Source organism: Diabrotica virgifera, chromosome 4 (genome assembly GCF_917563875.1).
Source record: "Diabrotica virgifera virgifera chromosome 4, PGI_DIABVI_V3a".
Lineage (NCBI taxonomy): Eukaryota > Metazoa > Arthropoda > Insecta > Coleoptera > Chrysomelidae > Diabrotica > Diabrotica virgifera.
The window spans coordinates 2,754,497-3,331,212 of NC_065446.1; the positions used below are offsets into that span (position 1 = coordinate 2,754,497).

The following is a 576,716-nucleotide window of genomic DNA, read 5'->3' on the forward strand; positions in this document are numbered from 1 at the left end:
GTACCACTCCCGACATGAGTTATTACGCCGCGGTATGTAATGTATTAGAGCGGCCGATAAAAGAAATGTAAATGTATTGTGTCTATTTAAACTTCGGTATAATTATATCTACATAAGTATATAACTTATGGTGCCTTCCTATATTCTCTTGCCTTTTAAATAATTGTATTTCAGCATTCATGTTCTTATTCCACAGTACCGAGTTCAATTTTCGTATGCAGTCTCTTGTTTGTCCTAGTCTATTTTTTATCTCTTCTTCCGATGTTCCTTTTCATCTTCGTCTTGTGCGATCACTACCCACATAACAATGATGTTCGCATCATGGTCTAAGCATATCATACCAACATTCGTCGAAGTATATCCTTTTTAGTATATGCGTAGTACAAGCATAGCATGTACCATTAAAAACATTCTAAATTTCATGTTCTTTGCATGTGCTTCAAAGAATATTCTTGCACCTAATATACTATAAGCACATTCGTGTACATAGTATCTCGGAATGTTCGTAAAAGTTTATTCTTAGAATATACCTTAAGCGAATATTCTTAGTATATGCGTAAGTATATGCAAAAGTATATGCTTAACACATACTTGTATATACTTTTAAAATATCTTAAAAATAATATACTGTATGTACGTATAGGAAGAAGAATAATGTTAGCCTATAGATTATCAACTTCGCGTTAAGAATAATTAATAAAATTTAGGTATTTTGGTAGGAACTATACTGAACTATCTAATTCATTTTTTTTTAAACCGTTTTAATTGTATGGTAAAAAAGTTTAAAACTTAATTCTATTGAAGAAAAATGAGAAATTCTCGTTTCGTTTTCAATTGAAATGAATATATCGTCGGCTTACTGCCAAAACCAACTAACTCCACTTTTTGTCGATTCTGAGTTAAGTACGCCTTTGTACTTAATAATTATCAAAGAATGTACTGATGAAACCAGACACTTCAAAAGCAGATTTTAAATGTGGGAAACAGAAGGGTCTCAAAACAACTAATTCCAATGATGAAACTTTTATTCAGCCAAAAACAGATATGTGCAGTTGTCTGCACATCTCTGTTTAAATAAAATAGTATTTTATCATTTACAGTATTCTAGTTCTGCCAAAACAAAACAAGTGCCTGATATGGAGGGCAGTGATGTTCAAAGTTACCTAGAAGTTGACTAACTTTGTACAGTCAAAACCCGACAAGTGCCGAAAAAAAATATTTTTTATACTTTTTTTTAACTTTCACTTCATTTTAATAAGTTTTTAACAACATTTTTCGTTTATAATGTTATTTACTTTAATATTTTTCAGTCATTAAATCATTTTTAAATTCAAACGATTTTTCATTTCAAATTAAAGTTTAAAACGTCGATTCCTCAAAACTTTAAAAAGTGGAGTTAGTTGGTTTTGGCAGTAAGCCGACGATATATGATTTGAGTTTATACCATAAGTAATTTAACCTATAATTTTCGGGAATCCGGAAACGGCCATTCATGGTCATTCTGACCTTGCATTGCATATTTTATACCTGCACAAGGGAAGGGGTAGATAACAAAAGGGCAAAATATGAAAATAGTTTAGTTTACAGTACAGTTCTACAGATAGGTTAGGCATTTATATCTACGCTGTTAGAAGGAAGCGAAGACGAAGTATTTCCACCGAACGTATTTCTAGCTGCAAGGACTAAAACATTTTTAAGAACATAAAAAGCAGCTTGAAAATAATAAATTCATATTGGTACTTCAATATTTCCTAAATACCTAGTAAGTAAAATATGTATAAAAGTATGTATAATGTATATAGATACATACCTATAAATTTTAGTAATTTACATACATATTATATATATTTGGCTATTATATAATATATAAGCAGCATTTTTATTTTGATGTGCACATAATAACTAAATATATTACTTATATTTTATATATAGGCTTACCCATATAATATTTATTATACATAGGTACCTATATAACTAACTAAAGTTTATATATTTTATACTTACTTTTTACGTAATATTGTAGAATGTAATAATTACATTCTCGTATGCAATTAGAATATGTAAATATAATATATTAGTAGAACCTAGGATGAGATTGGGTGATGTTGAAAACATACTTCTGAGAAATATAGCACATCCTTGGAATATTCTTCCCATATAATAAAAATATGTGCGATAGTACATTCTAAGTATATAACTAGAAGGTATATAGCACTTCCTTGAAATATTCTTGCCATATACTAAAAATATGTGCGATAGTACATTCTAAGTATATAACTAGAAGGTATATAGCACTTCCTTGGAATATTTTTCCCATATACTAAAAATATGTGCGACAGTACATTCTAAGTATATAAATAGAAGGTTTATAGCACCTCCTTAGAACCTTCTAAAAAGTATATTCTTGGTATATACTGAAAAGAAGTGCGGTAGTACATTATAAGTATATACATAGAACGTTTAAGTACTGTAATGTAGTATATACTCAGTATATGCTCTGCACATTCGCAATGATAATTACGCATATTCTAAGTATATACTTTTTCTAAAAAGTATGTTTTATGAATCTACTAAGAACATGAAATTGTTATGTGGGTATTTGGTCGTCAGCAAAACTAAGGTATATAGATATTCGTTCCTTACTGGTATACCCATTCCTTCGCATTTTTTTCCATGGTTTCAGGGTTTTTCCAAGAATATTTTGAACAAGGTAGGGTATGTGGCGTAATATCGCCAAAGCTTTTCAACCAAGCCATAGAAGATGTCTTCAAAACTACAAATTGGTCAACCAATGGCAGGGCCGTGCCGTGCTATGATGCGGCGAGGCAGTCGCATCAGGCGGCATCACAAGGGGGGCAGCATAATCAGTAAAATAAAAAAAATTTCAGATTGTGTAAAAATGTCAGAAACTATGGAAAAAATGAAAAGTTACAGACAATATGGCTAATGATCAAATAAAAATTTAAAGAAATTGGAGAAAATCTTAATATGTATCTATAAGTTCCGAATTTCCAGGTGAAAATGAAATTCGAGCCAGGAGAACAAAGCGTTTATTTGATTACGAAAAATCTGTGGACGAACTCTTTTGTTCATCTATATTTTAGACATTGCCGTTAATTCTTTGATTGATCGATTTTCGCTTCTAGAAAATCACAATAAAGATTTTAAATTTTTATATATTTCCAAATTGAGGGAAATTGACGATAAAACACTAGAAAAATATAGTATGAATCTTTATTCAATACTTTCAACAGACCAGGAAAAGGAATCTGATATAGAGACAATCTTCTAGAAGAATTGCGTGATATATCCCAAATGGTACCTTTAGAGGTTTTGAACTATATCTTCTAAAATGACCTAATTTCTTTATAGCCGAATGTAGTTGTATCATTAAGAATTTTATTAACACTCCCTGTCTGGGTAGTTAGGGACGTGAGAAATTTTTCAAAATTAAAAATTATTAAAAACTATTTGCGAAGCTCTATAAGACAAACAAAACCAAACAATTTAGCACTTATTTCAATAGAGTTCTCACTAGCTGCTACACCTATCTTACCTGTCTATGACCACTAGACTACACCAATCTGATTGACCAGTTTGTCAAAATTAAAGTCAGAAGGGTACATACTATGTATTTCATTTAATTTAAAGTATGTTTTGTTTTTAAAATAAAAGTTTTCGTTCATTTTGTGTAGTTTCATTTAAGGGGGTAGGTGTAAAATCTTGGTCTAATGTTATTTAAATTGATTAATTTTTTTCGAATCCTGAGAAAACTAATAACTATTTTTGCAAAATTTAAACGCAGAATGAAAGATTACATCAATACCGAGGGCCGATAGCTACAGAGGTGAAAAAAAAGAGAAAATTTAGTGTGATTTTTAATTTCAAATATTTCATAAAAAAAACTTTTTATTTATTCTAAGGGACTTTCGGCCCTCGGTAGTAATGTTTTCTTTTATTCTGCATTAAAATTTTTTTTTAAATATTAATTATTTTTCTCAGGATTCGAAAAAAAATGAATGCATTTAAATAGCATTGAATTCCCTTAGACCCCCTTAGGCGCAAAAAAGATTTTGCGTCTACCCCCTTACTAAAAATAAAAGTTAAGTTTCAATAATATTTAAGGGGTGGCATTTTGAAGACTTGCATCATATTGAAAAGATGTACCGCACGGCTCTGACCTATGGCCTTAATAACGTTAATGACAACAAGCTAAACCTAAACCACCTTAGATTCGCTGAAGACATTATAATTACAGCGAGCTCATTCGAGGAACTGCAAATTATTATGGAGGAACTCGCAGGCAGCACCCAATACGTCGGCCTAAAAATGAATATGAGAAAAACAAAAATAATGACAAACACAGGTAAGCCCAGACGTATAAGTATAAATGGTAGTGAGATAGAAAAAGTCCAGGAATATATCTACCTAGGCCAAATCCTGAAACTTGACAAAGAGAACCAAAGTGCAGAAATTACTAGGAGAGCAAGACTAGCATGAGCAGAATTTGGAAAACTTAGTTGGATACTTAAGAACCGCAAAATACCCCAATACTTGAGGAGCGAAGTGTTCAGCAAGTGCATCTTTCCTATCATGACATGTGGATGTTAAATCTGGACCCTAACCAAGGTAAATATGAATAAACTGGCCACAACAGAAAGAGCAATGTTCTTTCAATGTTACTGGATAAGATAAAAAAAAAAGAATGTATGTGTACTTTCTACGCACGTAAGAAGTTATACTTCTATTATATGATTATATGATTATAAACGAAATTAATATACTTTTTATTTATATTTTATTTAAGGTGAAACAGTAGCGATCAACAGGTAGCGAAAACGCGTTCCAAGATTGCGGCTGTAATTTTAAATATTTTTTAGAGATATTTGGCACACTTATTCGTAATATAATAAAGAATGGCGGTACAGAGCCCAATTTGAAAATTATATTAATATGTGGAAATTACTCTGTAATGAAATACAATATTAAAAAAGCGAGCCTGTACCGCCATTAAGAAGAACAAAAAAATACACTTTCTTCAAATAAACTTTTTTATCCGATGTCTAGATTTTGTGTCATTTTGGAACTACTAATGAAATAAAAAATTTTAGTAGTTCCAAAATAACACAAAATCTACGCATCGGATAAAAAAGTTTATTTGAAGAAAGTGTATTTTTTTGTTATTCTTAATGGCGGTACAGGCTCGTTTTTTTAACATTGTATTTAATTACAGAGTAATTTCCACATATTAATATATTTTTCAAATTGGGCTCTGTACCGCCATTCTTTATTATATTACCAATATGTGTGCCAAATATCTCGAAAAAATATTCAAAATTACAGCCGCAATCTTGGAACGCGTTTTTGCTACCTGTTGATCGCTACTGTTTCCTCACTTACTACTTCTCAAACATTTTTATTAAAACAGTGCCAAAAATTAAAATAATAAAAGAATAAAACACACAAAACACATTAAAAATGCCACAAATGATTTCTGAACATTAATTGTCGGAAATTTTTTTAACTAAATACATATTTTCTGAAAATAAAATTATATAATAAATATACTTACAATCATAAAATGTATATAAAAAAAAAGAATGTGTGTGTACTTTGTACGCACGTAAGAAGTTATACTCCTACTACATATTATGTGATTTTTAAGACGATACCAAAAATTTAAAAAAATAAAAGAATAAAACGCACACAAACACATTGAAAAATGCCACAAAGAAAAAATGATTTCTGAACGATAATAAATGTTGGCAAAAATGTTAAATAAGCATTTTCTGAAAAAAAAATTATATAACAAATATACTTACAATCATAAAATGCATAAAATGCATAAAAAAATAAAAAAATAAAAACTTGCATCGGGAATCGAACCCGTGAATTTCGGGGCGCTTTGATTCGTAATCGAAGCCTAGACTCACTCGTCCAATTCCACATTATTTGTCATGTGGAAAAATAGGGTAACTGAAGGTTTTACTGTTTGACAGTTGTTTTGAATATAATTAAATTATGTAGTTTAAATTTTGTGGAAGAAAATACTAAAATATAACAAAACAGTAAGAAAACAATATATCAGATGAAGATTGGTAGAACTTTTGTTGGTAATCAAATTAAGTATGTAAATCAAAGCATTACATACCTACTAGATAAATAAATCTACGCCAAAAAATCATAATTTAAAAATAAAAATCGGACCTAATTTGGGATTTCTCTCTAAAATCCCCATTCTTGAGAAAATAAATGTACAGTAGAGCGTCGATTATCCGAACGTCGATCAACCGAACGACCGCTTATTCGAACTATCGACTCCCGCGTCCCGCACTCGAATACCGAGCAAGCGTTAGTAATTGACGCTTAAAATATCTTCAATTTTCTTCAATATTGTATCCAAAAATAATTATGTTGTTGCAAAGACTGCACTTTTTTGTTTAGTTGCTAGTTGTCATTATCAAGATATAAATAAATATGTAGGTATATAAATATGGCTTTTATTCACTTGTGGATAAATATGTATGACTATAAATATGTATATTTATCAATATATTGTAGTTAGATTATCCGAACAAATCGGTTTTCCGAACACCTATGTCCCCCAATTAGTTCGGATAATCGACGCTCTACTGTATTTCAACCTAATCCAAATGTATAATTACAATATGTTTATAATAAAAACTACTTACCAAATTAGAATGAGTTTTCCTTGTCCAAAAGAGTCCAAAACTCCAAAAATATAGGTATATGAAAACTATTTAAAAAGGCAGTATAACTATTAACTAACTTTTGTTTGTTGTTTCTTTTCACACAAATTTTAAAACGCAACAACCATAAATAATCTAACTACAGCTGTGCCACAACCGCCATATTGAATAATTTTTGACATGTCATTTGAACATCCAATCAGAACAAAGTTATAATGCGCATGCGCCGGGATCCTAGGTTTTAACATATAAAAATTCACCCTCATATCGCCGGTAAAGAAGTATAACTTCAAAAAATAAAAAAATAAAAGTTTCTATTGTAACACATATAACACAATATAAATACAACAAAACATAGAGTAAGAAAACAATATATTAGGAGAATATTGATAGAAATTTTGATGGTAATCAAATTATGTAAATAAAATATTACATACTATGTATTTTGGTAGGTTCAAATGATAGTTCAAATGATATTACATACTATGTATTTTGGTAGGTACCTATGATACATTTACAATTATTACGTACCTGTTGCTTTAAAAACTATTTAAAAATCACTACAACTATAAACTTTTTTGTTTTGCCATATTGGATAATTTTTGTCATGTCATTTGAACATCCAATCAGAACAAAGTTGTAATGTGACTGCGCCGGGATCAAAGGTTTTAATCCTATTAAAATTCACCCTCATATCGCGCGTAAAGAAGTATAACTTTAAAAAAGTCAAGGACATATCAACAAAAGTTGCCAAACTTAAATGGAGCTTCGCAGCCCACACTGCTAGACAAAAAGACCAACGTTGGAATTCAACAATACAACACTGGAGACCTTACGACAGTAAACGACCGAGAGGAAGACCACATACGAGATGGGTTGATGATATTAAAAGAGTAGCCGGAACGAATTGGAAATATGTTGCTCAGGATAGATACCGATGGAAGGAGTTTAGGGAGGCCTATGTCCAAACGTGGACGATAGAAGGCTAAGAAGAGGGGATATGGAGCAGGCCTGTAGTAATCCCTTTGTCGTCTTAAATGGACTGCATATTCTATTGCCCGTTTTGATAGCTACCTACTTTGTTATTCTTGTAGAGTGCTTTTACTGCTTTTATTAATATTCGTGGAACTTCGATGTGTTCCATTGCTTCCCATTGCTTGGTTCTAGGTATCGACTCATATGCCTTCTTAAGATCTACAAAAGCCAGATGGACGGATCCATTTTTGGCCATTATTTTTTCTATTCGCTATTCGGATAGTTTTAGCAGGTTTTTCTATGTCCTCTGTTATATTTATATTGCTGTCATAAAATATATGCTTGAGTCCATTCTGCCTGTAAGTCTTCTCTATTCAGTGCTCTCTCAAACATTTTGTGTATCATGCGGAATAGCTTTTCCGGTCCGTTGTTTATAAATTCGTTTGGTATTCCGTCGTGACCTTCTGCTTTTTTGTTCTTTATGGTTTTGATCGTTCTTTTTACCTCAGCTAGGCTTAATTCGATTTCATCATGTGTATAAATTTCTATTCTATTTGACTGATCTTGATTTTCTCTGTCTTATTTCTTTGGAGCGACTTTAAGATTCGCCATCACTCTAAATTTCTCGTTCCTCCTATGTGTTATTCTCTCTCTGTGCATGTTTTTCTCATCTGTCTGTTTTTTTAATTGCCACTTATCTTTTTTATTTCTTTATTTTTTCCTGTATAGTTATAACGCATCATAGTTTTTGTGTTCAGGTATTTATATGGAGTTTTTTCTTCTCTTTTATGCATTTCAATGTGTCTTCGTTTAATTTCGTATTTTGGTGTGTGATCCAGGTTTTTATTTATTTTGATCTACTTTTTATAAATAAACAATTTTTTCACCTACCTCTATCCAAGATATACATTTCCTGGCCTTATTGTAGGAAATAAAGTGGTACTTTTTCTCCCTAGGAAGAAAAAGTACTTTTACTCCCTAGGCAGTAAAAGTAAAAGTGACGTCATGGTATGTCATTGATGAAATAACTTATTGACGCCTTATATTGTATTATATTCTATTTTGTATTACAGTATTATTATAATCTATACATTTATTTAGGTATTTATTTATAGAACACCTCATCGTATTTTGCAAAATGGTAAAAAACAGTTAGGGGAGTGCATATGGACTTTCACTTCGAAAAAAATCAAACAAGATAGAACTTTTTGTAATTTCATTAAGAAATGTTTAATAAACAACATATCAAAAAGCTCTACTCGAGAAGTGGGTGCTTCATTTTTTATTAAACAAATGAACTGCGAAAATAGATGTTTTTTTAAATAACTCAGAAAATATCAATTTTTGAGAAAAACTGATTTTTCCATTGAAAAATTCAGAACATTTTACAAAAAAAATCTCATATAAAGATTTTTCTAAAATTAAATCTGTAGCTTCTATCATTTTTTATTTATAACGCTAAAGTCACCCTTCTCACAAACATTGGCGTACTGTAAACTAGCGTACGGCGAAGTGCACGGTTGAGTTATTTTAATGTAATTCTTTAACTAATCGATCAAATGAAATTTTACAAATTGAACATGAAAGAAGAATAATTAAGCTATCTTAGAGTTATAATAAAAAGAAACAAAATGTATGGGCATAAGTACGGTGTAGGCTGAAAGTGAGACTACATGAATTTTGTTTAAAAATGATTTAAAAATGTGTAACTAATACAATTTTTCTTATAAAACTCTCAATTTTGCACAACTTACCTTTCAATCATCTTACACTAAACGATGTTTCATTAAAAAACAAAAATTAATTCAAATGATACGACGCCTCAAAAAATGTAATTTTTGAAAACTTCATAGTTTTACAGAATTAACACCACTTTAAGACGGTATTACTCAATTTTTAACAGATCTATTACAGTTTTATAGGTGTTTTTTTAAAGCTCAGGATGTAGTCTTTAAAATGCACTAAATTATTTTACTTTAGAAATGAAATAAACTATTTTTTTTTTGAGAAAATTAAGAAAGATAACAAAAATGTAATACAAAAACCGAAAATTACCAGCTAAAAAAATGTTTATAAAAAGTGCTGAAAACTTTTTTCTGTAAAACTTATCTAAAATAAATTTAATAATAAGCTTCAACAATAATAAATGTTCAACAAAAAAATTTTTTTTAGCTCTTATACAGTATGTCTGCGTAACTTGGAACCTATTGATAAATTTTTTATTATCAGTCTCACGAAAAAAAGTTATTCTTTATAAAATACTCTGCATCGTATATAATATAAGAAGCAACCATCAAATATAAAATTTTAGTAAAGTACCTTTTATATTTCACAATCTCAAAAATTGTTATAAAAAAAAGTTGTTTGGAATTAAAAAGTATATTTCAGTGTTCAACTAAATCCTTCTAATTAAAATATTGTGAATAATAAAGGCACTTTACTCTTAAGAAAAATTCATATTTTTTACATACCTCGTATAAAACTGAAAAAGTTTGATATCCGATGGTTCTACCATAGATTTTAGACCAGGTAGAGCATTTTATGAAGAATAACTTTTTTTTCGTAAAATTGATAATAAAATAGTTACAATAATTGTAATAAAATGATGATGGGTATCCGTAATTTGAGAAAAAATTGATTTTTTTTTCGATTTGAATAGTGTAATTGTATATTAAAACATAGTTTTTAATTTCAAACAAATTTTCATAATAGCATTTTTTGATATTCTGGAATAAAAAGGTACTTTACTCTTTAAATAAATTCATATTTTTGACATAACTCGTATAAAATTGATAAAATTTGATATCTGGTAGTTGAGTTTTAGATTTTTGACTATCCAGAGTATTTTATGAAGATAACTTTTTTCCGTAAAATTGATAATAAAAAAGTTTTCCATGTGGTTCCTAGCTACGCAAACATACTGTATAAGAGCTTCTGTATAATAATTTTCAAATTGTAATGCCATATTCGGATTCAGCATAACCAAAAACAAAATAGAAACATATATGATCAAAGTAAAATGATGAATTCATCGATATTTTTAAAATTATTTATACAAAACAATTGTTATTGTTTAAACAATTAATAAACAATTAGCGGCCAAATCTGAGAGTAGAACTTTTTACTTTAACATGTATATAAACTAACAAAACAAGAATGTGTCTGTACTTTGTAGGCACGTAAGAAGTTATACTTCTACTACATATTATGTGATTTTTAAGACTATACCAAAAATTTAAAAAAATAAAAGAATAAAACGCACACAAACACATTGAAAAATGCCACAAAGAAAAAATGATTTCTGGACGATAATAATTGTAGGCAAAAATTTTAAATACGCATTTGCTGAAAAAAAAAATTATATAACAAATATACTTACAATCATAATATGCATAAAAAAATAAAACTTGCATCGGGAATTGAACCCTTGAATTTCGTGCCGCTTTGACTCGTAATCGAAGCGTAGACTCACTCGTCCAATCGCACATTATTTATCATGTGGAAGAATACGGTAACTAAACGTTTTACTGTTTGACAACTGTTTTGAAAATTATGTAGTTTAAATTTTGTGGAAGAAAATATAAAAATATAACAAAACAGTAAGAAAACAATATATTAGATGAAGATTGGTAGAACTTTTGTTGGTAATCAAATTGAGTATGTAAATCAAAGCATTACATACCTACTAGATAAATAAATCCACGCCAAAAAATCATAATTTAAAAATAAAAATCGAACCTAATTTGAGATTTCTCTCTAAAATCCGCATTCTTGAGAAAATAAATGTATGTATTTCAACCTAATCCAAATGTATAATTACAATATGATTATAATAAAAACTAGGTACTTACCAAATTAGAATGAGTTTTCCTTGTCCAAAATAGTCCAAAAGTCCAAAAATATAGGTATAGGAAAACTATTTAAAAAGGCAGTATAACTATTAACTAACTTTTGTTTGTTGTTTCTTTTCACACAAATTTTAAAACGCAACAACCATAAATAATCTAACTACAGCTGTGCCACAGCCACCATATTGAATAATTTTTGACATGTCATTTGAACATCCAATCAGAACAAAGTTATAATGCGCATGCGCCCGGTCGCTAGGTTTTCCCGTATAAAAATTTACCCTCTATCGCCGGTAAAGAAGTATAACTTCAAAAAGTTTTAGAAAAATATAAGCTTGTTTGAATTATTCCGAAACAATACATGTTTTCGTTCTAATTGCACTCCCCTAGGTAATTGTTATTTTGATTTGACAATTTTTACATTAATAATGTTACGTATATTTGACAGTTATATAATTTGATAGTTATAGTGTACCTACGTACCAAGTGCATGGGAGTAAAGTAAAGTGCTTTTTTCTCACTTGAATGAAACTTCATTCCCGGGAGGAAAAGTAGCACTTTCCTCCCTTGTTATACAAATAACTATATTAGTAAACACTCGCTTTGGTTTATTATTAAGTCAAATATTACAAATAATATTTATTCTAATAAGGCGGTAAACATTCGGTAAAAGTAGCGGAGAAATTGTTGGCATTGGCAGACGAGTTCATTGGCAGCGTACTGTGGTCGTTCGACTAATTTGATATTTTGCTCCAGGCCAAATATTCTTATTTGACAATCACTTTCGCTGGGTCATAGTTTCCAGGTGTAATGAGATCTGTAGATAAAAAGCGATTTAATTTCATATAATTTTCTTATTCAAACAGAGCATAAACATTCTTGCGGTTGAATAACTTGACTAGGATATTATATACAAAGAGCCACTTGTATTGTTTCATTATTGTAGTTGTTTTTTTAGAGGATAAAATAAATTAAAAACGTCATAGGCTATTAATTTAATAAATTTTTCATATTTCCTTTTTTAATAAGTTTGTGGTTTGATATTAAAGAACCAACACTAACATAACACCAGACGTGACGACAACCGACAAACAAAGAAATAAACTTTGAGGATAAGTAAAGGAGGCATTAGGATAATTAAAAAAAAAAAAGAAAATCACCAGGAGAAAACAAAATACCGAATGTCACAAGAATGGCATTCGGCATCGGCAAGAGGACAAACATCCTAATACCTCTTTTCAAAAGTGCAAGAGAAAAAATCATTAAAATACAACAAACCGGCATATTTGTTTCGCGAACCTTAAGAAAACATTATAGAGGATCAAATGAAAGAACGTTATCCACTTCTTGTATACAAGAGACATACCTACCTCTACGAATAATCAAAATGATCGAAAATATCTAGCAAAACAACACATTAAAAGTAAAAGTAGAAGAAGAAATAAATGACCCAATTGAAGCTGGTAATGAGATCCGAGAGGTGGATTTCATGAGTCCTCTATTGTTCAACCTGATCATAAATGAAATATATCTAAAAAAAGGATAATAAATGGAAGAAAAACAACTTAAAATAACTTGCTATACAGACGACGCATTACTAACTAGTCCAGGGTAATAAAGATTTTCTCGGGACACTCAAAGATCAAGGTAGCTGACTACTTTTTTAGTTATTGTAGACCTATAGGAAGAAAACTTACCTGTTTCCTGCCTAGAGTTCGCGTCCGTTTTTTAATTATTAACAATATATATATATATATATATATATATATATATATATATATATATATATATATATATATAGTCTTTTAAGTCCCTTTTACTTTTCAGTGTCGGGACTAATGTCTATTCACGTGTGCACAAACTTTCACCATTGTTTTCTATCCTGCGCCAGTCTGCTTGCTTCTGCTACGGTTTTCCCTTTCTTTTGGATAATCTTCGCAATGGTTGTATCCCAGTTTTCTGATGGTCTTCCTCTGTTTCTTTTTTTCTGAATTCTTGCTTCCCATACTTTCCTTACTGGTATGTTTCTTCTCATTCTTTTCATGTGGCCCCACCAACTCAGCTGTTTTTCTTCGATGTATTCTAGGAGTGGTTTAGTTTTGAGCTCCGCTCGTATATCTATATTTCTTAGTCTGTCTCTTTTTGATACTCCTTTTACTCGTCTTAGGTATTTCATTTCCAGTGCCTGGATCTTACTCTTCATACTTCTTGTTAATACCCAAGACTCGCACCCGTATGTAAGTACTGGTCTGTATATCGTGTTGAAGACAGTTATTTTGGTTTTTCTGGATATTTCTTTTTTGTTTAAAAACTTGTTGTTAATTGCGTGGAATATTTTAGACGTTTTGTTAATCCTTTCTTCTATATCTTTGTGTTGTTTTCCGTTGTTTTCCACTGTTACTCCCAGGTATTGAAAGTAGTTTACCTGTTCTATTGTTTCTCCATTGATTTGTATGTTTAATACGGGTTGTTCTTGGGCTACTACCATAATCTTTGTTTTGCGTGTGTTTATTTTCATCCCATGCCTATTTAATACCTCATTCCATGTTTGTAGATTATTTCTTAGATCTTCCTCTTTATCTGCCATGACAATTACATCATCAGCAAATGCACATTCTGATATTCCTATTCTTTCTAGGTTTCGGTAACCTACATGTAGCTTTTTTAATTGTGGTATACATTCTTTGATTATTTCGTCCATGAAGATGTTAAAGAGTGTAGGGCTCATGACTCCTCCTTGTCTTAAGCCTTCAGATGTTTTAAATTGTTGCGATTTCATATTTTTATGCATTATGTAATTCGTGTTTCTTTTATATAGACTTTTGATGACTTCTATTAGTTTTCTATCAATTAGTTATTAACAATTTAGTGCAAAAATCGCGATTTTTTCGATTTTTTGCACTCCATTCAAAAACTAAATAGTTGACATAAAATTACAAAATTCAGTTTTTTAGAACATTGAAAAACCTTCAAAATGCCGATTTTTGAAAGTTAAAAAGTTAATTTGTTGCTACGCAAACTACAAAATAAGTGAAAATCGTTATTTGTTAATAACTTTTACTAAAACTACCTTAGAACTTTAGTGTTTCACCCAAAGTTGGATATTGGGTTACTTAACAAACCCTCGAAATTTGAGTATAGGTAATCCAGTAATTAGTTTAAGAGTTATTCTATTTGTTTATCCCAGAGACCTTTACTTTGCAATAAGATAAGACAGAAAATAATGAAGATAGAGCAATTCTGAGTATGCCAAATGAAAGTAGAAGAGTGATAGTATCAAAATGTATTAAAAAAAGATAAAAAAATGATTAACATAGTCAAAAATCCTAATGCCAAATTTTTAAAATTTTGTAGTTTATAAACATTTAGAATAACTTTAAAAATGTTGTCCGTACAAAACAATATTTTTATATATTCGAAAAGATAGTATTTTAACACGAATTTTCAAATAAAAAAATTTAGCCTGGGCCCATTTGGGACAAAGTTAGCCAAATGTTTTTTTTGAAGTTATACTTCTCTACCGGCGATATGAGGGTGAATTTTTATATGTTAAAACCTATGATCCTGGCGCATGCGCATTATAACTTTGTTCTGATTGGATGTTCAAATGACATGTCAAAAATTATTCAATATGGCGGCTGTGGTACAGCTGTAGTTTGATTATTTATGGTTGTTGCGTTTTAAAATTTGTGTGAAAAGAAACAACAAACAAAAGTTAGTTAATAGTTATACTGCCTTTTTAAATAGTTTTCATATACCTATATTTTTGGACTTTTGGACTATTTTGGACAAGGAAAACTCATTCTAATTTGGTAAGTAGTTTTTATTATAATCATATTGTAATTATACATTTGGATTAGGTTGAAATACAGTAGAGCGTCGATTATCCGAACTAATTAATTGGGGGACATAGGTGTTCGGAAAACCGATTTGTTCGGATAATCGAACTACAATATATTGATACATATTTATAGTCATACATATTTATCCAAAAGTGAATAAAAGCCATATTTATATACCTACATACAGTACAACCTGTCATATCCGGACCTCCCGATATTCGGACGGTTCTGCGCCGTCCAGATCTACCGAAATCTACCGAGAAAGGCAGTCCTGCTGTTGGACAACGCATTAAAAGAAGAACTAAAAGATGGCGAAATAATGTATTATAGAATCTATAAAACGTGTCTATCGACGAAAGTTATTGACGGCGTTGATTACTGGAATGTATGAAGGAGAAAACATTTCAGAGGCTATAAAAGAAGTAGTGGTCTTGATATCCGGATTTTTTCATATCCGAATCGGTCTGTCGCCACATTGATCCGGATATGGCAGGTTTTACTGTACTTATTTATATCTTGATAATGACAACTAGCAACTAAACAAAAAAGTGCAGTCTTTGCAACAACATAATTATTTTTGGATACAATATTGAAGAAATTTTAAGCGTCAATTACTAACGCTTGCTCGGTATTCGAGTGCGGGACGCGGGAGTCGATAGTTCGAATAAGCGGTCGTTCGGTTGATCGACGTTCGGATAATCGACGCTCTACTGTACATTTATTTTCTCCAGAATGGGGATTTTAGAGAGAAATCCCAAATTAGGTCCGATTTTTATTTTTAAATTATGTTTTTTTGGCGTAGATTTATTTATCTAGTAGGTATGTAATATTTTGATTTACATACTTAATTTGATTACCAACAAAACTTCTACCAATCTTCATCTAATATATTGTTTTCTTACTGTTTTGTTATATTTTAATATTTTCTTCCACAAAATTTAAACTACATAATTTAATTATATTCAAAACAAGTGTCAAAACAGTAAAACGTTCAGTTACCCTATTTTTCCACATGACAAATAATGTGGAATTGGACGAGTGAGTCTAGGCTTCGATTACGAATCAAAGCGCCGCGAAATTCACGGGTTCGATTCCCGATGCAAGTTTTTATTTTTTTATTTTTTTATGCATTTTATGATTGTAAGTATATTTGTTATATAATTTTTTTTTCAGAAAATGCGTATTTAAAATTTTTGCTAACAATTATTATCGTTCAGAAATCATTTTTTCTTTGTGGCATTTTTCAATGTGTTTGTGTTTGTTTTATTCTTTTATTTTTTTAAATTTTTGGTATTGTCTTAAAAATCACATAATATGTAGTAGAAGTATAACTTCTTACGTGCGTACAAAGTACACACACATTCTTTTTTTTTAATTCACAGCTAATTTGTTTATAATAATTAAGGAATCTCATTAATGCCATTTTAAAGAAGGGAATTGGTATTTTTTCTTAAAAAATTTGCACAAACGTTATACATTCACAGCACCCTCTAAGATTTTTTCAAAAATGTAGTGCAAACGATTACTAGGGGGACTACTACAAATCCAGCGAGTTAAAATACCGAAAAAGCAATTTCAAACGAATATAATTTGCTGTATCTCCGGATCAACTCAATGGATTTTGATCTTTCTTTTTTTAATTGGCATGTAATTTTTACGGACATTACAAATATGCAATTTGTTTATAAATTTATTAATTAATAAACAGTCTTATTTGTTTGAACAATTCTTGAAAAAATATTTTTTTTACAAAAATATATTTTTTTAATCATAGTATCATTAATGATCACAGAAAAAGTTAAAGTTCACTTTAATAAATAAATGATTTTTATTAGATAATTATTTATTGAAGATAATTCATTTATTAAAGTATACCTTAACTTTTTCTATGATTAATAGGAAAAGTATGATTAAAATCATGGATTTTTAGGAAAAAATTATTTTTTCAAAAATTGTTTAAACAAATTAGACTGTTTATTAATTAATAAATGTCTAGACAAATTACATATTTGTAATGTACAGAAAAATTACATACATATTAAAAAAAGAACAATCAAAATATATTCAGTAGATCCCGAGATAAAGAAAATGATAGTAGTTAAGTTGCTTTTTTTAGTTTTTGAACTCGTGCATTTGTCGGTTCCCAGCTCCCCCTTCACTTGCCACGACTAGTCACCAGTTAAACTACTACACGAATTTTTAAAAAATTGTGTAAAATACCAGCTTTTGTAATATGTAAAATGATATTTTCTACAGACAATATTTTTAAAGTTATTCTAAATGTTTTTAATCTACAAAATTTCACAAATTTGGCATAAGGATTTTTGACTATATTAGATAATCTTTTTATCGTTTTTTAGTACATTTTGATAGTATCAGTTTTCTACTGTCATTTGGCATACTCAGAATTGCCCTATCTTCATTATTTTCTGTCTTATGTTATTGCAAAATAAAGGTCTCTGGGATAAACAATTAGAATAACTCTTAAACTAATTAATGGATCGGTCTCAAATTTTGAGAGTTTGTTAAACACCCCAATACCCAACTTTGGGTGAAACACTAAAGTTCTAAGGTAGTTTTAGTAAAAGTTATTAACAAATAACGATTTTCACTTATTTTGCAGTTTGCGTAGCAACAAATTAACTTTTTAACTTTAAAAAATCGGCATTTTGAAGGTTTTTTAATGTTCTAAAAAAACTAAATTTTTTTATTTTATGTCAACTATTAAGCTTTTGAAAGGGGTGCAAAAAATCAAAAAACAAGAATGTGTGTGTACTTTGTACGCACGTAAGAAGTTATACTTCTACTACATATTATGTGATTTTTAAGACTATACCAAAAATTTAAAAAAATAAAAGAATAAAACGCACACAAACACATTGAAAAATGCCACAAAGAAAAAATGATTTCTGGACGATAATAATTGTTGGCAAAAATTTTAAATACGCATTTGCTGAAAAAAAAATTATATAACAAATATACTTACAATCATAATATGCATAAAAAAATAAAAAAATAAAACTTGCATCGGGAATTGAACCCTTGAATTTCGTGCCGCTTTGACTCGTAATCGAAGCGTAGACTCACTCGTCCAATCGCACATTTTTTATCATGTGGAAAAATACGGTAACTGAACGTTTTACTGTTTGACAATTGTTTTGAAAATTATGTAGTTTAAATTTTGTGGAAGAAAATATAAAAATATAACAAAACAGTAAGAAAACAATATATTAGATGAAGATTGGTAGAACTTTTGTTGGTAATCAAATTAAGTATGTAAATCAAAGCATTACATACCTACTAGATAAATAAATCTACGCCAAAAAATCATAATTTAAAAATAAAAATCGAACCTAATTTGGGATTTCTCTCTAAAATCCGCATTCTTGAGAAAATAAATGTATGTATTTCAGCCTAATCCAAATGTATAATTACAATATGATTATAATAAAAACTAGGTACTTACCAAATTAGAATGAGTTTTCCTTGTCCAAAATAGTCCAAAAGTCCAAAAATATAGGTATATAAAAACTATTTAAAAAGGCAGTATAACTATTAACTAACTTTTGTTTGTTGTTTTTTTCACACAAATTTTAAAACGCAACAACCATAAATAATCTAACTACAGCTGTGCCACAGCCACCATATTGAATAATTTTTGACATGTCATTTGAACATCCAATCAGAACAAAGTTATAATGCGCATGCGCCCGGTCGCTAGGTTTTCCCATATAAAAATTTACCCTCTATCGCCGGTAAAGAAGTATAACTTCAAAAATCGCGATTTTTGCACTAAATTGTTAATAATTAAAAAACGGACGCGAACTCTAGGCAGGAAACAGGTATGTTTTCTTTCTATAGGTCTACAATAACTAAAAAAGTAGTCAGCTACCTGGATCTTTGAGTGTCCCGAACATGGTCTATTTCTATCTTATTACCCTGGTCTAAACCTCTCAAAGTAAAGATGATTTACAACGTACGCTGCACCAATTTAATATAATCGCCAGAAAATTTAACATTTTAATTTCCCCAAAAATAGTTATAACAACAAATCTACTAAGATCTAAATTGCAGCTGGAGGGTCAGAAAATAGAACAAATAATTAGTTTAAATATCTAGCCATCACACTATCTAACAGCAGAAACATCTAAAGAGAAGTGTAAAATCAAGTGAATAGAGCAAACAGAGCCGTAGGATGCCTGAATGAAAACAGTCATTACACCAATAATGACATATGCGGCAGAAACACGAACTAACACAAAGAGACCAAAAGAATGCCAGAAACAGCAGGGATCAAAAGTGTTCGAGGCATTTTAAATATCATATTAAGTGTTGCTTGTTTTGTGTGCACCCTAGGTAGGTAGTTAATATTTTCGTAATATGGGCACAGCAACCTGCTTCCACTTATCGGTTTGTTGTGATAATAATCACGTCAGATACATATCATATTGTTTTGTTGAATCAGCAGAATCGCTTATATTATTATGATGGGAAGAATTTACCCTTGAAATGTGTAACGAGAAGGCTTGCCATGTCTAGGGATTTTCTCCGAATCCAGCGATTTTTGAAGCTTTTGGAGCTCTGGAGGGATTTTTTTTTGAAATCGAGGGATTTATTAAACTGTGCTAGCGCCATTTTTTGTTGTTATTAAATATCTTTTTGTTCAATAATTATTATTATTGTCATTATTTATTGTTCCCTGACATAAATATTCCTAAGTAAACATTAAAACATTACCTAAAGTGAATTAAACATAGTGTTTAATAGGTTATAAATTAAATTGACAGCTGTCATCTGTCAATTTCTTCTTTTTTAAAGGCAAAATTAATACTTGGAAACTAATTTAGGGATTTCTAGGGGAAATTGAAGCTCCCATCTAGGGATATTCTGAAATTTCACCTGGCAACCCTGGTAACGAGTATTCAGAATCAGAGTGTCGTATGAGTATGTGAACAGACAAGACAAGATATGGGTGATCGGATTTTCCGAGCCGCGTAAATAAGAACACATATTTTTAAGAGAACTTTTCAAGATACCGAACGAAGAGCATCGGAAAAATTTCCGCGTCGGCCGGTAAATAAAGAGTTAAGTTCCGAAGATACTGTAATGCACGTCGAAATTCCGGATTACGGTACAAACACTTTAATTATACGCGGTGTGTTATAATTATCCATTTGAGAGATATACTGTTCATTTTTCGTTTTAATATTTTGCAAGCTGTTAACTCTTTTGCCTTAAAGCTAATTATAGAAGATAGAAGTACAAAGGCTTTTATTTAATTTCGAATCTCGGGAGTTTGTCTTAAGATCGGGTAGATTTTTAGAGGCCCCCACAGTAAGATACTATGGGACAGAGCTAGAAGTACAGGGGCAACTGTACAGGGGACTGGACAAGAAGGAAAAGAGAATAACTGAACGATCATATAAACCAAATGACAACAAATAGAATAATAAAGATAGCGAGAGACGGTTTCCTGATAGGAGGACGATTAGTGGAGAGACCACGAAAACGATGGAATGACAACTTACTGGAGGCACATGAAAAATGGACAGCTAAGTTATCACAAAAAGAAGTATATTACAGAACAATATGTCTGCAGTTTAAGTTCCGAAAATTGATGCACGTATATTTCCATACTGATTTATGGGACAAAAACATGGACGACAAAATATTTACCTATGCTTAAAATAGCAGCTTTCGAGATGTGGTACTTTTAAATATGATTTTTTAAAGCATTTTGATCTCTTTATTTTATAAATAGAGACTAACATCAAAGGCGAAATATATACAAGGAATAAAAAATGAAGAGCGATATGAAAACGGGAAAACCCAAATAAATTGAGGGGGTTAGAAGTAAAAGGGTTTAAATGCACTTTTTTAAAATTGTACCTCTAAGTACATATTCGCTTAATTAAGTGGTATTAGAATTAGAGCTTAATGGTAAAACGATTTAAGCATATTTCGCCCTACAGCGTCGTCATCCATCGCCATTACATTTAGTTAACTGAAAACAATTGCAGTTTGCTTTGGTAGAAAACAGGTTTAACCATGCGCTTGCACCGTTTTACCACAAAACTATTTTTAGTATTCTGTAAACAAAAGTAGTAATAAACGGGTTTAAGTGCGCTTGAACAATTTTACCACAAATCTATTTTTAGTATTCTATAATATGTAAACACATGTTAATACAGGATTAATTTCAAGTAAATAAATATTAGATTTGTGACAAATTTTGAAGACTAATTAAGTATTATGCAACGTGCCAGTTGTAGTTACACTGTGGATAACAACTGGGACAAAAATGATTAGTAATATGTAGTTAATATCTGCACTTGAACCGTTTTATCAGTAACATTTATCGACACCATGTACCGATTCAAGTACATTTTTTTAATAATTGAAAAAAAGGAAGGATATACACAGGGTGATTGATTAGTAGGGTAAAGCTCAATAGCTCCGCTATAGTAATAGATAGCAATGAAAGTTAATAACAAAAATTTTAGCCACCTTTGAGCTTCACATTACAAAATTAGTTAGAATGTTACAGGGTGTTCGATAACACAGTGGCAGACCTAACTTATGTTTTTTTAAATGGAACACCCTATATTTTATTTTATATTCAAAATCCTATTAACTTCTCCATCACAAAAATATAAAGGTTTGTAATGTTATACAGGGTATTTACAAAGTTATAACCAATTTTGTATGAAAATCGTAACAAGTTCAACTCCCTGTATAAATAAAAATAAGCACAACAGCAATGGTTTAATATTGCCATATTTTTTTATTTATTGTCAAAATTTTTAAGAATTATTGATATTGCTAATTTTCTTTATCTCAAATACAGGGTGAGTCAAAACGCAAGTACATTATTTTCTCAGTAATGTTAAATGGAACACCCTGTATTTTATATCATTATTGAAAAGTAACATCAACGTACTTTAATTTTTATATAACATTCCCTATGCCCAAATTTATTAGTTTTCGAGATATTTTCATTTTTCATATCAAATTATTTTAGGTGTTTAAATTTATCTAAATTTTAAGTAAGCCATGACTGAATTGACAATTATTGAAGATTACCGATTATCAATCCGGTAATCAATGTAACACTGTAGCAAATAAAGAAATAAAAATAATTTATTAGTAATACATTTTACAAACAAAAACACAACCACTACATGCAACATTTTTGAAACAATTAAAAACTATCTTTTTATGTAAATGCAACAAATAAACAAAGAAAATTAGTAATAAATTTTACATAAAAAACACACAAACACATAATACAATATTTTGTGAAGATAATTAAACACTACTTTTGTATGTAAATGTAACAAATAAAGAACGAAACATAATTTATCAGTAATACATTTTGCAAAAAAACATGTTTAAAAAAAATTAGAAGCTATTTTTAATAAAATATTTTTAATATTTAATTACATAAGGTGTTCAAAATTATCTCCTAACACATTTATGTACGCCTAAAAACGATCATTGAATGAGCTACTTACTCTACGGAGCATTTGTAAATTAACACATCGAAATACACTTTGTATTCTATTTTTCATCTCATCCCTTGTTGTTGGAGGTATTTTATAAACTTCATTATTAACGTAACCCCAAAAAAAATCAGTCCAGTTTATTAAATTCTGGTGATTTGGGTGGCCACGCTACTGGTCCATTGAAAAATGAAAATATCTCGAAAACTAATAAATTTAAGACATAGGGAATGTTATCTAAAAAATAAAGTACGGTAATGGTACTTTTCAATAGTGATATAAAATACAGGGTGTTCCATTTAAAATTACTGAGAAAATAACGTACTTGCGTTTTGACTCACCCTGTATTTGATATAAAGAAAATTAGCAATATCGACCATTCTTGAAAATTTTGACAATACGTTAAAAAATATGGCATTAATAAACCATTGTTGTTTTGCTTATTTTTATTTATACAGGGAGTTGAAATTGTTACGATTTTCATATAAAATTGGTTATAACTTTGTAAATACCCTGTATAACATAACAAACCTTTATATTTTTGTGATGGAGAAAACAGGATTTCGAATTTAAAATAAAATATAGGGTGTTCCATTTAAAAAAAGATAAGTTTGGTCTGCCACTGTGTTATCGAACACCCTGTAACATTTTAACTAATTTTGTAATGTGGAGCTCAAAGGTGGCTAAACTTTTTGTTATAACTTTTTATGCTATCTATTACTATAGCGGAGCTATTGAGCTTTACCCTACTAATCAATCACCCTGTAGTATGAGTATTATTAATATACCCTTATATTTTTATCATTTTTTAGTACAATGTACACTAGACATATTTTAGTTTAATGACTCCTAGAATTTATAAACCTCAAACAACTTTGAAGCTGATTATCTCAGAACTATCAAAACTGCACTTCAAATCTTTTACGTCTGGTCCCCTCAATTATAAAAACAAAAATCTATATTGGTGCACAACCAAGGTAGAAAACCAAATAAAAGAAAAGAAGAAAGCTTACCAAATGTTTGTTCTTTAGTTTCTTTTTAAATTTTGACTAGAATTTCTTTGGCTACTTCTCAGGCTACTTGCCAAATGTTTTCTGTTGATATTTTTACTTCTTCATTGTACAGTGGAACAGAGAGATTAATTTTTTGCTTCTAGGTTTAGTTTAATCCCATAGTAGTAAAGTTTAAAATATTTATATAAAACCATCATACGACCAATAGCAACATATGGTGTAGAAACATGGACCATGACAGAAAATACTTTGAATGATTGAAAATGACAGAAATTAATACTTTTGAAATAAATATATTAAGGAGGATACTGCGACCCATTTTCGACAACGGTATGGAGAACAAGGTTCAACCACGAATTATAGCAATATTACAAAGAACCCTTATAGTCTATAGCAAATTATGCGAAAATACAAATATTGCGGTGGACAGGTCACCTTATAAGAATGGATGACACAGAACGTTTAGCGGAACTATAGTGGGACGTCGACCATTAAAAGACCAAGGAAGAGGATAGATGACATGAGAGCCGATCCTAAATAGCTATTGAGCGTGGATAACTGGAAGAGAGCAGCCAGGGAGAGAGATACTTGGAGACGGATGCTGGGAGAGCTGTAGCGCCATAGGAGCGAGAGAGAGAGAGAGAGAGAGAGAGAGAGAGAGAGAGAGAGAGAGAGAGAGAGAGAGAGAGAGAGATTAATTTTTCCTTCTCGGTTTAGTTTAAAGCTACTAAAATCGGTAAATTTTTGTCTTGAAAGATTTGGCATAATTAAAACAAAGATATTTAACAAAAATGTATATATTTATATCGTTTAATTACATAACATAAAAATGACTAAGCTTTAAAGTGTTAGATCAATACATTTATGCTAAAATACAAAGCAAGTCGTTTGTTATACAAAGTTTAATATCTCATTTGGTGCTAATAATTATTATAAATATTATAAATACAAGGAAATAGCTTCAGAAATAAAATTATTATAAAGTATCAAACCGAATATGATTTTTGTCTTTTTTGAAAGACAATATAAGAAAAACACGTTGTTAAAACAAATATTTTACAAGATTTGTGTGCATTTTTTAAATAAATCTTATTAATCACACAGTGTTATTCATACAAATTAATAAATTCAAAGATATGCCAATATGTTTTGGAGTAAAACATTAAGAAAATAAGATAAAATGTATCCCAAATTGCACAAGTAGTTCAATTTTAGAAACTCCTTTAAGAGTTAGTTTAACTAATAAAGATATACATAAAACATAATGTAATAATAAAAAAGAAAAAAATCCTTCAAACTTACATCTGGAAGACGTTTAAACTTGGAAGATAGTACATCATACGTTGATGGCTACAATATATAGTAGAAACGAAATTCGGCCAGAATGCGCAAAAAAGTGGAGGTATTATTTTTCTCATGATCATCTTTCAGTGCGTCACAGTTTTTTGATTTCTTTCTAACGCATTAAATTGTAAGTGACAGAAAAAAAGGCACGTCCGTGATTACAGACATTTACTACATTTATTCTAGTTATTCTAGTTGTCGATAGATGGCGCCATAATAAAAAAAAAGAATGTGTGTGTACTTTGTACGCACGCAAGAAGTTATACTTCTATTATATGATTTAAACGAAATTAATATACTTTTTATTTATATTTTGTTTAAATATTAAACTAATTTATACTTACTACTTCTCAAACATTTTTATTAGAACAGTGCCAAAAATTAAAATAATAAAAGAATAAAACACACACAAACACATTAAACAAGCCACAAATGATGTCTGAACATAAATTGTCGAAAATTTTTTTAACTAAATACGTATTTTCTGAAAATACAATTATATAATAAATATACTTACAATCATAAAATGTATTAAAAAAAAAACAAAAAAGAAAGTTTCTATTGGGACTCGAACCAGCGCTGATAAGAGCGGTTGGTATTGGAATTCATTTGCCTTCTCCGCTTAGCCACGGACACTATGTGTCATTATTTACGAAGATCGACTAACTAAACGGATTAAACTTGTGATATTTTGATATTTTGAAAATTGATCAAATTATTTTAATTTTGAATTGAAATGATTTAGAATTGAAAAAATACAACAAAACATAGAGTAAATAAAACAATATATTAGGTGAATATTGATAGAAATTTTGATGGTAATCAAATTATATAAATAAAAGTATTACATACTATGTATTTTGGCAGATCAAATAGGTAGGTTTATACCCATGATACATTAACAATTATTACGTACCTGTTGTTTTTAAAAACTATTTAAAAGTCACTACAATATTATAAACTTTTTTGTTTCTGTCCTCACAACAATAAAACTAATATATTATACATTTGTTTACCTTTACCTTTACCTCCAAACCACAGCTGCCCTCCAAACCACAGCTGCCATATCGGATAATTTTTAACATGTCATTTGAACATCCAATCAGAACAAAGTTATAATGCGCATGCGCCGGGCTGATAGGTTTTAACATATAAAAAAATCACCCTCTATCGCCGGTAAAGAAGTATAACTTCAAAAATATTTTTTTTTAATTAGATAATAATGTTACAAATATAATCTGTATAATTTATAAGACTATACAAATCAAAGAAAATACCATTTTATAAATGCAAGAAACACATTTGATTTGTTTTTACCCCAAATTGAAAATAAAATGTGACAACTGTCAGATTTAACTAAAATGTCATGTTAGAATAAATGTCATAAATGTGTATTATCACGACTTACCCTTTTTCCTATCATTTGTTACGCACTGAAAAATGCTCATGAAAAGGACAATATCAATGTTAGGTATACACGTATAAGAAATTCGAGTAGCCGCTTTAAAGATAAGCACTTGCCGGTATTTTAATACCCCATTAATCTTTGTAAATGTCATTTTATAACTTACAGTAAACACTTTAATATTAGTACAGTTAAAATAATTAGACGATAAAAAATATTAAGCAAGAGAAACTAAACTTTTTTTAAAAGATGTAGTAGTTTTCAATCCTTATAGCAATATTAATAATATTTAAAAATATTAAAATATTACTAAAAGATTTTTAAATTGAAAACTTCTTGGTCCATTTTCTTGGTAACACCTCCATGGCTTATAAAATTTGCAAGCCAGATGGATGCTGAAGCGAAGAAGACAAGAGGGAATTCGAAAACTTACAATTCACGACCCGTCTGTTCAGCTGGTAAATTCCAACAGAAAATGGACCTAGTTACTCAAAGAAGTAACGACCAATATAAAAATAAAATAAAAATTCAATTTTTATTCAGTTGCAATGCGAAGGCAAAACAATCTTATTTTTCAATACTGTTGGAATTTACCAGCTGAACAGACGGGGTCGTGAATTGTAAGTTTTTGAATTCCCTCTTGTCTCCTTCGCTTCAGCATCCATCTGGCTTGCAAATTTTAGAAGCCATGGAGGTGCTACCAAGAAAATGGACCAATAAGTTTTCAATTTAAAAATCTTTTAGTAATATTTTAATATTTTTAAATATTATTAATATTGCTATTAGGATTGAAAACTACTTCATCTAGTCCATTCACGTCAGTTGCGATGTGGCGGATAAACTCTCAGTGTTAGTCAATTGAAGTATGGAGTAGCAGATCTAGGTTCTCTCCGATGAGACTCCAACAAGAGTCGAAAATCGTCGATTCAGAGGTCTGGACTGCGCTCCGTATTCTAATTGAAAAATAAGATTGTTTTGCCTTCGCATTGCAACTAAATAAAAATGGAATTTTTATTTTATTTTTAAACTTTTTTACTTTTAAGGACAAAAAAGCAAGTTAATTAGAGGAACCGAATTAAAAATTTTTTGCACATTATATTTGAAACATTATTTGGTTAAAACATATCATTTTTGTTGATAAAAAAATATATTAATTTGTCTGGACCATTGATATCCGGAAGACGTGGTCTTCACACAATGTCGCCAAAATGAATTTTGTTATGTTCGGTTTAAATTTTCTAGTCGATTTCCGAGTCTGCTATAACTGTAATCATCCTCCGATTTGAAAAAAAAATCCACCACCATAACTTTCAAAAATTATTTAGCCTCTTGTAGTTGGCCAATTTCATTTTCTCAAGTGTATTTTCTCATATGTAAAAAAATCGACTATTTAATGTCTTTATTTTGAGCACAGCATAATTTTGAAAATTTGCAATTTTTCTGCGTTCCTTCTGGATTGCAAAATTGTTATGCAAAAACTATTAAACCGATCCTAATGCAATTTAGCACAATTATCAGTCGTGTTATAGATTTTTTCTATGCCGAATATGAAGGTAGTAAGTTATGCTTAAAGAGCCGAACATTTTTAAGGAAGAAACTCAATTTTTAGCACTTTTTCCCAACTATTGCTAGGTTCTAGTAAAATTGAAAAACGAACTTTGTCGTTTATCGAGTTATAGACGAAATATGGGCACAAAAGGCAATAATTTTGTGTTTGTGTATCCCGAAGCGAACTGAATCCAAGCTGTCGAAGTATCTTCTTCTTCTTTAGGTGCCGTGTCTGTATTCAGACGTTGGCCGTCATCATGTTTACAATTTCCTGAAATCTCTCTCTATCGGCTGCTGTGCGAAATAATTCTTCTACTGCGCAGCCAAACAATTGTCTAATATTACGCAGCCATGAAAGTTTCTTTCGACTAATCCATCTCTTTCCCTTGTATTATAAGGCGAAGCAGATATTACTTAGGTCCTCTAATTATATGGCCGAAGTATTCTGTTTTTCTCCTCTTTATGATGCTTATGAGCAGACGTTCTGAATTCAGCATTTGAAGAACATATTCATTGGAAGTGTGCGAAACCAACGATATCTTTAGCATTCGTCGATAGCAACACAATTCGAATGCTTCTATTTTGTTTAGCATTGTGGTTTTTAACGTTCATGTCTCACAACCATACAATAGGATAAACCACACATAACATTTCAGCACCTTCTTTCGAATATTCATCGACAGGTTTCTGTTACATAAAACTGGTTTCCAGGTCATAAAAGCCTTCCGTGATATTTCGATCCTAGTTATTATCTCTTCATCAGAGTCACAATTTACATTTAACCAGCTGCCAAGGTACTTGAAATTATTTATCCGTTCTAACTCCTCTCCATCAAGAGAAAGCTGACCTTGATCTATAAGTATTAATCTTTCCAACTGCTATCCACTTCGTTTTTGAAATGTTGATTTTAAGGCCTCTCCGATAACGTGCTTCACTGACTAGATTTAGTAAAGTTTGAAGATCTTGTAAATTTTCTGCAAGAATGGCTGTATCGTCAGCGTATCTAATATTATTGATCACTTCTCCGCCTAGCCTTACTCCCTCTTGTCTCTCATCCAAAGCCTCCCTAAAGATTTCTGCGGAGTAGATTAAAAAGGGTGGGTGATAAAACACAACCTTGTCGTACTCCACGTTTTATCGGCAGTTTTTCAGTACGACTGTCTCCAATTTGGATAGAGGCTACTTGATTGTAATATAAGTATTTCAGCAGACTTATATCGTAGCGGTAAGTCCTGCTGCCTGCAGGCAATCGAAAAGTGTATCATGTTGTACTCGGTCGAATGCCTTCTCGAAGTCGATGAAACAAACATAAACGTTCTTTCGGAATTCACAATTTTTTTGTAATAGAACGCGCATACAAAATAGTGCTTCTCTAGTTCCTAGACCATTTCTAAATCCAAATTGCTTATTACCCATTCTAGTTTCGCACAGAAGGAATACTCGGTTTTGTATAATACGTAAAAGTATCTTAAGTGTGTGACTCATCAAACTGATTAGTCTAAAATCGCTGCATTTGGTGGGCCTGCTTTTCTTTGGTAATGTTATAAACAGTGACTCCAACCAATCATCTGGTATTTTTCCTTCGTTGTAAATTTTGCTAAAGAAAGTAGTCAAGTATTTGACCTGGTCCGATTTGATCTGGTCCAGGTGCTTTATTGTTTTTGGCTTTTTGTATTGCTTTTATGACTTCTGACTTCAGTATACTGGGACCTCTGTCTAATTGGTTGTCACAGGTAGTATTTGGAGCATTTTCTCGAGAAGCATCGTCAAAAAGGTCACTGATGTGTCTCTCCCATTTTTTGCACTGTTGTTCGTGATCACACATTTTTCCGTCGAAGTATGCATATCAATAAAATATTAAATGCGTGTACGAACGCGTTAGCGACAATTTTCATTTTATTCATATTTTTTCAGATTTTGCTAAAAAAAATTAAACACTAGTTTTGCGAGTGGCGCATATAGTGATTATTGATACAAGGTACATACTGAAGTGATTATAGCAAAAAAGTAGATTCATATGGAAAATGTATATTATCGTCTGCTTTTCGACAGATCCTTACACCTACAAAAGATTCAAATCTTTTAGAGATATTTAACTTTGTTACAAAGTGTTACAGCTGTACCAGCCATATATTTTTATTTAAACAATATTAAACTTAAAATTGTTTAAGCCAATAATTTGATGTAGTAGTACTAATATAAAACACATATAATTTATGTTGACAAAATATTTATGATGATAAGGATTAGAAAAAAAATTATACATTAGAAAAAATTTAAACTGCCATAAAATATTTGTTTGCAAAGGGAATATTACATACTCACGAATGTAGTTAGTGTAATTACACTGAAAACGTTACGAGTTAATTAAGCAATAGGCCACAAATATTTATTCTCTTAAACTTGCAAATCTGCAAGAGTTTGCAAAACACATTGCAAATATTCCATTTAAAATTGTCTACCAGTTGGCTTTCTGTTTGGTGTCTACTGTTGTATGTATTTATCTATTTCTTCCTCAAATCAGAGAATAAATATTTTGTAGCTTACAGCAAAAATAACGTACCAAATGAGATCACACAACTAATACAATAATTGAAACAATTCAGTAGTTCAAAATATACACAAAATTAAAGTGCAATACTATTTCTCATTTTTAATCCGCGATAAAGATATTAAATGCAGCATTAAAAAATTGAAATAGTTTTTGTCGTTTTTTCATTACTCAGAAAATTGGCGCTTACCTCTTTAGCCTTAATTTCACAGAAATACATTCTTAAATATATAAAGTAAACGTTTCATGTATGTTACGGAAATAAGCCCTCTACTCACAATCCTTTAAATTAATTTTATTACATGAAAAGTAAGATAGGGTGACCAGTTTCGCTATTTACACGTTAAACAGTATCGTCAGGCCCACAAGAAACTAAGGCTAAAAATCATATAGTGTGTGTAAAACACGATGACAATGAAACGTGTTAATAATTCCATTGTCTTCATACACACAGTCCAAAAACTGGTCTACTGAAACTATAGTCATAGTCAATACTTGGTTATTCTTTACAAAATTTTAACTGATTGAAAATGTTCTTGGGATTACAAATATTTTGGAGAACATGAAACATTTACTTAGTCCAGAAAGCCACTGCGCATCCGCTAGGAAAAATATTCTATTGTTTTTTAATTGCTAATCAAGCGTGCGCGACACTATTTTCCACCGACAGTATGGTGCAAATGAAAGGAATAAATTTGTTATTTCGTAAACCGGCAACTTTAAGGAAAAATCACGAAACAGGTCGATTTTTATTTTTAAGTTATGATATTGTGGCATATATGGTATACTAGTGACGTCATCCATCTGGACGTGATGACGTAGTCGATGATTTTTTAAATGAGAATAGGGGTCGTGTGCTAGCTCATTTGAAAGGTTCTTCAATTCTCTATTCAGTAATATAAACATTTACATAATTATTTATACAGATTGTCCAAAAATTTTTATTAAATTAAATTATTTGACAAAAAAAGAAGTAGAAGGACACCCTGTATAAATAATGATGTAAATGTTTACATTACTGAATAGAGAATTGAAGGTCCTTTCAAATGAGCTACCACACGACCCCTATTCTCGTTTATAAAAATCATCGATTACGTCACCACGCCCAGACGGATGACGTCACTAGTATACCATATATGCCACAATATCATAACATAAAAATAAAAATCTACCTGTTTCGGGACTTTTCCTTAAATTGGCCGGTTTACGAAATAACGAATTTATTCCTTTCATTTGCACCATACTGTTGGTGGAAAATAGTGTCGCGCACGCTTGATTAGCAGTTAAAAAACAAAGGAGTTTTGAATATTGTATTGCAAAAAACTCTTCGGGATTTCATCAATCGATGATTAAAGAATATCTACCTACCTTGGCAACATTCAAATTTTAAGTATTTCACTAGTTTTTGAGGGTTAAAAATGGCCGATTTCGCAATTTTTCAATTTTTAATCGCTTATATGTCAAAAACTATCATTTTTAGAGAAAAGTCACTAAAGATCTTTTCTGTTTGGAATGATCCAAAAAACCTAAAAAAACTTTTTTCCATGCAAAAAAAATAATTTTAGAAAAAAAACAAAAAAAAAAACGTTTAAAAAATTTTTGACCACCTTCTGGTCCTGGCAACATGCAAATTTGTTAAAAGGAGTCCTTTTTGAGTAAGATTGTGCAAAAAATCCGAATTAGAATATTTTTTCTAGCAGATGCGCAGTGGCTTTTTGGACTAACTATATATATCAAGTTGGAAGATTTACTTTTTATATTAAAATATTTTTGTCATGAGAAAACGTTTATAATCAACTTCATTATTTTTCTGAATAAACTTAAACGTACTGGCCGTATGTATACAATGATTCTGGCTGATCGTAAAGTGAAGGTATGTGAATTGGCAGAGGCAACCAGAATTAGTCGGATCGAAAAGCCTAGTTGATTATTATTCTTGGAGCGATGATCGAATAATAATAGACAACAGCGACCTATAAGAGGCGAGTTTATGTAGGTAGTATTTCCCGACCATTTTCCGCTGTCGTTTTGGCGAGCTGAGCGAATCCGACAGTTTTCCCGCTTACCTATCCTTTTACTTATACTTATACTAGAGGTGATCGTATATCCCTTCATCTGGCGAACTGAGCGAGATTCCCTTTCTTCCCTTTCCTTATACATTCATGTCGGATTAATAAAAGCAATTCCTATTTCGCGCGATCATCAAAATCATTCGTTCATGTACAAAATATCGTCACATCGGCCCGAACAGAAAGCTCGATGCGTAGATTATAAATATATTTTATTAACGAAATTAACGAGTAATTAAGGCTAATTATCTTATCTTTTGTATGCTTCTTAAAAAGCGAACTCTTTTCTTCGACTGATTTAGTTACCTGCAGCAACAACGCAACAACCTCGTTACAAAGCAATGGGTTGTAAAAATCATGGCCACTGTATTTTGGGATTGCAAATGCATAGTTTTAATTGCATATCTTGAAAACCGTAAAACTCATTAAGAAACGGCCCCATATGCGGAAGAAAAAAGTGTTTCTCCAAGACAATTCACCTACTCAGAAGAACGTTATGACAATGGCAAAAAATTCATGAGTTTGCTTTTTCATCCGGCTTATTCTCCCGATTTGGCCCTATCCGATTATTATGTGTTCCTAAATCGTAAGGGAAGGCTAGTAAATAAAAAATTCAGTTCGAACTGGTAATTTATGAAACAAACACCTAAGCTGCCAGAATAGAATTCTTCTTCTTAAAGTGCCTATCCGTTCCGGATGTTGGTGATCATCATGGCTATCTTGACTTTGTTTACCGCAGCGAAGAACAGCTTAGTGGTAGTCGTGTTATATCACTTCCCGGTCCTCTTTTACCATTTACCTTCCCTTGGAGAATCAGTTGGAGAAGGCCGTAACGTTCTTGATTTCTCATTACATATCCTAGATATTATAATTTTTTTTTGTTTTGATGGTTATGAGAATTTCACACTCTTTCCCCATTCGACGCAGGACTTCCACATTAGTAATTCGGTCAACCCAGGATATACGTAAGATGCGCCTATAAAACCACATTTCGAAAGCTTCGAGCCGATTCATAGATGCAACAGTTAGTGTCCACGCTTCCATTCCGCAGAATAGTATTATTCAGCATAAAGCAGTTGAAAAATCGCTTGAATCGTTGTATTGAACTAAAACGAGACTGTATCTAATAAAATACGAGAATTTTCTGGAAATACGTGTTTTTTATTTCAAAGTAGGTTACTTAAGAGACCATCTAGTAACAAAGGAACCCCAAGATCATAGGGCTATAGGGCAAAGGACCATAACAAATATTTTTTTGTTAACCATATTCGTTTTCTCATAACTTCCATTCCATTGCCCTTACTGTAATACGTTTCACACTTGTTACAACACACAAGGTTTCAAACCACTCATTATAAAACAAATTAAAGACAAGTTCTTAATTATTTTAATTAAAATATCAAGATGAATATAGTACCTAATATAACGAAATATAAGTTGTAAAAGTTAATTACAAAATAATTGCTGCTCAATTATTGCAAAATATACAAATTGCATTAGCGTGATATTGTTTCTGGAGTATATAGTACAATTTAAAAATAAATCAATTGAAGGAATTCGACCACATCAAAGTTCAGTGCGAGTTTAAAAAGGCGAGTCTTTGAAGTACTGTGTAGTACATACAAGAAAAGATACAATAGCCTCCACTCTACCCAACAAATTGGGTACTTCTTTTTATCACGAGAACTACGATTGGGTACTTCTTATTAATGCATGCGCACTGTATATTTTGCCAGCAAATAGTCCTGGATCCCGCTTACCAAAAAAAGTTTATCTTATATATAAAAATCAATTGCTGTTCGTGTGTCTCGCTAAAACTCGAGAATGGCTGGACCGATTTGGCTAATTTTGATGTTAAATTATTTGTAGAAGTTCAGGGAAGGTTTATACGGTTTTATGTAGTCATTTTAGTAGCCACCAAAATTTTTACATCTATATGATAAAATGCTCTTTTCACAGTATTGTTGCCATACTCCCCCGAAAAGGTTTGACCGATTTTCATGAAATTTTACACGTATATTCGGCAGGTCTAAGACTAGGTTATTATGTATTTTTTATATCAGTAGGTCACAAGGGTGGTTGCCCCCCTGATATTTTTTTCTATTTCTTCGGACAAACTCTTTTTTTTATTTTATATGATGTTGAACGTGAAGATAAATACAACCCTAATTTTTCACTTTTCTATCTCCAACCGTTATTTTTTAATAGTTATTTAAACATTTTACATCTATATAAACATAAGAAAGTCGTGTTAGTTACCAACACTTATAACTCGAGAACGACTGAATAGATTTTTTCGAAATTTTATACGTATATTCGACAGGACTGAGTATAGGTTGTTATTTTATTTTTCATATCCGTACGTCATAACGGGGGCTGCCCCTAATATATTTTGTTTATGTTTTTGGACAGACTGTTTTTTCTTAATTTTGTATGATGTGGAAGGTAAAGATAAATACAATCCTAAATTTTCACTTTTCTATCTCCAACCGTTATTTTTTAATAGCCATCTAAATTATTTTTTTGGACAATTTTTTTTTCTTAATTTTGTAGGCTGTAGAACACAAAGATAAATACATCTATAATTTTTTACTGTTCTGTCGCTAACCATTATTTTTTAATAGCCATCTAAATATCTTCATCTTATATATAAAAATCAATTGCTGTTCGTGTGTCTCGCTCGAGAATGGCTGGACAGATTTGGCTAATTTTGATATTGAATTATTTGTAGAAGTTCAGGAAAGGTTTATACGGTTTTATATAGTCATTTTAGTAGCCACCAAAATTTTTACATCTATATGTATAGAATTCTCTTTTCACAGTACATATTTGTTGTCATACTCCTCCGAAACGGTTTGACCCATTTTTATGAAATTTTACAACTATATTCGGCAGAACTGAGAATAGGTTGTTAAGGTTGATAAGGGTATAAACATTTTAGATACATCCCGTATGCACACAATAGTGAATATAAAATTCTTAATTGGATTTCAAAAAATGCGCAATAACTTCCTCTTAAAACCTACCAAATCTCATTTGCATATCTCAACCAGTTTTAGAGCAATAAATAAATCGTCAATTTGTAATAAAAAATTCAACATCCCTTATCTCGAAAACGAAGCATTTGTGGACATATGTTTATAAAGCAAACGGTCATTATTTTTTCATGCAGAATTACCCCTTAAAGTTTGTCGCACTTATTTAGAAACACCCTGTATTGATTAATAACATGGCAAGTTGTTAAAGCACCTAACTTTTTTATGATCCCACATAAGCGAATGAATCCAAAAGCAAAATGTTAAGAAAGCCTAAGGCTACAGTTAAGTTTTAATTTCAATATCTTTTATATACTAGAATATTCCACAGGGTGTTCCAAATTTTGAGGAAAAAACACACTATCATTGTGACATCCGGTATACAATGACACTTACCTGTTTAGCAATAATATTATTAAATCGATATTCTTGAAGAATAAAGCTATAATATACTGAAAAAATCAGTAAAATCGGACAACAGGTTTAGGAAATACGAGACATCAAAAATGTCTCATTTTTAATGTGGTGCGTTAATTTTGAAGCTTAGTGTATAATATGAACGTAAAAGCTCTGAAATTTAATATTCTAGGAACACAAAGCGAAACTTACAGACAAGGAATAAGTTGGAATATATGTATTTTAAATATTTAAACAATGAGCGAATATTGCACAAAGATTCGATATCTACCTCAGAATTTTATCACAGTGGACAGTGTACATTGGAACAATAAAACACAGTAAAAAAATCATACCATCACACAGAACAACCAACAAATATATTTGAGAAATCATAGGTGCAAATTAGAAATACAACACACCTTCAAAGTCAAATAAGTAAAGACACAAGGTCATAGCGCTACGAAATACAAAACCTCTGCACATACAAACAGTGGACAATATATTTCCAATAACGTGGACGGTTAGAACCGCACATAAAGAATATAAATGCGTAGATACCCGAAAAGCAATCTTAGTCAGCCCGCAAGCTCACTATGACCATTTCCTTGTCATTTTTGATAATTTCTAACAGCTGCCAAAACGTAGGGAAGAAATAATTTTAAAGGCTCTAAAAGCATGATAATCAATGTAACATTACAAGACATCAGTCTTAAAGTCTATACTCCTTAATAATTATTTTTAAGTTGTACTATAAACCAATGTTGTTTAATTTTAATTGTTCTTAGAATTAGATTTGGTGGTATGAATGTACTATGACGAGTAGAAATTTTCCATGATGCAGATATTACGAAACACTGTAGTATTTATTTTATCCTTAGCACCAATATATTACACTAAACCATATAAAATTCCAAAATTAAACTTTGATGAACCTTGTATAGCAAGTATAAAAAATTTGCCCGTTTGGCAGGTAAACAGTCTTAAGCCACTTTGGCAGAACGTACTTTCAATAATAAGAATCTACATCAAAAATTGTTTTGGAATATGTATATCCCGAGTTTCACATGAAAAACTCCTGTGTGGAGTGGGATAATGTAAGTCATGCGTTTGGCGGACGATCTAAACAGCTGATTTCTAGTACTCTCAAACCTCGCAGGCTGGGGTCTGTCAGTTTAAGTCCTCTGGGTTCATATACCCTCTCGTTTTGTTCTGCTATGTACTTAGATACCTTCTTTAAACACTAAAAAGATATGTTTATTGTTAAAAACTGAAAATATTTCAAGAGTTTTAAAAATAGTCTTATGATATTAATGGGAAATGCTATCATAAAAGAACTAAAACGTAAAATTTTAAAAATACAGACCCTGGGCAAGAAAATAAGAATCAGTAAAAGAAAACGACAGAAGCTTAAAAATAACCATATACAAAACCCTTATATAGTCAGTGTTGATATATGGATCGGAGACATGGACCATCTCCAAGGCAGATGAAAACGTTCTGCTTATATTGGAACGAAGGATCCTGAGAGGAATATTCGGTGAAAATGGTGTTTGAAGGAGGAGGTACAACTACGAGGCATACCACAGATATAAACATATATTTGGTGGTAAACACATAGCATTACTTTTGTTACTTTTGTATTTGAGCACCGGTAATCATATCGAGAATCGTATTTCTCAGTAGGTAGGTATTATGTATAGGTATTCCGATATAACAACTACAATAGTCGTAGTCGTTACTCGCTCTGATAGGATTGGTACGAAGTAATCAGAGCAATCAAAGTAATCAAAGTATATACAATAGTCGTTACTCGCTCTGATACGATTGGTAAGAAGTAATGAAGTAATCAAAGTAGATACAATAGTCGTTACTCGCTCTAATACGATTGGTACGAAGTAATCAGAGTAATCAAAGTAACGATTTGCCTCTCTGTACAGTAATCGATACTTTCGGTATTCGTATGTAACAAATACTTTGTAACGAATAGTTACTTTTTCAACATCACTAATGCGCAGGACATCTAGCAAGATCACAGCAGAACAACCTTCTTGGAAGAATCCTTATGTCACAACCTGTGGGAAATACAAATAGGGGTAGGCCAAAACTCAGATTGAAGGATGGTGTAGATTAGGATTGTATAAAAATAGGCACAACAAACTGGTAACAGTTGGCAATGGATAGAACTGACTGGCGTAATAGACATGGAAAGGTCGAGGCTCTTTTATAGGGATGTAGCACCATTGATCACGATGAAAAGAAAACGGCAATGAAAAGAAGAGATTAAACTAAAAAAAGGGCAACTTTATTTGAAAAGATTGGTGGGTATTTTGAAGGTGTTGATTTACGATTCTACTTCTACTTCCAGATATACCTAGCTGAAGAACAATGCAGATTCGTGCCATGGAAAGCAACACATGGGCAGATATTAAACACCAGACAGATAATATAAAAAGCGAGGAAACAATATACCAATGCTGCTCTGTTTCATAGATTACACAAAAGCCTTCGATAACGTAAAACGGGATCAACTCTAAATGATTAAGACTATGCAAAAAATTTTTGGGAGATACTCAGACATACCAAGACACTTAGAATTTGACAACACAGAAAGAGTCTCAAAAGAGCTTAATTCTTTTGATACCTTAGATATTTGGAGTGAGTGAATTTTCCCCTTAGAGCAAGTGCGAGCCGTATGGCTAAATCTAGATAATAATAACGAGACAAACAATACATTGATGTGGTTATACCTAACAACAATAACTTGCTTTCATAACCTGCAACAATAACTAGAGTCATTCCAAAGAACCTCCTAGAACACAAAAACCCAGATCTCAATGAACACTCTACCATAGATACCTGGGATGAATTTTCCTATTAGAAGGAGTAAGAGCAGTATGGCTAAATCTGAATAATAATAATATGGTACATTATGTGCAAGTTCACATACTGTCATACATGAACATGTGTGACCTTATTAATAGACTGTATTAATGTACCTTAGATTATAGTTAATTGAATATAAACATACATACCTTTTCATAATGGGTTTCTTTACAAATATATATTAAATATGCAGTTAAACATGCTAAGCATCCTTCGCAGTATGTGGTACAGGTAGCCTTCTCAGCTTCCGCAAAAAATGCATTCAGTCTATTAACAGTAGTCTCAAAAGCTTGCCTCTCCAGCTAAAAATAAAGTCACAACATTAATATGATAATATATTAATAAGAATATGTGTCAAAATACCATACAAGTCCTATTTCAATGATGTAGAGATGGGAATTTTGATATATAAACATCGTCTATACAAATACAGAGACAGGAGAATCAGGTGATAATAAAATTAAATGTGGGGTCTGACAGAGACGTATACTATCACCTCTGCTTTTCAATACACTAAGGAAATCTTTCAAGAAACAAAAGAAGATGTTAAAGCCGGAATTCTAATTAAGGCGGCAAATGCTTTTTAAATGCATTCATGTTCTTCAAATCCTGAGAAAAGTAATAAGAATCTTTGAAAAATTTAAAAGCAGAATGAAATATTACATTATTACTAAGGGCTGAAAGCCAATGAAAATTTCTATAATGTTTATTTTAATAAGTTACAGGCGTAAAAAAATAGAAAATTTAGTGTGATTTTAATTTCAAATATCTCATTAAAAAGAAACTCTTTGTTTATTCAAAGGGACTTTTGGTCCTCGGTAATAATGTAATATTTCATTCTGCGCTTAAATTTTTCAAAAATATTTATTAGTTTTCTTAGGATTCGAAAAAAAATTATTGAGTTTAAAAAGCACAGAGAATATATCAATAACATCAGATATGCAGATGAAACAGTGGTATTTGCTGACCTGACAGCTATGAAGATCTCCAGGAATTAACAGTTATTAACTGTTGACAGTTATGAAAGAAGATCACAGAAGTAGTGATGTTAGAAGAGAATATTCTCGGCAAAAATTTTCTATATTTTCATAAACCGAAAGAAAAATAAAAACTAGCCACGGGTCAAATTATTATGATTTAAAAAATATGTAGGTATATTGTTTTTGCCAATCCCATGAACCACTAGCAAGGGTGATAACGTCAATATTTATTGTTTTGGTGCAATATTTACGTGCAAATATTTAGAATGGTGTTCATTTAAGCAGAGAAGAACGAGTTGAGGAAACTAAGTTTGTAGATAATTTAGCAACTTTAAAATATGGTGATGAGTCGGCTGAAATAATGGCAGATTTGGCACTTTATCGGTATAAGGAGGGTTTTTTTTGGAAAACCATACGTTATAAAATCAATTTAAAAACTAGACTTAATCATATGGTGAAAAGGTACATGTTTCGAAACAAAAATTAACTAAAACAGTAGTTGATATATTAAGCATGCCCTCATCCAGTGCAGCGACTGAAAGAAATTTCAGTACTTATGATTTTTTTATCCACTCCTCTAAAAGAAACCGGCTCACTGCTGAACGAGCTCGTAAGGTAACTTTTATTGCTCACAATTTAAAATTGTTAGACGTAGACCAATCCATGACTGAGCTGGCCACTCGTGAAAAACAAAATCCCACAACTCATCAGTACATTGAAATGCAGATTCTAGATGACTAGGATGAGCTAATGATAGAAATAGATTCTTAATCTGAGGTCTCATATTTTATCATACCACATCGATTTTATTTACTGTTAAGAAAAAAATTTCATTTTTTATCAAAGAAATTTTGTGTTTTCTGTTGTTTTTGTATTTTTTATATACAAAGAATACTGTTGTTTCGCCTCATAATTTTGGATATAAGATCATGATTTTTAAAACCCTATTTTTCATTTCAACAATATTCTTAAGTGCGTCATATTATGGTTCATTCTCAGAAAATTCTCCATTTCTCCGATTTTTCATTCTCGAGAATTTTTCAACACTACACAGAAGTAAGTCAGGGATATGAACTTTCACTAAACATTAAGAAAACAAAAGTATGAGTATTTATACAAAAAAAGCTGTTTATCATAACAAAATAGTCAAAATTAAATATCCTGGTCACATTATAAGGAAGAGCAAAAGATGTGGATTGCTGCCACTAATTTTATGGGGAAAAGTAGAAGGAAAAGCAACTACCTTCATCTTAGACTATCAATATTGTGTGGTCTCTGTTGACAGGTAAGTAGGTGAACAATTTCCGGGCTGAAAAAGCTATATATGTGGTTCAACACAACAACCACAAATCTTTTCAGAGCAGTACAGTAAAAATAAGAATTTTTTTAGTATCAGTGTTAGAAGATCTTAAATAAATTAAAATAAACATTAGGTACATACAGATATCAAAAAAATAAACATGATGACATTTTTTTGTTTTCCATCACCAACACGTTGTTGAGCTAGGCAACCAACAGTTTTAGTTTTATTATGTGAAGTTATGTAATATAAATAAAACATACCCAGCCTTCAGCCCGATCAAAGAACAATCTGACCCCAAAAAAAAAATAAAGGAAGGATGAAAATTTGGGAATAGGTAGTTGAAATTGTCTATTATTAAGAAAAAGTTTACAATTCTACATCCCCTCCATTTTAAAAAATGGAGGGGAATACCCCCCCTCACGAAGATGAAAAAAATACATTCAAAATAAGACCGGAATTGGATAAAATGACTAATTCTAAACAACTTTTCTTCTATAGAGTTTTTTCACTAAGTCAATACTTTTCGAGTTATCTGCGAGTGAATATGTTCATGATTAATAACATGTTTACATTAATAACACAAAAATAAAACATGTTTTTGGACGGTTTTTCGGAGATAACTCAAAAAGTAAGTATTTTAGCGAAAAAAATATTCTTAGCAAAAATATAGCCCATAAAAAATTAAAAAAAAAATGGTGTATACATGAGGTCTGTAGACCCAGTAGTAGCAGAGTTGCAGCTAATGAAAAGTAGGTTCTTCTTCGTCAAATTCCAAATCAAATATTTCAATGTAAAATAACCCAAAAACGGAGCACTTTTAGGGGAAAATTCATTTTAACTTTTTTAAAGTGTTTAAAAAAAGGTTTAAATATGTTTTTTAACAAAACTTGTAATATTAAAAGTAAGTGAATTACGCTGAAAATATTGTTGGTCCCTTTTATTGTTGGATAAAAAAAATCGCGAAAATCACCCCCTAATTAGCATTACATATAAATTTTAACATTACCACTTCACAAGTTACTTTGTCTATGTATTATTTATATGATCTGTAAGTTTCATCGGTTCAAAGTGCTTCGTTTTGAAAAAGCTGTAGTTAAAATGGCTTGAACGAGTAACTAATCACGAGTTTAGGCAAATTTTGAACAGCCATAGCATAACCAATTTTTGTCTAACAAGAAAACAAAAAATCAAAAATATTCAGAAAAGCAAAACGTACATTTTATTACTCTTTGAGATTTTTGGTATTCCTAATTGTTTTTAAGTTAATTCCATTAACAACCCCATTTTTTTTTCAAAATTAAAAAAAAAAATTTTATTTTAAACCCAATTTTTTTCAAAACTGAGCACTTTGAACCAATGAAACATGGATAATATAAACAATACATAAGTAAAGTAACTTGTAAAGAGGTAACGATTAATTTTATTTGAGAAGCTAATAATTTTCGCCATTTTTTTACCAAAAAATAGAAGGGACCAACAATATTTTGAGCGTAACTCACTTACTTTTAATGTTAGAAGTTTTTTTAAAAACAAAAATAAACCTTTTTTTAAACACTTTAAAAAATTTGTAATTAATTTTCCCCGAAAAGTGCTCCGTTTTTTGGTTATTTCGCATTGAAATATTCGATTTGGAATTTGACGAAGAAGATCCTACATTTCATTAGCTGTAACTCTGCTTCTACTGGGTCTGCAGATGTCACGCATGCATACACCATTTTTTTCAATTTTTTATAAGCTATATTTTTACTAAGAATATTTTTTTCGCTAAAATATTTACTTTTTGAGTTATCTCCGAAAAACCGTCCAAAAACATTTTTTTTGTTAAAAATGAACACATTCACTCGTAAATAACTCGAAAAGTATTTAGTCCTGTCGCCAGGGGGGGTACAACGGCCTCGTTAATTCAGATGGACTTACTCAAGTTTTTTTTATGTATTTTGACCCGTAGAACACGAATTTTTTGGGTAACAGTTGATCCGGATGTCGATAAGATTGTTATAGACCAAGAACTTGAGGAATCAAATAACAGCGATTTTTGGCAAAACAAAACAATATTTTGTATTTTTTGGGCCATTTTAAGTAAAAAATATTTCTACAAGTTTTTTCGTAGGATGCACAGTTTTTGAGATAAACGCGGTTGAACTTTAAAAAAATCGAAAAATTGCAATTTTTGAACCCGAATAACTTTTGATTAAAAAATAAAATAGCAAGTCTGCTTACCGCATTTGAAAGTTTAAGTCAAATTATATCGGTTTTGATTATTTGCATTGGTAAAAATTTGCTTTTTTATTGTTTAACAAAGCTATAAACACGTAGGGTTTCCCGTGCTTTTACATGCGTTTTAACGCATGTAACGTAGAAATAGACTTGATTGCACTAGTACCTATTCTACCAACTCGTTCGATTTTAAATGAGAAATCATAGAAACATCACTCACGCACTAGTTGCTTGTAGCTTTGTTTAACAATAACACAATAAATTTTTAGCAATGCAAATAATCAAAACCGACATAATTTGACTTGAACTTTCAAAGGCGCTAAGCAGAATTGCTATTTTATTTTTTAATCAAAAGTTATTCGGGTTTAAAAATTGCAGTTTTTCGATTTTTTGAAAGTTCAACCGCGTTTATCTCGAAAACTGTGCATCCTACTAAAAAACTTGTAGAAATATTTTTTGCTTAAAATGACCCAAAAAATACAAAATATTGTTTTGTTTTGCCAAAAATCGCTGTTATTTGATTCCTCAAGTTCTTGGTCTATAACAATCTTATCGACATCCGGATCAACTGTTACCCAAAAAATTCGTGTTCTACGGGTCAAAATACATAAAAAAAACTTGGGTAAGTCCATCTGAATTAACGAGGCCGTTGTACCCCCCCTGGCGACAGGACTAATTGACTTAGTAAAAAAACTCTATAGAACAAAAGTTACTTAGAATTAGTAATTTTATCCAATTCCGGACTTATTTTGAACGTATATTTTTTCACCATTGAGAAAAAATTTTTCACCCCCTATTTTCCAATTTTTGTAAAATGGAGGGAATGTAGAATTGTAAACTTTTTCTTATATAATAATAGACAATTTCAACTAAGTACCTATTCCCAAATTTTCATCATTCCTTTATTTTTTTTTGAGGTTTTCGTAAAATTTTGCGTTCCCTGATCGGGCTACTTACTATCTTAATATAAATAGATAATTATAGAGTCCAAGGAAGTATATAAAAACTAATTGATTAGAAATGCAAATTTATTTCAGCTTATTATAATTTAACCTTTAAACAACTAGATAACGGGTAAATAAAGTGTTGTTGTGTTTTCATATAAATAGATACAGATTTACACCTGAACATGTAAAAAGGATTTTCAATTTCTGCTTTATTTATTTATTTATTTTACGGGCAAGCCTAATTCTGTAAAAATAAAGAAATTACATTTTTCAATAGAATATAAAATATTGCATAAATACATACTATACAGGTGAAAACAATAACATAAAAACAAATTAACAAATTGCACATGTTTCACTCAAATATTAAGCCCTTGTAAATTACTTTTAAAACTACTGATGGAGTTGTCAAACAGTTGTAAATCGTAAAGGGAGTTAGCTAGATTCAAGACTCTGGGTATGAATGAAACAAGTGAATAAATGTTCGCACTTGTCTAGTGGAGCGAGACGGTACAAAACAGTCCAATCTTATTAAGAAGTTGAGAACAAATGCATGCATATACCATTTAAGATATTGAATAGTAGTAAAAGGTCTCTTTGTTTTCTCCGGCTCGCAAGAGAAGTTGATGTTCCTATAGAGTGTAATCCTGATATGTGTAAAGATTAAAAGCAATGTAAAGGAAGAAATTATTTTGAACTTGTTCAAGTTTCCTAATGTAGACCAAGTAGTGTGGGGACCACACTGACGAGCAATACTCGAGGTGAGACCTGACCAAGGAGAAGTACAGAACTCTAATACTAGATACGTTTGTAAAGTCACAAGCTGTTCTTTTTACGAAACCCAACATTTTCATAGATGTTTGAATAATATTGATGATATGATTATTGAAACAAAGAGAATTATCCAGTGTAATCCCCAAGTTCTTGATTATATTTACAGTATTGAGCAATTGGCTATCAATGTAATAGTGTGATAATATAGGGTGGTGAGTACAGTTAAAGTTAATTGCATGATCTTTGCTGGAATTATGGTTCATACTGTTAAGTGAACAACATACAGGGAGGTTAATCAGTGCTAATTGCAATATGGCAGCAACATAATGATTGTTTTTATAATTTTAAAGCACTTTAAATCACCAGCAAATGGTAAGGCGGCACAATTGTGAAAACAGTTTGGTAATATCATTAATAAATAGATTAAAGAGTAATGGACCCAAGTGGTACCCCTGTGGTACATTTGACCTAAGCGAAAATGTGAGTAGAAGTGGTTCCTCTACAGTGATGAGCGCACTAATAACCGGCAAAAAAACACAAAAGATGGAAAGCATATTAACCGCTTAACGTGCTTACCCGAGTTAACTCGGTGTTCAACTACGTTTCTATTTTCGCTTAACAGAGTAAACTCATGTTTAAAATATTTGTACGATATATGAGACACCTACGCGTTTTAATTCCTCTAGCGCTAAATAACGGTATCCACACTGCATGGGCGCCCACACCTATGAGGAGGGGGTGTCGTGGCCCCCCTAGCTTTTCGGGTGCTTTAAACTATATATGGTTATCCAAAGTATACGAAATGTAATCTGCAACATCTTCACGTCTGCCCCCCACCCCTAAGAATTTTTATATGGGCGCCCATGTCCACTTGTTTTCTCGTTTCTAATTTTAAACTTTCTACGATCGACGGCCGACTAGGATGGGATCACGATGAGTAGAATTATATTTTGCTGATGTCACGTTCTGCCCTGACTGTGACGTACCTCTGTGTGTAACCCCTTGTTTTAGAGTGTATCACACTGTTAGCAATATTTAACATTATTATACTTGAATAATTGCGATTTTTTCTTCTCTTACTTGTAGTATTTTGTATGTAAAAAGTTACGACCGAGTTAACTCAGGTGAGCGCATGAGGGTATTTGTTATTTTATATATTTCTAATAAAATATGCCATTTTTTACTTTAGATTATATCTAGTGACAATAGTCTTGTTTGTAGTTTATTTTACTGTAATAAAATAAATACATAATATTTTGACGTATTTTTGCAAATAAATGTGTGCGTTAAGCGGTTAAGTTGTGAGATAAAATGAAATAACACTAGTGGAGGTGAGATATTTAGAGATAAAAACCTATAAACTTACATTCTATATTTATTGTTTCCCACCTTTAGACGTATCAGATTAGTATGTCAACTAAAACTGTCACTGTCACAGTGGCAGTTTCCAAACTCATCCGATATATCTAAAGGTGGGAAACAATAAATAGAATGTAAGGTTATAGGTTTTTAATGCTAAATCTCCCACCTCCACTAGTTTCATTTCTTTTTATCTCATACCTTAAGAGGATCGGTACGTATTTTCGGCTGCAATGCTATTCAAATGGGGATTCATTTTTTTTCGAATCCTGAGAAAACTAATAAGTATTTTTGAAAAATTTAAACGCAGAATGAAAGATTACGTTATTAGCGAGGGCCGAAAGTCCCTGAGAACTTCTATAATGTTTATTTTAATAAGTTACAGGGGTGAAAAAACTAAGAGAAAATTTAGTGTGATTTTTAATTTCAAATATCTCATTCAAAATAAACTTTTTATTTATTCTAAGGGACTTTCGGCCCTCGGTAATAATTTAGTCTTTCATTCTGCGTTTAAATTTTTCAAAAATATTTATTGGTTTTTTCAGGATTTGAAAAAAATGAACACAATGCCGTGGTAATATTTTCCAAATCTGTCTTTGTCTTACAACGCACTCAACCGAATATAATATTGTCAGCATATATTATCAGTCAGACACTGACAATCAGTGACAATTTTAAATATTTGACATTGCATCGGGAATATTTTGAGAAATTGATTAAATATTATTGATATATAGTGTATTTGATAAATAATTGATTTAAGACGTGAACTTAATAAAAAGTTATTTATTGTGTATTATTTGTGGAAGATCCAAGCAGAGAATACATCAGATATATCCTGTGATCCAAGTATTTTGTTGTTAGAGATGTTCAAAATTGTAAGCGTTCCAAAATAACAACATATTATTAAAAAATCACTTTAACACTTTTCCTCTTTTCTCGATTGATTATTAGTTTTTGTTGTACAAATAAATTATTACAATCACTGAAAACATAGTTAGTGAAAAAATTATCACATTTATTAACTGAATTAATAATTTGCAATTATAAAAATAACAGTTATCCAAGAACATTCAAAAGCCATCTCTTTAAATTAATTATGACATTTTCAAGTAGAATGACATTCTAGTAATGTTTACATATCCACACCAGTGTGAATTTTACTACACATAATTTGCCGTGTAAAGACAGAAAAAGTAGGGATACACGTAAAATATTTGCGAATTATGTACCCAAAGCCTTAATGTGTTTTCCACTTTTTGTTTTATTCTGTGGGTTATTAGTACGCTCATCACTGTATAACTAAGTAGGAGTTCACTATAGTAGGAGTTATACCAGGTGGTGAATTGGAAAACGGGCCATAGGAAACTCAATGTAAAGTTTTAAACTATTGAATTTCTGCTTCCCTAATTATTTTACATCAAAAGACATGAGAAACTATTTGTAGAGGATTGAAATCTGTATTGAAAGCAACTGTTAAAATTGTTCTACAAATTAAAAATATTCCAAAATTTTGTAAAAATGTCATACATTTGTCAGTTTTTCAGCCCAAAATTAAGCCACACACAGTGGAATAATGTGTCACAATGAAGTTATTATTTTCACATTTTTGAACTGTCAATATTTTTATTTTATCATTTATTGTTTAAAAACAATAAAGTTGATGAGATACCCTCAGTTGTGGAGAATGTATTGATAATAAAGATGGTTTATTTAGTCAATAGGGTGCACACTGTCAGTTAAATAGTAATGTGTGGCCTAACTTTTGCACACATAGCTACTGTGGTAAATGTATTATATTTTTCAAAATTTTTGGAATGTGTTTAAATCGTAAAACAATTTTAACTTTTGATTTTAATACAGATTTCAATCCTCTACAAATATTCACTCATGACTTTTGATGTAAAATAATTAGGGAAGCAGGAATTCAACAGTTTAGAATTTTGCATTGAGTTTGCTATGGCCCGTTTTACGATTCACCACCCAGTATACAATAGAGGGTTCAACAGTTAGTAGGAGTTCACTATAGTAGGAGTTATATACAATTAAGGGCTCAACATTTACTGATATGATGTTTCCTCTGACATACATTTCAAGTTATTTATTACATCAGGTGGATATTGTAATTTATGTCACCTAAAATATATTTCCTCATTTAATAAATGCATTACATTGCCAAATCTAGCTCTCAAAAGAATGGTAGAGTTAAATGTAAGTTATGACCACCTTGCAAAAAGAATCAAAATGATATGGGAACATTTCAAAGAAAATACTGTTTTTGTAACTTTAGTTTTAGAGGTATCTAAACTAAGCTAAGATGCCACCATCCAAAGGAGGAGCAGATCTGCTAGAGAGTTTAGTGACTAATACATAAATAATGTTAGTAATGTTCTAAAGAATCTAAAGTAGCACACATGAGGGAAAAGTTGAAACAAGCACAATTAAACTCGTAATTAAAAATATACACAATCAATTATGCGTGACTATTTAACTTACCCTTCCCTCAAGTTCTTGTGGAAATCTATTTTGGAATTTTACAAGAGTCCCTTCACTGTAATCCCTTTGGATGAACACTTTCAAGCATTGCGATTGGGCCATTTGTTCAGTTTCACCAGCTCTAGCACCATTATGGTGATTACTCATCTTTATTTGACCTATTATGTATAAAATTAATATTAAAATTAGAAGAATTAATCTAGTTGTAATAAAAAATGTAGATCAACAAATTACATTAGACATTTTTGATTGTCAGATTGTCTGTCATTGTCAATAATAAGATCTGTCAAACGTTGACGTTGTCACATGTCATAGTTAAAATATCAGTGTCAGTGCCGTTTTTTAATGGGCCAAACAGCTCCAAGAATTCGTCCTATATCACCTTCTGGTTAGACAACACAAATCATCTCCACTGTACACTGTACATTAGGGAAACGAAGTTCATTGATTTTGTAAACTTTCTAATCATTAACCCTTTACCGCTTTGGGGCTACATAAGTAGTTACCTGAAAAGTACCTACTTGAATGGCCAAATTTATATTAAGTATGGCAACTAAGGTGCCGCAGGGGGCTGGCGTCTATGCTGAGTATTATAGTCGGTGTATGACAGAGAAAGTATTGGAATTAATGAAATAACAAATTTTGTAAAATTACCTTATTACCTACTCTTTTCTTAGGCTTAGCCTTGGATTCACTCTGTATAGGTACTTCATCTTTAACTCCTTCATCAGGTTTAGAGTTTAGAACCGTCAGCATAATATCAGCATTGATCTGCCATTATGAGATTCATTTTATTCGACTCCCATTCGGCCATTTCTGGTACAATTTCCAACTCTGGGTGATTTTTAATTGTCTCTCCAAATATGATTTCGGTATACCTTTGCCCTACTTTCTGGCATCATATCCTCCTTTTGTATGCTCCTACCTTCACCTTATTCTCCATCCATATATGTAATGGAGAGAGATCAAGCATGACCTCCATGAAGGGTTTTGGAGTAATCGATATCGCTCCTGTTATGATTAAGCATGCTTGTGATTGAAGCGTGTTGAGCTTCTCTTTATTGGTCTTTGATGGTATGTAGACCACCATATTAGTGCGCTATAGGTAATCATGGGTCTGACTACAGTCAGTCATATACAGGGTGTTTGGTAAAGAATGGGAAATAGCTTAACCTTATATTCCTGAGCTTAAAATAGGTCGATTTAAGCTAACTAACCTTAGTACGAAAGTTGATAATAATGGAAATACTGGGTGTCAAAGTTAAACTTTTATTTTATTTATTTTTGAATATTTCCTGACAGGCATGGGATAACAACACCAAATTTGGTAAGCGGGGGTTTTGGGATGAGAAATCTAAATTCGCCACCAAAAATGATGTATTATCCAGAGGGCACCACATACGTCTCTCAGCGCTCATTTAATACGTTCAACTTTTTTATCCCCCACTCTACATACTTTTTGAAGCAACATTTTTATTCTGGTAATATTTTTACTTAATAAAGGTATACTACATTTATCTCACTAAACTCAACTGTTTTCTAGATAAACGCATTTTAAATCTGCGATACAACATAATTTTTTGCATATCATTGTAGTTAGACCCGAAAAATAAACTTGAAACCATAATAATTGTGCCAGTTCTCATATTTATGTCATTGCATTGCAAATTCCATTTTAAGAAGTTTGCGATACATTTTTGTAAATTTTTATGGTTTTAAGTTATTTTTCGGGTCTAACTACAATGATATGCAAAAAATTATGTTGCGTCGCAGATTTAAAATGCGTTTACCTCGAAAACCGTTGAGTTTAGCGAGATGAATGTAGTATACCTTTTTTAAGTAAAAATATTAAGAGAATAAAAGTTTTGATTCAAAAAGTATACAGAATGGGTAATAAAAAAAAATTGAACCTATTAAATGAGCGTTGAAAGGCGTATGAAAACATCATTTTTGGTGGCGAATTTAGATTTATCGTCCCAAAAAACCCGCGCTTACCAAATTTCGTGGTATTGTGGTATTATCGCATGTCTGTTAAGAAATATTTAAAAATAAATAAAATAAAAGTTTAACTTTGTCACCCTGTATTTCGGTTATTATCAACTTTCGTAATAAGGAAAGTTAGCTTAATTCGACCTATTTTAACCTCAGGAATCTAAGGTTGAGCTATGGCCCATTCTTTACTAAACACCCTGTATAGCCAGTACATCTCTTAGGGTTTCATAGCCAATCAGAAATCATATTTTCATACGTATCCTGCTACATGTCCCAATGGAAAGCTTTGCTTTGCTGGTTATTCTTTCCAAATGGGCTTTTCATGCTAGCCGCTTATCTAGAATTGCTCCTAGATATTTCACCGTATCCGCCTCTTTGACAGTTAATCCGTACTGAGCGAATATCCAGATGTTATTTAGGATTCGTCTCCTTGTAAAACTGACTACAAGTGTTTTACTAGGATTGGCAGAGTGTTTTTCACTATCGCACCACCTACTAGGGATATTTATTGTTCTTTGGAGTGTGCTGGATAGATTATCATATTTTCCTCTTACGATAATTACTAGATCTTCCGTATAAGTGTGCACTTCTACCCTCTGTGCACCAAGCAACGAGATCAAGTCAACCACCAACAGTGACCAGAGAAGGAGGGAAAGCACTTCTCCTGTGGGGGGCCCCTTACTTGCTTTGGTCAAAATATCCTCTCCTTGCAGGACTTTTAGAATCAGCCTATTCACCACCATTCAAAACAATGTCAACTTTTTTTTTAAAGGAAGAAAGGAATAAAATAATTAAATCTTTAATTTTTATGCTCATAAAAAACATCGACAAAAAATGTAAAACATTACCTACTATTAAATTTTATATTTATTTACACAGTGTGTAACAAAGAGTTAGGTCTTAGATTAAATCACATATTCTTAGACCAAAAATAGTGCGTTTGCACCTACCTAACTTACCTTAGTACATATGTGCACATAAAAAAAGTTACAGCCCTTTGAAGTTACAAAATGAAAATCAATTTTTTCCAATATATCGAAAACTATTAGAGATTTTTTATCGAAAATTAACATGTGGCATTCTTATGACAGGAACATCTTAAAAAAGTAACACGTTAAAGTGTTTCTACACGTTATAAAAATTTTAGGGGAGTTTTGTTCCCGTAATCCACCGCCCCGGCCCAAATTAATTTTTGTCCGTTCCAATTAAATTAGATATTATTACGGAACCATTAGTTAAACACAATGTGTTTAAAACTTTATTGCCTTTTAGTACTTTTTCGACAAGCCAGTTTTTATCGAGATACTTTGAACATTTGTAAAATCCACCACGTATTTTTAAATGGTAAAGTAAGAATATAGAGACCTGCTAACAATATGAAAATAATATTCTATAATCATACTTTACCATTTAAAAATACGTGGTGGATTTTACAAATGTTCAAAATATCTCAATAAAAATTGGCTTATCGAAAAAGTACTAGAAGGCAAAAAGTTTTAAAATCATTGTGTTTAACTAATGTTACCACAATAATAATTTAATTGGAACGTACACAAAAATTTGAGGGGGTTTAAGGGAACAAAACCCCCATAAAATTTTTGTGGGGTGCACAAGTTTCACTGTTATTTTTTTTAAGATATTCCTGCCATAAGAATGCCACATGTCCATTTTCAATAAAAAATCTCCAATAGTTTTCGATATTTATTATTGCAAAAAATATTTTGTAATTTCAAAGGGCTGTAACTTTTATATGTGCACATTTGTACCAAGTTAAGTTAGGCAGAATTCAATTGAACTATTTTTGGTCCCAGAATATGCCGTGATTTAATTTATAACCTGCCTTTTTCTTACACGCTGTATATCTAATGTAACTGACAAATTTTTACAACGATTGAGTAGTCTTAGTATAATTACAGATACGGCTTAAAGAAAAAAAAAAATAAAATTTAACATCCATACAATTCAAAGTTAAAAAATATATTTATATCACAAGATTAAAGCTCATACATACTATTATAATATGTAAACACATAATAGGCCTGGATCTCGCGTACCAAAAAAAAGTATTAATAGCAAGCTGAAAATTTGTTAATAGTTTAACGGTGCCTAGTCGGACAAACTTTGATGTGCAGTAATGAAAATATGTATCAAGTAATTTTTAAATTAAAATAAATAAAATCATTTTTTAATCAGTTTTAGCTCTACATATTAATAAGAAATTATTTACTGTGAATCCTTTTGATATAATTCATGAGCATTGCACATTTTTCGCGGAAATGTTTGTGTGCCTAGCAGTTTTACTTTTTTTGCTTAATTTGCTCATGTTAACAAGGTTACGGAATTAAATATTTGACTATATTATACCTATACCATAGTCACCTTTACTTTACAAGCCATGAAGAGAAAAAGGCAACGTCGCAATTGATGACGTCCGTAGTCCGACTTTCGGACTACCGCTTTCGAAACTACGATTTTAAAGTACAAATTCTGGTAAAATTTATAGTATTTTTTGAGTCGAATAAGAAAATATTATTAAGTAGAAGTTTGTACAAAATAATATTAAAAGTAATTTTTTGTAAGTAACGTTTATTATACAAAAAAAAAGCAATAACAAGAATATAAACGGAATTAATTTTTTTCGAATCCTAAGAAAACTAATAAGTATTTTTGAAAAATTTAAACGCAGAATGAAAGATTACGTTAGGACCGAGGGCCGAAAGTCCCTGAAAACTTCTATGTTTATTTTAATAAGTTACAGGGGTGAAAAATTAAGAAAATTTAATGTGATTTTTAGTTTCAAATATGTCATTAAAAAAACATTTTATTCATTCTAAGGGACTTTCTGCCCTCGGCAATAAAGTAATCTTTCATTCTGCGTTTAAATTTTTCAAAAATACTTATTAGTTTTCTCAGGATTCGAAAAAAATGATTACATTTAAAATACAGGCGTCAAAATTTTACATTTTGTTCCTTTCCACTTAAAGTTTGTCGCACTTATTTAGAAACACCCTGAATTGATAAAGAACAAATCTAGTTGTTAAACATAAGCGAATTAATCAAAAAAATAGAATGTTAAGAAAGCCGGAGTCTATAGTTGGGTTTTAATTTCAGTATTTTATAAATGCCCGGTACACCATAAAAATTTAACTGGTTAGCAACAATATTATTACAGCGGTATTGTAAAATAATTAGGCTATAACATATTAAAAAATCACTTAAATCTGCCAACAGATTTCGGAAATATAAGACATTAAAAATGACAAAATTTTTAAGTGGACGGATTTCTATATGCACGCAAGTTTATATAAAAATATATTATATTGAACTAAAATCATCTTAATAACATACCTTTAAATGTTCTTTATAATTTAGAGCACGAAATATTGTAAAATATTTCAGTTTCTCTGTAAATACAGTGAAAATTATTTAAAAACAAATGAGAACTGTCAGAATTAATCGGTCTACCAATAGATGTTGCCAAATTTCAACTTCATGGCTTGTTAAGTAAAGGTAGCTATGCCTATACTAAGGATTTTCACAGTTTTCACTGTATTCTTTCACTCAACCGTTCTCTCCAGTTCTTTCTGTTTTGCTAGTCCCCGTCCTGTAGATTCCTTCTTTATTGCTTCGTCCACTTCATCTCTGAAACATTTTCGGGGTCTACCTCTCTTCCTATCGTGCTCCACTCTGTTCGTCTATTTATCCAACGATCTTGGTCTGCTCTTCTTTCGTCCGTACCAGGTTAATCTCTACTGTTCGATGTAGTCTATTATATGTGAGTTCATTTCCATTTTTTTCTTAATATATATCTTATTTATCCTTGTTACTCTACACCCAGGCAACATTGTGACGTCAATAACGTCGAGGAAACGTCAGTTTTTGGTTGAATATATACACGTGTTTGAACATTACGTCGTATAAACGTCTTTTGTAGGTGATTTTAAATACGTAAGATTAATGACGTTAAAATACGTTTAAAAACACGTTTTCATTTCAGGCAGCCCAAGTCTGACGTCACAAAAATGGGAGGAGCTTAAAGAGTTAATGCTGATTCAGGATTATCAGGTATACTGATTTTTCAGAAGACCTACTGATTTTAACTCCTGAAAAATGATAACCTACTGAAAAACTACTGAAATCTATCAACATATATTGGCCGTTATTAACAGGTAAATTTCTATGAAATGGGCTTTAAAAATACGAGATTATTTGGCTGCGTTCGTATTATAAAGATGGCCGTAAATACCAGGTCATAATGATGATTATGACCTGGTATTGGATTATTTAAATAAGGAAATCTTCATAATATGAAGATTTTTAAACTGGTTGTTAGTACAGGTGGCCGATTTTGACAGGTGACCGATGACATAAAATATGTTTTCCTGTATTTAAATGGCCTAAAAAGAATACTGATTTCTACTGATTTTTTAAAGGAAAACTACTGAAAAAGTAAAAACTTACCTAGCAACCCTGATATAGTTCGTCTGCTATAACTTTTCCCATGCGTCAGGATTTATTTTCAAACAAATTAAGTCAAAACATAAAGTGAAACGAACGTCGATGTGTATATACATTTTGTATACTGTATACTATATATTACACACATCGGCGTACGTTTCACTTTATGTTTTGACTTAATTTGTTTGAAAATGAATCGTGACGCATGGGAAAAGTTATAGCGGACGAACAATAATGTTGTATTATGTTTGCACATGACTCCAAACTTCATTTATTGTTTTCGTGCTTTGAATGGTAAAATAAGACTTTTGGTGTTTTGGTGTTTATTTTCTGTTATTGAACTAATTATTATGTTTGTTCACGATTTTTTTTTGATTTAATGGACAGCGTTACGTTAAATTAAGTTATTATGCTGGATAATTTGTTAATAAATTATTTATTAGTTTATATGTTGTTTCAGTTTTGACACAGTAAGTATACCTATATAAAAAGTGAAAATTCTATGCATTTTTTTATAAAGTCTTCCATTTGGTTTTACTTTTAGCCCATAAGCTAAATTTAAAACAGTTAAATGAAAGATTGCAATACAAACAATGCCCATACGAATAATTATTATTGTGTATTTTTAAAACCATAAAATGAAAAATAATCTAAAAACGACATAAAAACTACGTTTTTAATATCACGTATCTAAAACGTGATAAAAATGACGTCAGTTATGGTGGTACATATTCACGTGACTTTCGACGTCGAAAAAACGTGATAAACTGACGTGGTTTGGTGATAATTATGACGTGTTTTCAACGTTTTGTAAATGTTATTTGGTTACCTGGGCAGCTACTCCTTAGGAATTCTATCTCTGTGGCGTGGCTCTTATTTTGTTTTTGGTCTTCTAATTTATTGTCCAATTTTTACACCCATAAGTGAAGATACTTCTTGTCATGGTATTATATATTCTTCTTTTTGTTTTTATGCTGATGTTCTTATCCCACAGTATCGGCTTCAATTTTCGTATGCAGTCTCTTGTTTGTCCTAGTCTATTTTTTATATCTTCTTCTTTTTCCTTTGATATTATGAAACCTAAATACTTATACTTGCCTCTTCCTTTGATTTGTTCACCTTCGTCTATTTCCAGCTGGTTTATTACTGTATTCTCCGTTGTTGGGTATTCGGTATTCTTTTCTTTAGGTTTATTTCCATCCCATTCTTCGTATATTCCTGTTCGAGTTTTGTCACCATAAAGCTGAGGTCATCTTCGTCTTGTGCGATCACTATTTCTTCTTCTTCTTCTTCTTTGAGTGCCTCTCCTATCGGAGATTGGATATCATTAGGGCGATTCTAATTTTATTTACTGCTGTTTTGAACAATTCGCTAGTGGTACAGCCAAACCACTCTCTTAAATTTCTCATCCAGGACATTCTTCTACGGCCTGGATTTCTTCGTCCTTGGATTTTTCCTTGCATTATATTTTGTAGGAATGTGTACTTTTGTCCCCTCATCAGGTGGCCTATGTATTCAAGTTTTCTCTTTTTTATATTCAGTAGAACTTCTGGCTCGTTATTTATTCTGCGTATTACTTCTTCATTTGTAATTTTATCCACCCAACTTATTCTTAGTATACGGCGGTAGCACCACATCTCAAAGCTTTCAAGATTTTTAATTTTCCTCTGTTTAAGAGTCCATGACTCAACACTTTAGAGCAAAGTACTGAATACATAGCATTTTAACATTCTAGTTCGTAGATGAATACTAATATCACGATTACAAAATAATTTTTTCATTTTTATAAAAGTAGACCTGGCAATTTCAATACGTCTTTTTATCTCGTGATTTTGGTCACCTGTTTCATTGATAAGGGTTCCCAAGTATTTGCATTCGTTTACTTTTTCAAGTAAAGATCACCATTTGGTCGTCAGCAAAACTTAGGGTATATAGATATTCGATCCTTACTGGTATACCCATTCCTTCGCATTGTCTTTTCCATGGTTTCAGGGTTTTTTTCCAGGAATATTTTGAACAGGTTAGGGGATATGGAGCAGCCATGTAGTAATCCCTTTGTAGTCTTATATTGACTGCATATTATATTGCACATTTTGATAGATCTTTGAAACGATGGTATATTGATAGCTATGAAAAAATTGTTCTGGTAACTCTATCGGCAATATTGGCAATTTTTGGTCCCTGGTTATTTTTGCAATGTTGTGAAAAATTTCTACAGACTAAAAATGAAAAAGCGATAGAAAAAACACAAGGCTTTTCACAAAAATTTTACAATTAATAAAACCCAAAATTAAACCCAACAGGGGGTTTTGAAATAGACAAGACAAAATTTTTAAAAATATCGTGAATTGAAATCTGACTAGAATCGTTTCTACAGTATATTGATAAGTTTGTTAACAGTTATTCAAAAAGGTTTGCTACGATTTATTCAAAATAGTCTAAAAGTGTATAACTTGTTGCTTAAACAAGATTTGGTTTTATATTTATGGATATGTTGAGTCACAACAATGAAGTAATTGATTTGTTTTTTTTTTTGTCGAAGAACAACATTTTTGTTCTGTTGTTATTTTGTTGAAATAACAAAAATGTATGTTTCTATTGTAACATTTCTAATAAGATATTTTGGGCTGAACAATGAACAATAAGCAACGAGATTCTGAGACACCAATTCGGCATTTCCAATATCTTTTCACTTCAATATTTAATTTATTATTCATCATTATTTGTTTATTTTTGTTGTAGTATAATTTAGCAGATATAAAATTATACTACAACGAAAATATTATTGCGGTTACCTATGTGCAACTGACTTAATTACCCGCCAAACATTTAAATTTCACAGCCTACTTTAATTTTTTTCTCGGTGGTTTCGTACTTTAAAATGTTTATTTATTTTTACTGCCTGCAATTTACTGACATACCTGCAATGAAAACACTATTGTACAGTGCACAGTTACTAAAAAGGCATGAGGAACTTATAATCTTTATTCGAAAAATAATGGTATAATAATTATAAAAATTCGGCGATTATATTTAAATATTATATAGTGTGACAAAGCCAAATGGAATAAATTTATTATTTCGTGAATGAGAGATTTTGGGAATAAATCCCGAAACAAGTCGATTTTTATTTTTAAATGATGATTTTTTGGCATATATATCTTACTAGTAGGTAATGTCATCCGTCTAGGCGTGATGACGTAATCGATGATTCTTTTAAATGCGAATAGGGATCGTATGCTAGCTTATTGGAAACGTTATTTAATTCTCTACTCAGTAATATAAACATTAACATAATTATTTATACAGGTTATCCAAACATTTTTTTTTAATTAAATAAATTTAAAATCAATGGGAAAATCCCAATAGTTGGCTGTATACCATAGTTTAAAAAAACCTATACAGAAGTAAACACTTCAAATTGTATTTTGGTATAAAATCGTTTATTTAAAAACTATCTAAAAGTCATCCACATGGATTGCAAAACGTTTTCGTTCTGAACAGAACATCTTCAGTGCATTCCGCAAAGTAGTTGTAACTAGCACACCAATGAAGGTGGTAACCTCATAATATATGGCTTACATTATAAATTTTGATAAAATATTGTGACTACAAGTCGATGTTACAAGATTAAATTATGTATGTGCCTAAAGAGCAACATGCTCCCCTGCTCGAAAAAACTAGGTACTTGCCATTTCAATTAGCACAGACCAACTTTTCGAGCAGGGAAGCATGTTGCTCTTTAGGCACATACATAATTTAATCTTGTAACATCGACTTGTAGTCACAATATTTTATCAAAATTTATAATGTAAGCCATATATTATGAAGTTACCACCTTCATTGGTGTGCTAGTTACAACTACTTTGCGGAATGCACTGAAGATGTTCTGTTCAGAACGAAAACGTTTTGCAATCCATGTGGATGACTTTTAGATAGTTTTTAAATAAACGATTTTATACCAAAATACAATTTGAAGTTTTTACTTCTGTGTAGGTTTTTTTTTAAATAAATTTACAGGAAAAGAAAAATATATGTAATTTATTTAATTCAAAATTCATTTTACTTCTGTCAAATAACAGAAAAAATTAATTATTTGAGAAATAAACATTGCTTTTCGCTCTAATTCAATTCAATGTTCAAGCTACCTAGTCCAGGGCGCATCTGTTTTGAGATGGAAGTTGAGAGGTGACTCATATTTTTTTGCAGAAATTGCTTGAAAATAACTTAAATAACAATATTTGATTTATACTCAAACTCAAAATGGTCCGGAACATTGTTTAAATAATCAAAATGTCAAAATATGAAGGAAAAATTCGATTTTTTTATTGGATTTTTGATTATAACTTTAAAACTATTCATTTCTGAGAAAAGTTTTACTGACATAAAAGTTGCGTAATTAAATTTGCTACAATATAGAATTGGTTAAAAATTTAAAAAATAGTCACCCTTGTTGCAAAATAACAATAATTGCGAAAAAAAACATACAAAAACAAGTATTCGCATTTTACGTTTTTCAACCATTTCTGCTACACTTAGGACCTTCATATTTTACCCAGAAAAACTTTATGGGTACATAGGAAAACAAAGCTGTAAATTTTATTAAGATCGGTTTAATAGATTTTGCAAAATAAATTTTGCAATCCAGCTTTCGCAAAAAAAATGCATTTTTTTTTAAATGTTGCCGAGTGAAAATGAAGCAGATAGGCAAATTGAATTTTTTTTGCTTATAGAAGTGTACTTTACCTTTCATTTGCAATTTGCAAAATTAAAATCGATTAATTACCACGGCATCAGGAAATTTTTTAAATAAACATTAATTTTTGGTGCTACGCGCAGGACAGCGGTGTTCGATTCACACAAGTTGATTTCCACCAAAATTTCTTCCAATCTATATCTAATATATTATTTTCTTACTCTATATTTTGTTGTATTTTAATATCTTAATTCCACAAAAATCAAACTAATTTTATTATTGTTTGTGAAATATTGTTTAAACAATTGCATATGTTCAAAAATAATAAACTTTTATTCTCTAAGTTAAAATATATGAACAAAGAAAGTTTTTGCTAAAAAAAGTGTTATTTCAATGGATAGAGTATGTGTTTTTATTTTGCAATAAACAAATTTATTTATGTATATCGAAATGTAATAAAAATTAAAATGTATCAATCAATATCAAAGGTCATTGGAATGCCCAATCCGAGCAAACTATCTGCTGTCCTGCGCGTAGCACCAATAATTAATGTTTATTTAAAAAAATTCCTGACGCCGTGGTAGTTAATCGATTTTAGTTTCGCAAATTGCAAAGGAAAGGTACAGTACACTTCTATAAGTAAAAAATTTCAACTTGCTATCTGCTTTATTTTCAGTCCTGTAACATTTTGAAAAATGAATTTTTTTTGCGAAAGCTGAATTGCAAAATATATTAAACAGATCTTAATGAAATTTGCAGCATTGTTTTACTGTATCATAAAGTTTTTCTTAGTGAAATATGAAGGTCCTAAGTGTAGCATAAATGGTTGAAAAACGTAAAATGCTAATACTTGTTTCTGTATGTTTTTTTTCGCAATTAATGCTATTTTGCAACAAGGGTAACTACTTTTTAAATTATTGACTAATTCTATTTTGTAGGAAATTTAATTACGCAACTTTTATGTCAGTACAACTTTTCTCAGAAATGAATAGTTTTAAAGTTATAATCAAAAAACCAATAAAAAAATCTAATTTTTCCTTCATATTTTGACATTTTGATTATTTAAACAATGTTCCGGACCATTTTGAGTGTGAGGATAACTCAAATATTATTATTTGAGTTATATTCAAGAAATTTCTGCAAAAAAAATTGAGTCACCTCTCAACGTCCAAATCTACTAATATTTTTACAGATGCGCCCTGGTCTAACCACCCACCAGCCTCTTATTAATTTAAACATTTAATTTATGCGAAAATCAATGTTTATTTGTAAAATAAACATTTTTTCTGATTTCTGAGTGCAGTAAAATGTATTTTGAATTAAATAAATTACATACCTACATGCTTTCTGTGTCAATTAATTTAATTAAAAAAAAAGAATGTGTGTACTTTGTACGCACGTAAGAAGTTATACTTCTATTATATGATTTCTTAAAAATAAATATACTTTAAACAGTTTGCTTTAATTTTTTTAAACACCAAACAAATTTTGTGCTTACTGCTTTCAAAAAAATTAAAAAAAAAGTATAGGATTGCTCCGGATTCGAACTCAAGACCTCTCGATCTGAGGCCGAATGCTATACCAAATACGCTATGAGGACTGTGTCTGTATCGGTTCGGACGTACCTAATGACTCATTGTAACAAACAGACAAAGTGAAGTAAAATAAATATACAACAAAATGTTTTAATAATACTCATCTTACTCCTGAGGAAGACAAATCTAAAGACACAAAAATTATAATAAACATATTTACTAAAAACAGTAATATATTCTTTTCACAACTTTTCTTGCACTGATATATTTATACATAACTTGAAAGATTTAGCAACTAAACGCCATACTGTCCAGGGACGCGCCGTCCATATGGTCAAGGTCGTGCGGCGCACGACGGCGCCAAGGCGTTAAAGGCGCCCTTTGACTCGGCAAAGTTAAATAAATATCCAATTCAAAACTAAATATTTGTTGAAGCAAAAAAAAAACATTGCAAAAAATAACTTAGTCCACTCCTCATTTCCAAATATTACTATTTCGTTACATATATTATTAACTATAGGTACCGATTTCTGTAGCTTCAGCCGTTCTAGCTAAGCGTTTATTTGAAAAACAACACATGTCCATTTTTCGAAAATTCGACTTTATTTGTTGTTCTTATAGAATAGTAGTTTATTTCTCCAGTTCACACATTTGGTTCACATTGCATAGAAAATTTTGAAAGTTTTAGAAAAACAACAGATGTCCATGCGTTTTTTTGTAAAAACAACACTTGTCCCATCCTAGTCAACGGTAGTTGTAAGTGTGTATGATCTTATCCTTAAATTTATCAGTTGTGTGCATTCTTTGATAGTAATAATGTGATGTTTGTTTCTTTTGTATTAGAAATAGTTCAGCATAACAGAAACTATATGTACAACACAATACCTCTCTATTTTCGAATATATTTTGGTAAGTTTGTACAATTATTTTGATATCCACATTCCTTCCAATGAATGTCTTAATAAAAGTAAGATTTGAAATAAATTAAAGCTGGGCAGTTTTACTTGATTTTCCAAAATTTTCATTTTTGGACAAGTGTTGTGTTTCAAATAAACGCTTCAATTACTTAAGATCTAGAATGGGTCAGGAACGGCTAGAAAATCTTACTATTATTTCTACAGAATCGTGAGTTTTTAAAGGACCTGAATAATGAAAATCTAATTAATGAATTTGTCAAAGGTAAACAAGAAAAGTTCAATTTCTATAAGAAGTATCCGCTGGTTTTCATCATAATAAGTACATTTGTTTAAAAAATCGCAATATAAATGTTTCGTTTTTTGATCTTCAATCTTTTTTAATAATTTTAAGTAATGCTGTATAACTTTAACATAGTTTTTATTCTGTTCTCTTTTATTATGCAATATAGTTTAAAAAAATTATTTTTAACAACTACTAGACTACTAGAAACAACAGAGACGAAAATACTTCGACGAATATCAGGCAAAAGTCTGTTGGATAGGGAGAGAAGCGAAAACATAAGAAGATCATGCAATGTAGAAGACATAAATGGATGGGTGACAAAACGGAAACAGGAGTGGAACGAACACATTAGTAGAATGGCAGAGGATAGGATAGTACGAATAGCACGAGATAAGTCACCAAATTGACGAAGAATTATTTGCAGACCAAGAAAAATATGGTGCGATAATCTAAACAATTTAGGAGGCAAATATTGAAGAATAAACATGCTTTAAAGTCTCCATACAAGAAGAAGAAGAATATATTATTTTTTATAACAGTACTGTGTACTTATTATTTCCTTCAAAAAAAATCTGGGTAGACGTAGAAAAATTTCATAGTTTTCCACGTTGAAATGTGAAGGAGTGATTGATATTTCTACCCTGGTAATTTTGATCAAGGCGCTTATCAATATTTTGCACGACGGCGCCGAAGTTACTTGGCGCGTCCCTGATACTGTCTGTATGCGCATGCGCGAAGTATTATGAAATTTTACTCTCAATCGCGCCTAAAGAAGTATAACGGCAAAAATTTCTGGACAGCCTGTATAAATAATTATGTTAATGTTTATGCTACTGAATAGAAAATTGAATAACCTTTTAAATGAGCTAGCAGACGATCCCTATTCACATTTAAAAAAATAATCGATTACGTCTTTACGCCGAGATGAATGATCGACCGGTTTCGGGATTTTTCCTTAAAGTCGCCAGTTTACGAAATAATGAATTTATTCCATTTGGCTTTGTCACACTCTACGATTCTACCTATTTTATGACTTCTGCATAAACTTTATTTGCCCATGATTCCTGTAAAATTTGCAAAAAGTGGTGGTATACATGCTATCACTTGTTTTGGTAATCTTTTTGTGACATAGGTTTTACATGTCCATCCCTTATCAATTGTTGTTTTTGGATATCTGCTATAATTGTGTGTGTGTGTGTGAAAAAATGGCTTGGATGCAGGTCCGTTAGCCACAAATTTGATTCGTTTACTTCAATTATTTGTCTTTATCTTTTACATGTTTTAATCTAGACTTTTACTCTGATCTCATCCAAAAATCCGTTTTAATTGCCAATAGGTTATATTTAAGTATTCGTGTTAACTTGTTAACTGCTAGAGTTCTGATTCTTATTTCGATACCTCAGAAGCCAATCGGTGTAAGTCAATAAGTATTTAAAAACATTGATTTTTTCGATATAAAACTAATTTTCGATAGCGAATAAATCGAACAAACTAAAATAAATCGAAAATTTTCAAACAAATCGATCCAATCTGTAAAAATTACGAGGTTTTGTCCTATTTTAAGCTTCATTACTTGGACTATATATGAGGCGCTCAGAGCAACAGTGGCCTAACCCACATCCCACAATTTTACCAAAACGCTTTTATTACATTAAAGTTATGCATTACTTAATTATTTTCAAATGCAGATTGGCTCAAGCAACCATTGCTTGAGCTACTCTGCGTCTGAAAACACTTAAATAAGGGATAAATTTAATGTAATATAATCGTTTTGGTAAAATTGTGGGATGTGGGTTAGGCCACTGTTGCTCTGAGCGTCTCATATGGAAATATCACTTATAACCTTCGATATAAGATGGAAAGACTAATTATTAGTTTTTTGACATATGTATTTTATTATTAATTCCTGAAAGTTGTTATCGATTGGCATCTAATGGTCTCAAATAATTAGACAGGTTTTTATTTGATTTAATTGTTAATTATTAATAATTAAAACATTACAGGAATCACGGGAGAGAGTAAATTACAAAAATTTGCTATTTAGTTCTTTAAGTACGACTTTGTTACTATTTATTTTAAAAATCTAGCAGGTATATAAGATTGGTGTTTCTCCCTATTATAGATACAAACATTGGAAGTACATATATTTAACTTATAACTTATTTCTTAACACTTATCTCACTATTGAAATGTTTGTAATAATAATAATAATTTATAAATTGCATTGGAATTACCCTTTTTGTATATATTTTAAAAATATAACATGTACAACAGAGAAGCTACAATTTATTTTAACACAACCTACAATATTTCTTCATCATATTGCTGGTCAATAGGTCAATGTACACAATTTGATATTAACAACACAGAGGCTAGCAATGTAGATTTTTATATGGATCTACTAATATTTTTACGATGATTTACCATTCGATTGAAATATAATTATACTTACAAAATGTCATTAACTTCTCATGACAGACAAATAAAAACAGCAATAGTAAAAGCAGGAAGGAAAAGACTATCGTGGCTCAGAAACATCCAACAATGGACAAGGCTAAATTTTGAACAGCTAATAAGAACAGCTGAAGACAGAGAAGAGTTTGCAATTGTAGTAGCCAAACCTCCATTGACGGGAGATCATTTTCAGAAGAAGAAGGTAAAAAGAGGAAAAAAAATAAAGAATATAATATATATGACAAGGAGAAATGGCGATTAGGACGTGGTAAACAGCAAACAGAATATGTTGTGTAAAACGACATACAAATAAGTAAGAAAATTTCTTGAATTCATTTCCGAGGCAATTTTTCAAAAAATTATAGCTCCTCAAAAAAGTATTTCACTAATTTTGTAGTGCACTGTATATAAAAAGCAATGACCCAAAATACTTACCATTATGTAGCATCGTAAATTTTTTAGAAAATTGACTAGCAGGCAATAATTCTAATTAATTTAATTTAATCCTCTTTTAATCTTCACATAATGAGACAGACATTCCAGTTAAGGTTTCGAATCCAGGTATAAATAGATTAAAAACCTTTTACATATCATAAAGTTTTTTATTAAACAAACATAACATTCACGATTTTAATAAATATTTGATTATTTCAATTAAATACAAATCACAAAATATATTTATAAAGTAAAATAAAGTTCTGCAAGCAAACTAAGAGAGTCACTAATATCCAGCTCAGCGGGATGCTATTCTTCAAGGTGTGAAATTCTATAAACAAGGGATCTACCTGTTTTATGGATTGAACCCTTGTTTATTTATGTACATATTTCCATCAATAGTAGGTACCCCGATTAGCTGAATATTATTGACTCTCTTAGTTTGCTTGCAGAACTATACTATTTAATATTTAAGTTTTTAATATCAGATCTGTGCGCCTTTACTTTTAGTGATATATTTCAAAAATAAATGTCTCTTATACATGGCATAAATCGATATCAATAAGAACAGAATATTACAGAATTTTAAGTATATCTAGCGTAAATATAAATACCTATACATTAGAGATTCAAGTAAAATATTTTATCCATATAAAACATGATTCTTTTGCTGTTTTCAATTTAGTAGAATTTATTCGTGAATTTAGAGACATAAGGAGGCATGCAACTGCGTATATCTTAAGATAGTACAAGCGAGAGGAAATGTGCTGTTAAATGGAGAATTCAGATATGTACAATGTTATCATAGTTACATGGCGATCCATGTAATGCAATATTACATGGCGATCCTGCCAGTCCAGCCGCTCTAGGGATAGCTCCTAGAAGAATGGGGATACCACATGGCGAACCTGTCGGCCTATGTAATGTAACATTACAATAACCTATTAGAACTTTTAACTACGCAAAAGAAAAAGATCAAGAAGAACTTTTAAAAATATATATTTTTTTTATTTAATTTTCGAAGTATTCAGTCCTTTTGAATGGTCTTCAGTTCATTTCACAGAGCGAAACATTTAAATGGCAGTTAAGGGTATGCGCGGTATACAAGAAACATCATGCGTTTTATCGAACATCGCACTTTGATAAATTAAATGAAGGATGTATGTAAAAATAACGAATTTTGCTGTAAACACGAAGACGCAAGTTACAAAGAACATGCCTCCTTTGCCTCGTAATTAAACAATACAGCATACACCACTCACCAAGAGAGATAATTAAAATCATCACATCAAGAAAAATGGAAATGGTACCAGATGCAATGCAATCTGGATATAATTTCGAAAAGCCTTTAACCGTGCTTTTTCCATAAAGGGACGAATGACAGTCGAAAAAAACGAATTTCATAATGGCAGATCAATGCTGGTATACTGGCGGCTCTAAAACTGATCCAGGAGATAGAGCTGGAGTATACGGAGGGAAACCAAGGCTAAACTAGTGAAAGCTACCACTCTATTATCTTCGAAGTGGAAATTTATGCTATAGAGATGTGAATCATAAAGAGGAAATTCAGCACAGACTTAGAAAATTCTATTTGATGGCACGATTAAAGGCACTTGAATTGAATCGGACTGACAGCAAGTTTGTTTGGAAATGTCTTTAGAATCTGAGTCGGTTCTGAAAAAGCAACAATTTAAGTTTACTCTGGATGCCTGGACATACTGGCGTTTAAAGGAATGAAAAAGTAGTAGTTGCCAGAGGAGGGACAAAAGAAACATTTATAGACCCAGAACCTGTCGTTGGCATAGCAAGAAGCACAGCCAAAAGAACAATATAGGACTGAGTGGAATGGATGAAACGTAACCACTGGTACAAATAAATGGTTCTCAAATATTCAAAGGCTTTCACCATTCAAAGTTGATTTTAAAACCATAAAACCAATATTTTATCAAAAGCTTGGAAATCGAGTTCATAGATATGGAAGGACGAAGGAATTCAGGTCCTTTCATGTTCAGGATGAGAAACTTGAGAAAGTGTTTCGGCTTTACAAGAAAAGAACTATTTAAACTAGGAATAAATCAAATTAGGATGGCTTTGATGATATACAATCTCGAGATAGGAGAGAAAGCATTTTCAACCATTATTCAAGATGATTCAACACAGATATGGCAATGATAATTTACTGGTTACATTTTTAAAGTTGGATATTGTTTTTATGATGTTGATCATTGTTGTACATTGATCAACGTTATAAATATGAGAAAGGTTAAATACTTCGGTCATATAATGAGAGGACCTAAATATCGCTTACTCCGGTTGATCATACAGGACAAAATCGAAGGAAAACACTGGGTTCGAATAAAATAACTGTCCTGGCTGCGTAACATTAGACAATGGAAAAATCGAATGCTCCAGGAATTGAAAAAGACTAAGTTTTCACTCTAATGGCATATAAAACAACATAATGCTACTTTACATCCCACCATACTGAAAACAATGGGAACCTTCTCTGGTTACACCTCCGAGGCTTCTACAATTTGCAAGCCATACGGATGCTGAGATTAAGGAAGATGAGGGAATTTTACAATTTATAATTCACGTCCCATCTGCTCAGCGCGGTAAAGTTCCAACGAGAATGGTTCCATTCGTACTCCAATCAGAGTAAACATGTAAATCAAAAATGAACAACCATTTTCAATTTCGTTGCAAAACGAAAATACAGCCGCACCATATTCTAGTCCAATCAGAGAGTGCAGCAAGCACCTCTACCGGTTTCGAAACTTATTAGGCACATATGTTGCTCTCCCTGATCCAACCAAAACAAACCCCGGCGTGCAGTCCCGGATTTCAACGAACGAAATGGCATAGATGCCCTAGCGGCAACTGCTAGCAAAAGACTAAGTTTTCACTCTAATGGCATATAAAACAACATAATGTTACTTTACATCCCACCATACTGAAAACAATGGGAACCTTCTCTGGTTACACCTCCGAGGCTTCTACAATTTGCAAGCCATACGGATGCTGAGATTAGGGAAGATGAGGGAATTTTACAATTTATAATTCACGTCCCATCTGCTCAGCGCGGTAAAGTTCCAACGAGAATGGTTCCCTCCGTACTCCAATCAGAGTAAACATGTAAATATATAGCTGCCGACCGAGAAACATTTCATCAGCTACGATAGCCAACGCTTGAAAACAAGCACGGCACACAAAGAAGAAGATTGTTTTTATTTGGGATACACTAATGGACATAGAAAACTAAATGCTTATTGGTAATTTAAGCAGTATCCTTAACGTGTGTACAATTTAGTTATTCTCTTTTTATACTGAAGAGATATTTGAGACATATATTTTGCTACATGTAATAAATGAAAATAACTAAAATCTTTTATATGGACAAAATTTGTTTATAATAAACTTTAAACGTTTAATAAATGGTAATATAAACTTAACCGCAAAAGTTTTGCACCACCAAAAATTATGCTCATTTTCATTTATAGTTGATTTTCTTGTGAACGGGTTAACGGTTTTCCTAACGCTAGTTTCTTTTTTATTTTTTAGATTTTTCTTTGGTATTTATACTGTTGGGCAAATGTTTACTAAAACTTATTTTTTGAGCTTATACCGGGTGGAAGTAAAGAAATGTTTTCTTATGTTAAGTTTGTAACACTCTGTAGGACGAACAAGGTGCAAGGGTGGATATACATCAAAATCGTGTTGTAGTCTTATGTTGTGTGAAAATTGTGTTTTTTAAATTTCCCTGATATCTTTAAAAACAAAGACAGTAGACCGTTTTATACTTTAACATCTGTTTTAACTGAAACAATACTAAATTAACAAAAAAAATTACAATAATAGTTAACAAATCTTTACAGAAAGTGTTGTCCCTCTAATTCTAATAACAGCTTCACATCGTCTAGGCATGCTGGTTATTAAGCAGGCTGTTAGATTTTGGCCTGTAGAGTTTCAGGCCATATTTTCTATATTTTGCTGGAAAGCAGGAAGGAACTGACGAAGACTTTTTCTCCGACAATATCCCATCCATATGTGATCAATAGGATTAATTTCGGGACTGTGAGGGGACCACTTCAATATCTGAATATTTACCACACCTAAATATTGACCAACAACACCAAATCCTTTCTTGCTGCCAAGAAAATTCCACCCCAAAATAGGGAAATACCTACCGGTTATAACTAAAACCGGTTTTTTTACTCGACAATAATAAGTTTTTTCCGGCTGTTTTTTGTCCCGGTTATAACAGGTTTTTGTTCATAAAGTAATAACCGGTGAAAAACCGGATAAATTACCTCCGGAAAAAATAATGAATTCAGAGAAAAAATGGGGAAATTTTTCGTCACCTCACGCACTAAGAAGAAATTTTAAGCAGACCAAAACACTGATGATTAATTTCTATTTTCGATCCCAATTGGCTAGTTTCAACTTACAGTTGCCCCTGTCTCCTCTAACAAGATTGATTATCTTGGTATCGATATATCCTTTCGACAGTGTCGATATCGACAATATTGATATCGATTCGAATCGAGTATCGCAAACTAAAGTACAATGTAAATGTAACATTTTAAAATATGAAAAAGCGAACATCGATTTTTGACAGGTTATAACCGCCAGGTTAAAACGTAAGTAAAAAAAACCGGTATAACCAAAAGCCGGTGTTTTGTCAACAACCGCCATCCCTACCCCAAAACATCACAGAGCCTCCATTGAACAACCTCGTCTCTCTTATGTTGCGCTTACTTGAACTGAATGAAGATGTCGATCAGAACTAGAGCTTCACGATACGATACAATATCGATACTTTGTAAGTATTGAGTATTGTATTGGTTATGCCAATGAAGTATCGTATCGTGTATCGATATCGGCAATACTTTCTTACAAAGATATCGTATTGATATTGATTTCGATACGATATCGATACAATACTCGATAAAATATCGACATAAAAAGGATTAACTTAATAAAAAAACAATTCTTTATTAATTTCTCACAGTCTTCATTAAAAAAATCTCTACAAAAAAATATACAAGAAATAGGAGAAATTACATTGTAACCTCACAAAAAATGTAATCCTTTAAAGAGCTTTTCATCCATTTGTTCACACAAATGAGTTGTTTGATACTTTTATATTTTAATTATCCTTTTATTCGTTAGAACCAGCGCTAGTTATGAAAAGAGCCGCTCGACTGGTACGGACGTCATTTGGACAAACAAAATATCCCTAGCTAACCGAGATAAAACTAGAAAAACACTACTGTATGATTTCCATCATAATAAAATATTTGTGTCTTGTCCAGGTCTTGGAGATTGCAAGTAGTTTTCAATTTCCTTTTCAAAAACATCGATATTATCTGAATATTTGTCATCCTTCCCTTTTATCATCTGATGAGTTATTGGCCTCATCTTCCTTCTCTCTTGTACTAATGGAGAGCATACGCGCTTGTGCGTTTTATAACTCCTATAATATTTTAACTGTATAATAGGCCTTATGCAGCACTCACGTGGTGTTTTATTTTTTTTCCTCGATATCGATATTCTCAATAATATCGAGGCAGGCGTATCGACAATACAAGAATGATGAATACAATACAAGAAGATATTGTATTGATTTCAAATAATGAGTATCGTATCGACATTAATATTGCTAAGGTATGTATTGTATCGGTATCGTATTGATTTTCGATACGATATCAATACAATATCGATATTTTTATCGAATATCATGAAGCTCTAATCAGAACTGTTTACGTTATGTGCCCTTCTGTTTTTAAAGTTTCTTTTAAATGTTTTTAAAGATGTCAGGGCAGTTCAAAAAACAAAGTGTGCGCAAAACATAAGATCACAACACGATTTTAATGTATACCCACCCTCGTAGGTACCTTGTCATTCCTACAGGGTGTCTCAAACTTAACATAATAAAAACATTTGTTTTCTTCCACCTGGTATAAGCTCAAAGAAGAAGTTTGTGTAAACATTTGCTCAGTGTAAATACCAAAGAAAGAATCTAAAATAATAAAAAAAAGTAGCGGAATCCGTTAATTCGTTTACTAGAAAATCAACTAGAAAAATGAGCATAATTTTTGGTGGTGCAAAACTTTGCTGTTAAGTTTACATAGAATAGTCATAACTTTAAAATAGAAATAGCTTTAATTCAACGTCAGATAAATAGATTAATACATATAATAATATTAGCTAATATTGTTTCCATTTAATTGAATTCGGAATCTTCAGTTGTTTTTAACACCATCTACCAATTTACAAAATCACTAGCTACTGATGACTAATAATGTAAATGCTAATCAGACTTTTCATGGATTTTTTCGAAGCGCACTTTCCACTTGTCTTTGACACTGGTTAGTGACCACTAGGAAGTCTTTTGCTTCTTTTTCGGTTCCCGGCGTCTATCGGCTGGTTCGTTGTTCATCAGAAGCTTGAGGTCCTTGTAGTCCAGCTGCAAGTACCATCGAATAACTGTCAATCGGCCCAGATGCGTCGAGAGGCCGGAGGCCAGTAATTTAATGTAGGTCTGCAGGTGTCATTTTTGACAGAATTTAGATCGATAATCAAATATCTATTCTAGATCAAGAGATTTTAAGCTTTTAAACTACGTGAAGACACTATAGTTAGATACCGAATCTATATCACTACATCCCAAGTAAATAATGAATCTAAATGCATGTTGCAAGTATAAGCTTGTTACATAGGTCTTGCGGGTAAAAAAAGGAGTTTAAAAAAATAATATCTCGAAAACTAAAAATTATTTTTATTTATAATTGGAACATGTAAAAGTATAGTACTTAAGGTACTCTCAAAAAATTTTCAGCCAAAAATATTCATTTTTGTAGAGTTGGCTGCAATTTTTCGACAACAGCCCTTTTTTTGCGGTGGGCAGCATAACTAAGTCCAGTCTCAACTGAAATCAAAAAATCAAAAAGTTTCTTGTAGTTTATGCCTCTGGCTACTGAATGAACGAAGGAATTAAAAAAATGAAATTCTAAGATTTTACATAAGTTTAAAAACATTTTCGACCCAATTTTTCTCATTTTTTCAAAAATGACCATTTTTAAAGTGGTTTTTTTTATCAAACAAAAACAACTTCACCTATAAAAATTCCTTCGTTCATTCACTAGCCAGAGGTATAAAGTATAAGAATTTTTTTGATTTTTTGATTTCAGATGAGACTGGACTTGTTATGCTGCTCACCGCAAAAAAGGGCTGTTGTAGAAAAATTGCAGTCAACTCTACAAAAATGAATATTTTTGGCTGAAATTTTTTTTGAGAGTACCTTAAGTACTATAATTTTACATGTTCCAATTATAAATAAAAATAATTTTTAGTTTTCGAGATATAATTTATTTAAAAAGTCACTTGTTTTTACCCGCAAGACCTATGTGACTCCTTAATTGAAACATATCTTTGGTCAGGTTAGCCTTGGAAACCCTCAACTGACGTTCTGAAATGTTAGTTATGTTTGTACATGGCACACATTTGTATTTGACTACTATTTTAAGTATAGAGATTTCAAAATGACGTGTGTTGTTAACAATCTCTCCAAATATAATTAGAAAGTAGCTTATATTTCTTCCATTCATAAAAAAGGAAATAAGTTGGATTGCTCAAATTACAGAGGAATATCGGTAACTAGTACACTAAGCCGGGTGTACGGGCACATTCTTAGAAATATCATTGAGATGGAGTATAGCGAACAAGAAGAAGAAGAACAGGCTGGTTTCCGCGCTGGAAGGACTTGCACAGATAATGTCTTCTGCCTAAAACAATTGTTTGTTGACCTCCGTAAAGCATACGACAGCATTCCTGTGATTAAATTGTGGAAATCACTACAAGAAACTAACATCAGCTACACTCTAATCAAAGCCTTAAAAAATCTATATGAAAATTCTACATCACAAGTAAAAATTAGCAACACACTATCTAAAAAGTTCATCGTTAATTAGGGTCCGCGCCAGGGCTGCTGTATTTCACCAAATTTGTTCAAGATATACCTATGTTGCAAAAGCACTAAATCAGTGGAAACGTAAATGCCACGGTATGGATGGGTATAGACCTCGGAGAGGTTTGTTTATATACCTTACAATTTGCAGATGACCAAGTCATCATAGCTAATGATAAAGACGATCTACAGTATATGGCAAGAAAACTAAAGGAGGAATATGAACAGTGGGGCTTGGAAATTAATGTGGAAAAAACTAAATACCTACCCATAGGAGCTGAGTTATCCAATATCGAACTAGAGGATAATGAAGAAATCACATCCTGTAGTGAATACACGTACCTGGGGTTAATCTTCGATAAAACGGGAAAAGACGATGAGGAAATAAAGAAAAGGGTAACACAAGCTAGAAGAACAATTGGCTGCCTAAATGGAATACTTTGGACCTCCGAAATAGGAATACAGCGAAAATACAATATCTATGAAACACTTATTAAAAGCAGCCTACTTTACGGAGCAGAAACTTGGAGAATGACCGAGAACAACAGGAAAAAATTAGATGCTGTAGAAATGGATGTGTTTAGAACATCGTTAGGTATATTCCGTAGGGAAAGAGTTCGAAATGAGGAAGTAAGACGACGAATTGGAATAGACGGTTACTTAACAACAGACATTGAGAGGAAACAGTTGATTTGGTATGGTCATGTTCAAAGAATGGAAGACAAAAGATTGCCCAAAAAGATTATGCAGTGGGTACCACCAAACCGCAAAAAACGAGGAAGGCCCAAAAAGACATGGAAAGAAGGGGTAGCCAAAGCAATGAATACAAGGGATCTTAGAGATGGCCAATGGGATGATAGAAGGACGTGGAAGTTAGGCATCAGACAACGTTGAAAGACGTTCTAAAACCGATACATACATACCAAATATAATTAGCGTGCGGCCATACTAATTGTAATCTTCTGCGGGCAATATGATGTTAACATGTTATTTTAATGATAAAGGACCCTTGCTCGTGGAGTTTTCGGTACCTAGAGGCCATGTTAACGAAAACCTTTATAGGAAAACTTTAAGCGAGATTTATCAAGCAATATGACCAAAATGTCCAGAAAATCTTGTCATTTTTCTGCACGACAATGCTTTGCTTTATGTCGCCGAAGAAGTGAAAAAATCTACAACGAAAGAAATAGAAATAGAGAATATTAGAGTATCCACGCTATAGTTCCGATTTATCGCTCCACGATTTTCACATCTTTGCGTCACTGAAAATGGCGTTAAAAAGTAATCGTTTTCAGATGGACGAAGAAATATAATATGCCGTAAAGAATTCTTCGACCTACAGCTACAGCCACAAAAATTATTTCAACAAGGTATGCATCGGTTGGTGGAACAGTGAAATATGTGCCTTAAATATAATAGTAATTAATTATAGATATAATTGATGGATTCGACCGTTACTTGATGGAAGTTCATTTTATCTCACAATAAAACACTGAAAAACATTTGTTTTCTATACTTCCACAAAATTTATTACAACTATGTTATTACTACAGATGTTTCGGCAAAGTGCCTTTCTCAAGTGATATATTTTACAATGTGTTTGCCTTTTTAAGTCTTTAACTGAAGAGGTTGAGGAGTGGGGAGCTGTTTGTCTCGAGTTGGTCATTCAGAATTATATCTGTATTTTTCAATTTATTAATTTCCATTGATTCTAAAAGTGATAGCTTAAAGCCTTTATTGTGAATATGTAGAATTTGAAACTCTTCATTGAAAGAATGATTATGTTTTTCTCTTGTTGAAAGCCCTTTTGTGTTCTGCTATCCGTTTGTCAAAAGTTCTGCCAGTTTGACCGATGTAAGTTTTCGGACAGTCACCACAAGTTAGTTTGTACACACCACTCTGTAGTTGCTTTCTCTTTCGGCTTTTAATGTTTTTAATATGTTTGCTTAAGTTGTTGTTAGTTCTGAAAGCTGGTGTTATTCCTTTCTTTTTTATGGATCTGGCTATTTTTGTTGTTATTTTGCCAGTATATGTGAGAGAGCAGAAGGTACTGGGTTCTTTCTGTGGTGGTGGATACACTAATTTCAAGGCTTTCTTATGGAGTTTTTGGTTTACAGTTAACAACATTTTAAACCAAAAACTCCATAAGAAAGCCTTGAAATTAGTGTATCCACCACCACAGAAAGAACCCAGTACCTTCTGCTCTTTCACATATACTGGCAAAATAACAACAAAAATAGCCAGATACATAAAAAAGAAAGGAATAACACCAGCTTTCAGAACTAACAACAACTTAAGCAAACATATTAAAAACAATAAAAGCCGAAAGAGAAAGCAACTACAGAGTGGTGTGTACAAACTAACTTGTGGTGACTGTCCGAAAACTTACATCGGTCAAACTGGCAGAACTTTTGACAAACGGATAGCAGAACACAAAAGGGCTTTCAACAAGAGAAAAACAGACACTTCTACATACGCACTTCACATTCTAATCATAATCATTCTTTCAATGAAGAGTTTCAAATTCTACATATTCAAAATAAAGGCCTTAAGCTATCACTTTTAGAATCAATGGAAATTAATAAATTAAAAAATACAGATATAATTCTAAATGACCAACTCGAGACAAACAGCTCCCCACTCCTCAACCTCTTCAGTTAAAGACTTAAAAAGGCAAACACATTGTAAAATATATCACTTGAGAAAGGCACTTTGCCGAAACAGCTCTAGTAATAACATAGTTGTAATAAATTTTGTGGAAGTATAGAAAACAAATGTTTTTCAGTGTTTTATTGTGAGAAGTATAGATATGTTTACCGATAAATTTTTTCTGGATCAAAGATACGTTTCAATTGAACAAGCCTAAGTAAAAATGAAGGATAAAATATATACGGAGAGCGACAAAAGTTTGGAAAATGTTGCTGTTACTCACGACTCTCAAAATGATGATGTAAGTTAGAGCTAAAGTATACGGAGGGAAACCAAGGCTAAGCCTTAGTGAAGATCTAGAGAGTTACTGTACTATCTTCCAAGTGGAAATTTATGCGATAGAGATGTGCATGCAGTAAGTAGTAAGGAAGAACTGCAGGGCAGATAATATATAAAAATTATATCTATATCCAGATACAAATTTAGTTTGGAACTGTCTTTAGAATTAGAATATCGATAATATTAGCTTTGACCCTAATATTGTCAAGTCAAAAAATAACTATAAGCTACAGAATAACTAAATGAAATTAATGAATTAATTTGAAAATGATGAAGTAAAAACTAGGCAAATATTTCTTCCTTATTGTATTAAAATATTTTATGAAATAATAATAAACAATCTTTCTTGCAACAAACATTTACTAATTAAGGATGATTAGGTGCAATACAAATATTTAGATGTAACCATTACCAAATAATATGTACCCCTTTAAACCGTTCCAATAAAAAATTAACAATTTGAAATGATTTGTTATAGTTTTTAAATGTTACAGTACTAAATGTAGATTTTTGGGAAGCAAAAATAAAGCTGACATTTTTTTAAAAGTAAAAATGATTTCTTCTTCTTTTGTATAGGCATGACTCTGTCTGTTCCTTCAATGTGCCTCTAATAAGTTATCGTTCCATCGTTTTCGTGGTCTTCCCACTGATCGTCTTCCTATTGGGGAACCGTCTCTCGCTGTCCTGACTACCCTATTTGCTGTCATTCGGCTTATGTAGTCATTCCATTCCATTCTTCTGTTTCTTACCCAGTTATTCATGTTATTCACCTTGCATCTCCTTCGTATATCTGTACTTCTAGCTCTGTCCCATAGAGTCTTACCATCGATTTTTCGAAGGGTTTTCATCTCCGCTGTTTCGAGCAATCTTTTTGTCTTCTCTGTGTCGGGTCGTGTTTCTGCCGCGTATGTCATTAGTGGTCTGATGACTGTTTTGTAAATTCTGCCTTTCATTTCTTTTCCGATATTTTTATTTCTCCATATTGTATCATTCAGGCAACCTGCGGCTCAGTTTGCTCTATTCACTTGATCTTCCACTTCTGTTTCGAGCCTTCCGCAGCTAGAGAGTGTGATGCCTAGATATTTAAACTCCATCACTTGTTCTATTATCTGACACTCCAGCTCCAATTTAAATCTTATTGGATTTGCTATTATAACCATGCATTTTTGTCTTTTTTGGGGAAATTAACTTGTTAAATTTTCTGGCGATTATGTTAAATTGGTGCAGTATACGTTGTAAATCATCTTCACTTTGAGAGATTAGTATTGCATCGTCTGCATAGCAGATTATTTTAAGTTGTTTTTCTCCCATTTGGTATCAATTTTTAGTTCTTACCTTTTTTATTATTTTATCCATGATCAGGTTGAACAATAAAGAACTCAAAGAATCCCCCTGTCTTATCCCATTGCCGGTTTCAATTGGGTCAGTTAGTTCATCTTCTACTTTTTCTTTTATTGTGTTGTTCTGGTAGATATTTTCGATCGTTTTAATTATTCCTAGCACTTATTATGACTTAATGGTAATTACCAAAGCCTTACTAATGAAAAAACGTGACATCGTTTAGGTGTATCTCATATATACCTATTACATACAATATGAAAATTCTGATTTAGCCTTCTTCTTAAGCCATCTTCTCTTCTTTTTTTTCACGTGCCATATCAGAATTATCCGACGTTGGCGATCACCATTACGAAAGCTTCTCGATCTTCCGCAATACGGAATCATTGTCCTGCTTGATATTTGAGTCCATTCATGAATGTTTTTTTAACCAAGGAACTAGTTCTTTTCTTTGTTTTTTTTTTGACCGGATTTTTTTATGTCAAACACTATGTACCTACATGTAAAACCGTAACATTAAAAATAAAAAAGTATTTGTTTTCTAAACAATTTGAACTGTCAATGAATGAAGGAATTGTATAAATTACTAACTAAATACCTACTTTAGTAATTTATCATGCAGTTTGATCATACCTTATGCTAAAATGTAGTTCAACCATAGCCCACCACAGTTAATAGTGTTAGACCATCTTCCATAAGACACCAGCAGACCTAAATTAATTGCAACCGAAGAAACACCACAAATATGTTAAGAAACTACCTATCACATTTTATTGTGACAAAAATAACATTTTTACGTACAAAAAATTAATAAACTTTTATTAAAAAATTATAAGTATGTGGTTTTCAATAAATAAATGACAAAAATAGTTATTTATGATATAAGTGTTAAAAGTACACGTTTAAGGCACGCATGTGAAAGTTTGCAGAATGAGCGATAGCGAGTTCTGCAATTCACATGAGTGCCTTAAAAATGTACTTTTTAACACGCATATCATACAATATTTTTTCTACAAACGTAATTACAGGACAATATCTACAAAAACTTTTACTTGAACCTGACTGACATTCCATTTTTATATTTGTTTGACATTACATCAAAATTGTCTATACGGTCAATACGAACTGCAGTGCCTTAAAAATATTTTAAAGCACTAGTGCCTTAAAGTAGCATTTTTAACGCTCGTATGGAGTGCTAAAAAAATTTAACTTGCTTTAAGTGCTAAATTTTTAACACGGTTGTAGAAAAAATAGATTTTTTTAATAAAAATTTTTTATTGAAAAATCCTTTATAAAATTGTTTGTGATTGTGATGATTTTGTGATGGTATACCTAAGGCCAGCTACAGGAAAATTTTTTCTTCGTGTAATTATTTTAATCACCTTCACTTCGAATGCTAAATTTGAGTCAAACATTATACATGCCATCAATTTTTTAAGCTTACGTTTGCTGATTTTTTCGGTAAGATAGGCAAAATGCCTTCACTCCCAGAATTTTTTTATTTTTGTTACATTCCATGTGATTTAAAAATACGATTCGTAATTTTTTCGTTTTTATTTTCTTTCGGTGGGTTACAAACAAATTAAAAATTTCAAAAAAGTTGAAGCTTTTATAAAACTTGTCTATCCATTATCTTCTATCTAAGTGCATTTATTTTCGTTTCGAGAAAAGCGTATAATTTTTTTCTTGTACATGGCTGCAGGTTTATTTTAATTTTGTATAGGTATGTTATCAAAAAATATGCATGCCCGAAGGCCGCTGGAGGTGGAATGGCGTGATCAGATGCTGGAACACAACGAGACGCCAAAATACCTTGGCGTCCATCTGGATAGAACTCTGTCTTACCGATACCACTGTCAAGATGTCAATAAGAAAGTAAGTGCCAGAAATAATATCATCTGCAAGCTAACTAATACAAAATGGGGAGCACAACCACACACTCTCCGCACTTTTGCCTTAGCATTATGTTTTTCGGCCGCGGAGTTTGGAGCACCAGTATGGGCAAACTCTGCTCACTCAAATATCGTCGACGTGGCTCTAAATGAAACGGTTTGTATAATATCGGGTTGCCTGAAACCGACACCTAACGAAGAGGTATACCCCATAGCTGGGATTGCTCCACCACCTATCAGGAGGAAGGTCACGTCAGAAGTAGAACGAAAAAAGCAGGAGACGGACCGAAGACACCCCTTATATGACCGCCAAACTCAGCAACGCAGACTAAGATCTCGGAAAAGCTTCCTGAGAACATCAAGATTCATCCCCGAAGCGCCAGAGACGCGCCGAATACACCTATGGCAAGCGTCAGCTACCGCGACACATTTTCCTCCGTCAGAGGAAATGGCTGCTGGACACAATTTACCGTATCCGACTTGGAAAGCGCTAAACAGACTAAGAACCGGCGTTTCACGTTTTGCTAGTAACCTGAAAAAATGGGGATACCAGGAGGACGATACCTGCAATTGTGGCGCGGTTCAGACCAGCCGGCATCTGCTATCATGCACAGAGATGAGAGAGACCTGCACAGAAGAAGACTTAATTATAGCAAATGACAGGGCCATCTATGTGGTCAACCATTGGAAATACAGAATTTAAAATTGTTAGTGTTCCGGTCACGGAAAATAAGTAAGTATCAAAAAATATATTTTTGATTTTTCCAGATTTTTCAATAATGGCTGCCTTCAAAAACCCGAAAAACTGTTTTTGGTAGTTTTGGAGAATTTTGGGGGAGTCGGAGAATAGATACAATATGAATCAATTTCTTAATATTTTTACGTTTTATGTGTTTAACAAATAAAACTCATCGCAATTTTTTCGTTTTTATTTTTTTTTTCGGTGGATTGCAATGAATTTTAAATTTTTAAAAATTTACACGATAATTGAGGATTTTACAAAACTTGCTAATTTTTTAAATACCCGTAGGTTGAGTGTACCTCACCTAAAAATGCATTTTCTTGAGTTTCGAAAAAAGAGTACAACTTTTTTTTTGTAGATAGCTGCAGGTCAATTTTTCTACTTTGTGTTTTTATCAAAAAATATATTTCTGATTTTTTTCAAATTTTTTTGTAGCGCCCCTTCGAAACCGGAACAACTGGATTTTTAGGGGTTTTTGAGGATTTTTCCTAGTTTAAAGATTTCAAATACTTATATTAAATCAAGGTTTTTGTAGGTTATATAATTTGAAGTAACTGAGTTCTTTAGGACATACAAAAATGTAAGTAACACCTTTAAACCCCCATAAAAACCCCAAAAAGGTTTTTGAGGATTTTTGGGAGTTTTTGGGGAGCTGGTAATATTTTTGTCAATGCATTTCCAATTCATATTAAAAAAATATGAAAGGGAATAGTTTCGGCTATAAAAAATAAAGACAATATAACTATGGTTTATTCGAAAAATCAGATTTTCAATGGATATTTGGGGTTTTTACTGTATTTACTCAATTTTTGCCATTCAAAAATTAAAAAAAATATGGCACAACATTAAAAAACCACTTGAAAACCAGTTTTTTTGCACATTTCAAGAAATCTCTGAAATATCTAAGCTTTATTTTTAAACCAAGAGGAGTAAACTAAAAAGACAGATACACACCCAAGAAAGTCACTAGAAATAACACCAAATACATCTTATTTTTTGGATGATCATATCGGCCTTTGATGGTAATCCATAAATATTATATTATACTAATACGTTGCTATAGAGTTCTAAAAACAAATGTTTTTTTTTATTTTTTATATAAAAACTAAAAATCTAAACATTAAAGCAATAACGCAAAAAATACAAAAAAAATCGCTGATATAACTTAATTAACCTATGAAATGCCAATAGTGTCAAGATTTTATAAATTTCATTAGTGTCAAAATTTGATAACAGTGGAGTAAACTTGCTTGAGGTTGGACCAATTACAAACAAACTTTACGGTGCGGGAAATTTGAATTACTCCTCTTGGTTTAAAAACAGACTATAGCCTCATTAGGTAAATATAAGAAATAGGTACATAGTCTCATTTTATAAAATTTTTGAAAACACGCTATTTAATGATGTAGAAAGGTAAAAATATTAAGTAAATCCAGTAAAAACCCCGAATAAGCATTGGAATATTAGTTGTATGGATTGTAGTAGTTGCTTCTTTGGGCGTTGAAACTATTCTTTTTTCATATTTTTTTAATATGAATTTAAGACGCATTGATTCCGGTTATATCGATTTCAAATAATATTATTATTCCTGCAAAGACTCGAAAACATCCTTAAAACCTTTAAAAATTGGTATTTCCCCAATTTTTCAATGACCAAAAGGATATTATTATGTTATTTTTATTGTTTTTATTAAATACGACTTCTTCCATTGCAACGCAAAATCTCTTATGTATTAATAAAATTTGTAAACAAAAATTTTATTTAAAATTTCTCTCGAATACAAAATACATGTTTATTACAAAATGCCTTATTTTAGCTCTGAACATATTTGTGGTTATTTTAAATATTTAAAAACACTCACCAACATCTCATCGTCTGGAATCCTCGACAAAAGGTCGAGAATTTCATTATTGGGCACTGAATGAGGTCTCAATATCCTTCTAAAGAACTTGTTAACACCCCACAACATTAGTAAGTACCTAATTGGTAAGATGTATAAGACTACAGTTGCTACAGCCAGCAGGAATATGGCGATGCAAGATAAATAAGGAACTGTGAAGTTGAACATACTGAAAACGAAAAAAAAGTTATTCTATATAAATTATAATTTTTTTCCTTATTAGCTTTGGATTGCTTGATCCATTCAGCCACGATAGATAATAAATTACTGTTTGGTACAATATTCCAAATATAATAAAACTACGTACATGTGCGCACATAATACTTATGCACGCAAATACCATACATAGGTAGATACTGAAATCAATAAAAAGCAAAAAAATACAAAAAAGGAGTTGGAAAAATTAAATTGACCGGCAGGTATATCCATCATTCATGGCCCTAACCAACTTAAATTAATTTACAAATAATGAAATTGACAAAAAAACTAAATGCTAATACTAAATACTAATACTAAATATTAATAAATATATGTTTTTTTTAAACAGCGCTAAGGCTTCAACCCGGTTCGACACCTCGGAGGTTTAGTCCTTCTTTGTGTTTTTAATCTTCTCCTCTTTTTTATTTTATAATTTATTTTTTTATTTTATATTTTTTTAATTTGATTAAATTTTTCCTTTTTTGTTTTGGTTTCTTTTTTGTTTTTTAATATTTTCTGTTATTTTTTTTTTTTTTTTGTTTTATTTTTAAATTTTTTGTATACATCTTTTTTTTATTTATTTTTCAATTTTTTCAATATAAATTTTTATACAATTTTATTCTTATTACCTCCCTGTAAAATTTACTTAATAAAATTTCACGGTGAGATAATATTACATAAGTATAAACATAAAACAAACAATAATTGCAAGTTAAATTTTCCTATTAGTTCTTTTTAAAAACTCCCAGATGATTTGTTTAATCTTAGAATTTCAGTTTAAAATTTGTTTAAATTATAAATGAAAATAAGCAATATTTTAGAATAAGATGGGTAAGCATCATTGGAGGAAAACAATTGAAGAAGGTATGGGCAGTCCAGACTCTGTCCAAAAATGGATAGAATATGCACTCTATGTAACTTTTTATTTATTAATGTGATTTTTTTTAAAGTATAACATAATTATTAACTTACTTTTTAATACCTTCCAACAACGATGCAATCCGTCCTATCGCATTCTGAACACCCTGCGTTACTTCTTGAATCGCTTGCAAACGTTCTTTCAGACTTTTCTTTTCTTCTTTCTCTTTGTCTTCCTCATCGTCGTCTTCTCCGTCTGAATCCTGCGATTCATCCCATGGAACTTGTAAAGGTCCTGATAAAGATCTTACTATATACTGTTTTAAAAACACCAAGAGAACTAATATCGGGAACATCCATGGCTGGAAATAGTAGCAAAGTGTAACCCAAACTACTAAGGCCGCAAAGCTTTGCAGTTTTGATTCCCATTCAAAACAATTTCTGAAAGATTAAATAATATTTACTACACATTTATAAGTAACTAAAGGAATAGGGAATTGTAGTATTTTTTAGTCTTTTTACTTTATCGTACTACATACGTAGTATGAGTATAATAGATATTACTTTATCGTACTACATACGTAGTATGAGTATAATAGATAAAGTTATAGGATCGTGCAAAAAAATTTTTTCAGATTTCACTTTTTTTCGACGTTTTGAGTCCCCCTGAGTCTAAAAAGCAAATAAAAAAAACATGTCGGAAGTATGTATGTACGTACGTACGTACGTATGTACGTACGTACGTATGTCGCCACCGCCCAGCAAAAACTACTGGGCCGATTTTGATGAAATTCGGTATGAGTAAGTTTAAGAGAATTTTGTCGAGAAACTAAGCTTTTAAAAAAACCTCTCAAAGGGGGGCCGAAATAGGGGGGTTATTTAGGGCCCATTTTTGCAAATTTTGACCGAAATGAATGAAATTCAACTCAAAGTAAGCTCATCGATAGGTAAATAAAAATACGTAATTTGACATTTCCAAATTCAAAATGGCGGCCAACATGGCCGACCGCCCACCCGACACATTTCCCTATCTATCTAAAAACTTGTTTAAGATAAGTTTAATTTGAAAAAGTCGTTATATAGCCTAAAGATAGGGCTATAACAACGATGTTATCGTTTTTCAGAAAAAGTTACAGGTTGCCTAAATTTAAGAGGTCAAATTTTGACATAAATTTGAACTAGATTTTCTGAAAAATGGCTCCAAGGAATTTTTTTATTTTTTGACATATTTTTGATATCCTGTCAGTAAATTGAACGACATTAGTCATATATCTTAACTCCCCATAGGAGGGGAGTTATGAATTTTTTATAAAAAAATATTCGAGTGCCCGTAACTTCCTTCTTAATAGAAACTAAAATTTGAAATTTTGCAGACATATATCTTTATTATCTATTATCACAATAAATTTTACCAAAAATATGGCTTCCGGTTGAACCGGAAATGAATAAAAAATCTTAATTTTTTTAGATACTCCCTATATATTTTAACATATTTTGAAATAATGCAAAATTACCTTTCCAATGACATAAAATTCATTGCAGTTACGGTAAATAGAAATTTTGCTATAATCTTATGTGTCCTCTCTCACGCGTTCATAGCAGAGCATTATTGTAGGGCAGTCAATGAGGGTATTTGGCTCCGAATTCCATTAATAGTATTAAAATAGAAATATGTTTTGTCGGTATGTTACAAAGGCTGCAACAACTTTATTCAATGGAGGATCTGTAACTGTTTGGAGAGAAATATCTCTTACAGCGCGAACGAATCTTGTTGCTTTATAAACACGTTCCTTAGCAAGTGAAAGGTGTATTACAGACATTTTTTTGGGCGGAGGTAAATTCCTGACCAACCAGTAAAAACATATAATCCGACAGGTATTTTCCTCACCAAAGCTAAAGGTTCCTATTAATCCGGTAGGTATTTTCCTCACCAACTCACTCAGGTAATAAAATAAAAATATAGATTTATTTAAGAATGTCTATTATGAAAGCATCCGAAATCCGAATATAAAACATTAATTTCCTTACATTATAATAATAGTTTATACTTAATATAGATAATATGCAAGACGTATAAATTATTATTTAATATTTACTATAATAAGACAGACACTTTACAAAATCCATTCTAGTCATTTGATTAGACTAATATCTTATTCATAAATTTACTACATTTTTCAATTTCAGTTTAACTTGTTTATCTTTGATAGGTTTTGCAATATGCAAACTTTAAATTTTAACATACGTATCTACCTGAAATTCTTTAATTTTTTTAAAGAAAATATATATGGATGGATGCGTATTACAAAACGATAAATTAAAATGCGAATGAAAAGATTCGCAAGCATTCGTAATAAGAATAACAGAAGAATTTGCCTCTGTCCACAAATATGGGGAGAATATGGCATTTTCGTCTATATAAGTTTCAACTAAATAATTAACATATCTATCTTAAATTTCATTTCCTGGTTTGCATGACATTAAATCAAACACAAAACAATCTGATACGTCTTCTGGTTTTATATGTAAGGCCAAAAGTATGTTTGAGCCACTTGCCTCTTTCAGAATAATTTTTATATTCTGATATTAAATCAAGAGACCAAGATATTTCTATACCAAGCTTAGTGTAGGTGAAATTTACAACCATGTATTTTAGTGTTCGGACACATTTCAATGATTGCATTCCTTTTCAAAATCTTCAAAAATTTTACTAACATTAAACTCAATTTTGAGAGCTTTAAAAATTTCTGATTTTAACAAATAAAAAATATTGTTGTAAATTTCTGTTTTTTTTTGTTTGGCAGTAAACAGTATAATAAATAAATATAATGCTCATTAATTAGCCCATGAATAATGAATAATTGCAATGTGCCATCCATATAATAAAATTCAATGTGGCTAAAAGCCTTAATTTGTTATAAAGAGAAAAAAGTTTATAAAGAGAAAATTTTCCCTCTTGTTTGTTTTTTCAGCACACCCCGTCACAAGTTCTTGAACCTCATCAATATTGGAAGGAAGTCGACCAGGCATCATTTTTCGTCGATAATTATATATTTTTTCTTATGTAATTGACAACAATCTTAGTAATTGTTTCAGACAAATTAGCTGCAAGTGCATGGCGTATAATTTTTGCTGGTTTTTCAATTCTCTTCTGCTTTACGTTTACAATAGTTAGAAACAATTTTTCGATCTAACTTCTGACAATCTGGTTCATGATTATGTTGTCGGCTACTTCTAGATATTGTAAAAGTTGCACCAATAGTAAAAAAGAATGTGTGTGTACTTTGTACGCACGTAAGAAGTTATACTTCTATTATATGATTTAAACGAAATTAATATACTTTTTATTTATATTTTGTTTAAATATTAAACTAATTTATACTTACTACTTCTCAAACATTTTTATTAGAACAGTGCCAAAAATTAAAATAATAAAAGAATAAAACACACACAAACACATTAAACAAGCCACAAATGATGTCTGAACATTAATTGTCGAAAATTTTTTTAACTAAATACGTATTTTCTGAAAATACAATTATATAATAAATATACTTACAATCATAAAATGTATTAAAAAAAACAAAAAAGAAAGTTTCTATTGGGACTCGAACCAGCGCTGATAAGAGCGGTTGGTATTGGAATTCATTCGCCTTCTCCGCTTAGCCACGGACACTATGTGTCATTATTTACGAAGATCGACTAACTAAACGGATTAAACTTGTGATATTTTGAAAATTGATCAAATTATTTTAATTTTGAATTGATCACTTTCTATTAAACATGCCATTTTTGTCAAAATTCTAATTGTGACTAAAAATAAAATACTATAATTAATTAATTAATTATTATAACTATAGGTACCTACTGTAATTTAATAGTAGATCAATAATTCAATTGAATGCCTTTTAGTAAAAACTACCTGAAATAACTGAAATAACCATTTTGGGATTATGACATACCCTTATAAACTCAGGCAAAAGATTATTTTGGTGAGGAAATTACACCCTCCTTTTTTTTAACCTTAGAAAAAATTTGTTAATTTGTAGGGAAATACTAGTAAGAAGGATCTTATTACTTACTGGAAAAGCTTGCCGAATTCTAAGAAATACATCACAAATACCTTAAGCCTTAGAACATTTTTCACAAAAACTTGCCGCTTGAATTTTACTTCAGTCTGCATGTATTTTTCCTCCCTTGGATTTAAAGTTCTTATACATGCTCTAATCGGATTCCACTGAATTATCATTTCCAGAAGAATTTGTGGCCCATTTCCTTTCGCCCTCGTTCGTAGTTTTTTATCTTTTAGAGCGAACCACCTTTTTTCCCCATTTCGTATTCGTAGAAGGGGAATTGCGATTTTACCTGAAAATAAGTGTTTATTATTAATATGTATATAATATTATCAGGGCCTCGTATATACAGGAATAATTAAAGAAGCAGCTGGCTTACAAGAAATAGGTTTTGGAGACACAATTTTTTTTAAGTGCAGTTGTTTTGATAAATGAATAATTTTTGAGTTATTAGCAGAAAACTGATTAAAAACATTGACTTTTTATGGGCCAATGGCAGTCTCGTGCGTGAAAATATCGCTTTCCACACCAGTTACGAAAATAACTATTTATGCTACATGTGTCTTTTTCTGAAAAACATTTAAAGACCATGGTAGGTACCCTCAAAATACTATATTTATCAGATTATTTTAATTAACCATCTAATCTTAATAAAATATAACACCCATTTAGTCCATTCTTTCACGGTTTTTGCTCTAAATTTTAAAGAACCGCTTGGTTTGACATGAAATTTGGCATACGTATAGCTTACATGTCAAAGAAAAAAAGTGATATTGTGCCGATGTGTGCTTTTGCCCTGGGGGTGACTTTCACCCCCTCTTGGGGGTGAAAAAATATGTCCAAAATAAGTCCGGAAATGAGTAAACTGACTAATTTTAAGTAACTTTTGTTCTATAGAGCTTTTTCGCCAAGTCAACACTTTTCGAGTTATTTGCGAGTGAATATGTTCATTTTTCAACAAAATAACCACATTTTTGGACGGTTTTTCGCAAATAACTCAAAAAGTAAGTATTTTGTCGAAAAAAACGTTCTTAGCCAAAATATAGCACATAAAAAAGTAAAAAAATGGTGTACGCGTTATTTCTCTGGATCTCGTAGAACCAGAGTTATAGCCAATGAAAAATGTATTCATATTCACCAAATTTCAAATAGAATAATTCGACGTGAAATATCCAAAAAATTAAGCACTTTTTGGGGAAAACTTATTATAACTTTTTTAAAGTGTTTAAAAAAACCTTTATTTCTGTTTTTCCAAAAAGTTCCTAGCATTAAATTTAAGCAAGTTACGCTCAAAAAAAAACTTGGTCCCTTTTGTTTTTGCAAAAAAAATCGGGAAGACCACCCCCTAATTATCAACTTAAATAAAATTAATCATTACCGCTCCACAAACTATTTTACTTATGTTGTGTTTATATGATCTGTAAGTTTGATCGAGTCAAAGTGCTTATTTTGAAACAATTTGGTGTCAAATTAAAATTTTTAAAAATTTAAATTTTTAAAAATATGCTTTTTTTCAAAATAACTTAAAAATTATTAGAGCTACCAAAAATCTGGAAAAACAAAAAAAGTCAGATATGCTTTTCTGAATATCATGTATTTTTTTGGTTTTTCTGTTAGACAAAAATTGATTAAGATTTGGTGTTTTTAAATTTGCATACAATCGTGATCAGTGACTCGTTCAACCCCTTTTAACTACAGACCTTTCAATAATAAGGACTTTGAACCGAGGGAACTTACAGATCATATAAACAATATATACACGAGTCAAGAAACTTGTGAAGTCGTAACGATTAAGTTCATTTAAGATACTAATTAGGGGGTGATTTTCTCGATGTTTTTTCCAAAACCAAAAGGGACTAACTTTATTTTGAGCGTAGCTTGTTTAATTTTGATGTTAGAAATTTTTTTTATAAAACAAAATGAAGCTTTTTTTAAACACTTTAAATAAGTTTTAATGAATTTTCCCCGAAATGTGCTTAATTTTTGGGTATTTCATGTTAAAGTATTTCATTTGGAATTTGACGAATATGAACCTATTTTTCATTAGCTATCACTCTGATCATTTTTTTAAATTTTTTACAGGCTATATTTTTGCTAAAAATGTTTATTCGACAAAATACTTACTATTTGAGTTATTTATGAAAAACCGTCTAAAAGCGTGGTTATTTTGTTGAAAAAATGAACATATTCACTGTCAAATAACTCGAAAAGTATTGACTTAGTGAAAAAACTCTATAGAAGAAAAGTTACTTAAAATTAGCCAGTTTATCCATTTCCTGACTTTCTTTGGACGAATATTTTTTCACCCTCAAGAGGTGGTGAAAATCACTCACAGGGCAAAAGCACATATCGGCACAATATCACTTTTTTTCTTTGACTTATTAGCTATTTGTATGCCAAATTTCATGTCAATCCAAGCGGTTCTTTAAAATTTAGAGGTTTTGCAATATTTTAACGTTAAAGAACGGACTAATTTAAGAAATTTTTTAGTATCGCGAAATGTAAGTATTTCAAATAAAAACGTAATAGACCTGTATCCCGTGTATCAAAAAAAGTTGATTACATAATAGCAAGCTGAAAATTTGTTAGTAACTTAACGGTGTCTAGTTGGACAAATTTTGGTGTATGGGAACACTGGAACAGGGAAAGTTTTAATTGTGGAACAGGTCAAAAACTTGGAATGTCAGACTACGAAAACGTTCCATGTATTTTGTCGGACAGAATTTCCAATTGATCTGTTACCATTTCCTTGAACTCTCATGCAAAAATCAGACTGGTGTTTATCACCAACTAGGCATTTTAATGAGTGGAACACAAAGAACATGTCAAATGACAGGAATCATGTTGGTTAGTAATAGCAGTCTGGTTTTTGCATGAGAGTTTAATGAAAGGGTAACAAATCAATTGGATGTTCTGTCGGACAAAATACATGGGACGTTTTCGTAATCTCACGTTCCAAATTTTTAAACTGATCCACAATTAAAACTTCCCCTGTTCCAGTGTTCCCGTACGTCAAAGTTTGTCCGACTAGACACCGTTAAGCTATTAACAAATTTCCAGCTTGCTATTAATCAACTTTTTTTTTGGTACGCGGGATCCAGGTCTATAAACTGCACTGCTTTATAAGATCCTTTTTTATTACTCCTTAACTTTTGCCGTAAAATTCAGTTCACCCATAATGTAACCGAATTTTCCATTAACGTTGTTTAATCTGTCAAAAAAGATTCCAACTTTATGATTTATCAAGACGCATCAAATCTTTATGGGTCGTTCTGTAACGTCCAAGATTAACTCTGTAACGAATAAATAAAGAAAAAGAGTATAGCAAGAAGAACTTATTGTTTACAAGGTGAAACGAACTTCTGGTATAGAAAAATAGTGTATACAGGGTGTCCAGAAACTCTACCGACAAACGAAGACAGGAGATTTCTCATATAATTTGAAGACATTTTAACCCAATTCATCCAGTCCGAAAATGCTTCCTAAGAGATCTAGAGCTCTTTGAAGATGGCGTATTTTAATTAGTTTTTCTTAAATATGTACCTCCAAAACGCTCTATTTAGAAAAACAAAAATTGGTACACGTATTTATCTTCCAGAAATAAATCGATTTCATCCATTGTGAATTTCTAGTACCGGTCATAGGCGTCCGTTTTGGGTAGGGTAGCGGGTATTTTATCGCATAACTTTTTTGTCTTTAACTTTTAAGTTTGATACTGGATTATTATATTGTGAGATATTCTAGTACTAAAAGGTAGGTACTCTTGATTTAAGTCTGTAGGACACACCGTTTTCTAGAAAAATCGATTTGAAAATTTTTCTTTTTTTGAATTTAAAAAAAATTGAAAATATTTAAAAAACGGTGTATTTTACCAAATTATAGCAAGAGTATTTTTAGTACTAGAATACCTCACAATTTAATAATCTAAAGTCAAAAATTCTTAAAAATTAAAGACAAAAAAGTTAACCGAATGCGATAAAATAACCTTTGACCTACCCAAAACGGACGCATATGACCGGTACTAGAAATTCTCAATTAATGAAATCTATTGGTCTCTAGAATATAAATAAACGTACCAATTTTTGTTCTCCTAAATGGTGTTTTTTTTTTATTTTTTTTTGGAAATTTAAAAAACAAAAAATTTTCAAATCGATTTTTCTAGAAAACGGTGTGTTCTACCGACTTAAAGCAAGAGTACCTTTTAGTACTAGCATACCTCCTTATTTAATAATCAAATGTCAAAACTGCTTAAAAGTTAAAGACATAAAAGTTATGTCATAAAATAACCGTTGCTCTACCCAAAACGGACGCCTATGACCGGTACTAGAAATTCACAATAAATGTAATCGATTTATCTCTAGAAGATAAATATGCGCACCAATTTTCATTTTTCTAAATAAACGCGTTCTGGAGTTATTTAAGAAAAACTAATTACAAGACGTCATCTTCAAAGAGCTCTAGCTCCCTTAGGAAGCATTTTCGGACTAGAAGAATTGGGTTAAAATGTCTTAAATTTATCTGAGGAATCTCGTGTCTTCGTTTGTCGGCAGAGTTTCTGGACACCCTGTATAGCGCAGTGTAGTCAATCGTAAGACTCATCATTGAATAATGTTTTCCAAAGACTAAGATATTTTACTATCGTGGTCAAGTAATGTGCTCTCCTGATTTATACTCATTATTGTCGAATATAAAAATATTTATTGAAGAAAGAAGACTGAAAATGGTTACTCATTTTTGATTTATGGAAGACTTTGAAACTGAAACATTTTATTTCTAAACATTTAAAACACACAGTTTTTTTGAGTGTTTCTATTTTTTAAAAAAGCGTGATGAGATTAATGAGAAATGAGATTATTGGATTTCATATTTCTTACCTAAAAATTCTACTTTGTGGTCTCGGTCTTCGTCGTATACAGTAATCTCCAGAACATTATTGATATCCTTGACGTTGAACGTGAAGATTTTATTCCATGAAGGTGTCAGCGTTTTATATTCAGTTTGGGTTTGAAGTCGGGCGTTTCCCAGTTCTAGTACACAGAAAGGATCGCTTTTTCCACCAAGATCCGCGGAAGCCAGACCTTGTGCTTTGAATACTTTTACGGTGAGGTGGCCGACGTCCTTGATGTTGTGAAAAGTCCTGTGCCATGCCTAGATATTGGAATAATATAAAAGAATTGTTGAAATCTTTTATGAATTATACTACACTAGTATAAAAGGTTCACAAATATAGTGCTTTTATTATCCCAATGGCCTCTTAAAAATTATGGTACAGTAATAAAAATAATCTCTCTTTTTCCCTAACTCCCTACCCTAATATCCCTCATTCTGGATATGTTTAAGGTTTTTAATTATAAGAATTTGAACTTGGTAAAATACTTAAAATTTATAATATTGACTACGTTATTAGATACTAGGGCTAATTTTGGGGTTTTCAGGGAATTAGTGTTTATACAGTTGAATCCAGGAATCTTTACCCGTGCGTCATTAATACCTGGCGAGATAAAACACATATTTGATAACTCAAATTTAAACCCGTGATAGGAGCAGTAGCTACCCACTGTCACTTTCCCTGTGCAACAAAAGCATCTTCCAATAAAGGAAGGCCCGTATGCCCGTAACGATATTCCATAATATCGTGCAGTAGGGGAGTGCATATAGATTTTCACTTCGGAAAAAATCAAACAAGATAGAACTTTTTGTAATTTCATTAAGAAATGATTAATAAACAACATATCAAAAAGTTCTACTCGAGAAGTGGGTGCTTCATTTTTTATTAAACAAATGAACTACGAAATTAGATGTTTTTTTAAATATCTCCGAAAATATAAATTTTAGAAAACAACTGACGACCATTGAACAATTCAGAAAATTTTACAAAAAAAACCTTATATAAAGAATTTGCTAAAATTAAATCTGTATCTTCTATAAATTTTTATTTATAACGCTAAAGTCACCCTTCTCACAAACATTGGCGCACTGTAAAGTAACGTACAGCGAAGTGCACGGTCGAGTTATTTTAATGTAATTCTTTAACTAATTAATCAAATAAAATTTTACCAAATGAAAATGAAAGAAGAATAATCAAGCTATCTTATGGTTATAATAGAAAAAAATAAAATGTATGGGCATAAGTACGGTGTGGGCGACAAAAGAGCCTTACATGAATTTTGTTTAAAAACGATTTAAAAATGTGTAACTAATACAATTTTTCTTATAAAACTTTCAATTTTGCACAACTTACCTCTCAAGCATCTGACTAAATGCTGTTTCATTCAAAAAAGACTTAAAAGTTTAATTCAAATGATATAACGTCTCAAAAATTATAATTTTTGAAATCTTCGTAGTTTTATTGAATTACCACCACTTTAAGACGGTATTAATTAAAATTATTTTACTGTAGAAATGAAATAAACTATTTATTTTTAAGGAAATTAAGAAAGATAACAAAAATGTAATACAAAAAACGAAAATTACCAGCTAAAAAATGTTTATACAAAGTGATCAAAACTTTCTTCTGTAAAACTTACCTAAAATACATTTAATAATAAGTTTCAGTAAAAAAATGTTTTTTAGCTCTTATACAGCATGTCTGCGTAATTTGGGACCTCTTGATTACTTTTTTATTATCAGTTTTACGAAAAAAGTTATTCCTTATAAAATACTCTGCATCGTATATAATCTAAGATGCAATCAATAAATATCAAATTTAATTAATGTTATACGACGTATTTCAAAAATATGAATTTCACTCGAGAGTAAAGTACCTTTACATTTCACAATATCGAAAATGGTTATTAAGAAAAGTTGTTTGGAATTAAAAAAAATTGTTTTAGTGTTCAATTACATCGTTCTAATTAAAATATTGTGAATAATAAAGGCACTTTCTTAAGAAAAATTCATATTTTTTACATACCTCGTATAAAATTAAAAAAGTTTGATTTTTGATGATTGTATCTTAGATTTTAGACCAGGGAGAGCATTTTATAAAGAATAACTTTTTTTCGTAAAAGTGATAATAAAATAGTTATCATAATTGGAATAAAATGATGATGAGTATCCGTAATTTGAGAAAAAATTTAAATTTTTTTTCGATTAGAATGATGTAATTGTATATTTAGACATACTTTCTAATGTCAAACAACTTTTCATAATAGCGTTTTTAGATATTCTGAAATATAAAGGTACTTTACTCTTTAACGAAATTCATATTTTTGACATACTCGTATAAATTGATAAAATTTGATATCTGATGGTTGAGTTTTAGATTTTTGACTATCCAGAGCATTTTATTAAGAAAATTTTTTTCGTAAAATTGATAATAAAAAAATTTTCCATGTGGTTCCTAGCTGCGCAGACATACTGTATAAGAGCTTCTGTATAAGAATTTTCAAATTGCAATGCCATATTCGGATTCAGCATAATCAAAAATAAAATAGAAACATATTTGATCAAAGTAAAATAATGAATTTATTGATATTTTTAAAATTATTTATACAAAAAAATTGTTATTGTTTAAACAATTAATAAACAATTAGCGGCCAAATCTGCGAGTAGAACTTTTTACTTTAACATGTATATAAACTAACAAAAAAAGTTTTAGAAAAATATAAGCTTGTTATAAACAATGCATATTTTCGTTCTAATTGCACTCCCCTACAGTAGGCAGATTAAAAATGTCTGTCTTTATTTGCTAAAAACATTAGCGAATCTTGCGTTGATTGAAGACGTCTATTTGAAGACTGGTTCAAAAATAAATGAATAAGAAATATACCACCAAACAGGTGGCATGAGTTTCCGCTAATACCACAATTAATAAATCTATTAATTGTGGTATATACTAATCACTAATATACTAATCACTATAATCGTGAACCTTGTGTACAAAAATTACTTACGTATCTATCGACTAGATTTTGCTTTTCTCTAGGATTATCTTCATAAGTGGTTAGGTCAGATATTGTCTCGGATGCGGTAGTACCACTGATTGTAAGAAGTAAATGTAAGGAACCAGCTCCCTCCTCTAATTCTTGCCAAATACTGTGCGTCTTTTCTCGTTCAAAATTGGTTAAATCAATTACGCATCTGAAATATGAAAAATTATTGCATATACATAATACAAGAAATTGAAATATAAACTAAAATGAAACATGAAATATATACAATAGAAAATTAAAGGCATGAGTATGAAAATTTTGGTAATTTAAATTATTAAGTTAATATTATGTAGTATAGCACTAGCGGTTTGAATAATCTGAGGAAGTCCAAAAATCTATTTGGTTTTTAATAATCCGTCAATCATAAAGTCAGGCAATCAGTCAATAAATTCTTCTTCTTCTTCAAGTACCATCTCCGCGACGGAAATGGGCAATCATCATAGCTATTCGGACTTTAGAGACGGCTGCGCTGAAAAGTTTATTTGATTTACATCCGTACCATTCTCTCAAGTTGAGCAGCCACGATATTCTGCTTCTTCCTATGCTTTTTTTCCTTGAATCTTTCCCTGCATAATCAATTGGAGCAAATTGTATCTCTCTTCACTTCCAAGATACGCCAATTTTTTGGTTTTGATTGTATATAGTCAGTAAATTAGTTTTCTACAATTATTTTTGAGAAAAATTTGTTTGGTTTATATAAGTAGCTTCCTTCGAATAAAATAGTGTGAGTAATTTAATAGACGACTGGCCAAACATACAAAGCAATGTTAATCAAGAAGGATCTGAAATTTTAAAATCCGAAGATCCTCATGCAATAAACTCATATCAGCCAAAGCCAAGAAAGCAACTGGACCAAAAGACATCCCATCTGAACTTTAATTATGATACAAGAAGACCACATCAGTGTCCTAGTTTAACTTTTTAAAGACGTGTATACTACTGGTGAAACACCTGAGGACTCACATAAGTTGGCTTTTAAAAAATTTATGAAGAAATAGTGGGCCAAAAATGCAACGAATATAGATTAATTAGTCTGGTATGCCACATATTAAAAACTGTCCTTGGAAGAATAAGAAGTCATCGAAAAAAAAACCTAGAAAGAGACCTAGATGAAACCCAGTTTGGATTTAAAAATGCAATGGGTACCCATGAGTAAATGTACTTCTCTAAAAGGAGTACCTTGTCCAACCTAAAGATATTTAAAAACATAAGATGTAGATCCTTGAAACACACTCAGTGGTCAAAAGATCTAAGGTTAATGGTTTGACGACCACTCGTACGAAATCAAACAGATGAAATAGAGAATGTGGAAAAATCCCCTTACGAACAATTCACACATCCACCATTTCGGGCTGGGAAAAATTTTTCGAATAGAATCAAGAGGGCGAAACACATTTCTAAGAACTGGTGTTTGGATCTTTGATTCTATTCGAAAAATTTTTCCCAGCCCGAAATGGTGGATGTGTGAATTGTTCGTAAGGGGATTTTTCCACATTCTCTATTTCATCTGTTTGATTTCGTACGAGTGGTCGTCAAACCATTAACCTTAGATCTTTTGACCACTAAGTGTGTTTCAAGGATCTACATCTTATGTTTTTAAACATATATTTTACTTACTTTAAGTAATTAGGGAATTAAAACTTGAGACTGTCATTGTTGGACTTGCCGTAGATTTACGCACCTTCTATGTCTAGGTCTCGAATGTTGTTTTTTGATTGGAATGTGTCTAAAGATATTCAACCTCTCATCTTTACTGATGAGCCCAGAGAGGTTGAAGAGGGCGAAACACATTTCTAAGAACTGGTGTTTGGATCTTTGATTCTATTCGAAAAATTTTTCCTAGCCCGAAATGGTGGATGTGTGAATTGTTCGTAAGGGGATTTTTCCACATTCTCTATTTCATCTATTTGGTAAAGATATTTATGTGGCTTTTATCAATAATTACAAAAAGGCTTTCGATATGGTACAGCATACAGCATGAAACGCTTTTGAACATATTAAGAACCAAAGGCGTTGGTGATAGAGACCTACATATCATAGAAACTTGTCTTGCAAGCAGAAAGCAATTGTACGAGACAATGGGAGATTAACCGAGGAATGTTACACAAAGAGGCGTCTGACAGGAATACATTACATGCCAACTGTTATTTAAAATCTACTCAGATATAATTTTCATCGATTTTTGCAAGATAAAGATGTTGGAGCCAAAATCAATAGTAAACTGAAGAATAATCTTAGATGCGCTGACAATGTGATCTTATGCGAAAGTTGTTGTTTAAGTTGTTATTTGTCGTAAAAGCTGGTATTATTAAACAAATATATATAACAAGAGCCAAAAGAAAAAGCACTTACATAGTGGTGTAAACAAACTTACATGTGGTGACTCTCCCATAACTTACATCGGCCAAACGGGTAGAACCTTTAATAAACGTATAGCTGAACACAAAAAGGCTTTCAATAATAGAAAAACATATTCTACGTACACACTTCGCCTTATAAATCATAATCATTCTTTTAATAACCAATTTCAAAATTTTCCATATTCGAAATAAATGCCTTAAACTATATGTATTAGAATCAATGGAAATTAATAAATTAAAAGATGCAGATCTAATTCTGAATGACCATTGACACAAACAGCTCATCCCTCCTAAACCTATTCAATTAAAGATTATAATATAGTGTAGAGTGTAAACGCATAGTAAAAATACATCACTTGAGAAAAAGGCACTGCAAAACAGCTGTTGTGACAGTAATTTGTGGAAGTATCGAAAACAAAAGTTCCGATTCTGAGCAACGGACCTGTGTTAATCCCGTATGTGTTGGCAACTTTTTCTTCTTCTTTCATTTTGATTGCTGCAATCCTACTTTTTCAATTAGTTAATTTATCATACTAGACAGAACAGTTTCTAATCAAATGTTATTGACGATACTTAGGCCAAAAACGGAGTTTGTTTTATTAATTTTGTGTTTGTTGTTATTATATTAGAAAAATTCTTTTCATTTTGTCATACTAATTTTTAAAAAAACTGTAATAAATTAAAACGTAAAAATTAATAGTTTATTACACTACCTTCCTATAAAGTCATCTCTAGCCCTGTCCTTATCCCATACCGTGATTTCTAACTGTTGGTCTCCATCATCGTATAAATGCAGATCTAGCTGTTCTAACCATCTCGGATTTAATGATCTCCATACGACTCGAGATTTGTACTTTTCGTTTCCCAATCTGAAAATAAATAAAATTACAAATTGATTTATACTGTGACAAGAAATACTTTGAGAAATCCCAGATATGCAAACATAATATAATAGTCTCCCGTTTTATACCGCTCACGTGGTTTTGGGAGTATAGCAGGGTAGTCTGCTATATCTAGGGCCTAAGGTATACAAGGAAGGTAATAGGGCCAGTGCTACGCTTCAACCGCCTATTATTACCCCTGGTTTTACCCAAGGTACTTATTTTATTCAGGCTGAGTCGACATGGGGCCTATAAACATTTTTAAAAATGTCTAGTTGTTCATGCCGGCGGTAGGATTTGAACTCCGGACCACCAGCACGCGAGCCAAGCACACTACCACTTGGCTACGCCGGCCCGTATGCAAACATGCCTGGGAAAAAACAGAATATATAAAGGATCTAACAATAAAACACTGAAAACGTTTGTTTTCTATACTTCCACAAAATTTATTACAACTATGTGACTACAGCTGTTTCGGCAGAGTGCGTTTCTCAAGTGATATAGTTTACAATGTGTTTGCCTTTTTAAGTCTTTAACTGAAGACGTTGAGGAGTGGGAAGCTGTTTGTCTCGTGTTGGTCATTCAGAATTATATCTGTATTTTTCAGTTTATTAATTTCCATAGATTCTAAAAAAGATAGCTTAAGGCCTTTATTTTGGATATGCAGAATTTGAAACTCTTCATTGAAAGAATGATTATGATCTAGAAGGTGAGGTGCGTATGTAGAAGTGTCTGTTTTTCTATTGTTGAAAGCCCTGTTGTGTTCTGCTATATGTTTGTCAAAAGTTCTGCCAGTTTGACCGATGTACGTTTTCGGACAGTCACCACAAGTTAGTTTGTACACACCACTCTGTAGTTGCTTTCTCTTTCGGCTTTTATTGTTCTTAATATATTTGCTTAAGTTGTTGTTAGTTCTAAAAGCTGGTGTTATTCCTTTCTTTTTTATGTATCTGGCTATTTTTGTTGTTATCTTGCCAGTATATGTGAGAGAGCAGACGGTACTGGGTTCTTTCTATCTGGGATCTAGTGGTGGATACACTAATTTCAGGGCTTTCTTATGGAGTTTTTGGTTTAAAAATTTGTTAACTGTTTGTTCGTTTAAAATTTTTTTTTTTGGAGTTTTTGGTTTAAGATTTTGTTAACTGTTTGTTCGTTATAGCTGTTGTTTACTGCTATTTGTTTAATGATGTTTAGTTCTATCTCGAAGTTATTTTTTGTCATGGGAATTTCTGTCTATGTATCATGCTATGGTAGGCTGCTAATTTGTGTTGTGTAGCATGATACATAGACTGACAGAAATTTCCATGACAAAAAATAACTTCGAGATAGAACTAAACATTAAGTATTTTGGGAACTAAACATCATTAAACAAATAGCAGTAAACAAGGGCTATAACGAACAAACAGTTAACAAAATTTTAAACCAAAGCTCCATAAAAAAGCCCTGAAATTAGTGTATCTAACACCACAGAAAGAACCCAGTACCTTCTGTTCTCTCACATATACTGACAAGATAACAACAAAAATAGCCAGATACATAAAAAAGAAAGGAATAACACCAGATTTCAGAACTAACAACAACTTAAGCAAATATATTAAGAACAATAAAAGCCGAAAGAGAAAGCAACTACAGAGTGGTGTGTACAAACTAACTTGTGGTGACTGTCCGAAAACGTACATCGGCCAAACTGGCAGAACTTTTGACAAACGGATAGCAGAACACAGCAGGGCTTTCAACAATGGAAAAACAGACACTTCTACATACGCACTTTACCTTCTAGATCATAATCATTCTTTCAATAAAGAGTTTCAAATTCTGCATATCCAAAATAAAGGCCTTAAGCTATCTTTTTTAGAATCTATGGAAATTAATAAACTGAAAAATACAGATATAATTCTGAATGACCAACTCGAGACAAACAGCTCCCCACTCCTCAACCTCTTCAGTTAAAGACTTAAAAAGGCAAACACATTGTAAACTATATCACTTGAGAAAGGCACTCTGCCGAAACAGCTGTAGTCACATAGTTGTAACAGATTTTGTGGAAGTATAGAAAACAAACGTTTTCAGTATTTTATTGTTAGATAAAATGAACTTCCATCAAGTAACGGTCGAATCCATCAATTATATAAAGGATCCATCAATAGTCATGAAAGAAACAGGGATGAAACAGAGAAAAGTCAAGGAAGCAGTTTTCATCCTACTTAACGAAGAAAAATATGTAGCAAACCCATCAGCAGAATGTAGTAAGCTTTAGTTACCAATTTTAAAAGAAGAAGTCAATAACAAGAACATACCAACAGTAGCGAAGTATATCTTCTTATCTACTCTACAATCTTATACACAATATATATGCATCACGCAATACACAAACACAAAATCTACATTACACAACTTCATTACAAAATCGTAATTACGATACAGGTTACACAAACATAGAATACAAAAAAAAATACATAAATCAGTCATTTAATATTCCTAAAGGAAATCGCCACCCTTAAATTCTTTTCAGCAACAGAAAATGTCTGTCAGCTGGTGCGACTCCGGGTCTTTTAGGCAAGAAAAAATAATATGAAAGTAGATGGAAAAAAACCCTAGAACTTATGTGTCAAACATTTATCTTCATGTCTCACCTCCATATGGCCCAGTCTCTAGGATACCTGGCTCTCACCCAGGAGTCAGCAGGCTCGGCTTCGATTCTCGGCATCGGAAATCCTTTTGTTTTTAAAATTGACATTTTGAGTTGAAAAATAAAATCAAGAATGAATAACCATTTTCAACTTCGTTGCAACACGAAACTACAGCCGCATCATTATTCCAGTTCAATCAGAGAGTGCAGCAAACACCTCTACCGATTTGTTGTTATTAAGTACTAAAGGTTGCATCATACTGTTGTAAGGTAGGACTTTGCTTTTAGAAACGTTAAATAACAGGAGATTCGAATCGCACCACGATTTAATGGTGACTAGGCCTGTAGCTATGGTATTGGGAAGATCCATAATATTTGTGTTACTTCAAGTAATACTAGTATCATCTGCAAAGGGACATATTTTACCTTTAATGTTCAGACTAGAGATGTCATTAATGTATATCAGAAACAATAAAGGGCCTAGAACTGAACCCTGAGGTACCCCACATTCTAATGGCATGCAAGAAGACGTCTTCGTGTCAACCCTTACAAACTGACTTCTTTTATTAAGATGTGATTTAAGCCATTTAAGAGCCTTTCCCCTAAATCCATAGTGCTGTAATTTGTCAGTCAAGATGTTATGGTTTACATAATCGAATGCTTTAGAGAAATCACAGAAAATTGTTGCTGTAGAGTGATGGTTGTTTAGACTGGAGTAAACATGATCGAAAAGGAAGAACATAGCATCATTCGTGCATGTGTCACTCAGGAATCCAAATTGATGTGGAGTAAGCAATTTGTATTTCAACAGAAAAGATAAGATTCTTTTTTTACCAGACTTTCAATTATCTTCGACAACGTGGGCAGGAGTGCAATAGGGCGATAATTCGAAGCAAGATCTTTATCGCCTCCTTTGTGTATAGGAATAATTATCGCTGTCTTAAGGCAGCTTGGAAAAACTCCAGTTTCGAATGACCTGTTTATTAAGGTAGTAAGATGGTTTAAAGTGCAATCAGGTAGAGCAGAAAACATTTTAAGAGTGAGGCCATCAGTTCCAGATGACGATTTGTTTTTAATGTCATTTATTGTAGAGCGTAGTTCACCTAATACTATGGGTGTAAAAAAGAAACTATTTACATTCTTATGAGAAAGATATGAAATCGGATCCTGAGAAGGAGGTATAGTATTTGTTAAATTTTTTGCCACATTTACAAAGTAATTGTTCAGGGTCCCAGGAGAAGTCAGGATTGTGGTGGGAGAAGAAGTCTTATCTCTCAGTTCATTTACGATAGACCATGTTTCCTTAGCAACATTACCTGATTTAGCCAGCCTTGCATTGTAATAAATTTCCTTGGCGGCCTTTATGGCTTTATGGTAAATTTTCTTGTAAAGCCTAACGTAATCATGGAAGGATATGTTGTCCGAGAATTTTTTTAGGTACGATAATGAGCGCATGTTCTTTGCAGATATACGTAGACCTCTAGTTGACCAGGGTTTACGATGTTTAGTTTTGATGGGCCTAAGAGGAAAGGATTCGTATGCCAGACCAGACAATAACTTTATGAATCTAGATAACTCGATGTCGACATCAACAGAGCGGAAGTCCCAGTCAGTTGTTTGACATAGGTGTTTAAATGTTAGAAAATTTTGTTCTCCAAAAACACGGAACAATTTTCGCTGCGTGTTTTCACTATTATTTTTTGATTTTAACCAAAATGTAGTCAATACTGCTTCATGATCAGAGAAACCTGAGTTGAAAACAGTGCAGTCAGTAGAATTTGGAGCCAAAGACGATACGACGATACGACCAATAGGAGGCATGTAAAGTGAGTGGAGGGTACCCACACAGATTTAATTACTCTCTTTGTCTAATGCAACGTCAGTGTTTGTCTACTTGTTTTATTAGCTATTAACTTTTAATACTAACTATTTGCATAGTTTTTTTTTTAAATAAGTAGTATTACAGTCATATTTTTCTTCTATTCGTAATAGATGTTCAAGTGACTCCTGTAGGACCTGATAAAAAGGCAAGGAAAAGAACACGGATGCAAAATGAATGGGCAAAAACTAAGAAGAAAAAACCTGTAAGTTGAGAAAATTACGGATTTTAGGCGTGATCTTCCAAGAACTATACTGTCATTGGAACCGATAAGATCTGTTGTACCACTATCAAGCTAATTACTTTTATTTTATTTAAATAGGCAAAAAAAGTAAAATTCCATCTCCAAATAGGAAATTGTTTCAAAACTTGCTTTCTCCAAAGGTTTGCTTCAAAACTCGCTTTCTCCAAACAAAAATGCCAATTATTTAATTACTGATGAAAATTGAATTTCACTCATTATGTAATATCAATTTCTATGGTTAAGTTTTATAATGTGAAACTTAAATACATGTGATAACTGTAATGGCTTGTTTTTTACAAGTTTTTAGCGATTTGTGACAAACAAAAATTTTGGAGAAAGCGAGTTTTGATTCTATACCCCTCAATTATCACAACAAAAATAAAATTATAAAATAAATGTGCTTATTCTTACCTAAATTTACAATAAGGATCTGAAGTTGCCGTTTCTGGATCACAAGGTAAAAGATTCTTTCCTTCCACTAAAACTATCGTAACTACTGAACTCCATATTTGCGATTTAAGTCTTTTATTTACATCTTGTGTTCTACTGGTTTTTTGGAAGTACTGTAACAAAACATATCTGTTCAATATTCGTTATAAATTAATAAAATATGCAAGTTTATAAATTTTTTTAAATATTTTTAAAAATTGGTGTAGTGAAAGTGGAAATATTCAACAAAAAAAAAGAGGATTAAAACTGAAAGTGTAGCCATCGATACTATATAGTCGAACAATAAAGCACTGAATCTCCGAAAAAAAAACACGACAAGACGGATTTTAATAATTCTTTTTGCATTCGATTCTTGAATGCGCCAGGGAAGTTTGTGACCCAGAGCCATGATATAATATTGAAAAATTGCATACAAAAAATGCATTCTTAAAGTGCATCTCAAACAGACAATAAAAAAATTCAGAACTCGTCAATTATCGGCGGAAATGAGTTCAATTTTGTTACTCAGGGGTTTTTGGGGTCGCTGAAAACGACAATAACGTCAAAAGTGATCTCTGGAGTACCTGGTGCCCATGGTACTTACTGTTTACCTCGTCTTGTGAAGTTTTTGGAAAATGCATTAAAAATTAGCCAAAAATCATTACTCGGGGGTTTTTGGGGCCGCTAACGACGAATATGACATCGGAAGTAATTTCTGGAGTACCTGGTTCCCAGGGTACCTACGGTGTAACTCGTCTTATTTAGTTTTCGGCAAAAAAATTATTAAAAAATTAGTAAAAAATAATTACTCGGGGGTTTTTGGGGTCGCTAACGACGAATATGACATTAGAACCGATCTCCGGAATACCTGGTGCCCTGGGTACCTACTTCTTATGGAGTTTTCGGCAAATTCATTAAAAAATTAGCCAAAAATCATTACTCGGGGGTTTTTAGGGTCTCTGACGACGAATATGACATTGGAAATGATCTCCGGTGTACCTGGTGCCCAGGATACCTACTGTTTATCTCGTTACTAATGATTTTTCATTAATGTTTTAATGAAGTTACCGAAAACTCCAGAAAACGAGGTAAACAGTAGGTACCCTGGGTACCAGGTACTCCGTAGAGCACTTCCGATGTCATATTCGTCGTCAGCGACCCAAAAAACCCCCCGAGTAATGATTTTTGGCTAATTTTTTAATGAATTTGCCGAAAACTCCATAAGAAGTAGGTACCCAGGGCACCAGGTATTCCGGAGATCGGTTCTAATGTCATATTCGTCGTTAGCGACCCCAAAAACCCCCGAGTAATTATTTTTTACTAATTTTTTAATAATTTTTTTGCCGAAAACTAAATAAGACGAGGTACACCGTAGGTACCCTGGGAACCAGGTACTCCAGAAATTACTTCCGATGTCATATTCGTCGTTAGCGGCCCCAAAAACCCCCCGAGTAATGATTTTTGGCTAATTTTTAATGCATTTTCCAAAAACTTCACAAGACGAGGTAAACAGTAAGTACCATGGGCACCAGGTACTCCAGAGATCACTTTTGACGTTATTGTCGTTTTCAGCGACCCCAAAAACCCCTGAGTAACAAAATTGAACTCATTTCCGCCGATAATTGACGAGTTCTGAATTTTTTTATTGTCTGTTTGAGGCGCACTTTAAGAATCCTTTTTTTTTGTATGCAGTTTTCCAATATTATATCTTGGCTCCGGGTCATAAAGTTTCCTGGAGCATTCACGAATCGAATACAAAAAGAATTATTAAGATCTGTCATGTCCTTTTTTTTTCGGAGATAAGGCCGATTTTAGTGCTTTATTGCTTCGTCTAATAGTGTACGATTGGTTTTGTAAAGTGAGAAATCAGAACAGTCCATTATTAGACCAGGGCGCATCTGTAAAAATATTAGTACATTTGGACGTTGAGAGGTGACTCAAATTTTTTTGCAGAAATTGCTTGGAAATAACTCAAATAATAATATTTGAGTTATCCTTCCTCTCAAAAAGGTCCGGAACATTGTTTAAATAATCAAAATGTCAAAAAATTAAGGAAAAGTTCGATTTTTTTCTTCGTATTTTGATTATAACTTTAAAAGTATTTATTTCCGAGAAAAGTTGTGCTGATATAAAAGTTGTGTAATTAAATTTCCTACAATATAGAATTGGCTGAAAATTTAAAAAATAGTCACCCTTGTTGCAAAATAGCATAAATTGCGAAAAAACCATACAAAAACAAGTATTCGCATTTTACGTTTTTTAACCATTTATGCTACACATAGAACCTTCATATTTCACCCAGAAAAAATTTATGATACTGTTAAACAATACTGTAAATTTCATTACGATAGGTTTAATAGAATTTGCAAAATAAATTTTGCAATCCAGCTTTCGCAAAAAAAATTCATGTTTTCAAAATGTTACAGGACTAAAAATAAAGCAGATAGCATGTTGAAATTTTTTTTGCAAATAGAAGTGTATACTGTACCTTTCATTTGAAATTTTGCAAAATTAAAATCGATTAACTACCACGGCGTCAGGATTTTTTTAAATAAACATTAATTATTGGTGCTACGCGCAGGACAGCGGATAGTTTGCTCTGATTGCTCATTCCAATGACCTTTGATAATGATTGATACATTTTAAATTTTATTACATTTCGATATAAATAAATAAATTTGTTTATTGCAAAATAAAAACACATTCTCTATCCTTTGAAATAACACTTTTATTAGCAAAAACTTTCTTTGTTCATATATTTTAACTTAGAGAATAAAAGTTTATTATTTTTAAACATATGCAATTGTTTAAACAATATTTCACAAACAATAATAAAATTAGTTTGGTTTTGTGGAATTAAAATATTAAAATACAAGATATAGAGTAAGAAAATAATATATTAGATAAAGATTGGAAGAAATTTTGGTGGAAATCAACTTGTGTGAATCGAACACCGCTGTCCTGCGCGTATCACCAAAAATTAATGTTTACTTAAAAAAAAATCCTGCCGCCGTGGTAATTAATCGATTTTAATTTTGAAAATTGAAAATGAAAGGTACAGTACACTTCTATAAGCAAAAAAAATTCAACTTGCTATCTGCTTTATTTTCAGTCCTGTAATATTTTGAAAAAATGATTTTTTTTTGCGAAAGCTGGATTTCAAAATTTATTTTGCAAAATATATTGAACCGATCTTAATGAAATTTACAGTATTGTTTTACTGTATCATAAAGTTTGTTTGGGTGAAATATGAAGGTCCTTAGTGTAGCATAAATGGTTGAAAAACGTAAAATGTGAATACTTGTTCTTGTATGGTTTTTTCGCAATTATTGATATTTTGCAACTAGAGTGACTATTTTTTTAAATTTTTAGCCAAATCTATATTGTAGGAAATTTAATTATGCAACTTTTAAGTTGGTACAACTTTTCTCGGAAATGAATACATTTAAAGTTATAATCAAAAAACAAACAAAAAAATAAAATTTTTCCTTCATTTTTTGACATTTTGATTATTTAAACAATGTTCCGGACATTTTTGAGAGGGAGGATAACTCAAATATTATTATTTGATTTATTTTCAAGCAATTTCTGCTAAAACATTTGAGTCACCTCTCAACGTCGATCTCAAAACAGATGCACCCTGGACTATATCTGGACCGATAATAAAAGAAAGAGCGTTAGAGGCGGCGAAAGAACTCAATTTGAATTTTAAAGCTTCCAATGGTTTGCTCGACAAGTTTTGCTTAAGACATAACATTAAATTTAGAGCAATTTCTGGAGAAGCTGCAAATGTTAACCTTGACGAAGTTTAACAAAACTGCCAAATTTAGTAATTGGCTATTTACCTGTTATCATGTACCATATTTATATCGCTGACGACACGGCTTTTACATTTCGTAATGAAAAGTCCACTGGGGGTAAATCTGCTAAAGAAAGGCTGACCGTATTATTGTGTGCAAATTTAAATGGGAAAAAATAAAAACCGTTGGTGATCGGTAAAAGTAAAAATCCTCGATGTTTTAAAAAATTCATGTTGATAAACTCCAAGTCGACTGGTACTACAACAAGAAGGCCAGGATGGCCAGAGATACCATGACAGATTGGCTGCACAAATTGGACAGGAAAATGCAACGTCAAAAAAGAAAAATTTTTCTTATTCCTAGACAACACAACATCCCATCTGGATATTCAGTTATCTAACATATCGATAATAATTTTGCCATCTAATACTACAGCACATTGTCAACCGTTAGACCAAAGAATAATTAAAAACTTTAAATCGCTGTATAGAAAGTTTTTGATGAGAATAATGTTATCATCTATAGAATGTTCTTTATCAACGGCTGAACTGGAGAAGTCCATAACGATTGCTGACGCCTTAATTTGGATTGTGGCAGCATGGAGAGACGTTTCAACCAAAACAATTGAAAAGTGTTTCATTAGGTGCGGTTTTTTGAAAAACGACATTAATGGAGAGGAAATTGTGGAAAATCTGGAACTAAAAGACCTGGAAGATGATTTGCCATTGTCAACCTTTTGCGAAAGTCGTGGAGTTGAAATATTTTTTAAATTCCTAGAGATTGATGCAGCCCTATTGACAAAAAATGCTGAAGTAAATTTGGTTAGTTGTGTTAGTGAGTTTAAACGTTGTTTAAAGAAAACAAACAGGTGTCCAATGTTTCCGACAATGGGAGTGACGATGAACTAGAACTTGCTACAACTGTTTAATTTAAATGATGCTTACCTAAAATTAAGCGAATTATTTTTTATATACAGTGAGCACGTAAAGGTTGGAATAAATTCATTTTCTCGAGAATGGACGATTTTGGAAAAAAATCCCAAAACCGGTTAATTTTTATTTTTAAATTACGACTTTTTGATATATACATCATACTAGTGACGTCACCCATCTGCGCGTGATGACGTCATCAATGATTTTTTTAAATGAGAATAGGGGTCGTGTGATAGCTCATTTGAAAGGTAAGTCAATTCTCTATTCAGTAATATAAACATTAACATAATTATTTATACAGGGTGTCCTTTTTTTGGATTAAATTTATTGACATAAAAAGAAAAATGTATGTATTTATTTAATTCAAAATACATTTTGCTGCTCTGCAGAGAATGCAGAGAACAGAAAAAAATGTTTATTTGAAAAATGTTTCGCTTTTAGCTTAAATTAAATGTTTAAATTGTCGCGAGGCTGGTGGGTGGCTGCTTTAATATTGAATTTAAGCAAAAAAACAATATTTATCTGCCAAATAAACATTTTTCCTATTTTCTGATAGCAGTAAAATGAATTTTGAATTAAATAAATTACACACATTCTTCTTTTTATTTTAATAAATTTAATTAAGAAAAATTTTTTTGGACGCCCTGTATAAATAATTATGTTAATGTTTATATTGCTAAATAGAAAATTGAATTACATTTCGAATGAGCTATCACACGATCCCTATTTTCATTTAAAAAAATCATCGATGACGTCATCACGCCCAGATGGATGACGTCACTAGCATAATATATATGCCAAAAAGTCGTAATTTAAAAATAAAAATTGACCTGTTTCAGGATTTTTTCCAAAATCGTCCGTTCTCGAGAAAATTAATTTATTCCAACCTTTACGTGCTCGCTGTATAATGGTGATGCAAGGGTAAGTAAAAAAATATGTGATTCAAAACAAAAAGCAAACCAAAATTAATAATTTTTTTAAGAAGTGATACCTACCTTTTTTTTATTAGTATTTTATTTGTTTTATTTGTGTATATGCTTATGCAAATACGAGAATGTATAATTAAAGATCAACCAAATCGAGACCTCTTTCTATTTCAATTGATTAAGCGATAACTCTACACAACGGACAACTCTACACAACGGCCAATTATTTTCCCCGTTGGTGTCCGTTATGGAGAAATTTCACTGTATCAAAATTTTACATCTGATTCCGATATCCCTGAGGATATGTCAATAAATTAAATTATGCAGAGGCGATCAACTGACAAATTACCCCGAAAATCAATACCGACAGGAAGTGTGTCGTGAGTAGATATAAAATCAATTGACTAAAACAAGACTATCATTTTTCAATAAAAACTACTTGTTAATTACATCCTTATATTTCTATACTAATAGCATAATAAAAGGACAAAATAATAAAGTCTAAAACAAATAGTTTGCAGACCAACAAAAAATTCCCAGTTTTAAGCAAGCTATATTTTACAAAATTTCAAAATTTTGTTTTTTAACATTTTCAGTTAATAAAATATAAACTAAACATTGTTTGTCGTATATTTTTATTAAACTTTCGTACAATTTTCACAGTAGAAAGCCATTTTACCTTACAATAAGTGTGTGTTCAAAACAAAGATTGGTTTCAGGAATCTTTTTTATTAGAAAATGTTTCAATATATTATTCTTTTAAAACTTGCAACAGAATTGTTTTTAGTCTTTGGGTCTTAGTAATAAAGTTTATTAGGTCTTTTTCGTCTTATTACTCTATATAAACAATTTTGCGAAGGGCTCGTAGTCATACAACTCCAAAGAAAAAAAAAAAGTCATACGGTTTAAAACTTAAAATTCACTCATCCCAGATACCTACGACAATATCAGATAATAATATACGAATAGGAACATTCTGGTTATGTCTAGCAATAAGGCATTATTTAGCCCTATTAGCCCTAGCTATTGAACACCACTGACTCAGCTTTTAGCATTAAAAATAGTAATACTGTAGTGGTGAAAATTAACCATCTATTGCATTTTTTTATGTTTAAAATATGAATGAAAAATCAATAACATACCTCAAATAAATGTTTATATTTACCCTTTATAAAGAACATAAACAGTAAAACTACAAAGGGCATTCTGAAAAATATAAAATGCTTAGTAAATTGCGTGTACAATAACCACCTCTTTCATGCCATATAATTTTCTCAGTATAACCGTTACTTGTTTGCTAAATAATTTATGAATGTGTTACAAACGTCCCACAAATCAGAGATGATCAATACATTTTTACTTTTTATTTGAAGTCCTCTGTTCTTACTTGATCCATGTGTTTTCAAATAAGAGGAGTTACAATCATACATTGTATTTATGTATACATACATTTGATATGACCTTATAAAAAATATTTAAAAAACACACATCACCTTTCTTCCACTGCCTTTTAACTGACCACCAGATCCAGGCATTTTTTTCTGATTTTCAAAACAATACTTTTCGGGGGTAATTATACAAGTGCGTCAAAATTATCGATAATTTTGCTTGAAAGCGTATTGCCTAAGAGCTACTATAGTCCAGGAACCAAAGCTTTTCAGCTCGCAATTTTTACAGAATGGATCGATTTGCTTGAAAATAGTAGTGAGAATAAGTAGTGGATAGTCCAAGGATCAAAATCTATATGATGTCGAAAGGCGCTTTTACCATGGGGGTTGTTGCCACCCCACCTTGGGGGTCGAAATTTCTTATTATATTTTGACCGCAAAAGTTGATAAAAACTTTCATTTTAAGCAAAAAATGTTCCATACATTTTTTTGATCAAATTAATATTTTTCGATTTATTCGCTATCGAAAGTGTTAGTTTTATAGAATAGAATAGAATAGAAATATGCTTTATTGTCATGAAAAATTTAACAATTTTATAGACAAAGCTTACAAGAATCATAAATAAAAACAATAACAAATACAATTTACTAAAATTATACAAATCGTCAATATAAATAAAACATAATAAAGTCAAATAAAAATCAGTAACAATCTATTGCAAAATTAAAAAAAAATTGCAAATTGCGTAATCTACCTTAAGAAATTTAATAAGAAATTTAATAAGTTATGCTGCTGCATATGACACTCATACATAGATTAAGATTCTACTTATACATAACAATACTGTAATTTCTTAGTTATTGGTTAAGAAACTCTGCTATTGAATAATATGGTTTTTCAGATAAATAGGCTTTAGTCATTTTACGGAACTTGGGGAAAGATGTTGCAGATTTAAGTTGTAGAGGGAGATGGTTGTATAGTTTTTTTGCAGAATATAATATAGATTTCTTTATTAACTCACTGGACGGGATCGGTAAATAGATGTCAAAAGTAGAATTTCTGGTGGAATAGTCATGTCTAGGTCTTTCTGGAAAAACATGTAGATGTTTACGAATTAAGCAAACAGTTTCTAAAATATATAAAGAAGGTAATGTTAGAATTCTGTGATCTTTGAAGTAGCTTCTGCAATGTGTTGTTCTTCTGAGACCAAACAGATATCTGATTGCTCTTTTTTGCAATTTAAAAATAACATCGGATTGGGCAGCTGTACCAAAACCCCAAAAAGGCAGACCATATCGAAGATGGGACTCGAACAATGAAAAGTATGTTATTTTGGAAGAGGCTAAATCCATTTCCTTAGAGACAGATCTTATTGCAAAGCAAGCTGAGGATAGTTTCTTGCTTAACACATCGATATGATTGCTATCTAAAAAAATACCAAGAATCTTTACAGAATCAACGATACTGATCTGGCTGTTATGAAGAGGTAAGGGTTGAAGAGTTCCTTTATAGGGTAATGCTACTGTTTTATCTACGTTAAAAGAGAGTAAATTAGAATCTGACCAGGATTTTATTGTGAGTAGATCAGAAGTTATAGTAGCATGAAGAGTTGCGATGTTTGAGTTGCTCCAAGTGATACTGGTATCGTCAGCAAAAAGAAAAACTTTTCCATCGATTTTTAAACTAGTGATGTCATTAATAAAGATAAGGAAAAGTAGAGGACCCAATACTGAACCTTGCGGTACCCCACATACAACATTTTTGAGACTAGAGTCTGTATCATTTGCTCTAACCAGTTGTTTCCTATTTTCCAAGTAAGATTGAAACCAGTTCAAAGAAATACCTCGAATTCCATAGAAATCTAGTTTTTTTATCAAAATGTCGAAATGTTTTATATCGAAAAAATCAATGTTTTTCGATAGTTTGCGCATTTACGATTTACTCAATTTTTGCCGTAGAAAAATTTTTTGCAAACCAAGCTTTTGGGATTTAAATAATCTACAATTTCATATTTAAACATTTTTTCGTATCTCTGATGCTAATCTTTCTATTCTGAAGAAAATGGCATTTTTTACCAAACTACAAAAATTCGTTATTCGCTTTTATCTCCAGTTTTTTTAAAACTAATCATTCTAAGCCAGTCAAGCTTCTGGAATCTATTACTGATACATAAATAAAGAAGTATGAATAAGACCAATGATCAAAAGTACCGCTAACTTATTAAGCTTCCAATTTAATTTTTCCTTTTTTTTTTAAATATATTGATTTTTTAACCGTCACTTTTTTATTTTTCATCCTAGAAAGTTTGTTAAAAAGGAATTTTGTAGGTCTCTATAAGATCTATAAGGCTATTAATATTAAATCCTTTTAAAATCCTAAGTCGCAAAAAGAGGTGACTGTAAAAGGGTTGGTAAAGGTGGTTTTTGCATGTTATTGCAAGATTTAATTGTCAATAGCTCACTCAGTTTTTGCCATAGAAAAAATTTTTGCTAACCATGTCCTTGGGAATTAAATAAGCTACAATTTTCTATTTACATATTTTTTGGTATCTCTGATGCTAATCTTTATATTTTGAAGAAAAAAGCATTTTTTACCAAACTACAAAAATTCGTTATTCGCTTTTATCTCCATTTTTAAACCAATTATTCTAAGTCGCTCAAACCTCTAGAACCTATTAACAATACATAAATATAGAAGACTAAATAAGGTCAATGACTAATTTTAATTAGAGTGGTAAGTAGGGGGAAGTTTCCGATCACTTTTTCGCTGAAAAAATAGGGACTGACATTCTTTTCATAATAAGTCACTTAATTTTTGAGCTAGAGACTTTTTTTACTTCTGTAGATATATATTTTATATACTTTAAATTAGTTTGAACAAGTTATCCTCGAAAAATGCACAGTTTTCCCGTCTTTTGAGTTTGAAAGTACAATATTTAGCATTTGACGAAGAAGAGCTAACATATAATAAAGTATAGCTCGATTACTATTGGTCTTAAAGAAAAGAAAATAAACCATTTTGTTTATTTTTTCAAAAGGTACATTTTTGTTAAGCAAATTTGTTTTGAGAAAACGAAAACTTTTTGAGTTATTAGCAGAAAACTGATTAAAAACATTGATTTTTTCGATATAAAACTAACACTTTCGATAGCGAATAAATCGAAAACTATTAATTTGATCAAAAAAATGTATAGAGCGTTTTTTGCTTAGAATGAATGTTTTTACCAACTTTTGCGGTCGAAATAAAATAAAAAATTTCCACCCCCGAGATGAAGTGGCAACCACCCCCATGGTAAAAGCGCCTTTCGGCGTCATATAGATTTTGATCCTTGGACTATCTACTACTTATTCTCAAATTTTCAAGCAAATCGATCTATTCTGTAAAAATTGCGAGGTTTTGACCTACTTTAAGCTTTATTACTTGGACTACTAGAGTTTATTTCCATATTTTGGCGAAAGAGCCCTCCTTCTTCGGAGTCGGGCTCTTTCGCCAAAATGTGAAAATGAACGAGAGTAGTTTTTAAAAGGCAATACACTTAAAAGCTAATTCATCTGATTATTTTAATGCACGAGTGTAATTTAGGGAGAAAATTACTCGAAGAAAGTGAAACTGTCAAAAGAAGTAATAATTTTCTAAACAATTTATTTAACAATAGAACAAAACCCAATCTTAAAAAAAACTAATAATTATTAAAGACAGAGTTATAATAATTGTTTACATTATTACCCGATTCCTTTGGATGTGGATTTAAATTTTTGGTACAACTAGGTTGGGGCTACGTTGTATTGGTTCGCATTTGTTGAATGATCATCTCATAGTGTTCCTGGTCCATCTGCAGGTAGGAAGATATAGATTTTGTGTTGGAATGGCCAGTTATTTTTATTAGTTATATATTTTATACGCATTTTTATGCCACTGTTTTGTTATTGATTGTATTTTTGGCTCAGTTTTATTAATAGTTTCTGTAATTGACTCTATAGATTCAGTGTCAAAACAAGACATTTTTATAGAATAATGTTTGCAAATATATGCAATGTCAAACTAACATATTAAATAAACAAACCTGTTGTTAGTATGTGGTTGTAAAATTCAACAATTAAAAACATGACATTGTAATTTTCGATTTCTACTATGCAATTATCAGTAGTAATTGCACAAGAGCTTCAAAATTATGTATTAATTTTAGAGATCGAGTGCAATTTGTTGCAATTATTTCATGAATAAAACTGTTCAACACCAAAATTTTATTGTAATTTATATATGTAAGTACAAACTAGTACAATTAAACACACAGTTGTTATAAATATTAATTTGACGGTTGAAAGTCATCACTCATAATTTTTAAAACATTAATTGTGATTAATGTCACTGAATGTATTTTTTCGTAGCAACGAAGGGCATCTGACGTAATATACTTGACGACGGGAAATTATCAAAAATTTTCGATTTAATTTAGATTTATGTAGCTTTCTATTGGTCAGAATCTCCTCTGAATGAAATAATCAGTAGTAATTGCACAAGAGCTCTAAAATTATTGAATTTTTCCCGAGTGACACTTTGACAGTTTTATGAAATTATGTCTAAAGTGTCACGAGGGCAAAAATTCTATATTAATTTTAGAGATGGAGTGCAATTTGTTGCGATTATTTCATGAATAAAACTGTTCAAAACCAAAATTTTATTGTAATTTATTTATGTAAGTACAAATTAGTACAATTAAACACACAGTTGTTATAAATTTTTGACGGTTGAAAGTCATCACCTTTATAATTTTTAAAACATTTATTGTCATTAATGTCACTGAATGTATTTTTTCATAGCAACGAAGGGCATCTGACGTAATATACTTGACGACGGGAAATTATCAAAAATTATCGATTTAATTTAGATTTCTGTAGCTTTCTATTGGTCAGAATCTCCTATGAATGAAATAATCGATAAAATTTAATAATATATAACAAGTGCTCGCTTGATAAGTTTTTGAACATAATTGTTGAATTGCAGATGTGCAGGTCAGGCGTCGCGAGCATTCTTGTAGGCCAATAACGTTTAGCTCAGGTAGGTACCGTTATAAATATCGCTATATCTTAAAATACAATTTTATGATAATATCTCTTTGATACCATGCAATGATTTTACATAAAAAAAATCAATTTTTTAAAAATGTATAGACTAAAAGTCCCCGTATATATTTACATATGGTGCTGTAAAGTTAACCAAATAAAGAGGAAATCTCAGAAGAATAAACTAAACATATCACAATAACCCAGCCAAAAAAGGAAATAATATATTTTTTTAATATTGAATTTAAGGCTTACCTGTTCTTTATCTTCTTGAGTTTTAGGATGAAGCGTCACAGCCAAAATAATTTCTCCCAACGAAGCGTCCGGTCTTGATGGATCCTGCAAAGTTAGGGATAACTCAGCTGTTTTCGCCAATTCCAATGTGGTGAGATCCAAAGTAGCTGATCCCATAAAATCGTCCTTAAGGCAAAAAGGTATATTAATTATTAACAAAGTCTCTTTCCATTTAATTCACAATTGTTTATAAATACCAGCGAGCATCAAAACATTATAGTATAGTTTTTACTTAGGGAAATGATCAAACAAGATAGAACTTCATTAAGAAAGGTATAATAAACAACTTAAATCAAAAAGTTGTACTCCAAACTTGGGTGCTTAATTTTATATTAAACAAATGAACTGGAAATTCATGAAATGTATCATAACTATTCGGAATTTAAATACGGCTGCTTTAAAAAGTTTATTTTTGATGTATATCCAGGGCCTATTTTACCACTAGGCCCGTGAGGCACTTGCCTTGGGCCCGTATTTTAATGGGGCCCGGAAAGACCACCAACAAAAAAAAATGTATTACAATAACAAAATAAATTTTCAAAATTCTTTTCATTTTATAAGCAGGAAATGATAAATGACAACAATAAGAGTTATAATTAAACAATGTTTAATTGTTTAAAGATACATTTTATTTATTGTTACATAATTAATACATTTAAAAAAAGTTATTATTAATATTAAATAATTTCATCATCATCATGCAACCTCTTCTGTCCATTGCTGGATATAGGTCTCTCCCATTCTTCGCCACTCTTCACGGTTCTGTGCTTCTTGTTGCCATTTCTTGGATATTCGGTTAATGTCGTCCATCCAGCGTGTTAGTGGTCGTCCTCTGCTGCGTTTATCTTCTCTTGGGCGCCAGTCAATTAGTTTTCTGGTCCATCTTGAGTATTTCAGTCGCGCTATGTAACCTGCCTAATTCCATTTCAGCTTGGCTATACGTTCAACGACATCAGTGATACCTGTTCTTTTCCTTGTCTTGGTTCCTTATTTTATCTTTTTTGTCACGCCTAGAATCGATCTATACATGCGCCTTTGTGCCACTCGCATTTTTAGTGCTGTCGTTTTTGTGAGAGTGAGAGTTTCTGCTCCTTATGTCATAATAGGAAGAACGCATTGGTAAAATGTCTTCCGCTTCATAGCTGTCGGGATGTTGCTCTTAAATATGTCTCTTAGTGAACCATACGCCGCCCAAGCAAGTGTTATTCGTCGTTGAAATTCGCAAGTCTGATTGTCCTTGAATATTCTGATTTCATGCCGAGATATATGTACTTTTCTGTCGATTCTACCACTTGATTTTGGATGGGTAGGTGTTCGCTGGGAACTAAATTTGTCATAAATTTGGTCTTACTGATGTTCATCTTTAGACCTATTGTTGAAGATACGTTTTCTAATTCTAGTAGCATTTGTTGTGCTTCACCCATATCTTAGGTAATAAGTACTATATCGTCGGCAAAACGCAGATGATTGAACATTTCTCCATCTATTTTTATTCGTCTATTTTCCCACTTTAGCATTTTAAAGGCGTATTCGAGGACCGCTATAAATAATTTAGGTGAGAGAGTATCGCCCTGTCTCACACCTCGCTTGATATGAATTTCTCTGGTTAAATTTCTCTGAATTAAATTATTTAGGGGCCCATTGAATGTACACAATATTTTTTTTTCTATTCGAAATAGATTAAAAAAAATATTGGGATGGCCGGTAAATGAACTCGGATTGCCCGTTGCCAGGTCAAATTTAGCGTCGTAACCACTTCAACTACATAAACCATTTCGGGAATAATCGTTAATTGGATTATACTTTTGTAGCTTAATAACTTCTAAACGGCTTAACCGATTTTAATCACTAAACATTAATTTGAAACGTATTGACAAGTAGTATCTGATGCATCTAAGCACAAGTATGGTAACTGAAGCTATTACAAGAATTATTGAGCTTGAAAAACCGTTTTTCCCATAGGAAATAGATTTGATCATACTTATGAAGCCTATAACTTAAAAATTCGAATTTTCCTGGATATGAGGTATACACCGTTAGATTCGTCTAGAGTCCTTCTACAAACGCTCAGTTATTGGCGCAATTCGTAGGTTGAAATTTTGAGTAATTGTCGAAAAACCAAAATTTTCAAAGTTTAGTTTTTCAGTTTTTCGGCTATACTGAGCCGTGTGTATTTCTGAGCTTGATCTTTTAGGCACCATTTGAAAGCTTAACTCAACCCTATTTATTTGGTGTATTTGAACCTAAGAACCTCTCCTTGAACCTAAGATGTATACGCCCAAAAATGATGCCATTTTGTATCTACCTAGCCCTATAGCTGGCTTACGGGTAGCCAGAAGTCAAAAATTACACCGGTTCTGAATCGGCCCTCACACCCTCCTGAACCACAGAAAAAAAATTCAGATCGGTGTAACTTTTCCACACACATACATACATACATACATATCCACAAACGTTTTACAATTTTTAAATAAAAATTGAGTCATATTTATGAGCTCGGTAACTTTTGAATGGTATAACCGATTTTCACAATTAAACATGTGTTGGAAAGGTAATGATCTGTACTATCAGAAGCCGCAAAGATCGGACTTATGTTTTTGAAATTTTTGGGAGTTTTGAGGACGAGAACGAAAACTTATCCTAAATGGGGCCGGCCGTAAAATCCACACGCTTGGACTAAAATGGAGAAGTAACATATGGATGGACGAGTCTTTTACTAAACTTGAAGATGGGATTTGGCCCAATTTTCAATTCAGTCAGGTTTAGAAAATCGAAAATTTCGTGTATACAGGGTGTCTGCGTAACTTGGAACCATATGGGAAACTTTTTTAATATCAATTTTACGAAAAAAAAGTAATTCTTTATAAAGTGCTCTTCATAGTCTAAAACCTAAGATGCAATCATCAGGTATCAAATTTTGTCAACAGTATACGAGGTATGTCAAAAAATATGAATTTCGCTCAAGAGCAAACTACCTTTATATTTCAAAATATCAAAAAATTTTATTATAGAAAAGTTATTTGTAATTAAAAGCCATATTCAAATATGCAATAACAGCCTTCTAATTAAAAAAAAAAACTTTCTGAAATTTTCCCAAGTTACCGATTCCGAATATCATTCTTATGTAATAACAGACATGTAATAACTCTTTTATTAAAAATTAAAAAAAAAAAGTTATTCTTCATAAAAATCTGTGCATGGTCTAAACCTCAAGATGCAACCATCAGTTATCCAAGTTTATTAATTTTATACGAGGTGTGTCAAATAATATGAATTCAGAAAGAATTTTTAAATTTTTTCTAAATTCATATTATTTGACAAACCTGGTATAAACTTAACAAACTTGGATAACTGATAGTTGTATCTTGAGGTTTAGACCATGCACAGATTTTTATGAGGAATAAGTTTTTTTCCTAAAATTATTAATAAAAGGGTTATTACATGTCTAATAAATAAAAATGATGTTCGGAATCGGTAACTTAAGAAAATTTCAGAAATTTTTTTTTTAGTAGAAGGCTGTTATTGCATATTTGAATGTGGTTTTTAATTACAAATAACTTTTCATAATAAAAATTTTTGATATGTTGAAATATAAAGGTAGTTTGCTCCTGAGCGAAATTCATATTTTTTGATATACCTCGTATACTGTTGACAACAGATGATATCTGATGGTTGCATCTTAGGTTTTAGACTATGCAGAGAACTTTATAAAGAATGACTTTTTTTCGTAAAATTGATATTAAAAAAGTTTCCCATATGGTTCCAAGTTACGCAGACACCCTGTATATAGTGTCGCATGTAGGGGTGTTGTGCGCCACTGGCGAGAACTGTCGTTCTCTGGTAATATCGTCGATTAGAATATTATAATCCTAAAAAAAATGAATGGTATTAGTTCCATTAGACTTATCAATTAATCAGTGTGTTAACATTAACATTATATCCTGGAGGAATATTTTAAATATTTTAATGTGAATTGGTGATTACTTATTACTTATAATATGTAATGAAATAATAGACGCATTTTAAAATTCATAGCATATTTTATAATTTAGGAATTCGTAGAATTCGTAGCATTTTGATTCTGCGGAAACCCAAAGCAAATTATATACCGAAGGATTTAATCTGTAACCCGAGACGTCCTTTCACGACGCTGCAGTATTTTTGCCTTTCAAGAAAATTTTCGTATTAACTATTAAGGCTCAGAAAATCCCGTTACCTGAACCACGATCGATTTCATTTTAAAAAACGTTGAAAGCGAATATGATGACATAAATTCTTCACAGGAAAAGTAACTTAGTGGCCAACGAATATTAGTAAAATTTCTCAAGAAATTAATTAAGGAAATAAATTGAATGACTGTTCCGAAAATATATACTTGAGATTTTTTAATACCTTCCATATTAGTACTTGAGATGAAAAGACTCCTCAATGGTTCTTGGAATAAGCGATGGGCAATATATCGAATTTATACATAAGTCACAAGCAAAGAGTACGTGTCGCGCATTTTCTGTCGCAAAGTATCAATGAAAAACATATTTTAATAGAAGGAACTCAAAGATGTCATTATATGGCATTATAACAAGTTATTTTGATACAAAACAAGGTTTTTATCAAATTTTATGGTATAGAAAACGTTAAAATACCGTTTTTTTTTACATTTTTCTCCATTCTCAAAATACATCATCATCAATTTGGCTGAAAATTTGCCCACAGATAGCCAAAACATAGGACTTTAAGTGGTTAGAAGGATTTGCATTATATTTCAATACCAAAAAAGTTACATGCAGTAATATCAGACTCAAAATATTAGACCAGTAGGAATAGCATTTGACCTTGCATGTCGAGCTGCCTAAAATTTTATTTTTATAATCTTTAGGGGGTCAATAGTAGCCTAAATTTAAAATCACGAATGAATTCCTCCGTTACGTTAGCCGCCATCTTGATTCTAAAAGAGAACCTGTTTTGCTCAATATCTCCGCCATTTTGAACTTCTCGACAAAAATGGTAGAAACTGAAATTGTTCCAAATAAATCGTATTTACAATTATTACAATTTCTCTTTAACAATTTTTGTCGTGAGGTCGATATTTTCAGTAGTAATTGCATAAGAGCTCTAAAATTCTATATTAATTTTAGAGATCGAGTGCAATTTGTTGCGATTATTTCATGAATAAAACTGTTCAAAACCAAAATATTATTGTAATTTAATTATGTAAGTACAATTAAACACACAGTTGTTATAAATATTTTACGGTTAAAGTCATCACTTTTATAATTTTTAAAACATTAATTGTCATTAATGTCACTGAATGTATTTTTTCACAGCAACGAAGGGCATCTGACGTAATATACTTGACGACGGGAAATTATCAAAAATTATCGATTTAATTTAGATTTATGTAGCTTTCTATTGGTCAGAATCTGCTATGAATGAAATAATCGTGTTACTTTTACTTACAGTAGACGCCTATATTTTTGACTATGATATTGCATGTAACTTTTTTGGTATTGTTATATAATTCAAATCCTTCTCACCACTTAAAATCCTATATTTTGGCTATCTGTGGGCAAATTTTTAGCCAAATCGATTATGATGTTTTTTGTGAATGGAGAAAAATGTAAAAAACGGTATTTTAACGTTTTCAACACTATAAAATTTGGTCAAAAACTTGTTTTGAATCAAAGTAACTTGTTATAATGCCATATAATGACATTTTTGAGTCCGTTCTATTAAAATATTATGTTTTCCATTGATACTTTACGATAGAAAATGCATATTTGTTTAAATAAACACCAAATCACTGTAAAATCGCATAAAATAACATTTTGAGAAAAAAAGAAGGAGAAGATTTTTTGACCTTAAATATCTTATTTTACGTCCCGCAGATAATATACTAATTTTCAGACAAATCGGAGATCCAAAATTTTTTTTGATCCAAAATTGAGTGATTTGAAATGGAATCACCCGTCTAACAATGAACGTCAAGAAGAAAAAGTTTATGAGATTATCGAAAACTCAAAGAAATAACGAGATCTCTTTATAAAAGGATCCAATGTCGAACGAGTCGACCAATATGCATATTTTGGGACAATGATCAACTCTATCGGTGATTACTTCCAGGAAATCAAAATTAGAATAGAAAAGGCTAGAGCAAATTTTAACAAAATAAGAAAAGTGCTCTGCACAAGAGATTTGAAGTTGGAGCCTAAGAGTTAGGTTGGCTAGGTGCTACGTTTTCTCGACTTTGTTTTATGGAATGATAGAATCATTCGAGCTGTGGGTGTACAGAAGAATTCTGAAAATATCGTGGACAGAACTCGTCACAAACAAAGAGGTTCTGAGAAAGATGAATAAAGGAATGGAAATCTTCAATACCATCAAAACAAATTTAGGATAAGTTGGACATATTACACGTAAAGGGAGATACAACTTGCTCCGATTGATTATGCAGGGAAAGATGCAAGGAAAAAGAAGCATGAGGAAACGCAGAATACCGTGGCTGGGCAACCTGAGGGAATGGTACAGACGTACATCAAATGACATTTTCAGAGCAGCCGTCTCTAAAGTCCGAATAGCTATGATGATTGCCGACCTCCGTAGCGGAGATGAAACTTAAAGAAGAAGTTTGCCGGGGGCTGGTAAATGTAACATTGACCGCCACAACGTATTATATTCCACAGAAGATGACAGAAGGCAATAACCAGCGGAATGGCGTGTCTATGGTTGTATTAAATCTTTAAGTCGTTTATCATCTTCTTCTTTCACTACCCTGTCCGATTATCGAACGTTGGCGACCATATTGGCAATAATAACTTTGTTTACGGCAGCTCTAAACAGATTAGCCGTGGTCTCTTGATACCACTCCAGAAGATTTCGGAGACAGGATGTTATTCTTCGGCCTGGGCCCCTTCTTCACGTAATCGTTCCTGTATTATGAGGTGTAGAAGGTTATACTTCTCTGGATGTCTTATTACATAGCTGAAATATTCTAACTTTCGAATTTTTATTGTTTTTATTATTTCTATGCTCTTATTCATTCGATGAAAACTATTTCATTTCTTATTAGATCAACACAACTGATTCACATCTCAGAGGCCTCCAATTTTTTTATTAGTGTTTCTGTATGGGTCCAACTCTCCATGCCATACAATTTGACAAAATCAAAAGAAATCAAAAGTAATATCCTGCGTGCAAAAAAATTGTGCAGCAATTGGTAAATGTCTTGAAGTAATCTATGAATAATGGAATGCCGGTATGTTATATAAAATAACTTTCTTTAGTAGGTATTTCCTTACATTAAAGACTATTAGACTATATTAAAAACAATTTGAAAACGGTAGTACTAGTGGTACACTAAAAACGTATTAAACTTATTAAAAAATTAGCTCTAAAATTATTCAAACTGCCGAAAACAATACAATCATTAAAAAAGATGTAATTGGATAATGGCCATTAGCCTTATCAGCCAATCATTATTAAGCATTGCCTTGAACGAAATGTAATTTGTTGAAATATAATGTGTATTATAATATTCAATTATTATAAGTATTCAAATAATATTCTATTAGATGTTAAAATGGTAGTTTACCGAAGTGTAATCTATAATACATTACTTCTTTGGGTAGAAGCTTAATGTCTTGAAAATGAACAACTTGAATTAACTTAATTAACAAATGTGTTTTTCACGTTGTTATTGAAAATTAACCGTACAGCTACAAAAGAGGGTATATGAATATTACGTGATCAATTTCATTTTGATGGAAAATAAAATTCTAGTTTTATTTTGAAAGATTTTTCCATAATATGTATTTGCTAAACTTGAAGTAAAACGCGCCACAAAGGAGTAACTTTGTTACATTTTGCATTTTGAAGCTCTTTTATGGCGCGTTTTGCTTCAAATTTAACAAATATTGTAGAACAATCTTTTAAAATAAAACAAGAATTTTATTTTCTATCAAGATGAAAATACATTTATCTACTCTATGTCATATTATGTATAAGTTTTTACTTTGTGAAAACTGTAATTATAGATAGCAATGCGTGGGGTTTAAAGTGTGCGTGAAGTAACAATGTATTTTAAATGGGATTTACTTTTTCGCACACTTTCAATGGGTTTTTTGGCACACTTTCATATAATCAAATATTCTTAACTTTCGCGTTGTCATGGTGATGACAATATATGAGCAATGACTTACAACAAAATTTTTGACAGTTTTGTGGTTTGAAAGTAGTTAGGATTTTTAAATGTCAAAGTTCTAAAAATTGTAGAATAGAAATGAATTGCAGTGACGAAGAGTTACAGTTTTTTTATTTTGTTAATCGTAGATAAAATATTGTATGAAACTGTGCGTGAAGTAATTTTTGCGAACTTACCCGATTTATAACACTCGCTCCGTTGTCGCTCGTGCTCTAAATATCGAATACTTCACGAACTGTTTCATAAATAACTATTTTGCGTCACGTAATGTTCATATCAGCTCTTTTGTAGCTGGAATATTGTGTCCGCCACTTATTTTTACGGCGTTTAGCGGTAATATTATTGTATCATGAGATTTCAAAGTTTTTGATTGATAAATTAAATGTATGAGCTTGAATGTAATGTTTCTCGACTACACGTTAAGCGTTATAAATGGTCGCATTATCGCCCAAAAATGATCTAGTGGTTACGACACTAAACTTGTGATATCCCAGCATATCCCAGCCATCTTAATACTCTATTTTTAATACAATTATTTGTGTTCATCGAATGTACCCTAGTTTTTTTTCTATTCGGAATAGATTAAAAAAATGTTGAAATGGCTGGTATATGAACTTTGATTGTCCGATCAAATTTATCGTTGTAACTACTACATCTCCCTCTCCCCTATATTTCGGTCTGAAAGTGTCCACCGAAATACAGAGATGAGAATCTATAAAACTTTAATTCGACCAATAACATGCTATGGCAGTGAAGCCTGGGTCCTGACAGAAACATCCAAAAACAAACTCGACACATTCGAAAGGAAAGTACTGAGGAGAATACTAGGATCTGTGAGGGAAAACGGAATCTTCAGAAGTCGATAAAACAACGAACTTTATCAACTTTATAAGGAAGCACCCCTGTCAGACTTCATTAGAATACAAATATTGCAATGGGCCGGACATGTGATAAGAATGGGAGAGGATCGGCTACCAAAAAGAGCACTGAATGCTAGAATGCAGGGAGAGAGACCGGTTGGAAAGCCAAGAAAACGCTAGAAAGACACAGTAAACAGCGACGCACAAGCTCTTTTAGGAGTCCGTGTATGGAGAAAAGCAGCCACAGACAAGCAAGGGTGGAGGCAAAAAATAAAGGAGGCCAAGGCTCAATTTGGGCTGTAGTGCCGTAGAAGAAATAGATCTACTACGTAGATCTACTACGTAGAAGTCTACATCTAGACTTCTAGACCATTTCGGCGACAATATTTAAATGGATTATACATTTGGAGCTCGATAGCTTCTAAACGGCTTAATCGATTTTGATAACTAAACATGAGTTAGAAAGGCATTGACAAATGTATCTAAGGTCAAATAGGATAGCTGAAGTTATTATAGGATTTAGTGAAACTGAACAACCGTTTTTTCCATAGGAAATGGATTTTATCATAATTATGAAGCCTATAACTTAAAAATTCGAATTTTCCCAGATATGAGGTATACACCGTTAGACGCGTTTAGAGTCCTCCTGCAAACGCTCAATTATTAGCGCAATTCGTAGGTTGAAATTTTTAGTAATTGCCGAAAAACCACAATTTTCAAAGATAAATTTTTAAGTTTTTCGGCTGCCCTGAGCCGTGTGTATGTCTGATCCTGACCACTTTGACATCATTTAAAAGCTTACGTCAAGCGCTATTGATTTGGCGTATTTGCAGTTTTGATTTCTCTCTCTGAATCCAAGATACATACCCCCAAAAAATATGCCGTGTTGTACCTACCCAGTCCTTTAGCTTTCTTATGGGTGGTCAAAAGTTAAATTACACCGGTTTTGAATCGGCCCTGGCCCCCTATTGAAACAGAAAAAAAATTTAGATCGGTGTAATTTTTCCACATACATTCAAACATACAAACCCACAAACATTTTACCCTTTTTAAATAGAAATTGAGTAAAATTTCTGAGCTCGGTAACTTTTGAATGATATAACCGATTTTCAAAATCAGACATGCATTGGAAAGGTAATGATCAATAGTATCAGAAAATGCAGAGTTTTGGGGACGAGAACGAAAAACAGACCCTAAATGGAGAGGGCCGTAAAACTCATGCCCTTGGAGCAAAATGGATGGTTGATATATCGATTGGCTGGTCTTTTCCTAAACTTTAAGACGTGCTTGGCCCATTTTTTAATTCAGTCAGCTTAACAGAACCGAAAATTTTGCGTATTTGGTATCGCATGAAGGGGGGTGTGCGCCACTGGCCAGAACTACCGTTGTCTGGGATAACATCTTTTTGCTCCATTTTAAATCTCCCATTCTTACTTAGTAATCTCCGTACGAGAAACGTCTTTTTATTAGAAAAATGAAATACTTGATTAAAAATCGACTTACCTGCAGGCCCCAATCATAATCGAAAACCTTTATTCCGATAGGAACAAAAGGATCTTCTATAGGCACAGTAAAGCTTTCGTCCCAAATAGGGTTTAAATCTCTATATACAGTTCTGGATTTATATACTAATCTTCCACCACATTTGAATTTTACGTAAGGATCGCTCAACCCTGCAAAAGAGAGAATTATGTTTAGTGTTATTTTGCATTTGAAGACACAAGACACTATCAAACAATACGGAAAATTTCGTAAAGACTATAATAGTCGAGGAAATGAAGCATTTTGGCCCGCAATTTTTTCGTCCAGGATGGATTTACTTGAAATTTTCACAGAAGGTAGGAACTAGTCCAAGGATCATTTTCTATATCATGCTGCTGTACGCTAAAACCTTGGGGGTAGTTGCCACCCCATCTCGGGGGTTGGAATTTTTTATTACATTTTAACCATGTAAATCGATGTAAAAAGTAATTTTAAGCAAAAAATGTTTTTTCCATTTTCTTCGTAAGACTAATATTTTTCGAGTTATTCGTGGTTGAAAGTAACAGTTTTTCGACGGAAAAATCGACTTTTTTAGAGGGTTTTTTGAGAATAACTCGAAAAATATGCATTTAACCAAAAAACTGTAGGTATCAAGATTGTATGTTTTAGTAGTACAAACGAATCTGTTTTCTATAATATTTGTACGACCAATACAAACCATGATACGGCATGTTTTAAGTTAGCTTTTTTCGTCAAATGCATAATTTGAAATAATCAAAGCCAAATACCGGGAAAACTTTGCATTTTTCCAGGAAAACTTACATAATGTTTTTGAAGCATAAAATAAGATCTTTCAAAAAAAAATAACAAAAAATTTCTAGCATGAAAATTGAGCAATTTATGATCAAAAAAAGTCGGTACCTGTTTTTCTCTACGAAAAAAACAGTGAAAGCAACCCCCTAACTACCCTTGTAACTAAAAATTGGTCTTCTCCTTTCTGTAATTCCTTTTATATTTATATTTTAAATACACCCAAGAAGTTTGACCTATTTAAAAGGTCTAATTTTAGGAGAAATAAGGAAACAGTTCAGAGAAATAAGGAAAAAAAATATCCTGTTGGTGGCACAACCCCCTCCAGGCTGAAACCAAATTTTTTGAGTAGTATGGACATCTATATTAATAACCTATATGTTTCTTATATGTTATAGACGAAAAAAGCGAAAATTTACCGTTTTTTGATCTTTATTTGTTTATAACTATGTATATCATCAAATCGGCTGCAGGAAACATAAAGGTTATTAATAAAGATGTCCATACTACTCAAGAAATTTGGTTTCGGCCTGGAGGGGTATGTGTCACGAGAAAAATCTTATTTCTCTGGACTAACACTGAGTTTCTCTTACAAAGAATTTCTAAATAATTCATTGAAAGTCCACCGTATTCATAAAATTACAAAAGTGTTATACCTTTTGTCTACCTAGAATAAAGCACGGTAAATGTTTAATTTGAGATATAATGAACAAAAGGGTTGCCATGACCTTCTTCTTCTTTAAAAAAACAGAAAGTACTTACACTATACAACGGTAGCGTATAACTGAAATTTTAAAACGCGCTAAAGAATAGTTTTCAGGTTAAGCATGTTTTTAATTTACACTGAATTTTGTTTTTTTGTTTTCCATAATTCTGGAAATTCACTAAACCAACTCAATTACTGAAATATTGTTGAGCAGCAATGGCAATGGCAGAACAATTAACAACATTCATTAACAAAATTATAAAACACAATAAAATACCGTAAGAATGGAGAACTGCGGCAAACTGATTCTACTATTTCAAAAAGGAGATAAAAAAACATTCAGGAAAACGGAGTTTTCCTGAATGCCTTTGATTTTCCTTTATTCGCCATAAAACAAATTACTGCTCTCTTCTGCTTAAAAAAGTTATTCTCTGATTATTCATTTGAGCAAAAAAAAGTATAGAACATTTTTTGCTTAGAATGATTGTTTTTACCAACTTTTGCGGTCAAAATATAATAAAAAAATTCCACCCCCGGGATGGAGTGGCAACAACCCCCATGGTAAAAGCGCCTTTTGGCATTATACAGGGTGTAACAAAAATACAGGTCATAAATTTAATCACATATTCTGGGACCAAAAATAGTTCGATTGAACCTAACTTACCTTAGTACAAATGTGCACATAAAAAAAGTTACAGCCCTTTGAAGTTACAAAATGAAAATCGATTTTTTCCAATATATCGAAAACTATTAGAGATCTTTTATTGAAAATAGACATGTGGCATTCCTATGGTAGTAGTATCTTAAGAAAAAATTATAGTGAAATTTGGACATCCCATAAAAATTTTATGGTGGCTTTGTTCCTTTAAACCCCCCAAACTTTTGTGTACGTTCCAATTTAATTATTATTGTAGTTCCATTAGTTAAACACAATATTTTAAAAACTTTTTTGCCTCTTAGTACTTTTTCGAAAAGTTAGTTTTTATCGAGATATTTTGAATATTTGTCAAATCCACCACATATTTGTATATGGCTAAGTACGATTATGGAGACTTAGTAATAATATGAAAATTTATTTAAGATTTACATTTTTAGGTATATTTTGAACCCTATTAAAAAAGAAGTAATATCTCGATAAAAAGTGCCTTCTCGAAAAAATACAAAGAGGCAAAAAAGTTTTAAAAACACTGTGTTTAACTAATGGTACTGCAGTAAAAGTTTAATTGTAACATACACAAACATTTGGGGGGTTTAAAGGAACAAAACCCCCATAAAATTGTTATGTAAACATATTAATAAAGAAGCCACAACTCGATAAAAATTGCCTTATCGAAAAAATATTAAGAGGCAAAAAAGTTTTAGAAATATTGAATTTAACTAATGGTACCACAATAATAATTTAATTGGAACGTACACAAAAGTTTGGGGGGTTTAAGAGAAGAAAACCCCCATAAAATTTTTATGGGGTACACAAATTTCATATTAATTATTTTTTAAGATGTTCCTGCCATAAGAATGCCACATGTCTATTTTCAATAAAAAATCTCTAAGAGTTTTCGATATATTCGAAAAAATCGATTTTCATTTTGTAACTTCAAAGGGCTGTAACTTTTTTTATGTGCATATTTGTACTAAGGTAAATTAGGTTCATTCGAATTATTTTTGGTCTCAGAATATGTGATTTAATTTATGACCTGTATTTTCGTTACACCCTGTACATATAGATTTTAATCCTTGGACTATCCACTACTTATTCTCAAATTTTCAAGCAAATCGATCCTGTAAAAATTGCGAGGTGAAAAGCTTCGATTCCTGGACTAATTCAGACGATACACAATAAATTCTATCAAACTTCATCATCTATAATTAATTAAGCATCAAAATCGTTTACCGGAAGTGCCGATGTCAAGGTCACGGAATAAAAGGGATCGTTGGATAACAATACATTCGTCAAAATCCATTATGGCAGGCGTCTATAATGATTGAATGAAATATTGCGAATAGACGGTAAAACTACAAAGTTTGAATGATGAATTGCTTAAATTCAGTGACATGTAAAATCGAATTTATGTAGCAAAAATAGCTATTTGTATAACAAGGGAGGAAAGTGCTATTTTTCCTCCCGAGAATGAAGTTTACTGCCCGACGCGTAGCGGAGGTCAGTAATCATTCAAGGGAGGAAAATGCACTTTACTCCCATGTTATACATATGGTTTTTCCACCTTTCTCAAATTAATAACCAGTCAACAACAAAATTTATTAAAACTAAAACTAACAAGTAGGTACAATATAACTGTCAACTGTCAAATATAAGTCAAATTATTAATGTGAACATTGTTAAATCAAAACAACAATTTACTGTTTTTTACCATTCGGCAAAATACAGGGTGTTTTATAAATAAACGTTAAAATGTATAGATACTTACGTAATAGAAAATAGATATTGTACAGGGCGTCAATAAGTTATATTTCATGAATGAAATACCATGACGTCACTTTTACTTTTCCTCCCTAGGGAGGAAAAATATATTTTTCCCTAGGGAGGAAAAGTACAACTTTGCTCCCTACAATCAGGTCCGGAAAAGTATACTTTCGGTAGAGGTAGGTGGAAAAATGATTTTCCATTAACAAAATACTGAGACATTTCGACATGCATCAGTTACTACGTTTTTATTATAAAAATTCACGTAAATAATTCTTCTTCTTAAGGTGCTGTAACCAAATTTGAGCCTAGGCACCTCATCTGAATCATTACTAATAGGTAGCAAGTATCAAAATGAACAACAAAACTGATTACATATTGTGTTTATACCACAATATATTGTAATAAAAATCACTTGCAGTTTGTAAAGACAAAAATGTATGGGAAATTTTGAAAAGGAGATACCTATATACCAGAAAAAATTTGTGAGTTATGTAAGTAGACATTGTAAAAATACCCCAAAAATCTTCAACGAGAAAGAAATAATGACGCAGACTTAAACAAATATTTTTAAAGTTATGTAAATAGACTAATTTTTATGTATGGGTATGGGTGTGAGTCCTGGGTGTAAGTAAGTAATAGCAAATTAAGATACAAGCGGCAGACATATTTACGAAGAATGCAGAGAGATGCATATAAACTAATTATAGAAGAGAACGCGTAAGATATAATATTATAGCATAGAAGATGAACTAAACATAGAGTCGATGGAAGAATATTTTAACAAAGGCAGTTAAGATGGTGGAGTCATTTGTAGTAACTAAAAAAAATGAAGTAGCGGTCAAAAATATATGGGAAACTAACACACGAGAGAAAAAGCAGAGAGGAAGAGAGAAAGAAGCACAAGATAGAAAGATTTGGAACAAATTTGTGCACAGTTTGCACAGTGCATGACATCCCTAGAGTCTGTTAACTTTGAAATTTTTGGTAACTCCCATTTGATATAGCACATTCGGATTCTGCAAAAATTCGTAAAAAACTTTGTTCATTACCATAAAAATTAGTTTGAAGATCTCTAATCCGATAGTGGAAGTAGGGGTGAGATTCTATTTTGATATATTTAAATAGAATTTCAATGTTATAGTACTACTATGGAATCGGTTTACAGCGTTCTCCGACGCCTTCCGACTCCTAACCGCCATTTTTCTCTGTTTACCCATAGACCTGGAGGGATTTCTCTTTCCTCTAGTTCTTTTTGAATTCCCTCCCTCCAGCTTCTTCTCAGCCTTCCTCTTTTCCTTCTCCCGTGTGGTGTCCACGTCAAAATCTGCTTAGGGATCCTCTCATCTGGCATTCTCTCTACATGATCGTACCATATTGGTTGTTTTGTATTTATGTCATCAATTATTGTATGTGTAAATCCCATCATTTCTCGTATTCTCTCATTTGGTATTCTTGATTTGCCTGCTGCTTCTCCAGAAGTCCATGTCTGTTTCTGGTCACATTTTCTCTGTTCTTTGTTTCATTGGCCAACGCAGTGGTGGGCAAACTTTTTTAATAGGGGGCCACGAAGTTCAAGAAATTCTATAGGTGGGCCAGAATTATAGAAAAAGTGCATTTTGTGGTAAAGCCAGACGTATAATATCCATGTCAATGGACCCTTCGCGGGCCGGATTAAATACTTTCGCGGGCCGGAGTTGGCCCGCGGGCCGTACTTTGCCCATCACTGGCCAACGCCAAACGTCATATACTTATTATGTGATTACACTGTATATAAGCTGTTTGTTCGCTTTAAAAATATTATTGGGTCCAACAGAATGCCGTTCATCATGGATATCGCTTTATCCAATTTAATATTATAAGAATATTATACCTACATAATTATTATTTTCTATATTATGTATATGGCAACTAATGAATTTATAAAATATTAATTCCATATGTAATATTTTAAAATACGTTTGCGAGAAAAATAGTGTATACAACATTAACTTTTTTTATGAAAAATAGAAATCGATAACAAACTCATTTTATGATTGTAACATAAGCTATCTACTACGTTTTATACATATTTACATATTACATGATTACTGTGCTTACACAAAATGAAGGTTATTATTTTAATCAATTATTTAAAAAAAATTTTAAAATATATTCCAACTGAAAATGCTTTTCAGATTAGGTGTCGATTTTATCTGCTGAGGACGAAGGGTTTTCGGGTTTTAGAGGTCGTTTCTGTTGCCATATTCGTGTTCAGCATCCCCAAAAACTCCCCGAGTAATCTGTTTGTATCAATTTAGGGCCGAAAACTCTCGAAACTCCAGAAGATGACGTGACAGCAGTAACCCTGGGTACTAGGTGCTTCTGAGTTCGGCTCTGATTGCGTATTCGTGTTCAGTGGCCCCAAAAACCCCCTGAACAACAAAATCTGGCCCTTAATATACTGATTTTAACATCTTTATGCAATTTTGGATGCATTTTAAGTAGGGGTCGACAAGACAAGAATTCTTGTCTTGATAACAACTTCTTGTCTTGTCTTGAAAAAAAGTCAAGAAAGTTTAAAAAATCTTGTCTTGACGTTTTCTTGACATCTTATATCTTGTCTTGACTCAAGAAATTTCAAGATCTTGAAATTTCTTGATTACCCGGTCTGGTGATTTCGCAGCGACCTTTCACTCAACGAAAAAGGTACGTAATATCAATAAAAATGTTAATTCAGACAACAAACGCAATCCTTAAAATTTGTCCAATTCTTGGTTTTATTGGAACAACAAAACGATGTTCATCAATTCATTATTTTCATTCGTTGAGCCAATGTATTACGTTTATTGAATGGATGAACATTCATTATGTATACCATAATATCACTTTATTAGTATTACGAACTCTGTTCACTGAGTCAACGAACACTGTTTATTGAAACAACAACGTCGTTAATTGACCGACGAAGACTATTCGTTGTGTCAATAACAGTGTTATTTCTCCTAACTTATTTCGTTTATTTCTACAATTATTTCCGTTTATTGTTACAATTAATTCCGTTCATTCCTACTATGAACGTATTTTATATTAATAATTACTGAATGCAATAGTCCAATGTATGATATTAATTGATTAATAATAATTTTTTAAATCCCCCTTTTTTGTCCTTAAGCTAAAGGACTTTACACTGTGTGATTGTTCATATGATTTCACTTATAAAGTGTACTAGAATAAGTGTTACACTCCCCCACCCCCTTAATAACTTATTTATTTTTAGCACATAAGCAAAACGCTCGGACAGGTCGATTTTTAAAATAATCAAAGTATATTATAACATCAATGTTTCGAACTTTACACGATCCCTCTTCAGGTGACAGGCGCGGCGTAACTTTGATTTTTTAATGGGAAAGTACGTCATGTGACAGCTTATTTAAAAGCGTTTGAAATAGTGATTCCAAAAATGTATAACACTTTAATCCTTTTTGAGAGCGCAGGTGCAAAATTTCGATCGAATTCTTTTTAAGTGCATTCATTTTTTTGGAATTCTGAGAAAACTAATAAGTATTTTTTAAAAATTTAAACGCAGAATAAAATATTACATTATTACCGAGGGCAGAAAGTCCCTTAAAATAAACAAAAAGTTTCTGTTGAATCGTATGGCTAATTGAAATTAAAAATCATACTAAATTTTCTCTTTTTCACCCCTGTGACTTATTAAAATAATCATTATAGAGGTTCTCAGGGACTTCAGACCCTCGATAATACTGAAATATTTTATTTTGCATTTAAATTTTCAAAAATAATAATTAGTTTTCTCAGGATTGGAAAAAAATGAATACATTTAAAAAGAATTCGACCGAAATTTCACGATAATAGACACACAAAAACTTCCTTCTACTACGGACTACACTTAAAAACAAAATGCAATTATTATTCGGCACTTCGGTAACACAGAGAAGCTAGGGATATCACGATAAGGAAAAGCCGTTAACTTTCAAATGGTCAAGCAAAACATTTATTGTCTCAACAACTACGATTATTGTCACAATAAACGCATTGATTGTGGGAATTAAATGCAGTAGTAGATTGATTAATGCATTCGTTGTCACAACAATCAATTTGCATCTATTCAATAATCATATATTACTCTACATTAACAACATTTGTACATTGTTTTAATGAAATCTGTACGTTGTCACAATAAACCAAGGTAATTGCTTGTCATCTACGAAATCAAGAACGTGAGTTGCTGCCAGAATTAACAGTATTTATTAAATATACGAAACTAAGTTATTGGTTGAATAAATTGAGTGTTATTGATTAATGTACTCTAGTTATTCTCACAATTATTATTCAATCATTGTGACAATAACCAAATACATTCGTCAATGTCTAAAAGTTCGTTGAAACAACAAATTAAATTGTTGTGACAACGAAATACTATTCAGTAATCACTGTTAATCAATATTACGAACTAAATTTTTTTGAGTGTTTTATTGCCTTGCTTGCCAACACGGCCTCCACTGTAACTGACAAACGCAAAATTTATGTGCAGTTGCTCTGTCTTAATTCATGACTTATCAGTTCCGATTTAAAAATGTGCTAAATTTGTTATTTAAAATAAAATATAGTTTACAATTTTATTTTCGACAGGATTAGGTAAAGCGTCGATGATACGGGGCCAGTTTACAAGCTACTAATCGGCGAGTTTAAAAGCTAGAAAATGAGAGAGTCAACGAGTGTCGATGACAAACAAAAATTTACACCAGTAGCCAAATACTAGCGAGTTGCAATCAAATCATGAAATGTTGAACTATTCGTTCTCAACATTATTTCTATAAGCAAAGGGATCTTCGTCCTTCAATTCTCTCAATAATAAACCTTAGGAAGCACCATAATCGCTTTTTCTTATCCATGATTTTACCCATTTTCTTTTCTGCTTTAAGCTTTTCTTTAGTTTTCGTTCTAAAACATTCTTGACTGCATGAGCCAAATAACTACGCCCGCACGAACGCGAACTAATTCCGTTGACATTTTTGATAAAGGTACAAACACGCAGACACTCTATTTGCAACCAGTAATAGCAGCAATGATGATACAGGGCTAGTTAACTAGCTTACAGCTTGCAAACTCGCCCCGTATCATCGACGCTTTAGTATCTTTTATTATTTTTATTTTACATTTTTGTAAATGGTTTTGGCAAAAAAGTGTCCAATACATTAAAATATGAATATGTTATGTTATGTTAAAATATGTTACATTTTTCACAAATAAACACATTTTAGAGTTTTTAATATTAGTCAAGATATTTCAAGATTTCTTGTTTTCTTGACAAGAAATCTTGGTATTGACATACAATTTCTTGTCTTGTCTTGAATTCTAAAATTACTTCTTGTCTTGATCTTGTCTTGAAATTAAGACAAGACCTTGAAATTTTCAAGAACTTGGCAACCCCTAATTTTAAGCACTTTAAAGTGCAATTATGATTCAGGAGCCATATTCGTAGGGGTCTCCACCTTCTTGAAAATTTCAAGATATTGTCTTGATCTTGTCTTGATTTCAAGACAAGATCACTTACCTCAAAAATCATTACTCGGGGGATTTTGCGGAAGCTAATGACGAATATGACATCGGAAGTAATTTCCGGAGTATCTGGTGCACAGGGTACCTACTATTTACCTTGTGGAGTTTTCGGCAAAAAATTTATTAAAAAATTAGTCAAAAATAATTACTCGGGTGTTTTTGGGGTCGCTAACGACGAATATGACGATCTTCGGAATACTTGGTGCCTAGGGCCCTACTTCTTATCGAGTTTTCGGCAAATTCATTAAAAAATTAGCCAAAAAACATTAATCGGGTTTTTTTGGGTCGCTGACGACAAATATGTCATCGGCATTGCTCTACGGAGTACTTGGTACCCAGAGTACCTACTGCTTACCTCACTTACTGGAGTTTTTGGCAAATTCATTAAAAAATTAGTTAAAATTCATTACTTAGGGGTTTTTGGGGTGTCTGACGACGAATATGACATCGGAAGTGATCTCCGGTTTACCTGGTGCACAGGGTACCTACTGTTTATGTCGTAACTAATGATGTTTGACTAATTTTTTAATGAATTTGCCGAAAACTCCAGAAAACGAGGTAAACAGTAGGTATTCTGGGTACCAGGTACTCCGTAGATCACTTCTGATGTCATATTCGTCGTCAGCGACCCAAAACCCCCGAGTAATGATTTTTGGCTGATTTTTTAATGAATTTGCCGAAAACTCCATAAGAAGTAGGTACCCTGGGCACCAGGTATTCCGGAGATCGCTTCCGATGTCATATTCGTCGTTAGCGACCCCAAAAATCCCCGAGTAATTATTTTTGACTAATTTTTTAATTAATTTTTTGCCGAAAACTCCACAAGAGAGCTAAACAGTAGGTACCACCCTGGGCACCAAGTACTCCGAAAATCACTTCCGATGTCATATTCGTCGTTAGCGGCCCCAAAAACCCCCGAGTAATGATTTTTGATCAAGTTTTTAATAGTCCATTCTATGACGGTTTTTGCGGTAAATTTTAAAGAACCGCTTGGATTGACTTGAAAGGCATACATATTATAGATAATATGTCAAAGAAAAAAAGTGATATTGTGCCGATGTGTGCTTTTGCTCTGGGGGTGGGTACCACCCCTTCTCGGGGGTGGAAATATGTAACCTCAAAATAACCTCGGAAATTAATAGATATTTCAATTCTGAGTAAAAAATCTTATATACGACTTTTTCGGTAAATTAATATTTAGCAAGTTATTCACGATCGAAATTGATGATTTCCTACATGAAAAATGCATGTTTTTGAGTGGATTTTCAAAAATATCTCTAAAATTATGCATTTTTACGAAAAAGTCATTATAATCAAAAAGAAACCTATTAAATGAGTGAATGGAGTGGTGTTTTTTAAATTATTATAGCAATAACACAACCTAAGTTACAGCCTACTTAAAATCGGGGTTTTTTCGAATTAACCTTGAATCAAACATTTTATCATTAAATAACGCAAGAAATAGAGATTTTTAGAAGAAAATTATGGAGACATCTTTAAAATATTTTACTGATCCCTTTAAAAGGTGCTATGATGAAAGTAATTTGGATGAAAAATGGCTGAGTTATTACAAAAACAAAACGATTATGTCGTTGAAAAATCAAAAGAGTAATTACTTAAATTGGTGAATTTTCCACAAAAATAAAAATGAACATTATTCCATACACAATTAGGTTTATTTATAGCCTGACTACGCGTTCTGAGATTTTAACCAGTTTAAAGTGCTTAGGTTTGAAAAAAATTTCAATTTAGTATTAAATTATTTTTTGATATTTTATAAATGTTTTCCATTTTTCCAAAATTACTTGAAAACTAAAATAAATCTGAAAAATATATATCAATACTAAAATGTAGTATTTTTTATACTAAAACTTATTCAGTTTTTTCAATGTCTCTATGGTAAACACTGAGTGAGATATTTATATTTTAAATTTGCACGTAAGTGTGAGAAGCAGTTTTCTAAGCTCTTTGAATCGCATGCTTTAAAAATCAAAGACATCCAGAAAGTCCAGATTCTGCATACTTTTAGCACTTACAATTCTCCACAAAATAAGCTTTGGAACAATGAAATATCATGAAAATTACAGAAGTTATCGTTAAAAAACCACATTGAAACTTATGTCGAATACATTTTAAGCGTTGATATAAGTATTTTATTTTTTTTTTCATGAAAAAGGCGCATCGTATGAAAAAAAGGCAAGATATATTTTCTGTCATAAATTAAATAAGTAACTCAAAAATGCTTTTTAATTTGAAATACCTCAGTGGCGTACTATTTTTTTTAATTCAGAGTAGTACCCGTATGCGCGCCAATGATGAATATAAAATTCTTAATAGTAAGCCTGCCAATAAATGCGTAATAACTACCTCTTAAAACCCACCAAATTCATTTGCATATCTCAACTGGTTTTAGAGCAATCAATAAATCTTCACTTTGTAAGAGAAAACTCAACACCCCGTATCTTGGAACTTCATTAGCTACGACACTGGTTCTACTAGGTCTCCAAACTTCATACATACACAAATTTTTTCAGTTTTTCATAATCTATATTTCTGCTCGGAATATTTTTTCGATAAAATACTTGCTTTTTGAGTTATTTGCGAAAAACCGTCTAACAACGTGGTTCTTTTGTTGAAAAATGAAAATATTCACTCGCAAATAACTCGAAAAGTATTGACTTAGTGAAAAAACTTTATAGAAAAGTTGCTTAGAATTAGTCAGTTTATCCATTTTCGGACTTATTTTGGACCTATATAGTTTCACCCCCGATAAGGGGTGAAACTCACCCCCAGGGCAAAAGTACATATCGGTACTATATCACTTTTTTCCTTAACTTATTAGCTATGTGAATGCCAAATTTCATGTCAACCCAAGCGGTTGTTTAAAATTCACAGGTTTTGCAATATTTTAACGCGAGTGAATGATCTAATAAATCTATTTATAGGGGTAATTTATAAGGGTTGAAAATATTAAATACTTAATAAACTAAATTTCAAACATAAAATAAAATTTAGATCACTACAAAATACATTATTACTTAATTTAAAGTTACAAAATATTTTTTAAACAAATTCTTATTTAGAGGGTAGTGTTTAAGGGTTTAAAAATAGTTATAAACTATAAAATACATTTCAATATGAGAAACAATCAAATTACTATATTTAACATACTATTTAACGTACCTACACATAATTTAGATTTAAATAACGCTTATATCGGCTGTTTTTAATTTTTGGTAAAAAGGGTAGTTTTCACCCCTTAAAAATAAAAAGCACATATTGTAGTCATATCACTTTTGAAGAGGAGAATAAGATGAGCTTATTTGCAAAATTTCTTCTAAATCGGAGCGGTTCTTTAGAATTTAGGGGTGTTGCAATATTTTACCGTTAACGAATGGACTATAATGTATGACGAGGTAAACAGTAGGTACCCTTGGCAAAAGACAAGATCCGTCTTGTCCTTTTTTTTTCGGAGATAAGTCGATTTTAGCGCTTTATTGCTTCGTCTACAATGCTTCTTTTTCCTTGAATCCCTCCCTGCATAATTAATTGAAGCAAGTTGTATCTCTTTCCACGTAAATATGTCCGAGGTATTCTAATTTTCTGGTTTTGATGGCATTTAAGATTTTAAGATTTTCATATCTTTATTCATCTTTCTAAGAACCTCTTTGTTTGTGACGTGTTCTGTCCACGATATTTTCAGAATTCTTATAGAATGATTCAGCTAGAATGATTGTAGTTTTTTCATTGATGCCGCATTCAAGGTCCAAGCTTCTATTCCAAAAACAAAGTCGAGAAAACGTAGCACGTAACCAACCTAACTCGTAGCTCCAACCTCAAATCTCTAAATCCGTTCAAATCTCTTGAAGTAAATCTCTAGAGTGCAAAGATTCTTATTAAAACGATGTTTTAGGTTTTACCCTACTAGCGAAGTTTTAGGGGGAAGCCCGAGGGTAAGAGTGGCAAACTTTTTTAATTTTTTTTGGGATCTCAAAATTGACATTTCGCAAAATCCAGCTTTAGTACATTATTTCACGGTTTTTGCTGTAAATTTTAAAGAACCGCTTGGAATGTCATGAAATTTGGCATACGCATAGCTAATATGTCAAAGAAAAAAAGTGATATGGTGCCGATGTGTATTTTTGCCCTGGGGGCGAGTTTCACCCCATCTCGGGGTGACAAAAAATATGTCCAAGATAAGTCCCGAAATAGATAAACTGACTAATTCTAAGCAACTTTTGTTCCATAGAGTTTTTTCACCAAATCAACACTTTTTGAGATATTTGCAAGTGAATATCTTCATTTTTCAAAAAAAAAACATGTTTTTAGACGGTTTTTCGCAAATAACTCAAAACGTAAGCATTTTTTCGAAAAAATATTGTTAGCAAAACTATAGCCCACGGGCATAGCCAGGGGCGGTTTTGGGGGTTCAACCCCCCCCCCCCCCCCGAAAAGTTAAGATATTAACATCTTTCAAATTTAAATTTTTATTATGAATATAAAGGTTATTTTATGTAGTTTTAGTCGTTTTATTTCTTGAACCCCCTCCGAAACTAAAACCTGGCTACGCCTGTGCAGTATAGCCTATAGAAAAGTGAAACAAACGGTGTATATATTAGGTCTCTATACCTAGTAAAAATAACTCTATAGCAAAAGCAGAGTTAATGAAAAATAGGTTCATATTCGAAAAACTCCAAATAGGATAATTCAATGTGAAATATCCAAATAATGAAGCATCTTGGGCAAAACACATGACAACTTTTTAAAGTGTTTAAAAAAAGCTTTATTTCTGTTTAAAAAAAAATTTCTAGCATCAAATATAAGCAAGTTATGCTCAAAATAATATTGGTCCCTTTTGTTTTGGCAAAAAAAATCAGGAAGATCACCCCCCAATTATCAATTAATGAAATTATTCGTTACCGCTTCACAAGTTCATTTACTTATGTTGTGTTTATACAGTGCGTAAATCGTTCAGCTGGACATAGGGAACATACGTTGTATATATTTAGATACATAAATACATACATTGTATTATATTAAGATAATTGTGGCAACTTCGCTCTCTCAAATACAATATAGTTGTTAGCATTAAGGGACATTAACCTCAAAATTGATAATTACTTTCGGGTGACACAAATAAACGTCAAAACATGACATTGTAGTAGAACTATTTTTGACCTAATGGAAAGACTGTGTCTGTTTAATTTGGAGATTAATTTTTAAATAAAAGATATTTTAAAAATTAAAGTAAAATTATTAATTCATTAGTCATAATCTTTGTTTTTGATTTATTTATGGACTGCCTTGCATTCAAAATCACTCATTCTATTCATTCTAACAGCTCTATTGCACCAGAAACTCGTACTCGAACAGAAGTTTCAACTAACACAGGTTAGCGCAGTTGCCACACTGATCTCAATGTATATTCCCTATGTACAGCAAAACGATTTACGTACTGTATGATCTGTAAGTTTCGTCAATTCAAACTGCTTGTTTTTGAAAAAATTTGGTTTTAAAGTAAAATTTTTTAAAATTTTTATTTTGAAAAATATGCTTTTTTTCAAAATAACTTAAAAATTGTTAGAGATATCAAAAATCTTAAACAATAAAAAAAGTCGGCTTTACTTTTATGAATATTTTGTATGTTTTGGTTTTTCTGTAAGACAAAAATGGGTTAAGATTCGGTGTTTCTAAATTTGCATACACTCGTGATAAGTGACTCGTTCAAGCCGTTTTAACTACAGCTCTTTCAAAAATAAGGACTTTGAACCGATGAATCTTACAGATCATATGATCAATATACACGCGAGTAAAAAACTCGTGAAGTGGTAAAAATTAAGTTCATTTGAAATGCTAATTAGGGGGTGATTTTCACTATTACTTACCAAAAAAAGGGACCGACTTTATTTTGAGCGTAACTGGTTTAATTTTGATGCTAAAAATTTGTTTAAAAAACAAAAATAATCATTTTTTAAACACTTTAAAAAAATTAAAATTAGTATTCCCCAAAAAAGTGCTTCGTTTTTTGGTTATGGCACGTTAAAATATTCGATTTGGAATTTGACGAATATGAACCTATTTATCATTAGCTATAACTCTGCTTCTACTAAGTATCGTGACCTAATATATACACCATGTTTTTACTTTTTTACGTGCTATATTTTCGATAAGAATTTTATTTTTGACTAAATACTTATTTTTTGAGTTATTTGCGAAAAACCGTCTGAAAACGTGGTTATTTTGTAGAAAAATTAACATATTCACTCGCAAATAACTCCAAAAGTATTAACTTGGTGAAAAAACTTAAAGTTGCTTAGAATTGGTCATTTTATCCATTTCCGGACATATTTCGAATATATATTTTTCACCCCCAAAAGGGGGTGAAACTCACCCCTAGGGTAAAAGCACACATCGGCACAATATCACTTTTTTTCTTTGACTTGTTAGCTATGTGTGTGCCAAATTTCATGTCAATCCAAGCGGTTCTTCAAAATTTAGAGGTTTTGCAATATTTTACCTTTAAAGAACGTACCTACTACTTGTACGTATAGTCCTGTCGCCAGGGGGGGGATACAACGGCCTCCTTTATTCAGATGGACTTACCCAATTTTTTTATGTATTTTGACCCGTAGAATACGAATTTTTTTGGTAACAGTTGATCCGGATGTCAATAAGATTGTTAAAAACAAAGAACTTGAGGAATTACATAACAGCGATTTCTCGCAAAACAAAACATTTTTTTTTGTATATTTTGGGTCATTTTAAGCAAAAAATGTTTTAACAAGTTTTTTCGTTGGCTGCATAGTTTTCGAGATAAATGCAATAAATATACGATAAAATTTGCAATTTTTGAACCGGAATAACTTTTGATTAAAAAATAAAATAGCAATTCTGCTTACCGCATTTGAAAGTTCAAGTCAAATTATATCGGTTTTGATTATCTGCATTGCTAAGAATTTATTTTTTTTTATTGTAAAACAAAGCTATAAACAAATAGTGCTTCAGTGATGTGTTCAATGATCTATCATTTAAAATCGAACGAGTAGGTAGAGTAGGTGCAAGTGCAAGCGAGACAATTTCTGCGTAGCATGCATGTAAACGCATGTATTAGGCACGTGAAACACTATGTGTTTATAGCTTTGTTTAACAATAAAAAAATAAATTTTTAGCAATGCAAATAATCAAAACCGATAGAATTTGACTTAAACTTTCAAACGCGGTAAGCAGAATTGCTATTTTATTTTTTAACCGCGTTTATCTCGATAACTATGCATCCTACCGAAAAAACTTGTAGAAACATTTTTTGCTTAGAATGACCTAAAAATACAAAAAAATGTTTTGTTTTTCGAGAAATCGCTGTTATGTAATTCCTCAAGTTCTTTGTTTATAACAATCTTATCGACAACCGGATCAACTGTTATCCAAAATATTCGTGTCCTACGGGTCAAAATACATAAAAACTAGAGTAAGTCCATCTGAATAAAGGAGGCCGTTGTACCCCTCCTGGCGACAGGACTAGTATGACTTTTAGAGGGTCTGTGGCATTTTCTGACAACTGGTCTATGAAATGAAGCATAAGTATGTAAGTTGAATATAATACTGATTACTTCCAATCTCCGACAGAGGTAAAACAGAAAAAGAGGGTGTTTTCTTATTATAGATATCTTGCGATGAAAACTTTGTTTTCTACTTTTTTGTAAACGGTTAATGGTAGGGGAGCAAAGTATGCTAAATGTGCAGTCACTCGAGCGTTATGGGGACCTATTGGGTTGTGAAGAGTAGGTTCTAAAACCAAAAAAAGTTAAGTAAAGTTTTCCATTTTAGTGGGCGCTTGCCATTTTTTAATTTAATTTTCCATTTCCAACAATCGTTTTTTCCGATTATATCGTTATCTATCCATAATTCGAAAAAATGTTTCGAATAAAAGTTACCTATTTTTACGTAAGCAATACAAATCTGTAATAAAAAATGGGGGCTCCTATTTGATTTTAAAGTAACCCCCCACCCCACCTCCATGGGGGGTCGAGTTTGGTGCCATTCGATAGATTTTTCAAAAATATTGAATAAGTGTATCTTGCAGTTTTTCGATCTGATGTTCATTTCGCAAAATATCGCGGAATTCGTATTTAAAATATTAAACTTACCCCCACCCCTCTCTGTGGGATGTCGTTTTTGGTACCATTCGAAAGATTTTAAAAAAATATTGAGCACATATTTTTTAGTTTTTTGATCTGTCATTCATTTCGCGAAATATTCGCTTTTTTGTTGTGAAATTTTGGGACTCACCCATTTCCTTACGCCCGGCTCAAATCGTCAGATTTTTGAAATATATACTCTTTTGCACGTACTTAACTTACCTTATCTTAATCTGACAATTTGGAATTTTTTTAACGATAGATTTTTATTTTCGGGCCCCCCTTAACGAACTCCCCTGTGTTAAGAGCCAATATATGGTAGAGGTACATCTGCAGGGTACCAGGTTTCTCCCCATATAATAATCTGACGCGCTCGAGTAACTGCAAAAATCCCCGCTTGGGCTCCCCTACCATAAGGAGAACATCATTCTACATGAAAAATTTCTACATATTATATTTCCCTGCAAGACATACTAAATAGAACATTCTGACAAAATATTGTAAAATAATTTCTTACTTTTTATATTAGTTAGAGTTTTATATTAATAGGTACAGTTTCAATTGTCGTTGATATTATAAAATAAGTCATTAAGAAATGAAGGCCGGATCATACAGGAAGCCAAATGGAATTTCTGTTTCTTAATTGTGGGTAATTGTTTTTTAAGCAATATCAGTTTAATAACATCACTTTCAAGTACCTGCTTTATTTAATGCCATTGTTGAAAAATAATTTTGGAAAGCTTTGGAATACTCGTCGGTGGTGGGTTTTCCCAACATATCCGAAATTTTGACCTGTTGTGGCACCTGCCATAACTTTCTTTTTTTAATTGATAACATTTTCATTCGCAATTGGACTTTTGAAGTGTTCAGAAGTCTACTAGTGAAATTGTGAAATTTTTCAGAACTTCAGTTCGGGTGCGTGAATTTTTTTAAAACGTTGAAAAATCTGGGTAGTTACATTTCTTTTGCGTGGTTTTTAACTGTGTTAATTTTCTTCAGCTAGTGAATTGATCTATCGTTTTGTTCTTTTAACATGGAAGATCATAGCAATGCTCAGGTTGGATACGATCCCGATTTTAGAGATCGATCCAATACGTGGCCACGAAATTATGTATCCAATGAGCATAACCAGGCTAATGGTTCTCAAATTCAAGAAAAGTCTTCTACGGATCCTGTTACAGGACTGCGTATGTAATCTTTTTTTTTATTAATTTTATGTTTCATTATACTTTTTCGTAAAATTACATAAGAATAACCTGTTTTTCGTAAAATTACTAATAAAAAGTTGATATTAAGTTGTAATAATTTTCTTGTTGATAATGTCGATCGGATAAATGTCGATAATGTTGATAATGTCGATCGGATGAAAATTTGGAAATAGGTAGTTGAAATTGTATATTATTATATAAAAAAAGTTTACAATTCTACATCCCCTCCATTTTACAAAAAGTGGGAAATACGGGGTGAAAAATATTTTCTCGTGAGTGAAAAAATGTAGGTTCAAAAGAGGCCCCGAATTGGGTAAAATTACTAATCCTAAGCAAATTTTGTTCTATAGAGTTTTTTCACTAAGTCAATACTTTTCGACTTATTTGCGAGTGAATATGTTCATTTTTAACAAAAAAAAAACATGTTTCTGGACGGTTTTTCGCAGATAAATCAAAAAGTAAGTATGCTAGCGAAAAAAATATTCTTAGTAAAAATATAGCTTATAAAAAATTTAAAAAATGGTATACGCGTGAGGTCTGCAGACTCAGTACAAGCAGAGTTATAGCTAATGAAAAGTAGATTCTTCTTCGTCAAATTCCAAATCGAATATTTCAATGTGAAATAACCAAAAAACAGACCCCTTTTCAGGGAAAATTCATTACAACTTTTTTAAAGTGTTTAAGAAAAGGTTTATTTTTGTTTTTTACAAAAATTTCTAACATTAAAAATAAGTGAGTTACGCTCAAAATTGTTAGTCCCTTTAATTTTTTGGTACAAAAATCGCGAAAATCACCCCCTAATTAGCTTCCCAAATAAAATTAATCGTAACCGCTTCACAAGTTACTTAACTTTATTGTTTATATTATCTATAAGTTTCATTGGTTCAAAGTGCTCAGTTTTGAAAAAAATTGGGTTTGAAGTAAAACATTTTTTGAAAAAAAAAATGGAATTGTTCATGGAATTAACTTAAAAATTATTAGTAATACCAAAAATCTTAAAGAGTGATAAATACTTTTTTAATGTATTTTTCCTTTTTTGTTTTCTTGTTATACTAAAATTGATTATGATATGGCTGTTATGATATACTAAAAATTTGCCTAAACTCGTGATTAGTTACTCGTTCAAGCCATTTTAACTACAGCTTTTTCTAAAATAAGCACTTTGAACCGATGAACCTTACAGATCATAATATAAAAAATACATAAGCAAAGTAATTTGTGAAGTGGTAATGATAAAATTTATTTGTGATGCTAATTAGGGGGCGATTTTCGCGATTTTTTTACCAAAAAATAAAAGGGACCAAAAATATTTTGAGCGTACCTCACTTACTTTTAATGTTACAAGTTTTTTTAAAAAACAAAAATAATTATTTTTTTAAACACTTTAAAAATTGAAATGAATTTCCCCGAAAATTACTCAGTTTTTGGGTTATTTCACATTGAAATATTCGATTTGGAATTTTATGAAGAAGAACCTACTTTTCATTAGCTACAACTCTGCTTCTACTGGCTCTAAAGACCTCAAGCATACACCATTTTTTTCAGTTTTTTGTAAGCTATATTTTTGCTAAGAATATTTTTTTCGCTGAAATACTTACTTTTTGAGTTATCTCCGAAAGACCGTCCAAAAACATGTTTTTTTCTGTTAAAAATGAACATATTCACTTGCAAATAACTCGAAAAATATTGACTTAGGAAGAAACTCTATAGAACAAAAGTTGCTTCGAATTAGTCATTTTATCCAATTCCGGACTTATTTTGAATGTATATTTTTCACCTTCAAGAAGGGTGTATTCCCCTCTATTTTTGAAAAATGGAGGGGATGTAGAATTGTAAACTTTTTCTTATATAATAATAGACAATTTCAACTACTTATTCCCAAATTTTCATCCTTCCTTTATTTTTTTTTTGTCAGATTGTTCTTTGATCGGGCTATAGTACCACTATTGTAGATTTACTTATAAGCTTGTTCTTTGTTGCTATGTTTTTATTAATACTTTTTTCCATCTCAATATTTTTTATTAAGAGGAAAGCCGCAAAATGTCGCCTGTCAAAATTTTCAATGTGCTTTAAATATATTCATTTTTTTTTAATTCTGAGAAAAATATTAAATATTTTTGAAAATTTTAAACGCATAATGAAAGACTACGTCATTTCCGAGGGCCGAAAGTCACTTAGAAAAAATAAAGTTTCTTTTGAATGAAATATTTGCAATTAAAAATCACACTAAAATTTCCCTTTTATTTTCACCCCTGTAACTTATTAAAATAAACATTACAGAAGTTTTCAGGGACTATCTACCCTTAGTAATAATGTAGTATTTCATTTTGTGTTTAAATTTTTCAAAAATATTTATTAGTTTTCTCAGAATTCGAAAATAATGAATATATTTAAAACACATTGAATATTTTGACAGGCGACATTTTTTGCCTATGTCCTTAAGCTTTTTCCATTTTATTTTCTCTTTCATTCCAGTTTTAATGCATTTATACCCTGTCAATTTTATTACGAAAACCTCGATCTTTTCCAAAACAACACCCTATGACGTTGATAGAATTTTCTCTGTGTCGATGTCTACACTTTCTTTATACATACTACCATTCTTTTTCCCTGACATTCTGTCATTTTATGCCTTCATCCTTCTCTTCGTAATCCGCCTCTTCCCTTTTTGGATTGTACTAGTGATTTATTCTTAATTCTTGATTTTGTTCCTCCGATTATTTTCATCCATATTTTGCTACCGATACTCAAGTAATAGTATTTAAATATACCTTTGACTCACTTTCCCTGTCTTTCCCTAACCCTGCTCATAATTTTCCAGCAATATCACCTGGTCTAAATTCTTTATGTTTCTTAATTGTATGTAATGCTATAGATATTTCCTCTCTGCTGGTTTCTTGTTCTCGTTTACTCTTAGTCTAGGAAGTCATTCAAGCATTTCTTCTAGCGCATTGTTATATATTTTAATGCACTAATGGCATAGTCGTATTCTTCTTGTTCTTCTAATTGACTAGCTTTAGAACTCGGTGTGAGTCTTTACCGGTTTACGGCATTCACTATAGGCCTATTTTCCATTGTTTTACCCCAATCGTAGATAAATTGGCATTAACATCATCCTTTTATCTTTTTCTGTGACGGCCTACTCATCATCTACGATCTGTCTCTCAAAAAACACTGCTTTTAACATTCTGCCTTTCTCTGATTTTACCACATGACCTTCAAATTATCTAGCTTTTATATGTCTGACTATGTTTCCAGTACCATATAGAGTCACCAATTCAGTATTGTGGCGTCTTCTCTACTGTCCTGTCAATAATTCGTCTCTTTGGAGACCAATCATCCTGAGAATCTTCCTACTAAACATGATGATAGGGAGTATAATGCACCCGTGTTGAGCTGGCCCCCCCCACTTGCAAAAATTAAAAAACAAATAGCCCTGATTTATGAGCTATTTATGAGCTCTCATATTCCGCAAACTAAAAATTTTGAGCTCGTTCCACTGAGCAGGAATTTAATACCCTATATTTAATACCCTGAGTCAGCCCCCCCCCCCACTACTTAAAAATAGGAATATTGAATCGGTTTTTGCGGCAGAATTACGAGCTATTTATGAGCTCTTGACATTATATAGTTTCGATTTTTGAGCTCATCCCCTTCACCCCCAAACAACCCTTTAATTGATTTAACTTAAGAGAAAGATGCTGAGAAAACTTAAAATATATCGTATTGCGGATATAATTCCTATAGCTTATATACTCTAAGAATAAACTATTAAATCAAGGGCATTTCGATTATTGAGCTACAACCCCTTCGCAAGAAAACCACCCTATCTTCCCGGCTTAAGAGAAAGTTGTACTTAAAATGCGTTAAACTAATTATTTGGCGACTACATATTATTTCATAATTTATAAGCTTCCAAATTACGCGCATTTAGATCAGTAAATTGCAATTTATTTTGTATAGTGCAGTCACTGAAGGTAAAAATCAACGATTACCTTCAATTTCGGTGAACCTTCATCGATTTTCACGAAAATTGGTCAGTGGTTAGAGGATACGTCAAGAAACAAAGGTGACATGGTACCACCTTGCGCCTTTACCCTGAGGGTGGATACCGCCCCTTCTCCGGGGTGAAAATTATTTTATAAAAAATAACTGCACAAATCAATAGAAGAACAAATTAAAAGCAAAATTTATTATATAAAGTTAATAAAATAAGTCAATACTTTTTAAGTTATTAAAGATCAAAGATTTTAATTATTTGTGAAAAAAAATGCATATTTTAAAGAGGTTTTTTGTAAATCACTGAAAAACTGTAAGTTTTTACAAAAAAGTTAATAGTAGTTTAATTCGTATAGCTTATATTCTAAGAATAATCTCTAAAATCACGCGCCTTTCGATTATTGAACTACAACCCCTTCGCAAGAAAACCATCCCATATTCCCGGCTTAAGAGAGGGTTGTACTTAAAATAATTTAAATTAATTATTTGTCGACTATATATTGTTTAATAATTTATGAGCTTGCAAAATATACGCATCTCAATTATTGAATTGCCATTTTCTTTCTATAGTGCAGTCACTGAAGGTAAAAATCAACTATGACCTTCGATTTCGGTAAATCTTCATTCATTTTCACGAAAATTGGTGAGCGGATTTTGAAACTATCCACTTTTTCTGGATCTTATTTTTGATGGGTATTTCTAAGTACTTTGACAAGTATTTAGTACCTAAGTGTTATAAATTGCATCTTTTTCCCGTTATTTAAGCTTGAACCCTTAGATTTGAACACTCGCGGAAAAAAATATACATTTAATTACCAATAACTTACTTTAAATTAACATTAAAGGTTTTTCAAGTAAGCACTTTATTATATTTTTTATTAGCTTCAATTTTAGTGATGAAAACTTTTTTGTAAAAACTTACAGTTTTTGAGTCATTTATGAAAAATCGCTCTAAAGCATGCATTTTCTTTCCAAAAATTAAAATATTTGATCTTTAATAACTCAAAAAGTATTGATTTATTTTAATCACATTCTGTAACAAATTTTGCTTACAATTTGTCCCTCTCTCGATTTGTGGGGTTATTTTTAATAAAGTAATTTTCACTCCCGAGAAGGGGTGACATATACCCCAGGCTAAAACCCCAAGTTGTTATTGTCAATTCGTGAAAATAAATGGAGATTTACCGAAATCGAAGGTAATAGTTGATTTTTACCTTCAGTGACTGCACTATAGAAAGAAAATGGCAATTCAATAATTGAGATGCGTATATTTTGCAAGCTAATAAATTATTAAACGATATGTAGTCGCCAAATAATCAATTTAAATTATTTTAAGAACAACTCTCTCTTAAGCCGGGAAAATGGGGTCGTTTCCTTGCGAAGGGGTTGTAGCTATATAATCGAAAGGTGCGTGATTTAAGAGTTTATTCTTAGAATATAAGCTATACGAATTAAACAACTATTAACTTTTTTGTAAAAATTTACAGTTTTTCAGTGATTTACAAAAAACCTCTTCAAAACATGCATTTTTTTCACAAATAATTAAAATCTTTGATCTTTCATAACTTAAAAAGTATTGACTTATTTTATTAACTTTATATAATAAATTTTGCTTTTAATTTGTTCTTTTATTGATTTATGCAGTTATTTTTTTATAAAATAATTTTCACCCCGGAGAAGGGACGGTATCCACCCTCAGGGTAAAGGCGCAAGGTGGTACCATGTCACCTTTGTTTCTTGACGTATCCTCTAACCACTGACCAATTTTCGTGAAAATCGATGAAGGTTCACCGAACTTGAAGGTAATTGTTGATTTTTACCTTCAGTGACTGCACTATACAAAATACATTGCAATTTACTGAGCTAAATGCGCGTAATTTGGAAGCTTATAAATTATTAAATGATATGTAGTCGCCAAATAATTAGTTTAACGCATTTTAAGTACAACTTTCTCTTAAGCCGGGAAGATAGGGTGGTTTTCTTGCGAAGGGGTTGTAGCTCAATAATCGAAATGCCCTTGATTTAATAGTTTATTCTTAGAGTATATAAGCTATAGGAATTATATCCGCAATACGATATATTTTAAGTTTTCTCAGCATCTTTCTCTTAAGTTAAATCAATTAAAGGGTTGTTTGGGGGTGAAGGGGATGAGCTCAAAAATCGGAACTATATAATTTCAAGAGCTCATAAATAGCTCGTAATTCTGCCGCAAAAACCGATTCAATATTCCTATTTTTAAGTAGTGGGGGGGGCTGACTCAGCCCCCCCACTAGGGTATTAAATTCCTGCTCAGTGGAACGAGCTCAAAATTTTTAGTTTGCGGAATATGAGAGCTCATAAATAGCTCATAAATCAGGGCTATTTGTTTTTTAATTTTTGCAAGTGGGGGGGGCCAGCTCAACACGGGTGTATAATGCTCTATCTCAGCTATCCTTGCCGAGACATCTTTGTTTATCTGCTTGTCATATGTGATTCATCATCATAAGTGGCTCGACAATCCGTTGTGGATCTTGGCCTGCTCACAAAGAAGTTGCCACTCCTGTCGATTCCTGGCAACTTCCCTCCATCTTCTGACCCCTAGAATTTTTAGGTCTTCTTCAACATCATCAATCCATCTTCTTCGTGGTCGTCCTCTACTTCTTGTGCCTTCTGGTTTTGAAAATGTTAATCTCTTAGTGTATTCGTGATCTGACATCCTAGCAATGTGTCCAGCCCATCTAAGTCTCTCCACTTTAACGAATTTCACAATATCTGGATCGGTGTATAACTGATACAGTTCAAAGTTGTATCTTCGACGTCATAGCCCATTTTCATTTACTGCCTCAAAAATCTTTCTAAGAGTTTTTCTCTCAAAAATACCAAGAAGTCTTTCATCACTTTGAGATAGGGTCCACGTTTCAGCTCCATATATCAAAACCGGTCTTATTAAGGTCTTGGATCTAAGGAAAAGATGTGATCCTTTCCTGAGACCGTGCAGTTCTGTTTGCTATTGCTATGCGTCTTTTTATTTCATCGCTTGTCGTGTTTATTGAGTTTACTAGCGATCCAAGATATGTGAATTCCTTGACTTGCTCAAAGGTGTGATTGTTAATTTGAATTCTCTGTTGGATATTTCGGGAGGTTTTAGAAACCCACATATATTTGGTTTTTTCCTCGTTTACCACAAGTTCTAATTCACTTGTCGCATCCGCAAGCCTTGTAAAACACTGCACCATGTCTCTTATACTTCTGCTCACTATAACTATATCGTCAGAGAATGCCAGAATTTGCGTCGATCTATTAAAAATAGTTCCATTCATTCTAATATTTAATTGTCTGACTGCCTTTTCCAAGGCAATATTAAAGAGGAGACACGCCAGCGCGTCTCCCTGTCTTAGACCATTATTAACGTCAAAGAACGTAGAGTTTTCTCTTTGAATTCTAACGCACGAGCTTACGTTTTGCATTGTTAGTTGGGTCAACTTAACTAAATTAGGTGGGATCCCAAAGTCTATCATTGCATTATACCTATAATGCACTTCTCTTAACACTGTCATAGGCTGCTTTGAAGTCGACGAAGAGATGGTGGGTATCATGTTATATTCTAGTGACTTTTCTAAAATCTGACTATATAGTCATATGTGATTACTGCCCCCAGATATTTAAACTCTTGTACCACTTCGAAGTCATGGTTATTAATAGTTATGTTCTGCCTAATTCTTGGTCTTGGAGATTTTTAATTACTAGCATGTATTTCGTCTTCTCGTATTATCTTATTCTTCTCATATTCTCTTAGTCGTATTCTCTCGGGTGTCATTCTAATGTGGTAGTTAACATTGTATGCTTTTCTTATTATATTCTTATATTTGTTTTTCTCCTGGCTCCTCCTGTCAAGTTTATACTACTTAAATATATTTATCTATATTCTTTGTTTCTTTCTTAGAAAGCTTGATAATTTGAATCCTGCATTTTTAAAATTTTTCGTAACAATCTTATACATGAAATTGCATATTAAGTCTTCCTTTGATAACCTCAAACAGAAATAAAAAAAATATATACTCACGGACACAAAATTTCGCCACTAAAAATTTTTGATTAAGTGACAATTTATAACTTTATCATTTGTACTCCGATTTTCAAGATTCTTCATCAGCTTGTTATTATACCGGTAACACAATTTTTTTGCTTAGATGGCATTATAAAAGAATTCTGTAGAAACATTGAAACGCTGATTTTGTTTCTTACTCCTTTCGTATTATCTTGGAGGAATCCGTAAGATTTTGTTTTTGGATAATATCTTTTTTCTTGTCAAAGCTGTAAATAAAAACACTGATTTGATGGTTTATTTAATTAAAATTATCAAACGCACTAAAATTGCCAACCAACAAAACAATTCAATAGCGGGTATATCCTCCTCTCGCAACAATGACTGCTCGCAATCTGTTTGACATCGAATAAATAAGATGTGATCCTTTCCTGAGAATAGCTCTATATTCCTCTACCAGGGCCATAACTACCAAATTTTTTTAGAAGCCTAGGATGATGGCGAATAGCTATTTTCAATTCATCCCACAAATGCTCGATAGCATTGAGATCTGGGCCGCATGCGGACCACTCCAATCTTGTAATTCGAACCTCTATTTAAGATATTTTTTTATGTTTCTGAGTCAATCAGGGTTTTCATTTATAAAAAGTTGCGCAGCTCTTATAAAAATGAGATATATTTAAATACTTCCAAAAACAAAATCTTAGGCATGCCTTCGAGGTAATACGAAAGGAGTAAGAAACAAAATTAGCCTTTCAATTTTTCCACAGAATGTTTTGAAATTTAAAGGAGAAAATACAACGCTTTCATTAACCCCCCATATAATGCTATTCAATCAGAAAATTTTTGTTACCGAAATAATAACAAACGACATCAATACATGTACAGGGTTATTCACTATATTTTGACCCCCTTGTAAACTGCTTTATTTACGGAATTAGAAAAAAATGTAAAGTACAAAAATTATTCGATTTTTAAATTATGATTTTTTGACATATATATCGTACTAGTGACGTCATCCCTTTGGGCGTGATGACGTAATCGACTATTTTTTTAAATAAGAATAGGGGTCTAGTGCTAGCTCATTTGAAAGGCTATTCAATTCCCTATTCAGTAATATAAACGTTAACATGATTGATTATACAGGGTGTCCAAAAACATTTTTTTAATTAAATTAATTGACACAAAAAGAAGAATTTATGTAATTTATTTAATTTAAAATACATTTTACTGCTGTTAGAAAACAGAAATAAAAGTTTATTGCACAAATAAACATTGATTTTTCCTTAAATTCAATGTTCAAACTTCCAAGAGGCAGATGTGTGGCAGCTTGAACATTGAATTTAAGTGAAAAGTAATGTTTATTTGTTCAATAAACATTTATTTCTGTTTTCTGACACCAGTAGAATGTATTTTGAATTAAATAAATTACATACATTCTTCTTTTTGTGTCAATTAATTTAATATAAAAATTTTTTTTGACCACCTGTATAATTAATAATGTTAATATTTATTATTACTGAATTTTGAATTGAATAACCTTTTAAATGAGCTAGCACTCGACCCCTATCCCCATTAAAAAAAATAGTCGATTACGTCATCACGCCCAAAGGGATGACGTCACTAGTACGATATATATGTCAAAAATCATAATTTAAAAATTGAATAACTTTTGTGTTTTACGTTTTTTTCTAATTTTATAAATAAAGCAGTTTACAGGGGGGTCAAAATATAGTGAATAATCCTGTACATACCTACAAACTGATGCAATAATCTTGAAAATCGGAGTACAAATAATAAAGTTATAAATTGCCAAACTTAATCAAAAATTTTTAGTAGCGGAATTTTGTGCCGGTGCGTGTAGTTTTATTTCTTCTTTCAACTGCCCTGGATTAAATCTTAGCAAAAGCATGTTGATCATGTGTATAATTAATCTGGAAACATGTTTAAATTCACATCAAGCCTACCAGAGAATTTATTAATTTGTTCAATGAAATTATGTAAATTTGAAAGGGTCATGCATAATTGTGTGTGCAGGGAAATGAAATTTTACGTGATGCAAAATACATAGCTGGTTTTTGCAAAATATAAATATTCATGTTATTCCTTTTAGCTTATATGGACTACTAGCTTTATTAACTTTATTATTTTTTTCACATGGTTTTATTAGTTTTATTATTTTTTTACAAGTATACAGGGTGAGAATTTGAAATGAAAGGTTATTTTTGTAAATGTGATATTTTTAACCGCCAAAGTTCAACCCCATAGCAAGAGTAAATATTACCATTATTATTTTAAATAGGAAGGGAACAAGTGAAACAATTTTAAAGATTGTTTAATTTCCTGTAGATGGCTTGATTTAATATCTGTAGCTCAGCAGTTGCCAATAAAATACAGTTAGCCTGTAGCGTCCACCGTTGAACATAGTTGTCTTCACTTATATTAGTTGTCTTTAAATCATCCGTCAACCGTGCCAGATATCTTCCCCTACCTCTATACAATGGGGACGTTTAGATTGGAATAAATTCAATTTCTCTAGAACGGGCGATTTTGAAGAGAAATCCCGTAACAGGTCAATTTCTATTTTAACCCTGGAAGATCACACCTATTTTTTTTTACATAAACCTCACACATGGGTGTCAGATACCCAATGATTTTTTGTGAAGAAATAAAAAAAAAGTAAATATTTTATGATTTCCAGAGACTCTCTAATCACTATTGAATACATACGAATAATTAAATCACTAATTTTATTTTCTCTCTCTTAATTGTAGTAACACAAAAGTACAAAATATTAAAAATACCTAAAAATAATTAAAAAACATTTTCTAAAAAACCGGAAACATAATTCAAAATATTTTAATTTAATTTAACAACAAAATGGTCTTTCTAACTAAAATATAACACCTTTTGATTATAGAACTCATATTCATTCTTAGCCAGGTATTTCAGTTTCACTCATTTTAGTAACTACACTCATAAGAGAGTGTGGCTCTATGCTCCATGCATTATGCTTTATAGCAAGCCGAGCATGCACGCTTAGCTTTTCCATCTTTGCCTTTGCAGAAATAACACCTAGTTTTCTTTACTAAATTTGTGGGATGTTGTGTTAGGTCATTAACTTGAACGCACACTTGATCGCAAACCTCACACATGGGTGCTACATACCCTAGCCTGTATTCAATAAATTCTCGTGATTGGAAATATTGCTCAAATGAGACCGCAACTACACACCCGTCCTTGGCAGACTAGAGACTGAATTTACCTAAAGCAGCATTACCATTGAAATGCAGCTGCGCAAGCTACATGCAGTTAAGTGTCGCGATGGGTATCTCACACCCAAGTGACATCATCCATCTGGGCGTGATGACGTAATCGATGATTTTTTTAAACGAGAGTAGGAGTCGTGTGATAGCTCATTTAAATGGTTATTTAATTCTCTATTCATTAATACACTAAGCGCTAAAATTAATGCACCACTTTAAAAATGGGACATTTCCTAAACCTGTTGTCCGATTTTAGTGATTTTTTTAGAATATGATAGCTTTATTCTTCAAGAATATCGATGTAATAATATTTTTGCTAAACAGATAAGTGTCATTGTATACCTGGTTTATCAATGATAGTGTGTTTTTTCCTCAAAGTTTGGAACACCCTGTGGAGTATTCTAGCGTATATAAAATATTGAAATTAAAACACAACTGTAGCCTTAGGCTCTCTTAACATTTCGCTTTTAGATTTATTTGATTATGCAGGATAATAAAAAAGTTAGATACTTTAACAACTAGCAACGTTCTTCATCAATACAGGGTGTTTCTAAATAAGTGCGACAAACTTTAAGGGGTAATTCTGCATGAAAAAATAATGACCGTTTAATTTATAAACATCTGTCCGAAAATGCTTTGTTTCCGAGATACCGGATGTTGAATTTTTTCTTACAAACTGATGATTTATTTATTGCTTTAAAACCGGTTGAGATATGCAAATGAAATTTAGTAGGTTTTAAGAGGCAGTTATTGCGCATTTTTTGACTTACAACTAAGAATTTTATATTCACCATTGGCGTGCATACGGGTCATATTACCCGGTCATATTACCCGTATGCACTCCAATTGTGAATATAAAATTCTTAGTTGTACGTCAAAAAATGCGCAATAACTGCCTCTTAAAACCTACCAAATTTCATTTGCATTTCTCAACCAGTTTTAGAGCAATAAATAAATCGTCAGTTTGTAAGAAAAAATTCAACATCCTTTATCTCGGAAACGAAGTATTTGCGGACACATGTTTATAAAGCTAACTGTTGGAAATTCCGATAAATTGATTTGTTGTGTGAATAGTTCGAAATCATGTCCCTTTTTTTACCCTTGTCGACGCCCGTGGTTCCTCGCTTGCATATTTTCGAATGCCCATCTGGGCCGCGGGCAAAAGGACCTGATCACGTGAAAACCAGGAATTTTGTTCTCCCTTCGACATCGCAGAGATGCATTTAGCCCGCTGAAATGTCAACACGCAAAAAATAGTGACTTGGTCGACGCGTCCTGATTAACAATTGTAAGTAACCTAGTAGACTTTTTACCATATTTTATTATTACCTATATCCTGTTATCGTTTGAGCTATTTGACCACCAACAATTGATTTAAATGTGTGTATTAATAAGTGTATGGCACCTATGAGAATTTCCATTTAATCTCTACCAATAGTAGCTATCGAAGAAAAATAGTAATTGGCAGGTAATTTGTATTGTTTATTGCTTGTGTTGATTTTATTAAATTGTTTTCGTTCAATACCTGCTAATAACCTACATTTTGATCCTTCTACCGGATATGAATTATTTTTTAATATTATTTGATACACTGTTTAAAATTTGAAATGGTGGTTTGATTGATTCGTCGCAATTATAATACATATATTCGTTTATTATTATATATTACAATAGGTTTGTAATATAGACTTGATATGTTAATTATTAATTATATTTGTTTTGTTGGATATCGGGATATGTACCTATTAGGAAAGTTTTATCGTTAATTTTGCGTCGTGTCGAAGCGAAGCTTATCTGTTTACCGTGACGAATTTAAGGGTTCTCGCCGCCGGGTGATTTATTGTACAAAGTAGGTACTAAATAGTTTGAGTTTCGGTTCCGTGAATGGGTCTAAAGATTTAATATTATTATCGTTTCTCGGTTTTAAGAAACAAAATATTATTTTGTATTTTTCCGAGTGTCGCCCCATGGGCGTAGAGAAATATTTTTTGTGTTATACTTTTAATTTTTTGATTTAAGTCTATAATCGCGTTTCGTGTTAGTATTTTACTATTACTGGATTATTGCATTTTTTTATCGTCGCATTTATAGTACAGTTAATATTTTACTTTGATAATTTCATTTCTGTTTGAAATTTTTATATAAAAAGTTGGAATGGATAAATCGAGAAAATTGAAATTCCAGCGGCATACAGCGCTCAATGACATTCAGTCCATTTTTGATTTGGGTAATAGAGCAGTGTCGGACTTGAGTTTAAGATCGTTGTTTAAAATTAGAGTTAGTGAAATAGATTTGATCAAGGACGAATTTTTAAAGCAGCATACAAGCATTATTAATAATGTTTTGTCGGTACCGGATTCAGATACGGGGGACGAAGAAAAAGTCCGAGAATTATTCTTGGACTTGTTCTACAAAATAAAAGTTTTTGACGTGGAATTCTTTGGGTCACCATCTGAAAGTCCAGGTCCAGCGTCTTGTGCTTCCGGTGAAGCTCATCCTTCCCACATTCGCTTACCTCGTATTGATCTTCCGCATTTTCAAGGAAATTTTATTAATTTTGCATCCTTTATAGACCTTTATAATTCGATAGTGCATAACAATGCAGCCCTAGGAAACGTAGAAAAATTCAAATATTTGAAAGGTTGTTTAGACGGGACTCCGCTTAGCTTAATTCGCAATTTGCCCATAACTAACGATAATTACCAAGTGGCTTATGATTTAATTGTTAAACGGTACACAAATGTTCGTCGTTGTGCGACCGCCCATTGGGATGCGATAATGGGCGTTCAAAAAATCTCTGCGGTTAACTCGAAAAATCTAGCTAAATTAGTAGACACCTTTCTAGAAAATTTAGCCGCATTGAAAACTTTAGGCCTTCCCACTGAGCATTGGGATTTCATTATGTTCAATTTGCTTTTGTCGAAATTAGATGTTGATTCCATTAAGCTATTCGAGTTGGAAAATAAGTCTAATGAAATTCCTTCATTTAAAAAATTAGTAGCGTTCATCGAAACACAATACATCGCGTATGATAATTTAGACAGTAGTATAGGTGAGGGAAAGAAGTCGTCGCGGGCCCCAAATAACACGGAGCCAAAGGCCAACTCCAAGCACCAGACTGGTGATTCAAGGCACAATCGTAGTAGCTCGTCGTTCGTAACAAATTCGTCTTCAGTATGTTGCGCTCTATGCAAACAAAGCCATTATCTCAACCAGTGTTCGTTGTTCTTGAAAAAATCGCCAAAAGAGAGATATCAGTTTTGTAAAGAGTCTTCTTCCTGTTTTAAGTGTCTTAATCAGGCTAACCATTCAGTCAAGTCGTGTCCTAAATCCTTCAAATGTAGCAAATGTAGTAGTCATCTCCATAATAGTTTGTTACACTTCGATAGAAACCGTTCCAATAGTCAGTCGTCATCAGAAAATAATAGTCCAGGGACATCGGGAATCGAATCGTCTCCTGAAGTATCCCATTGTGCAGCTAGTTTTGTAGGAAATAAAAATGAAACCAAAAAGGAAATCTTGCTCGGTACTGTTTTGGTTCATGCGATTGACAGTAAAGGGTGTAAGCAACCCTTAAGATGTCTTATTGATTCGGGTTCGATGAGTTCGTTCATTAGTCGAAAGGCTGCCAATCGATTGGGATGGCCTAAAACTCCTTGCTCGTTCGAAGTTAACGGACTCAATTCGATGCAAACGAAACTGAATCAGGGGCAAATAAGTTTCTCTATCCAACCTCGTCATCAGGAGTCACCGGTGTTTCATTTGGAGGCTATTATTACAGATCGGGTTTGCTCGGATTTGCCCAGCACCCAAATAGATATTTCTGCTTGAAATTATATTAAAAATTTGAAGTTAGCTGACCCCAAATTTAATTGTAGTCAATCGGTCGATTTGTTAATTGGTTGTAGTATATTTTCGAAGGTGTTGTTAGAGGGTAAAATTGAAGGTAAACCGGGACAACCTGATGCCCTAAATACCGTTTTTGGATATATTTTGTTGGGCCCAACTAGCACACCTAACCTTTCGTCAACTTGTTCTTCTTCTTCGTCGCTTGTTTGTCTTTCAAATGTGGAAGACTCGTTAGATTCTTCGTTAAGGAAATTTTGGGAACTGGAGAACATACCGGAAGAGCCAGTTTCAGAACCGGAAGACGTTCTGTGCGAAACCATTTATCGTGAAACACATAGTCGGGACGTCTCGGGAAAATATGTTGTGTCTTTGCCTTTTCGTGAATCGCCGCCTTGTTTGAAAGATAGCTATGATGTTGCTTTAAACAGATTTATTTCGTTGGAACGTCGCTTGTTTCGTCAGCTGGGTTTGCAAAAGGATTATTCGTCCCATATGCAGGAGTATATTGATTTAGGTCATATGCAATTGGTTCCTGAGGGCGAAAAGACAAAGGGAAAGTATTATATCCCACATCATTGTGTTGTTAAATCGGAAAGTGTCTCTACTAAAATTCGAGTGGTATATAATGCGTCTCAGAAAAGTCCCAGGCTTGGTAAATCGTTGAATGATTATTTATTAGTCGGTCCTAAGCTACAACAGGACATCGTCTCACTTTTGTTAAATTTTAGACTTCATCGTTTTGCGTTGTGTGCAGATATTCGTCAGATGTATCGTAATATTTTAGTAGTTCCTGAGCATACGGATTATCAACGTGTGTTATGGAGATTTTCTAGCTTTGAGGAGATTCAGGAATATCGTTTGTTAACTGTCACTTTTGGAGTTGTATCCTCGCCGTATCTCGCTCTAAGAACTCTTCAACAACTAGTGTTGGACGAAGGCTCTCGTTTTCCTAAAGCCGCCTCGCTCGCTTGTAATGCTTCGTATATTGATGATTTTGTTTTCGGTGCTTCGACGCTCGAAGAAGCACAAAGTTTAGTTGAAGAGTTAGTCGCTTTGTTGAAGTTAGGAGGCTTTGAGTTACGGAAATGGTGTTCGAACGAACCCAAATTGTTGTCGCAATTTCCTGAATCGCATATTAATCCTCATTCTATTAATTTTGATCCAGAATCAAATGGTCCTTCTTTAAAAATCCTTGGTTTGAAGTGGATTGCACAGTCCGATGTCTTTCAATTTGCAGTCAAATTGCAGGATGTCCCTTGTACTAAAAGATCGTTTTTGTCCGAATTAGCTCGAATTTATGACCCGTGCGGTTATCTAACACCTATTACCTTTTTCATCAAGCATTTAATCCAACGGCTTTGGGCAACTGGTCTTGAATGGGATGATCGTCCTCCCTCAGAAATTATTCGTGTGTAGGAGCAATATAAAAGTGAATTATCTCTTATTTCACAGTTTAAAATTCCTCGTTTTTTGAATATTTCCTCTTGTCCCATCTTAGAACTTCATGGATTTGCTGATGCCAGTGAAAAGGGATACGCTTGTGTCGTTTATATTCGTAGTATTGATAGTCAGAACATGGTTCAAGTTAATTTACTCTGTGCCAAGTCGAAAGTAGCTCCTATGAAACAGATTACGATCCCTCGATTAGAATTGTTAGCTGCTGTTCATTTGGTCAAACTTATGTCGTTTGTGTCACAGTCGTGGAAGAATATAATCTTTCAAAAGGTGTATGCTTGGATAGACTCGCAAATAGTATTGCACTGGATTAAAAGTTCACCTTCTAGGTTTAAAACTTTCGTCGCAAATCGCATTTCGTATATCCAGACCCATAGTCAAAATTATTCGTGGCATTACATTGAATCTCAAAGTAATGCAGCCGACGCGCCTTCGCGAGGCATGCTACCGGCCGCTTTTGTATCGAAACTAGACTGGTTGACAGGTCCTTATATAATGTTCCATTAATCTTTCCAGAGGTTCCTCCATCATTGCGGGAAAATTCCCCTTCGGAAGAGGTAAAGAAAAGTTTAGTGTTTGTTTCCACTCGTGAGGAACATTTTTTGTCTTGTTTGTTAGAAAACCAATCGTCTTTTACCTCTATCCAAAGAATTTTGGCCTTTATGTTGCGATTCGCGCACAACTCTCGTTTGAAAAGGTCAAGACGTGTAGGACCCTTGAGTTCAGTAGAATTGGAAAGTTCGTTAATTATTCTTGTTAGGTTTACACAGGAACAGTATTTTGAAGACCAGCTTCAGTCGACCTCGTTTCCAAAACCATTTCGCAAATTAGGAGTATTTTTAGATGATAATACTCAGTGCTTAAGAGTAGGTGGTCGTCTATCGCAGTCTTCCTTGTCGTATGAGGCAAAACACCCCTTTTTGTTACCAAAGAAATCTCCTCTTACGACTCTCCTAGTTCGTCATTATCATGAAAAGTACTTACATGCTGGATTTAAGACTACTCAATTTTTGGTGAGTCAAAGGTTTTGGATATTGTCTTCTAAGCAGTCCGTTAATTCAGTCTTGTCTAAGTGCATTAGATGTTGGAAGCAATCTCCTAGGGCTTTACAGCCCCCTATGGGTGATTTGCCTAAATTTCGTCTCGGGGCCATTAAACCCTTTTCGATTTGTGGGGTAGATTATGGTGGGCCTTTTTCGATAACTATGTCTCGTTATCGAGGAGTTAGAAGTCAAAAGGCATATTTGTGCCTCTTTGTTTGTTGTGCCACAAAGGCTTTACACCTTGAATTGGCTAGTGATTTGTCCGCAGAAGCCTTTTTAGCCGCTTTACAGCGTTTTATTGTTCGGAGAGGTCGAGTATCGCAAGTATTTTGTGATAACGGTACCAACTTTCATGGCGCGTATCGACAATTGCGTAGCTTTATGGAGGGTGCTCTCGATAAAGAAAATATTAAATTTTCTTTTGCTCCTCCTGCGGCTCCGCATTTTGGTGGTATTTATGAGCGCGGCATTCGTTCTGTAAAAGAACATATTGCTCGGATAGTCGGGGCTCAAATTTTGACATATGAAGAGTTTTACACTGTTTTGACGTTGATTGAGTCCGTTTTGAATTCGCGTCCTCTCACCCCATTGACCAATGATGTTGAAGATCTCAACGCTTTGACCCCAGGGCATTTCCTGACTCTCGAACCTTTAACATCATTGCCTGTGCCTGATTTTTCGGAGGTATCCCTCAATCGTTTGTCCCGATGGCAGTTGTTACAACGCATCCATAGGGATTTTTGGGCTCGATGGCGTAAGGAGTATTTACATACCTTACAACAAAGGTCCAAATGGTTAGATTCTGGCTTTGTACCCAAAATCGGTAGTTTAGTTGTTTTGAAGGAAGATAATTTGGCTCCGTGCAAATGGCCTCTCGCGCGTCTTGTTGAATTGCATGCGGGCAAAGACGGGGTAGCTCGGGTAGCCACCGTGCGTACGACTAACGGAACTTTGAAACGGCCTCTTGTCCGACTCTGTCCCTTGCCGATAGAGGACTAGATGTCAACTTTTCGTTACTTTAGATTTACGTTTCGTTACTTTAGATTTAGTTTTTTTTGTTCGGGTTTGTTAGTACGACTGCGACAAAACCACCATTTTAATTTTAGTTTTGATTTGAGCTTAAGTTTTTAATATCTTTTGTTTAAGTTTTTTTAGTATTTTTTTGTTTATTGGATTTGTTTTTTTTTTGTCATTACTTGTTGCCCAAGTAGTGATATATAGTATTAGTAATTGTTAAATGCCTTATGGCCTTTAAAGGGGGGAGAATGTTGGAAATTCCGATAAATTGATTTGTTGTGTGAATAGTTCGAAATCATGTCCCTTTTTTACCCTTGTCGACGCCCGTGGTTCCTCGCTTGCATATTTTCGAATGCCCATGTGGGCCGCGGGCAAAAGGACCTGATCACGTGAAAACCAGGAATTTTGTTCTCCCTTCGACATCGCAGAGATGCATTTAGCCCGCTGAAATGTCAACACGCAAAAAATAGTGACTTGGTCGACGCGTCCTGATTAACAATTGTAAGTAACCTAGTAGACTTTTTACCATATTTTATTATTACCTATATCCTGTTATCGTTTGAGCTATTTGACCACCAACAATTGATTTAAATGTGTGTATTAATAAGTGTATGGCACCTATGAGAATTTCCATTTAATCTCTACCAATAGTAGCTATCGAAGAAAAATAGTAATTGGCAGGTAATTTGTATTGTTTATTGCTTGTGTTGATTTTATTAAATTGTTTTCGTTCAATACCTGCTAATAACCTACACTAACGGTCATTATTTTTTCATGCAGAATTACCCCTTCAAGTTTGTCGCACTTGTTCAGAAACACCCTGTATTGATGAAAATCGTTGCTAGTTGTTAAAGTACCTAACTTTTTTATTATCTAACATAAGCGAATGAATCAAAAAGCAAAATGTTAAGATAGCTTAAGCTTACAATTTAGTTTTAATTTCAATATTTGATATACGCTAGAATATTCCACAGGGTGTTCCAAACTTTAAGGAAAAAACACACTATCATTGTTACACCCGGTATACAATGGCACTTATCTGTTTAGCAACAATATTATTACATCGATATTCTTGAAGAATAAAGCTATAACATATTAAAAAAATCACTAAAATCGGACAACAGATTTAGGAAATATGAGACATTAAAAATGTCCCATTTTTAAGGTGGTGCGTTAATTTTAGCGCTTAGTGTTTAAACATGAACATAATTATTTAGACAGGGTATCCAAAAACAATTTTTTAAATTGAATTAATTGAAACAAAAGGAAAAATATATGTAATTTATTTAATGCCAATACATTTTACTATTGTCAGAAAACAGAAAAAAATGTTTGTTCGGCAAATAAATATTGTTTTTCGCCTAAATTCAATGTTAAAACTGTCACCCACCTGCCTCTTATCAGTTTGAACAAATGAAAAGCAATGTTTTTTTGCCAAAAAAATATTTTTTTTATGTTTTCTGACAGCAGTAAAATGTATCTTAAAATAAATAAATTGCATTCATCCTTCTTTTTGCGTCAATTAATATCATTCAAAAATTATTGTTTTGGTGACCGTGTATAAAAAATTATGTTAATATTTATATAATTGAATAGATAATTAAATAACATTTTAAATGAGCTAGCCCACGACTCCTATTCTAATTTAAAAAAAAATAATCGATTAGGTCATGTCCAGGGAGATGACGTCACTAGTATGATACATATACACATATCCCAAACAATTATAATTCAAAATTCAAAAACGACCTGTTTCCAGGATTTATCTCCAAAGTCGCCCATTCTCGAGAAAATGAATTTATTCCAACCTAAACCTGCTCACTGTATATGTGAAATATAAAATACTACCCTATTATGCATTTTTTTTTCATCTAACGTCATTCGTTCTTGCCAAGTTCCCCTTTATATTTAATATTCTTTGTACATCATACATAGTCCCTTACTTTTTAATGATATTTGCAACTCTTTGATATCTTTTAGCTTTAATCTCAATATCTACCGTTGTGCCTCACTGTGCCACAGATTTTTTCACAGTGGCGATGGCACATAACCTTGTCAGACCTTCCTGGTCATTTTTGTTTGTTTATATTTTAAAATAACTATGTTTGAATGAACAACGGTTTGAATTTTGAAATGTTTTATTACAACAGTTTGACTGCCATCTCTCAAAGTGTGACTAATCACAAAAAATGGTAAATATTTTCATTAAACCAATTATCATTTTTTTAAAACCTTTTTTTGTTTCAGGTACTAGAAAGTGTGTTTTCGACGACGCCACTTATGCCATTCTAATACAAGCTGCTATAATGGCGTCTGAAGAAAAACGATTGACGTTGGATCAAATTTACAAATGGATGAAGAAAAACGTACCTACACTGAAGGATAGAGCAAAAGGAGAGACCACTTGGAAAAATTCTATTCGCCACAACTTATCATACCATGGACAATTTGTTAGAGTAGTATCGGAGACTAGTCGATCATTTTGGACATTTGATCCAAAAAGAAAAGGTAAGTCCACAAACTAAAATATTTTTGCGATCATCGATATGTCTCTCTGCATACATAAAATTCCCTACCTAGTAGGTCTTGTCAATAGTCTTTCAATGTCAAATTTCAATCAGTCCGTTTCCTACTGTCTTCAAAACCATTTAGTTTGAAGCCTAGATGAAGACTCCATTTTGGGTTAATTACACTTAAATCTTGTAACATCGACTTACTGAAATGGTTTATTTTTTATACTGGTAAGGTCATTCGACCTACCACAGTACCTAGTTTCAACTACTTTGGATCTGGAGTAAGTAACCACATGTTTTAATTTTTCTGAACTTTTAACAGTCAAAATTTAACTTTATCATTCTTATGCAGTGGTTTGCTTATTTTAGACTTTAACCTGATGATGGTCTGATTAGTCCGAAAACGTTTGTTGGTATCGTACCCGTGATGAACCTACTTTAAGTCCAACTTGGATCTTTTTTAGAAAAAAATTTAAATAAATTATATACCATCTACAAAGGAAGATTTTTACTACATTAGTAATTTTTATTATGGTATACAGCCAATGAGAGGGATTCTTTCCTTTTATATGTCTGTTTTACTTCTTCTTCGGCTTTATCCCATTATAAGTTCGCCGTATTCGTTCTCCACCACAGCATTCGATCCTCCAGTCACCTTCGCTGAGGTCTCTATATGTCATAGTATTTCCTATGTACGCTTTCCATCTTTTAGCAGGTCTTCCTCTCCGTCCTCTATTCCAATATTCTTTACGGCCACCTATTCTTCTTCTTCTTCTTGACTAGCTTACAACTCGGGGTGAGTCTTCGCCGCATCCACTATGGCCCTCCATCGTCTGCAATCTTGCGCTTCGATTTGCCATTGTTGTACCCCAATCCTAGATAGATCGGTTTCAACATCATCCTTCCATCCTTTTCTGGGACGGCCCACTGATCTTCTACCGTCTGGTTTCTCGAAGAATACTGTCTTTAGCACCCTGTCTTCCTCTGATCTTACTACATGACCTGCCCATCTTATCCGATTAGCTTTTATATGTCTGACGATGGTTTCAGTACCATATAGAGTCACCAATTCAGCATTGCGGCGCCTTCTCCACTCTCCTGTCAATTCATCTCTTTGAGGACCAAATATCATTCTGAGGACTTTCCTTTCAAATATCAGCAATTTATTTATTTCTCGCTGATGTAGAGTCCATGTTTCACTCCCATATGTAACAACTGGGCGAATAATTGACATGTACAGTCCTAATTTAGATTGTCTTTTCAGCAGCTTAGATCTTAATAATGATGATAGGGAATATAATGCTCTATTTCCCGCAGCTATTCTTGCCGAGACCTCTTTTTCTATGTGATTGTCCTCTGTGATTACTGCTCCCAGATATTTAAACTCTTTTACTACTTCAAAGTTGTGGTCATTAATAGTTACGTTCTGCCTAACTCTTGGTCTTGGATTTTTGGTCACCAGCATATATTTCGTCTTCTCTTCATTTATTCGAAGGCCCAGGTTACCTGTTTCCTCCTCGAGCTGTGAAAACACCTCCCTTACGTCTCTTGTAGAATGTGCGACTGCATCTAGATCATCGGCAAAGGCCAACAATAGTTTTGATCCTCGGTTTGCGAATCCCCCTGTTAGTTCAGACGATATTTTACTTATTGCGTATTCTAAAGCCAAATTGAATAGCAATGGTGATAAAGGGTCTCCTTGTCTAAGCCCTGATGTTATACTAAATGGCATCGATGTTCTGTTTCCTATGAGTCCTGTGCATATGAGTCTGCCACGCACATTTGAGTGAGCTGCACTAATTTTCTTGGTATATGGCCACCTATTCTCTGGTATGATTTGTACATGCCCTTATCACTGCACGGCTCCATTTTTCAACTCTATGATATTTGAGGATTCTTCTTACATTCTGATCCATATTTCCTTTGTTCTTATTCTATCCTCTCTGGTGATTTATAAACATCTTCTCTTCTTCTTCTTCGTCTTCTTCTTAACGTGCCCTATCAAGTCCCCTTGATGTTGGCGGTTAACATAGCGAAACTGTCTCTGTCTCGAGCTATTTATCTATGTAAAATCTCCATTTTACATTTTATCTCTTTATCTGGATCTAGTTGTTCAGTAATATGGCAACCACGATATTTAAAACTGGGTACTCTTTGAATTATATGACCATCAACATATAACCGTGAATCTTGATGGGCCAAACGGCTAAATACCATGTATTTTGTTTTGTAACAGTTTATGTTTAGGCCAAACTGTCTTCCCACTGTGTCAACGGCATTTGAAAGGTGTTGTAATCCATTCATATCATCATTTAAAATAACTGTATCGTCTGCATATCTGATTGTATTTATCAGAATTCCATTAACTTTCGCACCCCATTCCAAATTATGCAGCGCTTCCTTAAATATTATATCTGAATTAAATTGAATAACAGTGGGGACAGTATACAACCCTGTCTGACGCCTCTCATAAAGGCCAACATCTTTTTATAAAGGCCAATTCAAGTGTCCTTATTTTATATCGTAATCAGGTTGTCATTGGTCATACTTCCGCTCCATATAGGGTAATATTCATCACTATGCTCCGAAAGATTCTTGTTGTTTTGTGTTATGGTATTGTTCCATATTACTCCCTGGAGAGCTTTCGTGACTTGTTTCCCCTTGTTATTTTCATTTCTATATATTGCATACAAGTACCATCTCGGCTTTATCATTGAGCCTAACCACTTCAAATTATTTTAACTCTTAATAGTCTCTTTTTCTAATCTTCAATTTATCTGCAATCAGTTGCATCAAATACATATGAATTCCTTCTTACGCATAAATATTTATCTTGGGTCCCGATAGCTCATACTATTTTTTTACTTTCCTTATCATATGTTTCATGTTCGTACTGTTGCATGCAAAAATGACTTGGTTATTTTTCCTCTTTCGTCTTTGAATAGCAATATTAGCCCGATCAAAGAACAATCTGACCCCAAAAAAAATAAAGGAAGGATGAAAATTTGAGAATAGGTAGTTGAAATTGTCTATTATTATATAAGAAAAAGTTTACAATTCTACTTTTGCTCTATAGAGTTTTTTCGCTAAGTCAATACTTTTCGAATTATTTGCGAGTGAATATATGTTTATTTTTAATAAACAAAAACATATTTTTGGACGCTTTTTCGGAGATAACTCAAAAAGTAAGTATTTTATCGAAAAAAATATTCTTAGCAAAAATATAGCTTATAAAAAATTTAAAAAATGGTACACCCAGAAGAAGCAGCGTTGTAGCTAATGAAAAGTAGGGTCTTCTTCGTAAAATTCCAAATCGAATATTTCAATGTGAAATAACCCAAAAACGGGGCACTTTTCGGGAAAAATTCATTTTAACTTTTTTAAAGTGTTTAAAAAAAGGTTTATTTTTTTATTTAAAAAAACTTCTAACATTAGAAGTAAGTCAATTACGGTCAAAATATTGTTGGTCCCTTTTATTTTTTGGTAAAAAAAATCGCGAAAACACCCTCTAAGTAGCATCAAAAATAAATTTTATCATTACCACTTGACAAGTTACTTTGCTTATGCATAATTTATACAGTGTGTCCACGGATAGGGTGCCCAAGAGGAAAAACTTTTTTATTTTCAATTATAGCGAAAAATGTCATTCTTGATAAAAAGTTTTGCTTGTTCTAAAACCCCATATAATGAAATAAAATCCAAGTTTTTCAAATTCTGCTTAATTTTATAGCCAATTTTATGTAAATCCTTATAATTTTTTGCGCTAAGTTCGAAATTGTAACAATAATAACTTGGGAGAACAACCCTTTCGCTTCTCTGGATTATGAAGCCAGACTTTGTCGTTTTCCTTGAATTATCAAATTATTTATTAAAACAATAATTATTATTCCAATAATTTTAATAATGAAATTTATCATAAGATAAATTTTTTAATGAACGCTTAACATTGTCGAACAAAATGACAATTCGCAAATTATTTATCGGAGTTGACAGTTACTAAACTACATTGTGGCTTGGCAACACTAGATTATTGTTACGATTTCGAACTTAGTGCAAAAATTTATAGGGATTTACATAAAATTGGCTACAAAATTAAGCAGGATTTGAAAAACTTAAATTTTATTTCGTTTTATGGGGTTTTAGAACAAGCAAAACTTTTTATCAAGAATGAAATTTTTCGCTAAAATTGAAAATAAAAAAGTTTTTCCTCTTGGGCACCCCAACCGTGGACACACTGTATGAACTGTAGGTATTTCCTACATTATTGAGGAATACCCCCGAAGGCGGTACCCTGGAGTTTTCGATGAGTTCCTGAATGCGACCGAAAATGTTTTACATTATATTAATATATTAGATGTTCGTTTGTGATACTTCTTGTAATGTTTTATATACTTTTTTTAAATTATGTGTTCTTATTGTATCTATGCCATACGATAATTAAATAAATAAATATATGATCTGTAAGTTTCATCTTGTCAAAGTGCTTTTTTTTGAAAAAGCTTTAGTTAAAATGGATTGAATGAGTAACTAATCACGAGTTTAGGAAAATTTTGGACAGCCATAGCATAACCAATTTTTGTCTAACAAGAAAAAAAAATCAAAAATATTCAGAAAAGCAAAACGAACATTTTATTACTCTTTGAGATTTTTGGTACTACTAATAATTTTTAAGTTAATTCCATAAAAATTCCATTTTTTTCAAAATTAAGAAAAAATTTTAAACCCAGTTTTTTCAAAAAGGAGCACTTTGAACCAATGAAACTAATAGATAATATAAAAAATACATAAGTAAAGGAACTTGTGAAGAGGTAACGATTAATTTTATTTAAGAAGCTAATTAGGGGGTGATTTTCGTGATTTTTGTAGCAAAAAATAAAAAAGACCAGCAATATTTTGGCGTAACTCATTTACTTTTAATGTCAGAAGTTTTTTTAAAAACAAAAATAAACCTTTTTTTAAACACTTTAAAAAAGTTGTAATTAATTTTCCTTGAAAAGAGCTCCGTTTTTGGGTTATTTCAAATTGAAATATTCGATTTGGAATTTGACGAAGAAGAACCTACTTTTCATTGGCTACAAATCTGCTCCTATCGGGTCTACAGACCTCATGCATACACCATCTTCAGTTTGTTATAAGCTATAATTTTGCTAAGAATATTTTTTTCGCTAAAATACTTACTTTTTGAGTTATCTGCAAAAAGTTGTCCAAAAACATGTTTTTTTTTTGTTAAAAATGACCATATTCACTCGCAAATAACTCGAAAAGTATTAACTTAGTGAAAAAACTCTATAGAAAAAAAGTTACTTAGAATTAGTCACTTTATACTATTTCGGACTTATTTTTAACGTATATTTTTCACCCCCGAGAAACTATTTTTCACCCCATATTTCCAAATTTTTGTAAAATGGAGGGGATGTAGAATTGTAAACTTTTTCTTATATAATAATAGATGATTTCAACTACCTATTCCCAAATTTTCATCCTTCCTTTATTTTTCGGAGCTTTTCGTAAAATTTTGTGTTCCCTGATCGAGCTATATGTTCTTTCCACAGTTTCAGTCGTTAAAATGGTATTCCCAATTTTATTTGAAAGAGTTGGGAAAATCTACAGGGTATCTACTCTACTTAAAAAAGCCTACATTTTTTACAAATGACTTTTTTTGATATTGATGTCGCGCAAAAAAAATCACACTGTATATTTTAGTTACGACTTTCTTTAATCAAATATTAACATATTTTTATTAATTTGTTTCAGGAATCAAAAGATCAAGATCAATGGATCCAAAAGCTCTAGAGGGTGCAAGACAAAGAGCCAGAAGTAATGCTAAAAAGAACGGGAAAAAGAATTCAGGAAAAGTTCCAAAAGGAAATGCGCCAGACATCACCGGTAGGCTTTGTTCCATACCTTCACAAGAAGTACTTTCGTCTTTCCATCAGAACACAATGGTTTTCCAAAACTGCAATGCAACCACCAACGTTTCTAGAGCCAGGTCATTCTCAACTGGATCAGCATTTTTGAGTGGATATGCACCTGTCCAAGTAGTAGCTCCGTCACCTCGACAGGAAGTACTAATACACCATACCCAGCAGGAAAATTTAGCTTCTTCACCTCGACAGGAAGTCTTAGTACACCATAGCCAACAGGAAAATTTTGCCAACGTAGGATCAAGGACATCTTCAGGTGGCTCCAAGTCTTATCTACGAAAATGTTTAGACAAAATCAAATCTGCTGTAGGAGTTGGTGTTAACAAAAAACACAACTTTGTTAGGTCACAATCTCTAAGAGAAAAAAGTTCTAACGCTTTACAAAATCAGTATGGTATTCCGACAATCCCTGAAATGTATAATGTGTCCAATGATACGCAGCGATATCGCTTAAATTCAATAGGATCCACATCTCCATTAAGTACTTCTCCAGAAGTATTTGTACAACAAAATAATCAATGGGGTCAATTTGCTCAGAACCAGTTTGTACCAAGTCAAATACAAGTCCAGCCTTTGGTACAACCTAGTATAAATAATACCAATTTTATTGGAATGCCTTGTGGGAACGTAGCTAACCCAATCAATATTTGCCAAACAACTTCTTACTCTAACAATCAATATGTTATGCCTACACAAACAGGAAACATGGATACCAACAGGCAAATATTAGGTGAAATTGTACCTAGTAATACCTATGGCATGCCAGAAGTTGGTGACATTGATTTTGCTGCTCTATCGAATGATTTTCAGCACAGAGTGACGATTGAACCAAATCAGAGCCCTGTGGTCAATACATTTTCTTTGAGGTCATACAACGGTGACGACTATCTTCATCAACTTGCAAGTGCAGTAAGTGACTACAGTAACCCAGAAACAACAGTTGAAAATCTAAATGGGTTACAAGATATTGATAACATTGAAATTGACAATAGAGCAGATGTTGATTGTAATATTGCAGAAGTTATTAAATTCGAATTGGGCTTAGAAGGTAATTTAGACTTTAATTAATAAACAGGAATATTTGGTTACTTCCATTAACGAAGGGTTATATTTCATTCAATATTCAAAGCAATTTTAACGGCTTCGTACAAGAACTTACTAACTCAATTTGTTAAATAGCACTGAAACTGTCTCATAGAAATATGTGAAATAATTACAATTTTAGATCGTAAAATTGTAAATTTGTTCCCAGCACAAGTATAAAATGTAAGCATTAGTTAAAAAATTAAGGTGCTTTTTGAACTAAGCCTTTAAGGGGTAGGCGCAAAATTTTGCTTTAATGCTATTTAAATGCATTCATTTATTTCGAATCCCGAGAAAACTAATTTTAAAAAGTTTAAACGCAGAATGAAAGATTATAATATTATTACCGAGGGCGGAAAGTTTCTGAAAACTTCTATAATGTTTATTTTAATAATTTACAGGAATGAAAAAAAAAAGAAAATTTAGTGTGATTTTTAATTTCAAATATTTCATCCAGAAGAAACTTTTTGTTTATTCTAAAAGGTCCTCAGTAATAACGTAATCTTTCATACTGCGTTTAAATTTTTCAAAAATATTTATTAGTTCTCTCAGGATTCGAAAAAATGTAAGCCTTTCAATAGCATTGGACCAAGATTTTTGCGGCTACCCCCTTAAATATATCAATTTGAAAATGTTTGTATGGTCAAATTTAAATACAATAACAGTACTTTTTGTGATAATAATATTTGAAGAAATTTCATTATTTTACAATTTTTTACATTTTTTATATTTTCACTACTTTCGTCATGATTTTTTATCATTTATTTTCTTTTCATATTTTTCTTCAATTCAAGCTGTACTTAATTCTAAGGTTCCTGACACTTTCTATATTTTATTAATTTTTTTTCTTCACGTTCCTATGTCTTGTTTCACCTATTTATTATCTAACATCATCATAAACCATCATCATTGCCGCCCGTTTGGGCTCTTCTTTTTTTGTTGTCGCGAAGAATCAGTCCGCATTAACATTTTGGTTTTACAATAATTGGTTGTGTGACTTGGCGTTTTCTACAATATTTCTCCATTCTGTCCTATTTTTGCTTATGGTTATCCATTCTCTACGTCCCATCTTCTTAAGGTCTGCAATTATCTGGTTCTCTTACCTTGTTTTCGGTTTTCTTAGTGGTCTGACTGATTCCAGCCTTCATTTTGTTATTTTATTAATAACTGCTTCCGGATTTCCCCTTTCTATATGTCTTATCCATCTGAGTCGATCCTTACTTCGTAGTTCATCTGTTTTCTAAATTCATTATTACCTAAGTTTAGTGGGCCTGCTATTCTCAAAAAGGTTTTTTCTTTGTAGTTTGTGCCAAGCACATTATTTCAGCGCCATAATTTGATTACTGATCGAATTGCTGCTTAGTAAATTTTTAGTTTAGTATTCTGAGTAAGCGTCTTATTTTTAAGGTTCTGTTTCATGCCAGGATTGTTTCATTGATAACTATGCTTATATCATTAGTTTTTTATTATATGCTTATATCATATGATAAACATTCTCCCATTCTAACTTCTGCATATTAATCAGTGACACATTGTTCATCACTTTATTGTCTTTTCTCGTTTATTTTGGCCACTGTCTTTAGTATCTTTTGATTCTTCATTACTTTCAAATGTTTAGTTTTTCTTAAACTCTTGGGTTACACCTTTTAGTGTTTTAAAAAAACTTTTAAAATATAGTGAATCTTGCTAACTATATTATGACGTACTTAGACGTACTTACTTTACGTACTCATGTCATGACGTACTTTACATAAAGGGTTGGTTCTTTTAAAAACTAATAGTTTCTTCTCACTTCAAGTGATTTACTACTAATCTCTATGTAACTTTCTACTAATTTTTAAACTTATGTTATAGTAATTGTGTATAGTTATGCGGTTTTAGTAATAAAAAATATCATATATAGGGTGTAACAAAAATGCAGGTCATAAATTAAATCACATATTCTGGGACCAAAAATAATTCGATTGAACTAACTTACCTTAGTTCAAATGTGCACATAAAAAAAGTTACAGCCCTTTGAAGTTACAACAAGAAAATCGATTTTTAAAATCTTTTTATATACTTGGCTTGGTTGGTGTCACGGACTCCGCAAATTTTGTAATCCATTCTAAAAATAGTTCTAGGCTACCTAGACACCTGAAATTTTCAGGATAGCTTAGAACTAGCTAACAATGCAATATTTAACTGCTATTATACAGGGTGATCAATTATTAGTGGGGTGAAGCTACGTAGATCCGTTATAGTAATAGATAGCGATAATACTTAATAACAAAAATTGTAGCGAACTTTGAGCTTCACATTACAAAATTAGCTAGAATGTTACAGGGTGTTCGATAAAATAGTGGCAGACCAAACTTATGTTTTTTTTTTAATAGAACACCCTGTATTTTATTTTATATTCGAAATCCTCATAACTTTTCGATTACAAAAATATAAAGGTTTGGTATGTTATACGGGGTACCTATTTATAAAGTTATAACCAATTTTATATGAAAATCGTAAAAAGTTTAACTACCTGTATAAATAAAAGGAAGCACAAGGTCAATGGTTTATTGACGTCATATTTTTTTATTTATTGTCAAAATTTTCGTAAATGTTTGTTTTGCTAATTTTGTTTATATTGAATACAGGGTGAGACAAAACGCAAGTACATTATTTTCTCAGTAATTTTAAATAGAATACCCTGTATTTTATATCATTATCGAAAAGTACCATTACCATACTATAATTTTTGTATAACATTCCCTATGTGTAAATTTATTAGTTTTCGAGATATTTTCATTTTTCAGAGCAAAATTATTAATAATCACGGGTCTAAATCTTTCCAAATTTTAAGTAAGCCATGACTGAATAATTGTCTAAAACTTACAATTTACGATTATTGATTATCAATATGTAATCAAAGTTGGCTACAATTTTTGTTATTAACTTTTATTACTATCTATTACTTATAATAGATCTACAAAGCGTTACTGACCAATCACGCTGTATGGATAAATCATTTTTTTTTTAATTTCAAACTATTTTAAAAATGTGACTACTGCAATGATATTTTAAAATACGTTAATAAATCGATATCTACAAATTGGTGGTGCCTAAGTGGCATTAGACTGCAGATCGAGAGGTCCCCAGTTGGAACCCGGCTGTTGCGTATCTTTTTTTACTTGTTTTAATAAATAATTAAAACTTTATATACTTAAAATTATTTATACCGTTTTAAACAACAGTGGTATTTGGTATTTTAAAAAATACTATTTTATACTAGTGTAATTTTTGGAATCATAATTATAAATAACAGTTAATACATCTACTAAAAATTTATATTTTATATGTTAATTATTCTTTTCAAATATGTTGTGCCCTACATAAATATGTACATGTACAATAACAAAACCGTGATATTATAAAAAGTACTTTTTCTACTCTATATCATATTATGTATAAGTTTTTAGTTTGTGAAAACTGTCATTATAGATTTCAGTGCGTGAAGGATTTAAAGTGTGCGTGAAGTAACAATGTATTTTAAATGTGATTTACTTTTTCGCACTGTTTTAACTTTCGCGTTGTCATGGTCGCAATCCTTATCTTTCGCGTTGTCATGGTAATGACAGTATGACCAATGAATTACAACAAAAGTTTTGACAGTTTTGTGGTTTGAAAGTAGTTAGAATTTTTAAATGTCAAAGTTCTAAAAATTGTAGAATAGAGACGAATTCCAGTGACGAAGAGTTACAGGTTTTATTTTTGTTTATCGTAGATAAAATATTGTATGAAACTGTACGTGAAGTACTTTTTGCGAACTTACGCGATTTATAGCACTCACTCCGTTGTCGCTCGTACTCTAAATATCGCGTGCGTTCGCAAAAAGCATACTTAACGAACTGTTTCATAAAATAACTATCTTTATTAGAGTATAATTTTTGGAATTTTAAGCATTTTATCGTTAAATCGTTTATCGTTAAATAATTTTATATTCTTTCCTGTAAATAATAAAAAGGTTATATTATAAAAAAGTTCTTTTTTATAAAAGTGTAATTATTTTCAATATATCGAAAATTACTAAAGATTTTTTATTGAAATTGACATGTATTCTTATGGTAGAAACGTCTCAAAAAAAATAATAAAATTGAAATTTGTACACCCCTTAAAAATTGTATGGGGGTTTTGTTCCCTTAAACCCCCCAAACTTTTGTGTACCTTTTAATTAAATTATTATTGCGGTACCATTAGTTAAACACAATGTTTTAAAAAAAATTGCCTCTTAGTATTTTTTAGATAAGCCAGTTTTTATGGGGGTTTTGTATGGAGGTTTTGTTCCCTTAAACGCCCCAAATGTTTGTGTACGTCCCAATTAAATTATTATTGTGCTACCATTAGTTAAACGCAATGTTTTTAAAACTTTTTTGTCTCTTAGTATTTTTTCAATAAACGATTTTTTATGGAGATATTAATATGTTTCAAAATATACCTAAAAAATGTAAATTCACAATAAATTTTCATATTATTACCAGGTCTCTATAATCTTACTTACCATGTAAAAATTTGTGTTGGATTTTAAAAATGTTCAAAATATCTCGATAAAAACTGACATCGAAAAATTACAAAAAAACAAAAAAGTTTTAAAAACATTGTATTTAACTAATGGCACCACAATAATAATTTAATTGAAACGTACACAAATATTTGGGGGGTTTAAGGGAACAAAACCCCCATTAAATTTTTATGGGGTGCACAAATTTCACTTTAATTTTTTTTAAGATCTTCCTGCCATAAGAATGCCACATGTTCATTTTCAATAAAGAATCTCTAATAGTTTTCAATATATTGGAAAAAATCGATTTTTATTTTGTGATTTTAAGTGCTAAACTTTTTTTATATGCACATTTGTACTAAGGTAAGTTAGGTTCAATCGAACTATTTTTGGTTCCAGAACATGTGATTTAATTTATGACCTGTATTTTTGTTACACCCTGTATAATTTAGCTCTAAATAGTTTAGATAAACAGTGTAAATCCAGTTATAAGTTGACTAGTATAAAATCTCAGTTATGATCTCAGTGTATGTAATTACTATTTAGTGCAATAAAATATTAAGTGACAAATATTTTTTTTTTATTTCAAATATTTAATTTTAGAACAAAACCTACTCCTTTAAATAAAAGAACAATATTTGCGAAAAAACTTCATTTTTTTGAAAAAAAAGTTTGATAGTGTTATTTGAAATAGAACATGCAAAAAAAATAAAAGTGATTGAAACTTGTGTTCGATTCCTAAAAAATTTTGTGACCTAAATTGAGGATGTCAAAAGAAAAATTACATTATTGAACAAAAAAAATCCAGTTACCAAAGTGCATTTCGAAATAATTAACATAATAAATTTGTAATTCGGACATATAGTGGAGTCACTGAAGGTTTTCACCTCCGATTTCGTTGAACCTTCATCGATTTTCATGAAAATTGTAGTTAGAAGATACTTCAAGGAACAAAGGTGACATGATGCCAACTTTCACTTTTATCCTGGGGGCGAATGCCATCCCTTCTCGTGGGTGAAACTTTTTTTATTAAAAATAATACCAGAAATCGATAAAGGGGCAACTTCTAAGCAAAATGTGTTAGGTATATAAATTTATTAACATAAATCAATACTTTTTACAAAAATAAGCTTTTTTATACACTTTAAAAAAGTTAAAATGAGTTTTCCCCAAAAAAGTGCTTCATGTTTTGGTTATGGCACGTTTAAATATTCGATTTGGAATTTGACGAATATGAACCTATTTTTCAGTAGCTATAACTCTGCTTCTACTAGGTATAGTGACCTTATACAGGGTGTCCAGAAACTCTACCGACAAACGAAGACAGGAGATTTCTCACATAATTTTAAGAGAATTTAGCCCAATTTAGATAGTTCGAAAATGCTTCCTAAGGGAGCTAGAGCTCTTTGAAGATGGCGTCATGTAATTAGTTTTTCTTAAATACCTCCAGAACGCTTCCATTTAGAAAAACGAAAATTAGTATGCATATTTACTTTCTAGAAATGAATCGATTTCATGAATTGCGAATTTCTAGTACCGGTCATAGGCGTCCGTCTTGGGTAGGGCAACAGTTATTTTATCGCATAACTTTTTTGTCTTTAAGTTCTAAGCATTTTTGACACTGGATTATTAAATTGTGAGGTATTCTAGTACTAAAAGGTACTCTTGTTTTAAGTCGGTAAAACACACCGTTTTCCAGGAAAATCGATTTGAAAGTTTTTCGTTTTTGGAATTAAAAAAATTTTTTTCAAAAAAAACGATGTATTTTACTAACTTAACCCGGCACCTGCCACGTGGGGATCTACCAGCACCCCATAACATATTTTTATCAAATATTTGATATTTCAAGTTTGGCAAGCGAGCTGTGCGTCATAGTAGCTTTCTATAATATTATATAGTATATATGTGTTAGTGTTTAAAGTGGTTATTTAGTGTCATTCTGAACTTATAGCTCTAAAGTCGAATTGGGGTGTCATCATCTGTCACTTTATGTTTTAAATTTTTTTTGTATTTTTGATATAAACAGGTAAAATTTACATTTTGTATTGAAATAACTGATTTAAATTATTAATATAGACTCTATACTCACTATATCTTAATTTTTTTAGATATTTTACTTGACTTCATTTATTATGGTTTGGTACTTGCTAATTTGCTTATAACACCTTTTTCATTTTATTTTTCAACTTTTATAACATATTAGTGGCTAATAAGTTAATAAAACATGTTTATTTATATTCTTGTGTTACTCAACACATTATTTTGTTTTTTAAACAAGTGGATCACAGAAAATTGTTAAGGGGTGCTGTGAGATCCCCACGTGGCAGTTGGCGCCTTGCAAAGCCACGTGGCAGGTGCCGGGTTAAAGCAAGAGTAACTTTTAGTACTCGAATACTCATAATTTAATAATCTAGTGTCAAAAATGCTTAAAAATTAAAGACAAAAAAGTTATATTATAAAATAACTGTTGACCTACCCAAAACGGACGCCTATGACCGGTACTAGAAATTCGCAATTCATGAAATCGATTCATCTCTGGAATGTAAATAAATGTACAAATTTTTGTCTTTCTAAATAGTTTTTTTTTGAAATTTTTGTTTGAAATTCAAAAAACGAAAAATTTTCAAATCGATTTTTCTAGAAAACGGTGTATTCTATCGACTTAAAGCAAGAGTACCTTTTATTACTAGAATACCTCACAATTTAATAAGTTAGAGTCAAAAATGCTTAAAAATTAAAGACAAAAAAGTTATGCCATAGAATAACCGTTGCCCTACCCAACACGGACGCCTATGATCGGTACTAGAAATTCGCAATAAATGGAATAGATTTATTTCTAGAAGATAAATACGCGTACCAATTTTTGTTTTTCTAAATAGAAGCGTTCTGGAGGTATTTAACAAAACTCATTACAAGACGCCATCTTCAAAGAGCTCTAGCTCCCTTAGGAAGCATTTTTGGACTAAGTGAATTGGGTTAAATTGTCTTAAAATTTTCTGAAGAATCTCCTGTCTTCGTTTGTCGGTAGAGTTTCTGGACACCCTGTATATACACCATGATAAGAATTTTTTCCGCAAATCGCCAGGAAATTTTGACATTCCTGTCAAAATTTCTTGAAGAAAAAGTCAGGACTTCCTTACTGTAAGGAAATGTCATTTCCTTACTGTAAGGAAATGATATTTCCGTACAGTTGTTAGTGTTTTACATAAATGATAGAAAACACATTGCTTATAAGGAATTGCCGTTTCAATAAAGAACGAAGTTTTGAGTATGTAGATATATCTACATTGTGTTTAAGTGCAAGGGTTGACTTCAGCATTGAATAATTGGCCCATAATGTTGAAGATATCATCTTTAAACAAAGGTCTAGGAAGTATGCCATTACAACATTTTCTGAGAAAGAACTCGTATTTTTACTCATGCGATAATCCATAAAACGTCTGTATGCATTTTCGTACTTTTCTCTTGATTTCTTTGGCAATAATTCTAATGAAGCAGTATTCACTGCCTCAACCAGCTCTGGAGGAGTCCCAGGAATGGAAATTTCATCATCACTTATCATTTTACTTTCGAGAACGCCAGCAATTAAATTTATAAGCGTCAAGTTTGACAATTCAACCTCAATACGTTTCCATAGTAACCCAAGTAATTTTATTAGGAATTTCAAAGCACCATTTATTTGGGAATAAAATTATCGCGTTTTTTTTAAATCAATCAATATCTGTCGAATTTTAAACGATTTGCGGAAAAATAGTATGTTTACCTCGTAGGAAAAGCAACATTCCTGGACTCTGTGTTGCTAAGTCTCGGCTTGCGCCTCGACTTAGCAATCTTCACAGTCGTCCAGGAATGTTAAGCTTTTCCTACCCGGTAAACAATGTACTATTTCTCGACCAAATACTTACTTTTTGAGTTATTTGCGAAAAACCGTCTGAAAACGTGGTTATTTTGTAGAAAAATTAACATATTTACTCTCAAATAACTCAAAAAGTATTATTTTGGTGGAAAAACTTTATAGAACAAAAAAATTGCTTAGAGTTAATCAATTTATCCATTTCCGGACTTATTTCGAACATATATTTTTCACTCCCAAAAGGGCCTGAAATTCACCCCTAGGGCAAAATCACACATCGGCACAATATCACTTTTTCTTCTTTGACTTGTTAGCTATGTGTATGCCAAATTTCATGTCAATCCAAGCAGTTCTTTAAAATTTAGAGGTTTTGTAATATTTTACTTTTAAAGAACGTACTAGTACATCCGTATCATTCTCTCAGTTTCGCAGGCATATAGCAGCCATGATATTCTACGTCTCACTATTCTTTTTACGTTTATTAGTTACAGGCAAAGGAGAATTAATTTTATTTGCTGGGTTCTCTCTTAATTTATTGTACAACTCTGTTATATACAGGGTGAGGCAAATAAAGGGCCTATTAGAAATATCTCAAAAACTAAAGGCAACAGAATCATGAAAATTGGAATACAGGGGTTTTGAAGGATGATCTATTAAATGAAAACATTTTCATCTCTTTGCAACTTCCGGTTATACCGGAAGTTGCTTATAACTTCGTTTTTTTAAATGGAACACCTTGTATATTTTTACATTTTTGTATTCTCTTCGATGTCTTCTTTCTTAAAATATGAGGTTTTGTAATATTATACAGGGTATTTTAATAATTAATTAAGTTTTTTTATTAATTTCGTAGCAAAATTAACACCCTGTAGAATTGTAGTAGTTTGACATCTAGAACTCTACTTACGTTCAAATGATTTTTAATATACTCTACTATTGTTAAGAATCATTAGTATAGCTAAATTTTTAATTTTAGTATACAGGGTTGGTCGAAACTCGGAATGAGTATTTTTTGAGTTTTCTTAAATGGAACAACCTGTATTTTTGTATTGTAATGAAATGATATTTTATGGTACTTTTTTATTTCTTAAGAATTCCCTATACCTAACTGCTTTAATTTGTGCTTAATTGTTAATCGCACCAACAATCATAACTACGTAGGTATTTTGATAGCTAAACCATTATTGGTAATTTTAAGGACCAGTCTGGATTAATATGTATTTATTTCTGAAAAATTATTTGGGATTGAGTATTTTCACGGCCGACCTAATAAAACTTTACGTATTTTTTGTTGCAATTAATATTTAGCTTGAATCACCAATAACTCGCAAATTAAAGCAGTTAGGTATAGGGAATGCTTAAGAAATAAAAAAGTACCATAAAATATCAATTCATTACAATACAAAAATACAGGGTGTTCCATTTAAGAAAACTCAGAAAATACTCATTCCGAGTTTCGACCAACCCTGTATACTAAAATTAAAAATTTAGCTATACTAATGACTCTTAACAATAGTAGAGTATATTAAAAATCATTTGAACGTAAGTAGAGTTTTAGATGTCAAACTACTACAATTCTACAGGGTGTGAATGTTGCTACGAAATTAATAGAAAAACGTAATTTTCTTTTAAAATACCCTGTATAATATTACAAAACCTCATATTTTAAGAAAGAAGACATCGAGGAGAATCCAAAAATGTAAAAATATACAAGGTGTCCCATTTAAAAAAAAATAAGTTATAAGCAACTTCCGGTATAACCGGAAGTTGCAGAAGTTGCAAAGAGATGAAAATATTTTCATTTAATAGACCATCCTTCAAAACCCCTTTATTCCAATTTTCATGATTCTGTTGCCTTTAGTTCTCGAGATATTTCTAATAGGCCAGTTATCTGCCTCACCCTATATACCAGGGGTGGCCAAGCTCCTTGATAGCCAGAGCTACTTTTCACAAGTTAAAATTTTTCGCGAGCCACAATTAAAAACGTATGCAAAAAGTATGTAAAGAAGGTATGTACAATGTTTTTTAACAGAACTTTTATTTATTGAAAACAGAAATAAAATTACGAAATATTAAAACTTAATTACATTTGTTTTCCTTATTCTTCTTCTCGTTGTCCTTATGCCCAATAAGAGAGTCGAACTTTGCTATCACCTATCCATCTTTTACCCATTTCTTCCACGCCTTCCGGTCTTCTTCCCATTTCCTTCACCTGTTGCGCTGTTTTCCGTTTCTTGGTTCCGATTTCCTGGATTTGTTCCATCCACCCCTTTCTAGGTCTGCTCCTTCTTCTTTTCCCCTGTCTCTTGGCATCTGTCACCATCTTTACTAGTCTGTTCTCGTTCATTCTAGTTATATGTCCAAACCAAGTCAGGTTTCTTTTTTCAATTTTTTTCTCTATTGGTCCCTGTCTTAGCATGTTTCTAATGCTTTCGTTCCTTTCCCTGTCCAACATTTGTTTTCCTTCTTTTGGTAATTCTTTAAAATTTGGTGAATAATTTGTGGTAGCACTTCTCAGTAATTCTTTCAGATACTGGTTAGTTATGTGTTAAAATTTCACGAATTTTAAAATGGAATTAAATGGTCCATACAAGTACGTTGTTTCTAATATGGAAATAATTCGACAAGCATCCTTTTTTAATTTAGAGTATGTACTTCGATTTTGGTACAAATTTCCAAAATTCGGTAATCGGCGTCGACTTATAGTTTTATTTTCGAGCTTGATCTTCTTGCGTCTCTATTAATTTTAATCCTCCAGATGTTGTTTGGGTCATATTATGGTACTTAATAAAAAATTCACCTTATGGACCATGTTTATTTCAATTTTTTTAATTCAGAAAAAAATGAAGAGACGATTTAAAATATTTGAAGTCTTGAAATAAATTTTGGACTTCGGTCAATATTCCTTCTGGTTTTTTTATTTACTCGTTAAGTTTTTCTAGTTTAATATTGTAGCAATTTTTTTAAGTCGAGTAAAATGACTAAATATACAAATCGGTCTGGAGTGGGCTGATTACTGACTTTTTTGTCGTGCCACTCTTAATATTCTTTTGCGCAATTTTCGATTTGTCATATCACTCTTAGCTTGGATGGAAATGGAATTTGTTATAAAGTTGCATTTGGTCTTTCATATTTGTTGTCAGTAATTTAAAAAAACATTTTGAAACACACATGGAACGATAATAATTTTTTTAAAGTATAATACAAAATTGAAAAGGATCCCGGGTAGATTTATTGAGCCACAAGTAATTCTTCAAAGAGCCGCATGTGGCTTGCGAGCCACAGTTTGGCCACCTCTGCATATACTGTCTTGTTTCACTCATTACCCATATAACTAGTGTGACCAACCCCAAATCAGTGGAATTTGGGACCACTCCGAAATAATACCTGATATCCGGGACTTTTCAATAAAAATCGGGCCAATTTTTTTTAATATAGAACTTTAATATTATCATTTTATTTAAGTATTATTATTTCAACATTTTTATGTTGGCAATAATATGTTTGATAAGATTCAGCCACAATTGGTTGTAATGATAATTACATTTTAGTTAGTTTTTGACGTTTCTTTCAATCCGGAAATTGTTCTCAAAATGGAGAAATTATAAAATCAACTGATGTTGGATTTCCATGTAAATATAGCCTTAGGTTAATATAGAAATGTAATTATCAGTAGTAATTACACGAGAGCTCTAAAATTATCGATTTGTATTTCGAGTGACACTTTGACAATTTTAATTTATGTCAAATGTCATGAGGGCAAAACAAATCGATAATTTTTAAGAGCTCGAGAATAATTCGTTAAGATTATTTCATGAATAAAACAGTCTTTTTAAATTATTGAACTAATATTTTGTTGATATCTTCAGCTGAATATTTGCTAAATAAATTTTTTGGTGTTCTCTGTGACAAGTGATGACGAAGGGCATCTGACATAAGATTTGATGACGGGAAATTATCGAAAAAAAATTATCAGTAGTAATTGCACAAGAGCTCTAAAATTCTACATTAATTTTAGAGATCGAGTGCAATTTATTGCGATTATTTCATGAATAAAACTGTTCAAAACCAAAATTTTATTGTAATTTATTTATGTAAGTACAAATTAGTACTGTTAAACACACAGTTGATATAAAATATTTTACGGTTGAAAGTCATCACTTTTATAACTTTTAAAACATTAATTGTCATTAATGTCACTGAATGTATTTTTTCGTACCAACGAAGGGCATCTGACGTAGTATACTTGACGACGGGATATTATCAAAAATTATCACCCTAATTTGCATTTCTGTAGCTTTCTATTGGTCAAAATCTCCTATGAATGAAATAATCGCTGTAATTTTAGTTTCTGTAACTTTCTATTGGTCAGAATCTCTATATGAATTAATCATTACAACCAATGGTGGCTTAATCCCATCAAAAATATATTTGTAAAACATACCAAAAAAAAAGCGCCTCAGAACATTTATATGTTGATTACTTCTTATTATGCAACTTGTTTCTTAAAATTATATTTGTCTTGCGATGAAATATAATAATACCACCATATAAAATGTGATATTAGAATATTACACTCTAGAAATTAGGCATTCCAAATCACGTGATATAATATGGCTGCTGGATGGCGAAACTGTCATCCATAGGCGTATCCAATGTTTAAACCACTTCATATTTAATTTGCTATCACAATTTCACAAATTTCGCTACACAATTAACAAAAAAACAAAACCAAACAGGATATTCTTTACAAATTTGTCAATATTCAATGTAAACATTACATACATCATGACCACCCCCCTTAACTGTGTCTATGGCCATGTCAGTTTAGCCATCCACCGACCACCACTGACAGTTCATTGGAATCCCTAATTGTCGACTTTTTCGTCCCACCAATTCAATTTGATGTGAATTCTTAGAAAAATAACTTATAGTGTAGGAAACAGAGGTTGAACCTTGCAAAATGGACACAAGTCCGGTTTTATTTTTTTTTCTGGCATATCAAGGGGTGCTTATTATAAGACTAACTTTTTCTGAAAAAATTTTGCCCCGGAACCCCCCTTTTCACCCCTTTAAAGGGGGTAATTTATGGTTTTTGCAGAACGTAGCCCTTCCTGTACCTTTTAAAAAAAAAATTCTTTTATAGAAATATGAAGAGGACTATATTTTCTACGATTTATTTCAGACAGCATCTCTCTATCATACACCGTTTAGCAAGGGTGGCGCCCCAAAGTTGACAAGTTTTTAAAAAAGATGTTTTTAAAAAATATATATTATTCCCTAACTGTAACGGAAATTAAAAAGAAATGCTGCGGAGATTATTCACAAATAGATGATTGATTTTTTGGTATAGGTTTCACTTAAGGGTAATTGCCCTTTTTTTAATTACAGGGTGTTACATTTTAAAAAACCCCTTTTTATACAATCTGAACCATTTATGCTAGAGTAAAAAAACTTTCAGCGATTACCCATGTATTGGTGTTATTTACAAATTTGTATAATTCACCCCCATTTTTCCCCGGAACCACCCAAAAAAAAGAAGAATTAATAAATAAAGTGATTTTCTTGGAATCCTTCACACACAATGCCCTTCATTAATATGCTTCATATATCATTTTGTGCAAGTTATTATTACCAATGCATGGACACTAAAAGCGATTTCCTAGTGCAACCCCTGTAGCCAAAAACAATAAATAAAATGGGGGGTTGAAATTATTTTTTTTGTTTTTTGCTTTTTGATCCATATGGGCATATGCTTCATCAATAGTGCTTTCCAAAAATATATATGGTTATTGCAACATCCCTGCGCAAACCACCCCTATCCTTGAAAATATACTGCAGAAACTACCCCTATACCTTATCCAGCATGTTTTTACGATTTTCTCATTACCTATTCATTTTTTTAAACAAAACTTATACAAAGTTAAAGACCACTATTTACTCTAAAAATTAGGTCCTATTCATTTTTTTCGTTTAAGCAACCGTTACGGCACAGTGGCGCCGTAAACCTCATATATGCTTTGACGGGCTCCAGTTTTTGTTTATTTTTTCGTCATCTGTTTGTTTTATTGATAAAGTACTTATGTAAAATAAAAGAACACAGTGTAACCTACAAATCATGACCTATGCACATTTTACATTCTTTGCTCCCCAAAGCTACAGTGGTGGCCCAAAATAAATTTTTTCATATTTTCGCCACCTACACGGATTTTATTGCGTTAATGCTACCTTAATAGCACAATATTCACCCCTAAGTGGTCGCTAAGCAGTGGCGGATCCAGGGAGGGGTGATGGGAGCGATCACCCCACCCCTCTCAAACCAAGTGATATTATATTTGAAGATTATAAAAATATTCATTTATTTTTATAGAAATACTTATATTATATTAATATTATTTTTATAAGAATGACTTTTTATGCTTTAGCGACAGTGGCGGATCCAGCATCGTTAAGAGGGGGGTGCCAATTGGTTAAATTTCTATAAAAATAAATGAATATTTTTATAATCTTTGAATATAATATCACTTGGTTTGAGAGGGGGGGAGGTGATCACCCCTCCCTGGATCCACCACTGCGTAGCGACCACCTAAGGGTAAATATTGTGCTGTTAAGGTAGCATTAATGCAATAAAATGCATGTAGGTGGCGAAAATATGCAAAAATTTATTTTGGGCCACCACTGTGGCTTTGGGGAGCAAAGAATGTAAAATGTGCATAAGTTATAATTTGTAGGTTACACTGTGTTGTTTTATTTTGCATAAGTACTTTATCAATAAAACGAACAGATGACGAAAAAAAAAAACAAAACCTGGAGCCCGCCAAAGCATATATGAGGTTTACGGCGCCACTGTGCCGTAACGGTTGCTTATACGAAAAAATGAATAGGACATAATTTTTAGAGTAAATAGTGGTCTTTAACCTTGTATAAGTTTTGTTTAAAAAGAATACATAGGTAATAAGAAAATCGTACAAACATGCTTGCCAAGGGATAGGGGTAGTTTCTGCAGTATATTTTCAAGGATAGGGGTGGTTTTCGCAGAGATGTTGCAATAACCATATATATTTTTGAAAAGCACTATTGATGAAGCATATGCCCATATGAATCAAAAAGCAAAAAACAAAAAAAAATTTTCAACCCCCCATTTTATTTATTTTTTTTTTGCTTCAGGGGTTGCACTAGTAAATTGCTTTTGGTGTCCATGCATGGGTAATAATAACGTCCACAAAATGATGTATGAAGCATATTAATAAAGGGCATTGTGTGTGAAGGATTCCAAGAAAATCAATTTATTTATTAATTCTTCTTTTTTTTGGGGTGGTTCCGGGGAAAAAATGGGGGTGCATTATACAAATTTGTAAGTAGCACCAGTACATGGGTAATCGCTGAAAGTTTTTTTACTCTAGCATAAACGGTTCAGTTAGGGAAAAATATATATTTTTTTAAAACATCTTTTTTAAAAACTTGTCAAATTTAGGGCGCCACCCCCGCTAAACGGTGGATGGTAGAGAGATGGTGTTGGAAATAAATCGTAGAAAATATAGTCCTCTTCATATTTCTATAAAAGAAATTTTTTATAAAAGTTACAGGAAGGGCTACGTTCCGCAAAAACCACAAATTACCCCCTTTAAAGGGGCGAAAAGGGAGGTTCCGGAGCGAAATTTTTTTAGAAAAAGTTAGTCTTATAATAAGCACCCCTTGATATACCAGAAAAAAAATAAAACCGGACTTGTGTCCATTTTGCAAGGTTCAACCTTTGTTTCCTACACTATTATTCAAAATTTAAAAATAGAATTTTATCAAAACGTTGAAAATTTGGATGGCCCGGAAGCCTTGTCCGCGACGCCGGGACACGAAGTCGTAATTCGGGCTAGTTGGTCTCACTACATATGACCCAAGTTTGGACATATGCCTCTCCCAACTCCTTCGGTCGGTCTCTATGCTAAGCAACATATTTTCAAATTGTTCCAGCGATTCATTTAATATCATCAACCCATCTCATCTGTGGTCTTCGTCTCGGTCGTTTACTTTTGTAAGATCTCCAATGTAGCATCGTTGCGTTCCAACGTTGGTATTTTTCTATATATATTTTTATCTGATAGTCGTATACCTAACATTGCTTTTTCCGTTGTGGCTAGTTTATTCATATTTGCCTTTGTTAGAGCCCTGGTTTGTCATCCATATGTCATGATAGGAATAAGGATGCACTGGTTGAACACTTTGATACTCAAGTATTGGGGTATTTTGAGGTTCTTAAGTGTCCAACTAAGCTTTCCAAATTCTACCCATGCTAGTCGTGCTCTTCTAGTAATTTCCGGACCTTGGTTCTCTTTGTCAAGTTTCAGGATTTGGCCTAGGTAGATATACTGTACACCTGTACTGTCTAAGGCAGATGAATTTTGTTCGAAAGTTAGATCAGCAGTAGAATCTTCATCGTCATCTGCATGGGGACATGTCAGTAGTGCCTCTAGAAGTAGAAGCTTTTTCAGAATTTATTGTATTAATTTTAGAAATAATTTCGGAAAGAATTCTACTCAAAAATACAAAAATTATAAAATGTATTAACTTAGGTATCAAATCGCACATTTTGCATGTAGAAAATGCACCGTCAAAGTTCAAAGTCAAACGTACGCTACATAGAAATACCTATGAGTAATAGAACAATATTTTTGTTGTGTTTTACACATGTATTACTATATTTTTAACAGTTTCAAATATACACTCATACAAAATATTTCACCCATTCAACTTTTTTTACTATATCATTGGAACGAGCTCAGCCTTGTGGAAATTTTTAACTCAAAACTTTAAAGTAACATTTATTTATAGATAATAATTTCTAAATGATGTAAAAGAAAATAAATATACGGAACTATACTACAATCACAATAAAGATGGACTAGAAATAAACAGGGTATTTATTTCTGGGTGAACGACAGGTAAAAAACTAATCAGGGTGTTTTGCTGGGAATGCAAAAAGAAAAAGAGCTGTTAATCACAATAAAAACAGCCAGAATCGAATACTTCGGTCGCATCATGACGAACAGCGAGATATATTGACTGCTGCAACTAATCTTGCAGGGAAAAGTAGAAGGAAAGCGAGGACCAGGAAGGCAAAGGATTTCCTGGCTGAAAAATATACGTACGTTGTTCAACACAACAACCACAAATATTTTAGAGCAGCCGTATGCAAAGTACAGATTACCATGATGGTCGCCAACATCCGAAACGGATAGGTACTACAAGAAGAAGAAGAAGCAGAAATAAACAAACCAAGACACGTTGAATGTTACGAGGGGCACTCTCAAATCATAATTTACAATGTATAATATACATTGTAAATCTCAAATCATGCTCTACAAAATTTATACATTGTAAATCATGATTCGGGAGTGCTCCTAGTAACGTTCAACGTCTCTTGGTTTGTTTATTTCTTATGTACCTTTATTGTGATTTTAGTAAAGCCAAATTAACCAAAAACCTGTGTACTAATTGGAAAACAGCGAATTAGTTGATGACAAAATAAAATTCAAAAACAATGCTGTCTCCATTAGCTGCTCTCTTGTGCCAGAGTCTGCATTTTAGTAAAAAAGTTTTAGTAAAAGTTATTAACAAATAACGATTTTCACTTATTTTGTAGTTTGCGTAGCAAAAAATTAACTTTTTAACTTTCAAAAATCGGCATTTTGAAGGTTTTTAAATGTTCTAAAAAACTGAATTTTGTAATTTTATATTAGTGTAGGAAACAAAGGTTGAACCTTGCAAAATGGACACAAGTCCGGTTTAATTTTTTTTTCTGGTATATCAAGGGATGCTTATTATAAGACTAACTTTTTCTGAAAAAAATTCGCCCCGGAACCTCCCTTTTCACCCCTTTAAAGGGGGTAATTTGTGGTTTTTGCGGTAAATAGCCCTTCCTGTACCTTTTACAAAAAATTGCTTTTACAGAAATATGAAGAGGACTATATTTTCTACGATTTATTTCCGACAGCATCTCTCTATCATCCACTGTTTAGCGGGGGTGGCGCCCTAAAGTTGACAAGTTTTTAAAAAAGATGTTTTTAAAAAAAATATATTTTTCCCTAACTGTAACGGAAATTAAGAAGGAATCCTGCGGAAATTATTCAAAAATAATTGACTGATTTTTTGGTATAGGCTTCACTTAAGGTTAATTGCCCTTTTTTTAATTACAGGGTGTTACATTTTAAAAAACCCCTTTTTATACCATCTGAACCGTTTATGCTAAAGTAAAAAGACTTTCAGCGATTACCCATGTACTGGTGTTATTTACAAATTTGTATAATGCACCCCCATTTTTTTCCCGAAACCACCCCAAAAAAAAGAAGAATTAATAAATAAAGTGATTTTTTTGGAATCCTTCACACAATGCCCTTCATTAATATGCTTCATATATCATTTTGTGCACGTTATTATTACCCATGCATGGACACTAAAAGCGATTTCCTAGTGCAACCCCTGTAGCCAAAAAAAAAATAAATAAAATGGGGGGTTGAAAATTTTTTTTGTTTTTTGCTTTTTGATCCATATGGGCATATGCTTCATCAATAGTGCTTTTCAAAAATATATATGGTTATTGCAACATCCCTGCGGAAACCACCCGTATACTTGAAAATATACTGCAGAAACTACCCGTATACCTTGGCGAGCATGTTTTTACGATTTTCTCATTACCTATTCATTTTTTTTTAAACAAAACTTATACAAGGTTAAAGACCACTATTTACTCTAAAAATTAGGTCCTATTCATTTTTTTCGTTTAAGCAACCGTTACGGCACAGTGGCGCCGTAAACCTCATATATGCTTTGGCGGGCTCCAGTTTTGTTTTTTTTTTTCGTCATCTGTTCGTTTTATTGATAAAGTACTTATGTAAAATAAAATAACACAGTGTAACCTACAAATTATGACTTGTGCACATTTTACATTCTTTGCTCCCCAAAGCCACAGTGGTGGCCCAAAATAAATTTTTGCATATTTTCGCCACCTACACGCATTTTATTGCATTAATGCTACCTTAATAGCACAATATTTACCCTTAGGTGGTCGCTAAGCAGTGGCGGATCCAGGGAGGGGTGATGGGGGTGATCACCTCCCCCCTTTCAAACCAAGTGATATTATATTCAAAGATTATAAAAATATTCATTTATTTTTATAGAAATTTAACCAATTGGCACCCCCTCTTAACGATGCTGGATCCGCCACTGTCGCTAGAGCATAAAAAGTCATTCTTATAAAAATAATATTAATATAATATAAGTATTTATATAAAAATAAACGAATATTTTTATAATCTTCAAATATAATATCACTTGGTTTGAGAGGGGGGGGTGATCGTCCCCATCACCCCTCCCTGGATCCGCCACTGCTTAGCGGCCACTTAGGGGTGAATATTGTGCTATTAAGGTAGCATTAACGCAATAAAATGCGTGTAGGTGGCGAAAATATGAAAAAATTTATTTTGGGCCACCACTGTGGCTTTGGGGAGCAAAGAATGTAAAATGTGCATAGGTCATGATTTGTAGGTTACACTGTGTTGTTTTATTTTACATAAGTACTTTATCAATAAAACGAACAGATGACGAAAAAAAAAACAAAAACTGGAGCCCGCCAAAGCATATATGAGGTTTACGGCGCCACTGTGCCGTAACGGTTGCTTAAACGAAAAAAATGAATAGGACCTAATTTTTAGAGTAAATAGTGGTCTTTAACCTTGTATAAGTTTTATTTAAAAAAAATGAATAGGTAATGAGAAAATCGTAAAAACATGCTCGCCAAGGTATAGGGGTAGTTTCTGCAGTACATTTTCAAGGATAGGGGTGGTTTCCGCAGGGATGTTGCAATAACCATATATATTTTTGAAAAGCACTATTGATGAAGCATATGTCCATATGGATCAAAAAGCAAAAAAACAAAAAAAAAAATTTCAACCCCCCAATTTATTTATTTTTTTTTTGGCTACAGGGGTTGCACTAGGAAATCGCTTTTAGCGTCCATGCATGGGTAATAATAACGTTCACAAAATGATATATGAAGCATATTAATGAAGGGCATTGTGTGTGAAAGATTCCAAGAAAATCACTTTATTTATTAATTCTTCTTTTTTTTTTGGGGTGGTTTCGGGGAAAAAATGGGGGTGCATTATACAAATTTGTAAATAACACCAGTACATGGGTAATTGCTGAAAGTCTTTTTACTCTAGCATAAACGGTTCAGATGGTATAAAAAGGGGTTTTTTAAAATGTAACACCCTGTAATTAAAAAAAGGGCAATTACCCTTAAGTGAAACCTATACCAAAAAATCAATCATCTATTTGTGAATAATCTCCGCAGCATTTCTTTTTAATTTCCGTTACAGTTAGGGAAAAATATATTTTTTTTAAAACATCTTTTTTAAAAACTTGTCAAATTTGGGGCGCCACCCTTGCTAAACGGTGGATGATAGAGAGATGCTGTCAGAAGTAAATCGTAGAAAATATAGTCCTCTTCATATTTCTATAAAAGAAATTTTTTGTAAAAGGTACAGGAAGGGCTACATTCCGCAAAAACCACAAATTACCCCCTTTAAAGGGGTGAAAAGGGGGGTTCCGGGGCGAAATTTTTTCAGAAAAAGTTAGTCTTATAATAAGCACCCCTTGATATGCCAGAAAAAAAATAAAACCGGACTTGTGTCCATTTTGCAAGGTTCCACCTCTGTTTCCTACACTATATCAACTATTTAGCCTTTGAATAGAGTGCAAAAAATAAAAAAAATCGCGTTTTTTGCACTAAATTGTTAATGATTAAAAAACAGACGCTAATTCTAGACAGGAAACAGCTAGGTTTTCTTCCTATAGGTCTACAATAACTAAAAAAGTAGTCAGCTACCTGGATCTTTTGAGTGTCCTGAGAAAATCCTTATTACTCTGGACTATACACCCAAATGGAATAATTTGTTGAACTTAATTTTTTGGCAACAGAATGACTATAATTATTTAAAGCATGCTGTGAGCAGTGATAACAATATTATTGTTTTATCTTTTATACTTTTTGTAAAAACAGAGTTGTCTTTAAATTTTTTTTACCGATTTATGAGGACTAGTTGGTACAGAAATTGTGGTGGTTCAGAGATGAAGTGGACGAGGCAATAGAGAGCAGAAATCTACGCGAAGGGGACTGGCAAAACAGAAAGAACTGGAAAGAACGATTGAGAGAAGGCATAAAGTGAAAACTGGAAATCCCTATTATATTATACTGTTTACAAGGAATCAAGATTCGATAGAATTTTACCTATACCAATTTACAGGTTGTGGAATGCCAACTTTCCCCAAACTAGGAATTCTCCCCAGTCAGCTATTCATCGTCCGTTTGACTTGCAAATTTTAGACGGCACGAATTCAGGTTGTTAGCAGAATTTTGGTTCCAACGATAATTGGAAGATATTGGAAGTTCCAACGAAGTTTTAGGTTTTCGGATCTAAGATCTAATTACCAGTGTTTTTTATTTTTACTTTTTAGAAAATTTGTTTTATATTAGGTATATTATTTAGTTCCTATAGCTTGAACTAACTAAATTACAATTCTTCTTCATCAAAAGGGTGACAACATGGACCTACAGAATTACGGGCCAATTTCTCTACTTAACCATTTATACAAACTGTTCACGAAAATAAGAAACCAATCGATTGGAAGCAAAATTTGAGCTGTACCAACCAAAAGAACAGGCTGGTTTTCGCGCCAACTACGGTACAAAAATGACCACCTACAGTGCATCAAAGTCTCGATTGAAAAATCAATTGAATACAATAGACCTCTAGTTCTAACGTTTATAGACTTCGAATTGACCATAGGTACACTAATATTATAGAAAATATAATATATTTATATACAGGGTGGTTCATCTTATCCGCCTCGGTCTCTGTACGGAAAACCACTTGATATTTTAAAAAAATTTCTTCACAGAAATATACAGGGCCTTTAATACTACAACCTAAAAATAATGTGAATTATACAGGGTGTTCCAAAAAAGAGTGGTATATCAAAGTTATATTTTTTCTTATGGAATGCCTTATATCTGATGACATTATTGAATTGAACTTAAAAAATAAGCTATACTTTCATAAGGGTTCCCTATACCTAAATACAGGGTGTTTTGATTTATTTCGATTTTTATAAAAATGTAAGGTTTTAGAAAAGAATAAATATCTACCAATTTAAGAAGCAGTAACAAATTCTTTCTTGGATCTTAATAAAACACTATTTAGCATACTTAAACAGATGCTTATTGCAACAAAATTTCTTACAGGGTGGTCAAAATATGAGATTGTTCTATTAACAAATTCAAGCTGTAATAACTTACTTATTTTAAATGGAACACCCTGTATCTTACTAGTCTATTGCGTAGAAAATTTACTTAGCTTTCAATTTGTACTAGGGTTTCCTATACCTATCTTTTTACAGGACGGTCAAAATATTAGATTGTTCTATTAACAAATTCAAGCTGTAATAACTTACTTATTTTAAATGGAACACCCTGTATCTTACTAGTCTATCGAGTAGAAAATTTCCTTAGCTTTCAATTCTTATTAGGGTTTCCTATACCTATCTCCCTTCATTTTTTTAAATATTTATAGATTTCCTAATTTGCAAGCTTTAAAAATTAGAATTACATAAGTACCTATGTCGTGTTTATGTGCAACACATCACCAACACCGGCAATATACTTAGACAAGATATTGTCGTTAATGAAATTTTCAGTGTTATCATGTAGTCACACAGAGTGTTGTATTATTTTAGTTGATTTTGGCCTACATGTGAAATTGAATAATACGTTTATTTTAAACTGCATACCCTATATTAGATGCCGTATTCTGGAAGATATTTAAATTATTTTCATTCCGTATAAGTATTTTCCATATCTTAACCCAACGGTTATTAAGTAAATTTAAGAACGCCACTTTTTGTTTGAATCTTTAAATCGCAATTACAAACAATTAAATGCAATGGCTACTTTGACGAAAACGAGCCTATTGTACAAAAATATGTAAAAATGGGTATTTACAGAATAACATGGGAATTTATTTCTACAGAATAACATGTGTATTGAGAATGTTAACATGGAATTGAAGAGATTATAAATATCTTCCATTATAAAGAATATAATATCGAGTATGTCATTTAAAATAAGAACACTCTGTGTGATTTAATGATAAAAATGTGAATTTTATTAATGAAACTATCTTGACTAAGATATTTAAGTATATTGCCGGTGTTGGTGATGTGTTGTACATAACCACGACATAGGTACTTAATTCTAATTTTTAAAGCTTACAAATTAGGAAATCTTTAAATATTTAAAAAATGAAGGGAGATAGGTATAGGAAACCCTAATAAGAATTGAAAGCTAAGTAAATTTTCTACTCGATAGACTAGTAAGATACAGGGTGTTCCATTTAAAATAAGTAAGTTATTACAGCTTGAATTTGTTAATAGAAAAATCTAATATTTTGACCACCCTGTAAAAAGATAGGTATAGGAAACCCTAGTACAAATTGAAAGCTAAGTAAATTTTCTACGCGATAGACTAGTAAGATACAGGGTGTTCCATTTAAAATAAGTAAGTTATTACAGCTTGAATTTGTTAATAGAACAATATCATATTTTGACCACCCTGTAAGAAATTTTGTTGCAAGAAGCATCTGTTTAAGTATGCTAAATAGTCTATTATTAAGATCCAAGAAAGAATTTGTTACTGCTTCTTAGATTCGTAGATATTTATTTTTTTCTAAAACGTTACATTTTTATAAAAATCGAAATAAATCAAAACACCCTGTATTTAGGTATAGGGATTATGAAAGTTTAGCTTATTTTTTAAGGTCAATTCAATAATGTCATCAGATATAGGGCATTCCATAAGAAAAAATATAACTTTGATATACCACTCTTTTTTGGAACACCCTGTATAATTCACATTATTTTTAGGTTGTAGTATTAAAGGCCCTGTATATTTCTGTGAAGAAATTTTTTTAAAATATCAAATGGTTTTCTGTACAGAGACCGAGGCGAATAAGATGAACCACCCTGTATATTATAGTATATTGTACAGAAATGCTACAACAACTATAAATCTGCACGGTCAGTGGCGGTGCTAGCCCCCGGTTTTTACAGGACTTTTGTTCAAAAATTCAATTAATAACTATCTTTTTGTAGAATTGATTTTTTGAATGTTTGGGTATTTACATCCCCTCTCAATGATTGGGGTTTTTGAGACCCAAACGAAACCACCTGTCACTCAAAATCTATTGTGACTTGCCCCCCGCAGTTTTTTTGGTCTGGAGCCGCCACTGTGAACGGTCCTATCAATAAGATATACACTGCGGTGCAAAAAAATCTATTCACTTAAAATTTGGTCATTTTTGATGTTTCGAATTTCCTAAACCTGTTGTCCGATTGAAGCGATTTTTTAAAACTTTATAGCTTTATTCATTGACAATAACGCTGTAATAATATTGTTGCTAGACAGTCAAACTGTCATTGTATACCGGGTGCACGAATCAAACTGTGCTTTTTCTCAAAGTTCGCCTCACCCTGTGGATTATTCTATCATTTACAAAATATATATATATATATATATATATATTTACTCCCAGCGTATGAAGTGAGCCACATATCAAAAGAAACTGCGGTTGAAGTGAGGTCCTGTACAAAGTGAGGTCCAGTATACGGACCTCACTTAGTCAATCAATGTAAGACTTTTTCGTAGACATGTACTGATAGCAAACACTGTTTTTTTACAAAAAAAAGTGGGACCTCACTTTGTATGGTCCACATCAATTTTTAGTTCAGAGATTTTCCGCATAGAGGCGCTGACTTTGGCGTATATTTTCTAACCATGTATATTCTATGCCCTGTTGAATAACTTACGATACACATAGTGAGGACCATACAACTGGCAACATCTGTTCAACCAATCTTTAAAACAGTGGATCGTCAATCGTCGCATAAATTCAAACAGTACAAAAATGTTTAATACTTTAATCCTTTTTGAGAGCCTAGGCGCAAAATTTCGGTCGAGTTCTTTTTAAACGCATTTATTTTTTGCGAATCCTGAGATAACTAATAGGTATTTTAAAAAAATTTAAACGCAAAATAGAAAACTACATTATTCCCGAGGGCAGAAAGTCCCTTATAATGAACAAAAAGTTTCTTTTGAATGATATATTTAAAATTAAAAATCAGACTATTTTTTTTCACCCCTGTGACTTATTAAAATAAATATTTATAGAAGTTCTCAAGGACTTTCGACCATGGATAATACAGTAATATTTCTTTCTGCGTTTAAATTTTTTAAAAATACTTAAGGTTTTCTCAGTATTCGAAAAAAATGAACGCATTTAAAAATAATTCGAGCGAAATTTTTGCGCATATGCTCTCAGAAAGGCTTAAAATACTATAAATTTTTGTAATCAGTATTTCAATAGTTATTTATGATATGTGTTAAAAGTACACGTTTAAGGCACGCATGTGAAAGTTTGCAGAATGAGCGACAGCGAGTTCTGCAATTCACATGAGTGCCTTAAAAATGCACTTTTTAACAGACATATCATGCAATATTTTTTCTACAAACGTAATTACAGGACAATATCTACAAAAACTTTTACTTGAACTTGACTGACATTCCATTTTTATATTTTTTTGACATTACATCAAAATTGCCTATACGATCAATACGAATTGCAGTGCCATAAAAATTTTAAAGCACTAGTGCCTTAAAGCAGCGCCGGATAAAGGGGCGGGCGAGCCGGGCGACCGCCCGGGGCGCCAGAATTTGGGGGCGCCAAATTTTGAGAGACGCTGATATATAAATATAATATTTACCCCCCTCCGTGGCTCAGTGGTAAGAGCGCCTGCCTGTGGATCTAAAAAATCCGAAAGGTTGTGGGTTCGAATCTCACCAGGGTCGGAAATTTTTCATTTATTATAAATTAATAAATGAATATAGTTTCTGTCCTCGTGGGATCGGTTCTCACCGGAGGGACCGCAGACGTTCGGATACAATTAGCGTCTCTTTGCAAAGACAACGACGTCGACATTGCAAAGTAACAAGGCGCTTACTCAACACACACTACTTACACATGACACTAGGTACCTAACTGTTCAAAATTACCGTACCTACCATGCCAATGGCCATTAGTTGTCGAGGCATTAGCTAAACAAAAAAAAAATATAATATTTTTTACATTCATTATTTTTTTGGACTTTATAGATTATCTTTGGGCTAAGATTACTCCTAAGACAATTAATATTAAATAATTGTAACAATAAGAAAACTATTTCTAGCTCACAAAAATTCTCTAATAAAAATAATGCAACCTAAAATTGTTATGGCTTTTAAAGGTCATTTGTCAGGTAATACCTATCACTTTTATGGTATTACAATGTTATACATACATACTTAAAATACACGAAGATCAGATTTACGAAGTATCAACAAATTTATGAATAGTCAGTGATATTATTATACTGCTGCTTGTCATTATAGCCTCAATGGTTAAATAGTTTTGTCTTCCTGTTCTGTAAACTTTACTTTATCAACATTGTCGTGTGTCCGTGGGTGTGTAATTTGAAATAAAAAAAAAACAAACCAGGTATATCTATATGAATTAGAATTGACAAGTTCTTTTTCATAATATGAATATATAGAAATTTATTTCGAATACTTTGTACGCGTTAAGATGTTTCACTTTTTGCATAAAAACGGCACGAACGACGTATGAAAAAAAGGAATAATAGATTTTTGTATATATCATAAATTGAACGAGTAATTCCAAAATGATTTGTTATTTGAAATATCTCAGTGGCGTACTATGTTTTTCTTTAAAAAAATTCACACCATTTCAACAGTAGATATAAAATGATTAATTTTATGTCAAAAAATGCGCAATAATTACCTCTTAAAACACATCCAATTTCATTTGCATATCTGAACCGGTTTTAGAACAATAAAGAAATCGTCAGTTTGTAAGAAAAATGTCAACACCCCATATCTCGGAAACGAAGTATTTGCTGACATATGCTTATAGAGCAAACTGTCATTATTTTTTCATATAGAATTACCCTTTAAAGTTTGTCGCATTTATTTAGAAACATCCTGTTTTTTCTTGACCACCCTGGATTTCCATAGTTTTTCCTGTATTATTTCACTTGACCGTTATTTTCAGTTCTTTCTGTTTTTCCAGTCCTGCAGGTTTCTTTTCTAATATTGCTTCGTCCATTTTATCTCTAAAAGATTTTCGGGGTCTGTCTCTCTTCCTTCTTATATACTCGATAGGTTATAATGTTAATATAATGTTATATGTTACATACATTTATATTGCAATTCAGTTTGCTCAATTTTCCTCCCGAAAAATTCCCCAACCAATTCAACCTATAAAAATTTTCCCATGTGCTTTCAAATTACCCTAAAAATGGGCGAAAGTACCCCAATCTGGCATCTCTGATTCGTCGCTCGTTGTAGACGGCGTCGGTGTATATTGCGTTGTCAATTGGAATATTCCCAAAACTCCCAAAAGTGATGATCCTACCGATCTACCGACATGTCCCTAGGATCTATCGAGTTTAAAAAAATATCCAAATGACATATTTTACTTAAGAGGAAACAGTAGCGATCAACAGGTAGCGAAAACGCGTTCCAAGATTGCGGCTGTAATTTTGAATATTTTTTCGAGATATGTGGCACACGTATTCCTAATATAATAAAGAATGGCGGTACAGAGCCCAATTTAAAAAATATATTAATATGTGGAAATTACTCTGTAATTAAATACAATAGATATTAAAAAAACGAGCCTGTACCGCCACTAAGAAGAACAAAAAAATACACTTTCTTCAAATAAACTTTTTTATCCGATGCCTAGATTTTGTGTCATTTTGGAACTACATACTAAAATTTTTTATTTCATTAGTAGTTCCAAAATGACACAAAATCTAGGCATCTGATAAAAAAGTTTATTTGAAGAAAGTGTATTTTTTTGTTCTTCTTAATGGCGGTACCGACTCGTTTTTTTAATATTGTATTTATTTACAGAGTAATTTCCACATATTAATATATTTTTCAAATTGGGCTCTGTACCGCCATTCTTTATTATATTATAAATACGTGTGCCAAATATCTCGAAAAAATATTCAAAATTACAGCCTCAATCTTGGAAAGCGTTTTGGCTACCTGTTGATCGCTACTGTATCACCTTAAAAATAAATTCGATAAACCAATTCATCATTTATTGCCATCAAAAAATTTCAGTAGGTAGTATTTTTTAACACGTTTGTATAATACCTTTCATTTCCTAAGAATTATGTATTATTTAAAAATTACATAATGGAGATTCCTAATCGTATTTCGGTATTCACATTTCATACAAGAGTCTCAAAGTACTCATGTATAAACAATTTTTAGATGATTTTGGGAATATCGATTTCAAGCAGATCACATACCTTTTTATGTAAATATTCATGTGTTTCATAAAAGCTGATGTGACACTTTCGTCCAGTTCTTTATTAGTAAATAAAAGTTGAATTATGGTTGTTTGGGTTAATAATTACTTCGTATATTATTTATAATACATATAGTAGGGGAGCAAAGTATGCTAAATGTGCAGTCACTCGAGCGCTTTGGGGACCTATTGGGTTGTGATTATTAGGTTCTAAAACCAAAAAATTTAAGTAAAATTTTCCATTTTAGTGGGGACTTTCCATATTTTAATTTAATTTTCCATTTCCAACACCCGTTTTCTCCGATTATAGCGCCACCTATCCGTAATTAGAAAAAACGTTTCGAATAAAAGTTGCTTATTTTTACGCAAAGAATCCAAATCTGAAATAAAAAAAGGAGTTCCTATTTAAGATTTTAAAGTAACCCCCCCCCCCACCTCCGTGGGGGTCGTGTTTGGTACCATTCGATAGATTTCAGAAAAAATATTCAGAAATTGTAGTGTATTACCTATAAGCAGTTACCGTTAAGCCGGGTCCAGACTATGTAACAAAACATGTTAAATAACAAAGTTTTGTAACTTGTTACATAATTTTAAAAAAACAAGTTTTAAAACACAGTGTTGTATAACATTTTTCTGGTTATATAGCATGTTTTATGTTATCCAACAGATGTCGGTAAACATCAAAGAAAGTTATAAAACCGCACCGCGACTGATCTACACCTAAAAACATGTTATTGAAACATTCTCTGGCATAGTACCTACGCGAGCAGCAACCGTTGGAGTCATATCGCCTTGTTCATTCTGGAGTGATTGTGCTAGATTTTTCTTTGCTCTGTTCACGTAGGGTCATTTACGCGATGAAATTGTCGAAAGAACTGACTACTCATTTAATTGAGCTATTTCGTAAGTAACGAGTATTATGGGATTGCTATGGGATGAGCTACATTTATTGATTTAAAAAACAAATAAAAAACACGATGAATAGACTGAAATAGAAGTGAAAATAGATACAGAAACTGTAGTTAAAACTAATGCACGTACGCCTATAACTCAAGCCAACAAAAGAAAAGCAGTACGCGGAACCTTAACAGCAAATCGGTGCAAATCAACTCTAAATTTGACATAAATACTATTCTCTACAGAGCAGAGTGTTCAGACATAAAACCTGTAACATTCACTTCATTCGCTACACAGATGCAGACTGCTTCATCAGCTACTCAAACAGGCACTCAAACATACAATATATCTGAGCCTTTCTATTCCGTCCACTACACCTACATCCGCTACTTGTCCAGCTACACCAATTCAAACAGACAGTGACACTCAATCATGAACATGTGAAGACGATAATACTGAGGAATTAAATTTTACACAAATGTTATACTTCCTCTCTGAAACAATGAGTAAAAAGTTTAAAAAATATACTTTGCTAATAATATAACTGTTAATCTTTCTCTTATTGGAATTGCATCTCGAAATGTCTTTCCTGCCTATTTTATGGCCGATGTCATTTATAAGAAATTCAAAATCAGAACTTTCTATTCTTAAGAAGTTTTTAAAACTGCCATCACATTTAATGTCTCCTGTCGATGGGTCTATGTTATCTCTTTCCAGATCAGCTAAAAGAGCTGTACCACTACCTATATTTTGCTCGAGCTGCTAATGAAGGACACATCCAAAATATTAATTTAACACGCCGGTGTCGCCTCCACAATATTACACAAGCTGCTGTTGCTATGAAGAGATCCTCCATACTTATATGACGCAATTCTATATACTACCTAACCTACCAGCTATCCATCTAAAATGCTGCAAAATTTATGCGCATGTTGTTGTTTTGTTTTTTGTTATATAGTCTGGATAGTCTGTTGTACAACTTTGTTATTAGCATGTTTTGTTACATAGTCTAGACCCGGCTTTAGAAGTTCCCCGTTTCAGGAAAAAATATTGTCTTAAGAGCGATAGCCTAGTGACCTAGTGGGTAGACCTCGGATCTCGGATTCGTAAAGCAGAGGTTTCGATTTCAAATCCGGGGTGTGGATCTCCGATTTTTTTATTTATTGTTACTGCATTCATGTCTGTAGACAATGTTGCAATCTATTATGAGCACAATAAAAAAATATAGTAATAAAATAATAAATAAATATTTCAAAAAAAAACAAGAAAAAAAATACAATCACTGGAAGCGAAACTAAACAATACGGAAGAAATATAACCACTGGATTCGGAACTGGATATGGAACTGGATAATATTAGAAAACTGATATTATAATATGTAAGCAGTACGAGCCTAGTAGGCCCATGGCTTGATGTACTATTCTTTTCCACTCCCTTTTGTCAGTCGCTTTTGTTTCCCAGTTCCTTAAGTTAATTCTTCTCATATCTTCTCTAACTCCATTACTCCATCGTGACCTCGGTCTTCCTCTTCGTCTTTTCTCTGCCAATGCACTAGATAGTACCATTCTGGGAATTCTAGATGGAATCATCCTCTGCACATGGTCCAACCATCTAAGTCTTTGCGCCTTAATTACTGCTAGTATGTTAGGATCTTGATAGAGCTCAGTTTCCCACCGGGTGGAACAACAACTCTTGATGTTTTTTTGTTGTGACCCATGTTTCAGAAGCATACGTTACTATCGGCCTTATTACGGTCTTGTAAGTTCTTAGTTTTGCTCTTCGTGATATATGTTTACTTCTTAACAACCCATTAAAAGCAAATATAGCGCGGTTGCCCGACATAATTCTCTTTTGTATTTCTTCTTCACAGTTAGGATCTCTTGTGAAGACAGTTCCTAAGTACTCAAATCTCTAAACTTCTTCGAATTTATACTGTGTTCCCTTCGCTGTTGTCATTGTTATGTATTGCCCCCGAACGAATTGCTTATTTGTTCATTCCATATACTTTGTTTTTGCTTCATTTATATACAATCCTTTGGTTGCTGCCCTCTCCTCGAGTTTCATGACTGTTTCTATAAGTTCTATTTTGCTCCTAGCCAAGATTACCAAATCGTCTGCGAATGCCAAGCACTGATGTTTTTTGTGGTAGATCAGACCTGTTCTATTAATGTTTGCTTCCTGTATAACCTTTTCTAGTAATATGCTAAACATTATAGACGATAATGGATCACCCTGCTGCAGTCATTGTTTGACCTCAAAGCTTTCTATTATAGTATTGTTTATCTTGACTTTATCATACTGATATATCATACTGATATTGTTTAAAAACACTAATAATATTGATATAAAATGTTAATCAATTTTATTTATTGTTATAAGAATCAAAGGTAAATATGATTAGGCGAATGAAGCCTTAGGTTTCGCAGTCAATATCCCAACCACACACACACATGTTGCAATCTATTTCAATACGGTTTATAGTACAAACTATACACTTAGTATTAAAATAGTCTGATATATTTTTTTAGTTGAGGACACTTGTTCACATTGCATTGTTTCAGGATAAGGTGAAATATCTTCAATAAATGGAAAAAAGCATGTATGTCATATATTATAATACTTTCTATACTCTTAATATGTAGTCTCGTATAAATTTGTAGTGACATGATTTTAAGTATAAGAACAAGAAGCTTGCAACAATTTTCAGAGAAAATAGAAAACTAAAACTATTTTAAAATGATTATTCGAAATAAAACATATGATCATATTCACTGTATTTGCCATTTAGTGGAATAACTGTAAAATTAAGTCAGTAAAAAAGGTACATTAAGTTTAATTAAATTAAGTAAATCATCTTGTATACTAAAATTAAGGTTGGAAAATTGTCGTTTCAAAATGAAAATCGACAGGGGCAACAGTACCTATACTAAAATACACTCTGTATAGATAATTATGTCAATGTTAATAATACTGGATAGAGAATTGAATATCGTTTCAAATGAGCTAGCACACGCCCCTATTCCCTATTTAAAAATAAGGGGTGGGGGAAATGGAAGGGAGGGGGTTGACAAATGACAGATATGTATGTACCGTAAAAACTGTGTTCCCCTTAGATCAAAAGTCGGGCTTTTATATTTATATGTTAAGTTCAATATAAATTTCACATAACTGAACTATCACTGTATCCTCCATTTTGATTATTATTGTTCTCAACTAACGCTATTTTCAAAATTCTTGCTTTCCTATCCATCTTTAACGTAAATTATTAAAAAATATAAAACTATTTCTTTATTAACGCTAGTCTCCGATAAGGCTACCGTGATTTAATGCTGAGGTACTAAAATGTTATAAAATTAACAAACAGTACGAGCAAGAACAAAGAGTCCACATCCTTCTTATAACTACAAGTGACTGAAACAACGAAACAATAATAATTCTTACTGTGTTATACAGAAAAAGGCAGTAGAAACGATTAATCTCATATTTATCGACAACACTGTATGGTCCTCACTTGATGAGCTGTAAGGAAATATACACGTAAAGTTGTCCTCACTTTGTGCGCATAACGAAAAAGTATATACAGTCTCACTTTAATAGCTGCGTGTAATGGCCTCACTTGGGTGGCAATATACTTGAACAATACGGGGCACATATACGTAATCTTTTTTGTGTATACTCGTCATTTTTTAATTGCTATTTACTTGTCAAGGTCACTATGAAGAGTTGAAACGATTATGTCTACGTTTTCTACCGGTCCTCACTAAGTGCGCGTAATGTCAGGACCTCACTTTGATATCTGTGCATAAATATATATATATATATATATATATATATATATATATATATATAATCGATAACCCTTCTACCCTAAGGTGTTGGGCATAAAGTCTAAAATAAAGTCTGTTTTTATGCTTCGTACACAAACTTCCTCCAATCCTTCTTATTTCTTGCCATTTTCTTCGCTTGTTCTTTAGTGACTCCTCTTTTGTCTAGGATGGCAGCGATTTCATCGTCCCAGGTCTTCATGGGCCTGCCCCTCGGTCTTTTCAGGTTTCTTCTCGCTTCCCAAACTTGTTTTACTGGCCTTCCTTTATCCATCCTAACCATGTGGCCGTACCATCTTAACTGGGCTGCTTCGATTTTCTTCTCTATTGGTTGGACTTTAAGGCGTTCTCTTATGTCCTCATTCCGTATCCTGTCCATCCTGGTCACACCTAGTACTCTTCTTAAATACTTCATTTCCATGCTTTGCAGTTTCTTCTTTAGTCTGGTGGTGAGCGTCCAGCTTTCACATCCAAATGTTAGGATAGGTACGAAAACTGTGTTGTAGATTGTTATCTTGGCTTTTTGGGATACTTCTTTTTTCGATAGAAATGTACTCTTAATTGCATGGTATATGCGGGCTGCGCTTGCTATTCTGTTGTTTATCTCAGTATCGTGTGCACCCCTACTCTCTATTTGAACTCCCAGGTATTTGAAAGTTTCAACTTGTTCTAGGGTGTCGTTATTGATTTTAATTTTTGTACGTTTATCTGTTTTCCCACATATCATGACCTTAGTTTTACTTTCGTTAATCCTCAGATTACGTTTTTCAAGTTTATCCCTCCATATTTGGAGGTTTCTCTGTAGTGCGGCCTCATCTCTTCCAAACACAACGAGATCATCTGCAAATGCACATTCTGCTATCTGTATCATTTCGAGATTTCTATGTCCAACATATATTTTCGATGTTTCTTCTCTGGTTTCCTTCATTACATCATCTAGAACAATATTGAACAAGATGGGGCCTAGTACACCTCCTTGTCTTAAGCCATCATTAACTATAAACTCGTCCGATTCCATATTATCTGTTCTTACTCTATTTCTTGTGTTTTTGTATAGGCTCATAATAGCTTTTCTGAGTTTAGTGTCTACTTCCCTGTTCATTAGGCTTTTGTCGATTTCTATCCTTGGTGTTCTGTCAAATGCTTTTTCTAGATCTATAAAAGCTTGGTGTAGTTCTGTGCTTGTATTTCGCGTATTTTGTATTAGCTGCTTGAGTGTGAAAATATGGTCATGAATGCTTCTTCCCTTCCTGAATCCGCTTTGTGACTGTTCCAGTTTGTGGTCCACTTCTTGTAATAATTTTTTCTCTAGTACTCGTTCGTAGACTTTGGAAGGAATACTCAGGAGTTTACAAAACTAGTACTTTACAAAATACTGAAATTAAATCCCAACTATAGCCTTAGGTTTTCTTAACATTTTGTCTTTCGATTCATTCGCTTATGTTGCATAATAAAAAAAGTTTGGTACTTTAACAACTGGCCATGTTCGTCATCAGTAGAGGGTGTTTTCTAAATAAGTGCGACAAACTTTAAGGGGTAATTTTACCTGAGAAAATAATGACAATTTGCTTTATAATCATATGTCCGCAAACGCTTCGTTTCCGAGATACGGAAAGGATAGAATATAAAGATCATTGTGGGGCATAACATTGAGAGATGTGGGGCATAGACGTTGAGAGGGTAAGAAACAAAGAAATTCGCAGAAGTTATGTAGAAGACATTATAAAATACATAGTCAAAATTAATTGGAAGTGGGCAGGACACGTCGCTAGAATGAATGATGATAGGTGAACCAAAAAATCTTGGAATGAAGACCGAAAGCGGATAGACGAAACCTGGAAAGACCACCCACAAGATGCACTGACGACATAAAGAGGATTTGTACGAAATGGAAGTTTTTCGAGCAGGCCTATGTTCAGCAGTGGGCGACTATGGACTGATAATGACGATATTATTTAGTTTAGTATCTACATTTTTTTTTTACTTGGGACCACACACGTTCTGCTTTGGCTCGATATCGTTGTAAAATAATAATAAAAAAATTATTATATTAATCCTGACAAAGTCAGTGCCGGTTTATCCAATGGGCGCATGGGGCGGGCGCCCAGGGGCCCGGGCCCCGGAGGGGCCCGTTGCTTTTAATTATAAAAAAATAAAGTCGCTAAATAACCTATATATTTTCCGAAAATAGTCTCATAGGCAGATACGCCAATACACTGCAAACGCCTATGTTCTATTGTTACATCTCTTCACACCTATACACAGTGCCGTAGCCCCACAGAGGCCCCGTGTCAATGTTTGTGGCGGAGCCCTTCTCCAAAAACTACAGAAAGTTGTCAGAAAGATGTCTCGAATTGTAGGGAATTTTGCATGTGGATCCAGCTTGGAAGCTAGTTATTTCAGAACTGTTCAAAGTGTCTACACGTTTTTTTCGGCTTCTCTTCAAAGGTAGAATTTACTGAAAGAAAGCGGCAAATGTTGTGTAAAAAGATTAATTGATACTAGATGGTCCGCCCGATTTGACGCTGTAAATGCATTATTTAAAAACTATGGATTCATCAAACGTATTTTTCCAGTTAAGCAATAATAGAGATGAAAAATCAGCAGATAGAAGTGAAGCCAAGGTACTTGGTGAAAACCAAGATAGTACAATAAAATGAATACCTTTGAGACAGCTCTATTGACAATGATTTAGGCAAGATTTTTGGAACGAGTGAATGCAACAAGCAAAACGTTAGAAACTGTGGACTTAAACGTAGAACGTGTCAATTGGGGTAGAATTAATGGCATCTGTTTTGAGCTTTATTGGAGACGTAAGAAATAAGTTTAGCAAAATTGAACAAGAAGTGAAAACTTTCTTTTGCGAAGGTGAGGATATCTCAAACATCTACTATACAACTGACCTTCAAAAAATAAAGAAAATACAAACATTTTTCGAAGAAACAGGAGAAAGTCAAATCATTTTATAGGGGCAAGAGATATTCAGAATTGAAGTATTTAATGTTATAATATGTGACAATATTACTCAAGATCATTTAAAGATAATTGAATGCTACAAGGATGTAACATCAGCTTTAAGATATTCTTTTACGCTAGATAAAGAAGAAGTCAAGACGTCAATTAATACTTTATTCGAGAAATATAAAAAAGATGTTGAAACCAAAGAAAACTTGCATAATGAAATTACCCATTTTGTAACGTTATGCCAAAATTTAAATAAACATACATTATGAAAAATTTGATGTCATCCAGGATGTAAAGGCAACTTTTCCCAATATTTTAACTGCAAATTTATTTGAGAATACTAATTTCTAATGCGTCAGGCGAGCGGTCTTTTTCGGCTTTAAAAAGAATAAAAACATATTTAAGGTCAAATTTGGGTCAAGAAAACCTAGACGCATTATCACTATTTTATATACATAGAGAATGAAGAACTGGAGAAACTGAATTGTGATAATATGATATGGCGGTTTGCAAATGCCAAGTGAAGAAAAAAAGTGATTTAATTTTTGTCTTTATGTATTTTTTAGAATATGTTTTTTGTTTGTCATGTGTTGTTTTGTGAAACTTTCTGTTTTTGATTTTTGTTTTTAAATGTATTTTTTGGATTATTTTTTATAATAATAGTCTCCCGTTTTATACCGCTGACGCGGCTTTGGGAGTATAGCAGGGTAGTCTGCTATATCTAGGGCCTACGGTATACAAGGAGGGTAACAGGGCCAGTGATATGCTTCAACCACCTATTATTACCCTTGGTCTTACCCAAGGAACTCATTTTATTCAGGCTGAGCCGATTTGGGTCGTATATTGCTATTCTTCTTGCTTGTTTTAAAAAAAATATTTTATGGATTTTACAATAAACCTTTATAGTTAATGCATGTGTTTTCTTGGTAAAAAACTGACAACGAATGAATGGGGCCCCTTCACCTCCAGCGCCCAGGGCCCGAAGTTAGGTTAAACCGGCACTGGACAAAGTGTAATTAAAAGTAATCAAGTTGGCATACTTTTGATGTAATCATAACATTAAAACAGTTATTCTTTAGATATTTCGTCACGAAAGACGTGAACTCACCGTTTTTATCCATGGCGGCCAACCCTTGCCCTCTTCGAAGGTGAATCCGCAGTTGAAAAAAGGAGTGTTGTCGCAGAGCCACCTCCCTCCTTCTGGAAACTTCATCGCTTGTGCTGAGCTGAAAATAAAATTTCTATTTAGAAATTGGATCATTTAAATAATAATTACTCTTTTCTGTGACGGGAAAAGCGTTTGACATTTTATCTTTGTTGACAGGCAACAAAATATTACTTTTTATGAAACTACTTTTTTCTCTGGACAGAAAACTAGTACTTTTTTCCCAGATGTTCACATAAGTAAAGTAGATATTTAATTTTAGAATACAGTACCTTGCCAAATTAATAGGCCAAGCAAAGAAAAAATGCAGGTGAATAGGGAAAAGTGTACTTTTGAAGTGTGTAAATTAAAAAATAATTCCTAGCTAAGCGCTTTCGGCTTATAAAGCCATCTTCGGAGCTATGGTCAAAAGGTTCAAAATACCACTATAAAGAGAGATTGATCCCATGTACGATATAAAAATACTTCTATTTTCTTATTCAGTTTTTTTACTTGATGGAAAAGAACCTTGTCTGACTGTTGAAAAATGCTCAACTTTGCTGTTGTTTTTGAGGTCGGAGTTAAAAACATCTATTACAAGCACAAAGGACTTTCACACGAAAAATTACATTACATAAAACGAATATTTGATCTTGGTAAGGTCAAGAAACCTTACCATCTGAAGTCTATGGTGTCAGCATGCGGAATATTATGCAGAATTCTACAAAAGCGCCGAGGCGGAGCGCATTCTTGCATGGTCCAGGAGCGCCAACGTATTCACTATGTGGAGCCGTTGCAGGAGCGTGGAGCAGCGAACCTCATGGATACGCACCTTAAGAGTTAATATTCACAAAAAAGGAACAAAACAATATTTTTTCAAATATATTCATAATCATTAGAGAAATAACTTCATATATTAAATTTTTCCTTGCTTGACCTAATAATTTGGCCAGGTACTGTATTTTGTTATATCATACATATTTTATACAGTGCACAGGAATAAGTGTTACCCCCCCCCCTATTAACTTATTTAATTTTAGCACGTAAGCAAAACGCTTGGACAGATAATCATACTATATTATAGCATCAATGTTTCGAACTTTACGTCATTCCTCTTCAGCTGACAGACATAACTTTGTTTTTTTTTAAATAGGAAATTACATCATATGACACCTCATTTAAAAGCTTTTGAAATACTGATTGCAAAAATGTATAATACTTTAATTTTTTTTGAGATTGTAGGCGCAAAATTTCTGTTGAATTATTTTTAAAAGTATTAATTTTTTTCGAATCCTGAAACAACTAATAAGTATTTTTGAAAAATTTAAGAGCAGAATGAAATACTACAGTATTATCGAGTGTCGAAGGTTCCTGAGAACTTCTATAATGATTATTTTAATAAGTCACAGGGGTGAAAAAAAAAGAAAAAATTTAGTCTGATTTTTAATTTCAAATGTATAATTCAAAGAAAATTTTTGTTTATTCTAAAGAACTTTCAGCTGTCGGTAATAATGTAGTCTTTCATTCTGCGTTTAAATGTTTCAAAAATAGTTATTAGTGTTTTCAGGATTCTAAAAAAAATTAATGCGTTTAAAAAGAATTCGAGCGAAATTTTGCGCCTACGCTCTCTAAAAGGATTAATGTGTTTTACATTTTTGTAATTAGCATTTCAAAATCTTTTAAATGAGGTGTCACATGATGTACTTTCCCATTAAAAAAAATCAAAGTTGTGCCTGTCACCTGAAGAGGGGTCGTGTAAAGTTCGAAACATTGATGCTATAATATACTATGATTATTTTAAAAATCGACCTGTCCGAGTTTTTTGCTTATGTGCTAAAAAGTTAATAAGGGGGGGGCTAACACTTATTCCAGAGCACGGTATATTTTTTATGTCTCAAAATAGAAAATAGATGGGATCTCCACGGAAAATGCCATATTATATATATCAAAGTAAATATGCAGGGCCGCGCCGTCCATAAGGGCGGAGAGGGGCGGCGCCGCCCGGCGCCAAACCAAAAAGGCGCCGGCAGGTGCCAAAAAAAAATTGGTAATGCCGAAATTACCAGAAATATTAGTAATATTTTATTATCTTGTAAAATTGAAAATTTACCAATCGTAGGTAGATATAAAAATAGCAGTTTTATTACTTTGATCCCCTAAGTGTACGAACCGTTATTTCTCTCATTAAACTGAACTATAACTCCATTCACTCACGGTAAAATATTGCAAAACCTCTGAATATGAAGTTGGATTAATATGAAATTTGGCATACACATAGCTAACATGTCAAAGAAGAAAATGATATTAGGTCGACGTGTGCTTTTGCCTTAGGGGAAGTTTTTATATTACTTAAGTCAATATCTACTTTTCGAGTTATTTGCGAGTGAATATGTTCATTTTTCAACAACAAAAAAAACACATTTTTAGACGGTTTCTCGCAAGTAACTCAAAAAGTAATTTATCAAAAATATATTCTTAGGAAAAATTTTGAATAAAAGGCATTTCCTTCAAAATTTAAAATTATTTTTTTTTAATTTAATTTTTTTTTTCAAAATAAGCACTTTGAAATGGTGAAACTTACAGATCATACAGGGTGTCTGCGTAACTTGGAACCATATGGGAACTTTTTTGATATAAATTTTAAGAAAAAAAGTTATTCTTTATAAAGTGCTCTGCATAGTCTAAAACCCAAGATGCAATCATCAGATATCAAATTCTGTCAACAGTATACGAGGTATGTCAAAAAATATGAATTTCGCTCAAGAGCAAACTACCTTTATATTTCAAAATATCAAAAAATTTTATTATGAAAAGTTATTTGTAATTAGAAACCATATTCAAATATCCAATAACAGCCTTCTACTGGAAAAAAAATTTCTGAAATTTTCCTAAATTACCGATTCCGAACACATTTTTATTTATTAGACATGTAATAACTCTTTTATTAATAATTTTAGGAAAGAAAGTTATTCTTCATAAAAATCTGTGCATGGTCTAAACCTCAAGATGCAACCATCAGTTATCCAAGTTTGTTAATTTTATACGAGGTGTGTCAAATAATATGAATTTAGAAAGAATTTTTTCTAAATTCTTTCTAAATTAATATTATTTGACACACCTCGTATAAAATTAAGAAACTTGGATAACTGATGGTTGCATCTTGAGGTTTAGACCATGCACAGATTTTTATGAAGAATAACTTTTTTCCTAAAATTATTAATAAAAGAGTTATTACATGTCTAATAAATAAAAATGATGTTCGGAATCGGTAATTTAGGAAAATTTCAGATTTTTTTTTCAAGTAGAAGGCTGTTATTGGATATTTGAATATAGTTTTTCATTACAAATAACTTTTCATAATAAAATTTTTTGATATTTTGAAATATAAAGGTAGTTTGCTCTTAAGCGAAATTCATATTTTTTGACATACCTCGTATACTGTTGACAAAATTTGATATCTGATGATTGGTTTATCTTAGGTTTTAGACTATGCAGACCACTTTATAAAGAATGACTTTTTTTCGTAAAATTGATATTAAAAAAGTTTCCCATATGGTTCCAAGTTACGCAGACACCCCGTATAAATATACAAAGTGAAGTAAATTGTAAAACTGTAACGATTAATTTCATTTGGAATGCTAATTAAGTGGAGATTTTTACGATGTTTTTTAACAAAAAAAGAGACCAACTTTATTTTCAGCGTTACTGGCTTACTTTTGCTGCTAGAAACTAAAAAAAAAAAAGCTTTTCCTAAAGACTTTAAAAAAGTTATAACGAGTTTTGCCCGAAAAGTGCTTCATTTTTTGATTATTTCACGTTGGAATGTTCGATTTGGAATTTGACAAATAAGAACCCACTTTTCTCAAGCTACAACTCTTCCTCTACTTGATCTACGGACTTTATGGGTGCACAAGTTTTTTTTAAATTTTTCTTAAGCTTTATCTTTGCTAAGAACATTTTTTTCAATAAAATACACACTTTTTGTGTTATTTGCGAAAAACCATCTACAATAGGATAAACGAAGCAGAGATCGACCACCGACGTGCTGGAGTGACGATGTAAAGAGGAATGCCGGGAACTGGATAGCTGGTAGCTCAAGATAGGAAAACATGGAGAAACTTTGAGGAGGCCTATGTTCAACAGTGGACGATAACGGTTAGATTATGATGATGATGATGATGATACTTTCCTAACACATAAAAAATAGTTTGTAGGTATACCGTATAACGATTCACTAAGCTACAAAAAACTACTTACAAAGAGAAGGAGGAAAGGGGCGCCTAATATTACTTGCACCTGGGCGCTTGAAAGCCTTGGCGCGGCCCTGTAAATATGTACCTACAACAACAAGCAATTGGACACAAAACCGACACTAAATATTTGAACTCGATTTTTCAATATTTTCCTAGGAATATTCCCCTATTTTTTTAGCAATAATTAAAACGATCGAAAACATCTACCAGAACAACACAATAAAAGTAAAAGTAGAAGATGAACTAAATAACCCAATTGAAGCTGGCAATGGGATAAGACAAGGGGATTCCTTGAGTTCTTTATTATTCAAAATGATCATGGATGAAATAATAAAAAAGTAAGAACTAAAAAAGGCTAACAAATGGGAGAAAACAATTTAAAATAATCTGCTATGCACCGATTTGATTTACACCGTATGCTGTGCCAATTTAATATAACTGTCACAAAATTCAACATGTTATTTTCCCCAAAAAAAGACCAAATGCATGGTTCTAACAGCAAATTCAATAAGATGTAAACTGGAGCTGGTGGTTCACATAATAGAACAAATTATGGAGTTTAAATATCTAGGCATCACAGTATCTAACTACGGGAAGTTCGAGACAGAAGTGGAAGATTAGGTAAATAGAGCAAACAGAGCCGTAGGTTGAATGAATGACACAATATGGAGAAATAAAACTATTGGACAAGAAATAAAGGACAGAATTTACGTCATCAGACCAATAAGGACATACACGCCAGAAACACGACCCGACACAAAGAGGACAAAAATATTGGTTGAAACAAGGGAGATGAAAACTCTTCGAAAAATCGATAGTAGGACTATATGGGACAGAGCTAGAAGTAGAGACCAATGTGGACAACATTAATAACTGGGTAAGAAACAGAAGAGTAGAATGGAATGACCACATAAGCCGAATGACAACAAATATAGTAAGGACAGCGAGAGAGGGTTCCTCAATAGCAAGACGATCAGTAGCAAGACCACGAAAACGATGGAACGACAACTCACTTAAAGCACATTGTAAAAACAGACAGCCATGTCTATACATAAAGAGGAAAAATTAAAGCAAGAAGACTTTTCAATACGCGACGATTCAAATATCACAGTGTACTATTTCTGCGGTTATAATGTGGCCCTTCTAGTTTCACATTTTTCACCTGAAGTGAAATAAAAACCGGAAGTATGTAGTATATAGTTATTCTCGTGTTGTTAAGACGCGTCGAGTAACTATTTAGACGACTATAAAACAGTACTTCCGGTTGCAACTCTGGAACTGGAAGTCCGAAGTTAAACGGCTACACTTCGTAACTACACATATTCGTAACGGTACAATTCGTAATTCCAACATTTAACTTTTCATTAGCAAATTTAATATAACTGAATTTAAGAAAAATGCAGTTTGCATAAATTCCTATACTCAATGTACTTTTACGTTTTTAAAAACTGCTTTTTTTAAACGCTTTTATTTAGTTCAATAGATTGCGTCAAATTTTTGGATGTTAATTTGACTACCTTTTCTTCCATGCAAATGAATGAAAATTTGCAGACATATGCATTCGCGGTGACAATACACGAATAGACAACAAAAAATGTTTGTTTATGTTTATTAATTGTTTAAATAAAACAAACGATTTTAATGGAAAAAGGCCTAAATTCTCTTGTTTTTTACAATGTAGAAACTTTAAACTTTTACGGATGGTAGCTAATAATATAACCTATACATAATTTCACTTTTTACGTTAATTGTTTACGTTATGCGTCATAAATAAACAATAAAGTTTTAAATTTTGAACACTCATATATTTGTTAATACAGTACGATGCAAGTGAAAGGAATAAATTCGTTATTTAGTAAAAAGGCGACTTGAACCCTGGATTGCTACCTGGGGTACACTTGTACCCCAACCTTGTTTGTAAGTTACACCAATTTGCAGTAGTGGGTGTAGAAAATATGAAAATAAACTTGTGAATAATAATATAATAAAATATTTTTGTATACAAAATAAATTCTTAGCATGTTATCTTAAGATTGTTAAACGCTTTTATTTAGTTCAATAGATTGCGTCAAATCTTTGGATGTTAATTTGACTACCTTTTCTTCCATGCAAATGAATGAAAATTTGCAGACATATGCACTCGCGGGAACAATACACGAATAGACAACAAAAAATTTTTGTTTATGTTTATTAATTGTTTAAATAAAAAAAACGATTTTAATGGAAAAAGGCCTAAATTCACTTGTTTTTTATAATGCAGAAACTTGAAACTTTTACGGATTGTAGCTAATGAGATCACCTATACATAATTTCAATTTTTACGTTATGCGTCATAAATAAACAATAAAGTTTTAAATTTTGAACACTCATACAGTAGGAAAAATGAGAGAATACCCATGAACGAACATATAAAACACGCTGTATTTTCCTGTCGCCGTGTCACACAAAAAATTGTCCAGCGCAAGTACATGTAAGAATTATTATTACATGTACTTGCGTTGGACAATTTTCTTTGTGACACGGTGACAGGAAAATACAGCGTGTTTTATATGTTCGTTCATGGGTATTCTTTCATTTTTCTGACTGTATATTTGTTTATACAGTACTATGCAAATGAAAGGAATAAATTCGTTTTTTCGTAAAAAGGCGACTTTAAGGAAAAATCTCGAAAGATTTTTATTTTTAAATTACGATATTTTGGCATATATGCCATACTAGTGACGTCATCCATCTGGGCGCGATGACGTAATCGATGATTTTTTTAAATGACAATAGGGGATATGCGATAGCTCATTTGAAAGGTCATTTCAATTCTTTATTCAGTAATATAAAAATTTATATAATTAGTTGTACAGGGTGTCCAAAAATAATTTTTTAATTAAATTATTTGACAAAAAAGAAGAATGTATGTAATTTATTATTAAACACTTTTCTCTAGTTCAATCGTTTGTGTCAAATATTTAGACGTTAATTTGACTGCCTTTTCTTCAATGAAAATGAATGAAAATTTGCAGACATATGCATTCGCAGGAACAATACACGAATAGTCAATAAAAAAAATTTTATGTTTAAATAAAAAATTGTTTAAATAAAAAACACGATTTTAATGGAAAATGCTTAAATTCCCTTGTTTTTTACAATGAAGAAACTTGAAAGTTTTAGAGATTGTAGCTAGTTATATGAACTATACATAATTTCGCTTTTTACGTTAATTGTTTACATTATGCTTCATAAATAAACAATAGAGATTAAATTTTTTTGCCGATTCCGACTAATTTTCATGTTTGTTAATCATGTTATGTTTTATACATATATTTTAATAAACATGATATATTTTAATGTTTGAAAACTGTTAAGGCCGCGTCTCACCATCAAATAATTTGATCAAACAGTTTGAGCAAACTCGGGAAGTACGTCAAAGTGACGTCACAATTGCAGTTTTTTTGAAATTCTAAAAATCTGTGCTCTCACTATCAGTCTAGTTTGATCAAATTTTTTGTATTGAGTTGTCTAACTTGTTTGTACTTTATTTAAAATTAAAATTTTTCATTATTATCCACAATGAACACTCAGGATGTGACGTCACTAACTGTCACTTTCAGTTTGCTCAAACCAGTTTGATCAAATTATTTGATGGTGGGACGCGGCCTTTAGACTAAAAAGTAAAAAATAAAAAAATATAAAAAAAAATTTTTTAGGAAACGCTTTTATTTAGTTACGAGTGACTAAAATTAAAAATATTATAAAAAAAATCAACTAAAAAGCAAAAAATAAAAAAAATTCAAACACATTCGTTAAAGAAAAGCGTGGGGCGCATCTTCATCGAATAAACGGTTTTCGACCCACGCTTTTCTTTGACGAATGTGTTTGAATTTTTTTTATTTTTTGCTTTTTAGTTGATTTTTTTTATAATATTTTTAATTTTAGTCACTCGTAACTAAATAAAAGCGTTTCCTAAAAAAATTTTTTTTATATTTTTTTATAAATATAAAGAACTCCGATTATTTTGAACTTTATAAACTCTGACCTCAAATTAAACCACTGTATACGTATCAAAAAAATTAGTTACGAGCAAGCTGAAAAATTTGTTAATGGCTTAACGGTGTCTAGTCGGACTGTGAAGTTGGGGGTTGATAGACAAATACACTACCCCGAACAAACGAACTTAAACTTTTTCAGAAACTTTATTCTTATATAATTAAATGTACAATTACATTACGTTGACCTTGAGATAGGTCGCGGATAACCCATTTCTCGGTAACTAGATCCCCTGACTAGCGCGACAGAGTGCAACAACAAAAGATGTCTCAGGTACTCGACCTTCCTATTTATATCTGTTATAGTTAAAAACAGTGCCAATATGTATGACCATATATGGTTAGATACTATACGTATTTCAATAATGACGTGTGATTTCTTTGCAGTCTTTCAAATGAGTTCAATACTTTGAATTTTGCTACGATCGTAATAAATTATACAAATTGCAACTATAATATTATGGCCTTATTTTTATAACAAATAAATTAGGAAAATTCCGTGAGGGTTGTCGTGTACCATCACAGGACCAACTTTGATGTACGGAAACACTGGAACAGGGGAAGTTTTAATTGTGGAACAGGTTAGGTACAGGTTTCGAACATCAGACTACGAAAACGTCCCATGTATTTTGTCGGACAAAACTTCCAATTTATTTGTTACCCTTTCATTAAACTTTCATGCAAAAATCAGACTGCTATTTACCACCAAAATAATTCCATTCATTTGACATATTCTACTTGTCGGACTTAATAAAACGCCCAACATATCTATCGGACAAACATTTTTTCCCATATTATAAAATATAAAGTTTGCTATTGAATAAACTTAAAAATAACCTGCTAGTTTTCACAATCATAAACTTGGTAGGATGACACGTTTCACAATTAAAATCAAGTTCCACATTTATATCTTACCCTGTTCCAGTGTTCCCGTACATCAAAGTTTGTCCGACTAGACACCGTTAAGCTATTAACAAATTTTCAGCTTGCTATTAATCAACTTTTTTTGGTATGCGGGATTCAGGCCTATATCTGGCAGGTTAATACTATAAAAGCTTTTTTGACAAAAACTTTTATTTCACCAGAAGGCTCTGTATTTTTTGTGTCCTATGTATATTTGTCTTCCAAGATGTATTTATAAAACAAATGTCTCATCATTTATCTCATTTTAGGTAAGACTAAGCCCGAAAAGCCAATCCCTTGTAATGTACCATGCCATTTTCCTTCCTCGGACTGTCAGTGTCAGTCTCATTAAATCCGGACAACATAAAACAGCAGGGAATTCTCCTGACAGCAATTTATGCTTGGCAACTTCATAACTTACAAAAAAGAAGTTGTGTTGTTAAACTTTTTAACTATAAATTGAGATTTGCATATACGACAATGTTTTAAAAATTAATATAAAATGAGCGCAACGAATTGTGGAGCACCCAACATAGGAGAGGAAACGAAGCAATAAAATTTAATAATAGTCTGGGCTGATTATCGGAGAATAGGCAGTTTTTGGGAAAAGTTATTTACCAGCAATTTTATTGCTAGAATCTAAGCCTATGATTATATATATTAATAATATAGGTATGCAAAGTCCGCAGATAGTGTGCTACTTTTTTTATAAACAAAATGGCGCCCGAAAATCGTGTTTTTTTCAATTATTGCTCTATTACTCCTAAGATTTTAACTTTACAACAAAAACACTCAAATAAAAATTCACCGCAATTAAATTCTGAATAGAAATATGTTTTTCCCGATCTGCTCCGACGAAAATTTTCCTCGGAAAATGCGGGTTTTCCCAACAAAATCTTTAATTTTCAAATAAAGTTTTAGATAAGTAATTATCTACCAATAATTAAATAATTTGGGAACTTAAAAGCCTTCTTGGTTTAGATGATAGTTCCAGAAGCTAGTGAAAATTGAACGAATATTTTAGCAACAATTCAATTGTTAATTAATAATTTACGGTCGCAGTAATAACCAAAATAATTATGATGCACTGATCAAACTTTGAAATCTTATAAAGATGAGATGCTTATTTAACATTTTGTCGACAAAATATATATTTTTAATTTTTTTACATAATCTTTAAATGTTAAAAAAAATAGTTATAAACAAATTAACGTTTCTCAGAAAGTTTTTATTACATTCTAATTAAAAAAAATAGTTAAAATCCGTATTTCAAATATCTTGAAAATGAATGCTGTAAAACTTTTTTGCAACCATTTGCAAAAAAGTTATGAAATAGCAAAGTAAACATACGATTACTACGTTGTTTATATATTTTTTTAAATCTTTCAAAGCGTAAAAGTGAGTTTAGAGTACAAGCTAATTATTTACAAAAAATATCGATTATTAGTTTAATGGTTATATTTTAATTAAAGATTATAAATATATTTTTTTTGTAATTTACATGCGCGAAAGTAGACTAATACAGTACTGTAGCTAAAATTTTCACTCGAAGCGACGACCGCCCGCGCGACGTACACTTAATAAATAAAATTATAGTATATGTATGTTGCGTGTCAGTCGCTTCGAGTGAACATTTTAGCTCCGGCTCTCTATCAGGCCTACTTTTGCGCTAAAAATTACAAAAAAAAAGTATTTTAATCTTTGATTAAAATATAACCATTGAACTAATGTTTGACATTTTTTGAGAGTAATTAGTATGTACCATAAACTCACTTTTAAGCTTTGAAACAATTAAAACAAATTATAAACAACGGAGCAATCGTATATTTACTTCGCTGTTTCATAACTTTTTTTGCAAATGGTTGGAAAAAAATTTTAAAGCATTCATTTTCAAGACCTTGGAAATACGCATTTTAACTATTTTTTAAAATTAGAATATAATAAACAATTTCTGAGAAATGTTAATTTGTTTATAACAATTTTTTTAAACATTTAAAGATTATGCAAAAAAATGAAAAATTTATATTTTGTCGACAAAATATTAAATAGGCATTACACCTTTATAATCTTTCTAAGTTTGATCAATGTCTCATGATTATTTTGGTTGTTATTTCGGCTGTAAATTGTTAATTAACAATTGAATTGTTGCTAAAATATTCGTTTCATTTTCATGGGCTTCTGAATTTATAATCTATGCCAAAAAAGCTTTTACTTTACCAAGCTATTTAATTATTGATAAATAATTACTGGCCCAAAAAATTTATTTGAAAATTCGAGATTTTGTTGGGAAAACCCACATTTTCCGAGGAAAATTTTCGTCGGAGCAAATCGGGAAAAATATGTCTCTATGTAGAATTAAAATGGGGTGAATTTTTATTTGAGTGTTTTTGGTGTAAAGTTAAAATCTTTGGAGTTATAGAGCAATGATTGAAAGAAATACGATTTGTCGGCGCCATTTTGTTTATAAAAAAAGTAGCACACTAGCTGCGGACTTTGCATACCTATATTAATAATATATAGGATCTTATAATTCGATTCCAACAATAAAATTGCTGGTAAATGACCTTTCTTTGTACTTTACTAATTAGACCAGCGTATTATAACTATTTTTTTAAATGTTGTTCTGAAGCTATTTTCTTGTGGCATTTTTTATAATCAAGTATATTCAAATGGGAAATAAGCCACAATTTTACCTAAAAATGATTTTATTAACGTTTCGACGCCCAAGTCGGGTGTCGTTGTCAAAATACAAATGAATACTAAATAAACAAAAATGTTGTTGCTTAGTAAAAAATTCTTCTAATAATTTATTTAATCTGACTCATTTATATCGGCAAATCAGACACGTATTATACATTTTAAAGTAGACGACTTTAAAATGATATTGCCAATATTGATGAGTTGCATTCCTGTGACGACTTTACTAAAAGATAGTTCATTCGATTACATGAAATCAATCCCAACTCAAGAATATCCGCCACAAAAAATCATAGCATGTGATCTGTCTTTAAAAAGACAACCAAATGCAACGGTGGCACTGAAATTCTCGTGTTAGAGATTCCATAGTAAATCACGAGGGAAAACCAGGAAAAACCTCGTGATACTATCCCGACATCGTAAGTATTTGGGTTTACATTTAGTTTACTCTCAAAACTAATACCAAATTCTGACTTGATATTTTAAATTTTAAATAATATTAAAATACTAAATACTAAATACCCATATTAAAGAAGGAAGTCAATAGAAAGAAAATACCACAATTAGTAAATCGGTAACATATCGAGTTAGTACATATTTAGTATTTTAATATTATTTAAAATTTAAAATATCAAGTCAGAATTTGGTATTAGTTTTGAGAGTAAACTAAATGTAAACCCAAATACTTACGATGTCGGGATAGTATCACGAGGTTTTTCCTGGTTTTCCCTCGTGATTTACTATGGAATCTCTAACACGAGAATTTCAGTGCCACCGTTGCATTTGGTTGTCTTTTTAAAGACAGATCACATGCTATGATTTTTTGTGGCGGATATTCCTGAGTTGGGATAGATTTCATGTAATCGAATGAACTATCTTTTAGTAAAGTCGTCCCAGGAACGCAACTCATCAATATTGACAATATCATTTTAAAGTCGTCTACTTTAAAATGTATAATACGTGTCTGATTTGCCGATATAAATGAGTCAGATTAAATAAATTATTAGAAGAATTTTTTACTAAGCAACAACATTTTTGTTTATTTAGTATTATTTTGTATTTTGACAACGACACCCGACTTGGGCGTCGAAACGTTAATAAAATCATTTTTAGGTAAAATTGTGGCTTATTTCCCATTTGAATATATTTTTTTAAAATTTAATTATTATGCAAAAAAAAAGAAAAAATAATATTTTGTCGATAAAATATTAAATAAGCATCTCATCTTTATAATATTTATAAGTTTGGTCAATGTATCATGACTATTTTGGTTATTATTGCGATCGTAAATTGTCAATTTACAATTGAATTGTTGCTAAAATATTCGTTTAATTTTCACCGGCTTCTGGAGTTACAATATATACCAAGAAAGCTTTGATGTCACTAAGTTATTTAATTATTGAATAATAATTACTTACCTAAAACTTTATATTTGAAAATTAGAGTTTTGTTTTTTTAACTATTTATGGGAAATAAGCCACAATATTATTAAAAAATGATTTTTATTAACGTTTCGACGCCCAAATCGGGTGCCGTTGTCAAAATACAAAATACTATTAACATAAACAAAAATGTTGTTGCTTAGTAAAAAAATTCTTCTAATAATTTATTTAATTTGACTCATTTATATCGGCAATTCAGATACATATGATACATTTTAAAGTAGAAGACTTTAAAATGATATTGCCAATATTTATGAGTTGCGTTCCTGGGACGACTTTACTGAAAGATAGTTCATTCGATTACATGAAATCAACCCCAACTCAAGAATATCCGTCACAAAAAAATAATAGCATGTGATCTGTCTTTAAAAAGACAACCACATGCAAAGGTGACATTAAAATTCTCGCGTTAGAGATCTCATAGTAAATCACGAGGGAAAACCAGGAAAAACCTCGTGATACTATCCCGACATCGATTTTGTGACGGATATTCTTGAGTTGGGGTTGATTTCATGTAATCGAATGAACTATCTTTCAGTAAAGTCGTCCCAGGAACGCAACTCATAAATATTGGCAATATCATTTTAAAGTCTTCTACTTTAAAATGTATCATATGTATCTGAATTGCCGATATAAATGAGTCAAATTAAATAAATTATTAGAAGAATTTTTTTACTAAGCAACAACATTTTTGTTTATGTTAATAGTATTTTGTATTTTGACAACGGCACCCGATTTGGGCGTCGAAACGTTAATAAAAATCATATTTTAATATTATTGTGGCTTATTTCTCATAAATAGTTAAAATTGTAAAAATGCCACAAGAAAATAGCTTCTGAACAACATAGAGTTTTGTTGGGAAAACCCGCATTTTCCGAGGAAAATTTTCGTCGGAGCAAATCGTGAAAAACATATCTCTATGCAGAATTTAATTGCGGTGAATTTTTATTTGACTGTTTTTGTTGTAAAGTTAAAATCTTCGGCGTTATAGAGCAATAATTGAAAAAATACGATTTGTCGGCGCCATTTTGTTTATAAAAAAGTAGCACACTATCTGCGGACTTTGCGCATACCTATATTATTAATATATAGGATCTTATAATTCGATTCGGTAAATAACTTTTCCATGAATTTTGCTAATTAGCCCAGAGTAGAAGGCAAATATTATCACTTGAGAGTTTTTAAGCTTCTATTTATTTTTATTTTTTAGAAAGGTTCCAACACTCCTTCTCCCCTTTCTACGCCAAACTTTAGTATTCCATTGCGGATACTAAACATCTCGGCTCGAAAAGTTTGTTCGAAACCGGGCTATCGTAAATTGTACGACCATTACTCAGACCCTCAGTTTTATCTCAAAACAAATGTTCTGACGTTCGCGGAAAAAGTGAAATTCCCTGACAAAAAAGTGAAATAAACCTTTATGAAACAACAGAAAAGAAAGATGGAGATTATGTGGTGCTACTACGGTAGGCGGTCTACCGTTGCCTTTATAAACGCATAAATAAGAAGAATTTTTATTTTCCTCTTCTGATTTATCCTTACCTATTGTATTTTGGGCATCAAATTAATTTTACTAATTCTCGTTTAAAAACTTCTTATATTTTTATCTTTAATGAGCATTATTTGGTCTAGTGAATTTTCGTTACCTCTATTATAGGTCTGGATCCCGAGTATGAAAAAAAAGTTGATTAATAGCAAGCTGAAAATTTGTTAATAGCTTAAGGGTGTCTAGTCGGTTAAACTTTGATATATGGGAACACTGGAACAGGGGCAGTTTTAATTGTGGAACAGGTTAAAAATTTGGAACGGTCAGACCACGAAGACGGCACATTTATTTTGTCCGACGGAATAGACTTAAGCTTTCCGAACAGAGATTAAACTCTCATGCAAAAATCAGACTGCCATTTATCACCTGTTATAATTAGTGTCATTTGACATATTCTACATGTTCCACTCATTAAAACGCCCATTTGGTGATAAATAGCAGTCTGATTTTTGCACGAGAGTTTAATCTCTGTTCGGAGAGTTTAAGTCTGTTCTGTCGGACAAAATAAATGTGCCGTTTTCGTGGTCTGACCGTTCCAAATTTTTAACCTGTTCCACAATTAAATCTTCCCCTGTTCCAGTGTTCCCATATATCAAATTTTGTCCAACTAGACACCCTTAAGCTATTAACAAATTTTCAGCTTGCTATTAATCAACTTTTTTTTCATACGCGGGATCCAGACCTATTATAATTAGGTATCATCTTTAATTTAATTTATCTATTTGAACAATTGTCACGTGGAAATTTTTAACGTGTATTCGTGACACAGACACAATCTTTTGACGACCATAAATTCTTGAAACTTGTAATATATTCAATCCATTTTTTTCAGGTTTTAATATATTTTTTACACGACATTTTGACGTTGAGCCATGCATGAAATTTATTCTTTAACTTTCGCGTGTTACAAGCCCATTCCACTATAACGTATTAATTATAAATTTAATATTATTATGAAATTATAAAAAATGCAAAGATAAAAGAAGATGGTAAACGCACATGAGAATACGAGTATATCAATTTTTATTTGGTCTAATTTAAGAACTTACTATTTGCTACATACCATTTTTCGATTGGTGAAATTATAATATGGAATCCATCTGGACCAAATCTTTTTCATACTTAAGTTGTGCTCACTATGGAGAGCAATGGATTGTATCCTCGCTCCGATCCTTGCTCCCTGGTATTTAGATTCGTTATATTCGTGAATTCTCGTATTTAAAATAAATACATTTAAAATAAATATTTAAAATTAGCAATACTAATTGTCGATTACATGCAAACTAAGCGAGATATTCTGCAAAAAATTTATTTAATCACTCATCCATCCATCCATATAAGTGTATTTAATCACTCATCCATCAGAATTTAAATACATCATTTTCCTTCTAGAATACTTTATATTATAGTGTTATTTCTATGTTCAAAAAGTTGGGCTGGATTAAAATAAATGGTTTTTGAAAAAAATAAAATCAAATTATAGAGCGCATTTTTAAATTTTCTTAAAAATCTTCTTTTCCTCCATGTAACTCGAAAAAGATAAGAGATACGAAAAAAAGATACCACACAAAAATGTAGGGCTTTTTAAGATAAAAATTTCCTTTTTATTTTTCATTACTGTATCTCTTATCTTTTTCCAGTTTCATGGAGAAAAAGGAAGATTTTTAAGGAAATTTAAAAATGTGCTCTATAATTTGTTTTTTTTTTCAAAAACCATTCATTTTAAGCCCGTCCTACTTTTTGATAGAAATAACACTATAATAAAAGGTATTGTAGAAGGAAAACCATGTATTTACATTTTGGTGGATGGGGGTTTAAATTACTTCTCATTTTTTCTTAAAATACATTAGTTATCAATTTTGTTTGCAACATATCTCGCTTAGTTTTAATGTAACGGACCTTTAATATAGCTCATTTTAAAGGTCTTTTCAAGCACTACAAAAGGTATTAGTAGCATTAAACACATAAAATCGACCGTTTCTCTGTTATTTCAAGTTGAATACACCAATTTGAGCATGTACCAAAAACCAAACTATTTTCACCTGCCATACCTCTTTTTGTATTATAACTAGACGATTTATGAAAGCAACTCTCTCTTTGTTTTTTATAACCTACAAAAAGGTTTAATATAGTTTTTTTAGTTAGATGCATAGTTTTTAAGGTATTCGCAAAAAACTGTTCGAAAAGGTTCGAACTGTTTCAATGAAACTGGTCAATTTTCAACCACGAATATCTCAAAAAGAGTTTTCAAAAAAAAATTATAGAACAGTTTTTGCTTAGAATTAGGTTCTCTAGCGAATTCCGTGACAATTTTAACCAAAAAATTTTACACCTCTAAGAAGGGATGGAAACCACCCCCAAGATAAAAGTACACATCGGCATAGGGTAGACTTTGAATTAGGAGATAAGAAGAAGCTAGGCCCAAAATTTCATTAAAATCCATGCAGTAGGATAGAATTCGGAGGTAATAACCTATTCTTGCTTCCATTGACTGGTGTATTACCCCTGTTAAGATATATGCAATCCCAGAAGTCATTTTTTAAGTTATATTCTATTTTTTTTTCGGTAAGTTGTAATCAGACAGAATCAATACTAAATAGATATTGAGGGTGGATAACTGGAGGAGAGCATCCAGCCCAGGAACAGAGATACTGGGAGATGGATGCTGGGGGAGGCCAAGGCCCGACATGGGGTGTATTGCGACAGTCTTAAAAATATATACTTACAGGTAAAAGATCAAGTCCAGCCACGGTTCCTGGAGTTTGTGCTCTTGGTCGTGGAGATCCACTAGCAGAACTTGTTGTTTCACCTCCGCCCCCACCTCCTCCAGGACCGCCACTTACTCCAGCTCTGCTTAAGGGAGAATCTGAAAGAAAGTATATGATTAAACTATGTTTATTATTTATTTAGCCTATGGCTACATCACAGGTTTTGTATATACAGGGTGAGTTTTTAGTGCGGGATCGGTCGATAATTCCATTACGGTATAGAATATCGAAAAAAGTTATTTAAAAAAAATGTAGGCAATGATATTCTCCATGCTTGGAAAATATGTCCATTTCTACAGGGTGATCAATAACAGCGTGGTATATCAAACATATAATTTTTTAAATGGGACACCCTATATATTATTTCATATTTATATTCCCCTCATAATTCTTGTTCATATAATATAGGGTTTTGCATTACTATACAGAGTATTTAACAAGTTATGACCATTTTTATTTCGAAATCCCTATGAGATTAACACCCTGTATATAAAGAAGTAATTCATAGACAATAATTTGTTTTATGTAGTAAGATAAACAATATACTGTAGTTTTTAAATTAAGTCTAATTGAAATCATTGACGAATGTTTGTATACAGGGTGAATTACAAAACCAAATTACGATTTTCTCTATTTTTTTAAATGGATCACCCTATATTTTATTTTTCAAAAATATTGTATTTATTATACTCTTTCATTTTTATATAGCATTCCCTATATCTAAACTTATTACTTTCGGAGATATTTTTAGTTTTCTTCAACTTTCGGGAATACATTCAATTTTTCTAGTAGAAATAAGTTGGTATTGAATGATAATTAAACAAAATTATTTTTATTCAATAAATCACTAACACAAAATATAAACCATAGCAATATGCAATGAATGTATCAATAAATGTGATATTAAGGAATTGTCATATTTCCCTAATATACAAGAATCATACAATTCCTACAAAAAAATATAGGTATGTTGTGTATAATAAAATTACAAGATTATTTTTATTTAATAAGCAACTCACACAAAACATAAATCAAAACAATATACAACTAATTTAATAGTTTTTAGATTATTATATCAACAGCATTCTAAGCCAAGAAGTTTTTAGTAACACATTCCTAATAGCAGATTGTGACCCGCAGTTTTTAATAATATAATTTTCGTATTAAATTTCATTAATATGCATCAATAAGAAATCCCTACTTTGTTAACACTCAAACTAGGTGATCTATAAATGTTTAAGGTGATATTGTTAGAGATTATGTGATTGGTCCACATTTTTTGACGGTTTAGGTTTTTATACGACGGTGCTCCAGTTCTTCCAAAATTGATTTTTTTTCAAGTGGGGCTATATAAAAAACCTTGTATACCAGAAGCATCCAACAACTCTTGATGATATGAAAAATAGAATAAAAGAAGCTTTTAATAATATTGACTTCAAAAATGTTAGAAATGTGGCTCGGTCATTTGAATATCGGTTACAAAATTGCGTAGACGCTGAAAGTGGTCATTTTCAACATTTACTTTAGACTTATATCCTTAACATCACATTAATTGGTACATTCATTAAATTTTGTTATGGTTTATTATTTTTTTGTTAGTTATTTATTGAATGAAAATATTTGTTATATTATTACATAATACTTATTTGTTAAGTTATTTATATTTATAAGAATAATTGAATGTATTCCCGGCAAATGAAGAAAACTAAAAATATCTCAGAAACTAATAAGTTTAGGTAAAGGAGATGCTATATAAAAATGAAAGATTATCATAAATACAATATTTAAAAAAAAAAATATATAAGGTGATCTATTAAAAAAAAATTGAGAAAATCGTAATTTTGTTTTGTAGTTTAAAAGTGCTTATAAAAATGAATGTTCTACTAAAAAATTCTTGGCTTAGAATGGTGTTGATATACCAAACTAAAAACTGTTACATCAGTTGCATATTGTTTTGATTTATGTTTTATGTAAGTTATATTGAATAAAAATAATCTTGTTATATTTTTATATACAATACAAAGTTTTTTTTGTAGGAATTTTACGATTCTTGTATATTAGGGAAATATGATAATTTCTTAATATCACATTTATTGGTATATTTACTGCATATTGCTATGGTTTATATTTTGTGTTAGTTATTTATCTAGTAAAAATAATTTTGTTTAATTATCACTTAATACTAACTTATTTCTACTAGAAAAATTGAATGTATTCCCGAAATTTGAAGAAAACTAAAAATATCTCGGAAAGTAATCAGTTTAGATATAGGGAATGCTATATAAAAATGAAAGAGTATATTAAATACAATAGTGTTGAAAAATAAAATATAGGGTGATCCATTTAAAAAAATAGAGAAAATCGTAATTTGGTTTTGTAGTTCACCCTGTATACAAATATTCGTCAATGATGTGAATTGGACTTAATTTAAAAACTACAGTATATTGTTTATCTTATTACATAAAACAAATTATTGTCTACGAATTACTTCTTTATATACAGGGTGTTAATCTCATTGTGATTTCGAAATAAAAATGGTCATAACTTGTTAAATACTCTGTATAGTAATACAAAACCATATATTACATGAACAAGAATTATGAGGGGAATATAAATATGAAAAAATATATAGGGTGTCCCATTTAAAAAATTATATGTTTGATATACCACGCAGTTACTGATCACCCTGTATAAATGGACATATTTTCCAAGCGTGGAGAGTATCATTGCCTACATTTTTTTTTAAATAACTTTTCTCGATATTTTATACCATAATGGAGTTATCGACCGATCCCGCACTAAAAACTCACCCTGTATATAAAAGATAACAATACATTATAAATATTAATAATTAATTTTTATAAACAAAAATTGTGTTGGTAAATATATTCAATCGACTCCTTGGTAGCCACTAAACAATCGGACGGATTGCCGTTGTACGATCTGATGAGGCATGCCTCCACTAAATGCTTAACTGTTTGTCTTTCAGCACCGCAATCGCAATTTGGAGAAACCATTTTTCCCCATCTAAAAAGTGAGTGAGAGCACCTAAAACAGTTGGTTCTAATTCTGTTTAGTGTCGCCCAGATTCGTCTTGGTTGATTGAAACCCTCTGGTTTGCTTGTAATACATGGCATATTCCGGATGTCAAGCAAAGCATTCTTCTCCCAATCTTCTCGTCAGCGGTCAGTTATTTTGAAATTATTTTTAATTAGTATCCTTGCAGAATGCAGAGGGTTTTTCCTTAAACGAAGCCTACTTATGTTTCTGTCGTTAATACCAACGTCAGAGCGGAGCACAGGATCGGTGTTAATTTTTCTATACTCCATGACAAGGGCATGTTCTCGGCGGACGTGTGAGGGGGCTATGTGACTTAATGGTGGTAGCTAATACGTTGGCGTGGCCTTGATTGTGCCTGATATAATTCGCAAAGCCTTGTTTAGTTGGGCATCAACACGTTTGGTGTGTGGGCTGTTGAGCCATACCGGTGCACAGTAGACTCTGCAACGGGATACACGACCCTCAGCGCCGTCCACCTAAGTAAGTGTAGTCGCTGAGGAACCCCATGTGGTACCGCATAACTTTTGTCGACTATTATTTCGTGTTCTAACAAAGGAAGAGGATATAGAATGGGAAACAAAGAAGTAAAAATACTCTGCTACGCAGACCCAGATATTGATAACCCAAGATGAAAATAGTCTGCAAAGCTTAGTCAACAGGTTTAACATAAGATCAAAAGAATTCAATATGACAATTTCATCTCAGAAAACCAAAATATCAGTATAAAAAACCAATCAGATGCAAAATAGAAATTGGTGGTATCAGTATTGAACAAGTAATGGAAGTAAAATATCATGGTAAAAATACATTGTCAATTTACGGAGACCTAGAGAAAGAAGTGAGAAATCAAGTACAAAAAGCAAATAGATTGGCAGGATGCCTTAATAACACTATATGGCGAAACCGACATATTAACACTGAGATGAAGTCTAGAATTTATAAAGCCAGTGTAAGACCAGTAATGACATATGCATCAGAAACAAGACCCGATACAGTCACAACACAAAGACTACTGGAAACGGCAGAGCTGAGAGTACTGAGAAGAATTACAGGAAATACACTGAGAGATCGAAAGAGGAACGAAGATATTAGAAGACAATGTAACGTACAGTGTATAAACGAATGGACACTAAATAGAAAAAAAAATGGAACAACCACATAACCAGAATGGGGAGACACGTGTGGTCAAAATTGCACGAGATAAATCACCAATCGGTAGAAGAAGTATCGGCCGACCGCTCAAAAGATGGAGTACCTTCCATAGAGGTATCAGTCCGCCAATGAACAAACAGAATTGCTTATAAAGAGGAAGAAGAAGAAGTTTTGCAGTCGTCTTTGTAAGATGTTCTTTAAAGCTTAGCGTTCTATTAAGTGTCACACCTAGATATTTTGGGTATTTAGCATGGTTGAGGAGTCGGTCTTCAAAGTAGATTTTTAATTGGTAATTAGGCAATCTGTTTAAGTTTATGTGAAAGCATGATACTTTAAACTATGTTTACTGTTATGGGGGTCATGGGTCTTGAGTAGTGTTGCCCAAAATCGGTCTTGGTCTTGCAGTCTTGGTCTTGTTCTTGCGTTTTCGCAAGACCAAGACCAAGACCAAGACCGCCTAATTTAGCAAGACCAAGACCAAGACTTAGCATGCAAGACTTAAGCAAGAACAAGACTAAGCCTGCGAGACTCTTGCGTCTTGCGGTTAGAACTGAAGGTCGTTTTAGGGAGTATATAGGAGAATAAAATATTTTGCACATCTTTAACAGCAGACGATTTCTTTGCTTTGAACTTAATTGTCCAGGTTTTTGGTACGAGTGTACCAATCAAACTGTGTTTTTAAATACATATTTTCTTAACATTCTGTTTTTTAATTCATTCGTTTATGTTGGATAATAAAAAACTTAGGTAATTTTTAACTAGCCATGTTTTTCATCAATGCAGGGTGTTTTAAATAAGTATGGTAACCTTACAGGCTCAGCACGAAAAATAATGACAGTTTGATTTTGATTTATAAACATAGGTATGTCCTATTAGAGGTAAAATTCAATAGCTACACTTTGTACTTAATGAGTTTTTCCATGAACACAATTATTGGATATTGAGAAGTTAATGAATTTATCTCCATAAAGTATCATGACGTTGGGATTCAAAATGAAATAGGTAATGAATACAATGTTAATAAATAATTATTAAGTACATAAATCAGTTTATACAAAACAGTTGCCTCTATAGAAAATCACATGTGATAGAAACAGAAGTAATGTTACTGTTAAAATATCAACATCCATTTTATACATACAAAGGTACCTATACAAAATTTTGCTGACTTACAACTACTAACGATCTACCAAAAATAACAGTCTATTCCTTAAAAAATGAACAATAAGTTTCGTTGTTTGAAAATAAAAGCCATTTTCGGCGACAGCCACAAAAGTCGCCTGCTTAACCATAAAATAGATAATGTTACCCATTATGTAAGCATAGGCTATCTGTTACAAAGAAATTTAACCCATATTTTTTAATCAATCGCCCAACAGATAATGCACACGAATAATATACAGTTTCAACAATACAATATAACACACAAGTCGCCTGCTTGATCGCAAAATAGATTATGTTAAATATTTGCTACAAAGAAATAATATAAGCTCATTTCTTTAATCAATCGCCGAATAGATAATGAACACAAAAATAATAAACAGTTATGTTTAATAATGTACTGTTTGAAAGATCACTAAATAATATGTATTACCAATTCGGCACTCCAGATTGTAAGGAAAAATTCACTAAGGGCAATAATAAGTTTTAATGAGTTTTACCTTGAAACCGAAATTCACAATCATGCACAAATTATCTCAGCAATTAGAATAGAGCCCCAGTTGATTTCTTCAGAGCTGGACAGTACCTTATTGAGTTCAAATTGATGAAAATGTCAAAATCTCAAAAAGTGCACTTCGTGAGTTTCACCTCTAATAGGAGGGTATGTCCGCAAATGCTTCGTTTCCGAAATAGCGGTATTAAAATTTTTCTTACAAACTGAGGATTTATTTATTGCTCTAAAACCGGTTGAGATATGCAAATGAAATTTGGTGAGTTTTATGAGGTAGTTATTGCGCATTTTTCACATACAATTAAGAATTTAATATTCACCATTGGCATGCATACGTAACATGACTCGTTTGTTTAGAATTACCCCTTAAAGTTTGCCATACTTATTTAAAAACACCCTGTATTAATGAAAAACATGGCTAGTTGATAAAATACCTAACTTTTTTGTTATACAACATAAGCGAATAAATCAAAAACAGAATGTTAAGAAAACATTAGATTATAGTTGGGTTTTAATTTCAGTATTTTATATGCTAGAATATTCCACAAAATGATGCGAACTTTGAGAAAAAACACAGTTTGATTGGTATACCCGGTATCCGGTATACAATGACACTTTACCTGTCTAGCAACAATATTTTTCCAGCGATATTGTTAAAGAATACGGCTCTAACAAGTGAGATATTGAAGAGTAAGTTTCACTTTGCTTGTGAAGCAGCTGACGTGCCATAAAATCTGAAACCCATACTGGTCTGTCCAACCCAACGTAGTGGATAAAAATTAGAACTGGCATTAACATACTGTGCAGATCTGTCACCGAATTGAATGCTTTTCAAATCACAGATAGTGAATAGCAAATACACTAAAAAATGCATGTTTCTAATAAACTTTAGTTAGTTAGAATATGGGCACGGATCACTTACACCGTGAGTTCAAACCCCACCCGGTGTCAGATATTTATTAATTTGGTTGGTTTTTCCTATGGCTATGATATTCAATCTTAAAATGTACCTACTCTGTTACGTTGGTCTAAGATATGCAATATGCTAATGGGCAACTGCGAGACTTGCAAGACTCTTGCTGCAAGATCAAGACCAAGACCAAGACCAGGAGCGCAATACCAAGACCAAGACCAAGACCAGGAGCGCAATACCAAGACCAAGACCAGGTGTACTGGCGCAAGACCAAGACCAAGACTATCTAAGTCTCGTCTTGGTCTTGCATTTGGGCAACACTAGTCTTGAGGATGATTTAAATACTTTTCTTTGATGCAAGGAGGCCACTTAGTCTTACCACCCCTAGGATAAGTGGGTTTAGTATTTTTTAGATGAGCCTAAAATTTCTTTTTTTGAAGTTATACTTCTTGAGGCACGTGTGTGAATTTTTATATTCCCGAGCGCATGCGACACCGACAGTATGGTATTAGTCGCTCAAACGTTTTACGGGATCTGATTGGGTCATCTGATCATCTGTCTATAATTGTTCAATATGGAGATTATGGATAAACAAATTTAATGTCGTGTATATTAGTTTTTATTGTTGTGATGGCAGAGCAAAAAGCAAGTTTATATTTGTAGTGACTTTTTAAATAGTTTTTAAAAGCAACAGGTACGCAATAATTGTAAATGTTTCAGTATCCTAATAAAAATTACATAGGTACCTACCTATTAGGAAAATTTAAAATGAACCTACCTCAAAAATAGTATGTAATGCTTTGATTTACATAATTTGATTACCATCAAAGTTTCTACCAATATTGACCTAATATATTGTTATTCCACAAAATATTCCTTTAGTTCCACAAAAATCAAATTAATTTGATTAAATTCATATAAGTAAACAACTGTCAAAAGTTGATGGTGTAAACGTTCAGTTGGTGTATCTTCCCACATGACAGATACGCGAAGGTGGCGCAATGAGAAAGCACTTTAATTTTCGATCGGCGGGATCGACGGGAAGCGGGTTCGATCCCCATGCAAGTTACTATTTTTTTATTTTTTTATACATTTTATGATTGTAAGTATATTATTATATAATTTTTTTCAGAAAATACGTATGTAGATAAAATTTTTGTCAATAATTATTGTTCAGAAATCATTTCTTTGTAACATTTTTCAATGTGTTTGTGTGTGTTTTATTCTTTAATTTTTTTAATTTTTGGTATTGCTTTAATAAAAATTTTTAGAAAGTAGTAAGTATTAAGGTTTTTTTTAACTATTTAATTGAAATATTCCTCTGGGGGGTGTCACCTCCTGGATCCGCCACTGGCCAGAATAAAAGGGGTAATTTTGCTTCAAATACATGCAAAAACTTAAATGTGGTAACAATACTTTTTTTGTCTATGATACATATGTCTATGATATTTTCATTTAAAAAAAGTTATGTTCTAAATTACAGCAGAACAAAGCAGAACAAGTATTTTCGAGTTTTTGTGCAGCAGTTTGCATATTCAAATATTGATATTAAGCTTTGTTAAATACACAACGAGATAAAATGTTGTATTTTTTGTTAAAGTAAAATATTTTCCCGGTTTTATATTTGGAACAGATTTTATGAAAACAAATAAGCGCATCGCATAAATGAAAATCATTTTTCATTTTTTGTCGACAGAAAAATATTACGTTGCCAAATATAACTACAAAACCCGTAGAGAGCTGTCAAAGCTAGTGCTTGCGTTTATTCAATTTTTGTTTATTGACTTCTACTGGTGTAATTTGCAATTGCGTCCCACCAGTGATGACATCCATATGATAAACAGGAAGAATATGGATAAAATGAAGACCCCAGAGAGCGATGGAAAGGTGAATGTTGAGAATAAGCTTAAAAGACAAACGTAACAATAGGAATCCACACAGAATGGATATGGAATGTAACAAAGGTGACAAATGTCATAGAAAAAGAAACACACACTGAGTGGATTTTCCAAGCCATAACATCAGGATGATGAACGCCGTAAAAATGAGTAGCGCATACAATATTCCAGCTACAAAATAGCTGATATGAATATTATGTGACGCGATAATGTATTTTCATTTTGATGGAAAATAAAATTCCACTAATGGATGTTAGCGATCACATTTTCCATTAACTCTCTGTTTCTTGCAATGTATATCAGAGATTGTATGTATGTCGTTAATCCCTGACCATTGCCTTATGTTTCGGAATCAGGACATTTTTTGCGTCCTATTCCTCTCTTGCCTTCAGTGTTACCCTCGATTATAAGTTTAAGGAACTGGCATTTTTCGTCTCGCATGATGTGACCCAAAAATGCCGTTTTCCTTTTCTTGACGGTTTCGAAAAGTTGGCGTTCTTCGTTAATTCTTTTAAGGACAACTACTACATTTGTGACTTACGCCGCGCGTCCATGGTATCTTTAGGATACGGCAATAAAGCCACATCTCGAAGGCTTTTAATCTGTTTATATCCCTAGTTTTGATTGTTCACTGTGTTCAGCCCTCTACGCCATATAGCAGCACCGATCATACGTAGCACTTAGTAAACCTTAGTGTCAGTTGAAGATCGAATTCTGAACAGGTCATTACCTTCCTGAATTTTACGAAAGCTTGTCGAGAAAGCTTGCTCAATGCGACATTTTACTTGCCTGTCCGATGTCCAGTCTACAAAAATCCACGTTCCCAGGTATTTAAATTTGCTCACTCTTTCAATGGACTTTCAGTGCTATGGTGGAGTTTTTAAGTGCATCCAAATTTCTGGAGATGATCATGAATTTGGTCTTTTTGGTATTAATCTTTTTGTTATTATATATTACTGTCATTATACTTATGAAAATATTTTTATGGCAAACTTACACATATAAACTGTTATAGATCCAAGGCACAAAGGAAACTATCAATATGAGATATCCAAAAAAATATGATTCACTTAGAACACTTTTTACCGTCCACGATTAAACAACTTAGTTTGTAACTATTTTCCGGTTCGATTTTCATTTTCGTGTGTTAAAAAACATCTGACTAACGAAACATAAGTATTGACTAATAAAGGTAATAGTGGTTTATCAAAAACATGCATATTCCATTACTTACAATTAAGTGTTTGTTATTGTTGAATATAACCTTCTTTATAAAAAATATGCAAACAAGAAAAATAGTCGAATTTATTGCAATAAACTAATGCGAATTTCATCGATATTATCAATATTTACCATGTTTAACATATTTATTTGTTATTTGGAAATTCCGTGCAATTTTATATGGAAGAGCCATGAAAAACTATTCCAATAGTTTTAACAGTAGAAAGAAGAAAGATGCTCGTATCATTATTTTTTCTTTTGTCATTAACTACATTTCCAATAAGAAAGAAAATATCTTGAAGGCAATTCCACAAAGGAGCCAGTATGTATTATTGGAGACTTTAAGACAGAGATATTAGAGACAACAAAGGAGAACGTCTTCTACTGTTTGCCACCAAAATCAATCTATAGTCCGTCTAGAAAGTATCCGGAATTTTATATTTTTCCTAATTTTAATAGATTTCCTGTTTGTAACATTTTAAGGCAAAAGTAATGCATCAAGTAGGTTGTGCCTATAGTAGGTTATGGACAAAATCGCATGACAACACCATCTGTCAAATATTGTTGTTTGTAAACAGACTTAAAATTTGTGAAATAATATCACATGTAGAAAAAAGAAAAGTGGTGGAATATTTGTATAGAAAAGGTGTCCAAAACGTTAAAAAATTAGTTAAATTGACTGAACTCGAAAAAAGTGCAGTGTATGAGACAATAAAGAGGATAAAAAATGGCATAGATATGAGACATAGACCAGTTTCGGGTAGACCGCGTAAGATTCGCAGACACAATTTAAATGCTTTAGTGGTTTTAGGACGACAAAATCCGCGCCTAGGGTTTCGAAAACTAGCGACCAGATTTGGAAATCGACGAAGAATAAAAAAGTGCCCAGAAACTGTCCGCATGTCACTGAAAAAGCAAGGCTACATATCAAGGAATCCAAAAAAAAATCCCTACAATGACACCTCTGCAAAGGCAACGAAGAATAGATTTTTGTCAACGTTTTCGAGAAGATAATTTTAATAAGTTTCCAGCTTGGTGCAAATCATCTAAAAGTCCTAACAAGAGAAAATGTTACCGTTCAAATTTCCAAATTTTCCACTAAAATAATGGTTTGGGGAGCACTATCTCAGCGTGGTGCTACACCTCTCTGTATAGTTAATGGTACTGTTGATAGTGCGAAATATTGTGACATCCTAAATGGTTTTCTTCTTGAAACGGCTCATGTTTTATATCTAGAGGGGTGGCGGTTTCAGCAAGATAATGTAAGATGAATTGGCAACAATTCAAGTAATTGGCAACAATTCCGTGGCCAGCAGCCATCTGCAGATCTTAGCCCCATTGAAAACATATGAGGACCGATGAAGATTGAAGTGGAACGGGCAGCGCCACGAGATAAAGAAGGTTTGATTCGGTCAGTTTTACAGGCCTGGAACACCATTACCGAAAATTATGGCCATGACCTAGTTTCGGGTGTACATGGACGTTTAGTTAAGTGTTTAGATTTAAATGGAGGTTGTATAAGTAAATGAGATGAATTATTTGTTGAAATTTTATATTTCAAGTGATAGAAATAAATACCGTAAAATTATAATTATTCTGCTTTCTTTTTTCCGGATTCTTTCTAGATGGACTATAGTTATAACAAATATACACTTTTTAAATACCGCCCAAGAATATCATAAACGTGGACCAGTCCAAATAACGAATACAAAAATCAAATCGACTTGTGCAAAATATTGAAAACCTCAGCATTAAACGTAAAAGCTATGCCTGGAGCATACTGTGGATCAGATCATAAGCTGCAAGAAATGAACTGCAGGCTAAAACTACATTCTTTTCTTCTTGATGTGCCTATTCGTGACAAATGTTGGCGATCATCATGGCAATCTTTATTTTATCTGCAGAAAAGCTGCACAGATGTTGTGTTGAACCAGGTTCAGAGGTTTCTTAACCAGACTGTTCTTCTTCTGGACCTCTTCTGGAACTCGCTTTCCAAATATTTTTCCCTGCAGGAGGGCATGTAGGAGGGCATACCGGGATTCATTTCGCATAATATGTCCAAAGTATTCCAACTTTCGAGATTTAATGGCGGTTAGTACCTCCCTGTTCTTCCCCATTCTTCTAAGGACCTCCTCATTTGTGACCAGGTCAGTCCACGGGATTTTAAGAATTCTCCGATATAGCCACATCTCAAATGCTTCCAATTTCCGGCACGTATCTTCGTTCAAGGTTCTCGATTCAATGCCATAAAAAAGGAAACAGAAGACGTAGCTTCGTAGCATTCTTACTTTCATACCAAGAGAAAGGATGTCGCTAGTGAAAAAGGTCCCCATACGGTTGAAGGTGGATCTAGCTTTTCCGATGCGCCCTCTTATCTCTTGGTTGTTGGTCCATTCTTCATTAGTATGGTGGCGAGGTAATAGTTGTAGTGCTTTACCCTCTCTACAGGGGTTTGGTTAATGTAGCGTTGACCTTCGTTTATCTTTTTCTTGCTAATGATCATAAGATTTGTCTTTTTTATGTTTATATTAAGTCAACATTATTGACTGTAATACGTATACAACCAGACATGCTTATATAATCTGTATATATCTTATATAATCTTATATAATCTACATGCTCTGGAATAAGACCTGTATTGAAAACAAAGCTTCTCTCGTACCAACAGCATTTCTGAACCCGAACTGGTTGGGCGAAATTTGACTTTCACATAACTTGTAAATTCTCGTACGGATTATCTTTAGGAACAATTTTAGGATGTGACTGATCAGGCTTATCGTACGATATTATTTGCATTATGTGGCTGCTCATTTTTTTGGAAGTGCAATAAATTCAGACTTCAGCCATTCTGTTGGTATAATTTATGGATTCGACCGTTACTGGATGGAAGTTCATTTTATCTCACAATAGAACACTGAAAACTTTGGTTTTCTATACTTCCACAAAATTTATTATTTACAACTATGTGACTACAGCTGTTTCGGCAGAGTGCCTTTCTCAAGTGATATAATTTACAATGTGTTTGCCTTTTTAAGTCTCTAACTGAAGAGGTTGAGGAGTGGGGAGCTGTTTGTCTCGAGTTGGTCATTCAGAATTATATCTGTATTTTTCAATTTATTAATTTCCATTGATTCTAAAAGTGATAGCTTAAGGCCTTTATTTTGAATATGTAGAATTTGAAAATCTTCATTGAAAGAATGATTATGATCTAGAAGGTGAAGTGCGTATGTAGAAGTGTCTGTTTTTCTATTGTTGAAAGCCCTTTTGTGTTCTGCTATCCGTTTGTCAAAAGTTCTGCCAGTTTGACCGATGTAAGTTTTTGGACAGTCACCACAAGTTAGTTTGTACACACCACTCTGTAGTTGCTTTCTCTTTCGGCTTTTATATTATAACCTACATTAAAACAATATTAACGGCTTATATTAAAAACAATAAAAGCCGAAAGAGAAAGCAACTATCGAGTTGGTCATTCAGAATTTTATCTGTATTTTTTAATTTATTAGTTTCCATTGATTCTAATAAAGATAGCTTAAGGCCTTTATTTTGGATATGCAGAATTTGAAACTCTTCATTGAAAGAATGATTATGATCTAGAAGGTGAAGTGCATATGTAGAAGTGTCTGTTTTTCTATTGTTGAAAGCCCTTTTGTGTTCTGCTATCCGTTTGTCAAAAGTTCTGCCAGTTTGACCGATGTACGTTTTCGGACAGTCACCACAAGTTAATTTGTACACACCACTCTGTAGTTGCTTTCTCTTTCGGCTTTTATTGTTCTTAATATATTTGCTTAAGTTGTTGTTAGTTCTGAAAGCTGGTATTATTCCTTTCTTTTTTATGTATCTGGCTATTTTTGTTGTTATCTTGCCAGTATATGTGAGAGCAGAAGGTACTGGGTCCTTTCTGTGGTGGTGGATACACTAATTTCAGGGCTTTCTTATGGAGTTTTTATTTAAAATTTTGTTAACTGATACCCTACCCATACTGACACAACTATACACAATTCATCATCCCATCCTACACAACACAAATTAGCAGCCTACCATAGCATGATACATAGACTGACAGAAATTCCCATGACAAAAAATAACTTCGAGATAGAACTAAACATCATTAAACAAATAGCAGTAAACAACGGCTATAACGAACAAACAGTTAACAAAATTTTAAATCAAAAACTCCATAAGAAAGCCCTGAAATTAGTGTATCCACCACCACAGAAAGGACCCAGTACCTTCTGCTCTCTCACATATACTGGCAAGATAACAACAAAAATAGCCAGATACATAAAAAAGAAAGGAATAATACCAGCTTTCAGAACTAACAACAACTTAAGCAAATATATTAGGAACAATAAAAGCCGAAAGAGAAAGCAACTACAGAGTGGTGTGTACAAACTAACTTGTGGTGACTGTCCGAAAACGTACATCGGTCAAACTGGCAGAACTTTTGACAAACGGATAGCAGAACACAAAAGGGCTTTCAACAATAGAAAAACAGACACTTCTACATACGCACTTCACCTTCTAGATCATATCGCACTTCACCTCTTTCAATGAAGAGTTTCAAATTCTACATATCCAAAATAAAGGCCTTAATCTATCTTTTTTAGAATCTATGGAAATTAATAAACTGAAAAATACAGATATAATTCTGAATGACCAACTCGAGACAAACAGCTCCCCACTCCTCAACCTCTTCAGTTAGAGACTTAAAAAGGCAAACACATTGTAAATTATATCACTTGAGAAAGGCACTCTGCCGAAACAGCTATAGTCACATAGTTGCAAATAATAAATTTTGTGGAAGTATAGAAAACAAAAGTTTTCAGTGTTTTATTGTGAGACGTTCTGTTGGTGTTTCTCCAGGGTTGTATGTGTTGTGTTGTTGAATATCTTTGTGGTTATTTTTACTGATTCGTTCTCCAGTTTGAATAGTTCTGCCTGTATATTATGTATGTACACCTACTGCTTTGGCATCCTTTAGCTCTGTTATTGCAGAATAGACTTCCTGCTGTAATATTCTTGGTCCATCATTTACCTCTTCTTCTAACTCAAATGTGTTATCTCTTAGGTCTTCAAATAGTTTTTCTAAGTATCCTTTCCACGTTCTTATTTTACTTTGTTTGTCTAAGATGATGTTTTGGTCAAAAATCCAATCAATTCAAAATAGATTTTTTTCTTGAATTTTCTTATCGATATTTCTGGTAAATTCCTAACTAGTACATGCTCTGTATCTAAACGGACAAAGGCCCTGTAATTTCGTAAGCACCAGCATGATGATATTCTCCACTTTCAGTGGAGTATAACATAGCCTTGTAAATCATTGTGCAAACTTTCGAACAACTTCTAATGGATTTTCCCATCCCCATCCAACTGCCGTAGGGATATCCAATAACAAATTTCTAATTCGACGATCTTCTAAATATTATCCACGTTTCAAGTTGGTTTCCGATTTGCATTAGTACGTTATTGATTTATCGATTCCAATTAATTAAGAGCTTCGAACATCAGTTTCATATATCCATTTAATTATATGATTCCTATGAAAACCCTTTAACCGCCGACTCATTAAATAGGCTATTGATTATGTTCAAAATAAGAGAGCTAAAAGGAACTATAACATTAATTGAATTTTATTATCTCATATGGTTAATGGACCTCTAAATTTGAAAAGCCCGCGGAGTGCTACCATTTAAATGGGTGCGTTTTAGAGAAAGAGGTGAATTAGTCCCTAGGCACAGGGTGAATTAAGGTGAGCTCTATGCACATTTAGTACAAACACGTCTACAGGAAAATTGCTCCAGGTTAAACTTACTATCGAAATATCACATTTTAAAGTTAAAAATATTTCTTTTTACAAAAATATACTCAAAAGTATAACAAGAAAAAAAACACAAAAGAAAGCAATTTTGTTTTTTGCCCCATAACTTTTTTACACATGGATACAGGTATAGGCATTGCTTCAGGGAAAAATAACTACCATCCTTTCTAGTTAAAAATATGTTTAGTAGAGGCCTCTACGATTTATAGTTTTCGAAACACAATTTTTCAAAGTTCGCCGCTTACAGCATTTTTGGGCCATTTCCCCATTATTTCGCAAATATTGTTCTGTAACTTTTTTCTACGCATTTCTAGGTATATGCAATGGTACAATTAGTAGAAAGAGAAGTCAATTACCTTTAAAATGGTCTATTGTATAAGATTGTACCACTATTTTTAAGCAAGTTATGCTTTTTCAAGATTTTATACTTTTAAGATTTTTGATATTTTTTATGATTATTTTTAGAATTTTTCATTATGACTTCTTTTCTTGAAAATTCAGGTATATAAATTGTGAAATAAAAAAGCATATTTTCTCTACTTTAAAATGGTGTATTGCAAAAAATTCTAGGACTATTTTTAAACAAGATATCCGTAGGATATCCAAGGGTATCCGTAATTTGAGAAAAATTTTAAAATTTTTCATTTTTTTTTCAATTAGAAGAATAAAATTGCATATTATAACATACTTTTTAATTCCAAATAACTTTTTCTTAATATCACTTTTCGATATTTTGAAATATAAAGCTACTTTACTCTTGAGCGAAATTCATATTTTTTAACATACCTCGTACACTATTGACAAAATTGTATATCTGATGATTGCATCTTAGATTTTAGACTATGCAGAGCATTTTATAAAGAATAACTTTTTTTCATAAAGTTAATAATAAAAAAGTTTTCCATATGGTTCCAGCTTAGTGGGACGTATTGCATTGTGACATTTTGAAAAACCATATCTTGCTTAAAAATAATCACAGAGCCTTTTACGATAGACCATTTTAAAGATAATTTGTTTTTCTTCCTATTAAATGTAACATTGCATATACCTAAAGCTGCGTAGAAAAAAGTTACAGAACAATGCGAACTAACAAGGAAAATGTCTCAAAATCGCTGTGAGTGGCGAACTTTGAAAAATCATAATTTGGAAACTATAAAGCATAGCGACATATACCTAACGTCACTTTAAAGAAAAAGGATGGAAGTTGTTTTTCTGTAAAGCAATGCCTATACTTATATCCCCATTGCAAAAAGTTTTGGGATAAAAAACAAAATTGCTATCTTTCGTGTTTTTTTTCTTGCTTTTCTTTTGAATATATTTTTGTAAAAAAAATATTTTTGATTTTAAAATGTGATATTTCTATAGTAATTTTAACCTGAAACAATTTTCCTGTAGACATGTTTGCACCAAATGTGCATAGAACTCACCCTAATTCGCCCTGTGCCTAGGTACTAATTCACCCTTTTCTCAAAAACGCACCCCTTTAAATGGTAGCACTCCGCGGGCTTTTCAAATTTAGAGGACCAGTGACCATATGAGATAATAAAATTCCATTAACGTTGTAGTTCCTTTCTAAAATACATAATCAATAGCCTAAAAAACTGTAAAAAAATAACAAATATTCTTAAAAAATATGTTATATTGGGGTATCTTTTATCATTTTACTTTGTGAAACAGATACATTACTGCGTTTAAAAAGAACGTGTCCTCAAAATGGGAACGTTGGCATTTATATTCACAACAAAGTAAAGTTACAAAAAATTATATTTTATTCCTTTTATAATAATAAAACTCGAAAAATTGACGACAGAAGTGAATACTTCTTATAGATTCGATTATATTCGGTTCGATTCAATTCAATTCCATTCGATTAGATTTAATTTCGCCGGACATATAGCGAGACTGCAGGATGACAGGTGGACAAAAAGGCTGTTATAATGGAGACCTCGCAAGGACAAGAGAAGCAGAGGCAGACCACCAACACGCTGGATAGACGACATAGAAAGAATACATGCTAGATGGATATAATGGGATATAATTAGCACAAGATCAAACAGGCTTATGTCCTGCGGTTGACAAGAGAAAAAACCTGACGATGATGATAATGATGAGATTTAATTTTATGTAATATACAGGGTGTTTCATTAATAATTGTCCATATAGTAACTGGAGAAACCTTAGCACAAAATACGAAGATTTAACCTATAACACTTAAATAAAATGTGGTTCTTTACTGAGTTACAGGGTGTTTTATCTAAAATATTAAAAATTATTTTTGCTCAGTATTTTAAAACTATTCGACGTATCCTTTCCATACTTGGCAGAAAGAGCGACTACTAGACACCCTACGAAATTATGATAAACTAACTTTAGCAAGTCCTCCTCGAAAACTCGACGTTTAGGCAGGATTTTTTCCGGTCGGAACTTTCGTAAATTCCAAAATTTATGCTTAACCTCTGACTGGCACTTTCCTTCTATGGACGTCGATTATAATTTCAGTGATTTTTTGAATAAGCTGGTCTGTGTCTTCAATAAAGCATTTTCTTTAATCACAATTAAGCAAAAACATCGCAAACCCTGGACTACCAAAGGTGTCCGCATATCAGCCAAAAACATGCGTTCACTACTGTATATCAAGAAATTTACTACTAACGTCTCTGTTACTGAATATATCACCAAGTACAGGGCAATCTATTTAAAACTTATAAAATCGGCTAAAAAATTGTACTATCAAAATCGATTCAGAAGCTCCAAAACTGTTGCAAAAGAAACTTGGTCCATAATAAAATTGATCTTCGAAATAAAACTCACACAGCTCAAACATTTTCCCTTCCAGACCCAGAAAATCTAAATGAATACTTTGTTAATGTGAGTAAAAATATAACATCAACTATTGTGTCACAACAAGATCCCATTTCCTATCTCCCTAATTCAGGAAAGGTTTCGAATTCATTATTTATAAGACCCACAAACCATACATACTCATAGACGTTTCACGTAAATTGTCAAGGTCAAGACAGCAAATTAGTTACCATTCCAATCCAGAGATGTCGCTGTCAGTCAATTTTCTTGTCATATTTAACAACTGACAATTGACAATTTAATTCATTTGTTATTTACTTTTTATTTTACAGTTTGTGGTTTAATTATTTTATTATAGTGGTGTTACGTTTTGAATTAGATTTAATCACAATATTAATCAATTTTATTAACCATCCGTTTTTATGAGTAGAATTTTTAGTTTACATTGATCATCCCGTGTTGTGTTTCTCCACATTTAAAAAAACAATATAATAGATCCTGAAACAGTTTATTCCAATAGACAAGTGTGTCATCAACATTTCTGGCCTATATATTTTTGGAAGTTTGTAAAAGATTATAAGGTAATATTTATCTAAACAATCATCCTACAAGATTTTTTCAAAAATTTTCATTCAACTCAATATTACACATCAGTGCTTTCACGTGACACATGGCAGTAGTGTTTAGCATTTTGAAAACAAATTGGAATATTTGAAGTTTTCAGTAAAATATTGAATAAAACATTGAATTGTCTTTCTGTTGTTTTAATTTCCTGCGAAATTTCATCAAAAATCCCGCAAAATTTATAAGTTGAAATTCCCACGTAACTAAAATTTGTCAATTTAGTTCCCATTCCAATCAAGAGATGGCGTTAATTCGATCCGAAAGATTAACATGGTCGTGAAACGTCTATAAGTATATATGGTCTGTGATAAGACCGGTTGGTAAATCTGAACTGATCCAAACAATCAACAGTATCAAAAGAAAATCTTCCTGTAGTACCGATGGACTATCCATAAAAATTTTCTCAAATCTCCCAGACAATGTGTTGGGAGTCCTCATCTCTCTAATTAATGATTCTTTTGAGAAAGGTAAATGTCCAGAGTGCCTAAAACGGCCATCGTTATTCCTCTTCATAAGGGTGATGAAAAATCTATTGCCTGCAATTATAGACCTATTGCATTACTACCGGTACTCTCCAAAATTATTGAAAGACTCATAAAAGCCCGACTTATGTCCTTTCTCGTTGATAACAAGATTTTATCACAAAATCAGTTCGGCTTTTTAAATAATAAATGTACCACCGATGCCATGTTTTCTGTACTACATGAGGTTTATCAAGCATTAAACCATAATCTCCACACTGCCACTGTTTTTTGTGATTATGCCAAAGCTTTTGATTGTGTGAATCACGACATTTTGATAAAAAAACTAGATTTCTATGGAATTCGAGGTATTTCTTTGAACTGGGTTCAATCTTACTTGGATAATAGGAAACAACTGGTTAGAGCAAATGATGCAGACTCTAGTCTCAAAAATGTTGTATGTGGGGTACCACAAGATTCAGTATTGTGTCCTCTACTTTTCCTTATCTTTATTAATGACATCACTAGTTTAAAAATCGATGGAAAATTTTTTCTTTTTGCTGACGATACCAGTATCATTTGGAGCAACTCAAATATCGCAACTCTTCATGCTACTATAACTTCTGATCTACTCACAATAAAATCCTGGTCAGATTCTAATTTACTCTCTTTTAACGTAGATAAAACAGTAGCATTACCCTATAAAGGAACTCTTCAACCCTTACTTCTTCATAACAGCCAGATCAGTATCGTTGATTCTGTAAAGTTTCTTGGTATTTTTTTAGATAGCAACCTTAAATGGTCCCTTCATATCGATGTGTTAAGCAAGAAACTATCCTCAGCTTGCTCTGCAATAAGATCTGTCTCGAAGGAAATGGATTTAGCCTCTTCCAAAATAACATACTTTTCATTGTTCGAGTCCCCTCTTCGATATGGTCTGCCTTTTTGGGGTTCTGGTACAGATGCCCAATCCGATGTTATTTTTAAATTACAAAAAAGAGCAATAAGATATCTGTTTGGCCTCAGAAAAACAACACACTGCAGAAGCTACTTCAAAGATCACAGGACTCTAACATTACCTTCTTTATATATTTTAGAAACTGCTTAATTCGTAAACACCTACATGTCTTTCCAGCAGGACCTAGACATCACTATTCCACCAGAAATTCTACTTTTGACATCTATTTACCGATCCCGTCCAGTGAGTTAGTAAAGAAATCTATATTATATTCTGCAAAAATACTATACAACCATCTCCCTCTACAACTTAAATCTGCAACAGCTTTCCTTAAGTTCCGTAAAATGACAAAAGCCTATTTATATGAAAGACCATATTATTCAATAGCAGAGTTTCTTAACCAATAACTAAGAAATTACAGTATTCTTATGTATAAGTAGAATCTTTTGATTTTTATTTCACTTAATTGTGTTTTATTTATATTGACGATTTGTATAATTTTAGTAAATTGTATTTGTTATTGTTTTTATTTATGATTCTTGTAAGCTTTGTCTATAAAATTGTTAAATTTTTCATGACAATAAATCATATTTCTATTCTATTCTATTCTAAACGTTTCTATCTACTACCAGAGGCGTACGACAGGGGATGGTGAATGGTTGACCCTTCTCAAATTCTACGCCACTGGAGGAATTACTATTTTAGTGCCAGTTTTAGATTCTCCAATACTTTCTACGTACATAATATACTCCTCATTGGTAACGATAAAGTTTTCGAGATATTTGAAGTTAAATATGCAACGGCACAGTTATTTTGATTAATAATTTATAATAATATGATTCATACGATTAAATAAAAATTATTTGTATCCAGTACTTTAAAACTATTTGGCGTATCCTTATCATACTTAGCAGAAAGTGTAAGTACTGTACACCCTATTAAATTGATAAATAAACGTTTCTAGCTACTACCAAAGGCGTACGACAGGGGATAGTGGCTGGTTTACCCTTCCCAAATTCTACGCCACTGACGAAATTGCTATTTTAGTGTAATTTTTTGATTTTGCAATACCTTTTTTATAAATAATACACTCTTCATTCGTAACGATAAAATGATTAGTTTTCGAGATATTTGAAAATAAAAATGAAGCGTCACAATAGGTACATTAATCAAAATAACCTTGTCGTTTCATTTTTAACTTCAAAGATCTCGAAAACTAGTGACTTTATCGTTACGAAGTATAAAAAGGATACGTCGAATAGTTTTAAAATGCTGAGCAAAAATAATTTTTAAATTTTAAGATAAAACACCCTGTAACTCAGTAAGGAACCACATTTTATTTAAGTGTTTTAGGTTAAATCTTCGTATTTTGTGCTAAGGTTTTTCCAGTTACTATATGGACAATTATTAATGAAACACCCTGTATAATATATAATATTATACTTCTACTCCTGGCTGAAGACGTAAGAGACTGGACAGACTGGACACACATTCGATACTAATAACAACTCAAGATAAAGAGCAATTTGCTGTAGTTACAGCCAACCTTCAGTAATGGAGAAGGCACCTTAAGAAGAAGTTCAAATGGTTGCCAAGTAGACAGCTGCCAAGATGCACGAGCCGTTCCTACAAAACCCACTTAGAGTATGTTAGCAACAGAACCAACTTCTAAGCAACAACTGTGAGCTAAACATCCTTCTATTCTAGCGTCTTACCACAAATCTCCATGATAGCCAGGCCCGCGCCGTCCATAAGGGCGAAGGGGGGCGGAGCCCCCCGGCGCCGTATTCAAAAGGCGCCAGTAGGAGCCGAAAAAAAAATTTTACAATACCGAAATTACCAGAAATATTAGTAATATTTTATTATCCTGTAAAATTTAAAACTTACCAATCGTAGGTAGGTATAAAAATGGCAGTAAGTATTACTTTGATCCCATAATTGTACGAACCCTTATTTCTCTTATTAAACTGAACCATATTTGTTCTCTGATGGTGTAATCGTTGTTTTTTGTAAATATTTATAGTATTCATAATAATTTATCGGTATGTATATTACTTTCCTAAACACATAACAAATAGTTTGTAGGTATTCGCTCCGTGCATGACTGACGCAACACCTAGCTTCACCAGGACCTCGATTTTTGACCCTTCGCTTCGTTATCGATCATTCGCTATCTGTACACTAAAGAGATACGAAGCGAATACGTTCGATAACGAAGCGAAGGGTCAAAAATCGAGGTCCTGACCTTTTTAGGTTCTCGCAAATTGACGTTAAGCATATGATAAATAGATAACATTTATTTACCATTTTTTATAAAATTTGTTATACCAACAATGCCAATGACATTACAAAGATAGCTCAAAAAATGTCATTTTCGCCACTACTCAAGTTGACATCGTTTCTAGGTACCCCCAGCATGGTCACGCACGGATCGAATACCGAATACCGATTCTAGTCCATTCACTCACAATAAAATATTGCAAAACTTCCGAATTTTAAAGAACCGCTTCGCTTGACATCAAGTTTGGCATACACATAGCTAACCTGCCAAATAAAAAAGTGATATGCTGATATGTGCTTTTGCCCTAGGGGTGAGTTTCACCCCTTCTCGGGTGTGAAAAAGTATACGTTTAAAACAAGTCCGGAAATTAATAAACTGACAAATTCTAAGCAACTTTTGTTGTATAGAGTTTTTTCACTCAATCAATATTTTTCGAGTTACTTGCGAGTGCATATGTCCATTTTTCAACAAACAAAAACACGTTTAGAAACCCACGAAAAGCACTTTTCGGGGAAAACTCATCATAACTTGTTTATTTCTGTTTTTTAAAAAAGTTTCTACCATTAAAAGTAAGCAAGTTACACTCAAAATAAAGTTGGTCCCTTTTTTTGGTAAAAAAAATCGTGAAAATCACCCTCTAACTACAATCCCAAATCAAATTAACCGTTACCGCTTCACAAGTTACTTTACTTATGTATTATTTCTATTATCTGTAAGTTTCGTCGGTTCAAAGTGCTTATTTTTGAAAGGGCTGTAGTTGAAACGGCTTGAACGAGTCCCTAATCACGAGAGTATGCAAGTTTTGAACAGCCATATCTTATAGTCCAATCTGTCCAATCAAAATTTAAAATTTTCTCGTGAAATTTTGAGAATCAAGGTCGATTTCAGGGTAGGGTAGATTTTAACCTTTCTTAAAATCTACCCTACGCCAAAGCGGGCTTTTGCCCTGGGGGTGAAAACAACCCCGTCTAGGGGTAGAAAATATTTTTAATCAAAATAACTATGGAAGTCGATATATTGACCAATTCTAAGTAAATTTTATTCTATAAAATTTTTTTGGAAAGTTGATACTTTGAAAGTTATTAGAACCGAATTATGAGAACCTTCATTCTCAAATAACTCGAATGTGGTGAAACTTTTTTGGGAAAACAAGAGACATCTTTCATAGGTCATTAAATAAATATAAGTTATTCATGAAAAACGGGCATAAAACGTGAGCTTTTTCAATGAAAAATGCATAGTTTCAATCACTAATAACTTGGAAAATATCAAATTTGCAAAAATAATTTATAGAACAAAATTTACTCAGAATTGGTCAATCTAACGACTTCCATAGTTATTTTGATTGAAAAATTTTCATTTCCTAGATGGGGTTGTTTTCACCCCCAGGGCAGAAGCCCGGTTCGGCATAGGGTAGATTTTGAAGAAGAGGATCAACCGAGCTTAAATCCAAATTTTCAGTAGTAATTGCACAAGAGCTCTGAAATTATTGAATTTTTCCCGAGTGACACTTTGACAGTTTTAATTTCACGAGCCGAAGGCGAGTGAAATTATGTCAAAGTGTCACGAGAGCAAAAATTCTATATTAATTTCAGAGGTCGAGTGCAATTTGTTGCGATTATTTCATGAATAAAACTGTTCAAAACCAAAATTTTATTGTAATTTATTTATGTAAGTACCATTAAACACACAGTTTTTATAAATATTTGACGATTGAAAGTCATCACTTTTATAATTTTTAAAACATTAATTGTCATTAATGTCACTGAATGTATTTTTTCGTAGCAACGAAGGGCATCTGACGTAATATACTTAACGACGGGAGATTATCAAAAATTATCGATTTAATTCAGATTTCTCTAGCTTTCTATTGGTCAGAATCTCCTATGAATGAAATAATCATTAAAATCGGTGTTGATTCTCAAAATTCCACGGTTTTAAATTTTTTTACCGCTGATTTACCAATTTTTGTCTTACAGAAAAACAAAAAATCCAAAATATTTAAAAAAGCAAAACGTACATTTTTTTACTCTTTGAGATTTTTGGTAGGTATCATTAATGATTTTCAAGTTTTTTTGAAAAAAATTTAATTTTTTCAAAATTAAAAAAAATTACTTTAAAACCATTTTTTTAAAGCACTTTGAACCGATGAAACTTAGTTGTTCCCCGAAGTTATTCTCCGAGTTTACCCCGAAAAGTGCTTCATTTTTTGTTTATTTCTCGTTGAAATAGGTATTTGATTGGGAATTTGACGAATAAGAACCTAGTTTTCATTAGCTACAATTCTGCTTCATCTGGGTATACTGACTTCATGCATACACCATTTTTTTTCACTTTTTTATAAGCTATATTTTTGCTAAGAATGTTTTTTCGATAAAATACTTTTTGAGTTATTTGCGAAAGAAAAACGTGTTTTTTTTTGTTGAAAAATGGACATATTCACTCGCAAATAATCGAAAAGTATTGACTTAGTGAAAAAACTCTATAGAACAAAAGTGGCTTAGAATTAGTCAGTTTATCCATTTCCGTACTTATTTTAAACGTATAGTTTTTCACCCCCGAGAAGGGGTAAAACACCCTCAGAGCAAAAGCACACATCGGCACAATATCACTTTTTTTCTTTGACATGTTAGCTACGCTTATGCCAAATTTCTTTTCAATACAAGCGGTGCTTTAAAATCCGGAGCAAAAACCGTGAGTAAATGGACTTATTCACTAAGTTGCAAAAAACTACTTACAAGGGGAGGAGGAAAGGGGCGCCTAAAATTACTTGCCCCGGGGCGCTTGAAAGCCTTGGCGCGGCCCTGATGATAGCGTAACTGCAAGTTTCCTTATTCAGACTCTCATAATAAAAAAGGGAGCAACCATACCTTAAAGAGGGCAAAACCTAAATCACAGCATCCAATCACAGCATCGAACCAAGCTTATAGTACACGAAGAAGAATCAAAATACTAAACTTTTTATTTTTATAAGTATTTTTAATTTTCATCGATAAAGATTCTTTTTCTTGGGCTTTTAGAACTCTTCTGAGTCTTTGCCGCGTTTATCATTCCCTCTATTGATTCCGATCCTGTGCTACTCTTTCATCTTCTCCAAGTCTTCTCTAACTGCATCTTTCCACCTTTTTCTAGGCCGTCCTGCCGGTCTTCTACCATCTGATCTTTCTCAGAACACATTGCTAATCAGTCTGTTGTCATCACTCCGTACCACGTGACCTGCCCATCTTAGACTATTGGGTTTTATGTATCTCATCATGTTTCCCTGCCCGAAGAAAGTTTCTAATAATTTATTGTTGTATCTGCTCCGCCATTCATTTGTCACACTGTGCCTTCAAGGACTATATTATATAACTCGCAGAATTTTGCGTCCCCATACTAATAGTTTATTGATTTCTTTCTTTCTCAATGTCCATGTTTCATTTCCGTAAGTCACTGCTGGTCGTATTATGGTTTTGCACATTTGAATTTTGGCACGTCTTGAGAGAAGCTGTGACCGCTGAACAGCAAAGAATATTAGATGTTGAACGGCAAAGAAAGTTTTATTCCCTGCCAGTATTCGGATGTCAACCTCCCTTTCTCATGTGTTGTCACTGGTATAATAACTATTGTTGTTCCTAGGTATTATAATAATTATTATTGTTGGTCCTGGGTATTTGAATTCTTTGATAAATATTTTGATCGATAAAGCGTTCATCCAATAAAGTGGAAAATGTCCGTCTTAAACAGAAATGACTAAACTATTTTAATCTCTTTTATTCAACAGATATATTGAAACTTCACCGAGTAACCCTGACAGATTTATTGCAGTAAATTATAAGGATTCCGGCCCGGTTCGGCCGTACATAAGTTAAAACGAAAATAAAAATAGACGATCAATAATTTTATAAAATGGGCCATGCTGAATTATTCTTAATAGAAGTAGAAAATTAGATAGCGTCTAGTTAATTGTCATATTTATGTGGATAAATTCAAAATTGTCGAGATGCATTTCATAACATCCAGAGAAACATTTCATGCAACACTTTAAAAAATTATGTAGTTTAAATATCAAGGTTGAACCTTGACATATCCCCATTAATATTAATGCAGTTTTGTGAAACCAAAAATAAAATAAAAAGTTTGGCCCATGGGGGGATCGAACCCACGACCTTCGCGTTATTAGCACGACGCTCTAACCAACTGAGCTAATGGGCCATTGCAACGCTTCTTATCTATAAATATAGTACAGTCAACAGTAATTTTTCGCGAATTATCAAATTTTGCATTTACCAGTGGCAGATCTACGGAAGGGAAATAGGGAAAATAAGAAAAATGTCCCCCAACAACTTCCAAAAAAAAAAAAAAGAATTGTTGACATATAAAAATGTTCCCTTTAAACAAGTCAGAAGGATACCGGCCGAAATTTTTGGGCAGCAATTATTTAAACAATTTTTTAAACAAATTCAAAAGATCACCTTTTTTGATTCAGAATTTTTTTTTAGATTTTCTTGTTCCTACTAAAAAAAAGGTCAGTTGTCATATTTCACAAAAATTATAGTTTTCGAGTTATATTATAAGTGATGTAAAATCTGAAAAGTGCGAAAATACGCATTTTTAGTCTTTAAAAATATATGTAAATTTTTTTTTGGGGTTACCAACTATGTTAATTTGAAGTTAAAACATTAAATTTCATGATTTGCATTTTACAATCTCTAAGTGGTTGAGGAGTGGGGAGATGTTTGTTTCAAGTTGGTCATACATAATTATATCTGTATTTTTCAAGTTATTAATTCCCATACATTCTAATAAAGATAGCTTAAGTCTTTTACTTTAAATATAAAGAATCTGAAAGTCTTCATTAAAGGAATGATTATGATCTAGAATCTAGAAGGTGAAGTGCGTATGTAGCAGTGGCGGCTCGTGATTTTTACAATAGGGGAGGCTATACCTAACTGTAAAATATCTAGACAAATTTGCACTAGCAAAAAAATGCGCCAAAAAATGTAATTTAAGGCCCCATCTTTTGACCATTTTTGATTTACATTTCATAATATCATCCTAATTCATAATTTCATGATATCAGCATTTTAAAAATAGTTAGTCTAATAGTAAAAGTTTAATACCAAAGTTTGTGTCGTTTATTTGTTAACAATTCCATCTATTTGTAAATAGATACCTATGCATATCAAAATAAATACAGATTTGAAGTTTTGCAGTCCATACATAATGAAGCTTCAAATTTTTTAAGATACTCAACTGAATTTTTTTAATTCTAAACGCGGCCTACTGCGATTTCAAAAACACGATAAATTACCGATATTTTGCTTTGAGTTAGAGATATCGGAAAAAGTTATTTGAGCAAGTTGTTCCAAATATTATTATAACCCCACATACCAAATTTCATAACAAAATTCGCACTTTTAGATTTTTCATTATTTTTAGTCAGGGCCCTAAAATTCGTTGTCCCGAGACGCACCCAACCACCCAACGGAGCTGAGAAGCTAATCTGCCTCCCTTGGTATATCTCCAGGCAGCGTGTGATGGCGCCGTAGATGCCACTGTTAGGAGACCGGGTCTCCTTAAACGCCTGCTGCGCCGCACGGAGCATTAGTAACGGAGCAAGCTGGGCTTCTCGGCTCCGTTCGTGCATCTCGGGATAACCCAGGGTCCTGCCTACAATAATATGTAATAAAACTGAGACGCGATCATGCGTTCTAATGCTAATGCTCCGTACGTATGGATAATTAGTGATAATATGGAATTTACACGTTGTATAATAGTGAGAGTAATTGTTGTTTTCGCGATTCATGATAAACAAAACAGTATAGAGTGTGTAAAAAATTTATGGGGAGGCTGAGCCTCCCTTGCCTCCTCTGACGAGCCGCCACTGGTATGTAGGTTCTGTTTGTCTATTGTTGAAAGCCCTTTTGTGTTCTGCTATCCGTTTGTCCAAGGTTCTGCCAGTTTGACCGATGTAAGTTTTTGGAGAGTCACCATATGTTAGTTTGGACATGGACGTTAAAAACCACAATGTTAAAAAAATTAGAAGCATTCGAATTGTGATGCTATCGACGAATCTTAAAGATATGGTGGGTTTCACACACTTCCAATGAAGTAGTTCTTAAAATGATAAATTGAGAGCGTCTGCTCATAAACATCATAAAGAGGAGAAAAACAAAATACTTCGGCCATATAATTCGAGGACCTAAATACTATCTGCTTCACTTTATAATACAAGGAAAATGGAGGGAAAGAGATGTATTGGTCGAAAGAAACTTTCATGGCTGCGTTATATTAGACGATGGTGTGGCTCTACAGTAGAAGAATTATTTCGTGCAGCAGCCAGTAGAGAAACGTTTCAGCTGGTTTTGAAAGCTGGTTTTATTCCTTTCTTTTTTATGCATTTGACTATTTTTTTAAATCTTGCTTATACAGTGCGTCCATAAAGTAACGCATAAATTCGTTATTTCGTAAACCAGCGATTTTAAGGAAAAATCCCGAAACAGGTCGATTTTTATTTTTAAGTTACGATTTTTTGGCATATATATCATCCTCGTGACGTCATCCATCTGGGCGTGATGACGTAATCGATGATTTTTTTAAACGGGAACAGGGATCATGTGATAGCTCATTTGAAAGGGCATTTAATTCTCTATCCAATAATAAAACCATTTACATAATTGTTTGTACAGGGTGTCCAAAAAACAATTTTTAATTAAAATAAGTGAGACACAAAGAAGAATATATGTAATTTATTTTAAATCAAAATGCATTTTACTACTGTCAGTAAAGAGAAAAAAATTTTATTTGACAAATAAACATTGATTTTCGTTTAAACGAAATGTTCAAACCGCCAAGAGACAGGTGGGTGGCAGCTTTAACTTTGAATTTAAGCGAAAAACAATATTTATTTGTCAAATAAACATTTTTTTCCTGTTTTCTGACAACAGTAAAACGTAATTTGAAATAAATAAATTACATACATTCTTCTTTTTGTCTCAATTATTTTAATTAAAAAAATGTTTTTTGAACACCTTGTATAAATAAATATGTTAATGTTTATATTAGTGCATAGAGAATTGAATACCCTTTCAAATGAGCTATCACGTGACCCCTATTCTCATTTAAAAAAATCATCGATTACGTCATCATGCCCAGATGGATGACGTCACTAGTATGATATACATGCCAAAAAATCGGAATTTGAAAATTCCTTAATATCGCCGGTTTACTAAATAATGAATTTATGCGTTACTTTATGGACGCACTGTATATGTGATAGAGCAGGAGGTACTGGGTTTCTGTGGTGGTGAATAGACTAACTTCAGGGCTTCTTATGGAGATTTTGGTTTAAAATTAGGTTAATTGTTTGTTCGTTGTTGCCATTGTTTACTGCTATTTGCTTAATGATGTTCAGTTATATCTCTAGTTTTTTGGCATGATAAGTTCTGTCAATCTATATTCTAAGGTAGGCTGCCAATTTATATTGTGTAGGATGGGATGAGGAATTGTGTATTGTTGTGTCAGTATGGGTACGTTTATGAAATTTGTTTTGTGGTCTGGGAGTTTTTAAGCTTTGAAATCGCTTATAACTCGAAAACTATCAACTTTTGAGAAAAATGAGGAGAAGTTTTGGTTTAAAAGGACTCAAAAATTCAAAAAATAATCTGATCTTTTTAAAAAAAGGCGATCTTTTGAATTTGCTTTAAAAAATTGTTTAATAATTTCGCCCAGCAACTTCTAATTTGTTTAACACGTTGACGGACAGAACGTCTATAGCCGTCTAATTTCCATTGATGTAGCTTATACAGGGTGTTTGGTAAAAAATGGGTCATAGCTTAACCTTAGCTTCCTGAGGTTAAAATAGTTCGATACATAGTTCGATACATCATTTTTGGTGGCGAATTTAGATTTCTCGTCCCAAAAAACCCCACTTACCAAATGTCGTGTTATTATCCCATGCATGTTCGGAAATATTCAACAATAAATAAAATAAAAGTTTAACTTTGACACCCTGAATTTTGTTTATTATCAACTTTTGTACTAAGGTAAGTTAGCATAAATCGACCTATTTTAACCTCAGGAATCTAAGGTTAAGCTATGGCCCATTATTTACCAAACACCCTGTACAATTGACGCACTGTCCGCCAACGTGTTAAAGGCGATATTTTTAAACAGAAATCAGAAATTTTTAAACGAAACCGAATCAGAAATTTTTTATACGGAAGCTGTCTCAGAGTGTGGACTATTTAGTTTATTATTTTACCCTGATAATTAATTACTTTTCTGCTACTAGTGCATGTACCTATTAACATTTTAATTATTAAAAGTGCCATCTACACGTATGTGCCGACCTACCTGTTCTGCTATGTACCCGGTGTCTCGGACTCTGAGTACTCGGCGTGCTATGTTCACTACTGAGGTCGGCCGCGTAGTCAGTGCTATCTTGACGTCCCGGAGATTTGTGACGACTGCTACGTTCGCGCTTACTGGAATGGCCCAAGCGATTCTGGAACACAGACATATAACACAGGATGAGAAGCCATGCGCTGATTCGGCAAAAGGGACAATTTTAATATTAGATGAGATGATTCAAATTAGGGATCTCGTATTAGACAAGACGAAAACGGCGGGTTCGCTGGAAAAAATATTCCCATGAGATTTTTTTGCATAATCATATTCGTGAAACATCCCAGAATAAGATTCAAGAAGTCGCCCACGTGAAAACTGGTCCAAATTTTTTTTTCAATTTTTTTTAATCAAATTGCAAAAATCAATATTTTCGGCCCGAACACATTTTTTTAGGTTTTTTAGATCATTCTCGACAAAAAGAGTCTATTATAATTTTTCTCTAAAGTTTCTAAGCAATTTAAAATTAAAAAAAAAACGAAAAAAGGCGATTTTAAAGCTTAATAACTCGGTTAAAAATTACACTAGTCAACAAATAAACAAAAAAAAAATGTGACTGATGTTAAAATGGCTGTACCGGGGAGTTTAAAGAGTCCTGAATGCGAATTAAAACACCAAAATGTTCCACCACGTATATACAGGGTGGTTAATCTTATTCGCCTCGGTCTCTGTACAGAAAACCACTTGATATTTTAAAAAAATTTCTTCACAGAAATATACAGGGCCTTTAATACTACAACCTAAAAATAATGTGAATTATACAGGGTGTTCCAAAAAGAGTGGTATATCAAAGTTATATTTTTTCTTATGGAATGCCCTATATCTGATGACATTATTGAATTGACCTTAAAAAATAAGCTATACTTTCATAAGGGTTCCCTATACCTAAATACAGGGTGTTTTGATTTATTTCGATTTTTATAAAAATGTAAGGTTTTAGAAAAAAATAAATATCTACGAATCTAAGAAGCAGTAACAAATTATTTCTTGGATCTTAATAATAGACTATTTAGCATACTTAAACAGATGCTTATTGCAACAAAATTTCTTACAGGGTGGTCAAAATATGAGATTGTTCTATTAACAAATTCAAGCTGTAATAACTTACTTATTTTAAATGGAACACCCTGTATATTACTAGTCTATCGCGTAGAAAATTTACTTAGCTTTCAATTTGTACTAGGGTTTCCTATACCTATCTTTTTACAGGGTGGTCAAAATATTAGATTGTTCTATTAACAAATTCAAGCTGTAATAACTTACTTATTTTAAATGGAACACTCTATATCTTACTTGTCTATCGAGTAGAAAATTTACTTAGCTTTCAATTCTTATTAGGGTTTCCTATACCTATCTCCCTTCATTTTTTAAATATTTAAAGATTTCCTAATTTGTAAGCTTTAAAAATTAGAATTACATAAGTACCTATGTCGTGGTTATGTACAACACATCACCAACACCGGCAATATACTTAAATATCTTTAAGTCAAGTCTAGTCAAGATAGTTTCATTAATAAAATTCACATTTTTATCATTTAATCACACAGACTGTTCTTATTTTAAATGACATACTCGATATTCTATTCTTTATAATTGAAGATATTTAAAATCTCTTCAATTCCATGTTAACATTCTCAATACACATGTTATTCTGTAGATATAAATTCCCATGTTATTCTGTAAATACCCATTTTTACATATTTTTGCACAATAGGCTCGTTTTCGTCAAAGTAGCCATTGCATTTAATTGTTTGTAATTGCGATTTAAAGATTCAAACAAAAAGTGGCGTTCTTAAATTTACTTAATAACCGTTGGGTTAAGATATGGAAAATACTTATACGGAATGAAATATAATTTAAATATCTTCCAGAATACGGCATCTAATATAGGGTATGCAGTTTAAAATAAACGTATTATTCAATTTCACATGCAGGCCAAAATCAACTAAAATAATACAACACTCTGTGTGACTACATGATTACACTGAAAATTTCATTAATGACAGTATCTTGTCTAAGTATATTGCCGGTGTTGGTGATGTGTTGTACATAAACACGACATAGGTACTTATGTAATTCTAATTTTTAAAGCTTACAAATTAGGAAATCTTTAAATATTTAAAAAATGAAGGGAGATAGGTATAGGAAACCCTAATAAGAATTGAAAGCTAAGTAAATTTTCTACTCGATAGACTAGTAAGATACAGGGTATTCCATTTAAAATAAGTAAGTTATTACAGCTTGAATTTGTTAATAGAACAATCTAATATTTTGACCACCCTGTAAAAAGATAGGTATAGGAAACCCTAGTACAAATTGAAAGCTAAGTAAATTTTCTACGCAATAGACTAGTAAGATACAGGGTGTTCTATTTAAAATAAGTAAGTTATTACAGCTTGAATTTGTTAATAGAACAATCTCATATTTTGACCACCCTGTAAGAAATTTTGTTACAATAAGCATCTGTTTAAGTATGCTAAATGGTCTTTTATTAAGATCCAAGAAAGAATTTGTTACTGCTTCTTAGATTGGTAGATATTTATTTTTTTCTAAAACCTTACATTTTTATAAAAATCGAAATAAATCAAAACACCCTGTATTTAGGTATAGGGAACCCTTATGAAAGTATAGCTTATTTTTTAAGGTCAATTCAATAATGTCATCAGATATAGGGCATTCCATAAGAAAAAATATAACTTTGATATACCACTCTTTTTTGGAACACCCTGTATAATTCATATTATTTTTAGGTTGTAGTATTAAAGGCCCTGTATATTTCTGTGAAGAAATTTTTTTAAAATATCAAGTGGTTTTCCGTACAGAGACCGAGGCGGATAAGATGAACCACCCTGTATTTTGAGTTATCTTCTTAAAGTGGCGGGCATTTCTGCGTAATCATCCACCGTACATTGTCTGATGAGGTGAAATGTTAGATTTGGAGTTATAGAATGCATCAAATATTGCTGTTTATTATAAAAATTCTTATATACTATATAAACATAAGCTCAGAACTAGAAACAATAAAACTAGTAAGTCTTTTGTACACAATTTTGTGCATATCCCAATTTTCCCATAACACTATTTGGATTAACACAAATACGCATTTTATCCTGCATAGTAAAAACGAGGATAGCTCCTGATTACAGTTCCTAAATATTATAAGTTGTAGGTACTGGCTAGTAAATTCCATTTAAAAAAAATCCATTATTGTAATCTAAAGCATAAGGGTTAAGCATGTCCTTTGGGCAAGTGAAGGTTTCGAACTAAATCATGTAATTCGACTTGTTGGATGCAATAAGGTGCTTTTTCGTCGCTTTCGAGAAAATAAGAATCATTTTTTTTTCTGATATATCATCAGGTTAACTTCTATTTCCAAATCTTTCTCCCAATTTGCCGAGGTCCTGGAACTGGTAAATTTTCTCCATGAAAATCTGGTTTTATTGCTGAAGTAATATCTGGATATTTAATTTTATGCTTGCTCTTCCTTGAAAACCCAGACACTTTTGTCATGCAGGAGTAACAGTCGTTAAAATGGTTTAGAACTATATAAGTTTAAATGGGTAGTTTTACTGATTAAGGACTACTTTGGTTTATTCTTTATTTAAATGTTGATGTGTTATTCGTAAACATTAGATATCCCAGTGTTGCCAAATTATACACAATTTTTAGGAAAGACGTTAATTTCATAAGATCACGCCCCAATTATTACAAATGACTGTTTAATAAAATTTTAGTAAAATACTCATAACTTAAAAATCATAACTCATTGTTTTTTTTTTGAAAAAATCATAACTCAAAAATCTTACGTGTTAGGAACTTTATACCATCATAATCATATTCAGAGAGCAATAATTAACAAAAAACAGCATTTTGCATTCGAGTCGCACATTGGTTGTAAACTAGTGTTATTATTATGAAATTCAGTAAGTGACCAAATCAAAGATTAAAGCCTTCACTACATGATCCTGAAGAAATTTGTGTCATGAATTTATTACTAAGCTGTTATTTTTAATTATTAATAATGAGCCGTAAGATCGTATTGACGCGGCTGTAAATGTGAGTGCGAGTAGAATGCACCATTGACTGCCGGAATGGCATCTCTCTCGCACTCATCATTGCCGGCCGCATAATACGTACATGGCGCTCATTATTTTTACTTAAAAATAACAGCTTAGTGATAAAATAATGACAAAAATTTCTTTGGGATCTTGTAGGGCGCGCTTTAAACTTTCTGACTTTCATAATAATAACTTTTAACCGAGTTATTAAACTTTAAAAATCGCAATTTTTCGTTTTTTTTCAATTTTAAATTGCCTATAACTCAAAAACGAGCAACTTTAGAGAAAAATTATACAGGACCTTTTTGTCCAGAATGATCCAAAAAACCTAAAAAGAATGTGTGCGTGCCGAAAATATTGATTTTTGCAATTTGATTTTTGGCCACTGTTCACGTGGGCGACTTCTTGAACCTTATTCTGGGATGTCTCACGAATATAATTATGCAAAAAAATCTCGTGGGAATATTTTTTCCAACGAACCCGCCGGTTTCGCCTTGTCTATATTTAAATATTAGATAATCGAGGAAATAAAACTGAAAAAAAAAATGGCAAAACCTCGCAATTTTTTCGTCCAGCATCGATTTGTACAAAAATTTGTAATTAGGCTCATTTCACCCTCTAGTTCATTTTCTATATTGAGCCCTTGTACGCTTTTGGTTTTTTAAGGGTGAAAACTACCCCTAATTGTAAAAAAATATAAAATAACATTTTAAACATTAATATTGTCAATATTTGCTTCTTATTAGTTACATAATGATTGGTTTATGCTTTAAGATATAATATCATAATATCACAACCCTTAAAACCACCCTTGTTGGAGCTATATATAAAAAATTTACTTATCCTAAAAGAATAATTTCGGCTTGCATCCATTTACATAAAAATTTGGGATTAGGATCATCTTACCCTGTACTTCATATTCTATATCATGCTCAAGGGTTTTTATTGTCAAAAGTTATATAAAAACATTTTAAACTTTAATATGGGTAAAATTTGGTTTTGATTGGTTAAATAATGATTGTTTTAGTTTTATAAAAAGTTTTTTTAAAAATGGTTTTATAGTATTTTTAAAGAGCTATAAGACTATGTAAATTAAATTCCGTAAGAGCCCTTATTTTTTAATTGGGGTGGGTTTAAAAGGCTCAAACAAGGGGGTGTTTGCTCGTAAATAGAGGTTTTAAACACCTATATCTCGCTAACTTTTCACTGTAATTAAAATCTATGTACAAATAAATTTTAGTTATTAAAAAAGCTGCAATTTATTATTATATCATTTTTTTCGTATATCCAGTATTTTCGGAGATATTTTGAAGACAAAGGTGAAAAATGCGAAATTGCAAAAAGTCAATTTTTCTTTAAACTCCAATTTTTCTAAAATTAGGCCTTTTAAATAGGTCAATCTTCTTGGGTGTATTGATAATACAAATATAAAAGGAATTACAGAAAGGTGAAGATCAATTTTTAATTACAAGGGTAGTTAGGGATTGTTTTCACTATTTTTTCGTAGAGAAAAGCAGGTACCGACTTATTTTTTAATCATAAGTCGCTCAATTTTTATGTTAGAAATTTTGAAAAAAGTTTATTTCAGTTTTCCTCGAAAAACGCAAAGGTTTCCCGTTATTTGTCTTTGAATATTTCAAATTATGCATTTGGCGAAAAAATCAAATTTTAACATGCCTTATCTCGGTTTGTAGGTATTGCTCATAAAAAAATTAGAAAAATATTACAGTTTTTTTATTAAATGCATATTTTTCGAGTTTTTTGAGGATTCTCAAAAAACCCTCTAAAAAAGTCGATTTTTTCGTCGAAAAACTTTTACTTTCAACTGCGGATAACTCGAAAAATATTAGTTTTACGAAGAACATGTAAAAAACATTTTTTCCTTAGAATTGTTTTTTAACATCAATTTACATGGTTAAAATGTAATAAAAAACTCCCACCCCCCGAGATGGGGGTGGCAACCACTCCCAAGGTTTTAGCGTACAGCGGCATGATATAGAAAATTATTATCCTTGGACTATTTCCTACCTTCTGTGAACAGTTCAAGTAAATCCATGCTGGACGAAAACATTGCGAGCCAAAATGCTTCATTTGCTGGCCTAATAGAAATCAGTAGGTACAAAAATTTAAAAACACTTTACTAACTCAATTATGCCATCAATAAATGCCATCATGACACTGTACACATAAATTTGTTTAGTATGTATGTATTTCACACAACCATTGAAACACGACATTGAAACACAACATGTATTTCACAGGCACACAACCATTCAAAAATGATTTAAAAATATCTTTCTGTTAACGACACTAGTATCGACAAAGTAGATAAAATTTAAACTTGTCATCATATTACACTTCTGTGTTGTTTAATAATTTAGCAAAATACATAATCAGTAAAAATCTTATTTGAAACATGCGAACGGTGAACGGTTTTTGCAATCACAATCAATGTAGTGTTTATGCCTGTTATTATAGCATTGGCTGTTAAATAATTTGTGTTCGATTGTTTCGTTTGTTGTACAACCCTCGTCCTTTTTAGGGTGTAGTAGTTGTATGGTTGTATATAAGTACATACCTATTTTTTTATAATAGTGTAGTAAAGCGGTACTTTAAAGTAAAATGAATAATTTGGAGAAACGTAGAGTGTTGTCTCCAGAAGAACGGCGTTTAGTTCTGAAAGTCGAAAGTTATTTCAATTTGGAAAAAAATAGTATATGTCCATTGGCATCTATTATGCCTGTTCAGAAACGCACATGCGATGCTTGCGGTATCTCGGAGAGGACATTCCGAAGAATTAATAACATGAGTGAGGATGAAATAAATAAAGTAAGCAAGAGAAATCGTCGACATCCAAAAACTTTAGATTTGCACCAGTCAATTAAACTTGAAATTAAAAATATTATATACAATATGTATAAAGCCAAAGAGCATGTAACAATTAGTGCTGTGTTACAAAAAATTAAAGACAAGGAACTGTGTGATATTAGTTAAACAAATTTCTGGAGAGTGCTGAAACATTTAGGTTTTCGATATAAAAAGACAAATAATAGACAAGTATTGTGTGAACTCTCTAAGGTTGTTTCAAAACGGTGGCATTTTTTAAGAAAATATATGAATAATAAAACGTCTGATAGTCCGAAGCAAGTTGTATTTTTAGGCTAAACTTGGATTTTCGCTAAAGGAAATATGTCAAAATCATCCTGGCAAGATGGCACCACGAAATGTTATTCTTCTAATCGTTCCGGTAATGGTAAACGCTACATTATACTTCATGCTGGAAATGATGAGGGTTTTATTCCGGACGCTAGTTTAATTTTTTCGTCCACAAAGAATACAGGTGATTACCATGGAAATATGGATGCAACTATTTTTGAAGAATGGTTTAAAGAAAATTTGTTGAAAAAATTGGAGCGACCATCTATAATAGTGTTGGATAATGCATCCTACCACTCCAGAGTAGAAGAGAGATTTCCTTCAAGCGGCTGGACAAAAGAAGAAATACAGTTGTGGTTGACAGGAAAGAAAATTTATTACAGTGACATATTTTTAAAAGTTGATTTACTTCAAAGGTGTGGAGAGCACAAAATTCAAAAGAAATTTGTTACTGACCAAATGGCTCTTAAATATGGCGATGAAGTTCTTCGACTTCCGCCCTACCATTGCCACTATAATGCAATTGAGTTAGTTTGGGGTATAGCCAAAAATTTTTATGATAAACATGCATCCAAAACGACAGATGACGTTAGCGTTCTTAGTTTATGGAAAGAATCGCTAGAACAAATAAAAGCAGTACAATGGCAAAATTGTATTAGACATACGGAAGACATAATCGTTAAGTCTTTTCAAACCGAGCGAGTTGTAGATGAGGTCCGGCCTCTAATTATTCGGATAGACAATTCAGATAGTGACGACTCTGATAGTGAAATATCAGACAGTGAATAGGACAAATCGTTTGCTAAAAAGAAGTGTTTCGGGAATTGAATTCGGACTTTGCGGTGTGTTTTAGTTAAACGATAAAGTACCTTCGGTCTAATTACTGGAGTGTATACTTTCAATAGCTTTGGTATTAATTACTGTACTACACGTGTTTAAACCTTTTGTTTTGTTGAAAACTCGGAAGTAATTTAGTGCCAATTTGTTTCAAGGTTATATTTAATACAGTGTCTGCAGAAACTAAAGTCTTGGATGTATTTTATTCAAATTTGGACATACCAGCAACTTGGCAAGTTTTTTCCAATTTTACTGCATGCAAAATCATTGAACCTTGATGAACATTTGATGTCGACAAATAATTTCGAGTAATCGAAATATTCCGTCCCACTTCTTTTAACACGCCCTGTATATACATATTATAATTATTTTATTTCCAATATTATTACTGAACATAAAATACAGGAAATTAAATATTTTTACTTTTCAAGCGATCGGAATTAAATATTAACGCCCCCCTGTTTGAGATCCACTAATCATTTAATTACATATCGGCCGTCATAGGGTAAAAGGACTTTATACAGTAATTTACATATCTATATAGGTACACATTCTTAGTCAACTAAGTACAGATTCCGAATTTTTTATTGTTTGATTTATTTCAGGTTTATTTCAAGTATACAGGGTGAGTCATGAGGAACTGTACATACTCCTACCTCGTATAGAGGCTCCTATGGGGAATAACAAATGACCATTAAAAAGTGTCTGCTCCCCTTGTTTAATAATATACAGGGCGAGTTTCGCATTTTGACAGAAATTTATATTCGTCATCATTTTTGAACAGTCAGATCAATGTGTCTCTTATTTTATTCAATCGTTACACTATTACCACCTAATCAACTGATTTATTCAAACTAGGAAAAAATCAGGTCCGGCTTTAAAAAATTAGTTCGTTTGGGCCTTAGAAAAAATTTCACCCTGTATACGCTTTTTGAAAACTCTAATATGAATTTTACAAATTAGACAAATAGGCAATTAAAATGGCATATTTATTTTTTTCCCCACATGATTACTTAATTTTTTTATAAAAAAATCAAATTTTACTATGAATTAAAAATTTGGTAAAGTGAACCATAGATTTAAAAAAATTAACTTTTATTACAAAAATTAATTTTTTTAAACAAATATTTGATTTATATTGAATATATTTTTTATCTAATCAAAGCTTTTACCAACTAATATGCGCTCCAAAATGTGTGTATATGGTATTATCGTTGATATTATACTAACAACTACAAACTCAATTTTACGTTGCTCCCAATTATTTGCTAATTAGCGATTCAGATGGATGTTAATTAATAATCTAGATTAAATCCTTCCGTTATAGGTATAAGGAATTTATATCGGTTGGAAATGTAATATGTATTATATTATCAATTTATCGGGTCTGGAGACCAGATACGCCAATAATGAGTAGGTTGTGGCTATAATATAATTTTATCGTCTAGAGTACGCCAATGAATTAAGTAAAACGTTTTTTTGTACCGTCTTGTACAATATAAAAGTCGGATCGAAAGCCTAGTTGATTATTATTCTTGGAGCGTTGATCGAAGAATAATAAACAACAGCGAGGTACAAGAGGTGAGTTTATGTAGGTAGTAGTTCCCGACCATTTTCCGCTGTCGTGTTGGCGAGCTGAGCGAATCCGACAGTTTTCCTCCTACCTATCCCTTTACCTATCCTTATATGAGTGGTGATCGTATATCCCTAATATGTCTTTTCATCTGGCGAGCTGAGCGAGATTCCCTTTCTTCCCTTTCCTTATACATTCATGTCGTATTAATAAAAGCAATTCCTATTTCACGCGATCATCAAAATCATTCATTTATGTACAAAATATCGTCACAATCGGCCCGAACAGAAAGCTCGATGCGTAGATTATAAATATATTTTATTAACGAAATTAACGAGTAATTAAGGCTAATTATCTTATCTTTTGTATGTTTTGATTCCAAATAGAAATGTCTTAAAAAGCGAACTCTTTTTCTTCGACTGATTTAGTTACTTTGGAGCAACAAAGCAACGACCGCGTTACAAGGTATGTGTTCTACCAGAAATAACCTACGATGCAAAAACAGTGTTTCTAACAAAAATCAATTCCTCAAAACTAATAATTGCACAAAGTAGACCATGTGCAATAATAGAAGTAATAATAAAAGAAAGATCAGAAACAAAGACGAAACAGAACCAGAGCTACATACATACGTTGTCCAGATAGCTTGCAGACTGAAATGGACATGTCGAAAAATTGGATCCGTAAGAACAACTAATCCTGTGTGGGTAGCAGAGAGAGAGAGAGAGAGAAAGGGTGCAAAATATCTGGGTGGGAACATCTAGGTACATCAACTCTGAGTTGATGGATCCAGGTAATAATAGCAAGGTTATACCAAGGTTTGTTGAACGTCTGGCACCAACTACTGTATGGGATAGAAATATAGACGTTAAATGAGCAAATAATTATGAAGGAAAAACCTTTGAACTTTGGACATATCGTAGAATGCTGAGAATTACATAGAAGGTCAAAATCACTATCTAGGAAATGCTGAGAAGGATCAATGGTGTAACCAAGATGATCATAAGGGGGTGGGTTACAACAACTGGAGGGTTGGAATGGAATTAAGTGGGGTGTTAAGCGTATAGAGCTCAAAGTACATACCAATGTTATAAGCCTCAAAAGGGGGGTTATAAGCCCCAACCCCCCTGATTACGCCACTGAAAAGGATGCACGGAGACAAAAATTTGTTGTTAGGAATAATAGAAGTACGCAAGACCGCATGCCCTGGACATATTATACACTTCGAAATGAAAAATAAATAGAATAAATAAATTTTGAAACGTCTACCAAGAACAACATCCACCATGAAAATCGGCTTTAACACAATAGCTAACATCTACAAACCTCCCACCATCACCTGACCTATCCATGTGCTTAACGCTGCTGTCCCGTTCGAGTCAACTACACAAATGTACTGTTCGGGTCAATATGACCCAACTATGGTTTACGCTCCTTAACCGAAATAAAATAATAAGCTAATGGATTAAAAAAAATTTTATTAACAAAAATGAAAGGTATTATTTTTTCATTCTGAGTGATAGAGGCTCTTAAGGAGATGATGATATTGAATATATCTAAATATGTTAGCTTGCAACCCTCTTTTAACTGATATCTTATCGTTTTGTTTTCAATAGTAATACCACTAGTGATTCAATTTTCGCGATGAGTCTGTCGATTTACTTCTAAACGAAACTGAGTTGCTTGAAAACACCACGAGTCCGTAGGACGAGTGGTGTTTTCTTTAAGCAACTCAGTTGAGTTTAGAAATAAAAGACAGACTTATAAGATAAATTAAATCACGAGTGGTATTTTATTAGACTATTTCACGAACAAAGTGATAGGTCAAAAATTCAGTAGAATGAGAGGAAGGAATTTAATAATAATCCATTTGATCTAGGTAACCCAAATCTACCCATTTTTTGAATAATTCACAATTAGTCATAATCATGAAATATTTATTATAACTATAAATAATTTGTTAAAATTATTTTTTACCTATAACAATAAATAGTTGAAGGTCCAGTCTTTTAGAATGAATGCTAGTCTTTCGTTGTTATTTTCTGCATCTAATTTGTAGTTGCGATCCACACAGAACATCATAAATTGTCTCCATATATAAGATTTAGATTTTCTTGTGTTACTCGGTATATTTTCTTCAATGTTTTGGTTTATAACTTCGTTTGAAGTACCACCGAAACGACTCATTTTGACGTATACAGCTACAATAATTTTTTTGGCAAACGTCAAACTTTGCTTTGCGATCGGTATCCATGGTTACGTCGTTGAAAACACGAAGCTGATAGACCAATCAGAATTGAAACACAGTTGGTGTTTTCGCGATAACACAAGCTGTCTTTGGTTTGTGATTGGTCAGATTATGTGAAAATTTTTGATGAGTGAAATTGTCAACAACACACAATAAAACCTTTTTTGCCCTAGCATGGGACCCCACAATTTAACATAAATAAACAAACAAGATTGTGAGTATTTGTTTTGTTCAGTTCAAATGCATCCAATGTATAATAAAATGTATAATAAAATGTAAATATAAATAGAGAAAAAATTGCTTACGGGATTTATTCTTTTCGACAAGGCTTCTTTAACCTTCTTTAAAATCAGAAACAAATAATTCAAAGATGACGTCCCAAGCTTTTTCTTTTAATGCCCTATATATCTGCCCTCGGGTTCTTGTATCCCATATAGCCGGTCTGTTTTGCACTTCAATCACAAACCGTTCCGAATCGAAATTCATTTTAGGTGCTCAGCCTATAAACTCTCGTAAACATCTGCGGCAGCTACAAAAGTGGTCCGCCTGAATGGGTTTTGCCACTAGTGGACGCAAATAGCAGTGAGGCTCTGCGACTATGGCTGGCCACAGTCGCTCGTCTGGGGTGCAACGTCCACTTCACATAAGAACACACGGCCAATCATCGGAAGCTGCTTGTGGAACCACAGAGTAGCGCTGCAGAGTGGTCCGTCTGGTTTGGCCCTAAAACCAATTGTATCCAAGTTTTTCCAGTTGATTCCAAAAACACGCTGTACAAACATTTCACAAGTTCAAGCTTGCAGAAACATTCTTAGACGTACCTGACTGACAAATATGTTAGAAAATATAGAATACTGCCCACTAAATATACGTCCACAGGTAATTTTTAACGGTTTAAATACGCGGGTCGTATTGACCCGAACGTACCCAGGGCGGCCCGTCGGGGTAGGCAAGGTAGGCGCCGCCTACCCTCTTCAAATGTAGTACAATAATATAAATTATTAATATAAATTACTTATTTCAAAATTGTAATTTATAAATTTTGACACAATACCTACAATAAAATAGCAAAAATTATCCAAATTATTTTTAAAAATATCCAAAAAATTTTCTCCGTAGTTATAATTATTGTACGCTCCTTGTAGTATCAGTAGTACTGTATAAGATTCTACATTCTTCCTGGGTCAGGCACTAGAAAACGTAGCCTGAAATAGAATGACGCCAACACCGAATTGACGTGCGATCTCTCTCTGTTTACGCGAGCAGGCCTGCTGCAGGACTCGCGTATTCTACGATTTTGAAAGGGCGCATAGGCACAGAGTCTTATAGCCGGACCTCCAAAATTTTATCAGTTGCTTCTCTTGTGTCTTGTGAAACTGTTAATAATTGTTTTTTGATTTTGGCTGTAATTAGTAGGTTAAGCATTGAATAAAACTAGGTACGACAAATTAAATTTGTTTATGAAAACTGAATAATAAACAGGTAAATTTGAAATCGGTCTATTAAAGGGCATTTTAATTTTATATTAATTTAGTAATAATTCACTAACGACAAATAAATCTGTGAATAGTTATTTGTCAGTCGTCCATTATATTTTTATTGTGTTTCAATACAATTTGGATAATTTAAAGTTAAACTGACGAATTGTGTTATTAGATTATATAGATAATTAAAAATTTAAAGCGAGGCTAATTGTTAACTTATCAATTTATTCGGAGAGTAAATTATTATTTGATACATAAATAAAATAAGTAATATTTGACGTTGTTGAAACGTAGGTGTGTTAGTTTTATTGGTGGAAAAACTTTAGTCATCGAATATGAATATTTTAAACGATGTAATATGCAGTTTGATCGAGACGCCTTATTCAAGGCGCCAAAATCAAGAAAGGTCAGAAATTATTTCAATGGGCCGGCCTTTACCAAATTTAACAATTTTATCCACAGATAAGACAAAAGACAATCGACCATTTTCTAGATCGTTTAAAACAATATGGTATGAAAATCATAAATGGCTAAGCGGAAGTTATTTTAAAAATTCACTTTTCTGTTGGCCTTGTCTGTTGCTCTCAAATTTGAAGCAAAATGTTTGGGTGAGTCAGGGATATTCAGATTTGAAAAATTTATCAGCTAGTGTAAAAAAACATGAATCTTCGAAAGAACATTTAAACAATTGCTTAGGTTTAAAACGGTTAGAAAAAAATAAACAAACTATTGACAGTGCTTTAACTGGACAAATTTCTTTATCTAATAAGATATATAATGAAGAAGTTGAAAAATATTGAAGAAGTTGAAGAAATTGATGTTAAAATTCTGTTAGTAAAACAAGAACCTGTATTTCGCGGTCGTGATGAGAGCCATGATTCTTCAAACATAGGTAATTTTAAAGAAATTTTTAATTTAGTAGTTAAACGCGATCAGGAAATCCAGGATCATGTTAAAAAATAGAAGGGGTGTTCACGGGTTTGTCAAAAACAATACAAAATGATTTAATAGATTGCCTTGCCGATTACGTAAAAAATGAAATTTCAACAGAAATTAATGAAAGTCAATTTTTTTCTATACTAGCGGATGATACTACTGATATAACCAAAAAATCACAGTGTACTTTAACAATCCGTTTTGTTAAAAAAGTTGGTCAGGTAACAGAAAGATTTTTAGGGTTTTTTGATGTTAGCGAGAATAGATCTGCAGACGCTCTATATAGTATAATTTCAAACGTGCTTGAGCCATATGATTACAAAAATAAATAAATTGCTCAATTTTACGATGGTGCAAGTGTAATGGCTGGCTCTTTAAACGGATTACAATCAAAAATTAAAGTAGATGCTCCAAAAGCAATTTTTACACATTGTTGCGCTCATAGATTACATTTAGTATTGCAAGACGGCTCAAAATGTATTACAAATTGTAGAATATTTTTTGTCGCTTACCCGAAGTATATGTGTAGCCTACCCGCATACTGAGGTCACGAGCCGCCACTGAACGTACCATAGGCAAAGTTTGTTTAGCAGAAAATTGTTGACTTCAATTAGTGCGGTCGTAAATATTATTAAAAACTGACTTGGCCCATTGTTAAGACCGGTCCGGAGCGATAAGCGAACGAGGTAGACAGAGTTGGTCTTTCGACAATTAACACTGGCTAGACGGTACTCCTATAATAAAGCAAAGGATCCACAAAATTTCTACCTGAAACATAATATATTTAAATTTGACCTGAAACCGGGCCTTTTATACTATTATCGGTTAACCCAGGATGTTTTAATTGAAGTCAACCATTTACTGCTAATCAAACTTTACCAATTTAATTTTTATCAAAAAAATCAGGAAGTTGATATTTTATCTCATATTATACAATTGAAAGACCTCATATTAGGTAATAAAGTCACGGAACACCAAAACGTTACACCGCGTAATAATTTGTCAAATAAGAAATAAAAATTTTTTTGGTTCAAATGGACCGTGATAGTGTGACGTCAAAACGTCAAAATTTTTCCAAACACGTTGTGTCTAAGGTATACGCTAACGTGTACGCAAATAAAAAAGTTAGGTAGAATTAAACGTCATAACAAATATTTTTCTATCAAACAAACACTAACATATTAAAATAGCGTGTATCAAAATATACAGTCACTGCCCACGTTAAATAGTCACTAGCTTGATGAAGTTTAACTTTTTTATTTGCGTACATTTTAGCGTGTACCTAGACACAACGTGTTTGGAAAACTTTTTTTGACGTTTTGACGTCACGACTATCATGGTCCATAGACCCGAACAGGACATCAGGGTTTTTTTTTTTTTTTTTGGCTTGGACTATGGTCATTCAGCCAGTCTCAATCAAAAGTAAATGTATTAAAGGTATTGCCAATTAGTGAAACTTGGTTATTATAATATTATTACAATTTTTTAACTTCTTATTTACCTACTCATTACAGCTAATGTACATACTATGTTAATAAATATAAATATATTATACTACTTAATGTTTATAAAGAACACATAGTGTATACATTTTACAAATAAAAATATTAATCTTAATATTAAAATAAATGCATACTTTTTTTTGTATTTTATTTTAGTTTTTTTTTTGTTTTGTTTTTTGTTTTGTTTTGTTTTTTTTTGTCACTACGATAGGATGTCAACCCAGTTCATCCCTGCGGAGGTTTAAATCCTCTTAGTGATTTTTTCTTTAATTTTTTATTATTTTTTTAAGTATTTTTTTTTAATTATTAATTTTTTTTATTAATTTTTTTTGTTTCATGTTTTTATTTTTTTTTTATTTTTTTTCTTTTTATTTTTCTTTTTATATTTTTTAAACATATTTTACAAATACTTATAACTAATTACAATAATATTTTACTATCCGACAAGAAAGATACCAAACAGTCAAAAATTTTCTTTTTATTCAGTGACAGAATAAAGAGAATATTTACAGGGAGTGGGATGTTCTGGTCTATAATTCTTTTAATTAGGTGATTGGTTAGGTGTTTATGCTTTTTGCATTCAAAAAATATGTGGTTCAAGTCACTTTTAACCTCACATTCTTGACAAATATTCGAATCTAATATGTTTATTTTAAATAAATGTGCAGGATAACATGCATGTCCAAATCTAATTCTACTGATGGTGGATATGTATTTGCGAGGGAGGGTGAAATTCTTATACCAAGGTTTTTCCGGAATAATCGGTTGTATCAAACTGTATTGTGTTGTTGAAATGTTACAGTACCTTTCCCAGTGTGTTTTCCAGCTCTTCATCTGTTCATTTCTTAAACAAGCAAAAGCATCTGGAATGCAGGGCTGATATTTGGTTACTGTTCCATGGATGAGGGAATTTTTAGCTAATTGGTCTACATGCTCATTATGTGTAAGTCCTGAATATGCTTTGATCCACATAAGCTTTATTTTTGGGGTGTGTTTATTAATTTCAAATAAGATTTTTTTTATTAAAAAAATGTATGGATTAGAAGTACTACAAGGTAGGTGAGGTGTTTGAATAGCAGTAAGCACAGATAATGAATCAGATAAAATTACTGCGGAATTATAGGATGCCAACTTGAAATAAATTAAAGCCTCATATACCGCCGCAGCCTCGGCAGTAAAAATGGAGAAATTTGAGGGCAGTTTAAACATTTTTTCTATAAATTTATCTGGAATATAAAAGGCACAACCAGTACGATTGGAACTTTTGGATGCATCTGTATAAATACAAACAGATTTTGACCAATTTGTAAGGTAGTTGTTTAAAACAATACTGTTTAATAAAGAGTGCTCATGATAACTGGGTTGTATTATATCTACTTGATTTAGTAACTCAAAGAAATCTTCGAAATCTACCACTTTATTTGCAACTGCAAGTTCAGTATTATTATCCGTAGTGTTTCGAAATGCGTCACATAACGGTGGCGAGTTTTTGTGAGCCCAATATTTATTTGTTAAATCAAAATAATTTAAAGTACTAATTTCTTTATATAAACAAGTGTTGTAACATCGGATCTTAAGAAGAAATTTTTGACTGAGATATTCCCTTCTGAATTTAGTCGGCGGTTCCATTGTTTCAACATAGAGTGGTTCAATAGGGGTAGATCTCATAGCACCTATGCAACAGCACAATACTGTGTTTAGAAAAACATCTATGCGACCTAAAATATTTTTACTAGCCGATCCATACAGTACTGAGCCATAATCTATAATAGATCTGATATATGAACGATAAAATAAAAGACATGTTTCAACATCTGCACCCCACCAAGTTTTTGCAATTGATTTAAGAAAATTTAGTGCTTTACTGCATCTATCAAGCATAAAATCAACATGCAATTTCCAGGTCAATTTGGTATCCAGAATCATACCCAGATATTTTACTGATTTACAAACAGAAAGTAATCATCATTTAATTGTATTTGTTCTCTTTGAGGTACATTGTGTCTAGTGAATATACAAATGTTAGACTTGTTGTTTGCTAACTCAAAACCATTTTTTTTAAACCACTCACATCAGGGTTAACTTCTACGAATATTTATCATATGCGTAGTAGGAAATTTTAAGTAACCACGAGATATGGAGGTATCCTGGACAATAGCAAAATTACACGTTCCTATAGTAGTGGTCAGAAGATAGTATCCATTTAGTTAGATATGCAGTCTGAAAGAGATAATATAACACCGACCTTTGTTTTGTTATAATTGAAATCAAAGGTCAACCAACCTCTTCCATCATCCAGTTATCAGAGTTATCTGAGACGTTTCCAAGCTCCAGATGGAACTGACTTCTAAATAAGGCCAGGTTGCTTTCATTGGTAATAGCGACAAAATGATTAGGTTAAATCCCATTAAACGCCATCTCATTCATATAAAATTATTATTTAAATAAAATAATAAATTAAAAAAAAAACAAAAAAGTCGCCCCCGGGTGGGCTCGAACCACCAACCTTTCGGTTAACAGCCGAACGCGCTAGCCAATTGCGCCACGGAGGCTATACAAGTAATATTTTACAATACATAGAACCACAAGAGCTACATTACATACAAGGATATTAATGGTATAAAAGTTCATTAAAATATCTTTATATAGTAAAAGCAAGAATTGCAACTAACTATTACTAACAGAACAGTGCGAGAGTAAAAAGAACTGGGACATCTCCATGTTTGGACTTACTTTATGGATAGTAGATGTAGGGGAGACCGGGGCAAAACGAGGCTCGGGGCAGAACGGGAAACGCATCGGTGTGCATAACTTATAGTCGTCATAATATCGGCAATAGCGCCATTCGAACGAACGTGGGTTGACTCACTTTAGTCATTAGAAAGAAACTTCTAGTCACGTAGTGTGCTTCTTTACAGACATAAAATCCGTTTCCTTTTGTTTTGTTAAAAATTTTGGTGATATTTATAGAAGTGCTATAAGGTGAGTAAGCAAGTTTTATCACGTTTTTCATTCAAATATGATAGATATGTTACTGAATTTTAATATTGCGTGCTGTGAACCGTTTTATATCTTTTATGTTCGAAATTACCAATTTTATTTGAAATTATGTCTGTTGGGGCAAAACGGTCGGGGCAAGACGGGATATTATCCCATCTTGCCCCGCTCTCCTAAATTGCCACTACTTTACAGCATTTAAACTTTGTAAGAAGAATCTGACTAAAACTGAAACTAATAAAAAAATCAAAGAAAACTAAAGAAAAAAAAGAGATGAAAGGTATTATTATCTACTGTGGATACTTATATTTGCAGTCAACTGAAGGATGGGTAGTGTGTAGTGTCTGCCATGGATCGGCTCATAATTCCTGCGCAGGTTTTGAGGATGAAGACGAAGGTGCTCATATTTATGGACTTTGCCAGCCTGACTAAAATACATTCCCATCTTGCCACGTAGCATTTCCCGTTTTGCCCCGTAACCGGGGCAAAATGGGAATTTCGCACTGATAAGTTAAGTTCTTTATAACCAAATAACTAAGCAATTTTAATTATAAATAACGTAAGTTATATGAAGTTTAATAGCAAGTGATCCTGTCTGACTTTGTTATTTTTTAATACACAGTTTAGTTTTCTTTCAATGATTTTTTCTTTCTTAAGTATCCCGTTCTTCCCCGATCTCCCCTACCTTACCTATTTATGTAAATGACACAAAAATTATTATCAAGTTCAATCAAATTAACATTGATTCATGAAAATATAAGGGTATATAGACTAGGAGCCGCTATAGGTGAAATTTCTTAATCATTTTAGGCACGACGGGACCCTATAAGTTAAATAGTAGAATCTAAAAGAAAACGTTTGAGCACTGTGCCGTCACTTTTCAGTGGCACATGCGTCGACAGTGGTGCATCAAACTTTCCACTTATGGACGGGATACATAAATTAAAAAATACCCTCCCTTATTACCAGAATTTAATTTTTTTCATTTTTTTAAGTTCTATGTGATTAAGGCATAAGATTCATCGTAATTTTAACCCACCACCCCCTTCTCCCTGCCCCCACCATCAAAAACTTTATTTTTCGATTTTATTTTTTTTGTGGGATGCAATCAATTTTAAAATTTCAAAAAATTCACAAGCATAGTTAAGGCTTTTATAAAACACGTCTATTTTTTATAGACCTGTAGGTTGAGTGTACATAACCTCAAAAAATTTTTAAATTTTTTTTTTGGAAAAAAGTATATAACTTTTTTTTGGGGATAGCTGCAGATATAATTTTTTTCTTAGTCTTGTGTATTTTATCAAACACTATATTTCTATCTCACAATAAAACACTGAAAAACGTTTGTTTTCTATACTTCCACAAAATTTATTACAACTATGTTATTACTACAGCTGTTTCGGCAAAGTGCCTTTCTCAAGTGATATATTTTACAATGGGTTTGCCTTTTTAAGTCTTTAACTGAAGAGGTTGAGGAGTGGGGAGCTGTTTGTCTCGAGTTGGTCATTCAGAATTATATCTGTATTTTTCAATTTATTAATTTCCATTGATTCTAAAAGTGATAGCTTAAGGAAGATTGTGATAGCTAAAAGTGATAGCTTAATGGAAATTAATAAATTGAAAAATACAGATATAATTCTGAATGACCAACTCGAGACAAACAGCTCCCCACTCCTCAACCTCTTCAGTTAAAGACTTAAAAAGGCAAACCCATTGTAAAATATATCACTTGAGAAAGGCACTTTGCCGAAACAGCTGTAGTAATAACATAGTTGTAATAAATTTTGTGGAAGTATAGAAAACAAACGTTTTTCAGTGTTTTATTGTGAGATAAAATGAACTTCCATCAAGTAACGGTCGAATCCATCAATTACTATATTTCTAATTTTTTTCATATTTTTCTGTAACGCTGGTCACCTTTAAAAATCAAAAAAAAACTGTTTTTAAGGGGGTTTTGGGGGATTTGAACGTGTTTTTCTAATTTTTAAATATTCTAAAGGACTCACTTACTTCAAGTTACATATAACCTATAAAAACAAAATTGATTTGATATATTATGAAGTCTATAAAATAGGGAAAATCCCCCAAAACCCCCAAAAAACAGTTTTTCGGATTTTTGAAGGTGGGAGCCTTACAGAAAAATCTGAAAAAAATGAAAAATATAGTGTTTGATAAAACACACAAAATTAAGAAAAAATTAGACCTGTAGCTATTCCTCAAAAAAAGTTATACGCTTTTTTGAAAAAAAATTTTTTTTTATTTTTTGAGGTTATGTACACTCTGCCTATGGGTCTATAAAAAATAGGCATGTTTTATAAAATCCTCAGCTATGCTTGTGAATTTTTTGAAATTTTAAAATTGATTGCATCCCACCAAAAAAAAATAAACACGAAAAATGAAGTTTTTTATGGTGGGGGTAGGGGGAAGGGGGTGGTGGGTTAAAATTACGCTGAATTTTATGTGTTAATCACATAGAACTTAAAAAAATTTAAAAAAATAATTCTGTTAGTAAGGGAGGGTAACTTTTAATTTATTTATCCCGTCCAGAAGTGGAAAGTTTGATGCGCCACTGTCGACGCATGTGCCACTGAAAAGTGACGGCACAGTGTTCAAACGTTTTCTTTTAGGTTCTACTATTTAAGTTATAGGGTCCCATCGTGCCTAAAATGATTAAGAAATTTCACCTATAGCGGCTCTTAGTCTAATAAGGTATACGCTCGTATTCGAATTGGAACGTGTGTCTTAGGGGATATGCTCTTGCTGTGCTATCCTCTTCTTCTTCTTAAGGTGCCGAGACCGCTTGTCGATCGTTAGCTCTCATGTAGCCCAGCCCAGCATATTAACAATCATTGTCTTATTTACAGCCTCACGAAATAGTTCAGTGCTAGTTTTCCCAAACCATCGGCGTAAGTTTTTAAGCCAAGAAGTTGTACGGCGACCCACACTTCTTTTTCCCATTATTTTACCTTGTAACGTTACAAACGTCACATCTTTGATATTTTATTTTTAAAATAATTATTTTGCCTTATTTTCTTTAATATTTCATTAATCATTATCTTCTTCTATTTGGTTTACCCATTTCCCCTTTAAAAATTGGTTGGCGCTCGTTCTATAATAGGCAACCCTATTTACATTGTATCATCTCTTGTGTTCCATGTTCGTGATTTCAAATTTCGTCCAAGGTTCGTTGTCATGTCATTTTAATGACAGTGACAACCCCCATATCTCATTCTCAAAATGGAGGTGGAAATGTTTTAAAAAGCAAAGCGGCTTCAAAAATAAATCATTTTATTTCAACAAATCATCTTCCTCTTGGGGTGAGCTACATATAGTTTTTTTAATAATTTCTTACAGTAATTATATTTCTTTGTCTAACAGTTTTTCTAATGTTTTTTTATCTAACCTAACTTCCAATGTCAGACCATGTGTTCTGATATTTTAGTTTCAAATATAATTTATCTTTTCATCTACATGTATGCACGTTTGGTAATCAGAATTTTAACTATTCTCATCTAAATTCTATGTAATTTACCCTTGCCAATTACTATTTCTGAATACTGTTTGGCAAAGGTATATTTTGGTTTTTCTTCTTGATGATTGATATGTGTCTCTGTTTTATAGTTTTTGGGAATAAAGATCACAGTCCTCCCTCCGGGAGCTTCAAGCCATCCACACCGGTGATGGAACTAGGGCTACACCACAACAATGGACCATGAAATCTAGGCTGCAACACTGAACATCTTTTGCTGCACTGACCTAGGGCCTCAACATCTGCCCAGGTCAAGAGAAGTCCACAGCAGTACCATACGACATCAAGAAGATACCATCAGCTACCAAAAGCCATAAGTATAATCCAGAATTGTTAGTTTTTGGCAAGAATTTAAATACATTTGTTAATGCAATTTACTAAGTCATTTTATTTATTATATCTTTATGAACAATAAACATGATTAGTTAAAAACTATGTTTTGTTTGCTTCCATTCCAATTTTCATAGTTCATATCTGAGGTTAGGACAAGACGAACACACACCTGAGTGACTGAGCTAAGCTAAGGGTGTAACGATGGCTATCTTAGTTGATTGGGGTAATATTTTCGAATGTTATTTCAATTAGCGGGGTAGTCCATTGCTTTTTTCGTTACAACCTTGCATGACAAGGTGAAGTATAAGTACCATTTTTATGGGTGACGCATTATATGACCAAAGTATTCCAATTTACGCCTTTTAACAGTGTTCACTACTTCACAACTTTTATTCAAACGTGACATTAGGTAGGTACTAGGTACCTATCCAACCCAATTTGGAATTTATTAGAATTTTAGGTGAGCAAACCATCCTTCGTTCGATTTACTTCGTTAAGTTGTATTAAACTGTATTCTTTGGCTATTAATAAAATATCTATTGGACCTGTTTCCATAAAATTTTGATCCGCAAGTAGGTAAATTCCGGATTCCTTTCTTTTATCTATATCTCCCTCTCTGGTAGATTATTTGTTATTCTTCGTACCGCTTCGGTCTTCATTCCAAATTCATTTTTGAAATGTACCTGCTTCTAAGGTTAATAGTATCGTTCGCGGTACCTGTTCCGTACTTGTCCAGGATTACTTCGCATGCGCACTTTAAAAAAGAGCGTTCTTTTTATTAAAGTGCGCATGCGATTTTTAAAGTGCGCATGCGAAGTAATCCTGGACAAGTACGGAACAGGTACCGCGAACGATACTAATGTCATTCGTCATTTTGATGTCCTTATTGTTTCTCACTGCCAATTCCAGATAGATGGGCGTGGGCGATCCTTCTTTTTATTCCGAGACTTGTAGTGTAGCGACCTGCTCCGTAATGAATGATGACTGCGAGCCTTGGTTAATCATCGTTCTCATCAACTACGAGCTACCTTTTGAGTCTCTTACTCGTGTGTTAGTACTAATGCCGTTACAAGTAGCACTTCCTTATGTTGATGACTTAGACAACTCACGGTATTCTCTTGTTTTCTAACGATCCATCGTAACTGTTTTCCCCTCTGGTCCCACTAGAATCGGGTCTACTTTGTGGCCTTCTGTTTTCAGAATTCCTTCTTTTATCATGCATAACTTCTAATATGTGCAGCAATGAATGGTGCTTTCCATTAAATTTTGCTCTTTTACATTTATGAGAGGAATAACAAGGTACCCAGGCGCGGATCTAGAAATTCATAATAGGGGGAGCCAGACTTACCGAAAATATTATATTATCCAGATGTAGCCATACGACTCACGATTGAGCTCTGGTGGGAAAATTATCGTGTTGTCAAGCCGTAGGTGACTTACTACGTCGGAGTATCTTCCAAAAAATTTCTTACACATCTGAATATTAAGAGTAGTACAGCTTTATTATTCCAGATTTAGCGATACGGCCTACACTCCCTCAAAGGGGAAACTTCATTCATCCCAAATATACAATGCTGATTCACAATGCATATACAATTATAGCGATACGCTTTAATTACTACATATTTTTGCTAATTTTAATTTTAATATTTTTTCTCAAAAACAAAACAACGTTAGTCATTCGAACGGCATATTCAAATACGAAGGTTAAGAAAGACATGGCCTTACCCTGTGACATCTGTTCTTCGTCTATGCGGGCAACAAACTGCACCCTCATTAATTAAGTATTTTATCAGACATTTAGTGTGTCAACAGCTCCCTACGCATTCGAAGTTGTTTTTCTTAAAAACTGTAAAAGTAGACGCCAGGCTTAGTGATTTATTTGCTCATCTGGTCAAGGGAAAAGGAACACAAACATTATCATCGTTTGTGATTGTTTTCACCAGTCACTACTCAGCATGCGAACGGTAAACACGCACCGGCTGGACCCTCTCCGAGAAACACATTTTCGTTACAACAATAAAATTACCGTTTGTTTTATTATATTCGTTTTTAATTAAATTCCGGCAACTCACCCATCGGAATACAATTCTAAAGGCTGTTGTTTTAAAATTCGAGTTTGAACACCACCTTACTTTCTTGGAATATTAGCTCCGCCATCGTAACATTGCCCACGAAGATTTAAAATATCTAGCCCTAAGTCTCTGAATTTAAATATTATAACGCTTGACAATGTCTCTCCAGTTAAATCCTGCACCACCACTAATCTTAAATAAAAGAATGTGTGTGTACTTTGTACGCACGTAAGAAGTTATACTTCTATTATATGATTTCAACGAAATAAATATACTTTTGAACAGTTTATTTATATTTTATTTAAAGATTATAAACTAATTTTTACTTAGTACTTTCCCAAAATTTTTATTAAAACAATACCAAAAATTAAAAAAAAAAAATAGAAACCGCCCGGATTCGAACCGGGAACCTCTTGATCTCCAGTCGAACGCTTTACCACTGAGCTATACTCCTTTTGTTTGTGCGGGTGCGGACTACAAGATTTTTCAGACGTAGTGTCAAATAGATCAAGTCAAGTATAAAAATACTTTAAATATTACTTATTATCTTATTCCCTAGGTAGACAAATCCAAAGATACAAAAATTATAATAAATATAATCACTAAAAACACTAATATATTCTTTCCACACCTTTTTTGGACTAATACATACATAACTTAAAACATTTAGCAACGTACTCCATACTGTCTGTGTGCGCATGCGCGCAGAATAATAAAAATTCACTCCCAATCGCGCCTAAAAAAGTATAACTTCAAAAATCTTCTTTTAAACAGTACTTCTCTTTGTCTACGTATCGCAAACATAATGTTAATTGTTCATTGGAGCTGATGTCAGTTGTTTCATCTACCAAAATAGAAAAATATTTGCTTCACTTAACCGCTTCAATAATTATTTTCTCAATATAGTCCAGAGAAATAAGATTTTTCTCGTGACACATCCCCCTCCAGGCCGAAACCAAATTTTTTAAGTAGTATGGACATCTATATTAATAACCTTTATGTTTCCTGCAGCCGATTTTGATGATATACATAGTTATAAACAAATGAAGATCAAAAAACGGTAAATTTCCGCTTTTTTCGTCTATAACCAAAAAGGTAAGCATTTTAATGAAATTTGAGAGTAAGAATCTCATAAATCGTGTAAAAAATTTCAATATGGCATTCGCTGGATATGCTATATAACTATCCTTATTGGTTGCTTAGAAAATTGCAAAATAAATCATAAATTTTGAGTTTTTATAAATATTCATAACTGATGTAAAAATTAACTTAGAACCTTCTTATTACACGAATTGCTAAGACTTCTTGTGCTTAAATTATATTTTAAATTTCAAAGCAATTGGTCAAATAATTTAAAAGTTATTTAATTTGTTTATCCCAAATTCATTTTTTTTTGCAACACTATGGGCCGGTTGTTCGAACGCTAATCAACAATGATCACTATCAAATATTTAAGTACTGTCACCAAAACTGTCAAAGTCAACTTTTATTGGGTTGCTGAAAACATAATTGCTTATAATTATGAGATTAGTTAATCAATTAACATAACAATTATTAACATAATTGATTTAGTAATTTCATAATTGTAATCAATTATGTTTTCAGCAACCCAAACAACAGTAATTAAATATTTGATAATGATCATTGTTGATTAGCGTTCGAACAACCGGCCCTATAAGTTAGAAAATTATGAGGTTACATTAAGACTTCTGACAGTTTATGGAAGAAGAACGTTTATACTATTGACTTAATTAAAAAAAGTTACAAAAAGTAATTTTAATCAGTGTAAAATTATTTTTCAAAAACACGTAAATTTTTTGCTTAGTTATAAACAACTAGAATTACTTTTTAACCGTTACCCGTAGAAAAATTATTTTTTCATATTTGGACAGAATGAATTTTTATACACATTTAGAAAGAAAAACAATTGTCCTAGGACAATTAGGGACGAAGTTAGCCCCCCTTTTTTTAATTCACATGTTTTTGCAAAATAATTTTGCATTATTTAGAATTATTTTTTGTCATTTTTTTTAATTAAAATAATAGTAAAAATTTTTTTCTTTCATAAACTATCCAAAGTATTAGTGTAACTTCATCATTTTCTGACTTATACCGTTGCAAAAAAAATTAATTTGGGATAAACATATTAAATACATTTTAAATTATTTGACCAATTGCTTTGAAATTTAGGGTATGATTTAAGCACCACAAGTCTCAGCATTGCGTGTAGTAAGAACGTTCTAAGTTAATTTTTACATAAGTTATGAATATTTATAAAAACTCAAAATTTATGGTTTATTTTGCAATTTTCTAAGCAACCAATAAAGATAGACATATTTAGCGAACGTCATATTGAAGTTTTTTATACGATTTATCAGTTTCTGACTCTTTTTGTTTAAAATACTCAACTTTTTGGTTATAGACGAAAAAAGCGAAAATTTACCGTTTTTTGAGTTTCATTTGTTTATAACTATGTATATCATCAAAATCGGCTGCAGGAAACATATAGGTTACTAATATAGATGTCCATGCTACTCAAAAAAATTGGTTTCGGCCTGGAGGGGGTTGTGTCACCAACAGGCTATTTTTTTCCTTATTTCTCTGAACTAATAACAGTGCCACAACAGTCAATGAGCTCATTATTTTTGAGATGGTGTTCCAGAATATGATCACCTGCATCAACTCTGTATTTAGGAAGTTCCCTGAATTTCTTTGGTTTGAATTAATGATTGGTTCAGACGGTTCCATTTCCAAATGATTTATGTGCCCTCTTAAAGAATGTTTTGTCGACCGCCCAAAAATATTGCTTTTATAATCGAAACAAGTTTCATTCGATTTTCGTTTACTGTTTTTGCAACTTCATTATTTAATTGAAAGATAATGTTTTCTGACATGCTTTCAAACACTTTTTTAAAGTTGCTACATTTTAATTGAGCCGTTTTGTGACAGTTATTATCAGAATGGCTCCTTATTATTTTACACGCTTTCTTGAGTTTTCGAAGTGACTTAGTAAGTACGTTTTGTAACGCGATTTTGCTTTTTAGGTCCGAATAAAACACACACACGGCATTAAGCACCTTCGTCTTTCTTACTGTAAGATAGCCACGGGAATTTGTTAATAATAATAATAATAATAATAATATTTATTTCGAAAATTGTACATACCTATATAAATAGACACATACATATACGCAGAGCGAAATATTCGTCAACATAAAAAAACTAAATTAAAATTACAGAAATCCTGTTTTACTCTATGTTTTGAATTTTTTTTGTGTCACTTTTGGGTGATTATGTTGTACAGTACTGCAAAATTCTCCCCACTTAGAAAATCCTTGTGACGGTTAAAATCGAAACGACTTATTCCTACACCACTAGGCCAAAAAGATGGATCATATAAAATATCTTTTTTCTTGAGAGATGCTGTTACGACAAACGCTTTTAATCGATTTTCATCCGATGGTAATTCCTTCACTTGTACTATTTCGTTTTCAAACTCCACGTTATTTTTAATATACTTTTTAATCACCTCTTCAGTTGCGGCCCTTTTTACTCTATTTATGTAGAGCCATACTTTACGCTCCCCTCCTGATAACTCCAATTCTTTATCATTGAAACTAATCCCCCTACCTATGTTTTTTCTTTGTCTTTTTCTTCTAACAACTGTTTGAAATTCTTCTCTAGTGTCTTCACGTTCTTCTGCGGATGTATCTTCGCTAACATTTTCCTTTTGTTCGCTATTTACCTTTTTTTGAGGTTCCTTCTTACCTTGTTCATGTTCCATTGGTAAAACGTTTGGTTTTCTTATATTTGATTGTCCACTTCTTGGAGACACTTGTCTGATAAAAGTTGGTACACTGCTGATAGGTGTAGTAGCCACTTCCGCGAAAGTTTGTTTACATTTGAGATTAACATTTTCATGTTCCAATCTCCTAATCCTATCTAACAATAATTCGTTATTTAGGGCTAAAATTTTATTTTTATCCTTTACTTCATCGACCAGTTCCCTTAAATACTTGTTTTCAACTGCTAACACTAATTGTTTATCGTTTTTGTCGTCCGATTTTTTCACCACTTATTGACAACATGTTATTTTAGTTTCATCCAAAAACTTGATTTCTGGACACCTTTTTGCGCAACTTTGGTGATAAATCGATAAACAATTTATACACACACATACTGAGCACTTTTTTGTATTACAACATTTCATATTGCCACTATTATTATTATTTTTATCAAAATCTTCCGACACACAATCATCGTCGGCCGCCATGTTGTCAACCCCACGAGATGTTATTGAACCCCATGTTATTTAACCACATAAGCTGGAATAATCCTGAGTATACCGATTCTAATGTCTTTGGAACGCTGTATTCACTGGAATCCAAGGATCAGTTAGGTCACGATATTTTAACTCGTCATAGCACTTTTCGTTACTCACAAAGCAACCGATATCGTTATAATTAGGGGCTGCCGAACCTGTGTCACACGTAACTGATTCTGGTGAAAATATATTTATAGTCTAAGAGCTAGTGAACCTTTTGACTAACGGTCGTCCTGTAAGGCTAGAAATTTGTAGAGTGATAATTCATAGCACACCAAAGCTAAAAACCATGACCTGGCAGGCCTCAGCGGTGCACGTGTATCTACCAGGTGAATCGAAAAGTGCAAATTTAGGGGGTAAAATAAACTTTCTCCTGTAAGGTTTAAATTTAAGTATGTGTTTGAGTAAGTCATTTAAAAGAAATGTGTAAAATGACAGGCGATTCTGAAGAGCATAAGACCTTGCCAGGCGAGGGGAAAGATTAGGGGTTTTTCCTAAATTTATTTTTTTTGCATCGAACAAATTTTTTTAAGTTTTTTGAATCATTCCAAACAGAAAAGGTCTTTGGTGATTTTTCTCTTAAGTTAATAGTTTTTGTTATATAAGCGATTGAAAATTTTGAAAATTGCGAAATCGACCATTTTTAACCCCAAATCGGATATTTATCTAAAAATCTCAAAGTTGCCAAGGTAGGTAGATATTCTTTAAACATTGATTGATGAAATCCCAAAGAGTTTTTTGCAATACAGTATCGGAAACCCCTTTGTTTTTTAATTGCTAATCAAGCGGACGCTTCACTGTAGTATAAGTGAGGACGTTTGAGTTGGCATAAATTCATTATCTCGAGAATTGGCAAATTTCAAGAGCAATCTTCAGACAGGTCGATTTTTATTTTTAAATTAGGACTTTTTGGCATATATATAATACTAGTGACGTCATCCATCTGAGCGTGATGACGTAATCGATGATTTTTTTAAATGAGAGTAGGGGTTGTGTGATAGCTCATTTGAAAGGTTATTTAATTCTCTATTCACTAATATAAACAATAACATAATTATTTATACAGGGTGTACAAAAAAATTTTTTTTATTAAATTAACTTTGATTAAATTTGACAAATAGAAGAAAAAATTTTTTTTGTACACCCTGTATAAATAATTATGTTAATGTTTATATTACTGAATAGAGAATTAAATAACCTTTCAAATGAGCTATCACACAACCCCTACTCTTATTTAAAAAAATAATCGATTACGTCATCACGCCCAGATGGATGACGTCACTAGTATTATATATATACCAAAAAGTCCTAATTCAAAAATAAAAATCGACCTGTCTGAGGATTTCTCTTCAAATTTGCCCATTCTCGAGATAATGAATTTATGCAAGCTCAAACGTCCTCAATTATACTACAGTGTAGCGCCCGCTTGATTAGCAATTAAAAAAACAAAGCGGTTTTCGATATTTTATTGCAAAAAACTCTTCGGGATTTCATCAATCAATGTTTAAGGAATATCTGCGTACCTTGCCAATATTGAAATTTTTAAATAAATGTTCGATTTGGGTTAAAAATGGCCGATTTCGCAATTTTCAAAATTTTCAATCGCTTATATAACAAAAACTATTAACTTAAGAGAAAAATAACTAAGGACCTTTTCTGTTTGGAATGATTCAAAAAGCCTAAAAAAAATTTGTTCGATGCAAAAAGAATAATTTTAGGAAAAACCCCTAATCTTTCCCCTCGCCTGGCAAGGTCTTATGCTCTTCAGAATCGCCTGTCATTGTACACATTTCTTCTAAATGACTTACTCAAACACATACTTAAATTTAAACCTTACAGGAGAAAGTTTATTTTACCCCCTAAATTTGCACTTTTCGATTCACCTGGTAGATACACGTGCACCGCTGAGGCCTGCCAGGTCATGGTTTTTAGCTTTGGTGTGCTATGAATTATCACTCTAGAAATTTTTAGCCTTACAGGAAGACCGTTAGTCAAAAGGTTCACTAGCTCTTAGACTATTACACCTACACCAATACCGCAATTTTCGACATCTGACGTTAACATAAGCCTATTATTACCATCGGCAACATTAGTAGACAGAGATCTTACTTCAGAACATGGCCTTTTCCAACTGTAGGTGTTAAGATTAACCTTTCTACGTGTTTGCGTTTTAAACTTCCGGTTATACCGGAAGTTGCTTATAACTTCGTTTTTTTAAATGGGACACCCTGTATATTTTTACATTTTAGGATTCTCTTCGATGTCTTCTTTCTTAAAATATGAGGATTTGTAATGTTATAAAGGGTATTTTAAAAGATAATTACATTTTTTTTATTAATTTCCTAGCAATATTCACACCCTGTAGAATTGTAGTAGTTTGACAACTAAAACTCTACTTACGTTCAATTCTTTAATATAGTCAATCAATGATTTAAGAATCATTAGTATAGCTAAATTTTTAATTTTAGTATACAGGGTTGGTCGAAACTGGGAATGAGTTTTTTCTGAGTTTTCTTAAATGGAACACCCTGTATTTTAGTATTGTAATGAAATGATATTTTATGGTACTTTTTTATTTCTTAAGCATTCCCTATACCTAACTGCTTTAATTTGTGCTTAATTGTTAGTCGCACCAACAATCTTAACTACATAGGTATTTTGATAGCTAAACCATTATTGGTAATTTTAAGGATCAGTCTGGATTAATATGTATTTATTTCAGAAAAATTATTTGTGATTGAATATTTTCACGGCCAACCTAATAAAATTTTACGTATTTTTTGTTGCAATTAATGTTTAGCTTGAATCACCAATAACTCACAAATTAAAGCAGTTAGGTATAGGGAATACTTATAAAATAAAAAAGTACTATAAAATATCATTTCATTACAATACTAAAATACAGGGTGTTCTATTTAAGAAAACTCAGAAAATATTCATTTTGAGTTTCGACCTACCCTGTATACTAAAATTTTAAAATTAGCTATACTAATGGTTCTAAACAATAATAGACTATATTAAAATTCACTTGAACGTAAGCAGAGTTTTTCAAACTATTACAATTCTACAGGGTGTGAATGTTGCTACGAAATTAATAAAAAAACGTAAATATCTTTTAAAATACCCCGTATAATATTACCAAATCCCATATTTTAAGAAAGAAGATATTGAGGAGAATCCAAAAATGTAAAAATATACAGGGTGTCCCATTTAACAAAACTAAGTTATAAGCAACTTCCGGTATAACCGGAAGTTGCAAAGAGATGAAAATATTTTCATTTAATAGATCATCCCTCAAAACCCCTTTCTTCCAATTTTCATGATTCTGTTGCCTTTAGTTCTCGAGATATTTCTAATAGGCCAGTTATCTGCCTCACCCTATATTTAATGTTCTATTGATCGCTTGAAGTTGAGAGTTGACAGAAAAAATAATAAAAAATACTTATAGACTAAATAAAATAGGGGGTCCATGGACCCGTTGACCTACCATATATCCGAGCATGAAGGTACCTACTTCTCTTTTATATAAAACTCAGAGTTTTTTTACGTAAGTACTTGTATTTTATACAATGAATTTTAAAAAGATGTTTACTCTTTGCTTGAACGCGTCCCCTCTCTTTGATTTGCTACCTGAATGACTTCGCGGTTTCAGATGATTCTCCATTCGTCTCATTTACACACTCTCTAATTTATTCCCTATTTAAAGTTGAAATAAAATTCTTATACAGCTCCTGGACTAATAAATATAGGTAACTATAACACAATAATGAGGCATCCATTGTAATAATGAGGCATCTACACATAGTTGGCCCTACAAAGCTGACACGACGCAAACGGTTTTTCATTGCTTATTACCTTTTATTTACCGTCATAAGTAAAGGTTAACTTAAATGGTATATTTATTGATCGAAGTCATAAATATTTATGGAGAGACGATTACGGCGAAAACCATTCTATTTTTTTAACATGTGGCGAAATGTTTGTTTTATCGTAACATTCGTAACGAGACATTTTCTTTGTGTTAAACACAAACGAGCTAATTTGTTTAATGTCTTACATAATTTAGTTTGGTATCGCCTTTTGATTGTTCACACATTTCTAATTACAGGTTTTCTTCTCAATATCCTTTTGATAGCTCCTCTAATTATTGTACTCAGCGCCAAAAACATAAAATAATAACAAGGTTTTGAAACTGTTTTATTGTGGCATGTCTAATTAAGTACACTGCAGTGCAAAAAAATCGATCCAGTAAAAATTTGGTCATTTTTGATGTTTCGAATTTCCTAAACATGTTGTCCGATTTAGGCGATTCTTATCACGTTATAGCCTTATTCATTGATAATATCGCTGTAATTATATTGTTGCTAGACAGTCAAACTGTCATTGTATACCGGGTGTACGAATCAACCTATGTTTTTTTCTCAAAGTTCGCATCACCCTGTGGATTATTCTAGCATTTATAAAATACTGAAATTAAAATCGAACTATAGCCTCAGGTTTTCTTAACATTTTGTCTTTAGATTCATTCGCTTATATTGGATAATAAAAAAGTTAGGTACTTTAACAACTGGCCATGTTCGTCATCAGTACAGGGTGTTTCTAAGTAAGTGCAACAAACGTTAAGGGGTAATTTTACATTAGAAAATAATGACAATTTGCTTCATAATCATATCTCATATGTTCAATTATTTTTTTACAAACTGACGATTTATTTATTGCTTTAAAACCAGTTCAAATATACAAATCAAATTTGGTGGGTTTTAAGACGTAGTTATTGCACATTTTTTGACATACAAATAAAAATTTAATATTCACCATTGGCGTGCAAACGGGTATTATGACCGATAATATTACCCGTACGCACGCCAATGGTGAATATACAATTTTTAATTGTATGTTAAAAAATGTGCAATAACTATGTCTTAAGGTATTAGTACACTTTAGAAGACCAAAAGCAATCATTTTTCTCAAGATTTTTTTTCTCAGAACCTTTATTAAAAATGAACATAAAACTTTTTGCACATTAATATCTAACTCTTAGAGAGTACAAAAAATATATCTTTTTTCATTTATGCACGTAGCTAATATTGTAGAGGGCGCGAAAATCGAGGCCTCGAAAAATGATGGCGGACAGTTAATCTCAGGATTGGGATATCTGAAACAAAAAAAATTGTACTGAATTTGAAAGAGGAAGGTTTCTTACGTGACAATTTACCACAATTTGACCAAAAAATAAAAAATAAATATTTTTTAACCATGAAAAACTGAAGAAAAACGGGCGATTTTTTACAAATTTTTTTCAAATTTCCGTAAATTTTTTTTTGCGGAATTTTTCACCAAAGGTGTTAAATTATCACGTAAGAAACCGTCCTTTTTCAAATCCCGTTCGATTTTTTTGCTTCAGAGATCGCAATCCTGAGATTAACTGTCCGCCATCGGAACTACTTTCTTTCGAGGGCTTCGACTTTGGCTCCCTCTACAGTATTAGTGTACGTGCATAAATTAAAAAAGATATATATTTTGTATTCTCTAAGAGTTAGATATTAACTTGTAAAAAGTTTTATGTTCATTTTTAAGAAAGGTTCTGAGAAAAAAAATCTTGAAAACATGCTTACTTTTGGTCTTCTAAAGTGTACTAGTACCTTAAAACCCACCAAATTTCATTTGCATATCTTAATTGGTTTTTAAAGCAATAAATAAATCGTCAGGTTGTAAAAAAAATTGAACAACCCGTATCTCAGAAACGAAGCGTTTGCGGACATATGATTATCAAGCAAATTGTCATTATTTTCTCATGCAAAATTACCCCTTAAAGTTTGTCGCACTTATTTAGAAAACACCCTGTACTGATGACAAACATAGCCAGTTGTTAAAGTACCTAACTTTTTTATTATCCAACATAAGCGAATGAATTGAAAGAAAAAATGTTAAGTAAACCTGAGGCTATAGTTGGGTTTTAATTTTAGTATTTTATAAATGCTAGAATAATCCACAGGGTGATGCGAACTTTGAGAAAAAAACACAGTTTGATTCGTACACCCGGTATACAATGACAGTTTGACTGTCTAGCAACAATATTATTACAACGATATTGTCGTATATAATATCACAAGAGAGAACATTTTGCCGGCAATATTTTCGACTGGTATGAAAGTTTGTTGCCTGGCAATTTTCGCGAATTAAATTTTGACTTAAATCACGAGACGTCAGTCGAGTGATTTTGTCAAAATTTCATAAGCGAAAATTACCAAAAGGCAACGAACTTGAATGAAACCAGGAGAAAATTTTGCCGGAAATAATTTTCTCTCGAATGATTTTCGACAAGACTATTTCACGAGACAATTAATGCACCATATCAACGAAATATAGTCTTTATTTATTTGTTATTACCAGACACTTTCGTGACGGATCTGCCATAATTTTGTCGCTGAGATTTCACGTCGTTAAGGAGTTTTGTCAGTAGGAAACGAAGCGTTGTTATGCCGTTTTATCAGTTAAAAACAGTCTAGTGCCAGAATAAAAGTGGCCAGTGGTAAAAAATCGCTTAAATCGGACAACAGGTTTAGGAAATTCGAAACATCAAAAATGACCAAATTTTTAGTGGATCATTTTTTTTGCACCGCAGTTATTATCTTTAGATGGGATTGAGCCATAATCACTGATCTCTAGGCGAAGCAATGAAGCACTGAACAGTACAAAACCTACAAATTTTCGACAGCAAAATGAATCGCTATGAAACTTAATAATTCGAATAGGGAAAGTATCAGGAAAGCTAGTGAACAAAATTCATGGTGGCAAAATTTGAAACTAGGAAAACCTCGACAGGAATTAGTTCAATTTTGTTAAACAAGGATTTTCAAGGTCGCTGAACACCAGTGGTAACGCGTGACTTTTTCTAAAGTGTTACCAAAACCAGATGCAAAAAATCTTATTTAAAAAAATGAAGATATGACTAAATGTATATATACATAGCTTCAATAATATCATTTTGTATATCACTTGAAACTCTCAAAAAACAGTTGATGTTTCTAGATGTTGGCAAAATTTTTGATCTTTTTTGGCAATTAATGTTAACAATTCCCTGTGATTGTCAGAGTCGTCGCTCTCAAAATGACCACGAAACGCTAATTCTTGTTTGGCCAAAAACATACGGTATCTATTATAAGTGTGTTAAGGATACACCTATCTATTTTTTTAACAAATTCATTATGTTTAGCAATAATTGCATTAAAAGCTTGGTTAAGAGAACTTCGATTCTTGTTTTGCCAAACTGAATCAAATTTGGTAGACATCTTAAATGTAGGTAACGGAGAAATTTCATGTCTCCTTTTTAAAACTCTAAAACTATTTAAATCGTGAACCTGGTGACTGGTCCACCCATTTTTCTGTAGAAACCAAAAGACATGGAGAACAATACAGTCTATTTTTCTTGCAACAACATAACCAAGGATTTTCACTGTACCAACTTAATTTAAAATATCGAACTACTTTTTTTATTCCTTTTTTAAATTGTTTAAAATAGGTCTTTCATTTTCAATAATCTCATTTTTTTCTTCAAAATTATACAAGGAGAATTACTTTTCAAGTAGTTGATCGATTACGCAGCGACACTCATCCGTGGTTAACTGCACACACACTTTTTATAGGTACTGTAACCAAATTTAAATCTGGTAACAGGGCTACTGATATAGATTCAGACACTAGCCGGTCCCGAGTGACAGCGAGGATATAACTGGTTCCAATGGTAATCGTGGTTACATGGACTTTTCGCCAGTGCTGAACACAAATATGGTAATGTCTGGTATGGTAAAGTTCATAATAGTTGTATTCCAAATCAGTCGACAATCATTTCCAGTATATCTATTGCACGATGCATCTCTTTAGATGGATCCAGGCTCATAAGGCCGTAAAGAACCTCGTGGTGAACATCGAAGCGATCATCAGAAGTTCGCGACGTTGCTGCTTGCGTCTTGAAGTATGCAACGAACCGAACCTTGTTCCGTACTTCGTAGCGAACGTTTTAACGTTCCATCAGTAATTATTGTTTTAAAATCGTATCTGTAAAAGATGGACGTTGCTGAGGCAGTCTTACTTATATATTATTGAGTTATTTTTATTAGTTATATAAGTATTTTTTAGTTAAAAAAGGCTACGAAACAAACAATTACCTACTGGTAATAAAAAATCTTATAGAAAAATGTAATGAATATAATAAACCATTAGCTTTAATATTTGTGGACAATGAAAAGGCCTTTGACATCATAAATCAACAAAAATGTTGGAAACCTTGACAGAATGCCTAATTGACTATCGGTATATAACTACATATAATTAAACACACATATACCAAAACGCAACAGCCAGTGTCAGAGTAGGGTATCATCAAACCCAGAAATTTTCGACACAACGTGCGGAGTACGTCATCGTGACACAAATCGTCGAAACTGTTCACTACACTTTTTGAATATACAGTGCGCTGAAATAAGTGTTACCCCTCCCCCCTTATTACCTTATTTGTTTTTAGTCCATAAACAAAACGCTTGGATAAGTCGATTTTTAAAATACTCATAATATATAGCATCAATGTTTCGAGCTTTACGCGACCCCTCGTCAGGTGACAGGCACAACTTTAATTTTTTTAAATGGGAAAGTACATCATGTGACACCTAATTTAAAAGCTTTTGAAATACTGATTACAAAAATGTATAACACTTAAATCCTTTTTAAGAGGAAACAGTAGCGATCAACAGGTAGCCAAAACGCGTTCCAAGATTGCGGCTGTATTTTTGAATATTCTTTTGAGATATTTGACACACTTATTCGTAATATAATTAAGAATGGCGGTACAGAGCCCAATTTGAAAAATATATTAATATGTGGAAATTACTCTGTAATTAAATACAATATTAAAAAAACGAGCCTGTACCGCCATTAAGAAGAACGTAAAAAATACACTTTCTTCAAATAAACTTTTTTATCCGATGCCTAGATTTTGTGTCATTTTGGAACTACTAAGATTTTTTATTTCATTAGATGCCTAGATGCCTAGATCTTGTGTCATTTTGGAACTACTAAAATTTTTTATTTCATTAGTAGTTCCAAAATGACACAAAATCTAGGCATCGGATAAAAAAGTTTATTTGAAGAAAGTGTATTTTTTTGTTCTTCTTAATGGCGGTACAGGCTCGTTTTTTTAATATTGTTTTTAATTACAGAGTAATTTCCACATATTAATATATTTTTCAAATTGGGCCGCTCTGTACCGCCATTCTTTATTATATTACGAATACGTGTGCCAAATATCTCGAAAAAATATTCAAAATTACATCCGCAATCTTGGAACGCGTTTTGGCTACCTGTTGATCGCTATTGTATCACCTTAAGAACGTAGGCATAAAATTTCGATCGAATTCTTTTTAAACGCATTAATTTTTTTTCGAATCCTGAGAAAACTAAGTATTTTTACAAAATTTAAACGCAGAATAAAATACTACATGATTACCGAGGGCTGAAAGTCCCTTAGAATAAACAAAAAGTTTGTTTTGAATTATATTATTTGAAATTAAAAATCAGACTAAATTTTCTCTTTTTTGACCTCTGTGACTTATTAAAATAAACATTATAGAAGTTTTCAGGAACTTTTTATTCTCTAGAATACTATAATAATTCATTCTGCGTTTAAATTTTTCAAAAATACTTATTAGTTTTCTCAGGATTCTAAAAAAATGAATGTATTTAAAAAGAATTTGGTCGAAATTTTTGCCTACCCTCTCAAAAAGTATTAAAGTATTATACCTTTTTGTAATCAGTATTTCAGAAGCTTTTAAATGAGGTGTGATATGACGTACTTTCCCATTTAAAAAAAATCAAAGTTATGCCTACCACTTGAAGAGGGATCGCGTAAAGTTCGAACCGTTGATGCTATAATATACTATAATTATTTTAAAAATCGATTTGTCTGAGAGTTTTGCTTATGTACTAAAAATAAATAATTTAATAAGGGGGAGTAATACTTATTCCAGCCCTCTGTATGTAAAAGAGCAAAACTGACCGACATAAACATAAACGGAGAAAAGCTTAGCCATCTGAGGTTTGCAGATGATAGTGTACTAATAGCTGATAGGATAGATGAGGCCAAAGAACTTTTAAATCAGCTCTAGCTTTCCTTGCTAGAAGGGGAATTGAAAATAAATACATATAATAAAGAAAGATAACCAAACCCAAACCGTTAACCTACTCCGTCGAATAAGGCTGACTTTGACATACCAATTAGCCTTAAAAAAACCTTTAATCCCAAACCGCCAGCTACGACAAAGAACAGGCTGATTTAGTCGAAAGAGAATAGCAACACTAAACAAAGTCAGAATAGCCGTGTTAATTGCCAGGACCCCCGTAAGGGCTACTGGCGCCTGTGTGCAAAAAGGGATTTTGCGCCCCTTAAGTCATTTTGGATCATGTTTTTTATTTATTTTTTGTAAGGTAGGTTTTGTAGGTGGTATAATAAGGGTCATATTACCCGTATGTGCGCCAATGGTGAATATTAAATTCCTAACTGTACATCAAAAAAGTGCAATAACTATCTATCTCTTAAAACCAACCAAATTTCATTTGCATATCTTAACCGGTTTTAGAGCAATGAAAAAATCGTCAGTTTGTAAGAAAAATTTCAATACCATGTATCTCGAAAACGAAGTATTTACGGACAAACATTTATAAAGCAAACTGTCCATAATTTTTTCATGCAGAATTACAACGTAAAGTTTGCCATACTTATTTAAAAACACCCTGTATTGACGAAAATCAAGGCTATTTGTTAAAGTACCGAACTTTTTTATTATCCAACATAAGCGAATGAATCAACAGAATGTTAAAAAACATGAGGCAATAGGGTTTTAATTTCAGTATTTTATAAATGTTAGAATATTCCACAGGGTTACACGAACTTTGAGAAAAAATCACAGTTTAATTGGTACACCCGGTATAACCCGGTATAATGACAATTTACCTGTCTAGCAACAATATTATTACAGCGATATTGTTAAAGAATACTATAACGTATTAAAAAAATCACTTAAATCGGACAACAGGTTTAGGAAATTCGAGACATTCGAGACAGAAAAGCAACTTAATTGTTTTAATTTTATTAAACAAATCATTGGAGTCGATATCCTTATTATCCTGATCGTCAGTGTCAGTCGTTCTTCAAGATTAGCAGCAGGATTATAAACACAGGAAAAACCAAGAAACTACCGCCTGATTTCTGTCATGTTCTCGCAAATAGGAACCCGCATGGATCCGCATCATCCGCAATACTTGGATGATAATATGTACTCATAAAATCTCGTGTGTATTTATACCTAATCCTATTTAATTTCTCAACGTTTATTTTAAAATTAATTTATGTTTTTTTTTTGGAAATTTTTTTGCCATTTTTGAACCTGGGTTTTGGTGCCCCTAAAGGAAGGCGCCCGTGTGCATTGCACACTTTGCACATATGGTAGCGGGGGCCCTGTTAATTGCCAACATTCGGAGCAAACCAGACACATGAAGAAGAGGAAATATTTATTACAGAGTACTCCTAATTGACCGTGGCTGAATGGATCAAACAGTCCAAACCCATTAAAGAAAGATTTACATATTTAACTGCAGGTTGTTTTAAAAATTAAACACTAATTATTCTAATTATACTAATTTAATTCTTATTTAAAATTACTAAAGCTCTAATGACTCGTTTTATATCAAGTAATGAAAATAAAGGAAACCCTAACAATGAATTAATTATGAGAGATTTGATTCCACTAAAACTTATGGTAAAGAATAGGGGAGGATCTTGAAATTCAATTTGGGTCAATTGATTATCGATAAAGTATATTAGCATTTAAATCGCATGCTTATCTATTATTTTCATTCCAATGAAAATCAGCTATAATTGGGCTTTTACAGAAAACAGTTTATTGTTATTCGATCTAATGGTTATAAAAAACAATTTAAAAAAAATTAATTGACTATGCGTTCACTAATTATTGTTTGGGTATTAAAGTCAAACTGGGGCTTTAACAAAGTACACTATTATCTGAATATTCAAGCTTTTGGAAACGTTTATTTCCTTGTTCAAGAATATTAAAATGCAATAACAGAAGAAAAAAATTAAAATATATCTGAATGTTACAACAAAAAATTATGAAAAATTTACCAAAATTTTTTTTCTCTGACTCTGGCCTTGGTTTAGAACTAGAACCTTTAGCCACGTAATTGTATAACTTATCACTAACTCAGGTATAATTTGTAGTGTGTGTGTTGAGTAAGTGTCTTGTTACTTTGCAAAGTCGACGTCATTGTCTTTGCAAAGAGACGCTAATTGTATCCGAACGTCTGCGGTCCCTCCGGTGAGTACCGATCCCACAAGGACAGAAACTATCTTCATTTATTAATTTATAATAAACGAGAAATTTCTGATCCTGGTAAGATTCGAACTCACGACCATTCGGACTTTTAGTTTCCATTTTTTTTAACCATTTTTCTATTTTATTTAAGTGGGCTTGTAAGTTATGCGAAGCTCTTTGGGGGTCTGTTTGAGATGCGGTAATACCTGTGTCATCTGCAAATGTTGCGACTAATGTCAATCTAGTTGTAGGTAGGTCAGTAGTAAATAATAGGTATAATAAGGGACCGAGTACACTACCTTGTGGGGCACCGGATTTTATTTTAAATAGTTCTGAGCGAGCATCTTGTTGTTTTACTAATGAAAAGCGATCTGTCAGATACGATTTTATAATTAAATAATATTGAGCCGTATGGCTTGCAAATTGTAGAAGCCTCGGAGGTGTAACCAGAGAAGGTTCCCATTGTTTTCATTCTGGTGGGATGTAGAATAGCATTATGTTGTTTTATACGCCATTAGAGTGAAAACTTAGTCTTTTTAAATAATATTGATATGGAAGATTTTTCTTCAGCTTATGGAGGAGTCCTGTATGCCACACTTTGTCGAATGTTTAGCTGATATCTATAAAAGCTGCACTAGAGTACCTCTTGTTTTCTAGATGTTTGCTGATTTGTTTGACTATACGATGTGTTTGTTCTATTGTTCCATGTTTGCTACGGAACCCAAATTGGTGTTTTGGAATTTCTTGTTTCTTCTATTATTGGTTCTAATCGATGTAGAAACATTTTTTCAAATAGCTTAGATAACATAAGTAAGAGACTAATGGGTCTATATGAGTTTTGTTCTTTGGGGTCTTTTTCTGGTTTTTGTAACATTATGATCTCTGCTACTTTCCACTGATTGGGAAAATGTGCATACGGAAGTATTGCATTAAATATGTGTTATTGCCATGATTGTTTTCTTAGATAGGTTTTGCAGGATTTTTCCAGAGGTCATGTCCAGGAGCCTTTTTTGGATTGAGTTAAGTTATATAAAATTAAAAATATGTAATAAAAGGCTGTTATAAATCTTGCAAATGTTTTATGAAAATTATAATTTTAAACGGGTATAACTGTGTGTGTGTTTTGTGTTTTATTGGCACTGGTTTTCACAACCAATTGGCCAGTCAATTTCATAATGATTTTTTAGACTATAACTTATCACTAACTCAGGGGAGTAATGTGTAGTGGAATAAGTGTCTTGTTACTTTGCAAAGTCGACGTCATTGTCTTTGCAAAGAGACGCTAATTGTATCCGAACGTCTGCGGTCCCTCCGGTGAGTACCCACCTCACAAGGATAGAAACTATTTTCAATTATTAATTTATAATAAACGAGAAATTTCTGACCCTGGTAGGATTCGAACTCACGACCATTCGGACCTTTCGATCCAAAGGTAGACGCTCTTACCACTGAGCCACAGAGGGGGGTTAGGGTATAACTGTAATCTGTAATGATACAAATAAAGATAAAGTGATTTGACAAACTTTGTTTGAAAGCCTATGAATTAAGCTTTAAGATGAGACTTTGTAAAGCTCATTTGCATGCGTAGAGGCCGAGTTTTGATTGAAAAGGCTTCGAAAAATAATTATTTTGCAATTTGCATTAGGCACTAATTTTACAATATCTTAAGTTCTAATTATTGTATTTAAGTGTATAGAATGAAAAATCAATGGGAAAATCCCAATAGTTGGCTGTATACCATAGTTTAAAAAACCAATACAGAAGTAAAAACTTCGAGATGTATTCTGGTATAAAATCGTTTATTTAAAACTATAAAATGTCATGGATTGCAAAACGTTTTCGTTCTAAACAGAACATCTTCAGTGCCTAGAATGAAGTATTTCCACGTTAGTTTAAAGCAAAAGGTTATAGAAAGGTGTATAGAATGACTTTTTCTTTGATTTTTAGAAGAGACAAATTTTATTTGAAATTTTTTTAGCTCTAGTTTACGAGCTGGAAGCTTATAAACAAATTTATGAGCAATTAAATTGTTTATAAAGGGCGCTTTACAGCTTGCAATTCTACCTGCAAGACGCAAGAAAGTTGCCTAAAGGCATGCGCAGTATGTCGTCAGTTGATTATTGCATGCAACTTCTTGCAATTGCGCGATAATCGGTTTGGTGCCATTTTTTCTGCAAGTTTTCATGCAAGTCTAGGGAATTTGATTTTTCCACAATATCAAATGTCATTGACGACACGGATTCACGAATACATGCCGATCAGCTGTTTTCTGTTTGTGAAATATATCAACGATGGAAATGAATGAATAATGAAATGGCACTTTCTGAGATTCTATAATTATTGTAAATTGTATATTAAGCTACGGAAGCTCTCTCCCTCCTCTAGCTAAATACCTTAGGATAATAATTAATTTGTGTTTCGCAGAAATAGTATTTCGAAATATAGATTTCTTTGTAATTGTTCAATTTTTCTTAAGGGTTTATTAAAATGTACATTCATTCCTAGAAAATTAGAGTCATTTTCATCATCTACTTGGATAAATTCTTCTGTTGGAGATACATTATTACCCCTCTTCTTGTTTAAAAGATCTTATACTCACCATGTCCGATCTCGGCGTTCTAAATTAGTGACTAAAAGGCTGGCTGCAGTAATAATAGTACTTAAAGTTGCTGCTACCGCATTTTTCCTTTTATATTTGGTTATTTCTGATAGTCTTGGTATTTCGAAATTTACCAAGTTAAATAAACAGCAATAAAGTAATTAAAAAAAAACAAAAGTTTATAAGTTAGGTTAAGGGTAAAACTTTCAAATTGCATGCAAGCCGGGTTGCAAGCTGTAAAAGACTATGCAATAGACTTGCATGAAAGTCTTGCATGCAAGAAATTGCAGCAAGTTTTCTTGCAAGCTGTAAAGCGGTCTTAACAGTTTTTTGACCAATCGGATCGAAATCCGCCCTCGAAATTGGTAATTAGCAGCCAAAATACATACGAAATACTTTGGGATTTGCCCATCAGAATTGAAAAGTCCACAGTTACCTGGTGCCTAGACTGGTTGGGCCGATATCTATACTCGTTGCAATATATTTAAAAATAATAATGTGATGATTTTATTTAAGATATGTGTTTTGTACTTGTGATATACAATACGTGATGATCGTAAATATATCAGATTGTAAATCTATAAATTGTTTACTATAAAACCAGTTGTTATTCTTCGCAGACTTTTCTATTAAGGTGATGCAGTAGCGAAGCAGGTAGCAAAAACGCGTTCCAAGATTGCGGCTGTAATTTTGAATATTTTTTCGAAATATTTGGCACACGTATTCGTAATATAATAAAGAATGGCGGTACAGAGCCCAATTTGAAAAATATATTAATATGTCGAAATTACTCTGTAATTAAATACAATATTTAAAAAAACGAGCCTGTACCGCCATTAAGAAGAACAAAAAAAAATACACTTTCTTCAAATAAACTTTTTTATCCGATGCCTAGATTTTGTGTTATTTTGGAACTACTAAAATTTTTTATTTCATTAGTAGTTCCAAAATGACACAAAATCTAGTTATCGGATAAAAAAGTTTATTTGAAGAAAGTGTATTTTTTTGTTCGTTTTAATGGCGGTACAGGCTCGCTTTTTTAATTTTGTATTTGATTACAGAGTAATTTCCACATATTAATATATTTTTCAAATTGGGCTCTGTACCGCCATTCTTTATTATATTACGAATACGTGTGCCAAATATCTCGAAAAAATATTCAAAATTACAGCCGCAATCTTAGAACGCGTTTTCGCTACCTGTTGATCGCTACTGTTTCCTCTTAATCGCAAAAATAGTGTTTTATTACAAATAAGTATAACTAATGTTACTAATAGTCTAATAATAAAAATGTCAATAGTAAGGCCACGTAAGCGTTACAGAATTAAATAAGTAATAACTAATTATTACAACAATTATCACTGAGTAGTATTTCTAATTATAGAAAGTAACTTAAAATTTTATTAGTCGTAAAAGTAGATTAAAGGTGTAATGCTTTCTAGTCTCATAAAAATCAGAAGTTATTTGTATGAGTACTTTACTTGATAAAAACTCATAGGCCTGGATCCCGCGTTCCAAAAATAAGTTGACTAATAATCAGCTGAAAATTTGTTACTAGCTTAACGGTGTCTAGTCGGAAAAACTTTGATGTACGGGAACACTGGAACAGGGGAAGTTTTAATTGTGAAATAGTTTCAAAATTTGGACCGTTAGATTACGAAAACGTCCCATGTATTTTGTCGGACAAAACATCCAATTGATTTGTTACCCTTTCATTAAACTCTCATGCAAAAATCAAACTGCTATTATTAACCAACATGATTCCTTTAGACATGTTCTTCGTGTTCCATGCATTAAAATGCTCACTTGGTGATAAACACCAGTCTGATTTTTGCATGAGAGTTTAATGAAAGGGTAACAAATCAATTGGAAGTTCTGTCCGACAAAATACATGGAACGTTTTCGTAGTCTTACTTGCCAAATTTTTAACCTGTTCCACAATTAAAACTTCCCCTGATCCTGTGTTCTCATACATGAAAGTTTGTCCGACTAGACACCGTTAAGCTATAGGTATAACAAATGTTCAGCTTGCTATTAGTCAACCTTTTTTTGGTACGCGGGATTCAGGTCTATCACAGATAAATTGACATTACATGGCTGCCTTCAAATAGAAAAACAGAAAATAAAATAGACTTCATTCTATTCTTAGACGATAAATTCAAGAAGAGAAAAGCAAGATAAATACCTATAACAAAAAGCCTTGAGATCAAGGAAGGAGTGGTACAAAGTTGTTCATTATCATATGTAATGTTTAATATAATATTAGAACAAAGATAAGGCCTTATAAATTCTAAGAATATAAGGAAAGACAGCTTTACATTAAATTCGATTGGGGGTACCAACATTGGCTGACAGTGGTTTCTGCTTTTCAGCGTCTTCAGAGCTGTGTGTGGTGTATACCGAGGAGAACTAAATCCAAACTGTCGAAGTATGTATAGCGATACGCTTTAATTACTATTTTTGCTAATTTTAATTTTAATATTTTTTCTCAAAAACGAAACAGCGTTAGTCATTCAAATACAAAATGTTAAGAGACATGGCTTGGCCCTGTCACATCTGTTTTTCGTCTGTCGGTGCAACAGGCTGCACCCTCATTAATTGAGTACTTTATCGGACAGTTATTGTGTCAACAGCTCGCTATGCATTCGAAATTGTTTTTCTTAAAACTGTAAAAGTAGACGCCAGACTTAGTGATTTATTTGCTCATCTGGTCAAGGGGAAAGGAACACAAACATTATCATCGTTTGTGGTTGTTTTCTTTCGAAGATCGACCCACGAAATTCTTAAATTGCGTCTGTAACACCACATCTCGAATGCCTCGAATTTTCTTAACCCTCGTGAGGCAGACCTAGTTTTTCTCGCCTATCTTTTTTAATAATTTTTTTTGATTTTTGTCCATTTTTTTATTCGTATTAAATTTAATTCTAAACGTATTCCACCCATTTCAGCATTTAAAACTCTTTGCGTTTACGTGCTTTTTTGAAAAAATGACTTTTGGGTGCAAATGATGAAAATTTCTAATCCTGAATTGGACCACCTGGAGCTAACAGAGGTACAGGACAAGGTCGGTGTTACTTATGTCAGAGAAAAAAGACCGAAAGTCCCGGCATAACTGTATTATGTGTAAAAACTTTGTGTTTTTCATTCTGTGAAAAATTTCATGTGTTTGTCTTGCGACGATAATAATTTTTTTTTAAGAAGAAATGAGTACTTTTTTTGTAAAATTTTGTTTCGTACTATAATAAATAAGTGCTAATTATCATTCAAATTAATTTCCCCGACGTTCACATATAAAAAAAATGGATATACAGATGGGGTGCAAAAGCACCCCGTACCGTTGTTTACGTAAGAATCTAAGCACCGCCTTACGAGGGTTAATGAAGGTTTGGAGAGTGTCCAGGCCTCTACTCCGTATAATAACGTAGAAAATACTTATAGAAAATAAATGTTTTAATTTAATTTATGTAAAGTGGGTGATCAGTAGTTCTCCCTCTACAGGTCTAATCTTCAATTTCTTTTCAAATAATTTTTTTCAAATAATATTACAAAATGTTGTTCTGAAGCTATTTTCTTGTGGCATTTTTTGCAATTAACTAGTTTTGATGGGAAATAAGCCACACTTTTACTAAAAAAAATGATTTTATTAACGTTTCGACGCTCAAAGCGGCTTCATTTATATCGGCAATTTAGACATATATTATACATTTTAAAGTAGAAGACTTGGCAATAATATTGCAAATATTTATGAGTTGCGTTCTAGTGCAGTCACTAAAGGTGGATATGAGCTATTACCTTCGATTTCGTTGAACCTCCATCGATTTGCATGAAAATTGGTGAGTGGTTAGAGAATATCTCAAGGAACAAAGGTGACATGGTGTCAACTTGCGCTTTTACCCTGGGGGTGGATGCCACCCCTCCTCGGGGGTGAAAATTATTTTATTAAAAATAACACCACAATTCGATAGAGGGACAAATTATATGCAAAATTTGTTACATAAAGTTATTAAAATAAATCAAAACTTTTTGAATTATTAAAGATCAAAAATTTTTATTTTTCGTGAGAAAAATGCAGGTTTTTAACCGTTTTTTCATAAACAACTCAAAAACTACTTATAAGTTTTTACAAAAAAGTTACTATTATCAAATTTGAGGCTAATAAAAAATCAAATAAACTCCTTACTAGAAAAACCTTTCATAATGTTAAGTGTTAATGTTAAGAAAAAGTGAGATATAGGTAATTGAATATATATTTCTTTCGTAGAGTACCCAAATCTAAGTATTCAAGCTAAAATACCGGGAAAATGGTGCATTTTATAACATAAACGTATTAAACATTTTTTTTAGTCAAAGTTCTTAGAAATATCTATCAAATAAGCCCTCGAAAAAGTTAATTAAAATTATGCATTAACATTTATGCACCAAAAATGTTTCAAAATTTATCTTTGTAAAATTTTTCCAAATAATGTTATTGTTTTTTTTTTTGTAAATAACTCCGTTAATTTTTAAAATATTAGGTTGATCTAAAAACTAATTAAAAGTTGATTCTAAGAGCTATTAAAAAACGTCAAATTAGTCTTTGAAATATCTTATTTTTTTTTAAATAAAAGGTTAAATGGCCCCGGTTACATGGTTCTCGCAGCAAAATTGAAATTTTAAACGTTTCTATCTCGGTTATTTTGTACTTTATGGAAATAGTAAAATGGATAAAGCATTTAGAACAGAAAAAACTAAAATTTAGTTATATATAATTTTTTGCGTATATTGAGTATTTTTGGAGTTATTATCAAAAGAAAATGAAAAGTACGATAATTTTAAAAATTTTGATTTTTTAAATTATATATTTTTTTCAAAAATATGCATTCTAAACCGGTCAAAATTGTTGAAATCATTAACTATCTTAACCTAAAGAAATTCTTGTGAGGATTACTACAAATTTTAAGTTTTGTGGAAATGGCGTATGTTTTATTTTTCACTTTTTCCTAAAAAAATCGGAAGGGTTCTCTTATTTTCTTCATAACTTGCTTAATTTTGATGCTATTAACTTCTACTGGAGCTCATTTGATAGATATTCCGAAGTACTTTGAGAAGTGTTTAACAAGTATATTCTATAAAATGCATCGTTTTCCCGTTATGTAAGCTTGAATACTTAGATTTGAGTACTCGTCGAAAAAAAAATATACATTCAATTACCCATAACTCACTGTGAAATAACATTAGTTTAGTTCTGTAAGTGGGAGAAGTGTATTAAATTTTTTATTATCTTTAATTTTGGTAATAATAACTTCTTTACAAAAGCTTATAGTTTTTGAGTAATACGTGAAAAACAGCTTTAAAAGATGCATTTTTTCAAGAAAAAATAAAATCTTTGATTTATTAATTCAAAAAGTATTGATTTATGTTAATAACTTTATATAACAAATTTTGCTTAGAAGTTGCCCCTCTATCGATTTCTGGTATTAGTTTTAATAAAAAAAATTTCACCACTGAGAAGGGGTGGCATCCACCCCCAGGGTAAAAGCGCAAGTTGGCTTCACGTCACCTTTGTTCCTTGAAGTATCTTCTAACTACTCACCAATTTTTATGAAAATCGCTGAAGGTTCAACGAAATCGGAGGTGAAAACCTTCAGTGACTCCACTATTCCTGGGATTATAAATATTACAAAAATTAAAAAAAAACTAACAAAATAATAATAAGTTACCTTAATTTGTGCAAGAAAACTGTGTGCCTTTTGATATACAGATAGGTGGGAGGTTTCTGGAGGAGCAGCAGATTGGGGTCTGAATTCCGGCGCCTCCCGAGGGCTACTTAATTCAGACGTCGATTTGCTGAGGTGTCTTCCCGCCATTGTGGGAGACGATGGCATGTTATCAAACTCACATACCTCCAGTGCTCTTTCTGCAAACAAAATTAATAGATTAACATTTTTTGGCAATGTAATTCCAAAAACTTTATTAAAAGCCAGTATATACACTTCTACAAAAAAAAATTGTCTGATGAGAACTAAATATTATGGAAAATTGCAAATTGTTATGTAATTAGGACCGAACAACTCAAAGAACAACTCAAAGTTTAGATCAGTACAATATCGGATTTAATTTCAATTTTCCACAAGTAAACATGATAACGTTTGGTGTTAGCATAGTGACAGATCAATAGGCATTTATATACTTTTTCTTAGAGCTATTCATAGCTATTCAGACGTTAGAAAGGGCTGCTCTAAAAAGTTCATTGATGTACTGTAAGTACAGCCGTACCCAGAGGCGGCTTTACCTATTGTGCAGGGTGTGCGGTGCACACGGGCGCCGGGATGTTGGGGGCGCCGAGCAACGAACAGCGAGTCCTTTATTTTGTTTCAACATAAAATATGCTTTAAAACGAAAATTGGAAAAATTCTTTGTAAAAGGTATAAAATTTTTATTAAAAATCCCTTTAATGGCTACATCACAACAAAACGTCTTCGATTTTATAAAAAATCATCATCAGTGTTAGACAGATTGGATGCCAGCTGAGCAACCAAAGAAATATTCGGATAAAAACCTTTTAAATATAATATGGATGCATTAAAGGTGTATACTTAAATAAAATGGCTTAGGATGGATACATGGCAACAAGGATAATGCCCTTAGGTAAGGTATTGAATTTCCCAACACGTGGAATGCAAATTGAGTTGTTTACATTCCAATGACTTAATGCCAACTCAATGACTTAATGGCAGCTTGAAAACGATTAATGAAAAAGTACATTGGCACTTAAGCGCGATTTATAGATTGCTGCCCGCCCGGCTGTCCGTCCAACGGACGGGCGGCAATCTTTTGATTCGTTTGAAGACATACCGACAATGATTCCGAAATCAGTTGTGGAACTTATGTTTGTTACCAATGTTTATTGATGATTCTACTACACCTTTGGATATTTTAAATTACTTGTATACAAATAAACTACTTTCAGTGTTCGCTTTGTTCCCTGCTCTTAGAATTTACCTCACATTGCCAGTGACAGTAGCGCACAGTCTAAATTAAAAATAATTAAAAATTATCTACGGTCAACATTGTCGCAAAGTCGATTGACAAATTTATCACTAGTAAGTATTGAACATGAAATAAAAATTGAAGTAAGTGATATTATTCAAGATTTTGCTAATGCAAAGCACGAAAAGTATATTTTTTATAATTATAGGTTGTAGTATGTGCGTCCTGTAATAATTCGTTAATTAGTTATTATTTTTTTAAATAATCACAAATTTGTTCTTTTTTATTCATCTAACAAATTCCTTCCTAAAAGTACTATTTACTCGTGTAGTCATACCTGTCAAATTTCCTCAACCAATTTTCAACTTTACCTCTAGATAAAAAAGTTCATTTTTAATTAAATATTTTTAACGAGTACCTAGGTTGTTCGCCGTGAATTGGCTCCCGACATCATTTAATATTGCACTATTTCCATCTGGATTTTTGTTTACATTATAAGCGTACCTAATACCCTCTAAAACCCTATGTACTGGTACTAGGTAGGTACATATTCGATTATTCCATTTTGACTGCGCGTCTACCAAAGGGCGCCAGGGCATCGACTGCACACGGGCGCTACATGGGCTAGAGCCGCCTCTGGCCGTACCGTTCTCTCAGGTTGGGCAGCCACGATATGCTGCGTCTTCCTATAGTCTAAGAGCTAGTGAACCCTCCGACTAACGGTTTTCCTGTAAGGCTAGAAATTTGTATAGTGATAATTCATAGCACACCAAGGCTAAAAACCATGACCTGGCAGGCATCAGCCCTGCACGTGTATCTACCAGGTGAATCGAAAAGTGCATAGTTTAGGGGAAAAATAAACTTTCTCCTGTAAGGTTTAAATTTAAGTATGTGTTTAAGTAAGTCATTTAGAAGAAATGTGTACAATGCCAGGCGATGCTGAACAGCATAAGACTTTGCCAGGCGAGGGGAAAGATTAGGGGTTTTTCCTAAAATTATTTTTTTTTGTATCGAACAAAGTTTTTTTAGATTTTTTAAATCATTCCAAACAGAAAAGGTCTTTAGTGATTTTTCTCTTAGGTTAATAGTTTTTGTTATATAAGCGATTAAAAATTTTAAAATTGCGAAATCGGCCATTTTTAACCCTAAATCGGACATTTAACAAAAATTTCAATGTTACCAAGGTAGGTAGATATTATTTAAACATTGATTGATCAAATCCCGAAGAGTTTTTTGCAATATAATATCGAAAACCTCCTTATTTTTTAATTGCTAATCAAGCAGGCGCGACACTGTAGTATAAGTGAGGACGTTTGAGTTTGCATAAATTCATTATCTCAAGAATGGGCAAATTTGAAGAGAAATTCTCAGACAGATCGATTTTTATTTTTAAATTAGGACTTTTTGGCATATATATAATACTAGTGACGTCATCCATCTGGGCGTGATGACGTAATCGATGATTTTTTTAAATAACAGTAGGGGTTGTGTGATAGCTCATTTGAAAGGGTATTTAATTCTCTATTCAGTAATATAAACATTAATAAAATTATTTATACAGGGTGTACAAAAAAAATTTTTTATTAAATTAATTCAGAAAAAAAAGAAAAATTTTTTTGTGCACCCTGTATAAATAATTATGTTTATGTTTATATTACTGAATAGAGAATTAAATTGCCTTTCAAATGGGCTATCACACGACCCCTACTCTCATTTAAAAAAATCATCGATTACGTCATCACGCCCAGATGGATGACGTCACTAGTATTATATATATGCCAAAAAGTCCTAATTTAAGAATAAAAATCGACCTGTCTGAGGATTTCTCTTCAAATTTGCCCATTCTCGAGATAATGAATTTATGCAAACTCAAACGTCCTCACTTATACTACAGTGTCGCGCACGCTTGATTAGCAATTAAAAAACAAAGGAACTTTCCGGAGTTTTCGAAGGAAAACTCTTCGGGACTTCATCAATCAATGTTTAAAGAATATCTACCTACCTTGGCAACATTGAAATTTTTAGTTAAATGTCCGATTTAGGGTTAAAAATGGCCGATTTCGCAATTTTCAAAATTTTTAATCGCTTATAGAACAAAAACTATTAACCTAAGAGAAAAATCACTAAAGACCTTTTCTGTTTGGAATGATTCAAAAAACCTAAAAAAACTTTGTTCGATGCAAAAAAAATTTTAAGAAAAACCCCTAATCTTTCCCCTCGCCTGGCAAGGTCTTATGCTATTCAGAATCGCCTGGCATTGTGCACATTTCTTCTAAATGACTTACTCAAACACATACTTAAATTTAAACCTTACAGGAGAAAGTTTATTTTACCTCTAAACTATGCACTTTTCGATTCACCTGGTAGATACAGGTGCAGGGCTGATGCCTGCCAGATCATGGTTTTTAGCCTTGGTGTGCTATGAATTATCACTATACAAATTTGTAGCCTTACAGGAAGACCGTTAGTCGGAGGGTTCACTAGCTCTTAGACTACTATGCTTATTTTCCCGTCAATTTTTCCCTGCATAATCAATTGGAGCAAGTTGTATCTCTCACTACGTGTAATGTGTCCGAGATATTCCAATTTTCTTGTTTTGACGATATATAATATTTTCATTTCTCTATTCATCTTTCTCGGGACCTCTTTCTTTGCGTCGTATTCTGTCCTCGATATTTTCAGAATTCTCCTGTATACCAACAACTCGAATGATTCCAGTTTTTTCGCTGATGTCATTAACGCTATCTTTATTAAAACCTATGGAAATTAATGAATTAAAAAATAGAGATATAATAATTCTGAATGACCAACTAGAGACAAATAGTGCAGTCATTGAAGCGTAAAATAGGTTTTTACCTCCGAAATTTTTTACTATGAACCGATTTACATGAGATTTTGGAATTAGGCTTATCTTACCCTTAACTTCAAAAGTGATATTAACCCGAGCTCCGTTTTTTATTTTTAAGGGGCGAAAACAACCCCTTAATGAAAAAATTGACATTGAGCCTTTTTATCACCAGAAAAAGTGTTTAATAATAAAGAGTGACATTGTGAAGTGTTTTCTAACACAATAACCTCATGTTAAACTCATTTTCATCCCCTTGAAAACCGTACAACCCTTGCAAACAACCCCTAAATTGAAAAAATTTACAAAAAATTAATTTGGTTTGACAAGAAAACTTAAATATAGAGTATAACTCATGAAAAACCATTTTGAAGGTCATTAAAAGAACTACAAGTTATTTCATTATAATATGTAGTGAAAAACCTTTTATTTTGAAACAGTGAAGGGTCAAATGGCTCGAGGGAGACTGTGGTTGCGCTACCGCGCTCTTTTTAATCAATCATAACTTCGTCAATTTTTGTGTGATAGAAAAAACTAACAAACCAAAATTGCTGTCAAATAAAAACTTATTTTCTTATTATTACACTTTTTTAAGTATCTTTCATTATTTTTGAGATATGAAAAGAAGGTGGTTTTTAAAAAATTCGAAAAATCTTTTTTCTTAAAATCGTGATTTTTTGCCAAAGCAGCGAAACTGCTAGAATCCATCAAACTCTTTATATTAAAGTTGAATCTAGACGGAATACGATTAATTTTCATTTTGGTGGAAGTTTGGTGGCCCTTATGAAATCCATTGTTTAAAAAAAAACATTAGATGTTCCTCTTTTTTTTTACAGCTCACTCATTATACGTACAAAAGACTTTTAACAGTGCTCATTTTAAAGCTTATTTTAAGTACTATAAAATCCTTTCTCATTGGCATGCATAAAATTTATTCGCTCTCCGCTAGATGGCATTGAATACATCGATTAAATTTCACACAAAATAAAAAACGGCTTTGATCTTCAATATCTCGCTTAGTATTGCACTTACAACACTTTTAAAAAACTAATTTGTTTTTTTTTACCTGATACAATTTTATTCAGTATAATATTATCGTTAAATTGCATGTTTTTGGAGATATTTGCAAAACAACTATTGAAAATCGTGAGAAAATTCAGAATTTTTAATTGCCAATAACTTGAAAAGTATCGGGTTTTTGAAATACCTTTATACAACATTTTTTTCCTTAAAATTAGGTCTTTCATCGATATCTGAGGTTATTTTGAAAAAAAAAAATTGCCACCACCGAAAAGGGGTGGCAACAACCCCCCAGGATGAAAACGGAGTTCGGGTCAATATCAGTTTTGAAGTTAAGGGTAGGATAAACCTAATTCCAAAATTTCATGTAAATCGGTTCATAGTAAAAAATTGTTCTGAGCTAAAAAGCTTCAATGACTGCACTAAAACAGCTCCTCACTCCTTAACTTATTAAGGGCCGGTATTTCAATAGCTACTTAAGCCTTTGCTTAGCTAAGCCTGTGTCAAAAGTTAAGGAGAAGCTTAAGCTGGGTGCCGTATTTCCATCATTTCCTTAACTAAACTGATGCTCATGCTCAACTGTAAAGTTAATTGGTTTGGTACCTCTGAATACGTCAAAATGCCAGAACCAGAACTAACTGTTCTGAGGCAAAAACCACTACGGTTGACATTTAATTTTATCTTGTCATCTGTATCAATCTGTATCAATGCCATTTACTTCAATTAATTTTGTGTACATGGTATTACATGTTACATGTGTTGTTGTTAGTTTATTGTCTATATTTTCTCTGGTTTTATTTTTATTGTTATTTTGCTTAAGCAATAGATCCGTCTTTGTAATTTTGTTTGTTGGATATATTCCTTAAAATGTCAAATTCGAATGTAAGTTTATTTTTGTAAAATAAATATACCTACCAAGCATTGTAGAAATAAATAATTTTCATGTGCCTACACCTTCCAAAAGTAGTAAGAATTTTAATAATCGTTATTACGATTAATAAATTAATAGATTAATGAGGGGACCGCGATATGAAATGCTAAGACTGATAATACAGGGAAAGATAAGAGGCGGAAGGAGTATAGGAAGAAGGAGAGTGTCATGGTTAAAGAATTTAAGGGACTGGTTTAGATGCAGTTCTATAGAACTCTTTAGAGCAGCGGTGGATAGAGTAAAGATAGTGATGATGATATCCAACCTCCGATTAGGAGACGGCACTTGAAGAAGAAGAAGAAGATTAATAGATTATTATTTAATAATCTAATAATAACGTTATTACTCAAAAGTTGGTTTTCAAAATAACTCTCTAATTAATAATCTATAGAAATAACCTTAAAAAACAGAAAACAAATTTTAAGCAAAGGCTTAAACAAACTCCCGCGTGAGCTTAAAGTTATTTGGTTTAAGCCTAGGCTTAAGCCTCAAATTGAAGTGGAAATACAGGCATCTAAGCTTAAGCAAAGGCTTAAAGTAAGCTTTGACTTAAGTGAGGTTGGAAATACCGGCTCTATGACTATAAAGTGTAGGGGCATAGTAGAATCATATTACTTGAGAAAGGCACTCTGCCGAAACAGCTGCAGTGACATTAATTTGTAATAAATTTTGTGGAAATATTGACAACAAAAGTGTCTTATTGTTAGATAGAATGCATTTCCATAAGTAACGGTCAAATCCATCAATTATAATACACTTTGTTAAAAAAAGTTGGGTTGAAAGGGTGTCTAAGTGTCTATACCAACCTAAATATAACAACAGGTGAAAGTCACTATACAGGATATTTATGTGTAGTGAGTTTATGTAATGCACAAAGCCAAAAAAATTAAAAATAATCGCAAAAATGATTTACAAATTAAAAAAAGCATGCAAAAATAAAGCGGAATAAGTTCGGCTGTAAAATCACATCAAAAACTTATCGAATTAATTCACACAATAGTTATTTTTATGTGTTGAACAACAAATACATAATATAAAAGTTTTAATTGCTGAGGGTATAAATAAACATCTGACAATGGTCCAAGATCCCAGAGCGCCCAGTCATTTTTTATTTTCTAACAAATAAAATGTATACGATGTGTCTCAGAAGTATGGAATAATTTCATTATTTCTGAAACGACTTATTATATACGTATTGCACATTACGTCATCACTGTTGGCGTAATAACGTAATCGACGATTTTTTAAATACAAACCGCAATCACGGGATACTTTCATTGGAAAAGTCTGATTCCGGTAGGTGAGTTGACGGAATTAATTAAAAATAATAAAAATAAGTGTAACGACGAACAGTAATATATTTATTTATTTTGGGTGAACAAGCGGTGTGTTTGCTTATATCTCGAAGGAGGGTTGATTGTCAGCGAGCCCAGGGTTTGTCTGCATCGTTTGCATGCTGTGTAGTGACTGGCCTCCGTACCACCACTTTTATGTCAACTGGTTTTGCGGTTTTGAGATAATGGCCAGATGGTCCATAAATTTCTGCCTCTGCCTTTTAAGAGATGAGGAGCTTTTTTGTATTTTAAGAAGTTGACATAAAGAGTGTGGCGATCTGGGGCATCGTAACCTATTAGTGTTTCATTGAAAGAAACATTAATCTTACACAATCTGTTTAAGGGATAAACTTTCGTTTCTCGAAATCAATGGCATATGGTTTGTATCTCACATGTGGATTTTAAATGACCAATGCCGTTTCGTTTTGAGAAAAGTTATCAAAAATTAAAAAAATTTAATTAGCAAAAATAGTAATTAAAGCGTACCGCTATAGTCTCCTAATCGCCTTTCTTCTTCATCATGTGCTCTCTCCTCTAAGAAGGTCGGCAATCATTATGGCAATTCGTACTTTCGATACCGCTGCTCTAAAGAGATCAGTAGTTGAACCAAGCTGTTTAAATTGTTTAAGTCTTTCTACCTTGTATTCTTCCTTCTACTATTAATTGCAACAAGTTATAACCAGAGAACAACGAATAAGTTATCTGTTATAATGCTCGCCCCTCATGACATGTCCCAGATATTGCAGTTTTCTAAGTTTTATTGCATTTAACGCCTCTGTTTTTTTTTTCATTCTTCTCAACACCTCGACATTCGTGACTTTCTCCACCCAACTTATATTTAATATCCTTGTGTAGGCCCAGAACTAGAAGGCTTCTAATATGTCCGAAACATCTTTCTTTAATGTCCAAGCCTCCAAACCATAAAATATTACGGAAAACACGTAACATCTCAGCAGTCATATCTTTAATGAAATTGTAATATCGAAGAAATTGTAATCGTCTTTGTAAGAATGTAATTATTTGAATATCTTTTTAACACCTTTACTTTCTCTCTCATACACCGACTATAATACTGCGCCTAAACGTCATCTCCCATCTTTAGAATCTTTGTACTGTAATTTTATACATTTTATGTTTAAGAAAATAAGTAACGTCTGAGGCCCTTGTTGGCACCTTGCTATATTAAGATTTAGTAGAAAATATATACAAGAATTAATACGGAAAGAGTATGTCACATAATTATATGTTGGAGGTTTATTCCGTATAAAACCAAATTCCGTATGACACCATCTATCTATCGTCCGTTCGGCAAATTCAAACAAAAATATAACTCCAGACCATCTTTTACCACCTTTAGTCCAGACAAATTAATATACGTATTTAATATATTTTTACCACTGAAAATGAGATGTTTTAATCAAATATTGCTTCAATTATAATCTGCAGAAAAATTTTGAATCAGGTTCCGCTAATGAACTTGCTTTTTTGTCCTTAAAAGTAAAAAAAAGTTTTAATTCTATTGCTTAATATTTAATCTAAATATAATCGTCTATCAATTTTAACTGTACTAATGCCCAAGTATACATTTTCAAGTGTTAAACTGATTGATTTACGATGAGTAACCCGGTTGTAAAAATACCGGCATGTGCCTTAACAAAGGGACATCGGTTTACTCGAATTTCATAACATACAAATGTTATCTGTTTAAATTTGCCGACGGGCGAAATATCTATGGACCCGACTTTACCTACTTTTTCGTTTTCCTTCGTCATCTGAATTCGATAATACTTCCCTCTCATTAAATGTTACTTTGGAGGATAAAACTTCCCTAGAATTTTTCACAGAAATGTCTTCATTCTCCATTTCACTTCCTTTTTCTTTGTCTCCTTCAGATTTTAATTCTGTGTCCTGATCCATCTCTCTTTCTTTCTCTTCGTGAATTATGCCCAAGATTTCACTTTTTTCAGCGTGAGTTATTAGCAAATGTTCCATACTCATATTTAGTTTAAAGTAATTGGTACAATCTAGTTTTCATTGTTGCTCTGTATTGTTAGGTATCAGGAAGGATTTCATAATCAAAAGGATCTTTTTATTAAGTAGCATTTGCAAGCAGTTTATTATTTAGTATTAGGTTTAGGAATATGATTAGCAAAAATATCTGTATACAATTCGTCAAGTATATTTGGTGTCGATAGTTTGTAATTTCTATATAGAAGTTTTTAATTAATAAAAAATTGAAAGATTTATTTAATTTTTATGGAATTTTCATATCTTAAATGCTAAAAATGTTGTGAAATTGGATATTTCCTACGAAAGGATAAAGAATAGAAATGAAATCTTAGTAGAGGAAGAAGACAACCTAATTCCAGCAAAACTGGCATTATAATAAAAAATTGAAAGGAAATAAAGCAACAGGAATGGAATACATTCACATATTGCACTAAATGAACTACAGAAGAAAATGATAGTGCAACTGTTCTACATATTTATTACCGAGATTCTGTCTAGAACACGCATATTTTCTGAACAACTGAAAACATGCAAAAATGATTTCTCCACTAAAACCAAAGATGGACAGAAGAATACCAGAAAGTTATAGACCAATATCACTACTGGAATCACTTGGAAACATATTGTAAATAATCATCTACAATTGACTATGCAAATATGCAGAAAAAAGAAGAGTCATAAAGTAAGATCAATTCGATTTCAGAAAAAGGAGAAGTTGTGAGTTACAACTAGTCAGACTGCATGTCAATCATCGCTAGAGCAGTGGAGGAAACAAGTATCAGGATTGGGAATAGACAGGCAGTGGTAAATGTCTAACAACATTGTTTTTCACAGATGATCAGGTAGTCGTTGCCAATGATGAGGAAGACATGGACTACATGCTTAGAAAACTAAAGAAACATGAAAAATGGGACCTCAATATGAATATGTCAAAGACAGAGTATTTTAAAGTAGGGGATGATAAAGAACATCCAGAGTTAGAAATTAGAACCACAAAAACATGTAATGAATATAAATATCTCGTATCTATAAAATCTGAAGAAGCCACTACCGAAAGAGACATCGAAAACAGAACGCAACGGGGAAGAAACGGTAAACATTCTAAGCTCGCTACTATGGTCTAAAAAGATATTAGACGAAATTGACAATCCATCGAACTGTGGTAGAGCCTATTATAACTTATGGAACAGAAGTTTGGCAGATCGCGAAAAAAAAAAGAAAAAAAATAGAAGTAGTAGAAATGGATTATTTAAGGGGAGCGTGTGGTATGTCCAAAAAAGATCACATCTGGAATGAAGATATTAGAAGGAGGAAAAATACTGTATTTTCCAGTGTAGATAGAATTGAAACGAGACACCTAGTGTGGTATAGTCACGTGAAACGAGTGAATGAAGATAGATGGCCTAATAAGCTTTAAATTAGATATCACAACAAAGAAGGATAAGGGGAAGGCCTTCGGTTGTCTGGGAAGAAAATGTATGGCACATAATGAGAGATAGAGCCATCAAAGGAGACGAATGGGTGGAAAAAAAGATGACAGACGAAATATCAGAAGCGGCAGAGGCTATAGGAACCTCGCTTATAGATAGAATTGTTATTATAACCAAAAAACTTACTTTATTACTAAAATTATAGTTCACAATAATGTATTTAAAAAAATAATCAATAATTCTTGATGGCGTATTTTGCAAAAAAAATGTGTGCTTTAAGCAGTTATAAATAGCATTACGTTGTAAATAGCATATAAAGCATTTCATCTAGCAGTGTATACATATAGATACAAGTAAAAATTCAAAAATAATTTATTCATATCAGCTAAATTAGTAAAGCCGAATTATTTTCATTAATGCCAAATTAAAGCCAAATATTCGTCGTCAGTATACGAATTTCATTTACATAATAAATTTTCCAGCATGGAGAAAAATACGTATTTGATTTGAAGGGAGCGTTGCCGTTGGTTCTTCATTCTGTTTTGTCCTGTTTACTTCGAAAATTTTTTGTCCAAAACAAATTGAGTTGTCGTTACGAGGATGGCGACAGTCGAATGGCTTTATTTTATTTTTATTTTTAGATAAGAGCTAGGTTCTTCGAATTACATCAACTTCGATCCAGACAAAAAATACAAAAAAATAAGCTACACGAAAAAGTGTAGGTTGAGTAGAAGAAGTCAAAAAGCATTCATGCGAAAATATATACTTGGAAGGGACTTAATTAGAGTAAGCCTAAGAAACTAGGCTTTTTGAGTTTGAAATTTAATTCATTGCAACTTGAAATTGAAACGAAATTTTTTTAATATTACTTCCGGAGAATTATGAATAAAGGTGTTTTTAAAATGCATTGCCATTTTTGTGAACGACATTCTATATTACTATTTAAGCACAATGGCCATTGAAAAATGAAGGTAACGTATACATATACAGGGTGTTTGTTAAAGAATGGGCCATAGCTTAACCTCAGATTCCTGAGCTTAAAATAGGTCGATTTAAGGTATAGTCCGTCCGCTATAACTTTTCCCATGCGGTACGATTCATTTTCAATCAAATTAAGTCAAAACATAAATTAAAACGAACGTCGATCTGTATACAGTGGAACCTCGATTATCCGTCTCTCTATTAACCGTGTTAACCGTCAGGGTCCATACATAAGTTATATTGTATACACAAGTAAAAATTTAGTCATCAATTCATTTTCCATGTCAAATCACTCAGGCAAAAAATTTTGGATCTCCGATTTGTCTGAAAATTGGTATATAGCTTCTGCGGGACGTAAAAATAAGATATTTAAGGTCAAAAAATCTTCTTCTTCTTTTTTTCTCAAAATGTTATTTTATGCGATTTTACAGTGATTTGGTTTCTATTTAAACAAATTTGCATTTTCTGTCGTAAACTATCAATGAAAAACATAATATTTTAATAGAAAGGACTTAAAAATGTCATTATATTTCATTATAACAAGTTATTTTGAATCAAAACAAGTTTTTGATAAAATTGTATAGTGTAAAAAATGTTAAAATACCGTTTTTTACATTTTCCTCCGTTCCCAAAATACATCATCATCGATTTGGCTGAAAATTTGCCCACAGATAGCCAAAAGATAGGACTTTAAGTGGTTAGAAGGATTTGAATTATATTACAATACCAAAAAAGTTACATGCAGTAATAACAGACTCAAAAGTATAATATATTAGTCCAGTCGGGATAGCATTTGACCTCGAATGCCGAGTTGCCCAAAATTTTATTTTTCTGATCTTTAGGGGAGTCAATAGTAGCCTAAATTTAAAATCACGAATGAATTCCTCCATTACGTTAGCCGCCATCTTGATTTTAAAGGAGATTGCTCAATATCTCCGCCATTTTTAACTTTTCGACCAAAATGGTAGGAACTGAAATTGTTCCAAATAAATTGTATTTACAATTATTACAATTTCTTTTTAATAATTTTTGTCGTGAGGCCGATATTTTCGAGTTAAATGTACTTACAGTAGACGCCTATATTTTTGACTATAATATTGCATGTATTCTTGTTCTCATGATCATTTTTCAGTGCGTCACAGTTTTTCGATTTCTCTCTAATGCATTAAGTTAGATGAGACGGAAAAAGCGGTAGCTCCGTGATTAAACACAAAAATAATGCAGCATTACAATGGTTATATACATAAGATGTCTATTCCTAACCTGCGTTTGATTCGTTGATATTTAGAATGCGCGTTTTATCTAGCCAATCAAATACACGTATTACGAACATTTGACGAAAACTTCGTCCATTTTGGCCATTTTTTAGAAGTGTCAATGAGTCAAGTGACGGTTATTATTCAGGTCAGTATTTTGTGTACCTGTCATTTTGAAATTCGAATTCGACTTCCCTTGTGTTTCACAACGTTTTTGTGCATTATTTTGTGTTTTGGTTTAGAATTTAGTTCGTTAAAAGTTAGTCATTGGCGTGAGGAGACTAGAGACATTCGAGATGTACCGAAGAGTGCTAAAAATCTCATGAGTAGATAGAATAGCCAACGTGGAGGTAATGAGACTTACGCATAGGGAACGAGAAGAACTAACAAATAAGAAGAAAACTGAGATATATGGGACATGTGATGAGAGATGTATATCTAATATTCCAGGTCATTATGCAAAAAAAAGATCCATAGTAAGGAGACGTAACTCATGGCTGAAGAACCTTAGGAACTGGTTTGGATGTAATAACAATGAATTATTTAGAGCCGCAGTTTCAGAAATAAAGATCTCTCTGATGATTGCCAACTTTTGAAGTGGAGACAGCACCTAGAGAAGAATATAATAACACAGTTTATGGATAGTTTTGTGTCATTTTTTAATGTTTCCATATTTATAAATTTAATTAACAATATTGTTTACTTTTTAATTTTATTCCCCTTTATAAAAAATACCTACATGTTAACATATTGTGTAAAAATCAAATCTACTAAATTACTAATTAGTTTAATTACACAAGCTTTTCACCTATGGCGAAGTACGATTCTGGCATCTGTCAGATTCGTCAATAATTACATGAAATAAGTCTCGACACACCCAATACAGTATGTGACGTCATAATTAATGACGCACTGAAAAATGATCATGAGAACAAGAATAACTTTTTTGGTATTGTAATATAATTCAAATCCTTCTCACCACTTAAAGTCCTATGTTTTGTCTATCTGTGGGCAAATTTTCAGCCAAATCGATTATGATGTATTTTGGGAATGGAGAAAAATGTAAAAAACGGTATTTTGACGTTTTGTACAATATAAAATTTGATCAAAAGAATTGTTTTGAATCAAAGTAACTTGTTATAATACCATATAATGACATTTTTGAGTCCCTTCTGTTAAAATATTATGTTTTCCATTGATACTTTACGATAGAAAATGCAAATTTGTATAAATAAACACCAAATCACTGTAAAATCGCATAAAATAACATTTTGAGAAAAAAGAAGAAGATTTTTTGACCTTAAATATCTTATTTTTAGGTCCCGCAGAAGCTATATACCAACTTTCAGACAAATCGGAGGTCCAAAATTTTTTTTGCTCCAAAATTGAGAGATTTGAAATGGAATGACCCGTAATGATAAATGATACCTTGCTTTTAGAGTTCTATTTTTTGAATCGCAAGCCAAAAATAAAAACGCACAGCACAATAATTATTAGTCAATATCTGTATGTCACCATAATTCAGTATGTCACCATAATACTATGAATTTTTTTTAATGTTCTGTTAACCGTCATTTCAATTATCCGTCATACCCTTGGTCCGGTGCCCTGACGGATAATCGAGGTTCCACTGTATACATTTTGTATACTGTATACTATATACTACACATATCGGCGTACGTTTCACTTTCTGTTTTGACTTCATTTGATTGAAAATGAATCGTACCACATGGGAAAAGTTAAAGCGGACGGACTATAACTTACCTTAGTACGAAAGTTAATAATAACCGAAATACAAGGTGTCAAAATTAAACTTTTATTTTATTTATTCGTGATTATTCCTGACAGTCACGGGATAACAACACAAAATTTGGTAAGCTGAGGTTTTTTGGGATGAGAAATCTAAATCCGCCACCAAAAATGATGTGTTAACCAGAGGGCGCCACATACGTCTTTCGGCGCTTATTTAATACGTTCAATTTTTTTATCCCCCACTCTAAATACTTTTTGAATCAAAACTTTTATTCTCTTAATATTTTTACTTAAAAAACGTATACTACATTCATCTCGCTAAACTCAATTGTTTTCGAGATAAACGCATTTTAATTCTGCGATACAACATAATTTTTTGCATATCATTGTAGTTAGACCCGAAAAATAAACTTGAAACCATAATAATTCTGCCAGTTATCATATTTATGTCATTGCATCGCAAATTCCATTTGAAGAAATTTGCGTTAAATTTTTTGAAATTTTTATGGTTTTAAGTTATTTTTCGGGTGTAACTACAATGATACATATTATGCCAAAAAATATGTTTCCTCGCAGATTTAAAATGCGTTTATCTCGAAAACGGTTGAGTTTAGTGAGATGAATGTAGTATTCCTTTTTTAAGCAAAAATATTAGGAAAATAAAAGTTTTGATTCAAAAAGTATGTAGAGTGGGGGATAAAAAATTGAACGTATTATTTGAGCGCTGAAAGACGAATGTGGCGCCCTCTGGGTAATACATCATTTTTGGTGGCGAATTTAGATTTGTCGTCCCAAAAAATCCCCGCTTACCAAATTTCGCGTTATTGTCCCATGCCTGTTCAAGGGAAAGTTCAAGAATAAATAAAATAAAAGTTAAACTTTGAGACCCTGTATTTCGGTTATTATCAACTTTTGTACTAAGAAGTTAGCTTAAATCGGCCTATTTTAAGCTCAGGAATCTAGCCTTAAGCTATGGCCCATTCTTTATCAAACACCCTGTATACTTGGAAAGGTCTTAATTTAGTGTACGCCGAGATATTAGGCTTTTTGGGGTTGAAATTTGATTCATTGCAACTTGAAATCAAAACGAAATTTTTCGAATATTACTTCCGTAAAATTGTGAATAAAAGAGTTTCAGAATGCATTGCAATTTGTGTGAACGACATTCTATATTGCTATTTGAGGGCGTAGGCGCAAAATCTTGGCCAATGCTATTTAAATGCATTAATTTTTTTCGAATCCTGAGTAAACTAATAAATATTTTTGAAAAATTTAAACGCAGAATGAAAGATTACATTATTACCGAGGGCCGAAAGTCTCTGAAAACTTCTATAATGTTTATTTTAATAAGTTACAGCCGAGAAAAAAAAGTGTGATTTTTAATTTCAAATATTTTATTCAAAAAAAACTTTTCAAATAGGCGCAAAAGAAGATTTTGAGCCTATTCCCTTAAAATTTTTATCATATCAGTTGCCACACACTTTGTGGTTTTTAATTTAAAGCTAATCTGTTGATTAATTATTCGGTAACAAAATTACGGTAAAACATTGTAAGTTGAGTTGTGAAAAACCTGTAGCAAATTCACAAATAATCGTAAAACGATAATTTCTTAGTATAGTCGGTTCGCTAATCTGAGACACAACTGTCTACAATAAAATCACAAAAAAATGCATTATTGTATACAAGGTGTTTCATTAATAATTGTCCATATAGTAACTGGAGAAACCTTAGCAGAAAATACGAAGATTTAACCTAAAACACTTAAATAAAATGTGGTTCCTTACTGCGTTACAGGGTGTTTTATCTAAAAATTTAAAAAATATTTTTGCTCAGAATTTTAAAACTATTCGATGTATACTTTTCATACTTGTCAAAAAGTATAGGTACTGTACAAACTACTAAATTACGTTAAACAAACGTTTCTGTCTATTACCAGAGGCGTACGACGGGGAAAGTGAATGGTTGACCCTTTCCAAATTCTACGCCACTGGCGGAATAGGTATTTTAGTTCAATTTTTGGATTCTCCAATACTTTCTATGAAAATAATATACTCTTCATTCGTAACGATAAAGTCATTAGTTTTCGACATCTTTGAAGTTAAAAATGAAACGACACGGTTATTTTGATTAATGTATTGTGTCGCTTCATTTTTAATTTCAAATATCTCGAAAACTAATGACTTTATCGTTACCAATGGAGAGTTTATTATTTACGTAAAAAGTGTTGGATAATCTAAAAATGACACTAAAATAGTAATTCCTCCAGTGGCGTAGAATTTGAGAAGGGTCAACCATTCACTATCCTCTGTCGTACGCCTCTAGTAGTAGCTAGAAACGTTTGTTTATCAAAATTTAGTAGGGTGTATAGCAGTCGCACTTTGTGCCAAGTATGAAAAGAATATGTCGAACAGTTTTAAAATGCTGAGCAAAAATAATTTTTAAATTTTTAGAGAAAACAACCTGTAACTCAGTAAGGAACCATATTTTATTTAAGTGTTTTAGGTTAAATCTTCGTATTTTGTGCTGAGGTTTCTCCAGTTACTATATGGACAATTATTAATGAAACACGTTGTATAGAAATAAACAAACCAAGACAAGTTGAATTCTCGAGGAGCACTCCCAAATCATGATTTGGGAGTGCTCCTCGTGCTTGTTTATTTCTAATAGTGTATTTTTATTGTGATTGTAGTGTAGACAGTTGTGTCTCAGATTAGCGAATCGACTATAATTTATTGATGCTACAAACATTTCTTTAAAAAAAAACATTTTTCTTTCCGGAAAAATTAATAAAGCTAAATAAATAAATGTTAGTTAAGTTATATTAGTTTAAATAAATTTTAGTTAAGTTTAGTTTATTTGCCTAGTAAGAAAATGTTAGTGGCTTCTAGGCAGTGTTCTTCACACAGATATATTTTCCAGCGTTGTATAAAATTAAATTTTCTCTTCTCATATTTTTTTTCTATTGGCACCTGAACATTGAAGCTTAGTTTTCTGTTTTTGTTTTATTCTGAACTAACAGGTATAGAAATCGTTTTAAACTTTGAACTTTTTCATTTTTAATTATGAACTTTGTTTGGTCTATATTCCCACTACAACCAGCTTAATTGTACATGACCAGCTTAACAAAGTTTCTGAAGTCTGAGATAGGTGTCTCTTGGGACATTTGCTAGAGTCCATGGTTTAACCTAGATCTCCATAGTCCGTTATAGTTAATAGTAAGTGTATTATATAATTTTGCCTAATACTGTATTATTAAATTCCTATTTGTATTTGTTTGTTTTAATTTACTTTATATTATATTTTTAAAAGGGTCATTTTATTTCTCTACAATTCTCCACTTTTATGTATTAACATTAATTTACACAATATTGTACAATATTATTTTTGCTGCAAAGAACTAATAATGTTGTTTATTTTATGTAGCTAATTTATACGTTAGTGCAGCTAAAATATATTTAGTTTTCAGAAGCCTTCAAGCAATTAGAGAAATTCTACCACATCTTTTTAATAAATGATATTTTATGCGCATAATAATATCATAATATTATTTTTATAAATAGTGTAATAATGCCATTTTTATATATCACTACTTTTAAATATGTGGGGTAAATGTATGCAATTTTACAAATGTACCTAGGTACAGTGTATAAAAAAGGTGAACAGAAAAAATACGTCAAAATAGTAACAGTTAAATATTGAAGAAAGATCACATAAATAAGCTAACAGTCATTTAAAATGTGGTGTTGCAGGAGGATGCTTAGAATAGTATGGACACAGAAGAAAACGAACACGCAAGTACTGCGAGAAATGGGCAAAAAATACGAAATAATAATCACAACCAAAGCAAGAAAGTTACAATATCTAGGACATGTAATGAGCGGACAGCGATATGAAATGCAAAGACTGATGCTAAAATTTAAAAATACCAATTTTAATAAATTATAAAAATGGTTGTTTTTCTTAAGATGGTAAAAAAATTCTTCTAGTAAATAAAAAAAAAACAATGTTGTTTTTGTCGTTGGCCATTTTAACAACTACTTAAGTATGACAATACACAAAAAATATCTTTTAACTTGAGAATATGGTAGAATGTGTTTTTTTTTTAAATTTATTACGTACTTGAATTTGAATTCAACTTTTTTGACTTTTTATTGTGTTGATCCTTAAGTATTAATCTTCTTAAACACTTTTTCATCGCATTCCACCTGTTTTTCTTGGTGTACGAAAATACAATATATTGATTCTGTTGAGAAGTCACTCCACAAATATCTTGTAAGGAGAAATTGAAATTTACTACCACAGAGAACCACTTACATAAGTAATGTTGTATATAGAGCCTTATTGCTGCACACAGATCAATTTTGTTCATGGTTTAGCATACTTTAAAAATTATATCTTTTCGTGGTTTTGAATACATACAAAATATAAAATATCCTTTAAAATATCCAAGACCTAAGGCTTATGTAGAGATGAAATTAGAATGCTACGTATTTTGATAGTATTAGAGTACTAAAAAAACTAAGTTGAGGCTCGACTGCGCAAGTAAGAACAATAAAAGAATGCTCTAGCGGGAATAGAGAAAAAAATTATGCTTTATGCATCCAATTCTGTTTTTAGTAATAACAGATTGATATTGTTAACACGAACAACAAGACCAGAGTTATAATGTCAACAGGAGAAACAGAATGCGTAGAACTAAAAGGAGGAATCCGCCAAAGAGACTCCCACAGCCCATTGTTATTCAATATGGCGATGAATCAAATAAATCACGAAGTAAGAAAATGACATGGATACTATATGGGACGCGCATAAAATCACGATATTATGTGTATGCTATGCTGATGATGCAGTACTAATTACTGATAACGAGGATGACTTGTAAAGGTAGCTCCACACCTTCAATATCACAGCAAACAAACTTAATATGACAATATCAGTAGAAAAAAATAAATGTATAGTGATCAATAAAGAGCCGCATAAATGCAAACTGGAAATAGACGGCAAAATTGTAGAACCAGTAATGAAATTCAATTACCTAAGAGTAGAGATCACTAGTGACAGGAATATAAGAACAAAGACCACAAGGCAAGCAGCAAAAGCAGCAAGAGTAAGTGGTTGCCTCCGAGAAACCATATGGTGGAACTAATATCTGACCATGGAAAGCCAAATGAAAGTATACAACACAACAGTAATACCTAACATATACAGCGGAGACAAGGATCGATACAAGAAAGAAGAAATAACAAATCAACAATATTGAAATGAAGTATTAAGATCAATAGCGGGCATATCTCTAAGAGACAACAAGCAACAGAAGTATACGCGATATGGAAAGACAATGTACAGTCAACAACAACTGAAACAGAATAAGAGGCAGACAAACAGGAGTAATCCTAGTCAAACGAAGAAGAAGAAGACAGATTAGATTATGAGGAACGTGTAGTCGCACGTTTCAACATTAATTTAATATTATTCTATTTATGTTAATATTTTGTAAATCAACTCCCCTTTAACCCCATTTAATGTTTAAAGCGTATGAAAAACAATACTTGCACTTGCATAATTTTGTAATGTATAATAGGATTGGATCCCTCATACCAAAAAAAGTTGATTAATAGCAAGCTGAAAATTTGGTAATAGCTTAACGGTGTCTAATCGGACAAACTTTGATGTACGGGAACACTGCAACAGGGGAACTTTTAATTGTGGAATAGTTTAAAATTTGGAACGTCAGATTACGAAAAAGTCCCATGTATTTTGTCCCTTTCATTAAACTCGCATGCAAAAATCAGACTACTATTACTAACCAACATAATTCCTATCAGTTAACATGTTCTTCGTGTTCCACTCATTAAAATGCCCAGTTGGTGATAAACACCAGTCTGATTTTTGCATGGGAGTTTAATTAAAGGGTAACAAATCAATTGAAAGTTCTGACCGACAAAATACATGGAACATTTTCGTAGTCTGACGTTCCAAATTTTTAACCTGTTCCACAATTAAAACTCCCCTGTTCCAGTGATCCCGTATATCAAAGTTTGTCCGACTAGACACCTTTAAGCTAGTAACAAATTTTCAGCTTGCTATTAATCAACTTTTTTTTGGTACGGGGGATCCAGGTCTATAACATTAATTAGCATTTCACAAAAACTTAGTGCAGTCACTGAAGGTTTTCACCTCCGATTTCGTTGAACCTCCATCGATTTTCATGAAAATTGGTGAGTAAATAAAGGATACCTCAAGGGACAAAGGTGACATGATGCCAACTTGCGCTTTTACCCTGGGGGTGGTTGCCACCCCTTCTCGGGGATGAAAATTATTTTATTAAAAGTATTACCATAAGTCCATAGAGGGACAAATTATAAGCAAAATTTGTTATATAAAGTTATTAAAATAAATCAATACTTTTTGAGTTATTAAAGACCAAAGATTTTATTTTTTCGTAAAAAAATGCATGTTTTAAATCGGTTTTTCACGTATAAATCAAAAACTATAAGCTTTTACAGAAAAGTTATTATTACTGAAAGTGAAGATAATAAAAAGTTGAATACATTCCTCACATAAAGAACTAAACTGATGTTAGTTCAAAGTGAGTTATTGGCAATTGAATGTGTATTTTTTTCGACGAGTACTCAAATCTAAGTATTCAAGCTTAAATACCGGGAAAACGATGCAATGTATAAAATATTCCTGCTAAACATTTGTAAAAGTACGTCAGAATACCTATCAAATGAGCTTCAGAACAAGGTAATAGCGTCAAAATTAAGCAAGTTATAATGGAAATAAAAGAACCGTTTCGAATTTTTTAGGAAAAAGTGAAAAATGAAACATACGCCATTTCCACAAAAATTAAAATTTATAGTAATCCTTACAAGAACTTCTTTATATTAGCATAAGTAATGTTTTCAATAATTTTGACCGGTTTAGAATGCATATTTTTGAAGAAAAGATATAATTTAAAGAAATCATAATTTTTAAAATTATTGTAATTATCATATTCTTTTGATAATAACTCCAAAAATACTCAATATTCGCAAAAATTACATAAAACCAAATTTTAGTTTTTTCTGTGCAAAATATTCTACCTGTTTTACTATTTCTATAGGGTAAAAAATAACCGAGATAGAAACGATTAAATCTTAAATTTTGCTGTGGGAACCATGAAACCGGGGTCATGTAACCTTTAATTTTTTTTTAAGTAAGGGGTTTAGAAGATTAGATTTAACAAGCTTAAATAGAACTTCTTGGAATTAACTTTCAAACAGTTTTTAGTTGAACCTGATAACGTAAACACGAACGAAGTTATTAAAAAAAAACAATAACATTTTTTGGAAAAATTTTTAAAAGATAAATTTTGAAAAAATTTTGGAGCATAAATTTTAATGCTATCTATATGTTCGGGGGCTCATTTGATAGATATGTTTAAGTACTTTGACAAAAAATGTTTAATAAGTTTATGTTATAAAATGCATCAATTTCCCGTTAGCTTGAATACTTAGAGTTTTTTACTCGCCGAAAAAAATATACATTCAATTACCTATAAACTCACTTTTAGTTAACATTAAAAGGTTTTTCTAGTAAGGGATTTATTTCATTTCGTATTAGCTTCAATTTTGACAATAATAACTTTTTGGTAAAAACTTACACTTTTTGAGTTATTGATGAACAATTGGTTAAAAACATGCATTTTTCTCAAGAAAAATTAAAATCTTTGATCTTTAATAACTCAAAAAGTTTTGATTTATTTTAATAACTTTATATAACAAATTTTGCTTGAAATTAATCCCTCTATCGAATTATGGGGTTATTTTTAATAAAATAATTTTCACCCCCGAGAAGGGGTGGCATCCACCCCCACGATAAAAGCACAAGTTGGCACCATGTCACCTTTGTTCCTTGAGATATCCTCTAACCACTCACCAATTTTCATGCAAATCGATTGAGATTGAACAAAATCCGAGGTAATTGCTCATTTCCACCTTCAGTGACTCCACTATGTATAATATTGCACTGAAATAAAATATTTAAATTCAAACAAAGGTAGGTATTTTTTTTTTCATACTCAAATTGTAATAATAAAAAGATCTCTTTTGATAAAAATCCCAAAGCGATAAATCACTATCATAATAACTAATATTTGAATAAATAATCGATAAAGAACAATGATACGGCGCTGAATTATATATTGCAGAAATTATCGGTTATCAACACACAATAACAATAACAAGTGGACTAATTCAGCACTAATTTTAGCTTTCACCGACTATTGACATAAAAGTCTAACCCGACACGCGATAGGTACACATCAAAACCATTAAACAGTTTACCGAAAACTAATAGAAATGGATCGAGGAACATAGGAAATGGAACAAGATAAAGGTATAATAGTGCGATAACACAGGCATAATACTTCTCCTTGCGGTGCGTTTTGCGATAACTATTCATAGTCCATTTACTCACGAATTTTGCTCTAACTTTTAAAGAATCGCTTGGATTGGCATGAGATTTGGTATACATAGTGTGACCAACTAAATTTCAGTCGAATTCGGGACAAGGCTGAAAAAAATATCTCAATTACGGGACTTTTTAATAAAAATCAAGCAATTTTTTTAAATATAGAACTGTAGTATCTTCGTTTTATTGATTATTTAACATCTTTATGTTGAGAATGATATTTTTGATATGATTAAGCCACAATTGGTCGTAATGATAATTACATTTTTGTTAGTTTTTGACGTTTCGACTGCCAATCCGGACATCATTCCAGGGCCGGATTTAAGGGAGGGCAGGCTGGGCAGCTGCCCGGGCCCCCACATTCCGGGGGCTCCCACAAAATTCCAAACATAAAAAAGTCAGCACATTATTCACATAAAATAATTTTTGTTTCATGCAAACATAATTATGTATATCACAAATAATTTCTTATTTATCGTTATCTTGAGTTGGCACTACGCCACTGAGTATAATAACATTGATCAAAACATTGCTTACTCCACATTTACAAAGTTTGAACTTAAATTTGAGCCAAACTTGCCTCCTACGCATACAATAATTTATTTGTCTTCTAAATCATATTCTACATCATGCATATTTTTTAAATAACCTTTTTGCATGGATTGCAAAATACTCAGAACATAATCAAGTGGAATTCAGTCTTTTTTGTTGAGTCATAATTTGGTTACGAGTTTGACCGTAAATTATCCCGTTGACAAAAATTGTGGCATAAGCAAATCTGAAAATCTGGCACTAAACCACTCCTTTGTTTTGTGACTTTGTGCTACTTGCAGAAAGAATAATTATTGTCAGCTGTAATACTATTTACGATAATCTAGTAAAACAGCAATATTACTCACCACTCATCTGTTTGTATTATTTCGTACTGTTACCACTGTTGAAAAAGGTAAGTTTTTACTTTATTTTTGTGATAGCCTAGAAGTTTCCTATCTAGTATATGGAGAGTTGGGGACTTTTAAAAAATAAAAATTTAAATAAAGTCATGCTGCTCATATAAACATCGTCAGGCCAGGCCGGAAAATATTTAAGTTGTACATTGGATTGTTAACTGTTAAATAATTGGGATACAAGTTTAAATGCTAATTTCTAAAAATATTCAAAAGGGGCGTATTAAATAAAATTGTGCTGTGTGCTCTCATTGTTACTGGTACCTATAATAGTCCATTGACTCACGGTTTTTCTGAAAATTTTAAAGAACCGCTTGAATTGATATCAAATTTGGCATACACATAAATAATAACATGTCAAAGAAGAAAAGTGAATTTTGCCGATTTGTGCTTTTGCCGTGGAGGTGAGTTTCACCCCTCCTCGGGTGTGAAAAAATAAGTTCAAAATAAGTCCGGAAATGGATAAACTGACGAATTCAAGGCAACTTTTGTTCTATAGCATTTTTTCACTAAGTTAATATGTACTTATGTAGTGTTATTATTTTAGTTATTCATCATCAGTAGCTCGACAATCATTTTCGGTCCTGGCTTGTTCTAGGATTTTTCGCCATTCTGTTTTGTTCCTTGCTTTGTTCTTCTTCCAGTGGGTAATCTCAAGTGTTTTCAGATCTTGTTCCACTTGTTCCATGTATCTAAGTTTGGGTCTTCCCTTTGACCTTCTCCCTACTGGTGTCTGCTTCATTATATGCTTTGGTGTTTCGGTCTCCAACATCCGTTCAACATGGCCCATCCAGTGCAGACGTCTGATCTTTATGTATGACGTCGGGTTCGTTGTATGCTGCGTAAGGGGGTTGTTTCTCTGGTATCCGTTTGATGCAATATAATTCCATCATATAGTGGATCTCTGTTTTTTTAACTTTTCTTTAAAGAAGTCTGTTATTATTTCAGTTATTTGCAGTAAATTTACGAGTAAATATGTTCATTTTCAACAAAAAAAAACACGTTTTTAGACGGTTTTTTGCAAATAACTAAAAAAGTAAGTATTTTATCGAAAAAACATTCTTATCAAAAATATAAGTGTAGCTTATAGGCCAGGAACTGAAGCTTTTCACCTCGCAATTTTTACAGAATGGATCGATTTGCTTGAAAATTTGAGAATAAGCAGTGGATAGTCCAAGGATCAAAATCTATATCATGTCGAAAGGCGCTTTTACGATGGGGGTGGTTGCCACCCCATCTCGGGGGTGAAAATTTTTTATTATATTTTGACCGCAAAAGTTGATAAAATCATTCATTCTAAGCAAAAAATGTTCTATACACTTTTTTTATAAAATTAATAGTTTTCGATTTATTCGCTATCGAAAGTGTTAGTTTTGTATAGAAAAAATCAATGTTTTTCGATATACTTACTCATTTATGATTCACTCAATTTTTGCCGTAAATTTTTTTTTAAACCAACTTCTTGGGAATTAAATAACCTACAATTTTATATTGAAACATTTTTTCCTATCCCTGATGCTAATCTTTCTATTCTGAAGAAAATTACATTTTTTACCAAACTACAAAAATTCGTTATTCGCTTTTAACTCCAGTTTTTTAAAAACTAATCAATCTAAGCCAGTTAAACTTCTAGAATCTATTAACAATACATACATAAATAAGAATGAATAAGGCCAATGACTAAAAACACCGCTAACTGACATTATTATGCTTCCAATTTGATTTCTCTTTTTTTTTCAAAAAAATATATTGATTTTGTAACCGTAACTTTTTTTATTTTTTATTATGGAAAGTTTGGTAAAAATAATTTGATAGGTTTTTACAAGATCTATAAAACTGTTAACATTAAATCTTTTTAAAATCCTCAGTCACAAAAAGAGGTGACTTTGAAAGGGTTGGTAAAGGTGGTTTTTGCATGTTATTACAAGTTTTAATTGCTAATAGCTCACTCAATTTTTACCGTAGAAAAATTTTTTGCAAACCATGTTCTTGGGAATTAAATAAGCTAAGATTTCATGTTTAAACATTTTTTCGTATGTCTGATGCTAATCTTGCTATTCTGAAGAAAATGCCATTTTTTCCAAACTACAAAAATTCGTCATTCACTTTCAACTCCAGTTTTTTTAAGACTAATCATTCTAAACCAGTTAAACTTCTAGAACCTATTAATAATACATAAATAAAAAGACCAAATAAGGTCAATGACTAATTTTAATTAGGGTGGTGATTAGGGGGTTGCTTGCGATCACTTTTTTGCTGAAAAAAATAGGTACTGACATTCTTTTCATTGTAACTCACTTAATTTTTAAGCTAGATACTTTTTTTTATTTCTATAGATAGATATTTTTAAGTACTTTAAATTAGTTTGAACAAGTTGTTCTCGAAAAATGCATAGTTTTCCCGTCTTTTGACTTTGAAACTACAATATTTAGCATTTGACGAAGAAGAGCCATCATATAATAAAGTATATCTCGATTACTATCGGTTTTAAAGAAAGTTAAAAAAACGGTTTTGTTTATTTTTTCATAAGATATATTTTCGTTAAGTAAGGTTGTTTTGATAAAACGAAAACTTTTGGAGTTATTAACAGAAGACTTATTAAAAACATTTATTTTTCGATATAAAACTAATACTTTCTATAGAGAATAAATCGAAAACTATCAATTTTATCAAAAAAATGTATAGAACGATTTTTACTTAGAATGAACGTTTTTACCAATTTTTGCAATTAAAATATAACAACAAATTTCCACCCCCGAGATGGGGTGGCAACCACCCCCATGGTAAAAGCGCCTTTCGGCATGACATAGATTTTGATCCATGGACTATCCACTACTTATTCTCAAATTTTCAAGCAAATTGATCCATTCTGTAAAAATTGCGAGGTTTTGTCCTATTTTATGCTTCATTACCTGGACTATTATGAATAAGTGAAAAAAATGGTGTATGTATGAATTCTAGAGAGCAAGTCCAGCCTTGCTGTCTCTAACTACAGTGGAGAGTGATCATTCTCAAAACTAAAGTTAATTAAAAATCTCCTTCGGTCTATGATGGGCCAAGAGCATTTCATCTCTCTATAATGAGCATTAAACACGATGTCTTAAAGAAACTAAATAGATATGTCAGACATAATTAAGGAATTTTCGATTTAAAAATCTAAATAATACCCAGACTTTAACCATACATTTTACAATATTTATTTTTAATATTTTACGGTAACAAGTTACACCTCTTGTATTTTTTATTATTTAAAAATATATTTATAAATGTAGATCAACATTTTTTTTTATTTTTAAAAAGGAAAACTCTGTACTTGGCTGTATACCATAGTTATAACAACAATTTTTTAATGGTAGGAGGTAGGGTCCCACACCAATTCTGCCCAGGGGCCCCCACATCAATTCTGCCCAGGGGCCCCCACTGCCTTAAATCCGGCTCTGCATCATTTTCAAAAAAGGAAAAATTAGAAAGTCAACTGATGTTGATTAACCTTAACCTTAGGTTAATATAAAAATGTAATTATTGTGGCATACAACCAATTGTGGCTTAAATTCTGTCAAAAATATAATTGTCAAACATGCCACAAGAAAACAGCTTCAGAACATTTTTATGTTGATTACTTCTTACTATCATATTTGTCGAACGAATGAATTTGCTTAAAAATTAGAAGAAAACCTTTAAAAATCAAACATTTGTTCGTCCTACCAATTCAATTTGATGTTAATTCTTAGACATTTCTCATAGATAGATATATTTATATTATATAGAATATAGAATATTTGATAGAACTCTCAAAATTTTAAAATAAAATTTTACCAAAACGTTGAAAATTCGGATGGCCCGGAAGCCTTGTCCGGGACGCCCGGACACGACTTCGTAATTCGGGCCATGTCTCGGATTTTTCGGACTAGTTGGTCACACTAGGCATACACATAGCTAATATGCCAAAGAAAAAAAAAAGGGATAGTGTGCCGATTTGTACTTTTGCCCTTTGGGTGAGTTTCACCCCTTCTCTAGGATGAGAAAACATACGCTTAAAATACCTCCGGAATTTAATAAACTAATTCTAAGCAATTTTTATTCTATAGAATTTTTTCATTAAGTCAATGATAACCCAAAAAATAGGTATTTTATTGAAAAAAATATTCTTAGCAAAAACATAGCTTATAATAAAGTGAAAAAAAGTATGTATATACATATAAGTAGGTATGTTGACGCAGTAGAAGCAGAGTTGTAGCTAATGAAACGTAGGTTTTTATTCGTCAAATTCCAAATCGAATACTTCAACGTGAAATAACGAAAAAATTAAGCACTTTAAGGGCCGGTTGTTCGAACGCTAATCAAGAAGTTGATTATAATTAAGTCCTCTTAACAACCATCAAATAACAACACCCCTCATTCGTACGTCAATCAGTTGATTGTAATCAATTATGTTAATTATCATTATGATAATTAACATACTTGATTGATTAATTAATTATTAATTAACATAACAATTATTAACATAATTGATTAATAAATCTCATAATTGTAATCAATTATGTTTTCAGCAACCCAAACAAGGTTGACATTGACAGTTGGTGACAGTAATTAAATATTTGATAAGCGTTCGAACAACCGGCCTTTAGGGTAAAACTCATCACAACTTTTTTAAAGTGGTTTAAAAAAGGTTTATTTATGTTTTTTAAATAAGTTTCTAGCATCAAAAGTAAGTAACTTACGCTCAAAATAAAGTTGGTTCCTTTTTTATAAAAAAATCATAAAAATCACCCCCTAATTGGCAGTTAACATACGCAGAGTTAAAAACGCAAACAAAAAAGCTAGGTCTCGAAATCAACACAGAAAAACAAAAATAATGACACAAACGAGAAGAAATGTAAGTCCCACAAAACATTATACATGAAGATGACATTGAAATGGTTGGAAAGTTTACATACCTGGGAGTCGAAATATATGCCGAAGGATCAGAAAATGGCGAAATACGGAAGTAAATAACGCAGGCAAACAGAGCTTAGTTTGCCCTCTCCCATATACCGGGTGTCCATTTATATTTTCCCCCATTTTAACTACCTATAACCTCTAAACGGCTCAAGATAGAAACATGCGGTTTTCGCTGAAATGTTTTATTTTACTAAAAGTTTTGTATGAATCGATTGAGTTTTTATATCGCTTTCAATTACGAAATAAAAATGGCGGATTTTTGAAAAAAACTTTGTTGAATTGTTTTTAATGGAACACCCAGTATATTTTTTTGTAAATTGAAAGAACGATCATTCACCTATCCAGCGATATAAAGTTTTTTAAAATCGGTTCTCAAATCACTGAGTAATTAATTTTTAAAATGAGAGGTGCAGCCTGGATATCACATACCTAAATAACATGTAACTAAGCAAAATGATATTATGTTGTGATTTTCACATTGCATCTCTCATTTTAAAAATTAATTTCTCAGTCATTTGACAACCGATTTAAAAAAAATTATATCGCTGGATAGGTAAATGACCATTTTTTCAAGTTACAAAAAAATATACTGGCTGTTTTAATAAAAAAAGTCAACAACGTTTTTTTTTTCAAAAATCCGCCATTTTTTATTTAAAAGCGATATGAAAAATGGCCATTTACCTAAAACATTGAGAAAACGATCATTTACCTATCTAGCGATATAAAAATTTTCAAAATCGGTTGTCAAATGACTGAGCAATTAATTTTTAAAATGAGAGATGCAATGTGGAAATCACATAACATAATATCAATTTCTTAATGTTGTTCTGAAGCTATTTCCTTGTGGCATTTCTATGATTAACTATTTATATGGGAAATAAGCCACAATTAAAATGAAAAAAATAATTTTATTAACGTTTCGACGCCCAAATCGGGTGCCGTTGTCAAAATACAAAATATTACTAAAATAAACTAAAGTGTTGTTGCTAAGCAAAAAAAATTCTTCTTTTAATTTATTTAATCTCACTCATTTATATTGGCAATTCAGACATATATTATACATTTTAAAGTAGAAGACTTTAAAATGATATTGCCAATATTTATGAGTTGCGTTACTGGGACGACTTACTGAAAGATAGTTCATTCGATTACATGAAATTAACCCCAACTCAAGAATATCCGTCATAAAAAATTATAGCATGTGATATGTCTTTAAAAAGACAACCAAATGCAACGACAGTAAAATTCTCGCGTTAGAGACTTCATAGTAAATCACAAGGGAAAACCAGGAAAAACCCTGTGATACTATCCCGACATCGTAAGTATTTGGTCTTACATTAATTTACTCTCAAAAAATAATACCAAATTCTGACTTGTAACATGTTTAAATTATAAATAATATTAATAATACTAGATATATAAGTAATACTAAAATATAAAATATGTACTAACTCGATATAATTTTTAAAGACATATCACATGCTATAATTTTTTATGACGGATATTCTTGAGTTGGGGTTAATTTCATGTAATCGAATGAACTATCTTTCAGTAAGTCGTCCCAGGAACGCAACTCATAAATATTGGCAATATCATTTTAAAGTCTTCTACTTTAAAATGTATAATATATGTCTGAATTGCCAATATAAATGAGTGAGATTAAATAAATTAAAAGAAGAATTTTTTTTTTGCTTAGCAACAACACTTTAGTTTATTTTAGTAATATTTTGTATTTTGACAACGGCACCCGATTTGGGCGTCGAAACGTTAATAAAATTATTTTTTTCATTTTAATTGTGGCTTATTTCCCATATAAATAGTTAATAATATCAATTTGCTTAGTTAGAGAGTTGCACCTCTCATTTTAAAAATTAATTACTCAGTCATTTGACAACCGATTTTGAAAAACTTTATATCGTTGGATAGGTGAATGACCTTTCTTTCAGTTTACAAAAAAATATACTGGGTGTTCCATTAAAAAAAAGTCAACAAAGTTTTTTTCAAAAATCCGCCATTTTTTTTTTCGTATTTGAAAGCGATATAAAAAATTTAATTCATTCAGACAAAACTTTTACTAAAATAAAACATTTCAGCGAAAACCGCATATTTCTATCTTGAGCCGTTTAGAAGTTATAGGCAGTTAAAATGGGGGAAAATATAAATGGACACCCGGTATTTCGGTCTAAAAGTGTCCTCCGAAATACAAATATAAGAATCTATAAAACCTTAATTCGACCAATAGCATGCTATGGCAGTAAAGCATGGGTCCTGAAAGAAACATCCAAGAACAAATTCGACACATTCGAAAGGAAAGTATTGAGGTGAATACTAGGACCTGTGAGGGAAAACAGAATCTTCAGAAGTCGATACAACAATGAGCTATATCAACTTTATAAGGAAACACCCCTGTCAAATTTCATTAGAATACAAAGATTGCAATGGGCCGGACATGTGATAAAAATGGGAGAAGATAGGCTACCAAAAAAAGCACTGAACGCTAGAATGCAGGGAAAGAGACCGGTTGGAAAGCCAAGAAAGCGCTGGGAAGACACAGTAAACAGCAACGCACAAGCCTTTTAGGAGTCCGTGTATGGAGAAAAACAGCCACAGACAAACAAGGGTGGAGGCAAAAAATACAGGAGGCAAAGGCTCAATTTAAGCTTTAGTGTCTCCGAAGAAGAAGAAGAAGAATTGACAGTTATGTTCGAAAAACCGTCTAAGAACGTAGTTTTTTTTAAATGAACATATTTACTCGCAAATAACTCGAAAAGTATTGACCTAGTGAAAAAACGTTATAGAACAAAAGTCAGTTCATCAAATTCCGGAAGTCAGTTTATCCAATATCCAATTATTTTGAACGTATGTGTTTTCATCCCTGAGAAGGGGTTAAACTTATCTCAGAGCAAAAGCACACGTCGAAACACTATCCTTTTTTTTTCTTTGACATGTTAGATATGTGTATATTATGTATGCCAAATTTTATGTCAATCTAATCTAAGCGGTAAAATTCGGAGGTTTTGCAATATTTTACCGTGAGTGAATGGACTATCTAAAGGATGATAATGTTTATAAATAGCTGCCTGTGTTTAATCGTCTCGACTTTTTATTTTTAATTGGCCATTTAAACTAGTTTTTATTTACTGTAGTATAAATTATTATTCCATCTATTCGTTATGTTTTTGTGATAAGCTGAGTATTTTGAAGTTTTGTTTTGAATAATGACTTCTTTGTATAACTCCAAAGCTACATATGGCTTAAAACTTTATCCAATGCTCTTATAAGAATCATAGACCTAATCTGTAGAAAAACGCATCGCTTCTTTCTTCTTCTCTCTTACTATCTTCTTTTTATTGAGTAAGAAAAGTTTATTGGTCGAAATTGTATCATATCAGGCATAAGTCGCCGAACTCCGGTGTGCCCCAAAAGATTATAGTAACATTTTTGTGTTCCATATTACAACTAGAATGCAGAGAAATTATATAAGAGAAGATAGCTGAAAATGATATGTTAGAAAACGATATTTTGAAAAAGAAGAAAAAACTTAAAAATAACAATCAACGTAGCAACAAAATCACTCGGAGAGAGGAAAGTAAGGAACACTATTCGAGATATCGAAAAAGATAACCCCATAGTTTAGAGATTAAGCGAAGACAAAATGTGAAGAAAAGAAGAAAGCCTTTTTACAATAGAGAACACGAATAATAGAGCAGACTACTTTTGATCTCGATTTTCTAAAGGTGTCGATAATGAACCACCAACACCAGAAATGACGACAAGTGAAGGAATAAACATTGAAGAGGAAGAGACAAAGAAAGCATTAAGGATATTAAAAACAGGAAATACGCCGTAGAGGACAGAATACCGAACTATACCGAATATACACATACCGAGAAAGATATCAAAGGCAGAATTTACAAAACAGTCCTTAGACCAATAATAGCATAAGTGACAGAAACATGACCTGACATAGAGAGAACAAAAAAATGTTGGAAACAGCAAAGATAAAAACAGATAAAAACAGACAGAGCTAGAAGTACAGATATACGACGGAGATGAGACGGAATATCAAGTACTGGTTAAGAAATAGAAGAATAGGATGAACCGATCATACAAATCGAATGACAACAAATCGTCGTCGTCGCGGCAAAAGTATAAGTCCAAAATAACAGATCTCAGAAAACGTACATTTAGTGACTTCTGCCTGACCACGCAATGGTAATTTTGGACTTATGCATATTCAGTGACTTAGGCAACCATCTCTAGGTACTTTCTAGGACTTCGTTACTTTTGCCAGACTATGAAAATTGATATTGTGAATCGATCAGGACACTTATCTCAATTTTGACAAAAGTGGACTTAAAGAGTTTTGCCGTGACGACGACGAAATATAGTAGTAAAGACGGGGAGAGAGGATTCCTCAATAAGAAGACGATTAGTGGGAGGAGCAGGAAAACGAAAAAACAACAACTTGCTGGAGGCACATTGAAAAAGAGACGGAGTCATATCTCCACAAAAAAAGAAAAAGAATACGCTAAAGCACAACTTCAATTTATACGGAAAGCATACGAAATTGGCTCAATATAGAAGGATTCAATGAAAAAAAAATGTTGAGTCATACAAGTACCTTGGAGTTACAATTACTAAAGAAGTCTCTTGTGAGACTGAAATTAAGAAACGAGTTGGACATTCAAGAAACAGAATCTGTAAGACCATAATCGACAGAACGTTTATAAAATAAGTACTATCAATAGAAACGTGGTTTTGTGGGCTTAACCTGGATGACAAAATAAGAAATGACAAAATACGGAAAAAATGGGTAATTAAAAAAGAATAAATTAACACCACTGAAACCAAGAGTTATGGTACAGACATTTAGGACGTATGAAGGGAGACAGAGGTGTCAAAAAAATTATGGAATGGAGAGCAGTGCAGGAAAGAAGAAGAGGACGCCCGAGAAATGCAAGCATCTGCATCCCTGGCAGGGAGCAGTAGACAAGCCCTGGACGAAATATATACAGTAATTTTTAAAACAGTTAAAAGTAAAATAAAGAAAAATATAAAAAGTTTAACATGGCTATATGTTTCCTCTTAATTAAATATGGTGTAATTATAACCTACCGTAACTAACAGAAGAACATCACAAAATATACGAATAAACAGAATAATACTCACTATTATTATTATTCTAATCATGCAAACAGTCGCTTTTTCGAAAAATTAAACGAGTTAAACAATAGTTCCTGTTTATCTGTAAATTAAGTTCCATGTTGACTCGTTAGTAATTTAAAATACTTTTTTAAATATGTTTTTATAATAAGATCAGTTTATTTCGTATTATTTTTAAACTGTAATAATTGTTTGTAGTCGGAAAGTTTATTTTTTGTCATTTGAAAAAAAAAAATATGAAAATAAAAACATTCTCAAATCAATTATAAAACTCGTAGTAGTTGTTTTTAAGTGGTTATCAGACTTTTTGATTTGCGCGAGCAGTATTGCAATAACAATTTATACCACATCCGTAACAACAAATAGTATAATTCAATATAAATATGCAATGGCCTCAATTTATCATGAGTAGATACCACTTTAAATATATTTAAAATAAAATATAAATACTCAGGGCATGAAATCCAAATTGCCAGTGACAATCAAACTGTTGAACTACAAGGAAGAATCACCTTAGCATGGGCCTCATTTGGAGCTCTATCAGACATCTTCAAGAGCAACATGGCAAATTATCTGAAAACGAAGACGTTCGACCAATGTGTGCTTCCAGTCATGACTTACGGCGCCGAAACATTATCGGCCAGGCCCAGACCACAGCAACCAAACTTAGATTGGCCCAAAAAAGAATGGAACGGTCACTACTTGAAGTGACTCTCAGAGACAGGGTTAAAAACGAGGAAATCAGAAGAAGGACAGGCGTCACCGATGTTATAGAACGAATAGCATGGCTGAAGTGGAATTGGGCGGGCCATGTAGACAGAATGAAGGACGGGAGGTGGACCCAAAAAATTACAGTGTGGAGACCACGAGCAGACAGAGAAGTAGAGGTAGATCACCTACACAATAGACAGACGACGTCAAAAGGGTTGCTGGTAATTGGTTGCAGGAAGCCCAAGAGCGACAGAAGGATGCAGAAGGCTGGATTATGATGATGAGATACCACTGCCATCAACGAGGAAACATGAAGAGGATGCAAAACATTGGATGAATCACGAAGTACAAGAATGGATGGATCAAGAGAACATAGAGCAATAAAAGCATAGAGAATTAGATGGTATGGACACATAATGAAAAGAGAGAAGAGCAATCCGTTAAAAGTTATAACGGAATGGATTTCACCAGGTGAAAGAACCAGAGGCAGACCTAAATTATTGGTTCTTTGAACAGTACAACGACTTACACCTAGCACCTGGGAGCCATATTGGCTTCAACTATCTTGCACTAACGATACGGATCTTGCAGCATCCGTTGTTATTAATGCTATTTTAATACAATTAAAAATTCTAAATTCAATATGTTATACCAAATTGGTCTGGTTGTTAAAAACAACCCTAAGGTGGACAGGGCATCTAGCAAGATCACAGCAGAACAATCCTCCTAGAATAATCCTTATGTCACAATATGTGGGAAAAAGAAATAGGGGTGGCCAAAACTCAAATGGAAGGATAGTGTAAATGAGGATGGTAGAACAATAGGCGCAGCAAACTGGCAACAGTTATCAAAGGATAGAACTGACTGGCGTAATAGCCTTAGGAAGGTCGATGCTCTTTTATGGGGCTGTAGCACTCTTTATGATGATGAATAAATTGGAAATATATCATGGATCAAATTTTTTGCACCTTACTGTATTATTTACCCATCTATTGATATATTAGGTGTACCAAATAAAATGGGACGCTCGAATATTTCACAAAATTTTACGTCGGATCAAAACACTGAAAAACACTCGTTCGATACTTTTCAAAAATCTATCGAATGATACAAAATTCGACTCCATATTCTAATTCTTACCTGCTGGAGATTGGGGAGTGGGCAACTTTGAAATCTTTCAAAGAATGAAATTTATAGAAATTTCTATTTTTTATTGTAGATTCGTATTCTACGTAAAAAACTGTATTAAACTAGGTAGCATAAAAATTTCTAGCCTCACCCCGTGTGTATAGTTAAAAAGGAATAATTTTTTTTATGAAAATATGTAAAATAGTTAAAATGTATAAAAATAGTGGTTCGGGCTCACATCTGAGGAAGCGGTTCGGGCTCACATCAGTCGAACTATTCAGGACTGCCGCAAGCAAGATCAGAACTGCCATGTTAATAGCCAACGATCGCAACGGACAGGGCACTTGAAGAAGAAGTTAAAATATAGTATGTAACGGATGCAAAAATCATTAACTTTTTTGAATCCCTAGTATTATCATTCCACCCTGTATCTGAATCCGTTTCAGAAATTGTATTGAGTTGTTGCGTGGACATGTTTGGATTCTGAGGATTGACTTTGAGAGATCGAAAAATTCAGTTACGTTTGAGCCGTCAAGTAGTTACGCTTGAGCTGTAGAGAAGTCTAGTTTGAGCCGATGAAGATTAAGATGTAGTTGAATTTGAGTTTCTTCGGCCGGCTGGCTAATGCTTGTAGCTTAGCTCAGCCTGGCATACAACGTGTACTCAGGCATTTTCACTACTGTTAGGCGGATGTCGATATTATCATATATATTGGTATAATTTTGCTTACATGCAGGCAGGAGTTACAAGTTTTTTGTGTTAGCAGTTTCTGACATCATAGTTAAAGCATGGAGTTGCTTTTATATATTTAGAAGGAAATAAAGGAAATAAAAAATGTAGTATATCAAAGTGTGTAAATAATTTATTTCTTTAGCTGAGCGCTTTCGACATAAATGTCATCATCGGAGCTAATGCTAAAATAAAAAAAGAGGTCTTGTAAGAAAAAGAAGTACAAAACTCTTTTTTTACTTACGTCAATTGTTAAAAAAGTACCGCTACAAAATTGAGGTGTTAACATTTGCATCTAGTGAAAATAACTTTTGGTTGGATATCCTCCGTACAACCCCAAACAGCAAAAACAGAAAAACGGCCACATTACACGTTACACAAACACAAAAAGAATTTTTTCATGGTATAGGTATCACCCATCCATTGTTGGCCTAGTAGAAACAGCTGACTGACAAAGTCGGATATTTAAATCTGCTTTTATCTGTTCTGCGTTGACGTATGACATCTGACATTAAATTCTGAATAATTTTAACATTTTTGAAAGAAAAATTAAAAATTTTTAAAAAATTTTTAAGGAAATGTACCTTAGATGTTTGTACTAATCAACTAATAAATTAATTGATAACATGATTGATTTTAAGACTAATTGGCCCAACATACATACACACCTTGTCAGATAAAAAATAAAAACAGGAAGTAATGAGGAAGATCAGTTTTTAATGGTGAATTCTCAAATTCAATATTCTAGGAGATATTAGATCAAACTACAGTGTACAGTGTACAAACTTATCAGTCTTTCAACTATTTTTTTTATATATTTTTTTTATTCCGTTTAATATACTAAAGGACTAATGAGTTCTTGAATATTTTTGTTCAAGCAGTACCGATTTGTTTTGGGAAGTAGATGCTGAATTTTTCTATAAACTATGGGAACTACCATTGATGTACTTTTAATGTAGTTATCTATTCCTTTGTAAAGTGACATATAGTGAAGTGAACTGTGCCTTGGGCTTAAAACCAACCAAGAGAAGATACAGGACAAGGTATTTTTTTTGTAAACTTTTCATTTTCTTTTCGGTAAACATGATCTCTTTATGTAAAATCGCAAGAGATCACAGATCTTTTTAATTTAATTTTATTTTATTTCAATAAAAAAGTTTGGTTCATTGCAAAATATTATTTATTATTGTCTTTTCCCTTTCTCTTGTTTCGTAAGTACAACAAAGATTTAGCTGTGTAAAGACGTAGATAAGGTAAGTCACGCCATAAGTATTTTATATATTTTGTATTGATTAGGTTTTTGTTTAATTTTTGATTTAGCTATCCTTTCTGTTACGTTTATATTTTTGTATATTTATGGTTCCCACAAGGAAAGCAGTGGCGCACAATATTTTATTTCTTTGTATTTGATATTCTTATTTGATTTTTCAATTTTTTATTTCTAAGCTAATAAGAGCATATTAATAACATCCCGTTAAGAACCACTCCCGTATCTCTTCCGTTACTGAGCAACCGAGGACATGGTCTTCAAATTGTTAACACGTTAACATCCCCGTATATGACATAGCAACATCTTGTCAAATTCTATTTTCCATTATTCCTACAGGGTGAATTTCGTCGTAACATATATTTTTGTCGCGGCAACGTGTTCATAGTGTTATACAAATAGCGCCCATTCGTGGGACTGCTATAAGTATCAGTATAGGTTTACTAGCAAACTCTTCTTTCTTCATAGTGAATTAAGTAACCATTTAAACACGCTTATATGTAAATTATTTGTAGAGCGAATAAATTAACAGAAAACAAAAAGAAAAACAAATTTTGCCTTTACTAAATAGCTTTAAGTATAAAACAAAGATTTTGTTCTAGAACGGTACAGCAACAGAAACGCTTGTAAGAGACACAAGGCTTCTATTTAAAGAAAACATCTGAACATAACTACGAGAAAACTTTAACAAAGTTTGTTTTGATAAAACTTAGGGCAACAATAAACAACAAAGTTGTGTACCGAGTTGTATGATATTGGTTTTGGTTGGAAGGAGTTGGAGAGAGTTGGTGTTTTATTGTTAAAATATTTAAAAATGTATAGGCAACCGAAAATAAGATTGCAGCGCAAAGTGAGCAATTGTAAAACTATAAATATTGACATTGGTCATTGGAGTTTTGCATGAGTTTTGTATTTGTTGAATGTTAAAATAATTTTCATAGTAATAATTTGTTGGTAATAAGTTTAATGGGTTAATAAGTTTTTTCTACAACCGTGTTAAAAATGCAATTTTTAGCACTCCATACGAGCGTTAAAAATGCTACTTTAAGGCACTAGTGCTTTAAAATATTTTAAGGCACTGCAGTTCGTATTGACCGTATATGCAATTTTGATGTAATGTCAAAAAAATATAAAATTGGAATGTCAGTCAAGTTCAAGTAAAAGTTTTTGTAGATATTGTCCTGTAATTACGTTTGCAGAAAAAATATTGTATGATATGCGTGTTAAAAAGTACATTTTTAAGGCAGTCATGTGAATTGCAGAACTCGCTATCGCTCATTCTGCAAACTTTCACATGCGTGCCCTAAACGTGTACTTTTAACACTTATATCATAAATAACTATTATAATAAGTTTAATACTAATAAGTTTTTAATAGTAATACGTTTAATAGTCATAAGTGTTTAATAGTAATAAGTTTTAGTATTGTTTGTGTTGTATTAAATTTATTTTGTAATTTGCAATTTGTAAGAGTTCTATCGTGAACGGGTGTATTATCGTGTATTTATTTTATATCTTAGAAAGACAGTACGTATATTTTTTCTCAATTCAGTGTAACCCTATTGTAACAATTTGACGTAAGGCTAGATTATTTTAAAAATTTCGCATTATTGGTGCATGTTAATGATTAAATAAGGATCATTATGTTCATCATATAAAATATTAATTTTGAATTTCCAAGCTTCCTGTCTATTCATTAATACTTTACTTCCCAATATTCCTTCTATTCGTACCTACAGGATATTTGTCCCCAGTTTGGGGGAAAGCTTGGAAAGTAACATTTGAATTTTTCTTTTCTCAAGAGGAACATTGATGAGCGGAACAATACCGATTTGAACGACTCATGGTTATCAAATTACTTTTAAGGCGTAAATATTTTTATACAAGGACAAGTGTAAGGCAAGGTGGTGTTCTGAGTCCTTTGTTATTCATCATTCTAAGGGACGAAATTGCAAAACAATGCAGGGGTAAGGTAAAAAGAACTAGGGTTGGAGTGTATAAACTTCAACAAGTTTACGTGTCAGAGTTGATATATGCCGATGACCTGGTAATTGTGGCAAAATCAGAAAAAGACTTGAAAGTGAATGTGAATGTTTGGAATGAAGCCTTTAAGAAATTTGGGATGAAAATAAATATTGAAAAAATAGAAGATTTAGTAATATCGAAAACTCAAGAAAATATAAATGTAAAGCTGAATAATGAGACCATTACACACGTAGTGGACTTCAAGTATCTAGGATCAACAATGAATGGGCAAGGAAATATAGAACCAGAAATAAACAGCAGGGTAATGAGTGCAACAAAATTATACTATGCACTAAATAAAAGTTTTATTAGGAAGAAAGAAGTACGCCTGAAAACAAAAATGAAAGTATTTCAAACTGTATATGAGCCGGTGCTACTCTACGGTAGTGCAACGTGGACAGTGAACGGCAACATCCGTAGTAAAATTCAAGCATGCGAAATGCGATATTTACGTGCGGATTCCGGGGTGACCAGACGTGATCGTATAAGAAATGAAGACATACGTGAAAGGTGCGGTGTTGGAAGGACCTTAGACAGACTTGAAACGAAACAGTTATCGTGGTTCGGACATATGGCGAGAATGAGTGATGGCAGAACTGTAAAGAGGGTATGGAATGCGGCATCTGACAACAAACGACGAAGAGACAGGCCAGCAAGAACGTGGAACGCAAATATTGGAAAGGCTTGCGTAAAAAGAAATATTGGGTGGAGAGAAGCAGAAAGACTAGCTACTGACCGAAAGGCAGGGAGATGTCTGATTTCTCCACTTACCTCGACACCGTAAGGTACAAGAGGATGGCTTAAGTAAGTAAGTATATTTTATATAAACACACAAACTCAAAGCAAAATGGAAGAACAATGTCAATATCTTTAGTTACTCCTATGCACACCAGGTAGCGCACCGCGTATTTTGATTTGTCTTACAGTTTTTACTCCGAAGTTTAAAGAACTGCTTGAATTGACATGAAATTTGGCATAGCTAACACGTCAAAAAGAAAAAAGTGATATTTTGCCGATGTATGCTTTTGTCCTGAGGGTGAGTACCACCCTTCTTTATTGATATTTGCGAGTGAATGTGTTCATTTTTTAACAAAGAAGCTTTATGCTTTTGACAGAAAGTATAGCTTATAAAAAGTGAAAAAAATGGTACATGTATGAAGTCTATTGACCCAGGAGAAGCCGACTTGTACCTAATGAAAGTAGGTTTCCTATTGCTCATATTTTAAATCGAATATTTCAAAGTGAAATAACCAACAAATTAAGCACTTTCCCATTTCAACTTTTATAAAGCGTTTAATACAAGCTGTATTTTTGTTAAAAAAAATATTCTAGCATCAAAAGTAAGCCAGTTACGTTTAAAATAAAGTTGGTTATACAGAGATAAGGGCGCTAATAACCGGCAAAACATCGCAAAAGATGGAAAACATATTAAGTTGTGAGATAAAAAGGGATTATTACATTCTATGGATTGTTTCCCACCTTTAGACGTATCAGATTAGTATGTCAACTAAAACTGTCACTGTCACAGTGGTAGTCACAATCAATCTAATGTAAATTTATAGGTTTCCATCGCAAAATTTCCCACCTCTACAGGTTTCATGTCTTGTTATCACACAACTTAATTTGGTTTACGTCTTTTACGTTATTTTGCCGGATATTAGCGTCCTCATCACTGTATATCGTTTATATTATGATCTGTAAATTTCATGGGTTCAAGGTGTTTATTTGTGTGTTTTATTGTATCTATGTTTTAACTAAAAAACAATATTCTTTTCTTTTTACTGGATTTAATATACATTAATACTTATATTTTGACATGATTCACAAAATCTTTGCAAATTATTAAACAAAATGAAAAAGCAAAATCATGTTTTATATTAGTTCTTTAGGTATTTGATCGTTACTTTTTTCGCGAACTGCTTAACAATTTTATTCCAATAAAGTAAATAAATAACTACTAAGTTCATTTCAAATGCATATTTACAGAACTAAAATCCATATTTTATAAATATACTAGTTAAGGAAATGCGTTAAAAACGCAAAAAACTTAACAGTTTATTGTGGATGGTTTTGACAAAAAACTAATGAGCTTAAATTATAACACTCATTAAAAATTTTAAATTCCAATTACTTGCTAGTGTTTAGTACTTGCGATTTTTTAATTGCTTTGTTTATATCCATTTAACAGCCTTGCTTTCTTCTATACAATATTTTCTGAATATAACAGACGTATTACTTATTATATTCACTAATATTTTAAAACAAAATTTCCTTGTTGCGAGATATGCCATAGTCCATTGAAATGTTACATTTACCTTGCATTTCTTAGAGGAGTCAATTTTATTTTTTTAATGTGTAGGGGGGTTCAGTAGAAGCTTAAGTTCAAGTTTTTGGGGTCGCCACCCTTGTCCCCCGGCAGCCATATTGGAAAAAGGGGCGTACAGGGCTTTCGCGCTGTATCTCCTAAACTAGCAACCTTACAGAAAATTTAATTACACATAAAATGTAGCAAATTAAATTTTCTACAATTTTACGTCTATTACTTTTTATCGTCAAGTGACCAACAAAAAGTTATAAACAAAAATATAAGACAATTTTGTAAGAAGTTTCCTTTTGGAGGTTATAACTTTTTTTCCGTTCATTTCACAATAAAATAACATCATAGCGATTTTGTAGAGGATTTTTCAGTGAACAATTTTTACTATAAAGTTGTTTAATTTTATTTATTATCTAGGTTTTACAGCGCTCCAAACTTCACCAGATTCTGTAATTCTCATAGGAATACAATAAAAACAATACTTTAATTAAAATTACGTTATGCCAACCACGAAAATCAAATTTAAGATAAATGACTAATTTTGGTCATTTTTTATGTTTTTGAGGTCGCTAAATCCGAATATGAAGTTTATTTTTATCTAAAGTTGGTGGAACGTTCAAAAATCAAATTTTATACAAAAATGCCAAAAATCAATTTTGATGATTTTTCAAATTTACCTCGCTGTATCTTTGGTCGCTGGAAATATTTCCTTTTGAAAATTTTACTGTGTTATCGTTGAAGTATGTAGATAACAATGAAATTTATCCAAAATGTTTAAACACATTATAAAAGGAGTTGTTAATTTTTAAACATTTTGTCATCATATTCCGTTAGTTTCATATTTACTTAAAAAATTTGAGTGAAAAACTTTTTAGTTTATAATTTTAACCAACAACAATAAAATATGATTCACGAAGAAGTTTTTTGGAAAATTTTAAGTCAAAATATACAATACGAAAATGTTATGTTACTTCATAGACAAGCGGCACACCCCAAAAAACGCTTATATCTCGAGATCCTGGTCACGGTGTGGTGGATGGCTAATTTTGATCATACTTTATGAATTTGATATCAAAAATCGTTTTTCGCTCTTCTTAAGAATTTTGCATTTTGCGGTTGCGTCATTCTTCTTCTGGACGGGCGAATTTGTCCTCAAACAACTTCTTGGGCCTTTTCTATATATGCTTAGGGTTATAAGTTTTATAGTGGGGAGAAAGGTCAAAAATAGATTAATAATAGCATAGAAATGTTAAATCATAATAAATTGTATGAATAAGAAATATATATAGATAGAAAAGTAAGCCTAACATTTTGTTTTTATTGTATTCCTATGAGCATTCGAGCATCTGGTCAAGTTTGGAGCGCTGTAAAACCTATATTAATAAATAGAATTAAACCACCTTATAGTGCAAATTGTTCACTGAAAAACTCTCTACAAAATTGATATACCATTATTTTATGTTAAAATGAACTGAAAAAAAGTTATAACCTCCAAAAGGAAACTTGTTAAAAAATTTGTACTTATTTTTGTTTATATCTTTTTTGTTGGTCACTTCACGATAGAAAGTAATAGAAACAATATTGTAGAAAATTTAATTTGCTACATTTTATGTTTAATTAGATTTTCCATAGGGTTTGTAGTTTACGAGATATAGCGCGAAACCCCTTTGCACCCCATTTCCAAGATGGCGGCCGGGGGACAAGGGTGGCGACCCCAAAAACTTAAACTTAAGCTTCTACTGATCCCCCCACACATTAAAGAAATAAAATTGACTCCTCTAACAAATGCAAGGTATGGCCTAAAAAATGTAACATTTTAATGGCCTAATAACATTTTACCTATATTATTCACTCGTCTATCCTTTTCTATTTGTTTGAAACGTTTTATACGTGTGGTATTGCTCTCCTCATGTCATGTAGCTCTAACTTCCTCCTGTGAATGTGTTAGTTGTTGGTCTGAGTCTTCTAACATTATTTTTAAAAACTGGTCGCATTATCCCTGTAGTAATCCTTTCCCAAGTTAGTGTTCTCCTTTTCTAACTTATCTGCACCGTGCTGATGTCGACCAAATAGTCCGCAATACGTATTTACGGTTAGTGGTTACCTTCCATCTATATACCTGGTCCATCTTCTTTTATCTTAGTGTATTGAAAATACCCGTCGAAAGACGGGAAAGCAGTTGGACCTGATAAAATTCCTGTTGAGTTACTCAGATTGTTAGATGAAGAGGGAATTACGATACTCCAAAGATTTTTCAACCAAATCTATAAAAAAGGAAAATTCCCTGTCCAATGGCTTGTATCTACCTTTATCCCTTTGCCAAAAAAGAACAACGCAACAAAGTGTCAAGAGCACCGACTGATAAGTCTGATGAGCCATTCTTTAAAAATATTCCTCAAAGTTCTTCACTACAGAATCTCCACAAAATGCGATAAGGTTATTGGTTGCTCACAATTTGGATTTCGAAAAGGCCTGGGTACCAGGGAAGCACTAGTTGCAACCCAAGTGCTAGCTCAGAACTGCTACGATCAAAGGAAAGATGTAATGATGTGCTTTATAGATTATGAAAAAGCCTTCGATCGAGTACAACATCATAAACTCGTACATATACTGAAACAACTCGACATAGATCAAAAAGACATTCGTTGCATAGAGGCTCTTTACTGGAATCAAACAGCTGTCGTCAAGGTGGACAATGAAACAACGCAAGCTCAAAAAATTCTCAGAGGGGTAAGACAGGGATGCATTCTCTCCCCACTACTGTTCAATCTATATTCAGAAAGTATCTTCCAGGAAGCTCTTGAGGAATGCGAAAGCGGCATCAAAGTGAATGGTACCTGGGTCAATAATATACGATATGCGGATGATTCGGCCTTAATAGCAGACAATATAGAAGACCTCCAAAACCTTCTTAATAAAATTGGAGAGCATAGCGAGAACATGGGACTTAGCATCAACATAAAAAAGACAAAGTTCCTTATAATCAGCCGTCAATTATGTCAACATCAAAATATAACAACCAAGATGTAGAGCGCGTAAGAAAGTTTAAGTACCTGGGAACCTGGCTATGTGAAGACTGGATGTCGGATATGGAAATTAAATGTCGGATAGAAAGAGCCAGAAGTGCATTCATGAAATTCAGAAACGTCTTTACGAACTCTGACTTTGACCTAAACCTAAGATTAAGATTCACAAAATGCTATATATGGTCGGTGCTCCTATATGGCATGGAAGGATGGACTTTAAAAATAAACACAATGAATAAGCTAGAGGCATTTGAGATGTGGATCTATCGACGAATCCTTAAAGTTCCCTGGACCGCAAGAATAACAAATGAAGAAATCCTGAGAAGAATTGGTACAGAACGACAACTGATGTGCACAATTAAACAGAGAAAAACGGCATACCTGGGACACATAATTAGAAATGAAAGATATCAGTTTCTGCAAACCTTAATTGAAGGAAAGATCGAAGGAAGAAGGGGAGTGGGCAGGAAGAAAATGTCATGGCTCCGTAATGTCAAACAATGGACAGGACTAAAAAACATAGGAGATCTAATACATACTGCAAGGGATAGAGAAAAATGGTCAAACGTGATCGCGAACATCCATTAGTGGATTGCATAAGAAGAAGAATTGAAAATATTGTTTTTTATTATGGAACCACGTCATTGGTGCACCTCAATTTGTATCCCGCTACACAAAAAAGGAACTACTACCAGATGTGAAAACTACCGCACACTGTCACTAATAACACATACTACTAAAATCTTGTTGCATATCATCAAAAACAGATTAAAAACCTATCTACATTACCAAATACCTCAGGAACAAACGGGATTTGTAAAGGGTAAAGGTACAAGGGAACAAATCCTGAACCTGAGACAACTTATTGAAAAGTCTAGAGAATTTCAATTACCTATGATTATTTGCTTCGTTGACTACCAAAAGGCATTTGATTGTGTAAGCTGGATAAATCTGTGGTCAATTTTAATAGAAATGGGCGTACCAATGCACCTGGTGACACTTATTAAAAATCTGTACCAGTCTAATATAGCGACAGTACGACTAGATCAGAAGTTCTCAAACCAATTCAAGACCGAGAGAGGTGTTAGACAAGGATGCTTGTTGTCACCTGACTTATTTAACATTTATGGTGAACATGTCATGAGGATGGTTTTAGAAGGATGGGCCGGTGGAGTAACAGTAGCCGGTAGGAAAATCTCTCAAAATATCAAGATGAGACTGGTGAATGCCCTTGTATTCTCAATATTTCTATACGAAGCAGAGACTTGGACTCTTTGCGCATGCGAGCGCCAAAAAAATTATGCCTTGGAGATGTGGTGCTGGAGAAGAATGCTGCGCATACCATGGACAGCTCATAGGACAAACGTTTCCATTCTAAACCAACTAAATATTAAAAAAAGGCTGTCCACAATATGTCTGCAACGAATTCTGCAATTCTTTGGTCACGTGGTTCGCAGAGGTGACGACAGTTGAGAGAGATTAATTGTTTCTGGAAACGTTCCGGGGAGAAGATCAAGAGGACGATCACCAACTAGATGGTCTGACCAAATAAAGCATACAGCTGGAAACCCATTCTGCGAAGCTCTTAGAGCAGCTGAAGATAGAGACCAATGGAGAAACATTGTTAGGAATATTGGAAGAAATCACGATCCTCAGTAATGGGGAAACGACAAGAGAGAGAGAGACGTCATTCCACTTTGGGTGAGATGGATAGGACTTATGCCTTCTTCGAGGTGACATGTGACACACTAGTATAGCTAGGCGTATATAAGTCTCCGAAATTGTTATAAGTCAATTGTGGCGGCATTTTTGTAGCACTAGAAGTCCAACCGAATGTCATCCAGGACGTGAGCGCGCTACAGCTGCAGCTCAAAGCCGATTATTAGTGTCAACCGCTAAAAGACAACCAACAATTACAGCACCTTAAGTAGTTAGCAACTTGCAGCGGAACATCAAGTAACCATAGACCGTGATACTGTGAGAAATCGTCTCCATGAAGCCAATCTCCACAATCGAAGGCCATTGAGATGTCCACATATCTCCAGAAACAATCGAGCTGCAAGATTAGAGTGGTGTCAAGAATATCAAAACTAGCTAGTAATAGAAAACAGAAAAAAAAAATGTTTGACTAAATAAAATATATTTTTGGCTTAAATTAAATGTTCAAAGTGCCTCTCACCTTTTTCTTAGTAGTAGTTGAATCGAGGACGACCATATTCTTGAACATTACGGATCTATCTTTTTAGTGCCTACTCGGAAGAGATCCTGAAAAAACTCTTGAGGGTGAAACAACTGGAATAAAGGTAAGTGGAATTCCCATTAACAACATTAGATATGCGGGTGACACTGTCATCTTAAAAGAAAATATTGAGGATGTTCAGAGGCTGGTGACCAGAATAGCGGAGTATAGACAAGAATAATACGGTCTAACAATAAACGTCAAGAAAACAAAATGTATGAGAATATCGAAAACTCAAGAAATAACGAGAATCTCTTCATAAACGGAACCAATGTCGAACAAGTAGACCAATATGCATATCTTGGAACAATGATCAACTCCACAAATGATTCTTCTTCTTCTTTACGTGCCATACCATAATTATCCGACGTTGGCGATCACCATTGCGAAGGCTTCTCGGTCTTCTGCAATATGGAATAATTGTCCAGCATTTGGTATCTGAGTCCATTCTCGAATGTTTTCTAACCAAGAAATTCGTTTTCTTCCTACACCTCTACGGCCCTCTATTTTGCCTTTAAGGATCAGTTGTAATATTTTATATCGACTTCCCCTCACTATATGTTCCAGATAAGACATTTTTCGATGTTTAACAGTCTTTAGTAGTTCTCTATCTTTGTTGACCCTCCTTAGTACTTCTTCATTAGTTTTTCTTGCTCTCCAAGGTATTTTCAGCATTCGTCTATGAATCCATATTTCCAATGCTACAATTTTGTTCATGATCGATACATTTAGCGTCCATACTTCTGCACTATACAAAAGTACGAACCAAACATAGCACTTAACCATTCTTTGTCTTAGTTCTAAACTAAGATGATTATTGCAAAGAAATGACTTCATTTTCATAAAAGTTGTTTTAGTAGTCATTGCTATTCTACTTTTTATTTCTATGTCTGGATCTAGTTGGTCCGTTACCACAGTTCTCAAATATGTCATTTTGTGAACTTGGACTCCGTTTAATTGAAGCTTTGCATCGGGATGTGAGTCACGACTAAACACTAAAAATTTGGTTTTGTTTGAGTTTATTTTAATGCCCGTTTCCTCTCCTACCTCGTGAATACGATCAAGCAGAATTTGGAGACCTTCAATATTATCTGACACAATTACTGTATCGTTTGCATATCTAATCACATTAAGTAGTTCGCCGTTGATTTTTATTCCATATGGCTGTCTCTCAAGTGCCTTTTTAAATAACTGGTCCGAGTAAATATTGAACAATGACAAAATGCACCCTTGTCTGACTCCTCGTTGTATGGAGATTTCATCGGTGTAGTTATCTCCAATTTTTAAGATAGCAGTTTGATTCCAGTACAAATTTTTAATGACACGAATATCCTTGTCATCTATTCCGATATTTTTCAGTATTTGCATTAATTTTACATGCTGTACTTTATCGAATGCCTTTTCGAAGTCCACGAAACATGCAAATACATCTTTTCTTTTGTCACGGCATTTTTGTAATAGGATGTTAAGGGCAAAAAGTGCCTCCCTGGTTCCCATAGCATTTCTAAAACCAAATTGGGTATCTTCGAGATCTTCGCATTTGCATCTAATTCTGATGTGGAGTATTCTTAGGAAAATTTTAAGATGATTACACAAATGACTACTTCTAGAAAATCAAAATCAGAGCTAATTTTAACAAAATGAGAAAAGTGCTCTGCACAAGAGATTTAAAGTTGGAGCTGAGAGTTAAGTTGGATAAGTACTACGATTTCTCGACTTTGTTTTATAGAATGGAAGCTTGGACCTTGAATGCAGCATCAATGAAAAAACTGAAATCATTTGAGTTGTGGGTGTACAGAAAAATTCTAAAAATATTGTAGACAGGACACGTCCCAAACAAAGAGGTTCTGAGAAAGATGAATATAGAAATGGAAATCTTAAATACCGCCAAAACAAGAAAATCGGAATATCTCGTACATATCATACGTGGAGAGAAATATATATTGCATGAAGATTCCATGAAGTTTACTTTCATTAAACAAAAATTATTTTATTTACAAAATGTCGTTAATATTCCTTATGTTTTTAGTGAATGATTAGTATTGCTCCAATTGATTATACAGAGAAAAATTCTGAAAAAGAAGAGGACCATTTCTGGCGTTATATTGCCAATTTTCAATCTAATTATATTTTCAAAATTTTGTAAAAAAACCGTAGAATTAAATAAACCTGCATTATGTATTTTGTCGATATAACCAAGGCTTTTGACAGAGTTCCATTAAAAGATGTGTTAGAAATAATGGAAGGAAAGGGCTAAACTACAGGCTAATTAACCTACCTAGTACACGATATTAACAAACAATGTAACACAAACATAAGAGTAGGACATTTGACAACAGAAGATATAGTTATAAACACAGCAATCCGTCAAGGCGATTCACTGAGCCCTTTCATATTTAATTTAATATTGGACAAAATAATAGAAAACCTCCCCAGAACAGTTGAATTTAAGATGGGTAATACATTCTTTACATACACCTCGACACCTGGTATAACTACGGTATAAGGACTGGTATAACGACCCACCTGGTATAACGACTACTGGTATAAGAGGTTTTCGATTATGTATGTATGTATGTATGTAATACATTTTTTAGAGTCGTCTGCTACGCTGACGATGCTGTTCTTATGGCCGATTCTGAAAACAATCTCCAAAGGCTACTGCAAGCATTTAATACTAAAGCTAAAGAACTAAATATGCTCATCAACAGCGAGAAGACTAAGTGCATAGCAATTTCCAAAGAACCGATAAGATGCAAATTAGAAATTGACTCCAAAACTGTGGAACATGTGAATCACTTCAAATACCTTGAAGCGGAAATAACAAGCTATGGAAACCTCTCAAAAGAGGTCAAAGAACAAATAATGAAATCAGCTAGAAACTCGGGATGCATGAAAGAAATCGAATGGAAGAACAAATCTAAATAATGAAGTCACAGTCAAAATATGTATACAGGGTATTTCATTAATAATTGTCCATATAGTAACTGGAGAAGCCTTAGCACAAAATACGAAGATTTAACCTAAAACACTTAAATAAAATGTGGATCCTTACTGAGTTACAGGGTGTTTTATCTAAAAATTTAAAAACTATTTTTGCTGAGCATTTTAATACTATTCGACGTATCCTTTTCATACTTGGCAGAAAGTATAGGTACTGTACGAACTACTAAATTATGTTAAACAGACGTTTATGGCTATTACCAGAGGCGTACGACGGGGGAAAGTGAAAGGTTGACCCTTTCCAAATTTTACGCCACTGGCGAAATTGCTATTTTAGTTCAATTTTTGGATTCGCCAATACTTTCTATGAAAATAATATACTCTTCATTCGTAACGATAAAGTCATTAGTTTTCGAGATATTTGAAGTTAAAAATAAAACGACACGGTTATTTTGATCAGTGTATTGTGTCGCTTCATTTTTAATTTCAAATATCTCGAAAACTAATCATTTTATCGTTACCAATGAAGAGTATATTATTTACATGAAAAGTATTGCAAAATCAAAAAATTACACTAAAATAGCAATTTTGTCAGTGGCGTAGAATTTGGGAAGGGTCAACCAGCCACTATCCCCTGTCGTACGCCTCTGGTAGTGGCTAGAAATGATTATTTATCTTAATTTAGTAGGGTGTTCAGTACCTCCACTTTATGTCAAGTATGATAAGGATACGCCAAACAGTTTTAAAGTACTGGGTACAAATAATTTTTAAATTTTAATCATATGAATCATAGCATAAATTAATCAAAATAACTGTGCCGTTTCATATGTAACTTCAAATATCTCGAAAACTAATGACTTTATGGTTACCAATGAAGAGTATATTATTTATGTAGAAAGTATTCTAGAATCTAAAATTGGCACTAAAATAGTAATTCCTCCAGTGGCGTGGAATTTGAGAAGGGTCAGCCATTCACCATCCCCTATCGTACGCCTTTGGTAGTAGCTAGAAACGTTTGTTTATCATATTTAGTAGGGTGTCTAGTAATCGCACTTTCTGTCAAGTACGAAAAGGATACGTCGAATAGTTTTAAAATGCTGAGCAAAAATAATTTTTAAATATTTAGATAAAACACCCTGTAACTCAGTAAGGAACCACATTTTATTTAAGTGTTTTAGGTTAAATCTTCGTATTTTGTGCTAAGGTTTCTCCAGTTACTATATGGACAATTATTAATGAAACACCCTGTATAAGACAATAATAAGACCTATTATAACATATGAGGCAGAAACAAGACCAGACACCAATAGAACGTTACAAATGATGAGAACAGTTGAAATGAGAACACTAAGAAGAATACAAGGCAAACCTCGACGTGATAGAATAAAAAGTGGAGACATCAGACAAAAGTGTGGAACACAGGATATCGAAAGGTGGGTCAGACAGAGACGAAGATGTTGGAACAAACATATAAAGAGAATGGAGGACAGCAGACTCATTAAAAGCGCAAAAACAAATAACCCACTGGGTAAAAGACCACAGGGTAGACCACCAAAACAATGGCGAGAATGCTGGACTTTATCGTCCGGGGAAGACTGGATGGCAATAAACACGTAGTAGCCTACTATCATGATCGATCATGCTAGAAAGAAGAAGAAAATTTTGTAACTTTTGTAGTCGGTAGATAAAAACATTTGATTTTAAGTAATCGCATAGGAAAAAAGCAAATGGTGGAAGATCTGGAGATCTTGGGGAGGATCCAATATTTGCAATTTTGACGATGTTCCATGTAAACAGAAAGTTACTTCATCTGGAAAAGGATTTGGCGAATCAAGCGTAGATTTTGATCACAAATTTTTGGTAGTAGAACTTCCATGAAGTTTACTTTCATTAAACAAAAATTATTTATAAAATGTCGTTAATATTCCTCTTGTTTCTAGTGAAGGATTAATATTCAATGTTAGTTATCTTTTATTTCATCTTTATAAAGAGATTCCTGAATAAGTTACCGCAAATAAGAAATATTGCGCAAAAAACTACTTATTGAACTTTGAATTGCAAATGTGCCAACTTCACGCTGGTCTCAACGGAATGGTCGGAAAATGTATAGTGTAAAATTTAATCATAATATCCTCAAGAAGTCGTAATTTACATCCTTTCCAGTTCTATTCTAACACACTAAAACAAAAACGTGTGCCATATTTCTTTTTAAATTGTGAGCTGTTAGAGCAACACGTTTGTTGAGCTCACTATTATATCGATTTTTATTTGAAACGATTAACTGGTATCACGCAACAAATATAATAAATTACTGGGAAAACCGTCAACAGTTCCTGTATTGTTCTTTTTTATTCTTTTATTGTGATTTTTAAATTCTCTCTCTTCTGTTGATATCCAGTGGATAGCCTTTTACATTTAAGAAAATCTATTTAGATGATTGATACGAAGTTGGTATAAAAACACTGATTGATTGAATTTAATTTCGATTGCTTCGTGTAATACAAGAGCACAGTGGATTGGAAAAAAGAAACAATAGAAAATAATATAAATTTTAGTAAATACAAAGAAGTGGTCTATTGAAAATCGATTATTCTTACAATATAACCAACGATATAACGATTGAATAATATATATTTAAGAAAAATAGGTACAACGTATCTTCTTCTTCTTCTTCCTTCTTGTATGTAGGCTTTAAAGCCTGTTTCTTCTTCAATATTAGCCTCCTAAATTGTTTCAATTATCGCATCATCTTTTTCTTGGTCTGACAATACTTCTTCGTCCATTTGGTGACTTATCTTATCTATTCGTACTGTCTTATCCTCTGCCATTCTTCACTCTACTAATGTGTTCGGTGTCCGTTCCACTCCTATTTCCGTTTTGTCACCCACCCATTTATGTCTTCTACATCGCATTATCTTCTTATGTTTTCGCTTCTTTCCCTATCCAACAGACTTTTCCCTGATATTCGTCGGAGTATTTTCATCTCTGTTGTTTCTAGAAGTCGTCTCGTTTTAGATGTGTCAGGTCTTGTCTCTGCCGTGCATGCCAATATAGGTCTAATTGCTGCTTTATAGATTCATACTTTTGTGTCTTGTCTTAGGTGTTTGTTCTTCCAGATTGTGTCATTAAGATATCCCGCCGCTTTACTTGCTTTTAAGCTTTAAATGTATAAATTAAAAAGGGATAGTTCCCTGGGTTGGCTGTATACCATATAATACTCTGGGCTAATTAGCAAAATTCATGGAAAAGTTATTTACCAGCAATTTTATTGCTGGAATCGAATTATAAGATCCCATATATTAATAATATAGGTATACAAAGTCCGCAGATAGTGTGCTACTTTTTTTATAAACAAAATGGCGCCTGAAAATCGTGTTTTTTTTAATTTTTGCTCTATAACTCCAAAGATTTTAACTTTACAACAAAAACACTCAAATAAAAATTCACCACAATTAAATTCTGCATAGAGATATGTTTTTCCCGATTTGCTCCCACGAAAATTTTCCTCGGAAAATGTGGGTTTTCCCAGCAAAATCTGTCATTTTCAAATAAAGTTTTAGGTAAGTAATTATTATAATCAATAATTAAATAACTTAGTGACATCAAAGCTTTCTTAGTATAGATTGTAATTCCAGAAGCCGGTGAAAATTCAACGAATATTTTAGCAACAATTCAATTGTTAATTAACAATTTACGATCACAATAATAACCAAAATAATCATGATACATTGATCAAACTTATAAAGATTATAAAGATGAGATGCTTATTTAATATTTTATCGACAAAATATAAATTTTTCGTTTTTTTGCATAATCTTTAAATTAAAAAAAAAAAAGTTATAATACGCTGGTCTAATTAGTAAAGTACAAAGAAAGGTTATTTATCAGCAATTTAATTGCTGTAATCGAATATTATGATCCTATATATTAATAATATAGGTATGCAAAGTCCGCAGAGCGTGCTACTTTTTTTATTAACAAAATAGCGCCCCCAAATCGTGTTTTTTACAATTATTGGTCTATAACTCCGAAGATTTTAACTTTACACCAAAAACACTCAAATAAAAATTCACACCAATTTAATTCTACATAGAGGCATGTTTTTCACGATTTGCTCGGACGAAAATTTTCCTCGGAAAATGTATGTTTTCCCAACAAAATCTCGAATTTTCAAATAATTTTTTTGGGCAAGTAATTATTTATCAATAATTAAATACCTTGGCGAAATAAAAGCTTTTTTGGTATAGATTATAACTGCAGAAGCCGGTAAAAATTAAACGAATATTTTAGCAACAATTCAATTGTTAATTAATAATTTACAGTCGCAATAACAACCAAAATAATCATGAGACATTGATCAAACTTAGAAAGATTATAAAGATGTGATGCCTATTTAATATTTTGTCGACAAAATATAAATTTTTAATTTTTTTGCATAATCTTTAAATGTTTAAAAAAATAGTTATAAACAAATTAATATTTTTCAGAAATTGTTTATTATGTTATAATTTTAAAAAATACTTAAAATGCGTATTTCAAAGGTCTTGAAAATGAATGCTTTAAAAATTTTTTCCAACCATTCGCAAAAAAGTTATGAAGCAGGAAATTAAACATACGATTACTCCGGTATTTATAATTTGTTTTAATTGTTTCTCAAACTCTCAAAAAAATGTCAAACATTAGTTCAATGGTTATATTTTAATCAAAGATTAAAAATGTTTTTTTTTTGTAATTTTTAGCGCGAAAGTAGGCTTGATACAGAGCCGGAGATGTTCACTCGAAGCGACTGACACGCTTTAAACTCGCGCGAGTTGTGTATGTGAACGGGTATAATACATAATACATAGCTACGGTACTGTATTAGTCGACTTTCGCGCGTGTAAATTACAAAAAAAAATATTTATAATCTTTAATTAAAATATAACCATTAAACTAATAATCGCTATTTTTTGTAAGTAATTAGCTTGTACTTTAGACTCACTTTTACGCTTTGAAAGAATTAAAAAAATTATAAACAACGTAATAATCGTATGTGTACTTTGCTGTTTCATAACATTTTTGCAAATGGTTGGAAAAAAGTTTTAAAGCATTCATTTTCAAGATTATTGAAATACGCATTTTACCTATTTTTTAAAATTAGAATATAATAAAAACTTTCTGAGAAACGTTAATTTGTTTATAACTATTTTTTTTAAATATTTAAAGATTATTAAAAAAATTAAAAATTTATATTTTGTCGACAAAATATTAAATAGGTATCTCATCTTTATAAGATTTCAAAATTTGATCAGTGTATCATAATTATTTTGGTTATTATTGCGACCGTAAATTATTAATTAACAATTGAATTGTTGCTAAAATATTCGTTTAATTTTTACCGGCTTCTGGAACTATAATCTAAACCAAGAAAGCTTTTATGTCACCGAGTTATTTAATTATTGGCGGATAATTACTTATCTAAAACTTTATTTGAAATTTAAAGAATTTGTTGGGAAAACCCGCATTTTCCGAGGAAAATTTTCATCGGAGCAGATCAAGAAAAACATATCTTTATGCAGAATTTAATTTTGGTGATTTTTTATTAGAGTGTTTTTGGTGTAAAGTTAAAATGTTCGGAGTTATGGAGCAAAAATTGAAATAAACACGATTTGGGGGCGCCATTTTGTTAATAAAAAAAGTAGCACACTATCTGCGGACTTTGCATACCTAGATTATTAATATATATAATCATAAGCTTCGATTCCAGCAATAAAATTGCTGGTAAATAACTTTTCCCAAAAATGGTCTATTCTCCGATAATCAGCCCAGACTATAATTAAACAACCTCTATGTAATAGGTATATTTTAATAAAATCCTAAAAAATCCAAATTTATTGAATAAAATGTGTTCAGAATGAACGTTTATAGACCTATCAGTCCATCATCAGTGAACCTAAAATAGAATAAGTAATCCCACTGTTAAAATTGAAAAGATGGTTGATATTTTGAATGTCAAAAATTGTGGTTTTGATTACTAACTCATATACTTGCTAATAGCCCCAGAACCAAACAATGGTTGTAATTCTAATTAAATCTACATTCTAAAGTTGTAAAATTGAAAAGGCTTAACGCTGATGTTAGTAGATAACCTCTGGGAACATGGTGAAACCCTAGTCTAAAACTTTAACCAACCATCTTGGGCCAACAATGTCTACCAAGTGTCAAAAGTTTATAAGGAAATACTTAAATTAGGAAGTGACAGTGACAGTAAAGGAAGAAGGTAGTCGATTTTCAAAAGTTGTAACAAAATGGTTATAATCAAAATAATAATATGATAAAGATTTTTATATCTGATGTATCTCAAAAATATACTATTAATTCATAGGGAGACACCATAAAGGTACAACCAACAACCTAATTTGTTTTTTAATAATTCTAATATTCAAAATATGAATGTATCAACAAACTGATTAATTTAGTCATATAATTACTTAACTTGTTTGAGTTACAAAATAAATAAATTTGAATATGTTTTTTTGTTGTAAATGATCATAGAAAAAATCATGAAAGCTTCTCGTATTTAATTGTCGTTATGATGATCGTATTCTATACGACATACTCACATCATAATGACCATCCTTAAATGCTCGTTGCATAATATATTATTTGTTGCTAAGCATGCTATTATATTAGTGAAAAACTTTTCAAAAAATTTTTCAATATACCTACCTATTTATTGTTTTTTTAATATTTAATTTTTTTTAGAAAATTAGAGAGTATAAGGAAATATTACGTGCCATATAATTATTTTTATTAATTTTTTTCATATAATTAGTAAACATTTAACTCTAACAGTTTAAACAGTAATCAAGTCGAAATTTTTTAAGGCGGTACATCATCAATAAAAACATTATCCTCCATTATTGATTCGGTTCATCTAAACGTATTTCTAATTTTCTAAACTATTTAGTACATCTAAACTATCTACTAGATCCAAATTTTAGCAAGTCTCTCCTCATCGAAATGCATTCTTCTTCTTGTTATTCAGCCTTAAGTAATCCAACTTTGGACATAGGCCTCCCCAATTCAATCCCATGTTTTCTATTTTGCGCCATTTGTTTCCAGTTGTGTCCTCCAATTTTCTTAATGTCATCAAACCATCTTATTTGTGGCCTTCCTCTGCTTCTCCTTCCTAACCATGGTCTCCATTGTTGTAGTTCGTGGTTTTATCTTTTATCCTTCAGTCGGCCATTGTGTTCTGCGAAGCTTCATTTTAATTTGGCAGCATGTTCTCCTGCGTCTTTTGCATTGGTTTTACTTAGAATCCATTTATTTGTTTTCTTGTCTGTAAGCTTCACCCCGAGCATTGATCTTTCCAGTGCTCTATGTGCCTTTACTGTCTTATCCATAGGTATTGGCCTTGGTGAGTGTCCATGTCTGTGAACCATACGTAAGTATAGGGAGTATACACTGATCGTAAACTCTGGTTTTCAAATATTGTTCTATTTTAGTGTTTTTCAAGATCCAACTCAGTTTGCCAAATCCTGCCCAAGCCAACCTTATTCTTTCCAGCTTAAGTCCAAGCTTTTTACAGCCACAGGGCAATACCTTGCAGCTAGTTGTGCCAGAGCAAATAGAGGTGAACCGGAAAAAGAATTGAGGCATTGGGCATGAGGCAAAAACATTGAGGAAATTCGAGATGTGGTGCTACAGGAGTATGTGGAAAATACCTTGGACAGAAAGAGTAACAAATCAAGATGTTTTGCTGAAGATCGGGGAGGAATGTGAAGTCATAAAAACCATACAAACGAAAAAACTGGAATATCTGGGCCTCATAATGAGAGGAGAAAAGTACTCTCTGCTAAGACTCATAATCCAAGGAAAAATCTCAAGAAAGAGAAATGTGGGACGTAGGAGGATTTCCTGGTTGCGAAATTTAAGGGAGTGGTATGGTGCAGTTCAATACAGTTGTTCAGAGCTGCAGCCAACAAAGTTAAGATTGATGTGATGGTAGCCAACCTCCGATGGGAGACGGTACTACAAGAAGAAGAAGGAAAAAGAATAGACGCTGCGCGATAGCAAATTTCAAATTACGACATAGAGCGCTCAGATAATCAACAACAGCTTAGTCGTTTATGTGGATAGTTTTATTATAGGGCCGATGCGCGACGTTGACAAGTTTTGTGTAAAATCTCAATTTTTAATCATTTTTAATAAAATTGATTTTAAATTTTCATTGACTTTAAATTGTTCATTTAATTTAAAAATGGATCAACTATATAAAGAGAAGCAAAAAATTTTGAATGCTCGTGGAATAAATACACGCTGTGTTAAAATTCGCTCAACGAGAATCAGCTGCTGATAATTCTATTATTGACTCTAAAAAAGTACAAGAACCTATGACTTGTACGAGTATGATAGGTAATTTGATAAATATTCTAATAAAAAGAAAAATAAATAATCTGAGATTTGTGGGGTGCATTTTTAGGAATTTCTGTGTGTAACATAAAAAATATTGCAAAGTATATCGGTCTTATCACTCCTAATAAGAGGTGGACAAAATCTTCAAAAATAAAATTAGAAAAAGCTGAACAAGGTCTGTTACGTCGATAAATTAAAATGAATAAGCCATTGCTGTAATTGTAGATAAGTTCGGAAAGTAGTCTGTTTTAATGCTCTCTCTGTGCGGGAAAATTTTTTTTCTACAACCACTATTCAAAGTGCACTTTTCTGCACGGTTTTATGTTAGCAAACTTGATATTTTCTCACAGTATAAGATATTTGACATTAGTGTGCAGAAAAGTGACGTTTCTGTGCCGCAAAGTGACGTTTCTGTGCCGCAAAGTTCTTTTCTGCACAGTTGACTACCTCATTCTGAGTAACGTTATATTCTGTTTACATCCGTGGACTACCGCATTCTGAGTAACGTTATATTCTGTTTACATCCGTGGTTAAACTTTAGACAAATATATAACCTATAAGACAATTATTATATTTAACTATAGCATAGAAACTAAATTATGGATGTTACAACTGTTTTATTTTACAATTTTATTCTTATTAAACATTTTATAATTATCAAATAACCAATAAGGATTTAGCAACCTGTGCAAGAGACGTCGAATGAAGTAGGTTTTGTGTAAATCCGTGACTGCATAAATATAATGTCAATAATGTGTAATAATTGTTTAAATTTAAACAAATTAAGGCAGTGCATTAATTTTTTAACTGATTTCTGTGTAATTTATTTAGGTATAAGGAATTTAAATTGATTAGTAGGTATTAATTAAATACAGTTTAAAATTTATCACATAGGTACCTATTATAATTAATCGTCGTTTGGAAATTGTGATTTTTATTTTTAGGAAAAACTGTGCTTGTAGAAAAAGTATAGTGTGAAACACGTGCAGAAAGATAATTTCTCACTCGTTTGAATTGCGGCACTCGCTTGCGCTCGTACCGCAACTTTTCAAACTCGTGAGAAATTAGTATCTTTCTGCACTTGTTGCACAATATACTATTTACTTTTCATTGTGATTTTAATGAAAAGCTCGTAAATTATACATAACGCAAATCACGAAGATTCTACTCGATTTTACCCATTTTTTTAGTTTGCTCTTTATCACTTTGTAGCACTATAAAGCTCTCAAATCTCTTTCTCTCTATCTCTCTCTTTCTCTCTCTTTCTCTTTCTCTCTCTTATAAAGAAGAATAAAAACAATACTTGCCAATTTGCCAATCAGCTGATAATTCACAATTCTAAAGGATAATTTGTAAAATGTTTATTACTTCTAAATGCAGTCCAATTCAAAAGCACTTTTACAATTAACTGAACAAATGAAGTAGAAACGAAATAATTGAAAATCAATTTCTAGCAGAAATTAAATTATAAGTACTAGATACATAATATAAACTTTTTATTTAATATTGATTTGAAAGTTGAGTTTAAAAGTTTTACTAAGTTATTAACTTAAATCAATCAGATAGTTGCTAGGGAAAAATTGTTAAAGCATGCATTATAAACCAGGAAAGTAACGATATTCCTAATACACTTAACACACTTGTGATACAATGTTACTGAAAAAGTATATAATAGAAAAATAGTTTAAAATGACGGTTTATAAAGTTGATTTTGTTAATATGTTGCTTAATTATTGTAAAAATAGCATCAAATGTAAGAATAGCATCGGTTTTTTGAAAATTATTTAATAACTTTTCTAAAAATGTACAAATTACTTCAATTTTGCGTGACAAATGGGGCAATATCACAGATACTTTGCTATAAAAAGTTTAAATAGTTTTATTCAATTAAAAATTGTTTATCCCAGAAAGCTTTTGTCTGCAACTTTTAAAAGCAACAAATTGAAGATACAGGCTTATGTTATCAAATTAAATTATTTAACGATTAAAAGGTTTTATTAAATATTGGAGAGTAGGTTTACAAAAGTACTGTAAACTTAAGCTTTTAACACTTTAACTGCCAGGTAAATTCACAGTAAATTTTGTACCGGGTCTTCTGAGCCAAAATATTTTTTTCATCTTAATTACTCTATTTGTGTTTGTTTTTAGCAAAAATCATAAAATCATATTTGTTTTTTGGGTATTTTTGTAAAAATTGCTGTGTCCTCATTTGTGATGATTACTGACTGGTACTTCACTGGTGAATACTCTAATTATTTTCAATAACATCAACCAAAGCAAAATGTCAGTTACAAAATTCAAAGAACATGTGTGCATGCAACTTCTTCAAAGTAGTAATCTACTTCTTCCTGTACAAGTTCAAGCCAAACATGAACTTACTCAAAATTCTTTGGACAAAAGAGGCAGATGCACGATTTGTCACAAAAAAAAACTCTGAACTCCATGATCGAAATTATGCTATAAAAAACACAAAATGAGTAACACGGGTATGCAACAGATGTGAAGACAGCCCTTTTTTGTGCTTAGAATGTTTCTTTGCCAACCATGTTTTCACAAAAAAAAAATAAAACATGTACAATAAAATTGACTCCCAGTACCTAATTTTCTAGTTAAAAAATACTACATTATTTACTTTTTATTATAATATGCTGTACTGTCATAAGGATAAAAAAGTTAATGTATAGTTAATTTTCATTTTATTACCCCTTGTAACTTTAAAAATTAAATAAATCCCAGGATATTTTTAAACATTATAGTTCTAGGCCAGACTCAATGATATTCCCATTTAAATATAAGGTAAATGTATACCAACCACGGACACATGGCTGAAACGCTGATAAAACCTGTGTCCAATATATGTACACATGGCAGAGAACTAAAATTGCCTGTGTCCATATATGGTACACATGGCAGTTAAAGTGTTAAACATTTAAAATAACTTTTAATTCTTAATTTAAAAATGCCAACAACTCGAAATGTTGGAATGTTTACATGAATATAAAATTTAAAATTTATTAAGAAATTTAAAAAGCACCAAAGCTTAAAAGTTCTGACAATAGTTATTTTCCTAACAAGTGCAGAAAGTCATACTTTTCCGCACGCGACTGCAGTTTGCCGAACGACGCGAAGCGGGAGTTCGGCAAGCAGTCGAGTGCTGAAAAGAGACTTTCTGCAAGAGTTAGGAACAATATTTTTTCTACGAGTCTTTAAAAATGACCAAATCTTAATCAATTAATTTAATTAATATGATTATTTCATTCATGGGAGATTCTGACCAATAGAAAGCTACAGAATAAATCGATAATTTTTGATAATCTCCCGTCGTTAAGTATATTACGTCAGATGGCCTTCGTTGCTACGAAAAAATACATTCAGTGGCATTAATGACAATTAATGTTTTAAAAATTATAAAAGTGATGACTTTCAATCGTCAAATATTTATAAAAACCGTGTGTTTAATGTACTTACATAAATAAATTACAATAAAATTTTGGTTTTGAACAGTTTTATTCATGAAATAATCGCAACAAATTGCACTCGACCTCTGAAATTAATATAGAATTTTTGCTCTCGTGACACTTTGACATAATTTCACTCGCCTTTGGCTCATGAAATTAAAACTGTCAAAGTGTCACTCGGGAAAAATTCAATAATTTCAGAGCTCTTGTGCAATTACTACTGATTATTTCATTCATAGGAGATTCTGACCAATAGAAAGCTACAGAAATGCAAATTAAGGTGATAATTTTTGATAATATCCCGTCGTTAGGTATATTACGTCAGATGCCCTTCGTTGCTACGAAAAAATACTTTCAGTGACATTAATGACAATTAATGTTTTAAAAATTATAAAAGTGATGACTTTCAATCGTCAAATATTTATAAAAACTTTGTGTTTAATTGTACTAATTTGTACTTACATAAATAAATTACAATAAAATTTTGGTTTTGAACAGCTTTATTCATGAAATAATCGCAACAAACTGCACTCGAACTCTAAAATGAATATAGAATTTTTGCCCTCGTGACACTTTGACATAATTTCACTCGCCTTTGGCTCATGAAATTAAAACTGTCAAAGTGTCACTCGGGAAAAATTCAATAATTTCAGAGCTCTTGTGCAATTACTACTGAAAATACATACACAAATTAATTCTTTGACACGGTTGTCAAAACCAAACTTTCAATATAATTAGTTAGCATGACGACGATCTTGGTTTCCATGACGATGATTCAAAATGACTGTTATTGTCTACCGATTTGACTTTCGAATATTATGTCAAAATAATTTTATTTCATCGAATTGTCGCGTTAATTTCATTAAAACAGGAACACAATAATTTGAAATAAAATAGTAAATAATATCTAAATATTAGTTTATTGCATGTATTATAATTATTTTAAGGCCATATTAAAATATCTACACGCGTGCGGAAAAGTAACACGCGTGCGGAAAAGTAAAACGCGTGCGGAAAAGTCAAACGCGTGCGGAAAAGTGAAACTTTCTAAACTAAAACGCGTGCGCGAAAGTAGACATTTTTGCACGGTCGTAAAAAAACAAAATTTCAAAACGATTCTTTTACAAACAAGTAGGTAATTGGACTTCGTAAGTCCTAGGTTTTCACCCACAGTATTCGAAAGTAGAACTGGAAGTCGATATTTGAACTCCTCGTGTAACTTTGCGTGGATTCGTTTTCAAAATATCATATTTTGAAGCTATTTTTGCAATAACTAAGCAAAAAATAACAAACATAACTTATAACTTTACAAACTCTCATTTTGAAGGATTTTCTATACATACTACGATATAGATACCTACTTTTTCAGTAAAATTGTCTAACTTTTCCTTATATTTTAACGGTCTTCAGCTTTAGTATTTAAAATAAAATAGCTATTTTTCATTGTTTATATACAATAGTTTATACGTAAAAATGACTTAATCTTTTGCATAGGTGTTTTTGTTTATTACCTTATATTGTTATCACATTTATCAAAAGGAGTTGTTAAATACGTGTATCAAAGAGTGTCACAAAAATGCGTTGTTTTGCTAATTTCTCTAGTCTATTTATTATACATATATATATATTATATATTAGGTATATCTTTTACATATCTTTGTGCATCTTAAAGCATTATGTTGAAGCTGTTTTAATTTAAAAATTATGTGTGGTAATGTAAGCCAAAGAAAATATATGTTTACCTACTTATCAATAATCTGTGTACCTATTTGTTGTTTCACTGATGTAAATGTTGAATGTCAATAGTCACAAGTATAGTGTCAGTTGAAGTAAAGAAAAAACGAAATATTCTTACTGGAAGAAGTAGAATCACAGTGTTTAGACGGAATCATTTCAAAGGAAGATATAAAGCGAAAAATGACTATTTTAATTCGTTTTCCTAGTTACATAACTACACTTTCCAGCCCACACAGCTTCCACCACACTCTTGAACAATAAAAGAACAAAAAAAACTTAAAGTTGAGAGTCGAAACAGACATTTTCCTACAGAAAATTACGTGCGCGTGTTTTGTAGGTTATAACAAAAGAAAAGCGTGCACTACCCCCGACCTCCGTGTAGCTACTGACATAACGGCACCAGAATATCGATCTGTCAAAATAATATCGGAGCAAAACTCAAATGAAAACAGACAAAAAAGAAATACCACATTTTCTACAAGCCCAAGTCTGCGTCTTTCACAATCCATTCACATTCCTTTACATTCATGGACATATCTGTTAATTAGTTGTTGTTAAAAACGTAATATTTTCAAATGGAGAATGCTCCAATCAAAAGGTCACGTGATCATTGCAGGTTAACGTTAGCATAAGCCGGTGGGATTTAAAGGAAGTAGTTTGATCCTGCGTAACAAGATAACAAGCCGTCTAGAAATTGAGTAATTAAACGTTGACGATTGGATTTTCTCAGTTACAGCCTAATTAGCTCCATTTCATTGCGAATTGAGAGAGATAGAGAAGTTATAACTCCAACTGTCTATGTAAACCGCTTACAAAGTGGACAACATATTTTAGTAAAGTCCTATAAATATTTACGTTGCAATTCGACCCAAGCTTTTATCTATTGCTGTCTTCACTAAATAGAAGGTCAGAATAAAATAGAAATGTATAGACAGTTTTATTTTGTCTGCGTGTAATTTTCTAAATCTGCATGAAATCCACCTCATAATATAGATAAGCGCAACTGTAAATTTTTTGTTTTGTTTTAAGCAGTTTGTTAAGAATGTTTATATTGCTCTTCGGTTATTAATTAGTCTGGGTAAAGGTATAAATTATTTAACACCATTATTTCATTTCGTTTCCCAGTTTGTTGTCGACACGATCGCTGATGTCAATTTATAACTGAAAGTCAATTTTTTTAGTAGTGAAAAAACTCAAAAGCTTTGGTAAGTTTAATTATTTTTCTAGTTCATTTAAACGTGCTATAGAAGCATTTTTAAAAGTTTTCTTGCACGGCTAATTGTTGCGCCTGCCTTTATAAATTTATCTCATCAGTTTCCTTACTACCGTTTTTTTATTGTCTATCCGGAAAATGTTTTACTAAACAGACATTTTACTACACAAATCACCCCCGATTTCCGTGTAGCTACTGACATTGCGGCACCAGTATTTCGATCAGTCAAAATAATATCGGAGCAAAGCTCAAATGAAACAGCCAAAAAAGAAATTCCACATTTGCTACAAGCACTTTCCTTTACATTCATGAACATATCTGTTAATTAGTTGTTTTTAAAAAACGGTATATTTTTAAATGGGGAATGCTCCAATTAAAAGATCACGTGATCATTGCAGGTTAACGTTAGCATAAGCCGGTGGGATATAAAGGAAGTAGTTTGATCCTGCGTAACAAGATAACAAGCCGTCTAGAAATTGAGTAATTAAACGTTGACGATTGGATTTTCCTAAATTAAAAAAAGAAGTACTTTCTATAGTGCATTCTGCTGCATGTTGCACAATCAAATTTAGGGAATGGGCTTCACATGGTACGTATTTTGCCAAACTATTCCTAGATTTTATTGGGACTTGGAGACCGCTATAAACGCCAGACATGTTATTCGCAGTGTCATACGATTGTCCCCTGCAGTCGTCGATATTTATATTCAGGTTGGACAAAAATTTTACAATGCTGGCTTCCATATCTTCGGCTTTGTGGCCACTGTTGCCAAAAAACTGTATGAACCTCTCGACAGGTGTTCCGGTGTCCGAGCAATACCTAATAATGAATGTCAGTTGATCTGTACGTGTTATATCAGGCATAGAGCCAACATTGATTGAATAATATTTGCCACAATGAATTTGTTTTACAATTTCTTCAACCAAATTGTACCTTTGCCAAATAGTATTCCAAAACTAGTAGATGGCAATGGTAAATTAAATGGAATTAAGATGAGGGAAATAGTTAAATATCTGATTACTAGAAGCATATCAATAGATAAAATGAAATACAGAAACCAAATACATGGTTGAACATTTGAAGGTATAAAAAATATTGGAAAGACTGTTATAAGAAACTAGGTATGCATGGAATATAATGAGTAATATAATGATTGTAATAATTAGAATTCTTAGTATTCTTACCCCAAGAGAAAGATCGTCTAGAAAAAAAAATGTGTTAATTTTGAAGCTTCTTTGCCGTTTATGACATTACCACCACTATTTTGAGAATTGAAATGACAGCGTGAACTGTAGGAAGTTAGGCATGTTCCGTATTAAAACAGATACTCACAGAGTAAGCATATACGGGGTACGTTCAGTATGATGATTTATATTTTAAATGAAACGAGATATATTAAATAGAAAATAATAAAAGAGGGTAATAAAAGAGGATAATAAAAGAATGCGCCAACGAGTTTTTTTAACGAAGAAAACTGGTAAAACAAATAGAAGAAAACTATTACTAATAAAATATTAAATAAAATGAAGTCAAATAATTATTTAAAAATAAAATATCAAAGATGTGACGTTTGTAACGTTACAGGTTTAAGCAAGCTTAGTGCCAAAGTCGTAGCCAACTAGGTAGAATATTGTATGTTTTTACACACCAGCAATCTTAACTACGTACAGCTCGCGGAGCGACGAGCGAACCTTTGCCTATGAGAGAAATCTTCTCTTCAAATAATTAAAGTGGGTGTACGACCAACGACTGCGTTTCTCATCGGCCACGGTTTACTTCGAGAACTGTAGTTATTTTGATATCTCATCCAATGTTAATTAATTAAGGATTAGTCTAGATTAATATGTATTTATTTTCGTAAAATTTCACACACCTAATAGAGCCAACCTAATAAAATTTCACATAATTTTTGGTGCAATTAATATTTGGCTTAAAAAACACAAATAACTCACAAATTAAAGCAGTTAGGCATAGGGAATGCTCAAGAAATAAAAAAGTACCATAAATTATCATTTCATTACTATACTAAAATACAGGGTATTCCATTTAAGAAAACTCAGAAAATACTCCCTAGTTTCGACCCACTCCGTATAATACAATTAAACATTTTGCTATATTAATAATTTTTAACAATAAAAAACTATATTTAAGATGATTTGAACGTAAATAGAGTTTTTGTTGTCAAATCTAGACCGGAATGTTGCCACGAAATATTTAATTACAAAAATGCCACAAGAAACTAGCTTCAGAACAACAGAAATAATTAATAAAAAAAAACTAATTATCTTTTAAGCCACCTCCTATAATATAACGATCTTATATTTTTAGAAAGAAGACATCGAACGGAATGCAAAAATATATACAGGGTGTTCCATTAAAAAATAGGTACATAAGTTTCTGCCATCCTGTTAATACGGGTGGCCCTGTATATTTGAAAATATTTTTAAATTATGGTCGTCTTTGTTCCAACTTTTACCTAAATAACTTTTTTTCGTATCTCTTACGATCAACGAGTAATTACACTTCCTTGCACTAATGTCCCACACCACAATGTATACAGTACTATTTTTTAAAATCTTTTTATATACTTGGCTTGGTTGGTGTCACGGACTCCGCAGTTCTAGGCTACCTAGACACCTGAAATTTTCAGGATAGCTTAGAACTAGCTAACAATGCAATATTTAACTGCTATTATACAGGGTGATTAGTTAGTGGGGTGAAGCTCCGTAGATTCGTTATAGTAATGTATAGCGATAAAACTTAATAACAAAAATTGTAGCGAACTATGAGCTTCACATTACAAAATTAGTTAGAATGTTACAGGGTGTTCGATAACATAGTGGCAGACCAAACTTATGTTTTTTTTTTAAATAGAACATATATTTTATTTTATATTCGAAATCTTCGTAACTTTTCGATTACAAAAATATAAAGGTTTGGTATGTTATACGGGGTATTTACAAAATTATAACCAATTTTATATGAAAATCGTAACAAGTTTAACTACCTGTATAAATAAAAGCAAGCACAAGGTCAATGGTTTATTAACGTTATATTTTTTTAATTATTGTCAAAATTTTCGTAAATGGTTGTTTTGCTAATTTTCTTTATATTGAATACAGGGTGAGTCAAAACGCAAGTACATTATTTTCTCAGTAATTTTAAATAGAACACCATGTATTTTATATCATTATCGAAAAGTACCAGTACCATACTATATATAATTTTTGTATAACATTCCCTATGTGTAAATTTATTAGTTTTCGAGATATTTTCATTTTTCAGAGCAAAATTATTAATAATTACGGGTCTAAATCTTTCCAAATTTTAAGTAAGCCATGACTGAATAATTATTGTCTAAAACTTACAATTTGCGACTACTGATTATCAATCTGTAATCAAAGTTGGCTACAATTTTTGTTATTAACTTTTATTACTATCTATTAGGTACTTTATAACGGATATACAAAGCTTTACCCCACTGACCAATCACACTGTATGGATAAATCGATTTTTTTAAATGTCAAACTATTTTAAAAATGTGACTAATGCAATGCTATTTTAAAGTACGTTAATAAATCGATATCTACAAATCGATGGTGCCTCAGTGGCATTAGACTGCAGATGGTCCCCAGTTGGAACCCGGCTGTTGCGTATCTTTTTTTAATTGTTTTAATAAATAATTAAAAGTTTATATACTTACTTAAAATTATATATATCATTTTAAACAACCGTGGTGTTATAAAAAATACTATTTTATACTAGTGTAATTTTTGGAATCATAATTATAAATAACAGTTAATACACCTACTAAAAATTCATATTTTATAAGTTAATTATTCTTTCCAAGCATGTTATGTCCTATATATGTACAATAACAAAACCGTGATATAAAAAGTATCTACTTTTTTATTAGAGTGTAATTTTTGGAATTTTAAGCATTTTATCGTTAAATCGTTTATCGTTAAATTATTTTATATTCTTTCCTATAAATAATAAAAAGGTTTTATTATAAAAAAGTTTTTTTTTTATAAAAGTGTAATTATCTAGAATGTAAACACATTATTTTTGAATGATAAAATTAATACATAAATAACTAATTAGTTACAGGTGGCGCCATCACACCAAAAGATTATAACGTTGTTGGTAAACACTTAACGATTTTTGATGGGAACTTCACCTATTCATCGAAGCTAACAGTTTACTGTAAAACCTTTTAAACTTTCTTAAGCATAGGCAACCAATAATACTAAGAGTATTTTGTATTATAGTAGTTAAGGGGGTATTAGTAAGCTATGGTCAAATTAGGTGGCCAATTTTTAAACTAACGTTTAACAGTTCTTTGAATAGATGGCAGCACGTACATATATTTTATTATTAAATTTAGTTCTCTGAACGACACCGCATTGATGCCATGTATTGCAACTTAGGCTCGGCACATCTCGATCTTAATCGTACTTTGTATTTACAGACGACAGTTGTTAATCCTTTCTTTACCTGCCTAGGGTAAATTCTCATTAATAGATACTAAACGTTCATTCATTTGGATATAGTTTATTATTTAATATTGTATTATACGGCAATTCGTAATTCTTTACCTGCTCAAAAGGATTTATTTCAAACTAAAGAAATTTGCAATTATTTGAAATACAAGTAAGTGCCTATCTAAATGACCAAAAAAGAATTATGCTAATTCTCAGAATGAAGATCGAGTATAAAATTAGTATTTTTAATAAATGTAAAATACGTAAGTCAATTGAAAAACAGAGTCACTACAATAACTTTTTTCATATTGAATGTTTTTTCAACAGGGAAAGTTTTTTCCTCGGAAAATTTCACATTTTCATTTCATTTCTCATTTCAACATGCGAGGCAGAATAATAATTAGCCTAATGAACCACTTACTTAAAACATTTTTAAAAGTAATATACTGCAGAATACCTATATAAAAAATGCGAAGAACAAGTATCACGGACAAAGATTTGATTCCGCAATGCCTTGCCCTTAGGCACCCGAGAGGCTCTATTGACTGTCTAAGTGCTATATATTTGTTTTATCGACTACAAAAAGACATTTGATAGAGTACAACATGATAAGCTGCACATACTCATAAATTATCTTGGAGGAAACTGGATTAGATGATAGATCTAAACAACATTAGATATGCCGACGACGCAGTACTTTTTGCAAATAGCCTAGATGATTTGCAAAGAATAATGTCGCGCATATAAGACATAAGTAGTGAACATGGAATTTCAATACGAAAAAAAAAGAAAGTAATGGTAGTCATTAAGAGCGAAATATATTACATACACGGCTTTTGGTTAACCAACAACCAATTGACAGAGTGGACAGCTACACATACCTTGGTACCTACATAAACAGTCAATGAGACCACAGACCACTCTAGTGAAATAAAACAACGCATAGGAAAAGCGAGATCAGCGTTCATAATGATGAAGTCTCGTTTCAGAAGTCACATTTACCACTTGTTAACAAAATTTCTATTATCAGATCCTATGTATTTTCTAGATTATTATACTGAGTAGAAGCCTGGACTCTTTCCGAAACTTCTTTAAGAAAACTCAAGGCATTCAAGATGTGGTATTACAGTCGCATTTTAAGAATTTCGTGGATGGGTCGTGTGACTAATGTTGAGGTCTTACGTAGAATGGGCAAGGAATGCGAGATTATTAACACACATTATTATCAAAGAGCGCAAAGTAGAATATCTTGGCCATGTTATGAGGAATGAATAGAGATTGCCGCTACTCATTCTTCAGGGCAAGGTATTGGGAAGAGAGGACCAGGGAGAAGAAGAATATATCTGAGAAACTGGTTCAATACCTACATCGACAAACAGACTATTCCGAATAGCAGCATGCAAAGTTAGGATAGCCATGCTGATCGCCAACATTCGGAACGAATAAGCACCGTGAGAAGAAGAATATCTCATTTTAAATTCTTCTTCTTCTTCTTCATGTGCCTCGTCCGTTGCGGACATTGGCACGTTAGTCCAAACCATTGGCGTAAGTTTTGAAGCTATGAGTGTCTTCTTCTTCTGGGTCCACGTTTGCTCTCTATTTTACTCTGTATTGTCAGTGGCAGTATACGATATTTATCATGTCTCATAATATGATCGAGGTATTCAGGTTTCCGTTTCTATTGTGAAACAGATTTCTCATTTTTGTTTTCCCATTCGGCGCAATACCTCTACGTTGGTAGTGTGAGTCGTCCAGGACATTTTGAGGATAAGTCGGTACACCCACATTTCGAATACCTCTAGCCTTTTCGATAATGTTTCCGTTATTGTCCAGTTCTCTGCTCCATACAACAAGACTGGAAATACATAGCATTTTAGCAGCCGTATTTTTAGTGGGACAGATATGTCGCAATGATTGAATATATTTCTCATGTTAAATGTAGCTCTGGCCTTTTCAATTCTACATCGTATTTCGGTTGTTTGATCCCATTTCTAGTTGACGACTGTTCCAAGGTATACATATACTTCTACGTGTTGAATTGGTTTTTTATTTTCAATTGTCTGGCAGGTATTTGAGTTTTGCTCACCAGTGTCCATTTTTGTTTTATTTATGTTGATGGTTAAAATCTCTTTTTTCACTCGCTCTTTGTAGGTACCCGGGTATGACAGGCCTGTCGATACTGCTAGCAACTACAACTGTATCGTCTGCATATCGGTTTATCTAATTATTACTCCAGTAAATTTCAATATTTTTTTTTCACTTACGGAAATATTTGACATAAATTAATCAATGATTATACAATATTGTTTTGTCTACAATTTTTTTATTAGGATAATGCCTCAACAAATACTAATGGCCATTGGCATGTGTAATGTGTGTAAAAATGTCGACGTCATCGTCTTTACAAAGAGACGCTAATTGTATCCGAACAATGCATTATTTGCGGCCCTATAAAAATTAAATTTGCCAGAAAGTGAATAAAACTGAAATTGTTTTTAGATCCGCCCCACATAACATACTAGAGCTTACTTATGTTATTTATGTATTATGTCAAAACTAGTATAATCCCCCAGTAAATACTTTGAGTCATTTTGAACCTCGTTTAACTTTCAACCATTCGTATAACGTCACGGTTTCAAGCATAAAAAATGTATATTTGTATTGTTAAGACACTGTGACGTTATACAATCATGATTGAAATTGAAAGTCAAACAAGGTCCAAAATGCGTACTGGGAGGGGGTGGGGCCACTTTTCTAAACAAAACCGCGTGATTCATCGTATTTCCGTGGTTACAAAACTCGTTTTCAATTGTTTGTAGATTTTCTTAAAATCCGGCAAACGCGCATCTGTCTCCATTTAATACATCACTGCTGCCATCTACTAAATCACACGTGAACTCATCTTCTCATCTATTAAGTGACAGCGGAACTAATTTATCACTAGAAAAATGCCAACTTATTGCTGTAATTTCAACAAAATCCCCAGATTGCAGCTTTTAACTAAAATTTTTACTTTTAGGTACAGTTAATTTAAAAATTATGGCAGTATGGACAATGAAATTTTGTTTAAAATAAAGCTTTTTGCATAGTTAATCGTTTCTGGTAGTTATTTTCCACCCAAGTTCAAAAATTATTATGCAAAACGAATTTTTATAGCAAGTTACTAAGTAAGTTATGACATGGACTCCTTTATGTACAGTTATAAAAAATATACTGCTTTCTTTGGAAATTTTAACTAGATACTATTAAAATAGAAAGTCTACAGTTCACGTACATACCCCTAAGTTGAAGATTGGTTTTGAAATAGTGACGGTAACTGTACCTAAAAACTATATAAATTTTAACATTGTGTCATACCACCTTAAACCATTTATTGATAAATATACAGAGAATATACTCGTGTGTATTTATCAATCAACGGTTACAGTTACATTTACCTGTCTGTTATTATTTTTTTCTGTTTTAAAACACTAGGTCAGCTTTTGATAAATTGTCTTCTTATTCTTTGTGTGACTGTTGTCGGTCGGTAGCTATATGAAACAATTCCTGAATCGTTCGATTTCTCCATTGTCTAATGTTATGCAGCCAGGATAGTTGTTTTCTGCCAAACCAGCGTTTTCCTTCGATTTTGCCCTGAATGATCAACCGGAGTAAGCGATATTTAGGTTCTCTTTATATATGACCGAAATATTGAACCTTTTTTATTTTTATGAGGTGGTAACACGTAACACCACAAGAACGCTTCTAATTTGTTAAGATTCTTTATTTTTGTTGTCCAGGTTTCACATCCATAGAACAAAACAGACCAGACGTAGCACTTCAATAACCTTAGACATGTGGTCAATGGACAACGACAGACATCTACTGCACAATACAGAACCTGCCAGCTAATAAAGCTTTTTCGTAAGTTCTATTCTGGTCGAAATTTCCTCATCACTTTCAACTCTGCAGTCAATTCAGCTTCTCAGATATATAAAGTGTTCCACCCTTTGCAGGATTTTGTTATCCAGTTATAGTACTGAGTCTTGGATATTAATCTTTCCGACCACCATCCATTTTGTTTTCTGTGCGTTGATTGTTAAGACCTTTGTAGTACCTTCGTTGTTTACAGCGTTCAACATTGTTTGAAGGTCTTCTAGACTCTCTGCGATTATGACGGTGTCAACTCACCTCGCGTTGATTAATACGCCTTCCTGTAGTTCTGCCAGCGCTTGCTCGAATATATGTTCAGTGTATATATTAAATAACACCGGGGACAGAATGCATCCTTGTATCACTCCTCTATCTATGGAGACTGCCTCCGTATAGTTCGTCCACTTTAATGTTGGCAGTCTGTTTGTAATATAAATTCTCAAGTTTCTATCATCTAATCCCGTTCCTTTCAAGATAGTTATAAGCTTATCATATTTAACATTTTCAAATGCCTTTTTGCAGTCGATAAAACAGACATGTACGTCTAGTTGACATCCCTGCATCTCTGCATAGGCACTTGGACAGCGAAGAGAGCCTCTCGGGTGCCTAAGGCCTCGCGAAATCCAAACTGTGTCTATGATACTTGTTCTTCGCATGTTTTATAATATATTCTGCTATGTATTACTTTTAAAGATGTTTTAAGTAAGTGGCTCACTACTGAGGGGGCCAGACGTAAAAGGGTTTAAGTGCAGTTTTGTTAGTTTTGAGATAATCAGCTTCAAAGTTGTTTGAGTTTTATAAATTCTAGGAGTCATTAAACTAAAATATGTCTAGTGTAATGTAGTATAAAATGATAAAAATATAAGGGTATATTATTACTCTTAGGGCCGGTTGTTCGAACGCTAATCAAAACTTATCATTATCAAATATTTAATTACAATTAAATTTGATTAAGCGTACTTCTGACAGATGTCGCATTTTGAGGTTATGTTGACTGATTTATTTTATTATTTTGGTTTTAATTTAAAATAAAACGTAATTAAACTCTTTCTGATGTTAACTTCTTGTTTTTACTTACAAATCAATAATAATAATAAGCAATTTTCAACAATTTAAGAGCTGCGGCTATATTTTAATTACTGTTTTACCTACAATCAATAACTGATTAGTGTTTTACATGTATTTTTCATGTCGCGATTTGATTCCCATCAAGAAAATTGATTAAAATAAATGATTGATTATAATCAACTTCTTGATTAGCGTTCGAACAACCGGCCCTTACTATATCCTTCCTTTTTTCAATTATAAAAAAATGTACTTGAATCGGTACATGGTGTGGATAAATGTTACTGGTAAAACGGTTCAAGTGCAGATATTAACTACATATTACTAATCATTTTTGTCACAGCTGTTATCCACAGTGTAACTACAACTGGCACGTTGCATAATACTTAATTAGTCTTCAAAGTTGGTCACAAATCTAATATTTATTTACTTAAAAAATAATCCTGTATTAACACGGGTTTACACATTACAGAATACTAAAAATAGTTTTGTGGTAAAATGGTTTAAACGCACTTAAACCTGTTTATTACTATTTGTTTGTACAGAATAATAAAAATAGTTTTGTGGTAAAACGGTTCAAGCGCACGGTTAAACTGGTTACTACCAAAGCAAACTGCAATTGATGGCTTGGAAGTAAAAGGGTTTAAGTGAACTTTTTTCAAATTCCGACCTAAGTACAGATTCGCATGCCTAAATGGTATTATAACTTGGTGGTAAATTGATCTAAGCACATTTCGCCCTACAGGCATCATCTATCGCCATTACATTTTGTTCAATGAAAACAATTGCAGTTTACTTTACCAAAAGGTTTATCCGTGCTCTTAAACCGTTTTACCACAAAACTATTTTTATTATTCTGTAAAAACAAATAGTAATAAACAGGTTTAAGTGCGTTTGAACCATTTTACCACAAAACTATTTTTAGTATTCTGTAATGTGTAAACCCGTGTTAATACAGGATTATTTTTTAAGTAAATGAATACTAAATTTGTGACCAATTTTGAAGACTAATGAAGTATTATGCAACGTGCCAGTTGTAGTTACACTGTAGATAACAGCTGTGACAAAAATGATTAGTAATATGTATTTAACATCTGCACTTGAACCGTTTTACCAGTAACATTTATCCACACCATGTACCGATTCAAGTACATTTTTTTAATAATTGAAAAAAGGAAGGATATATTGTTCTGAAGCTATTTTCTTGTGGCATTCTTACAATTTTAACTATTTATAATGGAAAATAAGCCACAATATTATTAAAAAATGATTTTTATTAACATTTCGACGCCCAAATCGGGTGCCGTTGTCAAAATACAAAATACTAAAGGAAGGATATAGTAGGGGTAATAATATACCCTTATATTTTTATCACTTTATAGTACATTGTACACTACACAAATTTTAGTTTAATGAGTCCTAGAATTTATAAAACTCAAACAACTTTGAATCTGATTATATCAGAACTACCAAAACTGCACTTAAACCCTTTTACGTCTAGCCCAGTGACATAATATGTAACTGGAAAACCCCAAAGCTGGTTAAAGTCGACCTTCGTAACTACTATACAAAAAAAAAATTAAATGCAAAAACATGAAAGGACTGCAGAATAATAATTATTTTGCAGTCCTCTCATGTTAGAGAGGGTTAGAAGTAAAAGGGTTTAAGTGCACTTTTTTGACATTTAACTCGTACAGATTCGCATACCTACTTAAATGGTATTAAAACTTTGTGGTAAAACGATTTAAGCATATTTGGCCCTATAGTAGCCATCTATCGCCATTACATTTAGTTCACTGAAAACAATTGAGGGGGCCAGACGTAAAAGGGTTTAAGTGCAGTTTTGGTAGTTCTGATATAATCAGATTCAAAGTTGTTCGAGTTTTATAAATTCTAGAAGTCATTAAACTAAAATTTGTCTAGTGTACAATGTACTATAAAGTGATAAAAATATAAGGGTATATTATTAACTCAAACAACTTTATTATTACCCTTACTATGTCCTTCCTTTTTTCAATTATTAAAAAAATGTACTTGAATCGGTACATGGTGTTAATAAATGTTACTGGTAAAACGGTTCAAGTGCAGATGTTAACTACATATTACTAATCATTGAAGACATTGAAGGCCAAACAGAACCGCCAATTACCATTAAAGAAGTCATTTGTTAAATACAGTTGTTATCCATTTTATTCCTAGTCCATGAATAAGTTTTAAGAATTCTGCACAAAACTTGTCTGACCCTACAGCTTTACCATCTTTAGTTTTTTTTTTAATAGCGGGCGTGACTTCTTTAATGGTAATTGGCGGTCCTGTTTGGCCTTAATAGAGAGATATCGAAACCCTATTTAATAGTGTAGGAAACAAAGGTTGAACCTTGCAAAATGGACACAAGTCCGGTTTTATTTTTTTTCTGGTATATCAAGGGGTGCTTATTATAAGACTAACTTTTTCTGAAAAAATTTCGCCCCGGGACCCCCCTTTTCACCCTTTTAAAGGGGGTAATTTGTGGTTTTTGCGGAACGTAGCCCTTCCTGTAACTTTTACAAAAAATTTCTTTTACAGAAATATGAAGAGGACTATATTTTCTACGATTTATTTCCAACATTATCTCTCTATCATCCACCGTTTAGCGGGGGTGGCGCCCTAAAGTTGACAAGTTTTTAAAAAAGATGTTTTTAAAAAAAATATATTTTTCCCTAACTGTAACGGAAATTAAGAAGAAATCCTGCGACAATTATTCACAAATAATTGACTGATTTTTTGGTATAGGTTTTACTTAAGGGTAATTGCCCTTTTTTAATTACAGGGTGTTACATTTTAAAAAACCTCTTTTTATAACATCTGAACCGTTTATGGTAGAGTAAAAAGACTTTCAGCGATTACCCATGTACTGGTGCTATTTACAAATTTGTATAATGCACCCCCATTTTTTCCCCGGAACCACCCCAGAAAAAAGAAGAATTAATAAATAAATTGATTTTCTTGGAATCCTTCACACACAATGCCCTTTATAAATATGCTTCATACATCATTTTGTGGACGTTATTATTACCCATGCATGAACACCAAAAGCAATTTCCTAGTGCAACCCCTGAAGCAAAAAAAAATAAATAAAATGGGGGGTTGAAAATTTTTTTTTGTTTTTTGCTTTTTGATCCATATGGGCATATGCTTCATCAATAGTGCTTTTCAAAAATATATATGGTTATTGCAACATCTCTGCGAAAACCACCCCTATCCTTGAAAATATACTGCAGAAACTACCCCTATCCCTTGGCGAGCATGTTTTTACGATTTTGTCATTACCTATGTATTCTTTTTAAACAAAACTTATACAAGGTTAAAGACCACTATTTACTCTAAAAATTATGTCCTATTCATTTTTTCGTATAAGCAACCGTTACGGCACAGTGGCGCCGTAAACCTCATATATGCTTTGGCGGGCTCCAGTTTTTGTTTTTTTTTCATCTGTTCGTTTTACTGATAAAGTACTTATGCAAAATAAAACAACACAGTGTAACCTACAAATTATGACTTATGCACATTTTACATTCTTTGCTCCCCAAAGCCACAATGGTGGCCCAAAATAAATTTTTGCATATTTCCGCCACCTACATGCATTTTATTGCATTAATGCTACCTTAACAGCACAATATTTACCCTTAGGTAGTCGCTACGCAGTGGCGGATCCAGGAGGGGTGATGGGGGTGATCACCTCCCCCCTCTCAAACCAAGTGATATTATATTCAAAGATTATAAAAATATTCATTTATTTTTATAGAAATTTAACCAATTGGCACCCCCCTCTTAACGATGCTGGATCCGCCACTGTCGCTAAAGCATAAAAAGTCATTCTTATAAAAATAATATTAATATAATATAAGTATTTCTATAAAAATAAATGAATATTTTTATAATCTTCAAATATAATATCACTTGGTTTGAGAGGGGTGGGGGTGATCGCCCCCATCATCCCTCCCTGGATCCGCCACTGCTTAGCGACCACTTAGGGGTGAATATTGTGCTATTAAGGTAGCATTAACGCAATAAAATGCGTGTAGGTGGCGAAAATATGAAAAAATTTATTTTGGGCCACCACTGTAGCTTTGGGGAGCAAAGAATGTAAAATGTGCATAGGTCATGATTTGTAGGTTACACTGTGTTGTTTTATTTTACATAAGTACTTTATCAATAAAACAAACAGATGACGAAAAAATAAACAAAACTGGAGCCCGTCAAAGCATATATGAGGTTTACGGCGCCACTGTGCCGTAACGGTTGCTTAAACGAAAAAAATGAATAGGACCTAATTTTTAGAGTAAATAGTGATCTTTAACCTTGTATAAGTTTTGTTAAAAAAAAAATGAATAGGTAATGAGAAAATCGTAAAAACATGCTGGATAAGGTATAGGGGTAGTTTCTGCAGTATATTTTCAAGGATAGGGGTGGTTTGCGCAGGGATGTTGCAATAACCATATATATTTTTGAAAAGCACTATTGATGAAGCATATGCCCATATGGATCAAAAAGCAAAAAACAAAAAAAAATTTCAACCCCCCATTTTATTTATTGTTTTTGACAACAGGGGTTGCACTAGGAAATCGCTTTTAGTGTCCGTGCATGGGTAATAATAACTTGCACAAAATGATATATGAAGCATATTAATGAAGGGCATTGTGTGTGAAAGATTCCAAGAAAATCACTTTATTTATTAATTCTTCTTTTTTTTGGGCGGTTCTGGGGAAAAAATGGGGGTGCATTATACAAATTTGTAAATAACACCAGTACATGGGTAATCGCTGAAAGTCTTTTTACTCTAGCATAAACGGTTCAGATGGTATAAAAAGGGGTTTTTTAAAATGTAACACCCTGTAATTAAAAAAAGGGCAATTACCCTTAAGTGAAACCTATACCAAAAAATCAATCATCTATTTGTGAATAATCTCCGCAGCAGTTCTTTTTAATTTCCGTTACAGTTAGGGAAAAATATATTTTTTTTAAAAACATCTTTTTTAAAAACTTGTCAACTTTGGGGCACCACCCTTGCTAAACGGTGGATGATAGAGAGATGCTGTCGGAAATAAATCGTAGAAAATATAGTCCTCTTCATATTTCTATAAAAGAAATTTTTTTGTAAAAGCTACAGGAAGGGCTACGTTCTGCAAAAACCATAAATTACCCCCTTTAAAGGGGTGAAAAGGGGGGTTGCGGGGCGAAATTTTTTCAGAAAAAGTTAGTCTTATAATAAGCACCCCTTGATATACCAGAAAAAAAATGAAACCGGACTTGTGTCCATTTTGCAAGGTTCAACCTCTGTTTCCTACACTATTAACATCGTCCTTTAATAAAAGATCCTTTATTTTGACATAAATAGAGAGATATCGAAACCGTCGTTTGGTAATAAAAGATCCTTTATTTTGACACTTTTGACATATAAGCATGGTTATTTATGTCAAAATAAAGGATCTTTTATTAAAGGACGATGTTAAGTAGGGTTTCGATATCTCTCTAATAACCATGCTTATATGTCAAAAGTGTCAAAATAAAGGATCTTTTATTACCAAACGACGGTTTCGATATCTCTCTAATGTCTTCAATGGTATTCTGCCTTTTATCTCCAAAAGTTACTTCCACATATTTTTCCAAGTGTCTAGTTTGTCTTTCACAGTTAACAGTCGTTTATCTGCAAAACATCAAACTCTTCTAGGCTTGTATAAGCCTGCAGCTTCTTTAACTTTTTTGTGTATACTGAATGAATCCTGTTTATTGATTGCAACAGCTGTATTTCCGCACACTGTTCTTTTAGTCGTGTATCCTTAGTAGATATACAGGGTGAGTTTTTAGTGCGGGATCGGTCGATAACTCCATTATGGTATAAAATATCCAGAAAAGTTATTTAAAAAAAAATGTAGGCAATGATATTCTCCACGCTTGGAAAATATGTCAATTTCTACAGGGTGATCAGTAACTGCGTGGTATATCAAACATATAATTTTTTAAATGGGACACCCTATATATTTTTTCATATTCATATTCCCCTCATAATTCGTGTTCATATAATATATGGTTTTGCATTACTATACAGAGTATTTAACAAGTTATGGCCATTTTTATTTCGAAATCACTATGAGATTAACACCCTGTATATAAAGAAGTAATTCGTAGACAATAATTTGTTTTATGTAATAAGATAAACAATATACTGTAGTTTTTAAATTAAGTCCAATTCACATCATTGACGAATATTTGTATACAGGGTGAACTACAAAACCCAATTACGATTTTCTCTATTTTTCTAAATGGATCACCCTATATTTTATTTTTCAAAATTATTGTATTTAATATACTCTTTCATTTTTATATAGCATATCTATATCTAAACTGATTACTTTCCGAGATATTTTTAGTTTCCTTCAAATTTCGGGAATACATTCAATTTTTCTAGTAGAAATATGTTAGTATTGAGTGATAATTAAACAAAATTATTTTTATTAGATAAATAACTAACACAAAATATAAACCATAGCAATATGCAGTGAATATACCAATAAATGTGATATTAAGAAATCATCATATTTCCCTAATATACAAGAAGTGTAAAATTCCTACAAAAAAAACTTTGTATTGTATATAATAATATAACAACATTATTTTTATTCAATAAATAACTTACATGAAACATAAATCAAAACAATATACAACTAACGTAGGTAACAGTTTTTAGATTGGTATATCAACAGCATTCTAAGCCAAGAATGTTTTAGTAGAACATTCATTTTTATAAGTACTTTTAAACTACAAAACAAAATTACGATTTTCTCAATTTTTTTTAATAGATCACCCTATATTTTATTTTTTTTTAAATATTGTATTTAGGATTATATCTCTTCCATTTTTATATAGCATCTCATATACCTAAACTTATTAGTTTCTGGGATATTTTTAGTTTTCTTCATTTACCGGGAATACATTCAATTCTTATAAATATAAATAACTTAACAAATAAGTATTATGTAATAATATAACAAATATTTTCATTCAATAAATAACTAACAAAAAAATAATAAACCATAACAAAATTTAATGAATGTACCAATTAATGTGATGTTAAGGATATAAGTCTAAAGTAAATGTTGAAAATGACCACTTTCAACGTCTATGCAATTTTGTAACCGATATTCAAATGAACGAGCCACATTTCTAACATTTTTGTAAGTCAATATTATTAAAAGCTTCTTTTATTCTATTTTTCATATCATCAAGCGTTGTTGGATGCTTTTGGTATACAAGGTTTTTTATATAGCCTTACTTGAAAAAAATCAATTTTGGAAGAACTGGAGCACCGTCGTATAAAAACCTCAACCGTCAAAAACTGTGGACCAATCACATAATCTCTAACAATATCACCTTAAACATTTATAGATCGCCTAGTTTGAGTGTTAACAAAGTAGGGATTTCTTGATGCATATTAATGAAATTTAATATGAAAATTATATTATTAATAACTGCGGGTCACAATCTGCAATTAGGAATGTGTTACTAAAAACTTCTTGGCTTAGAATGCTGTTGATATAATAATCTAAAAACTATTAAATTAGTTGTATGTTGTTTTGATTTATGTTTTGTGTGAGTTGTTTATTAAATAAAAATAATCTTGTAATTTTATTATACACAAGATACCTATATTTTTTTGTAGGAATTGTATGATTCTTGTATATTAGGGAAATATGATAATTCCTTAATATCACATTTATTGATACATTCATTGCATATTGCTATGGTTTATATTTTGTGTTAGTTATTTATTAAGTAAAAATAATTTTGTTTAATTATCATTCAATACCAACTTATTTCTACTAGAAAAATTGAATGTATTCCCGAAAGTTGAAGAAAACTAAAAATATCTCCGAAAGTAATAAGTTTAGATATAGGGAATACTATATAAAAATGAAAGAGTATAATAAATACAATATTTTTGAAAAATAAAATATAGGGTGATCCATTTAAAAAAATAGAGAAAATGGTAATTTGGTTTTGTAGTTCACCCTGTATACAAACATTCGTCAATGATTTCAATTGGACTTAATTTAAAAACTACAGTATATTGTTTATCTTACTACATAAAACAAATTATTGTCTATGAATTACTTCTTTATATACAGGGTGTTAATCTCATAGGGATTTCGAAATAAAAATGGTCATAACTTGTTAAATACTCTGTATAGTAATGCAAAACCCTATATTATATGAACAAGAATTATGAGGGGAATATAAATATGAAAAAATATATAGGGTGTCCCATTTAAAAAATTATATGTTTGATATACCACGCTGTTATTGATTACCCTGTAGAAATGGACATATTTTCGAAGCGTAGAGAATATCATTGTCTACATTTTTTCTAAATAATTTTTTTCGATATTCTATACCGTAATGGAATTACCGACCGATCCCGCACTAAAAACTCACCCTGTATATTAAAATAAAAAAGACACTTCTTATTTTAAATATTTATTAAGAAATATTTAAAAATTACATTATGTATAAAAGAGTATATAAAACATTACTGATATTTTATTACAAAGCAAAATAATACAGAAATACTTTATTTCGGTATTGTTATCCAGAGTTTTTAATCTTGTGTATTTAGTTAGAGACTTACACAGTTACAGGTCTTAAAATATCAGCATGATGTTCTCAAGTCTACAATAACAATTACATTAATTTTTCTACAAGATCTTAATAAAAATACCATTGTTTTAAAATCTTTCGAAGACTAATCAGGAAAAACAAACATTGTACACCAACTGTTTATATTAGGTTTGTTCCAACACGACCGAGAACCGTCAGGAAACGGTAACGATCCTGCGCAGTAAAGAAAATCCGTTCCAACAAAAATATGATCGTCATCGGATCGTCCTTCCCACTGTTCCAACAAGAATTGTGATCTTTCGGTGACGGTTTCGTGATGATCATTTCAGTAATCGGGCAAATGCATAATGTGCTGGTTGGACTGACTTGAGCACTAGGATTTAATTCTTTAAATTTTTTGAGCCTTTGATCGACTAAAAGCACACAAGCTGTCACCAACAAAAATGACAAATATATGATTACCGTCATGGGACGATAACTGGGCGATACAATTACGAACATGCGCACAACAAACGGTACAAGTAGTTTCGTGACGGTTTTTGGGCCGTCCAAAAGTTCATGCTGGAACAAACCTATTGTAACAGCTTAGTACTTTTATTTCTTAGGAAAATAGGACATCTGTGTAACAACTGTGTGGCAACTGTGTTCCAGGTTGAAGTTTTAGTTTTGGTGGCCTGTATTGACGAATTACTGAATGCTGGCGCCAAAGCAAAGAGAATCAACATTTATACATATAGTTATGCTGCTAATCTGGTTGTAAAGAACTCTCTCACCAAATCAAAAAAACTGTTGAGGATCTGCAAAGATATTCTCAACAATCTGGCAAAAAATAAAGTGTGTTCAATATGGATGCCACGTCATGAAGGAGTGCATGGGAATGAAAGAAAAGATTTATTGGCAAAACAAGGCTCGAGAAACCTTTGTAGATTCAGAACCGTTGTGTGGCTTCAGCAAAAATGCTGCAAGGAACAAGGTTCAGAAGTGGCTGAGAAGGAATCATTAAAAGAGTTGCCACTCAAGGACAAATTCAAAAGAAAATAATCAAGAATATTATTAAAAAACTCTCGAACAATTTGATGAACCTCAATAAATGAGAGATCAAAACGATCACCACCGAAACGGTGATTGAACATTGTTGTTTAAGAAAACACATATACACCATAGGTAAGATGCATAAGCCATGGGGAAGAAAATGCGAAATTGGAAAAGATACTGCCCTACACATCATATGTCCTTGCAATGTGTTAAGTTATATGAGAAAAGAATTCGCTGGCCAACTGAGGATTGAACCAAAAGAGATCTTTAAACTACCAAATAAAAAATGTGCTTGAAATATTGATTTCAACCCCTACCGCCCCCCCTTAAGGGCTATGACACGATTTTGATAGGCAACCTATGCTGGTCGTGTTTGTCTATGTATGAAATTTAATAAAAAAAAAATGTTTCATCCGGCAAGCATATGGATACATTTCTACCTCCTATTCGGATCCCGTACTATAACCACTTACATACATGTAAAACTGTATGCCAGATATAGTTGTTCCATTTTATCTTTGCCCATGCGTCACGATTAATTTTCAAACAAATTAAGTCAAAACATAAAGTGAAAGGTACGTCGATGTGTATATATGTACATTGTGTATACTGTATACTAATATGCTATACACATCGACGTACGTTTCACTTTATGTTTTGATTTAATTTACTTGAAAATGAATCATGGCGCATGGGCAAAGATAAAATGGAACAACTATATTCGTGGCATCGGGCTGCATTGCACCGCGTTGCATCGGGTCAGACAAAAATGTTTGTGCCTTTAGTCTTATTGATATAAATACAATAAAGAGTCGTAACAATGTTCAGGATTTAAGAATATTTCAATTTTATAAAGTACATAATAATTAAACCAACACATGTTTTTGTTCCATTATCACCTCACGGATTTTGTTCGTGAGAAATATAAACACTTCGACCTGAATCACTGTTTTCGTTAAATTAGTCAGTGTGGTCATTAGTCAGTTGATTGATTAGTGTAAAATAATTTTAAAACAATGATATTTTTACATTAATTCAAAGATTGCTGCTAATCATTTTTTTATCACAAAATGGAAGTAACTGTTTACATACACTATAATTATTAATTGACTGGCTCTGTATAATACTATAATAGATTTAAACTGTTTAACAAACAATTTTTGATAGTAAAATTGAAATAAAGATTACCATTTTTCTCAAATTGTTTACAATGAATTACGAAAACAAAAACAGCAACTGACAGAATGAGTCTATAAACTTCAGGTGAATAAGGTGTAAACAAAAACATTATAAACAGGCAAGGAAATGAAGCAACAAATCTACGAAATTTTTGCAGTTGTGTGTGTGTTCACAAAGAGGGAATGGCATTAGATAAACTTTTTGCCACAGATATTTATTTTTGCAGTTGGATGAATCTTTAATGAAACTTTTTGCATTCGATTCGTAAGACCCTAAGAAACTTTGTGAATAAAAACGATGATGACGAAATGAAAAATCGCATTAGTGAACAAGGAAAATGCATGTTCCAAAGTCATTTCGAAGTGATGAATAATGATACTTTTGTAATTAGGAAATAATTGAAAGAAATGTGTTTAAACTCAAAATGTGTGGGAGTTTTGGGTTCGTTGAACGACTATCATGACGATGATTGTATCCTAGGCATCTGGTGGTCATAATGGGCCTCGTCGGAAGTTTTACGGAAATTCGATCCAAAATCAGTGAAAACTCACTATTCGGAGGTTTTTGGGGACGCCGATCACAAATAATAAGTAATATCATAAGTGGCGATGGTATCAGTGAAAATTAGGAGGTTTTGGGATCGCTGATCACGAATATCATGATCAGGCATCACCTACTGGAGTTTTTTAGAAATTCTATACAAAATTACTGCAAACTCGTTACTGGGATAGTTTTGGGATCGCTGAACACGAATATTAAGTTGTCAATGGTCTCCGAGACACATGGTGCCCAGGAAGGGACTCATCTACAGTAGTTTTATGGAAATTCGATACAAAAGCCTTTGGTACTGCTCATCAGGGGCCTGATTCTAATTCATTTCGATGTCGCAATTTAATTTCGACTCCGCCATGACAGGTGCAATTTATAGCGATTCTTATTCATTTCGATATTAGTTCCCACTGGGGATATTAACGTTATCATTTTGACACTGCTCAGAATTTGGGCTGGTCCTCCTGTTTATTAGATTTATTGGCTATGCAACCACCACAACCTTTGTTGAAAGTCTGGGCAAATTATCGAAAAAATGTTATTTTGGGAAAAGTTATTTACCAGCTATTTTATTGCTAAAATCGAATCTTAAGATTGCATAGTAATATGGGGTATGACAAGTCCGCAGAAAGTGTGTTATAATAAAAAACTCTAACATGAAGTAAAAACTACTTCTATGTAATTGGTATATTTATTAAAAGTTTTAAAAATCCCAATGGATTGAATAAAATGTGTCCAATTCAGAACGTTTTCAGACCTATCGGTCCATCATCAGTGAATTTGAATACTTGCTAAATAGCCCCAGAACCAAACAATGGTTGAATTTATAATTCGATTTACATTATTTAAAAGTAGTATTAAACAATGGTTGAATTTATAATTCGATTTACATTATTTAAAAGTAGTATTAAACAGGCTAAACGCCGATGTTACAAGATATAACCTCCGGGAACATGGTGAAGCCCTACCAGGAAACTTAATCAACTATCTTAGGCCAACGCTGACTACCAAGTAAATGTGTTATATTATTTACAAACAAATTAGCACTCCCAAATCTTCTTTTTTTTTTCAATTAGTGCTCTGTAACTCCTAAGATTTTTCCTTTAAACCAAAAACACTCAAATAAAAATTCCCCGCATTTTAGTTCTGCACAATGTTATTTTTTTCCGATTTCCTTCAACAAAAATTTTACTCGGAAAATCCGAGTTTTCCAAAAAAAATCTGCAATTTTCAATTAAAATTTTAGGAAAGTAATTATTTATCAAAAATTAAATAAATTGGTGACATAAAGATTTTTTTATACCTAGTAGATTATATATCAGGAGGCCGGCAACAATCTAACCAATATGGTAGAAAGTATGGCCTATAAAGTAGTTTTATAGGATTAAAGAGTGTAGTTATAATGAAAAAAGCCTCTCTTTTAAATACAAATATTTAAAACAAAATCAATGGGAAAATCCCTGTAGCAAATGTTTAGATTACAATTCATTCGTTTATAAATTATTATCATTCTTCGTTCTTCTGAAGAAGCTTGTACCTATGTCAAGTTGTCAAGTTGACTCATATTATATTCTTTGAAAATTAAAAACAGTGTCTTGTTTATGTTACATTATTAAACATGAATTTGCATCAAGTAACCACCAACTCCATAAACAGTTTACAAACAGTTTCCACGAACTGTATCTTCTATTACAATATTATTTATTATCTATTCCACGAATATACGACTGTTTTGGATTATCGCTACAACGAATATTTTAGTGTCCAACATAAGAAGTATGAAAGTAAATTGCTCTAATGATAATTATTCCAATAAGCAACAATGTACTTTGCAATTTACTTTCGTTCTTCATAGTTTTCAAAGTAAAATCAACGAATATAATACTCTCCAACGAATATAATACTCACGTCTATATTTTTTGGTAAAATATTCGTTGTCGCGATAATCCAAAACAGTCGTATATTCGTGGAATAGGGTATAGATGAGCACAGTCAAATTTCTTAGAATAAATAACACAATACATGGAAGGATTTCAGTCAGATACTAAAAACTAAAAATAAAGAGAGACTACAAATATTTTACAGCCTACAATTGCTATAGCGTTATTTACTAAATAGAAATAAATAACACGGCATTCGGTACTTCGAAAAAAATATGGCCGCTAAGTAAATAAATTGTTTTCATGCAATACTTGCCATTTTTATGTAGCAAGCGAAGCTAGTGAAATTAATACTGTTTGTGCGTACTTCCTTAGTTCCTTAGTTGACAGGAAAACCATTGTTTTTAAATTAAGTGGTACTGCGATGGAATTACATTATAGGTTTAGCTAATACATTTACTTTCAATGTAGGTATATCATTTACACTAAAAATTGTTACTAATTTGGCTCATAATTTTGGTAGACATATTATACTGCAGACATATACTGTTGTTTTATTGACTTCCAAAAGGCATTTGATCGTGTTAAGCACTCTATATTGATCGAAGCTCTAAAAGACATTGGCTTGGACGGCAGAGATGTTCGAATAATTGCAAATTTATATTGGAATCAAACAACATCAGTTTTAGTAGATGGTGTGGAATCACAGGCTCTTAATATTAACAGAGGAGTACGGCAGGGATGCCTCTTGTCAACCCTGCTTTTCAACGTTTACTCCGAAAGAATTTTCAGAAAAGCACTTTCTGAAAAACAAGAAGAAATACTTGTGAACGGTTAAGTCATCAATAATTTGCGATATGTGGACGATACAGTACTCCTAGCTTCTAGTCAAGAAGATCTGCAAACACTACTTGATAGTGTCGTTGAGAGTTGTAGGGAGGCAGGTCTGGATCTGAACATACGGAAAACCAAAGTGCTCGTAATAAGTAAACAACAGCATATAAAACCGTCTATATATGTAAATAATACCAAACTTGAGCAAGTTGATAAAATCGTTTACCTTGGACAGCAATTAAATTGTAACGCAGAAAGTCACGGCGAAATTAGATCTAAGATAGAGCAGGCTAGAGCCGCTTTTAGAAGGATGTCCAAGGTGTTATGTAACAGAGACCTAAAATTGGCATTGAGGATCCGCCTACTTCGCTGCTACGTGTTCTCGGTCTTACTTTATGGTGTCGAGGCCTGGACTGTGAATAAAATCGATCTAAATCGCCTTTCGGCTTTCGAAATGTGGTGCTATAGAAGAATTTTAAAAAGTTTCCTGGGTGGAGAAGATTCGAAACTATACAATACTAGAACGTCTCAGCAAGACCACTGAGATCATAAAAAGCATCAAGCAGAGAAAGCTGGAGTATTTCGGACATGTAATGAGAGGCCCCAAATATAGGTTGCTACAAAATATCATGCAAGGAAAAATAGCAGGCAAACGCAGTCCGCAGGACGAAGAAGAACCTCATGGTTGAAGAACTTGCGAGATTGGTATGGTGTTGATACAAGCATGCTATTTAGGGTGGCAGTGAATAAAATTAAGATAACTATGATGGTAACCAACGTTCTGAAAGGACATGGTACATGAAGAAAAGAGAATTTGGCTCAAAATGGATGCACATGGCTCAAGATAGAGAAATATAGAGGAGCGAAGGGGAGGCCTACATCCAATATTGGATGTCGCAAGGCTGATAGAATAAAATACTTACCCGGTTTAACAGAACAGTAGGTACATAATCATGTTTTTTAATAAAGCATTGTTAAGAATAAATAACAGTTTGGTTGTAAAACGAAATAGGAGCTGTTTTATTTTTCAGTTAGTTCAGAGAGCATCGTAACCACCCTAACCGGTTTCAAATCTTATTAGGTTATTATCAGAGAGAGCATATTTGATTATCTCTGAACAAACTAAAAATCGGGCTGCGAGTATAGATTCACACGAAAATAACATGATGGTATGGATGTCGTGGCGACATCTGGTTAAGACAAGCGAAAGTTTTATTTTTAATAAAATTAAAATAATATCAAAAATTAAACTTTATTGAAACCAATTTTCTGGTAACACTTTCGTGGTTTCTAAAATTTGCAAACCAATGAATTGCCGGAGCAAAGAAGGCTGAGAGAGATCTAAAAGTTGCATCTCACTTTTCGCCTGTTCATCGCGGTAAAATTCCAACGAAAAATGGTCTCCATACAGGTTTGAAGGCTCTTGTTTCATTAGAATAAGAAGGCTCTTGTATCATTTTACAACGAAATGATTATTTATAAACATAGGTATATGATTTTATAACATAATATTATACGTATGTTATTAAATATACAAAACCTCGTTCTAATAAGGATTTATATTTTAGCTTGTATTGAAGCCAAAAAAAAGATCAAAAAAGTGTGAAACAAACACGGAAAGCTACAATTGCAACAATTATGCTATTAGATAAATCAAAAACTGAAGTTACCAAAAAAAAACAACAAAAAATTAAATTAGTGACAAAAAACATCAAACAAAAATATTCTAAGCAAAGGTTATTGACATATGCAAATAAAAATATCTATCTACCTTTTTAAAACAAGGAATAAAATTCGTATAAAAAAGCGTTTTTGCGTCATTATGCGTCATGTCTCGACAGTTATCTAAAACTCCTATAAATGAGATATTTTGAACTAATTAAACAAAACAACTAAAAGTACCATCAAGGTGATAAGATCCATAGAAAAAATAAAGGAAAATTTGAGAATGATAAAGGTGATTTTATAACATAGGTATAGTTATATGTATGTTGTTAAATAATATACAAAACCTCTTTCTAATACGCATTTATATTTTAGCTTGTATTAAAGCTAAAAAAAATAAGATCAAAAAAGTATGAAACAAACACGGAAAGCTACAATTGCAACAATTCTGACAATAACTGGTCTTTATCAGTATAGTGCAGTAAAGAAAGAATAGCTGAAAATAACTTGGAAAAGGATTATTACAGAATAATCGCAAACATTTTGTGGATGGACGCAACCTTAATAATATATGACCTGGAGAGATAATTGCTGGTATGAATAAAAACGGAGTATAAACTCCGAGTATGTTATCATGAGAATGAGCATAAAGTATAACTTTATACTCCATTTCATATGAATAAAAATATGTTGATGTGATGAGTTTTTACTCACAGTGCATAAGAGTAGATACTCTCTATTTAATTTTTAAACTTTAGAGTGGAGTATGTCTCCAACATTTGGAGTATAAATTACATGCTCACTTCTATATACGAGCCATTATCACGACGATACTTATACCAAAAGAGAAGCACCGAATAACGTTAATAACAATAGCACGAGTCTATAGTATCAACACTATCAACAGAAAAAAGAATAACAGCACATAAGAAACTCGAGTTGTTCCTAAAATGACTCTGTCAATAATTAAGACATATTGTTTTTATCCAATTTTAAAAAAATGTGAAAACATTGAATTATCCACGTCCGTCTGTCCGCCCGTCTGTCTGTTCGTCGGTAAACTCAACTTCCCAGTCATTATACTAGGTAGAATGACAAATGAGGTGTTGAATAAAAGCTTATAATCCAAGGATGGTTCTAACGGTATGAAATATGACCGGAAGTACTGTTTTATAGTCACCGAAATAGTATAAGCGATATATGATTCGACGTGCCTTAGCAAGATGAGAACAAATGTATACTTTTGGTTTTTATATTATTTCCGGTTAAAAAGTTATAACCGGAAGTGCCATGTTATAATCGCAGAAAAAGTATCTACATGTTACACATCAAACGAAGCTTATTGAAAAGTCGAGTTTGAATCTTTTGTTCCGGATTTCAAGTCATTTCTGTTTAAACAATTATGACCCAAAGTTTAGTTAAAATGACTCAAAGTTAGTGAAATCGTATATCAATCGACGCAAAGTTACACGAAGAGTTCAAATATCGACTTCCAGTTCTACTTTCGATTACTTTGGGTGAAACCCTAGGACTTACGAAGTCTAATTACTTATTTACTATTGCCTTATAACCAAGAAAATGCTTGATATTGCTTAGTAACCATATTTTGTTCTATTTCACGAATGTATTTCTGGACTTACTTACCAAAGATTATAGCTAAAATATTATAAATTAACTAATAATCGGAGATTTTGGTTATAAGTTTTATCAATTCTAAACACAATAACCGTTCTGAGATGTTTTTAGACTATTTACAAAAACGAAATTTACTTCCTCAAAAACGTAAAAATCACGGGATACAACACAGTAGCTTCCTCCAAGGTCTCGTTTTCCGTTTCTGTCTATCCAAAGCTATCACAATGGCAGTATCGAAGGCTTCTTTCAACTGTGTACAAGCTAGCGCCGATGTTTCAATATAAGGTGCATTTAACCTTTCAGCTAAACCTCTGGCTTCAGATTGCATCACAGGCCTTTGACCGTACAGTCTAAGCCTATTTAGGACTTCTACATTAGCCTTAAGATCTGCTTGAGTTCCAACAAGGACTACGGCAGCTTCCTGCTTGGTGAGTTCGTCGGCCCATCGAGAACATGCGGAGAAGAACGAGTGAGGCTTAACAATTGAGAAACATAACATAAAAACATCGGTGCCTGGGTAGCATAAGTGCCGAAGTGGATCGAGTTCATCCTAAAATGAAAAAAATGGTGATTAGTGTTTCATACATACAGTAAACTATAAGAAAAATAAAATGATAATGAAAGAAAGTTAATATTTCATTCGGTTTCAGAGGCAACGGCCATCCTCTTTCGCACGTTTCAAATTTGCCTTGCAAATTTTAGAAGGCACGAATTCAGGGTGTCACCAAAATCTTGGTTCCAACGATAGAAATTTTAGATTTTAGAATCTAAGACTTCTTCTCGTTGTTATAAGAAAACTGTAAAAACTAAGTGTCACCGACCCAATTTGGATTGCACGATGCTTTAGGCGGAGTAACCTAGTTGAGTCCCAGAATTTATAATCCGTATTTCTAATAGCCGAGTTGAGTCCCAAAGATGGGTAAATTGAGTCCCGTGTCTACCTGGGGCTTAGTCGGTGTACGTAATGATTTCTAGGAATTATGAAACAATAATTTATTTTAGAGCATATAATTTTATTAAAAAAATGTATACCTACAATATTTACAAAAAGCAATATAAGCTAGAACTACATGCTAATTCATTTATTTAACTATTCTAAATTTTTCACCTACACTTTTGAGGTAATCAAATTTTGATATTAATCTATTATTTAATTTTAAAATTTGTTCATCTACAAATTTTTTTGATGTAAGGGTTTGTGCAGAATAAATTTTTTTTACTTTTTTTTGTACACTTCTAATTTTAACATACGTTTCACTTTGAAAGTCTATTAAAACTGTTAAAAATTGAAAAATATGAGGATGAGCAAAATAAAATGACGAGTTAAACCTGGAATGAAAACTCTCACATGCGTTCGTCGTCCGTTGTAAACTGCTTGACATCTCCGCCCATATTTCTGGCGGAAACTTAGCCGATTCTGAGACATAATTCTGGAGTGCTATGTATTAAGAGTATAAGTCAAGAATGAAAATTTTTTATTAGGACTTTTCAAAGTCTTTTTTACCACTCGGTTATACATATTTTTTCGAACCAATGCCACGTCTTTGGTAGTCAAGGTACTAATATCTCCATTTCGTAATTCCTTTTGCAAAATTTTCATAGGTCTTTCACCGATGTCTTCTACGGCCTTTCGTTTTAAGGAGTTACTTAACATTTGACGGTTAAGTGCATCTTCGTTTAATTCGCTATGGTTATGTTCATCCCGAATTTCCGTCACTACGTTGTCACCTTGGGTTTTTAAAAATGCTTTACATTTTTCTCTCGTCTGCGCACAACACATCCAACGCGTCGTTATTCTTTAAAGATTTGTGAAAACGATATTTGAAGCAATTTAACACAATCAATAGTTTTCCTTTTTCACTAAGAACAATTTTCACTGAACTCATTTTGGCAATCAACTTAACACCGCACCGTATACAGATAGATCGCACCATACTAAATATTTTGTAGGATATTGCTTTTTTATATTTGATTCCTCTATTTCATTCCTCTATTGTTATTCCAGGTAATAACAATATTTCTAAATATGCTTAAGTACAAATTAGAACGTACTTACAAATTAGAAAGCTATTAAAAGGTAATTAGAAGGATTACGATGCCCGGGACTCAATTCGACCATCTAAATATTTTGACCCTTCTTAATTCAGGTATATGGGACTCAAGTTAAGCGTCGTTTAAACACAACGACAAGTCACAGCAACTAGTTGTGATGACAAGTTGAAACGCTGTTTAGACGCTGCGATTCAATGCGATACCACCTTCAACCCAACTCCAACTTTGATAAGTTGTGCGATGCACCGTTTACACACAATGATAAGTTGCAACAACTCGATTGACCTTGATAAGTTGTTTGATTTATCGCTGTGTTTAAACGATCCTTTACCTATGATCGCATGTATACGAGAGCCTCTATTCGCTATGCAAGGTCTTATTCAGAGTGTAAAGTGTCAAAATTCCGATAGCCTATATCTTGTCAAAATGTTCGCTATGTTACTAAACTTAAAAAAAAACACCCAGTGAATGATTTTAATTTCTCTAAGAGTTCTTAGGAAATTATTTTGAGCCTGCCAAAATCTTTCTAATTAACTGTAGGTTTACATGTAATTACCTTTTTAAAAATTACCGCTGGGCTGCCATAAAATAATTCCCCAGCAAAACTACCACCTAGTTGTTTTGACTGAAGTTTTCGGTAGCTTTTTATTTGCAAATATAGAAGATAATCCCTTAAAAAAAAGCGCCGAAAGATAGTCCCGTTAGATGAAGTCTTTTAGACTACACACCAACTCAACAGTAATATTTTTATTTGAATATCTTCCTAGCCTTAGGAAGCCTACTCTGACTATTGTATTCATTTCTCGTTAGAAAATGAGTTATGAAGATCTGTTTTCACCAGCCGCGGAAGAAGGTGTGTCACCACCTCTGTTAGTTAACTTACCCAATTTAATTCTGTGTTTATGTTCTTTCTAGTGTTCTACACTGTACTTTCATACAATAATTTTTCTTCAAACCACACCTTTAAAGATACCTCTCCTTTATGGCTAATTTTTAAGGTCATCTGACAAATAAAAAGTTAATAAAATTAGTTTTGATATTTTTATGACTATCTATATGCACTGATAAGAAAATTTAGTGAATATTTCTATATTATCTTTGCGATTTTGATAAGCATAGCTTATGTCAATATATGAAGGTCATATGTAATTGTATGTATTTGATTTTTGGGCTAAGTATAAAAGATGTGAGTAATGATTACTTTTTTTTATTTACAGAAAGGAGCATTTGCTTCAAATCAAGTTTTAGCTTAACTTTTCTTGGCATCCAAAATTAGGCTCAGGCTAAAGCAGATTCGACGTAGTGTCAAACCAAAATACGGCATCGGCATCAGACTACTGGGCTACTACAACCAAATTGGGCTCAAAATAAAAATAAGAAAACGAAGTAAATATGCACAAATTGATATAGTCTGTTCGCTAAACTCAGACGCAACTTTCTAGATGTTTTAGTCGGTAATTTTGCCAATTTTAGTAAAATTGTCAAAAAATAATTACTAAATAGTTAATAATCACTAAATAGTTAGTAATTTTGCCAATTTTTGCAAAATTGGCAAAAAACAAAAAAATTATCGACTAAAATATCTAGCCAGTTGCGTCTGAGTTTAGCGAACCGACTATACTAGTAAATTAGATTGCATAAAACAGTAAATTAGATTAAATACTAGAATAAGTTAGACTTCAAGAATTAAAGCTCTTAAGACTGCCTTGAGAGCCCAAAAGTGGCCTTATGGCTTCTCGTACGGGATGGTAAACCAATTTATGAAGAACAATGTACCTACTTTAGATCTCACCGATATCACTTTTATTTAAAATTAATACGCTGGAATTTCCTATGGCAATTTGAATATCTTGCATCTCAGTAACATTGAGTCGGTCATTATGAACAATAAATATCGAATTTTATTAATTCCTTTTTACCTTATAACGGTTAAAGCGTGAAACCAGAACTTTAGCAATATTAAATACGATTAAAATAATACGCAATAACTTTCCAAAACGCAATCATCCTAAAAATTATTATTTTTGCTCACACAGCCGCAAATCTTTCATGAAGAAACCGCCGACAGCATTTCGCCAAACTCATGAGCGTCCTGCCAACGAAAGAATAGTGAAATATAATTCATTAAAATGTTAGCATTAGTTAAATTAGATGTTTTATACATATTATTGTGTTTTCAATTTATCAATCAAAGGCAAAATGAAAATTAAATTAAATTTTTTTTTAAATAACGCGGGCACATAAATTTGATACACCCTGTATATTGAGCTGTAAATATTTATTAGAATTTAGTTTGGATGTAAGTAGATTTCTCTTCTAATGAGCTTTCCGATGAACCATTAAAGACTTTTGTGAATAATTAAAGTGAAAAGGACGATGTATTTAGTTTTAAAATGAAAAAGATTGTATTACGGGAACTATAGAATCCACAGGTAGATGGTAATTATCAATTTCGAGAAGAGTGGTTTAAGAGAAAGTTTGGAATTTTAATATTTGTTTCAACCCGAGTAAATGTTGTAGAGTTTCCCCGAAAGTAATTAAGGATGGTCGGAATAATTTTGAAAATGACTGTTGTTTGTCGAATGGAAAAGATTGTTCCTGGTTCTTGGCAAGTTGGAAGGGCAAAAGTGGTTTGAATGATTGAGAGAGTTTGAAAAAGAAGTCATTATGTTTTTGGCATCGCTGAGGAGCAGTTCGACGTTTTCGTGGATAGATAGTTAGCAGATACCAGTGGCTGTTTGATAGTGGAGAATAGTGTTGAAAAGTGGAACGAGAGACAGATCAAATTGAGACGAAATACCTCTTTGATTCTGTATTATTGTGAGAAGGAGAGCAGAGAATTTTTGGAGTTTTGTTTGAATCGAGTACGTGTCAAAAGAGGCCCGGCTTGTTGGAGAATTGGTGCTGGTATGCTGCTAGTTTTGAAGCTGGAGAACGGAGAGGGCTTTGATGAGTAGCCTTTGACATAGTCAACGAGGGAGAGCTGTTTTTGGGTCACGAGAAGACATCAGAGTGAGTGAAGAAAAAGGTCAGTCAACTTATGTGAAAGATATTTTTATGTTCGGAAACTAAATTTTTGAGTAAAAAGCATATGAATTAAAATTACAATATTTCTAAAAGTATAGCTAATCTTGCGAATACATAAATTTGTTTTGTTTAGTTTGTTTTACCAAAGTCATCGGGAACAAACCGATAAATTGTTTTTTTTAACTATAATAAATTTAAGTGGTAAAAATTTCATTCGGACATCTGTGTCCACAGGTTTTAGATTTGATAGATTTTAGAGTATTGATTTTGATAAATAAAAGACAATTCTGTATTTTTATTTTAATATTTTGCTTTATTTCTTTTCCCTATTTTATCCCGATTAGGATCAACTAAGAGATACTGAACCCACGAGAGAAGATAAGTATAACGTGAGATAATTTGGATTTTTTTTAATAGTATAAAAAGGCACTCTGAGATTTTTTATTCATTTTTATGTATGATTTGCGACAATTAAATAATTAATCAAATAAATAATAATTAATATAAAATTAATAAGAAGCAGATCATAACAACATATACTAAGGATTTCCACAGTTTTCACTGTATTCCTTCACTCTACCGCTCTCTCCAGCTCTTTCTGTTTTGCCAGTCCCCTTTATGTAGATTTCTTCTTTCCATTGCTTCATTCACTTCAGCTCTGAAAGATCTTCAGGGTCTGCCTCCCTTCTCCCTTTCTTTTTCCTATCGGGCTCCACTCTGTTATTCTGTTTATCAAACGATTTTGGTCTGTTCGTTCCAGGTTAATCTCATCTGTTCTATGTAGTCTATTCTATCTGAGTCCATTCCCATTCTTTTCTTAATATCTATGTTATTTGATCTATATCTTCTTGTTACTCTGCAGCTTCTATTTAGAAATTCCATCTCTTATTTTGTTTTTGGATTTCTTATTGTTATCCAGTTTTCACATCCAAAAGTCAGGATACTTCTTGATATGCTGTTATATTCTTCTTTTTTTGTTTTTATACTGATGTTCTTATCACACAGTACTGGGTTCAATTTCCATATGCAGTTTCCTGTTTGCCCTAGTCTATTTTTTATATCTTCTTCAGTTGTTCCTTTCTTTGATATTATGAAACCTAAATACTTGTCCTTTGATTTGTTTACCTTTTCTATTTTCAGCTGTTGTATTTCTGGATTCTTCGTTGTTAGGTATTCAGTTTTCTCTAAGTTTATTTCTATTCCATTCTTTGTATATTTCTGTTTTCTTATCATAACGCTGAGGTCATCTTCATCTCGTGCGATCACTATTTGGTCGCCAGCAAAACTTAGGGTATATAGATATTCGATCTTTACTGGTATGCCCATTCCTTCACACTTTCTTTTCCATGGTTGCAGGGTTTTTTTCCGGAATATTTTGAACAGGGTAGGGAGTTTGGAGTAGCCCTAGAGTAACCCTTTGTTGTCTTAAATGGACTGCACATTTTATTGCCCGTTTTGATAGCTGCTTTATTATGCTTGTAGAGTGCTTTTACTATAAATATAGCGGGGGTCCTACAGCTCTGGCTGCTTCCCGCACTTTAATCTCCAATTTTGTCTATCCTCTTCTTCTATTTTTCTTTTTCACATGGCATCCATTATTCCTTGTTTCCAAGATTTACGAGGTCTGCCTCGTCTCGTCTAGTTGTTGGAGTATAGTCTAAGATCTTTCTTGGCCATCGTTCATTGTTCATGCGTTTTACGTGTCCATACCAAATCAGTTGCCGGAATTCAATTCTGTTATCAATGCTACTCTTGACCTTTGCTCATTCTTTAACTACTTCGTTTCTTATGTGGTCTAATCGAGAGATTCTGCACGATCTTTCCATTTCTTCTTTCCAGAAAGTCCATTTCTACTGCTTTCAGTTTGTCTCTGTTTCTTTGTGTTATCTGCCAACATTCTGCGCCATATGTGATTGGTTCTACTATAATGTGATAGAGATTTATTTTTGTTGTCATCCTGATATTTTTCGACCATAATATAGAATTTAATTTTTGGATAGCTATTCGTCCTTGAATTATTCTTTTATGGATATCCTTTTCTGTGCTACCATCTTCGGCAATAATAGTTCCTAAATATTTATATTCTTTACAGCTGTTTATAATACCGTCTTCAACTGGAATATTTTCTGGTTTTGCTCCAACTACAAGATGTTCCGTTTTATTTATGTTTATTTTTAATCCTTATTTAGTGTATTCTTCGATTAGCTTTCTTGTCATGAATGTTATGTCTTCTGCATCATTTGCCACTAGCACTTGGTCATCTGCAAATAGCAAAGTATACAGTCCGTCCTCTTCAATTTCTACTCCCATTCTCGAGCACTTTTTCATCCATAGTTGTAGCTCTTTTTGGATGTAAATTTTGAACAGCGTAGGAGAGAGGCAACATCCCTGTATTTTAATTTACACAGACATTTTGAAAGGCATGGGAAGGTATGGTTTTGTTTTGAATTTAGATACGACAGAAATAGTCTGGCGGGAAGAAAATTGAAGAAGCGAAAAGATAAATATAAAGAGGGAAATAAAAAAAGGGAAATAAGCCACAATTTTACCAAAACAATGATTTCATTAACGTTTCGAAGCCCAAATCAAAGCCCAAATTTCGTATTTTGACATCGAAACCCGATTTGGGCTTCGAAACGTTAATAAAATCATTTTTTTGGTAAAATTGTGGCTTATTTCCCATTAAAAGTAATTTATTATAAAAAAGGGAGCCATTTTAGTCTAAAATTTTGAAAAACTGGGGTACAATTATGACTAAAGTCAACTAGCTAACGTATACGAAAGGTGGAAACTATCCATAGTGGTAATGTACTGTTATTTAAATTATAAGTTTCTACCTATCATTTCCCACTTCTACTATTTTCATCTCTTTTTATATTTCACAACGCATTATGTTGATCATATTTTGCGATATTTGGCAGGTTATTAGCGCGCTCATCACTGTATATTCATAAGAAATACGTATTGTCAATACTGACAGTACAAATAAAACTATGAAAAAAAAAATTCCCCGCCTCTGTGTTCAAGAACATCCAATGGTGTCTTTTCCTTCACGGAAGATTGTAAGAGAAATAACGTTCTCCGCAATACATAAACGCACATAAACATAGGGTAGGTCCAACCGCAATACCACCTAACAACAAAGACTAATAATATCTATTTCTGTACCTGGTTTATACCATAATTAACTGGATGAGCAATAGCAGTTTTCTAGTGAATCATAGGTGATGGTGGTGGCAATCGTTGTTTTTAGCAAAGTCAACGTGCGGACGAAATTAGCCGAGCTTTAGATTAACTACCAGCTTTTTATGACTTGACAGCGAAAATAGAAGAGTGCGGTTAATCTTTCTTCGGATCATTATGCGAGTGCTATTGAAATGACAATGATAAACAGTGTAGAACACGTTTATATAGAATATAAAATATTTTTTGCTTGTAGGGTAATTATGTTCGAATTTTATTTTTTCGTTTACTAAATTTTATGAACGCATCTTCATAAAGAAAGTTGTGTAAGTGCATTTAAAACTAAAATAAAGTGTTAGTGTTTTCCTCCATTTTCTTCTGTCCATGACAGCAGTTTTCCAATTTGTTATCCCGATTGCTTCAAGGTTTTCCTTACACCTTAAACGGTTCTAGCATTTTTTTCCGTGGTCGTTCTCTTCTGTTCTTTCCTCCCCCTCTCAGTAGTGAGTCCTTTGCCCAACTTCCGTCAGTCATTCTCGCAAGATGACCTAGCCATTTAAGTCTCTTTGTTGTGACGATCTGGCTAATTTCGGGTTTCCGATAAAGCTTTGATCTAAACATTTGTTCGTCTACTCCAATCGTCTTTCCCTTCTCCCCCAAATTTCTTCCTTAGGACACTCCGCTCCTAGATGTTCAGCATATTTTTTTGATTTTTTTTCATAACCCATGTTTTGCCTCCTAAGGGTCTAGATCACTGTTCGGTATAGTCTGAATTTTGCCCCTCTGGAGATGGCTTTTGCTCTTAGTAGTTTGCGTAGTGCTCCGACAGTCTTCACAATTTTTTAGCTGACTTCCCCTGTACTTGTTAGGGTTACTCCTAGATACTCAAACTTCATCTCATTTTTAAAGCAATACTCTTTCCTCTCGTTGTTTGTGGTAGTCTTCAGCTATGTGTCGTCTTAATATATGGTCTGCTCCATTTCCGTATACTTTGTTTGTTGCTTCTTACTAATCAGTCCATATTGGTGTCAGTCAGTACTCTTTTGTAACGCGAATATTGTGTGCGCCACTTATTTTTACGACGTTTGGCGGTTTTTTATTATTGTATAGTTTATAGTTTGTATACAGTTGAACGCAACAGAGAACCTGATGCTATCAAAATGTAAGCATGTTGTAACATGCCCAACGGTTCCCAAACTAGACATAATAAGTGCAGTAGAAAAAGTGTGTCAAGTAGGTACTACCAACACATGGAAAGAAGGAGTACTACCTATATACTATGCAAAAAAAGGAATTAGAGAAAAACAAAGTCAAAAGCAAATGTTAGTAAAGAGGAACTCAAAGCTATTAAAGATCTAAATGAAGACGAGTCCATATTAATAACGCTACCAGCTGACAAGGGCAACCCAACCATACTTATGGACATAAAATCAATATTAAGAGAAAAACCGTGAATTGATTACAAGCAAGCCTAATACCAAACAAAAAAAGCACCAAAGAAATTACTGGACCATCAAATTAAAAAAAAAATTAGGGAATATCTAACAGATTGGCACAGAAGAATGTTAACACCACACTACAGCAGGACACCACATTTATACCGAGTTCCAAAAATCCACAAAGAGAATATCCCCTTCAGACCAATTGGCAGCAGTAAGGGTTTTTCTTGCAGCAAAGTGTTTTATTTCCTTCTAGACATAATCAACCTCTAGCACATTATTACACAACATCTTTTATCAAAAACTAACAGAATTTCATAGAAAAACTAGCAGAATTAGCTAATAATTCCAATAATGTGCTAGTTAGCTTTGACATTACAAGTCTTTTCACCAATGTACCAGTGGAAAAAACTCTAAAAATAATAAGAGACAAACTAGAAAGGGATGAGATTGACAACAAAAACCAAACCGATTGTATCAGCCATCATGGAGCTGATAATACTTAATGCACAGAAAATACTTATTTTCAACAAGACAATGACTTCTATAAACAAAATTTCGGATTAGCTATGGGCTCTTCCTATCTTCATTACTAGCTGATATATACATGGAGGAATTCGAACACAACTCAGTACACAAAAAAGAAAAACAACCCATAGTATGGTGGAGATATTATGTAGATGATATGTTCTCCATTTGCACCACGGACCAAACGCATTGAACAAAGTTCTGATGGACATCAACAATAAAGAAGAATCCATCAAATTCACCATGTAAGAGGAAGACAATAATACACTTCCTTTTCCGAAAACTCTGAGATCCATCCTGTCAAAAACCAAGCCCAACAACACACAAGAAAGATCCAAAAACTGCATCTACAAAATACCCTGTGAATGCAACAATTTCTTTGTGGGAGAAACTGCACGACCACTAAGTGTCAGGGTAAACGAGCATAAAATATACATTAAGAACAGATACTTCGAGAAATCCTAGATATGCAAAAATGCTTGGACAAGGACAGAGCACAGAGAAGGACAATGAAAAGATTAATCAATAATCATGAAGAAAAAAACAGACATAAAAAAGAGAAAAGTCAAAGAAGCAGCCCTCATATTACTCAACGAACCGTCATATCTTTTGTAAGGCTGATTTAAATAGATGCTCCCTAGCATTTGGAAAATAACAAATAACAGTAGTTAATCAAACTTACCATATTACTTTAAAGGCAGAAACTTTCGATCAGTACGTATGGCCGATTTTAACATATGGGACTTACATAAATATGGACTTTTAACAACAGCGTAATCCACAAACTTTAAGTAAGTCAGAAACGTATGGAACGGATAATGCTGAATAAGCTCAGCGGACGCAAATACACAAATCCACTTAACGCGTCGACTGCTAAAAAGTTGGAAGCATTTGAACTGTGGGTGTATAGAAGAATTCTGAAGATATCATGGACCGAGCATGGCATGAGCAAACAACGAAATCATGAGCAGAGTCAACAAAACAATGGAAATATTGGAAACCATCAAGACACGAAAGCTGCAATACCTGGGGCATGTTATGCGTAATCCGAAATACAACATACTTCATGTGTATAGTCGGTTCGCTAAACTCAGACGCAACTGGCTAGATATTTTAGTCGATAATTTTTTTGTTTTTTTTCCAATTTTGCAAAAACTGGCAGAATTACTAACTATTTAGTGATTATTAACTATTTAGTAATTATTTTTTGCCAATTTTACTAAAATTGGCAAAATTACCGACTAAAATATCTAGAAATTTGCGTCTGAGTTTAGCGAACAGACTATAATTATACTGTGACACAATTGTCACCTTACTCTGTTTTCAACTCCAGGACTAACAGGCGCCGAAAATGTTTACCGAGAACCTTTTTTTATACAATGATTTATGTGGTTGATTGATTTATGAAGGACCCTAATTTTAAGAAAGATCTCGACCGAGTTTGTTTACATACCTTTTCCTAATAATTGTTCTTTTGTTATTGTACTACAAAATTCGATTTTACGTGCCTTATATGTAAATACTCGTTTATTCCGGATCATTCTTTTGTATTCGAGATGATTAAGCATTGTAAGAGGGATTTGTAAATTAGCAGTTAGTTGTGAATTTGAATACGTCGGTGTACTTGTATCGGGCGCGATATTTTTGAACTTGTAATTATGTAAATAAATTAATATATTTACTGTAATACATAAATTAGATACCATAGTTTGTAAAATAAAAGATATAAATTCAGTGTCTTTCATTTGTTTAGAAGTAAGTTATTAAAAAATAAATAAAGTAAACTAAAATTAAACTTAGTGCCTAAAAACATAAATAATAAAATAGTAAAGTCAACCGCGTAAAATCACTTTTGTAACAATACAAGGGAAAATCCAGGGCAAGAGAATGTAGGAAGAAGAAGAATCTCATGGTTGCGTAACTTGAGGGATTGGTACGGATGCACATCAATCGAACTATTTAGATTAGCAGCATCTAAGATAAGAATAGCCATGATGATTGTCAACCTCCGTCGCGGAGATGGCACGTAAATAAGAAGATCGCAAATACAATGAACAAATAAGAAAACTATCAAAAGTAGCAGATTTAATCAAAAGGGTTGCCAAGTTAAAATGGAACTGGCAGGACACAGAAAGAATGGAAGAACACCGTTGGACGAAGAGAAGTGTTGAATGGTCATTAGCACTAAATTATAAAGGGTCGTTTAAACACAGCGATAAATCAAACAACTTATCAAGGTCAATCGAGTTGTTGCAACTTATCATTGTGTGTAAACGGTGCATCGCACAACTTATCAAAGTTGGAGTTGGGTTGAAGGTGGTATCGCATTGAATCGCAGCGTCTAAACAGCGTTTCAACTTGTCATCACAACTAGTTGCTGTGACTTATCGTTGTGTTTAAACGACGCTTTAGAGAAGTATAAAGGATCGTTTAAACACAGCGATACATCAAACAACTTATCAAGGTCAATCGAGTTGTTGCAACTTATCATTGTGTGTAAAGGATCGTTTAAACACAGCGATATATCAAACAACTTATCAAGGTCAATCGAGTTGTTGCAACTTATCATTGTGTGTAAACGGTGCATCGCACGACTTATCAAAGTTGGAGTTGGGTTGAGGTTGGTATCAACTTATCACAAGGATCGAGTTGTTTTAATTTATCGTCGTGTCTAAACGGTACAGCGATTTATCATTGGACTTGGGTCGTATCAATTTAGGAGAATCTTACCGTATTAGAATTTATTTACATATAATTAAATAATGTACAGGATGATTGATTAGTGGGGTAAAGCTACGTAGATCCGTTATAGTAATAGATAGCAATAAAAGTTAATAACAAAAATTGTAGCCAACTTTTAGATTCACATTTATAAAATTAATTAGAATGTTACATAGGGTGTTCGATAACATAGTGGCAGAAATCATAGAGCAAAACAGCGAAACCAAACAAGTTTGATTTCTCCGCTCGCACTCTTTGTTATTTTTCCGAAAAATGAATCTCGATGTCCTGATATCTGAAGTGTTTCAAAGAAAGCTGTTTTTGAATCAGTAAGATTCCCTATTCAGATGACGACGATGGCTTTTTAAATTTATAACTTTATGCAATTTTATAATTAAATAAATATTATGTAACTTAATAATTATTATTAGTTCTACGTTCTACAGTGTGGCAAAACCAAATGGAATAAATTCATTATTTCGTAAACCGACGACTAAAAAATCCGGACATATTTTTAAATTATGATTTTTTGGCATTTACATACTAGTGACGTCATCCATCTCGAAGCTGAAATAAAAAATATACATGCGGACCAATGTAAAAAAGGTCATTTCATTGTTGTCTTCTTACCGGCGTGAGAAATACAAAATAAGATTTACTATTTTATTTGGACATAAGTCACAATTCGAGTTTGAAATCAAGTTTACTTGACGTTTCGAGTTTCACTTCGGAAATCGTTATCAGTATATAAAAAAACATTCATAAATTAAAAATTTAACTTTTGTTTCTGGTGAAGCAACGCAGTTGGAACAAGCAGAATATTATAATTATTGTCACCGGAAAGCGAAAAAGGTAACGCACAACTTGAAAGAACTTATATATTTCTAACTTCGTTTCTGGTGAAGCAACGCAGTTGGAACAAGCTGATATATTATAGTTGTGTCACCGGAAAGCGAAAAAGGTAACGCACAACTTGGGAGAACCTATAGATTTCCAACTTGGTTTCTGGTGAAGGAACGCAGTTGGAACAAGCAGATATATTATAATTGTGTCACCGGAAAGCGAAAAAGGTAACGAATAACTTGGAAGAGCCTATAGTTTTCTAACTTCGTTTCTGGTGAAGCAACGCAGTTGGAACAATCAGATATATTATAATTGTGTCACCGGAAAGCGAAAAAGGTAGTCCCTGAAAACTATAGGTTTTTCCAAGTTGTGCGTTACCTTTTTCGCTTACCGGTGACACAATTATAATATATCTGCTTGTTCCAACTCGTTGCTTCACCAGAAGCGAAGTTAGAAAACTATAGGGTCTTCCAAGTTGTGAGTTACCTTTTTCACTTTCCGGTGACACAATTATAATATATCAGGTTGTTCCAACCCTGTTGCTTCACCAGAAGTGAAGTTAGAAAACTATAGGTTCTTCCAGGTTGTGCGTTACCTTTTTCGCTTCCCGGTGACACAATTATAATATATCTGCTTGTTCCAACTCCGTTGCTTCACCAGAAGCGAAGTTAGAAAACTATAGGCTCTTCCAAGTTGTGAGTTACCTTTTTCACTTTCCGGTGACACAATTATAATATATCTGGTTGTTCCAACCCTGTTGCTTCACCAGAAGCGAAGTTAGAAAACTATAGGTTCTTCCAAGTTGTGCATTACCTTTTTTGCTTTCCGGTGACAATTATAATATTATATCAGCTGCTTTTTCCAACTGTGTTGCTTCACCAGAAACAAAGTTAAATTTTTAATGTATGAATGTTTTTTGTTGATATTTTCAACTCAGGCGCTCCAAAACCAACAAACCACTCGCAAACCCGTCCAAATACGTATTGCGAACCATCAAAGCTTTTGTTGAAAAACCGACAGAAGTTGACGTGCCTGATCCCTTGATCACGCATTTTTAATTACCTTTTCTTTTGCGTAGACAGACGAATAGGGAATGTTGTATACAAATTAAAGTACGGTAATGGTACTTTTTAATAGTGATATAAAATACAGGGTATCCCATTTAAATTTTACTGAAAAAATAATGTACCTACCTACTTGAGTTTTAACTCACCCTTTATTAGATATAAAGTAAATTAGCAATATCAATCATTTTTAAAAATTTTGACAATAAATAAAATATGGCATCAATAAACCATTGCCGTTGTGCTTATTTTTATTTATACAGTGAGTTGAACTTGTTACGATTTTCATATAAAATTGGTTATAACTTTGTAAATACCCTGTATAACATACCCAACCTTTATATTTTGAAAGTAACAGGATCTATTTGTTTACGATGAAAACTAGTTATAATTCATTGAAGGGTCTAAAAGGGTCTAATGTACACAATGGTCTCCTCTTCAACTTGTTGTGGTCAACTTATCGCAGCGTCTAAACAGCGTTTCAACCTCAACAAATCACAGCAACTTGTCATCACAACTAGTTGCTGGACTTATCGCTGTGTTTAAACGCCCCTTAAGCGTCGTTTAAACACAACGATAAGTCACAGCAACTAGTTGTGATGACAAGTTGAAACGCTGTTTAGACGCTGCGATTCAATGCGATACCACCTTCAACCCAACTCCAACTTTGATAAGTTGTGCGATGCACCGTTTACACACAATGATAAGTTGCAACAACTCGATTCACTTTGATAAGTTGTTTGATTTATCGCTGTGTTTAAACGACCCTTTAAACGGTGCATCGCACGACTTATCAAAGTTGGAGTTGGGTTGAGGTTGGTATCGGATTGCATCAACTTATCACAAGGATCGAGTTGTTTTAATTTATCGTCGTGTCTAAACGGTACAGCGATTTATCATTGGACTTGGGTTGCATCAATTTAGGAAAATCTTACAGAATTAGAATTTATTTACATATCCAATTAAATAATGTACAGGGTGATTGATTAGTGGGGTAAAGCTACGTAGATCCGTTATAGTAATAAATAGCAATAAAAGTTAATAACAAAAATTGTAGCCAACTTTGAGATTCACATTTATAAAATTAATTAGAATGTTACATAGGGTGTTCGATAACATAGTGGCAGACCAAACTTAATTTTTTTTATTGGAACAACCTGTATTTTATTTTATATTCAAAATCTTCTTAACTTCACCATTACAAATGTAAATGTATAAAGGATTGTTATGTTATACAGGGTATTTTACAAAGTTATAACCAATTTTATATGAAAATTGTAACAAGTTAACTCATTGTATAAATAAAAATAAGCACAAAAGCAATGGATTATTGATGCCATTTTTTTATTTATTATCAAAATTTTCATAAATTATTATTCTTCTTCTTTTTGTATAGACATGGCTGTCTGTTTTTTCAATGTGCCTCTAGTAAGTTGTCGTTCCATCGTTTTCGTGGTCTTACCACTGATCGTCTGCCTATTGGGAAACCGTCTCTCGCTGTCCTGACTACTCTGTTGTCATTCGGCTTATGTGGTCATTCCATTCTATTGTTCTGTTTCTTACCCTGTCTTCTGTCGTATATCTGCACTTTTAGCTCTGTCCCATAGAGTCTCGCCATCGATTTTTCGAAGGGTTTTCATCTCCGCTGTTTTGAGCAATCTTTTTGTCCTCTCTGTGTCGGGTCGTGTTTCTGCCGCGTATGTCATTATTGTTCTGATGCCTGTTTTGTAAATTCTGCCTTTCATATCTTTTCCAATATTTTTATTTCTCCATATTGTGTCATCCAGGCAACCTGAATTCAGGCAAATCTTTTATTATGCGTTTAAATTTCTCAAAAATACTATTAGTTTTCTCAGGATTCCATAGTTCTACATTCTACAGTGTGGCAAAACCAAATGGAATAGATTCATTATTTCGTAAACCGACGACTAAAAAATCCGGAAACAGGTCGATTTTTATATTTAAATTATGATTTTTTGGCATTTACATACTAGTGACGTTATCCGTCTCGAAGCTAAAATAAAAAATATACATGCGGACCAATGTAAAAAAGGTCATTTCATTGTTGTCTTCTTACCGGCGTGAGAAATACAAAATAAGATTTACTATTTTATTTGGACATAAGCCACAATTTGAGTTTGAAATCAAGTTTACTTGACGTTTCAACTTTCACTTCGGAAATCGTTATCAATATAAAAAAAAAACATTCATAAATTAAAAATTTAACTTTGTTTCTGGTGAAGCAACGAAGTTGGAACAAGCAGAATATTATAATTATCACCGGAAAGCGAAAAAGGTAACGCACAACTTGAAAGAACTTATATATTTCTAACTTCGTTTCTGGTGAAGCAACGCAGTTGGAACAAGCAGATATATTATAATTGTGTCACCGGAAAGCGAATATGTTAACGCACAACTTGGAAGAACCTATAGTTTTCTAACTTCGTTTCTGGTGAAGCAACGCAGTTGGAACAAGCAGATAATATTATAACTGTGTCAGCGGAAAGCGAAAAAGGTAGTCCCTGAAAACTATAGGTTCTTCCAAGTTGTGAGTTACCTTTTTCGCTTACCGGTGACACAATTATAATATATCTGCTTGTTCCAACCCTGTTGCTTCACCAGAAGCGAAGTTAGAAAACTATAGGGTCTTCCAAGTTGTGAGTTACCTTTTCACTTTCCGGTGACACAATTATAATATATCTGGTTGTTCCATCCCTGTTGCTTCACCAGAAGCGAAGTTAGAAAACTATAGATTCTTCCAAGTTGTGCGTTACCTTTTTCGCTTTCTGGTGACACAACTATAATACATCTGCTTGTTCCAACTCCGTTGCTCCACCAGAAGCGAAGTTAGAAAAGTATAGGCTCTTCCAAGTTGTGAGTTACCTTTTTCACTTCCCGGTGACACAATTATAATATATCTGGTTGTTCCAACCCTGTTGCTTCACCAGAAGCAAAGTTAGAAAACTATAGGTTCTTCCAAGTTGTGCGTTACCTTTTTCGCTTTCTGGTGACACAATTATAATACATCTGCTTGTTCCAACTCCATTGCTTCACCAGAAACGAAGTTAGAAAACTATAGATTCATCCAAGTTGTGCGTTAGGTTTTTTGCTTCCCGGTGACACAATTATAATATATCTGCTTGTTCCCACTCCGTTTCTTCACCAGAAGCGAAGTTAGAAAACTATAGGCTCTTCCAAGTTGTGAGGTACCTTTTTCGCTTTCCGGTGACACAATTATAATATATCTGTTTGTTCCAACTGCGTTGCTTCACCAGAAACGAAGCTAGAAATCTATAGGTTCTTTCAAGTTGTGCGTTACCTTTTTCGCTTTCCGGTGACAATTATAATATTATATCTGCTTTTTCCAACTGTGTTGCTTCACCAGAAACAAAGTTTAATTTTTAATTTATGAATGTTTTTTTTTTGATATTTTCAACTCAGGCGCGCCAAAACCAACAAACCACTCGGAAACCCGTCCAAATACGTATTGCGAACCATCAAAGCTTTTGTTGAAAAACCGACAGAAGTTAGATTGTGGTGCGCCGTGTGCGTGCCGTTTGTGCGCCACTTGAAAACACGTACTAATCTGACGAATATGCTGCGCGCGAGCGGCTCGCACACCGAGCAGAGCGCATATGTATACCTCCCTTTACGATGAATTCTCTAACATTTTCTGCGAGTTAGGAAGTACCACGTTTTCAATGAGGAGTTATCTAAAAAAAAAAAATTAACTATCTATGCCTGCCGCGTGGGAAAGAACTAAACTCTCGTCTCGCGTAACTACCAGCTTCCACTCTGGTTTAGCACTTCTTTGCTCTTTGCTCGTACTCTTTCTTCGCTCCATTCTCGTGCTCTTTGCTCGCACTCTTTCTTCGCTCCACTCTGAACGTACGCATAGGGAATGTTGTATACAAATGAAAGTATGGTAATGGTAGTTTTTAATAGTGATATAAAATACAGGGTATCTCATTTAAATTTTACTGAAAAAATAATGTACTTGAGTTTTAACTCACCCTTTATTAGATATAAAGTAAATTAGCAATATCAATCATTTTTAAAAATTTTGACAATAAATAAAAAAATATGGCATCAATAAACCATTGCCGTTGTGCTTATTTTTATTTATACAGTGAGTTGAACTTGTTACGATTTTCATATAAAATTGGTTATAACTTTGTAAATACCCTGTATAACATACCCAACCTTTATATTTTGAAAGTAACAGGATCTATTTGTTTAGGATGAAAACTAGTTATAATTCATTGAAGGGTCTAAAAGGGTCTAATGTACACAATGGTCCCCTCTTCAACTTGTTGTGGTCAACTTATCGCAGCGTCTAAACAGCGTTTCAATCTCAACAAATCACAGCAACTTGTCATCACAAGTAGTTGCTGTGACTTATCGCTGTGTTTAAACGCCCCTTAACTCAAACCAGATGGACTGATGACATCAAGTGAATGGTTGGTCACGAATGGATACAAAAAACAACGAACCAAGATGAATGGACACACCTAAGGGAGGCTTACTCAAAAGTAACAGATGTAATCCAAAGGGTTGCCAGGTTAAAATTGAACTGGCACGACTGGCAGGACCCAGGAAGAATGGAAGAGCACCGTTGGACAAAGAGAATTCGACGATGGATGGAATAGCTATTGATGATTGTGATGTTGTTCTGAAGCTATTTTCTTGTGGCATTTTTATAATCAAGTATATTCAAATGGGAAATAAGCCACAATTTTACATATATTATTTTGTATTTTGACAACGACACCCGACTTGGGCGTCGAAACGTTAATAAAATCATTTTTAGGTAAAATTGTAGCTTATTTCCCATTTGAATATACTTGATGATTGTGATGAAGAGACATTTCGAACTAAAGAAGACATCAACGCTTATTTTATGTCTGTTTATTATACCATGTTATTGTTATGCTTGAAATTTCAACTGAACGAAAAGAATAATTCCCAATATACTCTTCCCACAGTAAAATTTATATGTCATTATTGCCTTATATTGCTATTTATTATTTTCTTACCGGAACTGTCCTTACTAATCCAGTTTATGTAAACTATTGTCTTGTGTATTTATTATTTAAACATTAACTAAGAAACAAGCAAACAAACATGTGGTAATGTTTGACAACGTCTGCAAAACTCGCACCGGCTGACGTTTTGCTTTTTTATCTTTGGCATGGCGCTAACATTAAGACGTGTTGTAACAAAGAATAAAATTACAAAAAGATTACGTGGATTTGGTTTTTGCAGTATTTTTAACTGTTGACTTGTTGCAATAAAGATATTAACTACCTACATGGCGGCAACACTTCGTCTTTTTTTGTAGCTAAAATAAACGTTCAAACGTTGTATTTTGATCAATGTACAGATGGTATACTTGGTTGTAAAAGTAGGATTGGTCGAAATGTTTTTCGAATAAAGAGTAAAGTTGAAATAAAATAAAATGAATTGGAACATTGTTGTCTTCTTCTTAACGTGTCCTATCAAGTCCCCTTGACGTTGGCGATTAACATGGCGAAACTGTCTCTGTTTCGAGCTATTCTAAATAGCTGCTCTGCTTTCTTTATGCTTGTTCACTCCCTGATATTCTTCAATCAAGACGCCTGTTTTCTACCAATTCCTCTGCGTCCTTTGATTTTACACATCATAATAATTTGAAGAATATTATATCGGTCTCCCCTTACTACGTGTCCAAAATAGGCCATCTTTATGCATTTAATATTATCAAGCAGCTCGCGAATACCATTTTTGCTCTCTTAAGGACTGCCACATTTGTCAGCACAGCCGTCCATGGTATTTTTAGCGTACATCTGTGCAGCCACATTTCAAAGGCCTCCAAACGATTAATGGTGGATATGTTTAATGTCCATGCTTCGACACCTTATAAGAGGACTGGCCAAACTACAGCCTTGTTTTAGTAAATTAAAAAATAAAATATTCTTAATTCTTTGAACATTCAGATATAAATATAGTTTTACTATAAAGTATTCTTCTTCTTCAGGTGCCATCTCCGCGACGGAGGTTGTCAATCATCATAGATATTTTAATTTTTGAGGCAGGAGCTCTAAATAGTTGTTTTGAGCTGCATCCAAACCATTCTCTCAGGTTATTCAGCCATGAAATTCGTCTTCTTCCGATGCTTCTTCTGCCATCTATCTTTCCTTGCATTATGAGTCGCAGGATACCATACTTCTCGCCCCGCATCACATGTCCGATATACTGTAGTTTCCTTTCTTTAAATGTAAGTTCAACTTTCCTCTCTTTACCTATTCTTCTCAGTACTTCGTTGTTCGTAACTCTATCTACCCAGGAAACCCTCATAATTCTTCTATAGGTCCACATTTCAAAGGCGTTAAGTCGTCTCATTGTCTCTACATTTAACGTCCATGATTCCACTCCATAGTATAGTACACTGTATACGTAACATTTTGTTAGGCGTACTTTAAGAGCTAATGTTAAATATTTGCTACATAGGACCTTTTTCATTTTCATAAAATTAGAACGTGCTTTTTCGATTCTTACTTTTGATTTCTGCAGTGTAGTCATCATTTTCTGTTATAAGTGTTCCTAGGTAAGTGTACTTTTTTACTCTTTCGATCTGCTGGCCCTCTACTATCAAGATTTCGTGTGTATTTTTTAGAATATGAATTTTTGCATATACATATTATAAAAGTATTACTACGATATTACTAATTGCTACATTAAGATGCCACTTGATCATTAAATTGCATACAAATATAGACTAAAACCTTGAAGTGTTCTCCAATAACGCCGTGTATTGTTAATGATTGTCTTGATTTGATACCTTTCAATCAAAAATATAAAAGTCGGGTGCAGTTGGCATAATATGGCATTCGCACGACTGTTACTACCTTGAGGTTTAAAATAAAAATAGTCGTTTCTACATAACTGACTTCATCTCTAAAACACACCTTACACGAAACTAAATGTTACAACTAGATGTATGTTGTAAAGGTATCGGTGTTTATTCACTTATGCTGGTTATTTATTTGCATACCATTTAAAGGAGAAATACCCATGGGAAAATTTTCAATTACATTTTTCCTCTTTTTTATCTATTAGGAGAAAAATAAGAGAATATATAGAGAAAAATCTTTCCTCAAATTTTAGTAGATAAAAATAAAAATAATAATACGCAAATAAACAACGTTTCGAAATAATTTGAAAAATTTTAATTTTCTAGTGAATTCCATGTAATATAATAAAAAAAACAAATACAGGTTTCTACACTTGCACAAAATTTATTACAATGCATTTTAATTACAGCTGTTTTGGCTATTTTCGATTGTTGTTTTTTACTATGCGTGTAAACTTTATACTTTTTATCTGAAGGAGGAGGAGAGACCTGTAAGGTGGTCATTCAGAATTATATCTGTATTTTTTATTGATTTACACTGAATCTAATATTTATAATTACACTTTTATAAAAAAGAACTTTTTTTATAATAAAACGTTTTTTTCTTCAAACGTCAAATAATGATGACATTACTTATCTAACTTGATCCTGTCAAAGTTTGATGTCTCCGCCGGCAGCAGTTTTTTTCCCATTTCTTTAGGAGGAGGGAAAAATGTTGTCATGGCAACAATATGAAACATGTCACAAAGCAACAATATAAATGTCATTAACAACAATTAAACATCATTTTTATTTATAGTAATATTAAAAGTACAATTAGTTAATGAGGCATTTTCAAAATTGAAACCGTGCAAAAATGTTCCCGACTCTTGATACGCATTGGTAATTGTTGATGATACTGATGGTCGAGCACAACTTTCAGCAATCATTCCGACGACTTAATTATTTTAATTTCTAACATCTAGACGACTTTGATAGTTGTCACAGTTAATTTCGAGTAAAAATAGCGTATGAATTGTACTATTTATGGTTGAAAATTGCTACGTTTGAAGAAAAAATAGTATACTTTATTCGGCAAAGAAGCGACTTTTCTTGACTTGCCCTCTATTACGCGCCTCACTTCGTTCGGCGCGTAATATCGGGCGCGTCAAGAAAAGTCATGCTTCTCCGCCTCATAAAGTAATACAGTGGAACCTCGATTATCCGTCTCTCCATTAACCGTCACCTCTGTTAACCGTCTCTCCATTAACCGTCACCTCTGTTAACCGTCAGAGTCCGTACATAAGTTATATTGACTACAGAAATAAAAAATGAGTCATAAATTCATTTTGTTTGAGCATTGCGATAAGTCGATAGGCCAAGTGAAATTCGCTGAAATGTACAGTTTTGCTATCACCATATTTTAAGAATGAATTAACTGTTTTGTTTTCGTGGCCTAAAGATGACATAAAAGAATGGTTAATTTGTGATGAGGACGCAAAAAGCTATCCATTGTTGACAGATAATGAAATCGTTGAAATGGCAACACAGCAACACAAATCTCTCTTATATTGTCAAACAAAACATACAAATAAAATTTGAGAGCTGTACTATGAATGTTTAATTTTTTTTAATGTTCTGTTAACCGTCTTTTCGATTATCCGTCATACCCTTGGTCCGGTGCCCTGACGGATAATCGAGGTTCCACTGTATACTATTATTATTTTTAGGAGAGAATATAAAATAATTTGACGATATAAAATGCTTAAAATTCTAATAAATACACTATAATAAAAAAGTACTTTTTATAAAAACACGGTTTTGTTATATATGGGACACAACATGTTACGAAATAATAAAATATGAATTTTTAGTAGGTGTATTAACTGTTAAAATTATAATTCTAAAAATTACACTAGTACAAAAAAGTAGTTTTTATAATACCACGGTTGTTTAAAATGGTAGATATAATATTTATATGTATATAATAATTAACTTATAAAATACGAATTTTAAGTATATCAACTTTTAATTATTTATTAAAAAAATTAAAGAAAGATACGCAACGGCCGTGTTAGAACTAGGGAACTCTCGGTCTGCAGTCTAATGCCACTGACCCACCATCAATTTGTAGATATCGATTTATTAACGTTCTTTAAAATATCATTGCATTAGTCACATTTTTAAAATACATAGTTTGAAATAAAAAAAATCGATTTATCCATTCAGGGTGATTGATTAATGTGGAAAAGCTCCGTAGATCCGATATAGTAATAGATAGCAATGAAAGTTAATAACAAAAATTGTAGCCAACTTTGCTAACAGATTGATAATCAGTAATCGTAAATTGTCAGCTTTAGACAGTTCAGTCATGGCTTACCTAAAATTTGGAAAGATTTAGACCCGTAATTATTAATTTGCTGTGAGAATGAAAATATCTCAAAAACTAATAAATTTAGACATAGGGAATGTTATATATAAATTAAAGTAAGATAATAGTACTTTTCGATAGTGATATAAAATGCAGGGTGTTTCATTTAAAATTACTGAGAAAATAATGTACTTGCTTTTTGACTCACCCTGTATTCAATATGAAGAAAATCAGGAATATCAATCATTTATGAAAATTTTGACAATAAGTAAAAAAATATGGCATCAATAAAACATTGCCGTTGTGCTTATTTTTATTTATACAGGGAGTTGAACTTGTTACGATTTTCATATAAAATTTGTTATAACTTTCGTAATGGAGAAGTTAAGAAGATTTCGAATATAAAATAAAATATAGTGTGTTCCATTAAAAAAAAAGTTTGATCTGCCACTATGTTATCGAACACCCTGTAAAATTCTAACTAATTTTTTAATGTGAAGCTCAACGTTGGCTACAATTTTTGTTATTAACTTTTATCGCTATACATTACTATAATGGATCTACGGAGCTTTGCCCTACTAATCAATCTTTATAGCTTTGTTTAACAAAAAAACAAATTTTTAGCAATGAAAGTAATCAAAATCGATAGAATTTGACTTGAACTTTCAAATGCGGTAAACAGAATTGCTTACCGCATTTGAATTTTTTGCTAAGAATTTTTGGTTAAAATGACCCAAAAAATTTAAAAACATGTTTTGTTTTGCGAAAAATCGCTGTTATGTGATTCCTCAAGTTCTTTGTTTATAACAATCTTATCGACATCCGGATCGACTGTTACCCAAATTCGTGTTCTACAGACAGCTCAAAATACATAAAAAAAAACTTGGGTAGTTCCACCTGAATTAAGGAGGCCGTTGTACCCCCACTGGCGACAGGACTAATCTGATTAATTTTAAGTAAATGTCCTTATTCATATTTCTTGTGAATAAGAACCAGGTATAAATGTAGACTTGTATGACTAATATTTACTGTGTATTACACTTTAAATAGTTTTTGCGGTCACTTTGTACACTCCACTTAGAACACACAAGTACGCACGAAACCTGTTAGATTTTTTATGTTATGACACAGGCAATCTTCTAAGGCCGAGAATCTGGGCTGTATTGTGTGTAATATTCGAAAGGCAATCCAAAGATATTAGCTTTCAAATTACAGAAGAAACAATTCACTCTTGGCTTTCGCTGCAGGTGGTAATTATGATTTGTAATACTTATAATTTAACACTGGTTTTATATTTGTATAATGATATTTGTTATTCGTGTAATACACGAGAGCTTGGAGATAATTATTGTGTGACGGTGACAATCATAAACAGCTTTCAGAAAGTCTAGGAAATTTATATCAAGAAACAATACAAAATGCTGCTTGTACCTATTTCGTTACTGATTTAATTTTTTTTAATTGTGGTATTAAACCAGAGGTACTAAGTGATATTGAATACGAACTTTCATGGTACATGTACAGTGGTACCTCAATATACGAGCGCCCTAATATACGAGTGTTTTGAGATACGAGCCGCCGAGCGAGCGATGTTTTGCTTTGAGCTGAGAGCAAAATTTGAGATACGTGTAACCGTTTTTATTAAAATTCATGCCTTTTTTGACTACCTACCTTGTATTATAAAATAAAAGGTAGTTTTACTGATAATAGATCTTTACGGTCCCGGCATAAAGATCATTTCACGGGTCTGTACGTGACTATTACTTAGACCAACAAATTAAATAGACATTGTAAATTAAATCCGACAAAAATTCGTATTTCGCGTTCCCCGAAAAAGCTACAACTGGCCGTGTATCGGAGTTGTTCAACGAAACATGCCCAACACATTTCTGCAATATTATGAAAGGGAGGAAGAAACAAACCTCTTTGGACAGTTTTTTTAAAGGAGCTGGAGATGAAAATGAGCAAAGTGTGACGAAAAAAGCGAAGACCACTGACGAAAATTAAGCGCTTCCATAAGCACCTCACTTTTTCTTATGTTTTTACAGAATATGTATATATTTTTTGTTATGTGCATATAAATAAATGTTTCTTCTTGTAAAACCATTTTTCTTATTTAAAAACACTTAACAAAAACAACTAAGGTGGTTTTTTTGGGACTGGAACGGATTAATGACATTTCAGTTAATTTCAATGGGGAAAATTGCTTTGACATACGAGCAAGGTTACGGAACGAATTACTCTCGTATGTCGAGGTACTACTGCATATAGCCTTGAATTAATAGTAAGAGCAAATATATTTAATATTCTAAGAATGGTTCTAAATTGCCGGAAATTATTGGTAGAAGTAAACTTGGCCTTTAAACTACTTATCACAATAACGTTGTCAAGTCCCAAAGTGCTCCAACTCTTTTTCTTCAATTACTTTCTCTCTGCTCTCTGCGTCCAAGGCAAAATTTTAAAAGTCATTCCTGGTCTTGAGGTATTGTACAGCGCCATTTAAGGCAGAAAAAGTATCGCCTTCTTGTCTGATTTTTGTACAAGAATTTTTAAAACTTCCGAGTTAATACAACTTCTTCTTCTTGTAGTTCCTTCTCTTCTCGAAGGTTGGCTATCATCACAGCTATCCGTATCGTATTGGCGGCTGCTCCGAAAAGATCTACTGAGCCGCAACTATACCATTCTCTTAATTTTACCTTGCATTATGAGCCTTAATCTCATATTTCGCACCTCTGATAATGTGGCCTAAATATTCCAGCTTTCTTGTTTTGATGTTCTTTATGACCTCGCAATCCTTTTGTAGCCTTCTTTAGATTTCTGCATCTGCAACTCGTTGGATCCATGGTATTTTCAAAATCCTTCTATAGCGCCACATCTCAAATGCTTCCAACTTCTTTAAATTGTCCACTTTTAGTGTCCAGCTATCCATTCCATGCAACAAAGTCGAGAACATGTAGCATCTTAAAGCTCCATCAGGTCCTCAGATCCAGAGAAAGGTCTCGATTAAAAAACATTTTTTTCATTTTTATAAATGCTTCTTTTTGTATCATTCTATCATCGTTGAATATTTTCATTATGTATTCCTGCCAAAATCTTAGTTTATTTTTGATATCTGCAATGAGTATCTGCATTTTCAACTGTAAGTATGCCATAGTGTGCTCCAGTGGCGGCGCGTGACTTTTTCTAAAGTGTTACCAAACCAGATGTAAAAAAATCTTATTAAAAAAAAATTATTTTGAACCTCCCAAATATAAGTTTTTGTTTTCAATCCTGTGGGATAAAATTAAACAAATCACTATTCCCAAATTATATGTATGTAATTATGTATATGTAACAGGTATAACAATAAATAATAAACAAACTAAACATATTATTCTACCATAAAATTAACATAAAAAAATGAACAAGTAGGAAAAAGAATAGATTTTGAAAACTATTGTTCATATTTTAATTCTTCCATTTTCAATAATATCATTTTTTTTCTTCAAAATTATATATAAAAAAATATACAAGGAGAATAACTTTTCGAGTAGTTGATCAATTACGCAATACGTAGCAACACTCTTCCATGTTTAAATGCACGCACACTGTAATCTGTAATAGGTACTAAACTAATGTTACCGATCCTCAAAATGGTTACAATACTGATATACACAGCGTGCCCGCGCGCCGTCTCTAACAGAGCCGTCGCTCCTTCAAAATTTTCAGAAACGGGCTAGTCCCGAGCGATAGCGAGGTTTCTCCTGCGTTACCACTGCCAGTATTGGTAACAGCACATAATAACGTGCAATGGATTCACATATCTCGCCAATATTTTCGTGCGTCTAGTTGGCTATTTACTGAATTAGGTACTATTAACAAATATTTCTGTTGGTAAAAAATATAAATGGAATTATTTCATAACAGTCATAAAATATTTATTGCAAGATTTTTAACTGTTACCAATGGTAACAGTGGTTACATGGGCGCTTCGCCAGTGGTGTGCTCGCTTTTTGGTATTTGTTAGTTCTTTTATTTTTTTACGCATACTGAAGCTCTCGTATTTTCTGCCATACTCATCTGTTTCTATGCATTGGTCTATTAACTGCTTTTCCTTGGCCTTTTTTATCTCTACTTTATTTCTACTTTGTAGTTCTTAGTACTTTGGCTCATTTCTCTTTTTAGCTTTTCACTTCTCTTCCATTAATGCTAGAATTTCCGAAGTTATCCACTTCTGATTTTTATTTGTCTGTTCAGGCTTTTAATTTTCTTTTCCAGCCCTTATTAATGCCTTCTGTATTGTTATGCTCTGTATTTCTCTCTTTTATGAGACTGATGAGCAAATTCTTAATTTAATTAATTACTCAATTATTTTAATTACTGCTTATGGAAAACAAAACCAAATTTAAATTAAATTTTCTAATAAACTTTATTCTAAGGGCTATTTTATTGTTGATGTTTTACCTTTGGTTTGTGGCTTCTGGTATCTCTAGTTGCTTACTCCATCCAGGACAGAATAGGGGAATTAAACACACTTTGACATATAAATGTTAAAACATACTATTTATTTATCCGATATACTATAAACATAGGATTTCAAAAATATGCTAAAATCTAAATTTGTTGCAACTATTTCTCATCTACTAAATTAAGCTTTAATTCTGATATCTCCTTTGTTTTAACAAAGACAAATTTATTTAAATAATTTGTTATTTATTCTTACAAAATTTAATAAAATTTACTTTTCTCTTTTTGAATTGATTATCTATTTCTTTTTTAAAATTTGGAATGATTAATTATGTTATAGAACTGTTCAATACAAAAATTAAGCAAATATGGTGTGTATATAAACAAACTCTCTCCGTTTCACAAATGATTTGACTAACCTTTTTGTTTCTTCTCTACTTATTTTTCCTGATTGCGTCGTCCTCGATTCTCCCACACGTACTCTTAGGTTGTTGCGAAAGATCCCTCTCGTCCAAACTGCTTCACAAACAAACAAACAGGACTCGCTCGACTTCTCGACTCAGTTTTCTTTCTGCTCGATATCTTGTGCAAATAGATACCAATCGGCTACTCGTTCTAGACAGAAACAGGAATCTTCCTCGGTCCCAGGAAAATTAAGAAAATTAACTTCTCAACTCGGTGAACGATTTCGTTTCAACTTGATTCTGTTCGCAAAGGCCAACTTCACCACTTTATACTGACTTCTCACTTTTCAAAAACTGGACTACTGTCTTCAAATATTCATTTCACAGTGCTTCTTTTTTCTCTCGTCAAAATCAGACTCAACACTCTCATCCCTTTTATCCATCATTTTCCACCAATCACAAAATATCCTTTCTACCCACTACCCATATTATCATTTCTAAAGAACCAATTTAACTTGTATACAACTTTCCATTTTGTTAAATTCTCGGAGACATCAAATTACTTTCGTCGTTTCCAAATGCTAAATAAAAGCCTTACATTCTAAACTCAATAAATTTGTTTACCGCTTAACCTTCTTCAAATTTTTTATAAAATGTCTTATTGTCCATTGCAAAGCGAAATAAACGGTATTGTCTAATCTGACCGCACCATTGTTTAAGTCCGTTCAAAAACTCATTAAGAAAACCACCTTCTTAACGATTTCACTTTTCCGCGAAACACTGATTACCAACTAAATTATCGTATTACAATTTTTGGTCATATACAGGGCGATGAAAATCTATAATTTCGTTGTCTTTGATATAAATTTATTTACTAAATTTTTCCCAAAAAATTATAAAACAGTATATTATTACACTTTTAAATGAAGTAAAAAACAGACGTACTCTTAATCATGATGAGATGTACTCTCAATTCAATGATTGAGAGTACATCTGTTTTTAACTTCATTCAAAATGAACTCTCACATGCAATCCATTCAAAATGATTCCACTTGTCATTGGCATCTAATATTATTGTCATATTATTCGCTAAGCATATTATGGACGAATATGACCTCCTTATACATAGAATTATTCAGGGCGGCTGCAAATAAGACTAAATGTGCAAATGTAATGGCCAACGTCCTTAAGGATCGTTTAAACACAGCGATAAATCAAACAACTTATCAAGGTCAATCGAGTTGTTGCAACTTATCATTGTGTGTAAACGGTGCATCGCACAACTTATCAAAGTTGGAGTTGGGTTGAAGGTGGTATCGCATTGAATCGCAGCGTCTAAACAGTGTTTCAACTTGTCATCACAACTAGTTGCTGTGACTTATCGTTGTGTTTAAACGACGCTTTAAGGATACGACACCGTAAGAAGAAGCATAATTTTATGTTACGTATGGACCTTAGAGCATGGAAAATTTAGGGTAAAAAATTTTCCATACTCTAATGTATGGACCATAACTACCAAGTACAAGGTCTTATTGTAAACCGTTAATCATATTTCTATTTATATTTTCTATTTCAATGCCGAACAAGAAATGACCCGTCTGTCATCTACCTGCACAAAGAAAGAAAAAAATACACTATACTATAAAATTATAAAGCTTCTTACCTCTCCAGCTGTATCACAGAGCTCTACCCTCACAGGCTTACCATTCACCTGCACTTGAACTGCAAAAGAAAAAAAATGGCATAAGTCGGAACATCCAATGACTGAACCAGTCTAAAAGCTCAGGTGTTCAAAGGTTGTTTATTTAGGAGGTAGCGACATATAACAGCGGTGCTACGTAAAAAATTGAAAAAGAATTTCAGGTACCTAACTAATAAATATTTTTGAAAAATTTAAAGGCAATGAAAGATTACATTAATACCGAGGACCGAAAGTCCCTGAAAACCTCTATAATGTTTATTTTAATAAGTTACAGGGGGGGAAAAAAAAGAGAAAATTGAGTATGTTCTTTAACTTTAAATCTCATGCAAAAGAAACTTTTTGTTTATTCTAAGGGAGTTTCGGCCCTTGGTATTAACGTAATCTTTCATTCTGCTTTAAATTTTTTAAAAATATTTATTAGTTTTTTTACAGTTCCAAAAAAAAAATGAATGCATTTAAAAATCATTGGCACGAAATTTTGTGCCTATGCCAATGTACGTTTCACTTAATGTTTTGGTTTAACTTGTTTGCAAATCAATCATTACGTTTGTGCAAAGATCCGTTGGAACAGCTTATTATAAATCGCTTACAAAATTAACTTCAAATTAAACCTATTTTTTAAATAAACTTTTATTTAAATAATAATAAATTTAAAAAATCATTTATTTTTTATTTTTGACGAAACCCTTTTACTGACAAAAACACTAGATTTGTTGTAAAAGGTATATTTTAAAATACCCTAAATTATAAGGGTCACAAGACAAAACGTTTTCGGATTAAAAAATCCATCATCAGTGTTCTAAAAGCCCCAAAATTAAGTATAACCTAATTAATTGAGAAAAAGTTAAAAAATTGACAGAGGTTTTAAAAAACAAGAGGCCATACTTACAAAAAATAGCATGTCTGAGCCACCAAAATGTGTTGGGTCTTTAAATGTAAAAGATTATGTTAACATATTTTTATAAAATGCAATTGATGTTCTAGATATGCCTGGATGTTACCCAGGGCAACACAGGACTCTTCCCACGTGGTTGGAATTTTTTTGGAGAAAACCTCACATATTGGATTTCAATGGCCAACTGACAACTGAATTCAAGAGCAACCCAGAATGACGTTAAAAACTGTCAATGTAACCTAGTTGTATTATTCTTTCAGCCAAAACGTTAAAAAATTATTTTAATATTTGAGATAAAAAACAGGTTCAAATCTACATATGTTGGAGTTAAAGTTATTCGCAAATAGATGAAAATTTCTGAATATTCTGAATAAAATTCTGAAATAGATGAAAAAAAAATGGATTAAAATAATCCATTAATTAAGTAGTCAAATAGGAAAATAAAATGTTTATGTTACCAGAAGTTATGCAGTCAACAATACCAATAGTTGTTGTATTAGTGGTATGATATCAATACAATTAGACAAATAATGGGAAAAGGTCTTATACGTATAGACGTCTAGGAACACAAAATTGTATATAATGTGTACATATGTGTACAAATCTAAGAGTATAGAGTATTGATTGAAGTTTGATGACTGATAACTTGCTTAGAAGTGTAAAATGTAAGTGGACCCAACATAAAGTGGATAAAGATGGAATATGTAATATGATAATTAAAGAAATACTGTTTTTTGTATCTGACTGAAAATGAGACTAAAAGTAGCTTGATGAAACTAAGTCCTCCAGAGACTTGACATCAAATTGCTTGAAAATGAAGTGATCGTAAAATATGGGAGGAGTTGGAGGGTATGAAAAGTCTGACAGAGTATGTTGTGATATTGGACCATGAAAGATATGTAGTGATGATAAGAGAGTTTTCTTTCATGGTCTAGAGTCTAGGGTCATAGTCATAGGAGAGTCTCTAGGCATATCTGGAACATCATTTGCATTTTATATAAATATGTAACATAACATAATCTTTTACATTTAAAGGGTTTTCACCCAACACATTTTGGTGACTCAGGCATGCTATTTTTTGTAAGTTTGGTCTCTTGTTTTTAAAACCTCTGTCAATTTTTTAACTTTTTCTCAATTAATTAGGTTATACCTAATTTTAGGGCTTTTAGAACACTGATGATGGATTTCTTAATCCGAAAACGTTTTGTCTTGTGACCCTTATTTAGGGTGTTTTAAAATATATCTTTTACAACAAATCTAGTATTTTTGTGATTTATGGTATACAGCCTGCTACAGGAAGTTTATTTTCCTCGTGGACTTTTACTGACACTTTCTTAACCATCACAACAGTCGCTACACATGGTCGCTACCCATGTCCAATCGAAACCTCTTAAACAGGTAATGGCTAAACAGCTTAAAATGAAAACATCTGTTGTTAGGAATGAATTAATTGATCATACAACAAAAGTAAAGGATAATGTTTGTTTACTAAAGAGAGGTAGTTCTACAAGTAATTCTAGTCAAAAGGAAGTCTTATTTTAATTTAAAAACGTGACATTTAGAAATTAACAAGAGATCCCTAAGTACCTACTTAATTACTTGAATACCTACATTGGTTTCTTATAATGATTGAGTTATTGAGTTTGAGATCTTAGAACTTGAGACCCTTTGGAAATAAAAAATTACAAAAAGGTGGTGTAATTAGAACTGTTAGAACGAACAGAACGAGTGAATTTGCAAGCAGGACTGTCCATAAATAAATAATTCATGATTAGATTATGATCATAGATAGAAGAAATAGCAACTAGCAAAATAAATCAAATTGTCAAAATCAATAACATCGAAGTGGTAAATCAATAAATGGTGTATCTGGGCATCCGCATAACCAATCGGAGGATGCATCAAAGAAATAAAAAGGTCAGCCATGGGGCGTTCAAATATTACGTAACGCAATTTTTCAAGATTTTTGACCCCACTTCCCCCTAAGTAACGCACCGTAACCTTTTTCCGTACCCCCTCCCTACTTTAACGTTATGTAACACTCAAGTGACCATTTTTACCTAAAAATAACAATTATGTTGCGAAAGTACAGGAAAGTCGGTAAAATAACTTAGTTATTGTTTTAATCGCATTTGTGATAATAATAAATAAACCAAGATATTTCTAACTCGCAATAATAACCTTTCTCTGTTAATATTACATTTTTTACGTTTTCCTTTTTTGGTCCTATCCTTATGCTGGGGCCATAGTAACGTTTAATGTCGTTAATTAACGCATTAGACGTTACTGTGGCCCCAGCATAACATAGATTGTTGGCTTCATTCGTTATTCTTATTCTCATGTATTCTTCTATTTAAACTTATTTTAATAGCAAAATCTTAAAATAAAACATGTTTATTTCTATATTTAGGTATCAATACAATAGAAACGGAAACCTAACTGACTTAAAACATTTTATGTAAAGTAAAAATCGTATTCTTAACAAAAATTAAAAATACAAATTTTTAATGTAGGTACTAAGTTCCAAGTTCGAACAGCATTCAAACTCCCTCTATAAAATTTTTATCAAATTTAATATGTATGCACCATTCAATATCCAGTCCCTGCTGACTGCAGACTGCAGGCTCACAACAAATATAATACAGATTCATTATACAGTGCGTCCATAAAGTAACGCATAAATTCATTATTTCGTAAACCGGCTATATTAACGAAAAATCCCGAAATAGGTCGATTTTTATTTTTAAATTCCGATTTTTTGGCGTATATATCATACTAGTGACGTCATCCATCTGGGCATGATGACGTAATCGATGTTTTTTTAATGAGAATAGGGGTCATGTGATAGCTCATTTGAAAGGGTATTTAATTCTCTATTCACTAATGTAAACATTAACATATTAATTTATACAAGGTGTTCAAAAAACATTTTTTTAATTAAAATAATTGAAACAAAAAGAAGAATGTATGTAATTTATTTAATTCAAAATACGTTTTACTGTTGTCAGAAAACAGGAAATAAATGTTTATTTGACAAATAAATATTGTTTTTCGCTTAAATTCAATGTTAAAGCTGCCACCCACCTGTCTCTTGGCAGTTTGAACATTTCGTTAAACGAAAATCAATGTTTATTTGTCAAATAAACTTTTTTTCTCTTTACTGGCAGTAGTAAAATGCATTTTGAATTAAAATAAATTACATTATATTCTTCTTTTTGTCTCACTTATTTTAAATAAAAAAATGTTTTTTGAACACCCTGTATAAATAATTATGTTAATGTTTATATTATTGGATAGAGAATTGAATACCCTTTCAAATGAGCTATTACATGACCCCTGTTACCATTTAAAAAAATCATCGATTACGTCATCACGCCCAGATGGATGACGTCACTAGCAAGATATATATGCCAAAAAATCGTAAATTAAAAATAAAAACCGATCTGTTTCGGGATTTTTCTTTAAAGTCGCCGGTTTACGAATTAACGAATTTATGCGTTACTTTATGGACGCACTGTAGATTTCTTGTCAGACACGAAAGTACATTTAAGCCAAAAAGTGATTCATGGTACCCAGCGCATTCTTATATCCAAACTGGATTTCATCTAGGTCTCTTTCGTGATGAATAATGCTAAGAAAAACAAATTTAAATGTGTGGCTCATCTGACTAATTAATCTGTATTTGTCACATCTTTTTGCCCGCTGTTTCTTACTTGGTCCAGTTGCCTTTTGGTCTTGACTAATATTACTGCATGAAGAAATTCAGAAAAATTTCAGGTTCTTCTTGATTTACAATGCTCTAATGTTTGGCCTGTCATCTTGAAACAATTCAATTATATAGTTACTTATATCATCAATGATATAACTTAACTACTAGAGTATTAGTGTTTTTCTTATTATACAATTCAGCAACTTCACCAACATTCTTGTTACGTAACGCTTTGTTCGAACCCCGCTCCCCCGTCTGTAATGCACCGTAACGTTTTATTAGACCTAGACCCCCACCCCCAAACTCCGTTACGTAATACTTGAACGACCCCGATGGCCAAGGTAGCACTGACAAAGCTCACAAAAGTATGGATAAACCTCCCCATGGATAGGTATGTCGTAGTTTCTTAGAGAATGAGGCCATCCTCACACAGAGCTACTAAAAAGAAACTAAACTAGTTGGTAACTAGAATTACCAACTGGTTACTAAATATGGCTCGCACACTACGCTACTGAAAATTAATAAAAACGAGTCACTTCTTAGCTGTACGAGTAGATTTGATATACGGTGTTTAAATTTTAAACCTTTATACAGGGTGTCCAGAAACTCTACCGACAAACGAAGACAGAAGATTCTTCAGATAATTTTAAGACAATTTAACCCAATTCCCTTAGTCCGAAAATGCTTCCTAAGGGAGCTAGAGCTCTTTGAAGATGGCGTCTGGTAATGAGTTTTTCTTAAATACCTCCAGAACACTTCTGTTTAGAAAAACAAAAATTGGTACGCGTATTTATCTTTTAGAGATAAATCTACTCCATCCATTGCGAATTTTTAGTACGAATCATAGGCGTCCGTTTTGGGTAAGGTACCGGTTATTTTATCGCATAACTTTTTTGTCTTTAATTTTTAAGCATTTTTGACTCTGAATTATTAAATTGTGAGGTATTCTAGTACTAAAAGGTACTCTTGGTTTAAGTCGATAGGATACAACGTTTTCTAGAAAAATCAATTTGAAAATTTTTCGTTCTTTGAATTTCAAAAAAAAAATCAAAAAACACCTATTTAGAAAGACCAAAACTGGTACATTTATTTATATTCCAGAGATGAATCGATTTCATTAATTGCGAATTTCTAGTACCGGTCATAAGCGTTCGTTTTGGGTAGGTCAACAGTTATTTTATTTTATAACTTTTTTGTCTTTAATTTTTAAGCATTTGACACTAGATTATTAAATTATGAGGTATTCGAGTACTAACAGTTACTCTTGCTTTAAGTTAGTAAAATACATCTTTTTTTTGAAATTTTTTTTTTCAATTTTTTTCAAATTCGAAAAACGAAAAACTTTCAAATCGGTTTTTCTAGAAAACGGTGTATCCTACCGACTTAAAGCAAGAGTACTTTTTAGTAGTAGAATACCTCACAATTTAATAAAGCAGTATCAAAAATGCTTAAAAGTTAAAGACAAAAAAGTTATGCGATAAAATAACCGTTGCCCTACCCAAAACGGACGCCTATGACCGATACTAGAAATTCACAATAGATGGATCGATTCATTTCTGGAAAGTAAATATCCATACCAATTTTCGATTTTCTAAATAGAAACGTTCTGGAGGTATTTAAGAAAAACTAATTACATGAAGCCATCTTCAAAGAGCTCTAGCTCCCTTAGGAAGCATTTTCGGACTAGATGAATTGGGTTAAATTGCCTTAAAATTATCTGAGAAATCTCCTGTCTTCGTTGGTCGGTAGAGTTTCTGGACACCCTGTATATATTAAGGGGGAAAGGCAGCTTTTGTTTTTATTTGATTCAGAGTTAAGCCACCATCTCCAACCTAGCTATTTCTGCCTCTCAGGCGTCCTCGGTGGCGCTATGCAGTCACAACTCTGAATCGAACATCACCAAGCCTGCCTTATTTAAGGGAAATTACCCCGAATGCAGTAATTACACCTTTGAGAGGCAAATCAGCGACATCTTTCGTAAAACCGGAAGAACCTGACAACCTAAAATTAAATAACCCAAAATCCAACAATTTGAAACCTACATATCCCAAACCCAACAAACCCCTACACACCATCCCTTTTAGTCCACCAAAAACCCTTGGAAAAGTATACTCTGTTTTCTGGATCTATGGATATATGTTTTCTTGCAAGTATTATATGATAAATGATGACCTGCGATATTCAAGTTTAGGAGGGAGTAATTAGCGGTGCAGATTTACAATGTATTTAATGTGAATATAATTCAAATACTTATTATTACCTTTATGGCGCCAATTACCTTTTTTTGTGCAAAACAGTTAATTGTTCCGACAGTTATTGCATAAATATCGCAAGAGAATCTCTATAATTAAAGTTTCGTTGTACCGTCTGCTCTTAACTCTGTAATTCTTAAAAACAAGTCTGGCCTTTGCCTTGAGGGCAGTCGTAGCCGTTTTCCAAATTATATTACGTCGAGTTAAGATTTAGCTGTTTAACGATGTACCTACACTGCAAGTAACATACGTGGTGTAAAACAAGAATGTGTGTGTACTTTGTACGCACGTAAGAAGTTATACTTCTACTACATATTATGTGATTTTTAAGACAATACCAAAAATTTAAAAAAATAAAAGAATAAAACGCACACAAACACATTGAAAAATGCCACAAAGAAAAAATTATTTCTGAACGATAATAATTGTTGGCAAAAATTTTAAATACGCCTTTTCTGAAAAAAAAATTATATAACAAATATACTTACAATCATAACATGCATAAAAAAATAAAAAAATAAAACTTGCATCGGGAATTGAACCCGTGAATTTCGTGGCGCTTTGACTCGTAATCGAAGCGTAGACTCACTCGTCCAATCCCACATTATTTATCATGTGGAAAAATTCGGTAACTGAACGTTTTACTGTTTGACAGTTGTTTTGAAAATTAAATTATGTAGTTTTAATTTTGTGGAAGAAAATATAAAAATATAACAAAACAGTAAGAAAACAATATATTAGATGAAGATTGGTAGAACTTTTGTTGGTAATCAAATTAAGTATGTAAATCAAAGCATTACATACCTACTAGATAAATAAATCTACGCCAAAAAATCATAATTTAAAAATAAAAATCGAACCTAATTTGGGATTTCAACACCTTCAATTTGGGAAAATAAATGTATGTATTTCAACCTAATCCAAATGTATAATTACAATATGATTATAATAAAAACTACTTACCAAATTAGAATGAGTTTTCCTTGTCCAAAATAGTCCAAAAGTTCAAAAATATAGGTATATGAAAACTATTTAAAAAGGCAGTATAACTATTAACTAACTTTTGTTTGTTGTTTCTTTTCACACAAATTTTAAAACGCAACAACCATAAATAATCAAACTACAGCTGTACCACAGCCGCCATATTGAATAATTTTTGACATGTCATTTGAACATCCAATCAGAACAAAGTTATAATGCGCATGCGCCCGGTCGCTAGGTTTTCCCATATAAAAATTTACCCTCTATCGCCGGTAAAGAAGTATAACTTCAAAAATACAAGAACCATAAATGAAGACTATGACATTACTAGCAATAGATAAACATCTAAAATCATCCGTTCTTGACTTTTTCCCTTTGCACATCGGCTTTTAATCACGCTTCTCTACAAATGTCTATCTTAGATCATACCAACATTAATCTTTTTTATACACATGTCTTGTTAACGATTTCTTACCATTTTTTCAATCTTCCTCCACGCCTCCTTCCAAAAACTTGATACCCAACTTGATGTCATCCATAATCCACCATAGGTTTTAGCCTGTTACAAAATCCGTTTCCATTCCTTTTTATTACTGCTGTGGATTGCCAGTTAATTTATGTTCCTAGTTTTCCTTCTTCGTCTTTAAGTTTCGTCTCCAAATCGGAGGTTGGCTATCATCATCACTATCTTTACTCTATCTACCGCTGCTCGGAAGAGTTCCATTGAACTGAATTTAAATCATTCACATACATTTTGAAACCATGACATTCTCCTCCTTCCCATACACCTTCCTCCTCTTATTTTTCTCTGTTTTCGATGGAATTGTATAAAATGGAAGCATGGACGCTAAAAAGGGACATTAGTAACAGGATAGACGCGTTTGAGATGTGAACGTACCGGAGAAATTTAACAATAAACTAGAAGGATAGAATTACGTACAGAAGAATAAAAAAGAAGAGGGATATCTTGAATATAATTAAAATAAGGAAATTGCTGTATCTGGAAAACGTCATAGGAGAAGAGAGATATATTTGTTGCTGCAGATCATTATACAGCGAGAAAAAAGAGGCATAAGACGACGACGTAGATCCTGGCTACATAATTTGAGATGATAGTAAAACTTAAATCTATTAAGCTGTTTAGAATAGTTCTAAAGATAAAGATAGCCCTAATGATGGCCAACCTTCTTAAAGGAGATAGATCTGCAAGAGGAATAAGAAATAATATTTGACATTTTAATTTTTATTTCGGAAAAAAAAATCCAAAGTAGAAATCGAAACGTTTTTTGAATTAAAAATAGGAAATATCTCTATGGCATCTGACAATAGTATTACCAAGACTCAATAGGTAATGCCTGTCATATTAATTTTAAAAGTTTGTTTATGTGGCATCTATAAATAGAAATTTGCTTGCAGTGATTAAAGTTTACATTATCTTTGGAAAAGAAAGTTAATTTTTTCATAATTTGCATAATATTTATCACCAATTTAACAAGTGCATTGACTTCAAACCAACTGAAATTCCCATAATATTTCTTTTAAGTCGTCATAAAAAATTGTACATATATGTATTGTAAAAGTTAAATCCATTGCTAAAAATATAAAGTCTGTATAGGAATAAACACAAAAGGATTAATAATTATCTAAGTAGGTCAAATATATCATGCACCTTCTACTAATTATCTTACAAGATTTATTACTTTTTGTAAAATGTTGTAAACATTACTCATTCGCCAGTTAACAATAAAATATATTATACAATAATACATGTACATAAAGAAAGCTCAACTTTACTATGTACAAAATAGTTATTTATGAAACAGTTCGTGAAGTATGCTTTTTGCGAACGCACGCGATGTTTAGAGCACGAGCGTAACGGAGCGAGTGCTATACATCGTGTAAGTTCGCAAAAAGTACTTCACGCACAGTTTCATACAATATTTTATCTACGATAAGCAAATAAAAAAAACTGTAACTCTTCGTCACTGGGCTTCATTTCTATTCTACAATTTTTAGAACTTTGACATTTAAAAATTCTAATTTCTTTCAAAACACAAAACTGTCAGAATTTTTGTTGTAATTTATTGCTCATTATGTCATCACCATGACAACGCAAAAGTTAAGGATATTTGATTATATGAAAGTGTGTCAAAAACAGTGCGAAAAAGTAAATCCCATTTAAAATACATTAGTTCACGCACACTTTAAACCCTTCACGCACTGCTATCTATAATGACAGATTTCACAAACTAGAAACTTATACATAATATGACATAGAGTAGATAAAGTATATTTATTGAAATAATAAATCATCGTATGTAAGTAGCATCAAAACATCAAAAGATTTGCTTGTCTAACTTACTTCTGCATTATTTATTTAATTTCTTACATTGGATGCATTCTCTGTCTAATGGAAAGTGGTCTTCTTCTTTCTTCTTTAGACACCTCTAATGGAAAGTAGTCTCTTCTAAAAAGGTTGGTAATCATCACAGCTATTTTCTCTTTTGAGATTGGAGCTCTGAACAAGTCGATAGAACTGCAATTATACCATTTTCTTAGATTGTTCAGCCAGGAGATGCGTCTTCTTCCAATCGTTTTTCCTGTATTTTTCTCTGTATTATGGTTTGTAGCAACACATATTTATCCCCTCTCATAAGGTGGCCGAGATAATGTAACTTTCTTATCCTAATCGTACCTATTCATGATTTCCTTTTCCTTTTTCATCTTTCTAAGGACCTCAACTATTGTTGTTCGGTCTACCCAACTTATTTTTAATATTCTTCGGTAGGATAACATCTCGAATGCTTCAAGTCGATCGCTTATTTCTTTCTTTAAAGTTCATGCCTCCACCCCATAAAGCAGCACCGAAAACACATAAAATATGAACGTAATATTCTCATTTTGAGTTGCAAACTAAGGTCTCTACTGCATAGTACTCTCATCTTGTTAAATGTTGCTCTAGCTTGTCCAATTCTCATTTTTATTTCTCCTGTATACGTTATTTTCATTGATAATTGTACCAATGTTGGCATTTTATAACTTTTTCGATTGGCACCCCTTTTATGTTTAAAATGTCTTGTTGTTGTGTTTTGGAAATTGTCATAAAATTTGTTTTATTAGCGTTAAGCCTTAGTCCGTTTTCTCACTAGCATTTACTACATTATTTAAGATTGCCTGTAGGTCTTATATAGTCTCTATTATCTTGTATAGTCTCTCTTAGACTTCTTGTATTAGACTTTAATATACACTAAAAAAATTTCAACATTTTATCAAAATTGTTACATATTAAAAAATCCGTTTGAAAAATGCCTAACTTTTTATTGTATTTATACGTTTTAGAATCTTCAAAAACCTGTATAAGATTTTTTAGCTGTTTTTATTCTTTTCTGGCCCAATATGTCATACACCTTCAATCTGCCTGCTAACTTTTTCACAACAAAAATATTTTGTGTTTCTTTTGACTGCATTAAAAATTATGATCGCTTATAATTTCCAAGTACGTGAGGATGATATAAAATATAAATTATTTTCCATGGGTTCGGTAAAGAAGAGCTATCAAAATTTCATCACAACCTGTTTCTTGAACTGTTACCGTTTCTAATAAATCAGTGACAGCGAATCAACACGAAACCATAAGAAACAAAATTCATCTAATAACTTTTGATCTTGAGAAATGTTGAGAACTAGATGTGCTAACAGAGGTAAGGTTGTTGTAGAAACTGGTGATTATTTGTAAATGTCAAGTGGATAGTTCACTAAAAATGTATTACAACGATATTCTAAAGTGAAGGTGCGGTAGAAATTAAATTTAAGGATGATTACCTGGTTATATAAAAGTTATTGGACAAAGCTTGCAAATTGTGAGAAAGTTGATAAAACTGCAGGTGTATTGGATTCTCTAAATAAAAAGCGAGTTTACTTAAATGCCTTGTCTTATATACTACAAGGTAGGTATAAATAAGCTAAAATGTTTCCTATGCCATTAGCAAAGTAAATGAACGGGAAATTCGGCGATACCGTGTAATTTTCAGGGGCAACTCCGAATTGCATGAAAATTTGGATTTAGGTTCTACTTACCCTCCACTTCAAAGGTAAAATTGTGCCGTTGGTTGCTTTTACTTGGGGGGTAACAGTCACCCATTCTCGGGGGTGAAAAAACATACGTTCAAGATAAGACCGGAAATGGATAAATTTATTGATTTTAAGCAACTTTTGTTGTATAGAGTTTTTTACGTAAGTCAATACTTTTCAAGTTATTTGCCATTGAAAATGTTGATTTTTCGAAAAAAAAAACTACGTTTTCAGACGGTTTTTCGCAAATAACTCAAAAAGTAAATATTTTATCGAAAAAAATTTCCTTAGCAAAAGTGTAGCTTATAAAAAACCCAAAAAAAAATGGTGTATCAGTAAAGTCTATCAATCAAATAAAAACAAAGTTGTAGCTCGTGAAAAATACGTTCTTATTCGTCTAATTCCAAATCGAATATTTCAAGGTGAAATCACCGAAAAAGTAAGCACTTTTCGGGAAAACCCCATTTAAACTTTTTTAAAGTGTTTATAAAAAGCTTTATTTTAATTGTTAACAAAAGTTTTAGCATTAAAAATAAGCGAGTTACGCTCAAAATAAAGTTGGTCCTCTTTTTTTGTAAAAAATCATGAAAATCTCGCTGTGTTTAGCTCCCCAAATGAAATTAATCGCTACCGCTTTACAAACAATTTACTTATCTATCTATTTTTTATATGATCTGTCAGTCTCACCGATTTAAAGTGTTTATTTTTGAAAGGGTTATAATTGAGAAAGCTTGCATGGGTCACTTATCACGAGTGTAAGCAAATTTTGAACAGCCATATCTTAACCAATTTTTGTCTTACGGAGAAACAAAATGAAACTAGCATATTTATAATAGCAAAACCTACATTTTTTTACTCTTTAAGATTTTTCTTATCACTAATACTTTTTAAGTTATTTTGAAAAAATTAAATTTTTCAAAAATTTTTAGAAAATTTTTTTTACTATAAAACCAAATATTTTTAAAAATAAGCACTTCAAACCAATAAAACGTACAGATCTTATAAACAATACACATACAGTTAAAATAGATAGTAAAGCCAAACGATTAATTTCATTTAGGGTGCTAAATAGAAGGAGGTTTTCACGATTTTTTTTACCAAAAAAAAGGGGCCAACTTTTTTTTTTCAGTGTAACTCGTTTACTTTTGATGCTGTAAACTTTTGTAAAAAACAAATAATAAGCTTTTTTTCCAAACTTTAAAAATGTTAATAAGGTTTTTCCGAAGAACGCTTCTTTCTTCGGTGATTTCGCGTTAAATTATTCGATTTGGAATTAGACGAATAAGAACGTATTTTTCATGAGCTACAACTTTGCTTCTACTCAATTTGTAGACTTTACTGGTACACCACTTTTTTCGTTTTTTTATAGGCTACACTTTTGCTACAAATATTTTTTTCGATAAAATATTTACTTTTTGAGTTATTTGGGAAAACGGTCTGAAAACGTAGTTTTTTTTATCGAAAAATCAACATTTTAAATCGCGAATAACTCGAAAAGTATTGACTTACGCAAAAAACTTTATAGAACAAAAGGTGCTTAAAATAATCCAATTTATCCTTTTCCGGCCTTATTTTAAACACTCGTTTTTCACCCCTCGAGAAGGGGTGAATGTCACCCCCCAAGTAAAAGCAACCAACAGCACAAATTCAACTTTGAAGTGGAGGGTAAGTAGAACCTAAATCCAAATTTTCATGCAATTCGGAGTTGCCCCTGCAAATTACACTCCAAAACGGTCATTTATTGGGCTATATGAACAAACACATTTTTATCGACAAACAAATATCCTCTCAAATCTATACTATAATCGAAGAGAAGTTGTACAGAAAAAAGTAAAACAAACTGAAGATAAGTATATTATACAGGGTGTCCCGAAAAGATTGGTCATAAATTATACCACACATTCTGGGGTCAAAAATAGTTCGATTGAACCTAACTTACCTTAGTACAAATGTGTTCATAAAAAAAGTTACAGCCCTTTGAAGTTACAAAATAAAAATCGATTTTTTCTAATATATCGAAAACTATTAGAGATTTTTTATTGAAAATGAACACGTATCATTCTTATGACAGGAATATCTTAAAACACAATTATAGTGAAATTTGTCCACCCCATAAAAATGTTATGGGGTTTTGTTCCCTTAAACCCCCCCCCCCCCCAAACTTTTGTGTACGTTCCAAGTAATTCATTATTGTAGTACCGTCAGTTAAACACAACGTTTTTAAAACTTTTTTGCCTCTCAGTATTTTTTCGATAAGCCAGTTTTTATCGAGATGCAGCTAATTTTTTAATATATTTACATAAAAATTTTATGGGGGTTTTGTTCCTTTAAACCCCCCAAATGTTTGTGTACGTTCCAATTAAACTATTATTGTGGTACCATTAGTTAAACACAGTGTTTATAAAGCTTTTTTGCCTCTTAGTCTTTTTTTGATACGTCACCTTTTATCGAGATGTGGCTTTTTTTAAATATACATGAAAATGTAAATTACAAATAAATTTTCAGATTATTAACAGGTCTCTATAATCGTACTTAACCATATACAATATACAAATATGTGGTGGATTCGACAAATATTCAAAATATCTCGATAAAAACTGGCTTATCGAAAAAGTACTAAGAGGCAAAAAAGTTTTAAAAACAGTGTATTTAACTAATGGTGCCACAATAATAATTTAATTGGAACGTACACAAAAGTTTGGGGGGGCTTAAGTGAGTAAACCCCCCATAAAATTTTTATGGGGTGCACAAATTTCACTTTAATTTTTTTTTAAGATGCTGTTGCCATGAGAATGCCACATGTCTATTTTCAATAAAAAATCTCTGGGAGTTTTCGATATATGAAGAAAAGAAATCGATTTTCATTTTGTAATTTAAAAGGGCTGTAACTTTTTGTGTGTGCATTATTGTATATAGGTAAGTGAGGTTCAATCAACTTATTTTTGACTACAGAATCTGTGGTATAATTTATGACCATTCTTTTCGGGACACCCTGTATAAAAAAGTTATTCGTCAAGGTTATAAATTTTCTCAGTCTTTTCCATATGTAATCAGAAGATATCCTAGATAAATACTTATTTGAAATAAAAGCATTCACACTTTTCGTTGTATATTTCGGTATCGTTAATTCTATCGCACATTTTATTCTAGCCACATGGGCAGCCCAGTTCCACTTCAGCGATGCTATGCGCTCTATGACATTTGTAAAGCCTGTCTTTCTTGTTTCGTCGTTTCTAACCCTGTCTCTAACAGCCAGCCCAAGTAACGACCGTTCTATTCTCCATTAAGCCTCTCTGAGTTTGGTTGCTGTGGCCTTGGTTGACATGGCCACACCATTGGAAAAAATGTGACATGTTGCTCTTGAAGATAACTGATAAAGATCCATATGCGGCCCGTGATAAAAATTTATTCTATTTACAGTTCGGCCATTCGGCAGTTTGATTGTCCCTGGCAATTTGAAATGCATCGTCTAAGTATTTACATGAATTGAATGCTATTTCGTTGCAGTCGACTTTTGGATTTTGCTTGGTACCAAATTTGTCATGTATTGCGTCTTTCCAAAATTTACGTTCAAACCAACTCTCATTATTTCTGTTCAGAATACCTATTACAACATCAATTTATACTATATTTATTTACAATACGTCATCACATGCTGTAGTTTCTATTCCTCAAGGCTATTTATTCTAAATGTAGCGCTATGATCTTTTCTATCATCTGTTCTCAATGGTCTAATGAAATACTAGCTCCTGACCAGAGATAGACAAAGAGACCTAAATTTTTTTCAGGACAATTCTGGAAACGTTATAACTTTTTCTAAAGCTTTCCAGGGTACGCATGCGATTAAGCCTCACCTAGGTGCACCGGGGCAGATTTGATCCAATGAAACCTTGAGTTGGGGTGGATATCTAAATAGAGTCTAATTCTATTGTTGGCATCCATCTTGTTGAACGTTGCCAATTTATATCATAAGTATCGCCTTTATATCAATTTTTCGGGCAGTTCTAATAGGAGGATTTGTAGACCTCAGTGGTATATCTAGATGGATTGGTAATTGTACCTTGGCTACAATTTTCTAGTACTCTCTCACTATTGCTGCTGTACGGCAGAGATCTGGTAGATAAATATTGCTCAAAGTAGGGAGTCATCTCACTGGGGTTGATTTTATTGTTCCAGTAATTATTCGTATGGTATAGACCCCGGAGAGGTTTGTTTATATACCTTACAATTTGCTGATGACCAAGTCATCATAGCTAATGATAAAGACGATCTACAGTATATGGCAAGAAAACTAAAGGAGGAATATGAACAGTGGGGCTTGGAAATTAATGTGGAAAAAGCTAAATACCTACCCATAAGAGCTGAGTTATCCAATATCGAACTAGAGGATAATGAAGAAATCACATTCTGTAGTGAATACACGTACCTGGGAGTAATCTTCGATAGAACAAGAAAAGACGATAAGGAAATAAAGAAAAGGGTAACACAAGCTAGAAGAACAATTGGCTGTCTAAATGGAATATTTTGGAGCTCCGAAATAGGAATACAGCGAAAATACAATATCTATGAAACACTTATTAAAAGCAGCCTACTTTACGAAGCAGAAACTTGGAGAATAACCGAGAACAACAGGAAAAAATTAGAAGCTGTAGAAATGGATGTGTTTAGAAGATCGTTAGACGACGAATTGGAATAGATGGTTACTTAACAACAAACATTGAGAGGAAACAGTTGATTTGGTATGGTCATATTCAAAGAATGGAAGACACAAGATTGCCCAAAAAGATTATGCAGTGGGTACCACCAAACCGCAAAAAAATGAGAAAGACCCAAAAAGACATGGAAAGAAGGGGTAACCAAAGCAATGAGTACAAGGGATCTTAGAGATGGCCAATGGGGTGATAGAAGGACGTGGATTAGGCATCGGACAACGTCGAAAGACGTTCTAAAACCGATACATACATACATTATTCGTATAGTTTGATTAATTTAGACATCGATTTTGTTTGTATGTATTTAGCCATACTGGTGCACAATATTCTACCACTGAAAAAACCAAAGCGAAAGCAGATGTTCGAAGTGTATATGCAGAAGCATCCCAAGTTGTTCCAGCAAGTTTTGTTATTATACTGTTTCTTGTTCTCAGTTTACCGGCTACATTTTTAAGATGACTTTTGAAAGTTAGTGTTCTATCAAGTGTGACGCCTAGATATTTGGGGTTGTTGTTATGTTTGATAGCTGTATCATTTAGAGTTATATTGAGAGTAACTATCTCTTGCCAGTCGTTTCGACAGGTGAAAGAGACAGGTTTCAGTTTGGCTAGTGTTAGGACGTAACCGCAAGTTCTTAAAAAATAGGTACTTAGTGTAGTTAGATACTGAAGATAATCAGGCCCCACGAGATGCTCCCATAAAAATTTTTGATGTAGACAGCACTATAACAGCTTAGTTTAAAAGTGTAAAAAAATTATGTATTATTCGTCATTTTCTGCAAATTACAATTTGTATTTAAATAATTTTTAACAATAATGCTTTAATTTGTTATTAATGGAATATTTTATAATTCAAAGAACGCTTGAATAACCATAACCTAAATGATTTCAAATTACCGTCACCCATTTAACTGAGAAGAAATAGATTACTATACCACGTTGAAATCGATGGTTTTTGTTTCTACTTAATAGTCGGAAATCAAGCTACAGTGGGGAGCATCCGTGAACTTTTGAAACTTGTAGGAATGGAATGATATAAGTTTAATGGGCAAATCTTTCTTCATTATCTCGAGAAAGTAGCAGAAGACATCGTTCAGGAAGCCATTACGCCCGTTATCTTAAACGCTATTAGAAAAGAAGAAAAACTTTTGGTTTAATAGATACCTCCTGTTCTAGTTTTATCTATAAAATTCTTGAGGCTTTTTGTGTACATGATTAAAAATTATCTCTTCATATCTATCATGAACACACATTTTTTTAAAGAGCGATTATGTTTTTAGGAAATTTATTGTTAGTATTAATTGACTTCATGCTTAAAAAAATATAGATATTTTATAGATATTTTTTAGATAAAATATAGAACAAACATTTAAAAAATATCTATAATTAGTATAAAGCTAAAGAAAAAAATCTTACGGGTAGGTTGTGAAATTAATTAAAAAAATAAGGGTATGTTGTAGTTTACTTACCACCAAATTTCGTTAAATGATTAGACATTTGTGACTTGACATGTTAAACCAAATAAATTTTGGTTATGGAGTTATAAAAAAAAAAAACGTTTTATGAAAATTGATCAAAAATGATAACACAGTTTCTACATGTTATATCTAAGATCGGAGATGATTATAATTATAGCGATACGCTTTAATTACTATTTTTGCTAAATTTTTAATAACTTTTCTCAAAACGAAATAACATTAGTCATTTAAAATTCACATTTAATATACAAACCATATGCTAACAAGGGCCGTTAAGTTTAAGAAACGAAATGTATCCCTTAGCAGATTGTATAAAATTAATGTTTTTTTCAAGGAAACACTAATAATAGATTTCGAGGTCAGATTGTCACGCTTTTTATGTCAACTTCTTAAGATACAGAAAGGTTTTCATCTTTTAAAACGCAGATGTAGTAATTTATTGCCTTTCTAGCGATATGGTAAAGCCGCAAGCATGGTGACATAATAGAGTGTGGTGGTCTCGCAGTATCGACACAGCAGGCGCGCGGTTCAGACACACCCTCGCTAAAACAACAACAAAACCCTTACGAGATAATAAACGAAGCACGCTTGTTTACCCAAAAATAAATAAGTATATTATTGACAATTGTTTTGCGTTTAATAGTATATTATTCAACGAGCATATAATGACGGCTATTACTCACGATGATGAAGTTTGCGAGACGAGCCGTAGGCGAGTGTCGTAATTCATCAGAGTGAGTAATAGCCATTACATGCGAGTAGAATACTATACTTTTTCTACGACCTTTTTTTTTATTTTAATTAGTAAAAAATTTAATTATCTACTCGAGATTTAAATTATAATAATTTACAAAAATACCTAAATGCTATTTACCCCTAGTACGTGGCTGAATAATTGGTTGCCTACTATTACTAAATTCTTATTTATTGTAAAAATACAACTAGAAATAGTCAATATAAGATCTATTCGTTTCCGAAAAATTATAAGCTTACATTTGTACCTATAGGTAATGTCAGTGAATCTAAGAAATGGCTGTTGTCGGTGGACGTATTTCATATATTATATAGTTATAAAATGAAAATTTAACTGTATACATATAATATAATAATATAACTGATAACTATACATAATATGTTATAACATATTTAACACAATATAACTTGAAAAACAAACACAATATTAGTTATAAATTCCAATTAACATAAACAAAATGCGCTAATGTCACTGTCACTAAATTAAATGATAAACGTCAAAATTTTTAGTAAACAAGATATAAACGTAAAAAATATACTGACATTGTTACAGTTAAAATTCCTTTAAACAAATTTCAAAGTTAATTATTGATATAAATTACAATAAATATTGTATTAAATAAACAAGTTTAAGTAATTTTATTTGCAGTTTATATACGATTAATATTAAAAGTGGCATGCGCCACTTGAATCTAACTTCAGCCCGTGAGTAATGACCCGTGAGTAACTTCACCCCGTGAGTAACGAATTATTACTCACGGGTACAGTAATGGGTGCTGTTATCTATGAAAAAATAGCGAATAATCAGCATGTTATTAAACGGTCGTAGAAAAATTAATATTATTTTATATAATTGTTTCCATCAACACACACCACCAACGGAATATAATTATTTAATTAATATCCTATAACTGAAGAATACAGTTATATCCTATAACTGTGCGGTCTATGGATTTCTTTGCATTACAAACTCATTAAAGTCGTACAAAAATCTCTTTGTGAAAATAATTGCATGCTGTTGTTAATAATTGTTGGCATAATCATACAAAATAATTGAATATTACCACAAATCGCCCACAAATCATCATTACAATTTTTTTAAGAAACTTTCTTTGCTTGGGGAAGTAAATTTTAACTTATGATTATAATTACGAATATGATGCCCAAGTATATTCTATTTTATATTCTTCAGCTCGTTTTCACGTTCCACAAATTCTTTGTTCTTCATTAGTATTCGTTTATTACATTCATGTAGTTTTATACCATGTATATTTAAAGATGAGAAAGGTCTTCTGCAACAGAGATATAAGTAACCCTCTACGATTAAGAATGCTAAGAGGCTATGTATTGTTGTGATCTTATTTTTTGAAATCTGATGCTGTTCTCAGATGTAATTTATTTTAATTAATTAATTAATGATTATCTCATTAATCAAACAAATCAAATTCCAATATAGTGTCAATCTCAGGGTTAAATTATAATATCAATTACTTACTTTCGTGGCTTCAAAATATTTCTTATATCTTATCTTTCTATCTTTATTTAATATAACATTTACAAACATGGGAATTTATTTCTTTTTGTCTCCAAAGTTATTTTATTTAAAATGAACTATTATGATTTATCAGTGATAAATTGATTTAGGTTTGATGAAAAATTTTTAATAATGATTGTGTGCCTCAATTTTCAATGTGGTATTTAATACATAAACCATACAATCATGTCATAACAAAATAGACTGACCTTTACTGATGATTTGACAATGTCTTCACACAAAACACGTTTCCTCCTATCTTGGGTTGCGATCAAACGACTCGTACCAGCTTCCCAGTAAAGCCTCTGTTCCTTTCTGCAAACTACGCCTCGTACCGCCCTCGTTCCTGCCTTCTCCTGATGCCGTGTTCTACCTTTTTCAAACACTTCAACAAAAACCGGGATACTCTAGACTCAAGGAGTTATATCTTATCTCGACTCGGCCTAACACTCGTTTCACGATATCTTACTTTTTAAATTTCAACAACAAACTAACTACACCGGCGTTTCACTTTTTTGTACACTCTTCTCGAACACTGGACTTCGCCTTTCGATCGCTCAAAACATTCCGCCTTCACATTTGTCATCCATTCTCCTACTTCCAAATTACCCCTTCCAGCATTCAAAAATCAACCAATCCCAAGCAACTTTCAATTATCCGTATTCATCAATACAAAACTTTCCTTTTTCTAAATATCTTAATGGATTTCAAGAAAAAATAATATTCCCCATTTCAATTTTACTTTCTACATTAATACAACATTTACAAATTTAATGACCTATTATCTTATTCACTAGAGTATTAGTTAGCGGTGGTTAATGACAAATCCTTCCGCGAACACTTTCTTTGTACACATCACTCTAATTGTTTATTTGAGTCGTATTGTTTCCGAGGTTCGTAAACACTTCTCCGAATCACTCTCTTAAAATCTACCTATACATAATTTGTTTTATACAGGGTGTTCCAAATTTACATGCCCGTGGTCGAGAAAAATGAAAACCTTTATTTTAATTTGACTTTAATTTATAATTATAAACTTTTATTTCTTATATCAATTAGGAATATAACAGTATTTAACATGCTATTATAATATGGTGTAGAGGCCTGGACTCTCAAACAGAACAACATAAAAAATATTGAAAGTTTTGGTAAAAAAGAATGTGTGTGTACTTTGTACGCACGTAAGAAGTTAAACTTCTATTATATGATTTCTTAAAAATAAATATACTTTAAAAAGTTTGTTTTAATTTTTTTTAAACACCAAACTAATTTTGTGCTTACCGCTTTCAAAAAAATAAAAAAAAAAGTATAGGATTGCACTGGATTCGAACTCAAGACCTCTCGATCTCTGGCCGAATGCTATACCAAATACGCTACGAGGACTGTGTCTGTATCGGTTCGGACGTACCTAATGACAATTCACGGTAACAAACAGACAAGGTGAAATTTAATAAATATACAATAAAATGTTTTAATAATACTCATCTTACTCCTGAGGAAGACAAATCCAAAAACACAAAAATTATAATAAATATATTTACTAAAAACACTAATATATTCTTTTCACACCTTTTTTTGCACTGATATATTTATACATAACTAGAAAGATTTAGCAACTAAACGCCATACTGTCTGTGTGCCCATGCGCGCAGAAATTTTACTCTCAATCGCGCCTAAAGAAGTATAACTTCAAAAAGTAAAAAATGGCGGAGGGGAGGGCGGCAAGATAGCCCAGTGGCGGCAAATCTTCAAATCCCCCTCTGTGCTACCGTCCAATGCTGAAGATAAGTTGGGTTGAAAAAGTCACAAACTTATATTATAATACGAAGGATAGAAAAAGACCCAAAAATTTTGTTAACGATAAAACGAAGAAAACTCGAATATTTGGGTTACCTAATGAGAGGACATAAATACGCAATACTTCAAAATATAAGGCATGTAAAAATAGAAGGAAAACGGAATCCAGGCCGTAGAAGAATGTCATGGTTGGGTAATTTGAGAGAGTGGTTTGGCGGCACCACTAATGATTTTTTTAGGTCAACTGTAAAAAAGGTTAGGATATGATGATGTCCTTGATGATGTCAATCTCCGATAGAAGTGATACAAGAAGAAGAAGAAGTTTTATACCATATTCTTTGCCGTTTCAGTTTGTGATCAACTCCGTGTATTCTTAGCACCCACTTTTCCTCTACCTCCGTGACTGCTACCACAGCCTAATTTAAAAATTCCAAAGACTGCCTGAGACTGAGAGTCTTGTATTTTCTTTGGTTCTAACTTTACCAGGATTTTTGGCCGTTGTTTTTACTACGCTGGCCTGTGCGAGTTGGTAGAATGTTGTTAGGATAGGTTAGCAAATTTTGTAACTTCGGCAATGATGATTGGTTGATAGAATGTAGATCTGCCTTTACCAGGATTGTTTAGTTTAATAGCCTCTATCTAATAAAAATATAATTAGATAAAAAATAATAAAAGAAGGAGTTGTTAGAAATAAAAGGAACGAAAAGAGAAGAAAAGGTACACGCAGATTGTCGAACGAAATGTAACAAAGAACAGTAAGCAATCTAACATGCAAGCAAAACGAGAAGAAAGGGGAGAAACTTGCCGAATATATAAAAAAACATTTGTATTTTAACACTGAGCAACTCTTAAATTCTTATTAAGAAGAAGATGAAGATACATTTAAATCGTTTTAACTTGATAGGAAATTATTTGGAATGTGGTGCTACAGACGTGTAAGGACAGTATCGTGCATTCACAACGGGTTACAAACGATGAAGTGAAACGACTACAAAAGGTTTGTATCCATCCTAAGAACGATCAAAGTAATACAAAATATTTATTCTATACTGCCGGAAGTGATAAGTATAAAACATAGGCCGAAGAAGGATTTCCTGACTGAGAAACCTTTACAACTACAGCTCAGAAGGCCCTTTCAGAGCGGCTGTCAATAAAATTCGAATAGCTATGATGTCATCAACCTCCGATAGGGGAAGGATCACAAGAAGCAGAACATCATAATATCCTATTTCATAAAGTTTAGACCTTATATAATTACATCATCATCATCAATGGCGCTACAACTCTTCGTGAGTCTTTGCCGCGTTTACTATTGACTTCCATGTTTGTCGGTCCTGTGCCACTAATTCCCATTGTCGCACTCCCATTTTCTCTAGATCTTCTTTGACTGCATCTTTCCACCTTTTTCTAGGCCGCCTTACAGACCTTCCTCCATCTGGCCTTTCCCAGAACACATTGTTTATAAGGCGATTGTCGTTACTGCGTATCACATGCCCTGCCCATCTGGGTCTATTAGCCTTTATATATCTGACTAGATTTTCTTTTCCGAATAGAGACTCGAGCTCGTTATTGTATCTGCGCCTCCATTCGTTTGTAACGCTGTCTCTGCAAGGGCCATATATTATTCGAAGGATTTTACGTTCCCACACCAGCAATTTATTTACTTCTCTTTTTGTTAGCGTCCATGTTTCGCTTCCATACGCGACTGCTGGTCGTATTATGGTCTTATATATCTGGATTTTTGCACCTCGTGAAAGAAGTTTTGACTTCATTACATGTTTCATTGCAAAGAAAGATCTGTTTCCTGCCATTATTCGCGTTTCAACTTCTCGCTCTAATTTGTTGTCATTTGTGATTGTTGCTCCTAGATATTTAAATTCTTTAACCACTTCGAAGTTATGATCGTTTCCTATTTTGCCTTATTCGCCGTCGTTCTTGTTTTGAGACGACCATGTATTTTGTTTTGTCTTCATTTATTTTTAGACCGATGTTTAATGCAGCTTCTTCAAAGCTCGAGAAAATATCCTTAATTTCTAACGTTGATTGTGCTACTGCGTCTACGTCATCGGCAAAGGCGAGTATGATTTTTTGCTCCCCTAGCAGTTATGTCTATGTAGGTTTGAGTTTTGGATACATTTTTCGCATGACATATTCTAAGGCCAGGTTAAACAACAATGGGGACAACGGATCTTTCTGTCTTAGTCCAGAATTTACGCAGAAAGCATTTGATATTTTCCCCTCTATTCTAACTTGTGCAAAGGAGTTACTTACAGACATTTGTGTTACCGCAGCTAGTTTCTTTGGTACGCCGAGCTCGATCATTGCCTTCCATAATGTTGCACGATTAATTGAATCATAAGCCTGTTTAAAGTCTATAAAGATCTGATGAACGTCCTGATTATATTCCCAATACTTCTCAAGCATTTGTCTTATTGTAAATATTTGATCAACAGTCGATCTGAGCCGTGTGAAGTTGGCACCTCTAAATACGATTTTTTCAATTTTTTTTTATTTTTTAATTGTCCATCAAATCTCCACTCTTGTCCAGCAAAAAATTTTTTTTGTCCACCTTTTGTTTACGAGATACTAAAAAAACGTGAAATAAGGCCCAACACCCCGAAGTCAAGAAAATGTCGTAAAAACTGATACGTTTGATTGTCCTACTGTTGTCCATTCTTGTCCAGGCATTTTTTTAATTGTCCACCTTTTATTTATTTAAATTAGCAATAATTATCGTTTGTTAGTAAAAATGCTAAAAAATGAGAATTTTTGGAATTTTTTTTTCACGTTTGATTGTCCATCGAATGTCCACCCTTGTCCAGCAAAAATTTTTTTTGTCCACCTTTTGTTTAAGAGATACTAAAAAAACGTGAAATAAGGCCCAACACGCCGAAGTCAAAAAAACGTCGTAAAAACTGATATGTTTGATTGTCCAACTATTGTCCACACTTGTCCAGGCATTTTTTTTAATTGTCCACCTTTTGTTTAATTAAATTAGCAATAATTATTGTTTGTCAGTAAAAATGCCAAAAAATGAGAATTTTTGGAATTTTTTTTTCACGTTTGATTGTCCGTCGAATGTCCACCCTTGTCCAGCAAATTTTTTTTTCTAGATTTCCTGATTTTTTTCTAGTTTGAATAAATCAGTTGATTGAGTGGTAACATAAATTAAATATTTGTTTAAAAAAAAAATAATTTTTGTAATAAAAGTTAATTTTTTTAAATCTATGGTTCACTTTACTAAACTCAATTTTATTTTTTTATAAAAAATTAAGTAATCGTGTGAGGAAAAAAATAATATGCCATTTTAATTGCCTATTTGTCTAATTTGTAAAATTCTTATTAGTGTTTTCAAAAAGTGTATACAGGGTGAAATTTTTTATAAGACCCAAACGAACTATATTTTTAAAGCCGGACCTGATTTTTTTCTAGTTTGAATAGATCAGTTGATTAGGTGGTAATAGTGTAACGATTGACCAAAATAAGAGACACATCGATCTGACCGTTCAAAAATTATGACGAATAAAATTTTCTGTCAAAATGCGAAACTCGCCCTGTATATTATTAAACAATGGGAGCAGACACTTTTTAATGGTCATTTGTTGGGCCTCTATACGAGTTAGGAGTATGTACAGTTTCTCATGACTCACCCTGTATATTTTAGAAAATGAATTGAACACTTTTTCAAATAACTATAACTGATGAGCAAGTTGCCTGTTCATAGCTTTTACGCTATGATCGCAACTGCGATCAACAAAAAAAAAAAAAAGAAAAATAGAAAGTGTACAAATAAAAAAAATGCCAAAATATGTCTAGACATCAGTTGGACAGTCGAATCTATTAGTTGTTACGACCTTTTTTCAAAGTCCAGGTGCTTGGCCTTATTATGGGTAAAATATATGTATCATTTTCTAATTATCTCTTAGGCTAAAAATGGACAACGAAAATTTTCTTGCTAAGCAATAGTAAAAGTTAAAAACATCAAACAAACAATAATATATTTCTTCACTAATGTGGAAAAGTTTATTAAACGAATCTGAGGGTGTAATCAGATGAGTTAAAAAAAACTGTTCCACACTAGTTAAGAACGATATTTTATTCAACAATGTGTGAAAATGCGAATATTGCATCGCTCGAGCGTGTGGAAAAGTAACCTTTCCTACACGGCATTGAATAAAAATATTGTTTTTTGGAATTCGCATTCATGATCCATTGTTGCTACCAAACTAAAAAATATTGCTGAGAAAAAACCAATGTTTCACAAGTAATGAAAATGTCTGAACACGAATGGACAACTATTGGACAATCTAAAGCTGTTAGTCCTGACAACTTTTTCTCGAATTCGGAAACTTATACTTCTTCCCTGTCCAAAAAATTTTTTTCAACTATTTTTTTCAAAAAAGGTGGACAAAAAAACTTTTTGTTGGACAAGGGTGGACATTCGACGGACAATCAAACGTGAAAAAAAATTTCCAAAAATTCTCATTTTTTGGCATTTTACTAACAAACAATAATTATTGCTAATTTAAATAAACAAAAGGTGGACAATTAAAAAAATGCCTGGACAAGTGTGGACAACAGTTGGACAATCAAACGTATCAGTTTTTACGACGTTTTTTTGACTTCGGGGTGTTGGGCCTTATTTCACGTTTTTTTAGTATCTCGTAAACAAAAGGTGGACAAAAAAATTATTGCTGGACAAGAGTGGACATTCGAAGGACAATCAAACGTGAAAAAAAATTTCCAAAAATTCTCATTTTTTGTCATTTTTACTAACAAACGATAATTATTGCAAATTTAAATAAATAAAAGGTGGACAATTAAAAAAAAATGCCTGGACAAGTGTGGATAACAGTTGGACAATCAAACGTATCAGTTTTTACGACGTTTTTTTTGACTTCGGAGTGTTGGGCCTTATTTCACGTTTTTTAGTATATCGTAAAAAAAATTTTTGCTGGACAATGGTGGACATTCGACGGACAATCAAACGTGAAAAAAAATTTCCAAAAATTCTCATTTTTTGGCATTTTTACTAATAAACGATAATTATTGCTAATTTAAATAAATAAAAAGTGGACAATTAAAAAAAATGCCTGGACAAGTGTGGACAACAGTTGGACAATCAAACATATCAGTTTTTACGACATTTTTTTGACTTCGGGGTGTTGGGCCTTATTTCACGTTTTTTTAGTATCTCGTAAACAAAAGGTGGACAAAAAAAAATGTTTGCTGGACAAGAGTGGACATTTGATGGACAATTAAAAAATGAAATTTTTTTTGAAAAAATCGTATTTAGAGGTGCCAACTTCACACGGCTGTCGATCTGCCCGGCCTGAAACCACACTGATAGTCACCAACTATTTCTTCGGCGTATGGTACTAATCTTTTTAATAATATCGAAGCCAATATTTTATACGTAGTGTTGATTAGTGAGATTCCTCTGTAATTCATGCATGATTCCTTTTTTCCTTTCTTGTGTATTGGTACAATACTACCACACCATTCTTTCGGCATCATTTCTTGTTGCCAGGCCTTTTCTATTAATTGATGGATTTTACTTATGAGTACATAATTACACTTTACTTATGAGTACATAATTACAATTGATGGATTTAACTTATGAGTTACTTATAATTACATAATGTTTTACATATGTTTCCAGAAGAGTGTGTCGTCCTTATTAATAAAACATATGGTCCATCTATCACAGTTGAATTATTCCGTTTTCGTGATAAAGCTGATGCAGTTGATCGCCGATTTAAATCCATCGCATAACTGTTTCTTATTCACCAGATGACCCAAAATAAAAAATAATCTGAATCAGACCGTGATTCACGTGTCGCTAAGTTTGATAATGACAAAAAAAAGTAAGAAGAAAGGAAGTAAATCGGATCAATCACCCGTGTTAGTTTTGGATTTCTTTGTCTGATGCGATGGAGTGTAGTGCAAGTAATAATTTTGTAAGACGAGCCACCAGCCACCATAGAACCGGCTGGTAGGTTGACTACCCAACTGTCTACCTTTGTCTCTACCTGGAGGAGCCGCTTTACGACTACCTGTATCGTTATCAGGTCCGTATTAGGACAGTAAATAAGGAAGTTCATGCGAAATTCTTAAATCATTACTGACCTCCCAAGCAGTAGAATATATTATTGATATATTTATATAAAAGCTTTTTAATAAACGTTATAAAGTTTATATTAATAATAATATAACATAAAATACAATTGTGTTTTTAATTAATTACCACCGTATCTGGTCAACTACATTCGCCGAAACATCAGCTTCCCACGAAGAATGAAAATTTTAAACCATTTTTTAAGGTAATACATGACCAATTAAAAGTGAGGAATACCATAGCCACCTTTACTTTACAAGCCATGAAGAGAAAAAGGCAACGTCGCAATTGATGACGTCCGTAGTCCGACTTTCGGACTATCGCTTTCGAAACTACGATTTTAAAGTACAATTTCTGGTAAAATTTATAGTATTTTTTGAGTCGAATAAGAAAATATTATTAATTAGAAGTTTGTACAAAATAATATTAAAAGTAGTTCCTTGTAAGTAACGCTTATTATACAAAAAAAGCAATAACAAGAATATAAACGGGATTCATTTTTTTCGAATCCTAAGAAAACTAATAAGTATTTTTGAAAAATTTAAACGCAGAATGAAAGATTACGTTAGGACCGAGGGACGAAAGTCCCTGAAAACTTCTATGTTTATTTTAATAAGTTACAGGGGTGAAAAATTAAGAAAATTTAATGTGATTTTTAGTTTCAAATATGTCATTAAAAAAACATTTTATTCATTCTAAGGGACTTTCTGCCCTCGGCCATAAAGTAATCTTCCATTCTGCGTTTAAATTTTTCAAAAATATACTTATTAGTTTTCTCAGGATTCGAAAAAATGATTACATTTAAAATACAGGCGTCAAAATTTTACATTTTGTTCCTTTCCACTTAAAGTTTGTCGCACTTATTTAGAAACACCCTGAATTGATAAAGAACAAATCTAGTTGTTAAACATAAGCGAATTAATAAACAAACAGAATGTTAAGAAATCCGGAGTCTATAGTTGGGTTTTAATTTCAGTATTTTATAAATGCCCGGTACAACATAAAAATTTAACTGGTTAGCAACAATATTATTACAGCGGTATTGTAAAAGAATTAGGCTATAACATATTAAAAAATCACTTAAATCTGCCAACAGATTTAGGAAATATAAGACATTAAAAATGACAAAATTTTTAAGTGGACGGATTTCTATATGCACGCAATTTTATATAAAAATATATTATATTGAACTAAAATCATCTTAATAACATACCTTTAAATGTTCTTTATAATTTGGAGCACGAAATATTTTAAAATATTTCAGTTTCTCTGTAAATACAGTGAAAATTATTTAAAAACAAATGAGAACTGTCAGAATTAATCGGTCTACCAATAGATGTTGCCAAATTTCAACTTCATGGCTTGTTAAGTAAAGGTGGCTATGGGAATACTTAAAAGTGACACACACTTTGGTTTCCGTAACGGGTTTAGTGCTCGTCCATATGCAGGCGGTTGACGCCGCAGTTAGCCGACGTTTGTATTGTAGGTTGACTGGCGTTCCCATTCATCCCCTAGTTAACTTAAAACCGCCGCGGTTTGACGACAGAGCGGTTGCATGTGTACGATTCTATTTGTTCATTTGTAACTTCAACCGCGGCGGTTGGGTTTTTCAGGAAAAACCGCGACGTCAACGTTGGCAAACCGCCCTCATGTGGACAAGCTGTTAGAACGAGAGATGCATTGTTTTGGATGAACGTACTTGCTCAACGATGTCGTGATATATCTGTAGACATATACTGTTATTTTGTTGACTTCCAAAAGGCACTTGATCGTATTAAGTACTCTATATTGACCGAAGCTCTAAGCAGAGATGGCAGATACGTTCGTATAATTTCAAATTTATATTGGAATCAAACAACATTTGCAAGGTTCGGAATCACATGCTCTTAATATTAAAATAGGAGGACGACAGGGATGTCTCTTGTCGCCCTGCTTTTTAACGCTTACTCGGAAAGAATTTTCAAAAACGCAATTTCTTAAAATCGAGAAGAAATAATTGTGAACGGTGAAGTTATAAATTATTTGCGATATGCGGACGATACAGTATTCCTATCTTCTGCCCAAGAAGATCTGCAAACGTTATTTGATAGTATCGTTGAGAGCTGTAAGAAGGCAGCTGGATCTGTACATACGGAAAACCAATATACTTGGAATAAATAAACAGCAGAATATGAAATCGTCTACATATATAAAAAGTACCAAACTTTGCAAGTTGATCAAATTGTGTACCTTGGACATCAGTTAAATTGTAACGCATAAAGTCACGGTGGAATTAGATTAAGAATTGAGCAGACCAAGGTATTATGAAGAGAGACATGACATCATAAAACTATGACGTACTTTTTGTCTGTTGATTTGTAATTTATTTATTTAGTTATATAGCCCAGTCGGGATAGCATTTGACCTTGCATTAGGAGCTGCCCCAAATTTTATTTTTCTAATCTTTAGGGAGGGTCAATATTAGTATAAATTTAAAATCCCGACTGAATTCCGCCGTTGCGTTAGCCGCCATCTTGATTTTAAACGAGAACCGTTTTTGCTCAATATCTCCGCCATTTTCAATTTTTTGACAAAAAGTGTTGAAACTGAAATTGTTGAAAATGCGATTTTCTATAGTTCCATTTATTATAATTTTTTTCGTGCGGTCGATATTTTTCGAGTTATGAGAGGAAAATAGTGACAGTTGTAGCATAATTATTGAATTATTGAATTATCTCGTTTATTATTAGTTTTACAACAAATATATGCCTATACAAAAATGAAGAGAATTAAATTTTGTATAATTTTGATCCCGTACATTTTTTTGATAAAATCAATATTTAAGGTAGTACGTATGTGGTAAATGTCCGAGCATTAGACCTGATTGATTTTGTAGCAATTGTTTTTGTTCAATATCTCCGCCATTTTCAACTTTTCGACAAAAAGTGTAAGAACTGAAATGGCGGCAATTACGATTTACTACAATTTTTCGAGAGAACCAGTGGCGGGTCTACAAGGGGGGGAATGGGAAAATTCCCCCCAACAGGGTCCAGAATTTAAAAAAAATTGTTGAAACATCACGATATATTAGCTGACATAAAACTTAAAATATCGACAGACAAATTCAACCAATCAAACCCGCTAGTTAATAAAATTAAGTGAACTTAATGCATATAATGTCTTTTTATGTCTTTTATATACTTAGTTTGGTTGATGTTTCATTGGAAGTTTCAAAAATTGTATAAAATATAATTCTCATTATTTTTGTTTATGTACAATTATGTCGTAAAGTTAATAATAAATGAGACAATTCAATAATTATGTTTCCCCTCCACTTCCATTAATTTCCCCCTTAACTCGGAGAATATTGATCGTATAAAAAAATTGTGCCAAAGAAATTGTAGGAAATTGCATTTCCAACAATTTTCTTTCGCACCATTTAGGTTGAAAAGTTGAAAATGGCGGAGATATTAAGCAACAACAGTTCTCATTTAAAATCAATATGGCGGCTAATGCAACCGCGGAATTCAGTCGAGATTTTAAATTTACACTACTATTGATCTCTGCTAAAGGATAGAATTATAAAATTTGGGGCAGCTCGGAAACAAAATTCAATTCAATAATTATGCTTCCCCCACCACTTTTTATTATTTTCCCATGTAACTCGGAAAATATCAACCGCATGAAAAAAATTGTTAAAAAGAAATTGTAGGAAATTTTATTTTGAACAATTTTAGTTGAAAATGGCGTAGATATTGAACAAAAACAATTGCTATAAAATCAATCCGGTCTTACGCTCGCGCCATTACCGCATACGTACTACCTTAAATATTAATTTTAGCAAAAAAATGAAAGAGATCAAAATTGTGTAGAATTTAATTATCTTCATTTTTGTATAGGTGCATATTTGTTGTAAAACTAATAATAAACGAGATAATTCAATAATTCAATCATTATGCTCCAACTCTCACTATTTCTCCCTCATAACTCGGAAAATATCGACCGCACAAAAAAAATTATAATTAATGAAATTATAGAAAATCGCATTTTCAACAATTTCAGTTTCTACACTTTTTGTCAAAAAATTGAAAATGGCGGAGATATTGAGCAAAAACGGTTCTCGTTTAAAATCAAGATGGCGGCTAACGCAACGGTGGAATTCAGTCGAAATTTTAAATTTATACTAATATTGATCCTCCCTAAAGATTAGAAAAATAAAATTTGGGGCAGCTCCTAATGCAAGGTTAGGCCTGTTATTCGTCTAACCCGACTGGACTAATAATAGTACTATACAAATGACCTGGCCTCTTGTGACTAATCCAGGTCGTTTCCTGATGGGATTACAGTAGTTTGCCGTTACAAATTATTACAATTTTCTATTTATTTGACTAATTCAATAGCCCTAATCTACAAGTAATCCAGAAATTAAATTTTGTTGATTTGTAATAATCAGAATATCTCAGAAAATCCCAGATCCGAAAATTTGAAGACCTCTACCGTGAAATCAACCTCTGGTTACAACCTCAATATGTGCCTTCTACAATTTAAAAAGCACGTTGACAATGAGTAGATGGACTCTTCAATAAGCAATCACCTTCCGTCCTTTCATCTAGGTAAAAGTTCACAAGATTATGTGGTACTTTCATATGATTGAGTCTTGAAAGAACTCACCCGTCCGTTGGTGGGTTAATATTATGCACACATTGCAATTATTATACCGGTACTACTTTATTCCAGTGCAAAATGTGAAAGAAATAAACTCATAGAAATATGTGATAATTTTGTCCTACTGTAAAAATAAAATACCTACTGAGTTAAAACAATCATTTAAATATGTACTGTCGTTAAATGTACACAATAATTAAAAGTGATTCTAGTGATTCCAACTATAGCATATCTTTTTTAGAATATAAAAATCTAATGGAATCGTCAAATATACAAATCACCGAGAGCGACAATCCAATAAACAAACCCATAAGTCTTCAAGAATTAGAATTTTGTTTAAGCGCAAAAAATTCGACGCCAGGACCTGATGATATCCACCCTCTTTTCTTACGAAATCTTCCACTAAATGCAAAACTAATATTAGTTGATATTTTTAATAATATTTTCATTCAGCACGACTTTCCTGATCTATGGTCGCAAGCAACTATAATTCCAATCCTTAAATATAATAAACCAAAAGACGATCCAAATTCCTATCGTCCAATCTCACTTACTTGCTGTACCTGCAAACTTTTAGAAAAAATCCTTAATTATCGTCTTAAATGGTATCTCGAAAACAATAACCTAATAAGTATCAGACAAAGTGGATTTCGTACGGGTAGATCCACAACAGACAATCTAATAACCCTTGAATCAGCTGTACATGAATCTTTTCTGCACAATCAAAAACTTATTGCCGTATTTTTTGACATAAGAAAAGCTTTTGACACAACATGGAGACATCTTATACTAAAAACACTTCAAGAATGGAATGTCCAAGGATGTTGTCGTTTATTAAAAATTTTCTAGAAACACGAACTTTTCGAGTTAGAGCCAATGGATTCACATCTTCCAGACGAGTACTGCAAAATGGCACTCCACAAGGATCTACTCTAAGTCCTACACTCTTTCTGATTGCAATAAATAGTATTATACATCAAATAAAGCTGCCTGTATTTACTAGCCTATATGCAGACGACTTAGTCATTTATCTAAAAACAAATAATGTAACTCTGGGATCACATATATTGCAAACGGCCTTACATACAATTGAAAACTGGTCGCAAAACACGGGTTTTATATTTTCTGGCGAAAAGACACGTTATTTAATTTTTAGCAAAAGGAAAGACTATCCTAATATTCAATTAACACTTAACGGAATTATGCTGAAGCAGTCAGAAGAAATAAATTTCTTAGGACTTTCTTTTGAACGTGACTTAAAATGGAAAAACCACGTAACGAATCTGCAACGTTCTTGCCAATCCAGAATTAACCTACTAAAAATGCTGTCAAATACCTCTTGGGGGGCTGATACAACAACTTTACTTAATCTATATAGATCATTAATAAGAAGTAAATTAGACTACGGCTGTTTATGCTACGATACTGCTAACAAAACATCTTTAAAAAAACTTGACTACATTCAAAATACGTGCTTGAGATTGGTTTTAGGTGCCACAAGAACTAGTCCAGTAAGTAGTTTACAAGTTCTGGCTAATGAACTCCCTTTAAGCCAACGAAGGCAACTTCTATCACTGAATTACGTTGCCAGAATTTCAGCAAACAAAAGCAACGTAACCTACTCAACAATATTCTACAGAACAAATATATCTTCTGATCATTACGAAAACATTGCAAGAAATATGCTACCATTTCCTGAACGAACAAAACGTATTGGTTTTAATTTAGAACAGTTCAGTCTCACTATACCCATTCATGTAAATTTTCCTCCCTGGATGATCAAACCTCCAAAAATAGATATGTCTCTAAAAGATCTCCCTAAACATTCCACACATCCATTCCTTATCCAGCAAGCTTTTAAAAATTTAATTTCCAAATACCCAACAACTCATCGAATCTTCACTGATGCTTCCAAATGTGATGAAGGACATGCTGCAGCTTATATCTGCGGAAACATCAAGTCTACCGTACGAATCCCAACAAATTGTTGTATATATACCGGAGAACTTACAGCAATTCACCAGGCAATGAAAAAATGTGGTTCTATCCATGAAAGCAAATTTGTGATTATCACCGATTCAATGAGCGCATTACTTGGGATAAAACAGCTATATACAACTCACGCTATTCTTCTCAAAATCAAAGAAGAATTATCTTATCTACAGAATCAACAGAAAGATATTTTCTTTATCTGGGTACCTTCCCATATGGGAATAATTGGCAACGAGGAAGTGGACTCTCTAGCAAGCAATGCAACTACCGACCAAAGTATTTCTATCACAGATCAAATACCTTGGACTGATCACAAAGTAAATATCAAAGGTCATGTCCACAGAACGTGGCAAACTACTTGGGATCAGACTAACAACAAACTAAAAGAATGCCTAAGTCAAGTAGGAACTAAACTCATGTTACCAAGTAATAGAAAAGACCAAGTCATCATCAACCGACTCCGAATAGGACATACGTTACTAACACACAAGCATATCTTCAACAAGGAGGCCGCTCCGATGTGTACCAATTGTAACACGCAACTGACAGTGAAACATATAATTATCGAGTGTCCAGTGTACCAGAAAGAAAGGATCGCGTGTGCTCTTAGTGACAATATTAAAAGTGTACTGACTTCAAACCTAAACTCCTTATTAAATTATCTCAAAATGACTAAACAATACACCAGATTGTAAAGCATTTTTATATAATAATATGTATCTTACTGTTTGTGTATGTCCCACCGCTAATAACCCTTAGTGGTTGATGCGGGTTTATTTGTGTAAATAAAAAAAAAAAAAAAATTAAAAGTGGATAAGAAGTTTAATATTCTATTGTTAAAAATATTATTAAGTGTTCTATAGAGCCACGATGACTTTGAGTTTTTTGCCATGTATGTAATCAGCCCTAACCATTTTTGGTTATAGGCCTCCTCATCCTTCTTCCATGCCTCTCTCTCTTGGGCAATTTGCATCCATTTTGACCCAGTGTGTTTCTGCAGGTCATCTGACCATCGCATCTGTGGCCTTCCCCTTTTTCGTTTGTGGTTCCACGATCTCCAATGTATAATCGTCTTAGCCCATTTTTCAACCTCATTCGTTTTTGCCGTACTACTATCAAAAAACCCTTTTTGTATGTATAATATACAGGAAATAAATTTCATATTTATATTCCAGAAGTTTGTTACACTTTGACTAATTCTTACCATGCTAGTGACCGTTCTAGATTTAGGGATAAATGAATAAAAACATCATGCGTGATTTTTATTTAACGAGAATCATGAGTGCTTATTTTAACTCCACCTCTGTATCTGTAGTACCACCAGCCAATTCTTACGTCTTGGTTTGGCTCTGAACTTGAATGTAGATGTTATTAAAAATGTCGGAAAGCACGGCATTCACTTAGATTACACATAATATACAATATTCCATTCCGGACAGAATATTATAGTAGTTTAACCACAAAATAAGTTTCTGAGAAAATTGTATATCAATACTTACCTCGTGTAGCAACCTTGAATCTGAGCAGTAGAAAGTTTACTGGTTCATAAGTTTAGTTTTTCTTAAATTTGATAGATTTTACTGATTGTAGTATAATATGTACTTTGTTTTCACTTCTAATTTAATTTTTAAATAATTTAACAATATGTGCACTTGTGGAAGCTTATACAATTACATTTATAATCAACTCTTGCACCATTCCTTCAGATATATATCTCTCAGCTCATGCTCATACTACTACACGTCGGTTTATAACGTTCTCCGCCGTTTTCTGACTTTCAATCTTGGTTCACTTTCAATAGGTTCTCTTGTAAGTTTCTTTCTCTTAGATCAATTGACTGGCCAGTTGGTTGTGAAAATCAGTGCCAATAAAACCCAAAACACACACGTTTCTCTTAGATCTTTGTCCATTCCTTCGTTCCAACTATTTCTTGATCTACCTCTGGTTGCTATTTTAGTATTTCCTTTGGTATTCGTTGTTTATCTATTTTTTGTATATATCCGAACCAGATAAGTTGTTTTGTTGATAGTTTATCAGTGTTCGTTCATTTGATTCCCATTATTTCTCTAATGTGTTCGTTGATAATCCTTTCTCCTCTAATCTTCCTACTGCTCTGCTCTTCTTCAAGAATCCATTTCCGTTGCTCTCAGCGTTGCCAGTATTCTTTTTTTCAGTGGCCACACCTCACAGCTTTATATAGTGATACTTTTCACTATATAGTCTCAAGGTATATTATGTATATATCTCTTTTTATTTTCTTTGGCTTTCAAAGTAGAGTTAAAAAAAAAGATGATGTGATTCATGGTATGATTTTATCACATGCACATTTTACATCTAATCACATGCATATTACTTGAATCTAAGTCAAGATTAAACATTGTTTTGTAGTCAAACACAACTTCTATTGTTAAAAGACATATAGGTAAATATTTTGGCTTTAAAAAACAAATCATTGAACGATTGTAGTTGTTATCCAAAACACATTGCTATTTAAAAATAAAACTGACCATCATAGGTCAAGTTAAGTGTAAAAATAAACTTGGAAGTACATACCTCTCCGTTAAAGTAAATATCTTTCTTACTAGCTGTAAGTAAATTTCATAAAAATCTTAAGTTACCTAATATCCGAAAAGTCCAACTTATTCCCCTTATTTGTATACATAAGAATGATCGAAAACTTCAGGAATCATATTGTCAATACACTAATAACAGCAAAAATCCAATTGGTTGGATGAATAACACAGTTTCAAACACTTTTGAATTGGACTTTTTCCATGGGGGTCTATTTTTTGCAGGAATCAGGAATCACTTCAAGATGTACCTTGTATCAGGAATCACGATATGCGACTGGGGCAAACCTTGTGCTTAATTTTTTATTTAAAAAAATAATCTGAAAAAACAGAGTTTTCCCGTTAAATTTGGAAAATTTAAAATTTTTTGTTGTGGATCCTGGATTGCAAAGTTATTATATGAAAACTGGTTATCAAATACTGCATCAAAGCCTTAAAAATTCTTGCCCAGTAAATGACAATTTTTGAGTGTAATTTTCAGGTAGGGGCAACTTCGAATTGCAAGAAAATTTAGATTTAGGTTCTACGTACCTTTTACTTTAAAGCTGAATTTGTGCCGTTGGTTGCTTTTACGTGGGGGCTGATAGTCACTCCTTCTCGGGGGTGAAAAAACATACGTTCAAGATAAGTCAGGAAATGGATAAATTGGCTAATTGTAAGCAACTTTCGCTCTATAGAGTTTTTTACGTAAGTCAATACTTTTCGAGTTATTTGCGATTGAAAATGTTTATTTTTCGACAAAAAAACTACGTGTTCAGACGGTTTTTCGCAAATAACTGAAAAAGTAAATATTTTAGCGAAAAAAATATTCTTAGCAAAAGTGTAGCTTATAAAAAAACGAAAAAAAAAAATGTGTATTAACTAATCAGCTAAGTCTATAAACTGAGTAAAAGCAAAGTTGTAGCTCATGAAAAATACATTCTTATTCGTCCAATTTCAAATCGAATATATCAACGTGAAATCACCGAAAAATTAAGCAATTTTCGAGAAAAACTCATTAACATTTTTTAAAGTGTTTTAAAATAGCTTTATTTTTATTTTTTAGAAAAGTTTCTAGCATCAAAAATAAACGAGTGACACTGAAAAAAAAATAAAAACCTTATTTTGTAAAAGGTATATGTATTTAAAATCCCTAAAAAGGGCTGTATCACAAAACGTTTTCTGAATCAATATTCCATCATCAGTGTTATCACAGGTTTACATGCTTTAAGCCACCAAAATGTATGGGTAAAATCCCTTAAAGTGATTTTAAACAGTTGGGGTTACATTATGTTATCAGATTTTGAAGGATGTTACAAATATTCTCAGATTAACCCCTGGCATCACATGACATCAACCATATTGGTTGGAAAATTGTAGGTAGAACCTTTGAAAAAAAAGTTGGCCCCTTTTTTTGGTAAAAAAAATCGTGGAAATCTCCCTGCATTTAGCACCCTAAATAAAATTACTCGTTAACGCTTTACCATTCACTTTAAATGTATGTGAATTGTTTATATGATCTGTAAGTTTGACAGGTTTGGAGTGCTTATTTTTGAAAAAATTTGGTTTTATAGTAAAAAAAGTTTCTTCTAAAAATTTTGGAAAAATTTCCTTATTAGTATTGCGAAAAATCTCAAACAGTAATAAATATAAGTTTTGCTGTTATAAATATGCTAGTTTCACTTTGTTTTTCTGTAATACGGAAATTGGTTAAGATATGGCTGTTCAAAGTTTGCATATACTCGTGATTAGGGACTCGTTCAAGACCTTTCAACTACAATCCTTCCAGAAATAGGCACTTAAAACCGGTGAAACTGACAGATCATATAAAAAATAAATAAGTAAAGTAAACTGTTCGTAAAGCGGTAACGATTAATTATTTCATTTGGGGAGCTAAACACGGGAGATTTTCATGATTTTTTTTACCAAAAAAAAGGGGGCCAACTTGATTCTGAGCGTAACTTGCTTTTTTAATGCTAGAAACTTTTGTAAACAATTAAAATAAAGCTTTTTTAAACATTTAAAAAAAGTTTAAGTGGGTTTTTCTCGAAAGGTGCTTCATTTTTTGGTTATTTCACGATGAAATATTCGATTTGGAACTGAACGAACAAAAACGTATTTTTCATGAGTTACAAATTTGCTTTTGCTGGATCTATAGACTTTACGAATACACAACTCTTTTCGTTTTTTTCTAAGCTACATTTTTGCGAAAAATATTTTTTTCGATAAAATATTTACTTTTTGAGAGAAAAACTGTCTGAAAACGTAGTTTTTTTTGTCGAAAAATAAACATTTCCAATCGCAAATAACTCGAAAAGTATTGCCTTACGTAAAAAAGTCTATATAACAGAAGTTGCTCATAATCAGCCATTTTATCCATTTCCGGGCTTATCTTGAACGTATGTTTTTTCACCCCCGAGAAGGGGTGACTGTCATCCCCAAGTAAAAGCAACCAACGGCACAAATTCAACTTTAAAGTGGAGGATAAATAGAACCTAAATGCAAATTTTTATGCAATTCGGAGTTGCCCTGAAAATTACACGGTATCGCCGTATTTCCCGTTCATTTATTGGGCCATTATAATACCTGCCTCTTTGAAGGAAGTAGACAGAAAAATGGAATAGTGCAGTTATGATACATAAAAAAGGAGATGTAACAGAAATTAGAAAATATAGACCTATCAGACTATTATCTCATTTATACAAATAAGCTCTTTATGAAACTAATTACTATAAAGAAAAAACCATCCCTCATTATTTTTATTATGAATTTCGAATAGTCCTACGACTGTTAATAAACATCACAAGAACATTTTGTCGTTAAGATAATATCTATATCTAATAATAATTTACTATCTTCAACAGCTGAATAATTGTAAATGCATTCTGAATCACTATTTCATGCGACTGACAGAGTAATTTTAAAGTATCATATTTTATTCGCAGAGATTTATTTCACAACCTTCACATTAATAATAATTGCTATTACTTTATGACTTAATGCAATGAGTGTGTTAGAAGAAAGTTTAGTAAGGAAATTAAGAATTTGCTGTAATAGATCCATTTCATTTTAAAAGGAAAAATAAACATTTTAGCGACTACTGTTTTGAAAGACTATGTAGAACAGGATTTGAGAGAGACAGATTTAGGTTAAGAAGACACGATGGATAGAAATAGGTGAAGAGAACTAATAACCCGGTCTATATAGACATTTGAAATAGTCAATTATCATAACAAATAAACTATTAAAAGTCCCCATCGATCCCATGTGTGCAACAAAAGTTATTCGGGGTCAAAGGTCAAAATTTGAGATATTTTGGAATTTTTTCGAAAAAAGAACCTTAAACCAAAGTTGTACACCTTAAAATTCTCTACAAAAATAGTTCTTACTATTTTTTCCCATTCCATTTTCCCAAGAGTTGCCATTCCTGAGATATCGCGATTCTAAGAGTCACATTATGCATGATATGCACACGTTTCCACACCACCTGTGAGGTAGTGTACTCGGCGCGTTTTTTTATAGTCGGTTCGCTAAACTCAGGCACAACTGGCTAGTGATTTTAGTCAGTAATTTTTCCAATTTCGTAAAATTGGCAAAAATATAATTACTAAATAGTTAATAATTACTAAAAAGTTAGAAATTTTGCCAATTTCAGCAAAATTTGCAAAAAACAAAAAAAATTCCTACTAAAATCACTAGCCAGTTGCGTCTGAGTTTAGCGAACCGCCTATACCTTGGTTTTCCCTGTAGGCCCACTCTACTAACTGTTTTGACAATTTTAGGATAATTTAAGGAAACAATACCGGTCAAGTTCTAGATATTACCTATTGATATTGATTATTGATATTGCTATTGATTATTAGGTTAACTATTGTTTTGATTTCTTTAGATATTTTAATCAGATTCATACTCTTGAAAGTCTACTTCAACAGTCAAGTCTTCTTCGATTTCATCTTCTTCCTCTTCCTCTTGCTGGATGTTCAAAAATTGTTCAAATGTGACTGAGGCATTGGTCTCTTCATTAAAATCACAGGAGTTTTCCTCTGTTGTACTAATCTGGACATTTGAACAAGACTGACCTTGGCAGTTGGTACACGCTAGAGAACACAGCAACCCGACTTTTTTACATCCACATTTGGCACTAAAACCTTTTTTGCAATTGCAAAAAATAGTGTTAAGGAGTTTTTCTGGAGCAGATGGGAGTAAGGTTTTAATCGGTTCCAGAGTATTATCTATTAATTTCCAACCCCAGTCTTCTGGATTCAGTTCATTGCCTAGCCATGTTTGAACTTGATAATATACTCGATATAAATGTTGAAAAGCAGATGCTGATGTTGGAGGAAGACATGATAGTTTTACTTGTTTCTTGTTTCGCGTATTTTTTACAAAAGTTAAGTATCGGTATTTATCAAGACGGCTAATTTTTTTTTGAAGCTCCATAAACCGCAAGAAGAAAGCGAATTCCTTCCGTAATTATTGTTTACGGTGTGAAATCAAGTTCTGTAAAAACTTTACAGCAGTCAGTCAAATCTTTTTTTTTTTTTTCGAATAATTTAAGGACTGACGTTTAGCCCTTTCTGTACATTGCTGACCTAGTGTCGCTGCAGGTTATCGCATGTAAAAATAAAATGTATTTTGGCATCTGGGATAAGCCGATAAACTTTTCGAAGAATATATCTCTGTTCACTGTTGAGCCCTTCCAGGTTTTAGAAAATAAATAACTTTATCTACTGGAGTCCTTGTAGTAAGCAGTACTAACAAATCAACATCTTCACCAACTACAATTGTTGTGTTTGTTGCCTTAAATTTTTCAATTGCTGTCTCAATTATAAGGACATCTGCGTCATTTTTAGCTTGTTTCACTTTACTATTCGCAGCTGTTAATTTGTCAGTTAACATGGAATGAAACGAGATTTATTATTAATGTTAGCGAAAAATTTTTGTTGATTGGCTGGAACTGTTATATTTTCATCAAAGATAATCTCGGAACCCGATGATGTTTTTGTAGTTCGACGACGTTGTTCTGCAGCTTTAATATTCTTTGTCAAGTCACTGTAGGCGTCAAATACCACTGTCACTGTAAGCCCGTAATGTCTGCTAAATGGTAGACGCTTGTAATAAGCACTTATATTCACTTGAACTGAACCTTTAGCACTAAAAGAAACAGATAATATGAACAAGACCTACGGACAATACTATAGCCATTGTTTACAATAGACGATCTGTTCTTTTTTAAACAATGGTATAGCCAAATGTTTTTCAAGGCCACGTGGATAGAGGAAATTCAGTTTGGGACTGATTATCTTTTGAAGAAATATTTTCAGAATAGTGTAATAAATTATATAAAAGAGACACAAATAGGCATTTATCTTGTGTCTTAAGTGGCACATTATGCATATACGTGGCTTATATGTGCATATAATGTATAAATTAACTTTTAAAATCGCGATATCTCAGGAATGGTAACTCTTAGGAAAAAATTCTAAGGACTATTTTTGTAGAGAATGTTAAGATCTACAACTTTGGTATGATGTTTTATTTTTGATAAAACTTACCGTTTTCGAGAAAAATCCAAAAGGCTCAAATTTTGACCTTTGACCTCGAAAAACTTTTGTTGCACACATGGGATCGATGGGGACTTTCAAAACTTTTTTTGTTATGGTAAACTCTAATTAGTTCTCTACCAAAATTTGGCTCTCCGGCAATTTTTGTTATTTGCCAACTATTTTGATGTCTAAGTTGACCGGATTATAAGGAACAGAGACTTTTGAAACGGAGAAGACTTAGGAGGGACAGGAAGAAAATTATAAATTAATCCATCATTCCAAAAACCAAATTGTAAAGGAAATATTGCTTAAAGTAAAATAACATTATTAAACGTATAACGGTACTGAATTAAAGGATTCAATGTTTCCAAAATCCAAATGTGCTTAATAATAAAAAGTGTTTATTATTTGTTATTATATTCTACAATTATCTACAAGGAGTGTTAATTACTTAGGAATACAACTGAATTTTAAACGAAACTCTCTCATGTTTTCATTAGCAATTACTTGTTTAAATATTTACCAACTCAGTCGTTTTACAGCGCAAAAATTACTAATGTGGGTTATTCCACATCTGATAAGTTTACGACCATTGTTTTGAATTGAATGTGGTTTGGTAAATGTTTTACAGCAATTATATTTATTATCACGAAACAATAAAACCACAATGCCTACATTGATATTGTAAAAAATTCGTTATAAATCTTGATTCTAAAATGAAGGAATATAGCAACCAAAGATTATTTCAGAAATACATACATGATTTGTAAATCTAGAAAGTATACGGACATTGTGACAAATGTACGATAGTTAACACTGACTTAACGTTGTGTATTTGACAGATACTCTCTTTCTCTTGTCACTTCCCCATTACTGAGGATCGCGATTTCTTCCAATACTCCTAACAAATTTTCTCCATTGGTCTCTATCTTTATGTCCAAGTTTCTGCTCCGCTCCATATAGAAATATTGAGAATATGAGTTCATTCACCAAGCTCATCTTGATTTATCATCGTTTTTTTCTAAACAAATGCGTCTCCGAACTTCTGCTAAGCAGTTGCCATCGTTAATTATACTAATTTCGAGATAGTACCTGTTGAAGTCATCTACTATCTAGTAGTCCTGCAAGTGGTTACTCATTTTAATAGTGTTGAATCTGTCAATCACCATTATTTTCGTGTCGTCTTTATTAATCTTAAGACCAACTTTAATGCTTTCCAACTCAACTCTTCGCAGGAGATCTAGCATTTCTTGCTCATTTGTTCCTATAAGTTTAGTGCCATCAACAAATCTTAAATTGGAGCTTTTTCTACCAGCCAATTTTACTCCATCGACCCATCCTTCTAAAGCTATCCTCATGAGATATTCACCATAAATATTGCATAAGTCAGGTGATAAAACATATCCTTGCCTAACCCTTCTCTCTGCTAAAAAACTGACAGATTAGATTTTGATTAATAAGACAGCGAATCAGGTAAAAGAATCTCTAGTCAAACGATAATATAATATTTAGCAAAGGAATATCTAACATTAAATAATGGGAGTTGAGTTAATCATTTGTTACCCTGTTGTAATTGAGAGGAAGAAATAAAAGACAAGTAAAATAACCTGTTCAAAGGGGAACGTAGAATAAATTTTTGTTCCTCCTCCTCTATCTGTTCTGCTTCGTAAGGATGTAGTGACGTCATGTAAGTCGTTTGATTATTTCTATCCAATCCTCTCTCTCCTGTGCGTGTTGTTTTGCTTCGGAGAACGAGTAACCAGTCATGTCCCTTATTTGGTCCGACCATCGTAATGGAGATCTTCCTCTGGATCTTTTGCCCTCTACGTTGCCTTCAACTATCATTCGTTCCATGCCTTCTCTTCTTCTAGTTATATGTCGAAAATATCTCAGTATATTTTGGTTGATAGTTGTTCTGAGTCTAGTTTTATTCTAAAAAGGGTAGTTCCCTAGGTTGGCTGTATACCATATAGTTTTTATGTTAAGTTCGGCTAATATTGAATTATTTGTGCGATGAGCGGTCCATGGTATGCGCAACATTCTCCGGTAGACCCACATTACAAATGCCATTATACGTTTTGAATCTGCTTTTTTGATGGTCCAAGTCTCTGAAGCGTAGGTGGCGATAGGAAATATTAACGCTCGAACAAGGCGTAATTTTGTGTTTTTTGTAATGTCGGTATTCTTCCATATTTTTGTGAGTTTGGCTGTTGCCGATCTGGCCATTATGATGCGCCTACGGAGCTCGTCTTCGCATCCTCTACTGTTAGCAATAACGGAGCCTAAGGCCGATGCCACATTATGCGTTTTGACCGGATGCGGTGAAAACGCATCCGTTTCCAACGCAACCGGACCGATCTGTCACACTATGCGTTTTCACCGGATGCGGCGGAAACGCATCCGGTCAAAACGCATAATCTGACATCGGCCTAAGTAATTAAATTGTCTGACCACTTCGTAACCTGCCAAGTCTCTTATCTCCGGTTGGTTGTTTCTGATTCTATCAATGATCATTACTTTGGTTTTCTGGATATTTATTTTCAAACCATATTCTGTACTCACCGTTCCTAGCCTATTCATAATTTCTTCCAGTTCTTCTGGTAAAGACGCCAATATAACAGTGTCATCAGCGTAACCAAGGTTTTTTATTTTTCTTCCTCCGATCGTTGCTCCACCTTGCCATTCCTCACAAACTTGACGCATAATGTGTTCACTATATACATATATTGAATAGAATGGGGGATATTATACATCCCTGCTGCCCTCCAGATTTTAATTTGAAATTTTTGTTACCTGTAAAATATTTCATAAAGTTTATAAATGGTTGCTACAGAGCCAGGAGGATAGAAAGCCAGGATCTAACGGCGCGTGGAGTGCCAGTCCTGTTCAACACGGTTGGTGCGTCGAAATGTGGTAGACGGATTCGTAAAGAAACTGAAATATTCGATAATCAGTGCAGGGCAGGTCAACAACAGATGTAATTTTCATTATAAGGTAGTTAATAGAAAATACAAAAATAAGGAAACAAACGCTCATATGGTATTCGTTGATCTTGAGAAAGGATAGTTCCTCGATAGACTGTGTGGTGGACACTCAATAAGAAAGGAGTCCTCTGTTAATATATAAAGATCGTTAGAGACATGTGTAAGGGAGTAACAACTAGTGGTAGGACAGGTGTGGGGGAGACTGATAAATTTCATGTCAAAGTAGGATTGCACCAAGGATTGGTGCTTAATCCTTATTTATTCTCAATAGTTTTGGATCAGATTACAGAGAAACTACATGGTAACATTCTTGGTGCTTAATTTATGCTGATGATGTAGATATTTTGAGGACCTTGATATTAACCTTGAGGAACAAGGTTTAAAACTTGGAAGTAGGAAAAAAACAGAGTATTTGCAATATTGAGGATGGAGTTACGGATGGTGAAATTATTATGAAAATTAATAGTTTTAAATATCTAGGATCGGCATTAAAGACTAATGGGGAAATATATGGAGATGCTTGTAGTAGAATTAGGGTTGGATGAATGAAATGTAAAGAAGTGAGTGGTGTGTTGTGTTAGAAGCATAGATAAAGATTGTTTGGTCATGTTAAACGTCGAGACGTTAATCACCCAATACGAAGAATTACCGATCTGCGGGTTTCTAGAAGGAGTAGGAGAGAAAGGCCGAAGACGACATGGGGGGATACGCTTAGACAGGACATGTCGGAAAAGATAGAAATCTATAGAGAAATGTACTTAGAGGACTGAAAAAAGTTTTTCATATGGTGCCGACTTAATCGGATACCCCCCTGTATAAAACAATAAGAATGTAAATAGATAGTATGATATAAAAATCGCCGAATAGATATCATATTTATAGTCGAGTAAATGAAGCATTTTGGCTCGCAATTTTATCGTCCAGCATGGATTTACTTGAAACTTTTACAGAAGATAGAGAATAGTCCAAGGATTATTTTCTATATCATGCCGCTGTACGCTAAAACCCTTGGGGGTGGTTGCCACCCCATCTCGGGGGTGGGAATTTTTTATTACATTTTAACCATGGAACTCGATGAAAAAAGGAATTCTAAGAAAAAAAATATTTTTTACATTTTCTTCGTAAAACTAATATTTTTTGAGTTATTCGCGCTTGAAAGTAACAGTTTTTCGACGAAAAAATCGACTTTTTTAGAGTTTTCTTTGAGAATACCTCGAAAAATATTAATCATTTAATAAAAAAAACTGTAGATATCAAAATAATATCTTTTAGTAACACAAACCAAATTATTTGTGTATAATATCTTTAAGACCAATGCAAACCGAGATACGGCATGTTAAAAGTTAGCTTTTTTCGTCAAATGCATAATTTGAAATATTCAAAGCCAAATAACGGGAAAACTTTGCATTTTTCGAGAAAAACTTAAATAATCTTTTTTCAAGCATACTGTTACACTTTTCAACAAATAATAATAAAAAGTTTCTAGCGTGAAAATTGAGCGACTTATGATTAAAAAAAAGTCGGTACCTGCTTTTCTCTACGAAAAAATAAGTGAAAACAACCCCCTAACTACCCTCCTAATTAAAAATTGGTCTTCACCTTTCTGTAATTCCTTTTATATTTGTATTGTCAATACAACCAAGAAGTTTGACCTATTTAAATGGCGTAATTTTAGAAAACTTGGGATTAAAAAAAAATTATTTTTTGCAATTTTGTATTTTTCACCGTTTACTTCAAAATATTGCCGAAAATAGAGATACGAAAAAAATGATAGACTACTAAATTGAAGCTTTTTTAATAACTAAAATTCTCGTGTACATAGATTTTCATTACAATGAAAAGTTGGCAAGATATAGCTGTTTAAAACCTGTATTTACGAGCAAACACCCACATATTCAAGCCCTTTAAACCCACCCCAATTAAAAACTAAGGCATCTTACGGAATTTAGTTTACACAGTCTTATAGCTCTTCAAGACTCCTACAAAATCATTTTTGAAAAAACTTTTTAAAGCCAAAAAGGAGCTATGTTTATAAAACGAATTTTTTTTTTCGTAAATGAGTCCGCTCATGAATAATAGTCCGCTTATGAATAATTTTCAATGTATGTATAATACCATAAAACCGGTTCGTATACTGGAAGATGACTAAAAACTATGTGTATATGTATTTTTACATATTTGTAAATTCGTATTTTTGTGTAAATAAATGTTTTTGAAATTCTTTAATTCCACTTTTAGAGAAAAAACTTTTTTCTATGTATAGATCTATTAAATTATCTACTTATAAAAATTGTAATGTTATTAAGGGTGGTTTTTAAGGTTTGAAATATTATGATATTATATCCTAACAATCATTATTTAACCAATCAAAACCAAATTTTATCCATATTAAAGTTTACAATGTTTTTATATAATTTTTGACAATAAGGGGTAAAAATAATCAACGCTCTTAAGCATGATATAGAATATGAAGTACAGGGTGGAATGATCCTAATCCCAAATTTTTATGTAAATGCAAGGCGAAATTATTCTTTTAGGATAAGTACATTTTTTATATATAGCTCCAACAAGGGTGGTTTTAAGGGTTGAAATATTATAATTAGGGGTAGTTTTCACCCTTAAAAACCAAAAGCGTACAACGGCTCAATATAGAAAATGAACTAGATGGTGAAATGAGTCTAATACCAAATTTTTGTACAAATCGATGCTTGACGAAAAAATTGCGAGGTTTTGCCATTTTTTCAGTTTCATTTCCTCGACTAATAAGAATGTGTAACAAAAACCAATTTGGTTTCTCTAAGAACGAAATGATCTACCATTTTATATTACACATAATCATCGAACCATAAGTAGGAGAATATTATGACACTATTTAATAATCTTCGTAAGATATAAAAGTCTAACAAGCTAAGCTGAAATTAATTAATTATATTTTATTTGTTTAAAAATCCCAAAATAGCAGTTAGCTGTCTTCTAAAATTTGTGTACCTTGTTTATTCATAACGGTTCTTAGTTGCCAGATGTCTTATTACAGATGGTTGTTTAAGGTATAAAAAGTTGTAAACATAAAAACATACATACGTATTACACGGAGGTGTGGTACATACAAGAAGTATAAAATAAAATTAAAGAATATCACAGTTATATCTACATGCCGAATCTTAAGGGGATAGGAGCAAACTTTCGGCTCCAATGTTATTTAAACGCATTCATTTTTTTCGAATCCTGAGAAAAATATTCAGTTTTTTTTTTACGCAGTTACCACAGTTCATGAGAAATCCTGAGAAAAACATTCAGTTTTTTTACCACAAAACTGCATCATAAGTTATACACTAAATTATGTATATTAAATGTCTAAAATGTAATTCCTTGTCTTATATTAAATTCTGCATTTTATGTTTGTTTTTATGGATATGGATAAGAATGTTTTAATTGTTAATTTAACCATAAATAACCTAAACTTCATATTTAATATTTCAAATCTACTTAATATTGTATATTTATCTGTTTGACGTATTTAAGAACAATTACAGTAGGTAATATAATTAAACAATTTGAATTACATGTAATTTGAGGTTAAATAAATAATTTCTTAATTATTACCCCAACAGAGTAAAAATCTTCAGATAATTGGTTTTCTTTAGCATTTACCGCTATCTTATTATTGTTTATTATCGGTAATCCGTTTTAAAGTAATTAAAATCTATACAGTTTAATTGTTACAACTACAATACAGTTTTTCTCAGTAAATACGTGCAATAAAATGTGACGAGCAATGGTAAATCGATTTATTGAGATTCTCACGATTGTAGAGTATGAGACCATAACGAAAACGTGCTGATTTTGTAGACAATTTTATATTTTTATCTTTCAATTTTGTAGAATATGATGCTGTTACATCTGTTTGTGATTTAAATGCATCTGAGACCACCAGAGCTAAACTGTGTTACCGTACATAATACAAAAATTTTATAAAAAGAGTTTATTATCGTGATATACAGATATTTACGAGTAGATAAATTAAAATGAAATAAGTCTACCTTTCACGTTTACTTCATATTTAACATAACCTGTAATTTTTAAAGCGAATAAAATATGTACTTCTTATCGCTACCCAAGAAAATAATGAAAATGAATAAATATAAAATAACGAATAAAATAGACTAAAATAAAATAGGTAATCTTCTTTATTCGTCACAAAGCAGTAGTTTTTTTACAATACAATAATAATCAAAATTAAGTAATTAACCTTTAACTACACGCGCTGGCGTATTTTGTACGCCAGATAAGAATTCTGCTGCAAATATATTTAAAAAGTTAATTTTTGACCTTGTTTATCTCTCTAACCTATCACTGGAATGTGCTTAACAATCTGGTTTTAGTTTCGTTATAATCGGCGTTCTGGGAAGATCGTAATTTACAGTTTATTATTTGTTGTTTTCGGTGGTTGACAATATACGCCACGATTATATTAATATAAGTAGTAATATAAGTACATATTTCAATTGTTTTTTAGTCATTATGGCACAAAATATATTTCTCTTTATAAAGAATACTTTTTTCCTGTAATAAATCACATTTAAAAAAAAATTATTAGTAATCTTATTTATCATGGAATCCAGTTATTCCATGATTCCAGTTATAAATCCCAATTGGCTTAATGAGAAGGAACTCCAAGTATTCACTGATGCCGAATAAGGTTTATAACAAACAACTAAGTGTATTTTTCAAAAAAAAAACAAATCCGCTGTTTTTAAGTGTATTTTCTTGTGGCGTATAAAGTACGCCACGCGTGTAGTTATGTCATAACTTGATGGGCGGGTAGTTAAAGGTTAAACATAAATATAAGATAATAATGAAAATGTAAATAATGAAAACATTATATTTAAAACAGATCAAAGTAAAAAAATCGGCTAATTCGAAATAGTTACCAGGTACCTACCATAACATTGGAGAGTTTAACATCCCTGTATACCGACGATTTACCATGAATGTGATTTAATGCTTGAGAAATGTCATACATATACCCTGTACCACAAAATGGATTTCTCAAACATATATCTGCAGACAAAATCAGCAAACAGCTTTAGTACCTATTTAAACTTATCAATAAGTTCAATTTGCTTGTTGTTTAGTATACAGGGTGTTTCATTAATAATTGTCCATATAGTAACTGAAGAAACCTTAGCACAAAATACGAAGATTTAACCTAAAACACTTAAATAAAATGTGCGTCCTTACTGAGTTACAGGGTGTTTTATGTAAAAATTTAAAAACTGTTTTTGCTCAGCATTTTAAAACTATTCGACGCGTCCTTTTCATACTTGGCAAGAAGTACAGGTACTGTAAAAACTACTAAATTATGTTAAACAAACGTTTCTGGCTATTACCAGAGGCATACGACGGGGGAAAGTGAATGGTTGACCCTTTCCAAATTCTACGTCACTGGCGAAATTGCTATTTTAGTTAAATTTTTTGATTCTCCGATACTTTCTATGAAAATAATATACTCTTCATTCGTAACGATAAAGTCATTAGTTTTCGAGATCTTTGAAGTTAAAAATGAAACGACACGGTTATTTTGATTAATGTACTGTGCCGCTTCATTTTTAATTTCAAATATCTCGAAAACTAATCATTTTATCGTTACGAATGAAGAGTATATTATTTGCATAAAAAGTATTGGAAAATCAAAAAATTACACTAAAATAACAATTTCGTCAATGGCGTAGAATTTGGGAAGGGTCAACCAGCCACTATCCCCTGTCGTACGCCTCTGGTAGTAGCTAGAAACGTTTATTTATCTTAATTTAGTAGGGTGTACAGTACGTACACTTTCTGCCAAGTATGATAAGGATACGCCAAATAGTTTTAAAGTACTGGGTACAAATAATTTTTAAATTTTAATCATATGAATCATATAATAAATTAATCAAAATAACTGTGCTGTTTCATATTTAACTTCAAATATCTCGAAAACTAATGACTTTATCGTTACCAATAAGGAGTATATTATTTACGTAGAAAGTATGGGAGAATCTAAGAATGGATCTAAAATAGTAATTCCTCCAGTGGCGTAGAATTTGAGAAGGGTCAACCATTCACCATCCCCTGTCGTACGCCTCTGGTAGTAGCTAGAAACGTTTGTTTGTCATAATTTAGTAGGGTGTCTAGTAGTCGCACTTTCTTTCAAGTATGAAAAGGATACGTCGAATAGTTTAAAAATGCTGAGCAAAAATAATTTTTAAATTTTTAGATAAAACACCCTGTAACTCAGTAAGGAACCACATTTTATTTAAGTGTTTTAGGTTAAAGCTTCGTATTTTGTGCTAAGGTTTCTCCAGTTACTATATGGACAATTATTAATGAAACACCCAATTGGTGTACATACTGTTTTCCTAAAATGCCATGATTTTTGTTTTATTTGCTTTCTAATTATACCGTATTGTTCCTTCTTATATTTAACAGAATTGGTAGTTCAAGTTCAGTTTCAGCAATCAGGTACTGCATTGTATTGAAATTTACTAATATTATGTATGTATTATATTTCTGTACCGTCTTTTTTTTAATATTTTTGAAAAGGTACTTAATAATTTCTCATGATAGCTTTAACCTTGATATTTCAAAATAAAAGTTAATAATGGCTTGTTTGTACTCGCGAATAAAAAAGGACAATGTGAACACAATGTTTTTGTTGTTTATATCTGTAATTAAAGTACATATTTTTAAGCAATTTTTTGCTTGGCGCTTGGGCAATTTCTTTACCATAATGGTTTCTTAGAAAGTGATACACCTGGTTTCATTAAATTGCTATAAAGCTATTTACAAAATACGGACAGAAAATATGACAACAGAACAATACGATTAAAATATCATTATTTTATATACATTAACTGGAATAATAAGTCTGCGTAACTTGGAACCACATGGGAAAGTTTTTTAATATCAATTTTACGAAAAAAAGTTATTCTTTATAAAATGCTCTGCATAGTCTAAAACCTAAGACGCAATCATCAGATATCAAATTTTATCAACGGTATACGAGGTATGTCAAAAAATATTAATTTCGCTTAAGAGTAAAGTGCCTTTATATTTCACAATATCGAAAATGGTCTTTGAGAAAAGTTGTTTGTAATTGAAAATTATGTTATAATAATCTGCAATTGCACTCTACTAATTGAAAAAAATTTTTTCACGGACACCCAACACCATTTTTATTTATGATAGCTCCGTTATTATTAATTTTACGAAAAAAGTTAGATATTAAATTTTGTCAATTTTATACGAGGTATGTCAAAAAATATGAATTTCGCTGAAGAGTAAAGTACCTTTATTTTTCACAACATTGAAATTTGTTATTATAAAAAGTTGTTCAGAATTAAAAACTATGTTTCAATATGCAATGGGATCCTTCTAGTTGAAATATTGTGAACTATAAAGGTATGTCAAAAATATTAATTTCGCTCAAAAGTAAAATACTGTAACAAAATAATTATTGACCTACCCCACACCTGACACCATCTCCAGCTATGTCCATGTGACCGCTTGCACGTCATCGGCGCTGCATCGGCGTATCTCGAAACATCGATAGTGTTCTGTCTGTCCGGAGACGGGAGCTGGTATACGAGGGTAGGTCAATAATTATTTTGTTACACTATTTTACTTTTGAGCGAAATTAATATTTTTGACATACCTCGTATAGAATTCAAAAAAATTGATATATTATGATTGCATCTTAGTTTTTTGACTATTCAGACATTTTTATAAAGAATAACTTTTTTCGCAAAATTAATAATAACGGCGTTATCTTAAATAAAAATGATGTTGAGTATGCGTAATTTAAGGAAAATTTTCAAATTTTTTTCCAATTAGAAGAGTGTAAATGCATATTATAACATAATTTTTAATTACAAACAACTTTTCTTAATAACAATTTTCGATATTGTGAAATATAAAGGCAATTTACTCTTGAGCGAAATTCACATTTTTGGACATACCTCGTATATTATTGAATCTTAGGTTTTAGACTATGCAGAGCACTTTATGAACAATAACTTTTTTTCGTAAAATTGACATTAAAAAAGTTTCCCATATGGTTCCAAGTTACGCAGACACACTGTATAAGCTGTACAAATACACACACCGGCAAAATTAGCCTAACACCTTAAAAATGCGACATGTTTGATGTCTTGCATTTCCTAAACCACAGGTCCGATTTGAGTGATTCTTTTAGTACGTTATAGCCTTATTATTTAAGAATATCCTAATAATATTGTTGCTAGACAGGTAAATATCATTTTATACCGGGTGTACCAATCATACTGGGTTTGTTTCTTAAAGTTTGGAACACCCTGTGGATTATTTTAGCATATATAAAATATTAAAATTAATACTCGATTGTAGACTTAGGCTTTCTTAACATTTTCCTTTTTGATTCATTTACTTGTGTGAGATAATAAAAAAGTTATGTGCGTTAACATCTATCCATGTTTTTCATCAATAAATCCTCATAGTAGGGGAAGAAAGTATACTAAATTTGCAGTTACTCGAGCGTTAAGGGGACCTATTGGATTGTGAAGAGTATGTGCTAAAGTCAGAAAAAGGTTAAGTTAAATTTTCCATAAAGTGGGGGACTTTTCATTTTTAATTCAATTTTCCATTTGAAACAATCATTTTTCTCCGATTATAGCGCTATCTATCCATAATTCGAAAAAATGTGTCGAATAAAAGTTGCTTATTTTTACCTGAAGAATATACCTGAAGAAATCTGCAATAAAAATTGGGGGCTCCTATTTAAGATTTTAAATTAAATCCCCCACCTCACCTCCGTGGGGGCTCGTGACACCCCACGGAGAGGGGTGGGGGGTAAATTAAAAATTTTAAATACGATCCCTGCGATATTTCGCGAAATGAACATGAGATCGTAAAACTGCAAAATACACCTATTCAATATTTTTCAAAAATTTACCGAATTGCACCAAACACCCATAGAATTCGACAATACATCCTGCGAATCAAACACAAGGGTGATTTGTCTAAAACGTATTGTTATGCTCTATTATATCTATTTAATTAGATTGATTAGCAAATTCTTACTTTAGTTAATTATTCAATTATTTTATTTACTGCCTATGTACTACTATGTAAAACAAAAAACTAAACTCAAATTAAATTTTCCAATCAATTTTATTCTCAGGGCTAATTTTGTATTGTATACAATACCTGTGATCTGTGGCTTCTAATATTTCTGATTGCTTACTTCTTCCAGGGTGGAAACAGGGAAATTGAAAACACTCAATATCATATAAATGTAATCTATTGTTTTTATCAAATAAGCCGTGTACATGTGATTAAAAAAATATTAAATTTAAACTTTGTTGCAACAATCTCTTACTTCATTAATTGAACTCTAACTCTGATATCTCCTGGTTTTGACAAAAAAAAAAATTATTTGATTAGTTTATTATTTACTCATACTAAATTTAATAAAATTTACTTTTCTTCTTTTGACTTGATTTCTTAAATTTTAAATGACTAACTGCGTAAAAAAAGTTCAATAAACAAATAAACAAATATGGGTTTGATATAAACAAATTTTCTCCATTCCGACAAATAATTTGACTGACCTTTTTGTTTCTTCACTGCCTCGTTCTCTGGATTGCGCCGTCCTTGATTCTTCCAAACACGTACTCTTTCAAGACTGCTTTCAAAAATCATACAGGATTTGCTCGAATTCTGTTACTCAGTTTTCCTTGTTCGATATCTTGTGCAAAAAGATATTAATCAGCTACTCGTTCTAGACAAAACAAAGGAAGCTCCCTCGGACCAGGAAAATTGACTCTTCAACCGGTCGACAATTTGGTTTCAACTTGATTCTGCTCGCAAAGGCCGATTACACACACTCTACACTGATTATTGAACATTTTAAAACAAAAAAACTGGACTGCCTTCCACCGATGTTAATTACCCAGTGACCTCTCGTCTCTCGCCAAATTCTGACTCCTAATTTCTTCCTCTTCTACCTCATCTTTCCCACTCAATCACAAACACGCCTCTCTCAAAACATTTCATACTCATTTCTTCTGAAACAAATATTTTTCCACAGAACTTTTACAATTTGTCATATTTCAAAAGATATCATAATTAGTTCTTTCCTACTTTCTACTTTAACATCTAAACCTCATACAATCTGTATACCACATTAAAAACCTTCCCGGAAAGGATCTTAAAGCCGTCTTTGTTTTCATCAACGATGTCCACTTTCTAATCACCGAAATGTTTGTTCATGTCCCGTGCATTTCGTCGAATCTTTTATTAATCGTTTCACTTTTTCCCGAAACACTTTCTTAATAGCAAAAGTAAATTCTAACAATTTTGGTCATATACAGGTTGATGGAAAACTATGATTACATGGTCGTTGATATAAATTTAATTTTTTTTTTAATTTCTTTAAAAAAAATAATTCTACAACAGTATAGATGAAACAAGCTGCAGATGGACAGACTGTGGGCTGAAGAGCTGTGTGATATAAACGTCGTCTCTGAGTTACTCCTCTATAACCATCTATTTCCTAAATTCTTGTAGGACAAAATTCGATCAGAAATAAGCAAACAAAATAAATATGGAAGAGAACAACGTTTCTCAATAATCTGTACACCATGTAAAGCTTTATGGAGCCTGTCACTAAAATGCACTAAAACCCTGAATCCAAAGGGGATGACTACTGTGCAACATTTTTTTAAATTCACATTTCCTTAAAACACGTATAAATAAATTCGGAATTTGTCACTACCTACAAACATTTATTTGATAAAAACCGCCTGTTTCTACAAGTAAAAACATTTTGTGTTATGAAAACATTTGAGTTGATAAAAACACAATAGAAGGTTTTATTAACTTAATAATCCCGTCTATGTGTCAGAAATTCTGATATATAAATATTTTTTACCTTGATGTTAAAATTCAGATAAGGTCACTCAAGGCCGCCAAGCAGATGCACACTGTAACAATCACTTGCAACAACTAGTAGGTCGTCTACAGTATTTATATCGTCTATTAAATTAATATAAAATATTTAAAAACGTTTTTAATAATTAACTAGTTTTGAAGGGAAATAAGCCACAATTTTACTAAAAAAATGATTTTATTAACGTTTCGACGCCCAAATCGGGTGTCGTTGTCAAAATACAAAAAGTATTAATGAATTAAACAAAAATTAATTGATTTGGGCGTCGAAACGTTAATAAAATCTTTTTTTTTTTTGTAAAATTGAGGCTTATTTCCCATCAAAACTAGTTAATTGCAAAAATGCCACAAGAAAATAGCTTCAGACCAACATTAAGTTTTTAATAATTGATGGATTCGACCGTTACTTGATGGAAGTTCATTTTATCTAACAATTAAATACTGAAAACGTTTGAAAGTTTATGGACTAGATGTAACAATTACCAGACTATACTACAAACATGAGTTCTCCGTATATCATAATATACCTACCCATACTGCACAACTATACACAATTCATCATCCCATCCTACACAACACAAATTAGCGGCCTGCCATAAGCAGCTTACCAATTCCCATGTCAAAACATAACTTAGAGATAGAACTGAACATCATTAAACAACTAGCAGTAAACAATGGATATAACGAACAAACAATTAATAAAATTTTAAACCCAAAACTCCATAAGAAAGCCCTGAAATTAGTCTATCCACTACCACAGAAAGAACCCAGTACCTTCTGCTCTATCACATATACGGGAATATAACAACAAAAATAGCCAGATACATAAAAAAGAAAGGAATAACACCAGCTTTCAGAACTAACAACAACTTAAGCAAATATATTAAGAACAATAAGAGCCGAAAGAAATAACAACTACAGAGTGGTGTCTACAAATTAACTTGTGGTGACTGTCCGAAAACTTACATCGGTCAAACTGGCAGAACCTTTGACAAAGGGACAGCAGAACACAAAAGGGCTTTCAACGATAGAAAAACAGACACTTCTACCTCCAAATACCTCCCCACTCGTCAACCTCTTCAGGTAAATAAAGACTTTAAAAAGGCAAACACATAGTAAACTAAATCACTTGAGAAAGGCACTCTGCCGAAACAGCTGTAGTCACATAGTTATAATAGATTTTGTGGAAGTATAGAAAACAAACGTTTTCAGTGTTTTATTGTTAGATACAGGTTTTAATTGTTAAAATAAAAATGTGTACCATTTTCGTATTTATAATCGTAGTTTTAATTGTTATTTCGTGTCAAATCAGGTTGAAATTGTTTAAACGCTTTTGTGTAGTTCAATCGTTTGGGTCAAATTTTTAGACGTTAATTTTTCAATGAAAATGAATGAAACTTTTGTTCAATGAAAATGAATGAAAATTCGCGGGAACAATACACGAATAGTCAATAATTTTTTTATGTTTATCAATTGTTTAAATAAAAAAAAGATTTTAATGGAAAATGCTTAAATTCTCTTGTTTTTTACAATGTAGAAACTTGAAACTTTTACAGATTGTAGCTAATTATATGAACTATACATAATTTCACTTTTTACGTTAATTGTTTAGGCCTGAAACAATTAACTTGAACCCGAAAGTGTTTGCGGAAGGACAGGCTTACGTTGCATTGAGCCGAGTGCGATCATTAGACAGCTTGCGCATCGAAGAACTGCATTCCGAGAAATTAACAGGGTCTACACCGCGCAATAGTAAAGCATTAGATGATAAGAAGAGATGGTAAGACTGCGAAAACTTAACAGGTGTAAATAATGATTTTGATTTAAGAAATGTATGAAGACATTACAGAAAATGTACAATGTATGTATCAAATGCTGAAATAAATGCAAAAATGTGTCTATCATATACATCCTTTTTTTAAACATGACGATATATTTTAATGTTTGGAAAGTGTAAGACTAAAAAGTAAAAAATAAAAAAATATGAAAAAAATTAAGAAACGCTTTTCTTTAGTTTTGAGCGACTAAAATTAAAAATATTATAATAAAATCAACTAAAAAGCAAAAATAAAAAAAAATTCAAACTCGAAGAATTATTCGAAAAAACTGTTAGACTAGGTATACACAAATCTCATACATTCGTTAAAAAATTGAAAAAATCTAACACATTCGTTAAAGAAAAGCGTGGGGCGCGTCTTCATCGAAAAAACCATTTGGGCAAAGATACTTTTTTAATTTTCGCGCCCCACGCTTTTCTTTATCGAATATGTTAGATTTTTTCAATTTTTTAACGAATGTGTGCGATTTGTATCGGTTTTTTTCGAATAATCCTTCAAGTTTTAATTTTTTTATTTTTTGCTTTTTAGTTGATTTTTTTATATTTTTAATTTTAATCACTCGTAACTAAAGAAAAGCGTTGGGGACTGATTGGGTATTAGACCAGGGCGCATCTGTAAAAATATTAGTACATTTGGACGTTGAGAGGGGACTCAAATTTTTTTTAAGAAATTGCTTGAAAATAACTCAAATAATAATATTTGAGCTATCCTCCCTCTAAAAAAGGTGCGGAACATTGTTTAAATAATCAAAACGTCAAAAAATGAAGGAAAAACTCGATTTTTTCTTCGTTTTTTGATGATAACTTTAAAAGTATTCATTTCCGAGAAAAGTTGTGCTGACATAAAAGTTGCGTAATTAAATTTCCTACAATATAGAATAGGTTAAAAAAATTAGAAATAGTCACTCTTGTTGCAAAATAGCAATAATTTCGAAAAAATCATACAAAAAGAAGCATTCGCATTTTACGTTTTTCAACCATTTATGCTACACTTAGGACCTTCATATTTCACACAGAAAAACTTTATGATACAGATAAACAATACTGTAAATTTCACTAAGATCGGTTCAATAGATTTTGCAATCCAGCTCTCGCAAAAAAATTCATTTTTTCAAAATGTTACAGGACTGAAAATAAAGCAGATAGCAAGTTGAAATTTTTTTGCGTATAGAAGTGTACTGTACCTTTCATTTGCAATTTGCAAAATTAAAATCGATTAACTACCACGGCGTCAGAAATTTTTTTAAATAAACATTAATTATTGGTGCTACGCGCAGGACAGCGGATAGTTTGCTCTGATTGGAGGGTCTATAACTCTCCAAGATCTATAAGAGACTATCGTCACGCAAACTGGACTGAATTCCAAAACTTCATCACACAAAATCTCCCTATGTTAGGCGAACTCGATACTAACGATAGTATCGACACCAGTGCAACCGATATCGAGAACCTCATCACTGAGGCGATCACGCACGCAATTCCACTCAAACAAATAACCTATACATCACCGGCACTTCCACAATACATCATTGCCAAAATCCAACAAAAACGACGTCTTCTACGTCAATACAAGGCCAACAGAAACCCACTAATCAAAACAGAGTACTACCGGATCTGTGCCAGGATAAAGAGGGAGATATCTGTCCTAACGGCTCGCCGGTGGGAAGATGCTACCTCAAAACTGGACTACAGAGACGGAGGTAAATTCTAGCAAAAATTCAAAGTCCTAACAAAACAAAAAGTATCTCAACCATCCCATCTGTTGGTCAACAATCACATAGTCAATTCCCCAGAAGGGAAAGCCGAAGCATTCAGAAATTCGCTTCAAAACAATTTTCAAACCCCAGATAACCCGAACTTTGATCGCATATTTAAATTCAACACAGAATACATTGTAAATGTTACTCTCAACCACTACATTCCAGTCTATGATCCTATCATGGACCCCCTCACAGACAGGGAAACGGAGAGCTTTTGCCAAATCGGCAAAAACAGCGCTCCCGGACCTGATGGCATCAACCGAAGGTGCCTCAAAAAACTTCCAGAGAGTATCATTCCTCTTCTAACTAAAATATTCAATGCATGTCTCAAAAACAGCCACTTTCCTACTCCTTGGAAGGTGGCCAACACCATCATGCTTTTGAAAAAAGGCAAACCCCCAACCGACGTGGAATCCTATAGACCAATTTCATTAATCAATACTCTGGGTAAAGTTCTTGAGCTAATCCTAAAAGAGAGGCTCAATGACTTTCTCGAAAACCACAATATCATACCAAAATTCCAATACGGATTCCAGTCAGGTAAATCTACTAAACATGCATTAATAGATTTCACTACCAAAGTTACTCAAACCATCAACGATGGTTCATTCGCCATAGCCACATTTCTGGATGTGCAGAAGGCTTTCGACCAGGTCTGGCACGACGGGCTTGTTCGGAAACTTCTGGACATCGGGCTACCATTGCAATTTACCAAAATTGTACACTCCTACCTCCACAACCGTACTGTCAGAGTTAAAATAGGCGATCAAAGGTCCACCCCCTTCACTCCACAAGCTGGAGTTCCCCAGGGTTCAGTCCTAGCACCGCTGTTGTACATCATCTACAACAGCGACATCACTAACCAAAATATCCCAGGTACTCGGCTGTTTCTCTATGCAGACGACACGACTCTGCTCTCAACAACCTCTCGATACAACCCAAGACTCCTCTTCAGAAGAGCCCAGGCTCTGTTGGACGGCGTCGGCGAATGGTGTTGTAAGTGGAGAGTCACGCTGAACGCGAACAAAACAACAACAATTGTGTTTCGCGCCCCTTCTGTGTCAAATAGAATCATACGCAATGAAGACGACCAATATCCATTGAGACTGTTGGGAGAAAGGCTTGTTGTTCGCCCGACTGCGAACTATTTGGGAGTACTGTTCACCAGGACTCTCAACTGGGACGCAGATCTAAAGGCAACTTTAGATAGGGTAAGGAACAGGGCCAGACTTCTCAACGCTCTCTCGGGAAAAATTGGCAAGACACACAAGAAGACTCTCATTCACACTTACAAGACCTTTATTCGACCCGTCATGGAGTACAAATCATGTATCTACTCTCTTTGTTCAAGACAAAAACAAGAGAGGTTGTTGAGAGCAGAACGTAGAATCTTGCGTAGATGCAACTATGAGCACTGGCGATATCCCTCAAACGAAATCCATAACATCTCGAACACCCCCAAAATCACCGAGAGAATAAACTCTCTGAACAGGAACTTCACAATCAAAGTAATCAACGGCCCCCCTTCCGACACACAAGAATCTCTCAAATGTTCCTGTTCATCTTCCGGCCACGTACTCCACCGAAAGCCCAAACGCAAAAAGATTCATGTACCGTCCGCTCTAATGCAAACATGCATTGACGAACTCCCGGTGGAGTACGAAAACATCCTTGAGGCTACCCCGCTAGCCTACCGTACCCACCTCTAACATTTCCTCTTCCCTACCCCGAACAGGGAGAAGTTGGTTTTTTGCGGTTTCCCAACTTCATTGCACAATTATACCTGTTCGTCCCAAGAAAATAGCCGCAACTATTTTCTCCACTCGAACGCACACTGTCCACGCTGCGCTCAAAGCCACCTCCTGACCGCCGACGAGGGACGCAGGTTCGCCTGTCGTTGTACAATGGTTTCTAGGGAGACTGGTCGAGAGCAAAGCACGGACAGTACACGTAAATGTCTATGGAACCAACAACAATCCATCAAACTTTCTTCTCTGTTGACTTCTTAGCCTTCTGGACACCACCGTCCGGCATAACCCAGGATCCAAGAACACCAGGACACGGCGCTTGCCCCAGTGTGTTTTTCGGACTGTTTGCTTTTGCTGCCAATACAATACATTCACCTCAAACCCTGAAGAGGACAAAATCCTAAACGGGGAAGCACATTGACCGCATTTCTTCTGAACATTATCCAGACAAGCAAATCAAACAATGTAGTAGTTGCTCTGATTAGGCATTCCAAGGACCTTTGATAATGATTGATTCATTTTAATTTTTATTACATTTCGATATAAATCAATAAATTTGTTTATTGCAAAATAAAAACACATACTCTATCCTTTGAAATAACACTTTTTTAGCAAAAACTTTCTTTGTTCATTTATTTTAACTTAGAGAATAAAAGTTTATTATTTTTAAACATATGCAATTGTTTAAACAATATTTCACAAACAATAATAAAATTAGTTTGATTTTTGTGGAATTAAAATATTAAAATATGTACAACAAAATATAGAGTTAGAAAATAATATATTAGATAAAGTTTGGAAGAAATTTTGGTGGAAATCAACTTGTGTGAATCGAACACCGCTGTCCTGCGCGTAGCACCAAAAATTAATGTTTATTTAAAAAATTTCCTGACGCCGTGGTAATTAATCGATTTTAATTTTGAAAATTGCAAATGAAAGGTACAGTACACTTCTATAAGTAAAAAAATTAAACTTGCTATCTGCTTTATTTTCAGTCCTGCAACATTTCTTACAGTGTTATTTTACTATATCATAAAGTTTTTCTGGGTAAAATATTAAGGTCCAAGTGTAGCATAAATGGTTGAAAACGTAAAATGCGAATACTTGTTTTTGTATGGTTTTTTTTTCGCAATTATTGCTATTTTGCAACAAGGGTGACTATTTTTTAAATTTTTAACCAATTCTATATTGTAGTAAATTTAATTACGCAACTTTTATGTCAGTTCAACTTTTCTCAAAAATGAATAGTTTTAAAGTTATAATCAAAAAACCAATAAAAAAATCGAATTTTTCCTTCATATTTTGACATTTTGATTATTTAAACAATGTTCCGGACCATTTTGAGTGGGAGGATAACGCAAATATTATTATTTGAGTTATTTTCAAGCAATTTCTGCCAAAAAATATGAGTCACATCTCAACGTCCATCTCAAAACAGATGCGCCCTGGACTATATTGATTTCAACTGAAATCGAAAATTACCCTCAGCTCAGGAATATGACAATGAAACAAGATATAGAGTTTTGGCACAGCAGTAGACAATGACATTCTAAATGATACCTATATTTAAACAAAGAATGGTACATAATAATTAACGTGTATAACACTGGCGAAAGTTAATTAGAATCCGTTTTGTTTACAAAGCTGTAATTTTTGTATTTGTACATTTTTTGCAAGTATATACACAATACGAGTAATAACACAATACACAATGAGTTGTTTATTTGAATTATTTACTTGTGTCGGTGCGGTGGTATGTAACTAGCATTCATTATCGGATTTTAATTAAAAATTCAACTACTGTTTGCCAATAAACAAACCGGAAGCTGCCCTATTCAATAGTTTCAGTACGTCCTAGAGGCAGAAACTCAGGAAGTTTCAGTTTTTAATACACTGCTGCATAAAAATTGTATAAAGCAATTTACTACTGAGAAGAATGTTTACAGAATTCAAGGTATATAAGTATAAATACGGGGTTTAAAACGCCCTATGCCGCATCTCCACACCTAACCACCATCTATTCCTATCCTGGACATCCTATTCTTCCAAATTTCGATGTTCCACGGCTTTTCTTATATTTTCATTCCTGGATAGCCTTGATCTTCCCCTCTTTCTCTTATCTATTCTGCGGTTTTCCTATCATTCTTTGAACTTGTGATGTATTTACTAAAAAATATACTCTATTGTAGAAATTGGTCAAAAATCACAAAGTATACCGGTTCTGAATCGACCCCGACTCCCTCTTGAAACATCTTCTTCTTGTGTGCCGTGCTTGTTTTCAAACGTTGGCTAACGTCGTATTAACAAGTTGATGGTTCTTGGTGAGCAGCTATCTAAAACAATTCCTCGACTGTTCGACCTGTCCCTTGTCTAATGCTACGCAGCCAGGACAGTTGTTTTCTTCCAACCCAGCGTTTTCCTTAGATTTTGCCCTAAATGATCAACCGGAGTAAGCGATATTTAGGTTCTCTCATTATATGACCGAAGTACTGAACCTTTCTCATTTTTATGACGTTGATCAATTCTCGCCCTTTGTGCATGGTCTCCAGCACACGTTTGTTGAATATGTGTGCTGTTTATGGGATTCTGACCATGCGACGGTAACACCGCAACTCGAACGCTTCTAATTCGTTGAGATTCTTTACTTTTGTTGACCAAGTTTCACATTCATAGAACAAAACGGACCAGACCTAACACTTCAATACTCTTATAGCCCGGCTGCATGCAACGTCTTGCCTGAGAGCATGCCTGCAGAGACTCGTTTGTGCAAATAAGAGCGTGTGTATGGAAAATAAGAAGGTATCGCGCGCACGCCTCCAAGCGCGGACTGTACTCTCGTCGACATGCTGAAGATTTTACCTGTGCAGTTTTAGGTTTTACAGTTTTACTTGAACCTTGAACCTGTGGCCGGCAGTTCAGTCCGTTCTTCAGTTCCGCAAAAGTTTTCGAAGTGGATAGACCAAGACCAGACGAAATGAGCGACATAAGAAGTGTTTCAAAACAATTCTTAACTGAATTTATAGACTTTTTTTGAAGTTATACTTCTTTACGCGCGATGAGGGTGAATTTTTATATGTTAAAACCAGGCGCATACGCATCACCCAGGCGCATACGCGCATTATAACTTTGTTCTGATTGGATGTTCAAATGACATGTCAAAAATTATCCAATATGGCAGCTGTAGGACAGCTGTGGTTTGGAGGAAAAGGTAAGGGTAAACAAATGTATAATATATTAGTTTTATTGTTGTGAGGACAGAAACAAAACAGTTTATAATATTGTAGTGACTTTTAAATAGTTTTTAAAAGAAACAGGTACGTAATAATTGTTAATGTATCATGGGTATAAACCTACCTGTTTGATCTGCCAAAATACATAGTATGTAATAATGTAATACTTTTATTTATATAATTTGATTACCATCAATATTCACCTAATATATTGTTTTCTTACTATATGTTTTGTTGTATTTTTTTTCAATTCTAAAGTCCACTTTACATCAACAATAATTGAATAAGAAATTGACAACAAGTTATTCAAGGTCAAATTTGGCTTATACAAAGCACAATTCTACATCCAATTTTGCCGTGAATAAAAAGAAAATAAAGAAATTTGACAAAATAAAACATATCCAATTGTTCTATTTCATCAAATTCCTTCATTTTCTTTTACAAACCATACATTTTGTACTCGTCAAATTTGGCCTTGAATAACTTTGTCAATTTCTTGTTCAATTTATTGTTGATGTAAAGTGCACTTAAATCATTTCAATTCAAAATTAAAATAATTTGATCAATTTTCAAAATATCACAAGTTTAATGACGTTCTACACCTTCGGCAAAGAATTAAGGATTTGCATGAAATTTTAGTATGTTATAGTTTACTTCAAAAAACTAAGACTTGATTTTTAAAAAAATGTTTTACCGTGCCGTTTAATTACTATTAAGGGTCAAAGTTAAGTTTTAACATGGGCTCTTATGGGAATTCTTAAAAAGTTAATAACTTTTGACCCAAATTTACGATTTTTAATTATTTGTGCTTAAATTAAAGGTATTTTTGTAAGGAATAACATATTAAAAAATGAGGATTGTTTACCGTACCATTATTAAATAAAAGTGAAATTACTGTTTCGAAATTTAACAAAGTTGGTAGTAGTGAGATCAGCTGCACTCATAATTATATCCGAAACGTAGGTGTCAATCACATGACCTCGGTGGTCTAGTTGTTGAGCGTTCGGTCAGAGTTCGAAACGTCCCGGGTTCCAATCCTCTACGATTCATTTTTTTTTTTAGTTGTTTTAATAAAAATTTTTTGAAAGTGGTAGATAAGAAAGTTAGTTTAATATTTAAATAGAATACAATTACTTCGTTAAAATTATATAATAGAAGTATAACTTCTTACGTGCGTACAAAGTACACACACATTCTTTTTTTATTTAATACGTAATATTTTATTTTTTTATTTTTAATTGATTCTAAAATAGGGAATTCTTAAAGATCATATAATTTTTTTACCGTTTTTTAAAGTTTAACTATTATTTTTTCCAATATTGGTATACCACCGTTGAAAAAAGTTTATATACTTATATAATATACTGAAACTGTTTTCTTGTGACATGTTTAATGTAGTATTATTACTGTTTAACTGTCTAGTTATACAATGGTATTATGTTTGTAGGGGATTGAGCCATAATAATTGTAGGTGTAATAAAAATTACATTTTTTAATTAACTACTGTTTGACGTTTCGATTTCCACTCTGGAAATCGTCCCCAGAAAAATTTTAGGAAAATTAAATATGTATGAGAAATTTTCCTAGAATTTTCAAACCTAATTTTCTTTTAATTTGTTCTGCGGACGATTTCCAGAGTGCAAATCAACACGTCAAACAATAGTTAATTAAAAAAATCTCCGCAGGAGCCACTTTTTACTCCACTTACTTCTACAGCGTCGTTGCTTGTTTTTTTTATTGCTTTTTTATTAATAAACAATACAATGACGCTTCCACTAAAAAAACCTCTTTCGTGCTGCTCATCGTGTTGAGTTCTCGAAAGACAAGTTTGCGCAGTCCAGTTTTTACGTAGTCTGCACGTGTGGACAACGTACGGTGTACCGTCTTTTTGTTCCGTCATGTCTGCACAGTTTTGGACTGCACAGGCAAGACGTTGTATGTAGCCGGCCCATTAGACGTGTGGTCAATGAAAGACTTCTACTGCACAATAAAGAACGCCAGTTAATAAATCTTTTTCGTGCAAGTTCTATTCTGGTCGAAATTTCCTTATGGCTTTCAACCCTGCAGTTATCTAATTTTAGTACTAAGTCTTCGATATTAATTTTTCCGACAACCATCCATGTTGTTTTCTTTGCGTTGATTGTTAAGCCCTTTGCAATGCATTTGTTGTTTACACCATTCAACAGGGTTTTAAAGTCTTCCAGACTCTCACCCATTATGGCGATGTAATAGAAAAACACATAGAAAACATAGAAACAAAATTTTTTAAACTACAGAAAAAAATTCTGAGCTCGGCAACGTTTCAATGGTATAACCGATTTTCAAAATTGTACATGGGTTGGAAAGGTAAAGATCAATACTATCAGAAACTGTAGAGACGGGACTTAAATTTTTATAAACTTTGGGAGTTTTGCGTTTTGGGGACTAGAACGAAAAACAGACGCCAAATAGGGAGGGCCGTAAAATCCTCACCCTTGGACCAAAATGGATGGTTGACATATGGATAGACGAGTTTTCCTAAACTTTAAGATGTGATTTGGCTTATTTTTTAATTCAGTCAGGTTTAGAAAATTGAAAATTTGTGGATCCTAATTGTGGTAAGTAGGGGTGGGGGGTTGTGCGCCACTAGCGAGAACCTCCTATCTTTGGGATATATTAAACAGCGGTCTCCGAATCTCCAGGAAATTTTACTTTATACTTTATACTTTTTAATTTACAGCATCTACCGCAACTAAAATATCTTTCAGCAAAGGCCTTGCAATCTAGGACGATATACCTTGACTTAGATTTACGACATGCTACAAATCAGATAAGATTAACATAGAATCTACCCACAAAATATCTACTTACCTTAGAGTAAAAGAAAGTTCGTAACTATTCAAATGCAAAATACTTACATAAATATTTACAGTCGTATCTATTAACGGTGCGGCATCATATAAAGTTCTTTTAAAAATAGCAGATACTGTAAATACAGTATGTCCTAACTGCATTACATTACTCTATTTAAAGTTCGTATATCCTTGTTCCTTTACATCGTGTCAATTTAAAAAATCCCTTTGGTATTCGTTGTTTGCTACAATCTCAGTTGGTACTTCTGTATCGCTGAATTTTATTAATTAGCCTAAGGTCACACTGGCAATAATTTACGGCGCCGTAAGAGCAATCAACCTGAAGAGGCATTGGTTGACTAACTCCTATTTCACTATTTCATCTACATTTGGTTAGTCAACCAATGCCTCCTCAGGTTTAGTGCTCTTACGGCGTCGTACATTATTGCCCGTGTGGCTTTTCGCTTAACTAATGATCTTACACCTCGCCATGCGACAGGGGACAAATTCGAAGTGGTCAGGATCAGACACACTTGGAAATTTTGGTTTATCGACAATTACTAAAAATTTCAAATTACGAATTACACCAATAACTCAGCGTTTGTAGGAGGACACCAGAGGTATACTAGGTGTATACCTCATATCTAGGAAAATTCGAATTTTTTAAGTTATAGGGATCATAAGTGTGATCAAATCCATATCCTATGAGGAAAAACGGGCTTTTCTTCAGATAACATATTTGACTATAGGTTAATCGGACAATACTTGTCAATACCTTTCAAACGCGTGTTTACTGATCAAAATCTGCTCTACCGTTTAGAAGTTATTGAGCTCAAAAATTATAATTAATTTGACCATTATCGCCGAAATGCTTTAGAGTGGTTACGACGCTAAACGATCGCAATCCGAGTTGGATTGCCTCATCACAAGTTTAGTGTTGTAACCACTAGATAACACAACATTTCCGCGATAATGGTTTAGTGGTTTAGAACGCTTAACGTCTAATTGAGAAACATTAGGTATGGTATGTTAAACAGTAAATGGTTAAGTTCAATTAGTTACCACTATAAACAGCCCGGAATAACCGATAATAGTATAAAAGGCCCGGTTTCAGGTAAAATTTATTTTAGGCTTTATTATGGGAGTACCGTCTAGTCAGTGTTAATTGCAAAAGACCAACTCTGTCTACCTCGGTGGCTTATCGCTCCGGGTGGGTCTTAACAATGGGCCAGGTCAGATAAATTTAATAATATTTACGACCGCACTAATTGAATTCAAACCGTTTACTGTTGAACAAACCATACATTTAAGTTCATACATATAATTTATACAAAAAAATAACTTACTTGAACTAAAAACCAATACAGTTAAACAAATGCAGTGCTCTTGACCAATCTTAAATTCTCACATTATTTGTTGTATCGTCTTGTGTCCTGTGTGTTTTGTTTTATTTTAATTTTGATGTGAATTTACTGATTTTTTATTGACGAATTTTAAAACACAATGTAGGTATACCCCCAAAATATATTTTATTAATATTCCTTTCTTTTATCTGATTCAATAGTTTATTAATATTTATTCACTGCTTATATCATTAAAACATAGTCTCAATTTACAATCAATTACTTTCAACTGAATTTTAATTGCTTTCTTTTCTGTTCTACTCTAATTCTCCACCCTTTAATTTATATCTCAGTTTCATGTACCTACATTGTTGTCTGTCAATTCACATATATTACTGTTTTATTATATGACTGCTAATTTAATTTTTTAGCTACAATTTTTTAAATTTTTAAGCTTTCCGATTTGTCATCCCTTATACGACCACTACTCCTCTCATTAAAACATCAAGGAGTACTGACCTTAACAATTTAGGTTACAGCTATACATCCACATCTAACATACATAATTAAATATCGACCCGTTTTGAGCCAAACGTTGTCAATGTTACACTAACACATACACTAATAAATAGAATTCTTTAATAAATATAAATTAAAACAAAATCTTTTAATAAATAGAAATAAAAATCTTTAAAACCATCACATTTTAAAAAATTGTATGTATGACATTCACTGTAGTTTACTTCACAAACAAAATAACAGGCACAGATTTGTTGGTTATCTTTCACCAACTATCTCTTCACCCTCAAGAATTCCCAAATCCCATAAACCTGTTTACCTTTGCAACATTCTCCGTCTATTCCACCATATCCCGTTAGCATAACTTAAGCCGAAATATCATGTTAATGAATACTGAGGTAGTAGCTCCTTGTATCCGAATGTAAGTACGACACGTTATAATTGCATTATTATAGACGGCATGTGTTTGTGAGCTTGGGGATGTTTGTTACCGCCCCCGATTTTACATGCATATGTATTTGTCTGCTATCTGCACTACTTTTATGTATGTTGTTCAATATTGGCTTGATCTTATGAATCTTTAGCATCTTTTACAACCAGACATTGTTCTAACTCTGGTTTTTTATTTGTAGTATTTAGTGACTTGTAACCGTTGACCTGAAGATGCTCTGCATACTTTAGAGAGCGAAACCGGTCGTTGGAAGTTACAATAAATGATTGAGAGTAGGTCTGTCTTTTACTTCATTTATAAAAAACTTTGAAAACCTCCTGCTACAAGAATAAAAAACCGCTAAACGCAGTAAAAATGAAGGGAGCACACAATATTCCAGCAACAAAAGAGCTGATATAAATATTACGTGGCGCGAAAATGTATTTTTCATTTTAATCGAAAATAACCAAAACTCTAAGAGACAGAGTAAGAAGTGAGGAAATACGAGCGAGATGTGGTATAGAAGAAATAAACATGTGGACCAAAAGAAGAAAGATAGAATGGAATCAACACATAGAAAGAGTGACAGAAAAGAGAAGCAGTAGGAATAACAAGAGACAAATCGCCAAATGGAAGAAGATCATTGGGACGACCGAGAAAAAAAAGGGTCAGACAATGTCAATTGAGGCTAAAAACCGAAGTAAAACAGACATGAGCCTATTTATAAAGTAGGAAGAAGAAGAAGAATCAAAAATAAAATTCTAGTTTGATTTTGAAAGATTTTTCCATAATATTTGCTAAATTTGAAGTCAAATGCGCTACAAAAGAACCTCAAACCACAAACATTACTGAGCCTCCCTGAGTACAAGCGATATATTGTTCGACGCGGCATAGCCGCCGTTTTTATATCACTTGTCTTTACTTTGGTACAGTGGAACCTCGATAACTCGGATTAATCGGGACCGCGGCCGATCCGGGTTATCGAAAATCCGGGTTAGCCGGAGAATATGGTAAACATTAATAAAATACGGTATACTTACAGATAAACTCCGTTAGAATTGAAATAACATGAAATATATATAAATAGGTATGCACAGTACCTACACATCTAAATTACTAAAAACACGCAAACACAAACGTAAGCAAACGGAAGCGAACAATATACAAGACTGTACTACACACAATACAGTCACAATCGATGTGACGTTATTTAAGAACAGTAAAAACTAAAGACCATTGTTTGAAAAAGAATTTTTTAAATAGGTAGTCTTTTAGTCTTTATAAACAATGCTGTTTGAAATATATAAAGGAATACTATGTACAGACAGGTGTCTGTTGTTTCTGCCGGCGCGGCGTGTGCCATGAGTCATTTTTACTATCGTATAGTTCAAATTACACAAATACACATTATCTCTCAAATATTATATTACATAATATATTTTTATTGCTGAAATGTTTATCTGATAATTAACTATGTATTTTGATAGGAAATAAGCCACAATTAAATTGAAAAATAATTTTATTAACATTTCGACGCCCAAATCGGTGTCGTCAAAATACAAAATACTGAAAATCAAAATGTTTATCTGATGAAAATCGGTCCGGGTTAGCCGGACTTCCGGGTTATCGGAGGCCGACTTATCGGGGTTCCACTGTACTTCTTTTATACAAACCTTCCGAAACTAAATGATAGGTTTATTTAGATATATGTATATGTATAATGTGTTCATTGGCCTTGCTGACACATATAATTCGTATGAGTATGATTTTTCGTGTATTTTCTAATAAATGTCCTATTCGTGACGAAAATGTTTAAAGGTGTGACTCAGAGAAATTATTAGTCAGCACACAAACGACTAAACGAGAATTCCTGCCAAATATTTGCACATCTAAATGAAATTCACCCTAGCCTGTTTATTGTCTAGGGTGTGATAATCCCAAAAATAAGCTGATTTGTCAAGTTTTAACGTATGCGTGTCCACACGATGTTCATATTGTTTGAATTTGTCAAATAGGTCAATACAGCACTTGTTTTTAAAGAGAACACTTTTATAGAAAAAGTATGTACATACCTGATAGATGCAAAAAAGGCGAGTTATACCAAACAAGATGCATACCTATACAAAGCAATGCAATAGGTACTTCAAAATTTTTGCCAAATTATCACGGTTGGTACGATAATTAGTCCATTGAAATGTTACATTTAGTGTGCATTTCTTAGAGGAGTCAATTTTATTTTTTTAATGTGTAGGGGGGTTCAGTAGAAGCTTAAGTTCAAGTTTTTGGGGTTGAGGCCCTTGTCCCCCGGCCGCCATCTTGGAAAAAGAGGTGCAAAGGGCTTTCGCCCTGTATCTCGTAAACTAGCTACCCTACAGAAAATTTAATTTCACATAAAATGAAGCAAATTAAATTTTCTGCAATTTTATATCTATTACTTTTTATCGTTAAATGACCAACAAAAAAGTTATAAACAAAAATAAGAGAAAGTTTTGTAAGAAATTTCTTTTTGGAGGTTATAACTTTTTTTACGTTCATTTCACAATAAAATAACGTCAGAGCGATTTTGTAGAGGATTTTTCAATAAACAATTTTCACTATAAAGTTGTTTAATTTTATTTATTATCTAGGTTTTACAGCGCTCCAAACTTGACCAGATTCTCGAATTCTCGTAGAAAAATAATGCTTTTCTATCTATAAGTATATTAGACGAGCGGCATTAACCGTTATGCCAACCACGAAAATCAAATTTAAGGTGAATGATAAATTTTAGTCTATTTTTATGTTTTCGAGGTCGCTGAATCCAAATATGAAGTTTATTTTTATCTGGAGTTGGTGGAACATGTTAAAAAAAAATTTTGTACAAAAATGCCAAAAATCAATTTTGATGATTTTTCAAATTTACCTCGCTGTATCTTTGGTCGCTGTAAATATTTCTTTTTAAAAAATTTACTGTGTCATCTTTGAAGTATGTAGATAGCAATGAAATTTGTCCAAAATGTTTAAACACATTAAAAAAGGAGTTGTTAATTTATTAACATTTTGTCATCATATTTCGTTAGTTTCATGTTTACTTAAAAAAGTTGAGTGACAAACTTTTCAGTTTATAATTTTAACCAACACAACAATAAAATATAGTTCATGAAGAAGTTTTTTGAAAAATTTTAAGTCAAAATATATAATAGGAAAAAAGTTATGTTACTTCATATACAAGCGGCACACCCCAAAAAATGCTTATATCTCGAGATCCTGACCACGGTGTGGTGAATGGCTAATTTTTATCATACTTTATGATTTTGATATCAAAAATCGTTTTTTTTTGCTCTGCTTAAGAATTTTGCATTTTGCGGTTGCGTCATTCTTCTTCTGAAGCGGCGAATTTGTCCTCAAACAACTTCTTGGGCCTTTTCTATATATGCTTAGAGTTATAAGTTTTATAGTGGGAAGAAAGGTCAAAAACAGATTAATAATAGCATAGAAATGTTAAAATCATAATAAATTGTATGAATAAAAAATATATATAGATAGAAAAGTAAGCCTAACTTTTATTTTTATTGTATCCCTATGAGCATTCGAGAATCTGGTCAAGTTTGGAGCGCTGTAAAACCTATATAAATAAATAGAATTAAACAACTTTATAGTGGAAATTGTTCGCTGAAAAACCCTCTACAAAATTGCTAACATGTTATTTTATTTTAAAATGAACTGAAAAAAAGTTATAACATCCAAAAGGAAACTTGTTAAAAGAAATTTACATATTTTTGGTTATATCTTTTTTGTTGGTCACTTGACGATAAAAAGTAATAGAAACAAAATTGTGGAAAATTTAATTTGATATATTTTATGTTTAATTAGATTTTCCGTAGGGTTGGTAGTTTACGAGATATAGCGCGAAGCCCCTTTGCACCCCATTTCCAAGATGGCGACCGGGGGACAAGGATGGCGACCCCAAAAACTTGAACTTAAGCTTCTACTGATCCCCCCTACACATTAAAGAAATAAAGTTGACTCCTCTAAGAAATGCAAGGTACGGCCTAAAAAATGTAACATTTTAATGGACTAATGGGAGTTTATTGAATTATTTTAAATTATTAAATGACACCAATGACATGGTGATCCTTGCCAGTAGCATAGATGAATTACAACAGGTAATGGAAAGGGTTAATTCAGTTTTTTTAATAATTTACTAATGCCTGGAGATCTTGTATGGGCCATTCCACGAACATACGCCTGTTTTGGATTACTTCGACAACGAATATTTTACTGTGCAAAATAAGAAGTACGAAAGTAAATGGCGCTAATAATGATTCCAATAAACAACAATGTAATTTGTAATTTACTTTCGTTCTTCTTATTTTGCACAGTAAAATATTCGTTGTCGAATTAATCCAAAACAGGCGTATGTTCGTGGAATAGGGTATACACTCTTTACACCTATATAATATAAATATAATACATAGAATTTATAATCACTAAACCTTTTAATGATCAAACTCGACCAAAGTCAATCTTTATTCTTTGTTTCACTAGCCGCAGAATGTGTACCAGCAAAAATTCAATTAATCACCATGAGAAGAAGCATTTCGAATCCAATCCCGTGTGAGTAAAAACCAAATACCCATGCAACTGTTTTTTATTATAAATTCCAATCTCTAATAGTGGGTTTTGGCTCTGGTTGGACCCTCATTCCTCGCTTCTATTACATTCCACTTTTCTTCAGAGACGTGGCAAAAGGCTTAAGAAAGGATATAAAATTATGTAGTTGTGTGCATTATCGTAGTTTATGATACACGTTTAAAATATTTAGTTATAATTTTATATTTATATAGTTGGGCAAAGATATACAGGGTGGAATGCACTTTTATGGAATTAAATTATTTCTGTCTTCATCATCATCATCATTCTCTTTGTCTTATCCCTATGTAAGGTTGGCTTCCGTAATTGCATTTTTCCACACAATTCTATATTGGGTCATATCAATATTAATCCCCTTTGCCAACATGTCCTGCCTGCTCGTCTCCCCCCAGGTCTTATTTGGTCTTCCTCTCCTACTCCTTTCAAGAATCTGCACTTCAGCAATTCTGCGTATTGGGTGATTAACGTCTCGACGTCGAATATGACCAAACCATCTTAACCGATGCTCTCTCATTTTGGCATCAATTGGTGCCACACCTTGACTTCCCCTAATATACACATTTTTAATTTTATTCTTTCTTGTCACTCCATTCATCCATCTAAGCATTCTCATCTCCGCCGCATGGACTCGTTGTTCCTCTTTCTTTTTCACTGCCCAACATTCAGTTCCGTACATCATAGCCGGTTTTATGGCTGTTTTATAGAATTTTCCCTTCACCTTCATTGGAATTTTTCTATCACACAACACACCACTCGCTTCTTTCCACTTCATCCATCCAGCCCTAATTCTACTGCATGCATCTCGATCTATTTCTCCATTACTCTGTAATACCCATCCTAGGTACTTAAAACTATTGCTTTTCACAATCGTTACACCATCCAAAAATACCATTTTATTTGTAGTAACTCTATCTTTAAATGAACATTCCACATACTCTGTTTTTGTCCTACTACTAGTTTTAAACCTTTTTTCTCCAGAGCTTGTCTCCACTGTTCCAGTTTTTGTTCTAAGTCTCTTTCACTATTTCCTATTCACACTACATCATCAGCATACGTTAAGCACCATAAAATGTTACCCTGTAGTAAAAACCAAATGCCCATGCAACTGATTTTTATTATAAATTCCAATCTCTAATCATAGGCGTAACCAGGGTGATCCTAACGGGGGGGGGGGTACAACTACCTGAAAGGGGGGGGGGTTACAACTACTGGAAGGTCTCTGAGGGCTATGGTGTTAAGCGTATAGAGCTGAAAGTACATCCCAATGGGGGGGTTACAATCCCCAAAACCCCCCTGGTTACGCCTATGTCTCTAATAGTGGGTTTTGGCTTTGGTTGGACCCTCATTCCTCGCTTCTATTACATTCCACTTTTCTTCAGAGACGTGGCAAAAAGCTTAAGAAAGGATATAAAATTATGTAGTTGTATGCATTATCGTAGTTTATAATCTACGTTTAAAAATGTGTTATAATTTTATACTTATACAGGGTGCTTCATTATTTATTATAAATAGTTTAACTGTAGATTCCCGGGCTCAAAATATTATGGTTTAACTAACGCAAATCACCTAGTCCGAAAATGCTTCCTCAGTGAGCTAGTGCTCTTTGAAGAAGGCGTCTTTTAATTAGTTTTTTTTAAATAAGCTTCTATTTAGGAAAACAAAGACTGGTACGCCTATTGATCTTGTAAGTGTAAATATATTGGTGAAAACTGAAAGTCTTAACTTAACTGAAGAAAAAAAACTCCGTAAGAAGATACTTAAACGTATTAATGAAAACTTATTAAGGAGATCCAGATATAACATTCAAATGATATGAAAAGGTTAGCTACAGGGCAAAAGATCAGTAGGAAGTCACCAGAACTCGTGGCTGAAAGACCTGAGAAGATAGTTTGACCGCTCATCCGCAGAAATTTTTCTTACAGCAGTTTTGAAAGCTACAATTCCCATTTGGATCGCCAACCCTTAAAAGGAGATGGCCCGATAAGAAGAGGTACAAGCATGAACTCTACTAACTGTTGAAACAGGTACCGATCTCAGTATTCGTTAAACTTCAAAGGCTTCGATGTACTGGACATTGGTCACTGGTCTCAGTGGCGGCTGGAAAGAGGAGGCAAGGGGGGCTTAGCCTCCCCATAAATTGTTTAAACGTGCTACACTGTTTTGTTTACTTTGCTATTTTGCTTCGCGTTAGATATATCGGAAAAAGTTATTTGAACAAGTTATTCCAAATAATATTCTAACCCCACATATTAAATTTCATCACAAAATTCGCAAATTTACTTTTTTCATTATTCAGGATCCTAAAATCGAAGAGGAGGCTGCTGGCCGGAAAATCTCACTTGCTAATGCTCCGCGCAGCCCAGCAGCGTTTAAGCATGGTAGTTTAAGGAGACCCGGTCTCCTTAGGCCATTCGCACACACAGCTGCTAAAAAGAAACCAGTTGGTAATTTTAGTTACCAATCAGTTACTTAGTAGTCACTGTCCATGTATTTTAATGAGCGTCCGCACACAGCACTACTAGTTAGCAGCCGGTCTATAATGCGGGAATGATCAGTCGACAGCGGACTGGACATGCAGGTCGCTGGGGGACTAGTTTCTAGCCTTTTGTGATATTTTGTCAAAGTTTAACAAGCAAAATCGGCGGAATCGTTTAATATAAAATTAGTGCAAGAAGTGGAAAGCATCCGTGCCTATATAAACTTAATTAACTAGTACCTACCTATTGATGGGAAATAATCCACAATTTTACTAAAAAAATGATTTTATTAACGTTTCGTAGTCCAAATCGGATGCCGTTGTCAAAATACAAAAAATATTAATGAATTAAACAAAAATGTTGTTGCTTAGTAAAAAATTCTTCTAATATGTATTTTTTTTTATCTGACTCATTTATATCGACAATTCAGACATATATTATACATTTTAAAGTAGAAGACTTTAAAATGATATTGCTAATTTTTATGAGTTGCGTTTCTGGGACGACTCTACTGAAAGATAGTTTATTCGATTACATGAGATCAACCCCGATTCAAGAATATCCGTCACAAAAAATCATGACATGTGATCTGTTTTTAAAAATACAACTACATGCAACGGTGACAATAAATAATAACAACAATATGATTTTAAAGTCTTCTACGTTAAAATGTATAATATATGTCTAAATTTCCGATATAAATGAGTCAGATTAAATAAATTATTAGAAGAATTTTTTACTAAGCAACAACATTTTTGTTTAATTCATTAATATTTTTTGTACTTTGACAAGGGCATCCAATTTCACGTCGAAATATTAATAAAATTATTTTTTAGTAAAATTGTGGCTTCTTTCCCATCAAAAACTAGTTAATTACAAAAATTTCACAAGAAAATAGATTCAGGACAACATAATATATAAACTTAAACACCGCCTAACAAAGCTACTCAGTACAAAGTACAGTCAAGAAGTGACTCGTTTTATTAAATTTCGGTAGCGTAATGTGCGAGCCATAGTTGATAACCCGTTGATAACCCTGATTACCAACTAGTTTAGTTTCTTTTTAGTAGCTGTGTGTGCGAAAGGCCTTTAGAGCTGCATTATCGCTTAACGCACACGCTGCCCGGAGATTGGGCAAGGGCGGCTAATCGGCCAGCAGCCTCCTCTGCGATTTTAGGATCCTGACTACAAATAATGAAAAAAGTAAATTTGCGAATTTATGAAATTTAATAAGTGGGATTAGAATAATATTTGGAACAACTTGTTCAAATAACTTTTCATCATAACAAAACATCGGTAATTTACCGTGTTTTTGGATTCGCAGTAGGCCGCTTTTAGAATTAAAAAAATTTAGTTGAGTATCTTAAAAAATGTGAACCTTCAACCTGAATGGACTGCAAAACTACAAATCTGTATTTATTTTGATATGCATATCTACTTACACAGATAGAATTGTTAACAAATAAACGACACAAACTTTGGTAATACACTTTTACAATTAGACTAACTATTTTTAAAACGATATGATATTATGAAATTGTGAATTATGATGATATTATAAAATGTAAATAAAAAATGGTCAAAAAAATGGGGCCTTAAATTAGATTTTTTTGGCGGATTTTTTTGCTAGTGCGTCTAGATATTTTACAGTTAGGTATAGCCTCCCTTCTTGTAAAAATGACGAGCCGCCACTGCTGGTCATTTGATTGCCTTCATTTGAGCTATAGTTTCATTGTAGAGATAGGTTACTAACATACCGGATACATTTCTAGAAAAATCTAAGGCCTGAATCAGTACAATCCAAGTTTCAGCTAGCTCCCTACTGGACTGATCATGTCGTACTACTTTTGGTATGTTTCGTCCTCTAAACAATTTATTGCATAGAAATAAGAGTACCTACATGAAGTTTTGATATAATCTAAACTTACCAGTACTGTTCGCTAAAGTTAAATACTGCCATACTAACCTGAAATAAAAATAGAAATATTTTAGTGTGATGATAATTAATGTGACATTATTGTGTGAACATAAGCCAAAAAATGTGACATTGTGTGTTTTTTTTTATTTTACAATAGAGATACAGTAGCGAGGTAGGTCAATATTTAATAACAAATTATCATCTCAGGTTCTTGCAATAAAATAATATGTTAAAAATAACAAATCTGATCCATACACACTTTATTTTATCTTTCTTTCTATTTAAGACTCACTTCAAAATACTTGTACTGTATTTTTAGTTATGTATACATATTATTATGTATAACGAAATCGTTCATCATAATTCTTTATACTATATAAACAATAAAACCAGTATTATACCTATTATTTTGTTTTATTTGTAAAAAACAAAGGTTTGTTTTTCAAGGTCAACATTAATTTGAAATTAATTTAACAAATTACTGTAACGACAAACGAATTGTTTGAAAATCAAAAGCAAAGTATGTATTATGTATTTTCGGCGCAATATTATGTTTTCAAGTTTTGATTTTATTATTGTCCATAATTTAACCAGTTTCGTGCAGTAACTAAATAATGTAATAGTAATTAGTAAGACAATATTAATGAAATCCTATTACTCTACAATAAAACATTATTTACTATGACGTATAGAATGAAGTAGACTTCAATCTACGGTGTCTTATCGAAGGTATACAGCCAACTACAGGATTTACCCCTTTTAAAGTTATAATTTACTATCTCTACAATATTAAAAATTGGCTTGTTTTGTTACACTAAAAATATTGTTATAAATGCTGATAGAGAAATAAAAGAGAAGGTGAAATAATAAAACTAGTAAAAACCAGTAACGGAACAATGCCAACTCTGGGCTAATTGGCAAAATACAAGGAAAAGTTATTTACCAGCAATTTTATTGCTGAAATCGAATCTTATGATTGTATATATTAATAATATAGGTATGCAAAGTCCGCAGATAGTATGCTACTTTTTTTTATAAACAAAATGGCGCCCCGAAAATAGTGTTTTTTTCAATTTTTGCTCTATAACTCCAAAGCTTTTAACTTTACACCAAAAACACTCAAATAAAAATTCACCGTAATTAAATTCCGCATAGAAGCGTGTTTTTCCTGATTTACTTCGACGAAAATTTGATCCGGAAAACGCAGATTTTTCCAACAAAATCTTTAATTTTCAACTAAAATTTTAGATAAGTAATTGTGTATCAATAATTAAATAACTTGGTAATATAAAAGCCATTTTATAAAATTGAATAAACACTTTAGAAACAATTGAATTGTTAATTAAAAATTTACGGTCGCCATATAACCACAATAACTAGGATACTTAAGAATAACTATGATTTTTGTATAAAAAGACACAGTACCTATCTAATGTATATTACAAAATTGAAATTGGACTATTTAAGCGGCCTCGGGAATATTTTAAAATTATAAACAATTTTTTGGCTTATAAACAAATAGAATATCTCGGGAAATATTAAGTTGAATTCAATCTTAAAACCGGTATTAGAAAAGAAGTGGCAGGACGCTTCTTTAAAAAGAAAACACTTTTAATTGTGATTAGTGGTTCTTGAGATACAACCGGTCAAAGTTGATCGGCATTTACGGCAAAGATATAAACAATAGGATCATAATTTTTGAACCATCACATTTTTACTATTGTCCTCTTTCTCCACACCAATTGTCATATCTTTAAAATACTCATAACATATATTATTATAATAAAAACTATCGATATTACGAGTGAAAATTGACAAAAATAGTAAAATTCCAATCAAAAATTAGGTTGGAGAAAATGTAATCTCAAAGTTCAAAATCGGTATAGGTTAAAAAAAATGCATTTTCTCGGCTTCCCATGGAGGAATTTTCGTCATTCTTTTTTTGTTCCCAAGTAACTCGAGTAGAGGCATCTAACTAACGCATTATTAAATGTCAAACTTGCTTTTGTTTTGTTATAATAGATTAATTTATTTATAAGAAAAGAAAACTACATACGTTTTCCAGTTGTAGACTTTTTTTCGATAAACTTACTACAAGTGTATCTTTTAACGTTAAAAACACAAATATTCTCCTTTGAAAACTGAATAATTATTTAAACAATCTTTATTTAAACAAATTAAAAATTTTTGTTATAATAAATAAATTAATTTATTATAACAAAACAAAAGCCAATTTGATATTTAATAATTCGTTAGTTAGATGGCTCTACGCGAGTTACTTGGGAACAAAAAAATAATGAAGAAAATTGCTCCATGGGAAGCCGAGAAAATGCATTTTTCTATGGATGCTATACAATGTGCAACTTCTCTCACTACTTACATACATTCAAAACGAACAATTTCTCCGGCAGTGAGAAAAGTCGGCCATTGCAGTGAGAAATATTTTTTCTCACGGGTTCACCGCCGGTTTACATACATATGAACGCCATTTCCATGGTAACATGCACAATATAAACACAATTATTTTTGTCAAACAAAATGTCAAACAACTTGTCAAAACTTATCAAAAATTACCGTTTAAGACTGTTCAACTGTGAGTTAAAATTTTAAATAAATAAAGTATATAAATATTAAGAATATTAAATACCTATTTGTATATATGTATTTTATTTCAATTCAGGCATATAATATATCTAAAAGCACCTGAACACAATTATTTTTGTCAAACAAAATGTGTTCAAACTTGTCAAAACTTATCAAAAAGTACCTTTTAAGACTGTTCAACTGTGAATTATAATTTTAAATAAATAAAGTATATAAATATTAAGAATATTAAATACCTATGTCTATATATGTTTTTATTTCAATTTAGGCATATAATATACCTAAAAGCACCTAAATTATTTAATTTTGAAGTTTGAACTCTTGACAAAAACGCATCCATAGAAAAAGTACAGTGTACAACACGAGAGAAAATGACATATTTCTCTCTCGCTTGATTTGCGGCACTCGCCTCATACCTCGGCTCGTGCCAACAAACTTCTGCGCTCGTGAGAAATATGTCTTTTTTCTCTCTTGTTGTACAATATACTATTTTTTAATCTATACCGATTTTGAACTTTAAGATTACATTTTATCCAGCCTAATTTTTGACTAGAATTTTGCTATTTTTGGCAATTTTTACTCGTAATATCGATAGTTTTTATTAGAATAATATATGTTATGAGTATTTTAAAGATATGAAAATTGGTGTGGAAAAAGAGGACAAAATAAAAAGGTGATGGTTCAAAAATTATGATCCTATTGTTTATATCTTAGCCGTAAATGCCGGTTAACTTTGACCGGTTGTATCTCAGAAACCACCCATCAGAATGAGCCTAAGACTTGGGCACTTCTTGTACCAAGCCACAGATTTATGTTCAGCGATCCCAAAACCCCAGAGTAATCTGTTTGCGTCAATTTAGTGTTGAAACCCCTCAAAACTCCAGATGACGTGCCCTAGGAGTAACCCTGGCCACTAAGTGCTCCTGGGTTTGGTTCTGGTGGCGTATTTATGTTCAGCGACCTCAAAAACCCCGAGTAACAAAATCTGAACTTTAATATATGTACTGATTTTGACATATTTTTCGTTTTGATAACGTTCACCGTTTTTGAGAATAAATGTCGCAGTATATTATCATGCAGGTAGCGATTCCAGCACGTTTAGTTTCCAAAAAATATAATTTAAATGGTTTTAAATATGAACAATTCACACCGTCTGGAACGTATCAGACACCTTTCAGTAAAATCAGGTTTTTCAAAGACTACGCTACGTGCTGGAAACGCTATGTACATGATAGTATGCTGCGACCTTAATTCAAATGCCTCATATATTTGTTGCCAAGAGAGGCTATGGATACAATGAAAAAGTCGTTCAAAATTTATATTATATTTAACAGCTTTATAAAATCTGAATTCATTTGCGTCAAAATGCAAAAATTGCATATAAAAGCTGCGCTTTTCATCATTAAAACGTGTTTTGATTTTTGCCCATAGCACGGTCTGATCAAAAGATATCGAATATTTACCGTCGAATTGATACAAATTTTATTTAAAAAATTTATTTCGCGCGCTTAAATGACATTCATAATCGTTGGTCTCTTCAAGCGTTGTTTCTGAGCGAACACTTCCTTCTATTTAAATAGTGCTAATAAACATTTTTGTTTTAAAATTATCTCAGCTATCTGTTTTTTTCGTTTTTGAAGATCTCTTACGACTGGATTATAATTTTATTTATTTATTCTATCTATAAGTAGAGTATGTTTAGTTTACAAAACTTATGAGATAAGAAGGCAGAGTTGAACAAGACTTATAAATATAAACTAAAAAGTTGACCAAAATCAGTCACCACACTTCGATTTTTGTGCCATTGAAATTTAAAAGCGTACGCCACTGGTAAAAATAAATTTTAAATACCCTGCAGCAAAACTGAAACAATTTTTATCTGTATTCTTTCTCATGGCCCTTATTAAACTTATAATATAAGATCAACGCCAAATTGACCAATTTAGATGCACTGTTAAATTTTAGGTTTAATTTGAATATGTAATTGGATTTGATTTTGCATATCTATATAACGATATGTATCGATTAAAAATCACCAAAATAAAAAAGTCGTAGAAGCTGACAAGAATCTGAAAATCAAAGTCGTTACAAAACAATAGGCAATTAAACTTAATCGATATTACCTATCGTTAAGTTATCGCAAGTTAATTAACATATAATTGATTAAAATTGCACTATGCCACTTTTAGTTGCTAATTATTTTATTAGCCGTTAGCAACAACTACAGAACAAATCAATAAACATGAAGAGAGCTGGCAGTTAGCGTAAAACAGGAGACACAAAATTAAAACAACAGTAACAAGAATAAAAGGTACCAGCCATATTAAGACATTGTTTATGTGTATAAACTTTACACAAATGATCAAAGAGACAGTAGAGAAATTGGAAATTGAAAAATATTGTATTATTATACATGTTACCGGCCAAACCCTAAGCCTAGACCAAACTAGTACTCTGGGCTAATTAGCAAAATACAAGGAAAAGTTATTTACCAGCAATTTTATTGCTGGAATCTAATCTTATGATTGTATATATTAATAATATAGGTATGCAAAGTCCGCAGATAGTGTGCTACTTTTTTTATAAACAAAATGGCGCCCGAAAATCGTGTATTTTTTTAAATTTTTGCTCTATAACTCCAAAGACTTTAACTTTAAACCAAAAACACTCAAAATAAAAATTCACCGTAATTAAATTCTACATAGAGACGTGTTTTTCCCGATTTACTTCGAAGAAAATTTTCCCCGGAATATGCGAGTTTTTCCAACAAAATCTTTAATTTTCAACTAAAATTTTAGATAAGTATTTGTTTATCAATAATTAAATAACTTGATAATATAAAAGATCTTTTCGTATAGATTATAATTCCAGAAGCCGATAGAAATTGAACAGTTTAGCAACAATTGAATTGAATTGTTAATTAAAAATTTACGGTCGCTACAATAACCACAATAATTAAGATACATAAGAATAACTATGATTTTTGTATAAAAAACACTGTACCTATCTAATGTACTTTACATAATTGAAGTTGGATTATTTAAGCGGCCTCAGGAATAGTTTAAAATTATAAATTTTGTTTGGCTTATAAACAAATAGAATATTTCGGGAAATTTTAAATTAAATTAAATCATGAGAACGGTATTGGAAAAAAAGTGGCAGGACGCTTCTTTTAAAAGAAAGAACGTTTAATTGTAATCCGTGGTTCCTGAGATACAACCGGTCAAAGTTGACGGGCATTTACGGCAAAGATATAAACAATAGGATCATAATTTTTGAACCATCACCTTTTTCTTTTTGTCCTCTTTCTCTACACCAATTTTCATATCTTTAAAATACTCAAAACATATATTATTATAATAAAAAGTATCGATATCACGAGTGAAAATTGCCAAAAGTAGCAAAATTCCAATAAAAAATTAGGATGGAGAAAATGTAATCTCAAAGTTCAAAATCGGTAAACGTTAAAAAAATCCATTTTCTTGGCTTCCCATGGAGCCATTTTCTTCATTCTTTTTTTGTTTCCAAGTAACTCGAGTAGAGCCATCTAACTAACGCATTATTTAATATGGAACTTGCTTTTGTTTTGTTATGATAGATTAATTTATTTATAAGAAAAGAAAACTACATATGTTTTCCAGTTGTAGACTTTTTTTCGATAAACTTACTACAAGTGTACCTTTTAACGTTAAAAACACAAATATTCTCATTTGAAAGCTTTATTTAAACAATCTTTATTTAAACAAATTAAAATTTTTTGTTATAATTAATGAATTAATGTATTATAACAAAACAAAACAACCTTGACATTTAATAATGCGTCAGCTAGATGGCTCTACTCGAGTTACTTGGGAACAAAAAAAGAATGAAGAAAATTGCTCCATGGGAAGCCGACAAAATGGATTTTTTTAACGTATACCGATTTTGAACTTTGAGATTACATTTTCTCCATCCTAATTTTTGATTGGAATTTTGCTATTTTTGGCAATTTTCACTCTCGTAATATCGATAGTTTTTATTATAATAATATATTATATGAGTAATTTAAAGACATGAAAATTGGTGTGAGAAAGAAGACCGAAATAAAAAGGTGATGGTTTAAATATTATGATCCTATTGTTTATAGCTTTGCTGTAAATGCCGATCAACTTTGACCAGTTGTATCTCAGGAACCACTCATCACAATTAAACGTTCTTTTTTTTTTTTAAGAAGCGTCCTGCCGCTTTTTTTCCAATACCGTTCTCATGATTTAATTTAATTTAACATTTCCCGAGATATTCTAGGTAAAGTACATTAAATAGGTACAGTGTTTTTTTATACAAAAATCATAGCTATTCTTATGTATCATAATTATTGTGGTTATTATAGCGACCGTAAATTTTTAATTAACAATTCAATTGCTGCTAAACTGTTCATTCAATTTCTATCGGCTTCTGGAATTATAATCTATACGAAAAGATCTTTTATATTATCAAGTTATTTAATTATTGATAAACAAATACTTATCTAAAATTTTAGTTGAAAATTAAAGATTTTGCTGGAAAAAATGCAGTTGCATGTTTCGGGGAAAATTTTAGTCGAAGTAAATTAGGAAAAACACGTCTCTATGCATAATTTAATTATGGTGAATTTTTATTTGAATGTTTTTGGTGTAAAGTTAAAATATTTGGAGTTATAGAGCAAAAATTGAAAAAAACACGATTTTCGGGCGCCACTTTGTTTTTAAAAAAAGTAGCACTCGATCTGCGGACTTTGCATACCTATATTATTAATATATGAGTAGGGTCATTCCAAAGTGGGTCTTATCCATTTTTTATAAAAATTAAGTTGGCACTGAATATCGCTGTACCATTGATTTGGACATACTACTATAACAAAATACTGTTGCAAATCGCTTCTTGTTCTATATAAAATAAGTCTAAATATTTCGCATCTTTCCAAAATGCGCGTTATCCACGAGCAGTGTCATCTCAAAGCGAGCCTTATCCTTTCAGCCAATGGCTGCCTCCGATTTTTAGTCACGTGATCGTTTTTTGATCTGCAAAGGAATGTCTCAAAGGTGTGCAATCTTGGCATTTTAAAATATCCCACTGTAAGCGAATCATTTTAGAAAAAAAGAATAAAGGAAATATTACAGTAAGAGGAGAAGAATACTACAGTAGTGACCTTTGTCAATCATTGTCTCTCTGGAAACGTGGAAAAAATATTTCAAAAATGGTACTGTATGATTTTCCAAAGGGAGTTCAAGTTAAAAATGCCAAAATTAAAGATATTGATATTTTATTAAAAAGTCACTTTGGTTCGGAATGGAAAAACAATCCTGAGTGTTCGTTTTTTAAAAACTTTATGGAAGAAGTTAATGTTGCTCCAAATAACATCACTGAGTCTAACACTGAGGAAGAAATAGAGAGAGATTACTGCGAAAGTTATTTTCCAGAACCTGCTGAATTAAGAGTTTAATAACTAAAAAATGTGTTTAGTGTTTTTGTTTTTTAGCTTTTGTGACCATAACATTATTGTTATTTTAGCCAAAATCGGTTAGGTATAAGATTATTGTTTCGAATAAAAATATTCGTTCACACTACTTCCTTTGTCTACATTATTGTTATTGCAAAAAGCATCTTATCCATTGAGTTGTTCCAAAGTGCGTCTCATCCAAATTATAATTAGGTTTTTTGAGCTAATGACGCAAAAACGATTTGAAAAACCTTAACGTATACTAATGTTATAAATTATTAAATAACACTAAAAAGTTTCATACAAAAAGGACCATCTGATAATAAAAAAATGGGTTTTTCTAATTCTTCAACATTTTTCTCGAAGGGATAAGATTTACTTTGGAATGACCCTACTCCAGCAATAAAATTGCTGGTAAATAACTTTTCCCAAAAATGGCCTATTCTCCGATAATCAGCCCAGACTATAGTTTGTCGGGCTCACATCGGTCGAACTATTCAGAAATGCCGCAAGCAAGATCAGAATTGCCATGTTAATAGCCAACGTTCGCAACGTATCTTAACAATGTGGAGCAATTAACCTAACAAATGTACAACAAATGCCAAACAAAATTTTTTATTGAGAGAAAAATAGTCATGTTTTTGTTAACATTTTTTGATATTATGTTTATTTTACTATAAATAATGTGATTAAGACTAAATCACCCATGCTTTCTAAACTTAATATATTTTATATATTCTACGTTCATTTAAGCAAAAACAAAAGCTTCTGTGTGCTTGTTTCCACAGTATACAACTGCCAATGTACTATTTATGCAGACTTCCGTATATTTTAGGACGTATCATATTATTTTACATGAGAAAGAAAAATTATGTGCATTTTAAAAAGGAGGTTAATAACATATAATTAATGCCTTTTCATTATTATTCGTGTTAATAGTCTCACTACATAATTCGAATTCACAAAAAAAGAATGTGTGTGTACTTTGTACGCACGTAAGAAGTTATACTTCTATTATATGATTATATGATTATAAACGAAATTAATATACTTTTTATTTATATTTTATTTAAATATTAAATTAATTTATACTTACTACTTCTCAAACATTTTTATTAAAACAGTGCCAAAAATTAAAATAATAAAAAAATAAAACACACACAAACACACTAAAAATGCCACAAATGATTTCTGAACATTAATTGTCGGAAAAATTTTTAACTAAATACGTATTTTCTGAAAATAAAATTATATTATAAATATACTTACAATCATAAAATGTATAAAAAAAAAATAAAAAAATAAAAGTTTCTATTGGGATTCGAACCAACTTACCACGCGGCTGGTAATTGCGTTGTATTGGGATTCTCTCGCATTAAAACTGCGCCACAGAGACAGCTTGTCATTATGTGCGAAGATCGTCTAACTAAACAGATTAACCTTTTGACATTTTTAACTTATGTAAATTAAATTATTTTGATTTTGAATTGAAATGATTTAGAATTGAAAAAATACAACAAAACATAGAGTAAGAAGACAATATATTATGTAAATATAAATATAAATTATGTAAATAAAAGTATTACATACTACTTATGTATTTTGGTAGGTATCGGAGCCCGTATAACGACTAATAAATTTCGCAAACACTTGCGTCGTGCAAAGTGGCTATGTTCAAATATCATAACAAAATTTAATCAACTATTTATAAAACACTTAGCAGTGAAAGATTCTTTAGCTTTGAATAAGCGAGATCTGCGGCACTCATACTAGGCACAGTTTGATGAGCTTTCACATTGGCATGAAACAATCATCTCTTCTATGTAAATAAGTCCAAAAATATAATATGAAAACTATTTAAAAAGGCAGTATAACCATTAACTAACTTTTTGTTTGTTGTTTCTCTTCCTACAAATTTTAAAACGCAACAAGCATACATTATAACCAAACGCAGTCCCACAGCTGTGCCACAGCTGCCATATTGGATAATTTTTGTCATGTCATTTGAACATCCAATCAGAACAAAGTTATAATGCGCATGCGCCCGGTCGCTAGGTTTTCCCATATAAAATTTCACCGTCATTACGCCCGTAAAGAAGTATAACTTCAAAAAGTTGATAGTTTTAGTTGTTGTACTGGATATATTTATTCGTACAAAATTCCATACTTTATTTTAAAATCTACTGAATTAATATAAGACGGGGATACATATATCTGTTTTAAAATGACCATATTTGGGCGGGAGAAGTATATAAACGTAGTTTTTTTTTGCATAAATCGCTTCCAAGTAACAATGAGAATCAAAATTTCGCAGTGCGTGAGTTCTCAAGAGTGGACTTAATTTTTTATTAAACAATATATTAAAAAAATAGTGTTTTTGCTCGTTTTTTTCTTATAAATCTCAGCAACTATTTTTTGTTCTAGAACAATTTTTAGACAGGAATAAAAGTTTTGATTAAAACAAATTAAATGTTATGGTAGGGGAGCAAAGTATGCTAAATGTGCAGTCACTCGAGCGCTTTGGCGACCTATTGGGTTGTGAAGAGTAGTTCCTAAAACCAAAAAAAAGTTAAGTAAAGTTTTTCATTTTAGTGGGCGCTTGCCATTTAATTTTCCATTTCCAACAATCGTTTTTTCCGATTATAACGCCATCTATCCATAATTCGAAAAAATGTTTTGAATAAAAGTTACTTATTTTTACGTAAGGAATCCAAATCTGCAATAAAAAATTAGGGCTCCTATTTAAGATTTTAAAGCAACCCCCAACCCACCTCCGTAAGGGGTCGTGTTTGGTGCCATTCGATAGATTTTTCAAAAATATTGAATAAGTGTATTTTACGGTTTTTCGATCTGATGTTCATTTCGCGAAATCTCGCGGGATTCGTATTTAAAATATTAAATTTACCCCCCACTCCTCTCCGTGGGAAGTCGTGTTTGGTATCATTCGATAGATTTTTAAAAAATATTGAACATATATTTTTTAAAAAGACTAAGTTTCCATTCTACGGTTGAAATTGAAAACGGTTATTCATTTTTGATATATTTTTTAGTTTTTCGATCTGTCATTCATTTCGCGAAATATTCGCTTTTTTCTTGTGAAACTGGGACTCACCCATTTCCTTACGCTCGGCTCAAATTGTCAGATTTTTGAAATATGCACTCTTTTGCATGTACTTAACTTACCTTATCTTAATCTGACAATTTCGAGTTTTTTAAAGGAAAGATTTTTTTTCGGGCCCCCCTTAACGAACTCCCCTGTGTTAAGAGTCAATATATGGTAGAGGTACATCTGCAGGGTACCTGGTTTCTCCCCATATGATAATCTGACGCGCTCGAGTAACTGCAAAAATCCCCGCTTGGGCTCCCCTACGATTACATACATAGGATAAATTCGTTGCGAATTTTAAAAAGTTTTAATAGTAATGAAAAAATGCTAAAAATCACAAAAAAATAGTTACACATAAGCTTTTTTGTGATTTTATGTATTATACCAGGGGTCACCAATTAGCGGACCGCGGTCCGCATCCGGACCGTGAGCTAGTTTTGTGCGGACCGTCAATAAATTCACAATATACCTAGTGTTTGGCAATTTTGAAAATGTTTGGCCATGAAATTGTGTACTATGTGTACTATGTTTGGCTCAACTTATGTGTGCGAAGCCGCTTTATCAAGAATTAGCATAGGAGTACTTTTCAGATGTGCATTTTTAATTAAAATAATTTTCAGATTTAATAAGTTTGCAACAAACACCTTGCATTAACACTAATTTAGAAAAGATAACATGTTAATTAGCATTTTGTACTATGATTATTTATTTTAAATTCCTCAGTTTCCTTTCTACAAAATTGAAGAGGCCTAAAATGTTTTAGTCATGTCGTTTAGTAATGTCATTAGCATTCAAAATATAAATTCCTAATTTTTAAAATATTTTCAGTAACAATTTACAATACTGCTGTTTTCAAAATATACTGATAATAACATCAAAACAATACACAATGAAGTTATATTTTATTTATTGTATCAGGAAAACTTACAGAAAAGTATACAGTAACCAAAAAACAATCAGATATTATTAGTTTTCCTTTCCATATTAGCGTTGATTGAGGTATTGGGGGTCAAACAATACCTCAATCAACGATATTAGTCCATGTGTGAGGCAGTGTTGCCAATCGCATTTCTCTAGATTATCCGATGATCGCTCGAAAAATATCCGATTTGTCACGAAAAGGTACGCTAGGTCCAAAATTATTCTGTTATAAAATCAATATTGCCAATGTTATTCTTTTAGTCCCCTTAACAACCATGAAATAACAAAATCCGTTGTTCGTACGCCAATCAGATGATTGTAATCAATTATCATTATGATAATTAACATAATTGATTGATTAATTAATTATTAATTATCAATTAACGTAACAATTAGGGAGCGTTCAAGTATTACGTTACGAGATTTTTTAAGATTTTTGACCCCCCCCCCCTCCCCAACCTGCGTTACGTAATACTTGAACGCTCCCTTATTGACATAATTGATAATTAATCAATTAATCTCATAATTGTAATCAATTATGTTTTCAGCAACCCAATCAAAGTTGACATTGACAGTAATTAAATATTTGATAATGATCAGTTGATTCCATTTCTGATTAGCGTTCGAACAACCGGCCCTTTAATCTACTGGATTCTCTATTTCACGGTTTAAAAATTTTCGTTTATACATGAAAATCTCGTATCCTATCTGATTATTACCTGATTCATGTATGTAAATACTACAGGGTGTAACAAAAATACAGGTCATAAATTAAACCACATATTCTGGGACCACAAATAGTTCGAATGAACCTAACTTACCTTAGTACAAATGTGCACACAAAAGAAGTTACAGCCCTTTGAAGTTACAAAATGAAAATCGATTTTTTTGAATATATCGAAAACCATTAGAGATTTTTTGTTGAAAATGGACATGTGGATTCTTATGGAAAGAACATGTTAAAGAAAAATTATAGTGAAATTTGTGCACCCCAAAAAAATTTTATGGGGGTTTTGTTCCCTTAAACCTCCCCAAACTTTTGTGTCCGTTCCAAATAAATTATTATTGTGGTGCCATTAGTTAAATTCAATATTTTTAAAACTTTTTTGCCTCTTGGTATTTTTTCGATAAGGCAGTTTTTATCGAGTTGTGGGTTCTTTTTTAATATGTTTACATACAAATTTTATGAGGGTTTTGTTCCTTTAAACCCCCCAAATGTTTGTGTACGTTCCAATTAAACTATTACTGCGGTACCATTAGTTAAACACAGTGTTTTTAAAACTTTTTTGCCTCTTTGTATTTTTTTGATAAAGCATCTTTTATCGAGATGTGGCTTCTTTTTTAATATGGTTCAAAATATACTTAAAAATGTAACTCATAAATAAATTTTCATATTATTACTCCAAAGTCTCCATAATCGTACTTTACCATATACAACTATGTGGTGGATTTGACAAATATTCAAATATCTCGATAAAAACTGACTTTTGGAAAAAGTACTAAGAGACAAAAAAGTTTTTAAAAACTTGTGTTTAACGAATGGCGCTACAATAGTAATTAAATTGGAACGTACAAAAAAGTTTAGGAGGGTTTAAAGGAACCAAACCCCCATAAAATTTTTATGAGGTGTCCAAATTTGATTATCATCTTTTCTTAAAATACTACTGCCATAAGAATACCACATGTCCATTTTCAATAAAAAATCTCTAATAGTTTTCGATATATTGGAAAAAATCGATTTTCATTTTGTAACTTCAAAGGGCTGTAACTTTTTTTCCGTGCACATTTGTACTAAGGTAAGTTAGGTTCAATCGAACTATTTTTGGTACCAGAATATGCGATTAAATTTATGACCTGTATTTTTGTTACACCCTGTATTTACTTACTATTATTATATTATTCGTATTTTGTATTATCGTAATCGTAAGTGTTAAATTCTAAATAAATAAATAAATCTAAATATTTCATTATTTGGATCGTTATATTAATTTATTATGATTATTTAAGTAAAAAAAAAACACTTTTAAATATTATTTTATTAAAACGTAATAACTACCTAAAACTAGGTACTGGAAAAATAAATAATAAATAAATCAATACAAAATAAACTACAGCTACATTAATAGCATAGGCGCAAAATTTCTGGTCAATGCTTTTAAAATGCATTATTTTATCGAGTCCTGAGTTACTTAAGCACTGCACTTCATAAAATGAAAATAAAACTAAATCGTGTGTGAATTAGCTTTCATAAGTTTAAAGACTAAAAACTAAAAACTCATCGGACGGCAATAAACTCATACTCATCGAACTAATACTCATCAAAACTTCGAACTAATACTCACTTGTGCATTTAAATTCTAAACAAAAGAATCGGCACATGTCCCTTTTGTCAAAAGATGAAAAGTATATGATGTCACTAACATTCATCCAGTATAGACTACATATTTATAAAAATTTGGGCGGAACCAAACAAAATTAATGTGTTGCTGGTGTTGGGAATATATGGATGAGAAAGTTTTAGTCGATGGTAGGTACACTGAAAAATATCCGCAAATATCCGATTTATTTAAAGATACGAAGAAGATACGACAACTCTCAAAAAGGTACGAAAATCGGATAATTATCCGCCGATTGGCAACACTGGTGTGAGGCCACTTTCGTATGAAAAATGTTTCTGACTCGACTTCTTTGCGGATTCCTGTTTAAAAATGTCCCCTTTAAATAAATCAGAAGGGTGCCGGGCGAAACAATTTTTTAAGTAAATTCGAAATTACTTTTTGCACGATTGATCATTTTTGACTGTTTACCGTGACAGATTTTACGTCAGTAGGTGACATTTACTAGCAACTCGACGGTAAGTAATCCAACTCGACGGTAAGTACTCCAACTCGACGGTAAGTAATTCACTTACCGTCGAGTTAAAAAATCTCTTAATTTTAATTTATTTTTTGAAAGAATAAAGAAAACTAACGAATTATTTATTAATATTGAAACTTATGGTACAATTTGTTAAATTATTTAATGAAATCCCACTTGTTTGGGCTGTGGTTTCACTTCTAACAGAAACTCCTGCAGAATCGCATACATTAGTAGTATTACTAGTATTGCACAATATTTTTTCGGCAAAATCTATTTTATTTTGAAGAGAATCTTCTACATAGCTTTCTGCCACTGTCGATGAACGCCAACCTCCATGACGCTTTAATCCGAGGACATCAACACCTTTATTAGCCAAAAGCGTTGCTGATGTCCTCCTGAACGAATGACCAGTATATATCTCGGGATTAGGCAAATTTAATAATTTGGCAATTTGAGAAGGCCAGCCCCCGATTGTCCCTTTCCCTATTACTTGAGCACAACATTTTCCTTTGGCGTATCTTAAGAACAAATGATTTGATTTTACTTGTAATGGACGAAGTTTTATATACTTTTGCAGAATTTCTAAATATGGAATTTTATCGTCTGGTTTATTAACGACTGTAAAAGTACGCTGGATGTTCGTTTTTGTATAGGGTACTTTTACAATCAATAAACCATCGGTTTGTTGGATGTCATTCATAGTAATATTATATAATTCTTCTCTTCTACAGGCACCAGATATTCCCAATATCATTGCGACCTACAAATTATGAAAAAATCTTCATTAGAGTATTTCTTTTACCTAAACTAGCTTATATTACCTTGTGAACTAGAAATTCTTCATCCGGTGCTTCCATCAGAAATTTTTCAAATTGCTCCCGTGTAAAAATGCTCGCTTTCTTAGGCCTATAGCCAACATTTTTTCTCTTCAAATACGCGATCAAACTTGAAAACTTGGAAATATCAATGCCATCATAAAGAAAAACGGCGGATTTAATCATTGAATATTCTGCCCAGAGGCTTCCAGGATCTTTCAACTGCATAATATGTCTTTGAACGAAATATGCCAATACAGTCTTTTCTTCGATTCTTAAATTCTTGCCTTCGCACCATTTTTTAAAACTTTGGTAGGTATTTTGATAACGGATTTTGGATTTTTCGGGAATAATTGCGGAACACCCTTCTTCCCAAGCCCGTTCAATTTCTTCAAATTCACTTTCGCTCATATTTTAATTTATAATAATCAAAATTGTACTTAAAATTATTGACAACTAAATAAAACTCAATTCTCCATTTTTGTTATGCACCCTAGTTACTACCTAACAACCAAAGTATCTATCTTGATAAAATGAATGAAACTAGTCAATATGACGAAAATGTTTAATTTTATAATTTATAATGGTAGCAATCCTGCAAAAAACGTTATAAGCATGTCGAACGTTAAGGGTAACCGATCTCAGACAATAATTGGAGTCGTCGGCCGCTCCTCCTCCAAACAATTGTCTTCGATCGGTATAAAACCCTTACCGTTCTCCATACTTAATATACTATTTTTGCCTCGAAAAATGTATTTTTAGGTTTCTTGGGTAATTATAAGCAATAAAGGTCTCTTGTCATATTTCTGAAAAGTTTTCGAGTTATAAGCGATTTAAAATCTGAAAAATGCGAACATATGCATTTGCGATGCTTGAAAACTCATGAGTTTTAATAAAATGACAGATCTTTTTTATTTAAGATGGCCCAAAAATGCTAAAAACATATTTTCGCGGGCAAAAAGGCGATGTTTTGAATTTGTTAAAAAAAATGTTAAACAATTTCTGCCCAAAAATTTCGCCCGGCACCCTTCTAATTTGTTTATAGGGGATATTTTTTAGAGATAATCCACAAAGAAACCGAATCAGAACAGTCAGACACAGGCAGCATAAATCCGGACCCCGGAAGTGTCATAGGTTTTCGAAACGGACCCTCAGGGAAACTAATTGGTGACCCCTGTATTATACACTCACCGGTAAAATTAACGGCCTACCTTAAAAATGGCTAATTTTTGATGTCTCGAACTTCCTAAACCTGTTGTCCGATTTAAGTGATTTTTTTAATATGTTATAACCTTATTCTTTAACAATATCCCTCTAATAATATTGTTGCTAAACAGGTAAATTTTTGATTGTATACTGAGCGTACCAATTAAACTGTTTTTAAAATAAAAAAAAAAATAAAAATGTATACCATTTTTATTCAGTTGCAATGCGAATGCAAAACAATCTCACTTTTCAATTAGAATACGGAGTGCAGTCCAGTCCCTTGAATCGCGATTTTCGGCTCTTATTGGAGCCTTCATCGGAAGGAACGTAGGCAGTGTTCTCCATATTTTAACTGATTCGTATCGAGAGGTTTTCCCACCCATTGCAACTGAAGTGATGATAGTAGGTGGCTAGCGCCATCTGGCATTGAAAGACGTAAACTGTTTTTCTTTTTCAAAGTTCGCATCGCCCTGTGGAATATTCTAGCGTTTATAAAATACTGAAATACTTACGTATATGTCTCAGAAATCGAGGCTATGACAGAAACTGAGCGAGACGTATGGAAAACTACTTCGATGGATATTTGGGGGAATACAATCAGTCGAGACAAAACACAAACAAATAATTATAAGAGTTATATAGAAATTGCAGTAACAAGAGGACAAAGACTTCGATGGTCAGGACAAATTCTAAGAATGGCCCAAGTTAGCATGCAAAAAATCTTGTTAAAAGCTACAATAGGTGGTAAAAAAGGGAAGGGAAAGGCCTAGGACTAGATGAAGTTAATGACGACTCGAGGTATGTCATTGTAAGCAATTGGAAAGAAAAAGCGAAGAGCTAACAGGAATGTAGGAAGATGGTACACCAAGCCATCAGCGTGCTTGTAAGGAAATTGTAAGGACATCTCTAATACTGGCATATAATAAGAATCAGGAACTAGAATCGAAGTTAGGGAAAAATTGCGACAAATACAGAAACAAACTGTCATACATTTCTTTTGTGAATATGAAATGCATTGTGACATGAATAATAATTAGATAAACTTGAGTAAAAGTAGTTTTAAACACTAGTTTTTGAATTATCTTATTATTTACTCTTTTGTATGTGATCATTTCATTATTTTATTTTTTTAGTACTAATAAGAGCCCAAAGATTATTTAAAAATTAAAATTTAATAAGTTAGCTGATAGTGATCACACTATTAAAATTACTTAAGGTATTGTCTTCATTATCGCATCAATAAGAAGTTGGTAGTAGTCGTTACGCCACTGAAGAAGGTAGTCAGCAGACTTTTGTAGGAAAGAACGCACCGACTGACTGCAGCTTGTTCACCTAAGCCGAAGCCGAAGAGGTCAGACTTAAGGCTGTTTTCCTGACCTTGTAATGCAAGTTCATTTCCTTAGATAGAGATACCAACTTCATAACCTTATGGCAGATATGGGCGTATTTGTCGTACAAGCGCAAAAAATTCGTTTGGCTATAAAATATATGTATACAAAGTAATAGTAAGTAGTAGTAGTAAAAAGATGATGTTATTTTAAGATTTAAATGTTACATTTTTTCTGCTACTTAAGTTCTTATACTACCATCTTCGTTTCACTTGTCAAAGTGCATCTAATTGATTGGAGGCTGTTGTTTTGATGGATATTTAATATTACTTACTGCCAAAAAGCTCAGAAAAATGTAACACATCTGTTTCTTGTAGTGCCTATCCGTTTCGGATGTTGACGATCATCATGGCAATTTGTACTTTGCACATTGTTGCTCTGAAAAGATTTGTGGTTGTTGTGTTGAACCACGTACGTAGATTTTTCAACCAGGAAATCCTTCGCCTTCCTGGTCCCCGTTTTCTTTCTAATTTTTCCAGCAATATTAATTGCAGAAGTCCATATATTTGGCTGTTCCTCATGATGTGACTGAGCCGACTGAGGTATGCGATTTTGGCTGTTTTTATTGTTGTTAGCGGCTCTTTTTCTTTTTGTATTCTTAATAATTAACCCGGTCTATATAGACATTTCAAATAACAAAAATTGCCGGAGAGCCAAATTTTGGTGGAGAGCTAGGGTATACCATAACAAATAAAGTTTAAAAAGTCCCCATCGATCCCATGTGTGCGTCAAAAGTTATTCGGGGTCAAAGGTCAAAATTTGAGATTTTTTGGATTTTTTTCGAAAACGGTAAGTTTAATCAAAAAAAACCTTAAACCAAAGTTGTAGACCTTAAAATTCTCTACAAAAATAGTCCTTACTATTTTTTTCCTAAGAGTTGCCATTCCTGAGATATCGCGATTCAAAGAGTCACATTATACATGATATGCACACGTTTCCACACCACCTGTGAGGTAGTGTACCCGGCGCGTTTTTTTTTAGCGTGGTTTCCCCTGTAGGCCTACTCCACTAACTGTTTTGACAATTTTAGGATAATTTAACGAAACAATACCGGTCAAGTTCTAGATATTACCTTATTATTGATATTGCTATTGATTATTAGGTTAACTATTGTTTTGATTTCTTTAGATATTTTAATCAGATTCATATTCTTGAAAGTCTACTTCAACAGTCAAGTCTTCTTCGATTTCATCTTCTTCCTCTTCCTCTTGCTGGATGTTCAAAAATTGTTCAAATGTGACTGAGTCATTGGTCTCTTCATTAAAATCACAGGAGTCTTCCTCTGTTGTACTAGACTGGACATTTGAGCAAGATTGACCTTGGCAGTTGGTACACACTAGAGAACACAGCAACCCGACTTTTTTACATCCACATCCATTTTTTCTGGAGCAGGTGGGAGTAAGGTTTTAATCAGTTCCAGAGTATTATCTATTAATTTCCAACCCCAGTCTTCTGCATTCAGTTCATTGCCAAGCCATGTTTGAACTTGATAATATACTCGATACAAATGTTGAAAAGCAGATGCTGATGTTGGAGGAAGACATGATAGTTGTACTTGTTTCTTGTTTCGCGTATTTTTTACAAAAGTTAAGTATCGGTATTTATCAAGATAAATAATTTTTTTGGAGCTCCATAAACCGCAAGAAGAAAGCGAATTCTGTAAAAACTTTACAGCAGTCAGTCAAATCTTTTTTTTCGAATAATTTAAGTACTGACGTTTTGCCCCTTCTGTACATTGCGGACGTAGTGTCGCAGCCGGTTATCGCATGTAAAAATAAAGCTCATGGAGCTCCAAAAAAAATTATTTGTCTTGATAAATACCGATACTTAACTTTTGTAAAAAATACGCGAAACAAGAAACAAGTACAACTATCATGTCTTCCTCCAACATCAGCATCTGCTTTTCAACATTTGTATCGAGTATATTATCAAGTTCAAACATGGCTAGGCAATGAACTAAATCCAGAAGACTGGGGTTGGAAATTAATAGATAATACTCTGGAACCGATTAAAACCTTACTCCCACCTGCTCCAGAAAAACTCCTTAACACTATTTTTTGCAATTGCAAAAAAGGTTGTAGTGCCAAATGTGGATGTAAAAAAGTCGGGTTGCTGTGTTCTCTAGTGTGTACCAACTGCCAAGGTCAGTCTTGCTCAAATGTCCAGTCTAGTACAACAGAGGAAGACTCCTGTGATTTTAATGAAGAGACCAATGACTCAGTCACATTTGAACAATTTTTGAACATCCAGCAAGAGGAAGAGGAAGAAGATGAAATCGAAGAAGACTTGACTGTTGAAGTAGACTTTCAAGAATATGAATCTGATTAAAATATCTAAGGAAATCAAAACAATAGTTAACCTAATAATCAATAGCAATATCAATAATCAATATCAATAATAAGGTAATATCTAGAACTTGACCGGTATTGTTTCGTTAAATTATCCTAAAATTGTCAAAACAGTTAGTGGAGTAGGCCTACAGGGGAAACCACGGTAAAAAAACGCGCCGAGTACACTACCTCACAGGTGGTGTGGAAACGTGTGCATATCATGTATAATGTGGCTCTTTGAATCGCGATATCTCAGGAATGGCAACTCTTAGGAAAAATATAGCAAGGACTAGTTTTGTAGAGAATTTTAAGATCTACAACTTTGGTTTAAGGTTTTTTTTTATAAAACTTACCGTTTTCGAAAAAAATCCAAAAAATCTCAAATTTTGACCTTTGACCTTGAATAACTTTTGACGCACACATGGGATCGATGGGGACTTTTTAAACTTTATTTGTTATGGTATACCCTAGCTCTTCACCAAAATTTGGCTCTCCGGCAATTTTTGTTATTTGCCAAGCATTTTGATGTCTAAGTTGACCGGATTAAATCTTAAAACAACACCTTGATAAGTAACGTGGTCGGTATAAGATATCTTCAGAATTCGAAGTTTAAACCACATTTCGAAAGCAGATCTTGCTTTCTCTATCCTGCATTTGATTTCTAGGGAATGGTCACAATTTTCATTTGGACCAATCTGGACTAGATTTGCATTAAATTTTAATTTCAATTTTTCTTCCTCAAGGGCCGTACTTCTAGCATGTAAAATAGGGTGACCAAATCATAAACTTGGAAAAACGGGACACATCCAAGGAGCGTTTGGGGGCGATACCCTCCAGCTAAAGAAAGACAGCTATTAATCTTTTTAAATTTGGGACAATTAAAATCTTTACGATTTGAATTTAAAGTGGGGATATTTTCCTTTCGTTCCTGCCAATTTTAAAATCTCTTTATTTTCCAATATAAAGTTGTAAAAGTTAGAACAATCCATTTTTAAATTGCAGAGTATACCCTATTCCACGAACATACGCCTGTTTTGGATTATTTCGACAACGAATATTTTACTGTGCAAAATAAGAAGAACGAAAGTAAATTGCAAATTACATTGTTGTTTATTGGAATAATTATTAGCGCCATTTACTTTCGTACTTCTTATGTTGCACAGTAAAATATTCGTTGTCGAAGTAATCCAAAACAGGCGTATGTTCGTGGAATGGCCCATACCTGTAAAATTGCAGAAAGGGTATCCACTTCCATATTGTTCCTTTCCTCAATCCATTGAATGTTCATAAGCGAAAAAATTCTTTCAATATTACCATTATGGGCAGGTATCCCAAACACATACTAGCATATCTTAAAAAATTCAGAATGCGTTTGACTTGGTATGCGTTTAAAAAAAACAAATCCATTTTTCGTGACTAGTCCATTGAAATGTTACATTTAGTGTGCATTTCTTAGAGGAGTCAATTTTATTTTTTTTTGTGTGTAGGGGGTTCAGTAGAAGCTTAAGTTCAAGTTTTTGGGGTTGAGGCCCTTGTCCCCGGCCGCCATCTTGGAAAAAGGGGTGCAAAGGGCTTTCGCGCTGTATCTCCTAAACTAGCTACCCTACAGAAAATTTAATTTCACATAAAATGAAGCAAATTAAATTTTCTACAATTTTATATCTATTACTTTTTATCGTAAAGTGACCAACAAAAAAGTTATAAACAAAAATAAGAGAAAATTTTGTAAGACATTTTTTTTTGGAGGTTATAACTTTTTTTACGTTCATTTCACAATAAAATACCATCATAGCGATTTTGTAGAGGATTTTTCAATAAACAATTCTCACTATAAAGTTGTTTAATTTTATTTATTATCTAGGTTTTACAGCGCTCCAAACTTGACCAGATTCTCGAATTCTCGTAGAAAAATAATGCTTTTCTATCTATATATTTAGTCCTGTCGCCAGGGGGGGTACAACGGCCTCGTTAATTCAGATGGACTTACCCAAGTTTTTTTTATGTATTTTGACCCGTAGAACACGAATTTTTTGGGTAACAGTTGATCCGGATGTCGATAAGATTGTTATAGACCAAGAACTTGAGGAATCAAATAACAGCGATTTTTGGCAAAACAAAACAATATTTTGTATTTTTTGGGTCATTTTAAGCAAAAAATATTTCTACAAGTTTTTTAGTAGGACGCACAGTTTTCGAAATAAACGCGGTTGAACTTTCAAAAAATCGAAAAACTGCAATTTTTAAACCCGAATAACTTTTGATTAAAAAATAAAATAGCAATTCTGCTTAGCGCCTTTGAAAGTTCAAGTCAAATTATGTCGGTTTTGATTATTTGCATTGCTAAAAATTTATTGTGTTATTGTTAAACAAAGCTACAAACAACTAGTGCGTGAGTGATGTTTCTATGATTTCTCATTTAAAATCGAACGAGTAGGTAGAATAGGTACTAGTGCAATCAAGACTATTTCTACGTTACATGCGTTAAAACGCATGTAAAAGCACGGGAAACCCTACGTGTTTATAGCTTTGTTAAACAATAAAAAAATAAATTTTTACCAATGCAAATAATCAAAACCGATATAATTTGACTTAAACTTTCAAATGCGGTAAGCAGACTTGCTATTTTATTTTTTAATCAAAAGTTATTCGGGTTCAAAAATTGCAATTTTTCGATTTTTTTAAAGTTCAACCGCGTTTATCTCGAAAACTGTGCATCCTACGAAAAAACTTGTAGAAATATTTTTTACTTAAAATGGCCCAAAAAATACAAAATATTGTTTTGTTTTGCCAAAAATCGCTGTTATTTGATTCCTCAAGTTCTTGGTCTATAACAATCTTATCGACATCCGGATCAACTGTTACCCAAAAAATTCGTGTTCTACGGGTCAAAATACATAAAAAAAACTTGAGTAAGTCCATCTGAATTAACGAGGCCGTTGTACCCCCCCTGGCGACAGGACTAATTAGACGAGCGGCATTAACCGTTATGCCAACCACGAAAATCAAATTTAAGGTGAATGATCAATTTTGGTCTATTTTTATGTTTTCGAGGTCGTTGAATCCGAATATGAAGTTTGTTTTTATCTGGAGTTGGTGGAAAATGTTAAAAAAATAAATTTTATACAAAAATGCCAAAAATCAATTCTGATGATTTTTCAAATTTACCTCGCTGTGTCTTTGGTCGCTGTAAATATTTCCTTTTAAAAATTTTACTGTGTCATCTTTGAAGTATGTAGATAACAATGAAATTTGTCCAAAATGTTTAAACACATTAAAAAAGGAGTTGTTGATTTATTAACATTTTGTTATTTCGTTAGTTTCATGTTTACTTAAAAAAGTTGAGTGACAAACTTTTTAGTTTATAATTTTAACCAACACAACAATAAAATATAGTTCATGAAGAAGTTTTTTGGAAAATTTTAAGTCAAAATATATAATAGAAAGAAAGTTGTTACTTCATATACAAGCGGCACACCCCAAAAAACGCTTATATCTCGAGATCCTGACCACGGTGTGTTGAATGGCTAATTTTTATCATACTTTATGATTTTTATATCAAAAATCGTTTTTTTGCTCTGATTAAGAATTTTGCATTTTGCGGTTGCGTCATTCTTCTTCTGAAGCGGCGAATCTGTCCTCAAACAACTTCTTGGGCCTTTTCTATATATGCTTAGAATTATAAGTTTTATAGTGGGAAGAAAGGTCAAAAACAGATTAATAATAGCATAGGAATGTTAAAATCATAATAAATTGTATGAATAAAAAATATATATAGATAGAAAAGTAAGCCTAACTTTTGTTTTTATTGTATCCCTATGAGCATTCGAGAATCTGGTCAAGTTTGGAGCGCTGTAAAACCTATATAAATAAATAGAATTAAACAACTTTATAGTGGAAATTGTTCGCTGAAAAACTCTCTACAAAATTGCTATAATGTTATTTTATTTTAAAATGAACTGAAAAAAAGTTATAACATCCAAAAGGAAACTCGTTAAAAAAAATTTACATATTTTTGATTATATCTTTTTTGTTGGTCACTTGACGATAAAAAGTAATAGAAACAAAATTGTGGAAAATTTAATTTGCTACATTTTATGTTTAATTAGATTTTCCGTAGGGTTGGTAGTTTACGAGATATAGCGCGACACCCCTTTGCACCCCATTTCCAAGAGGGCGACCGGGGGACAAGGATGGCGACCCCAAAAACTTGAACTTAAGCTTCTACTGATCCCCCTACACATTAAAGAAATAAAATTGACTCCTCTAAGAAATGCAAGGTACGGCCTAAAAAATGTAACATTTTAATGGACTAGACACCCAGGTAATATTTTATCTTCATCGAACCATCCTTTCAATTTTTTCATTAAAAAAAATCCACTAATAGTGCCAGTTGATCAAATAGCTAAATATCATTTATATCGATGCTTTTTTCATTGAAGTAACAAATAGGTACTTTCTTCAATTTGTTTCAAACTGGGGATCTCCTTTAAAAGCATCCATTTAAACTTTGAGAAGGTAAAGAATGTCACACTCCATGTTTGAGGATACTGTATGCAGGTTTCATAAAAGTCATTAACTTCAATTATTTATTTATTTATTTATTTATTTATTATTCATTTACGGACCGAAGTCCATTAGTACATGATACAATTAAAATGTCACACAAATTAGAAAAAATAAGATCTAGTAGGTACAAAATTGGTAAATACATAACAAACAACAATAAAAAATAAAATTACTTGCTCTCATTTAACAATTGAGAGCTAGAACATTTTGAAATTGACAAATACAACTTATCCTAAAACAAAGACAATAACAGTAATTAACAAATCAGTTTTGAAATTAGAACATTAAGTTAAATATAAATGTAATTGTGTGGAAAACGCAGTAAAGTCGTTCACAAAAAAATCAATATGCGGAGATAATGTGTTTGCTAATTTAACAGTTTTAGAAAGATAGGAACTTGAACCATAGTTTGTGCGGTTAATGACTTCGTGGAAGGTGGTCACAGAACGGGTGGTTCTTGAAGGTACATGTAGACCAATCTTATTTAAGAGTGAGATACAGAATTTATGACCATGAATTAAGTTATATAAGAAACAAAGATCTTTATGTTGACGACGACTCTGTAATGAGTCAAGTCGAATAATTTGCAGTAAAGACTCATAACTTTGACCAGTGAGATTCATCGTATAAGCATAATAACGTAAGAATTTACGCTGAACTTGTTCGATTTTATTAATGTGACAGTTATATTGAGGTGACCAAACACATGACGCATAATCTAAATGTGGTCTAACCAAAGAACAATAAAGAAATTTTAAAGAACGACCAGTCGTAAAGTCATAGCTGCATCTTTTAACAAAGCGAAGCATCTTTAATGACTTAGAAACCATGCTATTAATGTGTAGGTTGAAATTCAAGTTAGTGTCAAGAATAACACCCAGATCTATAACTGAGTCAACTAATTGTAACCTAGTGTCCCGTATATAATAATAATTTTTCCCAAAGTGTCTTAGTCGAGTAAAAGTTATAGCATGGCATTTGTTTGCATCTAAGTCCATACCATTAAGTGAGCACCATTCCACAAGACCATTAAGATCTGATTGCAAATTGTAGTAATCCAAATCAGAGGTAATTATGTGAAATAATTTAAGGTCATCAGCAAATAGAAGAAATTGAGCAAAATTGAAGCTTTTATTTATGCCATTTATAAATAAATTAAAAAGGATAGGTCCTAAGTGGGAGCCTTGAGGTACCCCCGATTTAACTATAATTTCATTAGAGAAATAATTCTTAATACGAACTATCTGCCTTCTATCCAATAGATAATTTCGAATCCAACTAAGCAGAGGATCAGAGAAACCTAACTGTTCGATATTATGTAACAATAACGTATGGTTGACTCTATCGAATACCTTGGAAAAATCTGTATAAATCGCATCTACCTGTTGTTTTCATTTAAGAAGGAGGTATAATTTAAAAAGTTCATTTCAGTTGATCTCCCCATAACAAAACCATACTGTTGTTCAATGATTACATTTTGTATAGTAGGCTTAATTTTGTCACATATTAAACTCTCGAATAGTTTAGGTATAGTATTAAGGATACTAATAGGTCTGTAGCTCTGAACCCTGCTTCTATCGCCATTCTTGAATATCGGTGATATAAAACTAACTTTCCAAACGGGAGGGAATTCACTCGTTTGTAATGATTTTTGAAAAATAAAGAATAAGGGACGAGCAAGATTAAAACTACAGTATTTCAGTAACTTGGGTGGGATTCCATCAGGCCCAGATTCCATTATGAAGTTAATTTTGTCTTATTGCATAATACTGTCACGCTTAAGAATGGATTTTACAGTTAATACTAATATATAAGAACTGTTCCTCTTTTCTACTGGTCAAAGCTGTGAGAGTAGATTCCAATACATCTTTAACTTCCATAATACTTTTTGTACTTCCTTCAATATTTTTAAATCTTTGATGAAAAATATTGAATTGGCTATGAACAAACCATAGGTGTGCCTCAGCTAAAGTATTATTAAAAACTGTCGAAGTGAGGGGAAGACGGCCCGAGGAGAGGTGCGACAAAAGTGTATCATCAACCCAATGTAAATACGGGACATTTAGATGTCACGGGAGACCTTTCTGGGACCCTGGGTACGACTGTAAAAAACGGACAATCCCGTTTTTACGGGACGTTTGGTCACCCTAATGTAGAAGCGCCATTAAGAACTACTTCGTGCCAAAAAGTAGCTTTGATGAACTATTGGTGCATTAATAGTATATAGTGACACAAAGTGGAGAAAATGCATACCATCAGAAGGTCTAGGCTACTGATTTCCCTGCCCTTTGCAGACGTAACCAAAAATAATAAGTCGCCAAAATGGATATATTTTCGTCTTTTTTGGGCCCATGCTCCGATGTTGTTTTACTTTGAGCTGCCATTTTTCTCTGAAAACAATCTTTTAAATTCTTCCATTTCCTCTGAACCTCTGTTCCTGAAGTATCAATGAAAATAGTATTAGCTCCCAAATGTGTGTTATTTGTTGCAACACAGCCTAAGTCGTCACATCTGCTAGCTGCTAGCTCGGTAGTTTTTTGGTAAAGCAATGAATATTGACATCTGCCCAGTCGCACGGCAAATCTCTGCTTTTGTACATTTGATTGAAGAAAATATCAAAGTATCATTATACGATTTTATAGTTCCTTCCGGTAGATGTTTTATTTTTTCTGTTATCGTGTTTGGCACCAAAGCTGTTTTAAAAAAGTAAAATATGTAAATATAATTTAATGCAACTGAAATCGTAGTTTACACTAATAGGGCAGTCAATGAGAGCAAGAACAGGTTATTACCTCCGAATTCTATCCTACTGCATGGATTTTACTGAAATTTTAGGAATAGCCTGAAAATATCTCCTTATTCAAAGTTTACCCTATGCCGATGTATGCTTTTGTATTGGGGGCGGTTCCCACCCCTTCTCGGGGGTGGAAAATTTTTTGGTTAAACAACTACGGAAGTTGTTAGAGAACCTAATTCTAAGCAAAAATTGTTCTATAATTTTTTTTCGAAAACTCAATACTTTTTGAGTTATTCGTGGTTGAACATTGGCCATTTTCATTGAAATATAACACCTTTTCAAACGGTTTTTGCGAATACCTTAAAAACAATGCATCTAACTAAAAAAATATAAAACATTTTTGTAGCCCATAAAAAAACAAAGAGATTCGTTATTTCTTCAATCTTCTAGTTATAACACAAAAAGAGATATTGGTAGGTAAAAAGAGTTTGTTTTTTTGATGCATGCTCAAATCAGTGTATTCAACTTGAAATAACAGAGAAACGGTCGATTTTAGGTGTATAATGATACCAATACCTTTGATTGTACTTGAAAATTCCTTTCAAATAAGCAATAATAAATGTCGATTACATTCAAACTAAGCGAGATATGCTGCAAAAAATTGATGACTAACGAATTTTAAGAAAAAAATTGAGAAGTTTATTTAACCCCTAATCCACAAGAATTTAAATGCATCGTTTTCCTTCTACAATACATTTTACTACGGTGTTATTTTTATGTTCAAAAAGTTGAGCGGGTTTAAAATGAATGGTTTTTGAAAAAAATAAGATCAATTTATAGAGCGCATATTTAGATTTTCTTAAAAATCTTCCTTTTTCTCCATGTAACTTGAAAATGATAAGAGATACTGTTATAAAAAATAAAATCAAAATGTTTATCTAGAAGAAACCTTCATTTTTGTATGGCATCTTTTTTTTTGGCATCTCTTATAGTCCTGTCGCCAGGGGGGGTACAACGGCCTCGTTAATTCAGATGGACTTACTCAAGTTTTTTTTATGTATTTTGACCCGTAGAACATGAATTTTTTGGGTAACAGTTGATCCGGATGTCGATAAGATTGTTATAGACCAAGAACTTGAGGAATCAAATAACAGCGATTTTTGGCAAAACAAAACAATATTTTGTATTTTTTGGGCCATTTTAAGTAAAAAATATTTCTACAAGTTTTTTCGTAGGATGCACAGTTTTTGAGATAAACGCGGTTGAACTTTAAAAAAATCGAAAAATTGCAATTTTTGAACCCGAATAACTTTTGATTAAAAAATAAAATAGCAAGTCTGCTTACCGCATTTGAAAGTTTAAGTCAAATTATATCGGTTTTGATTATTTGCATTGGTAAAAATTTGTTTTTTTATTGTTTAACAAAGCTATAAACACGTAGGGTTTCCCGTGCTTTTACATGCGTTTTAACGCATGTAACGTAGAAATAGACTTGATTGCACTAGTACCTATTCTACCTACTCGTTCGATTTTAAATGAGAAATCATAGAAACATCACTCACGCACTAGTTGTTTGTAGCTTTGTTTAACAATAACACAATAAATTTTTAGCAATGCAAATAATCAAAACCGACATAATTTGACTTGAACTTTCAAAGGCGCTAAGCAGAATTGCTATTTTATTTTTTAATCAAAAGTTATTCGGGTTTAAAAATTGCAGTTTTTCGATTTTTTGAAAGTTCAACCGCGTTTATCTCGAAAACTGTGCATCCTACTAAAAAACTTGTAGAAATATTTTTTGCTTAAAATGACCCAAAAAATACAAAATATTGTTTTGTTTTGCCAAAAATCGCTGTTATTTGATTCCTCAAGTTCTTGGTCTATAACAATCTTATCGACATCCGGATCAACTGTTACCCAAAAAATTCGTGTTCTACGGGTCAAAATACATAAAAAAAACTTGGGTAAGTCCATCTGAATTAACGAGGCCGTTGTACCCCCCCTGGCGACAGGACTATTACTATTTTCGAGTTACATGGAGAAATAGAAAGATTTTTAAGAAAATTTAAAAATGCGCTCAATAATTTGATCTTATTTTTTTCAAAAACCATTCATTTTAAACCCGCCCAACTTTTTGAACATAAACAGAACACTATAGTAAAATGTATTGTAGAAGGAAAACGATGCATTGAACTTGTTGCGGATGAGGGGTTAAATATACTTCTCATTTTTTTCTTAAAATACGTTAGTCATCAAATTTTATCTCGCATAGTTTGAATGTAATCGACATTTAATATTGCTTATTTTAAAGGTCTTTTCAAGCACAACAAAAGTTATTGGTAGCATTATACACCTAAAATCGACCGTTTCTCTGTTATTTCAAGTTAAATACACTGAATTGAGCATGTACCAAGAAAACAAGTTTTTTCACTTACCATATCTCTTTTTGTATTATAACTAGAATATTCATAAAGGAAAAAATCTCTTTGTTATTTTATAAGCTACAAAAATGTTTTATATGGTCTTTTTAGCTAGATGCATAGTCAATGAAAATGGCCAATTTTCAACCAGGAATAACTCAAAAAGTATTAAGTTTTCGAAAAAAAATTATACAACAGTTTTTGCTTAGTATTAGGTTCTCTAGCAAATTCCGTAGTTATTTAAGCAAACAATTTTCCACCCCCAAGACAGAAGCACACATCGGCATAGGGTAGACTTTGTTTCTTGGGCTATTCCTTACTTACTGTGAAAATATCACGTAAATCGATATAGTAGGATGACATTCGGAGCCACATACCCTCATTGACTGCCCTATAATACTTCCTTTAGTTTTCTCATCGACCAAGTGTTTTAGCTAGAACACAAAAAACCGATAAATAATGACTCAATCACACAAAGATTTTTAAACCTACCTATATATAGTTTAATTTGCTTCGTAAAAGCATACTTTTATTTGTGTTTGCAAGCCAATTTAGCATATGTAGCGTGCTCTATCATTACGGAACGGATCCTTTGAGGTGAACCGGTATAATTAGTTACAAATCAGATTAAGACGCGTACTTGAATTATTGTATATGGCTGTTATTTTTCTTTTTTGTACTCCAAGAATTCTTTGGTTTATATAACTGAAGGCTGTTAAAGCTCGCTGGATAAGTGGGTTGCTAATAAGAATAGCCAATTAAAAACTTCAATTACTCTCGTATATATACGTGCAAAAATATGTTTAGTTTTTTAAAACAGGTTAATTTTAATTTTTCCTAACTATAAAGTACAGTGGAATCTCGATAAGTCGGATAAGTCGGATTAATCGGGACCGCGGTAAAAAAATACAGTATACTTACAGATAAACTCGATTACAATTGCAAAAACATAAAATACATATGCACAGTACATCTAAATTACGTACAGTTGTATACAGTATTGTTCATTTCTTGGTAAAAAACTCAAAGTGAAAAATTGTTTATTTTGCCTGATGTAAATCGGTTCGGATTAGCCGGACTTTCAGGTTATCGGAGGCCGACTTATCGGGGTTCCAGTGTATATCTAAACCTACTGTTGTAGCACTAGTGAGAATTTGCTAACTATTAATAGACCAGGGCGCATCTGTAAAAATATGAGTACATGTGGACGTTGAGAGGTGACTCAAATTTTTTTGCAGAAATTGCTTGAAAATGACTCAAATAATAATATTTGAGTTATTCTCCCTCTGGAAAAGGTCCGGAACATTGTTTAAATAATCAAAATGTCAAAAATGAAGGAAAAATTTGATTTTTTTCTTCGTTTTTTGATTATAACTTTAAAAGTATTCATTTCCGAGAAAAGTTGTACTGACATAAAAGTTGCGAAATTTTTCCTACAATATAGAATTAGTTAAAGATTTAAAAATAGTCACCCTTGTTGCAAAATAGCAATAATTGCGAAAAAACCATACAAAAACAAGTATTCGCATTTTACGTTTTTCAACCATTTATGTTACACTTAGGACCTTTATTGCACCCAGAAAAACTTTATGATACAGTAAAACAATACTGTAAATTTCATTAAGATCGGTTCAATAGATTTTGCAAAATAAATTTTGCAATCCAGCATTCGCAAAAAAAATTCATTTTTTCAAAATGTTACAGGACTGAAAATAAAGAAGATAGCAAGTTTTTTTTGCGTATAGAAGTGTACTTGATCTTTCATTTGCAATTTGCAAAATTAAAATCGATTAACCATCACGGCGTCAGGAATTTTTTGAAGTAAACATTAATTATTGGTGCTACGCGCAGGATAGCGGATAGTTTGCTCTGATTGGGCATTACCATTACCTTTGATAATGATTGATACATTTTAATTTTTATTACATTTCGATATAAATAAATAAATATGTTTATTGCAAAATAAAAACACAGACTCTATCTTTTGAAATAACACTTTTTTTTAGCAAAAACTTTCTTTGTTCATATATTTTAACTTAGAGAATACAAATTTATTATTTTTAAACATAAGCAATTGTTTAAACCATATTTCACAAACAATAATAAAGTTAGTTTGAGTTTTGTGGAATTAAAATATTAAAATATAACAAAATATAGAGTAAGAAAATAAATATATCAGATAAAGATTGGAAGGAATTTTGGTGGAACTCAATTTGTGTGAATCGAACACCGCTGTCCTGCGCGTAGCACCAAAAATTAATGTTTATTTAAAAAATTTCCTGACGCCGTGGTCATTAATTGATTTTAATTTTGCAAATTGCAAATGAAAGGTACAGTACACTTCTATAAGCAAAAAAAATTAACTTGCTACTGCTTTATTTTCAGTCTTGTAACATTTTGAAAAAATGAATTTTTTTTTGCGAAAGCTGGATTGCAAAATTTATTTTGCAAAATCTATTAAACCGATCTTAATGAAATTTACAGTATTGTTTAACTGTATCATAAAGTTTTTCTCGGTAAAATATGAAGGTCCTAGGTGTAGCATAAATGGTTAAAAAGCGTAAAATGCGAATACTTGTTTTTGTACGGTTTTTTCGCAATTATTGCTATTTTGCAACAAGAGTGACTATTTTTTAAATGTTTAACCAATTCTATATTGTAGGAAATTTAATTATGTAACTTTTATGCCAGTACAACTTTTCTCAGAAGTGAATAGTTTTAAAGTTATAATCAAAAAACCAATAAAATAATCGAATTTTTTTCATATTTTGACATTTTGATTATTTAAACAATGTTTTGGACCATTTTGAGTGGGAGGATAACTCACATATTATTATTTGAGTAATTTTCAAGCAATTTCTGCAAAAAAATTTGAGTCACCTCTCAACGTCCATCTCAAAACAGATGCGCCCTGGACTATAAACTATTTATAGGAAAAGCGAGAGAAAATCGCAGAGACACCATTCGGATTATTTTATAGATAACGAAAGTTACAAAGGTCTGACAAAATAATCCAAACAACTATATAAAAATGTTACAAAAAGCAAATACAGACATGTCCCAACTAGAGTTAAAATATAAAAAGATAGTTAAACGAACACGAAAAGTTAAATAAATCTCTAAAATTAAGTAATCAAAAAAAGTAATCGCTAAATGTAATAAAATCAAAAGACAAGGTCCAAATTTTTAAATATGATATACCTACACTAATATGGAATTATGGTAGTAAAACATTGAATTCATATTTCAATCAACGGTGAAATAGATTCAACACAACGTGAAATAGCGAAATTTCTCTCAAAATTTGTTATTTATGATCCTTAAACAAATACCAAACCCTCATTGATTGCCTCTATACCCTATTTTTATTGTCCTGAGGAGAGTCTATCTTTTTCTGATGAATTGTCGGTAAAATGACACAGTTCAAAGAAATTTAACTAGGTGCTAAAGGACGACAAACGCAATACAATTTTTATAGGTAATATTTAAAATTGAATCTGCGTTTTTTACTGTTATGGCACGGAACAATGTATTGTCCCGTATTTTTTTTGTAAATCTTTACCAATGACATTTATTATATAATAACAGATTTTAATACTGTACGTACGTACACCTGTCATAAAAATGAAGTTATATGTGATCACAGCTGCCTCCGCTTTTTCTTATAGGTGAAAGTAGTTTCTTCCTTGGAGTCAGACAATTGAAAGTTTGTTCTAATTTAGAGGTCTCTGTGACAATAATTGTATTAATGTATTTTAATAGACGCTAACGAGACGGAGGCGTTGACTTGAAAGAGTAATTGTGAATTAGCACTTCTCGTGCTCTCGTGTCGAATGTTAAAGGGGTTAATTGGCCATTTTGTTTTTAACTTTATTATTATTGCAATTCTGAAAGAAGGTACTTTTATTGATTCGAGTTATATTGTTATTTATTGTGCACATTATAATAAAGATATATGTCATCATTACTAGTAATTTACTATTTTTGTTAAGAATAAACCACGATTTTACTTTAAAAAAGTTCTTAGTTATAAAGCAATCAAACTAGTAAATGATCCGAAGGATTACGCTGTGTGTAACTTATGAATAATAGAGCATCAAGTGACTCCCTTTGGATCAATGTTTGGGACATCTGTAAAAATAAGCTTGAAATCGTGTTCTTTCCCGAATGAGAAGAGCTTCAGACTCTGTTAGCTGTGTTTGTTGTAGCTCTGGAATGCAGGGTTTTCTGAAATTATTTCCACAATTGAGCACATTGCTCTCGTGGTGATCCTTTTCCCAAGATAATATTCTCCTTTTTAACTTGGCAGCACTGTACTCATGACGACCAACTAGTCAGAAATACATATTTACGGTTGCTTTCCACCTTTTTATATATTTTCCTCTGTATTCACTCATTTACTTTGCGAGGTTTGCCAATTATTTTTGTCTTTTTTATATATAGACCAGGGCGCATCTGTAAAAATATTAGTACATTTGGACGTTGACAGGTGACTCAAATTTTTTTGCAGAAATTGCTTGAAAATAACTCAAATAATAATATTCGAGTTATCCTCCCTCTCAAAAAGGTCCGGAATATTGTTTAAATAATAAAAATGTCAAAAAATGAAGAAAAAATTCGTTTTTTTCCGTAATTCGTTTAATTCGTTATTAAATTTCCTACAATATAGAATTGGTTAAGAATTTACAAAATAGTCACCCTTGTTGCAAAATAGCAATAATTGCGAAATAACCATACAAAAACAATTATTCGCATTTTAAGTTTTTCAACCATTGATGCTACATTTAGGACCTTCATATTTTACCTCCAAAAACTTTATGATACAGTAAAACAACACTGTAAATTTCATTAAGATCGGTTCAATGGATTTGGCAAAATTAATTTTTGCAATCCAGCTTTCGCAAAAAAATTCATTTTTTCAAAATGCTACAGGACTGAAAATAAAACAGATAGCAAGTTCAACTTTTTTGGCTTATAGTAGTATACTGTACCTTTCATTTGCAATTTGCAAAACTAAAATCTATTAATTACCACGACGTCAGGAATTTTTTTAAATAAACAATAATTATTAGTGCTATCCGCAGGACAGCGGATAGTTTGCTCTGATTGGGCATTCCAATGACCTTTGATATTGATTGATACATTTTAATTTTTATTACATTTCGATATAAATAGATAAATTTGTTTATTGCAAAATAAAAACACGTACCTACTCTATCCTTTGAAATAACACTTTTTTTAGCAAAAACTCGCTTTGTTCATATATTTTAACTTAGAGAATAAAAGTTTATTATTTTTAAACATATGCAATTGTTTAAACAATATTTCACAAACAATAATAAAATTAGTTTGATTTTTGTGGAATTAAAATATTAAAATACAACAAAATATAGAGTAAGAAAATAATATATTAGATAAAGATTGGAAGAAATTTTGGTGGAAATCAACTTGTGTGAATCGAACACAGCTGTCCTGCGCGTAGCACCAGAAATTAATCTTTATTAAAAAAATTTCCTGACGCCGCGGTAATTAATCGATTTTAATTTTGCAAATTGCAAGTGAGAGGTACAGTATACTTCTATAAGCAACAACAAAATTCAACTTGCTATCTGCTTTATTTTCAGTCCTGCAACATTAAAAAAAAATGATTTTTTTTTGCGAAAGCTGGATTGCAAAATTTATTTTGCAAAATCTATTAAACCGATCTTAATGAAATTTACAGTGTTGGTTTACTATATCATAAAGTTTTTCTGGGTAAACCATGAAGGACCTAGGTGTAGCATAAATGGTTGAAAAACGTAAAATGCGAATACTTGTTTTTGTATGGTTTTTTTCGCAATTATTGCTATTTTTCAACAAGGGTGACTATTTTTTAAATTTTTAACCAATTCTATATTGCAGGAAATTTAATTACACAACTTTTATGTTGGTACAACTTTTCTCAAAAATAAATAGTTTTAAAGTTATAATCAAAAAACCAATAAAAAAATCGAATTTTCTTTAATATTTTGACATTTTGATTATTTAAACAATGTCCAGGACCATTTTGAGTGGGAGGATAACTCAAATATTATTATTTGATTTATTTTCAAGCAATTTCTGCAAAAAAATTTGAGTCACCTCTCAACGTCCATCTCAAAACAGATGCGTCCTGGACTAATAATATAATCTTTACTCGATATAATGAGCTATTAACTATTTCTATCGTATTTAGTTTTAATTTGTCATTCTACACTACCGCTTTTAGGTATTAATTGAATAAATAATCTTCTGAATAAGCAGTATGTATTATATTCAGTCAGCGTGTAGGCAGCAAAAAACATCACAATTACTACAGTTATCCTACACTGTTGGTAAATAGGTTCCCACGTCTTGTAATTCTATTGAAAAGCCATTGCTCGTTCATTTCTATTCCTATTCATTGACGCCGGTCAAGGCGGAATTATTTCGGCACAATTTACAAATCAAATAGGAATAAATTATTAAGTGGAATATGGAGAAATGTTTTTTAGTTCTGTTTATGGTAGTAGAGAGGTACAAAAACGACCAAATACTAAGAATGGAGGAGGATTTCAATGAGGGTGATACTGGAGGAGCATATAAATTCCTGAAACAACTCATAGAGGGATATAAACCACACTACTCTTTTTAGAAATAGTTACGGACAAATTATCAGTGATGAAGCAGCAATTAGGATTATGAAATACTTCACACTCAAGAGAGCAGCACTAGCACAACCAAAAATCAGAATCGAAGGACTAAATACGGAATCCACGGAACACTTATACAGAAAAAGAATATCAGAGAAGATTGGTGAGAATATAAATATTAGAAAACGATAGCATCAAGGAAAGCTGGCAAAAACTCAAAGATAACATAATCAACGCTGTAACAAAATCAATTGGAGAGAGGAAAGTAACGAATGCTTACATATCAAAAAAGAAAACCACTATGGTTTAGAGAGGAAGTGAATATGAAATGTGAAGAAAAAAAGAAAGCCTTTTTACAATAGAGAACAGAACAAACACAACAGGCATAAAACATACAACCACGGCCGCGCCGTCCATAAGGGCGGAGAGGGGCGGTGCCCCCCGGCGCCGGACCATAAAGGCGCCGGTAGGTGCCGAAAAAAAATTTGACAATACCGAAATTAATACAAATATTAATAATATTTTATTATCTTGTAAAATTGAAAATTTACCAATTGTAGGTAGATATTAAAATAGCAGTTAGGTATTATTACTTTGATCCCCTAAGTGTACGAACCATTATTTCCCTCATTAAACTGCTGAACTATTACTCCATTCACTCACGGTAAAATATTGCAAAACCTCTGAATGTTAAAGAACAGCTTGGATTAACATGAAATTTGGCCTACACATAGGCAACATGTCAAAGAAAAAAATGATTATTTTGTCGACGTGTGCGTTTGTCCTAGGGAGTACCACGTGCCCAAGTCAATATCTACTTTTCGAGATATTTGCCAGTGAATAATGTTTATTTTTCAACAAAAAAAAAAACACGTTTTAGACGGTTTTTCCTTCAGAATTTCAAGTTATTTTTTTTTTATTTAAAACCAATTTTTTTCAAAAATAAGCACTTTGAAATGGTGAAACTTCCACATATAAATATACATAAGTGAAGTAAATTTTAAAGCTGCAACAATTAATTTCATTGGGGATGCTAATTAAGCGGAGATTTTACGATGTTTTTGACAAAAAAAAAAGGGCCAACTTTATTTTCAGCGTTACTGGCTTACTTTTGCTACTAGAAACTTTTTTAAAAAACAAAAATAAAGCTTTTTCTAAAGACTTTAAAAAAATTATAACGAGTTTTTCCCGAAAAGTGCTTCATTTTTTGGTTATTTCACGTTGAAATGTTCGATTTGGAATTTGACGAATAAGAACCCACTTTTCTCGAGCTACAACTCTTCCTCTCTAGATCTACCGAGTTCATGAGTGCATAAGTTTTTTCAATTTTTTTATAACCTTTATTTTGCTAAGAACATTTTTTCAACAAAATATAGGTACACTTTTTGTGTTATTTGCGAAAAACCGTCTAAAACCGTGGTTTTTATGTTGAAAAATGAACATATTCACTCGCAAATAACTCGAAAAATATTGAGTTAGTGAAAAAACTGTATATGGAACAAAAGTTGCTTAGAATTGGTCAGTTTATCCGCTTCCGGAATTAATTTTAACGTATATTATTTCATCCCCGACGACGACATATCAATTGTTTTCTTTGTTATAAATTAGCTATCCGTATGCCAAATTTCATGTCAATCCAAGCGGTTCTTTAATATAAATAGCAAAAGCCATGAGCAAATGAACTCATAGTAATAGTAATAATAATTATACATTTATTTGTTCTCTGATAATGTAATTTTTTTGAAGTTATACTAAGAGCAGAAAATCTAAGAGCAGAAAATAAGGGTTACCCAGAGGGCCATGCTAAGAATCACAAGGAGACTGAACACCAAATAATATCAGGCAAAGAACAAAAATCAAAGACATAGTAGAACATGTAGCAAAGAAGAAATGGAGATGTGCAGGTCATGTGGCCAGAACACCGAGCAACAGCTGGACTAGAAGATTATTGGAATATGCGACCGCGGTTGGACAATCAGATAAACGAAGCAGAGATCGACCACCAACGCGCTGGAGTGACGATGTAAAGAGAACTGCCGGGAACTGGATAGCTGATAGCTCAAAATTGGGAGACATGGAGAAACTTAGAGTAGGCCTATGTTCAGCAGTAGACGATAACGGTTAGATTATGATGATGACGATACTTTTCTAACGCATAAAAAATAGTTTGTAGGTATACCGTATAACGATTCACTAAGCTACAAAAAACTACTTACAAAGGAAGGAGGAAAGGGGCGCCTAAAAGTACTTGCCCCAGGGCGCTTGAAAGCCTTGGCGCGGCCCTGCATACAACCAATACTAACGAATCAGAAACGAAACGAATACTTTAGTGAGGCAAATAAAAAGGGAGCACTGGCAGAGTTTCTTAAAACAGATGGAACACGACTTCTACGGAACACAAAAAGAAGTATGGAGAATGATCAGAGGACAAAGAAAAGAGATGAACAGATTAATAAAAATGAAACACATTTAGAAGGAAATATGGACAGACTACTTCCGATCTCTATTGAGGAAATAAGGGTGACGACAATGAACCACCAACACCTGCAGTTACGACAAACGAAGAAATAAACATCGAGGAGGGAGATGAGGCAAAGGAAGCATTAAGAAAAATAAGAAATAGAAAATCTCCAGGAGAAGACAGAATATCGAACGAACTCCTAAAGTACGGAGGACAAGATCTAACTAAACAACTCTTAAAACTAATACAAACAAGATGAAAATGCGAGCATTATCATAACGAAAATTTTGTTTATTTACGTATTTTAATTCATAATATGGAAAATTTGCTATTATGAAAAGTTGTTCAGAATTAAAAATTATGTTTTAATGTGCAATTATATCATTCTAATTTAAATGTTGTGAATTATAAAGGTACTTTACTCTTGATCGAAATTCATATTTTTTATATACCTCGTATAAAATTAATAAAATTTGATATATGATGAAGAGCCTTAGACCATGAAGAGCTTTTTATGAAGAATAACTTTTCTTCGTCAAATTAAAAATAAAAGAGTTAAATGAAAATGTTGTTGGTATCCATAATTTGAGAAAAATCTTTAAATATTTTTTTCCATTAGAAGGATGTAATTGCACATATAAGACCATAATTTTTCATTCCAAACAACATTTTATATATTCGGATCGCTAAACTCAGACACAACTGGCTAGTGATTTTAGTCAGTAATTTTGCCAATTCGACAAAAAAATAATTACTAATTAGTTAATAATTACTAAATAATTAGTAATTTTGCCAATTTCGGCAAAATTGGCAAAACAACAAAAAAAGAATGTGTGTGTACTTTGTAAGCACGTAGGAAGTTATACTTCTATTATATAATTTCAACGAAATAAATATACTTAACAGTTACAATACCAAAAATTAACAATAATTACCAAAAATTAACCAAAACTTAACAATACCAAAAAAAAATGAATATGAATCGTCCGGGATTTGAACCCGCATCTCTCGATCTCTGGTCCAATGCTATACCAACCGAGCTATCAAGATCCGTGCTATTGACGTGTCGGATATAATTACACATCACGGTGACAAATAGATCAAAGTGAAGTATAAATATAGATATTTTATTATCTTACGCCCGAGGAAGACAAATCCAAAGACACAAAAATTATAATAAATAATACATTTACTAAGAACACTAATATATTCTTTTAATGACTTATTTGCGCTGATACATACATAATTTGAAAGATTAGCAACGAACTACGTACTGTCTGTCTGCGCATGCGCCAGGGAATTATAAAACTTCACCCTCGATCGTAAAGAAGTATCTTCTTCTTCTTAAGGTGCCTATCCGTTCCGGATGTTGGCGACCAGCATGGCTATCCTAACTTTGCTTGCTGCTATTCTGAATAGTCCGGTTGTCGATGTATTAAACCACTTTCTCAGGTTTTGAAGCCAAGATATTCTTCTTCTCCCTGGTCCTCTCTTTCCAAATACCTTGCCTTGAAGAATGAGTTGCAACAAGCCATATCTCTGTTCATTCCTCATAACATGGCCAAGATATTCTAGTTTGCGCTCTTTGATTATGTTAATAATCTCGCATTCCTTGCCTATTCTACGTAGAACCTCAATATTAGTCACACGATCCACCCACGAAATTCTCAAAATGCGCCTGTAACACCACATCTCAAATGCCTCGAGTTTTCTCAAAGAAGCCTCGGAAAGTGTCCAGGCCTCTACTCCGTATAATAACGTAGAAAATACATAGCATCTGATGATAGAGATTTTGGTAGCAAGAGGTAAATCGTGGCTTCTGAAAAGAGACTTCATCATTATGAACGCTGATCTCGCTTTTCCTATGCGTTGTTTTATTTCACTTGAGTGGTCCCACTGGCTGTTTATGTTGGTACCAAGGTATGCGTAGCTGTCGACCCTGTCAATTAGTTGTTGGTTAACCAAAAGCTGTGTATTTAATATTTCGCGCTTACTGACTACCATATACTTTGTTTTTTTAGTATTGAGATCAAGTCCGTATTCTCTACTTATATCTGATATGCGCGACATTATTCTTTGCAAACCATCTAGACTGTCTGCAAAAACTACAGCGTCGTCGGCATATCTAATGTTGTTCAGACGCACTCCGTTGACTAATACGCCTTCCTGTAGTTCTCCCAGCGCTTGCTCGAAGATACATTCAGAGTATATATTAAACAGCACCGGGGACAGGATGCATCCTTGCCTCACTCCTCTATCTATGGAGACTGCCTCTGCTAATTGGTCTTCCACTTTAATATTGGCAGTTTGGTTGTAATACAAATTATATATGATTCTCAAGTCTCTATCATCTACTCCCGCTTCTTTCAAGATGTTTATGAGTTTATCATGTTTTACTCTATCAAACGCCTTTTTGTAGTCGATAAAACAAATATACACTTCACAGTCAACATCCCTGCATCTTTGCATAAGCACTTGGACAGCGAATAGAGCCTCTCGGGTGCCTAAGGCATCGCGGAATCCAAACTGCGTCCATGATATCTGTTGTTCGCATTTTTTATATATTCTGCCATGTATCACCTTCAGAAACGTTTTGAGTAAGTGGCTCATTAGGCTAATTATTCTGTAGTCTTCACATGTTTTGGCATTTACTTTTTTGGGTAAAGTTACGAAGGTCGACTTTAACCAGCTTTGGGGTATTTTTCCAGTTACGTATATTTTGTTGAATACGGTTGTTATCCATTTTATTCCTTGTTCATCCATAAGTTTTAGGAATTCTACATAAAACTGGTCAGGCCCTACAGCTTTACCATCTTTAGTTGTTTTAATAGCTGACGTGACTTCTTCAATGGTAATCGGGGGTCCTGTTTGGCATTCAATGTCTTCAATGGTATTCTGCCTTTCATCTGCAAAAGTTACTTCCACATATTTCTTCCACGTGTCTAGTTTTTCTTCCACACTTAACAGTGGTTTGCCTTGGTTATCTGCCAAACACCCAACTCTTCTAGGTTTGTATAAGCCTGCAGCTTCTTTAACTTTTTTGTGCATATTGAATGAATCAGTAAAGAAGTATAACTTCAAAAAATTACCTACTAAAATCACTAGCCAGTTGTGTCTCGAGTTTAGCGAACCGATTATAATAACAATTTTCATTTCATAACAAATGGAACAGTCCATTTATCATTAGGTAGTCCCATTAAAGGGAAAGCTGTATACTCGTATAAACCTTTTTAAAGCTGTTAATAAATTATTGCTTTCAAAATATACTCAAATTGTATTTTTGAACATCTCATTTATTTTATATAATAATTAAATTCACTATCAAATGTCATTGATATTTTATTAATAGTTAATTTAAAATTTAGTTTGACATTCACGAAATGTCAAACTAAAATGTAAATAACCTATGCTTTGCTTAACAAATTCAGATTAAAAAAACTAGCCTACTTACTATAAACGATTTCAGCTGACGTTTAGTGTGTGGCGGAAAATAAAAGGATTGTGACGTCACATTTTAGACTTTGAGGTCGATTCTCTCGAAGACGGTTAGAGATATCGAAATGCCGTTTTCAGATTTGGATTCAGAAGACAAAACTACATAAGAATCGATAAATCTACTCTAAGTATTGCAGGAGCGGCGACGCAATAACACACAGACTTTGCGAATTTATAAACGAAAAGTTTTCGTTGAAATTAATAGAACAAAACAGAATACCACAAAAATGAAGATCAAGGATCCTAATACCTCTCTTCAAAAAAGGAGGCAAATCGGACCCGGAGAATTACAGAGGAATTAACTTATTAAACACAACATTACAATTAACAACCAAAGTGATAACAAACAAACTGAATGAAATTATAACATTAGCAGAAGAACAAAGTTTTAGGTCGAGAAGATCATGCACCGACTCTAGATTTATAATGATTCAAGTTCAAGAAAAATCGTCAGAATACGACAAACCGGCATATTTATGTTTCGTGGACCTTAAGAAAGCATTTGGACATGGTCAAATTAAAGGACGTTATCCATTTATTATTCTCAAGAAAAATAGCTTTAGGAATAATTAAAACGATCAAAAACATTTACCACAGCAATAAACATAAACGTAGAAGATGAGCTAACTGCCCAATTGAAACTGGCAATAGGATAAGACAGGGGGATTCCTTGAGTTCTTTATTGTTCAACCTGATCATGGATGAATTAATAAAAAAAGTAAAAACTAAAAAAGAATACCAAATAGGAGAAAAACAACTTGGAATAATCTGCTATGCAGACGATGCAATACTGGTCTCTCAAAGTGAAGATGATTTACAACGTATGCTGCACTAATTTAATATAACTGCCAAAAAATTTAACATGTTAATTTTTCCAAATAAGACACAATGCATAGTTATAACAGCAAATACAATAAGATGCAAATTGGTGCTGGAGGGTTAGATAATAGAACTGGGGTTTAAATATTAAAGCATCACACTATCGAACTACGGAAAGCTCAAAACAGAAGTGGAAGATCAAGTGAATAGAGCAAACAGAGCCGCAGGTTGCCTGAATGACACAATATGGAGAAATAAAAATATCGAAAAAGAAATGAAAGGCAGAATTTACAAAACTGTCGTCAGACCAATAATGGAATACTCGGCAAAAACACGACCCGACACAGAGAGGGCAAAAAGATTGCTGGAAACACCGGAGATGAAAACGTTTCGAAAAATCGATCGTAAGATTCTATGGGACACAGCTAGAAATACAGGTATACGACGGAGATGGAAGTTGGATAACATTAATAACTGGGTAAGAAACGGAAGAGTAGAATGGGATGACCACATAAGCCGTATGGCAACAAAGAGAGAGTAGTAAGGACGGCAAAAGACGGTTCCCCAATAAGAAGTCGGTCAGTGGCAAGACCAAGAAAAGTGTGGAACTGCAACTTACTGACGACAGAGTCATGTCTATAAAATATTATATCTAAAAAAAAGAAGACTAAGAAGAAGATAATTATTAATGAATAATATTATTTTTTAGGATGGATTTAGGTAAAGTGAATCATATATAAGTATAATGGATTTCTACGGCTGTCGCTGTCTCTCCATACCCAGCTTCCAATTTTTTCTATCGTAACACATATCTTCATCTAATTGCCCCGAATCCATTGCCTCCTGAATATTGTCCCTCCAGCTTCTCCGTGGTCGTCCTCTTTTTCTTCTCTCCGGTGGGATCCACTCTAATATTTTTCTCGGCCAGCGAGTCTCATTCATTCTTTTAACGTGACGGAACCATGTCAGCTGTCTCTTTTCAATATCGTCTATTATAGTTTTTTCAACCTTCATATGTTCTCTAATTGTTTCAGTTCTTACATGTTCCAATCTCGAAACCTGACAACTTCTCCTCAAAAAGTCCATTCCTGTACTAAGTAGCTTCTATTTATTTCTTGCACTTATGTCCCAAACTTCTGCACCGTAGATTGTATCGCTCTTCATTATACTTTCATATATTCTTCTCTTTGTTTCCTTCCTGAGATCTTTGTCCCATAAAATTGAATTGAAGGATATAGTGATGCTTCTACCTTTATTGATCCTATTTTGTATTTCATCTTCACTATTTCCTCGTTTGTTAAAATATAGCTCCCAAATATTTGCATTGTTTCACACCAACAATATGTCCTTGTTCCAATGGTAGGTTTTCAATGTCTTCGTTTCCCACTATGAAGTATTCTGACTTGTCCATATTTATTACTAATCCTGCCTGTTCGTAATGTTCATTTAGCTTCCGTATCATATAGCTTAAGTCATCTTGATCTTGGGTTATAACAACTTGGTCGTCCGCAAAGTATAATGTAAATAGGGAGTCGTCTCCCACTTTCAGTCCCATCGGTTTTACTGCTTTTGTCCACCTCTGTAAGGATTGGTCAAGATATATTTTAAAGATAGTGGGAGATAGACAACATCCTTGTCGGAGGCCTTTTGAAGTATTAAATGCCTCAGTGAAATTTTTGCCGTTTTTGATTCTGGTGTTAGTGGTCTCATATAACATTTTAGTTGCTTGTATGAGTTTTCCATCGATACCGATGTCTTTCATTGACTTCCATAGTTCTATTATGGGGACACTATCATAGAGTGAATCATACTAGACGTAAACGTTGAACGTCAACACCAAGTTCATGAACTAATTTTAATTAGCGTGAAATACAAATTTCTGTCCCAGGAGTAAGTTTTCTGATCCTTTATTTATATTATTATATTATGTCATAAAATGGTCTCCTACGCTTGAAGGAATGCATATTTTACTACTTACAAGTACTTTTATGCACCCAGACAAGCATCTCGCATTGACTTACATATTAATTCGAAGCAGTGAGTACCTTCACCTACGAGTCTTGGGTAAATGCACTTCGTAAATTACATCAGGTAGGGAGTCCCTTGTAAGAATATTGAATGGTAAAGAATTTATTGTTATTGATAAGCAGTGGAGGTGTATTTGGAGGGGAATCGAGGTTTAAAAATACACACATCGGCAAAGTCTAGGGATATTTTTATAACATAATAAAATTGATAAAAATAAATTAACGTAATTATTTAATTTCACTTGAGTTTATACAGTGGCTGGCTCATCGTGCAGATTATTGTGAGTAAAACAGAATGGCAAAAGTGTTAACGAATATTTGACAAAGCTTTTTTTTACAGGAGAGGAAAAAACTATAGGTTCTACACTGCAGTAAATATTCTGCTAGAATCAATTTTTTCGTGCTATAAAGTTCCTGTTTACTTAATGCATTGAGAATATTGTTGTCTATCATGGAACAACGTCATTTAACTTTGGATGAGACAAATAGGACAAATATACGCATGGGAGTCTCCCAAAGTGTTACAATTACGTCAATTGTGAGTCAATTGTTACGTCGTTTTTGTGACACTGGAAGTCCAACTAAATGTCATCTAGGACGTGAGTGCGCTACAACTGCAGCTCTTCTTCTTTTTGTGTAGACATGACTCTGTTTTTCAATGTGCCTCCAGTAAGTTGTCATTCCATCGTTTTCGTGGTCTTCTCACTGAACTTCTCCCTATTGGGATACCGTCTCTAGCCGTCCTTAGTATTCTATTTGTTGTCATTCGGCTTATGTGGTCGTTCCCTTCTTCTCTTCTGTTTCATAGCCAGTTATTAATGTTGTCCATCTTGCATCTCCGTCGTATACACTCAAAAAAATTTAGTTCGTAATATTGATTAACAGTGATTATTGAATAGTATTTAGTTCTCACAACAATTTAATTTGTTGTTTCAACGAACTTTCAGACATTGACGAATGTATTTGGTTATTGTCACAATGATTGAATAATAATTGTGAGAACAACTAGAGTACATTAATCAATAACACTCAATTTATTCAGCCAATAACTTAGTTTCGTATATTTAATAAATACTGTTAATTGTGGCAGCAACTCACGTTCTTGATTTCGTGGATGACAAGCAATTACCTTGGTTTATCGTGACAACGTACAGATTTCATTAAAACAATGTACAAATGTTGTTAATATAGAGTAATATATGATTATTGAATAGATGTACACTGATTGTTGTGCCAACAAATGCATTAATTAATCTACTACTGCCTTTAATTCCCACAATCAATGCGTTAATTGTGACAATAATCGTGGTTGTTGAGACAATAAATGTTTTGCTTGACCATTTGAAATGTAACGGCTGTTCCTTGAAAGTGCCGAATAATAATTGCATTTTGTTTCCAAGTGTAGTCCGTAGTAGAAGGAAGATAAGGATAAGATATTACTTATTTTTTATATTTGAATAAAAGTAAGTTTTTTCTGATAAGGTAAATACGGGAGAACATTCTAATTAAAAATAAACTTGTCAGTGTCTTATGTTTGTAAGTGTTTACTTTTAATATTGTCTTGTGATGTTATTTATAAGATGAACTGAAAATGAATTTTCGAATCCTGAATGAAAAAAACAATTAGTATTTTTGAAAATTTAAACGCAGAATAAAATATTACAGTATTATCGAGGGTCTGACGTCCCTGAGAACTTCTATAATGATTATTTTAATAAGTCACAGGGGTGAAAAAGAGAACATTTAGTATGATTTTTTATTTCAAATATACTATTCAAAAGAAACTTTTTGTTTATTCTAAGGGACTTTAAGCCCTCAGTAATAATGTAGTCTTTTATTCTGCGGTTAAATTTTTCAAAAATACTTATTAGTTTTCTCAGGATTCCAAAAAAATGAATGCGCTTAAAAATAATTCGATCGAAATTTTGCCCCTGCGCTCTCAAAAATGATTAAAGTGTTATACATTTTTGAAATCACCATGTCAAACACTTTTAAATGAGCTGTCACATGATGTACTTTCCCATTAAAAAAATCAAAGTTACGCCTGTCACCTGAAGAGGGATCGTGTAAAGTTCGAAACATTGATGTTATAATATACTTTGATAATTTTTAAAATCAACCTGTCTGAGCGTTTTGCTAAAAATAAATAAGTTAATAAGGGGGGGGGGGGGAGTGTAACACTTATTCCAGTGCACTGTATAAGCGATATAATAATTATGAGAAATCACACAGTGTAAAGTCCTAAAGGTTAAGGACAAAAAAGGGGATTTAAAAAATTATTATTAATCAATTAATATGATACATTGGGCTAATGCATTCAGTAATTATTAATATAAAATACGTTCATAGTAGGAATGAACGAAACTGATTGTAAGAATGAATAGAATTGCTTGTAAGAATAACCGTATTTATTGTGCCAATGAACGGAATTAATTGTAACAATAAACGGAAATAATTGTAGAAATAAACGAAATACGTTAGGAGAAATAACACTGTTATTGGCACAACGAATGGTCTTCGTCGGTCAATTAACGACGTTGTTGTTTCAATAAATAGTGTCGTTGACTCAATGAACAGAGTTCGTAATATCAATAAAGTGAGATTATGGTATACATAATGAAAGTTCATTGTTTCAATAAATAGTGTTCGTTGACTCAATGAACTGAGTTCGTAATATCAATAAAGTGATATTATGGTATACATAATGAATGTTCGTCCATTCAATAAACGTAATACATTGGCTCAACTAACGAAAATAATGAATTGATGAACATCGCTTTGTTGTTCCAATAAAACCAAGAATTGGACACATTTTAAGAATTGCGTTTGTTGTCTGAATTAACATTTTTATTGATATTACGTACCTTTTTCGTTGAGTGTATCTGCACTTCTAGCTTTACCCATAATGTCTTACCATCGATTTTTCGAAGTGTTTTCATCTCTGCTGTTTCTAGCATTATTTTTGTCCTTTCTGTATCAGCTCATGTTTCTGCCACGTATGTCAGTATTTATCTGATGACTGTTTTGTATATTCTGCCTTTCACTTCTTTTCCGATGTTTTTATTTCTCCATATTGTGTCATTCAGGCAACCTGCGGCTCTGTTTGCTTTATTCACCTGAGCTTGCACATCTGTTTCGAGCTTTCCGTAGCTAGTGTGATATCTAGATATTGAAACTTCATGACTTGCGTTCTATTATCTGACGCTCCAGCTCTAATTTACACCTTATTAGATTTGCTGTTATAACCATGCATTTAGTCTTTTTTGGGGAAATTAACATGTTAAATTTTCTAGCGATTATATTAAATAGGTACAGCATACGTTGTAAATCATCTTCACGTTGAAAAATTAGTACTGCGTCGTCTGCAATATTTTAAGTTGTTTTTCTGTCATATGATATCCTTTTTTTGTTTTTGGTACATTCCATGTCAAATCAATCAGGCAAAAAATTTTGGATCTCCGATTTGTCTGAAAATTGGTATATAGCTTCTGCGGGACGTAAAAATAAGATATTTAAGGTCAAAAAATCTTCTTCTTCTTTTTTTCTCAAAATGTTATTTTATGCGATTTTACAGTGATTTGGTGTTTATTTAAACAAATTTGCATTTTCTGACGCAAAGTATCAATGAAAAACATAATATTTTAATAGAAAGGACTCAAAAATGTTAATATATGGCATTATAAGAAGTTATTTTGAATCAAAACAAGTTTTTGATCAAATTTTATAGTGTAAAAAACGTTAAAATACCGTTTTTTACATTTTCCTCCATTCCCAAAATACATCATCATCGATTTGGCTGAAAATTTGTCCACAGATAGCCAAAAGATAGAAATTTAAGTGGTTAGAAGGATTTGAATTATATGACAATACCAAAAAAGTTACATGCAGTAATATCAGACTCAAAAGTATATATTAGTCCAGTCCGGATAGCATTTGACCTTGAATGCCGAGCTGCCCAAAATTTTATTTTTCTGATCTTTAGGGGAGTCAATAGTAGCCTAAATTTAAAATCACGAATGAATTCCTCCGTTACGTTAGCCGCCATCTTGGTTTTAAAGGAGAACCTGTTTTGCTCAATATCTCCGCCATTTTTAACTTTTCGACAAAAATGGTAGGAACTGAAATTGTTCCAAATAAATCGTTTTTACAATTATTACAATTTCTTTTTAACAATTTTTGTCGTGAGGTCGATATTTTCGAGTTAATTGTACTTACAGTAGACGCCTATATTTTTGACTATAATATTGCATGTAACTTTTTTGGTATTGTAATATAATTCAAATTCTTCTCTCCACTTAAAGTTCTATGTTGTGTCTATATGTGGGCGAATTTTCAGCCAAATCTATTATGATGTATTTTGGGAATGGAGAAAAATGTAAAAAACGGTATTTTAACGTTTTCTACACTATAAAATTTGATCAAAAGCTTGTTTTGAATCAAAGTAACTTGTTATAATGCCATATAATGACATTTTTGAGTCCCTTCTATTAAAATATTATGTTTTCCATTGATACTTTACGATAGAAAATGCAAATTTGTATAAATAAACACCAAATCACTGTAAAATCGCATAAAATAACATTTTGAGAAAAAAAAGAAGAAGATTTTTGACCTTAAATATCTTATTTTTCTGCGTCCCGCAGAAGCTATATACCAATTTTCAGACAAATCGGAGGTCCAAAATTTTTTTTTTCTCCAAAATTGAGTGATTTGAAATGGAATGACCCTTTTACTTTTTTTATTATTTCAACCCTGATCATGCTGAACAATAGAGGACTCAGAGAGTCTACCTGTCTTATCCCATTGCCAGCTTCAATTGGGTCAGTTAGTTCTTCATCTACTTTTAATTTTATTGTGTTGATCTGTAGATATTTTCTATCGTCTTAATTATTCCTAAAGGTACCTCTCTTGCGTATAATAAATAATTGCGGCTCAAGACCGATTTTTAGTGATATTTTTCATATCTTCAAACTGATCTCAGCTACATTTCTTGTTTGAAATATATTTTTCTACAGCGTAAAGATTCTTAGTAAATCGGTGTTTTTCGTTTCTCCCTACGAGTGGGGTTTTAGGGGAAGCCCGGGGTAGTAGTGGCAAACATTATCAGCAAAATTTAGATTGTTCGTATGATTTTTAGAGCTTCAATGGCATTATCGTCTCTGAAAACTGGAATATACATTATATAAATATATTTATAGTAACTGCGGATTATCAGCCATTTTTATTCAAGTAAAAGCACTCCAGTATAATAGTTCGTTACCCACTGTGACTAATATTATCGATATTCCTGAATGACTATCTTCTCATTGATGAAAGTGTATATTGATTAGCTTTATCTGCTAGGAAATTATTATTAATATAAAACAGTAAAAGTCATTTTATTACTGGAAACCTTAGATAAAAAACAGTACATTTATTTATTTACACAGATACTGCAATAGATCAGGTGATGAGGTTTACGTCAGAACTACTTACGTTTGTCCATAAAAATTTACTTGTGAGTTGTTTAGTTTTTTAATATTGTTTATTTTCTGACTAACGAAAACAATTATATTTCTGCGAATTATAAATCAATCAATTACAAATCATTTTTCAACAGGTAGCGACAACAGAATAGTTAAAGCCTCGATAGAAATAGACATTGGGAAAGAGAGATACCGCATGATCAAAAAGAAGCCTACACCTAACTGGACAGAGCCTGATAATATAATGAACTTGAAGAACAGGTCAATAGTAAGAATACTCGAATGCTCGAAAGCAGTAAGAATACAGACCAGAATGTCAACATCCTGAATGGCATTTTAATAGAAGCTGTAGATAAAAAGGTATATGGACAAAATAGTAAAGGTACAAAGAGCGATGGAAAGATGTGAGCGACGCCCAGGGTGAGACTTAAGTGGCGTTTAGACGCCGCGATAAATGCGAGCAATTTATTGTGACGATAAATTGCTACGATTTATTGATTATTTTTAGACGAAAAGAAAGGTTTTTAGACGCTGCGATATATTGTTACGATTGATTATAAACTGAAACAACTCGATCGTTACAATAAATGCAATCCGATACCAATTCCGATAAATCGCTACGATGTACCATTTACACACAACGATAAATTGAAACAACTCGACTGATATTGATAAATTGATGCGATTTATCGCTGTGTCTAAACACTGCCTTATAGACAAAAAACAACCAAATGGATTAGAAGCAAAACTAAAGTGATAGACGCAGGAGAACATGCTGCCAAATTAAAATGGAGCTTCGCAGGACACAACGGCCGACTGAAGGATAAAAGATGGAATCACGAAATACAACAATGGAGACCATGGTTAGGAAGGAGAAGCAGAGGAAGGCCACAAATGAGATGGGCTCATGACATTAAGAAGATTGGAGACACAACCAGGAGCGGATCTAGAAATTGATAATAGGGGGGCCAGACTTACCTCAAATACAGTGATGCCACAGCTACCGATTTTTCGGTAGATCTGCCGAATACCTGTCAAATCTACCGATCTACCTAATTCTCCTTTTTTTTTTCTACCGAAAAATCAAAATTCTTAATTTTCAAATTAATCTGCCGATTTTTTTTCCTACCGAAAAATCAAAATTATTAGAACATTTTTTTTAGCGGATATATTTGGCAACAGAGTTTAGTAAATTTTCAAGAATTCTTAAATTGCTTTTACTAGCTTGTGACACAATGTGCGAACCAGCAGATACGGATTTACCGATATCAATTTTATGACCCGTCCTTTGTCTTTTATATTATGATTTTGGGAGTAAAATGTATCTACCTGAATCTGAATAGTGAATACTGAAGGATTCTGGCTTATTTTAATATAGAAGATAATTGCAAAATAAAAATTGTATTTATATTAAAATCTAACAACAAGATAAATTTATTTTGCACCTTTTTAACTTACAGTATTTCGACATAACTAAAGAACATTAAAAATTTTTCTCGTTCTCAATTGCTTCAATATCTGACATTGTTTTGTTTTTAAACGATTATAAAGTGTAAAAAATCATGTTTCTGCCTATAAAACATTCCCTGTAGATTTTAAGGAAATATGTTTGAAATAAATATTCTAGATCTTAATAGTTTCTAATTTGAAATACATAAAAAATTGGAGATAATTGCAAAAAATCCGTATTTTTGCAGTAATTTATAAATGTTAATAACTTATAACTATTATTTATTATAAAATTTTTTTTAACTTGTTTAAACAATTATAGAGCTTTCAAATAAGAATATTTGTATTTTGAACGTAAACAGGTACACGTGTGGTAAGTTTTTTTTTAAATAGTCTACAACAGGAAAAAATATGCAGTTTTATTTTATTATAAATAAATTAATTCCTTATAACAAAACTAAAGCATCCTTGATATTTAGTATTGGTATTGCGTTAGTTAGACGGCTCTACTCGAGTTTTTTTTTTTGATTAAAAAAAATGAAGAAAGTTGCTATAATACCTAGAAAGCCGTGAAAATACACTTTTTTAAGGTATACCGATTTTGAACTTTGAATGATTTTTATGATGAATAGTGATTATTGATCATTATATGATGATGAATGTAGTTTATTTTCGAATTCTAAAGTATCATTTTTTTTGTAATGTGATAGCAAAAGAAGCAAAAAATGAAGTCTACCGAAATTTGAAGATTTCTACCGAAAAAATAGGAGCAGTCTCTCGAAATTTTGTCCAAGATCTGTGGCAACACTGCTCAAATATTATATTTTCCAGATTTATTCATACGACTCACACTTACTCTAAGGACAAAATACACTATATAATCCCAGATACCTACGGTATTAAAAGGATTGATAGACAATCCACGACTATTAATCTCACTGGTCGTTCTTAACCATAAAGATTAACCTTTTTACCATCAATGGGTAGGTACGCATGGATTATTTAGTAAAGTACAAATTTTTATATCTTTATTGTATCACAAATTTGAAACGTGACTTTTCATGAGATATTTATACCCATTTTGATATTCTTTGAATGAAGAAAAATATTTCAGTTGTTTATGGTTCCACCGGTATCCAAACAAATGCGCCTGCAGATTATTTTTCAGAGAAGGGTGTTTTATTAGATTTTATGGCTTCTTTCAATTCTTTGGAAGCGGTTGTCGTGTAATTTAGTGTTGTACTGATGGCTTAAAGTTTACAGTTAACAGAAAAAAATAATAAATAATAAAAAAATACTTATAGACTAAATACAATAGAGGGGTCCATGGGCCCGTTGACCCCCCTTGTATCTGCGCCTGGACACAACTGGCAGCAAGTGGCGCAAAATAGAAAACAATGGATTGAACTGGAGGCGGCCTATGGCCAAAGTTGGATTACTTAAGGCTGAAGAAGAAGAAGTAGAAGAGGATAGATAAAGACAAAATATACACTGTCAAAAGAAATCATATAGCAAAGAAATGTTCCAACAATAGGCATTCACGGAAGAGAGGAGAAAAAAGCAAAGTAATAGAAGTAAAGACCACCATATGAACCTAGAGAGATAAGTAACATAATGTGTTTTTATTTTTGAAAATAAATCACAGACATTTAAATGACTACTCGACAATGACCGACAAATAAATTTTATAAACAATTAACTCGCTGTATTTGGATATCGCTATTGATTTAAGTAATTGTTATAAAGTCGGTATAAATATGTAAATAACGATAAGAATGACAGTTTTATAACAATCTGAAATATGAATAATTCGAGATAAAATATTTAAATATTGATCTAACGAATGTCAAGATTGTACTGTATGTTTAAAGCAATAGTTCCTACATAAATATTTTTAAATATTAGACCACGGCATTTAGAATAAAAACCACCAGAATAAATCAATTTAATATGACTCCAACAACTTTCAATGCAATTATGCATTTCCACCCATTTTTTTATTCTAGAATTTTTCCCTGGTGTGATCCTGAACACAATGCAAAAAGTTGCAAGTTTCTAGGTGCTGTATTAAGAGGAAACAGTAGCGATCAACAGGTAGTGAAAACGCGTTCCAAGATTGCGGCTGTAATTTTAATATTTTTTCGAGATATTTGGCACACGTATTCGTAATATAATAAATAATGGCAGTACAGAGCCCAATTTGAAAAATATATTAATATGTGGAAATTACTCTGTAATTAAATACAATATTAAAAAAAACGAGCCTGTACCGCCATTAAGAAGAACAAACAAATACACTTTCTTCAAATAAACTTTCTTTCTTAAGGTGACACAGTAGCGATCAACAGGTAGCCAAAACGCGTTCCAAGATTGCGGCTATAATTTTGAATGTTTTTTCGAGATATTTGGCACACGTATTCGTAATATAATAAAGAATGGCGGTACAGAGCCCAATTTGAAAAATATATTAATATGTGGAAATTACTCTGTAATTAAATATAATATTAAAAAAACGAGCCTGTACCGTCATTAAGGACAAAAAAATACACTTTCTTCAAATAAACTTTTTTATCCGATGCCTAGATTTTGTGTCATTTTGGAACTACTAATGAAATAAAAAATTTTAGTAGTTCCAAAATGACACAAAATCTAGGCATCTTATAAAAAAGTTTATTTGAAGAAAGTGTATTTTTTTGTTCTTCTTAATGGCGGTACAGGCTCGTTTTTTTAATACTGTATTTAATTACAGAGTAATTTTCACATATTAATATATTTTTCAAATTGGGCTCTGTACCGCCATTCTTTATTATATTACGAATACGTGTACCAAATATCTCGAAAAAATATTCAAAATTACAGCCGCAATCTTGGAACGCGTTTTCACTACCTGTTGATCGCTACTGTTTCCTCTTAATACAGCACCTAGAAACTTGCAACTTTTTGCATTGTGTTTAGGATCACACCAGGAAAAAAAGTCCAGAATAAAAAAATGGGTGGAAATGCATAATTGCATTGGAAATTGTTAGGGTCATATCAAATTTTACGAAAACGTCATTAAAATCAGCATATTACGGGCCAAATTTTGTTATTTGGGGGTTTTTGAAGTTCCTGACCCCCGGAACAACAAGTGCCCAGGGTAGCTGCAAGGACTTACTGTCTTCTGGAGTATCAAAGGTTTCCGGTACTAAATTGACGCAAACTGATTACTCGTGGGATTTTGGGGTCGCTGAATACTAGTGAATACGCTATCAAAACCGACCTCCTAAACATATGCTGGGTACTACCAAGGCACGTCAGCTTCTGGAGTTTCGAGGGTTGCGGTACTAAATTGAAGGAAACAAATTATTTGGGAGTTTTTGGGATTGCTGAACAAGAATATGACGTAGGTGAAAGCCTCTGGAGTATCTGGTAATGAAGAAAAACCTCAATATAAATATGATAAATGATGTGATAAATCAAAAGGTGCCAATTAATTGTAAATGTAAAATGTCCACTAAAGCGTTATGTCCCCTAAAGTGCTAAGGGTTATGAGAACAAATGATATTAGAATACTACAGGGGAAAACGCTGTAAGTCAATTTTATAAATTTTTGGAAAACGCGATTTTTAGATTCAAAACTTCATAGTTCATAAATAAACATGCTAAAACACTGTTGTATTGAGTATTTGATAACTCATATAGGTATACAGAGTATGATATTATAAAACTGATACAGTAGGTAAGGTAACAAGAGAAATTAAAAAAAAACAACCAAAGGTCTGTAGGAAAAAGGCAAAAACGCTGTAATTGACAAAATGTAATATTAATTCAACGAAAGAAAAAAATAAACAGAACTAGACTTGCTTAACTTAACTAAAGCTAAAAATATTAATATTATCTGTTAAATGAAACATTGTAAAATTCTTAAGATAAAAAATAAGTCAAGTTTTTTTTAGCTGATCAAAATAATCAAAAAAATTCTTCCTTTTTCTGAACAAAATTTTTTTAAAACTTGGAGATCTTTTTATTTTGCCATTGGAATGGGCAGTGACTCAGTATAAGATCGAGAGGGAACAACGAATTCTTTTCCAGTATACGGTGGTTCCCTACCAGTCACTTTTTTGTTAATGACAGCAGAAACCATTGTTCCATTGTAGGTGTCTCTGAAATAAATTAGTATGGGATGTTGCTTTGAAATGCTTAATTCTCTCATTAGTCTAGTTTTAAAAGGTGCTTTTGTAGCATACATAGGTGCAAGAAAAGTGTCCCAGCTACGCACCAAGTAGTTATCAACCACTTCTACTTTATAAGGCGCAGAATTTTGACGAGCCAATCGTAACACTGCTTCCCAATCTTCTTGGGTTTCTGCTGCACTTTTTTGGTTAACGATACCAAAATCTTTATCCGTCTCTATCTAGGAGTGACCTCTTATAGGAAAGGTCACTAAAATAGAGTCAAATCTGTTTATTTTATGGACTAAATAATGTAGAAACCGGAATACCGTCCAATTTTTATTTTGGCCTCCACACGAATCACAGAAAATCACTAAGTTACGAACTTCAGGAGGAAGCTGGATTGTCACATAGTCATACAGAAATGAGCATGAGCAAATTTCATTGGCACCCTTTCTAGCTACTGTCTCAGGGTACGAGTACATAACAACAATATTATCACTACGTCGATGGACATTAAAGGAGTAGAAAGACAACTGCCTTTTATAATAAACATCGTTACTCGTAATATTAGGCATTGGAAGGTTTTTATTATAGTTCATGTCTATGACATATTCTCTTGAGGTCCTTGCTCGTAGTTTAGCTTTTGTTTTTCGTTTGTAAAATGTCTGCGCTTTCAGCAAGTGAAGTTTCTGCCCTGTTTTAAGTTTATTAATTAATTTTTCATCTTTACATTCCCTTATTTTTATTTTGGAAGCATCACAAATGCTGCAAGTGTCGATTCTGGGATACCCAAAGGAGATATTAAAGCGTGTGTTGAATGTTTTTCTATATACTTCATAGCACACTGCTCTATTGGGATGTTTCTCAAGGAACATTTTGTACATCTGTTTAATGTTAAGTTCCTCTGGAAGGTACTTCCTGCTAGATTTTTTTAGGCTGCAATGACACATGCGCCCTTTGAATGATTTTATGTGATTTAAAATTAACTGCGTAGTTTCTTCAGACATTTTATTGGGTCTTGAGCCATGTTTACCTCTACTGTCCTTGGCAATTGTATCGTGTTTTAGGGCTTTTTGTACAGTTTGTAATCTTCTCGTGGATATGCCACGAAGAGCATCAAAAGCTTTTTGACAAACCTGAACGTCTTTTGCAGGTGATGTATGCCCCTTATCATTAGTTACCGCAAGGAGAATTCTGTAATAAAAAGAGCCGTCTCTTACGTTGCAATTCTCTTCGCCTTTTCTTGGCCTTCTTTGAGTTACAGAAAGTATGGATATTAGACCACCCAAATATACACTTGGCTCGTCCCAATTCGGGCAGATTGCAATTGCGCGCAGCGGTCAGGGTTCTCAACAGGGTGTCTAAGTTTTATTTACTTCTTATTCGTTTTGAACGGAAATTTTGCTAATTTTAAAAAATTAATTAATTAAAAAATTAATATATTATATATTGTTATGATCTGCTTCTTATTAATTTTATATTAATTATTATTTATTTGATTAATTATTTAATTGTCGCAAATCATACATAAAAAATGAATAAAAAATCTCAGGGTGCCTTTTTATAATATCAAGAAAATGTCTAAATTATCTTACGTTATACTTATCTTCTCTCGTGGGTTCAGTATCTCTTAGTTGATCCTAATCGGGATAAAATAGGGAAAAGAAATAAAGCAAAATATAAAATAAACATACAGAATTGTCTTTTATTTATCAAAATCGATACTCTAAAAATCTATCAAATCTAAAACCTGTGGACACAGATGTCCGAATGAAATTTCTACCATTTAAATTTATTCTAGTCAAAAAAAAAAAAACAATTTGTCGGTTTGTTCCCGATGACTTTGGTACAACAAAATAAACAAAACCAAATTATGTATTCGCAAGATTAGCTATACTCCCTATTTACTTTCTGAAATATTGGAATTTTAATTCCTACGCTTTTTACTCAAAATTTTAGTTTCCGAACATAAAAATATCTTTCACATAAGTTGACTGACCTTTTGCTTCACTCACTCTGATGTCTTTTCGTGACCCAAAACAGCTCTCCCTCGTTGACTATGTTAAAAGCTACTCATCAAAGCTCTCTCCGTTCTCCAGCTTCAAAACTATCAGCATACCAGCACCAATTCTCCAACAAGCCAGGCCTCTTTTGACCAGTACTCGATTCAAACAAAACTCCAAAAATTCTCTGCTCTCCTTCTCACAATAATACAGAATCAAAGAGGTATTTCGTCTCAATTTGATCTGTCTCTCGTTCCACTTTTCAGCACTATTCTCCACTATCAAACAACCACTGGTACTTGCTAACTATCTATCCACGAAAACGTCGAACTGCTCCTCAGCGATGCCAATAACATAATGACTTCTTTTTCCAATTCACTCAACATTCAAACCACTTTTCCCCTTCCAAATTGCCAAGAATCAGAAACATTTCTCTTTTCCATTCGACAAACAAACAGTCATTCCTTCTAAATTATTCCGACCATCCTAATTACTTTCGGTGAATTCTACAACATTTACTTGGGGTGAAACAAAGATATTAAAATTCCAAACTTTCTTTTAAACCATTTTTCTAGAAAATGATAATTACCTCTACCTGTGGATTCTATAGTTCCTGTAGTAAACAATATTTTTCCATTTTAAAACTAAATACATCGTCCTTTTCACTTTAATTATTCACAAAAGTCTTTAATGGTTCATCGGAAAGCTCATTAAAATAGAAATCCACTTACATCCAAACTAAATTCTAATAAATATTTACAGATCAATATACAGGGTGTATCAAATTTATGTGCCCGCGACATTTTAAAAAAATTTAATTTAATTTTCATTTTGCCTTTGATTGATAAATTGAAAACACAATAATATATTATATATTATACAGTACAATTTTCAAATGAGGAAGACCTAACCCTTCGGTCGAAACCTAACTTTCGGGTATTAAAGTGTAGAGTACCCCAGGAGGTATTTGACCGCTGCGCGCAATCACAATATACCGCCCAATTCAGCGTAGAATTAAAATGACGAATAATTGTATTTATTTGTTCAACCGTTATATTTTTAAAACACTGATAATGTTTGCAACAGCAGTCCTCGCCTGTTTCATGAGTTTGCACTTTAAGCTACATCACGTATTCGCCCAAAACTTTTTCGTTTTCTTGTAGTTTTTGACTGTAAAGCCTCTTCAGTTTCACTGTCCTCACTTTCCATATTAATAAACAATAGTTCAAACTTACTAAACGTTAAAAAAACAAACTGTGATTATGATAATAATGATACTAAAATAAACAACTTGTATGAATGCTGAACACTGACTGTGATTTTCCGTTTCCGTTGTAAATTGACCCTATGGACAGGCGCATTGAGCACCTAAATCTGAGTTATAGCATTGTTGCCTAGTTTAACCTTGACTTGCAGCGCTCTTCCATTGTACAGCATTATTTTATTCGTTTGTAACGTTTGACTTATTGCACTTTTATTTTGTTTGATATTTGTGGATTGTACTAAGTGCATCCAAGTATCGAAAAATGTATTCATCAAAAATCGATAAAAATTGACTTACAGCGTAGTCATTTTTCCCCTGTAGTCTTCTATTATATTTCTTGTGTCCGCCCTGGAGATCAGATACTCCAGAGGTCTTCACCTATGTCATAATCGTACTCAGCAACCCCGAAAACCTCCGAGTATTCTTGTTCTTCTTAGGGTGCCTGTCCGTTCCAAACGTATACCAAAGTGGTAGGTAAGAAAGTTAGTTTAATATTTAAATAAAATACAAATAACCTGTTAAGTATATTTATTTCTTTGAAATTATATAATAGAAGTATAACTTCTTACGGGCGTACAAAGTACACACACATTCTTTTTCCTGATGTAACACAATGCGAAAAGTTACAAGTCCATATATTTGCTGTATGTATTTAAAAATCCGAGTTATTTTTTCTAAATGCCCTGGACTATATTGTTCGTTGTTGCTGTTAAATACCGAAAAATACATTTTACAGTCCTCAATACGTAAGTAATTACTTTTATCGCATAATTAAATGCAAAACACCAAAATAAACAAAGAAAGACTAAAGAGTGATATGCAAATTACAATTACTCATCCGTTTTTTAGCTTGTGAATACATTTTAAGAAACCAATTAAAATAAAGGAAAAATCATTTTAAGGTGATACAGTAGCGATCAACAGGTAGCCAAAACGCGTTCCAAGATTGCGGCTGTAATTTTGAATATTTTTTCGAGATATTTGGCACACGTATAATAAAGAATGGCGGTACAGAGCCCAATTTGAAAAATATATTAATATGTCGAAATTACTCTGTAATTAAATACAATATTAAAAAAAACGAGCCCGTACCGCCACTAAGAAGAACAAAAAAATACACTTTCTTCAAATAAACTTTTTTATCAGATGCCTAGATTTTGTCATTTTGGAACTACTAATGAAATAAAAAATTTTAGTAGTTCCAAAATGACACAAAATCTAGGCATCGGATAAAAAAGTTTATTTGAAGAAAGTATATTTTTTTGTTCTTCTTAATGGCGGTACAGGCTCGTTTTTTTAATATTGTATTTAATTACAGAGTAATTTCCACATATTAATATATTTTTCAAATTGGGCTCTGTACCGCCATTCTTTATTATATTACGAATATGTGTGCCAAATATCTCGCAAAAATATTCAAAATTACAGCAATAATCTTGGAATGCGTTTTCGCTACCTGTTGATCTACTGTTTCCTCTTAAGGAAAATTGCATTTGCACTTTTTTTTATTTTTTAGTTTTAATTTGGTTCTATTATTGAAGGTAAAATTTTCCTTCGAAGGTTGACGATGACAATGCTTATTTTGGCCCTACTAAAAAGTTGCTTGGATGAGTATTTTAAAAATTCTCTGAGAATGCAAAGCCAAGAAAATCATCTCTGTTCAAAGGTATGTTTTTCCGTGATTTTTCTCTGCGTGTTAACTTGAACTCGAGCTTGAACTGTATTGTGATAATGTCGATAAAGTTAGCATACTCATTTCATAAGGCTGTATTCAGAGGAGGACTTATTTAATGTAGTGCTAATTTATTACAAAAATAAAATATTGCTATAGCCGTTTCCGAGAAACAATGGTTATGTCAACTATATAATACCTATGGTAAAAGTAGCATAGCTATAGCTTCATCTCGGCAAGAAAAAGGGTTATGATACGAGGTCCATCTTTGCAGCATATTTTATTGCTAATTAATTGCTGTTGATTGCTATATTGACCAACCCCCAAAACCCCATCGTCCCCTATATATCTTCTTCTTTGCAATATCTTGTATTGTATTTTTGGAATATCTTCTTCTTTTATGTAAATTTGTCTTCTAAAACTAATAACATGCGAGTATCTATTAGTAGTTGATATTGTTGAAGTTCTGAGCCTCATTATTTTTAATATAAGTGTAAATCCGTAGTTTGCAATTTCCCTCATTAGTACATTCTTTCACGGTTTTTGCTGTAAATTTTAAAGAACCGCTTGGATTGACATAAAATTTGGCACAGACATAGCTAACATGTCAAAGAAAAACAGTGATATTGTGCCGATGTGTGTTCTGCACTGGGGGTGAGTTTCACCCTATCTCGGGGGTGAAAAAATATATGTCCAAAATATGTCCCGAAATGGATAAATTGGCTAATTTTAAGCAACTTTTGTTCTATAGAGTTTTTTCACCAAATCAATACTTTTCGAGTTATTTGCAAGTGAATATGTTCATTTTTCAACAAAATAAACACGTTTTTAGACGGTTTTTCGCAAATAATTCAAAACGTAAGCATTTTGTCGAAAAAAATATTTTTATCAAAACTATAGACTATAAAAAAGTGAAAAAAATGGCGTATATATTAGGTCTCTATACCTAGCAAAAGCAGAGTTATAGCTAATGAAAAATGGTTCATATTCGAAAAATTCCAAAGAGAATGATTCAATGTGAAATATCCAAATAATGAAGCATTCTTGGGGAAAACACATTACAACTTTCTTAAAGTGTTTAAAAAAAATTCTAGCATCAAATGTAAGGAAGTTACGCTCAAAATAAAGTTGGCCCCTTTTGTTTTTGCAAAAAAAAAAAATCAGGACTATCACCCCCAATTAGCAATTTAAATGGAATTAATCGTTACCGCTTCACAAGTTTCTTTACTTTTGTTGTGTTTATATATGATCTGTAAGTTTCATCGATACAAAGTGCTTATTTTTGAAAAAAATTGGGTCTTAAGTAACAATTTTAAAAATTTTAATTTTGAAAAAAATGATTTTTTTTTAAAATAACTTAAAAAATGTTAGACACTAAAAATCTTAAACAATAAAAAAAGTCGGCTTTACTTTTTTGAATATTTTGTATTTTTTTGTTTTTCTGTAAGACAAAAATTGGTTAAGATTCGGTGTTTCTAAATTTGCATACACTCGTGATAAG

General features: G+C 32.3%; 3 protein-coding genes and 2 non-coding genes across 12 annotated transcripts in view; all 5 read right to left on the bottom strand.

Moving 5' to 3' along the window:
* Positions 1-24,671: 24,671 nt before the first annotated feature.
* On the bottom strand, positions 24,672-49,475 carry LOC114333001 (golgin subfamily A member 7). Its single transcript, XM_028282809.2, has 3 exons — positions 49,201-49,475; positions 39,274-39,426; positions 24,672-37,481 (listed from the first exon to the last, which is right to left on the bottom strand). The coding sequence occupies exons 1-3, from the start codon at positions 49,345-49,347 to the stop codon at positions 37,341-37,343; spliced, it is 441 nt and encodes a 146-aa protein (XP_028138610.1). The 5' UTR covers positions 49,348-49,475; the 3' UTR covers positions 24,672-37,340.
* Positions 49,476-66,116: 16,641 nt separating this feature from the next.
* On the bottom strand, positions 66,117-375,256 carry LOC114332991 (multiple C2 and transmembrane domain-containing protein). Of its 8 annotated transcripts, XM_050647928.1 has the most exons (16): positions 333,612-333,725; positions 319,721-320,011; positions 310,570-310,766; positions 260,786-260,936; positions 229,547-229,686; positions 211,907-212,024; positions 127,249-127,418; positions 116,650-116,814; positions 104,267-104,418; positions 98,936-99,091; positions 95,824-96,010; positions 92,803-93,076; positions 87,938-88,220; positions 83,970-84,296; positions 82,761-82,968; positions 66,117-72,514 (listed from the first exon to the last, which is right to left on the bottom strand). In XM_050647928.1, the coding sequence occupies exons 2-16, from the start codon at positions 319,965-319,967 to the stop codon at positions 72,353-72,355; spliced, it is 2,937 nt and encodes a 978-aa protein (XP_050503885.1). In that variant the 5' UTR covers positions 319,968-320,011; positions 333,612-333,725; the 3' UTR covers positions 66,117-72,352. The 8 variants fall into 8 exon arrangements, with proteins under 8 accessions (XP_050503885.1, XP_050503887.1, XP_050503889.1 ...); XM_050647930.1 differs by lacking the exons at positions 319,721-320,011; positions 333,612-333,725 and adding an exon at positions 375,004-375,256; XM_050647932.1 differs by lacking the exons at positions 319,721-320,011; positions 333,612-333,725 and adding an exon at positions 374,895-375,023.
* Trnai-aau (transfer RNA isoleucine (anticodon AAU)) lies at positions 256,569-256,642 on the bottom strand. Its single transcript has one exon. It is a non-coding gene; the product is annotated as a tRNA-Ile (tRNA).
* On the bottom strand, positions 279,109-279,182 carry Trnan-guu (transfer RNA asparagine (anticodon GUU)). The gene has a single exon. It is a non-coding gene; the product is annotated as a tRNA-Asn (tRNA).
* Positions 375,257-394,057: 18,801 nt separating the features above from the next.
* The window catches only part of LOC126882877 (rho-related GTP-binding protein RhoU-like), a 185,718-nt gene continuing 3,059 nt past the window's right edge, over positions 394,058-576,716 (bottom strand). The window contains exons 2-3 of the mRNA XM_050647936.1: positions 433,604-433,662; positions 394,058-403,541 (exon numbers count right to left, since the gene is read on the bottom strand). Of these exons, the coding sequence (XP_050503893.1) occupies positions 403,146-403,541; positions 433,604-433,662 (455 nt within the window). The 3' untranslated portion in view covers positions 394,058-403,145. The remainder of the gene's footprint in view (positions 403,542-433,603; positions 433,663-576,716) is intronic.

Excerpts from the sequence above, each read along its gene's own strand:
- LOC114333001 (XM_028282809.2), bottom strand. The coding sequence starts at position 49,347 with ATGAGTAATCACCATAATGGTGCTAGAGCTGGTGAAACTGAACAAATG. Across the intron at positions 39,427-49,200 it reads CACAAGAACTTGAGGGAAGG|CTGGAGAGGCAAGCTTTTGA; the intron begins GTAAGTTAAATA and ends CTTTATTTTTAG. Across the intron at positions 37,482-39,273 it reads AAGAAACCCATTATGAAAAG|TGTTTAAAGAAGGTATCTAA; the intron begins GTATGTATGTTT and ends ATATCTTTTTAG.
- LOC114332991 (XM_050647927.1), bottom strand. The coding sequence starts at position 329,767 with ATGAACAAAATTGATCTGTGTGCAGCAATAAGGCTCTATATACAACAT. Across the intron at positions 260,937-310,569 it reads GTTTTCTTGCACAAATTAAG|AATCGCTTGGGCCATTCCAG; the intron begins GTAACTTATTAT and ends TCTGTGTTCCAG. Across the intron at positions 93,077-95,823 it reads AAAATCTAGTCGATAGATAC|GCATGGCACAGGACTTTTCA; the intron begins GTAAGTAATTTT and ends TCCAATATCTAG.